This window comes from Rhinolophus sinicus, linkage group LG13 (assembly GCF_036562045.2).
Source record: "Rhinolophus sinicus isolate RSC01 linkage group LG13, ASM3656204v1, whole genome shotgun sequence".
Classification (NCBI taxonomy): domain Eukaryota; kingdom Metazoa; phylum Chordata; class Mammalia; order Chiroptera; family Rhinolophidae; genus Rhinolophus; species Rhinolophus sinicus.
The window spans coordinates 46,821,580-47,281,611 of NC_133762.1; the positions used below are offsets into that span (position 1 = coordinate 46,821,580).

Below are 460,032 nucleotides of genomic sequence, written 5' to 3' on the forward strand. Positions count from 1 at the left end.
CACAGTGCTATTCATTTAACTGGTTTGAGGAAGGAGTCTGAACTCAATCAGTTGTTAACTTCATGAAATGATTTTATTTTTCCAGTAACTGCTACTCAGTGTGTTCTTTCCAGTGGGTAATGGGAACACAACCATAACTCAGTCGGATTCTACTGGTCTAATCCACTTAAAAAAATCAATCTCTTTCTAATTCAGAATAACTCTCGACTCTTTTGCTTGTGCTAAACTTGTATCAGAGAACAAGAAAGAGGTGCAGTAGATAGGTAGGGACAGGAAACATGGTATGTGTTCTTATTACCCTTTCTTTCTTCTAAGTTCCTCCTCCAAACCATGGGGTCTCACACTAACAGATGGCCTACATTTATGGCGAACAGTCGGGAAGGGAGGTTGCTGTAACCCATCTGGCTGTAGGCAGCTGCCTTAGAGGTGCTGTGGGAAGAAGGGTAGATGCATGGATCTCATTTGTGTCAGCCTGAAGACTACAGCCTCTGCTATTTAGAGTGGTCTTGATGTAGACGGTACATGTAGTTGAGTAAGGTTCAGTTCAGCCCTGACCCCTTCACCATATAGAAAAGCAGCCGTGTCTCCCTTTAGTTTCCCCCATGGTACATGCCTCCAATTCACTCTCCAGGTTGGGCATCCCATTACTTAATTAAGTGGGTTGCCATGTTTCTGTTTCTTCTCCATGACCCATCATAGCCAAAGTAAACTGATGTCTTTGTCCATGCCCTGTAATGGCTTTGGGGACCTGTCTGGGGGAGGTAGCCTCCTCCATCTTTCTCTTCCCTGGCACATATACTACATCCTTTCTCATCCTTCTGTTAGGCTATTCCCTGAGGGTATAGCCTATGTTAGGGTATAGCCTATATTCCCTGAGGGTATATAGCCCATATTCCAAAATTCCCTGATGAGAAATTAGCTCTTTATATACAAGTGTCCCTCTCAACTTTATGGGTTAAATGTTAATATCTCCCTTGTCACCCAAAGGGGGGACCCAACACTTTCTTCCAGGATACTAGAGAGCTCTCACCACCCCTTCTTTAATCCAGAATAATCTCAGTTTTGTGTTTTTTGTTGGTGAAAGCCTTCAGATCAGCTCAGCATCTTGGGAACAGGGAAGTGGAGTGGGAGTCTTGAACCATGAATCTGGCTTTCCTTGAACTTGGACTTTCAGAATTTAATAATTCTTTTTCTTCAGTAATGGTATCTACACCACAGTATTACACTGTTTGTAACCTCTCAGGATGGGAATATTTGTCTTTGGTTCATATCATCATGATGTTACATATAACTTTATACCAACTCATTTGCATTCCCCAAGATCATCAAGAAATCATTCTTGGTTACTCAAGAAAACAAATCTGGGGACTCAGTAGAGTTTCTAATAACACATGGGAAAAAGGCAAACATTTATTTTTATTTGCAAGTGCAGTTTCTGCCAATAGTCAGTGCTCACAAAACTTTTTAAGCTACAGTAAGTTTTGGTAAACTCAATGAACACTTTAAAAAATACCCAGTGATAAGAAAATTACAGAAAAATTTCCATTACACTGTCAAAAATGTTTGGAATCCAAAATCCACTATTTTCTGCAATGGTTTTAATATTTGTTCTGGTTAAAAAGAGATTTTCTTTTTCTTTTCTTTCTACTACATAGTCCTGACTAAATTAATCCAGTCTGTTCCATGAATTTTTAGCACTACCATTTTCTGGATTTAGATTGTTTTTATTCTTACATACTTATATTAATATTTTAATATTTTACATAAAACATCAATTTGTTGCATTTTATGAAACAAAATTACAGATCCTATTTATGGTGAGGCATTTCCAGTTGGGGTGGGGGGAAGACTGAAAATCTAATCAGTAGAAGGTCATTTTATGCCTTTTTTTCCTTTTAACTATAATAAATAATTAGCAACCTATTAATTACAAAAATTCTTAATTATGCTTAGAGCAACCAGAGCATTTTCATAAATTTAAATTCATATTTATTACAGTATGTGAAGTCATTAAGAAAAGCCTCTGGTTTTCCAGTTTGGTAGCAAATGGCTTTTGTCTGATGCATAATTAATAGAAACTAATGATGACTATGTAGCTCTTTCAGAGTTTTAAAGGCAAATCTATATTGGCCTACAGTTAACATGCAAATTCATCCAACAAGCAACACAAAATGTATTGTAGTAGTCATTCATTTTTATCAACATTCAAGAAGACCTAGTCAGCAGCACAACTCTCCTATGCCAGAAACACATTATAACATGGTCACAACTGAAGTCAGGTCACACCTGGTAAAATACCCCCTTCCTAATTCATCCTCTAGAGTCCCGTTCAGACTTCCATCACAATACATGAACAATAGCAATTAATACTGTGGTACAAAGGTAAATACAGACAAGAGTTTGGTGTGCTAGCATACAGAGTTTTAAAAACAGTGACAAACGAAACCAAACATCTTGCCCTGTTCTCTCTTCTTTCCCTTTGTGAGACTGGAATTCTCACGGCCTTATTGAAACATTCAATGGAGTCCAATGATCCTAGACTGAAATTGTTCCTTGGGAGGGAAATTTGGCCATAAGGGGATGTCGTACCCATTTGAGAGAGGGCACAAGGGGAAACATCCTACTGTGTAAAAACTGGTTTGTGACTAATAGCCTCGAAGGAAAATGTGATTTTTCAAAAATATTTAGCTTTATCCCAAGGAGTAATTTGGTGGCTCAAATTTTATTTTATTATTTTTGGTTGGATAAATGAAATGTACACCACCATCACCATCACTCTAAATTCTTCTTCCATCACATAAGACACTTGTTAAGATAAGAAAGGTATTCTACTAAAGCTGACGGTGATTGAGAGTCATTCAGTATTCAAAGTTCCTAAAGAATTGTTGGTACTCTGAAAGGGGTAAAAAAGTAGGAAAGGCTTTGTTCAAACTCTTGCTAGTAAACAAGTATTACTTCAACTGATACAATGGCTACGTGACATCAAAGTACTATAAATTATCAAAACTATCGTACAGAAAAATTACAAATTCATTGCAAAATACATTACACTGCTACCATTAAGAAAAAAGTGCTTGTTTTCCTTTCTTTTTCTTCTTTTTTTTTTTTTTTGCCAGAAAAGTATTCTTTCAATATAGAAAATTCTATGCGTTACCCTGCATGTGGCTAGGATATATCATAACGGAGTTTGTACTGAGTCCTTCTGATTTGCTGGATGAAGGGCTGAAAAATATAATAATGACTTATTAAAGCCGTGTTCCAAATGACCACACCAGCTGTTGGTGGAGAGATGCCTGTTTAAGACACAAGAAGATGCCCTGGTCTTTTGAACCCTGCCGGTCATCACACTGTTCCACCAATCAGCTGGTTAGAATGCACAGGCCTTTTGCATGTTCTATGGTTTTTTTGTGTTCTCCTGAATTATTCTCATGTCCTCATCTAGTTTTGTCACCTACATGAATCCTCTGCTTAGTGATGCCTGTACTGTCTCATGAGGGGAACGATGCAAGATGGTGGACCTGACAGTTTCAAGAATGGATGTCCGAGGAGTTCCTGGGCTGTGGCTCTTTGCGAGGGCTCCCTCACCAACATCAGGTCTAGGAATCCCCGGAGCACGGAAGAAACCTGTAAAAAACACAAGATACCATCCTGAGGACAAACACAGAAACAACCTCCTTCCCCTAAAATAATTTCCCAGCTAATTCCCGGAAAAGTCATTCTATCAACAACATCAAATTTTAGAACATCAGCTTGCGGAAAAAGATGTTGTGGAAGCAAAAGAAGATATTTCCTTTATTAACACATGATGTTTTCCTCACCTTCTTCAAGTTGGAAATAATAGGAGTAAATGATGGTACAATGAACCCTGACAATCTATTCTCCAAATAAAATAATAATGGTAATAATAGTGGTAATAGCAGCTACTATAACGTACTTATTATGTACAGGCACTGGTCACACATGTTTGATAAAGTGTGGTATAAACATGGGATAGTTTTATTTTTCTAACAACTACAACCACCTAGGCTTTGTGAAATCCCCTTTCTTGAAGAGAAACAAGTTTCTGTAATGATATCTGACACAGATAGCATTTTTCCTTTAATTTCTTGTAATTTAATATTGAGGTATCACTTATAAATCTTAAGTATATGGTTTACAGTAGTTTCTTTTAACATATATTTGCACCTATTTTCTCTCCATCCCTATCCAAATATACATTTCTACCACTCTAGGAGGCTACCTCGGGCCTCCTTCCTGTCAAAACCCATGTCTCTGCAAAGGGTCACCACTATCACGACTTCTAATAGCATGAATTAATTTTGCCCACTTTTGTCCTTTATAGAAATGGAGTCATATACTCATACACTGTCAATTCTTCCCTGTCTGGCTTCTTTCACTCTTCATTGTGTCTGCGAGATTCATCCCCTGTGTGGCAAGTTTTATCCTTATCACTGCTGTGTAGTATTCACTGTTGAATTATACCACATATTATTTATCCGTTTGGGAAACAACCTTGGGTGGTTTCCAGGTTTTGACCTGTAGGATTAATGCTATTCTTGTACATGAATTTGAAGAACATCACATTCATTTCTACTGGGTGTGGGACTATTTTGGTACCATACTATTTTAGCCACTTTTCACTATTTAAACTTAGTCCAATGTAGAAAAAATTTCAATCTCCTGTTCAATTCAAGCAGTCTCCTGTTTTCCACAGGTCCACGTAATTTATATGAGTGATTCTACTGGGGCTCTTCCCGAAGATTTAAGGGTGAAGGAAAAGGAGGCACGACCATTACAAACTAGCCTCCCCTAAAAGGCAGCCCAATCCTCTTATTGTCATGAGGCAAATGGAAAGGAGGTGTGTGTGGGTCAGTGTGTATAGCACTGGTCCTGTGAAAATGGCCCCTCAGTAAGCCCTGCCCCCACCGGTGGCCACCTCAGTGGTGGTTCTTCAGCTTCGCAGCATTTTTTTCTGAGCTTGGCCCTACTTGACAATCCTTGGAAAACAGGAAAGACCATACTTAGTTAGTCCCTCCTTAACATGTGCTTCTTTGTCCTACAGGATCTACTTGCCTACCTTTCTGACCTTACCCTTTCTCCTTGCTCACTTTGCTCAGCCATATAAGCCTTCCATCTCGGCTTAGGGCCTTTGTATTTGTTCCTTCTGCGAGGGATATTTTTCTCCCAGATCTCTGCATGCCTTGCTCCGTCTTTCCATTCAGGTTCCAGTTCAGATGATCCCTCCCCAGGAAGGGCTGCTTTCACTCTTCAACCTAAATGTGCTCCCAACCCCCTCTCCTGCACACTCTATCACATCACCATTTTTTATTTGCTTCATAGCACATGCCACTCGCTGAAATTATTCTGTTCATCCACTTGTTTGTAGTTTATTATCTGCCTCCACTAGAATGAAAAATCTATGACAGTCAGGAAATCTGGGGTCTTGCGCTGTGATAGCTCCAGCAATTAGGACAGTCCCTGGCATGTAGCAGGTATTCAATGATGGAGTGTTGAGTGGAGTGCTTGGTTTACTCTTCTAGCCAACCCTATAAGAAAGGAGCCAATCATGCCCCATTTTTCAGATGCACTACAGACATGCAGAAGCTGAATCACTTGCTCAGTGAGTGAACAGGAAGAGTAGAGATTTGAATCCAAGTGACTCTAATTCCAAAGTCCCAGCCCATAAACCAGGATCTACTTCTGGATGTGATATGCTAGTCTTTAAAACTATAGGGAGGCTGAAAAATCCAAGAGCGATCTTGAACTTTCGGAACAGATGCAACTTCTCACCTTGTGTAGGTCCTTCACTCTTGGAGGTAAACTGTCCCGGATCCTCCGCATGGCCTGGAGGGGAGGCTCGTTGAAGTAGGGAGGCTCGCCATCGATCATTTCTATCACCATGATCCCCAGGGACCAGATGTCCACCTGTTAAGCACAAACCCCTGATTATCTCGGACAAGGAGAACATTCTGCAATGTTGAATGTGTCCAGGGAACCAGATCGATTCATACTCATTCATAAATTAATGTGGTATTTATAATCTCTCAACATTTACAATCCAGATTTGTAGGCTGAATCATTGAGTTACTGAGTGTTTGCTAACGGTCTTCGTTTGCTTTTTAAAGACAACGTCAGTGAAGATTCTGACAATTAGGTACACGTGACTATCTTAACATTCTGAAGTTTAGAACTCTCTTTTTACCCTGTTAACTTTGGTAGTTTACTATCAGGGCAGATGAGAAAAACATTCAACGTTTTATTTATGTTATGAACGTAGAGAAGAAAGTTGCATTTCAACCATAAAAGAGTTTTTGACATATTCATAACAAACTGCAAAGAGCTACATTGCACAATACAATATATGCTGATTCTTTTATTGATTTGATTTTTAAAAAATAATTCTTTCTCCCCTACTTTGGGGTTCTTTCCCTTGTGTTTTATCATTTTGAAGCAGCATGCACAAAACCCTGCTTTATAGAACTATTTTCAGGGAACGGAGAAAAGAAAACAAAGGGATGACAAGCAATTCTTTCTGAGTAAAGAATGGGGAGCCAGGACAATGAGAAGCCCTAGCTGTGCTATAAATTCCCAGGACAGTCACTTCCCCATTATAGCCTCATTACACCTCTTCTCACTTAGCTGCTTTCCTGTCATAACCCTTGCAGTGACCTTCACTGAGAATTTATGCTCTTGGGAACACAGTGAGAAAAATAAGTTGACTACTCATCCAAGGGCAAACAAACAAGGGGAAAGAGAGCAGAGTCCATCTTAACTTATGTTAATAGCCTTAGCTCATTGGTCCATGCCACCTCTTCCTTGTGTCTCTTCTCCTAGAACCACCTCTGCACCATAACATGTGGAAACACTGTGTGCCCAGCCAAAATGAACTCCTTGCCTCTATGTGTGCGTGTTCTTGCATGCCTCAGAGCTTATACTCAAGTTATTCCCTCTCTAGAAGGCCTTTCTTCCACATCTTCTGGGCCCTCATTTCACATATCCAATCCTTAATCCTTAAAAAATTATGAGCAATTGTTTTAATTGCAGAGGAAACAGAATTTGTGCCACATTTTAAAATATAACATTCATATATGGTTTTTTCTATGGGAAAACATGATTGCTTATCCAAACATTATCTCTATTTTGTGGAGCTTTCTCTGACACTCTGTCCTTTGAATCATTATGCCTGCTCAACTATGTGTGTCTCTGGCCACTTTCCAAGTTACATTGCCTTCCTCTGTATATGCCTGTCACTGAGGGTGAGATCAGAGTTTGAGTCAATCTCCCCCAGTGTCCACAGTAGGACCTCAATAAACACCCCTGGGTCAGTGTTGTGGCAATATCCTCAGTCTCCCTTCTGCCACAACCTACTCTGTGACAAGTGTAGTGAATGGGAGTCAAATATGAAGTGAAAAGTCACCACTTTGATCTCCTGTGGTCATTAACTACCTCAAAACCACTGTATCCCTGAGTCTGTTCAGGCCCTGCCTCTCTCAAACAATGACTGTCACCCCCCTTACCTCTGTCCCATAAGGTAGCCTAGAAATCACCTCAGGTGCCATCCAATAGGGAGTGCCGACCAATGATTTCCTCTTCGGCACCTCTTTGGAAACTTGAGCACAGAAACCGAAGTCAGATAACTTTATCTGGAAAGGAAAGGAATGCAACAAACTAACAACTTAAAAACATTGGCTTCCAGATGTGGAAATATAGAGAGTGTCAAGACTCAAAACAAAACAGTCTCATCAGCAGGGCTTGTAAATATCGGATGAGGGGTTGCCAGGCACTATTATTGGAAAATCACCATCCATTTTGATGGAAAAACCGCTCATGGCTACACCAGGGTTGACTTACAAGTGTTTAAACTCCTGCTATTTATATGTTTTATACAATTTATGAAACCAAAAAAATTTTCACAAATTAAAATGCCCTAAACAACAAATTAATTAAAATTCAAACCCACAACTTCAATGTAACAGATGATGCTTCAATGTAAATAGACGGCTACTCTCAATGTGAGTTTTGTGCAAACTGCTGCAGTTAAAGTTGTAATGCATTGAGCACATTTAAATTTCTAAGTACCATGAGATGATTCAAATAACCAACCTCACTTCTATATTTGAATTATTGCAAGACCTCATTTATAGAGGATTCTGAGATATCACATTAAATGCTGGCTCCCCTTTTCTTTTTGTTTCCCTCTTTTTGCTCATGACAATTGAAGTTGCCAACATGAATATCAGTGCAAGTGGGAATGGGCATCAAAACTGGTGTTAGCAGTTGGTTATCAGGGGTGTAAGGTAGTTATCCCAATGACCCAATGTATATATATGTTATTTACTTTAGATTTCATAAAAAAGAAAAAAAATCCTGAGAACTCTTGCACTGAGCTTTGAAGTATGTTCTTAAGAACATACTGCACCATTAGGTGCCCTGCCAGTTTATATATTTCACATGACAGGGATTCAGTTTATTTCTGGGAAGCATGATTCCTGTTCATCATGATCTGGTCTGAACCTCAGATGGCTTCATTGAAGAGGATTGCCACTTAGAGATGTTGGTGATGACAGAATACATTCAAAGACAACAATGGTTCAGAATGGCCATTTGAAGTTAAAATTTCCATAGATCAAAGGTATAGTTTCAAAAGCACAAATCCTCCCTTGATTCTCTTCATACCACTCTGAACTTTTTTCAGCCTTTTTCTCTGACTCTACCTCTGCTGCCCTCACCTTAAATATTGGGGCTTCTAAGGGGTTGGGTCCCATCTCTCATTTCTTCTGTGTGTTTTTTTTTTATATATACTCTTGCTGGCTACTCTTTTTTTCTCCCATGCTTAATGCAGACTTCTCCATTCTAAACCTATACTTCCATCTAGTATATGTTTCCATATGTATTTAATTTTTGTGAAGGGCGTAAGTTCTGTGCCTAGATTTATATTTTTGCATGTGGATCCCCAGTTGTTCCAGTACCATTTGTTGTACAAAACATCTTTGCTCCATCGTATTGCCTTTACTCAGTTGACTATATTTACATAGGTGTATTTCTGGGCTCTCTATTCTGTTCCATTGGTCTATTTATATATTCTTTTGCCAGTCTACACTGTCTCAATTAGTATAGCTTTCTAATAAGTCCTAGAGGTAGAGTCAGTCTTGTAACTTTGTTGTTGTTCTTCTTCTTCAATGTGTATTGGCTATTTATTGTGTTGGTCTTTGCCTCTCTGTATAAACTTTAGAATCAGTTTTTCAATGCCTACAAAATAAATTGCTTGGATTTTGACTGGGATTGCGTTGACGAAGTTGGGAAGAAATGACATCTTGACAATATTGAGTCTTCCTGTTCATGAACATGGACTATCTCTCCATTTATTTAGTTCTTTGATTTCATTAATCCAAGTTTTGTAGCTCTCCTCATATAGATTTAGTACATACTTTGTTAGATTTATATCTAAGTATTTAAATTTTGTGGGGTGCTAATGAGAATGGTATTGTGTCTTTAATTTCAAATTCCACTTGTTCATTGCTGGTATATAGGAAAGAAACTGACTACTTTATGTTAACCATGTATCTTGCAACTTTGATATAATCACTTGTTAGTTCTAGGAGATTTTCTTGTTGATTCTTTTGGGTTTTCTGCATAGATGATCATGTCATCTGTGAACAGATATTTTTTCTTCCTTCCCAATCTGCATACTTTTAATTTTTTCTTGTCTTATTGCATTAGCTAGTACTTCCAGTATGATATTGAAAAGGAATTGTGGGAAGGGACATCTTTTCCTTTTTCCTAATCTTAGTAGGAATGTATATTCAATTCTTAAGCATATCTTAAGGCCCCAATCACATCTTACTTCCTCCAGAATTTTTCTCGGGAGCTCATATTGATCTCGCCCCTCTCCAAATTTGAGGAATATAGCACTCACTCAATCTTAAACTGTTTTCTCATGCTGATTTTTTCCCTCTGGTTATAAATAATATTTCTTGGGGGCAACAGCTCTCCCTTTGAATTGTGAAGCCTTACTGTGTTCCTTAAGAGCTGGGAAAACAGTATTTACTAAAAACCCAAACCAAACCAACCCCCCCCCAAAAAAAAAACATGCTAATAGATTTATTTTATTTTGTATTGACATACATAGCAGGTCATGTGGTAGAAGACACATTGTATCTTCTGAAACTGTGCTCTTTCTGAAACCAAGATTGACTTATTGAAGATAGCTGTTTCTAGAATCAAAGTTAAAACACAGATGAAATGGGGCAGCCAATTAGCTCAGTTGGTTAGAGCGCAGTGATCTTAACAAAAATGTTGCTGGCTCGATCCCCACATAGGCCACTGTGAGCTGTGCCCTCAACTAGATTGAAACAACTACTTGACCTGGAGTTGATGGGTCCTGGAAAAACACACTTAACTAAATAAAAGTTAAAAAACAAACACACACACATGAAATAAGGTAATGATTTGGAAATTATTAATGTGGTATTTCCTTCTTCCATTTCCTTGTTCATGATCTTCTTTCTAATCAGGCCAGTGCTAGTGGTGGTATGGTTTGCAGTGGGAGGAGATTGGATTGCTCTAGATGGAATGGTAGAGAAAGCTGGTTTAATGGAGAAATGGTTTTCTCAACTGGTTTGGCATATAAAGAATTAAATCCAGATGCTTCAGATCATAAAATGTCAATATGTATGAAGAAGACAGCTCTGAGGCTGTTGTAGCTGGTCCATAATTCTTATTGCCCTATTGTAAAAGAAGTCTACAATTCAGAGAAGTGAAAACCCTACAGTCCATCCATTTTAACCTGGGATTATTTGCAGAAGAGACTTTAACACTCATCCAATTGTACTTGCATTAGCTAGTACTTCCAGCAAGATATTGAAAAAGAATGGTGGGAGGGGACATCTTTGCCTTTTTCCTAATTTTAGTAGGAATGCACATTCAATTCTTAAGCATATCTCAAAGCCCCAATCATAATCACTTCCCACGACCCCAAGCAGAGGATGATGGGCTTCAGCTACATCTGAGTACCATATATCCTAACACAAAAGAAGGGAGAGGAGAAGCCATATGCATCCGTGTTCAGAGGTAATATCCAACATATTTAATGACCAGATTCATTTGGACCAATCAGAATCTAGACATAAAGTTAAGTGGTATCCTGAAGTTATCTTAGGGGCATTACCATCTTTAATGAGGCAAGAGGTGGGCTAGGATAATGGGGGATACTCCAATGACTTGAAATAGAGGATATTAACCAACAAGCATGAGAATAGTGTCATATTTTAACAATGGGTATAGATACACTAATGAATACCAGCTGAACATCAACCTCGGCTATGCTCAACATGGCCTTCATGAAGAGATAGCACAACAGAGTGGATGGAAGTGAACCTGAAGCAATGCTACTGGCTTCCATGAAATGATCATTGATTTGTTGAAAACCACTTCTTTTAGAACCAAATATCTGAGAACCATACATCCCCATACAAACAAGGGAGAGGACTTTTGTATGGTGTGCAGGAAACTAGAAGCTCCCCTAAATCTCAGTGAGGGAATGGGGAAGTGCCCAGTGCATGCCTGTGGTTGACACAAGGAGGCAGCCTCAAGGATGGCTTTCAAGACTTGAGGCAAGAAACTGGAGTTGTGAAGTGCTGCAGAGGCTCCCTCCTGAAAAGCCCAGCAGCTGATGGGACTTGCTAATCCTCACCCGTCCACGTAAGCAGAACAGGTCAATTATGTCAAGGCAGAGACCAGAGAGGACTAGAAGATGGGTTTATCTCCTTCACCCTGAGGTACCATAATCCACATTTGTCCCTTATTCTCCTAGATTCCACCTTGAGAAAGATGGGGGCGGGAGGTGGGAGGAGGGAGTAGGTGGTGGCCAAATCTGAAAGACTGAGGTTTTAGAGGTATCAGTTTAACCTTATGATAATGTGGTTGAACTTTGATAGACAATGTTTAAATTATTTAAGCATACTAAGTTTAAAAAGATTTTTAAAAAAATCTAGTTGGTAGAGCGTTGTGAAGAAATCTAGGTTAGTTTTAAAAAACAGAAAATTGTAATTGTGTGTGTGTGTGCGCACATGTGTGGTTATTTCCAAAGCTTGAGTATGAGTAAATTTGCAACCCTAGTACACAGATGGTGAAGGAGGAACAATTTTGCCAATACATTTTGTTTGCCTGTAAATTTAAGAGACCTAAAGGATTAAGGAGATGAATATATTAGCATTTTAGTATTGGCAGTTTTTACTGTCAATATCTCTGGTGTGGCTTTCTCTTTCCAGACATTAAAAGAAGACCCCAAACCTGACAGACTCATAATTATCTCCCAGACAAAATGTAAGATGAGAAATAGAAACTTGACACTTGGAAGCCAGGCCTGTCCTTCTGTTGTAGGAGTACAAGTGCATCTGCCTGATTTTTATTTTACTCATCCAAGTACATAAAAGAGACAATTTTCTAAAGGAACATAATTACACACAACACTCGTCCAAATAGATCTGCAAGTAGATAATGAGAACTCAAGTAATGAGTATAATAAAGCATTGTAGGCAGATCTTAAAAGCAAATCACATAGCCTCTAAGTTGAGCCTTATTTTCCATAGAATTGTACAATGTGCCTGCTTAGGAAACCACCTTCTTCCCACTAATACAGATAGGCTAAAGGAACTGTAGCTAGCATACTGCCCACCGGCTACACGGAGGAGATGAAGCTTGGTCCATAGGGGTCAGACAAGGCACTAGAGCTTAGAGCTCACAGCTGTTATTTAAACCTGTGGTCCTATCCATCTCAAGGTGTCCTGGCTAGGAATCAGGGTTCCCACAAAAACATGGGAGGGAGGGCAAAAAAGAGTCTATTCACAAGGCAGCTACAGGTTTAAAATAGAATGTAAAATCTTTGTTCTGTAAATTGTATACACTCTAAAGAATTCTTGCATCTGCCCAGGTTAATGGGAAGGCAAAAGGTGGATGCTTCTGTGCGTGGTTCCTTCCTATAAGGCAATGGGACTCAAAGAGTATAGCACCAGCAGACCCTGGGAACTTGTTAGAGATGCAGGTTCTTGTAGGCCACCCAGCCTGACTAAATCAGAATCACTGGGGGTGGAGCCCAGGAATTAGTTTTTTGCCAAGGTCTCCAGAGGCTATGACAGCTCACTAAAGTTGGAGAACTGTTTTAAGAAAAGCAATGACCTGGGGGCAAAGAAACAGAGGTAATAGAAAGGGCCAGACTGATGGTGTTTTCAGCTTAAGGCCCACTTCTTCAGCTGCCAAACCCAAAAGGGTATCACAGCGGCTATGCCAGAAGGGCATAGAGGCCTCAGCCTGCTCCTCTGCCATTTGTCAGAGTGCAGAGAGGGTAGGAACTCGCCCGAGCCTGTACAACAGTATTTGAGGGAGACTCAAACCCAGGTCTCCTGACTTCTGCTGTGCCTACTGCATTAGGAAAAGTAACTTCTCTACAGTGGCAGGGAAGGGAGGAGAGACAGAAACTGGGTGTATCTCAGAGACTATTGGAAAGGAATAAAAAAAGAGCTATTTAACATGTTCAAGTTTCTGATTATTTAAGAGCATTTGGGAGATAATCTTCAGGTCTTCTTCTAATTGCAGAATTCTGTTATTTGAAAGATAACAAAACCCAAATGCCCAAGAGAGCCAGGCAAATAACATCAATGAATTAAATGGACTGGGTGAAGACAATGAAAAATTAGGGGCACACACCTTTGGTAAAAAGACACTGACTTCCAGCTGAGTGTCCGGGACACAGTAAAGAGAGTGTGGAACAGTTTAAAGCCCTGCTTGCCAGTCTATGCCCCCTTATCTGTGCTTACCCTCCCTTCAAATCCTGTGGGGGAGCGGGCACAGACACATTGCATTGTTTCTGGACACTATGTTAGCTTGGGCGCCCCAAAAGCACATCCTAACGCGAGGATTCAATGTGAGTTGTTTGTGGGGGAGACACAGGGAACACTAACAGTGAAATGGGGAATTACAACAGGGAAGAGAGGACAGTTAAGGGTTAATTACTAATCCAGTTACTGCTGTGAGAACCAGAGCTTAATCCTGCTAGGGAAGACTCAGAGATGGTGGAGGACAGGGCCTCAGAACTATTTCACCAGAGGGGGCAGGAGTGCAGTATTCACACACCACTCCCCTCACTCCTTTAAGGGCCATTCCTGGGGAGTGTGGATGTCAATTCCCTGGAATTTCTAGCCTGCTTTGTAGTGTAAAGCAGATTACAGAGGCCAGAGACAGTCCCCATGCAAAGAGATGCAGTTGGTGGAATTTGGAGTGGAGCTAGTGAGTGCTGACAAAGGAAGTCCCATGAAGTTATGGGTGGAGCCCAGGGGCATCTGCGAGAGCACTATTCACCCTCATCACCCCCCCTCCATTACTGCCGTGTGTGAACTCAGGCAGTGTTGTCAGATACCTTGATTTTTTTTTCAAGGAAGGCAGGAATCTGAAATTTCATGTGAACGCTCCCAATTTTTAATTTGTGGCAATCAATTTATAGCAAAAATAAAGGCCATAAAGATCACTCATATGTGTCCCTTGTCAATAGACGAACTGGGCTTAATAGGTTTGAATTTCATTCCAGCCAGTGAATTTGATAGAAGTTAATCACTCACTGTCAAAAGCCCCAGGCCAAGGACAGATTGTGGACAAATTTACTCAACCGTTGATTGAAAGGATGGAGTGGGGTTCAGGGGCCCTCTCTCTGAGCATGTACCTTGTGCCTTGTTTACTTCTGATGGTTTTACACAGATCACTTCATGTAATTCTTGCAACGACTGTGACATGCTATTTATTTTCCCTTTCAAACACCAAACACATTCTCTCTGCTTAAGACAAATTAGTTATTCACTAGATATTATTTCTGCCATGGATAAATAGTGAACAATTTACTTTCAGTTGATAGCAACTAATTTCCCCTCTCGTCTTTGAAGAGGCCAGCAAGGATTTATCATTTTAAAACTGAGCAATTTACTGTCTTAAATTGTTTTTTTATTTTGAAATAATTAGGAGGTTGCAAAGAAATGTGCACCTAGCCCTCCCTAATGTTAGCGTCTTGCACAACTATAGTTCAATATCAACACTAAGAAATTGATGTTGGTACTGTCCATAGAAATTATGCACCTTTCATCAATTACATATGAACACATTTGTATATGTAGCATGTTTGTGTGTGTACTCGACAATTTTATTATATTGTAGCCTTGCATAACCACCACCACAATCAAGATACCCAACTATACCGTCACCATAAGACTCCCTTATGCTCCGTCTTTTTCATAGCCACACACTCTTAATCCCTAACCCCTGGCAACCACTAATTTGCTATATATCCCTATAATTGTATTACTTCATAAATGTTATGCAAATGGAATTATACAGTGTGTATCTTCTTGAGATTGGATTTTTTTCACTTAGCATAATTTCCTTGAGGTTCATCCAAGTATTACTCAAGTAGTACTTTTTTGTTTTATTTTGTTTTGTTTTTTTCTGAGTGGTGTTCCATGGTATAGATAGACCACAGTCTGTTCAATCATTCACCCTGTCAAGGACATTTGGGTAATTTCTAGTTTGGGACTATTATGACTAAAAGTGCTCTAAACGTTTGTGTGAAAGTTTATGTGCAGGAATGAGTTCCCGTTTCTCTGAACTGTATGCCGAAGAGTGTAATTGCTGGTCACATGGTAAGTCTTTTTAGTTTTGAAAGGAACTGCTATTTTTCAGAGTGGCTGTATCATTTTATAGTCCCACCAGCAATGTGTAACTAACTGGTGTTCTCACTATTTTTTATTTTAGCCAGTTTGATAAGTGTATAGTGATATTTTGTAGTTTTAATTTGCACTTCTCTAAGGGATAATGTTGTTGAATATCTCCCAACAGGAAGAGAACCCAGGACACTTTGAGTGATACACAATATTTTCTCAAAAAGCCAACAATATTGCCCAGTCCATGAACTCTTATTACCACATGACTCAATTCCTCTTACTGAGGAAGGTTTTATATCCTTCCTTCTGAATCTGGAAGGCTGTTGACTACGGTGGAAATGACACTATGTGACTTTGAGGCTAGGTCATAAAGATGCCACCACACACTTCCACTTTGCTTTCTTGGGGCACTCACTCTTGGAATCCAGCCTCCATGCTGTGAGGAAGGGAATGGGTTCTTGCCATCTACAGAGGCATGGATGGTCCTAGAGTGTATTGTGCTGAGTGAAGTGTGTCAGACAGAGAAAGACAGATGCAATATGTGGTATCTACAGAACAGAAATAAAACAGAAACAAACTCATAGGTACAGAGAACATTTTGATGGTTGCCAGGTGGGAGGTGGGGTGGGGGAGTGGGTGAAAAAGGGGAAAGGGTTAAGAGGTACAAATTGGCTGTTACAAAGTAGTCATGGGAACGTAGGGTATAGCATAAAGAATATAGTCAATAAATATTGTAAAGACTATGTATGGTGTCAAATGGGCAGTAGATTTATTGAGGTGATAGATGGGAGGGGGTTGGGGGGCAGGGTTAAAAAGGTGAAGGGATTAAGAAATACAAATTGGTAGTTACAAAATAGTCATGGGATGTAAAATAAAGCATAGGGAATATAGTCAATAATGTGTAATAACTATAGTACTAGGTGAGTACTAGACAGGTCAGGGGGAATCACTTCTTAAGTTATATAAATGTCTAACCACTATGCTGTACACCTGAAATTAATATAAAATAATATTGTATGTTAAGTGTAATTGAAAAATTTAAAAAGGGGGGAAAAGGTGAGGGACATAAGACATCCAAATTTCCAGGTATAAAACAAATAAGTCATAGGGATATAATGTACAGCACAGGGAATATAGTCAATAATATTGTGATCGCCTGGTACGGTGTCAGAGGGTTGCTGGACTTATAATGGTGATCACTTCTTTAGGTATATACATGTTGAATAACTACGGTGTACACCTGAAACTAATATAATATTGTATGTTAGCTATATTTTAATAAAAATCTTTTAAGAATACATAAACATAAAAAAAGATATTGTTACTATTTGCCAATATTGAAAAAAACAACTTTATGCTCTAATCAATTAGCATAAGCTGTACTCTTAGCCTTTTCTTAGAGTAGCCACACTCCACCTAAAACAAACAAACCGAAAGTTTCTCTTACAGCAACTGAAGAAGCCCATTGGGGTCAATATGGTACATTGTTCTGAAATGTGAATGAGCACACTGGCCAAGAGCTACAAGGTCCGCTCAACATCTTGTTGTTTCCTCTTCCAGGAACACTCTCCCCTGAGAGCCACAGACTCCACTGCCTCACGTGTCTCTGTTGCAATGTCACCACTTCAGAAAGGCCTTCTCTGACCAGCGTCTATAACAGAACCCCCATCACTCTCCACCCTCCACACCCTGCTTAAATTGATTAACTGTAGCAAACGTAGCACTTATCAACACTTGTCAGTTGGTGATTTGATTTCTGTATTTATCTACCTGTTTTATCATACCTCCATGCCTCTAATAAGCTTAATTTAGTGATTTTATTTTGTTTGTCCTTAGGACCTAGAGCCATCCCTGGCATACAGTAGACACTGAGCTGATAAGAGGCCTGAGAATTAAATTTGCAAACTTGCCACCATGCGCTTACATTGGCAGCTCTGTACAAACAGCTCGGTAAGGTTTCATACCCTTGGTATATCAGTGTCTCACAGCTGTGTTCATGTCAACGTGTGGTGGTGTCTTGCTGAGTGGCGTTCATTATTGGTTCATTAGTGGTTGTTGCATGTTTTTGTGTGCTGTCGCAAGAATGTCTGAGCTTGAAGTAGAGCAATGAACGAACATTAAGTTTCTTGTTAAACTTGGCAAGAGTGGAAGTGAAATCAGGGACATGTTAGTCCAAGTTTATGGGGATAATGCCATGAAGAAACCGGCAGTGCACAAATGGATGAAACGTTTTCTGAGGGGAGAGAATGCATCACTCATGAAGGTAGGTCAGGGCGGCCAGTAACGAGCAGAACTGATGAACACATTGCAAAAATTCATCGAGTTGTGCATCAAAATCATCAGCTGACTGTGAGAAGCATAGCAGACCAAGTAAACATCGATAGAGAAACAGGAAAATCTTAACTGAAAATCATGGCATGTGAAAGGTGTGTGCAAAAATGGTCCCGAAGGAGCTCATGATGAACAAAAGCAAAGGAGAGTCGAAGTTTGCCAAGACCTCCTGGAGAGGCAAGATGATGTTTTGGGCCATGTTATTACTGGTGATGAAACATGGGTGTACCAATACTACCCTGAAACAAAGCGTCACAGTACACAATGGAAGTCAGCCAATTCTTCACGACCAAAAAAGTTCTGTTAGTACAAATCAAGAGTCAAAATGATGTTGCTAACCTTTTTTGATGTCAGAGGGATTATTCATTATGAATTTGTACCAACTGGACAAACAGTTAACCAAGTTTACTATTTGGAAGTGCTGAAAAGGCTGCATGAAAAAGTTAGATGAAAACGACATGAGCTTTTCATTAACAATTCATGGCTCTTGCAACACAACAATGCACCAGCTCACACGGCACTCTCTGTGAGGGGGTTTTTAGTCAGTAAACAAATAACTGTATCGGAACACCCTCCCTACTCACCTGATCTGGCCCCCAATGCCTTCTCTCTTTACCCAAAGATAAAGGAAATATTGAAAGGAAGACAGTTTGATGACATTCAGGACATCAAGGGTAATACGATGTCAGCTCTGATGGCCATTCCAGAAAAAAAGTTCCAAAATTGCTTTGAAGGTCGGACTAGGTGCTGGCATCAGTGCATAGCTTCCCAAGGGGAGTACTTCAAAGGTGACAGTAGTGATATTCAGCAATGAGGTATGTAGCACTTTTTCTAGGATGAGTTCGTGAACTTAGTTGTCAGCATTTACTGAATAAGTGACTGAACAAACCAGTAGGACTAAAAGTACTTACAAGGTGCCAGTCCCTGTGAGTTCTGTGTTGGGTACTTGAAAATGTAGGAAATGTTTGAAATATACCTTCTGCCCTTGAGAATAAGGCTGAATGATTTAATAATCTTTCACACATTGGGAGGGGAGATCTTTAAGTAAGTTAATTAAACAGCGAATTATTATCTTAGTCTCATGTCTGATTTTGACATCTGACAAGTACCATTTCCCCGAAAATAAGACCTAACTGGAAATAAGCCCTAGTATGATTTTTCAAGATGACATCCTCTGAACATAAGCCCTAATGTGTCTTTTGGAGCAAAAATTATTAAGACCCGGTGTCATTTTCGAGGAAACATGGTACTTACAGCAAGGAAGCCTTCATCATCATCAGTCTCTAGAAATGGAAAGAAAGCCTGGCTTGAAATTTTTCTGCTTTGTTTTTTCCGCAAGCACCAGTCCCCAGAGCTAATTCGTGGACCAGTTCAATGCTTTGCAAATTGGGTTCTGAGGTCCTGGGGCCTTACCTTGATGCTTTCCTGAGTCATGCCAGGGGAGGGTTCCTGCCCTTTTCCTATAGCTCCCCAGCTCTACGGGAGATCGTACAAAAATGGCTACATACTCTTTCCCTTCCTCTATCCACATCCCTTTTCAGTGAGACTTTGCATCTTCTCTCATCAAGAGGTGAAGTCTATTTCCCCACTCCTTACATCTAGGCTTGATTGTGTGGCTTACTTTAGCCAAAGGGACGTTAGCAAACACAATATAAGCAGAAGATTCAAAAGTGTGTGTGCACTGGGGCTTGCGTCTCTTGCTGCTCTTGGGAACCTTGCAACAGGCATTATGTGACTAAGTTTGGGTAGTCTGCTGGCAGATGAGTGACATGTGGCTCAGCTACCTCCACTGCCCCGGCTGAGAGCCAGCAAAGTGCCAGGCAAATGATTGAGGCTATCAAATGTAGGCTGACCACAGATGCAAGAGTGAGCTCAGCTGATGGCACATGGAGTGGGGCTGATCTATCCCAGTCAAGGTCAGTGCATATGCTAACTCAGAATTATGAGCAAGTAAGTGATTGTCGTTTTAAGCCACTGAGTATAGAATAATTTGTTATGTAGCAAAAGCTGGCTGCTACATACTCCCACACCCTCTTAAAAAATAGAGAAAAGCTCCTTTTTGGCCAGGACTGCCATCTTCCAGTAACTCATCAAAATGACCAACACAAAGGGGAAGAGGAGAGGTACCCACTATATGTTTTCTAGGCATTTTAGAAAACATGAAGTTGTTCCTTTGGCCACATACATGTGAATTTACAAGAAAGGTGCTATTGTAGACATCAAGGGAATGGGCACTGTTCAAAAAGGAATGCCCCACAAATGTTACCATGGCAAAACTGAAAGGGTCTACAGTGTTACTCAGCATGCGGTTGGCATTGTTGTAAACAAACAAGTTATGGGCAAGAGAATTAATGGTTGCATTGAGAATATTAAGCACTCTAATAGCTGAGATAGCTTCCTGAAACAGGTGAAGGGAAATCATCAGAAAAAGAAGGAAGCCAAAGAGAAAGGTTCCTGAGTTCAAGTGAAATGCTAGCCTTCCCCACCCAGAGAGGCATGTTTTGTGAGCACTAACGGAAAGGAGGCTGAGCTGCTGGAACCCATTCCCGATGAATTCATGGCATAGGTGTAAAAAAATGAAAGACCTCTGCACTGTTTGAAAAAAAAAAAAATTCAGCCAGAACAAAGCAAAAAGCAGAACTTCAAACTGCCTATTATAACACAATCCCGAGTTTGCAAACTATGTGTACATATATATGGAAATATGGGAAAAGTGGAAGATGGCATTAGGGTGATCTTAATTTTATCTTTTATGTTTTTCTGAATTTTCTGCAATAAAACTGACAATCTTTTTCAAGCAAAAGAAGAAAAGCCAAAGTGGTTGAGTGTTTTTTTTCTGTCTGCCCTCTGATCATTACTGGGCAAATTCTGATGTGACATGAACTGTTTCCCTATGGCTAAGGTTTCTGGGTTGTAACAGATAGGTCCACCAAAGAGATAGCTAGCTCCATTCATCCCAGGGCTCTTACCTCTGGTGGGAGTTTCAGGGAGGTTGAAAGGGCCAAAATAGTGAAAATTCTATACTTTGAAATGCTTCCATCTAACTAAGTCTTCCTTGGAATGTCAATTCATTCTTTCTAGGACTATTGTATTCTATGTTCTTTTGTACCCTGGTGTGACTGATGAGTTTCAACAGAATCCCTTGAGTAGGTTGCAGTGATGGGAAATGCAGAAATCTGGGCCTGGAAGTATGCTAGTGTGATGTACATATTCCGTTTGTCCTTCTAGATCTATTCTCCCTTCTCCAAACCCTGAGAGGCCATGCAGTGTTGACTGTACTGATGACTTTTGATTGTGTTCAGCCAGTGGGGAGCACCAATGGGAGACTGAAAGGAAGGAACCGAGTGAGGTTGGGGTATTCAATCCCTCAGCTCCTATCCTGCAGGTTCACTGTGGTCTGGCTTCCACTGAAGATCAGACCTCCTGACATGGAGCACTTTCTCACAACAATCTCCATTTTCCAGTAACCAGTTTCCTACCTCACCTCTTCAGGCACCAGGTAGTAAGAGTCACGCTCTGTTCTTGAGTACCACACTAATCCTCGTGCACATTTCCTTACGACTTTTCTACATCTACCCATACTTTCATTAAACTCTCTTCGAATTGCCCACTGGAATTTGTCATGTTTCATGCAGGGCCCCTGAGAGATACTGCAGACACGCACAGTCACATGAATAGGAGGATAAAGCCCTAGAAAAAGTCATCTTCTCTAACAAAAATAAGAACATGACAGAAAAAGAAAAGACATTTCCGTAGTTTCTGTGACTTCCTACACTTATTGTTAAGGCAGAAAATTATCCATCAAATTCAAGTTACAGGTAATTCTGACTAACAGGACGACATAAAGGATAATAATTTCCTTTTTGTAAGCCTTCTGAGAAGGGTAGTGGGTGACTTGTGACTAAAAAATTAGAATTCTGAGAAAGTGTTCTTAGGAGGACAGTGCCCATGACAGACAAAGTGACAAGGTAAACCATTGAGGGGCCAAACATGAAAATCTTACCCGACCATCGCTTGTCAGGAGGATGGAGTCACTCTTTATGTCCCTGTGAATCACTCCTTGATTGTGCAGGTAGGAGAGAGCTCTTAGAACCGACAGACACACGGTAGCTATCTGTTCTTCATTCATTCTAGAAAGGAAATAACATTTAAGGAGCAAGGACAGGTTTAAGAACGTCTTTGAAATGATCAAGAGAGGCAGGTTCCCTCGGGTTCTAGTGAACCAGTCAATGCTCCCCAGCCCACGTCTGGAAAATATACAGGCAAGGAAAAGAAAGTCTTTGAGGCCTGATTCCCAGAACCTAAGGCTTGGCACTGAGGATGAAAGGGGCCAAATATAAATCAAAGGAAAGAGATTCCTATTTGCTGGCTCTTGGATCATTAATGCAAATGCACTTCCCTGGACTCTTAAAGGTAATTCCTTAGGTATTGACAAACCTCCAGGGTCCTACAGAGAGAGTGCACTGAATAGTGCCAAAGTTCCAGGTGTGGTTGCTAGATGACCTTGAGGAAGTCCTTTAATCTCCTCAGGTCTCTTTTTCCTCCTGTTGGAGAAGGGGGCAATGGCAGTTCTCTCCAAGGCTGGACTCGGTCAAAGTGGTCTTTGGACCTCTGAGATCCCCCTCCAGGATTTGCCCTGCCTCTCACTAGCCTTCCTTCTCCCTCCTCCAAGAGCTGGAGGTTTCTGCTGCTCCAGGTCCCTCTGTCAAGAAGGAAATTGGACCTAGTTAGTGACTAATAACTAAGTGTGAATGGATGATACTTCAATAAATGGACTACGGGATGAGAAAGGCAAGTACAGCACCGGCTATAAACTCCCACATTTCATGGCTGCACCCCATCAAAGAAGGTATTTCTGGTTTCAAAGGAGATTGAGGTCAGGTGACCTGCCCAAGGTTACACAGGTATTATAATGTACTTATTTTTAATCTGTGACTTCCTTGAAGGAATGCATGTGAGCCTTATTCATTTGGTACAAAATAGGTTGAAAAGAACCTTGACAAAGGAACAACTCTAGAGACATGGGTAGCTATCTGAACCACCCCAAAGCAAAAAAACGTAAAACAAAAACAAAAAGCCACTCCTTTGGGCATATTTTTATTAATTGTTTTATATGTAAGTTACATTTGTCTTGTTTTTAGGTCTCTTTAGTATATTTGTTTCTACAAACTAAGTTATGTATTTTTGGGGTGGATATGTCCAATGGCTATACCACTGGGAGTCTGCTAGCTGAAATATTTGTGATAAAAGTTCAATGCCCTTCTGTTCTTATTTTTATTGTTTTATTTTTTTGCAAGTATTTTTATTAGCTGGATCTCAACAATGTAAACAAGCAGCAAGTCATCTCCTGATTTTTATTCCAAATACAATTGTTTCTAAATACATCATTAATTCTTCTAATAATCATGATTTTTTTTTAAAAAGCCAAATCAAGTACAGCTACTATGTAAATATTCCACTTAAATTAAGCTTAATCAAACCAATACTTTTGATGAGATTATCAAATCTGAGATTATAGTTATATGAAACAACCCTGAGAGATGTGGCATTTTTGACAAGGAGTTTAGAACTTCTCTTTAGAAAAGAAAGCAGAGATGGTCATATAAGTCAGAGTAAGAGTTTGAGCCAGGGCCATGACTTTGTTCTGAGAAGCTATGTTATAAATGATATAAGCATATATTTTTAATGGAAACAAGGCTTTCCTGTGATTTTCATATACTTAGCAACAAGAGAGAACTAAATGCTAATTGATCCCCTACTCATCTCAACATCTGATTTAAAGTGCCCTTCTGTTTTTAGGCTGTACTAGGGTCATGATTTAAATTTTGTCTCATTTTAATGGAGAAATAGCATATTCGGTTCCTCACAGGATTACCCAACACTTTCTTGCTTCTTTGCATTCCCCCTATTATAGTTCATCTGGATTCATTAATGATTTGGGTGACGTTTCAGTGATATCAGCTAATATCCAATGCTTCCTCATGACAATCCTCTCTTAACTCTTTGGCATTTTATTTACCAGTAAGACCAAACTGAAAGTTTCCCAAATGTAACATTTTATATGTGTGTTCCTTACAACACTGCTTCTCTAAATGTGGTTCACGAACCACATCACTTGGGAGCTTGTTAGAATACAGAGTATTAATTATACCCCTCCTTATTGAATCAGATTCTGTATTTTAATAAGATCCACAGGTTATCTGTATGCATTTTAAAATTTGAGGAGCACTCTCTTAGCATATACTATTACCTCTGCCTTCAGTGCTATTTTCCTCCCACATTCTGTCTTAGTAAACACCTCTTCATCTAGCAAAACCCATCTCAGATATCACCTTATATTGGAAATCTTCCTTGACTCTCTCTGATACAGACATTTGGGTACTCTTCTATGCTACTTATAAACATCTTTCTAATTCTGCACAGGTATTATAATGTATTCATTCCTAATCTGTGACTTTCTTGAGGGAATGTTTCTGAGCCTTATTCATTTGTGTCTTTTATATCCCCAGCACTTAGGAAATAGCCTGGCACATAAAAGGTGATTGATAAACACTTAATGAAATGACCGTAACTGCCATGTCAGGAGAGCGAGTGGCTGAGGCAACACAAGTAATTAATTATTGTTACTTGCAAGACTATGTAAAAACAGAATTGAAGGATTTCTCTCTGTTATGGAAGTTTGTTATCATGACATAAAATTTTGACTGATCTTCCACCTGCCCCACCCTTCCCCAGTCACCTGTGGTGATATCAACACAGAGCAATGACATGGCAACTCGGGAGAATGAAACTTAGTTCTAAAATGGAGGGGTGGGGAATTCTATTATTTATCGCCAAAGGTCATTCTCAGCAGCTTCCTGATTTAAAATCAATGGGTATTAATGAATTTCTGGATAGCGGGGAGAATGTTAATTGAATGAATGAACGATACATATATGTTATAATAAGCACTTGGGGAGTATAGAAGAAAAGAGTAGTCATGGTCCCTGACTTTAAATTGCTTACAATTATGAAGAGTTCATAAAGAGAGTCATTGAGGCCTCCTCTGGAGGAGAACAGTAAGTACCTGGAATTATTTTTCTGGATAATAAAGAAGCTTACCTGGTATGAGTAACGATGTCTGTCAAGGCACCACCTTCTAGAAATTCCATGACCACCCAGAGCTCATCACTGACAAGGTAGCTGTTGTACATGTCGACCACGTTGTCATGGTGGTAATCTCGCATTATCACAACCTGAGCAAATGGAAAGACGCTTTTTGACTTGTGACAGTGAAATATGACTTTGTTTTCTTGGGGTGACATTTGTGCTGTGAGTACAAATAATTGAGAAATCTTGATTTGGGAGGTTTATTCAGATGTCTACTATAGACAAAAAAGATGGCACTGAGAGTAGCCAGAAGAAACAAAGGGAATTAAGTTAGTAAATTTAGAGAAAATGGCAGGTCAACCGGACATTGGGTGGGGGTCGAATAAGGAGTGAGAACAGGCAGAATCATATCAAGGTTTGCATCCAGTAGAGGGAGTTTAGTTGAGCGTTCTGGGGAGATGTGATAAGATATCCCTAAGGGTCTCCTTTAGAATGCGCTATCCGTACTCTACTGTTGGGTAACCTGGTGTAAGAGTCACCAACTCATGGTAAGTGAGTGAATGGTGAGTCTCACAAGTGAATGAAGTAAACAGTTATTAGGGGTGGGGCCACATGAGACCAATTTAACTTCTTACGAGAAGGTCTAGGTTGAGTCTGAGGCAGGTTTGGGCTGAATACAGAGGATGGGTCTTTAAGGTAAAGACAAATAAGACTTAGGCATAAAAAGGATTACTTGAGTCTGCTTACTGGAGAACGCTTCCAGGAATTCCTGTCCTGTGGCTGCTTCTGGTGACATTTTTGGAATTAGTGTTAAATAATAAATTATAGAGTTGTTTATCAAAATTATATTTGCCCTGTCTGTTCTGGCATTATGATTTGGAAATATGTTCTAGAAAGCAGGAATCACGGGCTGGGAAGAAGCTGAAGCCCACTTGCCTGGTGCTGTCTGAGGTTCAGAGCATGGGGAAGAAATGAACACCTTTGGGAGATAAAGATGTGTGAAGCCACTGGTGACTGGTGGCTTCACATGAGCCACCACAGAAGAAAGAGGATTGAAAATCACAGGTGATTGCATTTTTACAGTGTCTGTTTATTACTCTGAGAGTTAGATGTGGGTGAGGCTGACATATTATCTAACATTGGAATCCTGATTTGATATCTTTAAGACCTAGATTTTCATAAACAAAAACTCATCTCTCTCTCCAAGACCTCCACAAATACTCCAAAATGTTTAGTCCCTGGACACGGGTACTTATGTTTTCCCATGTATGTGCATTTTAGAACTCTCAAGTGATAAGCAAGTTTAAAAGGCAAAATGAGAAAGTGGAAAAATAGGTGCAACAAACATATAGAAAAGGATTAATTCCTTAATATATCAAGAGCTCTTACAAATCAATAAGACAAAGGCTACCACCCTAACTGAAAACTATGCAAAGGCCATACAATTCAATTAAGAAATAAAAATGGCCTATCAACATTTACAAATAGATTCAGCTTTACTAATAATAACTGTTAATTAAAGCAGTAAAGTTTATTCATGTGTATCAGATGAACAGAGATAACATGATAGAATCCAATGCTAGTGAGAGTGAAACAGGACGCTGAGGTCCAAATTGGTACAAACTTTCTGGAAATCAATACATATGTCATTTCTATAAGCAAAAAAATATATAGAAAGGAAATACTGAAATATTAATGTAGACTATTTCTCAGTTGTGGGATTATGGGGCATTTAAAAAATATTTTTTCCATGTGTTGTATAGGATGAATTCATTATTTCTGTAGTTAGGAAAAATATTTTAAAGTTCCTAAAGAGTGATAGTCAGCCCATTGATAAACTGATCTGGGTTTATTGCGACAAAAAAAAAAAAAAAAAAAAAAAAAATGTCTACAAAGGTATCACAAGAGTGTAAAATGCATACATACCCAGAACATGAGGCTTTGGAATCTGCTTGAATTAAAATCCCAGCACTGCCATCAAGCTGCTGTATGACCCTGGGCCAGTCAGTTACTCTATCTGAGTCCAGTTTCCTTTTTGTTATAGCGATAACATCTTTCTGTCTCAGAGTTCTGAGACTCAAACCAGATCAATGCTTAGCACAGTGACTGATACACATGAAGTACCTAATAAAGGTGGCAGTCACACATGCATAGAAAAAGACCAGAAGGAAGGATTATGGGGGGTCGCTGTTTCTGTATTTATATTTTCACTGTTTTCTAATGTCCTAAAATGCAAATGTCCTATTTTTGAAATGGGAAATAAATGTTACAAAGGAGAGAAGGGATGATCCGAACACACCATCTACCTCATTAAAAAGCAGTTCTCGTCGCTGCTGCTTTCGGAGGTCCATTTTCTTCACGGCAACTTGTTTGCCCGTGTGTTTCTCAGTTGCGATGCACACAATGCCCGTCGACCCTTCCCCGATTTTGATAAAGTTGTCTAAGTATTCCCTGGGATCTCCTGGGCTGACCACCAGCTGCAGAGCAGCCCGAAACTGTTCGTGGGACACCCTGGAGGGCTGCTGGTCTGAGGAGGAGCCCCAGCTGGGTGGGGGGTAGGTGCTGGATGAGATGCTGAGAGAGCTCAGGTAAGAAGCTGTAGAGATGTACTGTGAGCTGGTCTGTAGAGAGGGGTGGTGGTACAGGGTGGCTTTGTGGTACCCAGATGGGTACTGGTGGCTACTTGAGGAATAGCCTGCTTTGCTGTGACTTTGAGGTAGTTTGGTGGGACCCCTGGGGTAGGTATCAGACCCTGACAGTGGCGGGCTGAGGACCATCTGTGCTCGATCATAATCCACCTGGGAAGACAAACAAGGATTAAGAATATTCACGTTACATCTGATGCCACAGCTAGTTCACAAACCAACACACAGGCTGCTAAACGATTAAGGGCCAGTGGCGTATTCAGCGTGGATGCAGGGACAAAGGGATGATTCACGTACCGGGCAGATGGAGCGGGAAGGTGTGTGATTTCTTCACTCTACTAAAAACAACGTGCAATCTAAAACTGATGAATTGTTTATTTCTGGAATTTTCTATTTAATATTTTCAGACCTTAGGTGACTACAGGTAACTGAAAGACACTGCAGAAAGCAAAACCGCAGATAAGGGGGAACCACTGTAAAATAATAAGGTAAACATATGCAATGTTCTCACCAAATATGCACAAATATAATTGAGAGTGCATTGCAGGTGGTTGTGTGCGAAAGGGAAATTTTGTCAGCTCTAAAGGGACTCCAGCAAAGAACACTGCTCTCTGATTTGAAGAGTAGATTGAGGAAACTTGGAGGAGAATGGGAAGGGCAGCCAGTGTGGGGGTAGGGGAAGCCAGTGAGAGGATCATATGACACTAGGGGCAGGTTCCAGCAATCACCTCCTCAAAGAGATCGGGAGGACGCTCTGGACACCCCTGGAATGACGGAATAAACCACATCACACCACCTTTACCTGGTTGCCCAGGGCAGAGAGAACCAATCAATCAATCAATGGACTCCGTGTAAGGTCCTGATGACACCCAGTGCCAGACACACAGAAGGTGCTCAAAAGATTTGTTGATTGGACCTCAGTCTCCTTAACACAGTGCCCCAGGAAGTCTCTACCACTCTACCGGGAGGTACCTGGAATGACATTTACCTGCCCCCTCCCCACCCCATCCACGCCAAAGATCTAGGTCTATTATGATATGGTGGATACTGACCACATGTGGCTATTTAATAGAAGTTGATAAAAATTAAATAAAATTAAAATAAAAAATTCAGTTCCTCAGTCATATTAGTCACATTTTAAGCATTTTTTAAAAATAGTCACCACATCAGACAGCACAGATATAGAACATTTCCACCATGGCAGAAAGTTTTATTGGGTGGCACTGTTCTAGATGAATTGATTGCTACCAGGTAGCAGGTAGTACATTCATTAATTTATTTATTCCACAAATTAATAGTTGAGCAACTATTATGTGCTGGCACCATTTCAGGTGCCATAGGAATATCCAGCCATAATAAAAAAAAATACAGTATTTCTGCTTTCCTGGAGTTTACATTCTAGAGGAGGAGACAGTTGATATATAAGAAAACTAATACATACACAGTATGTGGTCCAGTAGTCATAGTGATATGAAGAAAAATAAAGCAGAGTGAAGGGGTTGAGAGTAACGGGAGGCCATCTTGCACAGGAAAGCAATTAGTGCTTTCTGCTCTGAGGGGATGCCATTAAAGCAGAAACCTGGCTGAACTGAGGGAACAAGCCCTAGACTGTGTGGGGAGGGGGTGGCCCAGGCAGAAGGAGCAGCACAGGCAGGATTCTGAGGAGCATATGGACTTGAGGAAAAGCATGGACGCTCTCCTGGAGTGGAGAGGGGGGCAGTGTGGAAAGATGAACAGAGAAGCAGCACAGAACCTGATCATGAAGATTGTGGCAAGGCCGCTGGCCGCTGCTCTGGGTGAGGTGGGAGCCACTGGAGGTTGCTGAGCAGAGGGGAGTGACATGATCTGGACTCTGGCTGCTGGACAAGAGACTGGTGGTAAGAGTGGAATCAAGGATGCCCGTTAGCTTACTGCAGTCAGTGTGGGCTGAGATTAGGGTGGATGTTGTAGATGTGGTGAGAAATGGTGGGACCCAGGGTAGGGTCTGAAGAGAGAGCTGACAGGATTTGCTGATGGATTGGATTAGAATCTGAAAGAGACGACTCAGACAGACTCCCAGAAGTTTGGCCTGAGCAACAGGCGATTTAATGATTGGAGGAGCACAGCAGAAGGAGCAGGTTTGTGGGGTGTGGTAATCAGTCTCCGCTCTATCAGGTGGATCTGTGTGAACGAAAGAATCTGATGGAAGTGCTGGTTAAGTGTGTTCTGAGGCCAAAAAAGACAGTGTCTTCTTTGCCTTTGCCTTTGGATCACTTGCTCTGGCTTTCTCCAGCTGCCATGACAACAATTAAGAATTCTATGGAAAGGATTCTTGGCAACGCCTCCTGTCAAGAGCCAGCTAGAAAATGAGGCCTTCTTCCTCCAGCCATGGGAACGATCTTGGCAGTCATCCTCTGGCCCCAGTCAAGCCCTCAGATGACTGCAGCCCTGGCTGATACCTTGATTGCAACCCCATGAGAGACTCAAGGCTAGAATCACCCAACTAAGCTAGTCACAGTGACAAGATGCACAGAAACGGTGTGAGATAATACGTGTGTATTGTTGTTTGAAGCCATTAAGTTTGGGGATAATTTGTTACACAGCAATAGATAACTAATACATGGTAGGAAACAAGAGTTCTGTTAGGGCCATGTTAAGTTTGAGAGAGTTATTAGGCAATAGGCAACTTAAGACATGCCTTGAGTCCAGGGAAGGGTTGAGGTTACAGACGTGAAGCTGATCAGTATTTAGTTGTTATTACAGCCATGATGTTGAGTGTGTAAGAGAAGGTCCAAGGACTCAAACATTTAGAGACCAGAAAGAGCAGGAGGATCTTGCAAAAAGGAACAGAGAAGGAGTAGACAGTGAGGCACGGAAGAAACTAAGGGACTAGGGTGCCCTGGAGCCAAAGGAGAACGTGTTCTGAGAAGGGAGAAGTAATGAACCATGTCAAATGCTACTGAGAAGTGAAGTAGGATGGGGCATGTTCCTCATTGGGTCTGGCAACATGGTGGTCACGTGGACGAAGGTGGGTAGCCCAAGCTCCTGCTCCGTCACACAGCTTGACTAGAAGCCTATCCCACAAGTCAGAGAGCAAGATCTGCCCACAGTGGACCTCTTCAAATTGCTACCATGGCACCATTCTCAGTTCTTCTGCACTGTTCTTTGACTCCCATGTGACAGTGCCGCCTTGCTCTACAGCCAGGAATGCAGCCTTTCCTGGCCTTGAGAATACCACACTCAGGTGAGTTTACCACTCAGACAGCCTCCCACCATCCAGCAGGGACCAGAGTAGCTGCTAAGCCAGGGCCCTGCCCTGATTGCAGAGCAGAGACAATGAATACGTGCTTTTCAGGGACAGACGTAGGGTTGAATTCTGACTCTGATGGCTTTAGTCAAATCACTTAGCCTCTCTGAATCTCAGTTTCCTCAACTGTAAAATGGGGATCATAATACCTTCCTCACAGGGCTTTTATGAGGCTTAACTGGCAACCTAGAACAATCTAGCATTTAAGAAAACAGACTCTGCGCTCAAAATATTTTTCTGCTGTTTACAAATTGTGACACTGGGCAAGTTATTTAAACGTTGTGTTCTTCAGTATTCTCATCTGTAAAAAGGGAGTAATAAGAATAATACCTACTGCCTTAGGTCATTGCGAACTCTAAAGGACTGAATATACATCAAAGGATTCGAACAGTGACTATCCGATACATTCTGGGTGGTGGTATTATTATATAAAGTGCTTAACACAGCAGTAGGAAAGAAAAATAAATAGTAACCATGCTATTAATAAAATAGCTAGCATTTATAGAAGATGAACAGTATACCAGTGGCCTATATATACCTATACATTAATCCTCAAAACAAGCAATGTGATTATTTAATTATAATGTTTTGAACACTGCATTAGAATTAAAGTGTTATGTTTGAAATCAAGCTGATTTTTTTTCTAAGCCCCTGGATTCAGGCCACACACAAGGGAAACTTGTGTATATACGTGATAGGAGGAGTAAAATGTCAGTGTAAATTAAACAACTGGGTTCTCCCTTTAAGCTCAAGATTAGCCAAGCCCAGGCTAGTCACAAGGCCAGTGTGTGAGTAGAAACGGGGTCTGTGACTTCTTTTTTTGAAAGTATACCCTGGCGGCCATCACACGCCATTATCTCTTAGTGTCTTCCTTGGAGGATTTGCTCCTGTACTTTAAGCAGAATTGAATTCATTTCCACAAGCCTGGATAACTGATCTCTGAAGATATGTTAGAAATAATACTAACAAAAAAAGCTGTACCCTGTAGGGATCACAAACACCACTCCACACTGCATTAGGCCACTTTTCTTCTTTATTGACTGTCAGCGGCATTATCAGAGGCTAGGCCCAACCGCCAGCATGTGACATAAAGAAGAGGACGCTTGCCTGCACGAAGGGGACAATTTCTAGTCAGACAGAATGCAGAGTTGTTCACTGGAAGCTAAATGTCTTTGAAATTAGGTTTTTGAGACAAAACAGTGGTGTTGTTTTTCATGCCTGCTGGTAAAAGGTGCAGAGTCTCAAAAAAAGTGATGGATGAGGAGCAACCACTATCACAAAGCGACAATTTTTGGAACCAAACTCAAAGTGAACTCGTCAAGGGACAACTGACTGCTTGCCTCGAGTGAGGGAACACATGGCCTCCCCTTTGGGCTACCATCCATTCAAGGAGAAGATGGTGGACAGATAGCTGTCTTTGTGAAGCAGAAATGCATGAGCGACCCTGTTTGTGGCCACCATGTGGCTGACCCATGGCCCTCAGTTGGGTCTTGATGACTCAGCTGTGGGTTTCATGATGATGAGTATCACTGGCTTGCACATTGGTGGCAGCCCTCGTTCTTTTTTTCTCTGAGAGTCAAGCAAGGAGAATTTATTCCTCTTTAATGCTGATAAAACTGAGGCTCGGGGAGGAGAAACTGCCCCCAAGTAATCCAAGGCAAGTGGCCCTGTGGTCCCAAGAAGATTACACCATTCAGTTCTTCTGCTCAGGTCTCTCTTTCACTCCCAGTGGGAGGGTGTCTAGATAGATATCCCACCTTCTCAGTATACTGGCCCCACAGGCCCGCTTTCTCACTGTGTTGGCATTTCTACCATTTGTTGTCATGTCCCCGGTCTGTGTACTCAAGGCTGAACACTCTCTCTTTGATAAAATGTAGGGGCATTTTACTGGGCCCCTCCCATTAATCACCTACTCTGTTGGAAGTCTACCCTTGCAGGATAGATAACGTTATACTAATATCAATAATGATACTTGACATTTGTTGAGCGCTTTCCATGTGCCAGGTTTCTAAGCACTTAATATACCTGGTTGCATTTAAATCTCAAGTTACACAATGAGGGAGGCCCTATAATTGCTCCATTGTACAGATAAGAAAACCTAGGCATGGTAGGTTTAAGTATGTCAGGCAAAGGTCTCAAAGCTAAGAAGCAGAGTTAGAATTCAAACCCAGACAGTCTTACTGGAGCACTTGGGCGCTTGATACTGTCTCAGAGATATCCTTCAATGATTAGAAGGTGGACAGGGACAGGACAGAGGTGGGCACAGTGTGGAGTGACAACTACAGGGCCAGCGCCTGGCTAGGGTGTTCCCCTGGGGGTCCAGATGTCTGAGCGTCCTGGAGCAGAATCCAAGAGCTGGGCCAGAAAAGTGATGGATGATAATGTCTGGAGGAGGGAGATGGAAGAAAAATTAAGGTTTTTTTTTTTTTTTTTTTTTTTTTAAACAGGCTTGGCCTAGAGAAATCAGTTCAATATATACAGAAAAGGAAGAGTCATCACAGTAAAATGAATTGTTCATCTACGTACATAATTCATCACTTTCAGTGTTGCTTTGGCCAGAGCAGAACTTTGTGTTTGACTACAATGCCCAAACTTTCTTCTCTGGGTTCTTCCAAGAAAGAAAGCCCAAGTTTTCTTCTATAACAAGGCCTCCAGGCCCTAGTAAATGGCACTTAAACTGCCATAATTATTTAATTGTCCTACTCTAAGTCACCTTTCCCATGAAATCCTATATTTGGAAGTGAGTGAAACATAAATGATGAATTTGTCCATATGTACTGTTTTGCATATACACACATATTCAACCCATGTATAAAAGACTTGAAAAGAAGGAAAGCTTGAACTGTGCAACCTTTCTACAACCTAATTTCCGAATATATTCTAGACAAAAAGGAGCACATATGGCGTCCATATGAGCAGGCCTATAGTATCTTGAGAGAGATACAGGGATTAATCATTTAGTAAAACTGCAATGAAGTGGAATTGGATGAACACAAGATAGATATTTAATAAGCAAATCCAATGTACCTCCCACCACTCATGCCCCAAACTAGTTCCAAAAGATCAATGCAAGTAGTTTATCTTCGAAGACCTTATTGCAACGTTTCGGGAACAGGAGCAGGGGTGGGCAGTTGAAATGCAGGACAGAAAAACAATAAAGAGAGACCAGGATGGCTTCTCTTCACTCCTCTGAAGAGAACAGTCCTGTGTTTTTGTGAAAAAGTAACTTCATACAAATGAGACCATGGTCGGCACACTTTTAAGGGGAATTTCCATATGGCAAGATGTAATAAGAGAAGACTAGATTGTTTTGCAAATTTTCATCCAGTCTGATAAACTGCTTAGCTGCTGTTCCAAGGCCACTAATTGTCCTTGAAACTCACATACATTCTGAGAAGGAATCCTCTATTTACAGGAATCTTTAAAAATACTGAAAGAACATACAAACAGTCTTGGTTTCCTTCTTCCTTAAAATGGTTAATAACATATATTCATTTTTCAGCTTCCTGATACCTGTTAGTATACCATATAAATTTATTCTTAAATAAATGTGCTTTTTCTTGTTTCTATTCAAACCTAATAAAGAAATAAGAAGGGCAAAAAAAAAAAAAAAAAAAAAAAGACAGAAAGAAAAAGTCTGTATTATATGGGAATAAATAATCCCCAGTTAACAACTTTGCCAGACTACCCTTCTACAGTGCGCACATCTCCAAGGATAGGGTCAGACACAGGCTTGTGATGTATCAAAATTATAAATAATTATAGCAATGAATTCCTTTAATCAATCAATTTCACCAGTGGTGCGCTGGGGTGGACAGGGCATAAAACTCTACACAGCTATCAATTGCTCCGATTACAGCTGGCTGTCAGCCAGAATTCCCCTGATCCATGTTAGTTAAAGGCACATTAATCTGAATTTGGCAGTGTAATCAAGGACCTAACTGAACTGTGAAATTGAATTCTGCAGTAGAACATCATTTGACCATTTTATGCCAAGGCTGAAAAAAAAGGCTTGGTAGGGGGAGGGTGAAAGGAGGAAGAAAAGAAGGGGAAAAAAATCCTGCTGCAGCATCTATATGTCAGCATGGCCTTATGTACTGGTGACAGAGAGGCCTGTGGCTGGATTGTGCTGGACTCTGTGTGTGTGTGTGTGTGTGTGTGTGTGTGTGTGTGTGTGTGTGTGTGTGTGTGTGGCGTAACTCGGTACCCACAGAATGGGGACTGTGGAATGTTCCGTGAAGGATGGAGAGTCTCCCTTTCCACTTCCCGCAGTTACAGGGACTGGAGGCAGCTGGTCCCAGTGCTTGAGTGTGATGCTCCAATAGACCTTTTCAGGGTACAATAAAGCAAAGAGACTGCTCGTTTCCAAAATGAAAAAGCCAGATGGGGGGCTGCTTGCTTTACATAAATCAAATGCAGGATAAAAGTGAATCATAGACCTCTAGTATCTGAGCAAGAAAAGGACAACTTAAATGGTCCTTACTTGACTCAAATGGAAATGTAAGAGAACCAGCCATGGCTTTGGGAAAGGAAAATGGCTTCTTGTAAGAATTCCAGAGAAAATCAATAAGTGGCTTTCTCTGGAGAAACATTTTAGAGCCTGGTAATGAGGGGAAGGGGATTCATTAAACTCTGTGACTCAAATGTGTGTTTACTCTCATGTGTCCCTCTGGTTATGGTCTGCGATTTTAATTCTCTCTGCCTCGGGCAGGAAGGTTGCTGATGGGGGCTAGTCCCTGCTTGCTCAGATTGGGGGGCAGACAGCCTGGCCTATGGCCAATGGGCTCATGTGTCTCCATCCTGGAGTTTCCAGCCTCTGCTACTCCTCTGAGATGATTGCTGTCCTGAGCGCACCAGTCTCTCAGATTGCAGGGTGTTAGGGAATTGTTCCATCTCCAATTGCATCATAATAGTAATAAAACAGTAGCTGCTGTCCCTGCTTGAGGCAAAACTGTGACACGTGCCCAGCCATGGTCAGTTTCCTCCCAATTACTTATTTTCACTTACAAAATGGAGTAGCCCTAATTCATAGCGTATTATACTCGCCCTGGCCAAATGACAAAGGGACACAGCACACGATGTGAGCTGACTTTCCATGTCAGTAAAAGACGCAACCGTGCATCATCACTGCCACTGAGTCGTGGTCATGAGCAGGCCCTGGAGGACCAAACGAACCAAGGTGTCTCCTTAAGGTCCTGATGCAGGGCACATGGGAAGTAGGTTAACTTCTGGGTGGTCAGACACTTGCTGTATTTCCAAACTGCATGGAGCAGAAAGCCATGCACCATATTTAGTGTTTTTGCAAGCCAACCTCCCACAGCACGACATCAGATTCCTACTTAGGCATGTAGGAATTTACCCCTTACGGCACACAGTTAGAAGTCATGTACTTCCCTACCTTCCCTACCTGTGCACAAAATATATGGCAAGTGAACACTGAGGAGAGTTTGGACAAGAGGCTCACGACCCCTATATATAGGCAAACCCTAGAAATTTGAAGAAATGAATAGATCTGTGATCAGCATGCTCAAGCTTACGGGTGTTTCTGGCTCTTCCTCCACCTCTGAATCAGTTTATCCAGTTACCCCCTCAAGGTTGCTGCTCCAAACTCGAAGAATGCATCCTCTATTCAAGAGCAGATTACTCTGGCGATCTGTCACCGCCAGCAGTAACAAGGACAAGTAAGAGTCTCAGGAGATTGGTTCACTGCCACAGAACGTGGTTCAAATGTGTCAGGGCCAGGTGAAACTCATTTTGTTTTTAATTTGGTAATGGGAACGCCCACTTATAATGACCAAAACACCATTTACTGTGAACCACAAGAACATTTGTGGGAAGATGAGTCCATTTATATGCAAAGGACAGCTCAAGTCTCCATCAGAAGGAACAGCTGTTAGAGAATCACCTCTTTGGGTGTTTTATGAGCCTTACTGAACATCCTACAGGAGCCTGTAGACAAAGAAAAAAATCTAAAGGCAATAATATCCATTGTTATAGTAAGCACTTCTCTCTCTTTCAATCGCCTCCTGCCCCTCATGTTTTTTGGTGCGGCCCCTCAGATTTTGCCAGCATTGGCATTTCACTGCCCATCAGGCCCCTACAGGATCTCGGAAAGGTGTTCTGCTGGAATCCTTAGTAGACAAGAAGCTGCAGTCTTGTTCCTGGAGTCTTGGCTGCATCTGGGCCTGGCAAGTGCCACACAGAATGGTGAGTTGTTAAATTATTGATGCAGGAAGGCTGAGCACGTTAGTTCAACTGCTTCTTTCCAGGGAATGCAAAGTGCTAGCTGGGCTGTGAAAAACCATTGTGCTGGTGACCCCAGAAGAAAGGTCTGGGGAATCGTGCCACCATTCTTCTTGAATCCTCTCGCTTCACTCAGAACCCCTTAATATGCCATCTGTTTGGGACATCCTGGGCTGCAGCAATGGTCACTTTGCTGCCCTGTGCAGAGGCGATGACAGGGATAAAATGCTGACTGTTTGGCAAGAACTGTCATAACTATACACCTATGTTATGATGGTTCTCGCTTTAATGCTGCTGTTCTCGCCTAGCCTCTGGCTTCCACAGGGGTCTGAGAATTTCCTGTCCATTCTAGAGTGCACAGCAAGCACTGGGGGTGGGGGGTGGGGCAAGAGGGTGGGACTGGGATCCTCAGGCCAGTTCAGCCCCAAAGGCTTTGCATGGTCCTGAGGAGTCACACAGCCTTCTGTCACCCACATCTCTAAAGTGAGGACAATAGTACTTACTAGGCTGCACAGAGTGGATGTGAGGGTGAAGTCAGATAGAACTCGTTCCCGTACTTGGAAAATGTGCAAAGGATTACACAAACAGGACGTTTCTATGGTTGGTGTTAGCAGATATTGGTAACGTGTTTTCTAACCAGAAATATTCCTGGGAATAAGGGCTAACACTGAGTGCCTGCCATGTTTTAACTCCTTTACATTTATTAAGCCTTTTTAATCCTCAGGACAAGTTCAAAGTAGGTACTGAAACACCCCACTTTACAGATGAGGGAACTGAAGCACAGACAAGATCACAGAGCTAGTAAGTGCTCGAATCTTGGGCATCTGATTCTAGAACTTGTGCTCTTAAATGCCTCCCGGAATGGGTAAGAAATTCAGGACAGTCTTTTATAAAATTGAGTAAGACGGTCACTCAAAATAGAGTGAGTGTGTAGGAGTCTCAAGGATCTCTACTCCTAATACTTCCTTTGAAGCCCATGGTTCCCGCTTTTACCCACAAATTACAGCCTGGGTGACACTAAGGAACTTCTCAGAAGATTCCATCCTATCAAGAACAGACAGAATAAAGTGCATCCCGTTTGTGAGTCATCACCCATTCTTCACCAGCACGGTGAGGGCTACCTGTGGTGTGTGCAACTGGGCCCTGAGGCCTCGTATTCATCATTCTGCTCCTTGGTTTTCTTCCGTGGAAATGGGAATGGTCCACAATACACAGACTTCGGAGTCAAACAAAACCATTTTTGGATCCTGGCTCAGCTGTTTGCTTTCACATCCTTGGGAAGTCCATCAAGATTTAGTGTCTGAGTCTCAGCTTCTTCATAGTAAAAGGGAGATGCTCTTGAATTCTTCTAGAGTCGTCGTGTGGACTACATTGGGTCATGTCTGCTAAATGCTAAGCACAGCGCTGGCATAAGGTAAGCCACAGCATATCACAGCCCTCATCCGTCCACATGCTACACACAGACTGATGTGTATAGACTCTGCGTATTAATAATTAGGCGGTTGTCATTAACTTATTTAACCCTCACACAACATGATGAGGCAAAGATGGTCTTCATTCCCAGTTCATAGAAAAGGGGTAGCGCAGTTTATTCACCCAGTTATAGTGGCACTAACAGGACTCAAACCCAGGGAGTTTATCTCCAGAAACTACTGCCTAAATTGCCAAAAAGTACTTGAGATACGGTAGCTATAGAACAGTGGTTCTCTACTGGGGCTGCTTTTGCTCACCGTTCTCCATACGACATTTCGCAGTGCCTGGAGATGTTTTGGTTGTTACAGGTGAGGAAGGGGTGCTACTGGCATTTAGTGGGTAGAGAATAGGGACGCTGCTAAACATCCTACAGTGCGTAGGACAGCCCCCACCCCTCACAACAAAGAGTTATCAAACCCAAAATGTCAATAGTGTCAAGGTTGAGAAATCTTGCTATACAGTGAGACAGGATGATGCAATCCAAGGGGACATCATTGCTGCAGGTGTTAAAAGGAGCTTGTAAGAAGCCGGGCTAATGCCTGGCATCCACAGAAGCTGTTTCTGGGGATGTATCCAATGTCTGATGAAGGGACAGAGCCCAGAAAGCTGGGTCTCAGCTCTGCTCTGAGCTGCCTAACCTGGCTGTTGCTGAGCCTCTCAAAGCCTCAGTTTCCTCATCTGGACAAAGGGGACAAGATACCTGCTTCACAGGGCGTTGAGGTGCAACAAGGCAAAGCACGTATCTGGTACACAGTGAGATACTGAGTGAACTGGCAGAACTGAGATTTCCTTGGGGGCTTCCAGGGGCTGGAGCCAGAGCAAGGAATGGATGTGCTGAACCAGATAAGATGCTTCAGCAGACAGCTGCCTAGTACCTGGAGAGCAACAGAATGAGTAAAACCAAACACATGGATGCATGGTGACAGTATCTCCAGCCATTTTCCCTCCCTGTGAGGCAGAGTTGTCTGCAGAGGAGGGTAGAAGGTGTTCTCTCTCCACATCTGGCTGTTTTAATAGTTCTGTGGCATGAATGGTGCTATATGGATCTTGTTTGGCTTTATTTCACCTCCCCCCAAGGTTTCATGTGCTTAAGCCCCAGTAAAAAAAACATTTAAAAGTAGGGACATGAATGCCAGTATCTACAGATTTCATAACATCCTTGATTCCTGGCAAGTCAACAGGAAAATCAGGTGGTTAGAGAACATTGGAGGAGTTTTTATTTTTTTTTATTTTTTTTTATTGTGGGTTACTAGTATTTTTTTCCCTTTATGCCAAAATGTAAAACTGGTGTCAAACACACACACACACACACACACACACACACACACACACACACACTCCTCATTTGTGCTCTATCTGGATTCGTGTTTCTCTTATTATTGGAAATGTGAACGTGACCCATCAGCCTCTAGGATTTTCCATGAGGCAAAGCCAAATCATCTGAGTCGTGATCGCTCTTTCTTCCCTCAGCAGGAAATCCAAATGTAGTTGGTAGATTTTTAAGAGTACACAGGCACCTAAGTCTTTGCAGAGAGACGTTATATTTTTCATCATGTAAACGTTTTAATTACTAACAAGCCTCCCGCCTCCCATCCTCACTAAACATGCTTGTGAATTTCTCATGGGTCTCCTGCGAAATGTGGAACAGTAGCTTGCTCCTTTGGGGTCCTGATTATAAAGCTGAAAAACTCGTGGTAGAACTGTTATTTTTCTCTGAGCTACAGTAGTTTCTCCATTGTTTCTGGGTTTAACAAAACCAGATTTTGGGAGAGGTTTGCTTTGCCTTATATTCGGAGGTCTGCAAGAAGAGGGAGTTGGCAAGGAAAGAGCAAATTATCCCCTCCCTCGCTCCTTCTTTCCATTCTCTTCCTATTCTTCCACTTAGCCTAAAGTTGGTGGCCGTTGGGACCTCTGCATTTTACTGGCAAGTGCACTTGAACCCCTGAAATAACATATGCTCATATAATGGGGAAAATACTGGATTTAGGAGAAATACCAGACCTGGATACTTGTCCTTGGTTTGCAGCCAACTAACTATGAAACCCTCAGTGTGCCATGTGACTTTCTGGACCTCAGTTTACCTCCTGTGAAATGAGTGGGCAGGGGTTGCTGGTGGTCATATTAAATCCCAAATGCCTGCAAGTATTAGGCTAATTGGAAAAGTGAATGAAGTGGGCTGGGCAGGGCCCGGGGCAGGGCCTGTCCCTTCCAATAGGGCAGCCTTCACCTCCAGCCAATTCTATTTCCAATGCTGTGTGAAAAAGCTGGCTTAGGGATACTAGGTCATTCCATTTATTTATTTAATTTTTTCAAGGGAAACCTGAAACCCAGAAGTTGAGATTTCTAAATGAAGTATCTTGATTTTCAGATGTTGAAAATGACTATTGGGTGGGTTAAAAATGTCAATGGGCCAAATATGGCTTCACAGCTGAAAGGTTACAGCTTCTAGACAAAATTTTCTCTATGACCATGACCTAAAACAGCTCCCTAATACAAGCATTCAAATATAACACACACATAGACACACACACACACACACACACACACACACACACCATATTCGACCCTGAATAGCCAAAGCAACCCTGAGAAAGAAGAACAAAGCTGGAAGCAACCCATTTCTTGATTTCAAACTATATTACAAAGCTATAGTAATCAAAACAGTATAGTATTGGCATAAAAACAGACACATATCAGTGGAACTGAATAGAGCGCCCAGGAAAAAAAACACACGCATACACATAGTCAATTAATTTTTGACAAAGGAGCCAAGACTATACAATGGGAAAGGATAGTCTCTTCAATAAATAGTGCTAGGAAAACTGTATAGCCATGTGTAAAAGAATGAAATTGGACCCCTATTTTATAACATACACAAAAATCAACTCAAAATGGATTAAAGATTTGAATGTAAGACCTGGAACCATAAAGCTCCTAGAAGAAAACATAGGGGATAAACTTTTCAACATCGGTCTTGGCAATAATTTTCTTGATTAAGTACCAACAACAAAGCAACAAAAGCAAAAATAAACAAATGGGACTAAATTAAACTAAAAACTTCTGCTCAGCAAAGGAAACCATAAACAAAATGAAGAGGAAACCTATGGAATGGGAGAAAATATCTCCAAACCACACATCTGATAAGGAGTTAACATCCAAAACATACAAGGAACTCCTACAATTATACAGAAAAAAAGTCCAAAAACCCAAATAACCCATTGAAAAATGGGCAAAGGACCTGAATAGATATTTTTCTAAAGAAGACATACAAGCAGGTACATAAAAAAGGTGCTCAACATCACTAATCATTAGGGAAATACAAATCAAAAGCACAATGAGTTATCACCTCACACCTGTCAGAATGGCCATTATCAGATAGACAAGAGCTAACAAATGTTGACAAGGATATGGAGAAAACAGAACCCTTGTGCACTGTTGGCGGGAATGTAAACTGTTACAGCCACTATGGAAAATAGTACGGAGGTTTTTCAAGAAATTAAAAATAGAACTACCATCTGATCCAGCAATCCCACTTCTGGGTATATATCCAAAGGGAAAAAAAAACATTATCTGGAAGGGATAGTTATACTCCCATGCCTACTACACTATTATTAACAATAGCCAAGGTATGAAAACAACCTATGTGTCTGTCAGCAGATGAATGGATCAAGGAAATGTGCATCAAGAAAATATACATACAATGGAATATTATTCAGCCTTAAAAAGAGAAGGAAATCCTACCATTTGCAATAACATGGAAGAACCGGGAGAACATTATGCTAAGTGAAATAAGCCAGATGAGAAAGACAACTACTACATAGTATCGCTTATACGGAGACACTTAAAAAAACAAGGTAGAACTCACAGAAACAGAAAGTCGAAAAGTGGTTGGCAGGAGCTGAGGGGTGGGGAAAAAGGGAGAAGCTGGTAAAGGATACAAACTTGCAGTTATAAGGTCTGAGGATCTAATGTATAACATGGTGACTATAGTTGATAAAACTGTACTGTATAGTTGAAATCTGCTAAGAGAGTACACTTTGAATGTTCTCACTGGAAAAAAAAGTAAATATGTGAGGTATAGAGGTCTAAATTAACTCGGAGGAGAATCCTTTCACAATGTACACATATGTCAAATAATCATGTTGTCCATTTTAAATGTGTTATAATTTTTGTCAGTTATACCTCAATAAAGCTGAAAAAAATCACATTCTTTATTGATATATAAAGTAACCACTGATGTTCAAAAATCTGAGGATGTAAGTAGATTCAGCTACAGAACGTCCTTGGCTCCTTTATTTCACTCTAGAACTATGAAGAGGTTCCCTCAGGCGAGTGATATGAACAGAAAGCGAATTAACTACCTCACGCATCATGATACATGTGTATGGCTTCATATAGCTTTTGTCTGTTGATCAATTAGATAGACCTCTTTCCAACAATTGCCCTGGCAAGAACAGAGGAAGTAAAGGCAGTCACGAAACTCTGACCCTGGTAGTCCAAATAAATAACAGTGAGATGAGAAACATCTCAATATTTACATTTTAACTGGAGGTATATGTTTCAGGTCTTTATTTCTTCAAAATTTATTTTTAAGTTTATATATTGGGAACTAAAGTGACAGTTTTTTTGTTTTGTTTTGTTTTTTTTCCTAAAGCATGGCTTAAGTTATTCCCAGCATGTCCTTAAAAGACTTCTCTTCAATATCTTGGATTGGGTTTATAAAAAATAATAAGCAGAGGAAAAATATTGACTACAATCAATAAGGCAGATGAATGCAGGCAAGCTTGCCTTCCAGAGTTTGCAGTCCCTCAAGCTATTAAAGAGAGAGCATTTGGCACAAATGTACATGATCACGCCATCAGAAGTCATGTCCCTCTCAACTGGCTTGAGACCTCTGGAATCCACAGCCCATCACCAAATGCTCCATTTTCACTTTGCTATACAGGTGACGTAGCAAAAACATTTCTAAGTTACTGTGGGAAAATAAACCACTTGCACATTCTCGAAGGTATTTTGCAAAGTCTGTGCTTGTAGGTTCAGTGACTTCTCCAACAATGGTCCCCAAACTTTGGGGTACCATGGACTAGTCAATTTCCAAAGCAAATTTGCAGTGGCTAACACTAAAAGAAATTTTTACCTATAGAAGAGTTACAACAAAACAAAATAAAAAGCACATTGAAAAAGGTCCAGCAACCAACTTCTATCAATCATACCTAAATTTCATACAAAAATGACATTTCAACACCAAAACCGTAGAAAGAACACACTGTCAAAATAAAGTATCGTCCCTTGGGTTGAATAAAATCAACTTTATTAAAAACTTACCACGTTATCCTGATTTTTTTTTTCCTTTCCTGCAGATCCAAATAAATTTTGTCAGAATGCAGGAGCCACTGTATTATTCCACCTAGTGATCTACAATCACACACTCCTTAACAAAGAACTTAGTCCAAGAGGAGCACATCATAATTTTATCATTAGTATATCAGAATAGCTTTCAAATACACAAGATTTTTTGCCTTTTTACCAGAAACCCCATAGTACATCCCAAAAGACTTTTAATTTAATAAGTAAATGTGTCTTGCCCTAAATTTTCTGCCCTTGGGGCTCCTGTAAGGAAATCAGACAGAATTTCAACACGGACTCTCACGTACAAAGCAAGCCAGCCCTTGAGAATCGGACTGTATAAGGCGGTCGTGCCAGCACCCGCTTTGTGCAGGGTCCTGCACACTTGAAGGAAGGGGGCAGTGGACGTTACCTTTGGAATGCACATTGTGGGCTCTGACAAGCGAGGGTAGGTGTAGGAGTTGTACGAGTGTCCTTGGGGGTGGGTTTTAAATGCACTTGCTCCGAAGGGCATCATCGGTTCCTGGAGGCCCGAGCCTGACCTGGACCTCTGCCGCATGGCCGGCTGAGGGCTCGTCTGATTCAGGTACGATGACTTTGGCCTCCTGTCGTAGTCATCCAGGCTGGGTCCCCATTCACTTTCGCTGTAAGCCAGACTCTCCTTGGAGCACTCGCTGGTCCCTGCAGTCCTAGTAGGCGTGAACTGGAACGGGTAATCGAGAGGGGAGCTGCTGGAGGCTCTCTGGTATTCCCACGTGAAGTCACTGTACCCACTTGGTTTGCTCAGGGAGCCCAGGTGTGCGTGATAATCAACGGGATACCTGGCGATGTCGGATTTCAAAGGCTTCATCTCAGAATAGTAGGTGTCCCCGTGTTTCATTTTCACGACGTGCCCATTTTGATTGGCCGCATGGCTGCCTTTGTAAAACGGATCCAAATCGTCTCCGTAGAGGCTCTTTTCGCGGTACTTCTCCGTGGCGTAGTCAGCAGTGGTATCAGATTCGCTTGAATACTGTGAGAAGGTGATGAAGCCGTTTTCTTCGCGGTGGCCTTGACCGTGGCAGGAGGCTCCCTGGTCCGGAGTGGGCGGGCTTTCTTTCCTTAGGGAGTTAGAGCGAGTCACGGAGATGTTGTCGAAATCCTCCAGAAGGCCGTTGATGGAGGTTTCCTTGCAGGGTTTGTTTCCTCTAACGATTGTCTGGGAATAATAAAGGGAATACTGTTTAAAGAAAATGTTTCAGGCTTTCAAGTTGATGGAGGAATCCCACGCCCACTCCATCCAATTTAAACCAGAGGAAAACAGACCCCAGGAACATTTCATAAAAAGTGATTTAAAAAGCACTGGTGATTAACTTCAGTGGTGAAATAAATAAAATATTAAACAATAATCTGAAATTGCAAATTTACCTTACCTATCTCAATAGAGATATCGATTAAACATCAAAAAGCCATTTAGAAGACTCTATAGGCTATCACTGTCTTATTTACCACTTCATGGGAAATCCCCTCCCTTTGTTCCTCCATGTAAATAATAAACCCTAACCAGCTAACCATAAGCTGCTGATTATAATTTTAACAGTCTATAACTGTTTGGTCAGAAAGGGCATATTTACTATATTTTTACATTCATTATCCAGGTTATTTGCAAAACCGTAAGCACGAACAGAGCTAGGAAATGTTATGTGTGTATACTTACCCCTGTATGTACACACATCTGTAGTTATGTCTATCTGTATCTATATTAATCTAAACATGAATTCATACTGTTGTCTCTGAATCTAATCTAGTACCACATGGTTCATTCTAGCTTTCCTCCTTACTTATCTATAACCCCCCCTCTGTGACAGTGGAAAACTTGGATTACCATCTGTTATTCATTTACTTATTCAGTCCCAATATACATGTACAGCAGTTTCAGAATATTAACCCATACAGCATGCAAAACAGCTTTACCAACTAGAGTACAATGTTTATGTACAGCTCTATTTGACTTTAGTCTTAACAGTTTCCATTCAAAGCACTGTTGTTTTCCAAAGTTACTCAGGTTAGCATCTTTTTTTCCCCACATTCCCTTCCATGAGGTTATGTCAGATATGTGTAATAGTTAGATTCTTTTGTCTCTGTCTGCCTTCCATCCTGGGATCCTCTGATCTTCTGGTTGACTATTTTTTTTAAAAATTGCATACATTAGTGCACTCTTTGTGCTGGAAAGTTCTATGGGTATTGACAAATACAAAGCTTCGTATGGTCACCATTACAGTGCCATACAAATTAGTTCTCCCAACCCTAAATCTCCTGAGCTTCCCCTAGTCAGACACTACCTTCTCCCCAAACCTCAGTACTGTTGATCTGTTTTCTACCCTTACAGTTTTGCCTTTTCCAGAATATCATATGACTGAAATCACACAGTCTGGATGTGGTCTGGCTTCTTTCACTTAGCATAATTCATTTAAGTTCATCCAGGTTGTCACATTATAACATTGCAACATTGTAATTAATAGCCTATTTTTTTCTGATTCCTTTTCATCACTGAATAGTGTTCCATTACATGAATTGTGACTGTTTGTGTATAAAAGGTATAAATTGATTGATTGAAGCCAAAATAGGTGACGTTCTCTTGGAGCATCCTCCAGAGAAAGTATAATATTTCATATATATATAGGTATATACATACCAGGGGTGCCAAAAAATGTATACAAGTGGATACTTTAATCAATGCTGCCCAAGCAGTAGTTCACTGTAATCAGAAGTGTCTGGACGCTGATGGTAACCACTTTGAGCAATTCTTGTAATTGTAGAAGTCAAATGTGACATGTATTCATCTTTTGTTATCGGTATATATTGAGTATTACTATTGTAATACAGTTTTCCTTTCTTAAAATGTATATACACTTTTTGGCACCCTATGTATGCATGTATGTGTGTATATATATGTGTGTGTGTATGTATACACAAATGTGTGTGTGTATATATATATATACATATATGTATATATATACATACACACACACACACACACACATATACATGTGGTCTGACAAGTGTTCCAATACAGTTATTTGTTTACTGGAGAAAAACTCCCTCACAGACAGGGTCATGTGAGCTGCTGCATTGTCATGATGTAAGAATCATGAATTGTCAGAGAATTGTCTGATCAAATTCAGACAATTAATTTCACAAACTTGTTGCAGCGATGTTGCTAACCTTTTTCGCTATCAGAGGCATTACTCATTATGAATTTGTACCATCTGGACAAACAGTTAACTAAATTTACTATTTGGAAGTGCTGAAAAGGCTGCGTGAAAAAGTTAGACGACCTGAACTTTTTGCCAACAATTCATGGCTCTTGCATCACGACAATGCACCAGCTCACAAAGCACTGTCTGTGAGGGAGTTTTTAGCCAGTAAACAAATAACTGTATTGGAACACCCTCCCTACTCACCTGATCTGGCTCCCAATGACTTCTTTCTTTACCCGAAGATAAAGGAAATATTGAAGGAAGACATTTTGATGACATTCAGGACATCAAGGGTAATACGACAACAGCTCTGAGCGCCATTACAGAAAAAGAGTTCCAAAATTGCTTTGAAGGGTGGACTAGGCACTGGCGTTGGTGCATATCTTCCCAATGGGAGTACTGTGAACGTGACCATAGTGATATTCGGCAATGAGGTATGTAGCATGTTTTCTAGGACGAGTTTGCAAACCTAATTGTCTGACCGCATATATATTTGGATATATATATATATATATATATATATATATATATATATATACACACACATATATACATATACATATGTATATATGTGTGTATATATATATATATGGACCTTTCCTCAGAGCAACAATGCCCATGCCTACTCCAACAGATGAACTTGGGAGAAACAATACCTATGAAAAGGGAAGGGTGAACAGCCAGCCCAGTAAAAGAAAAGAATGAAACAGACATCTAATACATGAACTACAAATGCTAATTTAACTCACCCTCAAAAATACCCAGTCTATTTGAGCAGCTTCCTATTGTATTTCAGGTGTATTTTATTTGTTACAATTTCTCTTTCTATTTGCTCAGGGTGTTCTTCAAATCCTCTTAGACATGCTTAAGGTTACTTTCTCTGGATTTAAACTTTTGGTCTCCAATATTGTTTGCAGGAATTTAAAACAGTATCAGTCTTTTTAATTATATATCACAGTGTATCAACTAAAAGTCTTTTTAGCCAGTATTATGGATAGAAATTACCCTCTGTGTATTCCTACTCTCTCTTTATGAACAATTGGCAGATTACTCAAAGAAAATGTTATAAGATATTCATGGTTCCCAAAAAAGTAGCTTTCTAGTATTTTTAGTTCCAGGCATCTGGGTTAACTGATACGCCAAATGAATAATGACTGTCAGGCATGCCAACGTCTTGAAGTATCTTCTGAATTATTGGACCTACTTGGATAATTCTTTAGCAAAACCATTATCCGGACTTTCTCCGAACTTGACTAAGAATAGTTAACTGTATTAGAATTTTTCATATTCAATGTTATCTTTGGGGTGTGTATCCCAGAAAAAAATCATTTCTGTAAATTCTATGTATCTTAAATAATATTTCAATTAATCTTTCCTATCTGCCTCCATCCTTCCCATCTCTAAATACATAAAGTATTCAGTTCAGGGACCACAGAATCATTTCCAGCATCTTAATATTGGAAGATATATAGAGATCAATTAGTTCACCTCTTCCTTTGACTGAGTAAAACTGAAACTCAGAGTTGACTTTGCCAACTGGTATGTAACAGACCTGGGATTGAAACCCAAGTCCTTTCTCCCCATCTAGCTCTCTTTCCAAGGTCCTCTTCAGATTCTTTTAAGCTAAACAAAATAGCACCAGTTGGCAATGCAAAGGCTTGGTGTGTGACATCACAACCCATCAAATATAAGTCACTGAAGAGCATATTTCTATGACATACTCTACCCTTAGCAAGGAGTTGAATTCAGAGAATATCGATAATTCTAGGTTCTGGTCTCAATTTCAGCCACACTTGCTATGTGATTTAATTTTATTCTCTCATTACCCTTTTTCTAATTTGTAAAATTTCTCATTTTGATATTTAGTGACACCCTCAAATCCCCAGGAATTGTAGAGGCTGATGGGGAGAGGGATTACAAAGCAGTTTTAAAACATGCTGATGCCCTCAATAAACACACTGCCGTCAGGTAGACATAAATGAGTAAATATGAAATGAATTAAGAACATTTAAATATAACTCATCAATGAAGGCAAGTTAACACATGAAGATTATAAAGAAAAGATCAGAGAAGAACAAACTGAAAATCCTGGGAAGTATTCAGAAAGCGGAGAATTATGAGCTAGGTCCAGAAGCAAACAATAGAAGTAATTGGATAGAGGAAAAAAGTGGGTAATTACTAGCTCATCCTCACTGAATGATTGAGATGATAACAGAGATGATCAGAATGTGTTAAGATGTCACCAGCTTTGGGCCTATGAGTGTAATTGTGATTGCAGAAGAAAGGAGTCCATGCTCATATTAAATTAGCATCTCAATCACTTTTCCTTTGGAATTTATATCTGGAAAATCTGTTAGTTCATCTTTAGCAAATTAATAAATGGCCTTGATGGAGACTGGACTCTTAGGCTGAAAAATTCACTACCAGGACACAGATATTGAGAAGGAAAAAAAAAAAAAAAATCCTTCACTGCGTGATTCTTTTGAGATCAGAGCATTATTGAATATTTCCTTTGAAACTGCTAGGTTCTTTAAATCTCCTTATTTTCCCACTAAAACCCTTCCAATTTCATTAATGAGTCGAATGGGCAAACTTGAAATTAACCTCACTTAGTTTCTGGAGAATACTGAGAGAAAGGAATTTAGATGCCCCAAAGAGGCATCTATCTATCTATCCATCCAATAATATCCATAGATAGCTATAATAGATATCTGTAATATCTATACATCTATATATACTATCTGTAAATATTTTTTAAGCGACTAATCAAGAACATAATAAAGGTCTGTTTGGGTGAGCCCTTTCTCTCATTAATGGAGTTATAAATGTCTTACATTTGGAAAATTGAAAACCAAAGAATCACAAACAGCTATTCCACAACTTTTTTTGTGCCCCACACATGTTCATTCAGATTTCTGTGAGAGATGAGAAGGTTGCTGGTTCAGCATACACATTAATTTGTGGCCTCAGAAGTGGGGAGTCTGCTGTCCTCTGCAGGTATTAGAGCATCCCCAGAGACCTATGTTCGGTTCATGGGCAAAACGATAGCAGTAAACTAAATACATAGAATTCTCTATATTTGTTATTATGGAAATAGAAATAATAACATTGCTATGAGTTAAAAGCTATGTACAAGAAAAAATAAAGACTATCCATTGAGTAAGAAACCTTTTTTTTTTTTTTTTTTTAAACAATGTAATATTTGTTATCTTTGTTTTGAATCTTAGGCTCACAGTGATGTGATATTACACACGTTACTTAAGCTTTTAAAGCCATGGTTTCTTCATCCACAAAATGGTGAGCATAAATCCTTACCTACAAGGTTAATGTGATGATTTAATAAAATAATTTGTGTGAAAAGTAGGCATGATTCCTGGCATTAAATAAGCACTAATAAATGGCAGTTATTTAACTATTTTATGGGTAAAATTTACTTTTAAATTAGGCTGACAATAATTTAGGGAAAAAAAGAAGCTGCAAGCAATAGATAGAAGAAATAAATCTCAGCTTTATATGTTAGAAGAAAAAGAATAATTGATGTAGTAGACTTTAAAGAATGACTATTAGTAACTTTAGCTACAAATGTCTTGAATTTAAACAGATGTACCTCAAGTTAATTACAACTGTTATATATATATACTCAATACTAGGTATTAGACCTAAAATAATGCAATACTTTCAAATCATTATCAACACAGTTGGTATCTTAAACAATGTAAAGTCTAAGTCACAAAATTTAACGAAATTAGACTCTCAGTATTTAAACTGAAAGATGTATATGGAAAAGAAAGGTTAATAAAAACACTGTAAAATATTGACAGTGGCCATCTCTAAGTGGGGAGATTAAGGATTAATTATAGTTTAGACTGATGCTTCTCAAAGTTAAAGGTGCAAACAAATCACCTAAGGATCCTGTTAAAGGGAGATTTTTTAAAAAAATTAAATGTTTTGGGGTGGCAATGGTTAGTAAAATTACATAGGTTTCAAGTGTACAGTTCTGTAATACATCGTCTATATAGTTCTGAGGAAGGGCCTGAGGTTCTGGATCTTGACAAAGCTCCCAGGTGATGATTCTGCTGGTGTACTGTTCACACTATGTACTTAATGGGGTTGGGGTATTTTCTAGACTTTCTACAGTCAGGGCGACTTTCATAGTAAAACTTGTTAGACTGAGATATGCTTCTTCAGTATAGTAGGATTCAGCATTTTAGAGAGAGACAGAGAGAGACAGAGAGAGAGAGAGAGAGAGAGACAGAGAGAGAGAGAGAATGGTGTTAAATATCGATTGTTTTTAATATACGCATATAATTTTAAATATATATACATATTGTGTTAAAGTTATGTGATGTTATAGTTGCCTATTGGGGGCTACACGGTTCAGTATTTTCCCATTCCCTATGAAGGTGTTATACTTATTACGTTTAATCAAAATGAAGACTGTAGCAGGTGTCACCATTTTGGTACACCCGCTTCCATATCATCATGATCTTATTATGAAGTTATGAGACTTAGAGCTATTGATAATAAAAACTGAGTTCCATAGAAGTGAAGGTGTGGTTGAAGATATTTGAAAAGAAGAAAAATTTATCTGTAGTAGTAAAAAACAGAGCAAAACAAACAAAACTCAAAGAAACGAATAGTGTATCTAAGGCATGGTGTTTTCTTGGATCACCTTTTCAGCATTTGAAAATGTTTACTGATGATATAAAGGTATCACTCTTAAAGAAAGCACATACTTTTCTCTCTTTCAATGAAAACTGTTAAATCAGTGTTAACAAAAAGGGGCTTGCAAAATGTAAATATTTATTAAAAATAAATTGTTGAAAACTATGTAATTTTACTAACCATTGTCACCCAAATAAATCTAATTAAAAAAATTGTTGATCTGCCGTTCCTCCCCTCACCCTGAATTTTTAAAAAGAAGGGTATAATAACCTTACTTAATCAGGAAGGCCGGTAAAACTAAAACTGGAGGCAATATTGGTTTCCCTAACCTGGGCTTCACTGCAAGGAATCAGAAATGGCTGAACAATATTAATGAAATCTAAACATGCAGAATTTTACAACACAGTTTAACCAGGCTTCAAAATGTAGGAACCACTATTTATTACTGTCAGTATCTGATGTTTATTAAAGTGAGATTGTGCAGTTTTGTAGAGATCAATGCTATAATAACTGCAAGAGTATCGGTGAATTTCACTCTGCGGAACAGCCAGGCATTAAAAAAAATCAATGCAACCCCATCTGTCTGAGTTTGACGCCATGGTTCACATTGTCTTTCCATTGAGGATGGACCAGCTCAGTGTCTGCTCTGGCTCCCGGTGACAGCAGCCATATTTCATGGTGCTCCTTCCTCAGGCTGTCGGCTGGTGATAAGCTATAATGGATCTGTCCGTAAGAACAGCTGTCTCCCCTTGTTCCCGGGGAAGAGATGAAAAAGTGCCTCTGCTCTCACAGACTGTATTAACCTTGACAATAATGAAGTGTGTAATTAACAGCTTTGCCCTAATAAGACCTCACATTTCTTTTTTAAAAACAATGTCTTCCATCCTCCTCAAGAATGTGTTTCATTTTGTCTTTCTGGGTAAACACTTTGCAAGAGGTCAATAAGTTAAATAGTCCCATGACTCAAGAACAAACTAGGACTCTCTCAAAAGTATCTACTTTTAAACAATTTATCTAAATGCTTGCCCTATTTGCAGACAATCAATTTCCTTGTTTTTATTACAAAATGTGGCTAGAAAGAAGCTGGGTACAAAAATCACAATAAACAAAAGACCTGATATACTTGGATCCTATGGAAAGAAATCGTAATTCTTGGTTGGCTTTTCTTACATCACAAGACCTCAGATCTTCTATTTTCTTTCAGTTTTCTACATATACCTTTGTTGGTGGGGGAGGTAATTGTGTGAATAGTTGAGAATCACATATTCCTGGCAAAATATGAGAATTAGGGCAGGATATCTTAGAGTGGAGGTAGTGGTGAGGGTTTCTAACCACTAAGACCTTTTAAAATAAATTACATAATAATCTTACTCATGTGGAATCCAAAGAAACCAATTTCTTTGCTAACTCAAAATATTAAGTTCTGCACAAATTACAAGAAAGCAGAATGTACTTAAGAAAGGTGGGGTGGCCGGTTGGTTCAGTGGTTAGATCGTGGTGCTCATAACACCCAGGTCACCAGTTCGATTCCCACATGCGCCAGTGAGTTGTGCCCTCCACAACTAGATTGAAAACAATGACTTGACATGGAGCTGATGGGTCCTGGAAAAACACACTATTACCTAATATTCCCCAATTTAAAAAAAATTTTAAAAAGAAAGGTTTTATACATTTTGTAGAAATCAAGATTTCCTCATTGAGTTAATTGGCAAATGTTCTGCTGTTTGCCCTTTTCTCTGCCTTCTTAAAGCACAGAGACTCTAACACATTTAGTGACCAGAGCCATACAAGGATAATCCTTGAAGGTGACTTTCTATTTATTGTGAACTGGGCAAAGTAAATGTAGACAGTTAATCCTGATTCTTACTGCTTGGAATGGAGGCAGCCAGGTTGAAGTCAACTGAAGTCAGTTTGACATAACAGAAGCGTTTTATGTTTGTATTCAAAGTCAATTTGAAACTATTGGGTGCTGTAGTTGGGAATTTAACTACTATTTGCTTCCTGTTTCCTGGTCTAGGGAGCAACGAGGTCAATGGAAGTATCTCCATTCATTAATGTATTCATTTAGTCAAAAAAATCATTTCTAGGTGCAGGGAGAACTCAGATAAATGAGACAAGAGTCCGCAATCTTTCTTAAATTGGGTAGTAGATATAAAAACTTAATATTATTTAAGCTTTCCATGTACTATGTCCATGTGTCTTAGCCTGGGTTCCCCCAAAGCAGAGGGAGACAAAGGGTTGCATGTGAGCACTTTATTTTGGAAAATGAGGTCAAGGAACAGTGAGGAGGGGGAAACAGGGCATGAGGGAAGCCAGTTCACAGGTGCATTAGCAAGCTGGTTTACCTGTGGACAATTGGGGCTTAGTTCTTCTGAAGAGCTGTGAAGACTGAGTCTGAATTGACCACTCAAGGGAATAAAAATGGAAGCACTCATCAATCTGGTCCCACCTCCTGCATCAGAATGGCTGAGGGGACTCCCACGTGTCTCACAAGGTGGCAGTAAAGAAACTGCCATGTCTGAAAGCAGAGGTAAGTGGTGCAACTGAGGTGAGTAGTATGCCTCAGTAATGGCTGGAGTAAAAAAGTTTGGCCTAAAAGATGCAAGAAGGAACACAAGAAGTGTCCAATACACCTTTTTTAGACATATGATATACGAGGTTTGACAATTAAGTTTGCAAACTCATCCTAGAAAGAGTGCTACATACCTCATTGCTGAATATCACTAGGGTCACCTTTGAAGTACTCCCCTTGGAAGCTGTGCACTGACGCCAGAGCCTAGTCCACCCTTCCAAGCAATTTTGGAACTCTTTTACTGGAATGACCATCACAGCTGTTGTCGTATTACCATTGATGTTCTGAATGTCATCAGAATGTCTTCCTTTCAATATTTCCTTTATCTTCGGGTAAAGAAAGAAGTCATTGGGGGCCAGATCAGGTGAGTAGGGAGGGTGTTCCAATACAGTTATTTGTTTACTGGCTAAAAACTCCCTCACAGTGTTGTGTGAGCTGGTGCATTGTCATGATGCAAAAGCCATGAATTGTTGGCAAAAAGTTCAGGTCGTTTTCATCTTTTTCATGCAGCTTTTTCAGCACTTCCAAATAGTAAACTTGGTTAACTGTTTGTCCAGTTGGTACAAATTCATAATGAATTTGATATCAAAAAAGTTAGCAATATTGTTTCTACTCTTGATTTGCAGAACTCTTTTGGTTGTGGAGAATTGGCTGACTTCCCTTGTGCACTTTGACGCTTTGTTTCAGGGTCGTATTGTTACACCCATTTTTCATCACCAGTTATAACATGGCCCAAAACATCATCTTGCCTCTCCAAAAGGTCCTGGCAAACTTCAATGCTTCTTTGCTTTTGTTCATCATGAGCTCCTTCGGGACCATTTTTGCACACACCTTTCACATGCCAAGATTTTCAGTTAAGATTTTCCTGTTTCTCTGTCAATGTTTACTTGGTCTGCTATGCTTCTCACAGTCAACTGACAATTTCAATGCACAACTCAACACATTTTTGCAATGTTTTCGTCAGTTCTGCTCGTTACTGGCTGCCATGACCTCTCTTCATCAATGATGTGTTCTCTCCCCTCAGAAAAACATTTAATCCATTTGTACACCGCTGTTTTCTTCATGACATTTTCCCCATAAACCATAAACTTGGACTAAACACATCTCTGATTTCACTTCTGCTCTTGCCAACAAAACATTTAATGTTTGTTCATTGCTTTAATTCAAGCTCAGACATTCTTGCAACGGCACACAAAAACATGCAACAACAACGATGAATGCCACTCAGCAAGACACTGCCACATGTTGACAAACACAGCTGTGAGACACTGACATACCAAGGTTATAGAGCCTTACTGAGCTGTTTGTACAGTGCTGCCAATGTAAGCACACGGTGGCAAGTTTGCAAACTTAATTGTCAGACCTTGTATATCACACACACAAAAAAATTAAAATTGAAGTAAAGTAGGGCCCTCTTCTCTTCCCCCAATGGGCATAGAGATCAGTATTCTTGATCAGAGTGGCAGATAGGCTAGGTGGTAACCAAAGATGTTTGTTCCCCCACTTTCATGGTGTAAACTTATTGTTCCAAAGCTGTCCCAGCCAGAAGCCACATTCCCCATCACTCTTTACATCCAGATAGAGCATGGGACCAATTCTCACCCATGGAATATAAGCAGGATATGATGTGTATCCTTCCAGTCTAGAGTTATAAAAAGATGCCTTTTGTTCTCTTTACTCTCCCACCCGCCAGCTGGATGGAGAGGACCTAGCAGAATTCTTTTAGTTGCTAGGGGATACCAGGGCCATGGATGGAAATGGGTATTGCTGAATGACCATTTGAAATGTCATGCTCTGGTCAAGAAAATCCACACTGGATATTAAGTAAGAAATAAACTCCTATTTTGTTGAGTTTCTTTACTGAGATGTAAGGGATTTACCTTAACTAATACATCTTAATGATGATGAACATAGAGAGTCCAGAATTAGAAAGCAGACCAGGAGTAAAAGAGACTAAGCAGGGACAGACTTTATCTCGGTGTTCCTATCAAGTGTGCCCAGGCTAATTCTCCATAGCTCGCATTGGTCATGGAGCCCAGGACATGCACACTAGCTCCAGGGAGACCAAGGGAAACAATCTGAGTTATGGACCACACCTGCACTGATCATGTGCTGGCAGAAGAAATGACATGGAACACCGGAAGCCTGAGACAGGGCACTGACAGTTGTGAAAAGAACTGCTTATCTCAGCTTGATTTTAGGGTATCAACAAGAGTTGACAATGTATGAACAAATGTTTTACTTTTCTGTATTTAAAGATGAGATACAAACTCATCAGGGGAGTGAAAGAAGGCACATTCATTAGAGTGTATCACATAGGAGCCAATCCTATAGTTTGATATTAGTCTCTGTGATAGATTACTTACGAAGTGGGCATAATTATCCCCTCCCTATGCAATGTGACTTTGTAGGCCTTTGCATTCGGAGGTGGTGGTGGAGTGTATGCCCCTACCCATGAATCTCGGATGGCCATATGACTGGCTTAGACAAAAGAGGATGGCAGAAGTGAAATTATACCAATTCTTCATCTGGGCTGCAAGAAGCCTTGCCAGCTGCCACAGTCTCTGTCCCCTGCCTCTCCCAGGTGAACAAGCTTGGGCTGGCCTGCGGCAGGATACAAGATCAGCCGTTGCTGCTGAGGCCATCCTAGATCAGCAGCCCCATTTCATCCATGTGCCTCTTTCCTCCATGCTGGCCAGAGCAGGAGATGCAGAACAAAGGAGGAACAAAAGCTAGTACCTGAGCCCGTTTATCTTAGGGCAGATGAAACTGACTGTCAGAGGGGGAAAAGCCTGTGTGCCCATGAGTGCGGAATGGAAATCTGTGATGTGGCGAGAGAAAGGGACATTATATGAGTGGAAACTCAGTAGAGATGAGTCCTGGGGTGGCAGGCTTCTCCTGACTCATGCTAATCATTAAGTCACCCTACATCTGCTTGTGCCTGTAAAGGATGAGTCAGCATGGAGCTCTTAGTAGGAACACGGCCAAGGCTTATCTTTGACTTGGTTTTAGCTTTCTTTTTTTTTAATGGCTGAAATTATTTTAAACTGGCATAGCATCATGGTTATAGTTTTGGTTCTATTTATAGAGACGATAAAAATAAGTACAAAATGGGGATTTTAATCATTATGCAAAGTTTCTATCATCACTTAAGAATTCTTAACCAAGCCATCCTCTGTCAGGTTGCTTCAGCAAATTTTGATTATTTGTAAGGTAAGGCATCTGTCCCTGTCTACTCTCAGATTTTTTTTAATGCTATCTTTTAAAAATCTTTAAAAATTGAGACGTTTTAATACAGCAAGAACTTTTAAAATGTGGCTACTAAGAAATGTAAAATTAAATAGGTGGTTTGCTTTATATTTCTATTGGACAGCACTGATCTAGAGCAAGAATTAGCACACTATGGTCCATAGGCCAAACCCAGCCTAGTTTTCTAAGCATGGTTTTATTGGAACACAGCCACATCCATCTGTGTATGGCTACTTTTGGCAGAGTTGTGGCAGAGACCACGTGGCCCACAAAGATAAAATATTTACTATCAGTCCCCTTACAGAAAAAGTTTGCTGACTTTTGATCTGTAGTGGCATCAGCTGTACAGGTCCCATTTTGGGGGGAAAAGTACTCTTGTATTTGATTCCTGGGCTGTGCCAAAAAAGAAGGAAGCCTCTTGGTAAGTTGGGTATTTGGCTTCAGTGGGATACGGTCACTTGGCACAAAAGGACCACTCAGTTCATTTACAATCTGTGGTTCTGTGGCAGAAGGGGACATGAAACACAGGTGTCCCCGTTCCTGAAGCAATCTGGTTTGTAGGCCAAGGCAATCCACTAGAAGAAGAAGCCATAACCTGTTTCATCAGAGAAACAAATTGGTGGTGTTATTGCTGAGTGGTGAGCTTACCTTAGGCCTCATAGGTACGATGGGCATAAACAAGAATTGAGCACTTCCTCTCCCCTACCTGTGATCTGAACTTTAAATAATTTGGGAGATGAATAAAATGATGGCCACCATTCCATGAATTGGTTTAAAAGACCTTATAGTCACTAACATTGATCTAAACATTCCCTGCGCACCAATGCAATGAGTGTTTTTCCCATACTTAACCCTCACCACAAGACGCTGAGATAGATAGCATTATGACCTTTTTGTACAAAAGAGGGAAATAAGGCTCAGAGAGGCCAAGTAACTCTCCCAACATCAGTCAGCTGGTAGGGGAGAGTTTGAAAGCAAATCTCACTCTTACCTATTATATACTGCCTCTCTCTATATATATGAAAATCACAGCATCCTCAGCTTTAACCTCTGGGGGTGTGGACAAGACAGCAGAAGCATGCAAGAACAAGCCCCACCCACTTTGTGCGACAGTGAAAGGAATGTAAGCGTCTACCATGGCAAGATGAAAAAAATATTCCAGAAACAAAACTTTGTTGAAATGATGCTTAAAACTCAGGATTGTGGGAATGAAGGAAAAACAAGTTTATTCCTCTTTGGAATAATTAGCCTTTATCGTCACTACAAAATTCTCACTGTAACAAAAGGAACAACTTGTTAAATTGCATTTGCTGGGTAGACTGACATTTAAAAATTTAGTAACAAAATGTGTAGCTGCCACATCACTGCCATTTGGTCCTATAAAAACAGCTGAATAAATGATTCGGGAAATATTGCTAATATGCAATGCTAAGTGTCAAAATCATTTGCTTTCTCTTATAGACTGCATAAAGAGGCGCAAGGCATAATTTATTTTAAATTTGGTCAACAACATTTCACCTTTGCATGTCTGAAACTTAAATTTCTGTTGCTTTTTCTACCTGACATTTTAAGCAATCTTAACAAACATGAATATGATCTCTTTGAGGCATAGTAAATGTTAAGAAACTTGTTAACCTATCAATGAAATTGCTAGGTGGTTAAATAACATTTTAAACTATAAAGTTGGTACTGTAATTATGTACTTAGTATTTCAGAAATGCACTGGTCTTAACTATCAAGAAACATGGATGCCCCTATGGAAAAAGAGTGGAGAAAAGCTGGGGTCCAAATCTTCCAAATGTGTCAGAAATATGAAACTCCAATGATCAGTAAATATTAAGGTCAGCTTTACCATTCTTAGTTATTTGTCATCCATTTCTCTTTAGTGATCAAAGTCAGAATAATGATTACCTCCAGGGCTAAGGTGTTCACTGGGAAGAGGCCCAAGGGAACTTTCTGGGTAATGAAAATGTTCTGTATCTTGACCTGGGTCCTGGTCACATAAATATATACATATATACAAAAATTTAGCAAGTTGTACATTTTTTATTTGTCTTTTATCATATGTCAATCATTCTTTTGTTAAAATATATTGGAGTGGCATCAAACCAAGTGATTATTGACTTTCCCAGCAAATGTGTAGCACCTGAAAGCAGCTTTGGCAAAGGTGGGAGCCTGGATATATCTGGAATGAGTGCTTGCCAGGTGTTTGTCCTGGATGGATGACAGCAGGCTGGAACTAATGAGGGCTAGAAGGTGGATGAACCACGGAGTTTAACTTGGAAGATTAATAAAGGAGAGCGCTGATAGGTAAGGATAGTGCAGCAGGGTTGGAAGACTGGAGATCCAAAGGAGGGAGAAGAACAGGGTTTGGGGTGTGGTTGTGTGTGGGTGGCTGAGTCAGAGAGGAAGCAAACGCATCTAAGATAAGGTACTGCAGATTGTAACTTAGCAAATGCCAAAGAAATGTTATTAAGAGCTGGGAGGCTCCTTTCATGCTTAATTTCTTCCCACTGGTGGAACCTGGTGCCTCTCTCGCTATTAACGTGGCTCACACAGAGAAATCGGCTAATCTAGTGCTTTCCTTCTGCACAGCAGAGATGCTAACTCCTCAACATTCCTTTAATTTATTTAAGTTACGTACAGAATAAACTGTGGTGTCTCTTTTCTTTTGCAAAACGAGACTCATTTTTTTCCCCCAAGGATGGATGGATCTCTCTCCCTCCCTCCATCGATCAAAGATATAAGATTTGTTCAATTTAAAAGATTTCATCTCTTTGAAACCCAGGGAAACATTTAAAGAATGCACCTTGAGGCTTTGTGATAGCTATTAGGAAAGAAGAAGGCAGTGAGAGTGGTGTGGCTTTGTTCGGTCCAGCAGCAGTGGCTCTCGCCATAGCTGCACATTGGCACGGGGCACGAGATTCTGGATTTCTAACAAACTTTCAGGTAAGGCTGATGCTACAGGTCTGCAGGCCACACTTTAAGTTGCAAGGTCCCACAGAACAGATAAAGTTTCTTGAATGGCTGAGGTGGGGTTTGCCTATTTCAAGGAAAATGAGATGAACCACTATGTATGTCATAGAGAGAGCACTGGATTGTGAGTTTGGCATCTCGGTTTTAGTCCTAATTCTGTCTTTGGCAACTATGAAGCCTTTGTCGAGACTGCCTTGCTGGGTCTATGGTTCCTATCTGTTCTGAGAAGATTTGCTTGGCTCCCTTCCAGCTCCAAAATTGGGTTGTTTTGAAAGCTTTCTCCATGTCTCAGCTGCTCCAAAGGGTTACTGTTCCCACAAAGTGCTAAGTCTCCAAAGTAGCTGGCTTGACTGAAAAGTAATCTGACAAGTGCTTAATGCCTGGGAGAGACAATTATGTGCACTAACTGGAGTTGTGTATACCTTGCTACACTTTTAATTTCCTAGAACAAGCACTGACCCTCTTTTGTATACAATTCCTAGGTTAGATACATATATGAGCCCATCCTGTCACAAAGCATTTGGTGTCCTGACAAGTTCTCTGTTGATAGTGTCAAACTGTGGTAAGTTGATGCAAAAAATGGTGCCAACTCTCCTCTCCTGTCTGTATCCAGGTCCTTTGCAAAATGACTCTGCAGCTTCTCTCATCAGGAGATGGAGTGTTTTTCCCTTCCACTTGACACTGGCTTTGACCACATGACTTGCTCTGGCCAACAGAATGCACCCAAAGTGATCCCGTGACTATTCAAGCCTACACCTCTAGAGGCTGTGCAGCTTTGACCATGCCTAGCTGCCATGTGAACAGGCCTGGGCTAGCTTGGGGGATGATGAGACACACTCATGAAGCAGAGATGGGTGAGCCCAGCTGAGGCCATCCTAGCCCAGCCAGCTTCCAGCCCACTTAGCAGTTGACCATACAAGCATGAATGAGCCCAGATGAGACTAGAAGAACTGCCAGCTGAGTGCAACCCAAATTGCCAACTCGCAGAATTGGGAGGAACAACAAATGCTTATTGTTTTATGCTTTTAAAAAATGTTGTGGTAAAACATAACATAAAATTTACTACTTTAACTGTGGTTAAGTGTATAATTCAGTGCCATCAGGTACATTCACACTGTTGTGCAACCAGCACCATTATGCATTTCTAGAACTTTTTCATCAACCCAAACAGAAACTGTACCCATTAAAAAATAACTCTCCCTCCACCTTCCCCAGTTCCTGTTAACCTCTAATTTACTTTCTGTCTCTATGAATTTGCCTATTCTTGGTCCTATTTATAAGTGGATTCATACAATATTTTGTCCCTGTGCCTGGCTTATTTCACTTAGTATAATGTTTTCAAAGTTCGTCCATGTTGTAGCATATTGCAGAATTTCATTCCTTTTTAAGGATGTATAAATAATATTCTCTTATATGTATATGCCGTTCTTTTTTATCCTTTCATCTGTTGATGGATTACCTTTTGGTTATTGTGAATAATGCAGCTTGAACATCGTGTACAAATATCTATCTGAGTCCCTGTTTTCAATTCTTTTGGGCATATAGCAATAAGTGGAATTGCTAGATAACTTCTGAGGAGCCATCAAACTGCACAGCAGCTGCACCACATTACATTCCCACCAGCAATGAATGAGGGTTCCAATTTCTCCACATCCTTGAAACATTTATTTTCTATTAAAATAATTTTTAAAATAAAGCTATCTTAATAGGTGTGAAGTATTAGCTCATGGTGGCTTTGCTTTGCATTTCATTTCCCCAGTGACTAGTAATATTGGTCATTTTTTTCAAGCACTTATTTGCCATGTGTATATCTTCTTTGGAGAATGTCTCTTCAGGTTCATTGCCCATTGTTGAACTGAGTTGTTTATTTTTGTTGTTGAACTTTCGTAGTTCTTTATGTACTCTGGATATTAACACCTTATCATATATTTGACTTGCATATATTTTCTCCCATTCTGTGGCTTGTACAAAGTTTTCAATTTTGATAAAGTCCAATGTATTTTCTTTTGCTGCCTGTGCATTTGGTGTCATAGGCAAGAAATCATTACCAAATCCAATGTCATAAAGCTTTCCCCCTATGTTTTCTTCTAAGAGTTTTATAGTTTTAGCTTTTATGTTTAGGTCTTTGCTTCATTTTGAGTTAATTCACGTATATAGTGTACAGTAAGGGTCCGTCTTCATTCTTTTGCATGTGGATATCATTCATTTTTCCCAGTACCATTTGTTGAAAGTCTTGTCCTTTCCCTGATGAATCATCTTGGCACCCTTGTCTAAAATCATTTGACCATATATAGTAATAGGGTTTGTTTCGGAGCTCGATATTCTGTCTAGATGTTTATCATGTTGTCAGCTTTGTTTTTTATTGCTGTTTTATAGTAAGGTTTGAAATCAGAAAGTATGAGCCCTTCAACTTTGTTCTTTTTGAAGAATATTTTAGCTATTCAGTGTCCCTTGAGATTTCATATGAATTTTAGAATGGTATTTCTGCAATGAAACACCATTGAGATTTTGATATGGATTGCATTGGATCTACAGATAACTTTGAGTAGTTCTGTCATCTTAACAATATGAAGTCTTTCAATCCATCAACACAGGATGTCTTTCCATTTCTTAGTCCTCTTTAATTTCTTTCAGCCATGTTTTGTAGTTTTGAATGTGTTTTAAGTGCCTTGGAGTGCTTTGTTACACAACTTTATTTGTGATAATAGATGACGGACCCTTTTAATGATGATATTAGTCCAGGACACTGACTCTAAACCTACTGATTTCTTCACTGGCTAGAAAACTCGCAGCAAGGGATTTAACCTTTCCTGTTTGCAAAACAGATTGTCAGGGGAACTGTTTCTCCCCTGTCCTCATGTTTCCATGAAGGGACTTCCACTGGAATAATGCTTTGTTCTCTCTTGCCTCCCCTACTCACTTGTCTGCATGTGACAGGGAGCATGACTTATCTGACAGGGAGAAAGGATAAAGACTAGGGCACATGCATGGCTTAAGAGCCCTTCTCTTCCTTTTTCTGGACAGTCTTGTATATTCTTGCTGCATGGCTTGTGTTTTCCTCTACTTCCATGTGGCAAAGAGCCAGAACTTGTCTTCCAGAGGTCAGAAGTCCCACTCTGACCCAGTACCGGCAGGTGATGAATGTTTGTGGAAGTGATTCTACCTACAGCAGGCTGGGTCAGTATCAGCTTTGCAGAGCTCTCTCTTATATTTAAACTGGAGGGTGAGGTGGAGGTGTGTATTGTACGAGGCCTCATTAGTAGATGGGGCTTCACAACCATAAAGCTGATAGGTGGATCTCAACCTATCTTTCCCAGTCTAAATACAAGGGAGAGTCTGCAAAGATATTCACATTGCCCCAACCCCACGTGCAAGTTAATAATTTGAATCAGTCCTGGAAGTGAAATAGAATTCAGGAATTGGAGGAAGGAGGTGTTGTGGGTGGAATGTTGGGGGTAAGAAATAAGGAGAAAAATGGTCCAAAATGGAAAGGATGGATTCTGTTACAATCAAGTTACTCTTTAATCACCCACTATGTGCAATCCTCTATCTCTTGCTTTTAATCTTCCCAACAGCCCTAGGAGGCAATTATTATTCTGTCTCATTTTACAAATGAGAAAAGAGAAGTTATAATGATTGTCCAAGGTTCTATAGCTTGTTAATGCTTGTAGTAGACTGAAATATTGTTTTAATTCTTTACCCCCATCCCTGTAATGATTATAAATTCAACCCTTTGCATGTGACTTTTTCGTGCTTCCCAGTAGAGTATGTGGAGTAGACAGCCCTGATGCATTGACTTTGAGTTGGACATGTGTCTTGCTTTGGCTGTTGGAATGTTGGTGAATGGACACAAGCAAAGGCCTCTATGTTCTTGCATGGTTTGGCTTGGTTCCTTGAGTTCTTGCCATCTTCCCTGAGAAGAACCAGACCTGACCACTTGTTCATCCAAGAGTCATCCCAAGAGGCATCCTGAACAGACTTGAACCCAACCTAAAACCTAAAGCTGAACAATAATGAAAGTCAACTACAATTTGATATATAGCGGGGTACAGCATTAGGAATAGAGACAGTGGAAACGTAATGGCTCTGTGCGATGTCAGAGGGATAATGGATGGGGGGAGGGGAGTTGACACTGTGTGAGGGATATAAATGATAAATGTCTAACTATTACATTGTTTTGTGCACCTGAAATTAATACAAAACAAAAACAAAAAACCTGCAGCCAACTTCAGCTGTCCTGAAGCTTGAAGCAGAGAGTCAATTGAAGCAATCTGCAGACCCATGAGCAAGAAAAATAGATGTTTGTTGTTATAAGCCATTACATTTTGGGGGTTCTTTGTTATGCAGCATTTTCCCACCATAGTCGACTAATAACAGTGCTGAAGTCAGGATTAATTTCCTGGAATGTCTGAATTCAGAACCCTTGCTCCTAATTTCCTTAATATACAATCTAAAGAATAACAATGTCCACGACTAGCCCTATTGTGTCCCTTCCGTGTCTGGGGTGAGCCTACTATAGATGCTTACCTGGCGTGCAGCAATCATTTTATGGCTAGAACTTTAGGCTGATTGTCAACCAAGTCCTGAGAATCTAAATGTTCCTTCTGCACTTCATTTTATTCTTATCATTTTGCACTGCAGGATTTTTCCGTGCTAGATTGGTAGTTAAAAAACTTGGTTTACATGCAACATTTGACAGAGCTGAGAGCCAGAGCTGCTCCAAATCAGTCAAATGTGAGCATCTGAGCAAAACACAGATCATCCCCTCTTTACCAAACTAAAGTTGGGTTTCCTCTGAGGGAATAATTTGAGCTTAATCCAAGGAATTCCTCATCTTGCCTGAGTGTATATTTATAGAGTTTTTCCAGGCAAAAATACCCACTTACTTAATCTAGTCTTTAACCAGAAAGTAACACAACAAAACAAAAAGTAATCATGTATCATCAGTCATGCATTTTAGTTCCTATTCCTCTAAATCACAGATGGTTGAGACAGAGGTGTCTCAGATGGGAAAGCCAAGTTGATTTACTTTGCCCCATGTTGTCTTGGCACAGAACCCAGGAAGCTGGGTGGGACCAACTTCAACACAGAAACATAGTAAAGCATAGCAAACTGGTAGGTACGGTGGCCTGGAGAAAACAGATCATACATGCCTCTAAACAGAAAAGCAGCCAAATCTATACGCTACCTGTCCAATGACAAAATGGCTTTCTGGGTAGATGGAGCTCTGAGGGAGAGATAAAACATTTGGCCTCTCTTGGGAAGTGCTTCTAAATAGAGAGGGAGGACACGTAAGCAACAGCCACCTTTACCTCGTGGGGAGGAGGTAGCCACCCATTTTCTTGACACGATCAACACCATCTCTATTTTCTTCCTCCAGCTTCTGCGAATCCCTTCTCCTTAAGCCACCTCATTCTCCAAAGGCTTCCATTCTGCTCTGCTCTAATCACAGAATGAACACCTCCTGGCACCTAAGGGTTTTGACCTCTCCCTGGCTAGTCTCGAAATCACCCAGGGCTTCTGCCCCAAAGGAAAATTCATGACTCTCTCTTCGCATTGTTCTTCTAGACCAGTTAATGCCCTCATGCACACTGATCAGCCAAAACTGTCTGGATCCGTATTTCATGACTGCGCCTTCCTGTCTCCAGCTTCTGGATTCAAGTTGTTTTTCTAGATTTATGGATAACATTATAGTGCTTTCAATGTGCTACACACTGTTTAAAGTTCTCTCTCTCTCTCTCTTTCCCCCTTTCCTTCTTCTCCCTTCTTCCCCCCTTCTGTTTTTCTCTCTATGCTTAATCTTCATAACAATGGTATGAGGTCTGCACTATTATAATCCCCATTTTACAGCTGTAGAAACTGAGGCCTCAGCCAATAAGTAAAAATTTTGTGTATCTGAAACAAACCCATCTGACTGCACAATCCATGTCTTAGCCAGCACATCCATATTGCCTTTTTCTGTTGTTGTTGTTGTTGTTTTAAATGTTTATCCCTGGGAGTTGTGTTAAGGGCTTTACATCAATTCTCAAATTTAATCCAATCGACAACCCTAGAAGATTGGCAGATTTACTATCACCATATGACATGAGGAAACTGAGGTATGCAGAAGGTTAAGCAACGCAGTCAAGGTCACACAGCAAGTGTAAATGGAGGACCAGGTTTCTTTAGATCCAAAGTTTTTGCTCTTAAACAGTTATAACTCTCTATTCAAAACTGTTGTATCCAAACTTGGGCATCGGATGGATCCTCCTGTTTTGTGAGCCTATCAGATCCGATCTGCTCTGCCCCTTTGCCACCCACACACCAACACCACCTCTTCCTCCTCTCTCCTTAGGCACTCACTTGAAGGGAAGAGAAAGAGATGCCTGGTCGTTTTGGCAGTTTTCCTCTCATAGGGGCACTGAATGCTAAAGGACAGACATTCTGTGGGAGGGAGGAAAAAAACCTAGAGCTGGTACAGCTAACCACTGGGGTAGAATCTGGAATGTTCCCTATTCAGAAGCGTTAGGTATCCCGTTACAGGGAATCACCCAGAGGACAGGTGTTCTAATTTGGGTTCTACTGAAAGCTCACTCTGAGGAAGGACTTTAGTGCAAGTTCTTTATTTGGGAGTAGATTCCAGGAAGCCACACGAGAGACTGAGGAAAGTGCAATGGAAATGAGAGAAATCCCAAATGGGTGCATTAATGAGCTGACCACTTGGGTAACGGGCTCAGTCAGGCAGGGGACCCGCTGAGGATGCATGTACAATGCACATCAGCATTATCCCATGAAGGGACAGGGAAGGGAAGACGTTTACCCAACAACTTTCTTCCCTTATTTGTTAACGTCACCTCTGGGGGCATAGAGGCATTAATGCCCTGGCATTTCTGGGCTGACCTGTCACATCAGAGAAAGACCTTGGACACAGATCATGAGATCAGTGTACCAACGCTGCAGGTGAACTGAGGGGAGATCAGGGGATAGGAAAACAGGCATCATGTGACTGCTATTGGGGACTCTGCATATAGATAGATGTAAGTTTAAATATCTGTTTTGCCACCTGTGAACTATGAAGCCTAACACAAATTGCAGAAGCCTGTCTTTAAGCATTAGATTCCTTGTCTGCAAAAGAAAGATAATGACATGTTGCATGATTGACTGGAGAGAAGATCAAGTGAGACAGAGTATGTGTTAGCACCTGGGACAGTGCCAGGGACAGAGTGGGTCATTACTGTTCCTTCCCCATTGGGTGACAAGTGGAGAGAGTGTGGACAGGCCAGACCATCAAAGGTGTGTCCACGAGTGCCAGTCTCTGCTTAATGTTCTGGAGGTGTTTGTTGAACGAATAAGGAAATAAAAGGCCCCAAATCTGGATGGTGGCGTGGGAGGGACAATGAAAACAATTGTACATGGTGGCCTGGATAAGGATGAATCTCAACATCACAACGTTGACTGAAAGCAGCCAGGGAAAATAAAGCAAATTCTGGACCATTACATTAAAGTGAAGTTCAGAAACTGGCAAAATCGATAGTGGATAGTGGTTACCTTTGGGGGTGATTAAGAATGGACGTGGGCACAGGTGGGCATTTGGCAGAGTACGAGGTATGGATTAAAATGTAGTAATTCTTGATCTAGTGTGTTCTGTTGATGAAAATGTGGTGGGTTGTTCACTTATGATTTGTGCACATTTCTGTATATATGTGAAATGTCAAAACTTTTAAAAAATGGAAGGGGGCTATGTCAGCCTTGTTTCCTATACATTTCTCGGGCTTGCATCCCCAATAAATAATAAATACAGAGATGCCAAGAGTTAATTTCCATCTATGTGCATCAGGAACAAAAACTTAAGAAATCCAAGCCTTTTAAGAAAATCAACTATACTACGAGATATGAAAACCTTTTGACGATGACTGTTTTAAAAATGAAGGCCCATGTTTCATATTCTCAAACCACCTCCCCCTTATTAGTTAAAAGGGGAAAAGAGGGACCTTAGTCTGGCAGACACCACCTTCATTGAGTGATAAAAGTGTGTGTGTGCCACCAGCAATGGGACACATCAAAACTGACCAGATACGATGGGAAGACCCAGCATCACATCTCTGATAGGCCTGCAAATGCACATGACCGGAACCCAGTTGGAAGGAAGCAGCAGACAAAACCAAATCGAGGGATATTCTACAAAATTTTCAGAAGTGTCAAGGTCAAGAAAGACAAAGTAAGCCTGAGGACCTGTTCCAGACTCAAGGAAACTAAAGAGACATGACAACTAAATGCAACATGCGATTTTCAACTGGATTCTTTTGCTAGAAAGGCCATTATTGGGATACTGGAGAACCTTACTGGGGCCTGATGATTAAATAGCTACAAAGTATTAGTGTCAATCTCCTGATGTAATGGTGGCATGTGATTAAATAGAAGATGCTCCTCTTTAACTAGGAAATCACACTATGTTGTTTGAGTGCAAATGAGCATTGATTGGGCTGACATCTTAATCTCAATAGATTCAGGACAAAAAGGTTATTTATGGCACTTACAACCTTTCTGTAAATGTGAAATTATTAGAAATGAAAAATGAAAAGTAAAGGAGTTTCCATGAATGCCTTAGCCAAGAGGATTCCTGGTCTCAGAGGATAGCCAAAGAGTGCTCCTTCCTGGAGTGGATTTAAATTGATCAGCAAACCTCAGTTGTTTCTAGGCAGGATGAGGTGTTCAGACACCCTTGATCCCAAGGAATGTCTTTTTATTTGATATTCAATCTCATTTGCAAAAATCAGAGGAAACATATTTTAAATATCAAATATTTTCTGCAAAACCTGACAGGGTATTTTTAAAAAGAGAAATGTGTGAGTAATGGGCACATATTCTCAAATTAAAACAAGATTAATAGGGGGACTCTAAAATGAATTCATTTATAGGAAGCTGCTGAAACACCATTTGAATCATTCAGATTAAATTTACATTGCTGGACCGGTCCCCTTCCAATGTGTTCTATTAACGGTGGTAGATTGGTCCTGACAACCCTAATAAATTAAACTGTCCAGCTGCTACTCCTTCATCTGATACCACTGGTAATAGAAACAAGAATGAAAGAGGAGAAAGGGAAAACTCTAGCAAGGGAGCATATGCAATGTGATGGAGAATAAAGTGAGGTATCTGCAAAATTAGCAAATTTAAGGATGGCTCTTCACGATGTTATATGCACTATCTGGAAAGTATGAATTCCATCCCCTTCCCAGGACCAGAGCAAGGCTTCCCTTCGCAGCCAGATGCCAGGCTTTGTGTAACTAGGAACTGGCAACCTCATGATGCTGTGGGGCTGGGGGAATTCTGCTCTACGTGGTCTCTAGGAACGCAAAGGGACCTGCCTTCATGTCCCCATTTCCAGGCAGCTCATTAGTTGGCCTTCGGGTACCGTCTGAGCCATGAGAATGAGTCAAATGAAGAGGTCACCTGCACTCGGAGCCCATTTATGTCACCCTAAGCAACAGAGCTAGTGACACCACCTTTCAAATTGATGGGAATCAGAGATGTCACAGTTTAACTTTGTGTAGGAGATCACATATCCAAGCTCAGGGCAAAGCCTAGGTGTGAAAACACTGATATTTTCCAGATAAAGACACCAAAAGGGGTTGAACGAGCACAGATGGAAACCATTCCTTTCCTTCTGCAAGGCAGGCGTGGTGGGGGGTTGCAATGAGCAAATGGGCTGAGGTCCTTGAACTCTGAGGCCAACCCCCAGACCCCAGAGGTCAAAGCTATCAGAGGCAGGGACATCAGAGTTTGTCTGCATTCGGTCACTGGACATGCTCCACTGAAAGATTTTACATTAACAAAACAAGAATACGTTAAAAATGTTTAATTTTGGATTTTTTTTTTAATTCTAGGAATTTGGAAACTGTGGCCCTATATTAGCTGGTGGATCTTTGACATAGACAGTATATCTTCCTGTTTAAAATTCAAATGAATCCTCAAAAAATGTCCTAAATGAAATAGAAACACAGACAGGACAGATCGATAGTAACACATTTATATCCAGTCCACAGAAGGTTTATAATAAGCACATGACGGTGGAAGAAGTAAAATGTCAGATGGCAATTTTCTCTTGAGGAAGCCAAGTGTAGTAGGTTTTGTTTTCTTTTAAAATTCGACATAGCTATTGTTTTGTAAGAAACATACATATTTCCAAAAGACTCAAGTCTGCCCCCTGGTGTTGAATATAGATAAAAGCAACTGCGGCTACATAAACGCTTTTATTAAAGTACCTTGCAGATTAAGGCTAAAACCACTACTGTGTATGGTGAACTGATAAAGTCCACAGTTGTTTTTGCATTGAATGTATTCAGAACCAGACTAGCCAATATGAAGGATATTACCCCGTGCCCTCCTGATAATCAGTCTATTATTGAACACCTACCTTATATGCTGCCTCAGGTAAAGTTTGAACGTGGCTTTGCACACAGAGTGCTTGCTATCAGTTATGCCTGTTGTACTTTCTGACTTTCTTAAACAAAATTGCTGGGCATGGGGGTAGGGTGGTGATGTTACGCCTTTCCCCCAACTGGAGAGCCAACTTGCACAGTGCAGTGTGCGGGCAGCATTTTTACCTAGAATCATATATTTAATACGTTTAACTTAATAGAATACAGGAGATATGACTGATATTTGAATTATAAATAGACAAATATAAGGTGCTGGCATATTTACAAGATCCTAAGGAATTTCCTCTTCTGGTAATTTCCCCTTTGGTTTTTGTAGCAGACACTGTAGATAATCTGCTTGGACCCACTGGCTCTGCTTTACTGTTCCCATATATTTCTCCCCTGACTTCTGTGTGCTTTGCTTCTAACAACCTGATCCTGTCACTCATTTTTGAAGGACTGTCCTTCAGCAAGGATTCTTCAACATTCGAAATTCAATTAATGTAATTCATCACATCCACAAGTGAAAGAAGAGAAGTCACACGATCACATCATATCACCCACACACGATAAAAAAAACTCTCAGCAAATGAGGAATAGGGGGATCTTCCTTAACCTGATAAAGAACAGCTACAGAAAACTTAAAGCTAACATCATATTTAATGGTGAGAAACTAGAAGCTTTCCTGCTAAGATCAGAAACAAGGCCAGGATGTCCCTTCTTACTACTCCATTTCATTATCTTAGTGAAGTCCCAGTAATGAAATAAGTAAATAAAAGGTATACTGATTGGGAAGGAATAAAACCAAAAAACTGTTAACAGATGACATGATTGTCTTTGCAGAAAATCCATCCCCTCAAAAAAAACCCCAAAAACCACCACCAACAAAAAACCCCTCCCAGGTTGCAGGGTATATGGTTAATATGCAGAAGTCAGAAGTCAGTCGATTTCCTAGGTACCAGCAATGAACGAACAAGTAGAATTTGAAATTAAAAACACCATCCCATTTACATTAGTATTCTCTAAAATGAAGTGCTTAGTATAAGTCTAACAAAATTAGTACTAGATCTATATGAGGAAAACTATAAAACTCTGATGAACATACAATGCAATATACAGATGATGTACTATAGAACTGTATACTTGAAATCTATATGATTTTATTAATCAATGTCACCCCAATAAATTTAATAAAAATTAAAAAAAAATTGATGAAAGAAACAGAAAAACAAATAAATGAGATATCCCATAATCATGGACGGGAAGACTCAATATTGTCAAGATGCCAGTTTTTCCCAACTTGATCTACAGATTTAATGCAATCCCAGTCAAAATCACAGCAAGTTATTTTGTGGATATTGACAAACTAAAGTTTATATGGAAAGGAAAAGGCCCTGAATAGCCAACCCAATTTGACGGAGAACAAAGTCAAAGGACTGACACTACCTGACTCCAAAACTTACTATAAAACTACAGTAACCAAGACAGTGTATTTGCTAAAGAATAGGAAAATGGATCAATGGAACAGAATAAAGAGTGCAGAAATAGACGCCATAAATATAATCAAATGATCTTTGACAAAAGACAGTACAATGAAGCAAAGATACTCACTTCAATAAACGGTGCTTGAACAATTGGACATCTGTATGCAAAAAATTAATCTAGACACAAACCTTTACATCCTTCACAAAAAAAAAAAAAACAACCTCAAAATATATTGTAGACCTAAATGTAAAATGCAAAACAATAAAATTCCTAGAAGCCGACATAGGGAGAAAACTAGATGACCTTGAGTATGGAGATGACTTTTTAGATACAAAACCAAAGGCACAATCCATGAAAGAAATAATTGATAAGCTGACTTCATTAAAATTAAAAATAAAATAAAAACTTCTGAAAAGTACACTGTTGAAAGAATAAGAAGACAAGCCACAGCCTGGGAAAAAATATTTGCAAAAGACACATCTGACAAGAGACTGTTATCTAAAACACACACACACACACACACACACACACACACACACACACACACACACACACACCACTCTTAAAATGCAACAATAAGGCAACAACCCAATTAAAAAATGGGTCAAAAATCTTAGCAGACACCTAAGCAAAGAATAGAGACAGATGGCAAATAAGCATCTGAAAAGATGCTCAGCATTTCAGGTCATTAGAAAATTGCAAATTAAAACAATGAGATACCACTACACACCTTTCAGAATGACCAAAATCCATAATACGAACACCACCACATGCCGATGAGACTGTGAAGCGGCAGGAACGCTCACACACTGCTGGCGGGAATGCAAAATGGGCCAGCCACTTGGGAAGACAGTTTGGCGGTTCCTTCTAAAACTAACTATACTTTTACCCTATGATCCAGAAATGTATGTGCACGCAAAATCTGCCCATGAATATTTATAGCAGCTTTATTTATAATTACCAAAACTTGGAAGCAACCAAGATGTCCTTCAATAAGTGAAAGGATAAACTCTGGTACATCCAGACATTGGGATACTATTGAGCTATCAAGCCCTGAAAAACATAGAGGAAACTTAAGTGCACATTACTGAGTGTAAAAAGCCAATATGAAAAGGCTACATACAGTACTATTCCAACTATATGACATTCTGGAAAAGGCAAAACTATGAAAACAGTAGAATGATTTAGGGGTCGCCAGGGGTTAGGGAAGGAGGGATGAATAGGTGGAGCACAGAGGGTTTTTAGGGCGGTGAAACTATTCTGTATGATATGATACTTGTGGCTACATGTCATCCACTTGTCCAAATCCATAGAACGTAAAACACCAAGTGTGAACGCCAATGTAAACTACTGACGTTGTGAGGTGATGATGCGTCAGTGTGGGTTCACGTACTGTAACACATGTACCACTGTGGTGAGGGATACTGATAGTGGGGGAGGCTGTGTAAAGGCAATGGGGTGCCTGGGAAGTCTTTGTCCCTTCTGCCCTTCTGCTCAGTTTTGCTGTGAACCTAAAACTGCTCTAAGAAGAGTCTATTAAACAACAACACAACAAACAGATGGCAGGCTAGATTTCGCCAGTAGGTCATAGTGTGTGGATTCCTGGCCTAGACCCTTTGTTGAAGGAATAAAAGAAAGAATACCAAAGTGTGTTTCAGTTATTGTTGCTGCATAATAAGTGATCTCAAAACAACGGTTTTATTTGCTCATAACTGTGTGGGTCAGAATTTGGGAAGGGTGTCGGCAGAGAAGTTGTCTGTAATTGCAGTCAGATGATGGCCGGGGCTGCAGGCACATGGGACTGGAGGCCCACGGCACTCACTCACAGGGCTGGCAGTGATGGTGACTCTTGGCTGGGAGCTCAGCTAGGTTGTCCACCAAGCACCTCCCTACACGAGGCCACCCAACCATGGATGGTGGTCTCTTACCCGGTGTGGCTTCCCCCAGAGTGAGCATCCTGAGAGAGCCAGGTGAAAGCTGCATGGTCTTTCCTCACCAGGCCCTGAGCATCAGCAGTGGCACTATTTCCACATTCTCCTGCTTACAAAGGAATCAGAAGCCCAGCCTGAGTCAAGGGGAGGTAAGGTAGATACAATCTCTGAGAGGAAAAGTATCCAAGAAACTGTGGTTAGTTATAAAAATCACTACACAAAGCAATGTTGAAACTAGACTCAACTATACTTTTACCTGGAAGTGGGTGGGTAGAGAAAGGAACAAATATTTATCAAGGACAGTCTATGAAGCAGGCATCACGTCAGGCACTTTACATACATCAGCCCACAATATCTCCCTGCAGCTAACATCATGGCTCCCATATTACGGCCAGGAACGGGAGGCCGAGAGAGATTAAGGAGCTGTCCCGAGAATCACGTGTCGGCAGTCAGTGGCAGATTCTGATGCCACAGCCAGATCTGCCTGATACTCATCCTTCCAGATGAATTTATGCTCCTGGGAAATCAACAGGGGGAAGCAGCACGTTGGGAAGGTAATCAGAGTCATCTTTGGTTTTGGCTAAAATCTTGTGTTCTCTAGGGTGGTGCTTCTAAACGTTAATGTGCACACATATCCCCTGAATGTCTTATTAAAGAATCTGATCCAGCAGGTCTGACCTGCATTTAACAAGCTCCCAGGGAATGTTGGAGCTGCATTGTGGGAAGCGAGGCTCTAGGGTACAATAGGGTGCTACATGGGGGTGCAGCGCCCAGAGAAGACCCGTGACCCAAGAAAAGCATGCCTCCTCCCTCAGAAGCCTAATAGCCTTCGCTTTCTGTGGGCAGCTAGAATCTAAGGCTAGAAGTCCAGGGTGGGTGGTGGGTGGAGATGGAATGCTGTCGAATTACTTAGTAGTCTGTTGCTCATCGCCTGCAGGAATGGGAAACGGGTCGGATATGATCATTTCTCTCTGCAAAAGTCTTTTTTTCCATTCCTTCACTTTGCTCTTCCTGAAGTTGTATAAAAATACAGCTAACTGCAAAATGCTGGACGACTGCAGTTGTGTGTGAATCAGACACAACAACACTGAGAGGCATGACCGAGTTCAGAAAAAGGCCCAGTCATAAATCAAAGGGGAGATCAAACCAATTATTCCAAGTGAGTCGATGGGATAACATTCGCTTATCTCACTACAGCACTGGCTTCCCTAATGAAATGCAAATTTGATTGCGTTTATAACTGGAAACAACTGACAAGTTAAAGCTTCCATATGTTCATATCTGATGTAGCACAACCCACTACTGAATCCAGTTAATTCTGAGTGAGGCGGTACAAACTGTTCAGGACACTAGGTGGCACCTTTGCATTTTTCTTGACAAAGCCCGAATTTAAGGCTGGAACCAAGGGAAAGAAACCTGTTAGTCCAGTGGGTCTCAAAGATACTAAATCAAACTCTGGGGATTGGGCCCTGGGAATTTGTATTTTAAGCAATTCTTCCCAGATGATTTTTCCATGGCCTGACATTAGAAATAGCTGAAACAGTTAAACCCTTACATTAAGAATAAAAAAAAAAAAAAAAAGAGGAAACAGGCTGAGATTTACTCAATTTGCAGGGAAGTCACTGGGACCCAAGGATCCAGACTCTTGTTTCAATGGCTTTCAATGAAATCAGGAAAAACAAAAAGTCAAAAATTTGACTTTTATTGTCAAAGCATCAAAGAGATCTTTAAACATCTAAATTGTGTCCCAAAATTGAAGAAACACCATGGGAAAATGATGAAGATATAAAAAGAAATTATGCAACTATTTAACCTTCAATTGAGCTAATATTAATATAATGAAAAATAAACCTTTTATAAGTACTAGAATATATAAAAGGATGGGTAAGCTTGTAATGTGGCTTCTACACCACTAGATGGTAGCAAACGCTATTGAAGGCACAAGCTGTTGACACTGTCAAGAGTGAAGGAAGGGGTCAACGAAATGCCAATGAAACGCCAATGAAGTTGTAGGTAATATAGCAAATATAACTTTAACAAATGAAGGAAATGCCTAATGCATAAAGTTTAAAGTTACTTTATGTACGTGTGTAAAAAAATATCAGGTACCTCCCAAATTTTATCAGCCTACTACCTTATAATCAGATTGAATAAACAGCTTTACTCCATATGGCTGCAGTATTTTCTGTTAAGATTCCCTGCCCAGGGTTACTGCTGAGGCATATATTAATATATGCGATAAATTATTATGGGCTGGAATGTATTTGACTTAATACAATCATCAAATATTAATTGAGCACCTGCCTGGTGATAGGCACAGTTCCATAAGTAGAATGTGCAAGTAAATTAAAGAAAGCTTAGACGAATGAATATAGTCATAACACAGCATATGTTTCAGGACTGAAGGTTTTGAGCAGTGGTAAGAAAAGTAGACTGTATTCTTTATTATTGTTTTACTTTTGATATACCAAAGAAGAACATAAAAGAAAAACAAAAAGTTTGGAAGAAAAAAAAGCATGGCTGTATTCAATCTTAGGAAACTTAGATGTCATCTAGGACTTGACAAGCTATATCTGAAAAATAATTCCATTCTTTCCCGACTTCTCCTTGAAGGAGACACAACTGCCAAACCATGGCTACACTCCTACCTCCTTTCCACTCCTCCCAATACTCTTAACTTTCATGGGTGTCCTCAAGCTCTCATACACCAAATTCCCTAACAAACTTCTCTATTTCCATCCTTCCTGGCTTTTACTCCTGCCCCATCTGCTGTGTCCAGGAGCCTCTATGTGTGCAGTTGGGTCAATACTGGAATATTCCTAATGATGAAAATCTCACTACTTTCCAAGCTGGCCCCTTCCATTGCTGAAGAACATACATTGTTTCCAAGTCCTGCTCTATGGAGTGTGCAGTACAGGGGCTTCTCTCTGCTTTCTCTACTCTTCCTATTTTTCCTTCCAGGGGATTTCTAGGGGATCCCAAATTCCCCTTCTATTGGGCACATATTCAGTGATTAAAGAAAGCCATCATGTACCTCCCTTCCTTGAGTCTCTTTCGAAGAAATGCAGAGGGAGGATTCTGAAAGTATGTTCAATTCCGATCTGTCTATTTCTCTCCACCAAATGGCTTCTGGAGACTATGGGCTATTGGCCATTAGCAAGGCTTGGGTGCTGCGGACATCTCAATAGAGAGAGCCGGTGGCTTGCTTCCCCTGCGCTGGGAGAGAGCCTGAGGTCTGGCTGTGTATGTGTGGGAAACAGGAGCAACTTAGTTGGCTAAATGTCTTATCTCATTGGAGTGGGTTATAGGGAAGAAATATAGCATCTTTTGGGGGGACACAGCACATTTATTGGGGGTAATTAGTTGGAATTTTGTTTACCAAATATAGTAAGGAAGGAGGCATTTGATACCAAGGGCAGAGAAAGGGGAGAATCCATTGATGGAACAGAAAAGTGGGACCTCCAAGTTAAAAACTGAAAAGCAACATGATCAAATTAGCAAGAAAATGAGAAAAAGAAGAAAATGATGTACATGAACAAAACACTAATATGGCAGAAATAAAATCAAATATATGATACTGAATATAAATGTACTGAATTCTTTCGATAAATAACAGATTGAATGAAGACGAAATGACATAAAAATCAAACAACAACATGCTGTTTAAAAGAAAATTTTACACACACAAACACACACACAGAAAAGTATTAGGCAAAGTTATATCAGATAAGTGTAAACAAAAATAAACCAGCTTTAAAAATATAACTATCAGATATGTGTGCATTTAAAGTTAAATGCACTAGAGAGATCCAAGATGGCAGAGTAGATAAACACTATGCTTTCCTCATCCCATGAACACATTAAAATTGCAACTAAATTATAGAACAATCAATCTGGAGAACCATCTGAAATCTAGCTGAACAGAAGTTTTATAACTAAGTATATAAAGAAGAAACCATGTGGAGACTGGTAGGAGGGGTGGAGAGGTGGCATGGGTCAGCACCACACCTGCATGTGGTGGCTGAAAACCAGGATATCTCAGTCATAGAGGTCCCCCCCCAACCCCCATGAGTGAGGGACCTCTGCCCCACACCAGGCTCTACAGCCCTGTGTACAGGTGCCAGAAAGAGGAGTCCCCACAGCACTTGGCTGTGAACAATACTGGGGATTCTGACCATCTGGGTGGGATGGAAGTTTGCAGGCAATCCAGATGTCCTCTTAAAGGGCCCATGCACAGAGTCACTCACTTGCAGGCATTCACCCTGGGCACCAGCAGTGGGACAGTGACTTGGGGAGTGTCAGACATATGGGGAGAGAATGAGTTGTGTGGTTTCAGGATGAGGGCTGGAGGACAGTCACCATTTTCCCTGTGTGGGGTCCTCTCATGCAGCCAACATGCTGGGGCCATCTTTCCTGTGTGCAGCCCTCCCCCACATGGCCAAATCTGAATCTGTGTTGGCTTGGTGAACTATGCTCATTCCACCCTGGTGACTCCTTGGTACCCTGCTCGAGGCACTTTCTAGGTCAGCAGCCAGCCCTGCCTACATTGCACTCTTTCTTAGACAACTCTCAAGGGTTTGCCAGCCCCAGGCAGGCAGGGATTGGCCTTGGTGTGCTCTGAGACTTTTGCTGAGTAGCTCTAGGCTCAGCATGGTATCAAACCATAATCTACGTGAACCTGGTGACCACAATGCATCCCACTCTAGTAACTCACTGAGACCCTGCCTCACCCAACCCACGTAACACAGAGGCTTTATCAGAGGGTGAACCTTAAGGGAACCAGCAAGGAACAGAAGGCCTCAGGGTGTCTTGGCTTTTTGTGGAGCTACCCCAGGCCTGGTACTGGTAGCAGCTGTCTTTGGTTCACTGCGTGGCCTCGCCCATGTACCTTCAAGTTTAGCACAAGCTGCAAACAACTGCAGATCACTTTGTAGCTCCTACCAGGTAGTTCCCGCCTGGTCACAGGAAATGGGTGACCTGGGCCTATACCAGAGTCCCTCCCAAGAGGGACTATACTTGGAGGTTGGCTTCAGACCACAGCAGAGCACCACCCAATTAGGCCCACAAGTGACACACCCAAAGCGTGGTCTCAACAGACAACAGAGCTTGCTGGGGTAAATACCACTCAGTGGGGTAAGTCCCCTGCACAGTGGCAGGTAAGCTGTGGATGTGGCCAAACCCCACAGCCAGTCAGCCCAAGGTTCAATCCCACCTACTGATGTGCCAATAGCAATCAAGACCACAGAAAGACACACACAACTCACATAAGGGACACTCCCAGAGCAGCCAGTGCAGGTGACCAGGGAGACTGTGTTAGGGCCCCACAGGGCACCCACTACATAAGTCCACTGGGCCAAGACTGCTAGATGTAGCAGACCTGCCTAATACACAGAAACAAACACAGAGAGGCAGCCAAAACAAGGAAACAAAGAAATACATCCCAAATGAAAGAACAGGAGAAAAGGCCAGAAAAAGAACTAAAAAAAAATGGAGGCAAACAACCTACCAGATACAGAGTTCAAGACAATGGTTATAAGGATGTTCAAGGAACTTAGTCAGAACTTCAACAAAAGAGATAGCAAGCATAAAAAAGGACATAGAAACTATAAAAAAGAACCAGTCAGAAGTGAAGAATATAATAACTGAAATGAAGTATGCAATAAATATGGAATCACCAGCAGACTAGATGAAGCAGAGAATTGAATCAGTGTTTTGGAAGACAAGGTAATGGAAAATACCCAATCAGAACAGCAAAAAGAAAAAAGAATTAAAAACTGAGGATAGTTTCAGAGACCTCTGGGATAACATCAAGCATAACAATATTTGCATCATAGGGTATTTGAATAACAAGAGAGAAAGCAAGGGATTCAGAATGTATTTAAAGAAATAATGACTGAAAACTTTCCTAATGTGCTGAAGGAAATAGACATACAAACCCAGGAAGAGAAAAGAGTCATAAACAAGACGAACCCAAGCATGCCCACATCAACACACATCATAATTAAAGGGCCAAAGGTTAAAGACAAAGATAGAATCTTAAAAGCAGCAAGAGAAAAGCAGTTAGTTACCTACAAGGTGACTCCATAAAACTGTCAACTAATTTCTTAATAGAAACTGTGCAGGCCAGAAGGGATTGGCACAACATATTTAATGTATTAAAAAGTAAGGACCTGCAACCAAGATATTCTACCCAGGAAGGCTATCATTTAAAATCGAAGAAGAGATAAAGAGTTTTCCATACAAGAAAAAGCTAAAGGAGTTCATAACCACCAAGCCAGTATTACAAGGAATGTTAGAGGGACTTCATTAAGACAAAAAAAAAAAAAAGATAAAAAACATGAAAAAAATGGTAATAGCTACATATCTATCAACAATTACTTTCAATGTAAATAGATTAAATGTTTCAATCAAATGACAGAGGAGGGCTGAATGGATAAGAAAACAAAACCTTTATATACGAAGCCTACAAGAGACTCACTTCTGATTGAAAGAGACACACAAAATGAAAGTAAAGGGATGGAAAAAGATACATCATGAAAATGGAAACAAACAAACAAACAAATAAAAAACTGGGGTAGTAATACTTACACCAGGCAAAATAGACCTTAAAATAAAGGCTATAACAACAGACAAAGAAGGACCCAGTAATCCCACTTCTAGGTATTTATTTGAAGAAACCCAAACTCTACTTCGAGGGGACGTGTGCATCCATATGTTCATTACAGCGTTGTTTACAATGGCCAAGATATGGAGACAGGATGGGAGTTCAGTGTTCATCGATGGATGAATGGATAAAGAGGAGGTGATATATATGTGTTTGTGTGTGTGTGTGTGTATATATACACACACATACATACACACACACATATACATATATATATATATCAATGGTATAATGGAATATTGCTCAGTCATGGAAGGTAATGGGTTCTTGCCTTCTGCTGCAGCATGGATGGACCTGGAGTGTATTGTGCAAAATGGAGTATGTCAGACAGAGAAAGACAGACGCAGTGTGATTTAGGTATAAACTATTAAAAAAAAAGAAACAGTCAGAAGTGAAGAATACACTAACCAAAATGAAGAATGCAATAGAAGGAATCACCAGCAGACTAGATGAAGAAGATAATGTCAGCAATTTGGAAAACAGTGTAATAGAAAATACCCAACTGGAACAGCAAAAAGAAAAAAAAGAATTTAAAAAAATTAGAATAGCTTAAGAGAAGTGGAATTTAAAGAACAAAATAAACAAAACAGAAATAAACTCATAGGTACAGAAAATATTTTGATGGTTGTCTGAGGGAGCTTTGGGAGTGGGTGAAAAAGGGGAAGGGATTAAGAAGTACAAATTGGTTGTTACACAGTAGTCATGGGGATCGAAGGTATAGCATAAATAATATAGTGAATAATATTGTAATAACTATGTATGGTGTCAGATGGGTGCTACATTTATCAGGGTGATAGATGGGAGGGTGGTTGGGGGGCAGGGTTAAAAAGGTGAAGGGATTAATAAGTACAAATTGGTAGTTACAAAATAGTCATGGGGATGTATGGCAAAGCATAGGGAATATAGTCAATGATATGGCCATAACTATGTATAGTGCCAGGTAGGTATTAGAATAATTAGAGAGATCACTTCTTAAGTTATGTAAATGTATAACCATTATGTTGTACATCTGAAATTAATATAAAATAATATTGAATGTCAACTGTAATTGGAAAATTAGTAAGGCAGGGAAAGGTGAAGGAGAACAAGAGGTCCAAATTTTCAGGTATAAAACAAATAAGTCATGGGATGTAATGTACAGCATAGGGAATATAGTCAATAATATTATGATAGTGCGGTACAGTGTCAGATGGCTGCTGAACTTATCATGGTGATCACTTCTTTAGGTATATACATGTTGAATAAGTATAATGCACACCTGAAACTAACATAACATTGTATGTTAGATATATTTTTAATAATATTCTTAAAAAATGAAGTTAAATGCACTAAACTCTAAACTCTAATAAAAGAAGTCTTGCAACACAATGGGAAAGACAGGAACACCAATAGAAAAGTTGGCAAAGGACTTGAACAGGCAATCCGCAGAATTTGTGGTCCAACAGTTAACGGTGAAGAGATGACCAACCGCATTAGTGTTCAGAGAAAGGAAGTGAAAACCACAAGGAGACCTTCCTTGGCACAGCCAATACTAGGACGGTTTATGGTGCCAAGGCACAGCGAAAGTGTAAGGAGATGCACATGCTTTACAGGTGCAGTGGATTGGTGTTGCCATTCCAGAGAGCAGGCTGGCAGTACTCACTCATCTTAAGGGTACACGAGAAAAGAAGGCACGGGAGAACTATATTAGGAAATTCAAATTTGGTCCAATCCTATACAAATTTTAGCCTCTGCTAGTTATCAACATCTTGGTCACAGGACATATACATCTCACATCTCAGCAAGTCCCAGCACGATGTGAACGAATGAAATGTTGAAAACCTAACAAAGGTATTGCTGTGGGGAATAAATTAGAAAACAATAGTATCTGAATGCTTGGAAGGTGCTAACAGGAAGGTTTTTCCTGGGATGCCAGGACTGTATGGAAATATTATAGAAATAAAGCAAACAGTTGCTTCCAACTTATGTTTTCTTGAAATGGAGGTTTATGTTTTCTCCTCACATCCATGCCTGTGATATGCTATTAATGCCACTATACCCTCAGCACCTGCCATCTATCTTAAACACAGCTTTGCGGCTGGAAAGGCCGTGGCACGTTCCAGCTCTGTCGTGTGATAGTTGCGTGACCTTGACAAGCCCCTGTGTTCCCTGAGCCCTAGATTAGCAATCTGTACAATAAGGATAACATTACCTACCCTCACATAACAAGGTTCAGATGCGGTCACGTCTTCAATCATATTAGTACTTTTAACCCCAACTGTGTATCCCACGGAGAAAACCAAGCTGTGAATCTGTTACCAGCAAATTTGAAAGTAAGGAGCAGACGTACCTAATGTTCACCTTGGTGTGTACATAACTGAACTTTATAACTGGGCATAAAACTATTGTGGGCCTTTTGCATCTATAGGTAGCATTTCATGAAGATTTTAAAAAGTTTCATTACTACTGCCCACCCCTCCCACTTCTACTACCCCCACCAACCACTTGGATCATCACCACCTTAAACTTGCAGAGAACGCTTATTTCGAAGTTCTTTCTTATTTGAATTGATCCACGTAACAACCTCACAAGGCAGAAAGATGTAGTTTACAGCTGAGAGAATGTTAACCCAGCAGAGGGATGGGCTCTATCCTTACCTGAAGAGCTAACTCCAAACCTGAACGATTGTCTGTAAAACTATGCCAGGAGAGAAGCAGAATGCTGTAGCACACTGATATCTTGCTGAGCCACGCTGAGCCAAGCTTACCAAATGGGTAGGACAGTGCTGAGCCCAGGTTTTTGGTGTGAAATTATCAAAGATCAGAGTTTTTAGAAGTTAACATTTTTAACTGTCTGTATTTTTTTCTGTGTTCTGGGTTAACTTTTCACTGGTTGTTGCTAATTTACAAAGTCTTGTCAATTCCTTGACTTTGCTTTTATTCATTAACTTGGAAATTATAAGCACAGCTGATAGGTTAAAATATTGTTTCCTGTTTTAGGTTCATTGTTTTTAAAGCCAAATCACTGACAAAACCACAGAGATCAGAGGATTTAGAAGGTAGAAAATCATAGCATTCAAGACTGCAGGAGCTGCCAGCTAATTGGGCTGTGTCACGCAGGGTGTCATGTGGGGTATCTAGTCCCGCTCCCTGCATAAGAACGCAGGACATGCTGAGGCCAAAAAGGAACACCCACAGAGCCATAGATAGGGGAGTCATACCACTATAGTCTCGCTGGCGGCTGGGTTGGAGACACAGGAAGCAGGAGCCACACTATCCGCAACCTGCCGTCCACTTCTCTGCAATCCGCAACCTGCCCTCCACTGTGCTAACTGCAATCCACTCTTGCCAGCCACCATCTTCTTGCTAGCCCCCATTTTCTGCTAGCGTAGCCATAGCAGTTATATTAGTGGTCAATGGCTCACTGGTTACAGCTGATGGTCAACTAGCCACAGCGATGGCCATCAATCACAGTTGATGGCCATTTAGTACCTGAGCCAGCACCTTTCCATGTGAGGCAGAGAGCCTGGAAACTGCACTACTGGCTCTGGCCCCACAGGCTCTCAAACTGCAAGATGAGAATATAAACAGGCCAAATAACAAGTAGTAACTTCAATGAAAAATTCCACTTTTACACAAAAGAATGGAACTTCTTACCCTTTTGAAGATAATGAACTTATCAATAAAACATAAACTAGCAATCAACAGAAAGTGCCAATAATAGGAGGGTTTTCAAAACATGGCACATCTGTCCTAATGTGGCCACTAAAAAGAAAGTTGCAGACAGTGTAACAGCAGGTTAGGTTCATAGTTCTCAAACTGTTTGGTTTGAGGTACCAAACAGTCCTAGGTACCCCAGAGGACCTCCGTGAACTCACAAGAGTGTGGCAAGGTAATTTAAAATTTAGAAGAAAGCAGCAATGTCTAACCTCTGTCAGACACCTTGTAAATCACCACCTCAAGCTAGTTCAAGTTTCTACACTGAATTGCACTACATGCCTTTTGGTGACATCACTGAACGCAAAGCTGCAGATTTAGCAGTTGTCATGACAAAAGAAGCAAATTCTGTGTAAAAATCAATGTAGAACCAGCAATGAGGGCGCAGAATCCAACCTGGTACCAAGGCTGAAGATGTGCAGTCCCAACAGAAGTGCACATTGCATTAGGGTTATAAGAATGACAGAATTCTTTTACCTCAATTTATATGTATTATTCGTTAAATACTTATTAAATTGTTTGGATTGAACTACTTCATAAATGGAATGGGAAACTATTCCTTCTTGCCCAGGTGGTTGTGGTGCTGTAACTAAATTGTTGAGACACTAGGGGTGCTAGGAACCAAGAAAGTTTGGGAAATGCGGCATTAGATGAAAAAAAAAAAAGGAAAGAAAAACTGCATAGCCATTATAACCAATCTCACTCTTCCGTGTGTGTGTGTGTGTGTGTGTGTGTGTGTGTGTGTGTGTTTAGAAATGATGGAAGAAAATACATCAAAAATTCAATAGTGGGCAGTGGAGATATGATAGGTCTTCTTTCTCCAGTTTCCTGCTCTACAGATTTGGGATCTGGCTTTAGGACATTAAGATTTTGAAGAAACCTGTATCTATATGCATCTTTCCCAGGCACTATTAAAAAAAATCTTGTTTCCCACCCCTGCAGCCTTCAGGAAGTCAACTTGACTTAGGGTTTCCAGCCCCTGGGACTTAGCCTAACAGCTGGCAGATGTAGCAAAGACAACAAAGGACGGGAGGTGTGGCGTGCCAATGGCACAGATGCTGCTGCAGAGACAGTCACTTCTCTGGCTCCTGCTTCAGGGTGGAAGGAATGGCCTGCAGCATCCTGCAGGTCTGAGGTGAGAGATCATTGGAAACCTGCCCTGAGGAAATTCACACTTGAAAGCATCCCTGAGTGAAAGAGGTGTGGGGTGTTTTGCTGGCCTCTGCTGTTGTCAGAGACCCAACTCTGAGAATTCACATTTTGTGTAACTTAGAGTGTTATTTATAAAATTGGCACACACATACAGTCTTTGTTTTATTGATTGTGAGAGAAAAGGAACCCAAAACATTGCTCTCCTCCTGAAAATGGGCAATTTTTATTATACTTTGTACTTGTGATACTTGAGTTTGCTTCATTTTTTAACTTTATCGACCACAATATTATAAATGTATGAGACTGTTTAGCCCTCACACCAGCCCTATGAGATAGTGCTATTATATCCTCTTTTAACAGATAAGGAAACAAGGACACAGAGATTGTGTAACTTGCACAATTGTGGTCAACTATCTGGAACAAGCAGAACCAAGATTTTGGATTTAGCTTCGATAGTCTGGCTGCAGAGGGCTCTTAAGCAAGATACTGTCACCCCCTCCCCCCTTTGTAAAGTTATTTTCTTTCCTAGGGGTATCCTTCATTAGACGTGAATATTAGACTATACTCTTTCAAAATCCAAAATTATACCTCTCCTAAATTTCCTAGGAAGTATAAGCATTCCATTCTCAAAGCTTTCACAACAAAGTGTTTATATAATCTACTGTGTTATCTATTCTATTGTAACATTTATTATATTTTGTTTGTCTTTAGAAATCTGTCTCTCCCATTAGATCATGTACTCTGTAGAGACGGGGACTAAATATCATTGTTCTCTAGAGCTTTCATTGCCTAGAACGTAGTAGGTTCACAATCAATACCTGATAATGAAATTAAAGCTGATGTTATTACACTGATAGCAGGTACCACTGGTGCTGTGCCTGTATCCCCTCAGCCCACCTTGGAGGTCACTGGCAGGCATTTCCTGTCAATGCTAAAGGTTTCCTGGTTCTCTCTACCTGAAGGCGTTTTCTGGCTGATGGGAAATGCCTGGCCAAAAGTGGGGCCAGCTGGACTTTTGCCAGAAGATTAACTCTTGGGAGCAACCTGCAACCAGTGAGGGATTGGAATTGGAGCTTCCTTGCTGGGACAATTCTGATGTGTGTTCTACAAAGTCTCTCAGCACATCCCCAGCAGTTACCTGTACTTTAACACAGCCTTTCTTGACTTCTCTTCCTTCCTGGTCTCAGAACTCTATTTCCCCAGGCCTGTAAGGAAATGAAATCTGCCAACAACCTAAATGAGCTCTGAAGCAGATTCTTCCCCAGTTGAGCCCCTGGATGGGAAGGCAGCCCAGTGGACACCTTGATTTCAGCCTTGTGAGAGTCTGAGCAGGTGATCCAGCTAAACTGTGCCCAACTCCAGACCTATGAAAACTGTGAAAATATTAATAAATGAGGGTTGGTTTAATCTGTTGTTTATGGTAACTTGCTACATAGCAATAGCAAACTAACACAGATTTTGGTGCCTGGAAGTGGGGTGCTTCTGTAACAAATACCTAAAAACATGTGTATTAGTTTGCAAGGGCTGCCATAACAATGTACCACAGACATAAGGGCTTAAAAAACAGAAATTTATTTCTCACAGTTTGGAGGCTGGAAGTCCAAGATCAAAGCGTTGGCAGGGTTGTTTCTTCTCAAGACCTTTTCCTTGGCTGGAAGATGACCACCTTCTTGCTGTTTTCTCACATGGTCTTTTCTCTGTGCCTGTGAGCCCCTGGTGTCACTTCCTCTTCTTATAAGGACACCAGGTCCTATTGGATTAGGGCCCCACCTTTATGATCTTGTTTAACCTTAATCACCTCCTCAAAGGCACATCTCTAAATGCAGTCACACTGGGGGTTAGGGCTTCAATATATGGATTTTGGGAGAATACAGTTCAGTCCATAATGACACAGGGGCTTTGTAACCAGGAAGTGAGGAGAGGCTGAAGGAATTTTGAGAACAATGGGAGAGAAAGTCAAAATTGCTGTGAACAGACTCGTAACAGAAATCTGGACTTTGAGGATGCTGATGATGAGGGCTCAGACACAAATGAGGAACATGTTATTGCAAACTGGCAAAGGGAGCCCTTGCTATGTAGTGGCAGAAAGTTTGGCAAAATTGTCTTCTGGAATTATATGGAAAGCGGAACCTAGAAGTGATAAACGTGGTGACATATCTAAGGAGAGGTCTAAAAAAAGTGTGGAAAGTGCTGCCTGATTTCTTTCTGCTTACAGTAAAATGCAAGAGGAAAGAGATTAATTGGAGGAAGAACTTAAAAAAAAAAGAAAAAAAGAAAAGGAACCAGAATCTTATGACTTAAAAAATTTCTGAGCTTCTCCAGATGGCACAGATGGGAAAATGGAGTTATGGCCTCTCAGGAAAGCATGAGCTAGAGAAAAAGCTGCTGAGGGTGTGACAATACAGCTGTTAAAAGCTCAGAAAGAACAAAAGTCAGAATATGTAATCATACAAAGGGCCTTTTTAAGAAATTAAGGGTGTGCCCTACATATCTTCTCAACCAATCTGGAGAACATCAAGTAAGCTTAAGGGCATTGTCTCTCAGCCATCTCAGCAAAAGGTCAAAGTACAGGAGGGTTTATCTTTAAAATATCTGTAGATATAGCTTTTGCCTAATGTAGTGAACTACAGTGAAATCCGCACAAACTCTACAAAATTATTAAGAAATTGTTTAAATAGAAACACTGCTAGCTGATAAAATCACTTGGCTACACATACAAGCTACCTTTCATGAGAAAGAAGGGCAGAAACAAGAACACAAATGGGGAGCCTGAGACACAGAAGATTATTCTCCAAGCTTTGAAGCCTAATCAAGAAATTCCCAACATTTGCCAAGCTGGGTTTCCCAAGAGCTCTGGTCTGGTGACTCCTTTTTACCTTCATTTCCTCCGTTTTGGCTGGAATGTCTACAACAATTATTCCACGCCTGCTCTTCCATCATATGATGGGAGGGCTGGGAACAGATATTATAATAGTCTCTTTAGTTTCACAGGTCCACAGCTGGAGAGAAACTCTGTCCCAGCAGTTGTGATTAATAGATTATATCCAAGCCCTTTACCCACACCTGAACCCAATTTAACTGAGGCGATGCTGGAATGGAATGAGACTTAGAGGACCTTGGGATGTAGTGAATGCATCTTGCATGTGGGAGGTGAAGAGGCAGGAAAAGAGTTAACAAAAAGTGAACCCAAGGGGGATAGCAGATCAGTTACTTTGCACTGCCTGCATTCACTCCTCAGGGACTGCCCAGGCCCAGTCCTTAGAGGTAATTTTTTTTCTGTTGAAACACCCCTAGGAAAAGGAGATAAGACCCCAGCAAGAATTGTCCATTTTTTGGCACCTGCGCAGACTGCGGGAGCCTGCTTTTAGCTTGAACTCCAGCCTCATTATACTACAATTATAATAAAATGAAAATTATGGCTTGCTCCACCCCCCATGAGTTTTTCTGTATGTATTCTGGGTAAGGGCATGTGCAGAAAGAAATGAGTTATATAACCTGCACATATAAATCAAATGACCTCAGTCTATACGTCAAATGTTTTGAGTTTGTACGAGGTGTGATCCAAAAATATGGTGAATGTTTAAATAAAAAATGTATATATTACAATAAAAGACACATTGCCATTATTCCCCCTCAAAATACTCCCTCTCGCTTTGAACACACTTATCCCATCATTCTTGCCACTTTCTGAAGCAGTTCTGGAAGTCCTCTTTCCTGAATGTCTTTAGTTGCACTCTCCTGGTTGCCTCGATGTCCTGAATCATTTTGACTTTGGGGAAGAGCCAGAAGTCATATGGTGCCAGATCCAGTGAATAAAGTGGATGAGGACACACCATAATATTTTTATTTGACAGAAATTGCTGTATACCAGAAATGGTGTGTGACATGGATCATTGTCATGATGGGGGATGATTTACGGCACACTTTAAAACAAACCTTCTTTCAACCGTAACTGGCTGAGTGCACCGAACAAGTTGAAACTTGTCACACATTGTTACCATCGCTCAACACGCTGCTTCCCATATTGAAGATTCCTGCCTTTTTGTTGGACAGCACTTGGCAGCAGCATTCACCATAGATATTTTTATCACAGCGGAATGGCTCCATGTCACACATAGCTTCTGGTATGGCAATTTCTGTCAAATAAAAACATTACAGTGTGTCCTCATTCACTTTATTCACTGAATCTGGCACTGTGAGACTTCTGACTCCTCCTCAAAGTCAAAATGAACATGAAAGATAAATGTTTTGAATCAATTCAGGACATCGAGGCAGCCACGACAGTACAACTAAAGACACTCAGGAAAGAGGATTTCCAGAACTGCGTCAGACAGTGGCAAGAACAATGGGATAAGTGTTGTGGGGACAGAGCCAGGAGAGCAGTTTCCAGGCTGTCGACTTCATGTGGAAAGGTGCTGGCTCGGGTAGTAGATGGCCATCAGCTGTAACCAGTTAGCCATTAGCCACTAATATAACTGTTGTGGCTATGCTAAGGGGTTGGCTGGTTGGCACAGAAGTGGATGGCAGATTATGGCTCCTGTTTTGTGTGTCTCCAACCCAGCCACCAGCGAGAATATGACTCCCCTATCTATGGCTCCGTTGGTGTTCTTTTTGGCTTCACCATATCCTGTGTTCTTGTGCAGGGAGCAGAACTGAGACCCTGCATGACAAGTGTGTTCAAAGCCAGGGGTAGTATTTTGAGGGGGTTTAATGGCAATGTGTATTTTACTGTAATAAAATTTTTTACTTAAACATTCACCGTATTTTTGGATCACACCTCATATGCCACATCCTCTGCTGTAAGAAAATAACCTACACTTTCTTATATAAGAAAAGGTAAACTGAAGTTCACATCAGCTGTCTACCTTAGACTCTGCCCTGGCAACTCCTCTGCCAGTGTTCCACTTCTTAAATAAACTTTCTAACTTCTATTCCTTTGTGCCTTGTGAATTCTTTCACAATGTGCAAGGGACCATGACATTTTGGTGGCTCATATGGAGACACTCTATCCTGTCCCCACTGGGGCTTCTCCCTGGTAGATCTATTCTCTCTGAGACCTACTCTCCAACGTGTGGCACAGTTGGCAGCGGCAGTTTGTCCAGGGTGAATCCACACATGCTAGTAGGTCTCAATCCTCTTTTTCTCTCACTCTCTCACTCCCTGTCTCCTTTACTTTTGCTTTAAATCTGATCCTCCATGAGGTGCCTCCGGCACCTCTGGTAGCTGCGGCATCTGTTGGTAAGTGGATATGCCTGGGGACATCGGTGAGGGGGCTTAGAACTCCATGGGCCAGGTCCACGATCCTTGATTTTTGTAGCGCTGGGGACACTAACAGTTTCTCTCATTCTCTCCCTCTCAGGTACATGGTAAGATACCAGTTAAGCCTGTAACCCAGAGTTGGAGGAACTCATTTGGAGAGTCAAGGTGGATGCCCCTTGATCTCCTGGCCCAACTATCATGAACCACTATTCTTGAAGCCATAGGACATGCTTTATTCTGCAAGACTCTTAAGAATTGCCAGTATTTCTCTCTGCTAAATAACATGAAGTTTATTAAACTATTAGTCTGTCATCTTCCTTAGCTACTGGCATCTAGAATAAAACACACTTTTCTCCTCACCAACCTTTGTCACTCAAGTTTTTGGGCCCCGGGCAGCAAGCGGCATCAGACCTGAGACGGTAAATCCCTGCCACTTATGGATGGTCGGCCCCAGGGAGGGGACTAGAGGGATGTCCCAGCCGCTGCCAAGAACTTCTTTGACTCTCCTGTCTCTCCCCCACCAGGCATTAGCTGCCCACAAATGCGTAAATTGGTGAGAAGAAAAGTAACTGATAAGATTTGGAAACCGCAGGTTAGTAAGTCTGGGAACTTGTCAAACAGGGACGTACACTGGAACTCCCTTGTCTCTGCTGTTGGAGCCTCTCTTAGGCTAATCATTGTCACTGGTTCTGGGCTTATACACTGTCTGGGCTATGCACCAATTGGGGCCTCTCTGAGGCCAATCTGTGGTGCCGAGTTAGAGACTGGGTTTTAACCCCCCCCCCCTCCTTATTTCAGGAGGATTTGGTTCTCCGAGTACTTATCTCATTTTGGGTTCTGGTTTGTTTGTAACTAATTTGTTTTGCTTTGTTCACCTCTAGTCTGTCATTTCCCTTTTTTTCTCTTTCTTCCATTTCCTTTTCTATTTGTGTCTTAAGCTAAAAATAAGAGGTTCTGTGTCCGTACCATCTGACAGCCCCCTGGATCATATATTGGCAAACTGGTCAACTTATGGTTATAAGCCAATGACAAAGAAAATGATGATATTTTATTGTAACACTGCTAGGTCTATGTACATTCTAGAATCTGAGGAAACAGGGACTCTCAATGGGTCTTTAAATTATTATACTATTTTGCAGTTAAAATTGTTTTGTCTTACATCATCTATAAATCCCATTGTGTGTTCATCACCCAGTCTATGTAATTTTACTAACAATTGTCACCTCAATAAATTTAATTAAAAAAAAAAATTGTTTTGTCAAAGGTCAAAAAATTAGGACAAGGTCCCTTATGTGCAAGCTTTTGATACTAAGGCTGGTTTACTTTGGTAAAATAGATATGTCTTTTAAGGTTATTAACATTGAGTATAGTATCTTTGGTTTATCTGTGTTTACAAAAATAAATTTATGTTATCTCTGTTACAAAATTTGTCAAGAAAATAGCTTGGGTAATAATTAACTTTAAAATCTCATAGAGTTAAGAACTAATAAGAAATAACTAAAGTAAGGTTTTACATGAAACTTTTCAGTAATAATTCTATGATATGGATGCTTGGATATAATTTCCCAGCATTTGTTGGTAACTTAAGATGTTAGTTTTGCTAATTTATGTTAAATTATAAAAATTATTGAATAACTTAGGTATTTCAAAATAATGAAATACTGAAATGTTAATTATTACATACCACATTTCCCTGAAAATAAGACCTAGCCGGACCATCAGCTCTAATGCATCTTTTGGAGCAAAAAATTAATATAAAACCTGGTATTATATTATATTACCCAGTATTATATTATATTATACCTGGTGTTATAGTAAAATAAGACCAGATCTTATATTAATTTTTGCTCCAAAAGATGCATTACAGCTGATTGCCCAGCTAGGTCTTATTTTTGGGGAAACACGGTAGTCTGAGTTAATCTATCTCTGGCTTCTTGTCACAGGAACGCTAAAAAATAAAGGTCTGTTAAGAAATATATCTTATATTTTATTACAAAAGCCTATGCTTTTCAAGGTTGCAAAGTATGTTCCTGGATTTGTCAATGGAAATGCTAATTGGTTTCTTTTAGTTGTCAGTAAAAAGGTTCTGAAGGTTACAGATTCTAATTAATATGAAAGGAAATGATGTGTGTTTTCAAGGAAGGTATAAAATATGGAAATACATTTTTGAAGGCAGTGCAAGAAAGTAATTTGTCCTAAGGATGGTTATTTCTGAATGAGTGAGAGAAGACAAACTAAGAGGGACTGGGAAAGTTGTAGGTTTGTGAAGAAAAATCTTGAGAGAATTTTTATATACGGTTAAGCTAAATGCAATGCATTAAGTAAATTTAAATATCAAAAGTAAGCTGGTGCAAAATTTGAGTTAAGTTTTCTCTCTCTGGTAAGTAAGACAAAGTTTGTTAGACTATTGGTCTGCTGTTGATATTATGAAAAAGTTTTCTGCCTAAAAAGCAAAGATTGCGTATCATCAATAATTTTCTGTTTTGTATTGTCTTAACCGGGTCTTTGGTTACTTAAGAGAGCTAAATCTAAGAACTAAGTTTTGCTAATAATTACATAAGCTTCTGTATTCTAGGATTACTAGAGCTCATGTGCCCTCCTTGGGTTCAGATGTAGGCCAGTAGAAGGAAGCTTGGCTTAATATTTTCCCTAACCTGGCACAGCGTTATAGTAATTCTAACTTAATGTTACATCTGGATAAGAAGGCTCAGATCTTGGAGAAGGCCAGAGAATTCGTTTAAATGTCTTTAATGACTAAGACAGGGAAAACGAAGAAAGAAAGGAGCAGAGAGACCAGAGATGAAACCAGAGACAGGCCAGACTTTTGGCTGCAGTTTTAGGCAGGCCAAGGCCAAAGGCACCTCAGGGCCACTCTGACAATCTCAGAAGAGGAACACCAGGTAAAGGAGTCTGCTTCGTATGTGGAAACCCAGACCCTGGAGTAAGGAGTATCCTAGTCCTTCAAAGCAGCTGTGCCCCCTGTGCAAACTAAAAGGGCACTGGAGGAGTGGTTGTCCCCTGCTCTGAAGGGAGCAGGGACCAACTTTCTCCTCACGGTGGCTGTGATCGACTGAGGGGCCTGAGGTTCCTAGTGGATCCCCAGAAGAAAGAGGCCATTCTCATCACAAGGGTAGAACTGCAAGTAACCTTTGACATGGCAGGAAAGACTGTTAATTTCCTGATTAATATTAGAGCCATTTATTCTGTCTCAACTGCTCATTCTAGACCTATTTTCTCTGGAACATGCTCTATTGTAGGGATAAATAGAGTCCCTAGATTTGGGTTCATACTCAGCCTGTTCCTTACCATTGGCCTGTACCTTAGAGGAAATATAAAACGAGCAAATGAGACTTTAAAAAGAACTCTGGGAAAGCGTTGTCAAACCTCTGAGCCCTGACCCCAGTTACTGCGCATTGCTTCACTTTGTTATTGTGCTGTTCCCAAAAGAGCCCTTACAACTTAGTCCTTATGAAATGCTCTACAGGGGGCCTCTTCCTACATCTAATCTACTTGTAGACTCTGCCCTCAATTCTGCTATTTCTATGTTATTAACTTGGGAGAGGTTCAGCAGGCCCTCAGGAAATATGGGGACTGGCACTTCCCCCAGGCTGACCCCTCTACATATTGCAGCCCCATAAAGCCAGGGAACCAAGTATTGTTAGAAGCCTAGAGGAAGGGGGAGGGTCCCTAACAGCCCAGTTAACTTCTAAATAGAAGGGACCTTATGCAGTTCTGAGCACCCCAAATGCTGTTGGGCTGCAGAGAGTCAGTAGCTGGGTCCCCTTCCCTCCAATCAAACCTCTTTCATTTAAGTCTCTGCAGGACTCCCCCAGAAGGAAGACTACTGCTCCTATTCCTGCGCCAGATGAAGACCTTAAGCTTCTCTTCAAACAGACAAGCAAGTCAATCTCCCAAGACTGATAAGTACTGATAATTAACCCCAGGTTCCTGGAGCTGCTCTTTATTACCTCTCTCTTAAGAGCTCTCGTTCTTGTCTTTACTTGTGCCCCAGCTGGGTTCCCCTTCTCACTCTTGGGGATCCTAGTTATAGGCCCTTCTCTCACCTTTACTAGTTCCTCTCCTTATTTTTCTTAGGTTACTTCTATTTGGACCATGCCTCTTTAACCTTCCAGTTAAGTTTGTCTCTTCTAGAATCCAGTCTAGTAAGCTGCAGGCGGCTCTTATGCAAGGCTTCCAGCCCATCCCTGCAAGTGACTCTGTAACTACTTTCAGCCCTCCAGGTTGGAACTTCCAGCATGGAGTCCCTAATTCAGTTCAGTCCATAGACAAGACTGCCTGGATTTTCTGGTGCCGGTCGTTCCATCATTCCTGACAGGCAATCATAGGTAGGGACAGCTCTCTGCCCCTACCCAGCCTGAAGCAGTTACAGAAGACTGACCTCCATCTGTTTCCCAAAGAGTTTTCATTGCTGATCAGAGATAGGGGAATGATGAGGTAGGAAAAGAGTTAACAAAAAGTGAGCCCGAGGGGGCTAGCAGATGGTGATTTGATCAGTACTTTGCACTGGCCCAGGGACAACCCAGGCCTGCATTCACTCCCCAGGGACTGCCTAAGCCCAGCCCCTAGAGATAAATGTTTCTGTTGAAACACCCCTAGAAAAAGGAGATAAGATCCCAACCAGAATTGTCCAGTTTTGGGTACCTGCACAGATTGCTAGAGCCTGCTCTTAGCGTGACCTCTGGCCTCATTATAATACAATTATAATCAAATGAACATTATGGCTTTTCTCCCCCATGGGTTTTTCTGTATGTGTTTTGGGTAAGGACATGTGCAGAAAGAAACCAGTTTTATAACCTGCGCATGTCAATCTAATGACCTCAGTCTTACAAGTATGTCAAATGGCCTGAGTTTGTACATCACATCCTCTGCTGTAAGAAAATTACCTACTTTCCTATATAAGAAAAGCTAACCTAAAGTTCGCATCAGCTGTCTACCCTAGACTCTGCCCCTGGCAACGCCTCTGCATGTGTTTCTCTTCTTAAATAAACTTTCTAACTTCTATTGCTTTGTGCCTTATGAATTCTTTCACAGCCCATGAGCAACCTCGACAGGAGGGACAATGGAGAACAGAATGGACAGGCCCTAGGGACTCCCCCTCCCCCAGTGATTTCCACCTCCGGGTGCTCAGGGCTTTGTGTAATCGCCTCTCTACGAGTGAGGGCAGGTCTTGGTGGCAGCCTTCTAATCAACAGAAAATGGCAAAGGTAATAAGATGTCACTCCTATGGTAATGTTTTACATGATACGGCATCAGTGCTGGGATATCACTTTGTGACTCTGTTATGACAAATACGTAAGACTCCAAGCAGATTAGCTCTCACTCTCTTGCTGGTCTCTAAGAAGCAAACTGCCATGAGTTTCACAGCAAAGAAATGAATTCGGCCAACAACCTAAACAAGCTTGGAAGTGGATTCTTCCCTAGTCAAGCCTCCAGATGGCAGTGAAGCCCAGCTGACAGCAAGCAGTCTTGTGAACCCTTGAGTACAGGACCCAGTTAAGCCATGCCTAGACACCAGACACACAGAAACTATGAGGTAATAATGTGTGTTCTTTTAAGTCATTATGTTTGTGGTAATTTGTTATGCAGAAATAGGAAACTAATATAAAGATTCTCAACAAGTGGTGGATTGAGTGATGATGGCAAATTCTTAGACTAAGTACCTTCTTGGGCACAGCTATTTTCATTGAAATTTTAACCTTACAGGTAATGGCAGTAGCTTCCAACATGTTGGATTGTCAGTGCTGCTTGGAAATGATCAAAGTATTGATAAACTGATTTTGCACAAGTCTAAATAGAGCCAACAATATAATGCTTATATTTAATATTACATGACAAAATGATGAAAACTACAGAATTTCACAATGCCCCCGAAGAAGCCTACAGTTGCCATCTCAGTGCCCCAATTTCTCTAAGATGCTAAATGAGAGATAAAATTAAATCTTTCAAATTCCAAGCATGTGTGGGAGTCACAGAGAGCCACATGCTTTTTCTTTTGATTTAGAGGCATTATTTTCCGTTAGGTCACCCCTGCCAGGAGAGAAGAGTTGGGGCAAACCAGCCATTCCTGAGAATATCATCTCCCTTTATATAGAATTTTCCAATTATCAAAGTACAACCATCCTCATTTGACAAGTTCAGCTGTCAGGAGTTCAGAGCAGGCCACTCAATTGGAAACCAACAGAAGTTTGGAGAGAAGCTTGTGATCTGAGGGTTTGCTGTTGGACCTCAGATATTATCAGCTCAGGGCGGAGGAAGGCCATCCTGGTAAAAGAGTGAGCAGCACATGTTTGAACGTTTACTTATCTGTTTCTTAGTGCACATTTTCATTGACATTTCTTGTTTAAATATTCTGCCTACTTCACTTGAGAAGACTGTGTGTATTAAATGCATCATGAGAGACTAAGGAAAGGGCTCTGAGTACTCTACAACTAGGAAATAAAGTTACATGGCAGTAATGATAAGAAATTGTAAGGAGGTAGGCATTTAAATGATATTCCCATCAAATTCTCAAGTGAGTGCTCATTCATGGACTACTGTGTTTCCCCAAAAATAAGACCTAGCTGGACAATCAGCTCTAAAACGTTTTTTGCAGCAAAAATTAATATAAGACCCGGTCTTATTTTACTACAATATAAGACCTGGTCTTTATAATATAATATAATGGCATGTCATGTCATATAATGTAATGTAATGTAATATAATGTAATATAATATAATACGTGGTCTTATATTAATTTTTGCTCCAAAAGACACATTAGAGCTGATGGTCCGGCTAGGTATTATTTTCGGGGAAACATGGTAACTCTATGCTTTCTAAAGTTTGAATGAGAAGCATCCCTATACACAGAAACCACATCTGACACCTGACATTAACTTGCTCTGTGACCTTGTGCAAAAACTATAAAAATTAATTTTTTAATAAATACATTTTCTACATATCAATATGAATTTATCTCAAAACAATTTTTGTTAAATAAAAAAGAATATGCTTTTAATGAAATTTAGATGGCATCCTTTAATACAATTTAAATATGCAAAATAATAGTATTTAATATTATTTCTATAGTTCTGTTTGAAAATGAAAAACAAATCTGAAGCAAATATTAAGATACGCTATTTGTTCACTTTAGGTAGAAGCTACAAAGTTTTTTTAATATTATCCTCTCTATTTTTTTAAAGAGCTTCTACCCGCACCTTTGGGTGCTCATGTTATCTCAGTTTGCTTACCTGCCATTGGCTTGGGTACAGGAACTTTAACTTTTGATGCAAGTCCAAGTCAACCTGTGGCTTCTGGTTAAATTTCTGAAATTTTGGAAATCTTGGCCAGTGTAAACTTATGTCGACCATACATTATGTGGATAAATTCCTTTATAACTACCTAAATCAAGATTCTCAAAGTGGGGTCCCTGGACCAGAAGCATCAGCATCACCTGGAAACTTATTAGAAATGCAAATTCTTGGGCTCCTTCCTAGTCCTAATGAATTAGAAACGCTAGGGATGCATTTAGTCTGTGTTTTATCAAGTCCTCCAAGTGATTCTGAGGAACTGTAGTTTAAGAAACACTGATCTAAATAAGTCAACTTAGAAGAGGTGTGTCCTGGTAAATATGACATGAAGCTTCTGAGTAGGAACAACTGAAATCCTAATCAATCAGAGAAGAGAACGTTGGTTGCAATGGTGAATTTCCATTCAGAACCAGCCTGACAGAACGAAGCTCATTGATAAATACAGAAAAACTGGTACTTGGCCAAAACATAAGGCACTGTAGAATTCTTCATTTACTGCTTTTACCGTGTAATCTCTTGTCTCATTTTTCTTTGACCCCTTTAAAGAACAACTTGACCAAATTAGAATTGTTGGTTCTACTTAAGTAACTGCTAAAATGGCTTTAATTCTGCACAATGCTTATCTATTCACTCCTTTCTATCAGTTCATTCATAGCTTCTTATTTGAAGGGTTGTTCTGACTCCTGAGATATATTCTGCATGGCTTATAATATGTTGTTCTCAAGTAACTTGGAAGATCTCTCCAGTGAAGGCATTTCCAAATAGTAGGGTCATCCAAACCACATGATATACTTGACCCCTTGAACTTTTTACTTTCCTTTTTCTAAGAGGCTGGTAGAACCAGCAGGATTCTTCGGACCACCAGTATTGTCCAATAGCTGCCAGCAGTGCTAACTGCACTCAGAGGAGTTGGGGAGAGAGAGGATTTAATCTAAAGGAGTTTGGTGAGAGTATGAGGTATAGATTTCTTGGGTGTTTTTCAGTTCAAAGCATTTGATTAACTCTACTCTTTCCAGGGAAAAGTTACCCTCTCTGACTATTGTTTTGTCATTTCTTGTCTGTTTTCGTTTGGTTTTTTTCTTATAGTCAGTACTGTGCCTGAAGTCTCATTCGCAGAAATCCAGGCCTGAATCTATAATTGAGATGTATTTTCCAGTCACCCCCCAGTTGGCATTTAAGTGTCTATAACAAACATTTTCATTTCAGACTGGATGCTCATGATGGAAGAATATTTTCCTGTGAGTCCCCAAATGATGTAGATGATGTTGGATCTGCTGGAAGTTTCTGGGATCGTGTGTCGTGAGACTGAAGAATGGACACACGGACCCAGGATAGGCAAAGAGTTTTAAAAAGGGGATAGTTTATTGAAAGCAATGAGTCAGAGCTCCCAAGTGGGAGGGGGTCCTGAATGGGGGTGCCCCGTGACTGAGGCAAAAGCTCTTACTTTTATACCTTCCCTTGCCTGTTTCGGGAAGGGGAGCTGTCTGAAAAAGGGAACTGTTTGAAGAAGGGAACTGGCGCCTTCTAATGAAATTTGTCTACCAGCTTTGTTCTGCTTGCCCAACCTAAAGGAATTAGCAAAATAACCCACTTTTATCTATCAGATCTGCTCCATTTGTCAGGCCAAAAGGAATTTTATGATTAATCTCAAGGCCTTGCTACATTATGTCCTGCAGCGGAAGGAGTGATTTCAAAACCTGGAGTTGTAGGATAGGGCTGTCTTGTTTATTCCACCAGGGACCTCCCTGTCTACCTAGGGACATGCTAGCTAACCTGTATCACTCACACATATGGCATCAGGGCTAGAAAGCCAAGAAGTAAGAGAATCAGGGGCTCAGGAGTTCAGCACTTAGGAGAACTCGCTCCAACTCTTAACGGGGCTGATACATTTTGTCATAGAGGATAATGAACCAGCCTATCCAGGCGATGGACGAAATGAGCTAGGGGTTCTCTTAAGTCCTATGTCCACTGAACATGGTAGATTATCACTGAGAGGGGAGCTTCTTCCTTCCCTCCCAGCTGGTACCTGCTAGGACCTGGACAACTGCAAAAGCCATGGTGAAGTAAATAACACTCTGTCCTAAAATAAACACACTGTAACAAGAGAACACACAGTTCTGGGCCTTTAGCTAGGATGTTACACTAAGACGCTAGAATGTTCTACAGTCTCCTTCTAGAATGCTCATCAAATGATAATTAGGAGTAAGACAAGAGTAAGACAATAAGCCCTCATTTCCTTTGGGTATTTTTCCTTCACCACGATGATCAATAGCTGAGGACTTTTCTGGGCACACTGCCTATTCCATTTTCCAGGTTTTATAAAAACCCGGGTATGAGGAAAATAATAAAACCAAAAAGGATATTCTTTCCAATCCCAACTTCTTTTTAGATGTAGTCTTCCTTATTATTTGGTCATTAAGCATTAGCCGTGTCTTCGGGAAAAACATTATGTTTAATGGTAGGATACTGCCTAATATTGGTTGGTTAACTGGTCAGTTTCTGTTAAATATCAATAATACCTATTTAAAATAGGAGCTTCTTTTTCCCCCTAAAGATTTATCTTCTCAAATATCCATCTTTTGAGTATTTTACATTTTAGCTGGCCTGAAAGGTTAGAAAATCCTATCAAAACATCAAATTCACAAGATGCGGGATTAGAAGAGTCTGTATTGAGCTTTAGATAGAACAGTATCACAAGTTCAATACCAGAATAGAATGACCAAGACTGTGCATGAATGATGGAATTGCAATTCTAATGTAGTCAGCTCAGATGAAATCTTATAAGCATTTCCCACAATTTATCAGCTACCTTCTTCTTTGCATCCTTTAAAAAAATGCATCTACTTTTGTTTTGCCTATCATTTAAATACAATATAGTGAACATTCTTGTTAACATAGAATAAAGTACTCATGTCTACTAATATAATGAGCAAGAGCTATGAGTACAGACTAGAGTCTGATCTATTCGATAATGTGACGATAAACTTCAACAATGTTTAAGTACCACAGGGAGCTTTGGGGCAATTACTTGATCGTTTATGGAATTCTTATTCTGTGGTGTAGAAGAAACCTGCAATGGCTGGATTTTCTTTGTAGTAAATTAATGTATCTGAAATTTATTGGGTCTGATTTCTGCTTTAATGCAATTATTTTCATGAATGTTTCTTGCCAAGTATCTACTAGCCATTTGTTTAAGGTAATTATATCCTATTCTAGTACTCAAATTATTTACTTTTATTTGAAATAGTCTCTTAGACTATAAAGACAAATTTGAATACATATGTATGCATACTTCTATACATATATATGCTTACATATGTAAAACATGTATATGTATATATGCATGTGTGTATATGCATATATAAATCATTTGTTATTAAAATATCTTAATATTAAATTTTACATAAAAGTTTAAACATTCTGAGGGCAAATGCAAAACAACAAAAGGTTATCTAATATAATGTTTTAACAAAAAGTTATTGCCAATATTTACCAGAAAGGGGAGATAACCTTCTTCAGTATAAAGACTAGCAAATACCACGTAAAGTGAAATAAAAATTTCCTACTTTGTGATTGCATTTTATGTGTCTGATTTTAAAATGATCTCACATCTAAAAGCTGAGGTTCCTCTCCATGTGCTGCAATTTACAAGAAGTGGTGAGCATTCCCATCATTGAAGGATAATTGTGGCTAATGTGTGGGTATTTAAAAACAAATACAAGGTTTAGACCTTTTCTAGTTTGCCCGCAAAGAAGATATACTCCATCAAACTCTGAGAACATGCTTTTTCAGCCAATTTAAAGACTGAATCCTCACCATACCTTCATGGGAGCCAGCTGGATGGGTGTGATGCACGAAGGGTCCACCATGGGCTTCGGCCTGTTGGCAGTGTCTGCTAACAAGCTGTGCCACTGCTGGGGCAGGCCAGTGAATTTCTGTTCTTGTGGATCAAACCCGGTATGAACCCTGTGCTCAAAGTTGGATGGGCCAGATATTTCAATCTTTTTCTTTTTCTTTCCAAACATGATGGAAAAACCTGGGAAATGCAAACAGAAAAGAGGCAGCTGTTTATATCCTGCCAGCAGAAGACCACAGGAAAATTATTAATTCATTTATAGTTACATCTTTTCAGGTGTTCCTATATATATATATATTTGCTGCAAAAGATGAAAGGTAGATTTTTTAGGGTGTGTAGATTAGATAACTTTATTCAAATTTTTGTCCTTTCCTTGCAATTGCTGTGTGAAGTATAGTTCCCTGCCCCATTGATTTTGGACTTGGCCATATTACCTGACTGACCAAAGAACTGTGAATGAAGAGAGAATGTGCCAGTTAGGGTAGAGGTTTTTTCAGAGGTGTTGGGTGTTTCTACTCTCCCTCTTATGTTCCTGCGACCTGCCATGAAGATGTCTCTGGTTCATGATGCTCCTTCAGCCTAGGTCCTGGAAGGAGAGTTGCATGAAGCAGACACAACTCCGACCTCCAGTCTGGAGCCAAGCCCAACTCAGCCACAACTAAACCATAGTCGACTCATGAATAAAAAATAAATGTTTATAAATGATTATGTCACTGAGATTTTGGACTTGCTTGTTATGTGGTATTATCAAAACAAAAGCTGACACAGGGAGAAGCATCTGAAAGTTTGGTGTGTACTTAAAATCTAAAACATTTGTGTGGAAAAATATGTGTGTACATGAGAAATGGGGTTAATAATTATAGTCACACATAAAATTATTATTAGGATTAAACAAGTAAACATTTGTAAAACACTTTGAAAAGCACCTGGCACAAAGTAGGAGCTGCAAGTATTAAATATGCCTCTGGACAAATATACAGAAAACTTGACTGGCGTAGCCTGCAGGGAACTGGGAGTGGGGTTGGGGGGGACAAGGCAGGGAGGACGACCCACTTTTCAATATCTATTATATTTAGAACTTTGTACAATGTATTTTACCTATTTGAAACAACGTAGTTTACCTAGTTAAAATATTCTGTGATCAGGATACCTCTAGAAAATACATAAAATAGACACAGTGTACTTTATGGTATTGAAAACATGTAAGGTAACCTGGGTTTGACTCCCAGACAGATCACCTATTTGCTGTGATCTTGAGTAATTGCTTTTCCTTCTCTGATTCATTGTGAGCAAGGCAATCATGATCATGTGGGGAATCCTCACAACACTGTTGTGGGAGTTATAAAAGATGTTTTGGCTTCAATGTTGCCTTATCTTAGCCCTGAGACTTGAATAGGTGGGTTATATTCTCCTCCAGGTCTATATCCATATTCTTCACAGCATGTATCCACTTGCTGTCAATTAATTATGTGTAACAGTGTGCCTGGTGTCTATTTTCCCTACTAAAATGTAAGATCCATGACAGAAGAGATAGTTCCTGCTGGTTTATTACAGTTTGCCAGTGGCTGGCATATAATAGTGGTCAAGAAATATTTTATGGGGCCAACCTGGTGGCTCAGGTGGTTGGAGAACTGTGCTCCTAATGCGGAGGTCGCTGGTTCGATTCCCACATGGGCCAGTGAGCTGCGCCCTCTACAGCTAAGATTGTGAACTACAGCTCTCCCTGGAGCTGGGCTGCCCGGGGCAGCTGGAGGTTGGTGTGGGCTGCTGTGTGCTGCCATGGGCTACTGTGTGCTGCCATGAGCGACCAGTGGCCAGCGTGAGCGGCTAGTGAGAACTGCTGTGAGCTGCTATGAGCAGCCTACTGACGACCGGCGACCGACTGCCTCAGCTGGAGGGAGGTTGGTTGGTTGTTTGGTTGGTTGGTTGGCAGGCAGAGAAGTGGTCTGCGGATTGCAGATCATGTGGCTCCTACTTTGTGTGTCTTGCCCGGCCACCAGCGAGAATATAGTGGTATGACTCCCCTATCTATGGCTCCGTGGGTGTTCCTTTTTGGCCTCACCATATCCTGCATTCTTATGTGGGGAGCAGGAGCTGAGACCCCGCATGAGACCCTGCATGACACATGGTGCAGCAAGCAGGGTTTGGTGTTGGCCGAAACTATCCATAACGTAATGGAGCAGTTTTACACATATGAAAGCTCAGTTTCAGGAAGCCCATGAAGAACAGTACCAGGAACGGGAGGCGTGGTCTGCCTGGGAAACTCGAGCCTCCAGATGGCACACCACCCTCTTGGCCATAGAAGGCATCACCTTCCTTTTGGTAATCTGCTGCTGCTGTAGGCTCCGAGGGTTGCAGACATCCTGCACTGAGGCCCCCACCCAATCGGATGCCTGGCTCGGCGAGCAGGATTCCAGCCAGGTAGAAACGGCGTTTGACTCTGGGCAGGAGGACAGGTGGCCCCCACACAGTGTGTGGTGTCCGGTAGCCACTGTTCTCAGAGTTGGACCCTCAAGGAGGGGTGGGAGGACATGGATGGCTCTCTGGCCAGTGTGGAGCAGGCTCTGGCTGAGCGGTTGCCGGAGGAGGCGAAGGGTACAGCCAGCTGTGTGGGCTGGATGTTCCTCATCACATTGTGTCGTAACATGGAAGATGTGCTTAATGAAATAGCCCAGGTGCCGGACCAGCAGTCCAGGGGGGAGGCGCTGGAAGCTCAGGACCAACAGTTGATGGAGGTTCTCAACGTGTTGCATCATAACTCAGAGGAAGTGCTTGCTGGACTAGCCCAGGTGCAGGACCAGGTGTCCTGGTGGGAGGTGCTAGAAGCTCTGGTCTGCCTGTTAGAGCATGAGCCCCACAGTGGAGACTCTGAGGCAGAGTCGGACGTTGGGAGTGGATACAAAGTAGCTCCCAACGCCTGTGAGTGGAGACAATGTAGCTCCCAAACTCCAAGCCTGGCCAATCTTGAAGCAAAGGGTAAAACATGAGCAACCTTTGGGCCCCGGGGGTGTTGCTGCCGACAACCCAGCTGTGACAAAGTTCACAACCTACACCCCTTACACTGCCACTGAGTTGCAGGAGCTGGGGAGGTGGTACAGACAGAGCCCTGGAGAGCCAGTCTCAGCTTGGCTGTTACGTTTATGGGATGAGGGAGCAGACAACATTCTCTGCTCCCCAGGCGAGATGGAAAAGCTAGACTTCGTGACAGTGCATCCGTTCCTGAGACAAAGGTTACAGAACTGCCATAGGTTGGCCCAAGACCAGGGCAACCATTCTCTAATGGAGTGGCTCACTGCTGCGGTACGCACAGCATGGGGACAGGCTGGCGAGCTGCCAGACACTGAGTCAATAGCAATCGTATACGGAACTTACGCAAATCATCCGTGAAATGGGTATGAGACATGCTATGTTCAACCCTAATATGTGGGGGCCAGAACACCAGCATTTTATAATCAGTATGAGAGATCTGGTTTTGGATACTGCCCCTGCAGGTGCCTTTGGATCCTTGGTTGCCATTCTTATGACCTATGTGGGGGCATGAAGTTACAATTGTCATGGCCACCCTAAGGGATGTTGAAAGCTGGCGGCAAAGGAAGTTAAGACAGGAGGTCCGAGAAGTCGAGACCTGGAAGCCCAAATCAAAAGTAAGGGGGCAAGGTCGTGGGCCTCAGAGAGTAACACACGTGCAGATGTGGCGTGATCTCATGGCAGCAGGGGTTGATCGGGAAAAAATAGACCAACAACCCAATGCACTCTTGTTGGAATTCTGCGTCAGGTACAGGAATTCCAGTGAAGCCTAAAGGAGAAGTCTGGGAAAGTGTGACCCGTGTCCCTCCAGGACTTCAGGTGGCCGCTTGAGGCTGACTCCTTTCAGCTTGATTAGGGGTGGGGCCAAGGTACCCGATCAGAGGGGACGAGCAGGGACTGGAGGCCCCACGTGGAACTGTCCATACATTGGTCCCTTCTAATGTGCAGAGGGTTTTGGCCCTAGGTGACACTGGCACAGACTGCAGTCTTGTTTATGGGAATCCAGAACTGTTCCCCGGACCAGCAATCTGCATTGATGGCTACGGGGGAAAAACTGTGACTGTGAAAGCCGTTTCCTTACCACTGGGTATAGGAAGGCTCCCTCCTCGTACCTACAAGGTTTATGTCTCCCCCGTTCCGGAATATATTCTAGGGGTGGACGTGCTACATGGCCTCAGCTTACAGACGTCGGTAGGAGAGTTCCGTCTCCGGATCCAGGTGGTGAAAGTGGTGACACGCGGGCATGCTCACCACCCTCCTCAAGTGTTGCCACAGCCCTGGCGCGTGGTTACAGTGAGACAGTACCGCCTGTCAGGAGGACAGGAGGAGATTGGTCGTACAATATTGGAATTGGAGAAGGCACATATTGTGAGGCCAACGCACAGTCCCTTTAACTCCCCAGTATGGCCTGTCAAGAAGCCAGATGGGACCTGGCGAATGACTGTGGACTATAGGGAGTTAAATAAGGTGACGCCACCCTTGCACGCTGCAGTGCCTTCAATTCATGATTTAATGGATCGTCTGACTGTCCGCCTGGGGACATATCACTATGTAGTAGACTTGGCCAATGCTTTTTTCTCCATTGACATTGCACCCGAGTGTCAAGAGCAGTTTGCTTTTACTTGGGATGGGCGGCAGTGGACTTTTCAAGTCCTTCTGCAAGGATACTTGCACAGTCCCACTATCTGCCACGGGCTTGTGGCCCAGGATTTGGCACAGTGGGATCACCCATCCTCTGTGGCCTTGTTTCATTATGTTGATGACATTCTGTTAACCTCAGATTCTCTTTCTGATTTAGAGCAAGCAGCTCCCTCTCTTCTCCGCCACCTGAAGTCACGTGGCTGGGCGGTGAACAAGGAAAAGGTCCAAGGCCCTGGCTTATCCGTCAAGTTTTTGGGTGTTGTGTGGTTGGGTAAGACAAAGGTTATACCTGAGGCAATCATTGATAAGATACAAGCCTTTCCCCGGCCGACCAAGGTCTCTCAACTGCAGACGTATTTGGGTCTGCTAGGATATTGGCGGGCATTTGTACCCCATTTAGCACAAATGGCAAGGCCCTTGTACAATATGATAAAAAAGGGGGCCTCATGGGATTGGACTGAGGCTATAGAGCAAGCCTTCGTTGCCACAAAACGGGCAGTGCAGCAGGCACAAGCTCTGCAAGTAGTGGACCCCGGCCGCCCATTTGAACTTGATGTTCACGTAACCCAAGAGGGGTACGGATGGGGCCTCTGGCAATGGCAGGAGCGTCTCCGGTTGCCAGTGGGATTTTGGTCCCAATTGTGGAAAGGAGCAGAAATCCGCTACTCTCTAATAGAGAAACAGCTGGCTGCTGTGTACGCAGCCCTAGTAGCCACAGAAGCCATCACAGGGATGGCACAGGTGTTGGTTCGAGCAACCTATCCCCTTCAGGGGTGGGTCCATACGTGGACCCAGGGACCCAAAATGAGGGTGGCACAGACCACCACCCTCGCCAAGTGGGGTGCCTACTTGGAGCAACATAGCACCCTTCGTTCAAGTCCATTGAGCACAGAACTACAATAGGTCCTGGGGCCTGTGGAGCTTGTAGCCCAGGCTGGGCCGAGCACTCTGCCTAGAGGGGAGGACTTGGAGCCCTCGCCCTACAGAGAAGGACAGGCCCCAGTACCTGAGGATGCCTGGTTTACTGATGGTTCTAGCCGAGGAGCTGCAACCATTTGGACGGCTATCGGTGTGCAGCCCAAAACAGACACCGTTTGGTTTGATACTGGGACAGGCCACAGTAGCCAGTGGGCTGTGTGGATGGTAATCAGCCACAAGCCCGGGCCCCTAGTTATTTGTACTGACAGCTGGGCGGTGTTTTGGGGCCTAATGTTGTGGCTCCCGACATGGAAACACCAAAACTGGTTGGTAGGACACCATCCATTGTGGGGTCAAGCCATGTGGCAGGACCTCTTGGAACTAGGGCAGAGAAAGGAGGTGACCCTAATGCATGTCACAGGTCACTCCCCCTTAGTGTGTCCCCAGGTAATGATGAAGCAGATGCCCTAGTACGGGTCCGATGGTTAGAACGAGCCTATATACCACCTTTCAGTATTACTTAGGGAAAATAAAAACATATTTGAAAATATAATTTAGTCATGTGTTAACAGAGTCCACTTGACATTTTAATGAACTTTATGACCATTTAAGAAAAAACAAGGTAGAAATTATTTTAGAAAAATCATTTAAGAAGAAATCCTTTGCATGTATTCATACCTGAACAAGCACTGAAAATACTAGGCCAAATATTTTTAGAACTAGAATAGAAATGACTTACTATTCCCTTCCTGATTGCAAATTTCCAAGTGGTTACTATGCCATTCAAGTGAGAGTATAAAAAAACATATATGTCAATGAATTAATACTGTTCTTCAATAAGACAGTGTGGAGAGGAAACCCACAGTTGAACTAATCTACCTATGTTGTATCCTGTGACACTATACAACTGTAACATAAATGGTAATAAATGCAGTTCTACATTCTAATAAGTTTGAGGTAGATTTATAGAGGAAGCAACTTAAAAGGAAAATTAAAAAGTTACAAATCCTAAAGCAACGTTCCTGTGAAGCTCACACCCAACTAAATGCAGAAAGAGAATCTCCATGGTGTCTAGTGCTATTCCATCAGTGGTGGCCATGACTCTGTATCAGACACCCCACCCCTGCCCTTCTTAGGGAATCCTGCTTCCCTAGAAATACAGCGGGGTGGGAATGATGAGCTCTAGTAAGGTAACTATGAGATTCTGGAGGTTTCTTGGGTTCTCTCATGTTTCTCCAGAAAGACCCTTTTTCTGAGACTGAGTAGGTAAGGCTGGAGGACTGCGGGTACCGCTGGAAGCCAGGACACACCCTCACGTACAATAGAAGACCTTGCTGGTCAGCACCCATGTAAACCAAGGGCATGGAATACATCATTCCGCTCCTGAATTCCAGCAAGTTACTTCCAGAACCATTTAGTAGACATTGTTCAATGCAGAAAATTTGCTACAGGTTTTAAGATCAGACATTTCAAGACTTAATATGTACTATTTCCTAATCCCTTTGTTTCATTACTAAACACACATGTGAGCACTCACTTGCTAGTTTGACTCAGCACTAACCAAAGTGTGTTCATGGCAACCCCAGCTCTATGGAAGGGGAATTGGGAAGAAGGGGATTGACTTCTTAGTCAAATAAATTTGGGAAACAATGGATTACATAAATTTTCTTTATGGGACTTCTCAAAGCCTTTATTATGCTAATGTATAGATATAATTCCTACAGGAAGACAGTAAATAGACCCCAGAATCCCTGCTTCTGAAATTTCTTGCAAAACTTAGAACCAACACTGCTTTGACCAATGACTTCACTCATTCATCACACGTTCTTACATGGAAGGTGTGTCTTGGAAGAGACTGAAGGAAACCCAGGTCTCCAGACTCCAACACGATGCTCTCATCATAGCTTCACTGTCATCTTAGCACTGAACCTGCTTTCAGGGACATTCCAGCTCTTGACCATACTTAGCAGGTTGTCCTGCTTTAAGCATATACCTAGTCTAACAGCTACTGGATTGGGAATCTCCCAATTCAGGTCTACAAAATGGGAGAGTGAGCAGAGATTCAGAGAAGGACTAGCAAGCAGGAGAAGTTCACCTGAGCTCTGAACTTCTGTAAAATGGAGATACGGTAACTCTCGAGTTAGGCCATTTGGGGGGTGGCCCAGCACCTTGCCAGGGACCAGAAAATGCTTTTAAACTATGCTTATACAGGACTAACTGTGTACCAGACACCACTCTGTACATGAGCACTCACTCCCTTCACAGGGATTTACATTATAAAAAACTATTATTATTCCCACTGTATAGATAAGGAAACTAAGGCCCAGGGAGGTTAAGGAATGTGCCCACATTCACCCATGTAGAAAGTAGGTGACGTGGGATTCAAGCCCAGGCAGTCCATATCCCGAGAACAGGCTCGTACACACTCCTTTATGCTTCCTGCCTCGAATACCAGTCCCGCCTCTGCTATGTGGCACACACTATGGTCCTGAGAGCCCCTCTGAGATGGAGAGCCCGCCTCTCCAAATGGGAGTAACTCCAGATTTCCCTAGCTGCTGGAAGAGTTAGCATAACTAAAGAAGAAAGAATAAAAAGTCCCTTGAAAACAATATCAGCAATAACAATACGTACTAGCTAACGTGAAGGGAGTAGTTCCTGGATTCGGAGACTGTCTAGGCTACATGTGGTAGCCATTCTTTTATATTCTGACCACTCTGGGAGGTATTAACTTTATTTTTCAAGTGTAGGGAACAAAGCTTAGGGAGGTAAAATGATGTGATTTCCCAAGGTAGCATGGTTAACAAGTGGCAGAAATGGGCTGAAATCCTAGACTTGGCTCCAGATTTGGCTGTTAAGAGCTGTGTTTGACTATCTGACTGCAAAGTCCTATTTCATCATCAGAATGTGATTACTTTCATTTCAAGTGAATTTTAGGCAAAACCAGTAATCATGTCGCTGGAACCAGCCTGGGGTGCTCAGGCAGGCTAGGTTGGGGTGGGGGGCACCTCCCAAACCTAGTGTGACATCACAAAGCATCAGGTAACTGGAAGATAAACAACAACAAAATACATGTCACCTTGCAAGATGTAAGCTCTTTCAAATAGAAAGGATTATTATAAAAGCGCCATTACAAAAAGAAGAGAAAGACAACCGAAATGGGAAATCCAAAAACTGGAACAGAAAAAAAACATAATCATAATATAGTTTTTGGCTCATAAGTAAGCAATGATAAAAATCACAAAATATAGAGAGCATTTACTGCTATAATCAAAAAATTATACTGGGAAAATAGGGCAGGTGGGCAGATTATGTAATAAAGCTAAATTCTTTTTACTGTAGCAGAAAATAAAAGGATGGAGATGACTAAAATTAATATATTATATATATAATATAACTATATATAAAATATAACTATATATATAATATAACTATATATAAAATATAACTATATATAAAATATAACTATATATAAAATATAACTATATATATAAAATATAACTATATATATAAAAAACTATGAAATTGGCCATATGTAAAAAACTGGGAAAAATGGACAAAACTCAAGAAATGTGACGGTGGCCTCTGGGAAGCAGAACTTGGAGTTATGATGGGGTAGATCAGGGAACCCCTGGATTTACACTTTTTTGTAAACCATTTGTGGTATATTTCTGTTCTAAGATATTTTTAAAATCATTGAAAGCAACTACTTGTTAAAATTAACATGTATCAGAATACATTTAAATAAAAGTTTAAAAATCTATCCTTTGGGTTAATGTTCAGGAAAATGATTGATTTTCATGGGTAGCAGAGTAAAAAGAGGGCTACCTACCACCATTTTGAAATTATTTCTAGAGTAGCCTTTCACAAATGATTAAAGAAGATGCTATCCCTTGGGAAATACAACAAGGGACTACTTGGGTTTCCAAATGGTGCTGAGACAGAATAGGGACTTGGGCCCAGGGCCAAGGAATGCCGGATGGCCAGAAGGAATGTGGGATACGCTGACCACCACCTCATCACCCCTTACACAAAAACACGTACGAGTAAGTAGCTGATCATTACCTGCCTTCTAACTGATTACTTCCATACAGATGTCTAAACCACCATTCCACATGCACAGTTGATCAAAGTTTGACTGCTAGACGACTTCTTGGGGTCGCGATAATGAGCAGTCGGCCATCTTGCCCCTCATTGCAGGCGCGAACACAGTTACCAGGAAATGTACCCAGTAAAGGAAGTCCACTGCTTTCAAAAAGCCCACCTTTTTGCTCAAGGCCACTTGTCCCCAGCTTATAAAGTAGCCAAGCAGAACCAACCCCTGAGCCAGTTCGTAGAACCTTCCTCTCCTCTGTGCTGCCTCCCCTGTGCCTGGAAATTTTTCTTGGGTTTCCTCTTGATTTCTATTGTGGGGAACCCAAGAGCCTGAATGACAGTAATAGCACCAGCCCATTTAGATTCTCATCTTGCCTGAGATGTGGCAATTCATACAGATGAGTGTTCATTAAGGTGTTTGACCCATGAGTAGTTTTCTAATCTTCGATCCTTTTTACCTTTGTTTCTATTGTTCTACATTTCCTGCTAAAGTAATGTTTAAGCATTGGCAAAACCTACCTAATTCCGTGGTAGTTATATCCACTGAAAGTGGCATGTGCTTGGGAAAGAAATATCTCTTCTGATAGTTGAATCACACATTTACAATGGGATGAGCAGATGGAGACATGTAAATAAACCACTATGACAGATAGAACATAAACTAATGGTGGTGTAATTGAGTCCAAGCCCATAGGACTGAGAATCAGGGGCTGATGGTGTAAGTCCAGTTCTGAGTGTGAAAACACAAGAATCAGGAGAATCAATGTCTGAGGGCAGAAGACAGAAGTCTCAGCTCAAGCAGGGAGAAAGCAAGGTCACCCTTTCTTTGTCTTTTTGTTCTATTTGGTCCATCAAGGAATTGGACAATGCCCACCCACATTGGGTAGGGCCATCTTCTTTATTCAGTTCATAAATTCAAAGGCTAATCTCTTCCAGAAACACCATCCAGACACACCCAGAAATAATGTTTACCAGCTATCTGGGCAACCCTTAGCCCAGTCAAGTTGACACATAGTATCAACCATCACAACCACTTAGAGGAGAATTTATAAGGGCATTCTTGTTTATGTAGAAAACAAAGTAACGTTGTAGTTAGATTTGAAAACTACCTGGCTGCAAGCATGCTGACTGGCCCTGAAAATTGCCACTAACTTTTTTTAGTCTCCTGAATATTTTTGGCTCAAAAAGTCAGTTTCAGGACTCTGAATTCAATTTTCAACTTTCTTGTTCAAAGTCTATATATATGGCTGATAATTTTGTTTTTTTATAATTTCTGTCATTCTTTATTAATTTGTAGAGCTGGAACAATCAGTAAGATAAATGGTATACTGATGGGAAATATCTGTAGTTTTCAAAATGTTGGCATGCTCATTAGGGGTTTTGAATAGAGTTTGGGCCATAGGACACAAATTCACAAGGTACTAGTTTTGTAGTGTATTCAAAATTATTAAAAATGTATTTGTGGGGCAGCTAGATGGCTCAGTTGGTTACAGTGTGAGCTCTCAACAACAGGGTTGCTGGTTCAATTCCCAAATGGGATGGTGGGCTGCCCCCTGTGCAACTAAAGATTGAAAACGGGGCTGGACTTGGAGCTGAGCTGCGCCCTCCACAACTAGACTGAAGGACAATGACTTGGAGCTGATGGGCCCTGAAAAAACACAGTTCCCCAATATTCCCAAATAAAAAAAAATTTTTTTAAATGTATTTGAGACACATGCTATATAACATGAACATTTAAGATATTATGCTAAGTGAAGTGACCAGACAGAAAAGGACAAATGTTGTATGATTCTACCTATATGAAGTACCTAAGGTAGTCCAATCCATAGAAAGTAGAATGGCATTACTAGGAGCTGGGAGGAGGGCAAAATGGGGAATCTGTAATGGGTACAGATTCAGTTTGGAAAGATGAAAAGGTGCTGGAGACAGATGTTAGTGATGGTTGTACAACACTGTGAATGTACTTACTGCCACTGAACTGTACACTTAAAAATGGTTAAAATGGTGAATTTTCTGTTTACTATATTTAATAATAATGATTATATGGCTATACTTGTGGATGGAAAAGGGGTTTTATGGAAAGTAACCTCACTGAGTGATCTGATTATAAATTCCTAACTGGGCAGGGCATTGTGGGTAGCCACACCCCAGGCATATAACGTCTTTAGTAAAGACTTATCTTTGCCTCGGGCAAGCCCTGTGCATTGTTTCTGTTCATCGAGGTTAACATACCTTTGAAATGACCCCTTTCCAACCCCTCTTCTAAAGCAGACTAACTTGAGACAGCACATAATCTTAATTAACCTGTAATTCAATCCTCACCTTGCTTTCACCCACCTTCATGTAACCTTCCTTATGTTCCCTCCTTAATTTCAAATGCATAAAAGAAATTGAAAAACAGTTATTCTCCAGAGCATTTGAGATCTTGCTTCTTGTATGTACACACACACACACACACACACACACACACACACACACACACACCGGGAGTGCCAAAAAATGTGTAAGAGTACAAGTGGACACTTTGGTCAACTTTACTCAAGCAGTAGTTCGCTGTAATCATGTTGATGGTAACCACTTTGAGCACCTCTTGCAATTGCAGAAGTCAAAAGTGATTTATATGTATCTTTCGTTATCAATATATGTTGAATACTACAATTTTGATAGTTTTTTCTTTTCTTAAAATGTGTATACATTTTTTTTTTGCCTCTCTCTCTCTCTCTCTCTCTCTCTCTCTCTCTCCTCAGTTTGGCTCATATAAACTCATAAAAATTCTCTACAGGTTTCTATGTATCTTACATTGACATACTCGGGCAGTACAGGAGGAAGTAGTTACAGACAGGTGCCATGATGAAGATGGGGTTGGGCAGAGACAACATAAGTAAAGCTAAAGCTAATCTACTAATGTTTGTGCTCATATTCCCCACCACCACCAAAACAGTGTTGGTCTAACCTTACGTTTGCAAGCCCTACAGCTGAAGTGAGGAATCAATATAATTAGTGGACTAGCAAGGTTTACAGCCAGACAGACAGCTGGATTCTTAGAATAAGACCACAGAATTAAAACAATTGTGCCTTTGGTATACACCTCAACACTGAGTCTTTTCTCATTGACTCCCTCATGAAGAAATTTTTCTTTTCTTAACCTCAGATCTATTTTGAAGAGCTTGACAAATGTAATAATGGATATTTGAGTACTTCTGAAATACCTACCTGTGTTCAGATAATTTACATTTAATGACTAGTCTGTCATTGGTAGAAGAAAGATGGTTATTTGAGAAATTGTATTGCAGAGTGGATGGCACCAACTACACCGTCCCCTTATTGAAATGTCATTGGTCAGATATGCGTTTGTGATAGCCATAGAATTAAAAAGAAAAGATTCACCATACTTTTAGTTGTGTTGCTTTTCAGTAAAATATGACATAAGTCACACATTTGGGATTCAGAGGAAAACAAAAATAACTTGGGATGGGCTCATAATATAATCTAAAAATAAAGTTATATTCTAAGAAATATAATGTTATCACATCCAAAAATATACAAATGACATGGTTTCCCTTCTTGGGATTCTTTTATGTCTCCTTAACATAAACCATGGGACAATCACTGGGTTCCACCAGGTACTTCCCACTCCAGAAAACCTGTTTCAAAGCATTCTGGGTCAATAAAGATTTTTCTTGTACCTAGTCCCCATTTGTATTGTGCAGACACTTGTGATCCAGTTGCTCTGTGCCTGCTCTTCTGACCCACGCCCTAATCCAGTGACACCTGCCTTCTCAACAGCTAACGCCCCTTTCTCCTACTGTAGATCTGACCCTGGCTTCCAATTTCTATCCTTTGGATTTGAACTCAGCCTTCATTCCTGACTACTTGCTGCTGCTGCTGCTTCTTCTTCCTCTTCCTCTTCCTCTTCCTCTTCCTCTTCCTCTTCCTCTTCCTCTTCTTCTTCTTCTTCTTCTTCTTCTTTTTCTTAAGATTTTATTGGGGAAGGGGAACAGGACTTTATTGGAGAACAATGTGTACTTCCAGTACCTTTTCCAGGTCAAGTTGTTGTCCTTTCAATCTTAGTTGTGGAGGGCGCAGCTCAGCGCCAGGTCCAGCTGCCGTTGTTAGTTGCAGGAGGCACAGCCCATCATCCCTTGTGGGAATCGAACCGGCAACTTTGTGGTTGAGAGCCCACTGGCCCATGTGGGAATCGAACTGGCAGCCTTCAGCATTAGGAGCACAGAGCTCCAACCGCCGGAGCCACTGGGCCAGGCCCTGACTACTTGCTTCTTATTTGTCCTCTACTGCGTGAATCTTTCAGGCACTTCTCACTGATCTAGTTGGCTGGGTCTCACCTATCTGATGGTTCCCTCTCTTTTAAGCTTTCTGATTCCACCCTGATTCTGGAATTTATGGCTGTACCCAACTGCACACTGTCTGGACCTTCAACATTGCAAGACCTCTCTGGTATAACTCAAGTCTTCATCTTGGCTTCAGCTCACCCATCTCATTTTTTCTACCACCCAATACCCAGGACTGACAAAAGCCATGCTTTGAGAAAAACATTATTTAAACTCTAATTATTTTCACACTGTCCAGAGTGATAACATAATGTTAAAATAGTAACAGGAAGAAAATCATTGCTAGTAGAACAGCATTAACAGAGAAGACACTCAAAAAATTGCAGAAAAAATGTGTTAAATGTTACTGTCAAAAGTTATTTCACCATGGTCTTATCCTATAGCACAAATTTACTTCCTCCTTATGCCAATAAACCCAAATATGGAGACACAGCCCAGACCCCTCTCCTGAGCTCCAGATTTATGCATCCAACTCTCCTCTTGGATTCTTCCTACTCTTGACACTCATCATCTCCAAAATTTAAGTCACAATCATCCTACTAGTTTAACCTGCTCCTTCTCTACAGTCTCAGTACTAGTATATAGCACCATGTAGCGTCAAATCGCGGAAGCCAATTCTGGGACACCACTTTGACATCTCCTGCTCTACCACCCTGCACATCCAATCACCAGCAATTCCTGTCCATTCTGCTCCCCAAATGTCCACTACCTCTGGACGTCTCTCTGAATTCCCACTGTATTCATTTGCTATTGTTCCTGTAACAAATTACCACGAGCGCAGCAGTTTAGACAACACAAACTCATAACCTTACAATTCTGGAGGTCAAAATTTGACATGGGTCTCACTGGATAAAAATCAAGGTGTCAGTATAGATGTGTTCCTTTTTGGAGGCTCTAAGGGAAAATCCATGTCCTTGCCATTTTCAGTTTCTAGAGGCCACATGCATTCCTTGGCTCTTGGACCATTCCCCCATGGTCAAAGCCAGCAGCATCGCATCTCTCGCTGACTGTTCTTCCTCACACAGATCCATCTGACTGTCCTCTTTTGTCTGGCTCATCCACTTTTAAGGACATTTGTGATGACATTGGTCCCCTCTGGATAATCTCCCTATTTCAAGGTCAGTTTATTAGCATCCGTAATTCCAGCTGCAACTCTAATTCCTCTTTGTAATGTCACTTAACATATTCACAGGTTTCAGGAATTAGGACTGCAGATCTGGCGGGGATCTGGCACTGGATGCCACTTCTTTAGGGAAGCCACTTTTGAACCCCAGAATCTCTCTCTTTCTATGTTCTCCACAGCTCCTTGTATAATATTACGCTACAAAAAAAGGCATTCCAAATTATAGAAGTAATGCATGAACCCAAGCTGGTTGTGGACAGTTCAAATAATAAAGGAGCATACAGAATAAAGGTTAACAGTCAACAGTCACACATCTTCTCATTGCAAAATCCCAGACCTGGACCTTTTTCTGTTTGTTTATGCCATTCCCTGCACACAACCTGAATTTTCATACATAAACATGACCACAATATGTACACTATTGTGGGATTTTTGTGTGTGTCATTTAACATATTTTGGCTGTTAAAAGAAAAAAAAGCAAACCTTTGCTATTTTTTCCAGATCAAAACACACATCAATACTTGCTTTTTTTTTTAGCCTCCATAGAATTTTATAAAATGGAATGTACTCTAATTCATTTATTGATTCCTTTATTGATTAACATTTAAGGGTTTTTGTTCTTGGTCTTTTTTCTTTTTTTTTTTTTTTTGACTGTTAAAACAATATTCCAGTAAGAATCCTGGTGTATGCATCATTCTGCATAAAAATGAGTTTTATGGCATAGAATGTCAGATATGGAAATGACAGCCTATAATAGCATGTGTGTTTAAAATTTTTAAAATGCTCGCAATTTGGCTTTCAGAAAACCTGGATCATTTTCCTTTTACACCCATGTTTTCAGAAAGCAAAGCTGGTCTTTCCTAGTAAGTCCATAAGCCCCATAAGTTGATCTCCATTTTATCTGTGCCTGGCACACAGTAGGGGCTCAAAAATTATTTGTTGAATGGTCATTGGGACAAAATATTTACCTTGATAAAAACAATGTGGTGTAACTATGTTGGCAGCCGACAGGGTGAGACTGGCAGCATGCAACAGGCATGCATCTGAACCCCTGCCTCAGGCTCTGCTTCTGAGGAGTCCAACTTAAACATGCAGCTGCCATTGCCAGAGTGGGACAGAGAACCCCGGTCTCTTAAACTTTTTTCTCATATGTTTTTATCACTCCTTCAAAAATATTTATTAAGTATTTACTGTGTCGGCGAAATGGGGGGCGGGAGAGGTGAAGGGGACAGGTAATTGGGGCAAGACCTTTTGGAGTAGAAGTGACAGACTTTCTAGTGGAGGAGAAAGACAGACAAGTATAGTGATGTCTGGAGTCAATCTTCTGGGTTCAAATCCTAGCTCTGCCACTTACTAGGGCAAATCACTTTATCCCATCATGCCTCAATTTTCTCACAATAAAGTAAATTAATAATATCTATGTCAAAAGGTTATTGTGAATATTTAATAATGAGTTAATGTCTATTAAGCACATAAATGGGCATTCCATAATTTTTAGATATTATTAGCATTATTACAAAGGAAAGAAATAAACAAAACAATATAGAGTATAAAAAGTACTATGAAGTTAACAAAATAAGGTCATGTGGCAGAGCTGTGTTATTTAATATAATAGCCACTAGCCACATATAACTACTGAACGCAGAAACGGGGCTTGTCCAAACTGATACGTGCAGTAAGTATATAATATACACCAAATTGTGAAGAATTTGTATAAAAAGAACGTAAAATATTTCATATATGAGTGTGTGTAAATATACTTTTTAATTCAAAATATTACAGAATCACAAGAAGTTGTAAGGAAAGAATAGAGAGGTCCCATGTACTTCTATCCAGTCCTGCCCCTCAGTTGCATCTTACATACTTATATTATAATCTGTTTTCTAGCTCCATAAATTTGTAATTTTGAGAGTGTTATATCAACGGTATACAGAGCATATGACCATTTGACATTGGCTTTTTTTTCGAGCATAATACCTTGAGACCCATCCTAGTTTTTTTATGTATCAATAGTTAGTTCCCTTTTATTGCTGAATAATATTCCATGATATGGTGTGTTGTTTGTTTAACCATTCACCTAATGAGGGTTAGTTTGGTTGTTTCCAGTTTTTGGCCATTATAAATAAAGCTGGTATGGACAACAGTGTACAGGGTTTTTTGTTGTCTCAACAGCTACTAATTTTTTATATTGATTATGTGTCAAAATGATATTTTAGGTATTTTGGATTAAGTAAAATATATTAATTTCACTTTTACATATTAAAGTATGGTTATTAGAATACTTAAAATTAAATACGTACTTCACATTTTATTTCTATTGATTAGTGCTGTGTAGAGTAACTTTGAGGAGAGTAATTGTGTGGCTCATTGTGAGTAGATATGGGTGAAGAACACTTGAAGTTCTGTTTTTATGGATAAAAAGGTGTAGGTCTTCCAAAGTTGAGACAGAGTATTCCAGACAGAGAGAACAGCAAAGATAATGACCCTAAGAAGCCTTATTCAAGCAACAGAAGCAGTGTGTGTGGCTGAAGCAATATTAATTGAAGGGGGAACGGAGTGGCCCACCATCTTGAGACAGACATTTCCTAGGCGGTCCCAGATTCTCCAGTTTCCTTTTGTAGTCTGCTCCATTGATACTAATGCCCAAATATCTCCATCTAATTTATGAGGGTAATGGGTAGGAAAATTTGATATAGAAAATATTTTCAAAGTGAAGCAGAGTTTCCCAAGCAGAGAGTGGCTCATATATTAATCCTGGGACTACCAAGTGTACTTAAAACTTACTGGAAATTGCGAGGAGATCAGTATACCAATTAGCTTTTGCTGCATGACAAACCACTCACTACTTAGTGACTTAAAACAACAACCATTTATTTAGCTCACAATACTGAGGGCTGGCATTTTGTGCTGAACTACCTACTGGTTCTTCTGGCCTTTCCAGTGTTCGCTCAAGTGTTCTGTGGTCAACTGTGGGTTGCCTGGAGATGGACTGGTCCAGGATGACCACCTGGACTCTAATCTGTCAGCAGAATAGTATGGGCTTGTTACGGTGGTATCAGGGTTTCGAGAGAAAGCAGAAGTGAGGCCTCTTGAGACCTAGGCTAGGAATAGGCACACCATTGGTTCCACCTTATTTTATAATCAATACAAGTCATAAGTCCACCCAGATTCAAAGTGTGGGGAAATAGAAGGAAGGAGATGCAAAGTCATATTGTAAAGGATGCAGCTACAGGAAGAGGTAGAGGAGAGGACCATGGTTGCAATCTACCACAATTAGTAACAGTAGTGTGTTGGTAAGTGTTTAAGAATTGGCTCTGGGGTGGGGGTAAGGTGCGGGCAAACAAGCTCTGATTGTAGTGTTTATCAATTTCTGTGGTGTAAATATTCCCAGAATGGCTGATTTCAAGCTACTATGTGACATTGCTGAACAGGGAATATTTGAAAAATGCAGACAATTGGCTCTCACAAGCCCATGTGAGCTAGCACCAGCATACCACTGAGAGTAACCTCTAAGTCTGGGAACCAGCAGTGGAATTCTCCAATTTCTGGCACTCAACTCATTTAAGATACTGCACTAAGATCCCTGCCCTCAAAAGGCCTGCTGCAGGGGGCTACATGTCCCAGCAACAGGTACAAAGACCTCCAAATTCCCATATTGGGTAAAAAGACTTTTGAGATCTTTGCAATAGAAACTATGAAATACATGCTGGTTGTAGTCATAATCTAATTATAAAAATCCTATTTTCAATCACATGCATGCACATGTGGGTGGCAATCAAAATCAGATCTCCTAGAAATCATAATTGGAAACAAAGTCAAGTTTAACAACATTAGAAACTGCTCTGTTTCCTTCAGTCTCCAACAAGATAAAGATTGATGCATCAATTTCACATGGAAAAAAAGAATGTTAAGTCATCTTAATTTTTCTTTCTTTAGTCAGATGGGTTGCACAAACATTTGTCTAATTTTGTTCTTTCTCATCTGAGGGTCATGTACTACCACCACCTCCTGGTGAGAAGATGGACTTCATCTGAGCAATGGCAAAGGTACTTGTCTTATTTCCCCAAATAAGTTATTAGCATTGCTACCAATTGTCACGCACCTGCTTGAGGGTATGGGAAAAATAAGTTGGCTAACTAGCCATTTTTAAAGTCTATGATCATTAATATTAGAAATTGTTAGAATGTTAGAAATTCTTGTCTCTTGAAGAATGTATGCTAAAGACTTTCAGAATTATACAAGGAAGCAGAGACAAATTATTACAGTAAAAGACACATTGCCATTAATCCTCTCAAAATACTCCCCCTCACTTCGAACACACTTATCCCATCGTTCTTGCCACTTTCTGAAGCAGTTCTGGAAGTCCTCTTTCATAAGTGTCTTTAGTTTAGTTGCACTGTTGTGGCTGTCACGATGTCCTGACTCATTTTGACTTTGGGGAAGAGCCAGAAGTCACACAGTGCCAGATTCAGTGAATCAGGTGTATGCCGACACACCATAATGTTTGTGACAGAATTTGCAGTATACCAGAAGCGATGTATGACATAGCACATTTTCATGATGGAGGATGATTGATGGCACACTTTAAAACACACCTTCTCTCAACCAGAGCTCACACCTGACTGACTGCACTGAATAAGTTGAACCTTGTCACACACTCTTACGAAGGTTTGATGCACCACTTCCTGTATGGAAGATCCCTGCCTTTCTGTTGGATGGCACTTGGCAGCAGCATTCACTGTATTTTGTGATCACACCTCCTATCTGGGCAAAGAGTTGTAATGCGAAGCAACAGCAAGCACAAAGACCTGGACATGGGGACATGCCTGGTGGGTTCACAAAAGGCAACTAGTGAGTTGCAGAAAGGTGAGCACGGGGACAGAGACCTGAGGACAGATGGAACGGGAAATCCGACAGCATAAGGCAATGTTCTTCAAGTGCGGTTCTCAGACCGGCCGCATCAGCATCACTTACCAAAAATGCAAATTTGGGGGCTTCACCACAGATCTACTGAATCGACAATTCTGGCGGGTGGGACCCAGACATCTGTGTTTACCAAGCTCTCCAAAGGACTCTGAGGTACATTCAAGTCTGAGAAGCAGTGATTTAGGGCATCATCTGCCATGCCAGGACTTTTTTTTTTTCTGAGTGAAATGGGAATTATTTGAATGTTAGGTGACTTGATCTGATTTTGGTTACGATGTGATTATGTGGTTGTACGTTTTCCAGGTGTGTTTATTTTCCTAGACCACAAAGGATAGTATGGTCGGGAAGATGCTCACGTACGGTCTGCTTCCTCAGCATGGCCTCCTTGGGGTGGACGGCAGCCTCTCTGGACAATGGCTGGTCCTGGAAAAGAGGATGGCCATCTGATACCAATACATTGCAATGGAAGCCTGGGTTGCTTTGCACATCTCCCTCACTGTCACTCTTGAGGCAGCACAGGAATTTTTTATATCTGGCAGTGTAAGGTTTAGCATAGCTTGTGCCTACGTGATGGGGGAACCAATTGTGAACTCAGCAAAATATTGGCAGCAGTGCACACCATGGCACTAATGCAACCATATTTCTTACTATGACCACTCCTGGTCATAATTTCTAAGATAACATGACAATGTTCAGTGTGATTACGGAATGCTGGTATACAATGATGGTGCTATAGAGAAAAGTCACTAAAATGTTAACAGCAAGACCCACAAAATGCTTCACAATGTATATGGATGTCACATGCCCTCCCTGTAATGTGGGGCTCAGTCTAGGAATTGGTGCCCAGTCTGGGACTACATTCCCAGCTAGCTTTGCAACCAGGTATTGTCACATTTTTCATCCTGTCCAACAGAATGTGTAGAGAAGTGAAGCCAGTCAGTTCCAGATCAGGGCTTTCATGTTGGCTGGTGCAAAGGAAGACAAAGTGCACGAAGGCGGTAAAACCTAAGGGTAGAAGGAGCGTGGGTCCCTCGATTGCTGCATGGAAGAGACCCACCTGCTAACCAGTAACATCTGCACTGACTTCACGCAACAGAGAGAAAATTCTATTGGGTAAGTTAATGAAATTCTGGGGTTTAATTGGTACAACAGTGAGCATTACCCTACTACATGTCATTTTTTCTGATATCAATACTATGTATCAGCAAATAGCATTAGCCTTGCATATTAAAGGGAAGAAAGCTGAGTATTAGAATGAAATCACTTGCCTAGGGTCACTCTGCTAGCTGGTGGCAGAATTCATGTCAAACTTTTCTGGCTTTTAATGTATGGTTTTTACTTGATATATAATGAGCCAAAGAATGAGATACAAATATGTAGTACCAACAATGGACATGAGTAGCCACTATGTAAAATTTTAGCAGTAATACCGTACGGGAGATTGCCCATGAAGTTGTTAGTAAAATTACGGCATATTTTAGGTTAAGTCTATCGTGATATATGATAACACATGAAATTTTGCTCCTTTAAATATATAAATTAACACAGGAAAAACATTGCAATGTGAAATCTGCAGTGGTTTGGGACAATGTTTTGTTTCTACCAAACATTAATTTTCGTCTAGACGTTATGTGTTTGTAGGAAGCAATGCCCCTATGTGGCAGCTGATTTTGGCCCAGTAAGGTAACCTCAAGGAAGGAAATACTGCCACAACAGTAACTCCTAATTTCTGTATCTTGAAACTGTGTCTAAAATGTACTTCGTGTGAAGTTTCTAGTGAGGATTATTTAAATAGCATTGTCAATTCCCTCTCTCTGTTATGCATAACAACAACCCTTTGAAATTCAAATCTTTGAAAAAAATGCCAAAATGCATTTTCCTCTCTAACTTACTACTACCGTTTAATCTGAGTAGGTTTGTTGGAGAACAGTGGGATTTCTGGCTCTTTTAAAATGGAAAATGAGTTTATTGTTCCTTCTTTCTATAATGTCAGACTTATAAAATACTGTAAACTCGGCAAAGATTGCCCTTCCCTTTGAAAATGTAAGGCAGGGCTGCACTCTGGAGCGCCTATCCAGCAGTCTTTCTCTGAACTCTCAAGTAAAGACAGGAAACTTAATTACCACTGAGAGGGTCAGTTTTAAAGTATATTCTCTCAGTAGAAGATGAGAGCTTTTTGAATAAAAAGAGCATTTAAAGCTGTTGCTTTATACTTCTACTTTTCTACATGCACTAACTTTCATTGCCTACTTGTTCAAGAATCCCAAACTAGGAATTACCCATTTGCCCATCAGCAGTAGAATGCATAAATAAAGTGTGGAATATTCCTACAATGCTATATAATAATGAGAAGGAACTATGAAGAAAAGTTTAATGAATTTCACAAGCACCGTGTTGACTGAGAAAAGCCAGACATCAATGACTGCATACTTTATTCCCTAATAGGAGACTTTAAAAATAGGTCAGATACAGGCAGAAAAGTCCCTTCCATCAAGGTCACCAGACATTATGTCAGAACTCTTGACTTAGAGTCCATACTCCTCTCTGGAACTCAATTATCTCATCTGAGCAAGGCTTGGAAGAGAATATCTAGATCCTAACCGAGCTGCAACACTTTAATCCTAAGGGAAAGCAGCTCAGCATTTCCCCTTATCACTCCAAACAGTTTAATGCGGGACACCCTCCTTTGTTTGTGAGCAAAGTGATTACAAGAGATTCTTCAACCTTCAGTGGTTTCCTACAGTAAATAAGACTTCTAAAGACCCTATCCAGCTCGAAAATCCTATGATTCTTTGATGCTATTGGAATTGGGACTTTGAAAATTAACAACAGGTATATTAAAAATGGTTGGAAAATGGCAATATGTCAGTATAATCTATCCAGAAACAAACATTTTGGTCAGACAATGGAACTTTGCCAGGTATCTATATCTCATGAAATATTTCATTTCTCAAGAGAGTATTTGCTGCTGCTCCTGTTGTTTTTAATTATTTCCCCCACATTCATCTGTAGTTATCATCCTGTATCCTTGGCAGTACCAAAGGCAACAGTCATGCATGGATGATAGTTATGGTTTATAAAAAAATGGTTTGTAGCCTCCAGCTTCATGTAATGTATCACAGCCTCATAAATATGAGGCTAAAGGACATTTAAAATCAGAAAAATATTCACTGAGACACAGCCGTGACCCATAAATGTCAAACTATTTTTATTAAAGAGTCTCTCAAAATTTGGGCATAGGAGGCACATGTTGGAGGTACAACTTGTGGGGTATGGAGGAACAACTGAATAGTCATCATTATGTATCAATTATTCAAAAGTTGAGTTATTTTATAAAGCAGCAAATGTGGCACACAATTAACTGTGCCACCACCTCCCCTCCTAACCCCCCCATCAAAGCCCACTCTCAAATTCCTTCTTCCTGGTCACATGAATGCCTGGCTAGAAATTATAATTACCAGACTCCCTTACTGCTACCTGTGCTATTTGACTAAACTCTTGCCATTGAGATAAGTGAAAATCATGTGCACAACTTCTAGATCATCTTCTTTAAGATGTAGAGATGGTTGCCCTGAACTTGGTCCCGATTTTCCTCCCCACTGCTTGAAAATGGTGACCGTTAGAATAACTCTGGAAAACACAGCTTGAGGATGGCTCTCAGTTAGACTGGATCCCTGAATTATGTGGTGGATCAGAGCTTGCCTCCATGTCTAAGCTATTAAGAAAGACTGAGAAATAAACATCTATGTTGTTGGAAACATTGCATGTTTGAGACTCTTTATTAAGCATCTTAACCTTTATCTTAACTAATCCACTAAGAAAGTGCTTTATGTTTACTTATAAAATGAGATGAAGAAGAAGGAAAAGGAAGGAGAAAGAGAAAAGTGGAGTTCAGCACTATTTCTAAGGACAATACAAATGAGAAAGAATCCAACATAATTTAACAAAGAGAAGACATGTCGACACATGTGCCCCTTTAGAGAAAATAACTTGAGTCACATCATTGAAATTCGCCATCCACTGTATTGAAACAAGTATGATACAGCATCCTAACCGTCCCCAGGAAGCTACTAATGGCAAACAGGAGTTCAGTATGAGTAACAAGAAGGAACGAGAGGGCACGCATCATTCTTCCATACTATGGGCAGTTTGAGAAAAATCTCTTCAGCAAAAGCAAAACCACTGAGGGGAAATAGTAAATTTTGAGTTATGGCATTATGTTGCCTAATCAATGAGACCCATTTTCTTGTTCTCCATGAGGCCGGACTCTACTTTGCGTCCCACAGCAGACCTCTCCCTCCCGCAGAGGGAGGATTTCTAGCATTTGAGACTATTAAACTCCATACCTGGGCCCCTCCCCCCTCCCTTCCAAACCTACCCCCACCCTTCCAGAGACTTAAACTGGCTCCTGATCTGAAGAGCAGTGTCAGATTACAGAGGAGCCTTGGGGTTTGGGCTAAGGGAAGACTGGCCGCTGGCTTTGGTCCAGGGAAGAGGCTGAGAAGAGTGTGGTCTGCCCTGGACTAGGAGACAGAAGACTCATCCACCCCAGATACCACCGTTTCTGGCCTGTGGGTGGGGTGTGACACAGCTGGGCTGGGAAAGAAGACCCTCTTTCCATCCCCAGCCCCCACCCTTTCTGGCCTGCCTAGGGCGTGGCAATTACATCGGGAGGCACTCCCAGGGATCAGCAGTAAGTGGCATATACAGCACTCAGCTTTCAGCAGCTGAGGAATTCCCTGCCAGCCACACACACACACAGGGAAGAGGTGGCCTAAGACTCCGGAGTGCTGGACACAGGGCTGGTGGTGCTATTCTCGGTGTGCATATGGGTCGGCAAGGGGAGAAACTGCACTGACTTTGTAAAACCTACTGTCCAGACCCCTCAGCCCCACACATCTAAAGCTGCAGCCTCAGAGTCACTCTGGGCATCAGGTGACCGGCTCTACCTGCACAATACGCAGGGGATTACTTGGTGGGCTTAAGCCACAACTGGCGCTGTCTTTTTTTTTTTTTTTTCTTTTTTTTTTTTCTTTCTGTTTTGATTTGTCTTTATATTTTTGACATCTTTGCCTGTGTCGAGTGGGGATTCTGTGCTACAGCAGAGAACAACTTGGAGATTACTTGGTGGGCTTAAGCCACAACTGGCGCTGTGTTTTTTGTTTGTTTGTTTGTTTTTTGTTTGTTTGTTTTTTGTTTGTTTGTTTGTTTTTGTTCTGTGTTGATTTGTCTTTATATTTTTGACATCTTTGCCTGTGTCGAGTGGGGATTCTGTGCTAAAGCAGAGAACAACTTGGAGATTACTTGGTGGGCTTAAGCCACAACTGGCGCTGTGTTTTTTGTTTGTTTGTTTGTTTTTTGTTTATTTGTTTTTTGTTTGTTTGTTTGTTTTTTGTTCTGTGCTGATTTGTCTTTATATTTTTGACATCTTTGCCTGTGTCGAGTGGGGACTCTATGCTATAGCAGAGAACAACCTGGAGATCACTTGGTGGGCTTAAGCCACAACTGGCGCTGTGGTTTTTGTTTGTTTGTTTGTTTGTTTGCTTGTTTTGTTCTGTTTTGATTTGTCTTTATATTTTTGACATCTTTGCCTGTGTCGAGTGGGGACTCTGTGCTATAGCAGAGAACAACCTGGAGATACTTGGTGGGCTTAAGCCACAACTGGCGCTGTTTTTTTTTTTTGTTCTGTTTTGATTTGTCTTTATATTTCTGACATCTTTGCCTATGTCGAGTGGGGGTTGTCGATTGTTTTTTTACATGTGAATGTATTTGACTTTTTCCTTGTTGTTATTGTTGTGCTTGGTGATTTGCTTTGTTCTGTAATTGCCCTACCAGTGCCCAGCTTAAGAGGCACAAGATTCAACATACCCAGCGGCCAACTCCAGACCAAGCCAGAGTACTACCGGGTTTGACCTACAAGTGACACACTCAGAGGGATTCTTTACAGGCACATAGAGGCCAAAGGGCAAACCACATCTAAGCGGTCAATCCTCACGCAGCAGAATACCCTCGTGGGCAAAGCCAAGTCTCACAACTAGTCAGCCTAGGAGTTAACTCCACCTACTCACAAGCGAAAAGCAATTAAGGATCTTCTTTAACAGGACAATATACACAACACAAGAGTCACTTTTAGAGCACACGCATGAGGGAGAAGAACAGTAGTGCAAGTCAAATATAAAGGACATTTATTATATACTAATCCAGCAAGAACTAAGAACTCCAGGGCACCTATCTAATACATCAAGCAAACACAGAGAGTCAGCCAGAATGAGGAAACAAAGAAACATATCCCAAATAAAAGAACAGAAGAAACCTTCAGAAATGGAACTAAATGAAGCAGAGGTAACCAAACTGTCAGAGACAGAGTTCAGAATACTGATGATAAGAATGTTTAAGGAACTTAGAGAGGACATCAAGAAGGATGTAGAAATCATAACGAACAACCAGTTAGAACTAAAGAACACAGTTAAAGAAATAAGTCAACTGATACGATGTGTCTTGCTGCTTATTTTGTTAGTCACAAGGCAATTTAATGACAACTTGTTATGAGCAACATTTATTTTCCCATTCTACAACAATTCCTTGCAATATAGCTTTAATTGTAAATTAGTAAAGCAAGACAATGGAACAACTGCTTTAAGCATTACATGGATTTTTGAAATTGGATCAAGCCACATATTTTATGTGAATATATAAAATACCACACATGATAATTTTAAAATTTTATAATTTGTTATATTTGAAGGACTAATAAACTATGACTACTGTCTCCCCAGAAAGAAAAATAGGAGATTATCCAATAAGATCCTTATTCCTGGGAACTGTGTGAACATTACTGATGTCATTTTTTAACAAACAAGAAAGAAGAGAGAATGATTTCCATTTCAGCTTCGGTGGAAAACATGTTTGGGAAGGAGAGGTAGAGGGAGGAAAGGACTTGTTCTGAATTCTTACATTTCTCTTTAATATGAAAATTCTTTCAAAAGCTGACAAATAAAAGAAAATCTTTAGGAGACTATTGAAAGGGTAGATCAGTACATGAGTACACACAGATATACAAATACATAGGAGGTCTGACAATTAAGTTCATGAACTTGTTGCAACGATGTTGCTAACCTTTTTTGATATCAGAGGAATGATTCATTATGAATTTGTACCAACTGGACAAACAGTTAACCAAGTTTACTATTTGGAAGTGCTGAAAAGGCCATGTGAAAAGGTTTGACAAAAACAACCTGAACTTTTCGCCAACAATTCATGGCTCTTGCATCACGACAATGCACCAGGTCACACAGCACTGTCTGTGAGGGAATTTTTAGCCAGTAAACAAATAACTGTATTGGAACACCCTCCCTACTCACCTGATCTGGCCCCCAGTGACTTCTTTCTTTATCTGAAGATAAAGGAAATATTGAAAGGAAGATATTTTGATGACATTCAGGACATCAAGGGTAATACGACAACAGCTCTGATGGCCATTCTAGAAAAAGAGTTCCAAAATTGCTTTGAAGGGTGGACAAGGTGCTGGCATCGGTGCATAGCTTCCCAAGGGGAGTATTTCGAAGGTGGCCATAGTGATATTCAGCAATGAGGTGTGTAGCACTTTTTCTAGGATGAGTTCACGAACTTAATTGTCTGACCTCATATGTATCTATGAAACACAGTCTTTTCTTTGGATATAAAATCATCCTGATTGGTGGTGATTCATTTCCCAAACGGCAAAAGAAACTATCTTGAAGAATAACATTGCCTTTCACTTAGTGATGATTCCACATTAATTAATATGAAGCTCAGGTTTTCCTCTGCATATGAACCCTCGCCTCAGACAAATCCCATGTACCTTGGCATTCTAATAAGGTGTCACATTCATAGCCTGGTTTCTGCACTCCAGCCCCAGCACGGATCTCTGTACTTATTGGAAGGAGAGCAGAGTGTCGGGACTGAGAGGCTCAGGTTATGAGAACCTCAGTGGCATTTGCTTCTTCTTCTTAGTTCCAGCCTGAATGTCTGGGAGTAGGCAGCCTTAGACATGAGTATATCGGACTAGGCCAGAGTAACCACACTCAAGCTTCTAAAAGGTGTCTGAAGCACAGTGAAATAAAGTTACACAGGACAGTTACACAGTTTTTAAATTAGCAGAGTGGAGATTTCACCCTCTTCTTTGTTACCAAAGTCTTACTCTTGCTTGGAAATGTTGAGCTTAAACATTAACAACATTTCAAAGATCAAAGTGAAAATACTTTTAATAACCAATATGCATATTGTATGTTGCTTAGCATACTAGTGGCACGTAGTAAATAATTTAAAATAAATCATAAGCATCTTACTATTCCATGGATTTTTTTGGTTTGTAGCTTGATTACATGCATTTCTTTTAATGGTCTATGAACAAATTGGAACCAGGATGGCTGGGCAGATAAACAGAATTACTGGTCATTGACAAGGGTGTGACTTGAAAATTTCAAGTAAGTTTCCCTGCAGTAAGCATTTATACCACTGACCTTTTCCTGTGGCTAGAGTTCCACTATTAAGATATACTCTTTTTTTTAATTTTCATTTCTGAAAAGGGTAGAATACAAACTCTTCCACCCAGAACAACTACCAAAGCTTGACAATTTATTTTGAAATGATGTTCACCGGCACCAGAAAGCTACTAAGACAGCCAGAACTGAAGAGGCCAGGATGTTGGACAGAAGGGAAGTACAGGAGGTGACATTTTCTGAGCTTCATTTCCTCTCAAGGTATTTACTGACACAGAAAAATTACTGATCCCAAAACTCAAAAGCCATTTACAAAGCAGTGGCCACAAGGCTGGGACACTGAACTGAGATTTCTGCAATCGTATTAGTCTGGGGAATTCAAACTTGAATATTAGGGCTACAAAAACTTGAGGACTCAATTCCTGAAGAAATGGGAAACACAGCGAGGTGGGCCCCACAATCTGTGTCACCTTATGTTCTTGAGGCTCTTTATGTTCTTACACAGATTTAAGAAGGGAAGTCTATCCCTACATACTCACATTCCCCTTTGCAGGAGGCAAAGAGGTGGTTAGCATCTTGTGCACAGCTCCTCACCCATTGGAAGGATAACATTCTGTACATGGAAGAATCCATGGATTAATTAAAAATTCCTAATTTGTTCAAGCTCTAGGAAGTAACTTTATGGATTCTGTGAAAGCAGCTGCAGGGCTGGCATTTACTCTAAATCCATTTCAGACATTAGGGAGCTATGGTTTAAAACTTCATGCTTAAGTAAACTACAATCAGAGCACTAATAGGTAGGCTGATAGTCTTCTTTTTAGGGACTGATGCGATCCAACATTGTTCATTAGAAACCTTCAGAGAGGCTTTTCCAACATGTGAGGGCACAATCAGAAAAATATCACCATCTACAAACAAGGGAGTGGGTCTCACCAGACACAGAATCTGCCTGGACCTTGATCTTGGACTTCCCAGCCTCTACAACTGTGAGAAATAAATGTTTGCTGTTTTAAGCTAGAAATAGGAAGGAAAGGAAGGGAAGGGAAGGGAAGGGAAGGGAAGGGAAGGGAAGGGAAGGGAAGGGAAGGGAAGGGAAGGGAAGGGAAGGGAAGGGAAGGGAAGGAAGGAAGGAAGGAAGGAAGGAAGGAAGGAAGGGAAGGGAAGGGAAGGGAAGGGAAGGGAAGGGAAGGGAAGGGAAGGGAAGGGAAGGGAAGGGAAGGGAAGGGAAGGGAAGGGAAGGGAAGGGAAGGGAAGGGAAAGGAAGGAAAAAAGAAAGAAAAAGAGAAGGAAAGAAAGAAACCTCCAAAGATTTCACAAACCTACTGAGGAATTCTGTTCAAATGCTCACATACTCTCTCTCAAACTTCTCATGCTGCAATTTAGGCTCCTGTCTCTGGTTCTGTTCTCAGAAGGAATGAAAAAATAAATGTCCCACACTCTGTGACATCTCTATAATTTTACATAGAGATGTCAATTAGCCATTCTCCTGAGAATAAAATTCCTATAAACAAACTCATTCATTGTTTATAGGAATTTTGAAGATAATTTTTATTTCTCATAAATTTCAGAAAGCAAAGCTGCCTATGTTTGCAGCTGCAGTGTAGTTTCTATCAATACAAGAACAAATGATTCCTTACAAGATATTCTGAAACCTGGAGAGATCTATCTTCTGCCTCTTTTTCTTTCGCCTTTTCTTGCACACATGGGTGGGTCAGAGATTTTAAATTGTGACAGAAACTGTTTCCTTTTTCTCCTGGGTATACCATTAGATTATACTTTGGAGCCACCCTTGCAGTTAGGTGTGGTCATGTGATTAGGTTCAGACCAATGAAATACGTATGATAATTGATTTATCCCACTACAGGCTTGACCCATAAAATTTCCCTGAGTGATTCTCAGCTCTCTCTTTTTCCTCATATGCCAGTTGAACAGAGAAGTGGAACCTGAAGACAGAAGCATCCTGGGTCCCTGACAGAGCGTGTGGAAGGCTGCCAACCAGGACCATTCACAATGGACTGTGACATGAATGAGAAGTATACGTCTATTCTGCTAGACCTTTGGAAATTTAGATATTTTTGTTACAGAAGTAAGTAGCTACCATTACAGGATCTGCAGCTTAAGAGCATATTGACTCTCTGGAAATTGACTGCCTGGGTTCAGGTCACGGCTCTGTCACTTGTACCAGTTATGTGCCTCTGGGAAGCTCCCTAAGGATGCTGACTCCTCAATGAGTATGTGGGAGGCTGCTGGACTGGAACTCCGGTGTTGGACTGGTAGATGAAGAATAAACACACATCTATTGTATTAAGCCACTGAGAGTTTTGAGGCAGTTTATTACAGCAATTTGCCTACTCTGACTAAATCAGAAGACACTGATGAAATGCGTCATGGAGGCCTGGGAGGCTTCAAGAAAGGGTAGTATTAAGGGTTAGAAATGTGCAGAAAGGAAGCTATTGATAATGTACCAGGTGTCTTTTTCATGAATAATTCAAACATATAGGTTTTCCATGGCAAATGCTAACCCTCTTTTCCCTGCCCTTCTCTCCTCCCGGGGTTGTTCATACTAAGTCCTGAGTGGCCTCTGTTACTTTCTATAACTACATTTCTGTTCTCCACCCCCATCAAAAACAAACAAACAACAAAACAAAATAACTAATGACCAAACTGATTAAACTCATTCATGTCAAGTGTTTCTTCAATCAGGCATGAGTATTTTTCAATTTCTTAAGGTAGGGAGCTCTGCCATTTTCCAGTATATAGGTGGAAGATTTTTTCATTGACTAAAAACTGGCTGGCAGCCAGACCTAATGGCAATTTGGGGGCCTTTCAGGGTGGAGTGAGGGGCATGCCTGCCATGGCAGATGCCTTTCTCTCTTGGAAGAGCTGCTGTACAGAGGATCTAACCTGACTTTCTTCCTCCTTTCTCCTAGGACCCCCCAGCTAACCCCAACCTCTCAGGGACTACAGACACATGCTCTCCTTCCCACCCTTCATCTAATCTCGTCCCTTCTTGAGGACAGCTTGGTCCTAATATCTCTAACCTTAATCCAACTCTCCCCTTGCTTTTCCATAACACTGGCCTCAGGCTTCTGACAAACGTTGTTTCAGAGTGCACTGGATAACTTTTAAGAATTTTCTAGTTGGGAAACTTTGTGTTAAGTTCTTACTGACTCAGTTTTTTCATCTGACAATGGTATTATGGATTCAACTGCGTCCATCCCCAATTTATATGTTGAAGTCCTAACCCCCAGTACCTCGAATATGACCTACTTGGAAATAAGGTCATTACAGATGTCATTAGTTGCAATGGGGTCAGTAGGGTGGGCCCTAATTCAATGACTGGTGTCCTTCTAGAGAGGGGGAAATTGCGCACAAAAACACACACAGGGCAAATACCAAGTGAAGATGAAGACGGAGACCTATAAGCCAAGGAATGCCAAAGATTGCCAGCAAACCACCAGAACCGAGGAGAGAGGCATGGGACAGCTTTTTTCCCTCCTAGCTCTCAGAAGGAAACAACCCTGCTGATACCTTGATATCCGACCATTTTAGCCTCCAGAACTATAAGTCAATACCTTTCTGTTGTTTAAGCCAGCCAATTTGTGATACTTTGTTACAGCACCCTTAACAAACTAACTTAAAGGGGCCAATAATGTCTAGGTAACTGGGCTGTTTCGAGGATATTAAGAGGCAATACTTATGGTGCTCATATCAGTGTCTAGCACGTAGCAGATGCTCAATAAACGTCAGCTGTTAAGGCTACTTCTGCTACTACTTATTTACTGAACATTTCATCTGTCAGTTGCATCAGCTATGTTCTGAAATGCAGCCCCATTCGGCCAGCATTATTTCCATCCCTGCTCTTGAAGTTTCTGATTGAAAAATCTGTTATGTTGGAACCCATCTCCTTGATTAGCAGTGTTGCTCCTTGCAATGAACAATATTAATTGATCCTTCAGATTTCTTTTCTTTGAGCTAAATGAGCCTTGATTTTTCCTTAACGGGTCTTAATGCCTTAACTTTTAAATCATCTCTATAGCGGCTAAGAAAGTCTCTGTGAGTTCTTCATAATAGAATCTAGAATCTGACATGGTATCAGCAGGAACCAAGGCTCTACTGTGACAAGTAGGAAGAGCACATGGGCTATTTATTCTCTCTGTGCTCTGCCAAATCCAATTGCTGACCTTGGAGGTTGACCCCTGTGAACCACTTGGCCCAGACTCCTTTGGGGACTGGTATCCAGATGGGTTAGGCCACCAGGGTAGGCACTGGCAGATGACCTGAAGGCAGGACGAGACACAAGTTGGAGTACTTCTTTCCTTTTCCCTCCCTGATTTTTGGCACTTTGCCTCTGGAAGGAGTTGTATTATTCTTCCAAGATCACAGTGCCTGGGAAAACACTCGCACCGTCCCCTTAGCCCAAGGGACAGTAAAGGCTTCATGCTGTCCTAGGCTCCGTGGGCCTCACCATGTTTGCTTCCTTAATCCTTAGGCATCTCTTGCATTGAAGTGTCTTCATTTGAACCACTTGAGGTGGATTCTCTTTTTGCACCTGTACTCTGACTGATGCATTCCTGAAATTGGAGGGTGCTCCAGAAGCAGATCCAGAGGCAAGGACTGGGTGCAGGGAGTTTATTTGGGAAGCATAGGGACCACTGTTAGAGAAGTAGGGGAGTGATATGCAGAGGAGAAGACAGCTAATTAAGGCTGAGTTAGTGAGACGGCTATAAGTGTGTGGTGGAGACTCAGTCCTGCTGGGGAACTCTGAGAAAAGGTGTAAAACATGTGCCTCAGAATTATCTCACCTGGGGGGATGAAGGAGCTGGCTCCTCCAGAGAGATTAAAGGGTGGAGAGCTACTCCTGGAGATGTTAATTCACCAGAACTTCCAACCTGTCTTTCCCAGGCTGTCCAGTTTTGCTCAGGATGGGAAAGAGAACCTCCAGCCCCAGAGCTGCACACATTGGCAGCTGGAAGCAAACAGAAGGGCTCAGTGTGCATGGGCGGTGCTCAGAGACCCACCGATGCAGACATCAAGTCTACATATTTTTCCTTTTACACACACAGCCAAGACTCTCACTTTAGGAAAGCGTCAGTCACATCATCCCCACTAGATATTACTGAGTGACACTGTTACCTGTGGTTTATCATTTTCCATCTCACTTACAAACTCTTTCTCCTCCTCAATCATGTGCTTCTCTTCACTGAATTTTATTCTGACACTTCTAATTTTACCATGCCTTTTTGAATTCTGATTTCCATCATTGCTACTGAAAGTACTACTTTATGTGACTCTCATCGTCCAGGGACTACGGATATTCATCAGGTCAGGGTTTCCCCAGGTTTCATGGTTTTCAAAAGCAGGGGGCTAGATATATAAATATATGGTGATTGATTTCACATGCTTCAAACTGTGGTCCAGATAGAGTCACACATATTTTTGGGGTCAGTCATGTGGGCCACTTATCCATTCAGTTAACATTGATGCCCACCCACCAAGCCCCCGTACTGAGAACATATTGATGCATATAACAGTGCCTTTGTCCTCATGAGCAATCAGACAAACAGATAATTGAAATAGAGTGTGACAAGTGCTTAGATGAAGAGAAATGTATGTGCCTCTGTGTGTGTGTGTGTGTGTGTGTGTGTGTGTGTGTGTGTCTGTGTCTGAGAGAGAGAGAGAGAGAGAGAGAGAGAGAGAGAGAGATCCATTCTGAAACTGAGGGTTAGGTCAACAAAGTCTGAGCTGAGATGGGGGGAGTATGTGGATTGTGGTTGCTGGGGGGCAGGAAGTGGGACCAGAACATTCCAAAATAAGGGGAGAGAGAAGCTGGTGCCTTTGGGAAGGTAGAAGTAGTCTAAAACTGGCTGAAGCACCGCCATGGCGGAAACCAAGGGCAAGGAAGGGGTAAAGATGTAGAGTTAGCAGGGGCAGATTTTGCTGGTTTCCTGCTTCCAAACTAGACTTTCAAGAGCATGAAAAGCAGGAGTAAAACGTCTTGCTTCAAGTTCTGCTTCCCCCCACTTGCACTTGGTGTCTGTTAGGAGATGACAGCGCATTCTATATGAGCTTGAGCAGCTTCTTCCAAAGGGAGCTGAGATGATTCCAAGACCTTTAGGAACAGAGGGAAGACGCCTGTGTGTTCACTGAGTGGGTAACCAGCCCTGACTCAGGATGTCTCCACTTCGGCTCGCTGCTCTTCTGTTCTGGGTGGGTATGGGGCTTTTGTGCTTGGGGCTTCTTCCCTGGTGCTGCCAGAACCCTTTGCTGCCCAGCAATGGCCCCTTCCTCTTATTCCTGGCAAAGCCAGGTTACAGCAGAGTCTGGGACACATTGGTAATTCCTCCCAGCTCATAGGAAGGTAGAAGCTCACAGAGCTTGAGCACAGGATAAAAATGAGGAATAAATCAGGGGCACTTATATGTTTTAGTCTTAGATTTCCTTGCCGCAGTTTCTTCATCAGAAAAAACACACAAAACAAAACAAAAAAACAAAACAAAAACCTACCCAGGGTTGTTAAATGTGTTAGCATATGAAAACAAGTTTCCCTAGCAAAAAATGAGTGCTATCTAAATTTTAATGAGTCGTCTTTCTAGTCAGGCCTACAAAATGATAATTACCAAGTGATGAGAGTCTCAAGTTGGTATAAAGTATAGCTGTGTCAATCAGCGTAGATACAGTCCCATCACTGGAGACGCAGTGACAGCGTGGACTCAGTCTCATCATTGCAGATGTGTGTTCTGACTTAGAAAATAGTTCCCCCTCAGACTATCAACCTCATTTATCATACACTAAAGTGCTATTTCAAACAGTTCCCAAAGAGCCATGAGCCCTCATTTCCTTTGTTTCTTATAATTAAGGTCTACAGATTTCTCTTCTCAGGTACTGCTTCATTTGTTTTCTGAGTCAGGATGTGTCGCTGTTCTGTAAATACCCTCCCCTCTGCAGAAGACTTGGGAGGTTCTGTCTGCCACATCCCAGTTCTCAAACTCTGCTTCAGAAAGAGAAGGAAATCAGGATGCAGAATAAATTCATCAGTCCTCTGCTTCCTTTCATTCTGTGGAAAGCCTAAGCATCTATTCAGCCAAATACCAATTACCTGTAGTCAGTGTTACAATGAAGTTCAATAGCAGACCGACAGTCAATTGATTTCAAATAGACCCTTAATTGTTTCTCCTTCTTTAGCCCTGTCCTTCCTTTGTGGCTATATCCAGCAGTTAGCTCTCTCTTGGGTTCCCTAACCTCCCCTGCAACTTCACCAAACTAACAATTACTCCTTTCCCCGGTCTTCATGCTTCAAGCATTTCATGATTTAGATCCCAGCAATGAAACTTCCGATAAGCAAGAAACATCCTGCAAATTAGCTTGGAGAAAGCTATCTTTGGTCACTTGGACTAGATAAATGGATTATTCAGATTATAAGTCTTTATTCAAAATGACTTTTTGATTCTCTGTATCCCATAACTGTAACTTTGGGGTTTGAAGTACATTGGAATTTAGGGTGAGAAGAATAGTTTAACAGTCAAATCTCTCTTGGATATTCCTGTGCCATTCATTTGTAAACACATATATGTGCATATTTATAGCTATATATAGAAATGAATATAACATATCTGAGCTTCTAAGCTATTTCCGTGGTTACATGATTGCCAAACTGGTCTGTGGGCATTAAGAGCTTACAGAGACCTTTATATACAGATGCCCACAGGTAGAATTCTTTTTTGAGCACAAGATGTTCTATTCCAGATCTTTGAAAAAGCACACCTAACTCCACCCTCAATAAACTGTCTCTTTGGCCCAGTGAGTCACCCAAACGTATCACATGAATAGATGCCTATTTCTAAGTGACTCATTTAGGTCAGTTGATAAAAATATTGTCACTGGCTTTGCTCCTGGTCAGAAAGACAAGGGAGCTGTGGTCATAAGAGGAAGAATCAAAATGTAGCCACAATCCTATGGAGAGCAGGCTAACAATAGCACAATATCTAAAACACCCCCCCCCCGCCCCCGGGGCATTGTGGTGGCTATTCAGTACTGTAGACTGCTAATTTCCAAAGAGAACTGCCTTCCAATGAAACACAATGTTGGTATGGCATGTCATATCATTTTTGAAAAGAGAAATATGTTGTCTTGGGTTGGGTTCCCCCAGGAGGAAGTCTCTAAGACAAGGATTTGAGCACAAGAGTTTATTTGCAAGGTACTCACAAGAAGCAAAGGAAGTAGGGAAATGATTCAGGAAAAGGAAGGATGCCAGTGCAAGCTGAGTTAATGAGCAAGTCACTGCTGTTGGCACCTGGGTCTCCATCCTGCTGGGGACCTCGAAAAGATAGTCTAAAGGTGCTTCAGGATTGTATCCCACTTCTGTTCCCTATATCCACCCCAGAGCTAGGAAGCTGCAGTATTTATCCATCGACTCTAGTCCATTCTTGGGTGACAGATACTCCCAGGGCTATTAGTTCTTCACCACTTCTGTCTGCTCCCCACATAGAGGCTGCATAGCCAGAGAAAGCCATGGGGATACCGGCAGGGCAATAACTGCCTCTGTATAGGTCATAGCTGCCTCGCAGAAACATATGCTCAGACATGCTGAAGAAGAGATGCACTCATAGATGTTTCAAAAACAGGGGTACTGGGCTGGCACGGTGGTTCAGGCGGTTAGAACTCCATGCTCCTAACTCCGAAGGCTGCCGGTTCGATTCCCACATGGGCCAGTGGGCTCTCAACCACAAGGTTGCCAGTTCAACTCCTCGAATCCCACAAGGGATGGTGGGCTCTGCCCCCTGCAACTAAGATTGAACAGGGCACCTTGAGCTGAGCTGCCGCTGAGCTCCCTGATGGCTCAGTTGGTTGGAGCACATCCTCTCAACCACACAGTTGCCAGTTTGATTCCTTGACTCACGCAAGGGATGGTGGGCTACGTGCCCCCTGCAACTAGAAACAACAACTGGACCTGGAGCTGATCTGCGCCCTCCACAACTAAGACTGAAAGGACAACAACTTGACTTGGAAAAAAAGTTCTGGAAATACATACTGTTCCCCAATAAAGTCCTGTTCCCCTTCCCCAATAAAATCTAAAAAAACAAAAACAAAAACAAAAACAAAACCAAAAAAAAAAAAATACCCAGGGGTACTGCGTTAGCAAGAGAAAAGTCACAAAGTTATAATAAAATGAATAACATCCGTACCAAAAGATGGATTCACTTGATTACTGAGGACACTCAGATGATAGCGGAAGAAGGTGAGGAACGGAAGACTGAGGGTACAGAAAATATATTGTTACTGGAGTTAAAAGTCCTCCAAAAGGCCTTAGGCAACTCTGTCACCAAAATCATGGACTCTATGGAAAGAAAAGGACTTATGATGATTTTCTCAACCAGACAGCCAATCAGTAACATGTTGATTGAATGGACCGCATTTACTAGGGTTTAAATGGGAAATGACTTTAGTTTCCTAAAACTACTCCAAATAGGTTCTTGTACATGGATCTCCTTTCCTTGTTCTGGACAAAGAATTGTTAAGACACTACAGATTTCTAGTCACACTCAGCTACAAGGATCATCTAATTTTAATAATTAAGATTCACAAACTAAGTCACAAATCTCATTCTATTATTTACAAGGAAAAGAAATCACAGGTACAGGTACATAACATGACCATTGATATTCTTTATAACCAAATAATTTTGTTTATTATTTTATTATAGAACTCTGAAGGGCATCACATATTCAGTCTGCAATGTAAGATATTTTATTTGTACAGCAACTTTATTTGGGATCATAAGTTTTGACCTTTGGTTTAAAAGCAGTAATTTGTTTCCAAAAGATTTGAAAGGTGATCACAATCTCAACCATGTCTTACCTTAATATGGGACTGCTAGTCCCTCCCTCTAAAAATGTCTCTAAGATTACAAAGCTGACACTGCAACACAGAATCAAGTTTAAGTCCACATATAAAGAAATCACTTGAAACTGCCCAGGTACATGCACACTTGTTATAACTTTGCTTGTTATACATTCTGCCAGAGAACTAATGTTTAGGAATCACTCATTCAAATAGAGTTCTTGTGCATATTTTAAAAATGTCATGTAAAATAAAAATGCCATATAACAGGACCTGATTCCCCAGTACTGCATCTAACATGACATTAATGTCAAAAAATACTAAAGCCAGGCTGCTAGGTTCGGTCAAGATAAACACTGTGCTGACTTCCTCCCATGACCACATTACAATTGCAACTAAATTATAAAATAATCAACCTGGAGAACTATCTGAAGTTTAGCTGAACAGAAAAGTCTTATAACTAAGGATATAAAGAAGAAGCTACCTTGAGACTGGTAGGATGGGGCTGAGATTCAAAATGGTCTGGCCCCACACCCACACGTGATGGTGGTTGAGAATCAGGAGGTAGAGGTTCCTACTAAGGAACAAGGAGTCCAATCCCTACACCAGGCTCCCCAGCCTGGAGCATCCGCACTGGGAAGAGGAGCCTCCACAAAACCTGGCTATGAAAATCAGTGGGGATTCCAACTGATTGAGTTAGATGAAAGCTGCTGGAAACCTAGGCATCCTCATAAAGGGCCCACGTATAGACTTACTCACTTGCAGGTACTCACCCCGGGCTCTGGCAGAGGGACAGCAGCTCAAGAGGCACCAGCAACATACAGGGAGAAACTGAGTTGTGTAGCTTCAGGGTGAGGACTAAAGGGACAGCTGCTATTGTCCCTGTGTTGAGCCATCGCCCCACACAGCCAGCAGGTGGGTGCCATCTTTCCTGTGTGGAGCCCCCCCAACACACACACACACACACACACACACACACACACACACACACGGCCAAATCACAATCTTCATTAGCCTGGTGAACTGCATTCGCCCCACCCTGATGACTCCCTGAAATCCTGCCCCTACAAATTTGTGCACCGCCAGAACCTCTTTTGGAGGCAGGCAGCTGGCCTTGGCCCAAGCTACAGTCTTTCTTTAAAAAGTCTCAAAGGCCCACAGACCCCAGGCAGGTGGTGGCTGGCATTGGTGTACCCTATGACTTTTGGTGAGTGGTCCCAGGCTCAGTACTGGTGCCAAATCTCAATCTGTATTAACCTAGTGAACATCACTTGCCCCACCCTGGTGATTCCCTGGGACCCCACCTCACCCAACTTGTATACTGCTTAAGGCTCTTTCAGCGGCTGAGCATTATGGGCAGTCAGCAGATGGTAGCAGGCCTCAGGGTGCACTGTACATTTTACTGAGCTGACCCAGGCTGACTACTGGTGGCAGCCGGCCTAGGTACACAGCATAGCCTCTCCTGTGTGCCTCCAGGTCCAACACAGGGAGCTACCAACCACAGATCACTGTGTAACTCCCAACAGGTAGCCCAAGCCACAAGTAAAGGCTGACCTTGGTCTGCACAAGAGTCCCTCCAAAAAGGCTCCAGAACCAACAAAGCTGGTCACTGCCTTTAGACCACGCAAGGGGTAGTATCAGGAGGCACCAGAGTCTTCTGGAGTTCCACATTGCAGTGTCAGCAGCTCCTATGCTGTGGGCATGGCCAATTCTCACAGCTAGTCAGCCTAAGGGTCAATTCCACCCATGGATGTATCAGCAAAAATCAAAGTTCAATGACAACAAGAGGGCACATAAAACCCACACAAGGGACACTCATAGAGAACGTGGCTCAGGTGATCAGGGAGACTGTGCCACTGGGCCCCACATGACCCCTACTACATAAGGCCAATCTGCCAAGAGTGGGAGATGTAGCAGATCTACCTAATACATAGAAACAAATACAGAGAGGCAGCCAAACTGAAGAGACAAAGAAACATGTCCCAAATGAAAGAACAGAATAAAACTCCAGAAAAAGAACTAAACAAAATTGAGGCAAGCAACCTACCAGATATAGAGTTCAAAACACTGGTTATAAAGATGCTCAAGAAACTTAGTGAGAACTTCAACAAAGAGACAGAAGTATAAAACAAGATACAGAAACCATAAAAATGAACCAGTCAGAAATGAAGAATACAATATCTAAAATGAAGAACACACTAGAAGAATACGCTAGACTACAACAGCAAATGAGATAAAGCAGAGGACTGAATCAGTGATTTTGAAGATAAGGTAGCAGAAAACACCCAATCAGAACAGCAAGAAAAAATAATAATTAAAAACATTGGGATATTTAAGGGACCTCTTGGACAACATCAAGCATAACAACATTCACACCAGAAGGAGAGAGAGAGCAAAGGATTGAGAACTGATTTGAGGAAATAATGACTGAAAACTTCCCTAACCTGGCAAAGGAAATAGACATACAAGTCCAGGAAACATAGAGAGTCCCAAACATGATGAATCCAAAGAGGCCCACACCATGACACACCATAATTAAAATGCTAAAGGTTAAAGACAAAGAAATAATCTTAAAAGCAGCAAGAGAAAAGCAGTTAGTTACCTACAAGGGAGCTCTTATAACTCTGTCAGCTGATTTCTCAATAGAAACTTTGCAGGCCAGAAGGGATTGGCATGAAATATTCAAAGTGATAGACCTACAACCAAGTCTACTCTACCCAGTAAGATGATCATTTAAAATTGAAGCAAATAAAGAGTTTCCCAGACAAGAAAAAGCAAGGGGAGCTCATCACCACCAACTCAGTATTATTCAAAATGCTAAAGGGACTTCTTTAAGAAAAAGAGGGAGGGAAAACATAAATATGAATAATAAAATGGCAATAATTGGACCTATCAATGTTACTTTAAATGTAAATGGATTAAATGGTCTAATTAAAAGACATAGGATAGCTTAATGCATAAGAACACAAGACTCATAAATATGCTGTCCACCAGAGACCCATTTCAGATTGAATGACACACACAGACTGAAAATAAAGGGGATGGAAAAAGATATTTCATGCAAACATAAATGGAAAAAAAATTGGGGTAGCAATACTTTTATCAGACAAAATAGACTTTCAAACAAAGGATATAATAAAAGACAAAGAAGGACATTTCATAATGATAAAGGGATCAATCCAACAAGAGGACATAAGCCTTGTAAACATTTAAGCACCCAATACAAGGCACTTAAATATATTTAAAAAATATTGATGGGCATAAAGAGACAGATCAATAGCAACACAGTCATAGTAGGGGACTTTAACACCCATTGACATCAATGGACAGAAGTACCAGACAGAAAATTAACAAGGAAACAGCAGCTTTAAATGACACACTACACCAGATGACTTCAGTTGATATTTTTAGAGCATTTCACCCCAAAGCAGCAGAATATACCTTCTTTTCAAGTGCACGTGGAACATTTACTAAAATAGGCCACAAAACAAGTCTCAAAAAATTTAAGAAGGTTGAAGTGATATCAAACATCTTCTCTGACCACAGTGGTATGGAACTAGAAATCAATTACAAGAAAAAAACTGAAAAACACACAAATAAAGGGAGGCTAAATAACATGCTATTATACAATGAATGGGTTAACAATAAGATCAAGGAAAAAAAAATCAAAAGATACCCTGAGACAAATGAAAATGAAAACATAATGACTCAAAATCTACGAGACACAGTGAAAGCAGTCCTAAGAGGGAAATTCATAGCAATCCAGCCTACCTCAAGAAACAAGAAAAATCTCAAATAAACAATCTAACCTAAAGGAACTGAAAAAAGAACAATAAACAAAGCCTAAAGTGAGTAGAAGGAAGGAAATAATAGAGATCAGGGCAGAACTAAATGAAATGGAGTCTTAAAAAAATACAGAAGATCAATGAATCCAAGAGCTAGTTCTTTGAAAAGATAAACAAAATTGATAAACCCCTGACCAGACTCATGAAGAAAAGAGAGAGGACCCAAATAAATAAAATCAGAAATGAAAGAGGAGAAGTGAAAACTGACACCACAGAAATACAAAAGACTATAAGAAAACACTACGAAGAATTATATGGCAACAAATTGGACAATCTGAAAGAAATGAATAAATTCCCAGAAACGTAAAATATTCCAAGATTGAATCAAGAAGTAACCGAAAATCTGAACAGAATGATAACTAGCAATGAAATCAAATCAGTAATCAAAAAGCTCCCAACAAAAAAAATCCTGGACTGGATGGGTTTACAGGTGAATTTTATCATTCAAAAAAGAATAAACACCTATCCTTGTCAAACTATTCCAAAAAAATTCAAGAGTAGGGAAGGTTCCCTAGCTCATTTCACAAGACCAACATTACCCTGATTCCAAAACCAGACAAAGACATTACGAAAAAATACAATTGTAGGCCAGTATGCTTAATGAACATAGATGAAAAAATTCCTCAACAAAATATTAGCAAACCAAGTTCTGCAATACATTAAAAAGATCATACACCATGATCAAGTGGGATTGATTCCTGGAATACAAGTTTGGTTCAATATCCACAAATCAATTAATGGGATACACTACAGAAACAAAATAAAGGACAAAATCATATGATCATATTGATACATGCAGAAAAAGTGCTTGACGAAATCCAGCATCCATTTATGATAAAAACTCTCAGCAAAGTGGAATAGAGGGAGTGTACCTCAACATAATAAAGGCCATATATGACAAACCCACAGCTAACATCATAGTCAATAGGGAAAAGCTGAAAGTGTTTTCCTTAAGCTCAAGAGCAAGAAAAGGATGTCCACTTTCACCACTTTTATTCAACATAGTATTGGAAGTCCTAGCCGCAGCTATCAGAGAAGAAAATAAATAAAAACCATCAAAATTGGAAAGGAAGAAGCAAAATTGCCATTATTGCAGAAGACATGATACTATATCATGAGAACCTCACAGATTCCACACAAAAAAAAACTATTAGAATTGATAAATAAATTTAGTAAAGTAGCAGGATACAAAATTAATATTAAGAAATTGGTTGCATTTTTAGATACCAATAACAAACTGTTAAAAAGAGAAATTAAGAAAACAATCCTATTTACAATTACATCAAAAACTAAAATACCTAGGAATAAATTTAATCAAGAAGTTAAAGACCTGTACTTGGAAAACTATAAGACATTGAAGAAAGAAATTGAAGAAGATATAAATAAATGGGAGCATATACCATGCTCATCGATTGAAAGAATTAACAATGTCAAAATGTCCAAACTACCCAAGGTAACCTATTGATTCAATACAATCCCCATCAAAATACCAATGGCATTTTCCAGAACAAATAACCCTAAAATTTATACGGAGCCACAAAAGACCACAAATAGCCACAGTAATCTTGAGAAAGAAGAACAAAGTTGGAGGGATCATGCTACCTGATATCAAACTACACTACAAGGTTACAGTAATCAAAACAGCACGGAACTGACATAAAAACAGACTCATAGATCAACAGAATAGAATAAAAAACCCAGAAATAAACCCATGTCTATATGGTAATTTAATCTATGACAGAGGAGGCAAGAATATCCAGTGGGGTAAATGGTGTTGGGAAAACTGGACAGATACATGCAAAAAAATTAAATTAGACCACCTTCCTACTACATATATGAGAATAAACTCAAAATGGATTCAAGAATAAATAAAATTCCTAGAAGAAAGCATAGGCAGTAAACTCTCTGACATTGCTCTTAGTAATATTTTTTGATGTGTCACCTCAGGCAAGAAAAACAAAAGAAAAAAAAGACAAATGGGACTACATCAAACTAAACCATCAACAAAATAAAAAGACAACCTCGTGAATGGGAGAAGATATTCACCAATGATAGCTCCGATAAGGGGTTAATAACCAAAATTTTTAAAGAACTTATACATCTTAACACCAAAAAGCAAACAATCCAATTAAAAAGTGGGGAGAGGACCTGAACAGACATTTCTCCAAAGAGGACTACAGATGGCCAATATACATATGGAAACATGCTCAACATCACTGTCACTAGTCATCAGAGAAATGCAAATTAAGAACACAATGAGATACCACCTGATACCTGTCAGAATGGCTATCATCAATAAATCAGCAAACAAGTATTGGTGAGAATGTGGAGAAAAGGGAACGCTTGTACACTGTTGGTGGGATTGCAAAATGGTGCGGCCACTGTGAAAAACAGTTTGGAGGTGCCTCAGAAAATTAAAAATAGAACTACTTTAGACCCAGCAATTCCATTTCTGGGTATTCAAAGAAATCCAAAATACAATTCAAAAAGACATATACACCCCTATGTTCATTGCAGTATTATTTACAATAGCCAAGATATGGAAGCATCCTAAGTGCCCAACAACAGACGACTGGATAAAAAATATGTGGTAGATACATACAATGGAATATTACTCAGCCATAAAAAACAATGAAATCTTGCCATTTGCCACAACATGGATGGTCCTAGAGAGTATTATGCTAAGAGAACAGACAGAAAAAGACAAATACCATGTGATTTCACTTTTATGTGGAATCTAAAACAAAACAAAACAAAATAAATGAACAAACAAAACAGAAACAGGCTCATAGACAGAGAACAAACTGATGGTTGCCAGATGAGAGGAGTTGGGGGGCTGGGTGAAAAAGGTGAAGAGGTTAAGAAGTACAAATTGGTAGTTACGAAGTAGTCAGAGAGATGTAAAGTACAGCCTAGGGAATATACTCAATAATATTGTAAAAATCATATGGTGCCAGGTGGGTACTAGACTTACAGGAGGATAACTTTGTAAATTATATAAATGTCTAACCACTGTGTTATAAACCTGAAAGTAGTATAAAAAATATTAAATGTCAACTGTAATTGAAAAATGAAAAATAAGTAAAAGAGAAAAAAATACTAAAGCCATACTCATTGAGTGAAAGCAACTAGGAGGTTAAAGATCTCTGTTGCATTCCTTTCCTTAAGTTACTTGTTTGTGTAACATATTCCATATTAAAATGCAAATATACTCCAAGAACATGATTCGGGAGTGTTAAGTATCCATCTTTGCAACTGCAAATGTAGGGATTTATCTGTGGACCCTAGTAAGGCTCAATCATACTTTTATTTCAATTAGCAGTTAGGCTGTGTTTTATTCCATGGATAAACTTCTATATAATTTGATTTAAATTAATGCATTTGATACTAAAGGAATTCCAACTCAGTTTCATTTATTTAGCTATTTTAGAGGGGAGAAATAAAAAACGTGGGGAATTAATTATAACCATGGTTCTAACACACTCATGATGCCTTTTTACATAGTTACAAAATACACATGAAAACTTTGGAAATATGTAATTATGACATTTAAAAAGATTTCGGTGTGGTAATGGTAAAGTTGTAAAACTGGGTGACTGGATGTTATCCTTTAAAGAGTGTGAATTTTATATAGGTCAATACCAGTTTAGCAGCTGCGTGAACCTGGCAGACAGTACTGGATTAGTTCTTCATTAAAATAAAGGGTGGGGGTGGGTGGCCAGATGGCTCTGTTGGTTAGAGCGCAAGCTCTGAACAACAGGGTTGTCAGTTCGATTCCCACATGGGCCAGTGAGCTGCACCCTCCACAACTAGATTGAAAGACAACGACTAGGAGCTGATGGGCCCTGGAGAAACACACTGTTCCCCAATATTTCTCAATAAAATTTTTAAAAAGTACACTGTCCCCCAATATTTCTCAATAAAATTTAAAAAAAGTTATCCTCCCCTTTTCCCCAACAACACAAACTCAAAAAGCAAAAGGTTTACTAACAGAAGCAATGCTAGTTCCTCCCTTACCAGCTTACCAGCAAATCAGGAGTCAGCATCATAACATATTTCTACTTTATTCTATGTACAATGCAATTTGAGTGAATTAACATCTGGTCCCATGAATTCCTTTATGATGAGAGAAAGTAATTGACCACTTGTGAAGGTAATTGATATTCTTTTTTTTCAGAAAAGGGATAAAAGCCTCATTCTTTGTAAATCTATTATTCTTGATAATCTACAACTGAGATAAGACATTAAAGCTCTGAAAGTGATGCTTTGAAACACAATATGGCAAGAAGTTGATTTGACTCTTTAATTCCCTAAAATGAGGAAGTCAATGTAGAAACTAGTTTAACTAGTATTCTCTCCCTCTTTTTCTCTACTTCCATTCTCTTACAATCTTTCCTTTACCCTTCTATTTCCATCTTTCCCTCTGTGTCTGTGTCTGTCAGTCTGTCTCTCTCTCATACATACATACACAAGCACACTCTACAATGTGTAATATTAATAAAGCCAAAGGACAGTTAATTACATATCTAACTCAAAGAGCCATATGACATTAAATTAGTGCAAGCTTGTCAGTAATATAGTATTTCAAAGTTGTCATGCACGGATATAATATGTTGCTACAATCATGATTGCAATCATACACACATACTAAAACCAAAAAGTGCATTTGAACAAATTAGTTTTGAGCCACATAATTTTTAGTTCATTAGTACTTTAGAAAACTATGCATAGTCCAACTTCTTACTGAAGAATACATCAGTACACTCATGAAGGGTTTTGACAGATCTGTATTGAACAAATTATATTTTCTTTTTTTTTTTTTATTAAATTTATTGGGGTGACAATTGTTAGTAAAATTACATAGATTTCAGGTGTACAATTCTGTATTACATCATCTATAAATCCCATTGTGTGTTCATCACCCAGAGTCAGTTCTCCTTCCATCACCATATATTCGATCCCCCTTACCTCATCTCCCACCCCCACCCCCGCCCCCTTACCCTCTGGCAACCACTAAACTATTGTCTGTGTCTATGAGTTTCTGTTTCTCATTTGTTTGTCTTGTTCTTTTGTTGTTTTTGGTTTATATACCACATATCAGTGAAATCACATGGTTCTCTGCTTTTTCTGTCTGACTTGTTTCGCTCAGCATTACTCTCTCAAGATCCATCCATGTTGTCACAAATGTTCCTATATCATCTTTTCTTACTGCGAATAGTATTCCATTGTGTATATATACCACAACTTCTTTATCCATTCATCTATCGAAGGACATTTTGGTTGTTTCCATGTCTTGGCCACCGTAAACAAAGCTGCAATGAACATTGGAGCACACGTGTCTTTATCTCTAAATGTTTTCAGATTTTTTGGGTAGATACCCAGGAGAGGGATTGCTGGGTCATATGGCAATTCTATTCGTAATTCTTTGAGGAACCTCCACACTGCCTTCCATAACGGCTGCACCAGTCTGCATTCCCACCAACAGTGTATGAGGGTTCCTTTTTCTCCACAGCCTCTCCAACATTTGTTACTATTTGTCTTGTTGATGATAGCCATTCTGACTGGGGTGAGGTGATATCTCATTGTGGTTTTGATTTGCATTTCTCTGATGATTAGTGATGTTGAGCATTTTTTCATATGTCTATTTGCCATTTGTATGTCCTCTTTGGAGAAATGTCTCTTCAAGTCCTCTGCCCATTTTTCAATTGGGTTGTTTGTTTTTTGTTGTTGAGTTGCATGAGTTCCTTGTATATTCTGGATACTAGCCCTTATCGGAGGCACTGTTTGCAAAAATCTTCTCCCATTCAGTTGGTGGCCTCTTTATTTTGTCAATGGTTTCTTTTGCTGTGCAGAAGCTTTTAAGTTTCATATAGTCCCATTCGTTTATTTTAGCTTTTACTTCCATTGCCTTTGGAGTCAAGTTCATAAAATGCTCTTTGAACCCAAGGTCCATAAGTTTAGTACCTATGTTTTCTTCTATGCAGTTTATTGTGTCAGGTCTTATGCTTAAGTCTTTGATCCATTTTGAATTAACTTTGGTACATGGTGACAAATAGCAGTCCAGTTTCATTCTTTTGCACGTGGCTATCCAATTCTCCCAGCACCATTTATTGAAGAGGCTGTCTTTGCTCCATTGTATGTTTTTAGCATCTTTGTCAAAAATTATCTGTCCATATTTATGTGGTTTTATTTCTGGGTTCTCAATTCTATTCCATTGGTCTATGTGTCTGTTTTTCTGCCAATACCATGCTGTTTTGATTATTGTAGCCCTGTAGTACAAGCCAAAGTCAGGAAGTGTGATACCTCCATTATTGTTCTTCTTTCTTAAGATTGCTTTGGCTATTCGGGGTCTTTTGTGGTTCCAAACAAATCTGATGATTTTTCAGTCTATTTCTTTAAAATATGCCATTGGGATTTTGATGGGGATTGCATTGAATCTGTATATTGCTTTGGGTAATATGGCCATTTTAACTATGTTGATTCTTCCAATCCATGAGCACGGAATGTCTTTCCATTTCTTTGTGTCTTCTTCAATTTCTTTCAAAAATGTCTTATAGTTTTCAGCATATAGGTCTTTCACATCCTTGGTTAAGTTTATTCCTAGGTATTTTATTCTTTTTGCTGCAATTGCAAAAGGAATTGTTTTTTGTATTTCTTTTCCTGAGATTTCATTGTTAGTATATAGGAAGGCAATGGACTTTTGTGCATTGATTTTGTAGTCAGCAACTTTACTGTATTCGTTGATTGTTTCTAATAGCTTTTTGGTGGAGTCTTTAGGGTTTTCTATATATAGCATCATGTCATCTGCAAAGAGTGATAATTTAACTTCTTCATTCCCAATTTGGATGCCTTTTATTTCTTTCTCTTGCCTGATTGCTCTGGCAAGGACTTCCAACACTATGTTGAAAAGCAGAGGTGATAGGGGACATCCCTGTCGTGTTCCTGAACGTAGAGCAAAGGGCTTCAGTTTTTCTCCATTAATTATGAGATTAGCAGAGGGCTTGTCATATATGGCCTTTATTATGTTAAGGTATTTTCCTTCTATACCCATTTTATTAAGTGTTTTAATCATAAATGGATGTTGTATCTTGTCAAATGCTTTTTCTGCATCAATTGATATAATCATATGATTTTTGTCCTTTATTTTGTTTATGTGATGTATCACATTGATGGATTCGTATGTTGAACCATCCTTGTGCCCTGGGATGAACCCCACTTGGTCGTGATGAATAATCTTTTTAATGCATTGTTGTATTCGATTTGCTAGAATTTTATTTAGGATTTTTGCATCGGTATTCATTAGAGATATTGGTCTGTAGTTTTCTTTTTTGTGCTGTCCTTACCAGGTTTTGGTATCAGGGTAATGTTGGCCTCATAAAATGAGTTAGGGAGTACTGTCTCTTCTTCAATTTTTGGAAGAGTTTGTGCAGAATTGGTATTAGATCCTCTTTGAAGGTTTGGTAGAATTCACTAGTGAAGCCATCTGGTCCCGGACTTTTGCTTTTGGGAAGGTTTTGGATGACTGATTCAATTTAGTTACTGGTGATCGGTCTGTTTAGATTTTCCAGTTCTTCATGGTTCAGCCTTGGAAGGCTATATGTTTCTAAGAACTTGTCCATTTCTTCTAGGTTGTTGAATTTGGTGGCATATAGTCCTTCATAGTATTCTTGGATGATCCTTTGTATTTCTGTGGTGTCCGTGATAACTTCCCTTTTACGTTTCTGATTTTGTTAATCAGTGTCTTCTCTTTTATCTTAGTAAGTCTAGCCAAGAGTTTGTCAATTTTATTAATCTAGTCAAAAAACCAGGTCTTTCTTGCATTATTTTTTTATGTTGTCTTTTTGTTCTCTATTTCATTTAGTTCTGCTCTAATTTTTGTTATTTCCTTTCTTCTGCTGACCTTGGGTTTTACTTGTTCTTCTTTTTCTAGTTCTTTAAGGTGTAACATGAGGTTATTTATTTGGGAGTTTTCTTGTTTCTTGAGATAGGCCTGTAATGAGATAAATTTCGCTCTTAAAACTGCTTTCGCTGCATCCCAAAAATTTTGGTAGGATGTATTTTCATTGTCATTTGTTTCTATGTATCTTTTGATCTCTCCTCTAATTTCTTCTTTGACCCAGTCCTTCTTTAAAAGTATGTTGTTTAATCTCCATGTATTTGTGTTTTTCCGCTTTCTTTTTACAGTTGATATCCAATTTCAAAGCCTTGTGATCAGAGAATATGCATGGTATGATTTCAATCTTCTTAAATTTGTTGAGACTGATTTTATGTCCCAATATATGGTCTATCCTTGAGAATGTTCCATGTACACTAGAAAAGAATGTATAGTCTGATGTTTTAGGATGAAGTGCTCTATAAATGTCAATTATGTCCATTTCATCTAATGTGTCATTTAGGGCTACTATTTCGTTATTTATTTTCTGTTTGGATGATCTATCCATAGCTGTCAATGATGTATTTAAGTCCCCTAGTATAATTGTGTTTTGGTCAATTTCTCCCTTTAGTTCTGTTAGTAGTTGCTTGGTGTATTTGTGCTCCCTGATTGGGGGCATAAATATTGATGACTGTTATGTCTTCTTGTTGTACAGTCCACTTCACCATTATGAAATGTCCATCTTTGTCTCTTGTTATCTTTTTCACCTTGAAGTCTGTTTCATCTGATATCATTATGGCTACACCTGATTTTCTCTGGGTACCATTTGCTTGGAGTGTCAATTTCCACCCTTTCACTTTGAGTCTATGCTTGTCCTTGTAGCTGAGATGTGTCTCTTGGAGACAGCATATGGTTGGGTTTAGTTTTTTGATCCAATCTGCTACTCTGTGCCTTTTTATTGGTGAGTTCAGTCCATTGACATTTAGGGTGATTATTGATATGTGAGGATTTCCTGTCATTCTATCTTTAGTTTTCTGGTAAGGCTGTGTCTCCATTGTTTCTTTGCCTTTTTGTTGTTGTCTATTATTTCTGTGTGGTGGTATTCTATGATGTTTCCCTCTGTTTCTTCTTTTATTTCAGTATATATTTCAATTCTGGATTTATTTTGAGTGGTTACCCTTAAGTTTATGTAAAAGAAAGTTTGATATTTAGAGTATTCCATTTTCTTCAGCACGCTTACTTTCTCCATTCCCATATTCCGGTTCAGGCCTTTACTCTCCCCCTTTTTGAGTTGTGGTTGCCACAAATTGTCCCTGTTGATGGTGGTCGAATAGCCTCCTTTAGTATTTCTTGTAGTGCAGGTCGTGTATTAGAAAATTCCCTCAGCTTCTGTATGTCTGGAAAGGTCTTTATTCCTCCTTCATATCTAAAGGATATCTTTGCTGGATATATTATTCTTGGCTCATGGTTTCTCTCTTTCAATAGTTTGAATATTTGGTTCCACTCCGTCCTGGCTTGTAGAGTTTCTGCTGAAAAATCTGATGATAATCTAATGGGCTTTCCTTTGTAAGTTACCGTCTTCTTTTCCCTGGCTGCCTTGAGGATTCTTTCTTTGTCGTTGATTTTAGACAGCTTCAATACAATGTGCCTTGGAGAAGGTCTGTTGGGATTGAGGTAACTAGGTGTTCTATTTGCTTCTTGGATTCGAGGGTCCAGTTCTGTCCACAAATTTATCCTCCCCTTTTCCCCAACAACACACAAACTCAAAAAGCAAAAGGTTTACTAACAGAAGCAATGCTAGTTCCTCCCTTACCAGCTTACCAGCAAATCAGGAGTCAGCATCATAACATATTTCTACTTTATTCTATGTACAATGCAATTTGAGTGAATTAACATCTGGTCCCATGAATTCCTTTATGATGAGAGAAAGTAATTGACCACTTGTGAAGGTAATTGATATTCTTTTTTCAGAAAAGGGATAAAAGCCTCATTCTTTGTAAATCTATTATTCTTGATAATCTACAACTGAGATAAGACATTAAAGCTCTGAAAGTGATGCTCTGAAACACAATACGGCAAGAAGTTGATTTGACTCTTTAATTCCCTAAAATGAGGAAGTCAATGTAGAAATTAGTTTAACTAGTATCCTCTCCCTCTTCTCTACTTCCATTCTCTTGCAATCTTTCCTTTACTCTTCCATTTCCATCTTTCCCTCTATGTCTGTGTCTGTCAGTCTGTCTCTCTCTCATACATACATACACAAGCACACTCTACAATGTGTAATATTAATAAAGCCAAAGGACAGTTAATTACATATCTAACTCAAAGAGCCATATGACATTAAATTAGTGCAAGCTTGTCAGTAATATAGTATTTCAAAGTTGTCATGCACGGATATAATATGTTGCTACAGTCACAATTGCAATCATACACACATACTAAAACCAAAAATTGCATTTGAACAAATGAGTTTTGAGTCATATAATTTTTAGTTCATTAGTACTTTATAAAAATATGCATAGTCCAACTTCTTACTGAAGAATACATCAGTACACTCATGAAGGGTTTTGACAGAGCTGTATTGAACAAATTATATTTTCTAAAGTAATACCTCTATATAATTTATCATTTTAATCTAATGCAAATAACTGGATGACTGTTGTATAAATTTATGATTGTCATACATCTTTGGAATCATAGATATTTTCAAATCCCATCATATATAGAACATGTCTGCCATCAGGACCTTTATTTTTTTTGTTTTTTTAGTATAGTGTTTAATTAGTGTATTCTATATTTTTGCATTAGATTAAAAATTTGGACAAATATTTTGTCCAAAGCTTAAATACACAAACCATTTGCAACAGATTTATGTGTATTGCAAATGGGGTCCAAACAGATTCAAAGACAGGAAGTTCAGTGGCCTTTACAGCTTTTGCTTCTCAAGGACAGCATATCTTAGCAACTCTAAAAAAAAAAAAAAAAAAAAAAAGGGCAAGAGAAACTGATGTACTAGCTACATCGGTAAAGGTGTAGAGATTCTCAAGCATCGATTGAAGGAATCTTTTAGTGGATATTATCTAGTTAACTCTTATTCAAAATAAACTGAATAAAAAGGGGACTGTTGAAAAGTATATCACTTACTGATAAAGAAAACAAAATACCTACTTTTCCTCTGCTGATGACTTTTAAATTCTAAAACAAAACAAAGCAAAAACCCCAAACCCTCAGCATACACATATAGAAAAGCTTCATAGACTAGTGTTGTCCGGTAGAAATATAATGCAAGCCACATGCATTAATTTAAATTTCCTAGCAGTCACATTAAAAATAAAAGTATCAGGTGACATTATTTTGAATAAGATATTCTAATTAATGTAAAAGATCCAAAATACTTTCATTTGGACATATAGCACTAGCTACATTTCAAGAGCTCAGTAGCCACATGCAGCTAATAGCTACCATATTGGGCAAGCCAGCCATACATGAATCCGTTACATGAATCCAATGGCCTCCTTCATAAATATTATAATTTACATATCTACCGATCAACCAATTTTATGTTGCTATTATAGCCACATATTTAAGTATAACACAGTGGTTCTCAACATGTAGCTTTTGGACTTTTCACATAGGCATCACCTAGGAATCGTTAGAAATGCAAACTCTTGACCCCACTGCAGATTTTTCTGAATCAGAATCACTGGGCGTAGGTATAACAATCTGTGTTTCTGTGATTTTGATGTGTGCTCCAGAACCCTGGGAATAATAGGATTATTTCTCTTTTATATAATGATATTAACTCCACAGTACAATGTTATAAATATACTGTCTTGTCTGAGCAGAAGCATTTGGGGGCGGAGGTAGTGTAACTGCACAGCCAGGTTACCACCTCACATATTCCAAATTAGACTTCTCACGCACAACAATGGTCTACTGCTCTCTGTGACTGACATGTGGGAACGAGATTTTTTGTTTTCTGAGGATTCCCAGTTGCCAGAGGCATCTATTAAATTTGCAGAAGCAGAGACTTGGGCCCACACAGCAATAATCAGAGCAAGGAATTTGTATTATAGAGAAAAGCAAATAATTGCTTTCCCTTCATTAGCTCTACATGAATAAAGGGAATAAATAAATGCTTGAAAAACTTTTTTTATTATTATTATTTTATTTTAAATTTATTGGGGTGACAATTGTTAGTGAAATTACATAGATTTCAGGTGTACAATTCTGTATTACATCATCTATAAATCCCACTGTGTGTTCACCACCCAGAGTCAGTTCTCCTTCCATCACCATATATTTGATCGAACTTTTATTTTTTTTAAAATACTCATTTCTTTGGCTTGGAATATATAATCTCGGGAGACTCAGTTTTATTAGATTAATGTCTCCTCAGAGGCAGGGGGCTTTCCCCATGTTTCTCATTGTGGCATTCGTAGCTCATAACACAGTGCCACGTACCTAGTAGGTTCTTAACAAACATTTGTTGAGTGAATGGATGGATACTTGACAAACCCCTCCCCATGTCTCAGATTTTGGTTTAGGACGATCAGTTAGCTTAACTGCTGGGGTTCTCTTATTATTTATTTTAACACAAAATGAGCTGAATCATTCTGTTGTCTTCTGTTCAAGTAGCATAGACTTCTTGCCATCTAAAAGTTCATATGGAGGAGATGCAAATTTTAAGGGAAGTTCTTAAAATATATTAGAATGTAAACCCCGTAAGGGTAAAGATTTTATTTGGTTCACTGCTGAATCCCTAGCATTTAGAACATTGCCGATCATATTATAGATGCTCAATAAGCATTTATTGAAAGCATAACCTTTATCTTTTTAAAATTCCTTTACAGCTCCTTTCTTTCTGCCTGCTACATACAGGCATGCGAGCCCATCATGTATTTTTGTATTTATCCAGGCTGTTCTATTTGCCTGCAATGCCTCCAACTCTGCTTTCTCCAAATCGACTGAGATTGTACCAGTCTTATCCACCCAGTGCGTCTTCCCCTCCCAGAAAGGCTTCCCAGAAGCTCAAAGTTGTCTGAGTCTCCAAAGTTATGTCTAAGTCTCCTAACTTCTACCCCACTCGATCCAACACTTTATAACATAATGCTTTTCATTTATTCTTTTCGCATCATTGTAGTTCATAAGCTACAAGGATGGTATACACTTAGATTGTTTTTTAAAATTTTCTCCGTACTTAGCTTAGTGCTTAGAACATACTAGACCTAATTATGACTTGACTTCAAAGAGAAGCGCTTCTAAACAATATTTTTTGGCCCAGAACAGTCCTACTTTGCTATTGTTATCCTGGCACAAATATTAACAGATTTTACTCTCAAACCGATCCTAATTGGGACAATAAATTCTATGTTTTTCCAAGTTATGGCCAACATTGATAGAATAAAACATTGACAGTAAAGGGTCTCCAAGTTCTTGACTACAGCACGTGACGTGAGAACTGTTTGACCACTGTGATGAACTGACACATGCAAGGCCTTTGCTACTTCTTATGTTTACTTGGATTTGTAAAAGAAAGTAAATCAGATAGTATGGCAAGTGGGATAAATGGTTTGATTAATCTTTTCAGAACTACCAACATATTACTTAAAAACCTTTCTGAGAAGAGACGGAAAAAGTGGTCTAAACCCTCAGCTGCACGCTGCCTTACTTTGTACTTTTAAAGCCTTTTCACACATGATTTCTTTTGATGTTTACCACCCTCCTCTTAAGTAGATCAGGGTGGTTGGTAATGGTATTCCGATTTTGGAAATAAAGAAAAACAACTCCACGGAGTTAAGGCCATTTGGCCAGCCAGAAAGAGAAGCTAAGAAAAAAAAAAATCAATATTTCATATTGTAACTGTACATCTCCTCCTTTTTCCCCATTAAAATAACATGTTCTTTAGTTATCCTTCCACCTAAAGACACTCACTTCCCTTTCCAATAAAAATGAAAACATGAGTTGTAAGAATCAAAGACAACTTCATCCAAGGAATGTTTGCAGACATGACATTTGGTATGCTGTCTAAGCCACAGGGGTAAGAAGATCATACTTTCCATTCACCTCACACTTTCCACTTTCTTAGGGTGCTTTTCAGTTTCTTTCATATCAGCCTTATGGAATAGATAGACAAGGTGTTTTCCCTTTGCTTCACTCAGTGCTCAAATAGGTTAAGAAGTGAGCTCAAGACTGCACTGCAGCCTGGAAGGGATGCAGCTGAAAATGATTGAGGTTACCTGACTTCCAAGTCAAGTACATTTGGTTTTGACAAATGAAAATTCATGAACAAATTGCCAAATTTCCCATGAAGCTTACTGTCTTAAAAAACAAACAAACAAACAACATACAAAAAAAACCCCCAAAACTGGAAGTTAACACAAAGACCATTTTCCCATTTTCTCCTATCTTTCTTATGTTAGATAAGCATGGTAAGTGCTTTATAAAGATTCTGAGTGGTTTTATGTTTTGAGGATTGTGTGTAGACCTAACTGAAACTTTCAATGAGGAACAAAGCCTTTAGGAAGGCAAACAAGAGTGTCAGCAGCGGGCTGTGATGACACAGTACTCTTCTCTGCATCCCCTGTACTTCAGATCTCAGGCTCTTACATTTCATGCCATGTAAACAATAAGTTGTGCTCAGCAACTACTACCTACACATATGTTTGGAATACACAGTCGTGATTGTATCATCAGAAGCCCTGCCAGGGGGGTGCTGCTGCCACTTCTTCAGTGACTCCTTTAGTCTCCATTGCAGACACACTCTCCTTGGCCCACTTTCTGCCCAAAAGAACACATTCCAAATAAAATAGGCTGGGAGCTCTTTTAGGTCCTTCCCAACTGTTTCCTGTCAGGGCTGCACTTACCCTGGGGCAAGAGAAACAATCTGCATGGTAACACAAATTTCTAGTAGCAGAGAAACAGACTGGGGTGCATATTTTCCTCCCTTCAGTCTATTCCTTAGGGAATTTTAAAGAAATACTAAACTTGTGACTGAAGGAAGAAGGGTTCCTGTGCTATGATTTTTTTTTGTTTGTTTGTTTGTTTTTTAATGAGCAAAGCAAGGAAAGGTAGGGGATCAGTGTACACAGCAATGCTCCCTAAAGCACCACCCCTTCAAGTTTGGTAGGTTTCACAGAACACTCTAAATTCCTATTGGCTAAAAGAATTCCTGTTTCATAGACGGGGAATATGGAAGACTTGGAAAAACTGGACTATCATGTCACATGGGGAAGCAGAATGCCTTCATCTCTATACATGTGTGTTTGCCATGGAGACATCCCATGTTGGAGAGGAAAGGGAAGAACTGACCTTCAAGCGTCCATTTCTCTTACACCTGGGGCATACAGGGATACTTGAAAAACCTCCTTCAAATTACTTAGAGGTAACCCCTGAGCTGCAAAAGCAGAATGGTAACTCACTGTACCAACCACTGCTGCCCATTTAGTTACTTATTTATTGATTGCACATAGAATGCAGAAATCTCAACTGTTTGCAACCATAAAACCACCTGCTGGCTCATGACACAGACCATTACCAGCACTTAGAAAGCTACTGTGTACCCTCTAGAGTATTATCACCATAAACTAGTTTTTTGAATTCTGTCATCACAGATTAGTTTTGCCTGTTCTTGAACTCCTATTATAAATGGGATCGCAAACACTTTGTGTGTGTGTGTGTGTCTGGTTTCTTTTGCTCAACATAACGTTTGTGAGATTCATCCATGTTGTTGTATCAATAGTGTGTTCTTTTCATTGCTGCACAGTATTACACGGAATGAATAAACCAAGATTTATTTATCATTCTTCTGTTGTTGAACATTTTGCTTGTTTCTAGTTTTGGACTATTAGGAATAGATCTGTGATGCACTAATTTTCCTTGGATATAAACCTGGGGGGCAAGGGGGGGGCTATTGCTGGCTCATAGTGTAGTTCTGTTGAGATTCTGAATTGTTTCCATGTTGCCCACACACAGGGTCTTTGCTCTGTGTGTAGCTGTAGTTCATACAGTATCCACTAGGCTTTTAAGTTTTACTAGGGGGGAAAAATCCCAAGCAAAAAAATCCAACAAGCAAAAGTAACAATAAATAAGACATAAAAGTTATGTTCTTTGATACGAAATAATCAAATTACCATGCAGATAGGATTTACTTTTTGAAACTCATTAATCTCAAGCTAGGTGGTGTTTATTTAAACTTGTCTGCAGGCTAGATTTAGTTTGTCGGTTTCCTAAAAATGTGTTTTGATTCCCTACACAATCAGGTTCTTTGTTGTTTGCACATTTTTGTTTGTTTTTAATAAATCAATGTTTAAAAACTGGCAGATCTAATATCAGAAAACTCTAGCTTTCAAGCTTTTCTTTGAAAATTAGAATATCTGGTACATCTGAGTCATATTCCCAGAAAGCAGTAACAACAGATTGAAGTTAAGAAAGGGCCACCGCATTTAGAAAGGCACAGCTTCCCCTGTTTGCACAGTTCCCACCCACCTACTGTTTCTTATACTGCCTGGTCTCTGTGGGCATGACAACCCTGCTTTACTCTATGACTTGTCAGTCAAGTTCATTCACCTTTGTCGCATTGAGAGTACAGAGATTTGGCAATTGCAAAGACGAGAGTGTTCTGGACAGTTAAAAAGTTGTCCTTTTACATGTCACACTATGAAATATGTGGAAATCTTTCTAAAAACCACGACATATGAACCTGTTTCCGAGAAATAGCTGAAATAAGAGGGACAGCCGGGCACATGTTGAGTTTCTGTGTTAAATGTATTTGAAGGAATGCATGGAGAGGAGAGCCAGCTGAGCTTGCTTCTTCTGACTAGAGAAACTTCACTCAAGAAATACGCCTACAGGTCCAGTCTTCTAATCAACATCTACTAACCATATGAGCAAGATATTTGACAATGAGAAAAACAGTCCTTCTGATCTGTTCAATTAAATATTTCCTGGGCCAAACCCAATTCCATTATGATTGGGACCCTGGGCAGTTGCTAACTGCATTTAGTAATTTTCACGCTGCCCCAGATGTTAGTAGGGAGCCAAAGTTACTTCTCATTGGAAGTATGCAGTCTAGATGATCTGAAGGTTCCTTATGCTAAAATACAAATATATCCTGGAGACATTCTTTAAATGATAAATTTGGCTCACTAGATAGTAACGGAAATAACCTGATCACCCCCTGCCCCACCAAAATAAATGACAGAAAATGAAACCAGAAACCCATGTAGGCAATAAACTAAGGAAAAGAGCAGGACAGACATAATGGAACATGGCAGTAATGACACTGATCTGGAGACCAAGCCTTAGGCCCTTCTCAGAGCAGGGCAGGACAGTTAAGCCTGAGAGACAGACCTAGAATGGAACTTTGAAACAGGGTGAAAGTTGTCCCTGACTCTTACAGGAAGTAAAGCAATACTCTCCAAAGGAAACATTACCAATTTAGGCCCAAAGAATTCCCACACATATAATCAAATATTACCTACCACCCAGGGAGAAACAGCACCAAGAATGAAAGCTGACAAGATAACAAAATGGTTTCTACACCCATTCTACTTCGTGTGTTATAATTAGCTGATAATTATACAATAACAATGTATAAAATGTGAAAATAATTGAAAATGGAATAAAGATGAGCATAAGCTGTCACAATTCTTTTGCCATCTGTGAACTGATTTAGATGTAGAAACTTGGTAAGAGACCATGATATTCCATGGTTCATATTCTGTTGCACTTTGCTCCTGATTAACCAAATTGTGCAGCATCTCAGTCAGCTGTCTAATTATTTTTGTCACAAAGATTTCTAAGCTCTCTTAGCCATTGTCAGATCCCTGTGGTTCAAGACACCCTGACTGGCACTTTAATTTCGCTATCGATTATGGTAGTGAAGTCCACCTTGCCACTCAGTTAGTCCTGCTGCTCAATCTCTGTGGCCCTGGGTCCCTCCAGCGACACCAGGAGGCTCAGCTCCTAGATAGTTTCTCCAAACATCAACCGAGTCTGTAGACGACCGTTTTTCAAAGGTGTCAGCACCCCTCTCCAGAGAACACCTTACTGTCTTTGGGAATGGGGTGTGTTGTCTGGGCCGTCTTAGTCAGTCAGGAACATACTGAAGTGGTAGGTTCTCAGATTGTATCTAAACCATCCTAACATCCATTCTAACATCCCTCTTCCCTGAGCTATCTGGCCCTTTATCAAAACTGTGTCAAAGAAGTTGTGGAATTTCCTCTTCATTTGCTCTAGGCCAGGGGTGTCCAAACTGCGGCCCGCGGGCCAACTGCAGCCCACAATCCACTTTTAATTGGCCCGCAGCAAATTCCAAAAATGTATTTAGTTTACTTAAATAAACCAGGTGAGGCAATACGTACTTCACCTCGAGTGAGTTGCCCGGCTGTTTGTGTATTTTACCACATATGGCCCTTGGTGAAAAACGTTGAAAAATGTTTGGACAGCCCTGCTCTACGCAATCAGAGAATACAGGCTTCAAAGAATCATCCTAAAAATACTATCAGGACCAGCTTCAAGTGTCCTTGACAAATGACTGAATCTTGAGTTATGAGTGAATGACCCTATATTAGCAAATCATCCCTGATCTAGCTTTAGTATTTTTCACCCTCCCCAACATACAAATAAAGTCCACTTGCACATGGCGTCCTTGGTTCTCATGGCACATATTAGCCAGGTACTTCAATTTTTCAGTGGGTAAGCTATTTCTTCCTGGATAAGGGCTGATACTTCTTCTGCTGAGAATATACTCTAGTTATCACTTTAGAGCAATTAGGAGTAGCAGAAAAGATCTTAAGGAGAATGAGAATCATCTTATTAGGTGCCAGCTTCAGGTGAGATCCTTGCACAGTCATCGGGTGAGGGAGGCTGTTCTTCAGTCAAGAGAAGGGATTGTTCTTGTCTTCCAAGATGGTTAAGGGGAATTTAGGAGTTCAAGATGCTCAGTCTCATCCACCCCAATGAACTCAACCTAGATCTGGCATCCCTGGCAAGGCCCTGAGTTTGAAATAGGAGAACCTACAAAGCTGTGTAGTCTCCTTTGCAACTCTGTCAACCTTGAGGTTACATCCTGGGACTGGATTTCATAACAGTCTGCACTGCAGTGACCAGAGACAAGTCTCCTGTACAGCTGCCATGGAGTCTGGTGATGGATGGAAACTAGACTTTCGGTGTTGAACATGATGCAGTATATGTGAATGTCGAATTATAATGTGTACACCTTAAACTTATGTAGTTTTGTAAACCAATGTTACCTTCAATTAAGAAAAAGCTGCCATAGGTGCCCTCTGGCTTTCAGAGCATGCCTTAAATTGGCAATTAACTACCCTCAGCCTGACATTTCTTTTTTCAGGTCAAAAATAGTCACCTTACTCCAAAATCCATAGAATCATTATTGCTCTAATAATCATTGTGTGCTGTAGCTACTAGATAGCCCCACACTGTAGCCTCCACCTAGTCTTATCCCAATTTACTACAGGTAAAAGCTTAAATAATTGTGATGCCGCTGCTGCAAAACCAGGTACATTTAATTCCAATTTACCACAAAAAAATGTGGTTGCTATTGCTTTCAGACAGGTTAGTAAACCAATTCCAAAATCCACAAGGTATCCTTTCTACAGCCATTTGTTTTAACTCAGTTTCCCTAGGAAACTGACCTGGAGACAAACATTAAGTGCCAATGCTTTAATGGGAATATGCAATCCCAAGGTAGGAGAGAAAAAACAAGGAAATGAGGCAAGGATGGATAGGAAGCAAGACAGGTGATATTTTACTGTCCTGGCCATCGCATTACCATAAACTACAAAGAAACACAGCCAGTAGCCCAGCAAATGCATCTGCTAAATGACATGGGACACCTCTAAACATGCTGTACAGGGACATATGCCTTGGAATAGGCCATCAGAGAGGAAACTGGAGAGGGAATGCTTCTTCTCTACTTCCTTCTCTCTCCCACAGGAGCAAGCTGCTAAGGATCTGGGCCAGCAGTTCTCAACCAGGTACAATTTTACATCCCAGGGCAACATTCGACTAGAGATATTTTTATGTCGAGAGATATTTTTGTGGTGTTGTCACAACTGAAAAAGCTATTGGCATCTAGTGGGTAGAGAATGCAGACAATGCTAAACATACTCTAATGCACAGGCCAGTCCCCCATCACAAGAATTATTTAGTCCAAAACATCATCAGTGCTACAGTTGACAAACCCTATTCTAGGTTCTGGTGAAGCCAAGAGAATACAAAGAGGTGCATGAGGTGTGGCTGACGAAACAACCCACCAGAAAAATGGAAAAAGCTGTAGAAGACATTTCACAGATGAGAAAACACAAATGGAGAACAAAACATGAAAAGATACTGAACCTCATTAGTAACCAGGGAACTCAAATCACAGTAAGGTACCATTTCATACTCAATTGAGTGGAAAAAACTAAGATATTTACATAGAACACCAAACATGGGGAGAATGACTCTCAAAGGGAATTCTCATTTACTGACGGTTGGGAGTGTAAACTGCTACTGTGTGTTTGGGAAAGAATTGAGTAGTATGTTGTAAAGTTGAACACATACATATATAAGGGGACCACTCCTACCAGTTGGTCCTGGTTTTAGCACTGAATGTCCTGTGTCCTGGGAATGCCCTCAGTTCCAGGCAAACTGGGATGATTGCTCACCTATCTATCTTATATCCTCGTAATCCACTTCTAAGCTCTGAAAAACTCTTCTACACGCACCAAGAAATAGATATAAAAATTATTGTTTTCATAATAGCAGAAAATGCAAACACTCGAAATATCAATCCACAGGACAGTAAATCAATTGTGATGTATTCACACAATGTAATATTATTTAGCTGTGAAAATGAACTACAGCTACATGTAACAACATAGGCGAATCTTAAACACAAATGTTCAAGGTGATGAGCAAATATGTAGACTATATGAGTATGAGATCATTATTATAAAGCTCGAAAGGAAGCAAAAGTTAATAACATAAAGATACATTCATGTTTGGTCCTTTCTTTATAGCAAGAAATTGACTCAAACTTAGGCTAGTGGTTACCTGTGGAGGGTAGATGGGTAAATAGAACAGAAAGGGACCCTGCTCCCCAAGGCAAAATTAATTAACTGATCAATTATTATGTTCCCAGCAAGTGTTCACTGGATTTCATATCTTTGCTCTCAGCTTTAACTGTTTATTTACCTTTAGTTATGTTATTTTCTGTTTATTTTACCTCTTTAAAAAATATCTCTATCTCATTTTTTAAAATTAGTAAGCAAAGAATCACAAACATTTCTGGTAGAGAAGAATGAATGTAACACATTCCTCACGCCAACAAGCGTGGGTATTTTGGCCTGGGTTCATCATTCATGGATCTTGCCAGCATGTATTTCCACAGTCAAATTCCCATTCTGGCTCCAAGGGGCTGGAGGTGCTAACATCAGTTTAAGCCTCACACTAAAATTTGCTGTACCTGGTGACTTGGGAGAGCTCCCCAGTTAAAACAATGGACCCTGGAGAACAATAAAAGTTACTGAGAAAAACTGTAGAATAAGGCTTCTATTTAATGTACACAATTCAGTCTTAGAGTGAAGAAACCCATGAACTGAAAGTTACCATTTCAAACACACACATCCCAATGGAAACACAGATGCACAGATCTGTATATAAATATGTCCCTAATGTCAATGGGGCCCAACTGGCTCACAGAAATGTGCCCCAGGAACTAGGCCTCATGAGAGTCCAAAGCCTTGGAATTTCAGGTTGAGACAATGATCCAAAAATCCTTCATTAGTTTCCTCAGAGACCCACTCACTATGCTTAGCACACTTATGGAAGGTGCATCACAGAAAGAAATTCTGTTACATAATCTGCATCACTGCATTACCTTTTTGCAGCCACCAATACAGTCATAGGCTGAAAAGTTCTTGCATTTAGGCCCACTCTCAACCTCACGTTCTTCTCTAAGCACCCATGAAGGTATTTGCATCCTCCCTTCCTACTTCCTTTCCTTTTGAAATAAATACAAATTCTGTCACAAGAGAAAATCTTATAATTTTGTTAACAATATTGTTACAGCAGCTGTCCACTCAACCATCCATTCATTGACCTTTGTTCATCTTCCAATTTGCTTATCACTTTTTCATAAACATTATTCTGCCTGCAAGTTACCGTGTTTCCCTGAAAGTAAGAACTAGCCAGACCATCAGCTCTAATGCTCTAATCTTTTGGAGCAAAAATTAATATAAGACTCGGTCTTATTTTAATATAAGACAAGGTCTTATATAATATAAGACCAGGTCTATATTATAATATAATATGATATGATATGATATGATATGATATGATATGATATTATCGAGTCATATCAATTTTTGCTCCAAAAGATGCATTAGAGCTGAAGGTCTGGCTAGGTCTTATATTCGGGGAAACACGGTAGCTTTTATTTTTCTGAATTCTGGTACATTTTTATACAACTTGTGGTCCTTAATCTTGCTCTCTCTCATGGTGCTTGACTCTTCTCTTTGCCTTACTGCCATATGACTTCATTCCCAAGTCACCGGAGAGCATTATGGGACATCATGTTTCTGTCTCTTTGAACATATACTATCCTCCTTGCCTTCATCAGCTTCCTACTTCATCTGGCTGGGGAACACCTACTCATCTATAAACTTTAATCTAGATGATCCTATTCTTGGAGATTGTAATCTAGATCCTCCTCTTTTTGTGTCAATGCCCTTTTGAAAGGTGATCTTGAAGCTCCTCTTACCGAGAGGTGGAGAGTCTATTTCCATATAACCTTGTGAGTTTCTCTGGCCCATATAAGGCAGGAGAAGTGATTGTTCTGAGCCTAGGCCTCAAGAAGCCTTGCACACTCTCTTAAACCTTCCTCAGCCATCATGTGAATAAGCCCAGGCTAACCTGCTGGAGAACTGATTTGACCCAGCTTCATCTAATCAATTACCAGCGATGTGAGCAAAGTCATTTTAGACTATCCAGCACTCAGCCAACCTGTCAGCTGACTGCAGATGGATCAAAGAACCCTGCCAAGATCAGCCAAACCTGACCTAGATCAGAACTCATTAACTCAACCATAGACTCATGAGCAATAATACATGCTTATTGTTTTAAGTTACTCTGACATTAGTTATGACATTAATTTGTTATGCAGCAACAACTGATATTCCCTTTCTTGATTCTATTTGATAGCCGCAGCATATTTCTATTATAGCCCTTATATCACTACGTTTTCCTGTCTTTCTCTTCCACAAACATGTGAGCTCCTTGAGAACACGGGCAATTTTTGTTTCGTATGCCCAAATCTAAATAGCACCTGCCAACTCTTCAATAAATAGATGTCAGAAAAATGTCAATGATTAATTTGTTAATTAAGGATTACACTGATGGCCAAGGGATGGTTTTGGAGGCAAACCAGAGTTTGAATCCAACTCTATTTCCTATGTGTTACTCCAGAGAATTTGCTTAACCTTGCTCAACCTTATGTGCTCATATATAAACTGAAGACGAGAGTAATGTATATGCTGCAGGATTGTGGTGATAAGATATATATTTGCCACCCCTCAACCTGGCATAGAGTGTTCAACAAATAAGAATTAAATTACTCAATAAATGATGGCTCTAGTAATACCATCATGATCATCATCGTTGTTGTTGTATCACTTCTTGTAGCAGAAACTGTAGGTGCTCTGCCCATATCCCTTTGGAATTCACAATTTTTGTGCATGCCGACCTGAAGGTGGCTTCTGACGGCAATTATCTCGAACTCTGTGCCTGAGGGCTTCCTCTGGATGCTGGAGTCCCCTTGGTTCACATATACATCAGATGACAAATGCTAGGGAGTTAACATCATCCACTTCCACCTAGGAGAGCAGCCCAGATCAGAGAAGGTAGCTACAAACCCCAGTTTCCTTGCCCTTGGTTAGGATGAATCCATGGTATGTTCTATATTCTATCCCAGAATTATCCAATGGGATTGTGCACCTCTTGGCCACAGTAGCAATAAAATAATTTTTTTTTGTCTTCCTTCTGTTCCTTATCTCACATCCACCCTCCCCTACAGAGTTATTCTAGCATCACATCCCAAATAAACACTAATATCCAAATTTTTTATCTGACCATCTGATTCTACAAAAACAAACCTAAGACACTATTGCTTTCTGTTTCATTTTATCCTTATTGCTTCAGAATCCAATTGCTTCTTCCTAGCCTTTTAATGATCTCTTCAGCTAATCAAAGAGTTGTATCCAGTCCAGTGTATGACAAGACCATCACAGAATATGGTGTCACAATTTAGGTCTTCTCAGATGTTTCCACATGGCTCAATTCTCTGAGTATATGAGGATAGGGATAACGTGCAGTTGATGTTGGGTACCTCTGGGCTTATCTTGAAGGGTACCTAGAACCATGGTACTGATTCTTGGCCAAGACAGAGGTGAACTGTACCGATAGTGATTTATAATATGCTGTTAAAAGTCCAAAATTCCAACCCCAGAGGCATACTGTACCAGCTTGTATACACTATTTATTGAAACTCCATGGATTGATGGTTTGCACCTGTTTACCTGTTCACAAAGCCTGTGTTTAGCTACCTGAGCTGCGAGATATAAAATATCCCTCAGTAAGCTTGAGCCTTGACTCCCCTGAGACTGAGGTGTCGCAAATGTATTTTGGTGGTTCGTGATCAGAAGACGAAGTGCTCCTGTGTGATGGAGTAATAACCCTGGGAGCTGTACCTGGAAGTCTCAGTCCTCTCCGATGCATGCTGGGCTTACTTTCTCCTGCTGTACCTTATCCTTTGCCTTTACTGTTGCTTTGCATGTTTTTCAGTTACCCGACACCATATAATTACTGCACTGAGGCTGCTTTCTGACCACCAAAGCCTTTTGATAGGGGTCTGAGGTGGAGGAAGGAAGGGTTGTTACAGCACCCAAATTTAGAACCGTTTCAGAAAGTTATGGGTACAACATTTTATTGAGCCCTTAAAATGTTGTTTGGCTGAGTTATCATGAAAATTTTTCTGAACACAGACTTTCAGGTTGGTTCACGCTCTAACAGTGGCTGTTGGCTTCTTGATATCTTGGCTATATCTGCCAAGGTCACTGCAAAATTCCTTATTCTCTCATCCTTCCTCATGCACGATGGTCACATACCCCAATGTATGAAGCCCTCATTGTGAAGAGTGTTAGTTTCTCTGGCAAACATTGCTTAAATCCACATGTTGTTGTCTTTTTAAAACACCAGTTTTAAGTAGTGTTTAGTGTTTCCTTCAATGTCCCACCTAGAAATAATCTAGTATGAAAGTTTTAGTCTTGAAGTCATGCTTGACTGACCTGAGCCACTAGTCCTTAAAAAACTCATAGGTTTCTTTCTTAATCGGGAAGGGGACCCTTCACACAGTCTCCCTCTCGTGGTCTGAGTAACAATGTTCTCAGAAGCCAAGAACAAGGCAGGAAGGAAGAGAGGCGTAGCCAAATCTTCTGGAAGGCTCCAGTTACCAAGTGTTATAAGATAACCTGCCCAGAACATCAGATTTCAGGGTAGAATTTTTTTTTTATTTTTATAATTTCACATCACTCCCCACCCCTAGTTTCAGAAGCAGGCCATAAATCTACATCATAAGCTGTTCTTTGAAACAATGAAATAAATTACCATTTGCGTGTTGTATATTACAACACAAATGAACATCATACCCTTCATGTGAAAATTAGAATTGCGTTGGGGGATTCCTAAAGAGCACTGATGATCTTCTAGTTTAATCCAGCTGAAGCAGATGCCATGTGTACCCAATGACATGTCCCTGAGCCAACTCACCATCATCTCTTACCTAGGTGACAGCACCCAGTTTTTCACTATTACTGAGTGCCCACCTTTTGGCTAAATAAAGCAGTATGGTCTTTTAAAAAATATAATATGAAATCACTCCTCTAGTGATAACTCTCCAGTGGTTTCTGTTGTCATTGGAGTAAAAGCAACACACTTTCCCATGTGTACAGGCTCTCTAACTTAATCTTCTAACTCGTGCTTGTCCAAATCCCCTCTCAAAGCAATACAGGTCTGCTTTCTGATCCTTGAACACGTCCCCCCAGGTTCTGGTTCCTGGCACATGAACTGTCCTGTCTGCAAAGGACAGTACTTACTCAGCTGGCTCCTTTTCATCATTCAACTCTCAGCTCAAAATTCCCTGGGTGGTCTGCTCTGATGCCCAGACTAAAGTAGCCCCTCAGTCACCCTTTATCTCATTAACTGTTTATCTTGTTCACAAACTCTATTAATGGCCACATTTATTTACATTTTCTTTTTGCATTTATTTACTTCGTCATCTCCTCCCACTAGAATGGCAGCTCCTTCAAGGCCCCACCCTTGACTTTTTTGTTCACTATCACATCCCAGTTCCTAAAACAATTTGCAGGCACATCGGAGTCACCCCAATGAATATTTGTTAAATAAAGTACTTTTCTGCTTTTTTACTATTGCATATTTTTCTTTTCTTACGGAGATATCGTTGACGTGGAACATTATATTAGTTTCAGGTGTATGACATAATGATTTGCTATTTGTATATATTACAAAATGATCACACTAGTTCACATCCCTCACCAAAAACAACCACAATGCTTTTTTTTCTTATGATGACAACTTTTAAGATCTACTCTCTTAGTAACTTTTAAATACACAACATTATTAACTATAGTCACCATGCTGTATATTATATCCCCAAGATATATTTATTTTATAACTAGAAGTTTATACCTTTTGACCACCTTCACCCATTTCACCTCTCCTCCCAAACCCCATCTTTGACAACCACCAATCTGTTCTCTGTATCTATGAGTTCAGATTTTAAATTTTTATTATTTTTTTAGATTCCACATTGAAGGGAGATCACACAGTAATTGTCTTTCTCAGTCTGACTTACTTTACTTAGTATAATGCCCTTGAGGTCCATCTATGTGGTTGCAAACAGCAAGATTTCTTTCTTTTCTAAGGTTGAATAATATTCCATTGTGTGTGTGTGTGTGTGTGTGTGTAATTTAAAACTAAACTTAAAAGGCAAAAATGTAACATAATTTATTCTCCTACCTTTTTATGATGGCTATGGATGAATCAGACTCGCGAGGAGTGTGGCTATTTCTGTTCTGCAACTTTTCGTTGGAGTTCTTCAGTGTTCTTCATTTTTCCTCAGCGTTCATTTTGGCAACAGGTGGAAGCATTTTGCCAGTGTTCTTCTGTAACAACACGGTACCAACATGAGTCAGAACCCCACCAATATTATTGTTTAAAAATAAACATATAACCTCATTTACTTCACCTTCTCCCACATGCTGTCCATCCTTTTTGTACTGTTTCTCTCATTTCCTCAGGCAGGCAGCTCCTTACTGATCTGTATATTATTACCCGGACACAACCAGGCAGTGTGAGACTCCCCTTAGCACCTTGCCTGCGTCTGTCACAGCCCTCTTTAATCTTTCCACCGTGAGTCCACCTCTCTAACAGATGGTAAGCCCAGTGGGGACAGGCACTGCGCCTTTGGTCCCTGAATCTCTGGGGCCGAGCCCACTCACTTGTAATTACAGATGTGTAATACAGTTGATTCTCATTATTTGCAGTAGTTATGTCCTATAAAGTTGCCGCAAACACTGAATTAGTGAACGCTGAACCATTGATCTCAGGGGAAATACAGGATTAAGTTTCTACTGGCCTGGCCCCAACATTTCTTTCATTCAACCAATACATAACCTTGTTTTATGGTTTTATGTATGTATCTGTGTAAAGACCACCACATTTAATATATATTGTTCATCCATTACATTCAACTCATAGCCAACAACACCATAACTCATACTTGAATGAAGCTTATATAAGACATGTATTTTCTCCATAAGGCACATTACATCCTTCTTGTTAGGAACGCTAGATAGACAGCATTTCAGCACTATGCCGGCGGGCCATTTCAAACAGCAAAATCAGCAGAAATGCAAGACAACATGAAAAGGTGAATTTGTAGCCATAAAGCCCATGAATAATGAGGATTAACAGTATACACATTGGCTGAATCGAAGTTATATGCAAATCTATAAGTTCCTAATTTTGCTGGTTCAGCACAGCACTGCCATTGAAATGAGTAAATAATAAATGCTACTGATAGGGTAGAAAGAGACTAAATACAGATTTCATATGCTTCATGAAAGATCCAGGAACTGAAAGCAGTTATTCTCTCCTAACCCATTAAAAAGACAAATTCCAGATCCCACTTCTTTTCTTCTTCTTAACATTAATCATTGCTTATCCAATTTTCAGACTAGTGCAAAGAAAACTTCCCTGAAAATAATTATAGGTTGAGAGTTCACCTTATTCACTATGGGACAACACCAACTGCTCCCAGAAAATGGCTCTATTTTTCTCCTTGGATAATAAGAACAAATACCTGTTTTTATTTTATTATATGCATCAGTTAACCACAAGCGTAATACACATACTTAAGAGACTTGCATTTTCTGTAAAAATACCAGCACTTTGTGACATTAAAAAACGGAGGTTTCACACTTTAAAATACTTAAACATTTAAAACTGTTTAACACTTCGTTAAGAATACAGATTTATGTTTTAAAGCTATTGCAAAGGTTTTCCAATTAAGTTTACTTCTTTATATTTTAAATTGGTTAACTTCAACCTTGATTTATTTGCAGTTCATTGAAAGTAACTTATAAAATCATCTACTGAAAAGCCTACCCTATGTGTTTAACTATCACTGCTAAGATCAGTAGGACATGCTAGACAGCAATGTTCTGCACAGGTTACAAGAAATCCTAGAAGGATGGTTCTGAAAGCTCAATTCTTATATGCTTTTAATTTAGTTCAAAATTGGTTGCCAGATGGGAGGGGGATTCGGGGGAGCTGGGTGAAATATGTGACGAGGTTAATAAGTACAAATTAGTAGTTACAAAATAGTCATGGGGATATAAGTTAGAGCTTAGGGAATATTGTTAATAATATTATAATAATTATCTATGGTGTCAGGTGGGTACTAGACTTATCAAGGGGATCACTTTGTAATTTATATAAATGTCTAACCACTATGCTGTTCACCTGAAACTAATACAATATTGAATGTCAACTGTAATTGAAAAATAAAATAAAATTTAGTTCAAAATCAGCTAAAATATAAATAGACATAATTTTCTTTTAAAGTCCTGTGATATTCTCTCCAAATATTTCAGAGTATCCGAAAGTAAGTCATCTTGTCAGGAAGTACAATTTCGGGATTGATGATACCATATGGTCTAGTGTGTAATAATAACATTTTACAAAAGTAATACCTTGACCCAGAAAACTAAAATGAAATAAATGTACCTTATTTTTATACTTTATTAATAACATTACATTATACTTTATAAGTAATTAACCAATATTTGCTTTGAGCTTATTTTGTAAGAATTAGCATTACACTTAATTTTCTAATTATTCTGCTATTTAAACCAAATTAACAAATTAAACAAAATTAACAAATTAAACAAAAAAATCAGAAATCATAAACTTACTTTAATACATGCCTAAATCATCACTAAAAGTCTCCTTTCAAATTTCTTTCTTTTTAAACATGCCACTAAAAAACTGTTATCTACATATCTCTGATAAAGCCATATTGCCACTACTGACTTTTTAAAAAGCAATCTGAATTCAGCAGACTAGATTCAGATAACAGGTATATCATTCTGAATCCATTGGTAATGTACGTCTTAACATGAGGTGCTGTTGCCAATTAAATTTAATGTTTAATTTTAATTAATTTTAACAATATTAAATATTTCTAAGCTTCAAGAGGAAGGTGTTGGCTTTGGAATTGACAGACGTGGCTCCACCTTATACTACCTGCATGGTTTGGAGCGGTTCATGTTTTCCTGAGTATATTTACTCATCTGAAAAATGGAGATGGACACCATGTTCTAAACCATACAGTGGTCTTTAGGATAAAGTGAAAATGGCCTATGTAAATTTCCTGGCCAATAATGAATAGTATACAATGTTAGCTCTTGTTTTTATTAATTACAAAACCAACCCAAGCAGTATTTTAGATAACTGAATTTAGCTCTTAAAACTTAAAAGTAGTGACCTGCCACCTGTGAATAGTTTGGGGAAAAAAAGTTATAGTTCATCCATTTTGACTTACCTGCAAAATAAGCACCTCTGCAGCTGTGGTGTGTGTGTGTGTGTGTGTGTGTGTGTGTGTGTGTGTGTGTTTTATAAAAATAGAGGTATACCTATCAAACAAGCATAACTAAGCTTTTAACACATAAGCCCATGCCATTTTGCATATTTCATTTCCATAGATTCTCTGGTAAATTGGCCCCTCAATATTGGGCACCTTGAGCATCAGGTCAAACAAAAAAACAAATAGCACATGAGTCTGAGGTATGGTTATATTATTGAGCTCATTGGCAAATTACTAAAAAAAAACCTCTAAGATTCTACTTTCTATAGAACAGAATAAAGATTAACCATCAACTAGTAGTACAAATCGTTTTAGTCCCTGCACATTTTTTCCCCACACATTCAAGGATGAACATCTTATGCAGATACATTTTAATGTGCTTGATACCCAGGATGAAATGGGTCCCCATCAGTCCTGCAATCTTAAAATATTTGTTGCATTATTCACCTTTTTATTCACTTCCCCTTGTACTCAGAGATGCAATTTTTGAATGGTTGGTTTGACATGTGGTCTGTGCTATTGTGTTAGAAAAACAGGACTTTTTTTTTTTCTTTCTCTCTCAAAGAGAATAGGCAATGACCTTGTCCTCACTAATATTGAATTCTGGCCAAATGAACTCCAATAGGTTATGAAATCACGAAAGCTGATAAATCCCATCAGGTCAAAGTCTTCCAACAACTCTGAGACATTGGAGTAAGAGGAGAAAAAAATGGATTGTATGGAAAAAGCCTAACATACAATGTAGTTTTTAACCTTTTTATTATTTTTACTAAAATAGAATCTTTATAAAAGAAGTTAAAATGGATAATTCTTCTTGAAAACATATCTTCAGCTCTGTGCCATTTTATAATAGCTTTTTCTTTGTGTATGTTTTATAATGTGGATAACTATATACTTTCAGCTATGTGCTCCTCATCTAATAGGTAAACGCTAGATACATAAAGGGTTTCATTACCAGGTTTGACAGCGTAAAAGCGAAGCAGCAAACAAGCTGGCAGATATATTTTAATATAAACCTCCTCCGAGGAACTGAAACAACATCACATTTGTTTCCAGCTACTCATCTGCCCCTCTGTGATCTTTGTCTCTCTATATAATAAAATATTTATAGCCAGAGCTCAGCATCCCTTTCTCTTTCCTCGCTGTTGGAAAAAGGTGTGTTCTGCTTCCATGGGAGAAAACAACATAATAGAAACACTAAAACTTTGAATAAATAACTTTGGTGAAGTAGAAAACCTAATTGGATCAAACATGGATTTTCTTTCATTCAAAGCAAGATAACTGTGACACATGGGGCTGCATTTTTACAGTGATTATTTATGCACTTGTCAACTGCACTGAATCCTCTCTAGGGAAAACTTCTCGGGAACCTACAGATCTATTTGCTGTCTTTGGATTTCCTCAAATATGGGTTGAGCACTATTTTGTTTTTCTTTTTGGGTAATAATGAAACTTGATTTTAAAAAATAATCTCACCTTTTCCTATAGGAAAATACCCTGTTTGAATGTCTGTGCTCTATGAGACATTTCCCCTGAGACAATGAGCTTTTCAGGATCGTGAACTATAGGTAATGCTCTCTTGTTAATGCTCTTTCATCTGGAAGACCAGTTTATAATGTGCTGGCTTTTATTTAAGAGTAACTATTCCTTATGCTGAAAAACCAAGCGAACAATTAAATGTGGATATACTGGTTTTAGGGTTGAATAGAAAAAGCACTTAAAGTTTTCATCTGCTAGCTGTCCCAGGTTCTAACCCCACTGGCATGTACTTGCTTTTTCAACTTGATTGACTAAACCATTCCGTAGCTGAGCATCCTCATCTTGAACCCAAGGTAACGACAGCATGGACTCACCTGATAACACGAACCTACGCAATTTTCAGAGGATTAAATGAGATGATGTGTGCGTAAGAACTTTAGATACTCTGAATCACAACACAATATTAGGTTTAGAAAAGTTATTTTAATTCCTAAGTGTTTGAGTTACACAGAAATTAACTCAAAGTTAATCTGATACAGAATACAGTAAAAGGTAACAGCTCAAAACCTGGTGGTAATCTCTCCCAAACGTGAGGATTCTCTAATCTCCACCTGTCCATGCTGATTCCTGCTGAGCTTAGATTTCCAAAGACAGATGACAAGATGAAGGAATGAATGGTAGGAAGATGTGAGAGGAGAGAAAGACAGAAACAGACAGAGAAGGAGCTACCATGAAGTCCACTCTTACAACCATTCCCCTCTTTAAAGCAAGGATTCTTAATTGGGCGTTTGAACTTCAAGTCCCAGGGCTCATTTAGAAAGAAGTCACAGGCTCACAAGTTGAATTTGGATGGGAAAGAAATTACATCTATTTTTCATTAACCTTTCCCACACTACATTATAATTGCTGCAGATACCTTGAAATATTATTTGCACTCACCACCACTTTGAATATGACAGTTATTAGACCTGCCATCAGATCTTGTATTTTAAAATCAAGAAACATATTACCAAAGCACAAATTAATTTTATTTGATGTTTTGATAATTGTGTCAACATAATTGGTTTCCATTATGACCCTAGATATTTTATTATGCATTTTAAAAGATTTTGCCAGCAATTGCACTCCTAAGTGTATACCCAAAAGAACTAAAAACAGGGAATCAAATCCTGGTACAAGAATGTTCACAGAAGCATTATTCAGAATAGCCCCCAAATGAAAATGCCCCAAATTGTCTATCAACAGATGAATGGATACATAAAATGTGGTAAATCCATACAATGGAATATTACTCAGGCATAAAAAGGAATAAAGGGGCAGATGGGTGGCTCAGTTGGTTAGAGCGCGAGCTCTGGGCAACAGGGCTGCTGGTTCGATTCCCACACGGGCCAGCGAGCTGCGCCCTCCACAACTAGAATGAAGTCAATGAGCTGCCGCTCAGCTCCCAGGTGGCCAGAAAGCTCAGTTGGTTGGAGCATGGGCTCTCATGCACAAGTTTGACAGTTCAACTCCTCAACTCCCGCAAGGGATGGTGGACTGCGCCCCCTGCAATTAACATGTTGTGTACGGATCATGAGAATCTTCATGAGGGATTTAAACCCCACCGTCCGCAACGTGTTAAGATTGTACACCGCACCTTGAGCTGAGCTGCTGCTGAGCTCCCGTATGGCTCAGTTGGTTGGAACGGTCCTCTCAACCATAAGGTTGCCAGTTCGACTCCCCCAGGGGATGGTGGGCTACAATCCCTGCAATTAACAATGGCGACTGGACCTGGAGCTGAGCTGTGCCCTCCACAGCGAAGACTGAAAGGACAACAACTTGACTTGGAAAAGTCCTGGAAGTGCACTCTGTTCCCCACTAAAGTCCTGTTCCCCTTCCCCAATTCAATAATAATAATAATGATAATAATAATAATAATAATAATTTATTTTTAAAAAAAGGAATGAAGTACTGACACATGCTACAATGTGCATGAACCTCAAAAACACTATGATTAGTGAAAAGCCAGACACAAAAGGTCACATACTGTAGGATGCCACTTATATGAAATATCCAGAATGGGTTAAATCCATGGAAAGTAAAAGCAGATTGGTCGTTACCAGGCTTTCGGGGGACAAGGGAATGAGGAATTGCTTAATAGGTACAGAGTTTTATTTTGGAATGATGGAAATGTTTTAGAAATAGATAGAGGTGGTTGCACAACTTTATGAATGTGCTAAATCCCAATGAGTTATTTTTAAATGGTTAATTTTATGTCATGTGAATTTCATCTCAATAAATAAACAAAACAAAGCAATATGTTAAAAATTGGTTCCTGGTCTTCCTGAAATTGCCAAAGAAATCCATGGTGCAGCAAAAAGTCAAAATCTCTGATTTAAAAGTTCCCACAATGACACAGGCTCCTCTTCCTTTGGCCCAGTGGAAGGAGTTAGGCCAACTCCCAGCATGCTAGCGCACCCTTTGCGGCCTCAGATTAAAGATAGAAGGGAGCAAGAATGCAGCCAATGAGCACTAACCTTGCTGTTAAAACAATTCCTATCTGTCTATATAGCCTAACATACATTTAAAGATATATTCCAAACAATGAATAATTACTAGAAACTTTCCAGGTAAAGATGGTATTTAGCCATCACCACAAACTACACATTTAAAATGACCAGAAATGGTAGACATTGCTTTTTCAATGGTAAGGTTTTCCTGTGCTGTCAGTTCTCCCATATACCATGACCTACTTTGGGAATATTCATGCTAGGTATAATGCTCCTAAAACTTTATTCCACTTCCTTAGGTTATTTTTTTTACTCAACAAACACATATTACAATATCCAATAGTAACATTTGTTATGAAGGAAGAAAAAAGTCGATCAAGAATGAGAATGACAGGAAGTTACCAGGAAAAAACAGATCAAGAAAGACAATCCCAAGAGGTGGTATTTGAGGAGAAACTTGAATGAAGTGAGTATTATCGACAATGGGGGCAGCAGCCTGCTATCTCCAGGCTATGGAGATAGCACGTGCAAATGTCCTGAGGTCATGAATGTTCATGGAACAATGCTGAAGGCCTGTGTGGCTGTAGTGCACTCAGTGAGGAAAGAACAGTATAAAAAGAAGGCAGGGTAAGTAGGCAATGACCAGACTGCATGGCCTTTCAGGCCATTTTAAAAGATTTTGAATTTTACTGAAAGTCTAATAGAGCAGAAGATGACATGACCTAATTTACGTTTTAAAAGTGTTCATAGGTTTGGTGGAAACACTGCAGGAGAACAAGATTACAAGCAGGAATATTAGTGAAGAAGCCATTTACGTAGCAGAAGCAAAGGATGACAGCAGCTTATACTAGGGTGTTAGTAGTAGAGACAGTAAGAAGTTGTCCAATTCTAGATATATTTTGAAAGTATAGATGTCTCACTGATGGGTTGGCTATGGTGCAAGGGAAGGTAGTTTGGCCTGAGAGGGCACAGTGGACAGCAGTGCCACTTATAGAGTGGGAGAGAAATGGAGAGAAACAGATTTAAATGCTGCCTTAGTTTGTTTGGGCTGCTATCACGAAATACCAGAGACTGGGTAGCTCATAAACAACAGAATTTCTCACATTTCTGTTGGCTGGATGTCTGAAATCAGAGTGCGAGCATGGCCGGATGAAGGCTTGCTTCCGGGTTGCATCCTCACATGGTGGAAGGGGTTGGAGAATTCTGTGGGGTCGCTTTTATAAGCACACTAATCCCATTCATGAGGGCTCCACCCTAATGACTTAATTACCTCCCAAAGCCCCACCTACTAACGCCATTATCTTTTGGGGTCAGAATTTCAACATATGCTTTTGGAGGAGGGAGGTTGAGGAGTACACAAATATTCAGACCATAGTAAATGTGTTGGTCAGGAAAATCAAGGGTTCCGTTTTGGACACCGTTAATAGATTGATTGCAAAAGATGGCCCAAATACTTCATCTTTCACTGTATCAACTATCATCAGCGGGTGAGTTATATGATAGAGATTAAAAACTGCTGAAACAAGGGCAAAAATCTCACTATTTAACCAATCTGATGTTTAAAACATTTGAAATAGGAGTTTCGTGATGTTGATAAGTCTTATTTCTGGTGATGTTAACCTTGATCATTTGGTTAAGGTGGCATCAGCCAGTGGCAAAATGATACTATATTTTCCCTTTATAATTAGTAAATACCTTGGGGGTTATACTTTTTAGACTACACACACGAATATATCCTGTTCTCCACAAACTTTAGTTCACTAATTTTAGCAACTGTCAGAGGATTGTGCCTGCAATAGTCATCACTGTGATATTTGCCTAATGGTAATTTTCTGTTTCTTCTCATTCTTGCCCTGGAGTTTATTTAGTTCCATATATTTAATTGGAATTCTTCCACAAAGGAAAACTGTCCCTTCACCCCATTTATGTATCCAATTGTTTATTTATATCAGCATGTACTTGGGGATATTTACTTTATTCTAGGGATTATAATCCAAAACTTTCATTATATATTTGGTTGCTCAACTTGTCCCAGTTTAGCCTACTGGGAACTCCAGATAGATTCATGTGTCCTTTGGACATGCTCTTGGTTTTTTTTTTTCTTTGTTTTTTTTTTTTTGTTTTTTTTTTGGGGGGGGGGTTGTTTTTTGAGTGCTATTTTAAACGTTCTGACAATACAAATATTCTGGGCAATTCATATTTTTCCTGATCCAGCCATGGAATTAACTACTTCTCCAAAGAACCTTGGTTCCTTTCATTGGAGAATGGTGTTTAGAAATCAAGATGTGGGCACTAGGTATACTCTTTGCTACTGGGGTGTCACTGATTTTAGGCTTTCTCAATAGTCAGAGTTAGTAAATATATGTATGTATACTAACTTATACATATACACACACACCTGTATTTATGCATCAACTCAATCTAATCATTAGAAACCATCAGACAAAGCAAAATTGAGAGACATTCTACAAAATAACTCACTCGTATACTTCGAAAGTATCAAGTTCATGAAAGACAAGAAAGAATGAGTAACTGTCTTCAACTGAAGGAGACTAAGGAGACATGACAACAAACTGTAATTTGGGGTCTTGGATTGAACATAAAAAGGACACTAATGGGAAAACAGATGAAATTAAATAAGGTCTTTAGTTTAGTTTATATTAGGAGTTGGCAACCTACAGCTCATGTGTCAAATATGGTCTGCCACTTATTTTTGTAAATAAAGTTTTATTGAAACTGATACTCTCATTTGTTTACACGTTGTCTATGACTGTTTTTGTATTTCAATGGTAGACTTAAGTAGCAGTGACAGACACCTAAAATAGTTACTATCTGGCTGTTTATAGAAAAAGCTTGCCAATTCCTGATTTATAGTGTTGTACCATTTTTAAATTCCAATTTTTGATAATTTTACTATGGTTATGTAAAATATTAATATTAGGGGTGATGAGTGTTTAGAAACTTTATACTACTTTTGCAAATTTTCCGTAGGTCTAAAATTATTTCAAAATAAAAATCGAAATATTTTAATTAGGTACTAACATATAAAATACAGGAAATTTCACATAAAATTTCTGTATTTGTGAGGTTTTTTTTTGAAAAGTCAGGATGTTTGATAACACTGCCCAATAATCAAAGTAAAATGAAAGTTGAATCCTGTGGGTAATATGTCTAATACTGCTGATCATTGACTATTGGCTTCCAGAGCATCAGAATTCTGATTTTGTTAGGGCACAAAGTATCAGATAAAAGACCATACTCCCTATCCTCTCATAACCAGGGGTGGTCAATGATGTATAAGCATAAGTGTTCAAGTGAGACTTTAAGGAAAGCTCATTAGATAGGTCAAAAGGCAAACACAAGCCCTATTTGACCTTCCCCCTTTCTACTGCTTTTTGCCTGGAAAATCAATGTAATGGCTGGAGTTATGGCAGTCATCTTAGACCATTAGGTGAGAATAGAAACCATGTATCCATTCTCACTTCAGGGAGAGGCCAAAGTAGAAGCAATTTGTGGTAGATTTATTGTGGCCTAATTTTTCATGCATGTTTTTCTTTGTGCGCTTTGCAACATCTCCCATCAAGGGGTGGAATCTGTTTCCCAACCCATTTAATCTGGGCTGGCCTTAAGACTTGATTTGGCCAAGAGAATGTGGCAGAAGTAACAGAATATCAGTTTTGAACCTTGAGACCTCTAGACCTTTGAACCTCTAGACCTCAACTGTCTCATTTGGAAACCTTCCACTGATATGTGAAATAGTTCATGCTACAGAACTATGAGAGGCCGTGTGGTATGAGACCCATTAGGATGCCCTAGCTGAGAACATCCTAAACCACCTACAGCCAGTCCCCCAAATACATGAGACAACCCAGTCAAGATCAACAGAGCTACTTATTCAACCCAGTACTAACTGCAGATGTAGGCAAAATGCCAGCCAAGACCAGAAAATTCTCACAGCTTATTTGTACATTCTTTTTGTTTATGACACTGAGTTTGGGGTGGTTTGCTATGTGGTATATAGATCCTGCATCTCTTATGGCTATGGAGTCACCACTACGGCCTGAGACCTTTTGCCTAAAGTTATTTTTTTATAAGAGAGAAAAACACCATCTTGCCTAAAAGACTCTTATTTTCAGTCTGTCTTACTTGGTACCAAATAGAATTCCTAAGTGACATATAAATGGCATGAGCTGTTTACTTTCACATAATCCTCACTCATCATGTGTCATCTATGTCGCCTGCCTTGCTCCTGTACCACTTGAATGTGTGACTTCTACTCTACAGCCGCATTTTTTAAAAAGAAGAAGAAAGATGATCTTTTTGTCTCACTTTGTACTTTGAGGCTCTTTTAACTCAGTGGATTTTTTTTAAAGGGGGCGTAGTACAGGACAATTATACTATTGCTTTGTAAACTCATATTATACCCAAATAATGTGAACTGGAGGCCAATGGCTCAGGACAGCAGTGGAAATTCCTGTGGGGACTAAAGAAGTGAGTGAAATGATGTTTTTTTAGAGCATTTTAAGCTTATTAAGTTAATGCCAGCCTCCCTATTTTGCCAAGTGCTGCTGGAAGTTTGATGAAATCCCTTTAAAGATGAAACATTTCTCTTAGAAAAGAGCAGTATAAACCTACCATCAAACATTATTAGAAAAAAAATGTGGAAATACATACAACAGTTGCCTTTAACATACATACGTATAGTTATATTGAGAGATTTGAGGTTTCAAAAAATGCTAAAGACATTGTGGGGACAGAGACCCAGAGAGCAGTTTCCAGGCTCTCAGCCTCATGTGGAAAGGTGCTGGCTCAGGTAGTGGATTGCGATCAGCTGTGTGGCTAGTTGGCAGTCAGCTGTAACCATTGAGCCATTGGCCACTAATATAACTGCCGCGGCTACGTTGGGGAGTTGAGGGGAGTCGAGGACAGTCGAGGAGAGTCGGTCAGTTGGCAGCAAAGCGGACAGCAGGTTGCATGTCATGTGAAGCCAGCCTCCAGTGAGATTATAGTGGTGTGACTCTCCTACCTATGGCTCCATGGGTGTTCCTTTTTGGCCTCACCACATCCTGCGTTCTTATATGGGGAGTGGGAGCAGAGACCCAGACCCCGCAGCCTGCCCCGCATGACAGACATTCTGCTAAAAATAGTCATAATAATGAACATATAAAACAATTACACATATATCATAGCAGACTGAAAAAATATTAATAAACAGTGAATATTAAAACTATGACAACCTATCAATTAAAATACATAAGAGCAATTACTATTTCATATATCTAATAAAAAGTAGTACAAAACAATTTGATGCTTTTATACTCGTATTTTAAACAGCAGCTTTCATCAATAAAATTACCACAAAAAAGGATATTTCAATTTATAACTGGTATAGTACTGCCATGTTTTCAGAAAAAATTAAATACTTCCATGAGAAATAGCTCCATACGGAGACTTGTACTTTATAATAAGAAACTCAAGAATGTGGAGCCCATGCTTCAAATTTAGGTATCATTTAATTCTGCATCACAAACCTTTAACAAAAAAAGGTAATAATATGTGCATGCTTAAAAGAGTCTTAGGCTCTGAAGATTCTTTGTAAAATGTAAAAGCTCTTAACAAAAAATCTGGAAAAGATATGATGATGTAAGTGTGCTCTGATTGGCATGCTTACTCACTTGGAATGAATATACACACGCATCCACATAAAATTGTAGACACCAGTAACCACTGTTAGCCCAAGCAAGTGATTGTCTATTTCATTAAGCTCTTGATTGCTGACTTCAAATTCCTGTCAGCTGGTTTTCTGTGCTAATCCTTGATCTATTGTATAGAGACGCAGCCTCATCTGATGAAAAATGACTGGGATTCATGTATGTCAATGGTTGGTAAGAAATGTTTCTCGAAAACAAAACCCAATGGTCGGAACAGGGAAAATTCCAGTGCTGCATTATATAGCAAGCACCTCAAGGCGCTCCAGTGGGCACTGACGATGGCAGAGAGTTTAGGTAGATATCATTTTTCCAACTCTTGATGTTGTAGGCAAAGATTGAGGGCTTCATTCACCAACAAATTATGGTAGAACACATCTCCTTGGTGAAGAAGCAAGCTCTAAGGTGGCACGGCCCAAAAGAAATATAATGTGAACCACAAATATGAGTCAAACATGTAATTTTAAATTTTCAAAAAAAGGTAAAAAGAAACAGGTAAAATTAATTTTCATAATGTATTTTAGTTAAACCAATATAGCCAAAATATCATCATTGAATCATGTACCAATGAAATATTCTTATTCACTTTTTTCAGAATAGACCTTTGAAATCCAGTGTTTATTTAAGGCTTACAGTACATATCTCAATTTGGGGTAGCCAAATTTCAATTTCTCAATAGTCATATCTGGCTCCCACATTGGGCATTGCAAGTCTAGAGTGCTCTATGATTTACTGTGATGATTTAGAGATCTTAGGAGTGACAGTAACTAGATACTAAAAGAATATTTCAAATATAATAGATTAACAAACTTTCCAAGAAGAATTTAATAGAAATTACATTAGTAATACAAACATTAAAACCAACTAATTGGGTGTTTTAGTTTTTAAACACACCACTTTTAAAGCAGGATTTTGCACTGGAGAGGAAGTATATCACTGCAAACTCTTTCACTTATAACTCAAATATTTTGCAGGTAGAGAAATTATTGGGACATTAACATATAATTAAAATTCATTAAACTGTAGTTAAACAACCCAAGCAAACACTGAAACATGTTTATTTATATTCTGCAACAAGGATAATAAAACATAATAATATAGGAAGATTGAAGTGAATATAAAATGTCAAAATTAATAGCACAATCTTATAATCAGCTTCCAATGCAATTATTAGTCATTAGAAAGGAGTTCGTTCACATTAAAAATTGACATGTAGGTTTTTCTCCATAGTCAGTTGAGTTCATTACAAAGATCTATAGATTCATTAGGTCAAATAGAAGGTATAGAGGCCAGGTTGCATTTTAATAAGCCATAAAACCATAAAACCTCTACACAAAAATTGGTGCTGTGCAGAATATGAAAAAAATTTATTTTAAAGGTTTTTAAGTAAAAATATTTATTTTAAAACAGTTGATGTACTCTAATATCAATTAAATGTTGTAAGCCATAAGGCTGTCAAGTTACCTGATAACTCAGTAATACTTAAAGTGTGTGCTTCTTAGGGTGGCTTTTAATGGTATTCCATGAGATTGTAAAACAAATAATCTTCACAAAATATATATGGCAAAAGTTATACATTTAAAAAACTCTCTGATTATGTATTATTCAGGTATTTACTGTAGAAAAGTTGAAAAAAACACACAAAAAAAGGCACAAAGTAGAAAAGAAAATCACTCAGAATACCAGCACCCAAGACATGGATGACATTTTTAGTTTACATCCTTCCACAATTATACTACCGTGTTTCCCCCAAAATGAGACGTACCTGGACAATCAGCTCTAATGCATCTTTTGAAGCAAAAATTAATATAAGACCCGGTCTTATTTTACTATAATATAAGACCAAATCTTATAATATAATACTGGGTCATATTAATTTTTGCTCCAAAAGATGCATTAGAGCTGATTGTCTGGCTAGGTCTTATTTTCTGGGAAACAGGGTAGCATAATTATTACTGCCAGGTCTTGGTGATATAATAAACTCATGTGGGCTCTCTTATAGATCTAATTCCTCCAACAGACCATATAATCCCACTTGGTACACATGTACCCACACCTTTCCCCTCTCCTACACAGCCCTCTACGCAAAGGTTATAGAGAGTTCAGGGGCATTTTAATTTCAGGCTGATCTATCAATGCCTCCTCTCATGTCCTCCTCCTCCCACTCCATGCCCCTCAGTCACACCCCCAACATTCACAACCATATAATAAGACCTCTGTCTGAACACACTTTCTTCCAGTTAGTTCAAAACTTGAAATGTTATCTTATTTAAGAAGAGATGTTGCTTGCATAGAGATACAAATTAACAGCTTTATTTAACAACCCTAAAACAGTGGCATAATTTGGAAGAGACATCACCTTCCACCTCTTACTCACTAATATGTTGGTACTGGCTGATAAATGTAATCCTTTGGTTGTATTTTACTGGGCTTTACTTTGTGCCTGGAAGAACATACTTTCTCAGAACTAGATTCAACAATAAACAATCATCGAGTGCTTAAGACAGCAGACATTGGATTCAGTACAGGCTAGTGAATTGTGCATGAATCAGACAGTCCTTTAACCTCACGAAAGTGATAGTAAGGAAGATAGCGCACAATCAATTAAACAAACGGACACATATTTACATACTGGGATCAACGCTGTGAAGGCTTTTTAGAAAATAGACAACGACATATTGGTTCTAAAATTCATATTGAAATTCAAAACTTAAAATAGCTAAAATAAGGTTGAAAAAATAACAAAGTTGGAAGAATAAGAAATCATGATAGTGTGATATTGATGTTAACTTAGACAAACAGATCAATGGACAAAATAGGGTCCAAAAATAGAATCACAGATAGATATATGGACTACTGATTTTCAGCAAAGTTGCAAAGGCATGCAGTAGAAAAAGATAGTCTTCTGAACAAATGTTATTACAACAATTGCATGTCCATTTGCAAAAACACAAACTTTAATCATATTTATCACCATACAAAAAGATAACTCAAAATGGATCACAGACTGAAATGTAAAACCTAAAACTATAAAACTTCTAGAAGAAAACATAGAAGATAAACTTAGTGATCATGGATAAGGCAGATTTCTTAGACACAACACTAAAGGCATGAGCCACAAAATAAAATTTTGAAAAATTAACCTTCATTAAAATTACGGACTTCTGTTCTTCAGGGGTCACCGTTAGGAGGATGAAAAGACAAACCAAAGACTGAGAGAAACATTTTAAAGTCATAAATCTGACAAAGGACTTGTATTCAGAACAAAGAACCCTCAAAACAAAATACTTTTTTAAAAACCAAGGAACCCAATGAAAAACTCAGCAAGATTTGAACAGTTCATGAATATATATTGATGATAAGTACACATATGAAACTATGTTCAATATTGTTAGTCATTAGAAAATGTAAGATTTAAACAGACAGTTCATGAATATATGTTGATGATAAGTGTACACATGAAAATATGTTCAGTATCGGTAGTCATTAGGAAAACGTAAACTAAAAACACAATGTGGTACCACTATACTCTCACTACAATTTCTATAATTAAAAAGATTAACCATACCCAGTTTTCGTAGATGTAGAAACACTGGGACTGACATACCTTCCTGGGAGAAGGTCAAATGTATAAAAAAGCACTTTGGAAAACAGTTTGGAAGTTTCTTAAAATGATAAACATATGCCTACTGTGTGATCCAGCTATTTCAGGACTAGATATTTACTCAAGAGAAATCAAATTATATGTCCACAGAGAGGCTTGTGCGTGCATGCTCATGGCAGCTTTATCAATAATAGCCCAAAACTGGAAACAACGCAAATGTCTATTAACAGGTAAGTGTTTAAAAACTAGTTAAATATCCACACTATAGACTGCTGGTTAACAATAAAACAGAATGAACTCTTTTTGGGGGAGAGAGCTATAAAAACTGATTAAAGTTTATATGACAAAAATCCCAATAAATGTTTCTTTTAATAAATGGTTTATCGATATTCTCAGATCCAGTCTAATCATCCAAGAAAAAGTCATTTCCACTCTTCTTTTGTTCTACATCCTTAATTGAATTGAGTTTGTTCATTTCTGGCCTATAGTTTTCTTGGATCTTTTCTGAATGTAATTTCAAGCTGAGACAAAAATTTACTCATGATAGCCAAAGCGGTTTGGGAACAGAATGAACTCTTGATACATACTACAACTTGGATAAATCTCAGAACAACGATTCTGAGTGAGAGGCCAGACCAGAAAATTGTGCATACTATACGATTTCATTTATATAAAAATCTAGCAAATGCAAACTCATATATGGTAACAGAAATAAGATTAGTGGTTGCCTGGGGACAAAGGTGATGGTGGATAGACAGGGATATGAGACAGATTTTAAAGAGCCACCAGAAAACTTTTTGGGGCGACAGAAATGTTCAACAGTGTCTTATTTGTGTTGATGGTTTCATGATTGTATAGAGATGTCAACACATATCAAACTGTACATTTTAAATATGGTCAATATTTTTTCTTTGTATGTCAGTTCCTCAATAAAGCTGTTTTTTTGTTTGTTTTTTGTTTTTGTTTTTAAAGAGTAGTCAGTTCCTCAGTTGTACTAGCCACATACTTAAATAAGCTCAATAATTTTACAGGACGAATGGCTACTGTATTGTCAGTGCAGATATACAATATTCCCATCAAAGCAGAAATTTCTATTAGACAGCTCTGGTCAAACTCCTGTATTATTACTAAAAAGTGATTGATAAATTTTAAAAAGCAAATAGGGGTTACTCTTCCTCTCACAAATATCTCAAGGTACTCTATCCATTATTGGCAATACTCTGTAATATCTGCAAAGTCTCTTATGTATCATGATGCCACATCACACTGAAAAAGACTTCTTTCTGCAGTTGGATCAACACAGGGTCTTTCTTCCTTCTTTAAAAAAAAACACAAAAAATCATCATCACAGGGCCGGCCCTGTGGCTCAGGCGGTTAGAACTCCATACTCCTAACTCCGAAGGCTGCCGGTTCAATTCCCACATGGGCCAGTGGGCTCTCAACCACAAGGTTGCTGGTTCAACTCCTCAAGTCCTGCAAGGGATGGTAGGCTCCGCCCCCTGCAACTAAGATTGAACACGGCACCTTGAGCTGAGCTGCCTCCCGGATGGCTCAGTTGGTTGGAGTGTGGGCTCTCAACTACAAGGTTGCCAGTTCAATTCCTCGAGTCCCCAAGGGATGGTGGGCAGCGCCCCCTGCAACTAAGATTGAACACGGCACCTTGAGCTGAGCTGCCGCTGAGCTCTGGGATGGCTCAGTTGGTTGGAGTGCGTCCTCTCAAGGTTGCCGGTTCGAGTCCCGCAAGGGATGGTGGGCTACGCCCTGTCTAACTAACAACAGCAACTGGACCTGGAGCTGAGCTGCGCCCTCCACAACTAAGACTGAAAGGACAACAACTTGAAGCTGAATGGCACCCTCCATAACTAAGATTGAAAGGACAACAACTTGACTCGGAAAAAAGGCCTGGAAGTACACACTGTTCCCCAATAAAGTCATGTTCCCCTCCCCCAATTAAAAAAAAACATCACAGCTTGCAAACGTGGTCTAAGTGCTCACTGACTCGTCTAGAGTCATATAATAAAACAAACATTTCAGCTGGGTAAAATGATCTCAGTATTTGACATTTCCTGATACACAGATAAACCACAGTTTATGGAAGTGAATTTTAAATCTCCAGAAATTCAGAAAGAGGAGAACTAAATTACCTGCCTAAGAAAAAGTGCTATTTTTAATTTATGCTACTCTTTCTCTTGATTTTTCAGTCTTTTCCAAGAGCTAAATGTTATCATCAGCATGAACCCGTACCTCCACCTCACTTTGTTATCATGTGTCAGAACAATGAACGTTGTGAGACTGAATAATCAATTATTTTTAAAAAATCATCAATAATGTTCTAAGCCTAACTTGAGAGAATCCCAGATTGAGTGATTTATAGACAGGAAGGATGCTTTGTCTTCAGAAGGGTCTCTTTCAAATAAAATGTTCAAGATAGACGTATATCTTGTCACCAAGACTCTCAACCTGGAATCAGTGAAGACAGAAATGGGAGTTGAAAGGCCTACTAACCACACTTGGGCATTTCCCTATGAAAATGCAGGTCCAAGCTAAGTGATGCAGAGACGGTCTTTACTTATAGCTAGTTTTTGCTCAGTGCAGTATCTCATGCCAACCAGATGCTCTAATTTGGTAGTTGTACATGTTTTACATTTTTAAAGGAAAAAATAATTATTAAAAACTCTGGCACAAAACAGTTTCCAAACATGAAGTCTACAGGGAAAAGAAATTATAAGTGTTCTTCAGTGGTAAAAATGTTGAAGTCAGCACTGGACTTTACCAGCAAACTTCTTAATTAAGAGTTAATATCCTGGCAGGGATTAGGGGAGTGTTAACAGAGAAGGAGACTTCAGCACAACTGGGGGATTAGCAGGAAGCCTAGCAGTAAATTGAAGGCTCTTAAGACATGTGGTTTATTTGGACGGAGGGGCATGTCTAAGGCAAATTGAGATTCTCTAGAAATAATGTGAAAGTCATTAGTGTGGGGATGTGGCAAGAAGCCTGGCGCTATCCCATTTCTCTTCCTCACCTGTTAGGTAATTGTGGTGATTGAATAGAATTAATAATGCCTCCTGTGTTTAGTAATCCCCATCTTCTTACCCATATCTCTTGCCATGTGACTTTGGAGTTACTCCCAAAAAGGTGAGGTGCATTTCTCCACCGCAGGTGACTTGCTTTGTCCAATAGAGTAACAGCTTACTACTCCAAGGCTAGGTCTTGAGAGACCTTGTCTGTTTTCTCTTCTGTTTTTGCCCTACTGCCCTCTTCTTGAGAACAGGCTAGGGCTGCCCTGCTGAAAGGTGAGAGACAAATGGAGCAGGGCAGAGTTGCCCTGCTCTTCCCAGCTGAAGATCAGCCACAGCCAGCCAAGTACAGTCATGAGCGAGCCCAGCCAAGACAAGACCATCAGAACTTTATAGCTGACCCATGGCTGATCCAAGACCCATGAGCCATAAACGTTCATTGCAGTATTGAGATATGCCACTGAGATTTTGTGTTTCTTAGACAGCATTGTTGTGGCAGTAGATAACTGCTATAATACCCACACTTGCTGAAATGCTGAAAAATGAGAGTTTAACTAGATGGTCTCTGAGGTCCCAATATGGCTCAGCCTTTGGCAACTGAACCGACATAAAGTCTTGGGCTGACACATGAGGTTTGATCAAAAAACACGTGAATGTTTAAGTTTTTTAAAAATTTTATTACAGTAAAAGAGACATTCCCATTAATCCCCCTCAAAATATTCCCCCTCGCTTCGAACACACTTATCCCATTGTTCTTGCCACTATCTGAAGCAGTTCTGGAAATCCTCTTTCATGTGTTTACTTCATCCTCCATCATGACAACTCTCCATTTTCACACATCGCTTCTGGTATGGCAATTTCTGTCAAATAAAAAAATTATGGTGTGTCCTCATCTACCTTATTCACCGGATCTGGCACCATGTGATTCTGGCTTTTCCCCAAAGTCAAAATGACCATGAAAGGTAAACATTTTGAACTGATTCAGGACATTGAGGCAGCCATGACAGCACAACTAAAACACTCACGAAAGAGGACTTCCAGAACTGCTTCAGAAAGTGGCAAGAACAATGGGATAAGTGTGTTCGAAGCACGGGGGAGTATTTTGAGAGTATTAAGGGCAATGTGTCTTTTACTGTGATAATTTTTTTTTAATTTAAACATTCCCTGTATTTTTATATTACACCTTGTATCTATCACAGAATATACTGCCAAAGACTTTCACCAATCTGCCTTTATTTAACTTCATTTATATGCAAGGCCCCCTTCTGGACAACCACAGTTTTACAGTCTCATGCCCTTGATTTCAAACTATCTGCAAAGTTGAAAGACAGGAGTAACAAATGTATGACTCCGTGAGACCCAGTAAGCCTCCAGTCTGGTGACAGAAAATAGAGGAAGGAAAGAAGGAAGGAAGGAAGGAAGGGAGGGAGGGAGGGAGGGAGGGAGGGAGGAAAGAAGGAAGGAAAGAAGGAAGGAAGGATGGGTCAGAGGACAGAAGGAAGGGAAAGACTGACAATACCTTAAAAATGCCTTAAAGAATTGTTCACACTCCTTTAGATCACCCTCAAGCCCACCATTCTTTTTCTTACCCCACCCAACATCACTCAGTTATATTATCCGTGAGGTCCCTGAAGGAATTTGAGTGTGTCTGTGATGATTAACACAAATTTACGATTAAGCTCCTGTTGGAATGAGGTCTAGCCTCTAGTCTGTTGGTTAAAAATGATATGACTTTTTTATATTAGTTTGAGGTGTACAGCACAGTCATGAGACAATTGTAAAACTTACGAAGTGATTCCCCTGATAGGTCTAGTATGCACCTGGCACCATATATAGGTATTGCAATATTATTGAATGTCAACTATAATTTAAAAAAAAAACAAAACTTAATTAAAATGATTAACCATAGGAAAATATGGTGTATAGAAACTTTTGCTTTTATTTTCAATAAATAATGAATGGGAAGGTTAAAAAAAAATAATGATATGACTTTAGGCAAGTTGCTTGACCTCTCTTAGCCTCAACTTTCTCATTTATAAGTTGAAGATTAATACCTTCCCAAACTACTTCAGAGGGTTATTCCCAGGAGAAAATGTGGTAACATCTATAAAATTGTTTTAAAAACCCTAATGTGTTCTACAAAATGTCAGGCTCTATCCTGAGCACGGCTGCTAAGGGCAAAGGACTTTGTCAAGGGAGTGAGAAGGCAACATGTTAACACATGGAGGTCTCTTAAGGACTTGCATGGAATCTTTGATATACCCACTTGTTCAGGTGACACTAAGTAGGATCCCAGTGATCCAGCAGAGAAAAAAATCCTCCCTCCTTCCTTTCCAAAAAGGAATACTTTGAAAAATGTCAGGCCAACATTGGAAGTAGCTACTCAGAGATCCTGCCCTTTTGTCCTTATTTAAATCCTACCTTTAAAAGATATAAAGGGAGGTTGGAGGCCAGCAGTGGTCCTATGATGAGCAGGTCTTCTGAAGGCACAGAGCAAGGACAGCTGAGGAAAGCAATGTGTTATCCAACCTTCACCGCCCAAGGGCATTCAGATGTCACACAGAGTTGACCTTCTTAGAAAAGATTCTAATAATGATTTCCTCCCCATACACCCACACGTTACTCTGAATCTGTTCACAGCAAGGAAACCAACAGACAGATGGCACTGGAAAGATCAGGTGCCAAGAATACACTGTTTCTTCCATGCAAAAGCCAAATAAAAAGTGAGAGAATCATCTTACTTTCATTATTTTCTCATAATAAAGGTTAACTGTGAAACTAAAGCATAGCCGCCCATAAATGAAAATAAGAGCCCCATTATTGTATCCAAGTCACTCTCTCATTCATCAGATAGAAGTAGGTTTTCATTGTTTTCAATCTTGTGCAATAAAATCATCTAAATATCCCATAAATAAATTACACACACTGATGATCATTCTCGTAGCTGAAGGCCCCGAGGCGTCTTCAGTATAAGAAAATATACCAAGTTGTGTGCAAACAGCAGACATTATGCTTGCAACCCTTGATGTTAGAGATCCCTTTCATTTATATTTGCTCTATACTCCTATTGTAGAACACACACACACACACACACACACACACACACACACATGCACATGCGTATGCGCCAAGTCATTTCAGGATGAACTGAAAAAAATCATTTGATTTCCAGATTTACTTATGTACTTCATTTCCAAATGGTAAGTTTCAAAAGTGCCACCAATATCTTGGTATAGACAAAAGTGAATGTTCTCTAAATCTAAAGCATTGTTCATGTCTGAGAAAAAGAGAATTAACCCTGGGCCCATCACTTCCTTGCTCCTTCCATCTTTAAGATGTCCTTGAGTAAGTGTTGACCTTGACAAGACCAGGCCTCCTTGTAAACACAATGATTGGATATTCTGGCAGGAAAATAACCTGGAAACATCTGATCTAACTAAAGTTTTAGCAGATTATTCCTGGCCTGCCTTGATGGCTTCATCGATTAACCTGGAATTTATGGATTTATAGGACTCAGCCTACTGGAAATGAACATTAGTCATATAGGCTCTCTGCCTATGTGATTTAATGAAGTGTAAAAAACTGAGAAGCCCTAAATCTAAATGGCTGAACCTGAACTAACTTATGTCACACCTTTAGGTAGCATTTGTTGGTTACTCCTAAGTCGAAATGCATTCCAGAGCATAATAAGGGAGTTTTAGGAAGCCACATCAGAAGTTCAAAGCCCCTTCAGAGCCAGATGTTAGGATGCTAAGATTGCACTTATGGTTTTTTTCAGTCATAGTCTTCACTAATTGTTAGTAATGCTTGTTGTTGGGTAATGTTCATGATCCTTTGTGAAACAGCAATGTGCTAGACACAATATCTATTCTTTAAGAATAAGAAATATTTTAAAGGAAAACGCCCTAATTCCCTGAAGTCTGTGGTAAGCTAAGAAACGGCCCCCCAAGAGATATCCATATCATAATTCCTGGGACCTGTGAATATTACTTGATATAGCAAAGACTCTGCAGTTGTGATTAAGTTAAGGAGCTTAAGATGGGGAGATTATCCTGAATTAGCCAGATAGGTTCTAAATGCCATGATGTATCCTTATAAGATCGAGGAGGCAGAGGGAGATTAAACACACAGAAGAGAAGGTGATGTCAAGGGAGATTTGAAGATGCTGGCCTTCAAGACTGGAGTGAAGTGAAGCCAAGGAATGCTGTCAGTCACCAGAAGCTGGAAGAGGTAGGGAACAAATCCTTCCCTAGGACCTCAGGAGGGAGTGCGTCCTTGCTGACACATTAGTTTCAGCACATTGACACTGTGTTTCCATGAAAATAAGACCTAGCTGGACAATCAGCTCTAATGTGTTTTTGTAGCACAAATTAATATAAGACCCGGTATTATGTTATTATATTATATTAAATATTATATTAATTGTATTAATTATATATTAATCATATTACATTATATTATATATTATATTATAGACCCAGTCTTGTATTATAGTAAAATAAGACTGGGTCTTATATTAATTTTTGCTCCAAAAGACGCATTAGAGCTGATTGTCCAGCTAGGTCTTATTTTTGGGGAAACACGGTACTTCCAACTTCTGGCCTTCAGAACTGTGAGAAAACAGATATCTACTGTTTTTAGGCACCAAGTTAATTACATACATCTTTAGATGCCCTGAAATATTCGAGTTCATTAAATAGAAACAAAAACCTGAGAAAGCAATTATGGCTTCTTCTAAACAGAAATAATTTATACTTTTAGCTCATTCAACTTATAAAACTGGCCTGTGCTCCTAATATAAGGGCTAGACCATGTAAGCTCATTAAAAGCAAGGACTTCTCTGATTACATTAACATCTCCAGTATACAGATCTTCATGGACATTTAAAATACGTCCAATGAATGGATAAAAGAACTAAAATATTAACAAATTAAGACTTTGGGGAAAAAATCATTAAGTTCATGCTGGGTGACTCAATGAGTAGACAGGTGGATCATGAATTGTATAGAAGATTGGTAGACCATTTATCTTCCTGCTAACATCACAGCAGATAGAACTCTGTCACACTTATGAGATATGTGTAGTGGAATATCATCTTGGATGACGTTCCATACAAACTTAAAGTTATCTCCATCTTGCTTTTGGGTTTAAATGGTTGGCACACCCATGGCACTCAGCATTAGCTCTTGTTTCTTTTCCATATCCCTTGCAATATCAAGTTTTGTTTTTCCATGCTCTGTGATTTGAACAAAATCAGTTCCTTCTAGTTATGCTGAGAGGCCTCTTGGGGAACGCACAATTCATTTGCCAATGTAGGAGCTGCTGAGGAAGTTTCAACAGCCGGTTGACGAGGGTAGTGAGGAAACTACACAGGCCCTTTGTTCCTCCCAAGTAAAGTTTTTGGAGTATGTTCTCAGTATGTGATTTAAAATGAAGTCATCCCCGGGTGGCTGGATAGCTCAGTTAGTTAGAGCGTGAGCTCTGAACAACAAAGTTGCCAGTTCGATTCCCACATGGGCCAGTGAGCTGCGCCCTGCACAACTAGATTGAAAGACAACTACTTGGAGCTGATGAGCCCTGGAGAAACACACTGTCCCCCAATATTCCCCAATAAAATTAAAAGAAAAAAGATTCTTTAAATAAATAAATAAAAATAAATAAATAAATAAAATGAAATCATCCCCAGTCAAAAGTAAGCAGAACATACCTTACAAAGCTAACTATAAGCAATATTAATTATCTGACATTTGGAGCTATTCATTCTTTTTCTTTTTCCTTTTTCTTTTTTTCAGAGAGTAATTGAAAGCTGTCAGTACCAAGTTATTTCTTATTAAATTGCCATCTTATTAAATTGCCATTGCCTTAGTCAAAGGCTTACAATGGTGCACTTATCTTTTTATACAACATTTTTCACTCTGAGTGACACAACATCAAAAAGCAATTTTCACTTTTAACGTATAAAGTACATTTGACATCTCACATGCTTGTTGTAAGAAGATGGACTGCAACACGGGGTACTCAGTTTCTTTGTGAGATGAAAAATCCCACAAGAAGCAAACAACCCTCTACAGCTGTTACATTTAGCTGACAATAGATGGTCAATTTAATATTTTTAACTCATCTTGACTAATAGGCTACAAAACAATCAACAAAATTAATTAGCGTAGTTATGCAATATTCTGGGTACTCTACACCAGAGCTTCTCTAGGTGCAATATGCACAAGAATCTCCTTTTGAAATGCAGATTCTGGCTTTGTGGGTCTGGGATGGGGCCTGAAAAATCTAAATTTTAACAAGCTCCAGGTGAAACCAATGCTGATGCTCCCTGGACTGCATTTTGCATAATTAGGCCTTGAATAAATTAAGAACAGAAAAGTGAGTTGACTTTGCTAAAATCCTCAAAATCTGAAAAGTAGGAGGAAAAAAAGAGGCGGAAATGTCAATGTAAAAACCATAAGACAAAGAAATTGTGAATCTAGTTTATGGAATATATTGTTTTCTCACTAGTTGTTGCCCCAGCTTCCAGCACCACACACACAAACACACACACACACACACACACACACCAGAAATCAGTGATAAAGACAACATCCACATCAAGCAGAAGCAAGGTTTCAAAATGACCCAGAGCAAGCCCAACATTAACAAAAAGTGGTTCCAAAACTTTCCTTCCCCCCTTCCTTCTGCTTTCCCACCAACTCCAGTTCAAGCCGTTGTTTCTCAGTCTAGTTGTGTAGGACACAGCTCCCTGGCCCATGCTGGTATTATGAACCTTGCGCTCCCCCTGCCTGAGGCAGTTGGTCGCCAGTAGTCGGTCGGCTGCTCATGGCAGCACACAGCAGCCCACAGCAGCTCACGCCAACCTCTGGCAGCTCACAGCAGCCCAGCTCCAGGGAGAGCTGTTGTTCACAATCTTAGCTGTAGAGGGCACAGCTCACTGGCCCACGTGGGAATCCAACTGGTGACCTTGGCGTTAGTAGCACGGTACTCAAGCCACCCGGCCAGCCCCTCTAAAACTGTCTAATCCCCCATGTAAAGAACAAAGTATTCTCTTCTCTGGTAATGATCTTCCAAAGATTGATACCACTCTTTTATTTGGTGTCCCCAGCACTCTCCTTTTGGCTGGTGGACCTGAGTCAGCCTCTGCCCTGCCCTTCCCCACATACCTGTGATACCTGTCCCAGGGAGGGCCACCTCTGCTATGGCGACACAGGTCTTAGAATACATCTTCTCTATATCAACTAAGTACCTTCTCGGGCTTGCCAGTGTCCAGGAATGGCAAAGGCATCGATTGAGCTGAAGTGGAAAAGCCAACAGAGCCAAATCTCTTGTTTTTTTCTTTATATGCCTTTCAAACTGATGAATAACTTACTACAATAAAGTGCACAAATCTTAAGTAATGACATGTCTGTACACCCAGTAACAACCTAGACCACGATCCAACACAGCACTGTGTAATAGGACTTTCTGCCGTGATGGAAAGATTCTATAATAAAATATAATTTTGCACTGCCCAATTCATAAGCCTCTGTGTCACTGAGCATGTCAAATGTGACTAGTGTGACTGAGGAACTTAATTTTTAATGGTGTGTATTTTAATTAATTTACACTTAAATAGCCACAGTGGCTAGTGCCTGCCATATTGCACAATGCAGGCCCAGAACATTTCCACCACTTCAGAAGATTCTCTCATGTCCTCTCCCTGACAATATCCTCCAAACATAACCCATCTTCTGGCCTCCAATACCACAGGTTAGTTTTGGCTATCTCTAGTTAAACTGTGACCAAAAACATTTTTAGTTTTTAAATCTGGTGATCTGGTGTTTTATTTAAATGAATGATGGGAAAATATTAGGAAATAACCCCTTAGCTGTTCACAAAAAGCCAATGTCTTACTTTATTATTATCATTATCATTATTTTTATCTATAAATACTCCTTCATTCTTCCCTAGTCAAGGGAAAATGGTTTTTTAAAGATTTATTGAGAGCTATTAAATCTCTCTCACACACACATATAAAACTGAGATAAAAATGTAAGTCAACTTATCCAATATTCATTTAAAATATTATACAGACAAAGCTTTCTAACGGGCTGTCATTCTTATTAAAAACACTCCAGAGTATTCGACCGTATCTGATATTTGAATGTATACAATTATTTTTATGTCTTTCCCATTTGCGAGGTTGAAAAATCCTGATGACCACAGTTATCGTGGATGTTTCTATAAACCCAACAAAATCCAGAAAAGTGTTTTTATATACTACCACTTGTCCAGGGCTCACTTAAGGAAAGAAAAAGATAAGTATTAATTTAAATGTTTGTTTGGAAATGAATGTTAATGTGACGTCATATTTTGCTATTCCATAGGTTGAGGTAATAACCTGTTATTTCCTTCCTTTTTAAACTACTGCTACTCAAAGTACCCAATATACAAACTGTTATGATCAGTGACAAGATAAGGAGCTGGCACAGGATGTAAATCAAGTCATTGTTTCTTAAAAACAGCCTTGTACTAGAGAAACATCAGCGGGACTAACCAGCCTGCTGAATGATCTACCTTCTGCTACAAATTCCTTAATCCACTGTTGACCAGAAACAAAGTTTGCAGATGGCACAGGTCTGTGGACCATACTTTAAGTACCGTTGTTCTAGACCAGGGGTGTCCAAACTGCGGCCGGTGGGCCAACTGTGGTCCACAATCCATTGTTAATTGGCCCGCAGCAAATTCCAAAAATATATTTAGTTTACTTAAATAAACCAGATGAGGCAATATGTACTTCACCTCGAGTGAGTGGCTGGGCTGTTTGTGTATTTTACTGCATATGGCCCTTGGTGAAAAACGTTGAAAAAAGTTTAGACACACCTGCACTAGACTATAAGCTCTTGAGAGCTATTCTGACTCTCTGGTGCTTTATAATTCCTGGCTTTTAGCAAGTATCCAATAAAATATTTTAAATAAACAAATAATTGTTGAACCACATAGATCTTCAGCTATTTAATACATTAACCTTTTTCAGTTTCTGCCCACCCTTTTGACCAAAGGAAATTACTCTCTTGTTGGCAGCAACAACTGTTTGCCTCCTTGTTACCTCCTAAAACATATAATGAGAATGATCAGACTCAATAAAAAAAATTGTTAAATAGACTAATTCTATTTAATGAAACTCTATTTTTAAAAAGTAACATTAAAAAAAAAGACAGAGTGAAGCACAACATTTTAACTAAACAGAATCTAATTTAAAAATTAGTTATAATTTTAATTAATACAAGAATTGGGAAACTAATGTGACAAAACTTTTAAATCCTCCTGAATAAAAATCTCATTATTTGGGTGCTGCTGGGCAACATATACATATGATTATGTTAATTATATAAGGGACTATATATTTTTGATGAAATAGAACTACTCATTGCATGGTTAGCATTTCCTGTGGCAGTGAGTTAGTCATGGTTCTTATGTGTAAGCAACAACAAGTGACCATGCTATATGGGTCAGAGTAAAACAATTTATGGCCGGATTAAAGGTAACTCACAGCACTGTTGGAAAACCTGAAGAAAGAACCAGGGAGAGGTCCAAGGAGGCTAAGAAGTACCATGATTGGAATTCCACCCCAATCTGTCCATGAGAACATATATGTGTTGTCACATCACTTGCAATGCCACCACCATCTGTGTGGGTCAGAGTTCCTACTGGCCATAGGACCCCAACTGCCACTACCAATAAAAGAGATTCTCTCATGCTGTGCTTCCTTACCTCATAGTCTAGGGTACGTTTATCTGATTGCCCAAACCTGTGTCTGTGCCCTAGCAGCAAAGGAGGCTGGGCAACTGAATGTTTAGCTTCCCTGGCTTATGCAGACTCTGAAAGGAAGGAGTTCTCTGGCTATAAAAGGGACTGCAACTATTTGGCAGCCCTCTCAAAATATAAATGTATATAGCAATGTATTTCTAAACTATTCATGCTAAGAGATAATGTAATTACTAATGTATAGATACAAATCATTACTAATGTATAGAGGACCTGTAAGGCAAAAGGTCTTCTAAGCATCTTCAAAACATCAGATATCTCTTGTTCAAAACCTAGTTCTTACAACTCAAAACATTTTAGCATAAACACATTTAGATGCTATCCACCTAGGGAGAAGATTGGTACTATATGACTTCCTCCTCCATTTCTCCCTCTCACAATGTATTTCCCAAGGCCACCATCTAATTAACAATCACAAAGCTCCCCACAATACAACTGCCTATGAAACGGCTGGCTTCATTAGCTTGCCTCTCTGCTCTTCTCTTCCGATTAGCAGCTGATAAAAGGAAATCAAAAGCACCTGATACCCATTTTTCATGATGGAGAGATTTAATTTCTCTCAAGCATGAATAAAATTCAATTTCAGAGAGTTCTCTCCTCCATTTGGAAAAGGAGGCTCTGAATACAAGGACTGGCAAAGACCCCTTTCTGAAAATGTTTACTTGTATTGTATAAATTAAGCAACATACGAATATATTTCTTTTGTAAATGTCATCATAATATACGGAGCATCAGCATTCACTTTTAATTCTTTTGACCATCTCAATTCATTTCCATAACAAAAGATTATTTGTCACAATCAATATTTATGACGTGTAGCTAAGTATACTGCCATCATAATATGGAAAATAAACACATTTTAAGAAAAAGGTTATAAGTATTTCCTCAGTCTTGTTTAGTAAAAATTTTATGTAGGAGTCTGCTTTGTAGGAGATCAACAAATATTAAGTGACTACTACTGTGTTTCCCCGAAAACAAGACCTGGCCGGACCTTCAGCTCTAATGCATCTTTTGGAGCAAAAATTAATATAAGACCCAGTTTTATTTTAATATAATATTAAGACTGGGTATAATATAATATAATATAATATAATATAATATAATATAATATAATATAATATAACAATATAATACGTGGTCTTATTGCAATGTAATAGAAGACCGGATATAATATAATACCGGGTCTTATATTAATTTTTGCTCCAAAAGACTCATTAGAGCTGATGGTCCGGCTGGGTCTTATTTTCATGGAAACACGGTAAGTGCAATGATGTGCATAATCAGATACCATCTTTGACTTTATGCAGCAAACATTCTGCTGGAAAAGATAGGCCATAAACATGGAAATTAACAAACCAAACAAAAGTACACAAAGTGATATGATAGGAAGGTAGGGTCCTGCTTAACAGAGGTGGTTAAGAAAGACCTTCCAGGAGATGTTGTTGTACGAGAATAAATCAATAATATGAAAAGTTGGAGAAGGAACACAGCAGGGAGAGAGCCTGAGACAAAATGAGCTTGATATGCTCCAGGACTTCACAGAAAGCAGGTAAGCCTGGGGCAGAAGAAGGTAACCGTGGGACATTTTAGGCCATGAAACAGAGTATAGGTTTATTCTAAGAGTGAGAAGTAACAAGAGTTGACATATACATATAGATAGATAGATAGATAGATAGATAGATAGATAGATAGATAGATAGATAGATAGATAATTTTTTTTTTTAAAGATTTTATTGGGGAAGGGGAACAGGATTTTATTGGGGAACAGTATGTACTTTCAGGATTTTTTCCAAGTCAAGTTGTTGTCTTTTCAATCGTAGTTGTGGAGGGTGCAGTTCAGCTCCAAGTCCAGGTCCAGTTGCCGTTGTTAGTTGCAGGGGGAGCAGCCCACCATCCCTTGCGGGAGTTGAGGAGTCGAACCAGCAACCTTGTGGTTGAGAGCCCACTGGCCCATGTGGGAATCGAACCCGCAGCCTTCGGTGTTAGGTGCGCAGAGCTCCAAATGCCTGAGCCACCAGGAAGGCCCAGTTGATTTATACTTTTAAAAGATCACCATGCCTATTGTATAGAGAATGGATTAGAGATGACCAGGAATGGAAGTAGGTAGATAAATTTGGGAGTTACTCTGGTCAACCAGGTGAGATAGTGACTTGGATTAGTAAGAGTTAGTAAAATAGTGGATTGGTAGTAAGAGTTACATGAAGTTTTAAAATATTTAGCTATAGAACAGTTAAGAATTACTGACTGATTCAACATGGGGTATCAGTATATGGAAGACTGCAGAAATGACCATCAACTTTCCATCCCTCCCTGGATCCAAGCCCTTTGCAATGACCTTGCAGCTCTTCCCAGCAGGAGGTGGAGTCTGTTTCTCCATCCCTTGAATCTGGCTTGGGGTATGACTTGCTTTAGCCAAATGAATAAGGTAGAAGCAACACTGAGTCAGTTCTGAGGCTGGGTTTCAAAAAACCTTGTAGCTTCTACTCTTGTTGGGAACATTGCCACTGCCATGAGAACACCCTGAGACTAGCCCTTTGGAATATCACAGACTATATGGAAAGAGACCCTAGTCAAGCCAACACCTCAGCAGGGAATATCCTAGACTAGCCAAACCCAAGCTGATTTCCAGCTGACCTCACACACACAGGTGCCAACCAGCTGAAAACAACCAAGGCCAGCCTAGATCTGCACAACTGCCCAGACAACCTATAGACCAATGAGCTAAATAAATCCTGGTTGTTTTAAATCACTAAAATTTGAGGTATATTGTGTTACACAGCAACAACCTACTGGAACAATGGGAAAGCAAAGTATAATGTTTATACTACATAATTTATAAAAGTACAACACCCAACTCAAGAAAATTTGCATTTGTTTTCTTATTCTATGGGCAACCTGAAGGTAATATTTATTATAATCGGAGAAAGCCCATGTTACTTGAGCATAATGTATCATTGGAGGGTGGGTCTATATTGATGTAAGACAGACCAGGAAATATATGATAAATTCCTGTTCTTTAAATTTCACATTACTTAATAATGCCAAGCAAGAATGCAGTAGTTTATATGCTGTCAAGTTTCACAGTGACGTGTTTTTTTGTAATTATAGGTGTCAATTAACATAGTTACCCATTTGTTATTTTATCAAGTGAGGACTCACACCCCCACACCTATACTTTTCTGCTTCTCCTAACCCTATAATTTCATGAAAGGTGATAGTGCATAAAGGGAAATCCCAAATAAAAAGTCATGAAGAGCATCCACACTTTTCATATTTTGTGAAGGCCTACTGAAAAAATGGTCCCAAGTAGGTGCTAGTCTGTAGACTGCTGTAGAAGAGTAAGCATGGGAGAAGGACCAGAGACGAGCACTTGGCCATAATGTGCCCTTGACAGGTCACTTCATCTCTCTGTACCAGTTTACTTATCTACAAAAAGGGAATATAGGATTGAAGGCCATTCCAAATTTCACACTGTATAACCAGAAGAGGAGGACCCTGAAATTTTTAGCCCCCCCACTCATGGTCTACCTAGCATAATGCCTAGAAAATAGATACGTTCATACGGTGTTTTCCCCAAAATAAGACCGGGTCTTATATTAATTGTTGCTCCAAAAAATGCATTAGGGCTTATGTTCAGGGAACGTCACCCTGCAAAAATCATGCTAGGGCTTATTTTCTGGTTAGGTCTTATTTTCAGGGAAACACAGTAGTCTTTTTATCTTATCCATCCATCAATAATTCAAGGGGGGTGCAACATAAAACCACCGAGAAAAATTCTAAAGTCTCAGTCTCAAAATACTCGCTCAGTTTAATCCCATCACAGATTCAAGAAACATGAACAAAAAGGAACTGAGGATAAGGTATATTCTTACCAACTTTCCTGAAAGAAAAAGTGGATGTGATGGAGAAAAAAAAAGTCTTATCATAATCTTAGGGTGTGTAGAGAAGGAAGGGGTATTAAACTGTCAACTAGTGTAGGAGTGAGCACCTATGTAAAACTCACTTCATCCTTTAAATATCTTCTCTACATGACTCACGTTCCAGGCACAGATGTTTCAATCACATTTGACAATGTTTTCTCCAATGACTTTTCATTTTTGTGTTAACAACAGTCATCACCAATATGTTTAATACCACATTTGGGTTTGTGTTCAGATAGAGTAAGGACTGTCTAGTTCTCACCTAAATAATCTGGACTACCATAGAAAAGAAAAGGGACATTCTTAAATCTGCAATAAAGACATCACCAAGAGCAAAAATCAAAGAAGAGAGGACGGCAGTTACGGAATTAGTGTTCAGGTATAGGAACGTTTCTGATTGCTGGCATCATTCAGTAGTTTGCCATTCTGGTATACTGAGTTTTCCATTAAAAAAATGAGAGCTTTCCCACCAAGTACCAATACTTCCTCATTTTAACCATGAATTTTGAGAAGTACCTAACAGTGATGGCCTCCAACTCTAAAACCTGAAACTTCCTTTCATGAATTAGCATTTCTCCTGCCTGGATCACAGTTGATCTGAGCTGAGTTGAAAGTGGCTAGCCATATTCTTGTTTGGAGCTCTTCTAATGGAATTTCATATTCATGGGTTGTTTCTTTATTGTTGGGGATGGTTTTGTTACTAAAGAGATGTGACCCTCATCTTCTGCCTGATAGTTCTACAAGAATGATTCCTGGATAACTCAGGTTTCATGGTAGTAACCAATGAAAATGTCAATGGGGACAAAAGCAGGAAGAACTGAGAGGTCTGTATCATACAGAGCATACTCAACAGGAAGTGTTATTAATATTTAGGAAAGTCCTCTAGTATAGAGAAAGATGTCAGCCCCTGGAGCTTACAGGCGAGAAAAGTCTGAACTTTTGTCATACTTCAGTCAAGTTACTCAATGATTTTTGCCTGTTTCCTTATATAAGAAATGAAATGAAAATGAGAATATATCCCTCACGGGATACTGTGACATCAAATAACACAAAAGTGTATCAAATACTGAACCCCCAAATAAAAGAGAAAAACTAATAGGAGTGTTTAAGTTCTCATGGAATAATGACACCACAAATAGGTGGTTTCAGAGTTCATCTACAGCACAATATCTGGGTTACAAGTCAGTTTTTCTATGATTTTCTTGGCTTTCCTCTTATTATCACAAGAAGACTACCACAGCTCCAAGTGTTCTGAAATGACTTAATTCAAAGCAGGAAGAAAAGGTGCTGGGCTTTCCCTTTATGCATGTCTCTCTTTTTATAAGGGAGGTAATGCTTTCCCAGAAGGTTCACCTCCCAAAAGACCTCCCCTCAGGACCCATTCATCAGAATTGGGTCCTGTATCTATATCCTATGTGCAAAGGATCCTGGGAATGTTGATATATGACATTTTTTAGCTTCTTTTATCATAGTAGGATTCTGCCATTAAGAGGAAGTTTGGGAGAAAGGCTAGTGGGGAGGCAACCAACAGTTTCTGCCAAAGTATATGGAGTAGGTAAAACAGTTGCTGGCAAATAAATATTGGCATTAAGTAAAAAACAAAAAAAAAAAAACAAAAACCCAATAAATGTTAGTTCTTTTTGTTACAATTCTGCCAACTTCCACTCTCTATAGTGTAAATATTTGCCATTGATGCTCTGCAGCCTCCACTTCCCATCAGTAAAGAGTTCCCCAGCCTCCTTTCTGGGCATCACCACTCCCTGCAATTTTGTATCATTTTAGTAGAGTTGTTGCTTCCTTTCTGCTACTGAAGCACAGTGGACTAAATCTTCCCTCATACTTTCCTGGTACAACCAGAGGAGATCAGGTACCTCAGGTAGGACCAACTTATACCTTCTTCAAGGACTTTGCAGCTTGAATGAGTGATGCAATGGCAATTAGTGGATAACTAGAGAGGCAGCTGCAGCAACAGGAGCCTGCCCGCTGAGGGTCCTGTTCCTACTGAGATGCTCACCACGTATCCCATGTCACCTCAGCCTCTAGTAGACATTTCCCAGATCTTCATTTGTGGACCAGTGCGCCTACCCCAGCTGCTATGAGTGTTGGCTGATAATAGCTTACAGGTGACCCTCTCTCCAAAGAACTGTCCACCACAGACAGGAATCCCCACTCCAGGAGATGCCTGAGAGCAGTGATTTCCTGGAACCAGCTCATCCTAGCTCATAAGAATTTATCATGCAAATTTCTTCCCAATTTCACATTCAGCAGTCACTTCACATTGGGAGCTTGAAAAAGGCCATGGTGGGAGTATTTACACTATGGAAATTGGCAAATGCTATACATCTGGTTACTCCTCTTCCTCCCCCTCCTCCCCTGACAGCCACTTTAACAGGACTTCACCGCCAGGGAGGCTCTGCTCCATCCAGGGGCAGTCCACAGCCAACGACTAATACAGGAGCACTATAGCCTAATCCTTTGTCTCAAGGTGGAACAATTCTCTGATGATATTTAAGCTCCAGAGCTTCCTGTGGAATCAAGCTGAGTCTAGACTTCACCTGAACCTCATATTTTGCTTGACTCCTCCTGCCCTATCCTTTTCCCCTTACCCCCTTACAGATTTCTCCAGAAAGCATTCCCTCAGTAAGTAATTTGCACAAGAATCCCCATCTCAGGCTATGCTTCTAGGAGCCCCAACCTAAGGTACCCCTAGAATGCCCTTGGCTCCTGTTTGCAAACCTTGAGGCTCAAGACTTTTATCAATTCTCTTAGTCCCACTATCTTTCCAATAAGTTTCTTTTTGCTTAAGATAGCCAGCATCTATCTTATTTACATTGAAAAATTAAGAAATAAGATGTGTAGATAGGAACTCAATAGCCACTTTTGTCTACAGGGAAATGGCTTAAGAAATTGCAGGCGGCAATATATCTCAGAAAATTAAACCTGTGAAAACAAAACATATGATCTTAAGTACTAAATCAACTGACCCAATCTGATGTGTTAAAGATGTTTAAAAAGTAAATGCAATCTTTTCAATTACAGTTATATTAGCATGATTCTGATAGTCAAATGAAATATCCACACCCATTAAAGGCAATTATTATGTAATAAAACACTCTATTATACTCAGCTAGTTAAATTCCTACTGAAAGAATCTTCCTGGCATAATATAATTCCAGAAATATCCTGCATATGCCATCACCTGCAGTAAAAAAAATATTTCCAAGTGACTTGGCTTCAAATTAACATTTTTTTCTTTAGTGTCTCAAATCTCAAAAGTCAATTATGCTTTGAAAACATCAAGTCTTTAAATTATTAAATGCTTTCACATTTCACCCAACAAGTAAGACAACCTTAATTAATAGAGAAATCATAGCCTTGTTCACATTAGCAACTCAAATAAATACCTCCTAGGGTTCAACTGGAAATATGGAAATGTATAGTCTTTGACCTGTCCTGCTGGCAGCTATTTTTTCAAAGGTCTTTAAAGTTTATTCCAGAAAGATGGCATAAACAGTGATTCACCCATGCATCTGACAGCCTGTGGGGAAGTATGATGTGTGAATTGCCCATAAATTAGGCAACCAGGGATGCAAAATATGGCAGTATAAACTATCCTCCTAACCAGACTTACTGTATGTAACTCATTTTACAGTACAGGTAAATCCCTAAAAGCCCCATGTAAATTAGATCAAAGAAAAAATCTAAATCAAGGCTCTCTATAATTAAAGGGACTCTGAGGTGAAAAGTTCTGAAAAGTGAGAGAAATCCTCTTTTAAAAGAGAATTTTAAATAACCACTATCCAACTTATTTATTTTTACATATGGTTTCAATTTCTACACATGGCATTTGATTAAAGTAAGACAAAGCCTAATAATACCCTGCAAAAAACATTTGCTAAGAACCTGTTTTTCCTAATGTAAACTCTGGACTTTGGGTGATTTGGACATGTCAGTGTACGTTCATCCATTGCACTGACTGTCCCTGTGGTGGGAGATGTTAATACTACTGGGGAGACGGTGCCAGGGTGGGAAATCTTCTACTTTCCTCTTAATTTTGCTGTGAAACTACAAAAATAGTCTTTAAAAACAAAACAAAACAAAAAACCCTGTTCTTCATGGTACTTATAATAGTTATGTGGTTATGTGGTGTTGTTTACTGTCGACCTTTTCCACCAAAATGCAGACTCCAGGAAGGCAGAACCTTTGTCTCTTCACTGAAGGGCCACAGGACCCTATAACTGTGCCTGGCCCTGAAAAGGTATTCAATAAATACTTGTGTGGTGAAGGGAGAACAGAAAAGTGGATAATGTGATGGACAGCATGGTAACTACAGTTATTAATACTGTAATGTAAGTCTGAAAATGGCTAAGAAAGTAGATCTTAAAAGTTCTCATCATGGGGCAGCCAGTTGGCCCAGTGGTTAGAGTGCAGTGATCATAACACGAAGATCGCCGGTTTGATTCCCACACGGGCCAGTGAGTTGTAACCCCCACAACTAGATTGAGAGCGACTTGACTTGGAGCTGAGCTGTGCCCCCCACAACTACACTGAAAACAATGACTTGACATGGAGCTGCTGGGTCCTGGAAAAACACACTGTTCCCCAATACTCCCCAGTTAAAAAAAAAAAAGTTCTCATCACAAAAAAAACAATTGTGTAACTATGCATGATTATGGATGTTAACAAGACTTATTGTGGTGATCATTTCAAAATATACACAAATATCGAATGATTATATTGTACACCTGAAACTAATATATTATATGTCAATTATATCTCAATTTAAAAACAGAAAAAAAGAAATGAGAGTAATGAGGACCTAATGTTTTACTAATAAAACTCTATACTGATATATTATAAAAACAGCAGCAATGCATTTGCAAAGACATGTAAAATGTTAACGTTGTCAAGATATAAATAATCAAAATACTTTCATAAAATAAGCAGAAGACAGCATTTCCCAGGTTTTATGTCTGGAGAACTCAGAGGAACATAATCTAGTTTAGAAAATCATGCATCAGTTGGGTCAAAATCTGATTCTACATATTTGGTTCCTTGACATACTGGGTGGAAGTGATTTTGGGGGTTACTCAGAGAGAAGCTGACACACGTCCCCAAATGCAGAAGTCAAGCACAGGTACATTTCCCTAGACTTCACTGCCCAATATAGTAGCCACTCGCCCCCTGTGACTATTGAGTACTTGAAAAGTGGCTACTTTGAATTGCAATGTGAGATGTGCTGTCAAATATAAAAATCCACACCAAATTTCAAAGATTTGGGGCATAAAAGCATAGATTATATCATTCATAATTTATGCACTGTCTATATGTTGAAATGGTAATATTTTGGATATACTCGCTTAAAATACGTATTCAGATTAATTTCACATGTGTCTTTACTTCTTAATGTGGCTCCTGGAAAATTTTAAATTACATACATAGGTAGCTCACATTTAGTGACTCACGTGAAACTTTTTTGGATAGTGCTGCACGAAGGATGTCCTGCCTCTGCCTAGTGAAGGCTCCTTATTGCAAATACCTGTCACTTTCTGCCCAGAAGGCTTCCATCAGGTACAGGAATACACTGAGTGCTTTTGCATGGCATGGCAGTAGTGTCAAATAGTTAATGACCTTGGAGGCAGCCTTTAATCAAAGGTGTAAAGTGAGCTGAATAAATACACCAGCTTTCTTGTCTTTCCTTTGGGACATTTCAGAGGCATGTTCTGCAATGTTTCATGGAGTTCTCCAGCAAGATTGAGCACCCAGGGCAACTCACTTGATAACATACCTTCCAATGAATTCTTTTCCTTCCCTGCCTCACTTCTACTTGCCCAGGTATCTCCTGGGATTACTTCTCCCCCAAAATTATACTCGCATTAGAGTCCTCTGTGAATGTCTGCATCTGGTAGAACCCAAATTAAGACAATATAGAAAGCGAAACAAAACACCTATTAGATACATTCCACACCTTTTAATCTGTCAAGGAGTTTTATTTCAACTCTTCATAAACTTAACTCCTTAAAGCTAAACTGTTGTGATATCCTTCATGACTATTACACCTACTGTCCTGCCATATCCAAGAAAGGATAAAAAAAAAAAAAATGAGACAATAGAGAAAATGTAAAAGTTAAACTTCATGAAATCTGTGATAGGGTCTTTAAGAAGATTTTATAGCTCTGTTCTCGTCTTTAGTTCTGTTTGGGAAGTTCTTTTAAAAGGAGACACCAGAGTTCAGAGATTCTGAGATTCAGTGGAGGGTCTTGTCACACTTCAACATGGATTGGAATCCTTGGACTAGGTGCCTCATCAATTTCTCCCTCATAAAATGGCCTGATTTCAAGAATCATGTACATTAATTATTATAGAGTAATGAAACAAACCTTCCACATTCCAGATATTCCAAGACCATTTTTATCCTCAGTTCTATTGATTTCCTTCACACTGCTCTGTGCTGAACTTTTACTTGAATTTCTTTCCTCTCCTCTCCAAATGCCTCGGTAGTAATGAATAAATTAGCTCCCCAGATAAAACACACCCAGTCTTTATTGTCTTACAACAGTGCGTAACCCATCCGAGTGTTTTAGGCTCTAAGCTTTAAAGTGAAAACAATGATCAGACACTGAACTCAGGTACTGACAAAGTAAATATGGACATTTGCTGCTCTTGGTGTGTTAACAACAGGATTCTTGGAGAAGGAAGACTCTGCTTCAGAAGTGATGCTGCCCCTGGAAGCTATTTCATAGTCTTATTTGGATTGTAGGCTCTTTTATATTTTCCTACCAGAACAAACGTGTGCAACAGCTTTCTAGGACAATAATGAACTGTGAGTACATGCTATCGTTTGTTCTTGGTGCAACCTTAGCTGGGGATAAGGGTGTTACTGAGTCATTTGTCCGAAACCTGAGGTATGATGCCCTTCTTAGCCTTGTGCTTTGTGGTGAACTCATCATACTATTAACAGAGACACAGAATCCAACATTGTATAACTCCCCAACACAGGGGGCCAACACATTCACATGAAAAGGAGTAGGGTCAAACACATGAATATTTTCTCCCGTACAGAAGACCAACAGGTCTGTCTCCCTCCCCACACGCCAAGCCTGTGCATCAACAGCGGTTCCTCCCACTAAAGGCTAGCATAATTCCTATCTTCTTTAATCTTATGAGACCATTGGGAAGAGAGTACTCTAGGTAGTGTGCGCTGGCACAGAATAGTGATGGCCGACTATTGCAGCTCCACTCCAGTGACCTCACATTGGTAGCTTGAAATCGTCCCCATCGTGAGAGTATTCATACCACAAAAATCAGCCAATGCTACAATTGAGGAAATTAGCACACCAATGAACTTGGGGGAACTAAAATGAACATAGAAGCTTATTAAAATAGAATCTGTTCTATCTAGACAAGAGAAACCCCTGCCCTAACAAAGACAAGAAATGCCTCAGTTCAGTCCACAAGCTCCTGTCATGCAGGGACTCTGGTCCCAATCCCTGCACAAGAACTCAGGATATGGTGAGCCAGGATATGGTGAGCCAGCACCTTTCCACGTGAGGTCGTGAGGTCGAGAGCCTGGAAACTGCTCTCTGGGACTCTGTCCCTACTCTCCCTTCTCCACAAACTTTGTCTACTTTGTCTTTGGCCTGGAGGCCATATGTAAGGAAAAGAAAGATAGCAAAGCTTTTACCAAAATAGAAACAGGTCCCAGGGCTCATTGAGTTTAGTTCTTTATCTGCTTTCCAAAAGAGACCAAACCCTTGGTGACTCCAGTCACAATACATTTCCTCGAGGATTACTTGAATGTATTTTTTGCTTAGTTCCTAACAACTCTTAGTGAATAAGCAAGCAAGCATCCATTATAGGAAAAAATTCAAGTGAAGAAGATTTCACTTAACACTATATATCCTACAATGTAACAGGGAAACCCTGGGGGAAAAAAATCTAAACAGTATAGGAGTTGTGCAAGATGCTGTAAAATCTAGCTCTGCGTCTTTATTTTATTATCTCTTTTCATTGCTAAACATCTGATTGTTGTCTTACACCTACTGGAAATCTATGGTTCTTAGACTTCACAGAATTACCCAGGAGAGCTAATTAAAACACACATTGCTGGGGCCCACCCTAAGAGAATGACTCGGTAGGTGAGGCTCATGAATTAGTATCCCTAATAACCTTCCAGGTGACAATGATGCTATAGGAGCGTGGACCTCATATTGACTAGCTCTGCTCTACATGATGCTACATTTCGAGTATAGATGATGCCCATGGTACAAGGTCCAGAAAGGAGGTGCTTCTGGTCCCATGGAAGGGTCATTTGTTAAGCCCACAATTAACCCTGCTACAATGTTTACCCAAACACAGCTGGGACTCACGCCCTGGAGGAAAGAAGACCATTGAGAAGAAGATCTTATAAAGCCCCCGGAGACTATTTTAAACTCTACTAAGGTTACATTCAGGTCATAATATATGTCAACCATTTCTTCCTCTATTCAACATCCATCTGTGAGTCATTTATTCAAATAAAAACTTTTAGGTAAGTATACAGCTTCATATTGTGATAAGTTGCTACCCTACTGGGAGGTGTCCCCCTGCCCTCATTTTTTCCAGGGCTTGTATTGAAAGGTAAATCTCTGTAATTAAATTAAACAGTGTGAATGCCCTTTCCATGTGGTTTTATTGAGTAAATGTGGCAGCCAGCATTCTAGCCATATGAGGCATATTTATTACAAATAATGATGGCTTTTTTTTTTTTTTTTTTTTTTTACGTGTTTTAAAAAGCAGATCCAAAAAAGAAAAGAAAAAAGAGAGAAGCTTAAAAAAGCTAATTCCAGACTTTCAGGGTAATGACAAAAGAATGAAAACATTACCATTTATTTCTCCATGATACTCACCAGAAGTTCTAGTACTGAGAGTTGAATGATTAGTTTGATCAACAATCCATTCTGGGAACAACCAAACAAAATGGCTCTTGTTTTACATTCTGAACAAAACTATCCCACACAGATATGCTGTTCTCCCGTTTTAGTTGGACTCATAAAAGGCATACTGTCAATATTGCTTCTACAAATCAATCAGCCTATTTCTGACAGAATGGCTAGAAAGTGTCCCAGAAGTTCCCAGCACAGAACTTTAAGTTTTTGATGTTTTAAAGAAAATACATATTTATCAGAGTTCGGCTTCTTTTTGAAATTCATCATCTGTTATCAACTCACCTGGTATTGATACTCCCCCCATGAAATTACAGGGCGTGTTCTAAAAAGACAGCTCATTTATTTAGCACCACAGATTATGATAAAGAGTTTTCCTTACAGCAGAAGCATATGAAGTATCACTAGTGTCATTCAAGAATTAGACAAAGATTTCCCCCCCAATTTTGGATAATAGTTCAGGCTGATCTGAACTGGCAGAAATGATACATGTGGAAGTTATCTTTAGCTTTACTCTTCCTGATGTCATTGTTTCTCAGAGAAAAATAATCATCATCTTCCAAGCATAATGCCATGTTAATTCAAACCTACATAAGGTCTTCTCTGCTTCTGGGCAGGATGTTTCCTTTGTTACAGGTACTTTCAGGGTAGGGTGGTGATTCCTAAGAATCCTTCCTCTTGAAGTTCAATTTTTACCTGGTTAATACACACACACACACACACACACACACACACACACACACACAGGGGTCTGACAATTAAGTTTGCGAACTTGTTGCACCGGTGTTGCTAAAATTTTTTGACGTCAGAGGGATTATTCATTATGAATTTGTACTAACTGGACAAAGAGTTAACCAAGTTTACTATCTGGAAGTGCTGAAAAGGCTGCGTGAAAAAGTTAGACAACTTCAACTTTTCGCCAACAATTCATGGTTCTTGCATCATGACAATGCACCAGCTCACACGGCACTGTCTGTGAGGGAGTTTTTAGCCAGTAAACAAATAACTGTATTGGAACACCCTCCCTACTCACCTGATCTGGCCCCCAGTGACTTCTTTCTTTACCTGAAGATAAAGGAAATATTGAAAGGAAGACAGTTTGATGAGATTCAGGACATCAAGGGTAATATGATGACAGCTCTGATGGGCATTCCAGAAAAAGAGTTCCAAAATTGGTTTGAATGGTAGACTAGGCCCTGGCATCAGTGCATAGCTTCCCAATGGGGGGAGTACTTCGAAGGTGACCATAGTGATATTCAGTGAGGTATGTAGCACTTTTTCTAGGATGAGTTTGCGAACCTAATTCTTAGACCTTGTAAAGCAATGAAAATAATTTACAACTACATACACACACACACACACACACACACACACACACACACACAATGGCTGTGAATCTCACAAGCATAATGAGTGGAAGAAACCAACACAAGATAGTACATACTATGTAGTTCCATTTAAAGTTCAAAACAGGCAAAATTAATCTATGGTGTTAGAAATTAAAAATTATACAATTAGTTATACTTGGAGAAGGTATTTATGGAAAAGGGGCTCATGGGAGACTTCTTGGGGGCTAATTATATCCTGCTTCTTGATCTGGATGCTGGATGCATTCAGTTTGTGAAAATATATCGAGCCGTATACTTAGGATATGTACACTTTTCTGTATGTTTATGTCAATAAAATGCTTTTGTTTTGTTTTTTTCTTTTTCTTTAGGCATTTATTTGATGGCTCTATAGCAAACTGAATACATTACCTGCACAGTTTAACAGCTAGCCACTGGTCATATGTGGTTATTTACGTCTAAATTTGCATCAATTAAAATTATATAAAATTAAAATTCAGTTTCTCATGATCATAAAACTATTTAAATAAGTGTGGTAATTTCCACATTAGAGCAGATATAGAACATTTTCACCATCACAGAAATTTCTATTGCACAGCAGGACATCAGATAGTCTGAAATTTCCTCATTAATAGCTTGAATATAACTTAATTAAAAGACTCAAACTTAAAACATTCTGCTTTTTTTATTAATCATATTTCTGATGCTTTTGTCTTTTTTGTTTCCTTCTGTTCTAGCTTTGCAGCTATCAATATACTTATCTTACTTTATTCCTGGATTCTACAAGAATCTCAAAATCAATTTCTTATGTTTTTGTTTTTTTAAGAGAGAAAGATGAGAGAGAGAAGAGAGAAAAGAGAAGAGACTGATGGCTTTTCCTTCCTACAATAAGACATGGCTGTGTGAGAACCATGGCAACCATTTGCATCAACACACTGAGGATAGTAAAACTGAATTCCTTAAGGCAGGGTTAAACAATTGGAAATTCTTAGAAACTCCTCTGGGTCTCCTGCTTTGGAAGTAATAAATACCATTTTTGTTGTGTCATTCAAATTGTTCATTCTGATGTTAGATGAAGGTAGCCTTTGGTATTATATGAAGAAAAAATGTAAATGTCAGGATTGCAAAGCAAAACGATGAACCTATTTAAGTGAATAATTTTCAATATTGCATCAAATAATCAACAAGGTTGTCTTAGTCCATTCAGGCTACTATAATAAAATACCACAGACTTGGTAGCTTACAAACAACAGAAACTTACTGCTCACAGTTCTGGGGACTGGGAAGTCCATGATCAAGGCACCACAGCACGGTTACATTCTGGTGAGGGCCTTCGTCGTGGTTCATAAGACATTGCCTTCTCACTGTTTCCTCACATGGCGGAAGGAGCGAGGAATCTCTCTGGAGTTTCTTTCCTAAAGGCACTAATCCCACTCATGACAGCCCCACCTTCTTGATTTAAGCACCTCCCAAAGACCCCACCTACTAATACCGTCACCTTTGGGGTTAAGATTTCGATATCTGAAGTTTGGGTGGGGAGGGAGGCGGACACAGCATTCAGACCATAGCAAAAATTATCCTGGTCACTCTATTTATTAAATTGGGTCCCCTAAGATATGCTCACCTGTCTGATCAAATGTCACCTCCTCAATAACAACATTTATTTATTTATTCTCACCCTACTCACCTATAGCCTTCCCATTGCCCTACTTTATCTACCTTAGCACACCCATGTCTTTGAAATTACATTATTTGGCTATTTGTTTCTCTTCTAGAACATAAGCCTTATATAAAAATAAACATAAGAGTTGACAGATGTTTTCTGTCTTGTTTGATGTGGCCTCTCTAGTGTCTAAAATTGGGCCTGGCAGAGTGCGGACAATCAATAAACCCTTTTGCTTTGCTCTGAGGACCTGTTGGCCAGTTTTAAATTTCTCTGCTGTCCGGTCCTTCAGTCCCACCCTTGTTTCCCTCTATTTCTTCCTGCCAGACATGGGTACCAGGTAGGTCTTGCGGGGATGGGGGTTTATCCTATCCTACTTGTACTTGGGATTCAAGGGGGTGCCATGTCACCTAGTTTTGCTCTAATAGTTGTCCATGGGTTTTCAGTCTTGCTATCTAATTGCACTGTTTTTGCAAGAGGATTTTAAAAGGAAATAAACCAAGCCTCCCAAACTGCGTATACCTCCCCAGAATTCCCTTATTACTATAATTTTTAAACATTTTCAAAATAACCCAATGACAAGCACCCCTTTTATCACAGCAAGAAAGCAAAGTTACTATTTATTAGGTCAGAACTTCTGACTCCTCAGAAGCACAGCATAGCAAATCTAGCGCAATTAACGTTCATTAGATGAATGAAAATACAGGCATGCAGGGCCTGATGACCCACAGCATAAATGAACTGACATTGAAGCAGGACACATTCCCAAGTGTGTGGTGATAAAGCGTTTCTCTCTCATAATCAGTAGAATGAATATTATCTGCAAAGTCTGTCCGTGGAATAAAACACGGCATCAAAACACAAGGCAGAGTTTCTAAGAGTTCCTCTCCATCCCTGCCAGGCTACGTAAGTCCACAGGTATCCCTGAGACGTGCTCTACCCCTTAGCCATCAGTAATAAAAATACTTCTTTGCTACAAGGGGATGACTTTGACATAATTTACCATATTTGGCTATAACTTTCCCCCCTCTTTTCGACTTTCAATGACTTCCCCTCAAAATCAAATCTGACAATTGCAAACCAAAGCAATTTAAAAGGACAAATGGTCTCTAAGCTTTCCGGGTCTCCCAGCCTGGTTAGACAGACTTAATCTACTTTTAGCTTAGCTGTGGGCTAGAGAGAACATTGAATATGCAACATCAACTGAAATGCTTCACAAAGATGATACAATGGAATGGCTTCACCTTGTCTCTAAATGTTTGGCTGCTTTTCCTCTTCTTTTCATGTTTGAAACCATCAACCAGCCATTCCTCATGATATATGACCTCTGATATTGAGATGAAATATTTCTAGAGGAAGAACCTCTTTAAGTACTAAATATGGTACAAAGAAATCAGTTGTAGCTAGTGGAGGAATATAGAACTAGGAGATTGTGGAATGACGTGATCCTGCAAACACCTATGAATCATTCTATTGAGTTTTACTCTAAATGGCAGTAGAAAAATGGGGTGGTAGCTGGAGGATCCTAAAGTCAAGAGAATTTCTTTTTAGATTAAAAAAAGTAAGAGCGGGGCTGGCCCGGTGGCTCAGGCGGTTGGAGCTCCGTGCTCCTAACTCCGAAGGCTGCCGGTTCGATTCCCACATGGGCCAGTGGGCTCTCAACCACAAAGTTGCCGGTTCAACTCCTTGAGTCCTGCAAGGGATGGTGGGCAGCGCCCCCTGCAACTAACATTGAACACGGCACCTTGAGCTGAGCTGCCTCCCGAATGGCTCAGTTGGTTGGAGCGTGGGCTCTCAACCACAAGGTTGCCAGTTCGATTCCTCGAGTCCCGCAAGGGATGGTGGACAGCGCCCCCTGCAACTGAAATTGAACATGGCACCTTGAGCTGAGCTGCCGCTGAGCTCCCGATGGCTCAGTTGGTTGGAGCGCGTCCTCTCAACCACAAGGTTGCCGGTTCGACTCCTGCAAGGGATGGTGGGCTGCACCCCCTGCAACTAGCAATGGCAACTGGACCTGGAGCTGAGCTGCACCCACAACTAAGATTGAAAGGACAACAACTTGACTTGGAAAAAAGTCCTGGAAGTACACACTATTCCCCAATAAAGTCCTGTTCCCCTTCCCCAATAAAATCTTTTTTTTTAAAGTAAGAGCATATAGTGTCATACAGAAAGATAAAAATGATGATCCAGGATAGATGGAAAAATTGCTAGAGCAGATAAGAAAGGATGGCGGTCTACTTTGTAAGAAGTAGGATTGACTCTATGACCCTGGTAGGAGCACCGTATCATCCTGAGAAAAAGAAACAAAGGCAGAGAACAAGGATACAGATGCAAGGTCAGCAGTGAGAAAGTGGGGAGTATGGGATTCTATCCTGGTGGCTTTTTTCCTCCTGAAACAAGAGGTAAGATTATCAGCTACAGGTTGGAATGAGAGAGAAGAGGGAGAAAGGCATGAAATGGTTACCTAAGAGAACAAGAGACTAAATAGTCTCAGGAAATATCATCAGACTCCCCAGCAGCTCTAGGACTCGTAAGTGGTTGTGGTCATGGATGTGAAGTGAAATCAGCCAGCACAATGGTATGTTTTTTCCAGCTGTGTTTAACTAGGCACGTTCAGGCAAGAAGTGAGAGAAGAGTTTAATGTAATCAGGGCTAGACTTTTGCCAAGCGAATAGAAAGAAAGAAGAAAGGGCCCATATGTGCAAAGTGTAGGCAAGAGAGTAATTATAATCATGGAGACTAGAATCTGAGCTGGAACAGGGAGAAAAATGAGGACATGAAAAGAACGAAGGACAGTGGAAAGGTGGTAGGATCAATGGATTTTAGGCCACAGTGGGGCTGAAGAATTGTGGAAGTTGAGGTCCTACAGGGAACAAGGGCCCTCAAGAAGTTATCTTCACTGCCAGACAGGGTTCTGATATTAGTATAAATGGAGAAGCAAGTTGTCAGGGATAGATAAGTAGCAGAGATCGTCTCCTATTATTTAAGGCTGCCATGGGAACAGACAACTCAGACTAGGGCTATCTTAAGGGAAAGACAAAACTGTCTAGTAAAAATGAAATTAGAAAAGGATTAGAAAAGGATAGAGGAAAGCTTGTAGGTATAAACATATGCTGAGGAACATCCTTTTTCTCTATGAGACTGTAGATATAAGACAGCAAGATATCAACAAGGTGGAAAAACATTCTTGAAACAAGATTCCTTGTGGCAGGCAAAGCAGTGACCCACACCCTAGAGCCTTCCTGTCTCCTTTATGACTCATAAAACCCAAAACGGTTATTGTTGGGCTCCCTAGAATTTTTCTAGCCAAACCCATTTTACAGATGAGTAACAAAACCCAAAGAGGCAGGAGGATTTGCCTAAAAGCCACACAGCTATAATACAGACATCTTGACTTACTTTTTCAAAGGTGAAATCGACATTTTATAGGTCAAAATGGTTGAATATTGCCAGTTTCATGTTGTTCAATGGTTGAATATTGCCAGTTTCATGTCATCCAGGGTTCCTTACACTATAGCAGAGTGTCAAGAACAAACAGGTATCAATGATGTTATAAAATAAACTATTACTCGCTTATTCCTAATGCTCCGAATTTAATCAAGAAAATGTTTAATTTAATCAAGAAATGTTAGTAAGCTGTGTGCTATTGACAGTAAAGACTCTCCTAAAACTGATGTTAAATTTAACTTCTAGTAAGGAAATGATTTTTAAAAATCCAAAGATAATGGATAAAAACATCCATCTGGAGCTGTGACTAAAGGATTACTGGTGACCCTCCAAACTAAATTAAGGTGACCTGGAGAGGTATAATTGGATTATGATTATAAATATAATGCTTATGGTTAAGGAACTGTTCTGGGTGTTAGGAGGAGAACAATGGTCAGCAAGATATCTACAAAAGGAAAAAAAAAAAAATGTCAAATCCAAGAAAGAGGGCCCCAAGACAGGAAAGAGCTAAAGGAGTTTATCACCACCAAACCAGTATTACAAGAAATGTTAAAGAGAATACTTTAAGCAGAAGAAGAAAAAAAAAAATAAAAAAAAAATGAATAAGAAAATATCACTGTGGGGACAGAGTCCCAGAGAGCAGTTTGCAGGCTCTTGGCCTCACGGGGAAGGGTGCTGGCTCGGGTAGTAGATGGCCGTCAGCTGTGGCTAATTGACCACCAGCTGTAACCAGTTAGCCAATTAGCCACTGATATAACTGCCGCAGCTGCGCTGGTTGGGGAGTCAGTTGGTTGCCAGGCAGAACAGCGGACAGCAGGTTGCAGGTCATGTGGAACCAGCCTCCAGTTAGACTATAGTGGTATCACTCCCCTATCTATGGCTCCGTGGGTGTTCCTTTTTGGACTCGCCATATCCTGCGTTCCTATGTGGGGAGAGGGACCAGAGGCCCCAAAGGTCGCCTCGCATGACAAATGGTGTAGCAAGCAGGGTCTCCTGAACCACAAATGGTGCAGCGAGCAGGGTATGGCACCGACCAAAGCTCTCTGAAGGATGGTAGAGCAGTTTGTGCATGTGAAAAGTCAGTCTCGGGAAGCCCATGAGGAGCAGCGCCAGAGACGGGGAGCGCAGTCTGCCTGGGAGAGATGTGACCTCCCGGTGAATTGGTGGTCCTCTCGAGCCTCCGGATGGCATGTTGCCCTCTTGGCCATAGCAGGCATTTCCGGCTTTTTGGTGAGCTGCTGCCTTAGGCTCCAAGGGTTGCGGACATCTTACACCGAGGCCTCCACCCACTCAGACACCTGGCACGGCGAGCAAGATTCCGACCAGGTAGGAATGGAGTCTGACTCTGGGCAGAAGGACATGTGGCCCCCACACAGTATGTGGTGCCTGGTCGCCACTGTTCTCAGGAGTTGGACCCCCAAGGAGGGGTGGGAGGACATGGATGGCTCTCCAGCCAGCGTGCAGAAGGCCCTGCAGATTTTCGCTGAGTGGTTGCCGGAGGAGGAGAAGGCTACAGCTGGCCGCATGGGCTGGATGTTCCTCAAGGCCTTGAGTCGTAACACGGAAAATGCACCTAATGAAATAGTCCAGGTGCTGGACGAGGTGTCCCAGTTGGAGGCACTGGAAGCTCGAATCCGCCTGTTAGAAGAGGGGCCCCACAGTGGAGACCCTGAGGCTGAGGCGGAGGAAGCAAGTGGAGACAATGTAGCTCCCAACCCCCAAGCCCGGCCAATCTTGAAGCAAAGGGTAAAACATGAGCAACCTTTGGGCCCCGGGGTTGTTGCTGCCGGCAACCCAGCTGTGACTGAGTTCACAACCTACACCCCATACACTCCCACTGAGTTGCAGGAGCTGGGGAGACGGTACAGACAGCGCCCTGGAGAGCCAGTCTCAGCTTGGCTATTATGTTTATGGGATGAGGGAGCAGACAGCATTCTCTGCTGCCCAGGCGAGATGGAAAAGCTAGCCTTCGTGACAGTGCATCCATCCCTGCGACAAAGGTTACAGAACTGCCATAGGTTGGCCCAAGACCAGGGCAACCACACTCTAATGGAGTGGCTCACTGCTGTGGTAGGCACCGTATGGGAACAGGCTGGTGAGCTGCCAGACACTGTGAGTCAAAGGCAGTCATACGGAACTTACGCAAATCATCCGTGAAATGGGTAGGAGACATGCTATTTTCAACCCTAATATGCAGGGGCTGGATGATGAGCTTTTTACAGCCAGCATGAGAGATCTGGTTTTGGATACTGCACCTGCGAGTGCTTTTGGATCCTTGGTTGCCATTCTTATGCCCTATGTGGGGCGGCAGATCCATGAAGCTACAATTGCCATGGCCACCCTAGGGGATGTTGAAAGCCGGAGGTGAAGGAAGTTAAGACAGAAGGTTCGAGAAGTCGAGACCTGGAAGCCCAAATCAAAAGTAAAGGGGCGAGGTCGCGGGCCTCAGAAAGTAACACGCACACAGATGTGGCTGATCTCTTGGCAGCAGGGGTTGATCGGGAAAAAATAGATCGACAACCCAATGCACTCTTGTTGGAACTTTGGGTACAGTTGTGTCCAGAACAGCAGTTCCGGAGAAGCCTAAACGAGAAGTCTGGGAAAGCGCGATCCGTGTCCCTCCAGGACTTCATGCGGCCGCTTGAGGCTGACTCCTTTCAGCTTGTTTAGGGTTGGGGCGAAGGTACCTGGTCAGAGGGGATGAGCAGGGACTGGAGGCCCCACGTGGAACTGTCCATATATTGGTCCCCTTCTAATATACAGAGGGCTTTGGCCTTAGTTGAAACCAGCACAGACTGCAGTCTTGTTTATGGGAACCCAGAACTGTTCCCCAGACCAGCAACCTGCACTGATGGCTATGGGGGAAAGACTGTGACTGTAAAAGCTGTTTCCTTACAACTGGGTATAGGAAGGCTTCCCCCTCATACCTACAAGGTGTATGTCTCCCCCATTCCGGTGTGCATTCTAGGGGTGGACGTGATACATGGCCTCAGCTTACAGACGTCAGTAGGAGAGTTTTGTCTCCGGATCCACGTGGTGAAAGGAGTGACAGGCGGGCATGTTCACCAAGTGTTGCCACAGCCCCGAGGCATGGTTACAGTGTGACAGGACCGCCTGCCAGGAGGGCAGGAGGAGACTGGTGGTATCCTAAGAAGTCCAGGAAGTCTGGCTATTCCCAGAAGGACTGGTGGTGCCCTGAGAAACCCTGGCTGTGTCCAGAGAGTCTGGCTGTGTCCAGGATACTGCATTCACCTCCAGGCTCCTTGCACAGGGACCCTTGCGGAAGACGCTGTCACGTAGATTGTGAGGTGAGACCCTGTAAGGGTGGAGTGTGGGGGCAGAGTCCCAGAGAGCAGTTTCCAGGCTCTCGGCCTCACGTGGAAAGGTGCTGGTTTGGGTAGTACATGGCCATCAGCTGTGGCCACTTGACCATCAGCTGTAACCAGTTAGCCAATTAGCCACTGATATAACTGCCGTGGCAGCACTAGTTGGTCAGTTGGTTGGCAGGCAGAGAAGCAGACAGCAGGTTGCAGGTCGTGTGGATCCAGCCTCCAGTGAGACTATTGTGCCACCAGCGAGACTATAGTGGTATGACTCCCCTGTCTATAGCTCGGTGGGTGTTCCTTTTTGGCTTCACCATATCCTGCATTCTTATGTGGGGAGTGAGACCAGAGACCCAGCAGGCTGCCTCACATGACAAATGGCGCAGCGAGCAGGGTCTCCTGCACAACAATCACAAAGAAAAACATTCCTACTGACAAAGGCAAAAACATAATAAAAACAGACATCAACCAACACTAAAGCTATTAAAAAGGTTAAAAGGCAAGAAAAAGTAGGAAGATCATGTATAATTACAACAGTAAATTAAGAGATACACACAAACATACGCAAAAGAAGTAAGAAACACATACACAAAAAAAGTAAAAAGCAATGACAAAAGCATAAACGTGGAGGGAGTAAAAATTGTCGTGATTTTAGAATGTGTTCAAACTTAAGTGACCATTTACTTAAGATAGACTGCTATAAACATAGCCTGGTATACATGAAGCATATGGTACCCACAAACTTAAAATCTAGAAGAGCTATACAAGAAATAAAGAGAAAGGAATCCAAATACAACAAAGTCATCAACATAAAAGAGAAGAGAGCAAGAACTAAAAAAAAAATCAGAAAACAATAAAACGGTAATAACTACATACCCATCAACAATTACTTTAAATGTAAATGTAGTAAATGCTCCCATCAAAAGACGAATGGATAAAGAAGAGGCAGTACATATACACAATGGAATATTACTTGGACATAAAAAAAAGAATGAAATCTTAACCATTTGCAACAACATGGATGGACCTAAAGGGTATTACACTAAGTGAAATAAGTCAGACCGAAAAAGACAAATACCATATTATTTCACTTACATGTGAAAACAAAATAAATAAATAAAACAGAAACAGACTCATAGAGAACAAACTGATGGTTGCCAGATGGGAGAGGTGATTGAGGGGCTGGGTGAAAAAGGTGAAGGGATGAGGAAATATCAATTGACAGTTACAAAATAATCACAAAGATGTAAAATACAGCTATGGTCAATAATATTGTAATAACTACATATGGTGTTAGGTGGGTGCAAGACTTATTGTGGGGGATCATTTTGTAAGTTATACAAACGTCTAACCACTATGCTCTACACCTGAAACTAATATTGAACGTCAACTGTAATTAAAACAAAAATGTCTTAAATCCAAGAAAGAGGGTTTTACAGGAGTCTCCCACCCATCCCTATGGAGTAATATGCCCCCTCAGGGAAGGATGCCATTGGTCTACAGAGCTCAGTGACACCAGCAAAGAACCTCATGTCACTTACTCTGAAAACCCTAATATCCTTGTGACAATAACCTGGATTCTCACTAGGATATGACCACAAAGAAGGCTGCCACTGTCAGATCACACATACTTGGAATTCCTGGTAGTTATGTTTGTCATTGAATATTAATAAATCAGCACTATTCCTCTTCCTACATTAGTTTCTGCACTTGGTGAATGTGGTTCATGTGCATTGGTGCTTGAGAAAAAATGAAGCAGATGCTGTTAGTGCCCATCCACGTCCCACTCGGGATACCAGCACAGACTTACCTCACATGCCAAGGTATTCTTACTCCTCTTAGCCTGAGGGTCAAGGGGAGGTACTCAGCCTGTGTGCAAAGCAGGCTGGACACATCAGACAATTAACACCTCAAGAGTGACCCTCAACCAAGCAAGCATTGGTAGATAAATATCTTTTTCAACCCTCAGTGGGAAAACTGAGGCACACTCTATGCCATATCCCCAAGTGTCTACAGGGAAATCTCAAACTAAGATAGGTAAGTCAGCATGCTGAGAGATCAGGTTCTTCTCCCTTTAAAATTCAACAAGGGCTACGGTGACTTCAACCAGGTACAGAAGGCCACCCTAGAAGATCTGTATGGAAGATGAGCTGACTTTGCCCAAAGAAATACAACAGGCCCCTAAGCGTATGCAAGTGTACCATAATCCACCTGAATGATACTAGAAAGAGATTTGTCCTTACACTGTTTCTCTTTAAGCTCTTTAAACATGATAAGCATTAGACGTGCATGTGAGTCTGATAAATTATATCTTACTGTCTTCTCTCATTTAAAAATGTCTGGAGATCACACTTTTCATAACTTGTTCCGTAAGTGAAAAAAAAAAAAAAAAGCCTGGAGATTAACACTGACTTGATATGCTTGGGGAGTATATGAAAAGGAACAGAGAAAGAGATAAAAGCACGTGGCAAGCAAGGGCAGAGAGTGGTACAGAGACAAGTTAGTAGATACCGGAAGTGATAGCAGAGATGTTATGTTAGTACAGTCGCCCCTCCCTTATTCACAGGGGATACGTTCTAAGACCCCCAGCAAATGCCTAAAACTGATAGTACTATCCCTACATATATTATGTTTTTTCCTAAACATACATATCTTTTCACTTAAAAGAAGTACTTTATGACTTCTCCTTAGCATATCTAAATTGCCACCATCACCACTCTTGCACATTGAGGCCATTATTAAGTAAAACTGAGTTACTTGAACACAGGCACTGCAACAACATGATAGTCAATCTGATAACGGGGGTGGCTAGTAAGTGACTAATGGACAGGCAGTGTCTACAGAGTGGAGACACTGGACACAGGGACGATTCACGTCCCAGGCAGTACAGAGCAGGATGGTGAGAGATGTCATTATACTACTCAGAAAGGCATGTAATTTAAAGCTTATGAATTGTTTATTTCTGGAATTTTCCACTTAATATTTTCAGATTTTGGTTGACTTTGGGTAACTGAGGCTGTGGAAAGTGAAACTGTGGCTAAGGGAGGAACTACTATATTCCAATAGCCACCATAGTAATACCATGTCTCCCCAAAAATAAAACCTAGAAGAAGGCATAAATCAGCTCTAATGCATCTTTTGGAGCAAAAATTAATACAAGACCAGGTATAATATAATATAATATAATATAATATAATATAATATAATATAATATAAAATATAATATAATGTAATACCGGGTCTTATAGTAAAATAAGATCGGGTCTTATATTAATTTTTGCTCCAAAAGATACATTAGAGCTGACTGTCCAGCTAGGTCTCATTTTTGGGGAAACACGGTAATAGATAGCAGAGGTGGAGCCCTGACGTACCTGTGGCTAAATATTTTGCATACTTTATTACTTCTCACAATAATCCTTTTTATTATTTTATTCTCACAATAGCACTACTAGGTAGTTATTGTTGTCCCATTTTGCAGGTGAAAAAAACAAGGCTTGAGGTAAAGTCCACAGTTAATGACTGGTAAGCAGTAGTCAGTTTGCCCAGGCAGTCTGATTCCTGAGCCCATGCAACACACTGTTTTATTGCTCTTTTCTCCATACTGGACAGAACCATGGACAGGGAGGGAAAGTTCCATTTCAGAAGTCTATACTTGAGAATGAAGATAAGCATGAGGAGGAGATGGGATATCCACAAAGCAAAGCAGGATGCGGGGTCAGACCTACTTACTCTGGCAAATGCTGAGCCCATTGCAGTGCAAAGTACTAGTCTGGAAGTTCCCAGGAGGCTGGAGACCAGCCCTGGAGTGGAACCCACCTTTCACTGTTAACACCTCATTCAGTAAGAACACTCCCCACTAGAAGAGCTTGTGGGAAATGAGAAACGGAGACAGACCAACATTTCTCTTGTGAAACTAAAGTAAAAGCTGTGATAGGAGTTAACAGGAACATGCACATAACTTGAGTAGGGGAAATTGGATACCGTTCTCACACCTACTAGAATGCCTAAAAGTGAAGTGACAACGCCAAATGGTAGGGAGGATGTGGAGCAACTGGACCTCTCACACATTGCTAGTACAAGTATAAAGTGGTACAACCACTTTTTAAAAAAGGCGTGGCTGTTCCTTATAAAATCAAACACCAACCTTATTGCCCAGCAATGACATTCCTCAGTATTTGCCTAAAAGAAACAAAAGATACGCAACTGTTCATAGAAGCTTTATTCATAATCAAAAACCAGAAACAACTCAAAAATGTTCTTCAACATATGAATGGATAAACCAACTGTGGTATGTCCATACACGGCAATACTACTCAAAAAAAAAAAAAAAAAAAAAGGAAGGAAGGAAAGAAGGAACTACTGATAATACACAACAATGGACCTCTGAGGCATAATAACCATGCCAGTATATATCTTCTAAAATAGGGTAAACTAATTAATGATGACAGAAATCAGATCAATGGTTGCCTTAGGGATGGTGGTGAATGATTAGAACGGGACATAAAGAATATCATAGGGTAATACAAATGTTCTTCTATCTTGACTGGAGTGTAGGTTATACATATCTATACATTTGTGAAAATTCATAGAACTATAAAATTTAGATCTGTGCCTTTCACTTAATGTAAAATTACACCTAAAATTTATTTTTGAGAAAGTAAAAGAAATCCATCTGTAGACTCACTCATATGTTATCAAGTTTCAAGACAGCTGTGTGAAGACTTTTTTACAGTTTGTGATTCAGCTGAAGTTGTTGAGCGGTGCTGTTCCATGTACAAGGTTGCACGGATTCATTTTCTCAAAATAATTTCCCAGACTCTTCCCACAGGAATAAATGGTGTAACTACAGATTAATCCTCTGGTTTTCCTTCAAGTACAAAGTATCATCACATTCATTTCTTTTAGACAAAATACTGGGTCTAAATCGCAGTTATACTTCCTACACTGAAGAATCCTCTTTCTATTTGACATATTTGTAAATCCCCCTCCCCCCGTCCCCATGTACATATTAGAATCCTCTTGGGAGGACCTAATAGGTAGAGATTATTTATTAGCACTAGAATACCTCCAATCTAATGAAAATTTATTTTTCTTCAAAAATTGAACATGTAAGTAATTCATTATGCAGAGTTAAATATTTGACACTACGCAGTAAAGAAATAGTTATTGTGAGGATGTTGGGGAAAGTGGAAAGAAGGAAAAATATTTTCTTTTAAATTGGCAGCTATCACTGATCCTTACGAATCAGCTATATGTCATTTAGCAAATGAAATACCTTCTTTTTAAAGTATTAAATCTTAATTGACTGCAGTTCTAAACAGATTTGGTCACTGTCTCAATTTTGGATTATAGGAACAGGATTGGGTAGGCCTGGGAAAAAGGTGCACATGACCCTTCATGAATTTACCACTGATAGAAAGTACAGGTTGTCTAAAATAAGGTGAAAAGAGAAATTTTAGGAAAGCTTATGTGGGTCAGATCTAAATATGACAGCTCCCCCAGAGAAAGCTATCATGAGTACAAAGTTAAGAGGATGTTGTCTTTGTTTGTTCTGAAAACTGGAGGAGCCAGTAAGTGACAGCAGATACCACATGTTACATTTGCTTAAGTCAGGATGATGTAGTGAAATGGTATCAAGACTAGATCTCTTTCCCAACACCAAGAATCTTATATTCAACAGCCTCCTACACATCATTTGGACCACTTTCATCAGATGTCTAACAGACAACTCATACTCAACTGTCCAAACCTGGACTCCTGATCTCCTTTCCCAAACTGGGTCTATCCACAGCTGTCCTCACTGAAGTGAGGGTAATTCCCTCCTTTTTGTTTCTTGACCCTTTTGTTCTCTCACACCAACAGCTAGTCCCTCAGGGAAGATAGCGTCCTTTAACTCTATCTTCATAAAACACCCATATTCCAACTACTTCTCACTTCCTCCACTGTTACCACCTGTCCTGAGCCACCATCCTCTCTCCCCTAGATTAATGTAAAAGTCTCGGAACAGGTCTCAGTCTCCTCCCTTGTCCCTATGGAGCCTGCTCTCAGCCAGCAGTCAGAATAAATAAATAAATAAATAATCGTAAATCAAATCAGGTCAAAGTTCTGCTCAAAACCCTACAGAGCATGTATCACTCAGAGTAAAAGTCTGTCTTTTTTTCACCTTTTTCCTATTTTTTTATTGTCGTAAAATACACATTAAGATTACCATTTTAGCCATTTTATAGGATACAATTCAATGGTATTAAGTATACAATGGCCCTCAGAACCTTACGTGATCTACTTACTCCCTCCCCATTCTCTCTCTGATAGCATCTCCTATTTGTCCTCCTTGCTCCAGCCACAGTTGTTTCTTGACAGGTTCCTTAGGACATCTAGATGTCAGATGCCCTTGTGCTTTTGCACTGTCTATTCCTTCTTCCTGCAACATTCTTCCTCCAGATATCTAAATGTTCCCTCCCTTACCTCCTAGTCTCTCAAACTTCATCTTCTCAGCAATACCCACCCTGAACATCCTACTTAATACTACAACCTTCCTTCCTCCACCATACTCCAACCCAGCCCACCCAATGCCTCTTTCCCTGTTTTCATTATATAGCACTCACCACCTTCCAACATAACAGAGTTCACTGAATTTCCAACACGATCAATTGTGAGCCATACAATTATCCTGGTATTACATGCCATTGATTATACATATACGAGTATCTTGATTTCAGGAATGTGAAAATATACGTACCTTAGAGTCAATGACACATGGATGGCAGGCAGTATTCTGAGAGTCTTTCTTTACCTCTTACACAAAGCTTACAACATCATGACAAGAGGGGAGCCAGTGGGGACTCCATCTTCTGATTCCTATTCTCATTCATTCATTCAACAAGTCTTTCCTGGAAACTTATGTTGCGTCAGACATTGTGAATACAGTAATAAAGAAATATCATCTGCTCTCAAGAGGAATTGAGTCCAGCAGGAAGCCTGACTATAAATTAGACCTTGAATTACTGTGTGCTAACTTCTATGATAACTAGACTGACTCACAGGAGGCCCCCAATCACTGTCATCAAACACTTCTAAAGCTAATGGCAGTAGGCATAGTTGTCTACTTTTTTGTGTGTGCCAAACTATGCAAGTGGGACAAATCATAGCACTGTCATAAGAGGCACCAAGTAATGTATCCAACTAAAGTATCATTATGCATATGTATATATTTATAGTTTTTCCAAGTCCACATAGCTGCTTGCCCCCAATTTCTCATTCAGAAGTATGAACTTGGCACTGACCAGATCCTTCTTCCATTTCTGTTTCTAAGCACTGAGTGATGTTCTGAGCCTCTGTTTCATCAATTCTAACCAAGGGACCAGGAACTCTGACACCCTCTCTATCTCAACATCTTAGATTCTATTATTGCCTAAGTATAACTCTCAAGAAGGTTATCCTTATTCTCAGGGAAAAAGTCTATTTTGTTTTTCCTACTAGTATATGTTTTAGAACATTGTGTTATTAATAAAATAATGTCTAGTGATATTTATTTCACAGATTAAAAAGTTACACACACACACACACACACACACACACACACACACGAGGTCTGAAAATGACATTTATGAACTCATCCTAGAAAAAGCGCTGCATACCTCACTGCTGAATATCACTATGGTCACCTTCGAAGTGCTCCCTTTGGGAAGCTATGCACCAACACCAGTGCCTAGTCCACCCTTCAAAGCAATTTTGGAACTCTCTGAAATGGCCATCAGAGCTGTTGTCATATTACCCTTGATGTCCTGAATGTCATCAAAATGTCTTCTTTCAATATTTCCTTTATCTTCAGGTAAAGAAAGAAGTCATTGGGGGCCAGATCAGGGGAGTAGGGAGAGTGTTCCAATACAGTTATTTGTTTACTGGCTAAAAACTCCCTCACAGACAGTGCCATGTGAGCTGGTGCATTGTTGTGATGGAAGAGCCATGAATTGTTGGCATAAAGTTTAGATCGTCTAACTTTTTTACGCAGCCTTTCTCATGCCAACATTTTCAGTTAAGATTTTCCTAACTGTTTCTCTATCGCTGTTTACTTGGTCTGCTATGCTTCTCAAAGTCAGCAGACAATTCTGACGCACAATTCGTCGAATTTTTGCAATGTTTTGTCAGTTCTGCTCATTACTGGCCACCCTGACCTCTCTTCATCAGTGACACATTTTCTCCCCTCAGAAAAACGTTTAATCCATTTGTACACTGCTGTTTTCTTCATGGCATTATCCTCATAAACTTGGATTAACATGTCCCTGATTTCACTTCCACTCTTGCCAAATTTAACAAGAAATTTCATGTTTGTTCGTTGCTCTAATTCACGTTCAGACATTCTCATGACAGCACACAAAAACACGCAACAACAATAATGAAAACCACTCAGCAAAACACTGCCACATGTCGACATGAATAGCTGTGAGACACTGATATACCAAGGTTATGAAACCTTACCGAGCTGTTTGTACAGTGCTGCCAATGTACGTGCACGGTGGCAAGTTTGCAAACTTAATTGTTAGACCTCACATATATACAATATATGTGTCTATAAATATATATGCATATATGTATATATTTGCATATATACATATTTGCATATGTATGATACTCTAAATCAAGTCTAAATTTATTAACTCTAGGACTCAATTTTTAATCTATAATGCAATGTTATAACTCTGTAAGAAAAGAGAGTTGGAAACATTCTCTTGGTCGAGTCTCATTTAGCATCATGCTCTCAAAGACCCTGAAGGCCAAAACAGCTTCCATCTCCTTGTTTAACAGATTTAATTACGCTAAGAATCTTTCATCTGTAAAAGTCTTCTAATTATTCCAATTGCCCTTCAATGCATGACTCAAATTATTGATCATGTAGGACTCTGGCAAGAAATGGCACACATCAATCAACTACGATTCTACAACGAAAACATAATAAAATTAAATGGCAGATGCCAGTGTTCTCTCAATAACCAACCACAGGAATCTCAAATTAGACCAAAAATATAGATAATACAGATTTTTACTGGTTTAAACTTTAATTAAAAGGACTATTCCTGATGTTTCTCTTCTATTTTATAATTGGATACAGAAGCTTGTTTAATTTTTTTGCTTTGGGGCTGCCACTGCTGAGATTCAGGATTAAGGATGGGACAGTGGCTTCAAAGATGAGAGGGGGTGGAAAATAAATTCAGTTTGGGTGTATTTTTAAGATATCACCCAGATGGAGACATCTGGCACAAGTTGGAAACACAGCTTTGATGCCAAAGGGAGAGATTGGAGTTGGAGACACAGATTTAGTAATAAGCATTGTAGAGATCACAGCGAGAGCCACGGGCTGGATGTGATTATAGAGGGAAAGCATAACTCCTGGAGAAAAGCAGAGAAAACTCTCCTTAAAAAGAGTGATGAAACAAGGAAATGGGTGGGGAGAGATTGCTGAGAAGGGAGGGATGGAGAATCTTCAGAGATCAGGTAGACTGAGGATTAAAATTATTTTTTTGGATTTTTAGGTTATTTTTTTATTTTTATTTTTTTACTTTTGGTAAGGACTTTGCCACTGGTGGAGTTCTAGGAGAAGGAAGAATGAGAAAAAGCCATGTCCCTGAAGAGAGCATGAGAGAATACACAAGCATTTCAAGATGTTTAAAGGAAAACATCTTGAGGGCAGTTGTTTGAGGAAAAAGGCAAATGATGGGGAGACCTGCTAGTATTTGTGGGTTGAGGACAAGAAGGCAAAAAAGAAATACTTTGAATATACCAGTAAAATGTAGCGCTCAGTCCTAGATCAGGTGGGAGTAGATGAGATCAAAGGCTTATAAATATATGAGCTTCAGGATTGGAGTGCGGGAAGCAGAGACACAAGTCCCAGATGGACTGCATGCTCTGTGAAGTGGAAAGCAGGACCATATGCAAAAAGCAAGGGAGAAAACTCTAAGATGTAGTCACCCCATTGCTTGGAATTTCACAGTACTCCTTACCTAAACTTTCTTACTCTTTACAGTTTAATAAAGAAATTGATGGTCAAATGAACATTAAATTGAATGAAATGAAGTTTAGTTTCCAATAAAGAGCATTTTCTTTATTTTAATATAGTACCCCCTGTCAAATATTTCAGTAAGTCTTCGTAGTATATTAGATTTGCTTTCTCTTTCATTGTATGTTCTGGCTTTCAAAACATATATATCGGGTTATAGCTTTAACTAAATATAATCCCTAGGTATTTTTCCAGTCTGTATCCTATGATCATTATGAGAATTCCTGGCATTAATAAGTTATTTGAGGAAGGATTTAAAAAATTCACCCATAATAATTAAACAAATTGAATCCATTTTTCTCCTCAAGGTTGGCAAATTAACATAACTAGATTTGTATTGTTTAAATTATCACTGTGCCTTAGTACACTAATATATGATTTGTATGATTACAACAAAATGCAAACAGAAACAAAGTTTGATGACAAGTGACAGTGAGCAAACAATTTTAATGCTACAGCTTCAAAATGGTTGTGATAAAACGTGTTAGCTCAACTGAAAGAATCACAGCATCTGTTTTGTTAACTTTTCAAGTTTACCAAATTCTTTTTCAGTCTCTCCACTTCCCTCTGAGTGTATCTTCTTGGCAAATTATCAAGTCTCCAAGAAGAGATAAATATTCTCTCCAGATATAGAAATGTTGAAAATGTTTCACTGTACAGAAAATTGCTCCAAGACTGGGATGACATAAGAGTAACATTCGAAGAGAAAAAAATTAAAAAGTCCTAGGAGCAGGAGAGAAAAGAGAGTCAGTAAAAACCTTCTGCCAATAACTTTGAAAAAGTTGGCAATCAATAAAGCTTTGATTAATCCAATTATGTGTCACTTATTCCGTACATCAAAACAAACACTTAAATAACTGTTAAAGTAGTATGTCTGGGGATGGTGGTGTTAAATTTCCAAAGGGCAACTATTTGGGCAGCTTCAAGGTCAGGACAGTTGTCCTAGAATGGAATGTCCCTCACATCCCTGACCCATCCAACCTGCCTGTCAGTCAGACCAACCAATGAGAAGCACTGGTCCATAGGACTTCACTCTTCCCATCTGTCCATCCTCCATTCTTAGTCTATAGGCCTTTGTCCTGATGCTTACCATATCATGGTTGAAAGACTGCTGACCTGCTCTGGGCACCATTGCACTATTCCAGCAGGATGAAGAAAAGAGAAAGCAAAAGACAGAAGGATTAGAGGGTATGTCCACATAGTCTATCCCTTTTTAAATGCTTTTCCAAAATCCCATTCAACAATTTTAGAGTATTGTACATAGATGGAAGGGATGCTAGGAAACTGACTATTTGAGCTTTCCAATTTTTTTTTTTAAGGAGGGTGCAGCTCACAGTGGCCCATATGGGGACCAAACCAGCAACCTTGGTGTTATCAGCACCACACTCTAACCAACTGAGCTAACTGGCTACCCCACAGCCTTCCAACTTTGAAGAAAGAGGCAGGCAAAAGAGAAGTTGACTGTGACTGATTTTAGGGTACCCAGCGCACGGCATCTTCTAGCTAGGACACAGTAAGTGCTCAGTGAACATTTACATATTGTGGAATAATTCATCTCCTCACTGTGACACACACACGTAACGTCCACTCTCACTCGATCCTCATCTCATTGTGTTTCTTGCTTCCTTGGTCCAGTAGAGCACTTTCCACTGGGGAAACTGTACTCATTCTTAAGAAAATTTTTCTTAAAATTACAGTATAACACACACATAGAAAAGTGCACAAAATATAACTACAGCCTATTTAATGAATTTAACACAGTCATGTAAGAAAAGAAACAAAACATTACCAAAACCATAGAAGCCCACTACATTTATATTATACCTTTATTTAATGATATGCTAAGATACTTGTATACCTATTTAATCTACATGTGTATATGGGGACTTAGTAACCTATTTTATAGGTAATGAATGACTGGTACAAATGAGAAGACCTGGATTTTCAAACTACAGAACGTGTTTCAATATTCTTTTTAGACTTTGTGATCTATGAGACTGGCCATTGGAAAGGAAAAAAAGAGTATTCTGTTGGGATTCTACCATACTGCAAGGTAGCTAAAGACATGCCTTGGTAATCCCAGAATAATTTAAGTTGCATTACACTGTGGAAGGGGTGTATTTAAGTATTTCCGAATTAGTTATCATGCAGCTGCTAAAATGGCAAGAAAAAAATTTTAATAATAATTTTTAATTCAAAAGTAAAAGAGCACTGATTGGACCACAGTGGTGGCTTAGCTTTACTAACATTGACTTTTAGTGAATTCACATGCACTACCATCAGTTTACTCTCACCATAAGCATGAAGTGACCCATTCTACAGATCTCAAAATTAAGCCATAGAGAAGAAAGTTACTTGCCTGGTTTCATAAACGTAGTCAGTCATCTAGTCCTACGTCTCTCACCTCTTTAAATTCTCCCCCTTCCTCTCTCTACTCCAGCCCTAACAGTACCCCTATGTCCTCAGAAACAGTAAGCGTGATCCCACCTCTGGTCTTTGCACCGGCTGTACCCTCTGCTGGAATGCTAATTTCCTAGGTTTCCACGTAGCTCTCTTACTTCTTTCAAATCTCTGATTTTTATTTCTATTCTAATATAGCTTCAGTCTTCCCTAAATATTCCCTATATGCTTTCTTCTTAGTTCAGATTTTTGAGAGTTAGGAGAATTGAACCATGAAAGCTGTCCTTTTGGGAAGTTACTTAAATTCAGTCTCAGTTTCTTCATCTATAAAATAGAAAAAATGACACTATGTATGAGTATAAAAAGGATGTGTGTGTGTGTGTGTGTGTGTGTGTGTGCACGCGCACACTTACAGTTGTGTGCTGGTATACTCATATGTTTAACAACTGACCCTCCAAAAACAAACAAAAAAAAAGGTTCCTGATGTTGCTGAATGTAGATTTGGGAACAGATGTGCAGTGACACATCATATAGTATTTCCCACATACATACAATAGATGTAAATCACTGCGAGAACATAGATAATAGTAAAATAATGAGGAAGTGGTGAGTTTTGAGTATTTTAATTTTTAAAATGAAATTGTTTAATTGTATATTTCCATAATTTAGTTTTTAATAATGACCCCAAATTAGTTGGCTTTAGCGCACGTGTGTGTGTGTGTGTGTGTGTATGTGTGTATGTGCGCACATACTCGTACAAGCACACCATTAGATAAACCAAAGCCAGTACCATTTACAGGAAAGGAAAGCTACAATATTTGCTTCGTTTCCACTAAACAGACATAAATTAAAGGAAGCATCGACGCCACTGAACGTGATCTTATACCAGTGATGGCTAATAGCCGGTTTAAACATAGGGCTGTAGCAACAACTTCGATGAGAATGCACAGAAACTCTGAGACACATCGAACTAAGGATTACAAAGGAATGTCAGCCAAGCAACCACAGAAAAATGTGTCTCCAACAAAAAGGCAAGGAGCTATCACTGGTGAGCATTTCGTCACAATAGATACCTGGTCTCTTTACTGAAACCTCACCTGGACAGATTTCCAAAAAGCTTGTCAGAACACATCCTGTTGTCACTACCAACCCAGACAAGCTTTAAGTCAAGCTCAGGGTGAAATCTTTCCACACCACTACTCAAATCCTAAATTACTAACCCCCTTCAACTGTGTTAAAATCCCAGTGGGGAAAATATGAGCCAAACGGGGGAGAGAGGCACTAGTGTTAGCTTCAACACGAGAATTCAAAGAAGAAAAAGTTTCCTCTATTAAAAGGAATGCGATGCAGCACAGAGATCAACCTGGTTATTACCTTGAGAAAACCAAAAGGCATCATTCCAAGTGTCTTGTCTTTTCATATACACTGCTCATATCTAAGCCACTGTCACACTTTCACCTTTGTTGAAATTAGATATTTGGGCCAATTTATGCATGACCCTATCCATCACTGAAAGCCCCTTTTTCCAATTATTCATGTGTTACGTAACAAAAAGGTTCTAAGCTCCAGCTTCATTTTAGAGTTATCCCACATTTTAGAGTTATCCCATCACCACAAGAAGAGAGAAGAGCAGATAAACCAGAGGGTGACTTACCTTGAGCCAGTCATCAAGGGAGCACAGCTATGCACTGAATCCCAGGCCTTAGAACTTTTCATAACCATCAAACACAAACTTAGAAAGTACAACGATATATAGGTGAATAAAGATCTGAATCCCATCCTCAGAATTCTCCTGCTCTATTCACAAAGACGTCCCTACTAGAATGGGACCACTGGAATGGGATGCATCTAATAGAATAAGGTCACTGAGGGCCTTCAAAGCATTTCTAGCCTAGCTGTATTAGAAGCCCTCAGTATGCAATTTGGGCTGAATAAATCAATTATTTGTAGAAGTACGTGCTGGCTGTCATGAAGTCGAGTCCTTCATTACTCAAGTAGATCTAAAATTTCTGTAAAATCTCAGCTTGGTATCGTGCTGTCTTTCTTCCTTGTGGAACACTATACGTGTCGAAAGTTATGCCTAATTCACAACTCTTAGACGAAGCAGGTGTTATTTTTGGTTCATCTTGCTGCCAAGGCTGCATTTCTTGGGGACAGATGGCTATCAAACTGTTGTTCCATTTGGAATACAAACCAGATGCCCTCACAATTCACACTGAAATACTAGGTTCTTAAAGATATGAGCATTTATACTTGAAGCTTAAAAACTCACTTAACTTCCAATTCTTCTAATAGGAAGAAAAAAGCCTCCATTAAGCCATTCCATTCCGTTTTTCCTAAAACATCACTTGGATAAAGTTTTTACTGTTGCTATCATTAGGAGTTAGTACTAAAGGTGACTTCAAGGGCACCACAGGCTTGACCTTCCTCTGACTAGAAAGGGTTCGCCCCATTTAGTGGATGTTGCTGGCACCGTATCTGGTCCCATATATGGGGGTGTGGGGAAGACTGGAAAGACCAAGATTCCTTGGGGAAAGCCAAAGAACTGTCTCCCGAATTTCTTGCTGAGGCTCCAGGAGAGGCTGAAATAAAGCATCTTCTGTCCCTTAACCTCCGGAGACAGTTACAGAGTCACTGCTGAGCACCACATGAGCTGGCATCCGTCAGAAATTACCCCAGGAATGATACCAATGAGACTAAATGGCTCACTTCCCCATAATCCTAACCACATGGGTTTTCAAAAAGATGCTGATGCAAATCAGAAAAGGAGGGAATCTCTCCATATCCAAGATGCAAGCAAATTAATAAGCATCATCAGCGTGAAAAAGTTGAGGAGGGCACTGTCAGAGAATTTAAGTTAAGGAACTTCCGTCCCCAGCATAGCTTTCTACTCCGATTCCCCAACAGCTCTCCCACACAGCTAAAAGAGCCTGCCTCATGCTGAGGCAAAGCAAACTGTGCCCCAAAAACTTTCTCTACTGGTTCTGCTATTGTGCTTGAAATATCTGCAACCAACTGCTTTGGCTCAAGGCTCTGAGAAACAAGGTTAAGATACAAACCATACCATGGCATTATTAAGCCATAGCACTTTATATAAAACAAATAATCAAATTTGTTTGCCTGTTACAGAGCAAATGGTGCAAAAGAGGCCCCAGGAAAGACACGTTTTTTTTTTTTTATTTTGAGGGGAAGTGTGGGAAGAGGAAGAGAGGGGAGAGAGAAACCTATTCCAGGGTGTGCGGGAGTGGGAGGACAGAAGGTTTGGGGTGGGAACATTACATAAAGGGAGAATGGGCGCTAAAATAAGCCACCCATGAAGAGTTCTATTATTTTGTAGTCTGATCTTGGATCAAAGAAAAGGAAAGAGGAGAGAGTATCTCTGAAAATAAACTTCCTCTAATGCAGAGTTGGTCTCAGGTCCAATCAAGGCTAAGAGAAAAGGGGAAGAACATTAACGTGTCTAAACACTTAATGAAGAACAGCGCCACCGTGTATGGTGGCTACCAAGGGGCAGCTTCCAATTGGATACATACTCCTAAAAACGCAAAGGGAGGCGTCCTAGGCCTAACATGCTCAATTCCTTTTATGTTATAAATGCCAAACCCCCTCTGACCATCACTCCACTTTTTTTCTCTTTTATCAGCAAGCTCCACAAAAGCGGAACTCACTGGGAACGTCTCATTTGCTGTCACACACTCCCACTGTCCCTTGATATTTCTCTTCCAATAGGGTTGATTTTTAATTTCCTATTCACCCAAAGCAGTAGGATCTGTCCTCATCTTTGCTGGCCTCTCTGCAGCACTGGGGAACGGTGTGTTGCATTCGCTGTCTCCCATGACCCACCTTCTTTTGTTTTTCCTCCTCCTTCACAGAGATCAATATTTTAGGCCCATTTCATTGGTCCTCCCTTTACACAATGGTAGGATCCAATACTCAGCATCATTCTCTCAGCCTTCTCTTCTCACTGTATTGTGGTCACTCACTGCCATTAGCCACAACTCGCTTGTAGATGACTTGAGAATCTTAACTTCTCGTCCAGAGGTCACCTCTAAGCCCTAGACATATACTCCAAATTCCCTGCTTCCTACGTGGACCCACCAGTGTGCCTTCAGGCACCTCGCAATCCACAAGCCTGTCCACAGTTGGACTCCTTATATGTCCTCACACACTTGCTCCATCTTCTCTTCCGTTTGGAATTTTGGTGAATGACCCACACCGGGCACCTAAAGTAGAACTTTGGGAATCATCCTAGATTCCTGCCTTTCTGACACATATCAACAAGGCAGGTGTGTACCCCATTCAGACCCCTTTGTCTTCACCACTACACACACACACACACACACACACACAATTTCTAAATACCAAACCCTATCTCTCTCTGGCCGACGAGTCTCTCTTTGCCCACCTGTGCAGTAGGGTGGGTGTCGACCTGCCTCTCACTGAGAGCAGCAAAACATTCGGGGGCAGGCTGAGAGACACAAATAACCCACTAGTCCTTCTATAAAGTATCACCCTTTAAAAAATTATTTTAAAAGTATAACTTCAAACAAGACATTGGTGCCTAAACCAAACTACTCTTATAATCACTTTGCATAAACCTACTTTATATCTGGCGCCTGTGGGCTGGTGATAAAGCAAAGACTCTTTTCAAAAGGCACGTAGTGGGTGAGCCACAGGCCTCATAAAAGCAATTTTCCTAGTGATCCCTCTCTATCAAATGTGTGACACCTCCATGATTTTGCTCAAGCTGCTAGCTTCACCTGGAATGGCTCCTCCCCAGGTCTTTGGAAGGCTCTGTCTTGGAGGACTTGATCCGGTGAAACCATCTGTATGAAGCTGCTTCTGCCTGCACACCCCTCGCAGTTAGAACAGACTCCTCTCTGTTCTGGCTTTCATTTCTAGCAAATGCCCTGGCTTTCCTATCTCAGAATCTCTATCATATCATTGCTCTTAGTTATTTATCTGACTGCCTCCCTTACTAGACCATAAGAAGCTTGAGGGGCAGGATTGGGTCTGATGACTATTTTGGATTCCTCCACCACACTGCACATATAGTGTATGTTATACTTGTTTATTAGGTGGAGATATAAATGAGTGAACAATTTATGGAAAGAAGAAAATATTTCTGACAGCTTTACATTAGCAGGCAAAATAAATGAGGATGTGTTGAGTATTTTCAGGATCCATTCCAAGTAACAAGAAAGTCACAGAATCTAAGAAAACATATCTAAACGGGAAACGATGCTTGGCCATCATGGTAAACAAAATCCCTGCTCCTGGCTCCTGAATTGAGACAAAATCTTGTGTCAAGAAGTCACAATTGTTCTACAGCAGAGTCATGAGTCAAGTGCTTTTCAAAAGTGCTGTTGTGGGAATTATACTCCTCAGCCCCTGAACAATACAAGGAGTTACTTTCACATGAAGATGTATCTAAAAATTGCCAGGAATTTTTTTAAGTGGGATGGTATTTATGGCAGACACTTCTCTGAACACATCTCCAATTTAATTTTCAAGAAACATAACTGGAGGCAATCCTTCTGAGAGTATCTAATAACAAACCCCAAAGAAATACATTTGCATAGAAAGCCGGAGAATATATTACTGTGTCAGAGATGACTGACACCCCATTTATATTTTACTACATGTTATAGTAGTAGTCCCAGCAACAATATTTTCAGAAAGCAAGACGACGTGAGAGCCTCCTAGGTTACAGGAGATATAATTAACCTTGGATCAAACGAAAGTTGGCACCTGAAATCCTTCTAGGAATCAAACAGGGTATGACTCAATCAATCAAACATGCTGGCAGAAAGTTACCTTAGATGATGTTTCCTTAGAGAAAAGGGACTAAATCAAGCCTGCTCTAATACATGAGCAGAGTACCTTGTAAATGCAGTGGGGAAGGTTTTTAAATAACGGTGGTAGTGCCTCATCAATTTCTCATCAGAAAGAGGATGCCATTTTGTCCCACAAACACAGAAGAGTTTATGAATCAGAAAGAGCTAATTTCATTTATTCAATAATTATTTGAGTAGTAACTCTGCAGTAGACATTGTGCTAACTTCTTGGGAGTATTAGTCTACATTCTTAATTTTGTGAATCACTTTGGTAGCAAAAGCATAAAACAGATGAGTAAACACTTAAATGTTTTGAAAAGATTTTGTGAGGAGTATCAGTGTGTGCTGGTACAAAATAACCTGTGGGTCAGGCTACCGGTAGCAATAGGTTACCTATAGGATAATCAGTTAAGGTTGCAAGAGATCTAACGCAGAATGTTCTAGAATTATGAGACAAGTTTCAGAGGGAGACAAAGGCACAAGAGTTGATGGAGGTAGCAAGGAAGTAGATGTCAATCACCAAATCTCCCTGTATAAGTAATGAAGATGAGGAAGACAGGGCTACAGAACACAGAACAAAAATGTGGATTAATAAGCTGGTCATATTGATGAAGGAGAAATGTTACTTGTGGAAGAAAGAGTACAGCAGGTGAATTAGGATAGGAGGTTTGGTCAGAAAGTAGGACATATGCAACTGTGACATTGAAGGTGGTGGTGTTTCTGGTCATGACAGCAGCCAAGTTATGACCTGGGAAGAGTGTGGTTAAGGTGAAGTACATACACCAAAAAAAGGTCATTGGGAATGAGAGATCAAGAAACTAGGGAAAAAAACATGGACACATTATGTTTTGGGAAAGCTGGTCATAAAGATATTTGCATTTTGTCTTTCCTTAAGGCAACAGTTCCCAAATATGATAGTTAACTTTCACACTCTCCATGAAAGAAGAATTACAACTTCAGTATAGGAGATGCCCTGATGGCTTTTCCTCTCCCTCCCATTCTACCAGGTCTTCCCTTTCCTATTGCACATTTTTATCTTTGTTTCCCCATAAGATTATGACATTCTCCATCCCCCTGACCCTCACTGGACACACTCCACTTACAATTCAGCTTCCACTACCCAGAGCTTTTGCTCTTCTAGATTCAAGACGCAGCTTCTATAAATACCCTCCGGTGTGTGTTACAAATATAAACTAATTATCAGGGGAACCTGCGTATGTCCTGGGTACTCATTTTCCAAGATGAACTCGTCACTAGGCGATGTTAAAGAAATCAGTCTCTAGCAAAGAAAAGCAATATTGAGTTTTGTGTTTGCTACTGCGAACTGTTGCATATTTATAAACTTTCTAAACGGTAAGTACTACACTAACAGCATCTACACCAAAGGTATTTATACAATTAAAGATTTTTCCATCAAAGTGAAAAGTATGCACCTGGCCAAGTAAACGGTTCTAAAATGATTATTTTGTCATAGTAAGCATTCAAATGCCTTTAAAACTTACTTAATTACAACATTGAGTGTTTATCTTCAAAAATTTGGAAATAAGACACAATGAAATCCAACCATATTTCCAGCACCCTCAGGTAACCCCTCATAATATTTACCTGCTTTATAATATACCCAATTAGGGAAAAAAGATGGATCCTACGGTACATGAAGCCTGTAGCAATGCCCAGGACATAAATGATGAATAAATATTTGTAGACTGAATGAATATAGTACACGTTCTGTCTTATATTCCACTTTAAAATGTCTTTATCGTCTTTAAAATAGCATGTTATAAAAGGAATATTTGCACATTTAAAAATCCAATAATTTAGAAAGGGATGAAATAAGAGGATTTTTTCTCTTTCATATTGCCATGCCCTGGAAGAAATACCAGTAGGAATCCTGGAAAATCATACAGAAAGAGAGAGACACATGCAGATATAAATATGGTAATGCATTTAAGAACAAATGCTATTATTTTATACAATGTTTAGCAATATGCTTTATCCAATTAATATTTCTGACACATTTCCCATATAAGCATATATAAATTTACTTCCTTAGAAAGTAAATTTGTGTATTGTCTTATAACTTAATCATTAATTTGATAGACCTTTACATTGTGACCAGATTTTTGGCTGATAAAAGCGATGCTCTGAAAAACATTACTCAGTCTCTCAACAAATAGTTCTGAGCACCCATGTGCCAAACTCCACAGACTTTGGGATTTTACATGTTAACAGAACAGTTAATACCTTAACCTCACAGAGTTTAGAGCTATTAGAGGAGACTGAAAAACAAGAAAACAAACATGAACATATCCCTTCCAATTTTAATTTGTACTATGAGGGAGGAGGAGAAGAGGGGAAAACAGAAGGAAATGACATATACGGATAGGAAGGTCCCTCTGAGGAGGTAACCAATAAGTTGGGACCTAAAGGATGAAAATGAGACAGGTTGCAAAGGTATGGAGACATCTAAGTGGGGGAACAGCTAATGCAAAGACCTTCGTAAGAAAACTTGTTTTCAGGAAATTGAAAGAAAATGAATGTGGCTACAGTACAGGTATGCTGAAGAGGTAGAAGATGGGTCGATCTTACAGGATGCTAAATAAAAAGTTAAAATTTTATTCCAAATGTGGTAGGAAACTACCAAAGAGTGATAAGTGAGGGAGTCACATGATCTGATTTGCATTTTTAAGAGACCCCTCTAACTGCTGTAGGGGAAAGGGATTGGGGAGACGCAAGCAAGGGGACTTGTTGAGGTTTATTACAGGGTACAGGGAAGAGATGATAAAGCTTGGTCTAGAGTCAGGGCAATGGAACTGGAAAGACAATGGAAAATCAAAGATTAAAGTGAAAATTTGGCGATGGATTAGATATAGCAAGGACTCCTGTTGAACTATGAACAACTGGGTGATAACTTTTTTTTTTTTTTTTGAAACATGACAAAAATTAGTGAGGAATAGGGTTGGAGGGAAATCTAGAGTTTCACTTTGGATATGTTAACTTTGAGTTGCTTATTAGACAATCAAGGGAAGATGCCAGTTAGGTATATGTGAGAGTCTGAATTTCAGCATAAAGGCCTGTACTATATATAAAATAAAAGATTCATCCATTTAGGAATGGTTGAATATCATCTAAGGAGAGATGAATAAGACTACATAGGAAAAGTGGGTTGAGAGAAGACTAGTTACACACTGTAGAATTGTTTCGAGAAGGATGCTCTGGCAAAGGCAAGAGTGGAGGGGTTAAGTTAACTGAGTCAAATGTTGCACAGAAGAGGACTACAAACTCTAAAGCACTGAGAGTTGAGGAGACGATATGGAACCCCATTTCAGTGGCATTTGGGGTGGGGGGAAAAACCAGATTGGAGTATGTTTACCAGTTATTAGAATATAGGAAGAAGTACCATATTTTGCCACGTATAATGCACACATTTTTGCCCAAATTTGTGAGGGAAAAATAAGGATGTGCATTATACATGTGTGGTACTAATTCTGTATGTATATAAATGTTTTTAATTCTTTTATTTATGCTCATGACTTAAAAGTGTAACTCTAGAAATCAATAACGATATCCGTATGCAAAATAACACCCTGGAAGACAATAATCGGTTTTGTTGAACTTACAACAAACTTGCAATGACGAAGAGTTCTTGGCCTTCTATGATGTGTAAATATCATAAATTTGTTACCGGTACATAAAATTTCTTGCATCTGTTCCTGTGTTTTGTAATTATTTGTTACATAAAATATCTTGTGCCATAATATGTTAAAAAAAAAATCAATGCTAAAATTCCTTTATAATACAAAAAGCAAGTACCTAAATGTAAACAAATAAAACTTTGAAGTAAAAAATTAAAACGAAAGATTTGTTTCCTTGAAAGGTTAGGCCCAAAATGTGGGTGCGCATTATACACAGGAACACCTTATACGCGGCAAAATACAGTATATGAAGACAATTTTTAGAAGTCTCACTTTAAAAGTCTACAGAAGAGTAGAGTAATTATAGGAGTCGTAGGGTCAAAATGGCTCCTACTTGTGGCTACATGTATACTTTTAACATGGGAAATCCTAAGAGCATATTTGTGTATTAGTGAGAAAAAACCAACATGGTCAGAGAGGAATAACCAAACAAAAACCGCATCTGAAAAAGGTCAGAAAGTATAGGATTCAAAGTACAGGGTTTAACTTCCTTCCAGAAGAGGAGGGATAAAGGAGAAAGTGGGATTCAGACATCAGCTGCTTTGTAGATTTGTAATAAGATGTCAGCAACTTTCCCTCTGGTGGTTTCTACTTTCTCAAGAAAGCATAAGGCAAGCCATCTGCGTAAAGTGTGCATACTTATATGCCTTGTGTGTTCGTGTGAAAAGAAGAGATAAGTTTGAAAGGGAAAATCAGGATGTAAAATTCTTTGTAGACAGTGGAAAAGGAAACTAGCTAGAATTTCTTGGGACTCATGAATATGTAGTGACACCAACCTGCCAGCTATGATTCTCTCCCTGAACACTTATGAGGGGCTGGGTTCATCTAGGGCAGTGGTCCTCAAAGTGGACCAGCACCATCAGCCACACCTGTTTACTTATTAAAAATGCAAATTTCTGGCCCTACCCCAGTCCTACTTGTATCAGAATGGTTGCGGGGTGAGGACCAGCAATCTGTTTTAACATGCCGTCCAGGTGATTCTGATGCAATGTAAAGATTGAGAACCACTAATCTGGGGAGAGGTTCCCAGCCCCCACATAAATGTAAAAGACGGAGAGAGAGAGCAAAAGAATTAAAGTAAATCTACAAGAGAATGATCATACTGATGATTCATGGAATAAAACATGGATAACGAGTGAAGATATCCTTTGTAGATATTTTGGCCCTTTTTAGAAAAGCATATTTTTAAAAGTATTTTTCTTATATAAAAGGTGTGCACATTTTAAATTTTGATACATATTGTACAGTGACCTCCGAAAATTTTACATACTGTCCACTGGCAAAAACATAACTCTCCAGGGGCGGCCAGATGGCTCAGTTCGTTAGAGCACAAGCTCTCAACAAGGTTGCCAGTTCAATTCCTGTGGTCACACAGCAGCCATTTGTTCCCTCCAATCTTTCCTTAGGGAAAGAAGACTCTGCAGGACTGTCCCTCTCTGGGGTTGAGTTTATTTATCCTAAGTCTCCCTATTTGGTCCTTGTAAGCTGGGTCTGCAGTCAAAGACGAGTAATGATTCCTCATGGGAGGAATGACTTAAGCCAGACGGGACCCCATTGGGACCCCCATGAGTTAACATAATAAAAGTCAGGAGGTAGCCATACCCCTCCTCCTCACCATTATGGGAAGCTGCTGATGCATGCCCCAGTTGTTGTCCTGCACGCTGCTATGCAAAGGACTTCTTAGAGCAATAAGATATCGCTCTTCCTGCTTAGCTCATGGGATGGTTTTACCTTGTGAGACTTGCTCCTCCAGGGGGTTGTACACATCCACCTTAGTCGCCTGGGGACAATGAGCATCGGTTGCTTTGGGACAGATATCTGGGAATTGGAAGAATTTTTATGGTATGGTGTGAAAATTTCGCAGACCCTGCCTCTAATCATGTGATGCTTATTGTAAGAAATCAAGAAGTACCCACGATGACCCGACTCAGGGCTCCAGTCCCTTGAGGCTGTGAGTCCCTCGGTCCTCTGTGATTTAACTATATTTGAGTCTCTGTCTCTTTATTATAGTTTAACCCTCGCCGCCTCCCTTGCCTTCCCACAGCTTGTATTGTGCAGGTCGCAACAAATTCCCACATGGGATGGTGGGCTGCACCCCCTGCAAATAAGATTGAAAATGGTGACTGGATTTGGAGCTGAGCTGCACCCTCCACAACTAGATTGAAGGACAACGACTTGGAGCTGATGGGCCCTGGAGAAACACACTATTCCCCAATATTCCCCAATAAAATTTAAAAAAATAATAAGTCTCCAGTAACTCCACCAAAAGAATGGTTTATTCGGGAAAAGAAAAAGAAATGAGGTCACCCCAGGAGTGTGCACACTCCCGACCAGTGCTCCAACCAGCCGCCCACGTGAAGAAGAAAAGCCCCAATTCTAAGGCTATTCCCTTTATTCATATCCCTACCCAGGAAGTTACCACAAAGTTTAACAGGAAGTCAGGACTAGAGAGTTAACAAGGGGCCCAGCTCTATGGTTAAGCATCTTAACAGGCCAGTTCACTTTTATCAATACTCATCTATAGGGCACAAGAACCACCACAATTTTTTTCACTGTTGTCTATTTCATCGGTTAAAAAGGTATCTTTTGGTTGTTGTTTTTGTGTTGTTTGCTTGTCTTTTATTTCACTCAGGTCCCCCAAAATGAAATGTAGAAGAAAAGTGTGGGGCACCTCATAACAACATATGAGAAAAGGGCCAGAGGAATTATAATTATAACATGCAATAGGTCCAGCATGTGATATGGCTCCATTAATAGGAATGTGTGCTGTCCTATTGCACTGGTATTTCCATTCAGTTCTGTCCTAGGACAATTCCTATGAGTCATCTATTCAGTTCTGGATAACACACCTTTAGACAGATTTATAATCTAAAACTCAACAACTATAATGATAAAGTACCTCCCTGAGACCACCAAATTTGAGGTATAGTTGAATTTTTTGGGACTATCCACCCTAAAATAGAGACTTATGTGAAAGGAAGAGAATGTAGGAAAAGAGAGACTAGGATGACACCCATGAAGACACACGCTGTGGATGAAAACAGGGGCTCTATGGAAAGCAACCTCACAGAGTGATCTGATCATAAATTCCCAGCTGAACAAGTCATGGTTGGTAGTCACATCCCAGGCATATAAGTTTTTAGGAAAAGGTTTATCTTTGCCTTAAGGAAGCCTTATCCATTGTTTCTGTGCGTCTAGGTTAACATACCTTTGAAATAAGCTGTAAACACTGATAAAGATGAACTGGAACTTTAAGGAAGCACAATCAGGCAGTGGGGGGCAGGGGCATCTATAGGATGAGCCAAGGCTGATGGAAGTTCATATGAGAACCCTGCAGGAAGAACGCTATGGTTCTAACTTCCTTTATAATATAACTCTATGGTTCCAACTTTCTCTTGCTCTTCTTTAAATAATCCTCCATCATAGCACACTAGCCAGATGTGCACATGACTTGCCACATATGCATGAGTTGGATTGCAATCCTTTTTCTTTTTCCTGAGTAAATCTTTTTTGGTGATGAAATACCTAGTTGACATTATTTTAAAGTCAACACCACCCTCAAGAAAGCATAATCTTGTTAACTATCCTGTAATCCCATTCCTCCTTGCTGTTTCCCACCTCCATGTAATATTTCTTACTTCCCTCCTTAATTCAAATGCATAAAAGGAGCTGCAAAACTGTTATTCTCCAGAGCATTTGAGATCTTGCTCTGGCATATATCGTCAGTTGGCTCAAATACTCTTATAAAAATTCTCCACATGCTTGGACATTTCTTACATGAACAATGTGAATAATTGATAAATGAAAGACAGCGTAGATTTCATCATAAATCTTTTAAAAAGATTCAAAGGGTAGTGTCGTGTGGGGGACCCTACTCACTACGTCATTTGTCATACGAGGCGGCCTGCAGGGTCTCAGCTCCCGCTCCCCACATACGAACGCAGGATGTGATGAGGCCAAAAAGGAACACCCACGGAGCCATAGGTAGGGGAGTCATACCACTATAGTCTCACTGGAGGCTGGATCCACACAACCTGCAATCTGCTGTCCACTTCTCTACCTGCCAACCAACTGACTGACCAACCAGTGCAGGCGAGGCAGTTATATCAGTGGCTAATTGGTTACAGCTGACAGCCAACTAGCCACAGCTGATGGTCATCTACTACCCAAGCCAGCACCTTTCCATGTGAGGCCGAGAGCCTGGAAACTACTCTCTGGGACTCTGTCCCCACAGGTAGAATTTATGAGGAAACAGCTTTTATTATGATCTATAAGAATACTTTCTAATAAAATAGAACCATCTTCTCTGATACTTTAGGTTTTGAGGCCAGGGTTGAATGGCATTCGCTAAGAGCTAGAACGAGGATCTTTAACCTCTCTAACTTTGAGATTCATGATGCTTTGAGTTTTGCAAATGCTATTTTCATAAAAATAATAGAAAGATAAAGTGAAATTATTTAAATTTCTAACATAGCCTGTCTTCCAAACAATATGAGTTTCTCATTTAACTGTAACCATGGAGTTAAAGGTCCTTTTTATTTTTTAAACCTTAAGTTTATTATCTAACCTCTATTAAGAAAAAGCCCTAATATTGAAATTCACAGCTGTTTATCATGAAGCTTAACATCTATTTGAACTTCATAACTGTGGGATGGCAAGAAGAACATACTATTGACATAAGGAACATCCCAATAGAGAATTTTTATAAGTTTATTTGGGCAAAACTGACAATTGCTGTGAAGCAAAATCTCAATGAATTGAGAAAATGCTCCAGAGAATGGCAGTTTTGCAGCTTATCTTATACATTAGAACCGAAGGAAGAGATATAAGGAGGATTACAAGAAATCCATTGGTGGTAGATTAAGGGAGTGAGAGAAAGCAAAGCAGGAGAAATCTCTGGGATTGGATAAAAAGTAAAATAGAGAGATGCATACTTCTTTTACATTGGTGGGTACAGGATAGTTAATAATTAACATTTATAGCACAGAGATGATATGTCATTTGGGGAACAAGACAACAACGAGGAGTTCTGTAGTCTTGTGCTCTGGTGTGGTGAGCTGTGCCCTGAGGGGTTTGAAAAAGGGGATTTGCCATGCACGTCTCAGCTCCCACACCCCGCACAAGAACGTACGATACGGTGAGGCCAAAAAGGAACAACGGAGCCATAGATAGGGGAGTCATATCACTGTATTCTCGATGGTGGCTGGTCAAGACACAAAAGCAAACATCCGCCAGTACCCCAACGAGGGGTCTTCCAGTGCCCCAGTCTCACTAGCGGCCAGGTGAGACACAGGAAGTAGGATCATCAGGATCCACAATCCACAATCCATTTGCCAACTGCACTTGCCAGCTGCAATCTACTGTCTGCGTCTCTGCCAACCAACCAATCCCAGCATAGCCACAGCAGTTATATTAGTGGCTAATGACCAACTGGTTACAGTTGATGGCCATCTAATAACTGAGGAAGCACCTTTCCACATGAGGCTGAGAGCCTGGAAACTGCTCTCCTGGCTCTGCCTCCACACTCCACCCCTCCAGGGTCTTCCTCACAATCTATGCGACAAGCATCTTCTACGAGGGGCCCTGTGTCAGGAACCCAGCTCATGAGAAAAAGTTTCAGTCCAGTTTAAGTAATGTCCCAGGGGGTGTCATTCAATATCCACCTACTTTCTGGGCACAGCCAGGGTTTCTCAGGGTACTGCCAGCCTATCTGGGCACAGCCAGGGTTTCTCAGGATACTGCCAGTCTTTCTGGGTACAGCCAGACTTCCTGGGCACAGCCAGAGTTTCTCAGGGTACCATGCTGGAACAATAGTGGCTCACAGCCAAGGTGCCTACATATTCTCAATGGCAGCTGGTGGAGACACAGGCAGCAAACATCTGCCTGCACCCCAACAAGGGGTCTTCCTGCACCACAGTCTCTCTGGAAGCCGGATGAGACAAAGAAAGTAAACATCCGCCTGTACCCCAACAAGGGGTCTTCTTGTACCACAGTCTCGCTGGTGGCCAGGTGAGACACAGGAAGTAAACATCCGCCTGTTCCACTACATGGTGGTTCGTTCCCAAGCAAACAATCAAGCGGTCCATCAAATCAGGGATGGAAGGCAATTCCCCATAGTCCACAGTCATTTGCCAGGGCAGCACATTGGCCTCACAATGTGTGCCCTCTCCACTGGGCTCCAAGTCCTCCCCAACCTGGGGGGTGAGGGATGACCCTGACCTAACCTCCACCAAGGACTCAGCAATTGTTTCCTCCTGGGACTACAAGACCCGCACCTGGGCTGCCCCAGCAAGCACTTCACAGCTCACATAGCCACAACGACCTTCACTTTCTCTGGCCTATGCTGGTTGGAGTACCGTCCGCATCTTCCCACCCATCCATGGGGGTACAGCTCTCTGGCAGCTCCGGCTCTTTCTATGCTGGTCAGGGTATCGTCCACATCCTCTCCTGCTCCCAGCACTGCTCTTCCTGGTCTTCCTGAGACTGAGTGTTCATATGCATAAACTGCTCCACTGCCCTTCGGAGAGCTTTGGCCGGCACCGTACCCTGCTCTCTGCGCAATTTGTCATACAGGGTCTCAGCTCCCGCTCCCGCTCTCGGTGGGTAGACACAGAGTATGGAGAGGCCAAAAAGTAACAACAACGGAGCCACAGATAGGGGAGTCATACCACTATATTCTTGATGACGGCTGGTCAAGACGCAAAAGCAAACATCTGCCAGCACCCCAATGAGTGGTCTTCCTGCACCCCAGTCTCGCTGGCGGCCAGGCGAGACACGGGAAGTAGGATCAACATGATCTGCAATTAACAATCTGCTTGCTAACCGCACTTGCCAACCACAATCCACCATCTGCTTCTTTGCCAACCAACCAACCCCAGCGTAGCCACAGCAGTTATATTAGTGGCTAATGGCAACCGTTTACAGCTGATGGTCAACTAGTTACAGTTGATGGCCATCTAACCATCGAGCCAGCACCTTTCCAAGTGAGGCCGAGATCCTGGAAACTGCTCTCCTTGCTCTGTCCCCACAGGATTACTCTGACATTTCCAAGATATATTATCTTAGATGCAAAAAGACAATAAACAGTTTCACTTAAGGTAAAGATTGACCTTTGTCAAGGAAGCTACAGGCCTAGGATGTGACTACCCTCTATGACTCGCTTTTAGTTAGGAACTTTTATGTTCACACCATCCTATGTGGTTACTTTCGATCTCTGACTTTGTAATGCCCACCAGGCAGGCCTCCCCTGAGCTAGCCAGGTTTAGCGTGTGGCCCCTTTTTTGTCCATAGTACTCAGACTTTTTACTTCCCAATATTCTTGCAGTAGGACTTGTTTTGACAGAATGATAAATGGGACCAGCAAGTAAGAATTGAATGTGTAATACCACACCTAGGGTTTGAATTTATAATGAGACAGTTTATTGTGGTGCTTTAGGTACATTTATTTCCAACATCTCCATGCCTAACAAAATGACGGATGATGACTTAATAACCTTGGCTATCTCCATAGTGTACTTCTGATACAGGCCTCTCTCCTCCCCCCACTGAAAAACTTTAAGTTTTCTTTCCTACAGAGATTTTAAGTTTCCTTCTCCTTACAGTTTCCTTTTTCCCAGTTTTTTAGCTCCTACCCCCACTTTAGATAATTACCCTAAAACTTGTGATTTATGCTTGTTGATTATAATCATTGAAGCCTAATGTTCTTTCCAACCAGTTCTGGGCCCAGCTCCTGGACAACTGATGCCACCTGAGTGACCAGTTGAATGGCCACAGGCTCCACAAGAGCTGATGGATTTTCCATCATGTAGCCACCCCACATCATTAGCTTTAAGCTCTGCTCTTTAAGAAATGTATTAATTAAAATCTATTTTTCCTCATTCAGGGGCACTGGGGATACAGATGATACCCCAGCAAGATCACCAGTCCGAACTAAAGAAGCCAATATGGTCTTCCAGGCAGATCTCGAGACCCCTTCCTCTCATCTAAGATCAGATAGGGTGAGAGTTCCGTGAATCCCCAATAGGTAGGGACCGCTCTATGCCCCTGCCCAGCAGGAAGCAGATATAGAAGACCTCCTGCCCCTCAACTTCCCAAAGAGATTTTATGGGGATCACATCTTTCAAGGGGAAAACAAGGCAGACAGTTAGAGACAGGCATTGGGTCTCTGCATTTCTACACATCCCACACAACCCACAGAATGCACCCAAAAGACCTCCCCTCTCCGCCCAAAACTTCCCTTTTTCATTGTAATTATCTACCTCTATGAGGAAACAAATGGGTACAAGATACCCAGCTAGATTAGACCAGTCACTCACACCTGCACAGTAAAGGCCACAACAACCTTCATTTCACCTGGGCCTCCTTATACCGTCATTATAATATCATACATATGCCCGGAGGTTCATTAATATCATTACAAAAGACTGAATTCTGGGAAGGAACATGTGCAGTCTAAAAAGATGAGGCAATAGCCTCTTGTCAATCACAGGTGTCAATCAAGTGGTCCCACACCCAGAAAGAAACAGCCTTTTCTTAAAAAGAAAAAGGGAGAAAAACTCCAAGTCCTCGCCAGTCAGGGCCTTTTGAGCTCCTTCTTTTGCTCAGCCCTCTCCAAACTCTTTGGAGTGTACTTTTTCTCCTAATAATGATGAGTTTGGCCCTGGCCCTGGCCCTGGCCCTTGGCCCTTTGGGCCTTTGAGCCTTTTGAGCCTTTTGAATCACACTTTTGCTCAGGCCTGCTCCAATCCCTTTGGAATGTACTTTCTCTTCTAATAATGGCCTTCTGCTCGGGTCCACTTCTACCTCTTTGAAGTGTGCTTTCTCCTCTAATAAACTGCTCTTTCACCACTTTACCTCGGTATCATGTTCAATTCTTCACTCAAGATGCCAAGAACTTGGACACCATGCAGAGGAGAGTCCATCCTCCATCAACCAAGTGGCTAAGATGCCCAGTTTTGCATGAGGCCCGGGTTCAACCCCCAGTGTGAAAGCCAAGCCGGAGCGGCTAATTGAGATTCCCAGTTTTGTTCAAAGACCCAGGTCCGACCCCCCGTCTGGGAATCTAGCCCGGACACTGCCGGGTTCCACCCCCAGTGTGGAAATCAAGCCTGGACATCGCTCTGAGAAGGGCCCGCTTTCCGGTAATACTTTCTAAGAAGAAAATCTAAGTCACAAATGTCAACCAACTGCCAACCTGCTCTCTTCCTAAAGAGATTAAACCAACATAACTAAATGGCCTCTCTCAATCTACATACCTTCCTCCACTAAGAAATCAGAGATTCCACATCATTCTCCCACCTCCAAAAGGACAGCGACAATTGGGAGAGTGTGGGACGGAGTCCCAGAAAGCAGTTTCCAGGCTCTCAGCCTCACATGGAAAGGTGCTGGTTTAGTTATTAGATGGCCATCAGCTGTAATCAGATGGCTATCCGCTGTAACTGGGTGGCCAACAACTGTTACTGGTTAGCCATTAGCCACTAATATAACTGCCATGGCTATGCTAGGGGGTTGGTTGGTTGACAGAGAAGCGGACTGCCGGTTGTAGCTAGCAAGTGGGGTTAGCAAGCGCAGATGGTGGATTGTGGATCATGTGGATCCTACTTCCTGTGTCTCGCCCAGCCACCAGCGAGACTGGGGTGCAGAAAGACCCCTTGTTCGGGTACTGCCAGATGTTTGCTTTTGTATCTTGACCAGCTGCCATCGAGAATATAGTGGTATGACTCCCCTATCTATGGCTCCGTGGGTGTTCCTTTTTGGCCTCACCATATCCTGTGTTCTTCTGCGGGGAGCAGGAGCTGAGTCTCTGCCTTACAGAGAAACAAAATGCACTATAGAACCTAAATAGTGAGAGAAATGAACATAAAGACACATTCTGAAAATTCAAAGACTCTGGAAGAGCTTGAAAAGTCTTCTAACAGTAGTACAGTTAGGTAAGAAGAGATATCTACTTATCTAGCTTACTCTTATAAACTTTCATTTTTTCATTAAGATAAGGAATCAGTAATGACAAAAAAAACCTCGAGAGTGGTTTCCTTGTTCCATATTACTATTGTCCCTATGGGGAAACAGATCATGAAAACCCTATATATAATCTCTGTCAAGAAGGTTTTCAAGTCATAGCAGAGAATTTCTTAGTGGGTCACTCTTCCCTTCACTGCAACCTGCAAGGATAAAAGGGACACTAACTAGAAACATTTGCTTGCCATGGGGGAAAATATTAGGAATAGTACACCCCGCTAATTCCTTCTTCTTGTCTATGAAAAGTCTCAAATTTTCAAACTCTGCTAAGTGTATATAATAGTATGAATCTTAAAATTTTTTATTTTATGAAGGAAAAATAATTAGATGGCATACACTAGTATCTTACAACAATATCCTGCTTTGTTCTGAATAAAGATTTTCCTGTTCTGTACTTAAAGTGGCAAATTTTTAGACACAGCTTCTTAAACAGTCTCTAATCACTTGAAAGTATCTGAATCTCAGCTTCCTAAAAACAGAAGACAGATTTTTTTTTTAAGTATGTGTTTGTGGGGTATGTGTGTATGTATGTACATGTGTATGTACATATTACATATGTAATCAGTTAAACTATTTCTGCAAGCTAGAAAAAATAAACTTTTTCTTTTCTCTCTCCCCAACATGATTTCAAATACATTTTAATGAAATGTGATATTGGCAAGATTTATAATTCAACATTTGAGTGTAATAAAACCTTATTATTTCAGACGAATTGTAGGAAAAGCCAGTATGAATTAAGTATCTCAATTCTGAACAGTTTGAGATAAATTAATTCCACGCATAAAAGTAACTCAAACTGAACACCACCAAAATATCAAGAAGGGGAGGGCCTGAGGCAAAGGTTTGTAGTGCTGCCACTTTATGAGGGAGTGCAATCTCAGGAAGCAAACATGAGGGACCTGGGAACTAAAACTGGGAGACAAAAGGAGCTAATACAAAAATGCTTACACTGCTAGCCACCACTAAGGGTAACTGATTTCTCTTGATCTCATGAAACCATCCTCTGAGAAGCCATAGGAAATGCTTCTTAGGACGGTCAGGTTGTGCATTTGTGTGCAATAAGTAGGACCTCATGGAGTCTGTCGTGCGGGAGACTCTGCTCGCTGCGCCATTTGTCATGCAGGGCGGCCTGCGGGGTCTCTGCTCCCGCTCCCCACATAAGAACGCAGGATAGGGCTAGGCCAAAAAGGAACACCCACGGAACCATAGGTAGAGGAGTCATACCACTATCGTCTCACTGGCAGCACTATAGTCTCACTGGAGGCTGGATTCACACGATCCACAACCTGCCGTCCACTTCTCTGCCTGCAAACCAACTGACACACTCGACTTGACTCTCCAACCAGCGCAGCCGCGGCAGTTATATCAGTGGCTAATTGGCTAACTGGCTACAGCTGATGGTCAATTAGCCACAGCTGACAGCCATCTACCACCTGAGCCAGCACCTTTCCATGTGAGGCCGAGAGCCTGGAAACTGCTCGCTGGGATTCTGTCCCCACAGAGTCCTATGATTTGGATATAAACAAAGGAGGCAAAATTCACATGGCTTATGCATACCATGAGGTGGAGCTAGACTGAACTGGTGAGATGATGGCTAGAGGCCATATTGAGATGATAGCCACTGCAGTGACTAGAAGAGACAAGTGAGGCCAAGAGGATTTGAAGTGACATATAAACCACACTTAATGCAGGCATCACTACAACTATGGGGGAAGGAGCTAGTATATACACACAGTACCTTTCATATGCACCGGGAGCATCTGAAAGGGTACCCCAGAAATTATTAACATTGGTTACCTATTGAGGGGTGTAACTTCATAAATGCAGGGAAAGAAAGGAGCCTTAACCACATACTTCGTTTTGATTTTTGAAACATATGAATGTTTCCTATTAAAAAATTAAATAAAATATTTAAACACCAAGAAAATAATTGATTTTAAAATATATGCTTAAATCCTAAGAAGAAATACATAAATTTAGGAAGTGGAGAAACTAGGAGTTGAATGGAGAAGGCTGGGAAAACTTTTTCAGAGTAGGGTTTAAAGAAATTCTGCATCATTCAAAAAACAGAGGTGTCAAAAATATCATTTAAAAAGTGGTAACCAACAGAAAGAATGGTGTTGGGTAGGGGCTAATTTTCATTTTTTTCCCTTCTGTACCATTTGATATTTAAGCATGTGCATGTATTACTCTTACATTAAAAACACTATTTAGCAAAAGAACAAGACAAACAAATGAAAGAACAAAAACTCATAGACATAGACAATAGTTTAGGGGTTACCAAAGGTTAAAGGGGGAGGGGGACTCTAGAAGAGGGTAAATGGGGTCTAATATATGGTGATGGAAAGAGAACTGACTCTGGGTGATAAACACACAATGTTATATATAGATAATGTATTGCAGAATTGTACACCTGAAATCTATGTAACTTTACTAACAATCGTCACCTCAATAAACTCTAAAAAAATTAAAAAAAACGTTAAAAAAAACACACTATTTAGTAAAAATTAAATAAAAAAATAGAAGTTTCAATCCCTGCCTCAAATACAGGCTAAATATAGAGCCACTAAGACGTTGCACCAAAAAGATTTCAAGTGAGAAAATTACCACTAATCCTAGGATACTATCATTTATACAGCACGAAAGCTTCCTGAAATATTTAGAAAACAATGAAGGACAAAGAAAAACAAACAAACAAAAAAATTGAGTGCTTATAGCTCAGAACATTGTCACTGTTTTGAAAGCAAATGCTGCACAAGAAAAGCTCATTTTAAAAATGTGGGTTTACTAGAAATTGAGATCCAGAATTAAGAGCTGCAGTTGCCTGAAACTACAAAACCCCTTTACCAGGAAATCAATAACCACTTACTACACCAAGCCCAGATAGCATGGAATGATATGCAAGCACACAACTGAACACACATTTAAGAACTGTAAAGTGTAAGCCTCACCAAAGTACTTAGGCAACAGCAGTTTTCCTGAGAGAGGGAAGGGACAAATGCTCCTTATGTGAAAATAGAGACAGTCCACGTCCAACCAATCGGGATGACTTACTAAAGGCAAACAGTAAGAAAAGAAAAAAAATTAGGAAGATTCTAAGAATCACATATCAGCTTTCAAAAGAGACTACTTCTGAAATAAAGGCAGATCAAGTGGATACTGAATGAACTGATATAATCTAGCACCTGTGATTTATCTAAACGAATTTTTAGGCCAAACATGATGCAATTCTACATCAGCATTAAAGTACCACCTGTAAGAGAAAAACAACCTGCCTGTAGACATCTTCTGGGGAAAAGCAGAAATAAAATAAATGTGAACATTAGAGGTAGTAAGTTGTTTAGAAACCAATAAATCCCTTTCTCAATTAATCACTCCTAACTCCACCTGTCTTTTTTTCTGTACAACCCAGAAATAAAATCCTGAAGCCTTTTCAAAAACCATCCCCTAAATCTGACACATAAGGATACAACATACCAGCTGGCCGAGTTCATTATCTTGATAGTATTAAAGTAAGTAAAGGCAAAGAATTTTGGAAAGTCTAATATGGAAAATAATTTATATATCCAATTAAGTTTCCAGCCCACCAGGAAGGCATGGGTCACGGTTATTGAGGGAGAACTCCTAGCCCCTTGCCACTAACAGTGCGGTCTGGGGACCAGCAGCTTAATCACCTCCTGAGATCTTGTTAGAAATGCAGAATCTCAGACCCCATCCAGACTTGCTGAGTCAGAATCTGCACTTAACAAGAGTCCTAATAAGTCATATGTTCCTTGAAGTCTGAGAAGCACTACAGTATCATAGTTTCTCAATCCTGACCCCACAGTCACCTTGGTGGTGCTTACATAAAGTACAGATTTCCAAGTGCCTTCTCAGACTTACTGATTCTCCAGCGATCAGCCGTGTCGAGACATTAAGGCACTGGAGGTCATCTTTCAAATCAGGCACAGATGACAGACATATGCATCAACGAACAAGAAATGAGAATCCAGGGGGAAAAAAACCATACCTCTATGGTCAATTCATTTTTTTGTCTTAAATATTGTATCTTTTCACAATGTTTTAAATTTTTTTATTGAGGCATGATTGACATACAAAAAAAGGCTATATACATTTAATGTATACATCTTGATGATTTTGAAATATACACCCATGAAACCATCACCATATACACTGTATCCTTAATTGTCACCGCTAAAGTTTCCTATCTTTTTTTTAATAACATTTGACTTAACATCTACCCTCTTAAATTCTTACCTATATACTATAGTATTGTTAACTCTGTGTACTATGCTGTACAGTAGATCACTTGTGGGGACAGAGCCCCAGAGAGCAGTTTCCAGGCTCTCGGCCTCACGTGGAAAGGTGCTGGCTCGGGTAGTAGATGGCCGTCAGCTGTGGCTAACTGACCATCAGCTGTAATCAGTTAGCCAATTAGCCATTGACATAACTGCCGCGGCCGCGCTGGTTGGTCAGTCAGTGAGTCAGTCAGTCGGTTGGTTGGCAGGCAGAGAAGCGGATGGCAGGTTGCAGATCATGTGGCTCCAGCCTCCAGTGAGAAAATAGTGGTATGACTCCCCTACCTATGGCTCCGTGGGTGTTCCTTTTTGGCTTGGCCATATCCTGCATTCTTATGTGGGGAGCGGGACCAGAGACCCCGCGGCCGTCCCACATGACAAATGGCGGAGCGAGCAGGGTCTCCCACACAATATCCCTAAAACTTACTCATCTTGTATAGGTGAAAATATGTACCCTTTGACTAATACCGCCCCAGTCCCCCTCCCCCTTAGTCCCTGGTAGCCACCATTCTACTCTCTGCTTCTATGAGCTTCATTATTTTAGATTCCTGATGTAAGTGGGATCATGTAGTATTCCTTCTTCTGTGTCTGGCTTACTGTTCTTAGCATAATGCCTTCCAAGTTCAACTGTGTGCTAACAAATGACAAGATTTCTTTCTTTTTTAAGGTGGAATAATATTCCATTGTATGTATGTACCATGTTTTCTTCATCCATGTGTGGGGGTAGACTCCCAGAGAGAAGTTTCCAGGCTCTCGGCCTCACATGGAAGGGTGCTGGCTTGGGTAGTAGATGGCCATCAGGTGTGACTGGTTGGCCATCAGCTGTAACCAGTTAGCCAATTAGCCACTGATATAGCTGTCGTGGCAACGTTGGTTGGTTGGTTGGTTGGTTGGTTGGTTGGTTGGCAGGCAGAGAAGCGGATGGCGAATTGCGGATCGTGTGGCTCCTATTTTGTGTGTCTCGACAGGCCGCCAGCGAGACTGGGGTGCAGATAAACCCCTTGTTGGAGTATTGGCGGATGTTTGCTTTTGTATCTCCAACCCAGCTGCCAGCGAGAATATAGTGGTATGACTCCCCTACCTATGGCTCTGTTGTTCCTTTTTGGCCTCACCATGTCCTGCATCCTTATGCGGGGAGCAGGACCAGAGTCCCTGCATGACACCATTCATCTGTTGATGGACATTTAGGTCATTTCCATGTCTTTGATATTGTGAATAATACTGCAATGAACACAGGCGTGCAGGTCTCTCTTTAAGTTCCTGATTATATTTTTTTTGAGTAAATAACCAAAAAAGATGCTAGGACGGTTCAATGGCAGAAAGAATAGTATTAATATTTGCAACAAATGGGGCTGGACAACAATTTGACTCCTCATCTGACCTCTTACCATATTCAAAATTTAGCTAAAAATGGATCAAAGACCTAAAGGTAAGAGCTAAAATTATAAAACTCTTAGAAGAAAATGTATAGGGTAAATCTGCATGACCACAGATTATTTGGCAATAGTTTCTTAGATACGGCACCTAAAGCACAAGAAACCAAAGAAAAAAACAGATAAATCTGACTTCATCAAAATTAAGAACTTTTGTGCAAAGGACACTATAAAAGAGTGAAAAGACAATCTGCAGATGGGGAGAAAATATTTGCAAATCATCTATCTGATAATGGTCTAGTATCTAGAATATAAAAAGAACTCCTATTAGTCAAAATTTTTAATTTTTTTAATTAAGCTGTGTGAGTTCCCAAACAGCCCAACTTAAAAATGCTAGACATTTTTCCAAAGAAGATATAAAAATGGCCAATAAGCACATGAAAAGATTCTCCACATCATTAGTCATCAGTGAAATGGAAATCAAAAATACTTTACATCCACTAGGATGGCTAGAATCAAATAGGTCATAACAAGTGACAAGAATGTGGAGAAATTGGAACTGTGGTGGGAATGTATAATGGTACAGTGGCTTTGGAAATTAGTTTGGCAATTCTTCAAAAAGGTAAACATAGAGAGACCAAATGACGTAACAATTCCACTTCTAGGTATATACCCAGGAGAACTGAAAACTTACGTTCACATAAAAATGTGTACTCAATTGTTCATTGAAGAAGCATTATTTACCATAGCCCCAAAGTGGAAACAACCCAAATGTCCATCAACTAATAAATGAATAAACAAAAAGTAGTATTATCCAGCCAGCCCAGTGGTTCAGGCAGTTGGAGCTCCATATTCCTAACTCTAAAGGCTGTCGGTTCGATTCCCACATGGGCCAGTGGGCTCTCAACCACAAGGTTGCCGATTCAACTCCTCGAGTCCCACAAGGGATGGTGGGTTCCGCCCCCTGCAACTAAGATTGAACATGGCACCTTGAGCTGAGCTGCCTCCCAGATGGCTCAGTTGGTTGGAACAAGTCCTCTCAACCACAAGGTTGCCGGTTCAACTCCACAAGGAATGGTGGGCAGCGCCCCCTGCAACTAGCAACGGAAACAGGACTGGGAGCTGAGCTGTGCCCTTCACAACTAAGACTGAAAGGACAACAACTTGACTTGGAAAAAAGTCCTGGAAGTACACACTGTTCCCCAATAAAGTCCTGTTCCCCTTCCGCAATAAAATCTTTAAAAAAAAAAAAAAAAGTAGTATTATCCAAACACTGGAATATTATTCGGTCACAAAAAGGAATAAAATACTGATAGATGCTATAACACAGATGAACTTAAAATCATTATACTAAGTAAAAAAAGTTAATCACAAATGAGCACAGATTGTATGATCCTATTTATACGAAATGTCCAAAACAAGTAAATTTGTAGAGACTGGAAATAAACTGGTGGTTGCCTAGGACTTAAGAGTTTGGTGGTTTTATGTCCTGACATATGGCCTATTTTTGAGAATGTTCCATGTACACTAGAAAAGATGAAATAGTGCTATTTGCAACAACATAGATGGATCTTGAGATTATTATGCTAAGCAAAATAAGTCAGACAGAAAAAGTCAAAAGCTTCACTCATATGTGGGATATAAAACAGAAAGCAACAAAGGAACAAGACAAATAAAAAAACAAAAACTCATAGACACAAACAATAGTTCACTGGTTACCAGAGGGTAAGGGTGGAGAGGGGATAGAAGAGGATAAAGGGGGTCAAATATATGGTGAAGGAAGGAGAACTGACTCTAAATGGTGAGCCCACAATGTGATATACCAGGTCTGACAATTAAGTTCGTGAACTTACTGCAACGATGTTGCTAACCTTTTTTGATATCAGAGGGATTATTCATTATGAATTTGTACCAACTAGACAAATAGTAACCAGGTTTACTATTTGGAAGTGCTGAAAAGGCTGCGTGAAAAAGTTAGACAACCTGAACTTTTCGCCAACAATTCATGGCTCTTGCATCACGACAATGCACCACCTTAAACGGCACTGTCTGTGAGGGAGTTTTTAGCCAGGAAACAAATAACTGCATTGGAACACCCTCCCTACTCACTTCATCTGGCCCCCAATGATTTCTTTCCTTACCTGAAGATAAAGGAAATATTGAAAGGAAGACATTTTGATGACATTCAGGACATCAAGGGTAATATGATGACAGCTCCGATGGCCATTCCAGAAAAAGAGTTCCAAAACTGCTTTGAAGGGGGGACTAGGCACTGGCATTGGTGCATAGCTTCCCAAGGGGAATGCTTCGAAGGTGACCATAGTTATACTCAACAATGAGGTATGTAGCACTTTTTCTAGGATGAATTCGCGAACTTAATTGTATAGATGATGCATTATAGAATTGTATCCTTGAAACCTATGTAATTTTACTAACTATTGTCACCCCGATAAATTTAATTTAAAAAAAAACACAAAAGAGTTTGGTGAGGTGGGGGGAAAAGGGATTGACTGCTTAGTGATTACTAGGTTTCTTTTTAAGGTGAAGAGAATGTTCTAAACATGATTGTGGTGGTGGTTGTACAACTGTGAGTATCACTGAATTGCATACTTCAATTGTAAGAAATATTAATTATATCTAAGTAAAGCTAATTAAAAATCAGAGAAGTGGTTATCTCTAGGGGAGAGAAGGCAACGCAACTTGAGGATAAGTACATAGAAGGACTTCAACTAAATTAATAATATATTATTTCTCATGCTGGGTGGTGGGTATATGGACGTTCATTACATTATTCTTTCTACCTTATATGTGACTAAACTATTTATAATAATTTTGTTTAAAAGATGTTCTCAGAAGAGAAATGTGTGCCTTGACCAGTGCAGGAGGGTGGGGGAGGAACCTCATCACCATCACCTCCAAGTTCTCAACAGACATTCCAAATTTTTAGTACACACCAGATACACCTATGATACTTACATAAAAATGGAGGTATCACGGCCTCGCACCAGACCTATTGAATCAGAGACTCTGCCAAGGTAAACTGACCATGAGAAATGGCCAGGTAATTTTGCAGAACAATTCATTTAGAGAACAATTGATACTACTTTTTTGTTGAGGCCATCCAAAATTACTGTTTCCCCGAAAATAAGACCTAGCCGGACAATCAGCTCTAATGCATCTTTTGGAGCAAAAATTAATAGGAGACCCTGTATATTATATTATATTAATCACATTATATTAAGTACATTATATTAATTATGTTATATTAATTATATTATATTATATTATATTATATTATATTATATTATATTATATTATATTATATTATATTATATTCGACCGGGTCTTATTTTAATAAAATTATTAATATTAATTTTTGCTCCAAAACACGCATTAGAACTGATTGTCCAGCTAGGTCTTATTTTCGGGGAAACATGGTATGTTATGTTTCTGATAGCCTCATAATGATAATGACTCAGATTCTGGGTTTGGGGAATAACCCTGTGTTTAACAAAATATATAAAAAGAGATAATAAGAACATGAGGCCACAAATACTTGCTTTTAGAAAAGAAAATAACAGCTGAGACAACTAAATGATCTTGCAGGCAAATAATTTTTTCCTCCCATCAGGAATTTAATCGGGTGTGTGGCTGGATTCTATCTCTGTCTAATCCATGTCAGACTTAAATTTGTTCTAATTCATGGAAAAATCAGACTTGAATAGTTTTGACTTGAGTAGTTTTCACTTTTCCCGTCATCTCAACCTTCTACCATTTGCCTGTTTAGAAGCAGATTAATCCTTTTCTGGTTTTTCTTTTCACTGAGAACATAATTTCTTCAAGCTTTCTAATTACCGTCTTTGTGTTTTTGAAACACAGTCTATGCCCAATACTTTAGACCAGCTGAAAGTATTCTTGAAGGTCCATGGCATGATTTTGACACTGCTTTTTGGTCCCTTCACATTTGAAAACCTGAGCTCTGGAGCGCTTCATGTTGTCATTTTATTTTTTTAAGATAATAAAAAAATAATGTTCCTTCTCTTTACTAGATCAATGTTCCTCCAACATCTTAAAATGTATTCACATCTCACATTCCTTATTTCTGCCATATGCCACCTATACAGTTATTAATTTATAATTGTATTTAAACCAATTTTGTATTGACTCATTTTTAAAAATTTTTCTCACCTATTGAAAATAAATTCATGAAATCACAGGTTTAATGTGGCTCTTATATGTTTAGTACATATTAAATAATTGCATAGTTGCTAATAATTTTTAAAAGTTTATCTGTCAACTAATCATAATGCACACTAAAGGTGGTACATGAACCATCTTTTGGAGGACACTGCTTGAAAGGTTACAAGGTCAGAATTTTATTCTGAGGAAGTTTCTTCATCCTTTTGTGTTGTCAAACTCTGGAAAGCTTCTGGTCCCAGGATCCTATTTATCTTTCCTCTGAGTTTCTATTCTGTAAGACTTTTCCTAACACTGAAGCTCTACCTTCCAACACTAAAATGACAGACATTTCCTCCCAAGACTCACTGGCTTCATTTTACCACCTTACCCTTCTTGGGCAGAGTTAAGTCCATGATCAGAGATGCCCCCTCATTGCTTCCTCTAACTGTTGGTCAGGGGTCCTCAACCTCCTCTGCACCTCGAAGGCTTTCAAAAATCCTGATATCCTAGCCCCACCTCTGATCAATTAAACCAGAATCACTTGGAATTGGGTCCAGACATGAGTATTTTTAAAGCTCCCCAAGTGCCTCCAGCATGTAGCCGAAAGTGACAGCTGCTCCTTTAGAAAGACACAAATACCTGCAAGGCAAACCACGAGTCTATCAAAGGCAGTATTCAACTAGACTTAACTTGCAGATATTTATTTTTTTTGACCTCTCCAGATACTACAATTTATAATTCCAGCTTTGTGGTACCAAATTTGAAATAATATGTTGACCAGTAGCTGTTAAAATTATCTCCTTGAAAAATCTGCCGCTATCCCAATGGAGAATCTGTTTCTTAACATAGACTAATAAAAATCTGCAAAGTCAGGTTTCCCCATTTCTTAACATAGATGAATAAAAGATTTGCAAAGTGAAGTTTCACTACACACACACACACACACACACATTTATATACACATATACATACACACAGTTGGAGATATTCAGGAAGTAAGTCTTCAAATAACTCTTGTGATATGGAAAACACTATGAAAGTCAGCTCACAAAAGAGACATCTGGTAGCCACATCAGCAATAGAAGCGGTCTAATGGTTTAGAGAGATTGCATGATTTGCTGCAGATTTTCATACATTCTGTGCTGCCTATGCACTACTTGAATATCTTTTCAATGATTATGGAATATTTAAATCGAGTAAAATGAGCACCAGATTGTTTACAAACTGCTGACCAATGATCCCCTTTACAAATTAATCTATATATCTATCTAGGTATATCTATATATCTCTTAAGTATAGAGATATACATTCTCTCTCTCCCCCTACTCCCACCACCCCAAAAAATGTGTTCCAAGAATTTAGGGGGAAAAAGGAAAAAAAGAAAAGCTTTTTTGGTTCATTTTACTAACAAAGAGTAGTCTAGTACAAATATTAACATGCAGGCAACTAAAATGCTGACACAGTGAAAACAATATGTAATATTTGGGTATCAGATCTAATAGAATGGAGTGAAAGAGGAAAAGGGAGTGGTGGCACTATGACCAGCGGCTGACCACTTTCACACTGGTGCAAGCTGCATGACTTTGTGATGCTGGATGGCCCATAGAGACTAACCACCCCGGTTGCAGTCATCCAAACTGGTCTCTACAACTAGAAACTCAGGCAATCTTGGTGCTACATGTCTAGCTATACATTTCAATTATATAGTCCAACATCTGAATACATGTAATTCTTTTAAAGTATTATCTTTAAGAACTCTTCAAAAGTATAAAAGTTAACATATGTTCACACAGCCAGTAAAACAACGTAAAGTTGGGTAATGGAAAAAGTTACTATGTTCCCTCTAGCCATTCTCCATTCCATCTGCACATCCCACCCTCCATGGACTACAGAGTCCGAATGCTCTGTTCAAACACTGGCTTCACCCGTTTCCTTCTTTGCTGACTTTGAACAAGGTGACTTCATCTCTATCAGCCTCAGTTTCCTTATTCTCATAACAGGGACAAATTATAGCAGTTATAGCACCTATCTCACATATTTTTTTTTTCAGTTCATTGCTTGACACATAGCAAGCAATCAAAACATGAGCTATTATTATTGCTCTTTTATACCAGGAATTCCTTCAAGTAAGTATATTACATTATATAATATACTTTATTGTATTACGTATATATGCCTATATGTGTAATGTATATTGATTAAGGTTAGGGGCTCTGGGGCTGGTCAAACCTTGTTTGGTATATAAGATACTTGCTAGGGGCCCTTTTCACTAAATCAGCTTTTCAAGAAACAGTTTTTGAGCATCAACACGTGCTAACCACTGTTCTAGTTCCTGGTGAGACAGTATTAAAACAAGAGACACTGCTGTAAGAATGAAATGTCAAATCACGATCGGGACGAAAATACTTGTAAAATAGATATATCTAACAAAGGCCTTGTAGCTAGAATATATTTTTAAAAACCTCTTAATCTCAACAAGAAAAACAACCTAATTTTAAAAATGAACAAAAAATTTGAACAGACACGTCACCAAAGAAGATATACAAATGGCAAATAATATGAAGGTGTGATCAAACAATATGGTGAATGCTGCTTCCAAGTGCCATACAACGGAATGGCAGGGATCTTCAATATGGGAAGTGATGCAACAAACGTCATTAACAGTGTGTGACAAGTTTCAACTTGTTTGGTGCAGTCAGTCGGGTGTGAGCTACAGTTGAGAGAAGGTATGTTTTAAAGTGTGCTGTAAATAATGAATCATGAACAAGGTGTTAACATGAAATGGGCAAATGGTTTCATCTTTCATCACGACAACGCTCCATGTCACACATCACTTCTGGTACACCAATTTCTGTCAAATAAAAACATGGTGAGGACACACACATCATGGTGTGGCCTCATCCACATTATTCACCAGATCTGGTACTGGTACGACTTCTGGCTCTTCTCCAAAGTCAAAATGACCATGAAAGGTAAACGTTTTGAATTGATTCAGAATATCGAGGCAGCCACGACTGTGTCACTAAAGACACTCATGAAAGAAGACTTCACAACTGCTCCAGAAAGTGGCAAGAATGATGGGATAAGTGTGTTTGAAGCAAGGGGGAGTATTTTGAGGGGGATTAATGGCAATGTGTCTTTTAGTGTAATAATTTTTTTTAATTTAAGCATTCACCATATTTTTTATCACACCTCATACATAAAAAGATGTTCAGCATCATTAGTCATTAGGGAAATGTGAATTAAAACCACAATTCCCACTAGATTAACTAAAGTTTTAAAAAACTGATCAAAGTATTGGGAAGGATACAGAGCAACTGGAACTCACTGACAGAAAACAGGTTGACAGTTTCACATAGTACTACACATACACCTACCATCTGACCCAGCCATTCTACTCTTAGATATATATACAAGGGGAGAAAAAGCACATGCATGAAAGCTTATAGATCAATGTTCATAGCAGCATTATTTAAAATAGATAAAAATTGGAATCAAGGTTATGTCCTTCAATGGATGAATGGATAAACAGTTGTAGTAAATAGTCCCCCTTCATCTGCAGCTTTGCTTTCTGCAGTTTGTTTCATATAGTCAACCACAGTCCAAAAATATTAAATAGAAAAATTCCAGAAATAAACAATTCATAAGTTTAAAATGGTGCACCATTGAGTACCATGATTAAATCTCAAAACCATCCCATCCCACCCCTCCCAGGAGTGGAATCATCCCTTTGCCCACCGTATCCATGCTGTATATACTCCCCACCCGTTAGTCACTTAGTAGCCATCTTAGTTATCTGATGACTGTTGCAATATTGTGGGGTTTGTGTTCAAGTAACCCTTGTTTTACTTAATAGTGTCATCAAAGCCATTCACGTAACATTTTTTACAGTCTATTGTTATAACTGTCCTATTTTATTATCAGTTATTGTTGTTAATCTCTTACTATGCCTAATTTATAAATTAAGCTTTATCATAGGCATGTATGTATAGGAAAAAACATAGTATACGTAGGATTCAATGCTATCCGCAGTTTCAGGCATCCACTGGGCATCTTGGAACATATCTCCTGCAGATGAGGGAGGAGTACAGCCTAAAATAAATGATATAATGCATGCAAAGTGTTTAAGAGTGCTTAGCATAGCTTCAAAAATTGCTTGTGGTTAATATTGCCATATTTCATTGAATTTAAGATACCAGGAATTATAAGATGCACCATTACTTTATAAAACATTGAGAAAGAAAAAAATTATTGCCAACTAAAATCACAACACTAATATTTTATCACAATTTTTAGCTTACCTTGTAAAAGAATTCTTTCAGATTCATACTGACTTATAGCTTGTTACCATATGTCACTCTTTAGGCATATATAAAAAGTAAAAATATAAGTCCTTATTAAAATGTCTTCCCATTCAGTATCTCACTGTTCTGGATCACTGATGGACTCAGAATTCTCCCAAACTCCATGTTTTGATCGCCTGTGTAGGCATTAGCACTGGCATGAGGGTGGCTACCTGGAGTTGTGCGGTACTCTGCTATCTATGCTGTTAGCGATATAAATCTGGTTTAAATCAGCATCGAAAACAAGAATATGAATACCTGTCAGCATTCCTCAGAAGCACAACAAGTGAAAACTGAAAGGCATTAGTGGAGTTTCTTGGGAAGAAAGGCAATGTTAGTGTCCAGGTAAGGTTCTAGGGCCATCCTTCCTGCCAGGAGCAGCTCTCCCAATTCATAAACTCATGTTTGGACCCTACTCACTGCTCTATCCCCAAAGCCAGACCCTCCCCAGATCCTACATGGAACAGGAGTTATTATCACATGTCAAATCACTGTTCAAGTATAATTCTGTAATGGTCCTGCCTTTGTTGTGATTGTTTGTGTTCTGAGTTATCTGTTCTTACTGTGGCCCCTAGTGGTTCAAAAATAAGTCTTTATTATGATTAAAAGTCTACTGTGGCAATTATTTTTGTTTCTACTATTTAAAAATTTTCCTTTCTCTGTGTACTGAAGTAGTAACTAAAGATGAAGAGGGTAAGGGGGTCAAATTTATGTGATGGAGACTAGACTTTAGGTGGTGAGCATACAATGCAATACACAGATGATGAATTATGGAATTGTACACTTGAAACTTACATATTGTTATTAATCAATGTCACCTCAATAAACTTAATAAAAGAAAATTTAGTCCCACCAAACTACTCGGGAAAATAAGAGCCAATATGCTTCTATTTCACATGCTAGAAGACAGCTCCTGCCTGACTCAAACAACTCAAACCAACAAACTGCTCCTCTGGTTTTGCCTTCCTTCAGGCCAGACACACAGCTTCTCATAGCACACTGTGAAGGCTGCTCTTACAAGGCAGAAAGTACAGGCGCTATGCAGGAACTCAAAAATCATACTTCAGTGGCACTCCCTGGTTCTGAGTAATTGGAGTATGAAAGTCAATCTGAGGTAATGAAAGTTCTGAATTACAGGAGATTGGCCATCTGGGGTCATTACTGCTGTGTGGTTATGAGGGCAGGCTCTGGAGAGAGACTTCACTGGGTTCAGAAGTGGCAGTGGTACCGTGGGTAATAAGTTCTCTAAAGTCTCAGTTTTGTCGTCGGAAGTATAGAGATTACCATAGTACTAACTTTATGGGGTTATTGGGAGCATAATAATAGCTGTGATATTGAAACTGAAATAAATGGTAGCTGCTGTTACCATTACTATAACTAGTTTTATTCTACTATAACAGACATGCAGTGTAGGGGAAATGATAGGAGATAGGATGCCTGAACTCTCATCATGTATCTGCTACTAACCTCTTGTGACTGAACACATTTCGTGACTTCTTTGGTATTTCTTTCACTGAAGCAAATCATGGTTTAATGTGAGTGTAAGAATATACAAATAAGGGAATTCAGCATCATAACAATTTGTGGTAGAAGTGGAATCTCAAAACCTTCAAACTAAGTTTCCATGATTTTAAAACTGTACAATAAAGAAATCGTACCCAAATGAAAGACTTCCAAGTCTACACACAGAAGAGCCTCTGGTATCAGGAAATGACATTATATGCATTTACTGAGTGCCTACTAAGTGCCATGTTCTGTGCTAAGCATGATTTATTCAGTCATTCCTTCATTCAACACATATTTACTGATCCCTTAATATGTGCCAAGCCTTTCAGGCTGGGGAGATAGAGGGCTTAACATAATAGACAAGGTCCTCGATCTTGTGGGGAAGATATTTTATTGATGAAGGAGAAAGATAATAAAAAATAAACAGATAAATGAACAAGAAAATTTCAGATGGTGAAAAAATATGTACAAAGTAAACCAGAGTCACATTTTGAATTGCGGAGGCTGATAACCCACAGCAACCCTAATGAGGTACCTAATAGTATTTTTTTTTGTTTGATGCTTAGGAAATCAATGCTCAGAGTAACTAATAATTTTTATCAATTTGCACAGCTAATAATGTGCCAGACAGGGACCAGAACCCATGCCTGCCAAGTTCAGCATCCAATGTCTTATCCACTATGCAAATTGCCTTTGTAATAATGAGGTTTCGCTTAGCTAACTGTCATGGCTAGTACAGAATTACACACCAGGTTGGCCCCTATGATTTATATCAAATTCTAAAGCTGTCAATTCTGAATTAATGAGGTCAAACCAGGTGAGGGCTAGACATAACCAGACTCTAATAGCAGAACCTTCCCCATAGGGTCACAGAGCAGCTGGGTTCATCAGCTACCTTTGTCACATAAAATTCACCTGCCATTTCTAAAATAAATATTCAACTGCTTCTGTTGTAAAAATTAAAGAAGGCTGAGTTTCTTAGAAAAAGAAAAAGAAATGCAAATTCAGAATGAACAGTCCGTTCTAATATATTTCACTGCTCATTCTGCCTTTTGGCGAAAAACTATCTCTGGAGAAAAATTATTCCAGGGAAAAATAATTTTTTTTCCTGGAAGGAGAGGGAGATTAAATCTCCTCTTTCCTGGAAGAGGAAGTGGAGGAATATACAGATTTTTCAAGAAAAGAACTCCAAAGGACATGAAAGGATGAGAGATCTGGGACTGTCAATCCATCAAGATGGGAACAGCAGTTCAGAGTGCTGAGTTTCTATAGGAGGCTGAGTATCTGCAAGAACCAACAACCCAAACCATATCAGGGAAAACAAATACACCTGAACAGATGCACATAGACCCTGATGTTTCTAAGGCCACTAATACTTAACTTCTTAATGGACAGATGAAATTATCATACAGTATATATCTAATAATATTCCATGAAAAGACTAGAAACATGTTTTCAGAGGGGTTCAGGGCAACCCCTCAACCTGGAAGATAGGATTACAGAAGGGTACTGGATATCATTCAACTAAATAATAGCCAAAATACCAGAGTAATTACCAAAGGTACTTTCTAATTTGTCTTGTCCAAAAGTTGAACTGAACTAACAAAACATGAAGCTATACAGGACAACATGATGCCAAATCACTTAAATCAATGAGAGAAAATATGCTCTTCATGATAAAGGCAAAGAAAGAAAATATCAGAAGAAGTTGAGGGACTGGGTGCATACATTTCATGTTAGTTTGGTATGACAATATGTCCTCACTAACTTACATAACTTCATTCCCTGTGAAAATTTAGGTTGCAATTTTCACTAATTTTCCTCCCATTAAGTGAGGTTCTGAATATGCAAATGACTTTTCATTTTAATTTCATACTAAATCAGTATATCCACACAAATCTATTTCTTACCAAGGTTCCAAAATAGCAGCATCTGTACAATGGCAAAACTAGGACACAAAGACGAAAAGCAAAAACCACAAGGAAGAGGAAAAAGAATCTATGTATAGCGTCTTTGGAAGCTGCTAATTTGAAAATAGATATTTTCAAATACAATCACTCCAATAAGTTAGGGCTGCCAAAAACTATGCGACCAGAGAAATTTCACTGGGCTAGAAAACTTTGTAGGGAATATTATTACATTGAGCAATTTTACTTTTTTTCATGACCACATCTATTGCTCCTGCTTCTGATAATGGCATCCTGATAATCCTTATGAATCCTCTCTATCCCCACTCTTCATCCAGGTGGTGTAGGAGAAAGTAACTCCACTCTGACTTCTGACTGCGGGGAAGGGTTTGGACTCAGTGTGTGTGTATGTGTGTGTGTGTGGGGGGGGTATCAAAGAGCAACACACACATTCCCCAGGCTATGCTAATCAGACTAGGAATGGGCACTGTCCTGTGACCCATAAAAGTAATACCCAAACCACTAAAATTTATCCTAAGACTTTTGTTGGAAATCTTGGGTCCTCAAGCATTTTCTGCTGGATTTTTAAATTAGTAGGATCTAAACCTAGAAGGGGTGGGTGGAGCATCTTGCCATAAAAATGGGAGAACCTGCCTGAGAATAAGAATGAAGCCCACACAGAAATATGTAGAGTGAAGAGATGGGGAAGAAATGGCACCAAGATAATATTTTTGAGCTCCTGATCCAGCTGTATTTTTGGACTTTTTAGTTCTACAGGTGAATAATTTCCTAGTTTGCTTTGGTACACTTCAAGCTAGATCTCTTTGAGTTTAGTCTCTTTCAAGCAAAAGAATCCTGTTGAAGACACTCACCCACTCTCCCCTTCCCACAGCACCTGGCTGCAAATACAACGTCAGTCTATAGGAGATACACATAGTATTTTCTCCTCCTAATACCAACTTTCATGAGAACGAATCAAGAGGTAGAAATCAGGAGAAGGAAAGTGTATTTTCTTTATACACATTTGATAAAATTCAAATTTCCCCTATGTGCAAAAGGCCTCTCTTCTTTAACTTTAGATTCTAATTAAATTGGGCCAAACTTCTTTTTTTTCTAGTAGATACAAAAAAAAAAAAAAAAAAAAAGTGTACTTAGAGTTTTCATTTACAGCCATGGTTTCATTAATACAAACTGGTGGAAATGCTAGGGTCTCTAATCAACTCACTCAGTCTCTTTGAATTTCTGAGGAGACCATTTCATACCTTCTCCACTCACTTTCAAACTACCATAACCATTGCCATGACAACCACAACCTTCCTCCTCAAATTGGATAACTTTGCCTCCTTCTTCAAAGATAGAAAGAGAGGTTTCACAAGTTTCCCACCAAGTTTCCCTGAATCTACCTCATTCTCCCCTTTACTCCTGTTCCAGGAGAGCAGACTTCCTGCCTATTCCTCCATGTGTCTGTCCTCTAGGTTCGTCTCTGAATGACATCAATGATCAGCTCTCCCAACTACACGTTCCATCCTCCTACTCAAAACTGAATCAATATTTAAACATGCTCAAGTTCATCCGCCGCTATATAAAATTCTCCCCCTCAACTCAACATCCTATTTCAGTTATACCTTCTATTCTTAACTCTTTCAGGCCTTCAAATCAAACTTCTTGAAAGAATTGTCTCCACTCACTGTTTTCACTCATTCATCTTCTGCTCACTAGCTCAACATCCTCAAAGGGGAAATGAAGGAAATGTGTTCCTCCATTGGGTCACTCTTTGGACTAAGGAATGTAAACAGGTGAAATATTTTATACAGAGCCTAACACATAGTCAAGTCTCAGCAAGCCCCAGTATTATTACTCACTCGGGTATTTAGTAAAGATTTACTGAGCAACTCTACGTGAAGGGTGTCATGTGAGATGTTTTATTATACTCGTAAGTATATAAAATCTAGCTTCTTCCCTCAAGCCTCTTCTAATCCAGAGGGAAGAAAGGGAGAAGGAGAACAGAAAACACACATAATTACAAGGTATGGTAATCCATCTCACAAAGTTTGGACCAAATCAATGACAATACGAGCAGAATCACTGAAGGAGGCCATTTAGGCTGTGGACTACAGCACTCCAACACACCATTTATATGTACCAGATGTGAACAGTGTTCCCTGAAGTTTCACAACACTGAGGTCCTGAATATTAAGGAATTGAATGGTGAGCCCTGAAATTCTGACTAAGGCAGGGCAAAACTGTAACACTCAGCTTCAACAATGAAAGCAACTAAAGATGGTAAAGAACGACTCAGTGTGGATGATCCAAAGCCACTCAAGACCACTCTTCTTCTGGTTCATATAGCTCTCCCCAAATTTCTTTTCATGATTCCTTTAGGAACACCAAAAATTATGAAAGGAATATTTCTACCATTCCAGGTACGAAACTCCAGCACCAGTTGTCTGGTGTGGAAAAAAATCTAGAGGGCTTTATGCTATACTAATGATGATGCATTTCTTAAACCCACATCTCAAGTCCAAGGCTTAACAGCTATTATTTTAAGTGCACAATGATTTGGGGCTTGCTGAGCCTGAATAGCCTACTGGAGATCCTGAGTGACCTCATCAACTTTGGATCACCTTCTTGCTCCATAATTCTTTGAGGCAGATGGCAAATTTTAAAACACTTTCCCTATTATCCTAAACAACCTCAACTCATACATTCTCATCATGGGAACCATCTGGGTTATTTTTGAAAACCCACTACAGCCTGCCCAATATCCCCTCCTCACTTCTTGTCAATCAAGTACATTTCAATACCCAGTTAAAATTCACTAACATTTACTGTATATAGACATATAAATATGACTAAGACTTGTCTCTCTGCCCTCAGCATACACGTTGCACACTCTTCTTTCTCCACTGAAAACTATTTTTAGCTTGGGTTTCTAGCAAGGCTTCGACTAATTAAAATCATTTTTATTATTCATGCCAATAGATCTAACTTTTATTGCATTTTCTCCAACTTTCCCTACTTTCATAGTATCTGTTCCTAAAAATGATAATGGCATGAACCTCACTACAGTAAGTCCTCACTTAACATCACCGATAGGTTCTTGGAAACTGCGACTTTATGTATAGTGACAGGTAATAAAACCAATTTTATCAGACTAAATGATATAAACAAGAGTTAAGTTCCCACAGCATACTTCTAGTCACAAAAACATCAACAAACTTCTAAAGACCCAAAACACCACTAATTTAAACACTGAAATAAAAGTGAGCTATACAAACATTTAAGAAAGATTAATAAAAACAAGTAAGATAATTCTTTTCCAACCTGTTGATTCCAGTTCATGTGGAAAGTGGCAGGTGGCTGGTGGCTGGAGCCTATCCCGACAGGTCAGAGTAGGAGGTGGGACCCAGCCCTGGACAGGACGCCCTTTCATAACTGAGTGTACTCACACCCACTTCCACATTCATTCATACTGGGACTACAACTTAAGCATGTCAATTCACCTCACATGCACATCTTTGGGATGTGGGAGGAAACTGGAGTATCAGGAGAAAATTCACACAGAGAGTGGCCCCAGATAGGAATTGATTTTTTTTCCTCATTAATGTTATAACAAAACAATGACGTTATTCAAAAACCTCTGTATTTGGGACACAGAGTTAGTTCCATTAATGCCTCCAAGGAGATGGCTTACCAACTGGTCCACCAGTGCCCTAAAAGAATGTAATTGCATTACATGGGTAAATGATTTACTCCTGGGGAATATTTCATCCTGTGCTTCATCACAAGGTCAATTGTAGCCTTACTTCTGTCCCATTTTTCAATATTAGATGCATTTAACAGCTTCATGCTTAATTATCTAAGACTCCAATACAGCACCTATGGTTACATTATCTCATTCGTTTGGAAATGACTTTGAGTGCAACTTACTCAGGCTCAATGCCCTTTTACCCATTGAACATAAGGTATGATCCTTTTCTACACTAACAGATGATCCAATTAATACACTCACAGTTAGCTAGCAGAAGATAGGGTTTTTACAACTTCTGAAGGATTTTGCGGGAACATGCTAAGGGAACAACAGGTATGGATAGCAAGCTCCGTTAGTGTTCCCCAGATGCCTAGTACTAACTTCCAGCTGCCAGGACACAGATACTCAACGACTCCACTGGAAGTACACATCCACTGGATGTCTAATATCCAAAACGAAACTTCTGATTTTTTCCCCTAGAAACTTACTTCTCCCAGTGTCTTCCCGTTCTTAGCTGAAGGCACTTCCATTCTTCTGGTTGCTCAGACCAAATACCTTTCTCTCATAACCCATACCTAATCCTAAAGGAAAACTACCTTCAAAATATATGAAACCTGGTTCACTGCTCACCACTTTCACCACTACAAGCCTGCTCAATGCATCATCATCTCTCACCTGAATTATTGCAATGTCCTCCTGCTCCCCGCTTTCATACTTTCCCCCTCTCAACAGAGAAGCCAAAGTAACTCTTATAAACTATGTCAGATCCTGTCCTCTGCTCAAACCTCTCCAATAGTTCCCCATCTTTCAAAGGCCAAGGTGTTATCTCTGCCTACTGGTTCTGACCCCTCACCTCCCTGACCGTGTCTCCTTCTGCTGTCCTCCTCATGTTGTTTGAATCACAGTGGCCTCCTTGCACTTCCGCAAACAAGACAGGTGTTCCACCTTGATGCTTTTGCACTGGGTTCTCTCTGCCTGTGATGCTTGCTCAGGTCTATCAGTGGGTAGTTCTACACAGGCAGCTCCCTCCCCTCCTTCAAATGTCACCTTCTCAATGAGGCATGTCCTCACCCCCCTAATTAAAACCTCACCACCCTTTCCTGCCACCATCTCAGCACTTCTGATCCCCTTACGAACCACTTTATTTTTTCAAAACACAGATCTGACATTCTATACATGTACTTATTACATATTGTTTACTGTCTATCTCTCCTGGCATAAGAGGGATTTTTATTTGTGTTCACTGGTGTGCCTCTCTGTGCTTAAGTGCCACCCCAAATAAACACAATGGTCTGCAAGGAGTGTCTGCTGAAGGAATGAATGACTAGCTGGTAATGATCATTGTAGTATCTGTTTCCTAAGTTTTATCTAGCCTCTCCAAGGACAAAGCAGAAGCAGGCAGATACCACCCTGATAGCTCCAATTACCTGTATTTTAATCTTATTAGTTGAGCGATTAACTTGAACCAAAAGTTCTGCTTTACAGGGACAGCTACAGTCATCGCACACCCTGGCCGAAAAGGTCAATGGGTGGGCTGTGCTCTGTGTTTAAAATAAAATTCAGGGGCCGGCCCAGTGGCTCAGACGGTTGGAGCTCCATGCTCCTAACTCCAAAGGCTGCCAGTTCGATTCCCACATGGGCCAGTGGGCTGTCAACCACAAGGTTGCCGGTTCAACTCCCGCAAGGGATGGCGGGCAGCGCCCCCTGCAACTAGCAACAGCAACTGGACCTGGAGCTGAGCTGCGCCCTCCACAACTAAGATTGAAAGGCCAACAACTTGACTTGGAAAAGAGTCCTGGAAGTACACACTGTTACCCAGTAAAGTCTTGTTCCCCTTCCCCAATAAAATCTTAAAAATAAATAAATAAATAAATAAACAAACAAACAAATAAATAAAATTGAGGTCTGGAAAAAAAAAGATTGGAAACTACTTCCTAAAATCTTCTCTCACTCCTCTAGAATTTTCTGTCTCATTTGGTTTTCATTACTTTATAGTAAGGTGCGGTGATATCATTATTCTCAGTCACCCTGGGTAATTCCAATATTGATTTTGAGATTTTCCTAGCCATCTATAGAACATATATCATTTATAAAGTTCTACTTCATTTCTAAGGGCATATTTGCATTCTGAATATTTCATACTTTCCAGATGACAATATCATATGAAATATGATAGCATCCATTTGTGTTCTGATAATTCCTACCTCTAGCAAGCTCAAGACCGTGTGATTTCTTTTTCAATTTCATTTTAATTCAAATGAAACACAAGTGGAAATTCTCTGTAATCATCTAATGTTGAAAAAATATTGAAAAAGTTAGTTGCTGAAGCCTAACAATGCAAATATCCCCAACAAATATCCCTAAACTCAATCATTTTAAATAAACTTCATACCAGCACAGGAAGCTTAATGCTAGATATTTTTTTCTAGCACAGAATTCTAAAAATGCACCTTTCTAAAATGCTGTTTGCCTTATATTTAAATTATTAAATAAGTTGGCTCATATGTTCAGGAAATGAGATTTTGAAAAGGAACAATATATAAGGATAAAATGATCTAAAACCATAGAACCAAAGATTCTAATCCAAAGATTACAAATTCAAAAGCCTTCAGGGACCAAGGGGGTAATATACACATGTAAAATGGCCTGATAATAAAAAGTAGGGAGTGATGGGGACTGTGGCAAAGTGAAGACTCCATTACCTACCTATGGTGGAGGCAGCCGCTACTCAGCCAAAGTGGACGGTTGCCATGAGGAAACATCGTCAGTGTTGCCAAATTTCTTATTTGTGTATATATGATGTTTTTAAAAAAAGAGAAGCCATAAATCTGGTTTTTCAGGTGAAATTTCACACTATGTATGCCACACAGAACACATCTAGCCCACAAGACTGGAAGGGGCTCTAAAATCAACATTATCAAATGTTAGTACATACTAGAATTCTGTGTTCTCCTCCACCTCCCAGTTTTGAAAGGATGGCTCAACTATATTTCACAAATAGTGAAAGTCTCCAATTGTTCTTTGATTCCTAGTTGTTCGTGGGCTCTAGGGGGCAAGTGTTTCTTTCAACCAGTGTAGACTGCTAATATGCCAGTACAGGTATCCACCACAGGAATCCAAGTTAAAGTAAGGACAGTGGCTTCTTTCATTGAGAATATCTATATGTTGCCTTTAAAAATCCCTTCTGGTTGTCACCCTTGCTTGGACCCCCTTGCTTGGACCACTTACTTTGATTCATTTCTCTCCCAAGCCTTCCCAGTTTTTCTCATTTTTTAGGGCATCTGTTACTATGGAAACAAGTGGTGCCAAAGACTTGCACAGAATTGAATAAAACCCCAGCTTTCGGTATAAAAAAAAATCAACTGATGTTTAAGCAGGGGTCACATCACCAACCAAACATATTCATACCAGGTTTGGGACAACAGAGCAGTAGGTCTAAGTTGCATCTAGTAATCAAATAATCATTTTTAACGTTTTTCAAGAAGCTCAGTTTATTTACTTACTCTATAGTTGGAAAACTTGCCCTTAGCTTATTGTTTACTTCATTACTTTCTCTCTTTTCAGTGTATTCAGAATATCTGTTATACTCCTAGCCAATATTAGAATTTTTGTCTGTAACCAGAAACAGAGAGAATTAATATTTTCGGCCACGTGTCTTTCATTTACAGGAAGTAAAAAGTGAACATTAGTGTGAAACTCTTTTTTTTTTAAGAAAATAGTTTAGATCATTGTTAGGTTCCATTCCAGAATTTTAAACTATGGCATTACCTTTTTGCATCTGGACTCATTTCTCAGCTTAGGTAACATTCAGTTATCCACAAACACTTATTAAAGATCTGACATATGTATGCATAAAGCTAAGTGCTGGGGATACAGAGATGAAGAGACTAGATATGTACTTAAGAAGAGTTCTCAGTCTAGTACAAAAAGGGAGTCAAGTAAAAAAATAAACATTGAAAAAACATTATTTATTAATGCTTTGAGATGGATAATCCAGAACCATGTGGGAGAATTCTGAGCGGGGGTGGGGGAGGGAATTGTAGCTGCATAGGAAGTTTACAATAAGAAGGTGATGGTCAGATAATCAGATGTTCATTTGAGGATGGGAATGAAGACAAAAAGAACAGAGAAGACGGTGACACAAGGTCTAGTTGAGAGATGTCAAGAGGAGTGACAGCGGGGACAGGGAAGGGCATATGCAAGAAAGATTTTAGTTTTTTTGTTTTGTTTTGGTTTGGTTTTTTTTTTTTTTTTTTTTTCATTTTATTGGGGAAATTTTGGGGAACAGTGTGTCCCTCCAGGGCCTATCAGCTCCAAGTAGTTGTCCTTCAATCTAGTTGTGGAGGGCGCAGCTCAGCTCCAAGTCCAGTCGCCATTTTCAATCTTAGTTGCAGGGGATGCACTATCCCTTGTGGAAAGTAAACTGGCAACCTTTCTGCCAAGGGCTCCTGCTCTAACCAGCTGAGCCATCTGGCTGCCCCTCCAGAAGCCCAGCGGCAGTTCGTTGTCTTCAATCTACTGTGTTTCCCCGAAAATAAGACCAGATTGGAAAATAAGCCCTAGCATGATATTTCAGGATAACATCCCCTGAACACAAGCCCTAATGCGTCTTTTGGAGCAAACCTTAATATAAGACCTGGTCTTATTTTCAGTGGAACACGATGTAGTTGTGGAGGGTGCAACTCACTGGCCCATGTGGAAATCAAACCGGCAACCCTGTTGCTTAGGGCTCGCGTTCTAACCAACTGAGCCATCTGGTCGCCCCACAAAAAAGTTTTAAGTTGATGAGATTTAGTTAGTCCTTGGCTGTGAGAAGGGAGAGTGGAGTCTACTTTAAGTAGAAAGAAGATAGACCAGAATTTGGAGGTAGTGGTTATCTCAAAAACTCTCATAAAAGGGTAAAACAAACTACTATTTAACTCAAGTCATGAATAGCTGTTATTTACGAGTAAATATTATTGGAAAATTCCTTTTGTTTTTTTTCCAATCTCTCTAAAACCGAAAGAAGAGAAAACATTGTCCTAAAAACTACACAGATGAGGAAAGCTCTAACTTCAGTTTCTGTAAGACTTTGTTTTCCTTGAACCCTCCCTCCTCTATCCGTGTTTATATTTTTAGAGGTTAAATCATACCCTCATAGTAACTGTTCTTACTATGGAGGAAGAAGCTTTCTTTTAAATAAATGAAGTATAAGTTTTCTAATCTTCCCTTTCAGGAAGTTCTCTTCCTAGGTCAGTAAAGTGCATTGGAGCTAAATTAGGCAAGAGAGAAACAAGTTGACAGTTAAGAACAATTAGCTAGAAAATCAGTGATTTACACATCCATCCATCTGTATAATTCAAATAGTCAAGCTTAGAAGCAAAGAGATCAAGTTCCATCCAGAAAACAGCTAAAGAGTTTCTTAAATAGTATGTCAACCTGGAATTTGAAGTTGAATTGAAAAGTGAAGCTAACAGTTGTTGACTCTGTTAGGTTGAAGTAAGAAAATGTAGGAGGAGGAGGAGGGGCGAGAGAGGGGTCCTATAGAGAAAGCTCATAACTGGCTTTGATTAACTTCCTCCAGCCAAGTATCTGTTTTTACAACAGATGAGGAGAGGTGGTCTGGAGAAAGATAAGGATCTGAGTCAACGGACCTCTACCCATCTTACGTCATGCCTTCCCGTGGAAGAACATGCACCACTTCTTCCGCCAAATCAGTAAGTGACTCCCTCAGCCCACCCAACAAACTGTAAGTCCTTGGGACAAGGGCTCTCTGGCTCTGGTGCTCGCGCTTGCTCTCCCTTTCTCTGTCTACCTCTCTGTCTCTGTCTCTCTCTGTCTCTCTGTCTCTCTCTCTGTCTCTCTGTCTCTGTCTCTGTCTCTGTCTCTGTCTCTGTCTCTCTCTCTCTCTCTCTCTCTCTCTCTCTCCCGCCCCCACCTCAGCTAGGCCCATTCTCTTCCCTGAGAAAGTATCCCTAATAAACCCTGCCTGCATAGTCAGAGCTTGCTGACCTCTGATTCTTCACTGCATAGGCAAGAAATACCGAAACTCCTGTAACAACTCTATCATAGATCTTGTATTTGGGACTGAAGGTGTGAGTGAGTGAGCCCTCTCGCCCACCCCCCTGTAATTTATTTTTAAAATAGTGATGGAACCAATAATTGGATAAAATCATCTTGACTCAGTTTAACAGTAGGGTAATGGAGGCTTGGGGATGAACCAGAACTTTAAGGAAAATAAAAGGCACACATCGTTGCCAATTTACCTTCATCACCAATGACACAGATGGCAATTCCCTTGAAAACTGGCAGAGGGAATCCCATAACTGACATCTGTTTTAAAATGTAAGTTAAATTTATTTCTTATAGAAGCAACCAAATATTGATTTTTGACTTTGATCATTCAAGTAATCATAATACTGAACACAGCCAGGCAGCCAATGCATTTACTTTTCCTTTTCATGAGGAAATTTGCATGAACAGAAATGCCAAATCAGAGGATTCAGAATCAAAGTGGGTAGATTAATCCAGTGATTTTTTAAAAAGTATTGGAGGTTCAAGAACTCCAAACAAAATTTCTCTTTTTACACACTGAGTTGCCATACGCCACCGTGTTAATGGACAATTGGATTCAGATGAGCCTGGGTTTTACTCTTCCCTACTCTACATATCTGCGTGATATTTTGCCTTGAATTCCCTAGTTTATAGAGCTCTATGAAAATTTATTAAGATACACAGGTAAAATCCTTGGGTGAGGGCTGAACACATCTTGTTCAATATGTTGGCTATAATCACAGGAGTGCAATCCACTTTTCTCATAATCTATATTGCTATTGCACAAGCAGCTAATGTATGCGTGTACATGTGCATGTGTGAAAAATTGAGTGTTACACTTCTAAAATAGCTACTCAAACAGGCCTGATCCTAACAGTTGAGGGAGCAAAAGCACAAATAGAGTCCAATTATTATGCCATGTTTCCCCAAAAATAAGACCTGGCCAGACCATCAGCTCTAGTGCGTCATTTGGAGCAAAAATTAATATAAGACCCAGTTTTATTTTACTATAACATAAGACCGGGAATATAATATAATATAATTCTTGGTCTTATATTAATTTGGGGAAACACGGTATATCTAAATATTTAAATATGATAAATCAAGCTAAAAATTATAAATTATTACATGCCTAGTCTGACAACATGCCTCTATAACAACCTAGAAGTCAGGCTTAAATTTAGAATACCTGAATTCCAAGAACAGGGTACAATATGGAGAACCAACCTCCTGCTCCTCCCCCTGCTCTTTCCACCCTAGCCTCCTCCAACACTATGTGTGGACTATACCATCCGCACAACCCAACTCCATCCACACCTCCATTGACAGTCTATCTTCAGCTGCCCTTGGGCCCAGGAGCCTTAAGAGCAAGAAGTCCAAGGTCTCAGATATGCAGAGCAGGACCCTCTGAAGGGGTCAAGGTGGCACATGGGCTCTCTGATTGGTGTCAAAGGGCATGGCTGTACAGGTGCATAAAAGTTGGAGGACAGAGCAACTGGTTCTTTATCATGCAGTGTCCAGGGCAAGGGCCTGTCTTGGTAATACGAGATTTTCTCTGTCATGTTTTTAGTGCAATTGAAGAATAATTACCTCTTTCTTTCCATTTGCAAGTCTTCTTTCCTCAGGGAAAAGTTTATAAACAGCTATCAAAGCAACATGAACCTGAGCATTAAGTTACCTGGTTAGCCACAGATATTTCCTATTTGTGATGAGAACTGTAGGAAGAATACAAACTGACCTGGAGCTGTCTAGTTTCCAGTTTGGTTCCAATCAATTTTTTCGTTGTTGTTGCTGGTTTTATTTTTGCACGCGCGCACGCACGCGCGTGCACACACACACACACACACACACACACACACACGCACTCCAGGCAATTCTTTAATCTACCTGATAACTTTCTAGTAAATTCTCTTTGCTCAAGTTAGAGTTTCTTTCATTTGCATGCAAACTAAGAGTCACTGCTGATACACCTGCCAGAGCCCCTGACATAAGAGATAATCAATGAATGTTACATAAATGAATAATTATAACCTAAATGTGTATTACTGCCATATTTGTAAAATAGTGTGTATCTTCACTGATTCATAAAACAATATGTTATCATTGACTAAATTTTGAAAAATCTGGAAAGGCATAAAAAATTAAAAGTACTGCCCAGCCATTGCCTAACTTTGTTTTTCTTCCAGTTTTTATATGCCTGTGTGATATTTCCATTTCACAAAATACATATCATTGTAATGCAGTGGCGCATTTGGTTATTTCCATTTTAAATTGTGATGAGGGTTGTTCCATGTCATTACATAATCTTCTAAGTGATCGATTTTTAACATCTTTGTAATAGTCTGTAATTTTGGGACCTTAAAATATCTTTAACCAGCCCCCAATTTTCAGTTATATAGGTTGTTTCATATTTCCTATTATTATAGAATATATTCTAATAAATAATCCTTTACATAAAACTTTGCCTCCATCTACTTCCTTAGCAAAAACTAAAATAAGTTAAAATAAAAAGCCAGAGAAACACTTATATCAAATAATTTGAATTTTTAAAAGCTTTTCACAAATATTTTCAAATTGTTCTCTAGGAAGGTTGTATCACATAGATCTTCTACCAGTAGTAATTAGAATGTCCTCACTGCATCCTTGCCAGTACTATTTTTTACATATATACATATTTTTGTTTGTTTACTACGTGAAACACATGAAGTCTCATTTTTGTTTTAATTTGCATTTCAGTTACTAATAGTAAAAATATTTATTAAATATGTGTATTAGACTTTTTATTTCTTCCTTTTATTTATTCAGATATGCAGAAAATTCTACTGAGGTATTATTTTCTACTTATTGATATGCAAGAGTTCAGTGTAATTATTATATTAACTGTTCTGTCATGCTTGATGTCAACATTTTTCTCCATAATTATTTTCTGCATTAAACTGTATTTTTTTGCATACAAAAGTTTAAAGTATATTCAAATCTATCCTATATTTTGTTTTGTGAGTCTTTCCATTAATTTTATATTAAAAAGTCCTTCTAAAATTGTTAAATATTTTCTACTAGCTTTGTTTCTCACTTGGTGGACGAACTTTCCAATTTATTTGGAATTTAGTCTAGTGAGTCATGTAAACAGAGGTTCTTAGTTGAATATTTTCTACATAGCCAGTTTCCTTGGCTCTTTTGTCAAATACTCCTAACTATTTCAAAATGCTTCCTCCATCACGGTTCTCTTTCTGAGTTACTTATTGATCCTTACACCAATATACTGCACTACTGTAATGATTGTGGTTCAATGATCAGATTGATTTTTATTTCTGGAAAGACAACCCACAACCACTGCATTGTAATGCAGTGGCACATTTGGTTATTTCCATTTAAAATTGTGATAAAGGCTGTTCCATGTCATTACATAATCTTCTAGGTGATTGATTTTAACATCTTTGTAAAAGATATATATATTCTTTTGCAAAATTTTCTTGACTATTGTCATATATTTATTTTTCCAGATGGAAGTTAGTATCGATTTGTCTAGTTTTCCCAAATCCCAATGCAATAAAACTAATTAATCATGGAATAATAACCATTTCATAATATCCACCTTTCTACCCAAGAATAAGGAATGTTTTCAGTTTTGTTCACTTCTTTATATGTCAAAGTAAAATTTTATAGTTCCCTATCTAAGTCCTTAGATATTTCTCATTATTCCCAACTATTTTCTGTATATTTACTTTTTTTTCCTAGGTAATTTATATTTTTGTGGATTCATGAACAGAATCATTTTCTATTGTATTTTTTAGTTGGTAAATACTGGCATATTGTGTAGCCATTGATTTTTGAGCATGTATTATATAACCAAACACCTTACTGAAATCTCTTATTAGGTCCTTCAGGTTTTAGCTGACTCAATTGTGTATTCACCAGTTTTAAACAAAATCAAGACACAATGTCTGATTTTTCGTTATTTAGGTGAAAAGTTATGCTTAACTGTGTGCATTAAATGGTATTTTTATTTATTTTTAAAATCACCTTTTATGCGAATAATGAAAAGACATGAAATTGAGGATACTCAAGAAATCCAAAATGTAACCTGTGCTCCAGTGTTGAACCCCATTCATTTCCATCGGGTACTCAGTCTTGCAATTCAAAACTACCAAAAAGAGCTCTGAATGAGAAAGACATTAAGTCACTTCTCACTTAGATTAAACAAGACAAATAAAACAATTCAGCTGGTAATGAAGAATTTTGACTACTGTAGAAGACAAAGAAACACACCTGGAAACTGTTCTCATATAAAGACCCATTTGTCTCTTATTTTGACCTCGGAGACAATAGGCAGAATGATTTTTTAAAGCAGAAGAGGGCCCACCTAGATATATTCAGAAAGCAATTGCATGAGCAGATTCCTTTCTCCCCAGATAAACATACTTTCTATTTTAAAAGATCAGGATAATAGAATCTACCAATTATTATATGTACCAAATATCTGTTGTACATCTGATTTGGGTTCTGTGTTATTGAGAAAAATTGGAGGACTAGTTATAGTAACAAGTAAGGATAGGGAGTGACGAGAACCTGGCATATAACAGAAGCTCAATAAATAATGTGATTAATTATTATTACACATAATATTATTATTGATTATTATTAATCTCTAGAAGGCTAAAAGTCTAGTTCATCATTGTATTCCTAAGGGCCTAAAATGGAAAACATAGATGTCCAACAAACATTTACAAAATATTTGTTGACTGACTGATGTATTTTCACAAAATGCTCAATTGCCAGAAAATATTTTGACTCAATTCTTAACTGCTTGCATAAAACCAATTCTTAGGATAGACAGTTTTAAAAGCCAAGAATACTACTCTTTTGAAGTCAGAATGAGGTTCTACACTGCTCTTCTTATACTACTGAAAAAAACCAAAAATGTTCTAAAAAATCAGATCTTTAAATTGCACATAAAAATGCTATGAGGAAGAGTATTCATTCCTTCACTCATTCGCCAAACATTTATTGAGCATCTACATGCAAGACACAAAATAAATGGCCATCACAGAGGCCATCATTGAGCATCTACATGCAAGACAAAAAATAAATGGCCATCACAGACATTAAGTAAATAGCCAAACAAATAAATAGGTAACAAGTGCCATGGATGAAAAGTAGAAGGCTGATGGAAGATTTGGGTTATGGGGAAGGGAAATCAAAGAGGCCTAAAGGATGAATACAGCTTGGACTGGCAAAGTATAGGGAGAAGTGGTTGGGATATTCAAGAAACAGACAGGAAATTCAAGAAACACACTGATATTCAAGAAACACACTGTCACACTGATCAGCGTGACAGCAGCAAGAGGAAGAGGTGCCCGAGACGAGGCAGACCAAGTACCCAAGGCTGTGAGAGTCTCTGGAATCTCTCCCAAGCATGTGGATACATTTTACGCAGGGATTGACATGATCCTATCTTTTCTGGATGAAGGATTGGAGGGACCAAGCAAGCAAACAGGGGCCTTTTTAGAAAATTATACTAATAATCCCGGTGAGAGATGACGATTTAAAGTTTGATGGTGGGGATGGAAAGAAGAATCTATCAAGATATACTTAGCAATATAAGTAGAAGACAGAATTTATAAGATTTTGTCACGGTTTTAGATGTAGAAGGCAAAGGAAATCTCCGAAGTTATCAAAGATGATTCTTGAATTTCTTGCTAAAACAACTCTAAGGATAGTGGTGCCATTTACCAGGATAAGAAAGATTAGAAAGGTGTTAAGATTGGGGCGTTTTTGTTGCTGTTGCCATTTTTGTTGTTTAATTTGGTTTTCTGTCATTTGTTTGCATTCTGTTGGTAGGGTAGCAAAAAGGGAAGGAGACATTAACAAATCCATTTGAGACAGGGTATGTCAGCTATATTACCTGAACTAGACTGAGATCCTAGATTGTCTGGGTTTCCAGATAAGTGACACTTGTATAAATGAGGTATGCTTGAATGCCATTCTTCCCTACCATGGTTGGGTAAATAAAACCTGAAATAGGTTAGCTGAATTAAATAACCTTTAAAGTATTTTTTGAACTGATACTACTTCTACCTTCTGCATGTATGCTGACACAATATTAGTGTTGTCATTAAACACTATCGTAGGGATGTAGGCATACTGGACTGAATAGTGTTCCCCCCTCAACCCCAAATTTACATCCAACGAGAACCTATAAATATGACTTCATTTGGAAATAGGGTCTTTGCAGATGTAACAAGTTAAGATGAAGTCATACTGAATTAGGGTAGGCCCTAATACAACATGAATGATGTCCCTCCCTATAAGCAGGGGGAACTTTGCCATGTGAAGATACCCTGTTTCCCTGAAAACAAGACCTAACCCGACCATCAGCTCTAATGCGTCTGTTGGAGCAAAAATTAATAAAGACCCGGTATTATATTATATTATATTATATTATATTATATTATATTATACTATACTATACTATACTATACTATACTATACTATACTATACTATATTATATTATATTATATTATATTATATTATATTATATTATATTATAAAGACTGGGTCTTATTTTACTATAATGCAAGACCTGATGGTCTGGCTAGGTCTTATTTTCAGGGAAACATGGTACATGAAAGCAGAGACTGCGGTTATGCTATCGCAAGTCAAGGAACACCTGCAGCTACCAAAAGCTTGAAGAGGCAAGAAAGGACCCTCCCCTAGAGGCTTCAGAGGGCGCTTGGTCCTGTCTACACCTTGATTTTGGACTTCTAGCCTCCAGATCCGTGAGAGAATGAATTTCTGTTGTTTTAAGCAACCTAGTTTTTGGTAATTTGTTATCACAGCCTTAGCAAACTAATAGAGTTGGAACATTAAAGGAGATCACATATTTGAACCTGACTAGCATAAAACAGGGCACACAGTACAGGATAAACATCCATTTCCCTTTCTCTTATAGTGGTCACCACCAATTTCTTAATAGTTCATGTTATGAGTAATCCACACAGCTACCCATTTAGGTAGGTCTTACTTACCTAAAGTCTTTCTAGACTTGTTTTACAGATGGGGAAACTGAGGCTTGGGAAAGTTAAATAGCTTGCCCAAGATCACAAAGCTAAAATCAGGAGAGTCTAAGCTCAAACTCAGGTCTGTCTCATCACCAAGATGATACCGCACCCTAGGACTCCAGCTTCTCACACTTGCAGCATTTGAGCAAACTGACAAAGTGGAGGGGATGCACTGCCAAACTGTTTTCAATGCCTGCAATTAAAACTCACATTTATTTACAAAATAACAAATTACAGGGACCTAATACAATCAACACATTCACACAGGAATAGAAAATTTTTATTCTAAGACCATCAACTTCTATTGCTTCCATTAGCTGTGCTTCTGCTTTGCACATATGTATTCCAAGTCAAGATACTATCAGATTGGACATTTATGACTTTAATTTACTTAAATGCATTTTCCTCAAGCATTTCCCATTTCATTTTGATGATACTGGCTCATTTTTGCTACCTAAGGAGACCATAAAGTAAATACTGTATGTACAAAGGGAAGTGTCTAAACTTTGTAGTCGCAGATGTCCATCCTTTAAATTATAAAGCAAAAAATAAAAGCATATTCTAAATTTACCTTCCCTTCCTAACCCATTGAGTTGTGCTGAATATAACAGATATACAAATATAAGGTGACAGAGACGTTATTATGGGGTGTCAATTTCATAGAATTGTAGCAACATCTAGTACATTTGGACTCGGGTAAGAAAGAGTGTTAACATGCCACCAGACCCCAGAAGAGAAAAGGATGTGGTGAGAGGTTCCTGAGTTAGTTACCTAAGACCTACTTCTTGAGAGAACTCTGTGGATTGCCAGGTTTCCAGATTTCCCCCAAAGTGCATTCAGCCTTCTAAGCTGTCATCAACTATTCACGATGACACTTACTTCTGGCTTTGTGCCAACTTCTTTTCTTTATTAATTTGGCTTATAAAGCCCACCACAGATAGCCCCAATGCTTCAAATTCCCTTAATTGATATCTAATGTTGAATTAACTTGTGTCCCATGTTTAAAGCTCCAAATATACAAACATGGGTTCAAGAAGGGCTAACACGCTTCTCCAAACTGGGCACTCATCTCTGGACTGTTCAAGTTTGCCCTACGGGAGGACGACACATAACACTGAATTTTGACAAGAGTTTGGAACCTAGATCCTCTTCCACGCTCTGCCCACACCCGTGCCCATGAACAGAAGTTCTCTCTTCATTACAACCTACCACACACCCATACGCGCACACACACACCAAGGCAAGTAACAAAGGAAAACACAGCCCCAAAGGGACTCAGCTATTGCATCTTCCAGTCTATACCTGCCAAGAGACAAAAACCGTGCGGGAATCCTGCCCTGGCAATATGTCCAACACTCCTCAGGAGATGCAGGCACCGCGACACCCCCGGGCGTGTGCGGCTGTTATACACAAAGAACTGGTGCTAGGCTTGCTAGAGGTCTGGGGGGACCAACGCACTCCTAATGCTGGTATCCGGCGTTCTCCCCCACGCCCTCCCACCCAGCATAAAGGAACTATCCTTTATTTGACCGGTGGAGAGAGCCAAGGCTGGATGGTAGCGCATGGGTGGGTGTGTGGGAGGGAGGCGGGGGGCGGTCCCCGGATCCCTTCCTTCCAGGCAGCCGGTCCCCAGCCTTTGACATCTCCTAGGAGATGCACAATTGCGCGCTGTCACAGATGTCCGCTTCGCATCCTCTCCGGGCAAAGGAAGATGCCCCGGGTCCCAGCCGTGCGCATCCTCGCAAGCGCCCCTCCCCGCGCCCATCTCCACCCTGGCAGCCCCGCCAGGCGCGCCTGCCTACCTGGTGGCTGGCTGTCAGCGAAACGGCGGTGCCTCATCCCCTTCGCCGCCTCGGCTTCTACATCGCTAGGAGCGCCATGTTCCCGGTCTCCCCGGGCGCACGCCGGGCAACTACTATGGTCTGGGTAGGGGCAAGGGGGCGGGGGCCGGCGGGAGGGGGTGGGAGGCGCAGCCAAAGCTTTCTACTCTCCACCCAAGCCTCCCCCAGCTACTGAGCATGCCCAGCTCCCCAGCGTCGCCCCTAGGAGGACTTTCCGTGAGCACACGCAGCTGTTCCGGGTTTTCGTGGCAACCGGCGGCAAGCCCGCGGTAGCAGCTGCCGGGGGTGAGGGTAGCAAGGTGTCGGGGGAAGGTCGGGGGAGTGTCTACACTCCGCTGAGCCCCAAGCTGGAGAAAGCTGCCTTTTGCTCATCCATTCACGCTTATCCTCTATCCTCCCAGGCGACGGCAGCTCCTACAAGCCTCCTCCCCACACACCGGTTTTGCAGAAATTTCGTGCAGGACCAATGCAGGGCTGAGCTTTGCTTAAGAGGCGAGCCAAGAGTAGGAGGGGCGGGGCTGGGAGACAGATCCTTCCGCTAGCCTCATGGCTACCACCTGGACACAAGCTTCTCAAACTTCAATGTGCCTGTGAATTAACATGTGGATTCAAATTCAGTTGGCCTGGCCGGGAGCCTGAGATTCTACCAGCCAAACATGCTCCCAGGTGATGTGATGCTGCACGCAGGTAGGCCACCACACTTGAGTAGCAAGGATCTAGAGAACCCCACTCTTACCTCCTGGTCCAGAAATGGTCTCTGGTGTCCACACGTAGTGTGGCCGCTAAGTGAAGGTGCCCCGGGGGTTGCTGTGCCCGCCTTGGCAGGAATCTCAGTAGGTCTGAGCTCCACAAGCAGCCCAAACTGGCTACTTTCTGACAGAATTTGTGGCCTATAGGGAGAAGTGTGCCTTGACCTCTTTGCTCACTTTGCTAGGGGCTAGCAAACTAGTTGTTGGCTGAGCCTCTAAAGTCGGAACCAGTCTGCCTTGGCTGTTCCCCTACCTTTCCTGAACTGAGACAAAAACTCAGACGCTGCATCAAAGTGTCAATTTATTATACATGTAAGGGTAAGGCTGGACTTGTCCATTTAAGAAGACTGATAAGAATAGATGTTTATGTACCAAGAGTTGACAGAGCTTTGTGATGAGTGATGTTTGAACTGAAGCTTGCAGTGATATCTTGTGATTCATCTTAACCCCCCCTGTTGTCCCCTCCCTTCCCAACCCTCAAAGGTTCCAGCATTGTCAAGAGTATTCACTATCTACACCACAGTGAGAGATAGATATTCACAAAACCAGTCATGAGTTTTGGAAATGAAGAAGTCTATCTCCAGATGCCCTAACAGTACAGTACCCTCATTAGCCAGTGGTATAGTATCTGACCCCATAACTGGGTAGCAGATTATAAATAAGAGTTTGTATATATTGGTACTCTAGTATACTGAATAACTCTAAACAATTTTCTAGTTAATAGTATGATATATATCACTCCCTTCTTGCTTGTTTTCTATTCACTCAATACCCTCAGTGAAGTAGCCGCCACATGAAAACAGGAACCATATTATAAATGTATGATTACTTTTCTCCCTCAATATTTCTCTGTATAAAGGATAAATATGTCCTGGTACATTGTACTCTGTTTTTATGTTTAAAGGAATAAGAGTCTCCAAATCCATCTCTTATTCTCTAAGCAACACACACAGCCCTAACTACCAACCCACCACCCCCACTTTTATTTGCATAAATATTTTCTATATTTGACTTTCTTTTATGTGTGCTTGCACAGATGCAAAAGCTACAAAATATTTTATAGAGGTGTTGTTTATCTGTGATTGATTGGTATCAATTAAAATTTGGCTTTGTATTACTGAGCTTTAATCACTTAAAACAACTTTGCTATTATAGATAAAGCTTGTGCTTGTGTGGTTATTTTTACTGGTTAGATACTGTGATTATTGTTAGTTTCCTCAAAATTCATTTAGGAGTTATACAAGGTAAACATAAGTGAGTAATGGTACTATTTCTGTAAATATTATACTACATTAAGTCCTAGGTGTTTTCTTTTTACATAACGTAATTTCTTGAGAATTTAGCAGGCAAGATGTTGATTAAGGACCAACACCTGTGGATGTGAGATACAGGAAACAAGTGGGCAGTGGTAGAAGTCAAGCTATGATGCAGGCCAATGACAGTATTGGCCACCAGCACTCCAGGAAGCTCTGGAGCTAGGATGACCCTCCAGAGTTGTCCCAAGTTGGTTTGAGTTGTCTGGTCCTTTGTATACTAACAGTAATCATTGAGTGTAAAATACCTTGAAGGGGCATGAACTTGAGGCAACTCTCTGAAGCTGAAGCAATCCCTGAAGAAGAGAACAGCTGAAGGCCTGCCCTCAGCAGTAGTCCCTGAAGCTGGGGTAACAGCTCCTTCACTTAAGGGGGATTTGCATACTATATTACTTAGTCCACATAATACATTTATTGAATATATCATTTTTGAATACACAAAGTAGACTGATTTATCCAGAGATTTAAAAGTTGGAAAATAAAATAACCTTTAATCATCCACTGGGAGGTCTTAGAGAGGTCATTGAGAGAATGTGACCCCCAGTTGACCCATGAGCTGGAACTGGGCAATCAGAGGCTCCTCATCCCTCCCATGTCCTTGGAATGTACTCTCTGCCCACTGTTCTCACAGTAGGAACTGGCTTCAAGGATATGACCTTGATAGAGTAATGTGTTGTTGAGACCATCTGGACAGTATACAAGACTGAAACCGGTTAAGGCCTCTATATAAACTTTTAAGATTCTGGAGAATGGGTACAGAGATTTACTCATCTTGTAGCCCAAAACAAGCCTCCTCGTAAGTGTCCTTGCTTATTAAACTGCCACCTATCAATCTGGAGTGGTCTGCCTCTTTCTTAGTTCTCCTTGCCCTCCCTGTATGGGGGCCAGTATCAGATTTCCCCTGGAACCTCCCGAGTTTGCTTCTTTTACACAATCTCCCCTAGAAAATAGAAGAGGAGGATGTACTTCCTAACTTATTTTATGAGGCCAGTATCACCCTGATACTAAAACTAAATAAGCTCAGTAGAGGGGAAACAAAACTACAGACAACTATGTCTTTTGAACTTTAATGCAAAAATCCTCAAAAAAAATTACCAAACCAAATGTTACAATGTACAGAAAGAATTACATATGATGATCAGGAATGTAGGGCTGGTTTAACATTTAAAAAATTAGTTAATGTAATCCACCATACTAACAAACTCAGAAAGAAAAATATGATTATATCAATTGATACAGAAAAAAAATATATGACAACTCTAACACGCATTCACGATTAAAAACTCTCAGCAAGTCAGGAATAAAGAATTACCTCAACTTTATTTAAACGGACTACAAAAAAAAAAAAAAAAAAAAAAAAAAAAAAAAAAAAAAAAAACCTAGCTAACATCAAACTTAATGTTGAAAGGCTGACTGCTTTTCCTTTAAAATATGGAACAAGGCTAACATGTCTGTTTCCACCATCTTACTCAACATAGTAGTGGAAATTCTAGCCACTGTAATGAGGCAAGAAAAACAAGTAAAAGCCATTGGATTGGAAAGGAATAAATAAAACCGTCTCTATTTGCAAATGACATGATTATCTACATAGAAAATGAAAAAAAAAAAAAGTCTACAAAAATAACTCCTAAAACTAACAAGTGAGATCAGTAAGCTTGCAGAGTACAACATATACACACAAAAGTCAACTGTATTTTGCTATACGTGCAGAAATTAAAATTTAAAACACAATACCACTCACATTTGCTCCAAACAAAATGAAATACTTAGGTATACGTGTAAAACATGTATAGGATCTGTATGCTAAAAATTACAAGATACCAATTAAACAAATCAAAGAAGACCTGAATAAATGGTGAAACATACTGTATTCATGAATTAGAAGATTTAGTATAGTAAAGATATCAATTTCACCAAAATTTATCTAAATGTTTACTTAAATTCCTATAAAAATTTCAGTGTGATTTTGTATAATTGTCAACTTTATTCCAGTATTTATATGGAAAGACATGGGCTCTAGAATAGCTAATCAACTTGACAAAGAAGAATAAGGTGGGAAGAACCACTTTCTCTATATTAAGGCTTTACAGTTATCAAGACAGTGTGGTATTTGCAGAGGGATAGACATGTAGATCAATGAAACAAAACAAAGAACCTAGAAATAAACTCACAAGTGTGACAAACTAATTGTTGACAAAGGTGCAAAAGCAATTCAATGGACAAAGAATAGGTTTTTCAACAAATGGTGCTGGAACAACTAGATATTCGTAGGCAAAAAATGAACCTTCCCACAACTAACATCATACTCAATGGTGAAAGACAGAAATCTTTCCCTCTAAGATCAGGAGGAACAAGACAAGGATGACCACTTTTGCCACTCCTACCTACATAGTACTGAGAGTTCTAGTGAGAACAATTAAACAAGAAAAAGAAATAAAAGGCATAAAAATTGGAAAGGCAGAAGTAAAATTATCTCTGTTTGCAGAAAATGTGATCTTGTACATAGAAAACCCAAAAGATTCCATACCAAAGAAAAGTTAGAATAGATGAATTCAACAAAGTTGCAGGTACAAAATTAGCACACAAAAATCAGTTGCATTTCTATACACTAACAATGAAGAATCCAAAAAAGGAAATTAGGAAATAATTTCATTTTCAATAGTATAAATAATAATAAAATACTTAGGAATTCATTTAACTAAAGAAGTGAAAGATTTGTGCACTGAAAACTACAAAACGCTGTTGAAGAAATTAAAGAAGACATATATAAATGAAAAGACATCACATGTTCATGGATTAGAAGACTTAATATTGTTAAGATATCAGTATTACCAAATGCAATCCCTGGAAACATCTCAATGATGTTTTATGCAGAAATAGAAAAAAAATCTATCCTAAAATTCATATGTAATCTCAAAGGACCCAAATAGCCAAAACAATCTTGAAAAGAACAAAGCTGGAGGACTCATACTTCCTCATTTCAAAACTTACTAGAAAGCTACAGTAATCAAAACAGTGTGGTACTGGCTTAAAGATAGACATAAAGACCAATGGAATAAAATAGAAAGCCCAGCAATAAATCCTCACATATATGGTCAAATGATTATTGACAAGGGTGCCATGACCATTTAATGGGGAAAGAATACCTTTTTCAGCAAATGATGTTGGGACAACTGGATATCCTTTCAAAAAAGAATGAAGTTGGACTTTTAGCTTATACCATATACAGAAATAAACTTAAAATGTGTTTTAAAAATCTGAACATGAGTTAAAACTATAAAACTGTTAGCTAAAACTAGAAAACATAGGGAAAAATCATCATGACATTGGATATAGCAATGATTTCCTGTATATGACATGAACAGCACAGAAATCAAAAGAAAAATTAGACAAACTGGACTACATCAAAATGAAAATCTTCTGTGGAAAGGACACAATCAACAGAGTGAAAGGGTAATCCACAGAATGTGAGAAAATATTTGCAAACTATATATTTGATAAGAGACTAATATCCAGAGTATTAAAGAACTCCTAAAACTCAATAAAGAAAACAACAAAACCCAATTTAAAAATGACCAAAGCACTTGAATAAACATTTGTCCAAAGAAGATATACAGATGACCAATAAGCACATGAAAAGATGGTCAATAGCACTAGTCAGGGAAATGCAACTCAGAACCACAATGAAATGCCACCTCATACCCACTGGGATGGAGATATACATATTAAAAAAAAAAAAAAAATGTTGGCAAGAATGTGGAGAAATTGGAACCCTTGTGCATTGAGAATGTAAAATGATATAGCCACTATGAAAAATAGTATGGCTATTCTTCAAAAATTTAAACAGAATTAACATATGATCCAACAATTCTACATCTGGGTGTATATCCAAAAGAATTGAAAGCAGGGACTTAAACTTTTACACCAATAATCACAGCAGCTTTCTTTACAATAGTCAAAAGGTGGAAACAACCCAAATGTTCACTGACAGATGAATGGATAAAACAAAATATACATACAATAGAATATTATTCAGCCTTGAAAAGCAATGAAATTCTGATACATGTTATTAGGTTGGTGTAAAAGTAATTGCGGTTTAAAAGGTTAAAAATAATTGCAAAACCACAATCACTTTTGTGCCAGCCAATACAATATAGATGAACTTTGAAGACATTGTGCTAAGTGAAGTAAGCCAAACACAAAAGGACAAAATATTGTGTGGTTCCACTTATATAAGGTATATAGAATAGGCCAATTTATAGAGATGGAAAGTAGAATAGTGTTCACCAGAGGTAGAGGGAAGTGGCAGGAAGAAGGAATTACTGTTTAATGGGTACAGTTTTAATTTCAGATAATAAAAAAGTTCTCAAAATGGATGGTGGTTATGGTTGCAAAAACAAGGTGAGTGTTACAAAAATTAACTAAATATGCATCATGGACATAAATATAAAAGTATAAAAACCCTAGAAAAAATATAGGAGAAAATCTTCAGAATCTAGGTCTGGCAAAGAGTTCTTAGACTTGAAGCTAAAACCATAGTCTATAATAAAAGGAAAGACTGGTAAGTTAAACCCCATTAAAATTAAAAATGTATTCTCTGGGGGTGGGAGATGAAGGTAAGGGGGACCAAATATATGGTGATGGAAGGAGAACTGACTCTGGGTGATGAACACACAACGGGATTTATAGATGATGTAATACAGAATTGTACACCTGAAATCTATGTAATTTTACTAACAATTGTCACCCCAATAAATTAAAAAAAAAATGTATTCTCTGTTAAAGCCCACATGAAGAGGATGAACAGACAAGCTACAGACTGGTGGAAAATATTTGCAAACCACATATCTGACATCTAGGATATATCAGGAAACTCAACAGTTAAACAATAAACAATTAGAATAAAAAAATCCAATTAAAAAAATGACAAGAGACAAGAATGGACTTTTCACTGAAGAAGATATACTGATGGTAAATAAGCATATGAAAAAAATGTTCAATGTTATTAGACATTAGGAAAATTCAAATTGAAACCACAATGAGATGTCACTACACACCTCTCAGACTGTCTAAAATAAAAAATTGTGATCACACAAAATGCTGGTGATGATGAGGAGAAACAGGATAATTCATATGTTTCTGGTGGGAATATACAATGGTACAGCCACTCTGGAAAACAGTTTATTAGTATCTCATAAAACTAAGTATGCAATTACCATATGACCCAGGAATTGCTCTCTTGGGCATTTATCACAGATAAATGAAAACTCACATTCACACAGAAACATGTACAAAAATAGTCACAGCAGCGTGCTTTGCAATAGTCAAAAGCTGGAAACAGCCTAGATGTTCTTCAAGAAGTGTATGCTTAAACAAACTCTGGCACATACACACACATCATGGAATACTACTTAGCAATAAAAAACAGATTATTGATATATACATTAATTTGTATGAATCTCCAAGGAATTATACTGAGTGGGGGGGGGGGGGGAAGAAATCCCAAAAGCTTACCTACTGTATGATTCCATTTATATAAGATTTTTGAAATGACATTTTAGAAATGCAGAATATATTACTGGTTCCAGCATTTGTGGGGGGTGAGAAGGGCAGAAGGAAGTAGGTGTGATATTGAAAAGGCAATAAGAGGGATTCTTCCGGTGATGGAAGTGTTTTGATGGAAGTATCTTGACTGTAGTGGTGAATGCATGAATCTACACATATGATTTAATTGTATAAAACTAAATACACACACACACACACACACACACACACACACACACAGAAATGAGTACCAGTAAAACCGGAGATACCTGAATAAGATCAGTGAATTGTATCAATGTCAATATCCTGGTTGTCATATTGTGCTATAGTTTTGCAAGATGTTGGAAAAAACTGGATAAAGCGTAGACTCGTCTCTTTGTATTGTTTCCTACAAGGACATGTGAATCTATGACTGCCTCAATTAAAATTTTAATTAGGGCGGATGGGTCGCTCAGTTGTTAGAGCACCAGCTCTGGGCAGGGGGGCTGCCGGTTTGACTCCCCCAAGGGACGGTGGGCTGCGCCCCCTGCAACTAACAATGGCAACCGGACCTGGAGCTGAGTTGCGCCCTCCGCAACTAAGATTGAAAGGACAACAACTTGACTTGGAAAAGTCATGGAAGTACATGCTGTTCCCCAATAAAGTCCTATTCCGCTTCCCCAATAAAGTCTTAAAAAAAAAAAATTCATGTATTTTTAACTTACCAATATTTACTCGGCACTTTCTATATCAGTGATGTAGCAATGTTCTGTACCTACATTACCCGTACAGTAGCCACTAGCCATATATGACTACTAAACACTTGAATTATTGGCAGTGTGACTTAAGAACTGAATTTTTAATTTTAAATAATTTAAGTCTAATTTTCCACATGTAGCCAATGGCTCCCATGGTGGACAGAATAGTCCTATATGTCAAGAACTAAGCCAAGTACTGGAGACCCTCAAATGAACACTTGTCTTCCAGAAGCTCAAAATCTATTTGAAGGAGGCGAATGAAAATGTTCATATTATAAACTATATGCCAAATTGGATTGCTGATAGGCATTTTAAGAGCAAAAATGAGGCACACGCCATCTAACAACTATGGTTAGAGAGATCATAAGGAAAAGCTTGCAAAATGAAATAACCCTTAAGCTAAGTCTTCAGGGTAATTAAGGAAGACCAGGTGAGTTAAAACAGGATTTGGGGAGGGGGAATACTGTCCTAGGTAGAAGGAACAGGATTTATAAAGGCACACTGACATGAGAGGACATTCAGGAAAGACAACTGTTTGATAACCTAGGGCAGAATCCATGTATCTGGGGAGATATGGTAGGAAGGGGCTAGATGGTGAAGGGCCTTGGATATTGCCTTAGCACTTAAATTTCATCATGAAGCTCATGGAGAGACATTGGTATAGTTTAAGGATGGCCTAATTAGGTTTGCATCTTTAAAATACCATTCTCCCAGCAATGCATTGGAACAGAACAAGACTCTAGGTAAGCAGCTATTGGTGTAACCTCTGAGAAGAATAATCAAAGGCTCAAATATGGCAACGCAAGCAGGGGTAGGACGAAGAAAATAGATTCAATAGGCATGAAAGAAGTAGAATCAGGAAGATGTTGAATCCACATGGATGTAGGTGATAAGGGATAACAAGTAGTTGAGATGGTTTCCAGGCAGTTGACTGGGATAACTTCATGGATGGTGGTGCCATTGGCAGAGGTAGTTAATGAAAGAGAAAGAATGCATCTGGAGTAGAAGACATACTGCTCCACTTTTTTAATGTGTTGAGATTAAAGGGCCTGAGAAATACCCCAAGACTCAGAGATGTCAAGCAGTCAGAAAAAAGAACAAATCTCAGGCTCAACAAGGAAGTATGGAAGGCATACCAGGTTGGATTTCCGTTGAAAACGTAGTTAAGAAAACCATATCGACTGAGAACAGTCAAAGAATGAAACTCAGGCAAACACTAACATGAAAGAAATAGATGGAGAAAGAAGTGACTACAAAGAAAAAAGAGTGGCTAGAAGAGATAATATGAGGAAAACCAGGAGAGGTGTTTGAGAAGGCAAAAAAGCAACAGCTTCCATAAGGATAAGAGAGTCCACATTGACAGATATTCACAGGGGCCTTTTTCTTCGTGGCCTGAAGGAAACCAAAATTGAAACATTTTGGTATCAGCACATGAAATGAACAGACATCAACAGAACAGAAGAGTCCAGAAATAAACCCAAATCTATATGGAATTTCGTTTATAATAATGGTGGCATTATAAGTCAGTGGAGAAAAGATGGATTTCTATTGGTGAAAGAGTATAGCTGAAATTCTGTACAATTGGGCTGTAAGTGCCAGTAGCCTTAAACAACGGTAAATTACTTTATTGAAGTTAGTGAGCTCTATTGTTTTTCTGAAAGGGAAATCCATGTACCTTTAAGGTCATGGATTTCAGTGAAGTATGTGTGAAATCCCCTTGAATGATTTAGGTTGAACTTCATTCCAGAACAAACTTAAGATTCTGAATGAGATACCAGATTTTGGAAAATTAAAATATTTGCTGCTTATATATTATAAATATTCAGAAAGTACAAGGCATGCCAGCCAAGCAATTAAGGCCTTTGGCTTGTAAGAGTTGTTCATACACAAGTGTATATAATTGCTTCTGGCCTGTTGAAATCCCAGTATGTTGATGACTATCAATGACAATGTTTTTTTTTGTAAGAGGAAAAAATATAATCATCAAGACCACCATGTAAAAGCTACCCCTTAATGCATTTCCAAGCCATTGTTTAATATTGAGGTCTAAGGATGGGAAATACAGTACAGCCTCCTCCACCAGTACAATATCTACAGCATGTCAGTCATGGTCCCTGGGTCACACCCAAGTGATGAAAGGTTATGACTCACTTGTCATTTAGTAAAGATGACAGCATGGAGAGCAGCAAGGATTCTTTTCGAGGGATTATTGGCCACCTCTCTTTGCTCTGCACAGACCTAGTGATTTAGACAGGATCAGAAAGTTGATTGGAGATTTGAAGAAGGCACCACATGCTCGCACCAAAACAAACAAATAAAAAATAGGTTCTCTGCCCATTAAACCCATCCCATCTTCATTTTAACTTGCTTTTTCACTTAAAACATATCCTCACTGATGTCACCTAAAGCCTCAGTTGCCTCTTGGAGGGGAATTTAATAGACTCTCCTTTGTCTTGAAAATCCAACTCTATCTTGTAAAGATCTAGAAAGGATTTATTCAGAGAAAACAGATGAGACAGTCTTGCAGTTTCTTTTCAGTATCTTTTCAGAGTTAAAGCAAAAGCTATTGCCAGGATCAAAGTCAGCATCATGTGATTATCTTTGCTGCATAGAATACAGTGGGAAATCTATTATTACCACAACAAGGACAACTTTTATTTTTATAACAGCCACTAATAGAACATTTAAAAAGTTTCCAAAGATGATGAAGGCATTTATTTTGCTTTAAGAATATAACTTATACCGTAGTAAATGTTAAACATATGAGGGAGAGGAAGAAGGAGAGAGAGGAGAGCAATTGGGAGAGGGAGCAGGAATGGACAAGTTTAAGCCTGAGTCATATTTAGCAGCTGTGTGACCTTGGGCATGTCACGTATGCTTTCTAAGCTAGTTTCCTTATCTGCAAAATACAGATGTCAGTTCTGCTTTTTTTCACTGAGTTGTTGTACAGAAGAAAGGAACTCTGAGGCAAGAGGGTTGTCCTACAAGCAAAGGACATAGGCCTCGCCCAGCGTCTTTACATAAAGGTTTTGGATGAATACCTAAAAGAATAGTTATCAGGGGCGGACAGGTGGCTCAGCTGGTTAGAGCGCGAGCTCTGGGAAACAAGGCTGCTGGTTCAATTTCTACATGGGCCAGCGAGCTGTGCCCTCCACAACTAGAATGAAGTCAATGAGCTGCTGCTCAGCTCCCGGGTAGCCAGATGGCTCAGTTGGTTGGAGCGCGGGTTCTCAACCACAAGGTTGCCAGTTCCACTCCTTGACTCCCACGAGGGATGATGGGCTGCGCCCCCTGCAACTAACAATGGCAACTAACAATGGCAACTAACAACGGCAACTGGAGCTGGAGCTGAGTTGCGCCCTCCACTAGTAAGATTGAAAGGACAAACAACTTGACTTGGAAAAGTCCCGGAAGTACACACTGTTCCCCAATAAAGTCCTGTTCCCCTTCCCCAATAAAATCTTTAAAAATAAATACATATATACATAAATGAATAGTTATCAAACTTCTATGCATCAAAATCATCTGGGAAATTTATTTACAATAAAAGTGTCTGGCTTATTCCACGTCTACCAATTCAGAGTAAAATCTGAGTCTTGAAGGCCCCTAAGTGATTCTAAAGCACAAATTTGATGTGGTAAATGCTGTGATGCACCACCGAGCTCCCCATTCAAGGAAGAACTCGTTGCCCAGCTCCTGGAAACATGATTGACAGATGGCTTTCAGCTCCCAGAAACTTCAGGGATTGCCTCAGCACAGAATGCTGCCCTGTACTAGGTCACAGCCCTACCCAGGGCAGCTCTCATGCAATGGCTTATCAATGTGGGGATATCAAGGACTAACATCTCAGCCCAACTTAGTACAACTCTGAAGAACCACTTTACATCTAGAACTCCCTGTGGGGTTGACCAAGGCTGTCCTTGGGTCGGCATTACTTTCACTTTCTCCCTCTGCTCACTGCTGCTTCCCTCCCTTCCATCCTTAGACATGTCCCAAGGGCACTCTTTAACACACATCCCAAGCACTAAACTCTGTCTCAGAGTCTGCTTCTTGGGGAACCCAGACTGTGACATTGGGAACCATGAATCTGAAACCAGAGCTAATTATGTTCTCTCTCTTGCTAATGGTCTTCTTAAGCCCTCATTGCCTACAAATTCCATTTTATGGAAATTAAGGCTCTTCATAATTTAGCACCAGTCTTTCTTTCCTGCCTCATTTCTCTATATGCATTTCTCCATCCTCAGGCAAGCAAGATTTTGCTGTTTTCTGTTAAACTGAGCGTTTCCATGATGGAAGCCTTTGCTTAAGTGTTCTCCTGACATTAATTTTCTCTTCTTTCCTATTAGAACCCTATTGGTCCATAAAGATTCCTCCTCAGGTGCTAACTGAACCCTGGGTTCTTCCTTGATTCCCTGTCTCACTCTGATCTCATTCCTTTGCCACAAGCTGTTATAATATTTCTATGCCCTGCTCACCACACCGAGTTCCTTGAAGACAGCAATCCTGTGTTTTCCTACGTGTTATTTCCTCACATCTCTTAGCCTAGTGCGTTGGTCATAATTGATACACAAATTTGGCAATGGATTAGGCAATGGTACTGAATGAAGCAGTAACTTACTACACATCAACTTGTACTGCTGGAAGAACTCTATAATTGTAGTTACGGCCCCCCTTTATTGCACAGGTAAGAAAGCTGAAGTTTGAAGGGCTTGCCTGAAGTTACATAATTAATAAATACTAAATGGAACTATAACTTAGATCTATTAACTTTTTATTACACATGTATTTAAATGCTCAATTTTAAAATTTAAAAAAATACACATTTGAAAAGCTGTTTTCAGTAACTTTTAACTTACATTGCGTAATCAATTAAATCCCCATAAAAATTTGTATCAGAATTACAAATATGTTTGGAATTTGCTTATTTTGATCACTTCAAACACATAAAAGAATAGCCAAGACATCCACAATTCTTTGCACAATTACTACTATATACCTAATTAAACATATTCTGAAACTCAACATCATGAATTTAATTCACTTTTTCATTCTCTTAACATCTACTTAGATTTAGAGTTACCCCCTTTTTTTTATATTCCATATGGTTTTCTAATGTTATTTTGATAACTTCCCAGGATTTCAGTAATCTTACAAGAATGTGAGGAAAGGTATTTTCTCACATGATAGCTCTGGATTGCTACCTGACTAATTAAAAAAAAAAAGTTTTAAGTATAACATGCATACATAAACATAAACTAAACACACCCATATAATCAGTCCCCAGAGCAAGAAAGATGACATTACTAGTGAACAAGGGTGTTAATAAAGCAGGTTTCTTTTACTTAGTTCTTATTTATCTCTGTAGTCATGGTAATGACCCTTGTTCAACTCTGAGAAGGAAACTCTTGGAATGTTCACATAAGGACTGGGTAAAGATATTAGTCTATATGCCTAAAGCAGTGAGTCAAGATGAAACAGGTTGCTAACATGTTAAACATCCAAGTTCACGATGTGCACCCAGGGCCTGGTTTGGCGTTCACACCATGGCTGGTCATGTGGCAGAGATGTGACCACTTCCACTCAGGAACTTTGGACCCCAAGATTCAAGCCAACTTTCCTGGGCATGGGCATCTCACATATGTGCCTGCACTTCACAGTGGAGAAGAACATGCATCCATGCATTCCTTGCAGAGGGACAAGAAAACCTGCATTTGAACTCCTTAGTCTTTGCCTATTTTTTTTTTTTTCTGTTATTCCTGCACCCTTTCCTTTGCTGTAGTAAATCTTAGCCATGACTAAAACTTTGCATTGAGTTATGTTAGTCCTTCCAGCAAACCCTCAAACTGGTAGGTGGTCATGGGACCCCTGAGACAACTAACACCTCTGAAGTCCCCCTCTTGCTCCCTTAAAATCAGTATGTCTCCCAGGAATCCTGACTTCTAACTGGATAATTTTGCCTGTTTTTGAACTGCCTGTATTTGGAATCCTATAAACCGTACTCTTTTGTATCTGGCTTCTTTCACTCAAATATTATGTTTGTGAGAGTCATGCATGTTACCTGGGCAGTTGCAATTCATTCTTTTTTTTAATTTTTTTATTTTTTCGCATTAATTTTAGGCTTACAAAACAACATAATGATTAGACATTTATACCCCTCACATAGTAGCCTGCTCCCAGGCTACTGCTCCTCTGACCTTGTATACAGCTGTTAGAAAACCATTAACTATATTCCCTATGCTGTACTTTACATTCTGTGACATATATTTATATGCATATAAAATTATAGTTGGCATTCAATATTATTCTACATCAGCTTCAGATGTATAGTGCGGTGGTCAGGCATCTACACAGTCTATGTACTGTAGAATAATCCATTGAATATACCATAATTTATGTTTTTACACTCTGTAGGTAGACATCTGGCTTGTTCCAAGTTTGGAATTATTGTTGATATTGTTGCTACGTATATTTTGATCCATGTTTTTGGATGAATATGTGTATGCACTTCAGTTGGTTAGATACCCAGGATGGAGTTGTTGCATCAAGGGGAATGTAAGGGTTGACCTTCAGTAAACATTACCAAAGCATTTTCCAAACTTATTGTACCAATGTGTCCTTCCACCAGAGGTGTACGGCAGTCCCAACTGCTTCTTATCTTTGCCAATACTTGGCATTCTCTCTCTTTTTATTTTAAACCAATGTAGTTAAAAAGAACGGTGTTGCATTACGATTTTAATTTTCAACTCTGATGACTAATGCACATCGTCAGATGTCTGTTAGCCGTTTAGATATAACGTGTGAAGTTCTTTTAGACCGTGTTTTCCCCTGTGGACTTGCGCTTTTGTGATTGGTTTATAATTCTTTGCATACTCTGAATTGGAGTCCTTTATTGGTTACGTATTGCTAATATCTTCTCTGACTCTATAGTTTGCCCTCCATCCCTAATAGTGTGTTTGAGCAACCAACTTGTTAACTTTGATCCAATTCCCTCTTTACAATAATTTTGCTCAGCAAATATTTATTAATTAACTGCTATATATCAGAGCACTTTTTAGATTTTGGGGGAAATAATAAGCACAATTATTCCTATTTATACTCTTTCCAAAGAAATTAATGTAGATTGCTTTCACCCTGAGCCAATTCATCTTAATTACTTAAAGGACTGGGGAACATACTCTTCCCAGTGTTTTAGGACTGTATTTTCCAAGCACATTATTTACTAACCAATTTTTTTTGGGAATGTGTTAAAGCCTTGTTCTTTTCTACCACTGGAGACTGAAAGAGAAAGAGAGAGGAAAGACACTCTTGGCCTACTTTGCAATTATATCATGTCATTGTTTATATCATTCCCTGGGTCATGTTTTCACTGCCACTCACACAATGTGTAAATATTATGTGTTATTTCCAGTGCCCCAGAAGCAGACTCCAAGGTAAGAATTCATGTGCTGTGGTTTATTTAGGACCCGAACCCAAAAAACAATGGTAGAAGAATGAGGAAGTGAAGCAAAGAAAAGCACAGACAATAAAGGGTATGTTATTAAACTGGTTACTACTCTGGATAACTGGATCTCAATCCTAGTGGGGAACTCTGGGAACCATTGTAGAACAAACGCCGTTGAGTGAACCCACCACGTAGGGCAAAGGAGCTTGGATATTTATAAATTATGTCCTTTCATTTATTGGTTCAAAGGTGCTCTTGAGTTGGGGTCTGTGTTAATGCCCCATTCTCAGGAAAAGCAGATTCTGTTGCTAGATCAAGAGTTCAGCAAAAAAATCACAGATTCTGGCAGTTGTACGTCAGATTTTTTGGTTCTGAGTTATATATAAGTTCGGTTTCATTAAATGGAATAATAAAGAAGAACTTGAAAAAGAAGATAAATTTTAAAATAAAATAGCTATGTACGAAACTTCATTTCTTCTGGTCTTTTCTTCAAGTAAAAAGAGATTGACTGCCTAATGATTTTTCTTAAAATTTTCCATTGCAATTATACATATCACTATTTAGATCTTAGTTGGAAATGGCATCTGCCAGAATCTTTTATTAGTAAGACACTATCCAATTTTTAAAATATACATATAATAGGCTGTAAGTAATAGAAAGTGCCCAAATAATAAGGCTTTAAAAATAGAGATTTATTTTTCTCTCATATTTAAGAAGTATGATTCAAAAAGTCAGTCAATCCAGGGTTAAAATGGTGCTCTATGGTGTATGAGACCCACTCTATTGCTATCTTGCTGCCGTGTTGGGCATGGCTTCTGTTCCAAAAGTTATCTTATTGTCCACCATGGTTGCTAGAGCTCCAGCCACTCCAGTGTCTCACTACTGCCTAAGGGAAGCAGGAAGTTTTGAAGAAGAGATGCCATGCATTTCTCAGAAGTCACATACCCTACCTCTGCTTATATCCCATTGTCCAGAAATTGGTTATATGAACAGACCTATTTGCAAGGGAGCCTGGAAAAAAACCTTTATGCCAAGTGGCCACATGCCCAACCAAAATGGAAGCGTCACTCTGAAGAAAAAGTGGGGAAAGAGGTACTTGGGACAACTCTCACTCTTTTCCTCACAGATTAAAAAATGTGCAATTTAAAAAAATTTACAACATAAGTAACCTCTAGCAGAAAGTTTTAGTTTATAATCAGTGATTATTTGGATTTAAGAGAAAAACCACTGTTTTCCTTAGACCTCTCCTGAATTCATACTTAGGTCAGAATGTTATCAAATTAAAAAATATGTTAAATCAAAACGCAATGTCCAAATAGGATGGATCTATTCCAAGGAAAGAGGGAGAGAGAGAGTCCGCGAATGTGTAAAAATAAAGATCCTACAGGGAGTCCTTCCTTTTGGATACCAGCAATGTTATAGAGATGGTCATACAACTTTAACCACTGCGAAAAAGAGATGACATAAGTACTATGAGCATTTGGGGAAAATCCTCAAATATGAATTTTTTTTATAGGTCTCATTTCTCATCAGAGTAATTTTCCAATTCAAGCCATTTTACTTGACTCCTGAATCTGAGGCACTCTTCAAGCCATAACAATATAAGTATTTTAAAGTCCCATAATTACTAGAAGCATAAATAATTCCTCAGAAAACTGAGTGAAAAAAATTTATAAAACAAATAACAACAAAATAGAAAAATGAGTGAAAGATATTGAAAAAGAATAGGAGAAACGTTTTTAAGCTGGACTTTCCAATCACCATAAGAAACTAACCCAAGGAAAAACCAGATCATTGGCATTGTTATTGCTCATAAATTCAGAAGCAGATTTCATGGTTAAAAATAAAACCATGAGTCTCTTGACAAGAACGACAGGTAGAAACAACAACAAAAAAGTGATTCTGCTTGGGTGATTGTGATGGATAATCAAAGGCAGTTTTTTCATATTGATTGGCTTCGTCTTTCGAGAGACCAAAAATGGAATCCATCTGGATGTTTGCTAAAGGACAGCAGATGGAGCTATACCTATACAATGTGATAATGAGCTGTTCCATCATAATCCACCAATGGTGTTCTTTGTAAGAATAACGGTACTGGAGACATGGAGGATCGTTTTTTCTTATGGTTTAGTTCCAGATTTGTTATAGCTGTGCATTCTCCATACTAGGAGACGGACATTTTCTTAAATCTTCTCAGTACCCTCCTTTTCCAAATTTGGAAAATAAGGAGAAACCAGCTAGCAAGACTTTATATTTGGAAAGATTCCCAAGCAATTCATTAAAGACTCATCTGTAGGCACCTTGAAAATAAATGTATATTAATGAGCAGCAAAAATAATTTTTCTAAAGTGAATTATGCAGAATAAAACAAATGAACTTTTTCAATTGCATAATACATTAGTTATCATATATTAAATATAAAGATATTTGGTTTTGCCTATGTACAATTATCTCCTTCCCCAAAGCTTCATCATCATAGACCCCAGGCCTACATTTATAGCAGCCTTTAGGACCTAGTTAATATATCTTATTCCTTCACTTCATCTTATACTATCATCTGCTTTTGTCTTCATCATTTTTTATGTTAATTGCATTGTTTCTATTTCCTTGACTTCCATCTTCACCTTACATTATATACTTACTAAATAGGTCAGCATACTATAATTTTTCCAAGATCTCCAAATTAGTCCTAAGTCTTACCAAACAAAACCAAACCAAATGAAACACTGTTTATCTACTATCTGTCCCATTCCCCCAAGAAGCTTATTCAAGTTCAGACCCCCATTCACTTCACCAAGACCCTTAACCTTTCTTTTGAAACTTCCTTCTACGCTGACTGAAAGGGCCACATTTAGTTTTACTCATTCATTCAAAAAGATTACAAAGATTAATGCAACCCCTTCGTTTGCTCAGAAAGGCGTGGGATAATGGCATTAAAAGCAGAGCGAGGCCAGCCCAGTGGCTCAGGTGGTTGAAGCACCATACTCCTAATGCTGAGGTCACCGGTTGGATTCCCACGTGGGCCAGCGGGATCTTCACACCCACTACAGCTAAGATCGTGAACGACAGTTCTTTCTGGAGCTGGGCTGCTGTGAGCAGCTGGAGGTTAGCGTGGGCTGCCGTGGGCTACCATGTGCTGCTGTGGGCTACTGTGTGCTGCCATGAGTGGCCGGCGGCCAGCTGGCTAGCAGCCAGCATGAGCAGCTTATGAGAGCTGCTGTGAGCAGCCAACCAATGACTGGCAACCGACTGCCTCAGTTAGCGGGGAGCACAAGGCTCATAATTCCAGCATGGGTCCTACACAACTAGACTGAGAAACAACGGCTTCAACTGGAGTGGGAAGGTGGGGGAGGTGGAAGGGGGGGAATAAAGGAAAAACTTGGAAAACAAAAAAAGCGGAGCCACTATTAGACGATCACAAATACATACATACAGAGACTGGAGTGTGGTGGAACACAGAGCTTTACTATTCTTATCAAATAGTTCAACAGTCCCATCCAGGGCTCATCTTAGCTGAGCATTAGATGGTATCCCTCATTCATACGTTTTTTTCCTGGTCCCCTCCATGATGTTATCTTCTGGACCACCTACCATCAGGGTCTCACTTCTCTATCAGGTTAGGATAGAACTTCTCTGTCAGGTTCTTTCAGGTTCTCCATCTGCCCTCTAGAGATGAAGAATCTTTATCAGGTCATTCAGATACTGTGAAGCTTCTGGTGATGGCTTTAATTCCTCCAGTTCCCTTCCAGAAAAATAATTCCAAGTTCAATAAAATATTCTCCTGTTAATATAGACCAACTCTTACAGCATAGATTAGGCACAATTTTATGCTAAAGGAAGATCTCTTCCCTGGAAGAGGGAAAGAGGAAACAAAACACCTTGAGGACGCTTTAGCAACCCATACAAGAATGATCACCTCTTAACATCCTATACAATCTTAGGCTCCTAATTTGCTATATTCACCATTCTTAGCACAAGAAAATCTGCTTTATTTTTACCCTGTTACCACATTTTTGGAGAAAGAGAGGCAAATAAATTTGACTTACAAGTTTCTGTTCTATAATCTTAACTGACATTAGGGCAGAAAGTTACTTTTCTACATAGAAGCTTATGCACAATTCCTTCTTATGTGCCCCTTTCTGATTCCCCAACAGCTATGTTCCTTTTCCGCAGAAACACATCTACTTCCACAGTGATAAATACAAAGTTATCACACATGCATTTATTGGCCAATCTCCTCTTTCATTCATTGATCAAATTGAGCAGTTACTAGGTAGAAATTATTGTGCCAGGAACTAGAAATAGAGCAATGATTTTTAAAAAATGGCATTATGGAGAATACAGTGTAAACAACAAGACCAACTTTAATAAAATAATCAGTGATATAAATGTAAAAATTATAATAGTGAAAAGTGAACATAAAGTTACATAGCTCTATCATCACTTGTACTAGAGAGATTTAACCTAATAAGGCATGTTTGAGGTGTTTTCAGGGAAGGTGAATCCAGATCTGAGATCTGATGAAGACTGGGCAAGGGGTTAGGTGAGGGAAGATTACAGAGAAGAATTGTTCTAAGAAAACAAAATGGCAATTACAAATATCCTGTGGTGCAAGGGAGCAAGAAATTTAGGGGAATTTCAGATGGCTGAAAAATTGGAAGGGCAGTGTGGTTCAAGGTGAGACCAGAGATGCAGGGTGTGTGGGGTGGGCAGTCCAGATCATGCAAAATCATGCAGGCTGTGGTAAGGTATGTTGTTTGTAATGCAAGAGAGGTAGAAAGCCATTGTCTAAGTCAGCTCAGCCTGCTCAGGATCAAGGCACTAGTAAATTCTGTGTCTGGTGAGAGTCCACTTCCTGGTCTACAGACAGCCTCACCTGGTGGAAGGGGTAAGGAAGCTCTCTGAGGCCTCTTTTATAAGGACACTAGTCACATTCATAAGGGCTTTGCCCTCATGCCCTAAGCACCTCCCAAAGGCCCCATCTTCATATAACATCACACTGGACATGAGGATTTAACATAAGAATTTGTGGGGGTACACAAACATTCAGTTTGTAGTTTACAGTAACCATGGAAGAGTTTTAAGCAGTATGTGGGATGTAAAAAATCAGACTTGGCTTTGAGAAGTTCACCTGGAGATACTGAGCGGAGAATGGATTGAAGGAGGACCAGAATGGATGGAGAAGACCAGGTAGGAAGCTTGTGCAAAAGGCTAAGTGGGAGATGAGGTAACCGGGGCTAGGGTTGTGCAAACAGAGCTGGAGAAAAGTAGATCTGAGAGATATTTAGGAGGTAAACCTATATAACTTGCTGATGATTTGAATATAAGATGTGAGGAACAGGGAATGTCAAATATTATTTCTAGGTTTCTATTTTGGGGAATTGGGTAGATGCTGTTTTAACTGGATTTAGATTAGGTTTACAGGAAAGATAGTCTGTGCTGACAGATTTTATTGTTTTCTCTTTTGCAGAGGAATTTGTTTTCACTTTCTCTGTTATGCTCAATTCCACTAGAAGGAGACTTTAGGCAAGGATTTGACTATAAGTCATTGTTTTGGGAAGCAAATGTGGGAAATGAGTAAGGAAGAGGGAAGTACGAAAGGGAAGGAAAGGAATTCATTACCTGTTGATGAATAGGTTACCACTGTAAGCAACTAAGTCTCATCCTACTGGGGACCTCTGGGAGATGTCGTAGAACATGCCTCTAAATTGTCCCATCTGGGGATGAGGAATCTGGAATACTTATATACCAAATTCTATCCATTATTGATTGAAGGCCCCTCCCAGTGACATTTATTCATGGCATTTCTGGCTTGTCTTGTGCTCTAGGCAATAGTGCTCTGGAAGCGAGAGAAAGCCTCAGGCTTTCTCAATAGGACATCAGAGTGCATTGCATGGTGAATACTGAAGGGATATTAATGGAGGATGGATAGTGTTTGTTGCCCTGGAATTCTTCCTTCAATATTTCAAATGTTACCATTTCCCTAAATGTATTTACTCTACCTTGCTGCTTTTGTCTTTTTCAATTCCTGGCCCGTTTCTCAATTTTCTTTCATTTCCACGTTTTGAATAAATCGTTGATCCAAACAATCTTTGAACTTAAAGTTAAAATGCTACTTTCTGTAATGCTCCACACCCATACCTTCATATCTTTTTTAGGAGACAATAATTTATTAAGTATAAAGCCATGCATGATTCTATGAAAGATGCAATGAAAAGCTACGAAGATGGACTCATCGTCAAACATACAAAACACAAGTTACAGTAAAATAGTGCTATAAATGATGTTGATTTTAAAATGCTCAAATGTAACCGTCAGTGCTTTGTTCTTAAACTGGAAAGAAAGAGCAAGTTGGTGACCTAAGGACCTAAATCCAAAATTACTCCTTATTTTCATTGGTGACTTCTATGATAAAGTACAGAGCAAATTTTACAACATTTGCTGATATTGCCAAGTTGGCAGCAGCTGCCAGCACTTTGGAAAGGTGAAATATAATATCTAATACACCACTGGGCATGGGCTAGATGTTTCACAGATACTTGGTGATTGATGGATTAAAATCTACTACAATTTTTGTAGACATTCCTCACAGATCCTATGCCAAAACTTTCCATTCTCTTGGACCCCCATCCTCCTCCTTCTTTGAAGATGATTTGATGCCCAACTTAATTAATTTCAAAGTCATTTGACTTTGGCTCTTTCCATTTGCACTTTCTCCACTAAAGGAAGTTCTATATTAGTTCACCTTTCTTTCTTTCTAAGCCTCACACTCCTACGTACTACGATTAACTTCTCTCCCTCCATTAAATGTTTTCTCCTACCCTTCTTCTGCATGTTAAAACTTTTCATCATCATGGCTTTATTCTCCTGAGTAGAAACTTGCTCAAGTGTCCCCGAGATTAAACCCCCATCTGGTCTCCATTGTGCTTCTTCTTTGAGCCTTTAAGTGCTTCTATGGAGGGTAATAACCTCCACTCACACCGCCACTTCCTCCTCCTCATTTATTTTTTAATCCTTCTTGCTTTAGAAGGAGCTGCATGTAAGAACTCTGGCTTATAATATTTTATATCCAGCTTGTGGCACAGTTGAGGGGTGCCAGTCAGGGCTTTGCAACGTCTCCTCTTCTCGCCTCAACGTATCTTGAAAATCTCCATTGACTTCTTCATTCTGCTGGTACAGAGCCTTTCATCTTTAGGTCTTTATTTTCAAACACAGTTAGAGTTTCTTTGCAAGTTTTCTTCTGTCCTTGGTCCTTTTCCTTCTTTCCCTACATTTTCTCAGTGGAGGAGTTCTACTCTGATAGGCTCCGCTACCCCTTCAGATTAGCTAGCCTCCAAGTCTCAGTCACCTGTGGCCTCTTCCCTTCTGTGCTTCTCTCTCAGCATTATCTCTCAGTACTATCATTTGTGCAACTTACACTCTCCTGCAAATGTAACAATTTGCTGTTTCTCTAGCACACCTAGAACTTTCTTACCTCCATGCCTTTGCTCATGCAGCTTCTACTGCCTATGGTGTCTTTTTTGCCCTTTTTTTTCCAACATCCACATACCCCTTCTTGTGCATTCAGGGAAGCCCGAGACAATAGTTACGTCCTTCATAAAATCTTTCCACCTGTCCTTCGGTCAGAGGCATTTATCCCTCATATGACATTGTTGGAACTCTCTCACAGTACTTATTAATTTACTTTTCCGTTTTACTTTGTACAAGTTATGTGAATGTGACATTTTACCATACTTCGGCTTATCCCAGCCCATTCCAGTGAGCACAGAGCCATCATCTAGATATACACTAGGAGATAGTAAAAATGTCCTGCATACGTAGAAATTCATTTCTGGAGTTATGCCAGACTGCCTATCTCTTCTGCAATTTTTTTGTCTCTCCCACCTCTTGTTTTCTAATCCCCACTTATTTTATGTACGTGCTCCTGACACTCTGCTCACTGCTGACTCCCCACTTTAGCAGTCTTATTATGAATCAGGTTAGTTAGTATGATTGCTAGGTAGACGGGGCGTCCCTGGTGGAATAAACAAAAAAGCAGCCATATCCTGAAACTCCAGGCCCTGGAATGTCTCCTTTACTCCAGGACAAAGACACTGGAACACACCTTAAGGTTAATGGATAATCTCAAATCCTGGACAAAGGAGCAGATCTGATAGATAGGAATGGGTTGGTTCGTTAATCCCTTCAGGATGAGCAAACAGGTAAAAACCTAATAGATGAATTCTATTAGAAGGCTCCAGCCCCCTTCCCCAAGCAGGCAAGGGGGAAAGTATAAAAGTAAAAGCCTTTTGTCTTAGCCAGTGAGCACCCCCATTCTGGACCCTCTCCCGCTCGGGAGCTACAACCTCTTCCCCTGCTTCTAATAAACTATCCTCTTTTTAAAACTTTTTGCCTCTCCCTGGTCTGTGTGTCCATTCTTTGGCTTCACAAGATACGATCCCGGCCCACAACCAGAAATTGCCAGCAGATCCAACATCATCTACATCATTTGGGGGCTAGTGTCCGGGACTGAAGGAGAGATAAATATTATCTGTGCCTTTCTACTTGCCCACCCTATGGGCCTTCATCATTTTTGTCGCCTTTTTTCTATCATACAAACATTAGGCTTCCGTCAGCCATTTAAATGTGAAAAGTGCGGCTGCTACTCTCAAGGCTCGGAGGGCAGGTCTTGTGGAAAGGTTCTGGGTGATCCCCTCCGGCACTGAGCTGGAGGAACATCGGCCACAGTCCAACGGCCTCCTCTCTTGCTTTCTCTCTTGGGTGGAGTGAAGCCCAAAGACAGCGCGCGGTTGGGGTGAATGTCCCTTGGCAGCAATTGCGGGACTCAGGCCATGGCGACTCTGCGGTATGGAGCCCAAAGTCTCCATGAGTCTTCCCTCAACCCAACTGCCCGTAAGGGTGCCGTCAGGAGGTTTCCCTCCCCCTCTCTGCTACTTTCTCCTGTAGGACCTTCTGCTGCCATTTTCCTTTCCACGAGGAGACTGAATACTGGAGCGTGGCCAGGACTGTGGGCCTTTGCGGACAACTGAGGGGACTCTGGTCATAGCCACTCTGCAGTGAGCTCCCAAAGGTCCCTTTGGTCCATTCCCAGCCCGACTGCCCCTAAGGGTGCCAGCAGGATGACTCCTTTGTCTCTGCTGTTCTTTCATTCTGTCACCATCTCTCCTCAGCTTTTGAGATGCTAGTCTAGGATCTCTTCCCTGTGGGACCTTCTTAACACTCCCTGCCGACCTCAAGACATCTTAAGGTAAGAACATGGATCTCTGCCTCTATAGGACGTCTCTTGTCACTCAGGATAAGATATAATGGAATTTAGTATTCCCTCTCAAAACATCCTCTTGGGATATCCTCCAAGCTTTAAAGCACAGATGGAAGTGTCCTGATCTCTACCCCAAATCTTTGTTGCTTTTGTGATCTCTCCATCTGTTGTCGATTCTTCAGTAATTGTCTGGCAGCCCAGACTCATCAAGGACTCCACCCATGGAGTCCCGAATACCTCGCCATTTTTCTCTTACACCTCTGCTTTTGTCAGCCACCTGACAAAATTCACAAAGAGCGATATATTCCAGACTCACTTTACCTTAAGGAGGAAACTTATCTGAAGCCTTTTGGGGCTTCCATTTCCTCTTTGTGCCGTTTCTTACCTATTGGGAATGAAAACGTCCCCCATGGCCTTTCTTCCCAGACCACATGCCTTCCCTACAAGCCTTGAGTATATACTTTCTCCTTAAGCACCTTTATTTAGAAGGCCACTATCATATTAGTCGTGCCATCAATTTTGTGATGCCCAGAGTCGGGGTATACACCCTGCAACCTTAAGGCACCTCATTATTGGCCACAGGCTTTATCGGCCTTCTGAGGGAAGTATTAATTATAATACTATTATGCAGCTAGACCTGTTTTACAGAAAGAGGGCAAATGGTCAGAAGTTCCATATGTTCAGGCTTTTTTGCCCTGAGGGATCATCCAGATCTCTGTAAGAAATGTAGAGTTGACCCGGCTTTTTGGCTGTGATCTCTTGCCTCCCTTCTCCTAATGAGTCCCATTTTAAGGGGACTCCTCCTAAGGGGACTTCTTCTAAGGGGACTCCTTTTAAGGAGAATCTCCCTAGGGAGACCCCTCCTAAAGAGACTCCTCCAAAAGAAACCCCAGTGGGATCCTCCTCTCCTGAGGAGGTCCCTTCAACAAACACCCAGTCAAGGGATTGTCCCAAAAGTATATATCCTCTTCCTCTGGAGCCGGTTCCTGCTCCAGCTCCTAATTGTCCTTCATATCCAGGACCTCCTATACTAAAGTGCCTCCAGCTTGGAGTAAATCAAAAGCACCCCCCAGTGCAGAGTAAATCAAAAGCACCCCCAGTACAGAGTAAATCTCCTTCCCTTACAAGAGATGCCAGGGGGAGAATTTAGGCCTGTCGGGGTTCAAGTCCCTTTTTCCTTACAAGATCTCAGACAAATAAAGGGAGATGTAGTGAAGTTCTCAGATGACCCTGAAAAAATGCAGAGAAGCTTTCCAAAATTTAACCTAGGTCTTTGAGCTCTCTTGGACAGATGTTATGTTATACTGAATCAGACTCTCACCAGTTCTGAAAGACAAACAGCCTTGCAAGCTGCCGAAAAGTTTGGAGATGATCAGTTCCTAGCCTCTCATGAGGAACAGGCAGGACGGGATTCCATTTGGGAACCCTTCCCTACTGGGAAACAAGCAGTACCCACGATGATCCACTATGGGGTCCTGATACAGCCATGGGACATTGGCAGAGAAGACACTTTCTGGCATGCATTTTAGAGGGATGGAGAACAAGGGCCAAACCCATCAATTACTCAAAACTATCTACTATTAGCCAGAATTTGGAAGAAAATCCCTCAGTCTTTTTAGAAAGGCTCAGGGAGACCTTCATTAAATATACTCCTATAGGGCCAGACTCCCACACAGGGGAAATTCTTTTAAAAGACAAATTTATAACTCAGGCTGCCCCAGACATGCGCAGAAAATTACAAAAATTGGCTATTGGTCCCTAAGGCACCTTGGACCAACTACTCAAGGTGGCCAACACCATCTTTTACAACTGGGACCAAGAGGAAGCCCAGGACCAGGAAAGGAAAATAAGAAAAAAGACAGAAGTACTAGTAGCTGCCTTACAGGTTTCCCCAGGGAAAGGGAAGGTCCGACTGCCACCAATGTGGACAGTCCAGTCACTGGTGAGGGGAATGCCCACAGCAACCAGGGCCGACTGGGAGACCTCCGGGGCCCTGTCCCATCTGTGAAGCGGATCATGAGGAGTCAGACTGTCCCCGGAAACCTCCACCCTGGAGTCCAGTCTCATCAGTCAGATTCCCACTCGGGACTGAGGGGGCCCGGGGCTTCTACCAGTGGCTCCCTCATCCCATCTAACCATTGGGACCCCCGAGTCCCTGGTAACCCTAGAAGTAAAAGAAAAGCCTATTGATTTCCTTCTAGACACAGGAGCCACATTTTCTGTCCTCTCCAATCCAGGGACCCTCTCCAATAGACATGTCACTCTCTGCGGAGTCACAGGCAAGCCAATTACTAAATACTTTTCCCAGCCCTTAGGCTGCATATGGGGGAAACTAATGTTCTGTCACTCATCTTAATCATGCCAGAAAGTCCTACTCCTCTATTAGGAAGAGACATGACAGCGATGGGAACTGTTCTCCTAGCCCCTGGAAGTATTTCTAGCTTCCTCCCAGTAGTAGAAACCAACATCAACTCTGATGTTTGGCCATCACATGGGACAACTGGTCGCGCCTTAATGGCCGCTCCAGTCCACATCCATCTTAAGGACCCCACTTCATTTCTTTGCCAGAAACAATACCCTCTGAAACCTGAGGCAGGGAAAGGACTAATCCCTATCATTAACAGTCTCAAATGACAAGGGCTCCTTAGAGAATGCAACAGCCCTGCAACACCCCCATCTTAGGGGTTCCCAAACCAAATGGAGAATGGAGATTAGTTCAAGACCTCCAGGCCATCAACGAGGCAGTCATTCCTACACACCCTATAGTTCCAAATCCTTACACTCTCGTAGCCCAAATACCTGCAAATGCCAGATGGTTCGCGGTATTAGATTTATAAGATGCCTTTTTCTGTATACCGGTGCTCCCTGACTCACAATATGTCTTTGCCTTTGAGGATCCTGAAAGCCAGATTTCACAGCTCACTTGGATGGTCCCCCTCAGGGGTTTAGGGATAGTCCACACCTTTTCGGACAGGCCCTCTCTAAGGACTTAGCAGATTTTGCCTATAACAGTTGTACTCTTTTACAATATGCTGATGATTTTTTATTGTGTGCTCCATCTGAAGACCTCATCAGCCAAGGCACTACTGCCCTTTTAAATTTTCTAGCCTCTAAGGGTTACAAAGTTTCCAAGGCCAAGGCCCAGATGTGTCAGACTTCTGTCAAATACCTTGGGCTAATTATCTCTGAAGGAACTAGGGCCCTAGGGGAGGACAGAATTCGCCCCATCTCCACGTATCCCCTACCTAAGACCCTAAAACAATTAAGGGGTTTCCTCGGCATTATCAGCTGCTGCTGTTTATGCATCCCAGGATATGGAGAAATGGCCCACCCCCTTTATCAACTAATTAAAGATACTCAAACTGCAAATAGCCTTCTACTATTTTGGAACTCAGAGGCTGAACAAGCTTTTAGCCTTTTAAAACAAGCACTGTTAAGTGCCCCAGCCTTAAGCCTTCCTACAGGAAAATCCTTTCATTTATATATAACAGAAAGAAACGGAATGGCTTTAGGAGTCCTAACGCAACCCAGAGGACCCTCACAGCAACCAGTAGCATATTTAAGTAAAGAACTAGACCTTGTAACATGCAGCTGGCCGGCTTGCCTCCAGGCCATAGCTGCAGCTGCCCTTCTGGTTCTTTTCTTTTCTTTTCTTTTCTTTTCTTTTCTTTTCTTTTTTTTTAAAGATTTTGTTGGAGAAGGGGAACAGGACTTTATTGGGGAACAGTGTGCACTTTCAGGACTTTTTCTTCAAGTCAAGTTGTTGTCCTTTCAATCTTAGTTGTGGAGGGTTCTGTTCAGCTTCAAGTTGTTGTTCTCTTTCAGTCTTAGTTGTGGAGGGCGCCGCTCAGCTCCAGGTCCAGTTGCCGTTGCTAGTTGCAGGGGCCACAGCCCACCATCCCTTGCGGGACTCGAGTAATTGAACTGGCAACCTTGTGGTTGAGAACCCACTGGCCCATGTGGGAATCGAACCTGCAGCCTTCGGAGTTAGGAGCACGGAGCTCTAACCGCCTGAGCCACAGGGCCGGCCCTGCCCTTCTGGTTCTTGACACCACCAGGCTCATGATGGGACAAGACTTAACCGTCTTTGCCTCCTATCACATTCAAGGACTTTTAAATACTGACAATAGTCACTGGCTCACATATAGCTGCCTCTTACTGTATCAAGCTCTTTTACTAGGAGGTCCTGTAACTCAAATATGGACCTGTTCTCTCAATCCAGTCACGTTCCTCCCTGAGGCAGGAGAGGAGGTGATACATGACTGCCAGCAAGCTTTACTACAAACCTGTGCTGCTAGACCAGACCTACAAGACACACCCCTAGACAATCCATATTGGACACTTTTCACTGGTGGGAGCTCTTTTGTAGAAAATGGCACATTAAAGGCTGGATGTGCTGTTGTTACTTTACATAATACCTTAGAGCATGCAAGCCTTCCTTCTGGAGCCAGTGCACAACTGGCTGAGCTAGTAGCTTTTACTCGAGCACTAGAGCTGAGCTCAGAATAAAACGCTGTAACTCTGGCTAATCAATGTGTTAGTTTCACTGGCTGCTCCAATCAATGCTTTAATCTACCTCACAGGCTATCCATGCCATGAGACAAGAGTTAGGACAGGTGAGAAAAACAGTTCTCAAACACAGAGCTGCCACAGATTATCTACTTCTCAAACACAATCGAGCATATAAAAAGTTTAAAGGGTTATGCTGTTTCAATCTCTCTGATAATTCAATTAATTAAAGATAAAGTTCAACAAATTCATAATATAGTTTCCAATATTAAACTAAAAACAAGATTATTTGCCTTCCTTACTTCCTGGCTTCCCAGTTTAGCAGGACTTAAGGAAACTTTTCTCATTTTTCTTTTATCCGTTATTATAGATATTACCTCATACTGTTGCCTATAATACATCTCAGCTTACAGACTACCCACTGGTTGGCTATGATGGCCTACAAGACAACAACATCCTCATCTGGATATGTTCATTTGCTGGGGATCCTTAGATAGACCTCTGGACAAGCCCTAGCTGCCGGTCTCCTTCTACATCCCTCCTCAGCCTGAAGTAGCTAGAGCGGTCGTCGTCCCCACCCCGTAATAGCAGTTAGGATTTCGTCTTCAGAGGGGGGATTGAGACAGGTTAGTATGAATGCTAGGTAGACAGGGGGCTCCCTGGTGGAATAAACAAAAAAGCAGCCATATCCTGAAACTCCAGGCCCTGGAATGTCTCTTTCACTCCAGGACAGAGACATGGGAATACACCCTAAAGTTAACAGATAATATCAAATCCCTTCTGGTGAACAAAGGAGCAGATCTGATAGGAATGGGTTGGTTCATTAATCCCTTCAGGATGAGCAAACAGGAAAAAAACTAATAGATGAATTCTATTAGAAGGTTCCAGGCCCCTTCCCCAAGCAGGCAGGGGAAAGCATAAAAGTAAAAGCCTTTTGCCTTAGCCAGTGGGCACCCTCATTCGGGACCCTCTCCCGCTCGGGAGCTACAACCTCTTCTCCTGCTTCTAATAAACTATCCTCTTTTTAAAACTTTTTGCCTCTCCCTGGTCTGTGTGTCCATTCATTGGCTTCACGAGACATGATCCTGGCCCACACCCAGAAACTGCGGCAGATCCAACATCATCTACATTAATTGGACATGCTTCTCTGCTACCTTTGGATATGATTTATATTAGTCATCAGAATAATGGGCCAAAGATACTTCAAACCCCACCTCAGGACTTTCTAACTTTCTGGATTCCATATCAGGGTAGGATGGCCAGATGATAAAGCGACTGAAATCCCCTTGAAATCAGATACCAAATCCTATATATTTTTACTATGCCTATTACAGTTACTACTAATCCTTTAATATAGTGGATGCTCAATAATAAGATCTTAATTAATGTATTAATTTATTTGCATAGCAAATGTCAGAAGAAACGGAATTTAGGATAGAGAGCTTTGAAGGGCATAAAAGGAGGAAAAGTTATATGCTTGGTAAGTCATCTGAGACACCTTCTACAGAAGGTGCTGCATACCTAACCAAATCGAAAACCTAGGATGTATTGGAAAGTTGTAAAGCTTAGTGAGGAAGTGTGAATGCTCTGAGTTCAAATCTTGACTCCATTGTCTACGAGTGATCTGTAACTTCTCTGTGCTTCATTTCTGCAACTGTGAAATGAGGTTAATAACAGATTATATTGTAGGAGGTTGATATGGAGGTTAAATGAGATAGCATCTATAAGTGGTATAGAAATTAACATAATGCCTAAAATATATTAAGTACTCAAAAATTTTAATTATTATACCAGAGGGAGTAGGATGTTGAAAGAAGTGTAGAGAGTTTGCCTTCATAATTTTATCTAGGAGTGGACTTTTGTAGGGTCTCCTTGATAGCCATAATAAAGTGATGGAAATTATTTAAAATAGATCAGATACCTAATCTGTTACTTAATGGATCTAAGCTCTTTCCATGTGTGTCTCCTGCCTAGGTCCTTGAGGTCTACCTATTCAGTCAATGGATGGGAAAAATAGGATGAGTACCAATTTTTTTATGGGTTAGGACTACAAGTGGCACTCATAGCCTCTACTCACATGCGATTGGCCGGAACTCATCACATGACTACAGTTGGCCTAAAGGGAGGCTGGGAGATGTAACATAGCTGTGAGACAAGAGGGGGAAAAAACATGGACACAAGTGAGCACTTGTTTTGGCTACCAGTACATTTTATATTTACCTGCCCTCAGGAATTAGGGGACCATTTCCAGAGCATGATCATTACAGGAAGTAGCAAGCTCATGCATATGTACATGACTGTTGCTACATCTTTCATCATGGCACCTCCCCCTCTCACCTACTCCTGCACGTCCACACTAGGTTAAATGGTGCTGGGGATAAAGGAACATAGAAACAAGAAGCATTCTAGGGAAACTAGTTTTTTCTTTCCAATTCAATTAGTCCATAGAGGATTACGGAAGTCTTTTTATATGCGTGAACTGGGCTAAGGAATACAAGAAAAAACAGTCAGATTCACTTAAAACAAAGGGTCTGACCACAAAGCTGAGAGTTTACTTGAGTAACAAGTGTTCGGAAGAATAAAGGAAACAATGAATGTGTGCTTTCTTTTTCTCAATAACATTCTTGGGCAGAGACCCTACAAATAGTCTTAAGCTATTTTCAACCTTCACTGCCTAACATTTTTAGAGCTATCATTTTGTCCCAAAATGATGAAAAAATATTTAACAATAATGTAAACTGTATCATCACATTTGAATGTTTGTATATTTAAAGTTAAATTTCGAATTCCAGTCTATGACCCACTTGGCTAGCTTTTTGAACCATGACATCAAGGAAAACATTCATTTCAAGTGGTATTATTTTCATACACAGAATAATAATGAACATAAATAGCACTTATTATGGTCCAGAATACAGTTATAAGTATTGTACATATATTATCACATTTCATTTTCACTATTACCCTATGAGGTACAAATTATTATCTGCATTTTAAAGATGATGAAATCATTCCTCAGAGATGTTAAGTAATTTTCCCAAGATCACATAGCTAGACTAGACAGAGTAGTTATCCAATCTCAATTCCAGACAGTCTTGTTCCAAAGTCAGTACTCTTAACTATTTCAAATATTAACTCACTCCTCCATTCCCATTAAAAATTGAAATTAATTAAGCATGAGAGAAATTTTGGTTCAATGAAAATACTTTACACATTCCTTTTGCTTTTTAGAAAATATTCTATAATCAAATATGCGGTGATGGAAAGAGAACTGACTCTGGGTGGTGAACACACAATGGGATTTATAGATGATGCAATGCAGAATTGTACACCTGAAATCTATGTAACTTTGCTAGCAATTGTCACCCCAATAAACTTTAATTAAAAAATATTCTATAAAGCTATAGTATTTGAGCATACATGAAATGTATTAGGTAACATTTTCAGATAAAAATAACCAAACTTGGTTTAGACTAATTAACTGTTTGTACATCCATATGGGACATTTTATGAAAAATATTCTTAGATTGTTTTACTTTATTCTTGGTAAACAAATTAACATCTGTTATCCCAACTAGGCAAGTAGAGCCAGTCATGATGCTTCTCAACAAATATGTTCTGGAAGTTTTGTAAAAATAAATTTTTTTTGGAGCCTTTGTAGAGCTAGAGTAAGCAGCTGGCAACACCTCACAAGACTCTTTTCTCCTATCTACTCCCATCAAAAAATTCTCTTTTGCGCCGGCCTGGTGGCTCAGGCGGTTGGAGCTCCGTGCTCCTAGCTCCGAAGGCTGCCAGTTCGATTCCCACATGGGCCAGTGGGCTCTCAACCACAAGGTTGCCAGTTCAACTCCTAAAGTCCCACAAGGGATGGAGGGCTCCGCCCCCAGCAACTAAGATTGAACAGGGCACCTTGAGCTGAGCTGCCGCTGAGCTCCCTGATGGCTCAGTTGGCTGGAGCACGGGTTCTCAACCGCAAGGTTGCCGGTTTGACTCCCAGAAGGGATGGTGGGCTGCGCCCCCTGTAACTAGAAAATGGCAACTGGACCTGGAGCTGAGCTGCACCCTCCATAACTAAGACTGAAAGGACAACAACTTGGAGCTGAACAGCACCCTCCACAACTAAGATTGAAGGGATAACAACTTGACTTGGAGAAGAGTTCTGGAGGTGCACACTGTTCCCCAATAAAGTCCTGTTCCCCTTCCCCAATAAAAAAAAATTCTCTTTCAAAGAATCATGCAGATGAATATACAAAGAAAATATTAAAATATGGAAAAGTCAGGAGAGACAAAGGATTGAATGTTGCAGTTCTATAAGTTATAAGATCATATACATGAGATTTAGTTTTCCTATAACTGATGTGAACAGTTCCATTATTTATTTTACTCAGCACTATGCAAGATCATTGGGAGAAATAACCTAAATTCTTAAGAAATGTTAGTCCTTCTCTCAGCCCATTAGACTAAGGATAAAACAATTGTATCATGAGACACTGAAGGGCTTGATATGCGAGGTGTGATAAAAACAAAATGGTGAATGTTTAAATTTAAAAAAATTCATTACAGTAAAAGACACATTGCCATTAATCCCCCTCAAAATACTCCCCCCTCACTTTGAACACATTTACTCATCGTTCTTGCCACTTTTTGAAGCAGCTCTGGAAGTCCTCTTTCATGAGTGTCTTTATTTGCGCTGTCCTGTCTACCTCGATGTTCTGAATCGTTTTGACTTTGGGGAAGAGCCAGAAGTCGCACGGTGCCAGGTCCAGTGAATAAGGTGGGTGAGGACACACTGTTTTTACTTGACAGAAATTGCTGTACCAACAACAATGTGTGACATGGAGAGTTGTTGTGATGGAGGATGAAGTAGACAATCATGAAAGAGGACTTCCAGAACGGCTTCAGAAAGTGGCAAGAACGATGGGATAAGTGTGTTCAAAGCAAGGGGGGCAGGGAGTGGTATTTTGAAGGGGATTAATGGCAATGTGTCTTTTACTGTAATAATTTTTTTTTTTATTTAAACGTTCACCATACCTTTTTATCACATCTCATATCTCTGAATTTTCCTTCAGGTCAGCCTAGTTATATATACTCATATGACATGTCATGACTAATAAACACTAGGACATAAGCTGCATGAGATCCGGGATTATGGTTCATTTTGGGAAGGAACACAAGGAAACACGAGGGGTGCTGAGAAACTTGGGGGTGATGGCTCACTAACTGCCTTGATTGTGGTGGTTGTTTCCTGGTGATTGTTTACTTATATCGAGACTTAGCAGATCACATACTTTAAATATAGACCATTTATTGTATGCCAGTTATACCTCAATAAAGCCGTTAATATTTTTTTTAATGAGGTTGATCTTGGTGATGTGTAAGCAATTTCCAGCAGGAATGATACATAATTTTGGCAACTCCTGGGCTTTCCCAGGAGGCCTAGGGAGACACTCCCCACCCGGGCCTCAGGAAAAAAAGTAAACTACCTTCCACAGATATCTAACGAGTGCTAAATATGTGTGTAGAGCATTATGATACATTTGGACTCTAATAATGTTGATAGTTATCAGTCACAACGTGACAGTCATGGCAGAGCATCACGTGGAAGGCACACCCAGTGAACACCATGACCAGGTAACTCCAGACGCAGGGTGGAGTGTGACCATCTGAATGGCTTTATCGGGCTGCAGATGGGGGCACCACACCCAGTCTTGAGCATAAAATCAGAGCTCTCTGACGGCTCATTGCTGAGGCCTCAACTGACGAGCTGACAGCCATATCTGCAGTCGTCCCAGACGGAGCGCTTGGTGCCTCATTTTCTGACCATCTCACCAGCCCAGCCTGATGCCCAATGCTATGTACCCCAGCTGTAGGGACTCTCGCTGAACACCAGACTCTCTCTCTCATCCTTCTTTCGTAAGACTGCTCACCTTGCCAAATCCTATTTCTTTCAAACCTGTGTGGCCCTCTTGTGTGAAACTGCTCTACCTCGAGTATTGGAGACTCTCTTCTGACATTGGTTAATACCCATGCTAAACCGAGTCAGTAGGACTAGATTCGTGGCTTTATTCCAATAAAGTCTGACATTGCCGAAAGACATAAACGTGTGTGAGACTGCTACTTTGACAGTCATGTCCCACTCACGACAATGTGGTCCCAGACTTTGAAAACAAAAACAAATTTTTACAATAAAGATCATATGTTAGAATCAAGAAACAAAATCCAGCTATCTGCAGAATATAGAAGACAGATCTGAAACAGAATAACAACAAAGTGTAGTAAAAGAGTAAGATAGTTAATGTTAACATACATTCGAAAACAGATTACACTCTTAATATCACAGTTGAATTTACAGACACAGGTGTTACCAGAGGGTGGGCTCTTCTCCGCCCGATGTCCAGGTTTGGCGTGTCGAGCAAAGAATTGCACGAGAGACACAGAAATAAAGTGGTGAAAGAGTAGTTTACTAGAAGAGATAGTACACTCCAAAGAAACAGGAGCAGACCCGAGCAGCAGAGAATGGCTCCAAAGAGTTTGGAGCGGGCTGAGCAAAACAAGAGGCTCAAAAGGCAAAAAGGCCCAAAGGGCCAAGGGCCCCAGATCAAAAAGGGCCTGACTGGCGAGGACTTGGAGTTTTTATCTTTTTTTCTCTAGAATGGGCTGCTCCTTTCCGGTCATGGGACCACTTGATGGACACCTGTGATTGACAAGAAGCTACTACCGCTTTTTAAACTGCGCAGGGGTGAGTGGCCAGTTTAATCTAGTTGGGTATTTTGTACCCATTTGTTCCTCATTGGGGTAGATAATTACAATGAGAAGGGGAAGTTTTGGACTGGGAGGGGAGGTCTTTTAGGCGGTTGAATACTATGGGTTATGCAGGAATGCAGAGACCCGATACCTGTCTCTAACTGCCTGCCTTGTTTTCCCCTTGAGAGATGTGATTTTATGGGGATAAAATCTCTATGGGAAGCTGAGGGACAGAAGGTCTGTTTTTCTGTATCTGCTTCCTGCTGGGGAGGGGTGCAGAGCTGTCCCTTCCTATCGGGGGATTCACGGAACTCTCACGCTGTCTGATCTCAGATGAGAGGCAGGGGCCCCCAGATCCACCTGGAAGACCACGTTGGCTTCTTTGGTTGCTGGGGTGTCCTCTGTATCCCCAAGGCCCCCGAATGAGGAAAAGTAGATTTTAATTAATAAATCTGTTAGCTCTATGGAGCCTGTGGCCATTCACCGAGTCATTTAAGTGGTGTCAATTGTCCAGGAGCTGGGCCCAGAATGGGCTGGAAGGAACATTAGGCTTCAATGATTACAATCAACAAGTAGACTGGCCTGGGGGAGCTCTCCCATATCACAAGTACTAGATAAGAGGGAGATTATTTTCTGGCATGACAGCAGGAGCTGCTGAGGAGTTCAGTGGACCTGTTCCCCAAAGAAAATGGTAAAAATTTTAATATATAGTCTCTAGAAATGGTAAGGGCTTCGAGCAAATGAAGAAATTTCTATTCAAGAAAGTCTACCAAACTTCAGTAAGAACGGAGTCTGTTATACTTGAGCCAAGACCACTCTCTCTGCCGTCCCAGCTCAGCAAGACAAAAACTGCACTCCAAGCAGGTGCAGTCAAGACAGGACTCCATCAACACCCCAGTTCGTAGCTTACAGCGCTATCTCACTGGGAGGGCCAGGACTCCAGTTTTTCTCACCCTATTCCAGCTACCTGCTGCTAAGACTAAGTTCTGTGAGAGTTCAGCCAAGAAGTGGAGGCTCCCTCTTTCCACCAGCCCCTACTGGTGGGAGAGGCTCTACCTGGAACACAGCACATCTGAGAATACTGGGGTCCCTTGCCTCAGCTTGCAAGGCCATGATTCCATGCCAGGAGAGGAAAGCTGAGATGATTTGACACTACTGCCTCTTTTCTACCCAGTATTTAGCTGCTAAAGCTGAGGTGTTGCTCAGAGAGGTGTACTACTATGCACATCCCCTGCTCCAGGGTCCAGGATCAGGGATGTTACCTGGGGGACAAATAGGCCTTAAAACAGATAGCCCCTAATCTCTTCACAAAGGAATCAACTTCACTTGCAACAAAGGGGGACAGGTTCAAGCCTCTTGGAAACAATGGTGGTTGTGGTGAAAGGTAATTGGGTAGAGATTGGTAGATTAATTGGAGATATCAACTGTGGGAGAAGTACCAAGTACCGTAGTTTGCCAGAGAACTGGGTCAAAGATAGGAGAGAGGATCCCTCCCAGCATCAGAACAAATCTAAAACACTGACTTTTCAAAGGAGCCTGAATTTGATGGTATTAGTTTGTAGAGCTATTATGCCCTATGACATTATTGTAAACAATAGAGCAGTCAGCCAGCATCAGTGACTCTCAATAGCTGAGTGTGGTCAGGGAACTCTGCTAACTAAAATCACTGTCCTCTCAGAATAATTAAACTATAGGTTTATCCAAGACTCTCCCCTTTTCCCCCAACATCAAATAACCCACCTTCCTCCCAAAATGAAGCATACTACAAGAAAAACAAAAAATAAAATAATCCCCCCAGTCACTAAACAAATATACACGCTAATAACACTAACAAGCCTTGGAAGTAGGTGTGTGTGTGGCGGGGGTGGTATGGGGGAGAAGTGCCCAAAGAGACTGTCATGCAGGGTAGCCTGCGGGGCCGCTAGTCCCTCTCCCTGGATAAGAATGCAGGATATGGTGAGGCCAAAAAGGAACACCCACAGAGCCATAGATGGGGGAGTCATACCACTATAGTCTTGCTGGCAGCTGGGTTGGAGACACAGGAATCAGGAGCCACACAATCTGCAACCCACCATCTACTTGTCTCTGCCAAACAACCTCACTTGCTAACTGCAATCCGCAATCCATACCCCACCCTTGCTAGCTCAGCCACCATCTTCTTGCTAGCCCCCATTTGCTGCTAGCGTAGCCACAGCAGTTATATTAGTGGCCAATGGCTCACTGGTTACAGCTGACGGCCAACTAGTCACAGCTGATGGCTAGCCAATCACAGTTGATGGCCATTTACTACCTGAGCCAGCACCTTTCCACGTGAGGCCTAGAACCTGGAAACTGCACTCCTGGCTCTGTCCCCACAGAGACTATAATATAGTATCTATGTTGACTGTAAACAAAACACCAGCCAGATATTTCTCCAGCAAAATGGGTCTGTCAACAAGGAATTGCAGCCAGGAACATGCAACCATGCTGGGCCACTGGCAAGTCCATGAAAACAAAGAGGAAGCTCCTTTACAGAGCAGAAGAGCAAGTTGGGAAGTATTATTACAGAGTTTCCCTTTTGTGCTTTGCAATGTAGGGCATGAGAGCTCCCTCTTCTGGCCTCCCCACCTCATTTTAAATGAGGTTTCTATTTATTAATCTTTTAAATCTAAAATATCCATTTTCCTAAAAAAATATTGTGAGACATGCAAAGAAAGGGGAATGTATGAACCGTACATTGGGAAAAAAGCAAGCAATTGAAAGTACTTGTGAGAGCAACCAGATGTTGGATTTAACAAAGACTTCAAAATATCCATTATAAATATGTTCAAAGAACTAAAGGAAATTGTGATTAAAGAGTAAAAGAAGGTACATTAACAATGTTGTATCAAATAGAAAATATCAATAAAGAGATAAAAATAATAAAAAAGAACCAAATGGAAATTCTGGAGTTGAAAAGTACAATAATTAAATTCTGGAGAGCAGATGGTGTGTCACTTCTGTCTTTGTTAACTGGGTGAAGGAATTTTCCAGCATTTTCTTGTCCTTTTCTTAAACAAATGACCTAAATACTTTTTCAGTTACTAGTTTTACTATGTGTTCTTATACCTAAATATTCATTTAAAAAATCTTTTCAGGTAATGTATTGAATTGATTTAACAGGAAAAAAGACTTTCTTTAAACAGTGGGCCTCTTGAATCTGACAGAACAACTTGATGAACAGATGTTCTTAAAATAAATGTATCGATAACAAATGATGTAGGTGAATGCCTACATCATCTCAGGTACCTCCTCTGTGCTTTCTCATTTTATCCTCACTCAGTTTTTCTAAAGCACTTCCTTATACTGTACTCATGAATATTTACACCCATTCTTATGTATTTGAAAAATGTCTGACTCATCCTTCTAGAACCTGCTGAAAGGCCACCTTCCTGTGACATTCTGAGTTCTCTGAGCATATCACCATCTTGCCACCTAGGAAAGGTTCTACCATTACCTGTTCCCATCTCAGTCTCTTACCTAGATTATGAGCTCCTGAAAAGGAGAAATGGTATCTTATTTGTCTTTTTATTCCCAGGACCTACGCAGTTTGGTCCATAGTAATAACTCAATAAATGTTTGTTGAATGAATAATCAATATGTGTATCCCTCCTATGGGAGATTCCTTTGAGTTAGTAGAATCTTATTTGAAAATGAGGATTGACTTAGGTCAATATGTAAATGGACATTTCATTAATTATGCAATGATGATGCTAATTGCTTAGCTGACATCACTTGCTCTGGAGAAATAGCTGTTTCACCCAGGGCTTGCAGATGCAGTAATGAGAGTGCTTTGACAGAAGGCAGGACTACGTGGGCTACCTTAGGGGAGACTTGGGGTGGCAGACCACAGACTTTGTGGTGGGAACCACCAAAATCAACTTTAGCTAACTTAAGTAAAAAAAAAAAAAAAACAACGACAGCAACAAGAAAAAACCCCGAATGTTTTAGAAATGTACTTGTTAACTTTTGGACTCAAAAAAAGTTCTGGAGAACTAATTTTGGGAAATGAACAGTAATCAAGAGGAGCTGGGTACCTGGGCATACAGCCAAGGCTATATCCTGGGCTTCTCTTAGGGAACTGACATTGACCACCAGATGTAAAAGTTTAAAGCTAAGTATGAAATGAGAGTAGTAAAAATGTCAGACAAGGTAGAGTTGTGAGCTAGAAAGCCATGAAAGACATTATTACTTTTTTTTTTTCCTAGTCAAGTTGTTGTCCTTTCAGTCTTAGTTGTGGAGGGCACAGCTCAGCTCCAGGTCCAGTTGCCATTGCTAGTTGCAGGGGGTGCAGCCCACCATCCCTTGTGGGAGTCGAACCTGCAACCTTGTGATTGAGGGGATGTGCTCCAACCAACTGAGCCATCCTGGAGCTCAGTGGCAGCTCAGCAAAAGGTGCCATGTTCAATCCCTTGCGGGACTTGAGGAATTGAACTGGCAACCTTGTAGTTGAGAGCCCACTGGCCCATGTGGGAATCAAACCGGCAGCCTTCGGAGTTAGGAGCATGGAGCTCTAACCGCCTGAGCCACCATCATTACATTTTTGAAGGACTGAACTTTACCCTTTGAAGGTCCAGAAACACAGGTCAGATGTTGCACCAAGAGGTAATTAATCTCTGACTCAAAATCAACAATCATTTGAAAGTGTCACATGATAATAATAGTAATAATAATAACCGTCATCATCTACAGCTTTAGCTATGTGATTGCAGTTGTATTTTCTTTAACATCAGACTGGAATGATCTTCCTACATGTCTCAAGTGTTCTTATGTTTAGAGAGTAAGTTTCTAGCACTCTATGTGCTCAATAAAAGTCTTATCTTTGGACCCTCAGAACCATAGTCATTGATGTCTTCTACCTGAAAGATTTAGGAAAGACACTAAAAGCATGTCATACCTGACTTCATTGATGAAGGGGAGAAAACTGACATACCTGGTAAGAGAAGAACTCTGGAGAGAAGATGGGATTGAGGGAATATTGGAGGGACAGTGAGGTAAGTAGAAAAACGAACTTTAAAGTGAGAACTATTGTATTCTCAGAGAAAGACAAAAATGTACATTCATGATAGAAGAACCAAATATTATGAAAAAGAAACAGGAACAAAAAGAGATCTTGAGAATTTGAAAAATTATGAATGCCAAAATGTAAATGTATACTAGGAGGTTAGAAAATCTCCCAGAAAAGTGACCCCCACCCCCCACTACCCTCCAAAATATATATATAGATAGGAAAGTTAGCCAATTCCAAGTGTTTTTTTGGTTTTTGGAAAGAACATGTTTCAAATTAATATAGTGGTATGGATGACAGGATCTAATGTATTACTTCAGAAAAAGGGAAAATAAAACCCACCTGATTCTCTAATGGTGTCAGGGCTCCAAGTTCCTAACTTGAGAACTCACCTTTCACTTCCAAAGTCAGAGGGCCTCCACAACCTTCAACTTGGCCCAGCTATGCTAAAGCCTGAAGACTTTCATAACCATGATCTTTCGCATTCTCATATGGACTTCATTTAGACACTACTCCCTCCACCAGGGTGAACTGTTGCCGACGTGAAAAACAAATGATCTCCAGTGTTCTTGCAACTCTTCACAAAGGCTGCTTGAAAGGTGGGCTCATCCACACTGGCTCATCATGTGATTGCTATGAATGCTAAGATGTGTGTGTGCACTTTATAGCAGCGTTCAAGGTGAAAACGTGGGTTGATAATTTTACTACACCTCATAGTCCTACTGCCCTTGGCTCATGTGAAACTCTATGTCATATTCTCATTTCAATGCTACCCGTGCTTGCTTCTCTAATCCATCCTCCTGTCTCAGACCTGTCCCTGTCTTATAAATGACACCCCCGTCAATCTAGTCACCCAAAACAGAAACCTGAGTGTCATCCTGGAGCTGTACTTCTGCACCCTTAATGCTGTGAAAATGCAGGTGCTGATTCAGGAGGTCTAGGCTGGGCCCGAGGGTCTACATCTCTACCAAAGTATCAGGTAAGCTCTATGAATGCTGATGCAAGGACCACAGTGTGAGCAGCAGGGCCTAGACATTTGCATTCCCTCATCCTCTCCATCTATCAGTTATTAAATCAGGTAGTTTCTATCTATACCATACCTCTCAAAGAAACTTTCTCACTGCCACTGATGGGGGCCAGGCTGGAATCTCTTCTTTCATGGATTAAAACCATGCCTACAAAACCAATCTCTTGTCTGGCTTTTCCAAATGGAGGCCAAATTTTTGCCAGAGAGAGATTGATTCTTCTCTTTTCCCTTCCTTCCTTCCTCCCCGCCTCTCTTTCTTTCTTTCTTCTCTTCTTCCTTCTTTCTTCTCATCTATCTATTATTTTTTTATTACAAAGTATTACACATGCATTGCAGAAAAAAATTACAAGCTTCCTGCACATCAAATCACCTGTTACCTTACTATCCATAGGTAACCACTGTTAACATGTTGGTCCCTATTAAAACACACACACACACACACACACACACACACACACACACAAATTGGCTCATGCATGCACTATTTCAGCCCCTGTTTTTTTAGGTTTTATGTTAACTTCCCGTTATCTTTTTTCCCCAGGATGTAAGTCTGATAATTTTTCTCCCTTCCCTCAGGTACTTCAGTTTCTCGCTTTAGTTTTGGCATTAATGCCAGCCTGTCATGAACCAGTATGGTTGATCTCACCCTTTGTCGACCCAGGCAGCAACCAGCAGGCTTTGTGAAGAGTTTCATGGGGAACATTTGTTTTCCACCTCTGCAAAGGTTCACTCTGCTGGAGGGGGGCCTGAGTATTGTCTAAATGAGACCCATGTGAGAACGGGAAAGATCATGTTATTAATGGTTGTTAAATGTCAGGTTCCTGCCTACCTCTCTATTTCAACACGCCACCCTTTTACTATTTTACACGTCCCTCTTATATATTATCCTGTGACCTACTTATGTTTACAGACTCTTTTCTAGACGCCCCTGACCTGTCTCCCTGCCATCACACGTGGCTCTCTACCAAAGCGTCATGATCCCCTTTCCATGGTGTGAAGTTGTGGCAGGAGGTGGGTGGCTGCCCACCAGGGACTCTGTTTCGCAGCCCCACTTGCACCTGAATGTGACCATGTGATTAATCACCTAATGGAATGTGAGGAGGTCTGGGTGTCACATTTTAAGAAGTAGGTGGGGTTTCTACACTCTCTCTTTTCCCTTTTACTGTCTGGAAGCCAAGGTCTCTGACACCAAAGAAATGATGAGTCCATGAAATGAAAGTTGCCTGGGTCCCTGAGCCCTGCTCACCTACTTTGGACACTTAGACACAAACTTCTAGTGTGTTAGGCCACATCCCCAGGCATATGCATTTTTAATTTCCTTGTGCTAACTTTTTAATTTGAAATGATAATTTAAATTTCATTTACCCTTGAATACAATGTTTGAATACAATCCACCCCCTGCCCAACAGATTTTCTATTTCATCTTAGAAATGATCAAGGTTGCAGTTTGGATTGAACTGTGGGAAAAAGCAAAATGGGTAAAACTTTAGATTTAGATGTAACTTACTTTTCTTAAGGACCTACTACATAGCAGGAACATTTTATATGTTCATATGTCATTTGGCTTCCGTGGTTCTATCCTTTCACAGTTCACCCTTACTCTTCCATCACTGATTTCATGGACTTAAGCCTTTATTCTCTATTAAGTTAATATGCAAGAGAATTAACTCATTGATTTTGTGTGTTAGGTGAGGTTGGAGGTCCCCTACACCTTTGAAATTATATGACAAATTTTTCTACACAAATGGTTCTTAAGTTTTAGTGTATATCAAAATCACCATGGGGTCTTATTAAAACATAAGTTGCTGAGCTCCGCCCCCAGAGATTCTGGTTCAGTAGATCTGGGATGAAGCTGGAGAGTTTGTAATTCCAACAAGTTCCAAGGTGATGCTGATGCTGCTTATCCAGGGACCCCACTTTGAGAACCTCTGCTCCACATGAAGAATAAATGCCACTGCAGCCTGAACGGCACACAGTCCAAATCCTTGGAGTCCTGGTAGGTGGCAGTGCGCTTTAGCTACTGATTTCTTTTAAGCTAAAGATTCCTACTCATTTCTGAAATCTTCATTGGGGTAGTAGTAATTGTATGGAGATTCTGTGAGAAGCAGTTACCAGACACCCTCCCAAATGCGTTTGTGTATCTGTTTCGATCTGACATGCTATGATTTTCCCTTTTCAAATTACTTCTGAAAAATTTGTTTGAATGTGTGTATATATATATATATATATATATATGGTCTTCTCTATATATCTTATTGAGGAAATTCTTCATTTTCACTTCCTTTGAGTAACCCCAGATATTGTCAGACATTCCTTCCTCTTTCAGTCATTCCAACATGGGGAGAGAAGGGAGGAATATAAGGTAGGGATGGCGATTGTTTTCTCACCTAAGAAAACAGACATCAATCAATCTGAAAATAGCTTAACTCTTAGGGCTTTGATTTAAGAAGCCAAGGAACCTTTCCTCTCTCTAACTATCACCACATTCCACAGAAAAAAGAGGTACAAGGCTTACTAGAAATGAATTCTGCATTTTTCTCAGAATGATGTTGAGGAAAGACAATGGGTCTGGGGTTCCTGGCATTGTTTTTGTAATCGTGGCTCTGCCTCCAACAGCTGTGTGCACACAGGCATATCATGTAACCCTGTGGGGCCTCCTGCTTCTCACCTGTGAAATGAGAAAGGTGGACTAGAGGATCGGGAGGCATGCCCCCCTCCACACTTCAGCTCAAAGATGTTGTAGCTATGGCTAGTCTATTCATAAAAGAGCTGTTTATTTATCCCTTTCAAACATTTTAAATATAAACAATCATGATCATCAGCCTGAGGAGCTAGGAGAGGCAGAGAGTGAACAACAGTGGTGAATCCAATGCCACTTATTAAGTTTCAGGATAAAATCCACCCCCTGCCCAACAGATACATAAGTCACTATTAATTTCCCTGCCTGGCTGAGGGGAGAAAGCATATTAAAACAAAAAAAGTATAAGCTCTATCTATCTATCTATTTTTCCATCTATCATCTATCATGTACCTGTCATGGACCTAAATCACTAACAATAGTGATTTAGTAGAAGACCACGATATTATCTAAAAACTAAAACAAAAACAAAAATACTAGGCGTCTAGGATGAACATTTTTTGACACAAACCTTCAATATTTTGGTAACAGGGTATGTAATTTCGTATTTGCATAATTTTGTGTGCATCCAAAACAGATTTCTACAAGAATCTAAAGAGGTTGGAGAATGTGGTTAGCTCTTATAAATTCACCAGCCCTGATGGCAAATATGGAAATAGATATCAAATTTTAATGGTGTATTTAGTTCTACAAAACTTGTTATTATTATGAATGCATTTGTGTCATTACATATTTCTATTAGCTCACTTATATCGGGTGCATATCATGTGCCTGTCACTGCTTTACATTATTTCATTCAAAGCAACCTTATGAGAGAGCATTTCAACTCATACTTTCTAGATAGGGATATTGAGGCACTGAGCGGCACAAAGGTTTTAAATATCATGCTCAAGTGTCACAGTAAGTAAGTGGTGGTAAAATTGTATGCATGCTGGAATGATAGAATTAAAAGATGGACAGACTTAAAAGATCATGCCTGAAGTCAAACCACTCGCTGGTGGTAGGGCAGGATAGGAGTTCAGAGTTCCTGACTCCTTGTGAAGTGTATGCACTATACATCAGGTGTTATTAACATGGGATTCATGAGCTCCTTGATCTTCCATATGAATTTGGAATATTTGTGCTCCAATCCTGCTGTTATGCTCTCAAGGGCTGATAAGGCTGCCTGCGTAGAACCTCAGCATAGTGAACCAACCTCAATAATTGGGGCTGTGCAGAAATACACACAGGATGGTACCAACTTCTCTTAGGTTCCCTCTAAGGTAACATCCAGTAAAGTCCTTGGATGTTCTCTCTGCCTCCATCCCTTTCAACCCTTCCTCCCCTAGAGTTCTAGCTTCATTCCTGGCTTTCCTGGCACATCTACTTGCCCCAGATATTTACCTTCTACAACAACAGAAGACCTTAACACAAACTTCTCTCCTATGATTACCCCTCATCACACAACTCTGATGTGTATTTATGCCAGAAGACCTCTTTCCTATCAGGGGTGCAGGTGTGGAGAGAAAACACACACAGAGGAGGGGGGACCCTGTTCTACACTCACTTATGCATTTTGGGGGGTAGAGAGTCCAAAGAATTTTCTTGTTGCCTCATTTAATAGTGATATTTAAATGCAATCAACTCTTGAACTAAGACTGCAGAAACCATTCTACAAATTCAATCATCATGTATTTATTGTGTCTAAATAATATCTTTTTTTAATTTATTTTTTCTTTAAATTAAAGTTTATTGGGGTGACAATTGTTGGTAAAGTTACATAGATTTCAGGTGTACAATTCTGTAATACATCATCTATATCTCACATTGTGTGTTCACTACCCTGAGTCAGTTCTCTTTCCATCACCTTATATTAGACCCCATTTACCCTCTTCTAGAGCTCTGCACCCCCGCCCCTTACCCTCTGGTAACCTCTAAACTATTGTCTATATTTATGAGTTTTTGTTCTTTCAGTTGTTTGTCTTGTTCTTTTGTTGTTTTCGGTTTATATACCACATATCAGTGAAATCATATGGCTCTCTACTTTTTCTGTCTGACTTATTTTGCTTAGCATGGTAAGCTCAAGATCCATCCATGTTGTCACAAATGGTCCTATTTCATCTTTTCTTACTGCCGAATAATATTCCATTGTGTATATATACCATGACTTCTTTATCCATTCATCTATTGAAGGACATTATGGTTGTTTCCATGTCTTGGGTACCGTAAATAAAGCTGCAATGGACATTGGAGCACATGTGTCTTTATGGATAAATGTTTTCAGATTTTTTGGGTAGATACCCAGGAGAGGCATTGCTGGGTCATATGGTAATTTTTTGAGGAACCTCCACACTGCCTTCCATAGTGGCTGCACCAATCTGCATTCCTACCAACAGTGTATAAGGGTTCCTTTTTCTCCACAGCCTCTCCAACACTTGTTACTATTTGTCTTGTTGATGATAGCCATTTTGACTGGGGTGAGGTGATATCTCATTGTGATTTTTATTTGCATTTCTTTGATGATTAGTGATGTTGAGCATTTTTTCATATGTCTATTTGCCATTTGTATGTCCTCTTTGGAGATATGTCTCTTCAAGTCCTCTGCCCATTTTTCTATTGGGTTGTTTGTTTTTTTGTTGTTGAAATAATATCTTCTGTTTCATATGCAGTCCTAATATCTGTCATCACATGGAGAACCAGACTTGGGCCAATGACTTCCTAATTCTGTCAGCAATTCTGGCCTGTGTTTTGTGGTAAGCAAGCTGATTAAATAATTATTCTATGTTTAATAAATGAGAAACCTAACTCAACTTTTAATTAATTAACTTGCTACTTGTTCTTGGCAATTGCAAACATTGAATGATCTATCTCCACAATAATATAGATTGGTTAACCAGCTTCGTTACATTGCAGAATCCCTCGTCCACCTCCTGACTGCCTCTAGAATTAGCCCAAGTGCTGGAACTAGATGAGGTATGTGACGCACAGAGGGTGTAAAATTTAAGATGTTCATTTTTAGGGTCTGCAATTTTATTTTTATGATTGAAGTCCCTGAACTACTACATTTTCTTAAGTTTTCAAAGGAATAAAGATCTGGAAAGCTTGTGGTATCTTAGAGTTCTCAGTTTCTCTCACCATTTCCAAACCTCAAGACTTCTCAGTCAAATATTTTACCTGATAGACCCTATTTTTTAAACCTATAGCATCTACTATTTCCTGTCTCTCAAGTTCACTGGTGGCTTAACTTGCTCAAAATGATTAAAACTCTTGCACACATGAAATAAATGAAAAGGCCACACAATGGCTTCTGTTTCTAGAAAAGTGCAACCATTTTAGAGTCTCTCTTTTACTGAACTCAATGTTTGAGGCTAGTCTACCAGGAATGTTTAATAAATGGTGCTGGGAAAACTGGACAGTTATATGCAAAAAAAGAAAAATGAAACTGGACCACCTTCTTACACCATATACAAGAATAAATTCAAAAATGGATTAAAGACTTAAATGTAAGACCTGAATCCATAAAACTCCTAGAAGAAAATATAGGAAGAAGGTTTGCAGACATTACTCTTAGTAATATTTTTACTGATATATCCCTTGGGCAAGGGAAGCAAAAGAAAAAAATAAGCATGTGGGATTACATCAAACTAAAAAGTTTCTTCACAGCAAAGGAAACCATCAATAAAACAAAAATGTGTCCTACTAACTGGGAGAAGGTATATGCCAATGATACATCTGATAAGGCATTAATATCCAAAATTTATAAAAAAAACTCATACAACTTAACACCCAAAAAACAAACAACCCTATTAAAAAATGGGCAGAGGACATGAAGAGACATTTCTCTAAAGAGGTCATACAGATGGCCAACATACATAGGAAAAAATGTTCAACGTCACTAATCATTAGAGAAATGCAAATAAAAACCACAATGAGATACAACCTCACTCCTGTCAGAATGGCAATCATCAATAAATCAATAAATAACAAGTATTGGTGAGGATGTGGAGAAAAGAGAACCCTTGTGCACTGTTGGAAAATTAGAGATTGTGGGCTAAAGCTATCAATCGCAACAATGGAGATATGGGAGGGATGAGAAGGCCCTGAAAATTGTGGAGGGGAGAGTAGGTGGCCCCCTACTCTCTCAATTAGAGATTGTGAGATTGCGGATTGGTGCAGCCACTATGGAAAACGATACAAGTTCTGAAAATTAAGTTCGTGAACTTGCTGCAATGAAGTTATTAATGTTTTTTGATATTAGAGTTATTATTCAATATGAATTTGTACCAATTGGACAAACAGTTAACCAAGTTTACTATTTGGAAGTGCTGAAAAGGCTGCATGGAAAAGTTAGACAACCTGAACTTTTTATCAACAATTCATGGCTCTTGCATCATGACAATGAACTAGCTCAAATGGCACTGTCTGTGAAGGAGTTTTTAGTCAGTAAACAAATAATTTTATTGGAACATCCTCCCTACTCACTTGATCGGGTCCCCAGTGACTTCCATCTTTCCTGGAAAATAAAGAATATATTGAAAGGAAGAAATTTTGATGACATTCAAGACATCAAGCATAATACGACAATAGCTCTGATGGCCATTCTAGAAAAAGAGTTCCAGAAATCCAAAACACTAATTCAAAAAAATATATGCACCCCTATGATTATTGAAGTGCTATTCACAATAGCCAAAATATGGAAACAACTGAAATGCCCGTTGATAGACAATTGGATAAAGAAACTGTGGTACATTTACACAATGGATTGTTACTTGACCATAAAAAAGAATGGAATCTTACCATTTGCAACAACATGGATGGACCTAGAGAATATTATGCTAAGTGAAATAAGTCAGACTGAGAAAGACAAATACCATATGATCTCACTTATATGTGGAATCTAAAGAACAGAATAAAAGAACAAACAGAAGAGAAATAGACTCAGAGATATAGGGGGGCAAAACTGATGGTTGCAAGATGGGAGAGGGGTGGGGATGGGGAAGAAGGTGAAGGGATTAGAAAGTACAAATTTGTAGTCACAATGTAGTTATGGGGATATCAAATACAGTATGGGGAGTATAATCGATAATGTGTAAAGATTATGCAGGGTGCCAGATGGGCACTGGACTTATCAGGGGGATCACTTCATAGACTGTGTAGATGCCTGACTACTGAGCTATACACATGAAGCTGAATAATATTGAATGTCAAATATATATGGGATGTGGAGTACCACATAGGGAATATAGTCAATGGTATCGTAACAGTTATATACATTGTCAGAAGGGTAGTAGATTGGGGGTGTTATCACTTTGTGAGGGGTGTAATGTCTAATGATTACATTGCCTGGTACACCTGAAACTAATTTTCAAAAGGAGAAGGAGAGAGGTATTTGCTGATGAATTTCAGTAAATATGTCGAGTGTGTTATTAGTGATTAACTCTGGCGTATTTTTCCTCTCTGTATACTCATTGGCTTTTTATTTTAATTTGAACTCAGGTGCTCAGGATGGGATTGAGCATAATCCCTGGTTTTTGACATGCTATCACCAGTCCATGCACAGCCCTTGTTTATTCATTCATCTATTCATTATTCACTTACTTTCAGATGATGTAATGAATAGTCTCGGATCCTGCACTGACCTCAAGAATTAGAATTTAACAAAACATTTGCCTTTACTTGTGTGCTTCTTCCCTCTCCCACTTTTCTCTTCCCAAAAGTGACCCCATCTTGACTTCTTTGTTCATAATTTATGAGTATATAAATTTTAAACATTTAGATAGATTAATCAAAAATGGATATATATTTAAATAACATATTATTTAGTTTAATTGTTCTTAGACAGAAGAATACCATGTTCTGTGTTCTCAGACTTTTTTTTCATGCGATATTGTGTCCCTAAAAATCATCCATGAATTGCTGTATAATGTTCTTTTGGGTGACTTATCTCTATTTATGCATTCTTTGTCTTTGGGTAATTTGTTTTTTTCCTCCCCATATTTTACTGTTCTCTAAAAGAAGGACCCAATTTTAATTCATTTAAGTAGGGCTTTTGGAGCCTCTGCATACAGAATCAACAGCAGAGCACCTCTTCTGGGGAGTCACACATTTTGAAACAGGAAATTATTTTATTTCTGAAAGAGAATTAATTAATTCCAAAAAGCATTTTAGATCTTCTCCTTACAATAAGGTTGTTGAAGAGGAAACAAAATTAATAAAACATGTAGAACAGTGTCTACAACATTGTAGGTATAAAATACTTGTGAATTCCCTTGTCCCTTACAAAACTGCTTTCTCACAGGAAGGATTTAATGATCTAATAATCTAAATTAATTAATCCATTCTAAAGAAGTAAATAGCTTCTTATTCTCTTATTATGTCTTAGGAAGTAAAAAGGCCACCAGCAATGCATTAAAAAATAAACTCAGGACAGAACTGATTAAATATTGTAACATTTATTTTATAAATAATACTGTAATATTTTTGCTCTAATTATCAGAAATGATCAGCATTGGCACATGATTGTCTCCTATTGAGACTCCATTTCTATATTTTTAGAATACTGATTAAGTTAGATTCTTTAAAGGCTTTTTGATAAACCCTTTGATTTCTTTTTGCACACACTATTCGGGAAGCCCAGCTGGTCATATTACCATATGTCATCTCATCAAAATTCTTTTGAGATGTGTTTGTGTCTCTGTGTGTCTGTAGAAAAAAAATCTTTCATTGTAGGTTCTACTTTTCTCTTTTCTCTATCACTGAATTGGCAAATTATGTCATGTAGATCATATTTCACCCCAGGCCAACCAGAGATTCATTCAGCATCCACTCAAACAACTTTATTACTCGGATTCTGATCTTATTTCCTGGCACTAGACCATATGTTATGGTTGATGACAAGGCTAATAAATATCACGGCTCTAAGAATTGCTAGAAAATGATCAGTTTGTTTTCTTCACTTGCCTCCTCTTCTCAGAGATGGCATCATTTGACTCTATCATCAGCCCTTTAGAACCAATTTTGACCTCAGAAAAGAGAGATTAAAGTGTTCACAATTCTCTGGTGCTAAGAATCAAATCCTTCCTGTTCCTGAATAGTACTGGGCTTCTGCAATTTTTTGGGGGCGGGGCAGGATCCCAATTTCCAGAAGGCTATTGAACCTCATGTTGTTCCCTGTGATACAAACTCCCTGATATCCAAGTCTCTCTAGGAGCTGGGAATCTGCCTTCTTCTTATAAGGCAACTTCCCAAGGGACTGGGGACTGCTCCCCAGGAATCTCCTCAACTTCTCAGACACTTGGTTGAATGTCTCAGAACTACTAGAAACATTGTGTACAATATAAAACGTGTTTAGATTCTAGGAGATGTACTTTCAACTTGACTCAATTCAATTCAACTTAACAAAGATTTCTTAAGCACTGTCAGGGCCAGGACCTGTACTAGAGCCTGGGGATATGAAGATGAATGAGACAAAAGAATGCTCTCAATGAGTTCCTGGTCTTATTGAGGAGACCAAGCTGCAAATACACTACAACAGTGTGTGTTAAGAACTAGACATACATACCTAGTCAGAGAGAGAAGCAGCTCTGAGGATGGGATAGTTGATCACGTGGGAGGAAAACATGGCGATGACAGAGCTCCCATGTGCAGTGGCTGTATAAGCATCGTGCCTGGATATTGTCCTTCATGAATTAGGAGATATGGTAGATTGCATTATGGCCCACAATTTTTATCTTTCCCTATATATATACTTTTTGACATGACCTCATGGGGGCAGTCACCTGTCACATCCCTTAACTCTGGGAGAAATTAAGAGACACAATGCAAGCACAAGTGTGGGATGAATTTTCACACTGGGACTTGTGTTTTTGAGCTGCTACCGTTGCTATAAAGACATGCTCAGCTCAGTCTGCTGGCCCCAGGAGGAGACTGAGAGACCCTGGAATAAAGTTGCTCCAGCTAAGCTACCTCAGCCAAGATAGCCTACAACAGCACCCCCAACTGATACACAGATGTATTAAAAAGCCCAGCTGAGATCAGCGCATCCCCATTCTCAGGGTCTATAAAAATTAATTACTGTTGCATTAAGCCCCTTAGTTTTTGGTGGTTTATTATGCAGCACTAGTTATCCATACAGGAATCACTGAAACTGTTGAACAGTGTATTGGATGTATTAGGTTGGTGCAAAAGTAATTGCAGTTTTTGCAATTATTTTTAACCTTTTAAACCACAATTACTTTTGCACCAACCTAATATATTTTAGAAAAATCACTCTGGAAACCATCTTGACAGTAAATTGGAGGGGGAAGAGATTAGAGGTGGACCAACAAGTGAAGAGATCACAATATTTAGCTGACCGATTATAAAGGCTTGAACTACAGAGACAATGTAAAAAAGTGGATTCAAGAGTGCTATAAGATGTAGGTCATAGTGATTTATTGGATATGGATGATGAAGAGAATGGTGTTGAGGATGGCTTGCAGATTTCTGGGTTAGATTACTGACAAAACTGATTGTGATAAATGGAAAATATAGGAGTGCAAGCAGGTAAGCTTTCATTGGATAGAAAACAACAGCATGCCAGTGACTCATTCTCTTCTTAGCAGAGCTATCTAGAAGTAATGAATCCAGTCAAATTCTCCATGAAAATGTGGTAATGACCTGAAGACAAGAGCATCTAATAAATGTACTACTGGTGTTTGTTGGTGGAATGATACTTGGCAGTCCTTACCAGAAAATTTTTTTCATGGGATATGCCTGGTCTCTCCTGATTACTTATTGTACACAAAACTGGGAATTTATGGATTTATTGATCATGCATAGCTGAGGAATGAAAAGTTGTATCATAGACTATAATTAACAGTATAAAGTGGGCTTTTCTAAAATAGAAATGGATATATGTGTGAGTAGTGTTTCCACATACATTGCTCAGAAAAAGTCTTCTCTGTTAAATATGAAACCAAAATTCATTTAAATGAGGGAGAAAAATGCTCTTTTGGGGACCTGTGTCTCACTGTCTCAGATTCACCAAGAAATGCATGTTTTAGCTGTGACTGGTCACTTCCTGCTTCCTTTAAATTATTAGTAAGTTTTGGTTTTAGGTACGATCTATAATTGTGTAAGTCTCCTTTGCCAATTCAACACTGTTCTCAAAATGTGGATGTGATGTCTGGGGCAGGGCCAAGGAGTGGTGTGAACTTGGATTGAAGACGATGCTAATAAAGCAAGCAGAAGGCACCAACAAGGACCTGGCACTTTCATTAATGAATGTTCTTCAAAAGACAGTCTCCTCCCAGGGAGTGTGAGGAACCTACCTGTGCTAATGAACAGAGCTGGGGGATGACTTACATAAAAGACTCTCTTGGATTACGATGTGAAGACAATGTGGGAGGAGTGAGCACCAGAAGTTGCCAGAAGGAGATGGTGCAATTCTCAGAAAAGGTAAAGGATACTAGGCACAAAAACAATAGCTATTCTTAATGAAATTCTCTCAGGTAGGCACATTCAGATAGAGTTAACGTCGAGTTCCTTGTTACCCTCGAATCACTTGAAATGTCCTGTGCATTCACTGTTTTGCTCATTTTAATGGGTCTGTGCTTTATTTCTCCCCAAATATTAACTTTTTGAGAGCAGGAGCGTATTGTACACCAGTGATTCTCAAACTGAGATCATACAAATTGCCAGGGGAGCTTGATAAAACACAGACTGTGATTCAGCAGATCTGGAGCGGAGCCTGAGAATCTGCATTTCTAACAACCTACCAGGTGATGCTGATGCTGCTGGTCCATGAACCACGTGAGTAACACTGGTCTAGCTCTAGATAGACCCTCTATCAGAGTAAGAGTCTCTCACAGCTCTTTATGATGGGTTCTTCATTACAGGAAGTATTCCCATGGCTGCCTTCCATAAAGTAATGCCCCATTTGGGTGAGGCTCCTTCATTGTCTCTTTTTTCTTCTTTCTGGAGAGTGGAATAAATCAGAGAGAAACCCATGTAGCAAAACAACACTTTCCTCCCAACCCACCACATAGTGGCTGCTAGCAGGCTTGAAATCAAGATATGACTCCCATCAATAGCAATATGTTAATTAATTGTCCTCAGCAAATTGTCCTCAGCAAACTGTATCACAGTAGTCCTCCCTTATCCACAGTCTCACTCTCCGCAGTTTCAATTACCCTCAGTCAATGAGGTCTGAAAATGTTAAATGGAAATTCCAGAAATAAACAATTCATAAGTTTTAAATTTTGAACTGTTTTGAGTAGCAGAAGAAATCTCAGGTCGACCTGCTCCCTGCTGCCCAAGAGACGAATCACCCCTTTGTCTCGTATACTTATGCTGTATACGAAGGTCTGACAATTAAGTCCACGAACTTCTTGCAATGATATTGCTAACCTGTTTTTGACATCAGAGGGATTATTCATTATGAATTTGCACCAACTGGATGAAAAGTTAACCGAGTTTACTATTTGGAAGTGCTGAAAAGGCTACATGAAAAAGTTAGACAAAAACGACCTGAACTTTTCACCAACAATTCGTGGCTCTTGCATCACGACAATGCACCAGCTCACACGGCTCTGTCTGTGAGGGAGTTTTTAGCCAGTAAACAAATAACTGTATTGGAACACCCTCCCCACTCACCTGATGTGGCCCCAAATGACTTCTTTCTTTACCCAAAGATAAAGGAAATATCGAAAGGAAGACATTTTGATGACATTCAGGACATCAAGGGTAATATGACAACAGCTCTGATGGCCATTCCAGAAAAAGAATTCCAAAATTGCTTTGAAGGGTGGACTAGGCACTGGCATCGGTGCATAGCTTCCTAAAAGGAGTGATTCAAAAGTGACCTTGGTGATACTCAGCAATGAGGTATGTAGCACTTTTTCTAGGGTGAGTTTGCGAACTTAGTTGTCATATCTTGTATATGCATAGGAAAAAACATAGTATATATAAGATTTGGTACTATCTGCGGTTTTGGGCCTCCACTGGGGATAAGGGGGGACTACTGCACAAGTATAAAAAAGGCTTTCTGGAAAAATGCTTTTGAAGAAGTTTTAGAATATCTAATTTCACCACGCCTACTTCAAAGGGCACAGCTAAAATCCTCCCTGACCCCATGGTCTCTGCTCATATCTGTAATATTCATCTACCCTATTGATTTAAAGATAACATCCTCTACTGAATTTCATTATCATTTACATATTTCCCATGCTTGTCTCCCCTAGAAAATATTAAAATCTTGTAGGTCAGGAATGGTAATAATAACAGTAACTACTATATCAATTAACAATCAAATATTTACTATTTGTCAGGCATTGTACCGTAGGCTTTATATGCGTCATTTCATGCACTCTTGACAATTCTATTATCCCTATTTCTATTATGAGAAAACTGAGAATTAAACAGGATAAAGAATTTACCTGAGGCATATCAAACACTACAAGCTACCACCCAATATCTATTCTCCATTTTTTCTCTTGCGATACAGCCCAAATTCCATTTTGGGACGCAATTCAGTTCACTGAAAAGTTGCCTTTCCAATCCTCTCTTGAAGCCAGGTGTATGTATGTAACTAGGGCATAGCCAATGAGATGTAAGCCTAAATGTGGTATAGAACTTGAGAATGCATAAAGGGAGATGAGACTAAAGAGAAGTAAAGCATTTTCTGAGATAAACACTTGTTACCTTTCTGACTTTTTCCCTTATTTAGGTCTTGACGATCCTTGAATGGTTTCGAGCTTTGGCAGCCATCTTCGACCACAAAGTGAACCTGGGAATAAAAACTACATGCTAGCATGGTGGAGCCAAAAACTAGGAAGAGCCTGGGTCCTTGATGACCTTGAAGCAGCACTTCCAGCACATAACTACTAGCTGCAGACTTCAGTTACATGACAAAGACATTAACATATGCTATTTCAGCCATTTTGGGTTTTCTCTCATTCTCACCCCAAGCGAAGCATATCTCACAGCTGATAAGAGACATTGCTGAAATTCAGTCCTAAACAATTTTGTATTTTCATTCTACTCTTAGTGCCTAATTACATGATATGCACATTATATGTTCTGCTTACTTTAGCCACAAGAATGAACTCCTTATTTAGAAGGTTAAGAAAAATCTGTATATATTCTGTATTAAAATAACCCTTCCCAGGATTTCCTTGCAGATTCAGCAGAAAGAATGCAGAATACATTGGCACGCCCTTAAGTAATTAGAAAATGTGGTAAAGCTGTTTCTTGAATATTGGAAATGCTTTTCAAAATCCTTACTTTATTTATTAGTGTTCCTGCACTCTATTATTTTTCTCACTTGCAATTCATACATCTGAATTTGCTGTTATCACTTGTGCATTCATTTGGCAAATATTTATTAATATTTAAATTTTGTTTATTAAATATTTATTGTATACGAGGAACCAGTTAGTTGCTGGGGACAGAAGAATGGAAAATATAGACAATACCCTTGATATTATGATGTGTATATTCTTGTGGGGAGAGATTATGATGTGTATATTCTCAGGGTGGAGAGAGAACAAATAATAAACAAATAGGTCAGGTAGTAGTAATATGTTTAGTGGAGAAAATTCAAGTGGAGTAAGGGGGTCAGTGTTGCCAGGATTGGGTAGTTACCTGAAACAGGTAGAAGAGTAAATCAAGGAACTTTTGTTTCCTAGCTAGGGCTGTCAACATATGTTTTTAGTTTGGGAAAGAACATATATTCTAATGACAAAGTTGATACATTTCTGAAAAGGTCCTACATTGTTCTTGACAATTTGAAAAACTTTCTGTGGACTTGCCTGAGCATTTTGTTTCCAACAATCCCAACTGGACAATAACCAGTTTGCTTTTTCTATTCTTTTCCTTCTGCTGTGAATGTGATATTATTCCATCAAGAGTCCAGTTACGTCTTTTCTCAAATGGGATTGTACCTTATTAAAACAACTTGGAGAAGAGAATGTCAATACATGAGCAAATTGAGTGTGGCTGTGTACCCCAAATGTGCAAGTATATCTAAGATGGGCTCTGGAACAGACAAGATCATCCTGATATTTATTTGGTCAAAAGATTGATACTCCTTAATAGCCAACCCTAATTCTTTTCAGTCCTCTTAAAATGCAAACTTGCTCCCAATGTTATATGGTCTGAAAATTAAGTGGAGGTAGAAAGGGAAATAGGAAATTTGAGAACAGTAGAAAGAAAGATCATGAGGCAGCTGCTAAAGTTTTTGAACAAAGGCAGAAGACTTCTCAATGTTTAAAGTCATAATCATGCAGCCTTTTCCATTTTGATTTCATTTTTCTCATCTGTTGAATAAATGAGACTCAAGATGATCTGTAAGTCGATCATTTTCTAGAAATAAGAAGCCCAGAGTTAATCGTCGTTGGCTTTGTCCTAGGACTGAAATACACCTGCCTAGCACAAACCAACAGAAACCAACCTCCCTGTCAGTTACAGGAAGCCCCCCAAAAGCCTATAGTGAATGATAATATTTATCATTGGAATTAAAGTTAATAACTTCTCTCAAATGTGAAAATGTACTTATGTCTAGGATAGTATATACTATTGTCTCTAAAGAGAACTACAAATTGAATTTTGAGTTTATTTGTGGTATAGAAATCATGAAATGCTATTACTATATCATTGTATCCTGATCTAGTTTTGCAAAATCTGATTGTACCCTAAGAGGCTGATATTTTGCTATTCTCTGTTAATGAGACAATCAGTAATAAAAGTCATATTGGTTTTTGTGTTTTATGTTCATCTGAAATCCCTGGAAGCAGAGCCTGAGACAAGGATTCAGAAGTACGTGATTAATTGAGGAAGAGTTCTCAGGAAAAAAATGAGTGGGGAAGCAGGTTAGAAGAGTGGGGAAAAAGTAACATAGGCAAGGACATGTTCTCACCTGGAATCTGGCCTAAGTCAAATCCCCCAGGGAGTTCTGGAGTGTGAGTTGTGCCATTCTCACCCGGTGTTTTCTACCCCTCTGTATATCAGTTGCTGGCTATCGGATGTCCTTCTCCCCCAGAAAGGAGGTTTATAACCTACCAAAGAAGGTGGCTCCCATTGGCTGATGGTAATTCTATGCAGCTGTGAGCCATTAGCAAACAATATTTAGAGAAGCTCAGTTATGGGTGCATTGTCCCATGGGTATACCAGCCTGGTAGTGGCAATCCAAAAACATCTACCATGTCCCCCTTTCTCTTTTTCATCCAGGAAAATGTCCTGCTTGCCTTCTTTTTTAGTATTTTCTCAAATTCCCTCTTCACTTTCCTTTAGTACTCAACCTCTTCTTTGTTCCACTCCTGAAAGATATGAATGGCTGCATTATTCCTTGAATAATTGACCCAACCTGTGCATGAGTAACAGCTTATCAGCAGAGAACAGACTTCTGAATTTTGTAATCAAAGCATGATAATTCAAAGATAGTGCCCTGGGACCGTTTCAGAGTTGTACAACTGAAAACCAGGATTTTTCTACGTCTACATTTTTTTTTTAATGCTCTTATTGGCTATGCTATAAGTAGTTTGGAGCAAGAACAGTCATGCTTGTCTTTCTGTTTTCAACATCTGTCTTTCTGTTCCTAGCAGAGAGCAGACATTCAATAAATGTTAATGAACAACTGAATGAATAGTGGAAGTCAGTATTGAGATATGAACTTTCATTGTAGAATCATAAGATTCAAAAGATTGAAAAGCTTATAGGAACCAGACCAGTAATGTAAATGAGTAAAAGAGTTGTGGCCAGTTGGAGAGCACATACAATCTCCTTCAGGCTGAACCTCTAATTAGATAGTAGAAACTGGTTAAGAATGCTGAACTAGATGTTTTGAATTTTTTTCAAGAAAATATAGAAATTTCTTTATTTTTAAATGTTAAAAACTAACAGAATAGCAAACAACTAACATTGTTAGAACCAAGCAATATATTTATTCGCTGAATTTCACCTGGGAGCCTTCATTTTGTATCCTCTGCCATTGATGATGATCACTTTTTCCTGTGAGAGTGAAAACAACATAAAAAGGAAGAACTGGAGTGGTACTCCCTGTCATCTCCAACTAAACAAAAGTAGCTTAACCAGGAGCATCTTTTGTTTTGTTCCCTAAAAACTCTGCGTTGAGTCCTCTGTTGTCCCAGTGACAGTTTCTTATTCCACCCTCTTTATTCCTGTCTATACGTAAATGTTATTGTTTCCAAGGCTTCAGTTCCTTAATGCTTTTGCCTTTTCAATCAATGCTTGGAGTTTGAAATCGCTCTTCTAGAAACCTTGAAGAGATCCATGGCTATGATTGAAAGGGGGTCAGTGAACACATAAATTCCTTTGCAAAATTGTGTGTATGTGTTTATGTACATTTTTATGTGGAAGCGTTTGTAACTTTTACTAGATTCTAAAAGTAGTACCCCCTTGTCATAGGTTATTTCATTCACTCTTGAACCTCATCTACACTTGCCTGTATCTTACAGCTAGGTCATAACATGTTCCCTTTCCCTTTAAAAAAAAATATTTTAGTGGATTCCCTTCCTTCAAAATAAAATACAGATTTTTTTTTTTTTTTAGATTAGCATACAGGATCCCTTATCATCACTTCCAACTCTTGTACCCTATGTCCCATCAATTGTTAACCATTCACAGTCTCAAGTTCCCTCAGGCTTTCATGTTTGTGCAGATGTCACCAATTCTTCTCCCCACCTCTCACCCATCTGTACCTGGACAGCCCATGTTTATCCTTGGGTTGAGTTCCCCCAGAAATAGACACTAAGACAAGGACTAGAGTGTGAGTGTTTTATTTGGGAGTGGATACCAGGAACCACCCACAGGGAAAAGGAAAGTGAGACAGAGAATAGGAAGAATCTAGCAAAAGGTGTGTAATCAACTCAGTTACCACTGAGGGCAATTAGAGAAACTTTATCCCACTGAGGAACTCTAGAAGGCAATGTAGAACAACTTCAGAATTATCTCACTTTAAAGCAAAACAAACAAAACTGGGGCATTTAACCACCAACTCCTGGAAGTCATAGGTTGAAGGCTGCTCTTGGGGGGACTTCTGGCAGCACTTGGGTACGTTCCAAGGCCAGAAATAAAGCCCTCAGATGGTCTGTCTTAGGTGTTGTTGGAAATTTCCTGTAGCATAGAAGTGAGTGGTGAGGGAAGATGGGCAGGATAATGTCAGTTTTGCTATAAAGTCAGATCACTCTGTAAACATTCTCAGTCAAAGGAAACTAACCCAAAGGAAGTTCTCCAATGGTCTTTCTCCCTCATTTACGTTATGTAACTATCCATTGTGCTTTCTTAGTGACCTGGGATAACTTCTATCAGAATTAGCTACATAATTGAGAAAATGCTTATTAAGTAGATGCCAGGGGCTGGGCATAGTGCTGGGCAGTGAAGGTGTGGCAGAGAAAACAACAAACATCCAAACATCAATTATAGGTGTGATGAGTATCACACAATTACAGCAAGTTGACCACTTGTCAGCCTCCAGGGCTAAATAATATCTTTCGTGTCTTAATTTTTAGGCCTTATGCCTTATCTGGCACAGAATGGGGATTCAATAAATGTTTACCAACGATCAGTGAATAGATGAAGTATATTCCCCAGGGTTATTTGGAGCCCTTTATTTGGAAATTGTGAGACTGTGGAACAATTCCAAGTTGAATTGGGCATTTAAACTCTATCTGGGAAATTATTACCTGCTTTGGAACAGGAACATGTCACCTTGACTGGGGACATTTGAGTGAAGAAGTAATGCCTGCCTAGCTGTCACCCAGAAAGAACACTCCGTACAATTTCAAATAGCGTGTTCTTTTTTCAGTAAACTCAAAACAAGCCAACTTTGCAGCCAGAATCACCATAATTGATCAGCTGTAATTAAACCCAGGCCTAAGTGGCAGCCTCTCAATCTTTGAAGTAACTCTCATTATGAACCGTTAAGGCCATCTACCCTAGTTAGCCCAAACCAGAATGGAATGAATCACTTCCTGACCTTTTGGTGAAGTCAAATGCTGTATAATGTATGCAGCATTTTATTTTGACAGACCAAATTTTTCTTAAGAAGGAATGCAGCCTAACATAAAGTCTGAAGAACTATTTTCACATTCAAGAATGGAAGTTTCTGCATATTTGTCTAGAAGACTTGTTAGGAGTCACACATTGTCATGTGAGGCGGCCTGCGGGGTTTCAGCTCCCGCTCCCCACATAAAAACGCAGGATATGGTGAGGCCAAAAAGGAACACCCACGGCACCATTGATGGGGGAATCATACCACTATAGTCTCACTGGAGGATGGATCCACACGACCTGCAACCTGCTGTCCGCTTCTCTGCCTGACAACCAACTGACTGACCAACCAACGCAGCTGCGGCAGTTATATCAGTGGCCAATTGGCCAACTGGTTACAGCTGATGGTCAACTAGCCACAGCTGATGGCCATCCAATCACAGCTGACAGCCATCTACTACCCAAGCCAGCACCCCTCCACGTGAGGCCGAGAGCCTGGAAACTGCTTTCTGGGACTCTGTCTCCACACATATTTAAAGACATTAATGAGGAAAATGCATTTGAAGTACTCTTCACATATAATTGTAGTCTTTATTTCAATTTACTACTTATTTTTTTGGAAATGCCTTGATATGAAAAAGAACTCGCTTTGCTAAACAGTGTCCTTATCAAGTGAGCCACCTGTTGTTTATTTCTGGCAACTGCAGCCCAGTTAAGTCGCATGGACTGTTTTTTTTTTTTCTTGCTGGAATATGCTGTAGAGCAGTGGTTATTAAACTTTGGTCAGAGGGTAAGGGGGGTGGGGGGTGGGAGATGAGGGTAAGGGGGATCAAATATATGGTGATGGGAGGAGAACTGACTCTGGGTGGTGAACACACAATGGGATTTATAGATGATGTAATACAGAATTGTACACCTGAAATCTATGTAATTTTACTAACAATTGTCACCCCAATAAATTTAAAAAATAAATTAAAAAAAAACCAGAACTTTGGTGTGTCTCAGAATCACCTGAAAAATTAATAAAGAACACACATGACCAAGTTTATCGAAGCAGGAAAGGGGTCTTGGGCCTTTGTATTTTTACCAATTGAAGTTTGAGAATCACTGCTATAGATTATACACACTAGTTTTTCTCAAATATTTTGGTCAATTATTTTATAGAGAACACCTATGAAAAAAGGCTTTTAAATTTATATCACTCCAAAAAAGTTACTAAACACATAATAGAAGAAAATAAAAACATATATTGCAAAAACAAATGGAAACAATAAGTATTAGTTTAATGAAGAAGTAAATTCCATTCTGTTTTAATTTCTCTTCTAGCCCATCTTTTTTTTGGTGGTAATTAAATTAATGGATTCATTCATTTGATTAATCAATTAAATGAATTAATGAATTAATGAATAAAAGAATGAATTAATTTAATTTAATTTATTTTTATTTAGAAGTCATTTATTTCCATAACATTGTAAATCATTTAAAATTACATGGTCTAAATAATTCAAAATAAAACTGCTCAGGTCATATTACAGAAGGAGACTATATAGCTCAAAAGATGATTTCCATCTGTGGCAAACTTTAAAAAAATTGAATACAAACCTCAGCATTAAATAACTTGGCTCAAATATGGACAATTTCAGGTCAGTATGCATTGAAAAAAATTCTGCAAAAATAGTAAACATTATCACTACAAACCCATTAGAATGATTAAAACGAAGAAGACTGGACACACCAAATGTTGGTGAGGGTGTAGAGCTACGGAATTCTCATACATTGCTGGTGGCGTGTAAAATGGTACAATCAACTTCGAAAAATGTCTTTTATAAAGGCAAACATTTAGTTATCAGACAGTAATTGCCTTTCTGGGAGAAAATGCATCCAAGAGAAATGAAAATGTATGTCCACAAAAAGACTTGTCCCAGAATCTTAATAGAACTTCACTGAGCACACCCAAAACCTGAAACTAACCCAAATGTCTGTCAACATGAAAGTGGATAAAGTAATTCTGTTATATTCAAATAATGGAATACTACTCTGGAACACAAAAGAATGAACTTGTGTGGCACAACAGTATGGATGAATCAGCCATTAGGTTGAGCCAAAAAAGATAGACACAACTGGGGACATAGTGTGTGATTTCATTTAAATGAAGTTCAAGAACAGGCAAAACTAATATATGGTGACAGAGATCAGAACAGAGGTTGCCTTTTGGATTGACTGACAGAAGACATAAAAGAACTTTCTGTGATACAAATGTTCCATTTGGTTCTATTTGGTCACAACTCATCAAATTTTATACTTAAGAGCTATGCATTATTCTTGTCCATAAATTTTACCTCAATAAAAGTGAAAAAAATATAGGATTTTGAATCAAGTGACATCTGTAAATAGTACATTCATTGTCGTACACTGAAAGCCCTGAGAGAAGCCTATGACTTGTCCTTTGCACTGCTGGGAGCAGTAAACGTGTGTGTGTGCACACACATGCATGCATGGGCATATGTTTGTGCATATGTGGTGGGGTGCTAACACCACAAAGCTGAAAAAGATCTTGCAAAAGCTAGAGGTGAAGAACACTCGGATTTGGTTTGGGGATAAAAGTAGAGGTATTGATCTGAGACCAGGCAGGATGCTTTTTCTTGAACTAAGAGAGTCTGAATATTTTAAAACTTGGGTGCTCAAGTCCATCCTCACAGAGTCAGAAGTCAAGCTCCTTATTCTGGGTAAAAGCTAAGGTAATTTACTTATGTCTGGAAAGTAACTTACAGCAAAAACCAGAGACGGAAGGAAGAGTGAAAGCAGGTGAGTCCCCTAGGCTTCAGCATCCTCTTGTTGGTGAAATCATGCTGGAAAGGTGAGGAGGGTGTAAGAGGAGGTGGCAGCTTCTGGCATCAGAATTAAATCCATGAACTATTGTCAAAGTGGCTCTTTGTGCTTTCTCAATGAAGCTTCATCAGAACCCAAACAGAGGCAGTTACTATTCCATTGGTAAATCAGAGGACTCCCTGAGGCTAGGTGTTGGCCTATGCATTAGACTTGCTCATTTCTGGAGAAATCTCTTCTGTTAAGAGAAAAAAAAAAAAGACATCAAAGGGTGAAAATGCCATTAATAGGGATGAGAGGTAATATGTTGTCAATTTCAGTGAATTGGTGCAAAGAACCTTCTTGGCTACTTGTAGTGGTTCATAATTGCTGGAATCATCTGAAATGCTTCAAAAGATATGAATGCCTGAGACCCATACAGAGAGATTCTGATTGAATAGGTCTACAAGGAGCCAAGGCAATTCCAATATGCAACAAGGATTAGTTTAGAGCGCTGGTTCTCAAAGTGTGGTCCTCAGACCAGTGGCATCATCATAACCAGAGAACTGTTAAAATGCAACTTTTTCAGGCCTCACCCTACATCTACTGAATCAGAAGCTCAGGGGTGGGGTCCAGTCATTTTTGTTTCAACAAGCCTTCTAGGTGACTCCAATGCATGATATAGCTTGCCCACTGATTTAGAAAATTTGTTTTGGGCTGTTTCAAAGTCTTCCTGGATTCGGTTTTAGAGTCTCTGGTTTTTGAATCACTGCTCTTTTTATGTACTACTAGTATTATATAATTTTGGTCTTAAGCAGTGATGGGCCTTCTTATCATGAATTGCATATGGATATTTCCATTTTCTGCAATTCTCCCCCCATTTCTTGAATTCTCTGCCTATAAGTTTTCATCTCCTCTGCAGCTGATTGCTTTAGCTTTCTTTCCCCATTTGTTATCTTCCTGAATCAGCTTCTTTTACAGAGCCACCATATCTTTATGTGCTTTCAGGATCCCTACATTGTACTGCAAGGTTTTGCATTCATTTTCCAGTAGAGCTTTGCTGAACACAGAGAACAAATCTCATGTTCTTTATTTATTCTCCCAGCTCATGCCTGGTTGACACTTCATCACTCAGTCGGGATGGGAAATGGCCTCAATCTTTTTCAGCTATTGTTAACAAAGATTATATCCAGGAGATATATATCATCTGTCATTCCTGATTTATTTTATCTTTTCATGCTGGTGATTTGCTAGTTATTTCAGCTGCCCAATGCAATTATTCAAAACTTCTTCTTCTCCTTTTTTTTTTTTTGGTAAACAAGAGTTTCCTTGATGCCTTTCTGAATTTATATTAAACTGCAACTTTATTGGTTCTCTCAGCTAAGTGTTCCCCTCATTCTACTTTTCTGCTTCCAGAGGTAACTGCTCTATGCTCTTCTCAGGTCTTGATATTTTTTTCTCTCTTGAACCTGCTGGAAATCAGGCTTCATCTTTTTGTCAAGTTTAGCTTGATGGGGCTTTTTTTTTCTCACTTTGAAAATTTGATAGAATTTCTTGAAAATATTTGTAATATTTCCATAGACTTCTAGCCTTCCAATACCTTGTTCTGTTTGTTTGATTTTGTTTCCCTTATTTGTTTGCTTTTGTGTTTTATACTTCTTAACTTTCCCGAAACAAGTACATATTCTACCAGCATTTTATTTATTATTTGGTTCATTTTTTAAAGATTCTGGTTGGAAATTTTATGATTTACACTCATCCTCAGAGAGTTTTGTTTATTTTGTATCTTGATTTTTACTGCTTTAATTTTCTGTTCATATTTGACAACTTTTATTTATTTTAAGGTATTGTTAAAGTTCTATAAATCTGCTGGGCTGCAACTTGTTATCGTCATCTCTTCACAAAAAGGAACACTCTTCTGAAGAAAATGGCCAATGAATAATTTCTCTATAAAGCACTATTAATTACTGACTCCTGAGGCCCTTCATGAAAATCAGACCTAGTCCACAGTTTCAGGGAACACAGCTTGCAGTATCTCACAATCTGTTGGTTCAGGCCTATCTGGACTGAAAGAACCACTTTTTCCACACCTGAAATACACTATGGCTCTTTTGGATTTGATTCTGTATTCGTTGTGTCTTAGTTCACATAGAATCAAGGAGCCTCTTCCAATAGGTCTAAATGACCTTTCAAGTATTTTTTAGCTTAATTCTGCATTTTCTGGAGGTCTCTTGTTTTCCTCTTCTGGGCAATCCTCATGCTCTTCATTCACTAGAGTCTTCAATTCCAGGAGTCTCTTGAGTTCTGTTTCTTATTCTTCAATGACTGCAAAAGAATTTTCTTCTAGACCAGGCATTGGCAAACTGCAGCCTATTGGCCCACGACCTACTTTGGTAAATAAAGCTTCAGTGGAATACAGCTATGCCCACTTATTTATGTATTATCTGTAGCTGCTTTCATGCTATAAGGACAGAGTTGAGCAGTTGTAACGGAGACCATATGGCCTACAAAACTGGCCCTGTACAGAAACAATCTGCAGACTCCCGCTCCAGAGTTTTACCACCAGCAAGTCCAACGTTTTGCTCCAGGGAAGAGGGCTGGTACCCGACCTTACTAGATCATCCTCTGACTTCCTGTAGGCCACCTTGGACTTGGTCTGATGGACCTCATCTTCAGGTACTTAACAGGTTTTTCCTTTCTGTCTCGTTCCATCTGTGTGCTTTTTCAATAGGATGTCTATTGAGAGACGATTCATTCTGCTCTCCTTCCCACCTAAATCCTATTTTTCTCCCTCAAAAGTATCAAAGTCTCATTTCTTCTATGAAATCAAACACAGTCTTTATTGGTTCACAGTGCTGGCATGAAATCTCACATGCTCTCTTCCTCTCCTTCTCTTATACTTCTTATTTAGTTAGATTAAATCATTTTAAAATTACCTATCACCAAACAACCCAAAGCTCCCACTAGCTTTAACACATGTGTAATATCTTCATTTAAAAGATTTTTAAATTATAACCAAGGTTGGTAAAACCCTGCAAGACTTTACCCTTGTACATTAATGTTCTGAATTTCTCCATAGAATAGTGTTTGAGCCCAGAAATGCCCAATCCCACACTGCCTAATTTAGCAATTGCTCTGGCTGTTGAAATTCCAACTCTGAGCAGCAGGTAAATTAGAGAGCCTAGAATCAAGAATGGGAGGGAGGATAGAGATGGAGAAGACTTGGGGTGAGGTTGGGGGGATCCTAGAATAAGCTACTGGGGCAGGGATTCAGGGCAGGAGTTGGATCCTCTCTGGCCCTAGCAAAGGGATTTTTACAAAGTCTCCAGGACTGTCTAGCCTGTCCCCTTCATTTGTATGAGAGTCGAAGCCACCTGGGCTTGAAAGGACAATGAGATGAATCCTAAGGGATTCCACTCACAGGTGTCCCCCTTTGAGCTCCTTTCCCTTTAGACCCATCCCACGTGCCCTCCACTCAGGCCCTGCTTTTAGAACTAGACTCAGGAGTCACTCCCTCTTTCTTATGTTGTGAGATAATTGGGAAGAGATAATTGGATATAGGTTCGTAACTGGTCAATAAGACTCCAGGTATTTATTCTACTAAACAAATTTTAAAATCTTCACAACTATCATCTAATTATTATTACATATTTCTGGAAGTATCCTTTATCAAATTAAGACAAATTCCTCTAATAGTTGTGCGTGTGTGTGTGTGTCTGTGTGTGTAAAAGAGAGAGAGAGAGGGGAAGGAGGAGGAATGAGTGTTATATTTTATAAAAATTAGGTATTTATTGAAGAGGTGATTTTTCCCTTTTAATCTAAAAATTAAGATATTTACTACTAATAATTTTGAAGCATCCTTGTGTTAATGGATGCAAATAGGTGGATAAATACATATTGACAAAAGCAAACAAACAAAAACAATGGAATTTTAATATCTGGAATGTAGAATTAATAAGATTATAGAAAGAAACAGTATTGTTCTATATTAAAGCTGTAATAGTCATGAATGTGTATATGTGGACTATCAGTCTTAAGACAGATGAATAAGCAATAAAAGGAAAAATTCAGAAGACCACATGTGTAATGAGACACTCAATTACATTCTGGGATGCATTAAGAGGCCAAAATTAAATAATGAAATATAACAGTTGAACAATAAGTAGCATTGATTAAGTGGAAAAATAATTATTTCCAATGTCTATGCAAATTTAATGCAGAAGAGTATCCAACTAGAAGTAGATTTAATACATACACACAATTTTATGTATGCTTATCATATATTCATCCATTTTACTGAGATTTTTCTTTTTTTTTTTTTTTTTTTTTAAATTAAATTTATTGGGGTGACAATTGTTAGTAAAATCACATAGATTTCAGGTGTACAATTCTGTATTACATCATCTATAAATCCCATTGTATGTTCATCACCCAGAGTCAGTTCTTCCATCACCATATATTCGATCCCCCTTACCCTCCCCTCCCCCCCCCCACCCCCCTTACCCTCTGGCAACCACTAAACTATTGTCCGTGGCTATGAGTTTCTGTTTCTCATTTGTTTGTCTTGTTCTTTTGTTGTTTTTGGTTTATATACCACATATCAGTGAAATCACATGGTTCTCTGCTTTTTCTGTCTGACTTGTTTCGCTCAGCATTACTCTCTCAAGATCCATCCATGTTGTCACAAATGTTCCTATATCATCTTTTCTCACTGCAGAAATGTCTATTCAGGTCCTCTGCCCATTTTCAATTGGGTTGTTTGTTTTTTTGTTGTTGAGTTGCATGAGTTCCTTGTATATTCTGGATACTAGCCCCTTATCGGAGGCACTGTTAGCAAAAATCTTCTCCCATTCAGTTGGTGGCCTCTTTATTTTGTCAATGGTTTCTTTTGCTGTGCAGAAGCTTTTAAGTTTCATATAGTCCCATTCGTTTATTTTAGCTTTTACTTCCATTGCCTTTGGAGTCAAGTTCATAAAATGCTCTTTGAACCCAAGGTCCATAAGTTTAGTACCTATGTTTTCTTCTATGCAGTTTATTGTGTCAGGTCTTATGCTTAAGTCTTTGATCCATTTTGAATTAACTTTGGTACATGGTGACAAATAGCAGTCCAGTTTCATTCTTTTGTGGCTATCCAATTCTCCCAGCACCATTTATTGAAGAGGCTGTCTTTGCTCCATTGTATGTTTTAGCTTCTTTGTCAAAAATTATCTGTCCATATTTATGTGGTTTTATTTCTGGGTTCTCAATTCTATTCCATTGGTCTATGTGTCTGTTTTCTGCCAATACCATGCTGTTTTGATTATTGTGGCCCTGTAGTACAGGCCAAAGTCAGGAAGTGTGATACCTCCATTATAGTTCTTTTTCTTAAGATTGCTTTGGCTATTCAGGGTCTTTTGTGGTTCCAAACAAATCTGATGATTTTTGTTCTATTTCTTTAAAATATGCCATTGGGATTTTGATGGGGATTGCATTGAATCTGTATATTGCTTTGGGTAATATGGCCATTTTAACTATGTTGATTCTTCCAATCCATGAGCATGGAATGTCTTTCCATTTCTTTGTGTCTTCTTCAATTTCTTTCAAAAATGTCTTATAGTTTTCAGCATATAGGTCTTTCACATCCTTGGTTAAGTTTATTCCTAGGTATTTTATTCTTTTTGCTGCAATTGCAAAAGGAATTGTTTTTTGCTGAGATTTCATTGTTAGTATATAGGAAGGCAATGGACTTTTGTGCGTTGATTTTGTAGGGTGGAGTCTTTAGGGTTTTCTATATATAGCATCATGTCATCTGCAAGTGATAATTTAACTTCTTCATTCCCAATTTGGATGCCTTTTATTTCTTTCTCTTGCCTGATTGCTCTGGCAAGGACTTTAACACTATGTTGAAAAGCAGAGGTGATAGGGGACATCCTGTCGTGTTCCTGAACGTAGAGCAAAGGGCTTCAGTTTTCTCCATTAATTATGAGATTAGCAGAGGGCTTGTCATATATGGCCTTTATTATGTTAAGGTATTTTCCTTCTATACCCATTTTATTAAGTGTTTTAATCATAAATGGATGTTGTATCTTGTCAAATGCTTTTCTGCATCAATTGATATAATCATATGATTTTTGTCCTTTATTTTGTTTATGTGATGTATCACATTGATGGATTGATGTTGAACCATCCTTGTGCCCAGGATGAACCCCACTTGGTCGTGATGAATAATCTTTTTAATGCATTGTTGTATTCGATTTGCTAGAATTTTATTTAGGATTTTTGCATCGGTATTCATTAGAGATATTGGTCTGTAGTTTTCTTTTTTGTGCTGTCCTTACCAGGTTTTGGTATCAGGGTAATGTTGGCCTCATAAAATGAGTTAGGGAGTACTGTCTCTTCTTCAATTTTTTGGAAGAGTTTGTGCAGGATTGGTATTCGATCCTCTTTGAAGGTTTGGTAGAATTCACTAGTGAAGCCATCTGGTCCCGGACTTTTGCTTTTGGGAAGGTTTTGGATGACTGATTCAATTTCGTTACTGGTGATCGGTCTGTTTAGATTTTCCAGTTCTTCATGGTTCAGCCTTGGAAGACTATATGTTTCTAAGAACTTGTCCATTTCTTCTAGGTTGTTGAATTTGGTGGCATATAGTCCTTCATAGTATTCTTGGATGATCCTTTGTATTTCTGTGGTGTCCGTGATAACTTACCCTTTTTGTTTCTGATTTTGTTAATCAGTGTCTTCTCTCTTTTTATCTTAGTAAGTCTAGCCAAGGGTTTGTCAATTTTGTTAATCTTTTCAAAGAACCAGCTCTTTGTCACATTAATTTTTTCTATTGTCTTTTTGTTCTCTATTCCATTTAGTTCTGCTCTAGTTTTTGTTATTTCCTTTCTTCTGCTGACCTTGGGTTTTACTTGTTCTTCTTTTTCTAGTTCTTTAAGGTGTAACATGAGGTTATTTATTTGGGAGTTTTCTTGTTTCTTGAGATAGGCCTGTAATGAGATAAATTTCCCTCTTAAAAACTGCTTTCGCTGCATCCCAAAAATTTTGGTAGGATGTATTTTCATTGTCTTTGTTTCTATGTATCTTTTGATCTCTCCTCTAATTTCTTCTTTGACCCAGTCCTTGTTTAAAAGTATGTTGTTTAATCTCCATGTATTTGTGTTTTTTCCCGCTTTCTTTTTACAGTTGATATCCAATTTCAAAGCCTTGTGATCAGAGAATATGCATGGTATGATTTCAATCTTCTTAAATTTGTTGAGACTGATTTTATGTCCCAATGTGGGGAGCCATGGTTAAAGCTAATTGCAAGCCTTAATGGCTCTGCTAATGTATAACCGGTTTGTGCTCCTGAGGCATTGTCTTTGCCTGCACCTGGAGGGTGCTTACGAACTGCTAAGGTATGAAGTGGGAACAACCAGTTTCAAGACATAGTGATGCTAATCAGGATAATTGATGGATTCTGTCATGGGACAATCGTTTTGGGGAGTTTCAGTGATTAAGTAAAGTTTCTGTGAAAAAGTTAAAAAATCAACTGTTAATGATGTAATGCATTTTTGTGATTGTGAGCTTGCACGTACTCAAAAGGTATAAATTCAGCAGAGAAAATAAACCTGGTGCTTCAGGACCACTGAAGACCGGCCGCATTAGCATATGTGTGAGTGCCTTTTTTCATTCCCACTCCCCTTGTCAGGAACTGTTCGACTCGTGGCGGCTGGCTCGCCACAAGTGGCGCCCGAACAGGGACCTGAATATAGGGGTAATAGTGAGGAACACCGCGTGGAAAGGGCCCGGCTCATTGGAGCTTATCAGTAGATGCGTGGTGAGTACGGCACTGTCCCCTCGGTCGAATGAGTGTGTGAGTGAGTGATAGCTCCACGACTTTGTGTTACGGAGCTTGATTGGGCCCCAATCTGCGGTTCCGGTTCTGTCATACGGCATAACGGCGACTGGGCTTTACAACCTACCTGTCCGGGGAATTATACCGGAGCGCCTCTAGCTAAGACAGATTTAGCCCCGCAAGGGACACGGCCAGACGGGCACCTGGGTGATTTCTGTGTGAAAGAAGGACCGAGTCAGGGAAAAGGGATGGGTCTCGCAACCAGCAAGGACCTGTATGTTAGAGGACTTAGGAAGTTGCTTGCCGCTCGCGGTAGTCGTGTAAGCCGAGAGCAGTTAGATAAATTCATAGACTTTATAAAAAAAGTCTGTCCGTGGTTTCCTGAGGAAGGAACAGTCAGCTTGGAAATCTGGCAGAAAGTGGGAGAACAATTAAAGGATTTTTACACTGTCCACGGGCCTCAGCAGGTTCCGATTGAAACATTTGGACTGTGGACTTTGATCCGGGACTGTATGAACCTTAAAAATGAGGAATGTAAATTAGAGAAAGTGAAACAAGCCGACGATGAGGAGGGAGGAGGCGCAAAGTTTTTAGAAGGAGTTCTTAAGGTTAACAAAGAGCCGGTTGCTCAAGAGTTTCCAGACGACATATGGGAAGATTTGAGCCCTAAAGATCAGAAAGAATTAGAGGATGAGGCTGCCAAGTATGATAGGGAAAAATATCCCCCTGTTGTGGCTATGGCCCAAGAAGAGGGACCGACATCTGATGCTCTTCTTACACTGTCAGAACAGATTAAAAAGATTCAGGGACAATTAATAGAACTAAAGGTTTCAAAAAATGAGGGAAACGGTCCTCGAGGCTCACAAGTCTCTTGTAGAGATCCCTGAAATCCGGGGGGAAGGGATCCTCCATTTGATCCTTCAGCACCGCCCCCCGATGAGACTGAAATGAGGGACCCTCCATTACAGCCTCCTGTCTGGGATATGCCCACACAGCCTCCACCGGGTTATGTTAAACCGGGATCTGATTCCTTTGATGTAAAATCGCCGCTCCAAATGGCTTGTGAACAAGCCCACAAGCAAGGGAAATCTACAGAGCAGTTTGGTGTATATCCTATTATTGAAAGGTATGATCAGGCAGGGCGTAGGGTTAGGGATTGGACGCCTTTCCAGTGGAAGCAGATAAAAAAATTAAAAGAGGCTTGTGTGCAGTATGGACCTATTGCCCCTTTCACCCTGGCAATTTTGGATATTCTGGCTATTGAAGCCATCCCTCCAGAGGATTGGAAGCTTCTTGCTCATGCTTGCCTTTCGGGAGGCGATTATCTCTTATGGAGATCTGAGTTTTATGAAAACTGCAAAAAGAAAGCTCATCAAAACAATTTAAGGCGAGTTCCCATCACTTTTGAGATGTTGGCCGGTGAAGGCATTTATGCTGAAATAAGAAACCAAATGGGCTTTGCAGTAGGAGCTTATGCTCAGACTTCTTCCGCTGCAAAGAAAGCCTGGCGTAAGCTGCCAGACACTTCCCGTAAAGAGGAGCATGTATCTCAGATAAAACAAAGACCTAACGAGCCCTTCCAAGATTTTGTGTCCCGCCTTACCACTGCGGCTGGACGGATTTTTGGGGCGTCAATGGCTACCCAGTCCTTTATAACGCAGCTTGCCTATAAAAATGCCAATTCGACATGTCAAGCCGTTATCAGGCCAATTAAAAAAAAAAAGATTTATCTAAATACCTTCGCCTGTGTACTGATGTGGGGCCCTCTTTTACCCAAAAAATAGCAATAACAGCTGCTCTTCAAAAAAAGCCTATAAAAAAAGTGCTAAATCAACAGACAAAACTTCATACAGAAAATCGTACTGGAACATGTTTTACTTGCGGAAAAAGGGGACATCGAGCAGCCCAATGCCCAGACAAGGGAAAAACTGAAAATACAGCTGCTCCTGCTAAAAAACCTCCAGATGTCTGCCCTAAATGCAGAAGAGGGAAACATTGGGCTAATGAGTGTAAATCTAGGACAAATAAAGATAAAAAACTAATTCAAAAAAACTGGGTGAGGGGCCAGCCCCAGGCCCCAAATCAACAATGTTATGGGGCTCTGCAGGTTCCCAAACAAAAAAAAAAAAAACCTCAAAAAAAAAATACATCACAGATTTATTCCGGGCCACCTCAGACAGCACAAGATTAAACTTGTGTTCCACCGCCGACATCGTATTAACTCCTAAAATAAAAATACAAGCCCTACCCACAGGGGTATTAGCGAGAAGTAGCACAACCATGAAGGAAATTCAAGTTTCCCCGGGAGTTATTGATGAGGATTTTACCGGAGAAATTAAGATTATGGTTCATTCACCCCTGACTATTTCCAATATTCCCTCTGGAACTCGGATTGCTCAATTAATAATTTTGCCTAGGATGAAAATAGGGAAAAATAGACAAGACCAAAAACGAGGAGATCGAGGCTTTGGTTCCTCGGATGTATATTGGGTTCAAGAGATAAAAGAAGATCGACCTGTTTTACAGCTTAAGATTGCTGGGAAAGATTTTCAAGGGCTTTTAGATACTGGAGCCGATGTATCTTGCATAGTAATTTGTTATCATGGCAGGATGATGATGGTCATCAAGGAACATTTCAGCCTTATATTATTCCCGGTTTGCACGTGATATTATGAGCAATATGGGAGTTTATCTTTACAGCGTGTTCAAGTTACTCAGCAGATGTTTGATCAGCGTCAGGAACCTATATCGCCCAATCCCAATTTACAGAGGACAGGTTTGGGGTATTTTCCCCAGGGTCATAGATTTACCTGTACTCCACCAAAAACAGCAGAGGCAATAACTTGGAAATCTGATACGCCTGTGTGGATAGATCAATGGCCCTTACTAAAGAAAAATCTTGGCTCAAGCGCTAGTACAGGAGCAGCTTGAACAAGGCAACATAACTGAATCAACCTCTCCTTGAAATTCACCCATTTTGTAATTAAAAAAATCAGGAAATGGAGATTGTTGCAGGATTTGTAAATGAAACTATGGAAGTTATGGGGCTTTGCAACCAGGATTACCTCATCCCTCTGCCATACCAAAAGACACTTATAAAATAGTCTTGGATTTGAAGGATTGTTTTATACTATTCCCCTTCATCCACAAGATTGCAAGAGATTTGCTTTTAGTGTCCCTAGTCCAAATTTTCAAGAGCCAATGAGGAGATATCAGTGGCGGGTTCTTCCCCAGGGTATGGCAAACAGCCCTACCTTGTGTCAAAAGTTTGTTAGTGAAGCAATTGATAACACCAAACAACAATTTCCTTCTGTGTATATCATTCATTATATGGATGACATCCTGTTGGCTTATAAAAAAAAAGAAATGTTATTAGCCTGCTTTATAAATATAAAAAAAAACCTTCTGGCTTCAGGTCTTATTATTGCACCTGAAAAAGTACAGAAAAGTGAGCCTTACTCTTACTTGGGATTTCAGTTATTTGCTCAACATTTTTCCCCTCAAAAGATAAAACTCAAAAAAGATCATCTTAAGTCTCTTAATGATTTTCAAAAGCTGTTGGGAGATATTAATTGGCTGCGTCCTTCTTTGGGACTAACTACTGGAGATCTTAAACCATTGTTTGAAATTTTAAAAGGGATTCTGATCCAACCTCTCCCAGGTCTCTTACTGAGCCTGCACAAAGTAGAGCTATTCAGGAACAACATGTTTCCTTCCTTGATTATGATAAATCTTTGGATGTGTATGTATTAAGTACTAAGCATACACCCAGTTGGCAACAAGGGCCACTTAGATGGATACATCTTCCTGTGACTGCTCAGAAAAATCTTACTCCTTATTATGAATTTGTGGCTAGTTTAATTCAAAAAGTCGCTTAGAAGCTAGAAAATATTATGGAAAAGAGCCAGATTCTATTGTTGTTCCCTTTACAAAAATCCAAATTCAAGGTTTGATGCAGTTTACTGATAGCTTTCCTGTTGCATTGGCTGGTTTTACAGGAACATTGGACAATCATTATCCCAAGCATAAATTGCTTCAATTTTTTCAGCATCATGCTCCTATTTTTCCTTCGGTTGTGTCACATGCTCCTCTTCCTGCTGTACTTAATATTTTTACTGATGGATCTAGTAATGGTGTAGCTGTCTATGCACTCAATGATAAGGTCATCAAAAGAGTGCAGACACCTCCAGCCTCAGCTCAAATAGTTGAGCTTCGAGCAGTTCATATGGTATTGCTTGACTTTGCTTCCCAGTCATTTAATTTATTTTCTGACAGCCATTATGTAGTTCGTGCTATCCAAAATTTAGAAACAGTACCCTTTATTAGTACCAGCAATCCTGTTATTCAGGATCTATTTCTTCAGATACAGCAGGCCATTCAGCTGCGCTGTGAAAAATTTTACATTGGCCATATTAGAGCTCATTCTAATCTTCCTGGCCCTTTGGCCTCAGGAAATCAAATTGCAGACTCTGCTACTCAGCTTGTTGCCTTAACTCGAGTAGAGAAAGCACAAAAGGCTCATAGCCTCCACCATCTAAATAGTCAGAGCCTAAGATTGCAGTATAAAATAACCAGAAAAGCAGCACGTCAAATAGTAAAACAGTGTCCAGATTGTTCACATCTTCTGCCTGTGCCTCATTATGGAGTTAACCCCCGAGGCTTACGTCCTAATGATCTATGGCAAATGGATGTAACTCATATACCTGAATTTGGAAAGTTAAAATATGTTCATGTCTCCATCGATACGTTCTCTGGATATGTTGTGGCTTCCGTCCAAGCAGGAGAAGCCACATCGCATGTAATTAGACATTGCCTTGCTGCATTTGCCATGATTGGAACTCCTAAAAACTTAAAACAGACAATGGCACATGTTATACCAGCAAAAATTTGCTCTATTTTGCCAGCAATTTTCGATCGATCATGTTACTGGCATTCCTTACAATCCCCAAGGACAAGGGATTGTGGACTCATGGAACATTAAAACTCACTTTACAAAAATAAAAAGGGCTCATAATTATTTGTCTCATTCTCTCTTTATTCAAAATTTTTTGACTTTGGATGCCCATGGTAAGAGTGCTGCAGAGCGCTTTTGGCATCCTTCTACAGCCCCTCAGGCTTTGGTTAAATGGAAAGACCCACTTATGGGCTCCTGGCATGGCCCAGACCCAGTCCTCGTATGGGGCCGAGGACATGTTTGTGTTTTTCCACAGGATGCAGAAGGCCCTCGGTGGCTGCCAGAAAGATTGGTGCGACATGTGGACCCTCAGCCCATTGATGATGTTGCTGATGCTTTGCCAAGTGACAGCGGAACCTGACCAGACGTATTGGGCCTATGTGCCCGATCCACCTATTCTTCATCCTGCTATCTGGGAAGGTCCGGAAATTCCAGTATATGTCAATGATACTCATGCCTTAGGATTGCCTTCTAATGGACATATGAGACAGCATTTGGAAAAAAATTTCACTTACAATGGCATAGGTCTGGGATTGCCTATTTGTATTGCAAAAATAGCTCCATGACTGGGTGTCACTATGCATATTGAGGATTCTTTAATTGGATGGACTGTTCGTCTTAACATGCTAGGCGACTGGTCCGGAAGTAAAACTGCCCATCCCTCCATCACGTCCATCTTGTGCTAAACAGTTAAAATTAAATGTTGAGACTGTTCCATGGAGAGCTTGCCCTGGCAGTGATCCTGTTCGTTATGACATCCCTGGAACAGGCAGATATATCATTGACTGGTCAAGAAACAACCGGTCCGGACGGACCCCTGAATTGATTTCTGGACTATGGACTTCTGATACGCAGTATCAGCAAAATTCATTATGGAGACTTTTGGGAGCAATGGATAAAGTTGAAACCTGGCTCTCCCTGCCTATGAAGATTTTGGAAGATGGAACTGAAAGTTGGGATACTGTTACTAAATCTGTTAATATATCTGCTTGTGTTCCCTCCCCTTATGCTTTATTGATGGGAAATATTAGTGTACATTTTGTGGGAGGTCAATTCAATGTGTCTTGTAATAATTGTATTCTGACTAATTGTGTTTCCTGGGTACCCTCGGGAACCCAAGTTATGATTTTAAAGCAGCCCTCGTTTGTAATGCTTCCTGTTAACATTTCTGGACCCTGGTATGCTGAAAAAAGTTTACAGATTTTTAAAAAAATTGAGTATGCCTTGAGTAGACAAAAACGGTTTATTGGACTTCTAATTGCAGGAATTATCGCTTTGGTTACAATAATTGCCACTGCAGCTACAGCGGCTGTTGCTCTTTCCCAAACCATCCAAAATGCTCAGTATGTAAATACCCTTTCTAAGAATGTTTCTTTAGCCTTGGAAACCCAAGAGGCTATTGATGAAAAATTGGAGCAAAAGGTAAATGCCCTTTATGATACCGTTCAGTATATGGGGGATGTTATTCAGGGTATAAAGGTCAAATCTCATCTAGAGTGTCATCCAAAATATCATTGGATTTGTGTTACCTCCAAAAAATATAATAATAGTCAGTATGATTGAAATCGAGTTCGTCTGCATCTTCAGGGTATTTGGCATAACGCTAATTTATCTCTGGATATGTTTAGACTTCATGATGAGATTCAGAGTTTGAGAAAAGCTGAGCCTTTGAAATTCGATGCTGCTCAGGCTGCCTCTAATTTTGTTACTGTTTTGAAAAATGCTTTTCCTTCTTTGCCTACAATTACCCATTCGATTACATTATTTCTCACTTTGGGTATTTGTATTTGCTTGGCTCTGTGTCTGTTCCCACTCCTTGTTAAGTGTTTTGTTAATGGCATGTTAGAATATTCATCATCTAAAGCTCAAGACAAAGCCTGGCTGGATGGAAATTGCTGGGAGCCATGGTTAAAGCTAATTGCAAGCCTTAATGGCTCTGCTAATGCATAACCGGTTTGTGCTCCTGAGGCATTGTCTTTGCCTGCACCTGGAGGCTGCTTACGAACTGTTAAGGTATGAAGTGGGAACAACCAGTTTTAAGACATAGTGATGCTAATCAGGATAATTGATGGATTCTGTCATGGGACAATCGTTTTGGGGAGTTTCAGTGATTAAGTAAGTTTCTGTGAAAAAGTTAAAAAATCAACTGTTAATGATGTAATGCATTTTTGTGATTGTGAGCTTGCACGTACTCAAAAGGTATAAATTCAGCAGAGAAAATAAACCTGGTGCTTCAGGACCACTGAAGACCGGCCGCATTAGCATATGTGTGAGTGCCTTTTTTCATTCCCACTCCCCTTGTCAGGAACTGTTCGACTCGTGGCGGCTGGCTCGCCACATCCCAATATATGGTCTATCCTTGAGAATGTTCCGTGTACACCAGAAAAGAATGTATAGTCTGATGTTTTAGGATGAAGTGCTCTATAAATGTCAATTATGTCCATTTCATCTAATGTGTCATTTAGGGCTACTATTTCGTTATTTATTTTCTGTTTGGATGATCTATCCATAGCTGTCAATGATGTATTTAAGTCCCCTAGTATAATTGTGTTTTGGTCAATTTCTCCCTTTAGTTCTGTTAGTAGTTGCTTGGTGTATTTCGGTGCTCCCTGATTGGGGGCATAAATATTGATGACTGTTGTGTCTTCTTGTTGTACAGTCCCCTTCACCATTATGAAATGTCCATCTTTATCTCTTGTTATCTTTTTCACCTTGAAGTCTGTTTCATCTGATATCATTATGGCTACACCTGATTTTCTCTGGGTACCATTTGCTTGGAGTGTCAATTTCCACCCTTTCACTTTGAGTCTATGCTTGTCCTTGTAGCTGAGATGTGTCTCTTGGAGACAGCATATGGTTGGGTTTAGTTTTTTGATCCAATCTGCTACTCTGTGCCTTTTTATTGGTGAGTTCAGTCCATTTACATTTAGGGTGATTATTGATATGTGAGGATTTCCTGTCATTCTATCTTTAGTTTTCTGGTAAGGCTGTGTCTCCATTGTTTCTTTGCCTTTTTGTTGTTGTCTATTATTTCTGTGTGGTGGTATTCTATGATGTTTCCCTCTGTTTCTTCTTTTATTTCAGTATATATTTCAATTCTGGATTTTTTTGAGTGGTTACCCTTAAGTTTATGTAAAAGAAAGTTTGATATTTAGAGTATTCCATTTTCTTCAGCACGCTTACTTTCTCCATTCCCATATTCTGGTTCAGGCCTTTACTCTCCCCCTTTTTGAGTTTTGGTTGCCACAAATTGTCCCTGTTGATGGTGGTCGAATAGCCTCCTTTAGTATTTCTTGTAGTGCAGGTCGTGTATTAGAAAATTCCCTCAGCTTCTGTATGTCTGGAAAGGTCTTTATTCCTCCTTCATATCTAAAGGATATCTTTGCTGGATATATTATTCTTGGCTCATGATTTCTCTCTTTCAATAGTTTGAATATTTGGTTCCACTCCCTCCTGGCTTGTAGAGTTTCTGCTGAAAAATCTGATGATAATCTAATGGGCTTTCCTTTGTAAGTTACCGTCTTCTTTTCCCTGGCTGCCTTGAGGATTCTTTCTTTGTCGTTGATTTTAGACAGCTTCAATACAATGTGCCTTGGAGAAGGCCTGTTGGGATTGAGGTAACTAGGTGTTCTATTTGCTTCTTGGATTCGAGGGTCCAGTTCTGTCCACAAATTTGGGAAGTTCTCATCGACAATTTGTTTGAATATATTCTCTGTTCGCTTCTCTCTTTCTTCTCCTTCTGGTATGCCCATTATTCTTATATTGCTCTTTCTGATGGAGTCAGAAAGTTCTTGTAGTTCTTTCATTTCTTTTAAGTCTCAAGTCTCTTTCTTCTTCTGTGTCATTTCCAGGTTTCTATCTTCGATGTCACTGATTCTTTCCTCCATCTGGTCAACTCTACTACCTAAGCTGGTTATTTCATTCTTAATTTCTTCTATTGAGTTCTTAATCTCCAGAAATTCTATTTGGTTCTTTTTAAGATTTCAATCTCTTTGTAAAATGCTCATGCTGTTCTTTGATTGAGTTTCTGAGTTCCTTTAACTGCCTATCTGTGTTTTCTTGTATCTCGTTGAGTTTTTCAGAACTGCAATCTTGAATTCTCTGTCATTTAAGTCACATATTTCTGTATCTTTAAGTGCCTTCTCTGGAGATTTTTCACTTTCTTTCTGAGCTATCTTGTTGCCTTGGTTATTCATGGCGATTACTGGTTTACTATTTCTCTTCCTAGACATCTACAGGAGTGGCTTCTGCAACAGGTTGATAAGCGGTCTTTCTTTTGTTTGCCAGTACTTGTTGGTAGAATGTTTTATTATTTCTCCAACTGCAACTTATTTTTTCTCCCACACAGTAGTGCTATGTTTTCTCTGCACTATTCCAACTTCTCACACAATGGGGGATTCCCTGGGAGACGGGCTTCTCCTCTGTTAATAGTTCGTCTAGGTCACAGGGCGCAGTGTCCCGGTGGGTATGAGAGCTTTTGATGTTCCAAAGCTCTTCCAGCTCCTGATTCAGAGCCTGTAGGTTTCAGCAGTTCTGTTTACTCCTGCAGGGATCCGCCCAGATAGGTGGGGTCAGGGTGAGTTGTGAGAGGTGGCCCAGAGCAATGGCGGCGACCACCACCACAGCCGGTCCTGCTTCCACAGCTCTCTCCCCTTTGCTGGAACTAGTTGGGCTGTGAAATTGTGTTTGCAGTCCACAGTTCTCAAAACAGCAAATTTTCTGTTGTTTTGATCTGACACTGCTACTGTTTCGCTTCTAGCACCGGGCAGGTGGGGGCGAGCTCTGGGAGGGGGGAGGCGGCTAGTCTCAGTGCCTAAGGCTCCGTTCTCTGCTCGGCAGTGCGGGCTTAAACCACCGTTTTCAGCCTTTTTCCCTCAGTCTTTTCTCCGAGGTCTCTGCCGTGTGCGTTGGGTTCAGCCGTGTTATATGCTGTCCCCTCAGCCCTGTGGGGCCCTGGCGGAGCCCTAGCAGTCCGAGTTCTTCCCTCTCCAGCAGCTGCGGTAGTTCCGGGAAGCAGCGAGCTCGGCGCACTGAGCTAGGTCTGCGTCCTCCGCCCGCGCGTCTCCGTCTCCGCGCACTTCTCCGTTTCCTCCTCCCTCCACTCGCGCGAATCTCCCACCTGTGGGTGATTTCAGTCGGTAGTGGGCCTCTTCGTGTTGCCTGTGTGCTGTGCAGGGAGTCCTTTGTGGAGTTTTTGTTGTTCGATTCGTTGTAAATTCCAGGGGAGCTTTACAGAGGCTCACCTCACGCCGCCATTTTTCCGGAAGTCCATCGAGATTTTTCAATAAATCTATTAGTATTATTAGCTGAATGTCTTATTTGTTGGAGGTATGAAATCATATAGTTTAAAACAGTTATATGAATTTTGAATATTTCTCGTTTTGGATATTTGTACCTTTTATTTTGCAACTGCTGATTGCTTCGTATAACACTTTGTGATCATTGAGTAATGAAAGGTGCAAAATCTCAGAGAAGATGTGAGTAAGATGTTTAAAAGGAGGAATTATATACATAGTGCCCTGAAAAAGGAATGGGATGGAAGGAGGAAGAAGGAGGGACAATGGTGAGAGACAATAATGAAATATGCAGCATTTAGGATCAAGTAATGTACAAATACTGACATATTCCCTTTAGAGAGGGTATATTCGGAGATCTGGATGCCTAATTTGTTAATACTGTAAGGGCCCTGAGAGGAGAAACTGCATCCTGTGGTTATTTTTTACTCAAAATACTGTATGCATTAGGTAAACACTAAAGAAAGTGAGAATTCAACCCATGTAATTGTTAATTTTCCACATTTTCCATTTTTTGATGCACAGTTTGCTCTGAAGATATATAAAGATATGTTGAGAAGGCACTGATGCAAAAAGTAAAGCACAGAGAGTCCCAAACAAGATAAACCCAAAGAGGCCAACACCAAGACACATCATAATTAAAATGCCAAAGGTTAAAGACAAAGAGAGAATCTTAAAGCAGCAAGAGAAAAGCAGTTAGTTACCTACAAGGGAGCCCCCATAAGACTGGCAGCTAATATCTCAACAGAAACTTTGCAGGCAAGAAGGAAGTGGCAGGAAATATTCTAAAGCAATGACATACAACCAAGATTGCTCTACCCAGCAAGGTTGTCATTTAGAATTGAAGGACACATAAGGAGTTTCCCAGACAAAAAAAAAGCTGAAGAAGTTCATCACCACCAAACCAATATTACAAGGAATCTTGGAGGTACTTTTTTGAGATGGGAAGGGGGTTGAGGATGGGTGAAAGGGGAATAGAGTAAGAAGTACAAATTGGTTGTTACACAGTAGTCATGGGGATGTAGGGTACAGCATAATGAATATAGTCAACAATATTGTAATAACTAGGTATGGTGCCAGATAGGTACCAGATCTATCAGGGTGATAGATGGGAATGAGGTTGGGAGCAGGGTGAAATAGGTGAAGGTATGAAGAAATTCAAATTGATAGTTAATACAGTATGGGGAATATAATCAACAATGTTGTAAAGATCATGTAAGGTACCAAATGGGCATTGGACTTATCAGGGGGATAGACTGTGTAGATGCCTGACCAATACACTGAAGAGCTGAAGTAGAATAATATTGAATGTCAACTGTAACTAAATTTATAGGCATGTATAGTCATGGGATGTAGAGTACAGCATAGGGAAGATAGTCAATGGTATTGTAACAGCTGTATAAGATGTCAGACGGGTAGTAGCTTGGGGGTGGGTTATAACTTTATGAGGGGTTTAAATGTCTATTTAAATGTTGCTTTGTACACCTGAAACTAATAAAAATAAGAGGAAAGTGCAAAAGTTCCAGAAACATCAAAGTATAGTATACATTAGGTTTATAATTTAACATATTACAAAAATGGTTCAAATTCTCTGCTCCTTCCTAAATCTACTTCCTTTCCAAGTGACTTTGCCTGTCCTGCTACCAAGAGATTGTCCCATCCCATGACTCTGGGCTGGCCTTGGGATTGGTGTTGGCCACTAAAATGAGACAAAAGTATGCTGCCATTTCTGAGTATGGGCCTTAAGAGGTTTCCTCTCTTCCATTCTCACTCAAATCCTGGCCACCACCAGGAGAACAAGCCCAAGCTAACTTGCAAAAGGATGAATTTTCCAGGTCAAAGCCATTCTAAATTAGTCAGCCACAAGCTGACCTATCAGTAGACCTAATTCTCATGAAGGAGCCCAACCCAGATCATCAGAGCCATCTAGCCTATCTGTAGACACATTAGAAATAATAAAGAATTGTTTTAAGCTACTACATTTTGGATAGTTGTTACTTAGCCATAACTAACTGATATAATAAACTTTTAGAAAAATGCATCAGTTGTTGAATTGATATCTTTCCCAGATTTGTTACAAGCATATACTCAGTGCTTACATCCCTTTTTCCTTTCTTTGACCCTTCCCCTATCCAAATGGTAGTTCCTCGGTAACTATTAAGGTACCAAAGTTGCCAGTCTGGTCTCTTCAATGTTTCACTTCAGTGTTTGGTATTCATTCATGTTAAAGTGTTCATGACTAACAGAAGATTAAAGTATTTTTCTTCTCAAGGGACCTCTGCATTTTAACTGAGATCACAGCTGTTCAATCTTTAAGTGGCTGTATTATTTTGCTAGGACAGCTGTAGTAAAGTATCACAGACTGGGTGAGTTAAACAATAGAAATTTGTTTTCTCATAGTTCCAGAAACTGAAAATTTGAGATCAAGGTGCCGGCAGAATTGGTTTCTTCTGAGGCCTCTCTTCTTGGCTTCCAGATGGCCGTCTTCTCCCTGTGTTTTCACATGATCTTCCCTCTGTACCTCTTCTTATGTCCAAATTTCCTCTTCTTATGACGCCACTCCTATTGGATTAGGGCCCACCTTCATGACCTGATTTTAACTTAGTTACCCTTTTAAAGACCCTATCCCCAAATACGGTCACATTCTCAAGTACTAGGGTAGGGGGGTGGAGGTGAGGAGGAAGACTTTAATGTATGAATTTTAGGAAGCCAATTCAACCCATCACCGTTGCTTCAGTGAATGTTATACAGTAAACGGTGGGAACAGAAGAAAGCTCCTGGCGTGGAGGAGCTCTGCAAGGGTAAAGGCCAACACATAAGGAGAAATGAGATAGGGCTAGACACTTCAAACAAGTGACGCTACTTGTTTTCATTGAACACTGACTGTTGCTCAGCATGATGCTGAGTTTATTACTATAATGTTACGTTTGTTCCTAACAGCAACCTTATTAGGTAGTTCCTATTATTTTTACCGTAATAACTTTTTTCCAGGTTATACAGTGAAATAAGTTGCAGAGTTAGGATCTGAATGCACTGTCTCTAACTCTAAAATCCATATTCTTTCCTCTCTCAAATACAAACAGAAATTGGTTTCCAAACCGAGCTAAGTAGGGTATATTTCTGGATCATACGCAGGGGCAAAATGTGAGGACTAGATAAATTCAGTAAATAGAAATGAAGTCAGATGGGAAGCAACATCAAAGCGTAATTTTCAAGAACTTCAAAAGCACTACTTTCTTACAAATATATATGGAACATGTGCCAATTAATATCAGAAATCCATTAATGGCAGAAATAGAATGGCAAGGCTTGTTAAGAGGAGAGTTCAAAAGACTGAAGCACATATTGTCAGTAAAAGAAAAAACATTGAAATAAGATTGTTAATTAAGTACAAAACTGGTTAATGTACTACCTGCAGTACAGGACAGAAATCATTTGCAATGTATCAGTCTTCTAAAGGTTGACATTTAACTTTGGAGAGGCTGGGCTCTAATCAATAGTAAATAGTAAATCAAACAACGTGCATTATGCTAGAGCTGTTCTGTCAATATGGTGGCCAAGTTGCATGTGGCTATTTAATTTTGAAATTAAGTTAATTAAACTTACATAAAGTTAAAAATTATGTTTCTAAGTTGGACTGGCCATATTTCAAATTCTCAGTAGACAAAAGTGGCTAGTGGGTATCATATCAAACAACTCAGATTTAGAACATGGCCACCATCACAGAAAGTTCTTATTGGACCACACTTCCCTAGAACATCAGATGAACTTCAGGCAGGCTTATTAAAGAATTCTATAGCATGACACAAAAAGGCAAACTTTTGCATAATTTTCCTTAATAGCAGGAACCGTGAATTGCAGAAACTTGGAGTTTCATTGGAAGAGCCATGAAAATTGAGATGAGAGGTTAGCTATACTGGCAGCTAGTATCACAAAGATTTTTTCTGAGCACTTCTACCATGGTCCATCAATTTCAAGGCATCTTTACTATATTGTGGCTAAGACACTGTGTGGCTCTGATATGAATCTGTTTTCATAGAAGTGGAATCCCAAGATAATTGTCTTAAAATGTTTTGCTGCCAAATCTCAAAACTAATTTTGAAAAACTATTGATCCCCTCACAAATTTTAGGTTGAATCCAGTGATGTAATAACATTGTTACATCATATTTTAAATATATCCAAAGGAATCTAATAACAAATGGCATTTTGAAACTTAGCATCATTCATTAAAAAGAAAAAATTCTCCAATGAGAGTCAGTAATTTTTCATTAATTTTTTTGCCATTTGAAATCAAATTTTTATTGTAGTTCTGCTATAGAATTTTATCCTAAAGTAATTTGTTTTATATTTGAAAGTTTTTTTGTTCATTCGACATTCTTCTAAGCTCCAAAAATATGCACAATAAATTGAAAATTCTGTTTATATTACCAATGACCATAAAGGTTGATATATTTAAAAATTTATTGAAATAACATTGCCGTTATTAATTCATAATTAATTAAAAAACAGTATAAATCTATTCCAAATTTTGGTAAATAAATATTGAACACAAAGGTACATTTTGTTTTGCAAATACATCTCTAAATGAGATAAATAAGATGTTTTCCCAATTCATATATTTGTGGATATTATGAAGGACATAAATATTTCCTTAATTGCTAAAAGGACATGGGTCTGATCGTGGATTCTATTTCTTTTCTCTCTTTTTTTTTTTTGTATATATAATAACTGTGAAAGCTTGTTCTCATAAATAAGTACACAGGATTGGCAGAAGTTTAGTTTTAGCAGTGGCATTCAATTTTTTGAACTTTCCAAATATTTGCCAAAACACATGGTGATCTATCATAAAATATTTTTTAATGACTCTATCAGCTATGAACTTGACAAAGCCCTCCTTCAATTCTGCTGAAAGATCATGATTGGAAACCCCCAGACTTGCAAAATTATTAATATTTCTATCCCAATCACTAGAGTTGTTCAATATCTCAATTTCTGGGAGAAATAGCAAAACAAGATTTACCAAAAATAATCAAATACTATTAACCAGGGCTTATTACTCTTTCAACTAGAGATACACTCTGAAAAATTTTTGAAAATCAAAGTATTGTTAATTTCTATCCACCTTTACAAATGAAATATTTTTATAAAATGTCTTAAGACATTATATGCCTTAAAAACATTTTTCTTTCTTTATCTAAATCAGACTTATAGATCAATTCATGGAAATATCACCTGAGTGACCGAACTGGCATAGTCAGGCCTCAATTTTAAACTCATCAGCCAAACCCATCTTATCTGTCAGAAAAAAAGTGGGACATAATTTTTCTATACAAATAGATATGTTATAATGCATATCAAAATAGCCATCTTACAGAACACATCTTATAAGGTGTATTAGTGAAAACATGATAAAAATCTATCAATTTTATGCTGTTATAAAAAAGACAAAAAAATCAATATTCTACTTCTCATTATTTAATTTGTAATCATTTAACATAACTAAAATATAAATCATTTGTGAAACAAGGAGTATGATATAAAGCATGATATTTCTTTAAAATGTGTGTGTGTGTGTGTGTGTGTGTGTGTGTGTGTGTGACATTCTGGTGTTCTATTTTTGAGAATAATGAAATAAGACTCATGTATGAAAAATTAGAAAGAATTTCTTAAACTTCATTAGTTATCATGATCAATCTCTATGTACTTAATTTAAAAGAATAGCATAAACTGCTAGATACAAATTGGTCTGACAACCAGCACTTAATTCCACTTCTGTTCAAGCCGTTTCTTCTCAGTCTAGTTGGCAGCCTGGGGCTACTCACCTCAACCTCAGGCTGCTTGTGGCAGTCCCGCTCCTGGGAGAGCTGTTGTTCACAATCTTAGCTGTAGATGGCGCAGCTTACTAGCCCATGCGGGAATTGAACTGGCGACCTTGGCTTTAGGAGCACAGTGCTCCAACCACCTGAGCCACCAGGCCAGCCCACTTAATTTTTTTTTAATTGCAAGAAAAACAATGTGACATTTATAAGATGAAACCAGATAAGGTTACTGTAATCAAGATAAATACCTAATGATATTATTTGATAACATAGGTTTTAATTTTCTTAACAACAACAAATGTGAAAGAAGTCTCATAAAATTTTATCTGTGATTGGTATCCAGAAGAAGGTGATGCTCCCAGAAAAGTTTTAATGAATCAGAGTCACTAACCTGTCATCTTTCATTCATTCAAAGTTTGTTTTCTACCTCTTTCAAGGGATGAAGATTCCTAATAGACATCAGTTACATTTAAACACATGAAATCAATTAATATTTTAGCTTTCAGTATTTCTTATGACCTCTTTGCTTTGTTCTTGTGGAATCTACCTCAAGAGGTATTCCTTCTTTGCAGTATTCAGGGATTTAAGAGGTTAGGACATGCACTCCCACTTTCCTATTCTACAAAATGTTTGAATTAAGAAACATTTAGAAATGAATGGTAATGAAACATAGACATAATAAGAACTATATATTTGGTCTCTGGGCCCATTTCCTGACCCGGAGCTCATAAAACCCTTGCAATCTCTGAAATGCTAAGTGTCTTTTTTGTATGCTAATGAATGACTGGTAGCCTAGGGCTTCTAGGTAGCCACTGTGTGAGGGCCAGTTGCCAAGGGAACCGATGTGTGATTTGATTAGAGGGTTGGAATTCCGCCCCCCCACACACACACACACACTTGGGACTGGAGGTTGACTTAATGCAATCATGTGTATGTAACAAAACCTGCATAAAAACCCTAAATGAAGTGGTTTGGAGAGCTTCTGTGAACACATTGAGGCCCTGGAGAGTGGCACATACGGAGAGGGCAAGGAAGCTCGGCACCCCTTTCCCCCATACTTTGCCCTATGTGTCTTTTCCATTGGTTATTTTTTAATTTTATCCTTTTATAAGTAACAGGTAATACAGAGGGTGCCAAAAAAAAGTATACACATTTTAAGAAAAGAAAAATCTATGAAAATTGTAATACTCAATATATACCAATAACAAAAGATGAATACAAGTCACATTTGACTTCTGCAATTACAAGAGGTGCTCAAAGTGGTTACCATCAGCGTCCAGACGCTTCAGATTATGGCAAACTACTGCTTTAGCAACATTGACCAAAGTGTCCACTTGTATACATTTTTTTGGCACCCCCAGTAATAAGTAAAGTGCTTTCCTGAGTTTTGTGAGCTATTCAAGAAAATTATCAACCAGGAAGAGGGAGTTGTGAGAATCCTAGATTTATGGCCAGATGGTCAGAATGAATTTATGATTGGCATCTAAAGTGGGACAGCCTCATAGGACTGAGCCTTTAATTTGTGGGATCTGAGATTAATTCCAGGAAGATAGTTTCAGGATTGAATTGAGAATAAGTGTGTGTGTGTGTGTGTGTGTGTGTGAGGGCACATACATTTAGTGTCAGAAATATGTGTAGTAGAGATAGAAGTGGAGTTTTCTCTTTTATACCACAGGTCAAATTCTGAGGGACATAAAAACAGTACCTAGAAGAAAATACATAGCTTTAATAAACACATAAAAAAACCAAAAAGGGTAAAAAAAAAAAAAGTGAGCTAAGCATGCAAATGAAGAATATGAAAAACAGCAGGAAAGCAAATATAATAAACCAAAGACAAAGGATTTATTAAAATAATGGCAGAAATCTATGAAATTGTGACTAACAGAAATAACAGCAAATAGCAATAATTAAGCAAAACCAAAAGCTAGTTCTTTGAAAAGCTTAATAAGAAAGACAGATTTCTGACAAGACTAAACAGATGGAGTGGGATTTGCAAATAAGTAAGTTGATAAAATAAAGGAGAAAGACTATGCATGCAACAAAAATTTAAAATAAAAAAGAATATTATGAATTACTCTATGTCTATTAATTTGAATATCTAGATGGAATGAACAATTTTTAGAAAAGTAACTGCAAATATAAGCAAAGTAGAGAGAATTTAAATGGACCAGCTAGGACAAAAGGAATTAAATTGGTTCTCAAAGACCTCTTTTTCTATAGCACCCATATCTAACTGGTTTTATAAGTATTATGTCTCAAATATTTAAGAAATGGTTAATTCCTATTGTTTACCACGCTTTCCATAAACTAGCGAAAGAGAAAAGTCTGCCTCTCTGTAACTGACAAAATAAAAGAGTTTTAAAATGAGGGAGCTAAACATCATTAAAATACTTTAAATAAGGGAGTGATATGACCAGGTTTACAACTGAAGATCACTCTTTCTGATGCCTACAGTACGAACTAGTTGAAGTTTAAATTTATGGAAGAAGACGGCAAGTTAGGAGAATATTGCAATAGTCAAAGTGAGAGATAATAAGAACCTGAACAAAGAAAATAACAGTGGTAGTGGAAGCGATGTACTAGAGAGCGGATAAGGAATTAGAATTGACAGGCGTTCAAAACTGATTAGCCTTGAGAAGCAAGGGTAAGAGAGGGCTCCAAGGCAACCGTCAGATTTCTGGCCCAGGAGACGCAGGGAGTCACAGATGCCTTAACCAAGGTGGGGGTGGGAGTGGTAACCAGAGAAAGACAAGGGGTATGCAGTTAGCCACAGTTAGGACTAGGGGAGGAGGAACAAATTTGCTGATTTTTAGATACCATAAGCTCCTCCAGAAGTTGCTGTCCAGGAAGCAGATGAATGTAAGGATCCAGATCATAGGATAAAAATCTGGGCCAAATATTTAGAAGTTTTCGGCATATAGAAGGTCATGGAAAGCATGGGTATTGATGAGATACATCGGCTGAGACCATGTATAGAATGAGAAGGTCAAGGAAGGAATGAGGACAGTAACAGAAGTTTCCAGTGTCTCTTCTTAAATGTCCTGTGCTAGCACTTGCACCTTCTACCTGAGGATATTCTAACCCATGGAACATGGTGGCTCATGCAGTGCTTGGACTGGAGGCCCATGGAATTAATGCCCCTAGAAAGAGCCCTCAACCAGTGAGGACTGGGCATTGTTGGTAGATAGATGCCCAGCCTCCTCCCACTTAGTAGAGACAGTTCTGAAAAAAGGAGTAGGACGATGCAGAGATTTGTCTCCAGAGCCCCCACTCGCATTGAGCTCTAGTTGTCCATAATGGTAATGCATTTTTATTGACAATGCACATTTCATAGGCCTTTTTCTGCCCTGTCTCACTTCCCTACTACCATACTGTTGTTCTTTAGGATCACCTCAATACAAATTCTTTTTTTTAAATTAGTTTCAGGTGTACAAAACAATGTAATAGACATTTATCATTTATATCCCTCACACAGTGATAACCCCCTCCCCCCATCTACTACCCCTCTGACATCGCATACAGCCATTACATTTCCACTGTCTCTATTCCTAATTCTGTACTCCACTTCTTGTAACCATATATATATATTTATATAATTATAGTTGACATTCATTATTGTTCAGCTTCAGCTTCAGGAGCACAGTGCAGTGATCAGGCATCTACATCATCCCTGAGGTGGTCTCCCTAATGAGACAAGTGTCCATCGGATACCCTACAAAATCTTTACAACATTATTGATTACATTCTCCAAATTCACTTTCATAACCTCGTGGCAATCTTGTGGTTACCGATTGTGCTTTCTAATCCCCTCACCTTCCCCCTTATCCCCACCCCCCTCCCTTCTAGCAACACTCAGTTTTTCCTCCAAGTCTCTGAGACTGTTCCTGATTAATTCATTCACTTATTCTTTTCTTTAGATTCCACATATGAGATCATATGGTATTTGTCTTTCTCTCTTTGACTTATTTCACTTAACATAATATTCTCTACGTCCATCCGTATTTTTGCAAATGCTAAGATTTCATTCTTCTTTATGGCTGCATAATACTCCATTGCATAAATGTACCACAGTTTCTTAATCCAGTCATCTACCGATGGGCATTTTGGTTGTTTCCATGTCTTGGCTATTGTGTATAGTGCTACAATAAACATAAGGGTGCGTAAATTTTTTGAATTAGAGTTTTGGATTTCTCCCGATAGATACCTAGGAGTGGAATTTCTGGGTCATAAGGTAATTCCATTTTCAGTTTTTTTAGATACCTCCATATGTTTTCCATATTGGCTGCACCAATCTGCAATCCATACAAATTCTTGTCCCAGGTTCTGGTTGTGCGGAAACCATAAGGTATCTAGAGTAGTCAAATTCATAGAATCAGAAAGTAGAATGGTGATTGTCATGGACTATGGGGAAGGAAGACATGGGGAGTTTAATGGTTATAAGGTTTTAGTTTTACAAGATGGAAATTAGTTACACAACAATATGAATATACTTAACACTATCAAATGTTACATTGAAAAATAGTTAAAATGGTTAATTTTATGTTTCAGCAGTTTACCAAAATTAAAAAAAAAATTAATGATAAAAAAAGGAAAAGGATAACAAATGGTGTCAAGAGCTGCAGCAAGGTCTTAAAAAATAGAAATGACAAAAGATGTATGGACATGGCAAAATTGGGGTGCTGAGGAACCTAGAAGAGGGATTTCATCACAGCAAGGGTGGTACAAGCTGGAAAGCAGTGAATTGGGCCATGATTGGGTGAGATGAATATATACTGAATATTTATAAGAAAGGCAGAAAACCAGTGGAGCAGGAGAAAATCAGAGAAACCTACTTCTTGAATAATCTTACAGTTTCGTGAGAATACATAAAATGAAACCTTCTCCATTTGCAGAGCACTTGTAATTGAGAACCCAGTTATATTGATCTCTGTGGCATTTTGTTCATCATATATTTACATATAGATATGTATATATGTATATATATAGAGAGAGAGAGGAAGAGAGAGGAAGAGAGAGAAGGAGAACAAGAGAACAAGCGAGAGGGATAATGGTGAGAAAATCAGGTATGGTTCCTGCACCTAACTCTTCACAGTATAATTGTCCAACAGGCGAATGGAAGTAACCAAATACTTATACAAATTAATAATACAAATATTCATATGAATGGCATCATACTCAGATGAATGCTTGAGAAACAGGGATACATGGTGCTGTGAGAACATTATAATTGTAATTAGACCCAACCAAGAAGGCAAAGTCAGTCATGAACGTTCTGAAATGGTTAGAATTAATACAAATGGCCTCCTGTCTATCTATTTATCATCTATCTATCATCTATCTATCTATCTATCTATCTATCTATCTATCTATCTATCTATATCTATATATCTATGTATTTGTCTATCTATCATCTATTATCTATCTATAAACAATATAGAGATTAAGAATTTGTGGGGAGGACAGTATTTTTCTGTTAAGATGACAGTTATGTAGAAGCTCTCAAATGTTTAGAAATCTAGTGAAATAGTGCCTTTTTAATTTATAATTAAGAATAATTTAATTTATAATTAAGAATGAATTAAATATGTTCTCAGGGCAAGATGAAAATGGGAGTAGGATTATGCAGAGATTTGTCTTTCGGCCACAGTTTTAGAAACTGTACCTGATGGTCTTATTTTCTGGGTATTGAAATTAGACATATTTGCTTTACTGGTTTCTCCATTTTGTAAGAGGGAGAGAAAGCTTTAGAAAATAATTTACTCTAATTTCATGCAAATTGTAAAATCTGTGCTGTTTCTGGCAATATTTAGCTTTCCCATCTTCTTCCCCAGGAATCCCTCTTCATGCTCTGTTAAGCTCAGAGAAAGACTATGTGCTTCCTTTGCAGACACACACACACACACACACACACACACACACACACACACACACACGGACGGGGGGGGGGGGAGAGAGAGAGAGAGAGAGAGTTTGTTAACTTACACAGATTGCTTGGAAAACCAAGCAAGCAGGGATTTTAAAAGAAAAGGGGCACATACTTAATTTTTCCTGGACCTCAGTTTTTTATTCAGTTTAATTACTCCAGTAATGTCTCAGTAGTTGGGCAGATGGAGAAAAAGTGAATAAAAAATAACATGTAATACATTTATAGAAATATATATCACTAACTATAACTCATAGATCTTTATTGACTTGCAGTGAGCTTTGGGCCTGGAATGCAGCAGGTAACCGAGAAATGTTTGCTGAACAACTGACTTAAAATGAACATACGTAGAGACCAGTTTAAGTAGGTGGGCATTGCCAATATTACTTATTCCCAACATAATATTCAGAATGTTCCTACAGACCTATGTGGTTTCATCACATTTATCACAAAGAAATTTATAGCAGTCCCAAGTGATATATCAAAATAATTTTCACCCCCAAAGTTCAAGGAGGTAGCATTTTTCTCATTAGGCACATCTATTGATTAAGCCCACATCATTCTTGTTGTGTAAAAGGGAAATGCTTTTGAAGACTAACTGCTGTGAATTTAGCTCTTTCCTTTTATGTTGATTATTTTTACTCAGCCTAATTGTCTTAAAAGCTGATTCAGAACAGTGGTAAATTGCTAAAATGTTTACCATTGAGCCACAAGCACAAGTTTTGTGTCTGTAATTTCTTAAATCTTGATTTTGAAATGCTTTTGGAAAACAAAAGCAAAATAAAAAGCAAAGACCCTCTCTTAGTGCTAGATTAAACTTCACATGGGTGTTTATCATATGAAGACTATACTTGAATAAAAATTGCTCAAAAACCCACTTTGGTAGAGATCTTACATTCTTTTACTTTTTTTGGGGGGGGGGAGGGGAGCAGGACTTTATTGGGGAACAGTGTGTACTTCAGGACTTTTTTCCAAGTCAAGTTGTTGTCCTTTCAATCTTAGTTGTGGAGGGTGCCGTTCAGCTTCAAGTTGTTCTTTCAGTCTTAGTTGTGGAGGGCGCAGCTCAGCTCCAGGTCCAGTTGCCATAGCTAATTGCAGGGGGCGCAGCCCACCATCCCTTGCGGGAGTCGAACCGGCAACCTTGTGGTTGAGAGCCCACTGGCCCATGTGGGAGTTGAACCGGCAGCCTTCGGAGTTAGGAGCATGGAGCTCCAACCGCCTGAGCCACCGGGCCGGCCCCTGGTCTCACATTCTCAAAATATGTCCTGTATACACACAAATCAGTGTACGAAGAGAATCTTTTAAGGATTCATGGAGCCTTTCAATATTATTTCATAATAAAAAGGAACCAATTACTGATATATTAAACAACATGGATGAATTTTACAGACATTGTAACAAGAGTAAAAATGGACCCAAAAGAATATACCCTGTATGATTTCACTTATATGAAGCCTAGAGCATTCAAAACTAAGCTGCGGTGATTAAATTAAGAAAGTGGTTGCTTCTGGGAGAGAATTTGACTGGAAAGGGCCACAGGGGAACTTTCTAGAGTGATGACAATGTTCCCTATCTTGCTTTGGTGGTTACACAGCCATATTAAAATTTCAAAACTCATTGAACTGAACACTTAAGAACTGTGTGTTTCATTTTATATAAATTATACCTCAATTTAAAAAAATCAGGCACTCAAGAATAATTTTAGCTTTGATAATTTGATGATAAAGAACAAAAGTTGATTTTATAACCAGAAAGAATATGGTCAACTAGGGATGAGATATTATCCAAATACACACTAAATAAATGTGGTTGACTAATTGTATGTGCTCTACTGTGAACACTGCTCAGTTTTGTGATGGGTAATGAAATAGGAAAATTCACAAAAGAGTAAGTGTGAAACTTTGTAAAACAAATCAAATATGTGTATAGTGCGTACGGGTGTGATATTGTAGCAGAGTAGAGTGGCCTAGTCAAGCCATATGTAATACTTTTTAATGATTATAGCCATCATATAGATGCATAAATATTCATATAGATCATTCGTCTGTATATTTCTGTGGAGACTTCATCTTCCAATATAGTGCTTAGATTACATGCCGGGCATTGCCTCTGGGACCAAAACTTTCTGCTTCACTCTGTAAACCTCTTGTATATATTAAGATTCTGCATAAAATTCTATTTGGAAAACAGGTTTTGTGGCTAAAATAAGATTGAATTTCATTGTAGAAACTGGCATTTTATTTCTCCTGAGTCATACAAGAGAGTGTTTCAACTCTTTTTCCAGTAACACATAGGTAGTAGGTAGTAGTTGTAGCGGGTTCTGTTCACCCTCCCTACTCCCTTGCTTAGCCTATTTTGTGATCAGTGGATTCATTTTCAGAATGGGAATCACCACTCAGATTCTTAAAGGTTGTTATATTTCTTCCTAGAGATGCTGACTATAAATGATGTTGCTGCCATAAACTTGGGTTATGACTGCATGAGCCAAAATTTTTCTCATAAGGTAGATAACAGATAGCATTAGAATATAACAGGATTTTGCATGCCTTTTAGATACCATTTCTAGAAAAGTACTTTTTAGTTACTAATACCTGAATGTTTGTACTAACATTGTGCCAGATTTAGAAGAATTTTATTAAAAACTTTTGATTTAGCATCAATTTATTTTAAGACAAATTTTACAATAAAACCTGACTTCCTGAACAAACAAACAAAATTAGACCTTCTCTGGTTGAAGTAGGATTAGGGAACCTGAAGTCTCACTTATCTGGATTCCCTTTCATTTTCTGCAAGCAGCCCCCAAGGAATCATAGCATAACCCTAGAGAACACATAAAGATATTGATTTGGAGCAGTTCCTCTCAAGGGGACATCTGACGATGTCTGGACAAATTTCTCACTGTCAACACTGTGCAGAGCAGGGCCTACTGGCGTCTAGTGGGTGGAGGCCAGAGATGCTGCTAAACATCCTACAGTGAGGACAGCCCCACAACAAAGAATTAGTTGGCCTCAAATGTCAATAGTGCCAAGATTGGGAAACCCTGATTTGAAGCAAAATTTAGAGACACAAACATTTAGGTGTAATTTGTTCCACTTTGAGACTGAGTTAATGAAAATCCACTTAAATATTTTGTTATAGTATTATGAGGTAAAAATTTAGAGCTTGTCTTGGCTACTTAACATTTCTGAGCAGCTGCTTATAGCATTGCTTTTCTGTCTTTAACGACTTATCCAGAACTAATTAGGAAAAACACTTTAAGGTGTCTCCTTAGCGACCTTAATTGGGTCTTGACATACTTGGTCTTCATTTTTCTCCCCTATCCAGAGGTCAGAAGTACCAACCTCACCACACAGTTCTAAAACACAAGGAAAACTTTCAACCATTTTTTGAAAGCAAGAAAGCAGTTATGATTTAAATTCCTAATTATGCTACCATTAGATCTACGTTCTAGCTAATAAAACTAAGCTAATAAAAACTGTAATTCTTCATTTAAGAGTTTCTCCTGGAGATGGAGAATAATACCTGTCTGCCTATTATACAAATAATATGTCCATTGTAACATGTCTATATAAACATTTCCATCATGTTTTATTGTTATAAAAAACAATCCACACACTTGCACAGGAAATTAAGCAATAATTAATGAAAAACAAGAGAACAAGTTATTAATATTTTCAGTACAGAAAGCAATCAAGGCTGCTTGCCAGTATCATATATTACTTAGAAGAAAGTTGTTGTTCTTTTGTTAAAACTCATTGTTTTGAACTTGACAGAATGGAAGACTAATTTTCAACACCCTTCAGTTCAAGGATACAATGGCATAGGCAAGTTTGCATGTTTTGAGTGCTCTGTATTTTTTAAATTATGAATCTTTTAAAGTTTAGATTCTGTAAGTGTGATCCACTCTCTCACTTGCAAGCTCACTTTATCAGTTATTGCTGCATAAAATAGTTACTTATTGCTGCATAAAAACTACTCTATAGCTTAGTAGCTTAACACACGATTTACATATTTAGCTCTTGACTCAGTGTAGGCTAGGCTTAGTTGGGTTATTATTTTAGTCTTGGCTGGCCACCTTTATGCATGGGCAATCACCAGTAGATCAGCTATGTGACTCTGCTTCTTGCAGTTGGCTAGCTGTTGACTGGTACAAAATGGGGACCACTGGGTCATTGACTACAAGGCTAGCCCTGGGTTTTTCACATAGAGAGGCAAGGGTCTGAAGAGAGAGAGCAGAAAATTCAAGGCCTCTTGCAGGCTAAGCTCAGAACTGGCACAAAATTGCTTTTGTCACATCCTATAAGCTAAAGCAAGTTAAAAGACCAGCCCAGATTCAAGGCATGAAGAAGTAGGTTCTGCCACTTAATGGGAGGGATTGCTAAGTGTGTGGCTGTAAGGCCAAGCAGAGCATTGAGGACATTTATGTAATCAGTCTGTCACACTCACCCAGCATGCTGCTATCTTTAATCTCCTGAGCTTGAGCCTCCCTGGGGTAACTACCACAAGGACAATGTAACACAACCCAGAAATGCATGGGTATTAATGCTCAATGGAGTGACCTTGAACCGATGAGAGACAGATGAAACTGGCTGGCAGATAAGTTATTTTATCTTCCTTCTCTTAGCCTGTTCTAAGGTGCTGTGTCTCCATGAGGTCCCTCCAGAAGACATCTACTATGACCGAGCTACCACAGGTTTTTGAAACTGACTAGCTTTGAAACTCACCTCTTTGTATTTTTTTTACCTCCCTTGCCTCTCTTCTTTTCTTGCCTCTCTCTCATTGGATGTGCACTTTTCCAAAACACATGAAAGGAGTAGCTTTTACTATATAACAAAATACCTTAAAATTTAGTGGCTTAAAACAACATGCATTTATTTAGGTCACAATTCCATAGGTTGGCTCTTTGGGCTGGGCTCAGGTGGGCAATTCTTCTGGCCTTAGCTTTAGTTGGCTGCTAGGTTGGCTAGGAGTTGGCTAATCTAGGGTCACTTATGCTCTTGAATGGGCTTAAAATTTTTTCTTTTTGTAAAGGCACTATTAAACTAATATTAATTAAAATAAAAATAAACCTGCATTAAAGACTTAAATGTAAGACCTGAACCCATAAAACTCCTAGAGGAAAATATAGGAAGTAAATTCGCAGACATTGACTTTAGTAATATTATTGCTGATATATCCCTCAGGCAAGAGAAGCAAAAGAAAAAATAAACATGTGGGATTACATCTAACTGAAAAGTTTTTTCACAGCAAAGGAAACCATCAATAAAACAAAAAGGCATACTACTGAATGGAAGAAGGTAGTTGTCAATTATAAGGGGTTAATATCCAAAATTTATAAGAAATTCATACAACTCCCCCCCAAAAAAAACAATTAAAAATGAGCAGAGGACATGAAGAGACATTTCTCTAAAGAGGACACACAGATGGACAACAGACATATGAAAAAATGCTCAACATCACAAATAATTAGAGAAATGCAAATAAAAACCACCTCACTCCTGTCAGGATGGTACATTTATACAATGGAGTATTACTTGGGCATAAAAAAGAATGAAACCTTACTATTTGCAACAACATGGAGGGACCTTGAGAATATGATGCTAAGTGAAGTAAGACTGAGAAAGACAAATACCATATGATCTCACTTATATGTGGAATAAGAACAGAATAAATGAACAAACAAAACATAAATAGACTCAGAGATACAGGGGAAACAAAAACTGATGGTTGCTAGATGGGAGGGGTTTGGGAATGGGGGAGAAGATCAAGGGATTAGAAAACGCAAATTAGTAGTCACAATATAGTCATGGGGATATGAAATACAGTCTGGGGAATATAATCAATAATGTTGTAAAGATTATGTAAGGTGCCAGATGGGCACTGGACTTATCAGGGGGATCACTTCATAGACTGTAGAAGTCTGACTACTGCACTATACAATTGAAGCTGAAGTACAGTAATATTGAATGTCAAATATAATTAAATATATATATGGTCACGGGATGTGGAGTACCGCATAGGGAAGATAGTCAATGGTATTGTAACAGCTGTATGCTATGTCAGAGGGGTAGTAGATTGGGGGGTTTATCACTTTGTGAGGGGTGTAAATGTCTATTATGTTACTTTGTACACCTGAAACTAAAAAAATAAAGTAAACCAAAATATTACACATAGTCCTGTCACCTCTGCAATAAAAACAGTCCATTATCTTCCCATTTTTTTCCTACTACTTTTCCAGATGCATACAAGATTTTTCAGTAATGCCTCCTTAGACTCTTTTTTAAACAAGGCTGGGTATAGGAAAAAATATTACATTCTGTTTTTTTTGTTGTTGTTGTTTTTTGTTTTTTCCTAACTCTATATCATAGTTATTTCCATTACTAAATTATCTTCAAATTTTTGCTAACAGCACAATACTTCAAACTTTGAGGGATCTAAGAGTTTACATATTTTCCTTCTCTCCGACAGATGCTTAGTCTGTTTTGTTTTATTATTGTCTCTTTGGGGTTTTACCATGAAAAATGTCATGGAAATTTATACGTAAAGCTTTTCTAACCTCTGCTTTTTAACACATGAGGTGGTTGAATCAAAGATCACATGAACTTGATATTATCTGAACAATCAGTTGGTATAAAACCTGCGGCAAAAAATAGTCATTAACAATACTCAGATTGTTCACTAGCAATACTCAGATTGTTAGTTTTATAATTTTTGTGCAATTTATATCAAAGAGGTGAATTGCTTCATTTGGTCACTCAAAAACCTGTTTGTCATATGCCATCCTATCATTTTCATCCCTAGTGAACACAAATATGAATAAAATGTAGAATTGATTCCAAGGAACTTTCAGACACTGAAATTCTGCTTCTTGCTAGTCTAGTTACTTGACTAGTTACTTACACTTATGATTATTATTCTTCATTATAATTAAATTAATAAATTAAAATTATACTTTAAAGTTATAAGAAAACAGTGTGGTGTTTGAGCAGGACTAGAAAAACAACCTAATGGTACAGAATTCAGAAAAAGATTTAGGATAGATAAGAAATTATTATTTCAACTCAGTGGGGGAAAGTTAGGCTATTAAATAAATTACTGTTGTACCATCCATCTTAGGAAATAAAATAAAATTAGTTACCTACACGTGCCATAGGAAATGAAATCTGGTGGAATAAATTTCTAGATATAAAGACAGGAAGTACAAGGAAATACAGCATAATATACTTGAGGTTAGGAAGCGTTTCCTATGAAGACTCAACTCCCAAAATTCATAAAGGTAAATATGACCAGATTTGATTTTATAAAAACAATTTTAAACTTCTATAAAGTAAATATAAACTCATAAGTGACAGATTAGAGGAAAATATGTATAGCATAGAGAACAGTGTAAAATAGACACTATTTCTGTAATGTTCAGGCTTTATTTGTGGACAACAAAATCCACATAAGCTGCTTTGGGCTGGAAAAAATCTAATACAGGGAATAAGATGCAAACTAAATCAACACAAGGACTAAAACAACAGAAATTATTTCCAGCTGCAAAAGTACAAACCCAGAACCCATGGATACTGCCAACAGAAATCCACACTACATTTGTCTAAATCAGGAGAGTTGCCCTCATTAATAAAGGAAACAGATGAATCAAGAAGCTGAATACAGATTAGAATTTTGACACTATAGCCATTGATTGCAAAACCATATCACCTCCACAAGCCACAGCTATGAAAAATGTCCTGGGCCCTGCTTCTTTCTTCCCTCTCTTTGGAACAAAGTACTCTGTAAATGCATCTGATTTGTGCTCCTGAATTATGTTCAGTACCCAAGTTTCAGAAAAATCAGGTAAATCTGGTTTTTGCCTTCCAACTTCTACATGCTGGAAGAGGATTGGACTGAAAGATTAGTGAGTTTCAACACATTGTTTTCACCACAATCCCTAATATGCAAAGAGCTCCTATGAACCAAAAGGAACTGATTACTAAAAGTAATTCATAGAAGAAATAAAAACAACTTATATACCGTGTTTCCCCGAAAATAAGACCTAGCTGGACAATCAGCTCTAATGCGTCTTTTGGAGCAAAAATTAATATAAGACCCGGTCTTATTTTACTATAATATAAAACCAGATCTTATATGATATAATAATAATATAATATAATATAATATAATATAATATAATATAATATAATATAATATAATATAATATAATATAATATGATACCGGGTCTGATATATATATATAGATAGATAGATAGATAGATAGATAGATATACATCTATATCTATATCTATATCTATATCTATATCTATCTATCTAGTCTATCCATTTCTCTACAAAAATATCTCGTTAATATCTACATTGCTGATTTGATGTATGGGTGTGTGTGTAAAATTCTGGAAGAATATACACTACACTGTTAACGACAATTACTTCAAGATAATGGGGTTAGGGAGAGGGAGATTTTGGTTTCTCCCCTGCATATTTTTGCATTGTTTGAGTATTTTGCAATGCTATTGTAAATTAAAATATACAAGATGTACCAAGGAAAACGCTGTCAACAGTTATTCAAAGTGTTATAACGTTCCTTAAAACCCTCATTCCAAATGCTGTCAACAATAGTTTCCAAAATTATCATCATAAAATATCTTCAAGGCCTAAAAACTTGCCTACAAAATCTTCTGAGATTTGTCTGTCTGATAATCATCAAAATTTCCAAGTTAAATTAATTAACCTTGATACTATTCTTGGGAACTGCCCATCCCACACACAACTTTTGCCCATCATAGCACTGTTTCCAGCTGGCAATAGATGTTATGTGCTAATGAATGCTGCTGCTAAATTGCAATCTAATAAAAATATTGCTCAGATCCTTATCCAAAAGAGCTAAAATACAAATCCCAATAAATTGTGGAGTTTTTTTTGACTACTCCTTGACCTGAGAAAGTAAACATGACCTGAAACTGTGCTAGACAGTCAAAATTTACAATGAAAATAGCAAATGAGGCTGTACTTATTTTTGCTTTATATAAGCTGTCTGATTTCCCTGCAGCTCACCCTGGCTATTTTTGGCCCTGAGTATTTAATGAGAATGAAAAGCACAATGCAATTTAGGGGCCATTTGCTCCTTTAAGTTACCAAACCCAGATGTCACTGGAAATGACATTGCCTATTATCATTAAAGGCAAATGTTCTGCTCTTACCAAAGCCCATGGAGGACAATCCAAAACTGAGAATATATTTTTAAAGAGCAATATTCAGTTTTGTTTTGCACAGATCTTTACTGTGAAATTGATTAGAAGAGCTGTCCAAATCATTTAGAGTTTAAGATATACTGGATAATTCCCAGAGCCCGTATGTATAAGACTAGGAAAAGAACCCTCTTAATAAGTTAATCTCTAAACTAGATGGAAATACAAACATACGTCAATTGGAGACATAATTATCATAACGAATGAAGGCGAGTTTAAAATGAAAACATCATATTTTTCCTGAATAGGATTTCATTCTATCCCCTGGAATTCTTCAATATAAATAAACATAGTCTCTAGAAATAAATGCTAACTGAAATACAGATTTTTCCTCCTTTGCAACTGATAAGAAAACTTGATCTATTATGATTTCATTTTTTAGTTTCCTCCCCCTCATTTTCATCCTTTCATTATTTTAAGGAAAATCTCCATGTAAAGACAAGTCTTAATTCCCAAGATCTCAAGTTTTGTGTCTTTGAATCCTGATTTTGAAGCAGGTTTCCCACATACCTTAGCAAATTGAGGTCTTCAAATGAAGTTAGTCTTGAATCTCATAGACATGGAAAGAAGCAGTTAGCTTGGGGTCTTCAGTGTTACGGAGATCATTCTGGAGGATTGTTTCAGGCAATGGAGTTTGGGCAAGGGAGAATGTCAAGTTCCCTGTGACATTGGTTTCTATCAAGAGTAATAACTACACAATCACACATGTCCTATTCCACTGGCTTCCTTCCTATTGCCAGAATAAAATACTAAATTTCTGTTCACTTTTCTCTTTTTTCGCATGTACCTAATTCCTACCCTTCATTTTCAGCCAGCTTAAGTCCAACCAATACTTTTAAGATCTCTCAAGCTTTCCTGGTCTAGAAATCCCTTTTTGCTTTGTCAACTCATGTCCATAGCCTTTAAGGAGTTTTTAGTTCAATTATACTTGTATCATTAATAATTTTATAACAATAGTGACTCCTCTCCAAAAGTAGGTTGAAAACACTTTCAGGCTAAGATCCTAATTCTAATACATTTTTTCCCATTTTTAAAAATTATGGTATAATTCTCCATTTTTGTGTGCAGTTCTGCAAGTTTTGATAAATGTATATAGTCATGTGAGCCACCATCGTGACCAAATGTGGGGTACTTCCTTCACCTCAGAAAATTCCCTTATGCCCCTTTGTAGTCAACCTCTACATACATCCCTAGCTCCTGGCAACCACAGATCTACTTTCTGTCCCATAGGTTTGTCTTTGCAAAAGTGTATGGAATCATACAATAGCTTTCTGTCTGGCTTCTTTCACTTAACATAATGCATTCAAGATTTATCTGTGTTGTTGCATGTTTCAGCAATCTGTTCCTTTTTTATTGTTGAGTCATATTCCATTTTATAGATATACCACAGATTGTTTACCAACATTCCACTTGAAGGACATTTGAGTTGTTTCCAATTTGGGGTGACTATTAATATAAATAGGATAACTTAGAAACATGCAAGTACTGGTTTTTGTGTGAATATAGGTTTTCATTTCGTTTGGAGCAATACCTAAGAGCGAGATTGTTGGGTCCTACAGTACAGGCATGTTTCACTTCTACTGTATTTTCTAATGCACCCCACAACCTTGTATCCTGCCTTATGTAATTGAGATATTAGTTGGGCTCCCTTCCATTAGCGGTCTGGGTAAAATGGTTCAGACAACTACAAAATACACAGCTTCAACAAGTTTAAAGTTCTCTCCTAATGTAAGCTTATTGGGGGGAATTGAACTTTGATGGGCATCGCGGCATCTAGTTTCTGGGTCTTTTCATGATGTCCTCTCCCACCACCCCACCAGCTCACCACTAATAACCTGGCTTCAAAATTTGCAACACCTTGCAATTACTTACATACTGTCCAGTTACATGAAAGCATGAGTAAGCTTTATAGATTTTGCTGCAACTTCGTAGGGACCATAAGCCGTGTGGGTGAAAGTGTTAACGTTTTACAGCCCACAGAAAACAACTAAAAATTACATCTTAAACATGTCTGTTTTTTCATGGAATCCTAACATGGACACTCACCATTCTGACTTCTTTCTATTTTCGTCCATGTAGGAGCTAGTCTTAGCTAGTTCATTTAGGAGAAATTTGACCTTTCTCCAATTCTAAAACAATTTCCCTCCCTTATCTGGAAGGCAACTCAGCTCTCTCTGCTGCTATTCCTGTTGGTGCATATGTATACTCAGGAAAGCAGAAAAAATGCTTTCCTGTTAAGATTATTTTCCCTGCTTCCAGGGCTTATGACAGTTTCTCTTAAGAATGCTTTTCTAAAAATTAAATTATAATTATTTAAAAGTTGAATATTCATTTGTGGTGTAAGTTGATAACTCTTATTGTACCATGTAGTAGTACTGTATAACAAACCACCCCCTAATTTAGTGGCTTAAAGTAACAAACATTTTTTTAATGCTCATGAGGTCTCAGCTCAGCTAGGCAGTGTTGGTCACAGATGGTTTCATTCCTGTCTCTATAGTCAACAGCTGGTTGGGTTGACGGCTGAGCTGACCTAAATCAGGCTTGGCTCTAGGATGTTTTAACATGGCCTTAGCTAAGGCTACTGACTTCTCATCCACGTTGTCTCCCATTTTCAATCCAATAATCTGGCTTGTTTCTGTGGCAATGGTAGGGGTCCAGTGAAAGTGTGGAAGTATACATGACTCCTGCAGAACTAGCACACCACCACTTCCATAGCATTCCATTGGCCAAGCGAATCACAAGGCCAGCCCAAATTCCAGGGTGGAGAAAGACTCCACCTATCGATGGGAGTTGCTACAAAGTCACATTACATAGAGAATCCATATAGGAAAAGTGAAGAACTAGGGACGTTTTTGCAATCAATCCACCACACTTACAAAATCAGACTATTCTATTACTTAGAAGATCTAATTTTCCTACAATTCTAAACAAGTAAACTTTTCACTTTATTCAGGTCATGTACTCAAAGTTAATTAAAGTAAATTCACTTCGTTAAAAAATGTTGTACTTTCCCTAACGAAAAGCTAAAAATCACACTATTGGATTCCTTTCAACTTAATAAACTACATATAACCTAAAGCTAAAACAGGACCACTATGGTCTTCTGTCAGTTATATTAATTAATACTATTGAATCCATTTAAATAAACAATATTAAAGGATTATATAAATTTTTTTAAATAGAAAGAAAATATGAAATAAAAAGGAAGCTAGTTTATAACTTAGAATTCCTAGTATGTCTTGTTTTTCTTTAACGGAGGTGATTTTATGAAGTTATGCATGTGCATAGTTTAAAGAGTAAAATGGTTTCCCAACATTTGTTATGAAAAACACCAGCCTTGCACATACCTGCAGTTACTGTCCTCTTCCAACAGGCAAGTACTTTCAGCCTTTTACTACAAGCTATTCTTTTGGTTTAGAATCCATATTGCTTCAAATTGTGTGCTTATATTGCTCCCTCTTAATGTTCAGTCTTGGGTATTATCTATGGTCTCCCTATTATGGAAAATGGTGACCTCCACGTGATCCGTGCTGCATCTTCCTGCTCCCTTATCACCCACCTTTCCCTCCTCCCCATCCTTTTAGGATAGTTGTATTCCAATTTGGGTTAGAACAGTATGCACTTATTATACAAATGCTATCCACAACTGATCCATCTGATATACTATAATTACTTTTCATTTCTTATAAACATTTTTTTGTTTATAATTAATAATTGTCTGTTTTATTTCCTTAATTCTCCATGTATTTGTTTTCTCACAACTCAACCCCAAATTCTCTGCCAAGTATTTATATCTCTTCTTTAAATACTCATCTATATCATGGTTGAATAATTTCATTTTCTCAAATAAATGTCTCCCAAAGCCTTCTAGCATGTTTTCATCAGGAGACTTGTCCTATGTCTGGTGAAACAACATCACCCTGGTGATTCTCTTTATCTCTTCCCTGTGTTGGGTTCTCTATGTCTTAAAACCTGTATCTTTTTTTTCTTCTTCTTGGTTTATTTATTTGCTTTGGTGGTATATATCCTCCTGAAGAAAAATTGTTTTTCATTTAGTTATTTTATTTTTAATTTTTAAAAATTATATTCGTCAATTACAGTTGGCATACAGTATTATAATATTTTCAGGTGTACAACTTCCTGAAGAAAAACTTTAGAGATCTTGTGTGCCTGAAAATATTCTGTCCTCACATTAAGTGACACGTTGCCAAGAGTATAGAATTCTAGGTTGAAAATAAATTATCTTTGGAATTTTTAAGGCATTTTGAAGGTATTTTCCCATTGTCAACTGCTTTTAGTGTTGTTATCTATAGCTTCTAGTGTTCGTCATGAGAAGTTCAAGACCATTCTCAACCTTTATTTTGTAATTGCAACTTTTTTTCTCACGTAGTGTATCTTCTTTTTGTCCCACACCTTTGACATTTCTCCATTGTCTTAGCACAGGAATATTTTCATTCATTGTGCTTGGCACTTGCTGAATTCTTTTTTTTTTTCATCCTTCTTCCACCACCCCACTCCACTCCGGTTCAACCCATTGTTTCTCAGTCTAGTTGTGTAGGACACTGCTCCCTGGCCCATGCTGGTATTATGAGCCTGGCCACCAGCCTCTCCAGGCAGCACACGGTAGCCCACAGCAGCTCACGCCAACCTCTGGCTGCTCATGGCAGCCCAACTCCAGGGAGAGCTGTTGTTCACAATCTTAGCTGTAGAAGGCACAGCTCACTGGCACATGTGGAAATTGAACCAGCGACCTCCGCGTTAGGAGCATGGTGCTCCAACCACCTGAGCCACCAGGCCCGCCCCTTGCTGTGTTCTTTCAATCTGGAAATTTATGTCCCTGTATTATGGGGAATTTCTTGAGTTATGGTTTCCTCCTCTTTGCTTCCCTAATATCTCCATTTGAAATTTCTACTTTTTTTTTTTTACTTTTTGATGTGGACTGGTACTCTCCCTTTTTATTTTTCTCTCCTATTTTCCATCTATGTCTTTATATATTCTTCTATTTGTGGAGATAATCTCAACTTTATTTTCTAATACTTCATGGAGTTTGTTTGTTTTTTAAAAATCTGTTCTCACATTTTAATTTCTAAGAGCTCTTCTTATTATCTAAACGTTCTTCTTCTCTCAACCTGTCTTCCTTAGGGTTACTAATTCTACACACCAGTATAATCCCCCCTTCCCTGAAACCAAGGACAAGGAGCGGCAGTTTGGGGTCATTTGCTGGAGCTTGAACAGGAGGGCTAGGTCTCCACAAGAGCTTGTTTGAGACCTCTAAAAGTAAAACAAGGGGCTGGGTTAGGAATAGAAGGGAGAGTAGGTCAGGAGCCATGGCCCATATGGGCACTCTTGCTTTGGGCTCTGTAAATGCCAGGAGAAAGCCTGAACCTTACTGATTTCACTGAGATATCTCCCCCACTCCCAACTGTGCCTAGAGCCCTCTAGTCCAGAGACCTCAGTCACACTGTTCCATGACTAATGTCCTTGTATTTTACCAGGATGCAAAAAGGCAATTGCCTGGCTACACAGAGTGGACAACAGAATCGTAGAATCATACCTCCTTAAGGGACTTCCAGCCAATCCTGTCTTGTTCCCATCTTTAGTCACACTTTCAGGAGTACCATCACTGCTAATTTCTTAGCCTGTTGGAGGGCAGTGAGGGTGTTAATTGGATTGCTTTTCATCTTTCTCCATTTCAGGTTTATAATTTAGCTTTCTTTGGTTTGCTAAGTCAGATTCATCTCATCCACCATTTTCCAGTTTCCAACATCTTGTAGTGTAGTTACCTCTCCTGTTCTTTGTACTTACTAGTAGGTCTTACTCTTTTTTTTTTTTTTAAAATTGCTTTATTGTTTTGTTAATAGGGCTTTGGAGGGAAAGAAGGCAAATGTGTATGTTCAATCACCCATCTTTGTTAGGGAGTTAAAATGTCTAAATATTTCCAACAATGGAGTAAACAGGAAGAAAAAGAATACATTTGGGGTAAGGGTGTGGGTGAGAAATTGGGAGAGAAACCATCAATTCCCTATTTAATCCAGTAATGAAACAATATCCTGAAATTATATGAGATAAAATCTACCAGTTTGTTTGCTACCAAATGTATTTTTATCAGGCAAACATGCAAGTGGTCTGGAATAGGCTGAGAAACCAAAGGGAATTGGATTTCTTTCCAAGGCATTATTTCCAAACTCTTCTGGTAAGAAGCTATAGTGATGGTGCTATTTTATATATAGATGGAGGACAAAAGCAATTGCATGTTCTCAAATGATGAGACACATACATTTAAAAAAATGCTTTAAGAAATTAAATGTTCGGGGATGGCATCAAATAAAAATGACCACAGCCTCACTGTGGCCTCAGTTCCTAGTTGTGCTGCATTTGTGGGGCAGTGAAGGCTGTTGGCAGCTTGTGCAAAGGTAGAACCCTCATAAGTGTGAAAGGATAGGGTACTCTGTGGGGGAGAACCCACGCATTCATTATAGCCCGTGCCTTTGGACATGAGGAAGGAAGGGCCTGACCTGACAGAGCACTAGGTATTGCTGTCAAGGCCAAGCCAAGCTAGAATTAGCTCAGGGAAAAGGCACTAACCTTGCCTATGTGCCTAATGTGGACCCAAGTAATGCATGGGCTCATTAAAAACTTCCAGTAACCCCACTTTACATGTAAGGAAATGGGAGACCAGAGAGGTTAAGTAAGTTACTCACAGCCCACACCGGCTAGTCAATGGTGGAACTGAAAATCCCATCCCGTTCTGTCTAGTCCTTTAAACCATGTTAAAACCATCATGAATCTGGGCAGAGGCAAGGACTTCTGCATATGGTTGCTCCTATGGTTTCTCAGGCACCGAGGTGAGTAGCCTTTGGACACAGCTTCCCTCCATCTGGGTATAGGTGCACTGGGCCTTTCCTTGGCAACCTGATCTGGGCAGCTGAGTGTGTCTCCGGCCGATGTAGCCTTCCCTACTCTGTGGTGTACTTGGCTTCCCTCACATGCAGGGCCTGGATTACTTTCAGTTTCAGGTCTTCTGTCCATGGGTGGCCAGGAGTTACTATCCCATTTTAGCAGGAATGGACTCACACCATTAAGTGTGTGGGCATCTCCTGGGTCTTGGCATGCTACTTTTTTTGGTTGTCATTCTAATTGTAGAATGGGTGTGTTTGTTTCGTATTAAGGAACTTGGCCAATTGAGATCAGATGGAGACATACAGTAAGAGTAAGAGCTCTTTTTCTTCTTGGGTGTAGAATTTATTTTTAATCATTTTGAACTACTTTTACTCCAGTTCTCCGCCTCCTTCTGCCCCCAACAAAGTCACTGGGTTAGGTTTTTTTCAGATAAAGCTCATTGACATTATCTTAAGTACTGGCAAACAATAAAGTACTTGAGATAAAAATGCCCATGGTGATAGCAACGGCATTCTCTAAGGCCTTGAGAAGAGTGTAACCACTGAGTGAGGCCGACCTCAGGTCTTCTGCAGCACAGCTCAGGGACTATAGGATGAAGTAATTCTCCAGAGAGGCGCATGTGAGCTGTTTGTAGCTGACAACTGCAACGGAGGGTGATGGGTGCACTGCTCCAGTCAGCAAAGGGGGTTGGGACATAAATATATTTGCTGAATAAGTAAATGAGCAAACATCTTATAAAACAAGAAAAAAAAAACTGAAAAGGAAACCGTAATAGCATCCCCTCCCGACCCACATTGATGCACAGTCCGTAGTCTGACTTAGCTCCTCTCTCAACCTCTGCTTCTCTCTGATGGTCTTTCCTAGCTGCTCCCACTTCCATATAATTGACTTTGTTTTTATTATTTGATTTTATTTTAGAAATTAAAAGTTATTGAATATGACTTTTAAAACAGGCAAGAAACACCCATATGGTTATCATCCAGAATTAGGAATTATTAATATTGCTTATATTTATTTTCAGAAGCAAAACATTATAAATATTGTCTCTTTTGGTCAGAAATCCCCTGGGTCCCATTCCCTTACTGACTCTTCAAAGGTAACAATAGTCAATGGTGGGTTTCTTTCCACTCCATGTTTTATACTCTGAAAAATAACTAGCATAGAATATATGTGTGCTTTATTTACATAAATGATGTCAAAGTATATCTTTCCTTTTTGTTTTAAATTGTATTTTGGAGATACAATTTAAATTTGATTTCTATATATTTATACATTTATGCACATAACAGTTGTCCCTTTTGGCTGCTGTATAGTTATTTCATCATATGAATATGCCGTATTTTATTTACTCCTCCATTAATAGATATTTGGATTACTTTAATTTTTTCTGTTAATACAAAAATGTTTCAATAAACACTCCCGTAACATCTGTTTTTGCAAATATGCAAGCTAATGTGGATTCTTAGAAGTGTAATTCTTGAGTCAAATGTTAAGCACATTTTCAATTTTGTGCAGCTAAATTGATCTCTAAAATGTTTGTACCATTTGACATTCTCAGGGTAATGCTTGCAAGTTGCAGTTTTTAAAATACTTTGCCAAGACTTGCTTTTTGGCAAACTTTTTAACTTTTTCTCCCATCAGATGGCATTTTTTTTGCTTCTTTCCAACTGTTGATTGTCCAGTTGAGTTTCCTTTTCTTTTTTCTTTTTTTTTTTTTTCTTATTTTATAAGATGTTTGCTCATTCACTTACTCAGCCAGTATTGATAGATCATTTGTTATGTCTGGGCCCTCTTCTGGGCACTGCCGGTGGAGAATAAGACAGATGAAGACCTCAGTTCCCTTGGAGTTTGTATTTCAGGGAAATTGGGAGAGGCAAGAAATAAACTAATAAAAGAACAAGAAATTTCAGAAAAGATCCATGAGAATTCCAGACAGTAAAGAGAATATACACATGACGTGGTAGTAACAGAGAAGCAGCAGTAGCTAATAGTGAGTGTCAAGAAGAGACTCCCTGGGGAGGGGACATTTAATTGAAGATTTGAATGACAAGATGAAACCATGTACAGACTGTGGGTGTGTTGCCACGCAGCAGCCTACCCATCTGTCCCCTTGTACCTACCCCTAAAGAAAGGAGAGTCTGTGAGACTGATCCTTTCAGGGACTTTGCTTCACCTTTGTGCTTACATCTTATGTCTCCCTGCTTGGCCCCAAAAGATGGCTGGTTAGTCAATGACGGGTAAGACTCCTCAAGGGAGGAACAACCTAAGCCAGGCACAGTCGCATAGGGGCCATCTGGAGAACTCACAAGGTTGACAGAGGTGGGCATAGACCTCCACCTTCCCCCAGCTAAGGAGAGCTTCTGCTTCTGTGGCTATATTCCTTCCCACAACCTGCTTGGGAAGAGATTCAATGATGTGATAACATCAGTTCTCCATCTATTCATATCAGTAAGTTTCAGCATAAAAGTTTTGCCCCTTGGGGAGGTACATACAACAATTACTAAGACATCCTGGGACTTTTGGTTCTGGCCCCTTGCAGGCAAGGGTGATTGGTTTGAATCAGTTTCCTAGGATAATGTATGAAATTCACAGACCATGGAGAAAACAATGTTACTTCCTTGTGTGTACATCAATAAAAGCCACAAGGTGGCCCAATTCGGGGCTCTCAGTACTTTGAGGCTGTGAGACCCTTGGCCCATAGTGCATAAATCTCTTGACTTCTGTTTCTTTCTGAATCCTTTGCTGCCCCTTCTCATTCTCTCACCGCCCGTGTTGTGCTGGGTGCGACATGGGTGGACATTTTGGGAGAGAAAGCAGAAAGTGTAAATGCCCTGAGAACACAACTGTGGTATGTTCTAAGGATGTAATGAAGGCCTGGGTAGTTGTATCCCAGCAAGGAAAAGTCAAGGAATGGTGATGGAAGGAGATTTGACTTTGGGTGGTAAACACAATGCAATATACAGATGATGTATTATAGAACTGTACACTTGAAACCTATATAATTTTATTAATCAATGTCACCCAAGTAAATTTAATTGAAAGAAGGAAAGAAAGGGAGAAAGAAAAAGGAGGGGGGTGACTGACATAGAACAGTGAACTCAGTAACTGTTATGTGAAGAAAGCAAGAGGCAGGATACTATGAACAAATGATCTTCCTCCTCCCTTCATTCTTTCTTTAATGTATATTGATGTAATGTATATTAATCTTTATAAAGATATGTTCCAAATTCTTTAAAAAAAAAAAACAAGGCAAGGAAGTAAGAGACATTATCTGAGAGTCCAGAAGATGCAGGGAGTTTTAGATCATGCTGAGACTTTGAGGTTAATCTAAAAGCAACAACGTAAAGCTTTAGAGGATGCAGAGGAGTTATGTAGTCTGATTTACTTGTTAAATATGTCACTCTGTCTGCTGGGTGGAAAATGAATTGGAAGGAAGAAGTAGGATGAACAGTTAAGAGGCCATTGAAATGATCAAAGTTAGAGATGATGGAGGCTTGGGTTAAGTTGTTAGCCATGTAGATAAGGAGAAATGGGCAGATTCAGGATATACTTTGGAGAAAAGGTGACAGTACTTTGTGGTAGATTGGATGGGGGGTGGAAGTTGAGAAAACAGAATAACCAAAAATGGTTCCTTTGGGTTTGAACAACTGGGTGAGTAGTGGAACCATTCACTCAGACAGCCAAGACCAGAGGAAGTAGGGATGAGTGGGAATAATTTGTACTCAATGCAAAACCTCTTGGACAGCTGAATGTCCTAGAACTAAGGCCAGAGGCAGGCTACAGAAAGCCCTGGAGACTCTCTCAAATCTAGTTAATCAGGGTAGTGTTTCAAGGACATGGTTTAGCAACTGTATCAGTCAAGATCCTGCTGGGAAACAGAACCCCATGCAGATTGCTTGAGATTTTAATGAAGGGATAACTTACAGGGGTGTAGGGCAGGGTTAAGGGAATCCACAGGAAGGTTACAGCATCCAGATTACTAGCAATGGGGTAAAGCTATTGCCACCTTGGGCCTGGGCCTGAGGGGCAAAGGCATGAAGTAGTGTTAATGGAACCTAATGAATATATGGGCCTTTTGGCAACTACTGCAAGAAATGTGGCAAAATTAGGGAGAGAGCCAATGGAATAAATGCCCTGACCTCTCTCTTTTCTACCACCATCCTATGTCCTGCTGCTGCCTCCCAAATCCAACCACAAGCAAGAAGACAATGGAGTCTGGACATGAAAGTCCATAAGAAATACCACTTCCCCTAGGGCATAGAGCAGGGCAGAGAAGGGTGCAAAATTAATCTGGATGGGGGAAGAGGATAGACAAATGAAGAATAACCTGCAAAGTCACCTATAAAATATTTTCTGTGGCATATGGATAAGTCACTCCAATGTCACTTTCCATGCTGGCTTTGAGGACACAATAGTTGGCAAAATAATCTTTCCTTTCCTCACCACCCATCCCACTAATCCCACTTATGTGTATGAGACTCAGCGGGATGTCACTCACGACGTTCCCTATTTCAGTAAATAAACTAAGAATGATTTCATTCTAAATGTAGAGTCCATAAGATCCTTTTTCATGTGTAACTTCCTGCCTAGATCCAACATAGTCATACTTTTGATCTTTTTAAGAGCATTCCGTGGCTCCATACTGTTTAATGAAGAAACCCCTATTTTTTTGCCTTGCATTCAAGGTCACTACCCACAATATGGCTTTAGACATCATCCCTAGATATTTCTCAAAAAGAAACTTAGATGATGGCCTGTTTGAAATATGGTCTTATACATTCCCCATACTTGTGCCTTTACTTTTGCCCCCATGTCCACTTGTAAAAATTCTTTCTTCCTTTATTTTCAAAAGCCAAATGAAATGTCACTTAATCTGGTGAGCCTACTATACCCAATTTATCTAGACTGGAGTCTTTCCTCCTATTGCCTCCACTGTATGGCATAAAAACTATCACTTGTAGATAAAAATCACAAGGGTTGGGGAACGGGTTAAGAACATACATTGAGAGTACATGGAAGCTCACTTGTATTACCTCATTTATTCCTAGTCAACAACCCAATGGAATCAGAATTATCCTTATGAGGAGACTGAGGCTTAGAAGGGTATGGCATTTATTACATATGGATTATATATCCTCTCACACGAGGATATGCTATGATCTCCCATTTTTCAGATGAAGAACTGAAACTCTCAGAGGTTAAATAACTTGCTCAGGAGCTCATAGTTAATAGGGCAGAGGCTGGGTTCAAATTCAACTCTGTGTCCTCAGGTTCTACACCACGGTCCCTCACAACAAATCAGAAAAACAAAATTACTGGTTGCCCTTTCTGGCCCAAGAACAGTGTTGGGAGCTTTTATGTAACATTGTCTCACTTAATCCTAACTAGAACACTGGGAAGGAAGGAATGTTCAATGGGGATGGAAAGCAGAGCACAGAGAAAGGATTCAGACTCTGTCAAAGGCTGGTGGCTTCAGGTTAAGACCGTTCTCTTCTTTAGCCTTCAATTAACTTGATCTGTTGATTGAATCACTCAACGAAAAATGAAGTTGGAGAGTTATAAAGAAAAAACTAGCTACTTTGTAGTTCTTCTAAATAACGGTCTTTATAGTCTTGGTAGTGGCAGCTCCCAGGGGAGAGAAGGAAAAGCAGGCACATTTCGGCTGGTGAAAAAAAACAAACTCCTTTGTGGCCACCATCTTGCCAGTTAATTCTCATTGACTATTTATCACTGAATCCTTTGTCACAAATTACATAATTTAAAAAGTAGTTCCTATGGTTTCTTATTCTGACATCTATTTTAAAATACAGAGGCTTATTCAAACAAATTTTGTGGGAAAACAAATATCCAGATTGGTTTTGCCCCTTCATCTAATCTGATTCACACACAGATACACACACACACACACCCAGACACACCCAGGTTGGTGCTGACTTGCATATTTATTCCCACTGACTTTTCAATGCAATACATAAATCCTGCCTTCCACCTCGATGTTGGCCAAGTAAGTATTCTGAGATCTACCTTCGTTTTCTAAATTGACAACCAGGTTACATAATCTTAAAATAATATCTAACCTCATTGCTATTTCTCTTTAGTTACAAATAATTTATTGAAAATCGCTGCTTAATTATACAATAATAGCTTCTATTGTTTTAGTTGGAGTCCTAGCAGGAAACAGCACTTTTTTCAGATGATCGATGAAGAGAGTATTTGCAGAGGTGTGGGCAGCATTAAAGGAACCAGTGAGAAAGGATGAGGCATGCAGAGACTAGTACCAGTGGGAAAAGTTTGAAAGGCTATTGGGCAATGATGGCATTACCGATGAAGCCATTGAAGAAGGGCTGCCAGATAGATGCTATAATTATTGATGGACTCAGCTGTTTCCAGAAATGAAAAACCAAAGCTGACAGGGAGAGGGGAAGAAATGCGGAGTTCTTTTCTCACCACAATCTCTGGCAGAATTTCCCACTGATCAAATCTAAAAGGTTACCAAATGACAAGAGAAGCAGCTAAGGCAATCCAGAGTGATCAGCCTCCTGAGGCACAAAGAGAGGAGAGAAGGCTGAGAATGGATGGGGGAAAAAGAAAAGCGCCAACACATCCACCTTCCTAGTTCTATAGCTCTCTACCATCAACAATGGCCCCATTTTAGCAAAATCCTTCCTCCTGATGTCCTCATTCATTCCTTTACTCATTCAAGCTGGATTCATTGACTACATTATTAAATTATGGGAAATATGAAGAAATTTAAATATAAGAACAAACTTTACTCTTTAAAAAAATATGATCTAGATAAGTGAGAAGACATACCTGGTTAAGTATACCTTGAAATCACTTCCTTGACTCTCTTGTATTCTGCAGTGAGCCCTCTATCATGAAATTCATTTTCATAAAAATGTCAGCATTATCTCCTAGTGATTTGTATCTGAACTTTATTGTGGATCACATTTTAGCCCGTGATTGAAAAAAACCTATATTTCTGGCACATTTGAGGGAGATCAGTATTGAACCTGTTGATCTTGGAAACCTTCCAATAACAAGTAAGTTTGCAGACACATGAGGGCAAAATTTTCAGGAATGTGACAATTCCTTGTGAGCATACACCATTGAAACTCTGTTGTTCTGTTGAATTGGTATACCAGAAACAAGCCCTCTTAGACCCCACAGGAAAGTCTTCATTTAGGTAGGGTTTAATACTTTAAGTTTAATGAAGATCAGTACGAAAAATGGCCGTGAAACGTTTTTCTGTTTATTCTATAAAACCATGTTTTTAGATATAGATGACATCTAATATATTCTGTGATGTTCCTTATATAAGAAGCCATACATACTCCTAGAAAAGTTTCTCTGAAGATGAAATATCTAGTTTTATTTCCTACTTACCATAACTACCAAAGCAACTATAATGAATCAGTTTCTAGAACATCGCTATCAATAATGGTCCTTTCATTCTTTTCAATATTTACTCATAATGACTTATTTTTGTCATTGAAAAATATGTCTTTGAAAAATATGTCACCTCAAATTCTTTTTAGAAGAAAGTAGAATATAGACTAAGAATTAGAGTTTTAAAAAAAGTACTATTTATTATTAGGTAGTCAAATCAAACAGCAATGACATAAATAAAAAGATAAGACATAAAAATATTTGCATTTCTCTAATGGTTAGTGAGGTTGAACATTTCTTCATATGTCTGTTTGCCATCTGTGTGTCCTTTTTAGAAAAATGTCTCTTCATGTCCTCTGCCCATTTTTTAATTGGGTTGTTTGTTTTTTTGGAGTTGAGTTGAGTGAGTTTTTTATAAATTTGTGATATTAACCCCTTATCAGATATATCATTGGCAAATATCTTTTCCCAATCAGTAGGATCCCTTTTTGTTACAATAGCCAAGACCTGGAAACAACCGAAATGCCCATCAGTAGATGACTGGATTAAGAAACTGTGGTACATTTATACAATGGAGTATTACGCAGCCATAAAGAAGAAAGAAATCTTACCATTTGCAACAACATGGATGGACCTAGAGAACATTATGTTAAGTGAAATAAGTCAGAAAGAGAAAGACAAATACCATATGATCTCACTTATATGCGGAATCTAAAGAAAAGAATAAGTGAATGAACTAATCAGAAACAGTTTTGGAAACATGGAGGAAAAACAGAGGGTTGCTAGAGGGCGGGGGGTGGGGATAAGGGAAGGTGAGAGGTTTTGGGAACGTACAGAGGGATAGTGGATGGGGGGAGGGGGGTTCACACAGTGTGAGGGATATAAATGATAAATGTCTAAGTTTTGCTTTGTCTTGTGCACCTGAAACTAATTAAAAAAAAAAAAAAAAAAAAAAAAGACATAAAAATATGTGTGCATGTATGTATGTATGTATCTATCTATCTATCTATACACATATATATAGAGAGAAGATATATGTGTTTGTGTATGTTTATATGTATGTATCCACACATATTGCACAATATATCACAGAGGGAAAAATATAAAGTGATAGAGTTAGTTTATAAAATGAATCATAGGAGAAAAACAACAATTTGCTGGAAAAGGCTTTGTTCATTAGTTTGGTAATTCCACAAACATTTATTAAGCTGCATCTATGTCCTGGTTACTGGGCTAGATGATACAAAGTTGCATTAGGCGATAACTCTGTCCTCAAGGAGATTTCAGTCCAGTGGGGCAGGATACGGTGGACAGACAAGTAAATATATTACAGGAATGTGTTATAGGAGGAACCTCTGGGAAGCTAATGAAGGTCCAACACTGGAAACTAAAGCTGGTGCTCAAAGCATGGGAGGAATTTAGAAAGACAGAAGGCCATGACATAGAAGAGTCACCATCAAAACAATGCTGGAAACCAGAAGAAGGAGGGTAGATTTGAAGAAAACATGCATACTGGTCTATCTAGAAGAAAGGGATCATAGAAGACCTTGAATAGGTATATGACTCCAATAGGAACTCTATACGCAGTGTAAATTTTATATTTATCTGAACTATTTTCCCTCTGTCAATTCGCTGTCAACTTCCATATGATTATTGCAAGATAATTCTTAGAACAAGAACTGTGGTAGACTGATTGCAAAATGGCCCCAACTTTTTACCTTCCCTGTATCCACACCCTGTGCAATGTGAGTTTGCAGCTCCTTTCATCAGGAGGTAGAATCTATTTCTCCCTCCGTCTCCTTTGAATCTGGGCCTAACCTTGTGACTTGTTTGGAACCATATAGCATAGAAGTGATGGTGTGCCAAGTGTGAGCCTCAAGAGAACTTATGTCCTTCTTTCTCTTTTGGAACCCTGCCTTTGCCATGAGGCTAGCCTGCTGGAGAATGAGAGGCCATGAGAAGCTGCAATAAATCATCCCAGCCAAGATCCCAGATGTGTCAAAGATCACAGCAATAGTCACTAAGTTACTTAGGAGACCAGCAGCTGACCAAGATGAGTAAGTAAGCTCACCAAGCCCAGCTCAGATCAGCAGAACCCCCCAGGTGACCTAAAGACTTATGAAAAATAATAAATAGCTGATATTTTATACCATTAAGTATTGAAGTATTTTATTATGCAGCAATAGTTAATTGAGGGATTTAGGGGGAATATGATTCAAGGTATTATGGAAACATAAGAGAAAAAGAGAAAAAAGTGCTCTCAAAAAGTCAAAGAAATTTTTATTCTCTGCTCTGTTGTTAACTGGCTGGTGTGCCTGAGCAATTTATATAAGCTCTTTGGACTTTGGTTTTCATAACTGTGGTTTAGATAAGGGCATGTCTGATTAATGATGGAAGAGTAAAAGTATTTTTATTTCACTTCCCTCTTGAAACACACCAGAGAATGATAAACAGAAGGGAAAATGTTCCACCTATAAAGAGAAAAAGAAAACCCCAAAGAATTGAAAACACGTCCACATAAAAGTATGCACAAGATTGTTCATAGCATCATTATTCATAATAGCCCCAAAATGGAAACAACCCAAATGTTCATCATGAGATAAATGGATGAATAAAATCTGGTCTATCCATACAATGAAGTATTATTTGGCAAAAAAAAAAGTACCAATACACGCAACAACATGGAGGGTACTTGAAAACATTATAGTGAGTGAAGGAAGCCACACATAAAAGATTACATATTGTATGATTCCATTTATATGAATTGTCCAGAATAAGCAAATCCATAGAGACAATAGATTAGTAGACTTGCGGGGAGGAGGATGATGGGGAGTGACAGCTAATAGGTATAAAGTTTCTTTTAGATGTGATAAAATGTTCTGGAATTACATAGGGGTGATGATTATATAATATCATGAATATACAAAAATATTAAATTGTACACTTTAAAAGGGTGAATTTTATGATATGTGAATTTTGTATTTATTTTTTTAATGTTCAAAAAAGGAGATATAGCCTCAAATCATAGACTATGAAATATAATGCCGCAAACTATGAAATCAGCTCTAAAGTAAGAATGCATTACCACAGTCATGAAACAAGATACAAGAACTCTGGTTGCAATGCTAAAGGAGCAGAGAGAAAAATTGTTGATTTCAAAGAAGAGCTTAGATTTCAGGAATTTAATTGGGAAACACACTAACTTCTTGAATGCTAAAAATAGGGATATACTTGTAAAACCCAAAGACAAACATATTTATGAGGAAGATGCTGGAAATAGTAGATCTTATTAGAATCACAGGCTGTCCCAGAACAGTCCTTCTTTACTCCCCTACTCCCATCATATAGTGGTACCTATTCAAAATCAATTAGGGACCAACTTGAGACCTGTTCTCAAGAGTTTAGCTAAGCTACTTGAAGGTACTGCTGCCTTGGTGTCTGTTTTGTCTGGTCAACCAGCTTGCAGGGTCCTAAACTGGCACTAGCCCCCTCGTGCAAGTCCATGCCCAAAATAATAGTCTGCAGAATTATAAGCAACTGTATATTCCTGATACAACGTCTCCAACAGCCTTCATGATCAATAGTGTCCCCTGCCTCCCAAGTGCCTGTATGCCTTACGAACCCCTTAGACAAGACATGCATGGGGCTTACTCTTTTTGTTTGAATTGACCAATCCAGGCTTAGCCCAAGAACTCCAAAGTGCTACACTCACAGATTCTAATAAAGGTCTGTGCCCCAGGTCCTACCTCACTCTCTGTCTGCATGCTGTCTTGACTTCCTGTGTGACCCCTCGAGGTGTTCTGTGCAATTCCTCGAGGACCTGTGAATCACAAACTTCTCTATTTCAATTTCTCTTGTGATCTGTTGTTGAACAGCTTATCATCAGCGTGTGCTCCACTTAACAAAGGGACACAACCACACTACCACATAAAAATTAAAGAAGGAAATAACATAAATAAAAGGTAGATGAAACATATGCCACAAGAAGAATACCAGAGAAGCATATAGTTCCCAGGATTTTCAAAAAAGTGGCATGCATCATGATGACTCAAAAGAGAGAAAGAAAGAAAAGAAAAAGAAAAAAACAGTTTTCCCTCCTTGTGAAGTATATGGAATCAAAATATACAAGACGTAAAGTACAACATAGACGGCACATACTCAATAATATTGTGATAACTATGTCAGATGGGTACTAGGCTATTGGGGGGATCATTTTGTAAGTTACATAAATGTCTAATCACTACATAACACACCTGAAATGAACATAATAATGTAGTGTCAACTGTAATTGAAAAATAAAAAAAATATTTAAAAAAAGAAACTCCCCCCTAAAAATAAATAAAATACACAAGAATTCAAACAAAGATACTGGAAGGCTACAGAAGGAGATTAAAAATCAACTGGTTGAGCTTAAGAAGATGAAATATAAATACAAATGCATTACTGAAATGAATGCACATTAGTAGTAACAAACATTGAAATATCACTACTGAAAATGTGATCAGGATCATGATGGAAAGGTTTGAGAAAAATCACACAAAACAAAATGGAAAAGAAAAATGAAAATGATTGTAGAGGAATTGATATATGTATGGATGACACATAAAGGAAATGAAGTAATGGACACTATATTGTTTCCTATGGCTGCTGTAACGAATTATCACAATTTTAGCAGCTTAAAACAACACAAAATTATTATCTTACAGTTCTGGAGGTCAGATGTCCAAAACAGGTTTCACTGACTTAAAATCAAGGTGTCCGTAGGGCAGCACGCCTTCTGGAGGCTCTAGGGGAGAATCATTTTCTTGCCTTTTCCAATTTTACAGGATGCCTGAATTGTTTGGCTTGTGGTCTCTTCTTTCATCTTGAAGGCCAGCAGTATAGCATGTGCAAATTTTTCTCTAACTCAGTTTCCATTCTCACAGTTCCTTTGCTGATTTTTTTTTTTTTTTTAAGAAATCTTGTGATTAAATTGGACTCACTTGAGTAATCTAGGGTAATCTCATCTCAATATCCTTAATTACATCTACTAAATTTCTTTTTCATGTAAAATAACAGGTTCCAGGGATTAGAATTTGGACATCATGTGGGGGGTATTACTCTGCCTACCATAGACACCAACATATATCTTGGAGAAATTATAGAGGTTCAATGGTTTAAAAAAAAAAAAGTCACATGGGAATCACAGGCAGGAAAAGAGACATACAAGGGAAAAAATTTTCTCTATTGCTCTCTGGAAATAATCAATACCAGAAGAATAGAGTAATATTTATAAACTGCTGAGAGAAAAAAAAGTAAGACTCAAGAATTTTATACCCCATAAATTGTCCTTCAAGTGTGTGGGGACAGAGCCCCAGAAAGCAGTTTCCAGGCTCTCAGCCTCACGAGGAAAAGCTGCTGGCTCAGGTAGTAAATGGCCATCAACTGTAATTGGATGGCCATCAGCTGTGGCTAGTTGGCTGTCAGCTGTAACCAGTGAGCCATTGGGCGCTAATATAACTGCTGTGGCTATACACTAGCAGAAAAATGGGGGCTAGCAAGAAGATGGTGGCTGAGCTAGCAAGAGCGGATTGCAGAGAGGCGGATGCCGCCAGAGAGACTATAGTGGTATGACTCCCCTACCTATGGCTCCATGGGTGTTCCTTTTTGGCCTCACCATATCCTGCGTTCTTATGTGGGGAGCGGGAGCTGAGACCCCTTAGGCCGCCCGGCGTGACAAATGGCGCAGCGATCAGGGTCTCCTGCACGACAAAGTGTAAAGACAAAACAAACATTTCAAATATACAAGTTGTCATGCCCATGAATTCTTTTGGAAAAAGGAAATTCTTGAGGATGAAGTCCAGTCAATTCAGAGTTGAATAAAATTAAAGAACTCCGGAATAGAAAAGTTAAATAAAATGGCTGATGGTGACTATTTCATGTATTTAAACATGAAATGATGACCAAAATGACACATTCTGGAAGCATATTCCTAGAGCCCTACCCAGATATCTCAGATGAGGCCATCTCCCAGTTGCTGTGAATACTAAGGGCTAATAATGGCTAACAGCTGCTCCTTCTCCAGGGAATTGCCCTCAGTGTGTAAGAAATAATTTGCCAGGGAAATTGTCTTCCCCTAATCAACCAGCAACAAACTTACAGCCAATGACTGACTGACAGGAGAAAAACAATTTGTGATGTGGCTTATACTTCAGATCTCCTTTATGGGATTGGGCTGAGACTAGATCTTACCTACGCCCACATCCTTGCTTTCCTGATGTATCCCCTTCATTGCGGGTTTTTTCCTGAAGCGTTCTCCCTCAGTAAGTCATACACACATGGCTCTGCTTTGAGCCTGATCTCATGTACTATGATTTGATAGTTCCTGTACTCATTCCTTCTTCCCTTCCTTGTTTTTCAAATATTTATCAATGTGTGAGTCACTTGCTTTTATGCAGCCCAACGTCAGGAAGCTGTGGTGAGACTATTAGCACTCAATTTTATTATGTCTGCAGAAGTCAGTCTTGGTCTGGAGATCTTTACACTCAACTTCAAAAGAATCTTATATTTTGTCTGGTCAATCAGTTTCACAATTCAGCAAAAACAGAAATAAAACAGAATTTCCATGCTGCCTGAAAATGGGATCTTTAAATAAATAACATATTCATAAAGTTTTTCCAAGATTCTGTTGCATACATGTATGAAATGCACTCTCTAGTTCCATTTAAATAAGAAATTAATATGAACTCATAATTCTAGGTTTATTATGTCTGTCCCTGCAAGCAGAAAACAACACTTGTACTTAGCTTAGTTCATTAGCCTGTGTTATTAAACAGCTAACTTTATGTGCCTCCTAACGTGGCTCATTTGTTCACACTACACTGTAACAGAAAAACTGATAAATTTGTTATTTATGGTACTTATACAACTTATTATTTTGAAGAAGAGCGTTTAGGAGGGAAGAAATGGCTTATCTTTTTAACACTGGTGAACTATTGAACTAACCTTAAACCTGCTGCACAACAAATCTGCTCAGTAGAAAACAAAAGTAGGTGCTAAAAGGGGAGTCATAAGCTGCATTCTCCATACTTTTCAAGCAGAGTAGTTACCAAATCTTCATGACAAAAAATAAAAGATTTTATAGGGTATCTGATGAACACTTGTCTCATTAGGGAGACCACCTCGGGGATGATGTAGATGCCTAATCACCGCACTGTACACCTGAAGCTAGAGCTGAACAATAATGAATGTCAACTACAATTTTATATATATATATATATATTTACAAGAAGCGGAGTACAGCATTAGGAATAGAGACAGTGGAAAGGTATTGGCTGTTTGCGATGTCAGAGGGGTAGTGGGTGGGCGGAGGGGGGTTGTCACTGTGTGAGGGATATAAATGATGAATGTCTAACTAGTACATAGTTTTGTGCACCTGAAACTAATAAAGAAAAGAAATCCAAAACACTAAAAATAAATAAATAAATAAATAGATAGATAGATAGATAGATAGATAGATAAATAAATAAATAAAACAGATAGAATACGCCAATAGGTGGTGCTATTGCTATGTGTAATGTCTCCGAAAGACAAAAGGAAAAACTAATTTGAGGAAACGATTTGCCAAAAAGAACACAAGACAAAAACATACCACTAGCTTCTGAATTCTTTAAGAGATAGCAGTATCATTTCTTTCTCTCTCCTGTTTGAGCTTGAGCCATCACTTATTATTATCTCATTGAATTGAAGTGCTCGATTTTCCTGTCCCATACCAAAGCTATGGCCAACATATCTTTTTCATATGGATGTTGCAAGGAAGGATATCTACTAACTAGATCTCTGATATTTCTCAATCAACTTGAAAAGATATCTTAACCCACATTCATAACAAGTTAATAGCCACTGGGACACAGGTCTTTAAAAATAGAGGAAAGTGGAAAGCTCCTCAAAGTACCTCTGATTTCTACATTTAGTAGAATGATTCCATGGTAATCTTTTGGGAAAGAATTAGAATGAAATAATTCTCTAACTTCCTAAATTAAAACAACAGAGAGTTTTCAATAAAGTTTTGTAAAATTCAAAATAGCTCTTAAAAGGAACATTAGCCATGCTAAAGGAAAAAGGAGCCCTATAGGCAATTAATAAATAGCAAAGGTCTTTAAGGCATTGTTTTATGCATGGAGAATGGATTTTGTTTTCTTTTTCCTCTGTGATGGATTCATCTTCTTAGTGTTAGTTTTGTAAAATCAGTCTTCATGATTGGAAAAGAGGTCCAGTTGTAGAAAAGAAAACACTTTGGGATTAAAAATTTGACACAAATAGTCAACCAAATTGGGAAGATTTTACCACATTTGACATGTATTTTAAGACTTATTCTGTGGAGATAAATTGTTTTTGGCTCCAACTGTCTCACAAAAAGATACTGGTCTCGTCAAATGAATCCACTAAGCATCTTATATTATTGCTACCCCTCAAAGAATCACAATCAAAGAAAAATAAGTCATGTTGTACAGCAAAATAAGAAATAAAAGACAACAAAAACAATGCTTCATAAAGTTTATAAAGTTCTTTTTAGTCAGTTGATAGTCGGCAACATTTTGAGGTAGGTACGATAGCTAATAAGTTAGCTTACCTTAATTAAATGGTACTTATGGAATTATAGTATTTTACCCCGATTAACTCATTTAATCCTTGCAACAACCATATGAGGTAGGTAGTATTATTGTACTCCTTTTTCAACAGAAGACAGTGAGGTACAGAAAAGTTAACGACATAGTTTCTCAAGGATATACAACTATTAATAGTAAGCAGCCTAGCTGGAATTATAATTCACACAGGCTGAACAACTCACACAATCATTGAATCATCATTTTTAGAGATAAAAAAATGGGTATTAAAGTTTATATAATAAGCTATAAAATGTGGCGATGAATTTAGAACTAAAGTCTTAATGATTTGTGGACTGATGATTTTCCTGAATTATATTCCACTTTAATCTGTACAATCCTAGACTTGCCAAAAATTACATTCACCTTGAAAGTAAGTGTCATCTAGTCTGCACCAATCTAGCTGGTTTACCACAGATACTTCTCTGCACTTGAAAGCTGTTTGGAATATCGTGCCTACTCATCTCTGCAGTCTGCCCTTATAAATTGAGAAAGCCTGCTCTTCTGAGAGTGTTCCCAGACATTCTGGGAAGTCTATTGTGGCTGGCTTAATGCTGGCATCAGTGGAGAAGTGGGAAGAGAAAGACTCCACACCTATCTCCATTCTGGCAAGAAAAGGGGAGATCATTATATCCCTTTGAGTACAAGCATCTAGCATTCCTGAAAGCAATATCCCCACTTTCCAGTATTTTCCAAAGGACAAAGTAGGAGGATAGGTCAGGAGTGCAGAATCCTAAATCTGGAGAAATAAGGTATCACTCTCATTGGCCAAAGCTTTGCTGACTTTTTTGGTTTATTCATGCTTGGACAGTTCTTACAGTTTTTATAAAGAATGTCAATTGTATCAGTCAGTTTAGACTGAGTTACACTACAGTAATAAAAGACACCCTCTACCCCCAAATCTTGGTATCTTACAACAAGAGAATCTTCTTTCTTATTCATTTTACATGTCAATCATAGGTTGGCTTTGGCTCTCCCTTCTGGAGCCCACTCAGGTTGAATGAGCAGCCTCAATCTGGGACCTGCAAGTTCAGTGTCTGTGGGAAAAGAATGATAGTGAAACCACACAATAGTTCTAGAGGTTTTGCTCAGAACTGGCATCTAGCATTCTGACCACATTTCATTAGCCAAAGCAAGTCACATGGTTGAGCTTGATGTCAATAGGCCTGGAAGTTTTAATCCCCTTATAGATAAGAATGGTTACCTAATATTAGGAACAATAATGCTATCATTAGAGTTACTGAATTATATTATATTAGGCTTAGGGAGGTTCCTATTTGAATAAATTAATAGGGTAAAAATCCAAGTATGTTCTAGCAGCTTCAACTTAACATCATAAAAGAAATATTAATGAAATCCAAGCATTGAAGCTTCTCTTGACCTTTCTCAGCAGTAGTCATTTCAGGCTGCCATTTTAGGAAGTTGACTTGAGAGGGCCAGCAGCAAAGCACAGATTGCTGCTGAGCCCAAAGTGCAGCCACTCCTCCACCAGCAGCTACACAGCATGGGCCAGGCCGCACAGCTTCTTACCTTGTAACACTGGCAAAATCCAGGGCTCATTTTTAATTTACTGCATTGTGGTTCTTTTCACGTACGTTACCAGGACTTTATAAAGATTGATAGAGTGCCGGGAAGCCATTGGGTTGAAAGTCCAGATGTACATAAATCAAGTCATACCATCATTTTATTCAGAATGTTTCTGCGCAAGTCATTATGGGATAGAAGTGGAGAGATTTATAGTGAATCTTATAGAATTTGATGATCTGAAAGGTAAGAGAAATTAAATGTGTGATTTAGCTTCAAGAGTCACTGCAGTAGTTTTACATAGTCATAGACTGGAAACTTGCTTGCTGCTGGTTTAAATAGCTGGGAATATATTTGGGGGGTACCTTAGAATGAAGAGTTGAATGTGATATTTGTTGGTCAAAACTAAGGTCTTACCTGTATAAAGAAAAAAACCTATCCACCAAGAAAAATGTATGTCAGTATAAATGTTTAATCATCATGTTGTACACCTAAAACTAATATTGTATGTCAACTATAATTGAAAAATAAATATAAAAAAGGATGTCAGCAAAACTCTTTATATATTAATGCACTAATCTCTACTATAATTATGTCTATATCTAATGATTTTTACATATGTTTACTTTAGGATAAGAACCCAGGATCCTTGTGTTTGACGAAAGAATGTCCCTGATTCTTTTAGTTTTGAGCCAGAAATCAATCTACATTTAAATTCATCTCATTTTTTACACTGAGGGACATGAAAAACTACAATCCCAATTTATGCCCTTAGAGTCTCATACTAGTAAGGCACATTGAGTTTAAGCCTGTAAAGCACGTGAGGAATGCTATAATCATCTCAGAGCCCAGCCTTTTCTGTATTCCTTCTTTTGCATCTCAGGGAATCACCAGGGCAGGGCAGATGGTGTTAGCCAGGTTGATGAAGACTCAGATATGGCAGCTGCTTGTGTCTGCACTTTGGGAGGGGGGAGGGCTCAACAAAGAAAAAATGTATTCTACCAGCTCTTCTGTCTGAAAGAAAGTTGCCCCCTGCTCTGAAGCCAGACAACTTCGGACAGAGCATGAGTCACTTTCACAAGGCTCTGGTGCCTTCCCAGTCTACCCTTTGGGTGTGTCATCTTTGGAGGTGGCCAGGTGATGCTCCTGGCTTGGTCCAAAGCTGGCCACCAGGCATGCCAGCACTGTGGCCTCCTGGGAGGGGCCTCAGCACAGGCCAAATTCAGTTGCAGCATGTGCCCTACCCATGGCCACCTGAAATGGGCCACAAAGCAATCCACAGATGGCCACCACCTGCACTGAGCTTGGAGGTACCTCAAGAGTCCAAACTGCAAACTGAGGCTGACTGCTGCTAGTGCCAGGCTTGGGGCTGCTCAGGAAGAGAAACAGGACATGCCAAAACCAGGTGCTGTTTGTTTGGGTTTTGTGAACCTTTAAGAGTTTTTAGGAACATCTGAAGCATGAGTCAAGACAGGCCGTTTGTATGGAAAAAACCACTGGTAGTGGCTTGGGTGGGCCCTCAAATTGGTGGGGCAAGTTAGTTCCTCCCCATATGCCCCTGGTGCCTTTTGAGCTGCTGACCCAACACTGGAACTGAGAGTGAGTGAGTTCAACACTAAGTAAATCCATGCATGGGTCCTATAAGAGAATCACCTGGGACTCCAGCGGCCCTCAGTCTCACTCAGCCACAATCACTGATGGTTTTCACAGCAGGAAGTTATGGGAATTTTTCTCCCCAGCACTGGAACCCTGGGCTAGGGAGCCTGGTGTGAGGCTGGGACCCCTCACTCATCCAGTGGAAGGGAGAACTCTGCAGCCAAGATATCCCATCAGATTTTTAACAGTCACATGCAGGTGTGGAATCAACCTGTTTCACGTCTCTGCCTCTCCTACCAGTCTCAAGGTGACTTCTTCTGTATGTCCTTAGAGGTAGGACTTTGGTTCAGTTAGACTTCAGGAGATTCTCAGTGATGGTTATTCTATAGATTAGTTGTAATTTAGATGTGGCCATGAGGGGATGCAGGCACAACACTGTTTTGTCATGTTCTTGGTTCTTACAAATGTAAAACAAGTATATATTACAGCATTTAGAACACTATGAGTTTGGAAAGATTCATTGTGTAGTCAAGAAGTATGATTAAACCCTCTGGAAATATAATCTCACACTCCTAATCTATCACTTGAAGCGGAAGCTTCTGAATGTTATGAACAAATAGATTCTCGTTTCTTATATTCCATCACTAACTCAGAATCATGCTTCAGTTTAGTTTGCTTCATTTGAAGACCAGGCTTCATTACTCAACTTTATGTTCTTCTTGAATTCTCTTAGTACCGTCCATTTACCTTATTAACTAAGAAATGTCCTGGCCATTTTGTTTTTAGATCATCATGCTATTTAATCACAACATTTAATACAGGAAGGTGAGTGTCTTCTTAAAGACTATCTCTGGAAGCCCAATAACTAACTTCCTTTTCTAATCTGAATTTTCACCTGTATGTCTGCTGCTGAACTGTGATTCTTGGATTTAAATTCATTGCTCTGTTGGTTAAATACTGTGGGTTTTTTATATACCAAATATTCCTCTTTCAATGAAGAAGACATTTTATTGGATTATATCTTCTAGTAATTTTTTTTTCAAACACATGCAAAAGATTTGCCAAGTCTGTGTGTTTGAAATTGGCTTTATTTTTCTTTCACACTGGACTGGTATATTTTAATTTCCAAGAAACACAAAATTTCTATAGTAGCCATGCATGTTATAAATGAATAATATTAGTGTGTTCCTATTCCTTGAAAATTGCAATCCAAGTGAATCAGTTATAGTTAGGGGATAAAATAAATCCCTGCATTTTTCTCCATTAGAGGATTAATGGTGAAGCAATATCCCATGCTTCACCTCTAACCACTGTTCTGTATCAGTTGGGAAATCAAAAATTTCATTACGCAGCCCTCCTGGTAGATCCTGGGAAGAATTACACCATACTTTAGCATGTTTAGAAATGTCCTTTTTCCTGCCCACATTTTACAAAGACATAATTGCATATTCAGTGCCTTTGGGAATTTTTTAATATCTTCTGTGAACAAGGAGAAATGCAGACATGTTGGCAAAGCTGATCATTTTCATTGTGGATCTTACACTAGCTTTGGCTATTTTTGTTATCATAAATGCTGTGTACTTAATAGTGACTGCAAGTATTTTCATCTCAGTCCTTTTCTATATTTTCAAAGGGGAGATGGAAAAGATTCATGACTTCAACAAGGGCAGAATCTCGGTACTGGATTCTAGCAATGCTGTTGGGAAGCCATTTGCAGGCAACATAGAGAGAGTCAGCTCGAGAATGGTTCCTGTTCATTTTCCAGCCTCAAGAGAAGGGCCCTTCTTGCCCAAGGAGAGTGGTTTTTTCTTCTAAAGGGTGAGGAGCAATCTGTGGTGGAGGAGACACATGGGAAGCCTTGCTGGAACGCTGCAACCACCCAACTGAGAGGTATTTTTTGTTTTTTAAAGATATCCCTACCCCTCAAATCATATAAGCTCTGGTCCCATTAATTCTGGGTTCACTACTCCTGAGTGATACCTTTTATTAAATAAAGGAAAATTATGTACAATATTATATCTTATTCATCAATGCATTTGGACCAACTGGTGTCTTTCCTTCTGTATGAGAGATATTCTTTTAAGGTGAGCATGTGGAATGTTTAGTTTAATTCTCCCTTTTGTGAATGAAATAATGCAAGTAATAAGTCAAAAACTGTGAAACTTCTGTTTCACTCTTCTCTTGGCAGTTTGGCTTTAAAAGGCTTGGTAAAACAGAAAGTTAGAGAAAATGGATGTTCTATCTTTTTTTTTTTTTCCCCCTGGACTCCAAGTTGCAAAAGTAATCAGTGGAGAGTGTACTTTCAAAATGACCCTTGGAGCAAAAACAATGTTTAAGTATGTGAAATGGCAGAAAAGAGATTTACTTTCATTTCGGTCTAGTATCCTGTGAGCAGAAGAGATTGTAAGGAAAAAAAATTCAGGGTGACTCTAATAATAACACTTTCAATCCTAAAATTGAACTCATTTGAATTACCTGTTTCATTGTTCTATTTCACTGCTTTGGTTCAGTGGAAGCAAATGGATCAGTTTTATTTTGTTTTTTGTCAGATAAATGGCTACCATAGGTGTCCTGTGTTTGGATTTTCATGACATAATTTCATATTTTTATAGTACATAGATACATTTTTCTCATGAACAATATCTGGTTATTGTTTTCTCAGGAACAATATCTGGTTAGTTTGCAGAAGACTCTAGTAAAATGATTCCATCTTAGCCATTGTGATTACAACTTCTTAAAACCAAGCCCTCGTTGCCATATTTCATCTCTTTTGCAGCTCCCTCGAAGTCCTTTTCACATCCAAAGCTGTGACTGTCTGTTAGCCTCCAGGTGGGTTCCAGAAACATAGATTTAGTTCTGCTAAGTTGTAAATGCTATTAGGTGAGAATTCATTTCTAAGACATTATTTACCTGCAATTCAACTAGGGTTGCTTTGGGCTGTATTTTACAGTACGTAGCAGCAGTCTTACATTTCAAAAGGATCTTGAAAGTCATTGGGTGCACTTCTCAGCCAAATAATAAATATCTTCTACAACATCCCTGAAAGATGGTTGTCCAATTTCTGCTTAAACCTTTTTCATGAGAAGCACAAGGCAGCTTGTTGTTAAGAAGTTCTTTATAATATCCAATAGAAATTTAAGTCCCCACGACTCCCACATCTTTGTCCCATTTTTTGCCCCATTAAGCAACATAGAAAATAGTTGACTAAGTACAACGACTCTACTGGAATCACAAATTCTAAGAAGAATGAGGAGCTTCTCTCTTTATAAATTTTCTACTTGCTACCGACACCATTGAATAACATTCCCCTTTTCAGTGCAAATAGGCCCCTTTTAAGATCCTAACTTGTAAGATAAATCTAGTCTTTATTGTGCACTTTAATACAGGGTTCTTAATTTGTCTTTTCTGACTTCTTGTGCATATTTGTTAATCAGGAATTTTGAAATTCATTTCTTTGAAGCTTCCTGAAGTCTGGGATTGTTGCCAATTTGCACTGAAGAACAGCATTTTATTAGTACATTCATAACTATTAAAACGTAATTCTAATGCACTGACCCAATTTCACAGCACATCAAAAATTTAATTCAACCTCAGATGGCTCTCACAAATGTTCAATAATTTTGCAGTGGATGGTCAGATGAATTTGAACTTTGGCAGTCTTGTTCATACAATTTTATGTGAATACAGAAACAGCAACATTTTGAGTATGCTCGTCTGTACAGAATAAAGCCCCTTTTATCAAAGATATCTGAAAAAAGAGAAAATTGGGAAAGTGTCCAGTAATCCCATTTCTGGTGGCAGTGGAACCAGGTCAAATGGACGTAGGGCCATGAAGGGAAGTTCCCATAGCTTAGTTACTAGGCTTGGGGGAGTTAGGGTGCTAGAAGCCAAAGATTTTATGGCGTTGTGGATGCCTGAGGGAGAGCAAGCTTTCAGAAGCTGCGAGACAAGGAGGGAACTCAAATCCTGGAACACATGCCTATTGTCCCTTTTTTGTTTCTTTTTTTTGGTGACATTTCTAACAATATATAAGCTTCTGGACCTGGAAATCCAATTAGGATCTTGACCACATACCTATTGGCCATTTATTTATGTCAAGTCACTGCCTCCCTAAGTCTACATCGGAAAAGGAGATGTGAACTGATGACTTAGAAAACTCGTTCAGGTCTGAAATACTGCAAACTTTACATAATCAAATTAATTTTTAATTAGAAGTATGAAACATGGTCAGTTAACATGGCAATTTGCACAGAGGGTCTCTTAGCATCTCTCAAAATGTTTTGCTAGTAATTGGGAGTTGCATGAAATGTGAGAACCCCCAAGGAACAAGGTGACAGTTTTTAGGAGCATTTATAGGATTGAGGGGAAAAACTCTTGGATATTTTCTTAGAAACCCAATATTTATTGCCATGTTCCTATTGCACCACCTGCTCACAATTGAAGGGTGACATCATATGATGTCAGACAATCAAGTTCACGAACTCATCCTAGAATTGTGCTCCATACCTCATTGTTGAATATCACTATGGTCACCTTTGAAGTGCTCCCCTTGGAAGTTATGCACTAACACCAGTGCCTAGTCCACCCTTCAAAGCAATTTTGGAACTCTTTTGGGAATGGCCATCAGAGCTGTCGTATTACCCTTGATGTCCTGAGTGTCATCAAAATGTCTTCTTTTCAATATTTCCTTTATCTTTGGGTAAAGAAAGGAGTCATTGGGTGCCAGATCAGGTGAGTAAGGAGGGTGTTTCAATAGTTATTTGTTTACTGGTTAAAAACTCCCTCACAGACAGTGCCTTGTGAGCTGGTTCATTGTCCTGATGCAAGAGCCATGAATTGTTGGCAAAAAGTTCAGGTCGTCTAACTTTTTTCACGCAGGCTTTTCAGCACTTCCAAATAGCAAACTTGGTTAACTGTTTGCCCAGTTGGTACAAATTCATAATGAATAATCCCTCTGATATTAAAAAAAGGTTAGCAACAGTGTTGCAACAAGTTCGTGAACTTAATTGTCAGACCTCGTACGTGCCCCTACATCCCAAGGCATCAATTATCCCATTCAGACAGTTCAGACAGGTGGTCCAAACTTCTAAACCCATGCATTTTTGTTAAACCTGCAAGCAGGGCATCTATTTCATATTCAATATTCACCACTTAGATTACTTTTCCTTCAGGGTCTCAATTTATTTATTTATAAAATGAATAAATGGTGTAAATAATATCAGTAGCCACTCCTGGGCTAATATTTTATTATTTTAAGGGTTAATTGAGTAAATGCTACCCACTGTACTAGGCAGTTTGGCAAAACAAAGACTCATGACACATAGACTTAGACTTCAAAAGGGTTCTCATTATGTTTCAATTTGAAAGGATCCATGAACTACACATGAATTAGAAACTTCAGGGAAAGTAATCAGCTAGCTAAACAAATAAAATTTAATACTTTTTCAAAAGTTAAAGTTTCAATAAAACCTCAGAGTTTGCCAATTTTAATTTTAATTTTATTCATTTTAAAGACCTGTATTTTAAGTGAGCAAATTAATCCAGGTTATCCAATTGATTTGCATTGTAAATCATCTTTGTGTCTTAGAAGACAAACTTTGCTGAAAGTAAATGGATTGTTTAGCAATAATTTCTTGAATATGGCACCAAAAGCCCAGGCAAAAATAGTAAAAATAGATAAATTGGACTATATCAAAATTAAAAATTTCTGTGCATCAAAGAATACAATCAACAGATTGAAAAAGCAACCCATGAGATGAAAGAATATTTGCCAATCAGGTATCTGATAAGAGGTCTTTCTCTGTCTCTCTCTCTCTCTCTCTCTCTCTCTTTCTCTCTCTCTTTCTCCTACAACTCAAAAACAACAACAAAAAATCTGATTATAAAATTGGCAAAGGACTTGAATAGACATTTCTCTAAACAAGATATACAAATGATCAGTAAGCACATGAAAAGATGCTCAACATCACTAATTGTCAGGGAAAAGCAAATGAAAACCACCGTGAGTTACCACCTCACACTCATTACGATGGCTACTACTAAAAACCAGAAAATAACAAGTGTTAGTGATGATATGGAGAAATTGAATCCCTTGTGCATTGTTGGTGGGAATGAAAAATGGCGTAGCCACTTTCCTCAAAAAGTAAAAATAGAAATTACCATATGATCAAGCAATTCAACCTCTAGGTATATACCCAAAAAAATCGAAAGCAGGAATATCTCAGGTAGATATTTATACACACATGTTCATAGCATTATTCATGACAGCCAAGGGGTAGAAGTGTCCACTGACAGATGGAGAAACAAATGTGGTATATCCATACAGCGGAATATTATTACGTCTATAAAAAGAAGAGAACTCTTGCATATGCTACAACATGGATAAACCTTGAGGATATTTTTATGTGAAATAGGCTAGTCACAAAAGGAGAAAAACTATATGATTTCACTTATATGAGGTATTTAAAATTGTCAAATTCATAAAGACAGAAAGTAGAAAGGTGGTTGCCAGAGACTGGGGGAAGGGGAGAATGGAAAGTTATTATTTAATGGGTACAGAGTTTCACTTTTGCAATATGAAAAGAGTTCTGTGGAAGGATGGTGGTGATGGTAACACAACAATGTGAATATACTTAATGACACTGACCTGTATACTTAAAACTGGTTAGGATGGTAAATTTTATATTATGTGTATTTTGCCACAATTAGAAACAATAATACAAAAGTAAATTAATTGTAACCTTGGCAAAATTTGATAATTGTATTTAGTTTTTGATAGAATAATATACACATTAGTTTTGTTTGTTTGTTTATTTGTTTGTTTTGTTTTTGGCCTGGGTATAAAAGCTAGGCTATAGGGAATGATGCTTTTCATGGGGCATTTTGTATATGTAAACTATCCAGACTATTTGGCTTTTAAAAAGTTGCATAAAACATATATGCCCTATTTCAACCCTGGCTTCATGGTAAAAATCACCCAGAGAGCTTTTAAAAAATAACCGTTATTTGGTTTGGGGTGAAGCCCTGGTGTGTATATATATATATATATATATATATATATATATATATATAAAATATCCCCAGATGATTATAATGTGCAGCCAGAATTAAAAACAACTTCCCTAGGCTTTTTATTATTGAATTATTTTTATTAGCCAGCAATCATTTGGTTTGCTCTTGGCACTAATGATCATGGGAACTCCCCATTAATTAGCTGGCTTTTCATAATGAAGTATTCATTATTGCTGAGCCCCAGCATGGAAATCCTACAAATAAGAACTGTTGGTTCTTATGTAAATTGAGAAAAATTCATGATAGCTTCAATGGCACATTTATTAGATTTGCCCTCAGTCTTGAATAAGATGAGTCAATAATCCACTTGATGTTCAAATGCTGTTAACTCTTAGGAAGTCCATTCAAATACTTTTAAGAAAATACAATTAACTGAAGGTCTTATCTGAAAGTTCCTATCAAGAGAGACCAAAGTGAGGACAACAGAAAACAATCGGAGAACATTTTCTGTGTAATTGTTCTTATGCAAAAGTCCCCAACTAGGAGACAACCATGTTTCCAGAGGTTCAGTTCATTATTTCCTTTGGGTATTAAATCACCATACTGTAAATTTCCAACCCTGAGTTCTTCACACAGTTTTCTCCATTCCTTATATTGCCTTGTTACATGTGAAAGTCCTGGCACCAACATGCAAGTCTTAACCTTCTAACGACTTGTCACCAATGATCCCTCTGGGAGCTGGCTGAAATGCAGCTGCTCTAGGTTGGACATCACTGGGCTGGGCTCCAAACTGCAGATTGGGTCCATGTCATCTTTGGACAGACAGTTACTTGAGGCATGCTCTTCTCATGGCGATGGCAGGAACACGAGAACTTAGGGACACTTTTGTTGGCTCTTAAGATATAAGCTTGGAGTTGGCACACTGTTACTTTGTCACTGAGTCACATTCCTTTGGCCAAAAAAAAGTGACATGACATCAATGGTGCAAAGACGTACACTCCTTCCAGGGAGGTCATGAGGAGGGTGAGTATATGTTGAACAATATTTTAATATACCCAGAAGACACAATAGAATGAAAAACTTCATAATTAATAACTATCAAGATTATTATTGTTCCTTATTTACTACGAAATAAAATGCAAGCTTACCATTGTCGGAGTGAAATTTAATACAGGAATTGAAATCCACATGCTTTACTTTTTGAGATTTTTCTGTGACTCCAACTAAACAGAGATTGGGTCCATTTGCTGGAAAGAAGAGCTTAGAAGCTGAGTCCTTTTCTGTGACCATCTTTTAAGGCTGGAAATTGTTCCATTACGTATCCTTTGAATTCCTTGCTCTATCTCCATCACCACTGCTGGTGGTTCAGCTTCCTAGAAGTGTACACAGATGGGACCAAGTGTCAGTGCTGTCTTGGTAGAGAGAACAGGGGCTTTGGAGCAGGCAACATCCTGGGTCCACTGTAGACTGGCTCTGAACTTGGGCACGTCACGTAAACTCACAATTCCACAGTTTATTTAGTAAAACTTCCCAAACTGACAAATAGGTATTGATTAAATGAGATAAAATATGGAAATACAATTCAAAATATTAACCAGAAAATAGATATCCTTATTTACAATTTATCTAGACTACAATCTCTGTTAGTTTTAGTTTTCTTTCACTGTGTTTACTTACTTAATTTAATTTGTCTTTAGTTAGTAGCCAGGTGCCATTAACAGCAGAGGAAAAATTTTCATTTAGGTTCCAAATAAGTAATGAGAGAAACAGAAGCATTGAATGTTGGAAAAGAATGAATTGCACCATCCCAGGGTGACCTATTTGTCTGCCACGATAACTAAGGCAGCTTTCCTTGCTATTCAATAGGAATAAGAAATACCCTGTAAGTATACTATATTTAAAATAAGGTTTTAATAACTTACTATAACCCTTTTTCCCCCTTGGATAACTAATGAAGTGTTTTCCCTACAAAATTGTATCATACATTTGTTCATTTATCTTTTCATTCCAGAGTCATGTATGAGTATTAGATACCTGTCAATTTAGTAAGCGCTGTGCTAGAGACACAAAAATAGCACAGGCAGTGTTTTAAAAAGTGAAACTGTTTTATGCATGCATCACTGCCTTGACCCCCAGGAAAGCTTGTAGCTTATCTGTGAAAGAAAATAATCTGCAATTATGTTGTACAACTGCAACTAGTATCAATTTTATTATACCTCACTTTAAAAAAAAGACAAATCTGCACGTTTTCAATATAAAATATTGCTCATAAAATAAATGATTCATTTAATTTCATTTGATTTATTCATTCATTTGTTACTTTGGGACAGTGAGATACAACTTGTCTCATAATCAATCATAGCAAATATGGAAAACAGTATTGCCAGACATTTCCTAAGTATGAGCAAGCACAGTTCGTTCAACTCACTGTTTCCACTGGGGTGTAACTATTTCTTGATGGTGGAAGAAATGGTGAGGCACTTCCATTAGGGCCTGTGTTATAGCGAGGGTGGGGACATGAGAGGTCTCAGGTTTACATTCATATTAAGTCTCATACGTGGGTTCCTGATGTGATCTCCACAGGAGTTTACACATACAGTTACAGAGGGAAACTGAGAGGTTGAAAGAGAATACCACTTGAATTCTTGAAAGTAAATATTGAAAATATACCCAAATGTTTAACCCAGTTTGGTTATTTATTCACTTTTTTTTTTTTTTTTTTTTTTTTTTTAATATACGAGGTGCCTTGAAAGGTAAAACTGTCCTAGAGTTTTATTTTAATCTCTAAGAGAGCCTACTTTCCAATAAAAGTTAGGACTATTGCTAAATTATTTGAATCATGGTACTGGCTCACTATTCTCATTGCCTCATTTTTCCCTGATTCAAGTGCCTGATTTCCTAAAATCTTAAAAATCAAAGCTTGTAAGGTAAAAAAAAGACAATACATAGAATTCTCAAATATATCCCTCAAAAGAGTGCCATAAAACACGTTTAAGATAGTATTTATTTAATTACAATTTACGCACCTTGATTCTAGAAAAACACAGTGTCATATACTTCTGTCAATATATTTTTTCTTCCAAATGCCATTAATTTGAAATGAGAATATAGGATAAAATTCCATGTACTTCCTTTTTCCCAACTTAATAGGCACCACATATAAAAACCCCCTTAAAGTTCACTTTTTATATCTTTTCACAAACCTAATTATAAGGACAAACTTTTGTTTTGTTTTTGTTATTTTATTCTAGGAAGGATATTGAAACTCTGGAAGAGTAAAAAAAAAAAACCACAAAAGTTGTGAAGTATGCTTTTAAGTAAATGAATTTCACCAGTTCTCTTTATACTTTTCAAAATTTGAAAATAGTTGAAAAAATAGCTACCATATTCTCAACATTTAAAAAAAATTCTATAAATGGAAAAAGTTGTAAGTCTGTTCTCTAATCCCCTGCCCTTGTGGTAACCATTGTTAAGAGCATAATATTTGTTTTCCCAACTTTTGCTATGCTTACGAAATATGTATGTACTTATAAAATGGTATCAAGCTATACATATTGGACTAAAACTTGATTGTTCCATTTAAAAGTGTACATCTTCCCAGGTGTACCTGCTTATGATTCCTGAATATTAGCAAAATTTTTAATATTGGCAAACTTTTAACCAACTTGGTAAGTGAAAAATAATATCTATTTTATTTTGCATTTGGAAAATTACCTGTGAATTTAACTGTTGTTCATATACCAAATTACCTTAATCTAGTAATAAAAAATGTATTAATTCAGAATTCAGGTATTTCTCAGAAGGCCTACAGCTGAGAATTGCTAAGAAATCTTTCTTTGAGTGACTCTTGAATTTTTCACTATTTTTAATTTATTTGAATTCACACACATATTCTGAAATTTATAAGCCTATCTTTTTAATTTAGCTGTGCATAATTATTATTTTTTTGGCTAGGAGGAAGACATTAAAAAGAAAAGCAATAATTATTTTCAAAGCCCACATTTATTTTTTTTTAAACCAAACGTTATATAACTGAAAATTTAAAAAATCCTCATCCCCCCACCATCCCACTTCCCAGAGGCAGCCATTGTGAAAAGCTTGTTTATCCTTTGAGGCATTTTCTATGCATAGAACTAAATCTATATCTCATTAGCATCTGTGTTTGTAACCTGTATAAGTATCTGAATCTAGTTAGATAGCTTGGACACCAATTTATGTCTTTATATAGACATTTAGGTAATTTCCAGTTTTTATGTTTACATAAAATGGTTCAGTGAACATTCTAGTACAAATAGATCTGTAAAAAAATTTTTTTAAAGATTTTATTGGGGAAGGAGAACAGGACTTTATTGGGGAACAGTGTGCACTTCCAGGACCTTTCTCCAAGTCAAGTTGTCCCTTCAATCTTAGTTGTGGAGGGTGCCGTTCAGCTTCAAGTTGTCCTTTCAGTCTTTACACAGTGTGAGGGATATAAATGATAAATGTCTAAGTTTTGCTTTGTCTTGTGCACCTGAAACTAATTAATAAAAAAAAAAAAAAAAAAAAAAAAAAAAAAAAAAGATTCTGTGTTCAATCTTAGTTGCAGGGGGAGGAGCCCACCATCCCTTGTGGGACTTGAGGAGTTGAAACAGCAACCTTGTGGTTGAGAGCCCACTGACCCATGTGGGAATCGAACCGGCAGCCTTCAGAGTTAGGAGCATGGAGCTCCAACTGCCTGAGCCACCGGGCCGGCCCGATCTGTAAATTTGTAAAGTGGAACTTTTCTATCACAATGTATGCCCACTGGGAAGTTGGTAGATGTGTCCTCCAAAAAATTTGTCAGATCATATCCTTACCAATTGGACTGGTTTTCCCTTCCCAAACCCTGGAGTAATGATACTATTCATTACTCAATCTGATGGGTAGAAAAAAATTCTATCTTTAAAAACATGGCTTAAGATTTTATAATATGATCGAACATCATTAAATGTACTACTTGGACATTTATCATTTGGGCAGATTTATACCCCCAAGAGATATACCCAATATGTGACAATTAAAGTAGTTCTAAGTTTCTAAGACCTAAAACTTTGCCCTGAGAATCAGGAGTACATAAATGATCAATGCATAGAAAATGTACCATTATAATTAAAGATCCTTTAAACCTATAACTTGGCTTGTTTTAAAAACACAACAAAAAAATCTTTATTAGAAATTAATATTTCAAAATATATGTATATATTCTAAACCCCAAGTATCATGATCATCTTGAGAGTGTTCTATGTATCAGATATTCCAATTGAAGCCAAAGTTAGCTCTTAAAACTTGTAGAATTATAGTTGTAGAAAACAGTAGATCAGAGTTTCTCAAACTTTAAAGTGCTCATGAATCACTGGACATCTTGTTCAAATGCTGATTCTGAACCAGTAGTTCTGGGGTGTGGCCTAGGATTCTGCATTTCTAAAAGGTGATCCTGATGCTACTGGCCTGAAAAACCACACTCTGTGTTAAACAGGCTTTAGACCTCAACTAGTTTAGCTCCTCATTTTACAGGCATGCACACAAAAATGGTTAATATACCCTGATACCTACTTTTTTAATTTAAAGAAGCACACAGAATTTGCTTAAGTGTTTCAAGTTAACAAATAACTTATTTGTGTGACATAACTAATATGTGAACAGACTGTTATGAGTAATATAACATCTGTAGCTCCTAGAAAATAAAGCATAATTCATTAGGGATGGCATAAATTACATAATTATTATTTTTAATGTTTTGTTCTTTCTAGGTCAAACTGCCATCTACAAATAAATAACAGTGAAATTCTCATAAGCAACTAGAAATACCCAGGAGGCATGAAGAGTCACAATACTTCAAAATAATATATTATGACAAAGCAACCTCAGAAAAGATAGATTTTGTAACTCTAAGTGCTCAACTTTGGAAAGGTTAAACAAGCTATTCCACAACAAAGTACTAAAACTTGTTGAAATGCCTTTGGAGCTTTAAATGTGTGCAGCCACCAAAATGTTCAGGAATTAAATTGACTGGAGATCCAAGATGGCAGAATAGATAAACAATGTGCTCCCTTTCATGAACAATTAAAATTACAACTAAGTTATAGAGCAAGCAACCTAGAGAACCATCGAAAGTCTGGCTGAGCAAAAGTTTTATAACTAAGGATGTAAAGAAGAAGCCATGTCAAGACTGGTTGGAGGGGTGGAGATGGGCTGGCTCTAAACCACTGTGTAGCAGTTGAGAATCAGGAGTGATATCCCAGCGATGGAGGTTCACCCCTGGAGGACAAGGGACCCCAGCCCCACACCAGGCTCCCTAGCCCAGTGTACTGGTGCCCCTGGGAAGAGGAGCCCCCACAACATCTGGCTGTAAAAAGCAGAGGGGATTCCGACCATCCAGGTGAGATAAAAGGATGCAGGAAACCCAGATGTCCTCTTAAACAGCCCATGCACAGACTCTCACTTCCAGGCATTCACCCTGAGCTCTAGTGGAGGGATGGCAACTCAAGGGGCATTAGAGGCATATGGATAGGGGAATGGGAGGACAGACTGAGGTGTGTGGATTGGGCACAAGGGCCGGAGAACAGTCGTCATTTTCCCTGTGGGGGGTCTTCTGCAGCTGGAAGGTGGGTGCCATCTTTCCTATGTTGAGCCCTCCCCACAAGGCCAAATCTGAATCTGAATTGGTCTGATTAGCTCTGTTGGGACCCTACCCACCCAACTCCCCCAATGCCAGAGGCACCTTCTCACAAGCAGCCAGCCCCACCCACATTGTGTTCTTTCTTGGAAAACTATCCAAGTCTGTGAGCCTCAGGAAGGTAGCAACTGGCTTCAATGTGCTCTGAGACTTTGCTGAGTAGCTCCAGACTCAACACTGGCATCAAACCAGATTCTCTATTAACCTGGTTACCACAACTCTTCTCACTCTAGTGACTTCCTAAGACCCTGCCTCACCCAACTTGCATACTGCACAAGCCTTTATCAGGGGCTGAACCTTACAGGAGCCAGCAGGTGGCAGCAGCATTTGGGGTGTACTGACTTTTTGTGGAGCTACCCCGGGCCTGGTACTGGTAGCAGCCATCCTCAGTTTGCAGTGTGGCCTCTCTCACACATCTCGAGGTTTAGCACAGGCAGCAAACAACCATGGATCACTCTGTAGCACCTACCAGGTAGTCCCCAGCTGGTCACAGGAAGTGGATGACCTGGGCCTGCACCAGAGCTCCTTCCAAGAAGACCCAGAACCAATATACTTGGAGGTTGGCTTCAGATCACATCAGAGCACTGCCCAATTAGCCCCACAAGTGGCACACACAAAGGGTGGTCTCAACAGGCACTAGAACCTGCTAGGGAAAATCCCACTCAGTGGGGTATGCCCCCCACACTCCAGCCCATAAGCTGTGGATGTGGCCAAACCCCACAGTCAATCAGCCTGAGGGCCAATGCCAACCATTGACATGCCAATAGCAATCGAGTCTCAACTATAATAGGAGGGCACACACAACCCATACAAGGGACATTCCTGGAGCACCCACAACCCACACAAGGGACACTCCTGGAGCAATGGGAGCAGGTGACCAGAGAGACTGTGCCAGGGCCCCACAGGGCATGTGCTACATACGGCCACCTGGCCAATACTGGGAAACATAGCAGATCTACCTAATACATAGAAACAAACACAGAGAGGCAGCCCAAATGAGGAAACAAATAAATCCATCCCAAATAAGAGAACAGGAGAAAACTCCAGAAAAAGAACTCAACAAAATAGAGACAAGCAGCCTACCAGAGACAGAGATCAAAACAATGGTTATAAAAATGCTCAAGGAACTTAATGAGAACCTCAGCAGAGTGATAGGATGCATAAAAAAGACATAAAAATCCTGAAAAGAATCATTCAGAAGTAAAGCATACAATAACTGAAACAAAGAGTGCATTAGGAGGAATCAGACTAGATGAAGCAGAGGATCAAAACAGTGATTTGGAAGATAAGGGAACAGAAAACACCTAACAGGAACAGAAAAAAGGAAAAATAATCCAAAAAAATGAGGATAGTTTAAGAGACTTCTGGGACAACATCAAGCATACAACATTTGCATCATGGGGTACCAGAAGGAGAAAAGAGAAAGCAAGGGATTGAGAACATATTTGAAGAAACAATGACTGAAAACTTTCCTAACCTGGTGAAGGAAATAGATATGCAAGTCCAGGAAAACCAGAGAGTCCCAAACAAGATGAACCCAAACAGCCCTACATAAAGACACATTATAATTAAAATGGCAAAAGTTAAAGACAAAGAGAGAATCCTAAAAGCTGCAAGAGGAAGGCAACTAGTAACTTATAAGGAAGCTCCCATAAGACTGTCAGCTGATTTCTCAGCAGAAACTTTGCAGGCCAGAAAGGAGTGGCACAAAATATTCAAAGTGATGAAAAGCAAGGAACTACAACCAAGGGTGCTCTATCCAGCAAGTCTATCATTTAAAATTGAAGGACAGATAAAGAACTTCCCAGGCAAGAAAAAGCTAAAAGAGTTTATCACGACCAAACCAGTATTACAAGGAATGTGTTAGAGGGACTTCTTTAAGATGGGGGGGAAAAAAATCAAAATTTTGAATAATAAAATGACAGTAGCTATCATATATCTATCAGCAATTACTTTCAATGTAAATGGGTTAAATGCTCCAATCAAAAGACATAGTAGGGCTGAATTAATAAGAAAACAAAACCCATACATATACTGCCTACAAGAGACTCACTTTAGATTGAAAGACACACACAGACGGAGAGTAAAGGGATGGAAAAAGATTATTTCTTCAAAAAAAAAAAAGAAGAAGAAGAAAGAGCTGCAGTAGCAATACTTATACCAGACAAAATAGACTTTAAAACAGAGGCTATAAGAAGAGACAAAGAAGAACTCAGTAATCCCACTTCTGGGTATTTATCCAAAGAAACCCAAAACGGTACTCAGAGGGGACCTATGCATACCTATGTTCATTGCAGCATTGTTTACAATGGTTAAGATGTAGAGGCAGCCTGGCATCGATGGACAAATGGATAAAGAGGGGATAGTACATATATGCAATGGAATATTGCTCAGACATGGAAGGGAATGGGCTCTCTGGCAGCATGGATGGACCTGGAAGGTACTGCACTAAATGGAGTATCAGACAGAGAAAGACAGATGCAATGTAATTTTGCTTATATATGGAATCTAAAAAATAAAACAAACAAACAAAAAGAAACAAACTCATAACTACAGAAAACATTTTGATGGTTGCCAGATGGGAGGGGGTTTGAGGGTGTGGTTAAAAAAAGGGGGAAGGAGTTAAGAAGTACAAATTTGTTGTTAAAAAGGAGTTGTGAGCATGTAGGGTATAGCTTATAGGAATATAGTCAATAATATGGTAATAACTATATGTAGTGCCAAGTGAGTACTAGACTAGTCGGGGGTTCACTTTTGAAATTATATAAATGTCTAACCACTATGCTGTACACCTGAAATTAATATAAAGTAATAATGAATGTCAACTGTAATTGAAAAGTTTAAAAAGGGGGGGGGAGGTGAAGGGGAATAAGAGGGCCAAATTTCTAAGTAGAAAGCAAATAAGTGGGGATGTAATATACAGCATAGGAAATATAGTCAATAATGTTGTGATAGCATAACACGTAGTATGGTGTCAGATGGTTGCTGAACTTATCATGGTGATCACTTCTTTAGGTATATAAATGTTGAATAATTATGACATACTCCTGAAACTAATATAATATTGTATGTTATCTATATTTTTAATAAAAATTAAAAAAATAAAGTTTTAACAAAGAATAAACCTAAGGAATATGGAAGCAACCTATGTGTCCATCAATAAATGAATGAATGGATAAAGAAGAAAAAAGAATTAAATTGAAATATGTTTCTTCAAACATGCCTTAGCCAACCAAACAAGAGCAGTTGTGCCATTGTGGCAAAGCTGACAATTATCTTTGCTGATCTCAGTCTGGTCCAAGGGGAGCATCCTTCACGACCTGACTGAGGAACAGTGTGAAGTCTGTGCTATCTTATAGCTTTGACTCAATGTGATTTCTCTCTCCACCATAGCACCTTGTCAATTCTTTATCACACTTATCGAACTCTGTTAGTTGTTGGTTACTTTTAAAGTTTTTTCTATTTCATTCGTAGATTATCCCTAAATTTTAGCAAGTACATCTCAGTTGCTTTGTACTCAGTAGTGCCAATCCAAGTGCCAAGAATATTAACAAACATTTTTCTGAATCAATGAATCCCCACAAAATCTTCAGCCACAGGTATAAATATGGTACATTCCAAGGAAAGGTGGCAATTAATGAAGGAGGAACACCGGCTAAGAAAATGAGCTTATCAGAGTTCTCAAATATTCAACAAGAAGTTCTAGAAGTTAGGGTTCTAAATGTTTGTTCATATCGTTACAAATGGTTAATTTCTTAAGAGTTGTTAATCAGGAGTAAAATTCTAGTTTTTAGACAATCCAATGAACAAAGGTGTGACCATGACGGTGTCAGAAGAGCAATTGGGCTGGGAAGGTGTTGAGTGAGTAGCCAGTGGATAAAGAGAAACTTGTCATTCTGGAATGTGAACCTAAGAAGTACTAGGTTCCCCAGAAAGCTGAGCTGAACACAAGCATGTGCATGCAGGAAGTTTACTTTGGACAGTTCCATCCCACAGAACTTGAGTGGAAGGAATACTAAATATAGTTATCAACCTAAATAAACACTAGGGGCAATTGGGGCTCAATCCTGGCGGGGTGGCGCTCTGAAAAGTTGCATAGAATACACCTCAAAATTGTCCACCAGACAAATGAGAAATGAGAAATTACCCATCAGCTTTCTTCTCCCTTTGGTCAAGAGTTGCCCCAGGGTGTGTGTGTGACCTTGTGCCTCCAGGATTGCACATGCTTTAAAACAGCCGAATGTTTTCCAGAAGGCATCTTAAGAGACAGCAAAAGAGAAGCACTTGGCAGAAAGCAAGAGATAGGTGCTGTCCCTAAGGTAAGGTGTTGACAGGTGACACCTTCACCAAGCTGGTTGCTGTAAAAAGGTGGGCCAAGAGGAGGTGATCTGGGGCAGAAATGGGGACTGATAGCAGCTCTCAGAAGCACAGGAGCCTAATGCTAATCTGTCTGCTCTGGAATTAATGAGCACAGGATTATACCTATCCCTCTGGACAGAGAAAAGGGCACTCAGACCAATGAAGGGGCAGCCAGAGAGAGAAGAAACTGGAGATCAGAATAAGTCAGGGCAGCGGGGGCATTTCCCTTGCTGAGGACCAAACTCCACCTTCTCTGTGCTTCAAAAACAGACCAATACCTGGGTGGGAGTTTCTCTCTCTCTCTTTTCATGGTGTTGATATTTGGTTACTAATTTTAACTTGTCAGCTCTGACAGGGCAATGCCATCTGCCAGCTATTTTTTATCTGCACATAAATTAAGGTACTTTATTACTTCAAGGGCTCTGAGTTTTGTGCATTTTAGGGAAAGCTCTGTTTTTTCTGCTTATAACCTGTCTTTGTTTGGATTACTCCAAAGGTTGACCCTGAGGCAAAGATGTGGGTACAAGTAGTTTATTTGGGAGGTGACCCCAGAAAGTGCTACAGGGAGTGGGAAGTGAGGTAGGAAAGGAAAGACAGCCAATAAATGTGTGTGTGTGTGTGTGTGTGTGTGTGTGTGTGTGTGAGCAGGTTACTGGCATCCATTCTGGGAATGTGCCCCACTGACACATAATCAGCTGGGCTGATTATACACTGGCTCCAGTTTCTCATTGGTTGAAGGTTCCTCCTGGGAGCATTAAACCTAAGACATTCCAGGCTGCCCTGCATGCAAGCAGAGCAAGCAAGCAGAGAGGTGCGTTGAATCCAGAAGTTGGTTGAGGGCATATAGATTGGGGCATCAATAGCTTTCATTATGCACCTTGAGATTATTTTGCAAAGAGCAGAATATCCAAACATGGAGATGTCAACAGCAACAATCTTCTGGCATCTAGGTGAAGAGAAGAATAGTTCATTAGTAAAGGGTTAGAGGCAATTAAAATGAGCTTTGAAACTGAGATTATTTATTAAACTTTGCAGACAAAAACTTCCAAATGGCATTAGATACCCTTAATGAAAATCCCCTTGGCTGTGACTGAAGAACAAATTGGGAAAGAAGCCAACACGTTCATTGCCCCGGCCTAAAATGAAGGACCTCACCGAATTGTTAAGTAACCACTGCTTGGCTCTGTTCTTATATGAACACATGGAAACCGCCAGGGAGTTTTTGATTCTCTTGTATTAGTCATTGCTCTAGACTGTCACCAAGGTGGAGTCACTCAGGGAGAGGAGTTTTGACCCTCTTTTTCTCCACCCAGTGCTTTCTGATGGAAAAGCCAGATGACAACACATGAAAACTTGACATGAATGCAGTGGATTTCACCAGGGGTAGAAGACAAAACAAAAGACTGAAGAGAGGCTAGAAAGGAAATACCCTCAATGGCTTCATAGATTAAAAATTCACTCCAACTCTTCATTTCCTTTTAATAAAATTATAAATACCCACCCCCCACTCACCCCCACCCCCATCACAGCCTTAGATTGAGCTGAATGAATAGCTCCACCCTTTAATTCATGTCTTAGCCACGTAACTTGCTTTGAACAGTGTTAGCAGACAGGACATAAACCTGAATACTGGGCTTGTCTTCTTGGCAATTGCGATTGTCCATGACAAGCACATGCCCCAAGTAGCTGCTACTCCTTTTTCTTCAGCCTCGGCCCCAGAATGAAATGTGGAGCCAACTTGAACCCAATCCCAGCCAGGAGCTTCCATTTTGGAACATGGAACCTGAAGTAGAGCTGCCAAGCTACATCTATTCTAGATGAGAAAACAGCAGTCCACCTGAGACCCCAAACATGAGGTAAAAAAATAACTGTTGTAAACTGCTGAATTTTGAGGTGAATTTATTACGTAGCATTATTGTGGCATTGTAAAAGTTCTCAATAAATACCAAAGCATTCATTATACTATTCCCATTTATTTTTATTTATATATACAGAGTGTTTATTATACCAAAATATTTATTATCCACAGAGAAGAGAGATTGAGGGAGAAGTGTGGAGAATGAAGATGGATTTTTCTTTTACTCCATTCGTTTCTATAATTAGTGAACTTTTTATAACCAAGTTCTACTGTGTAATTTATAAAAGGAAAATCTGCAAAAATTGTTTCCACAAATGAAAAAAGTTCATGAAACAAAAATATTACAGTTGCTTACCATTTAACTACCAAATTACCATTTATAAGTCCTGGTAACTGCTTTAAGGAATTAAGATCTTGCTACTCAAAGTGAGGTCCTTAGACCAATGGCAACAACATTACCAGAATCTTAGGCCTCAGCTCAGACCATCAGAATCTATAACAAGATCCCCAGGTGATTCCTGTGCACAGAAAAGTCTGAGAAACATTACTCTGAAACATTAAGCATTTGACTTCGCTTTAATCACTGAGGAAAAAAAAAAGAAAAAAAACTTTAAAAAGTAAAATATTTTATTTAAATTTCTTTCCGAATATGTGAAAAGTACTTGAAAGTATCTTCAAATATCAAAGATAATTTGTGATGATAATCCTTTCACAATATTAAAAAGAAGTTAAACACAAAAATGGAATTTTTTAGTAACTAGGGAGGCAGGATAACTGAGTAAAAACAAAACAAAAAAATGCCACTTCCATATTTCAGGAAGGGCAGGGTGAATTTTGTAAATTGTGATACTTCCTCCTACATTAAAAAAAAATCAATGCTTCTACTTCTGGAGTGGAGAGCCAGCCAAGTCTGGGCTGTCTGGATTCTGCACTCCCAGGTGAACTGGCACAGTGCATCATGAGGCAACACAGAGAAGCAGCCACCTGGTTCATTTCCCTTTCCTAGACACTCTACAGGGGCCCCAACTTCCTGCTTTCATATGTAAATCAAATCCATTTTCTTTACAACCAACTCACATAAATCCCATCCCAATTCCTACTTACCTTTTCCCCAAGGAAGCTCCCTGGACCAGGTATGACTCCATCTCTAATTATTTGTGACTATATTTGCATGTGGTTTTCCTCATTATACTGCATTAGCATTAATGAGGAAAGGATTCCTGTCGCCTCGGCAACTAAAAGCAGCACAAGCATTGTGCCTATTGACTGGACTCTACTTCTAGTTTTTCTATTATGTTCTTGGCTCTTCTCACTTTTATGGTAAAAAAAAATGCAGTCCTTTCTCCAGTTCTGCCTCTTTTCTTGTTTTGTGGCTCTCTCTGCAGTGTCCAGCTGACCTGTCTATTCCCTCTTGGATTTATTAACTTGTCTTATTTCCACTAGCTAACACTGATGCTTTCCTTCCCCTAATCACACTCTTTCTTTGAATTGCCCGCTCTGACCATGGACTGCCAGCTCAACATTTTGCTTTTCTTTTAGACATCTTTCTAAAATAGTATATTTACCACAAAAACCCCATTAGTGAAATTTCCTTGTCTGTCCTCCTTATTTCCTTCCTTTCTTCTCTTGCTCCAGTTTTTTTTTGCTGCTGTAATACAAGGTTAATAGAAAAATGATGCCTCTATTGTCGTAATTCCTAATAGTAAGCTACACAAAATATTATCAGCCCAATCTCTTTTTCCAAAGTAGTTGTTTCAGCCTTACCTGCATGTTGAAATCACCTGGGTAGTTTAAAAAAAAAACAATGACACTTGTGTCCCACCCCCAGACAATTTGATGTAATTGGTCTGGGGTGCAGCCCGGCAGGGGATTTTAAAACCCTTGGGTGATTCTAATGCGCAGCCAATAGCTTTTCAACCAGGCCTTCTGGTTTTGTTATTTTTGTTATTCCTTGGCATTTACGATGATAAATTATAAATTTACACCTCCTTTATGGCCTTATGCCAGCCTTTGGTCCATTTTTCCCTCCACTGCATTCGTGTTCTTCCCTGATTTGGGCTTGCATTTCAGAGGGCTGATCCTCACAGGCTGTTTCCCAGGCTGTATGTCAGCTGGTTTCAAATGAACTTCAGCCAATGGGAAGCCCTTCCAAGATCCTGGAGTACTATGGGCCGAATGTTTGTGTCCTCCCAAGTTCATATATCAAAACCTTAATTCTCAATGTGATGGTATATGGACGTGGGGCCTTTGGGAGGTAGTTGGATCATGAGGGTGGAGCACAATTGACTGGAATTAGTGCTCTTATAAGAAGAGGCAGGAGAGAGATGAGTTGTCTCTCTGCCACATGAGGACACAGCAAGAAGGCCTCTGCCTGCAAGCCACGAAGGGAGCTCTCACCAGGAACCAAAAGGGCCAACACCATGATCTTGGACTTTCCAGCCTGCAGAACTGTGAGAAATAAATTTCCATCATGTAAGCCACCCAGTTAATGGTATTTTTGTTATAGCAGCCAATAGTGACATGGAGGGTGGGAGAAAGGGAGAAGCCAGGGTGTTTCTCCCCATCTCTCTCTACCTGTCTGGTACCTCCAGCTGTGTGCCCTCTGTATCTCCAGCTCCTGCCAGAGTGAGGCCAACTCACTGTTTTCAATTTCCTGGGTACCTGGCTCATGGACTTCGTTAATACAGCCTCTCAACCTGCCAAGGCAGGTTACTGGTGTCCTAAAGTTACTAACTTCTGGAGTGTCTTCACTATTCCATTTGGCATCTCAGGTCACCCATCACCTGTGCAATAAATTCCCTGTAAAATTTCCTCTGTGCTAAATACTTTGAGTTGTTTCTGTTTCCATGGTGGGGCCCTGCTTGATACAGTTGTGGGGACAGAGTCCCAGAGAGCAGTTTTCAGGCTCTCGGCTTCGCATGGGGAGGTGCTGGTTTGGGTAGTGAATGACCATCAACTGTGATTGGTTGGCCACCAGCTGTAACCAGTTAGCCAATTGGCTACTGATGTAACTGCAGGGCTGCGTTGATTGGTTGGTTGGTTGGCAGACAGAGAAGTGAATGGTGGACTGAGGATCATGTGACTCTACTGCTTGTGTCTCCACCAGCTGCCAGAGAGAATGTAGAGGTATGACTCCCCTATCTATGGTTCTGTGGGTGTTCCTTTTTGGCCTAGCCATATCCTGCCTTCTTATGTAGGGAGCGGGACTGCCCCCCCCGCAGGCCGCCCCACACGACACAGTTCTGTTTAGTTTCTGAGATGCAACATCCCTGATGATGGTTTCACTAGCGCCCACTCTGATTGACCCTCAGAGAGTACGGGTGGTTGGGGTGCTAAGATGTGTGGTGCACATACCATCTTAACGAGGTAAGTCCATGTCCCTTGTGAGATATATATCATACATTGACCAAAGATCTGTTGTCCAGAGTTAGCACTTTAATAAGGAGATATAAGAGGGACTTCCCTTTGCAGCAAAATACAACTACACATCACTAGGACTACGCATGTACAGAAGTGGAGTGCTGTATACATCAACATCACCCAGACCTTAGAATTAGTTTTTTAAACCTTTGTATCTCAAGTGTGATTTGTGAACTAGGAGCATTAACATCACCCAAAAGCTTTTAGAAAACCAGAATTCTGGGCTCCACTCCAGACTTGCATTTTTATAATTCATATACCATAAGATTCATCCATTTAAAGTATATAATTCAGTGGGTTTTGGTATATTCACTGACATTGTGCAACCATCAACGCTATCTAATTCCAGAGTATCTTTATCACTCCAAACAGAAATCCTAAGAAGTACAAATTGGCAGTTATAAAAACAGTCACAGGGATGTAAAGTACAGCATAGGAAATATAATCAGTAATATTGTAGTAACTATGTGTGGTGTAGTAACTAGATTTATCGGGGTGATTACTTCGTAAATTATATACATGTCTAATCACTGTGTTGTACACCTGAAAATAATATAATATTGTTTGTCGACTGTAATTGAAAATAATAATAATAGAAATCCTGGACCCCTTAGCAGTCACTCTTCATTCTCTTCTCCCTGATCTCGAGAAAACCATTAATGTATTGTCTCTACGGATTTGCCTATTCTGGGTATTTTATTTTTTTTATTTTTATTTTTTTAAAGTGTATTGGGGTGACAATTGTTAGTAAAATTACATAGATTTCAGGTGTACAATTCTGTATTACATCATCTATAAATCCCATTGTGTGTTCACCACACAGTCAGTTCTTCCATCACCATATATTTGATCCCCTTTACCCTCATCTCTCAACCCCCACCCCCTTTACCCTCTGGTAACCACTAAACTATTGTCTGTGTCAATGAGTTTTTGATTCTCATTTGTTTGTCTTGTTCTTTTGTTGTTCTTAGTTTAGATACCACATATCAGTGAAATCATATGGTTCTCTGCTTTTTCTGTCTGACTTATTTTGCTCAGCATTATACTCTCAAGATCCATCCATGTTGTCACAAATGGTCCTATTTCATCATTTCTTACCGCCGAATAGTATTCCATTGTGTATATATACCACAACTTCTTTATCCATTCATCTATCGAAGGACATTTTGGTTGTTTCCATGTCTTGGCCACCGTAAACAAAGCTGCAATGAACATTGGAGCACACGTGTCTTTATGGATAAATGTTTTCAGATTTTTGGGGGTAGATACCCAGGAGAGGGATTGCTGGGTCATATGGTAATTCTATTTGTAATTTTTGAGGAACCTCCACACTGCCTTCCATAACAGCTGCACCAGTCTGCATTCCCACCAACAGTGTATGAGGGTTCCTTTTTCTCCACAGCCTCTCCAACACTTGTTACTATTTGTCTTGTTGATGATAGCCATTCTGACTGGGGTGAGGTGATATCTCATTGTGGTTTTGATTTGCATTTCTCTGATGATTAGCGATGTTGAGCATTTTTTCATATGTCTATTTGCCATTTGTATGTCCTCTTTGGAGAAATGTCTCTTCAGGTCCTCTGCCCATTTTTCAATTGGGTTGTTTGTTTTTTGTTGTTCAGTTGCATGAGTTCCTTGTATATTTTGGATATTAGCCCCTTATCGGAGGCACTGTTTGCAAAAATCTTCTCCCATTCACTTGGTTGCCTCTTTATTTTGTCGATGGTTTCTTTTGCTGTGCAGAAGCTTTTAAGTTTCATATAGTCCCATTCATTTATTTTAGCTTTTACTTCCATTGCCTTTGGAGTCAAATTCATAAAATGCTCTTTGAACCCAAGGTCCATAAGTTTAGTACCTATGTTTTCTTCTATGCAGTTTATTGTGTCAGGTCTTATGCTTAAGTCTTTGATCCATTTTGAATTAATTTTGGTACATGGTGACAGATAGCAGTCCAGTTTCATTCTTTTGCATGTAGCTATCCAATTCTCCCAGCACCATTTATTGAAGAGGCTGTCTTTCCTCCATTGTATGTTTTTAGTTTCCTTGTGAAAAACTATATGTACATATTTATGTGGTTTTATTTCAGGGCTCTCAATTGTATTCCAATGGTCTATGAGTCTGTTTTTCTGCCAATACCATGCTGTTTTGATTATTGTAGCCCTGTAGTACAAGCTAAAGTCAGGAAGTGTGATACCTCCATTATTGTTCTTTTTTCTTCAGATTTCTTTGGCTATTCGGGGTCTTCTGTGGTTCCAAACAAATCTCAAGATTTTTTGTTCTATTTCTTTAAAAATGCCATTAGGATTTTGATGGGGATTGCATTAAATCTGTATATTGCTTTGGGTAATATGGCCATTTTAACTATGTTGATTCTTCCAATCCATGAGCACGGAATGTCTTTCCATTTCTTTGTGTCTTCTTCAATTTCTTTCAAAAATGTCTTATAGTTTTCAGCATATAGGTCCTTCACATCCTTGGTTAAGTTTATTCCTAGGTATTTTATTCTTTTTGCTGCAATTGCAAAAGGAATTGTTTTTTGTATTTCTTTTTCTGAGATTTCATTGTTAGTATATAGGAATGCAATGGACTTTTGTACGTTGATTTTGTAGCCAGCAACTTTACTGTATTCATTGATTGTTTCTAATGGCTTTTTGGTGGAGTCTTTAGGGTTTTCTATATATAGCATCATGTCATCTGCAAAGAGTGACAATTTAACTTCTTCATTCCCAATTTGGATGCCTTTTATTTCTTTCTCTTGCCTGATTGCTCTGGCAAGGACTTCCAACACTATGTTGAAAAGCAGAGGTGATAGGGGACAGCCCTGTCGTGTTCCTGAACATAGAGCAAAGGGCTTCAGTTTTTCACCATTAATTATGAGATTAGCTGAGGGTTTGTCATATATGGCCTTTATTATGTTAAGGTATTTTCCTTCTATACCTATTTTATTAAGTGTTTTAATCATAAATGGATGTTGTGTCTTGTCAAATGCTTTTTCTGCATCAATTGATATAATCATATGATTTTTGTCCTTTATTTTGTTTATGTGATGTATCACATTGATGGATTTGCGGATGTTGAACCATCCTTGTGCCTCAGGGATGAACCTCACTTGGTCGTGATGAATAATCTTTTTAATGCATTGTTGTAGTCAATTTGCTAGAATTTTGATGAGGATTTTTCCATCTGTATTCATCAGAGATATTGGTCTGTAGTTTTCTTTCTTTGTGTTGTCCTTACCAGATTTTGGTATCACGGTAATGTTGGCCTCATAAATGTGTTAGGGAGTACTGTCTCTTCAATTTTTTGGAAGAACTTGAGAAAGATCGGTATTAGATCCTCTTTGAAGGTTTGGTAGAATTCACTAGTGAAGCCATCTTGTCCAGGACTTTCGCTTTTGGGAAGGTCTTGGATGACTGATTCAATTTCGTTACCGGTGATCGGTCTGTTTAGATTTTCCAGTTCTTCATGGTTCAGCCTAGGAAGGCTATATGTTTCTAAGTACTTTCCATTTCTTCTAGGTTATTGAGTTTGGTGGCTTATAGTCCTTCATACTATTCTTGGATGATCCTTTGTATTTCTGTGGTGTCCGTGATAACTTCCCCTTTTTCATTTCTGATTTTGTTAATTAGTGTCTTCTCTCTTTTTATCTTAGTGAGTCTAGCCAAGGGTTTGTCAATTTTGTTAATCTTTTCAAAGAACCAGCTCTTTGTCACATTAATTTTTTCTATTGTCTTTTTGTTCTCTATTTCATTTAGTTCTGCTCTGATTTTTGTTATTTCCTTTCTTCTGCTGACCTTGGGTTTCATTTGTTCTTCTTTTTCTAGTTCTTTAAGGTGTAACATGAGGTTATTTATTTGAGATTTTTCTTGTTTCTTGAGATAGGCCTGTAATGATATAAATTTCCCTCTTAATATTGCTTTCGCTGTATCCCAAAAATTTTCATAGAATGTATTTTAATTGTCATGTGTTTCTATGTATCTTTTGATCTCTCCTCTAATTTCTCCTTTGATCCAGTCATTCTTTAAAAGTATGTTGTTTAATCTCCATGTATTTGTGTGTTTTTCCTGCTTTCTATTTGCCGTTGATATCCAATTTCAAAGCCTTGTGATCAGAGAATATGCTTGGTATGATTTAAATCTTCTTAAATTTGTTGAGGCTGATTTTATGTCCCAATATATGGTCTATCCTTGAGAATGTTCCATGTACACTAGAAAAAAATGTATAGTCTGATGTTTTAGGAAGAAGTTCTCTATAAATGTCAATTATGTCCATTTCATCTAATGTGCCATTTAGGGCTGCTATTTGGTTATTTATTTTCTGTTTGCATGATCTATCCATAGCTGTGAATGATGTATTTAGGTCCCCTCGTCCAATTTTTTGGGGGTCAATTTCCTCCTTTAGTTCTGTTAGTAGTTGCTTTGTATATTTTGTGCTCCCTGATTGGGGGCATAATTATTGATGACTGTTATGTCTTCTTGTTGTTTAGTCCCATTTACCATTATGAAATGCCTGTCTTGGTCTCTGGTTATCTTTTTCACCCTGAAGTCTGCTTCATCTGTTATCATTATGGCTACACCTGATTTTCTCTGGGTGCCATTTGCTTGGAGTGTCAATTTCCACCCTTTCACTTTGAGTCTATGCTTGTCCTTGTAGCTGAGATGTGTCTCCTAGAGACAGCATATGGTTGGGTTTGGTTTTTTGATCCAATCTGCTACTGTGTGCCTTTTTATTGGTGAGTTCAGTCCATTTACATTTAGGGTGATTATTGATATGTGAGGATTTCCTGTCATTCAATCTTTAGTTTTCTAGTAAGGCTGTGTCTCCATGCTTTCTTTGTATTTTTGTAGTTGTTTATTATTTCTGTGTGGTGGATTCTATGATGTTTCCCTCCGTTTCTTTTATTACAGTATATATTTCAGTTCTGGGGTTTTTTTGAGTGGTTACCCTTAAGTTTATGTAAAAGAAAGTTTGATATTTAGAGTATTCCATTTTCTTCAGCACGCTTACTTTCTCCATTCCCATATTCAGGTTCAGGCCTTTACTCTCCCCTTTTTATGTTTTGGTTGCCACAAATTGTCCCTGTTGATGGTGGTCGAATAGCCTCCTTTAGTATTTCTTGTAGTGCAGGTCGTGTATTAGAAAATTCCCTCAGCTTCTGTATGTCTGGAAAGGTCTTTATTCCTCCTTCATATCTAAAGGATATCTTTGCTGGATATATTATTCTTGGCTCATAATTTCTCTCTTTCAATAGTTTGAATATTTGGTTCCACTCCTCCTGGCTTGTAGAGTTTCTGCTGAAAAATCTGATGATAATCTAATGGGCTTTCCTTTGTAGGTTACCGTCTTCTTTTCCCTGGCTGCCTTGAGGATTCTTTCTTTGTCGTTGATTTTAGACAGCTTCAATACAATGTGCCTTGGAGAAGGCCTGTTGGGATTGAGGTAATTAGGTGTTCTATTTGCTTCTTGGATTCGAGGATCCAGTTCTGTCCACAAGTTTGGGAAGTTCTCATCGACAATTTGTTTGAATATATTCTCTGTTCCTTCTCTCTTTCTTCTCCTTCTGGTATGCCCATTATTCTTATATTGCTCTTTCTGATGGAGTCAGAAAGTTCTTGTAGAGTTCTTTCATTTCTTTTAAGTCTCAAGTCTCTTTCTTCTTCCATCTGTGTCATTTCCAGGTTTCTATCTTCGAGTTCACTGATTCTTTCCTCCATCTGGTCAACTCTACTACCTAAGCTGGTTATTTCATTCTTAATTTCTTCTATTGAGTTCTTAATCTCCAGAAATTCTATTTGGTTTTTTCTAAAAATTTCAATCCCTTCGTAAAATGTTCATGTTGTTCCTTGATTGTGTTTCTGAGTTCATTAAACTGCCTTTCTATATTTTCTTCATCTTGTTGAGTTTTTCAGAACTGCAATCTTGAATTCTCTGTCATTTAAGTCACATATTTCCATATACTAAGTTCATTTTATAGAGACTTTTCACTTTCTTTCTGAGCTGTCTTGTTGCCTTGGTTATTCATGGCAATTACTGATTTATTATTTCTCTTTCTAGACATCTACAGGAGTGGCTTCTGCAACAGGTTGATAGGAAGAGGTCTTTCTTTTGTTTTCCAGTACTTGTTGGTAGAATGTTGTATTTTCTCTCTGACTGCAGCCTATTTTTCTCTCTCACACAGTAGTGCTATGTTTTCTCTGCACTATTCCAGCTTCTCACACAATGGGGGGATTCCCTGGGAGATGGGCTTCTCCTCTGTTAATAATTCGCCTGGGTCACAGGGCACAGTGTCCGTGTGGGTATGCGGAGAGCTTTTGAAGTTCCAAAGCTCTTCCTGCACCAGATTCTGAGCCCATATGTTTCAGCAGTTCTGTTTACTCCTGCAGGGATCTGCCCCGATAGGTGGGGCCAGGGGTGGGGTGAGTTTTGAGAGGTGGCCTAGAGCAATGGCAGCGCCCACCAACACAGCCGGTCCTGCTTCCACAGCTCCCTCCCCTTTGCCGGAACTAGTTGGGCTGTGAATTTGTGTCTGTGGTCCACAGTTCTCAGAACAGCAAATATTCTGTTCTTTTGATCTGACACTGCTACTGTTCCGCTTCTAGCATTGGGCAGGTGGGGGCGGGGAGAGCTCTGGGAGGGTAAGGAGAGGGCGGCTAGTCTCAGTGCCTAAGGCTTCTGTTCTCTGTGGCAGTGAGGGCTTAAACCACCGTTTTCAGCCTTCTTCCCTCAGTCTTTTCTCCGAGGTCTCTGCCGTGAGCGTTGGGTTCAGCCGTGTTATATGCTGTACCCTCAGCCCTGTGGGTCATAAGCAGAGCCCTAGCAGTCTGAGTTCTTCCATTTCCCGCAGCTGTAGTAGTTCCGGGATGCAGCGAGCTCGGAGCACTGAGCTAGGTCTGTGTCCTGCACCCGCGAGGCTCCGTGTCCGCACTTCTCCCTACCCTCCTCCCCCGCTCACGTGATACGCCCACCTTTAGGTGAATTCAGTGGTGGACCTCTTCGTCTTGACTGTCTGTTGTGCAGGGAGTCCTTTGTGGAGTTATAGTTTTTCCATTTGTTGTAAATTCCAGGGGAGATTTACAGAGGCTCACCTCACATCACCATTTTGATGACGTCTCTGGGCATTTAATATAAATGGAATCATATAAGATTTGGCTTTTGTGTCTGGCTTCTTTCACTTAAAATAATGTTTTCAAGGTTCATCCATGTTGGAGCATTTATCATACTTTATTTCTTTTTATAACTGATTATTTTATAGATATGTCACATTTTGTTTGTCCATTCATGAGTTGATATATTTTTGAATTGTTTCCATCTTTTGGCTATTATGAACACTCGTGTAGAACACTTGTGTAGAAGTTTTCATGTAAACATATGTTTTCAATTTTCTTGGCTATGTAACTAGGAGTGGAATTGATGGGTCATATGATAGCTCTATGTTTAAGGTTTTGAGAAAGTGCTTAAGTTTTCCAAAGTGTCTGCACCATTTTACATTCCCATCAGCAATGTATTAAGGGTTCCAATTTTTCCACATCCTCACTAACACTCTTGTGGTCAATGTTTTTTATTATAGACATCCTAGTGAGTTTTAAGTGATATTTCAATGTGATTTTGGTTTGACATTTGCTTATTGACTAATGATGTTGACCTTTTTTTTTTTTTTCATGTGCTTCTTGTACATTTGCATACCTTCTTTCGAGAAGACAATTCCAATCCTCTCCCCATTTTTTAATTGGGTCATTTGTCTTTTATCATTGAATTGGAGTTCTTTATATATCTTGGTTACTTTAACCTTATCAGATAAATCATTTGCAAATATTTTATTGTATTCCATGGGTTTTCTTTTCACTTTCTTGATAATATGCATCCTTTGATGCACAACTTTTAAATGTTTTAAATTAAAACAAATTTATCTATCATTTTCTTTGGTTGCTTTAACTTTAGGTGTAATATCTAAGAAACCATTGCCTAATCCCGGGTCATGAAGATTTACTACTCGTACATTGTTTGCTAAGAATTTTATAGTTTTATCTTTTATATTTAGGTCTTTGAACCATTTTGAGTTAATTTTTTGTGTGTGTAAGATGTGAGATAAAGGTCCAATTTCATTCTTTTGCATATGGATATCCAGTTGTCCCAGCATCTTTAACAACAAAAAAATTTCCTCCTATTGAATTGTCTTGGTAACCTTATTAAAAATCAATTGATCATAAATATATTGGCTTATTTCTGGACTTTTGGTTCTATTCCATTGATTTATAAATCTATACTTATGCCAGTACCACATTCTTTTGTTTAATGTAGCTTTGTAGTAAGTTTAGAAATTGGAAGTGTTAGTTGTCCAACTTTGTTCCTTTTCAAGATTATTTTGGCCATTCTGGGTCCCTTGCATTTCCATATGCATTTGAGAATGAGCTTGTCAATTTTTGCCAAAAAGACAGACGAGATTTTGATAAGGAATATGTTAAATCTGTAGATCAATTTGGGGAGTACTGCCATCTTAATAATATTAATTCTTCCAATCCATGAATATGGGATTTTTTTTTTTGTTTACCATTTATTTAGGTCTTGTTTAATTTCTGTCACCAAAGTTTTATAGTATTCACTTACAAGTTTTGCATTTCTTTTGTCAAAAATTTCCCAATTTATTCTTCTTCTTGTTGCTATTGTAAATGGAATTGTTTTCTTAGTTTTATTTTTGTGGCCTTGCATTTTAAAATCTGCATTTTCAGCAAGACCTCTCGATGATTCTTATGAACTTTAACAGTTTAACAAGTCCTCCTTTATTCAACTAACTCAACCCAAATAACATTTCATGCAACACTGCCAAAATCTCGCATTTAGCTGCTAGCTCTCCAATAAGAAATAACTTGATGCAGCATAGTTGCAGGGAACAGTAAAAGGAACAGTGTAGTCCCATGACTAGTAACCAAAGATACTAGTTAACTGAGTGAATTAAATGTTTTAAATAAGAGGTATTTTAATATTTTAAATAACTAGATATTATAACTAGGGTTTTCTCTTTTAATTTCTATACATGGAAAGCTAGTATTAAATATCCATTTAATTTTGGAGGAAACTACAATGTTGACCTTTACCTGAATTATGTGGATAAGTGAACCATTTGAAGTAATTATATTGATAGTTATCAATTCTCCATTTCATTTTCAGTGTATTTTTCATTCTTTTTTTCAATAAGAATAATAATTACAACAGTTATACCTTATAATAAATATGTTTACTGTATTCTGTTCTGCCTTCTGGTTCCAGATATGACACCAATTACCTCTATGACTTTGGATAAATCACCTAATCTTTCTAACTTGCAGTTTCCTCAACTGACTAATGTAAGGATTGGATTAGATTTCTCTAGCATGTCTCTCATTTGGATCTACATTAGATGATTCTAAATTTGTATCGTGTCCTAATATACCATTGAATTTTATGAACAATCTGTTATAGAGTCAGTCGTAAATAACAAAGTATGATTCAGAATGAAGGCTGTGAGTTCTGACTTTTTTATACATAGATACAGCTACAGATCAAATTCAACACATTTATGGTGATAACAATATATTCTCTCCACTTGCATTGTGCTTTTAGCAAATAGTTAACGAAACAAACAAAATGCAGTTCAAAGAACTTATACTGAGAGTCCCTTGGAGTTAGTTAAAATGATATTTACTTACATGTGTCTTTCCCCAATTAACTCTTTTCTGTATATTTAATACTCATTTTCCTTTTTCCCAATTTTACCCTAATAATTTTATAAAATCAATGTGTAAATTACGGTATTGGCATAAAAAGCTACTAACATGATGCTTTCCAAAGATGAAGTGAACATTTTGGTAAAAAGCAACCAAACTGAAGGCATTTAATAATACTTGTTGTTCTTTCCTATCAATTCAGGATAGCTTACTCCATCAGCCCACGTCATTAACAATTTACCATATAATAAGCATCCTAGGATTTCTGCTGACAATTCTTGCCTTTGACAAACTCTATTTTCAGAAAACTATTAAGATGACTTACTTCTCCAATATCATTCTATTAATCACAGATGCTTTTCTCAATGTATGAATGAAATTGATGATATACCCATGTGTCCTGACAATACAAAGAGTTATCTGAATATAAAAAAATAATAGTAATAATACTTGTCTTCTTATGGTATCACTGGCCTAGGAGTACTTAGCAATTTGACCAATGCCTATGTCTTTCTGGTTTCCTAGAAACAGAGTATGAAGCAGGGATTCTTATTCAAGTGATTTATTGAGGGAGTGCTCTTATGGGAGACCTGTAAGAGGCTGAGGAATTGGGGAGAGCGCTGAGGAAGTGAGCTAAGCAGCAATGGGAATGAAACTGAGATCTAGCCTCAGTCTGATCACAAGAGCAACTCTTGAGTGTGCATAGCACCACAGAGTTGTTCACCCCTGCACCCAACCATCTCCTGGTAGGTAGGCCCCACTGGCTCAGCGCAATCTCAGGAGAATGGGCAGCTGTGAGCCATTAGCACCAGCAATCACAGCAGCTGGAGGGAAATGCACTCGTCAGGTAAAGGGCCAGCATCCAGTTCCATGACAGATGGAAGAATATTTATCCAAAGTCTGGTTATTAAAAAAAAAAAATTGGGCTGTATGACTTTGATACACGTCCTCTAGCAGAGTGACTATGGAGAAGCACATTTTTAACTCAGTTTTTATTTCTCTGTGTCTCTAGCCAAAGCTATGCTGTTTGATTTTTTCTTCAGAGAGTAGAAATACTTTACAAAGCTTTATACATTGGGGACCATTTTTATTTTACGATTTTCATTTGAATGAGTTAAAATATATTGATCAAAGATTTCAATGTGGATTCAATATTACCTCCATTATTCATATTCATTTCTCTAATTGCCAGGGTGGAACCTAGGAGTCACACGGCTTCTCTCATTCAGCCAATTGGTTCTTTCTTCAATAGATACTCAGAATCCACTGTCTTCATCATTTCCACGATTGTCATCTGCATCATACAATACAATAAATATGATGCATACAATAATTCCATAATTTGTGTCACAATTGCCTCTAAATTTGTAAGTTTATGAGCTGACATGTTCGGCTGATCTTGCTCAGCTCATCTGGGAGCTCTTGTGGTTTTCACTGGGGCTCACTTATTATATGTTGAGCAGGTTCCAGTTGGCTGTTCCAGAATGGCCTCAGTTGGGATAATGGGCTCTGTTCCACATGGTTTCTCATCTTCAAGTAGGCAAGTCAGGCCCACAAGAGAGCAAGAAGAAATAGAGAAGCCATTAGTTGAGCCCATCAAATGAAACCAATCTGCCACACAATCCTAGTCCAAGACATCGACTCTGACCTGAATATTTGCAATCACCCAACTTCTCTCCCTTCTTCCACCTTTGCTGTCTTATAAATTGATTCTTCACAGATCAGCTAGAGCAATCCTTTTGAATTCTAAGTAAAATGCTATCATTCTTCTGTTCAAAAACCTCCAATGACCTCCCACATCAGAGTAGAAGCCAAAGTCCTTACCATGACTTTCAAGACCATTTATGAAGTGGCCATCTTCCACTACCACCCCAACATGAACACTGTGTTCTGCCATAGCACATTCCTTCTGCTTTATTGACTTCCCAAGGACATGGATGCTTCAGCATCTTGGACTTCCTGTTACCTCAGAATACACTTCTCTCAGAATCCACTGCCTCACTTCCCCTCAAATGTCATCTCCTCAGAGGAGCCTTCTTTGGCCAAACTATATGAACTTCTCTGGCCAACCTGTATGAACTAGTACCTCCCCCCAACACTCTATGTAACCTTTACCATGGCTTACTTTTCTTCAGAGCACCTTCATCATTTCCTGACTTATTGTATTTTTTTTGTGTGTAACCCTTTCTCTCTACTAATATATGAACTCCATGAGAACAGAGAATGAATTTGTTCATTGCTGTATCCCCAGTGTCTAGAACAGTGCCTGGCACATAATAAGTATGCACTAATGATCCATTGAACAAATGAATCAATGAGTAAATATCCTTTTGCTTAGAATATCATGTTTAAAATTGTCCAATTATTCAAAACCCCTGTAAAAAAAAATGAATGAAGAATGAATTGCTGTGGGGCCAGCCCAGTGGCTCAGGCGGTTAGAGCTCCATGCTCCTAACTCCGAAGGCTGCGGGTTTGATTCCCACATGGGCCAGTGGGCTCTCAACCACAAGGTTGCCAGTTCAATTCCTCGACTCCCGCAAGGGATGGTGGGCAGCGCCCCCTGCAACTAAAATTGAACATGGCACCTTGAGCTGAGCTGCCACTGAGCTCCCAGATGGCTCAGTTGATTGGAGCGCATCCTTTCAACCACAAGGTTTCCGGTTTCTCGACTCCCGCAAGGGATGGTGGGCTGTGCCCCCTGCAACTAGCAATGGCAACTGGACCTGGAGCTGAGCTGCACCCTCCACAACTAAGATTGAAAGGACAACAACTTGAAGCTGAACGGCACCCTCCACAACTAAGATTGAAAGGACAACAACTTAACTTGGAAAAAAGTCCTAGAATTACACACTGTTTCCCAATAAAGTCCTGTTCCCCTTCCCCAATAAAAAAATCTAAAAAAAATAAAAAATAAAAAGAATGAATTGCTGTGATGCCAATGAAAATTACATGATAATGTAATAGAGACGAAGATCTAAATCTTGTCTGCCATCACCCTTATCTGCTATCTTGGCTTTGTGTCATGGTTGGATCTCTTTTAGATGTGATTCAGACAAGAATACAGCTAACAGGAAGTAGAACATAAATTCGTATGGGCCCATTATATTACGCTTTTGGATTCCTTTTTCTGTATCACCAGATGCATGAGGATAATTTAAAAAGTAATTCAAGAGAAAAAATACTCAGTTTAACACCATACGAATTTATTATTTGTACGTTTTTCCTAAATTATCTTCTGAAAATGTCTGAAAGATATCTTAAAATCATTAAAATATGGAGAATAGCAACATAAAAAGCAGTAACAGTTTCCTTTCCAAACTTTTATAAAAAGAAGCCTTCCCTCACTGTTTTAAACATGAATTGTTTTAAGAACTTAGCACACACACAAAAAACAAACGAAATTCTCAGTGAAATAATCATTTTACTGTTTGGTCACATAAATGAAAACAAGATCATGGATCTTACTGCCAAGGCTGGACAGAGTAGTGGGAAATGTGACTAAAAGTATGCAAAACTAATCAGACCGTATCTCCAGTATTTCTCATCTCAAATGTTGTAAACAAATTCCCAGTCCATGTTCATACCTAGATGCAGAATTTTACCCACGTATATGAGCCTATGAATAGCATAAAATAAAATCAAAATAAAATTTCTTATAGTACAAGACAGGGTAATCATTAAACTAAGATGAAGCAAGTGCTATGAGGTATGAAAATATGGTACTTGAATTCTATTTATTCAAAGTCTTCACTGAGCTAAGCATGTTCTTAGCCTTCCCCACATCACAGAGATACCCTCAAAAATGTAGTTATTTTTAGAGGGAAAAATACTAACACAGGCATTATAAAAGATGAATTTTGTAAATATTCTTGAAAATATAACAACAAATTCTACTAAGTTTGCCTTAATCTTATGAAACAGTCCACAATGATTCAACAAATTTTATTTCCAATTAAATATACCTTCAGCCACTGGCATACCATACAAGTTACAAATTCCTATTTCACTTATCTTCACATTTAAATTAAGTAATATAGTTGCTGCTATAAACAACTTAATCAGGCCTGCTTTTCAGGCCAGTAAGTAAGAATTTAAGAACTCTGGTAGCTAATGCAATTTATTACTGGAGTTCAGGATTTCAATGACAATTTTATAAAGATATGTGAGGTAATTCAACAGAATCACTTTTATGTATCAATAGAATCACTTTTATGTATCAAGCATTTTGCAGAAAGCCTGGGACTATGTAAGAAGTACTAAATGTACAACTCCTTGGCATAGTTATAAAGATAAAATGTGATTTCATACCAGATAAAGATGGAAGCACAAGTTAGATTAGTGGGACAGAATTTAGCCCATGCATCAATCTGTCTCCTAGTTTGTGTTGGTAAGGACTACTATAAACTTTTCTGTCACTTCTCAACTAGCTTTGTTTTAAGCAGTAGAACTATTAATGCCCTTTACTCCCATTTTTCCTTTGTGTTGCCTAAGTTCTGACAACTGTTCTGCCAAACAGCTAAGGGCAAATAAATAAATAAATAAAGTTCAAGTTAAAAACTTTGCAGTGTTTTTAAAACCTCTGGTGAAAGAGGGGAAAGGTTGTGTCTATTTACTAAGCCATGGGATTTCTAAAATTTACCCATGTTATGGCTGCCCCTCATTAGTAGGAAGCTGGTAAATTTAAGTAGCTCAGCCTAACTAGCCTTCCTAGGCTTCAAAAAGGTTGAAATCAAATATAATTGTCTATTGTGAAGCTACTTTTAAGCTACCTGCTGATAAAATCAAAGAGAGTTTTTATGAAACTCAGAGAGTAAACTTCCCTGAAACCACGTTAGGGAGTGAGTCATACTGCTTTTTACTTATCCCTAAGGTCTCAATCAACTAAAAAATGTTTACCCAACTTCTCAAAATATTTGCAGCAATAGTTCTGATCAATCCAAGCAAAGCTTGCACGTTACTAGTCCATTACTTTCAGTGTTCTAGATATGTTTCTTCCCAAATCTGCCAAATCTTCAAATAAATTTAGGAACCTTCTCCAGAGTCAAACAATGCTACCATTGACTTCAAATTTGTCTCTAAAATGAGAAGGACTATCATCGTAAATATCCATGACGACTTGCAATAGTGAGTTACAACTATTCAGCTATAGAAGCATTCCCCAAGAATCAATCATAGGTGTCCACTGAGCC

General features: G+C 39.4%; 1 protein-coding gene, 1 long non-coding RNA gene and 1 pseudogene across 6 annotated transcripts; 2 read left to right on the forward strand and 1 right to left on the reverse strand.

Annotated features, from left to right (window-relative positions):
- Window positions 1-1,397: 1,397 nt before the first annotated feature.
- PAK5 (p21 (RAC1) activated kinase 5) lies at window positions 1,398-292,560 on the reverse strand. 4 transcript variants are annotated; one of them, XM_074317515.1, is made up of 11 exons: window positions 291,895-292,560; window positions 258,592-258,693; window positions 171,778-171,920; window positions 102,531-102,745; window positions 44,527-45,312; window positions 27,428-27,919; window positions 25,134-25,267; window positions 22,036-22,162; window positions 7,518-7,643; window positions 5,791-5,925; window positions 1,398-3,624 (listed from the first exon to the last, which is right to left on the reverse strand). In XM_074317515.1, exons 4-11 carry the CDS (start codon window positions 102,732-102,734, stop codon window positions 3,469-3,471), a joined length of 2,160 nt encoding a protein of 719 aa, XP_074173616.1. In that variant the 5' UTR covers window positions 102,735-102,745; window positions 171,778-171,920; window positions 258,592-258,693; window positions 291,895-292,560; the 3' UTR covers window positions 1,398-3,468. The 4 variants fall into 4 exon arrangements, with proteins under 4 accessions (XP_074173616.1, XP_074173615.1, XP_019590478.2 ...); XM_074317514.1 differs by lacking the exon at window positions 258,592-258,693; XM_019734919.2 differs by lacking the exon at window positions 258,592-258,693 and having other exon boundaries at window positions 171,778-171,923.
- Window positions 19,310-20,598, forward strand: LOC109449039 (large ribosomal subunit protein eL21; annotated as a pseudogene).
- Window positions 292,561-423,281: 130,721 nt separating the features above from the next.
- On the forward strand, window positions 423,282-436,528 carry LOC141568194 (uncharacterized). Of its 2 annotated transcripts, XR_012491239.1 has the most exons (3): window positions 423,304-423,690; window positions 424,577-424,629; window positions 434,580-436,528. It is a non-coding gene; the product is annotated as an uncharacterized LOC141568194 (long non-coding RNA). The 2 variants fall into 2 exon arrangements; XR_012491238.1 differs by lacking the exon at window positions 424,577-424,629 and having other exon boundaries at window positions 423,282-423,690.
- The last annotated feature ends 23,504 nt before the right edge of the window (window positions 436,529-460,032 follow it).

Coding starts and splice junctions, on each gene's coding strand:
- PAK5 (XM_074317514.1), bottom strand. CDS start 102,734: ATGTTTGGAAAGAAAAAGAAAAAGATTGAAATATCTGGCCCATCCAAC. Junction 7,644..22,035: donor TCCTGACAAGCGATGGTCGG/GTAAGATTTTCA, acceptor TTTCCTTTCCAG/ATAAAGTTATCTGACTTCGG. Junction 5,926..7,517: donor GGCTACCTTATGGGACAGAG/GTAAGGGGGGTG, acceptor TGTGCTTAACAG/GTGGACATCTGGTCCCTGGG.